Below are 504,537 nucleotides of genomic sequence, written 5' to 3'. Positions count from 1 at the left end.
GGTAAACAGACATCAGTACACAATTTACGAAGCCGCTATGATTCAAAACCAATCCTCAATGATCGTCTTGAAAGTTCAAGCATTTATTCCGAAAACAAACTCGTCAGCGAAAATGTTGTGACTCAGACTTTGAAGGAACTGGGTTTATCATAAAAAGTACTATAAAACTGAAACACATCAATATTTTGCTGTCAATTTGACTGTAAATTAAAAGCTTGAAAGGGCCGAACCTTCGTAGCTTCTACAATAGTAAATGCAGTACAACTATATAATTTGGACCTCGAAAACACCCATAATTAAACTTTAAGTCTCTTACGACCTCAAATTCCAATACATGTTTCTATGAAACTACTTACTTTCTGATTAGGTATAGTTTAAACGACTATTTTATCCTTTAACATAAGTATAACTATTTAACCACACACACACACACACACACACACACACACACACACACACACACACACACACACACACACACACACACACACACACACACACACACACACACACACACACACACACACACACACACACACACACACACACGAAGTTGGGGAATACCTTCGTGTCTCGAAAACCACGTAAAGCCATCGATTTTGGTCATAACGCCAGCCACACACTCTCAAATATACCTACCTCTTAAATATGTGAAAGAGAAAATATATATACCCTAAACAAAACCTTATTCATGTTTCGATATTTTGTTTTGTTATACGTGACTCAGTTTATATATTTTTATGGCTATTTTATTGTTGATTCTACCTAGATTCTAGATGAGATAGGAGTTTATAAAAATGATTATTATTACAGTAATTTCATTTCATTAGTGGTTTCATTAGTGTCCAGTTTTTCAAATTAGCCTCTTATTAATTATATATTTACGATAATCGTAACTCTTTTACAATTTTTACGATTATACCGATCATATATTTTACGATAATTTAACAGCCATTTTGCGGTTCTTCCGTAATGTATGAAGCAGGTTAGATGCAGATTAAAGTATTTCTGGAGTTAGAACCTAGCCACAACAATTTGCACAGGTATTTTTGTAATATTAGTTGACAAAACAGTTAGATAATAATAATTAGAGATAGTTAGATATGAAATTAATTGGAAATCATCGCTTGTTGAGAGATTTTAGTAGTAGTAGCTTGCTACTCTCATGATGCATAAATTTGACTTTACTCTTACATTCAACACAATATCACTTGGTAATGATATTGTGCTGTTTAAATAACAAAAGTTACAATAAAATATGAAATAGCATACAACAGAAGTGATATTTTTGTATTAAACTACACAACCTTTAAAATTGTAATACATGAAAATTAGTATGAAATATATAATTTAGAGGGCATTATTATTATTAATATTGCAACCTTAATATGTATGACTGGATATTGCCTGGAGCGTTGCCAGTGAACAAAAATATGGTTTATGTTGGTAACTTATCATATTTTCGCAATAAATTCTGTTATTTTTCGAATAATGAAACGAATTCTGTCGACTGTTATTTATTAGTTTCGTTAGCGCAAAGTTTTGGAGTCTCTAAGGCAAGAGTCTAGACTAGACATTGGAAAAGGGAACACTGTGTCGCGAACATTATGTGAGTCATGTACTATATATATATAAATCGCTGAAGACAAGGTGCGTCCGTTCAAACTCCTACCCAGCAGCATCCACCGGATACAGTAAGAATTTAATAGTTCTGATTATATACAACAGATTACCACTAGGGTATTAGAAACGTTCAAATATATTTGACAAATATCTTGACAAAGACTTAAATATTCATCAAGCAAGGTTTGACAAACACAAAAAAGGTCAATGCTGTCACTAGATTTTACTACATCAAAATCTAAATCGTCTTTGGATAGTATGAAGACTAATAAAGTTACCTACCTATACTAAATTAGTAAATGTAGGTAGAACAAAACAATACGTGATGAGTTGGGTTTACTCATTACACTAACGACATGCATCGCTACGAACATGTCAATATTTAGTTTTAAAAAGTCAACAGCAAATAGTTTCGTTCAGTTATAATTGGAATAAGAACAAATTGGTTCGCGGAACTAATTTGCTTTTTAAACAAATTGCTTTTGTTTCGACTTAGAGATTTGCTATGTGGTAGCGTAATTTTTCCTGAAACTATGTCTTAATAGGTTACGCTTTCAAAACAGAATAGGCTAATTACTATAATTACTTCTAAATCTTAAATAATGATTGGACTAATGACATCGATTACTACGAATATGTCCGATACCATGTTTCCCTTCTATATTATTAAAACTGTTTTCGTGCGGCTTCTGGGGCTATAGAATATTTGCTATATCCTTTACATATTTACCATAATTCCTCGTCTCCTGTAATAAGTGGTAAGGCGTGTATCGAATCCACGACATCTCGGTTAAGTTCGGTCTCTTAATCATGGAGCTATTGAAGCTTGACATTATCTCAGGCCAGGCCAAACCCTCGATCTAAAGGCCTCTTTTATAAATAGACACCCGAATGACAACCCTCAGGGAAGAGGATCATATGAAGGCTTAGCAACTCAATTAACCTTTCGACAATCAGTCAGCACATCTTGGCTGATAAAGCTCAGATGAGGATTTATGGCTTGGCTGGCATTTCTGAGATGAGGATTTATACCACATCCCAACGTCTCTTTTAATCCAGTTTTCAAGAAGACGCCCTCGGAGACAAATTCCGTCTATCGAATCTAAGTTCTTCTACTCTAAGACTCTGGCAGAACTTCTGAGCTTTTAAAAACCCCTAACCTACAGACGCGATGTTACTGCGGTCCCAATAAAGATCCCTAGACAAATACTCTAAAAATAAAAATTAGATGAAAACCATCTAACGACATTTTACTCTTATAGTGTTACAGCAAACTCGTTCTAGACGCAACGTTTGCGAGACCCAACTTCATTCACAAAATGAAACAGAGCATTGTGTAAAAAATTCCACAACTCCACTAATGTATACAGTTTTCTATTAGGGATGTTTAAATCATTTATTTGAACAATGTCGATCAGCGTACGGTAATGTTTACGCTTTTAGGAGCATCTGCGAGAAATATTTATATTTCGCATTGTCTACTAGACTTACTTTTTTATTATAATATACAATTATAAATCTATTATTATATGATAGAGTCATTTGAATATGCTGTTAAGGAATATTGTTATTATCATACAAATGTTGCGATTGCCGTGCGTATTTCCTACAACTACTTAATCTACGGCATCTTCTTGGGTTATATTTGTGAATGGAAAGCTATTTTAATAATGTTTTTTTTTTAATATTTTCTTCTTACTTTTTTTATAAAGGCCAAGATGAGATGACAGTGATTGTAACAAAGAGGAAAATCAAAAAACTATATTGCTCTCACTTAGTTTTTCATAATTTAGTCAATCTACATTTTGTGTAGATCTAAATCAGTAAAATGTAACTTTAACAGTTTTTTAAACCGCTGTTCGAAACATGACTGTAAAAGGCTCGTTAGAATAATTTGCAAATTACATCGAGCCCCAAACATTTTAAATTGAACCCTAAATACTTCTCGATTGCGTTTGAATTCATTATGATAAGGAACAAAGATACATTACAAAGTATTCGTCTTTAGAAACTATTGTGCTGTCAAACATCGTAGTGAAAAAACCAATTGGACATGTCAAAATAACGTTTTGCGTTGTAGACAGCTGTCAATTTGATGGTAATGGGCAGTTTTAAAATACCTCTGACCCAGATTTCGCAATCAATATCTTCTTTGTAGTACCTAACTCTGAAGATTTGATGATTTAGTTGGATTTTGGGACATATGATGTCTCATGATATCCCCTAGAAAATAATAATATCACGTTTTATACCTGCTTGAAAAACTGAGGGTCTGGAGACCTGCCACTTCCCAAAACTACCATGTCATTTAGCGATACAGTACGAAATCTAGGTGTTGTATTTGATAAATATCTCTCCTGGGTCCCTCAGGTTAGCGAAGTGAGCAGGAAGATGTTTGCAGCAGTACATTCTTTGCGACGTCTCAGTAACTTCCTGCCTATACCTACTAAAATTACGTTGGCTCAATCTCTCCTTTTACCAATTCTTGATTATGCTGATACTTGCTATCTAGATTTAACTATTGAGCAATTTAATAAACTTGAGCGTATTCAAAATCTCTGCATTCGGTTCATATTTGGACTTCGAAAATATGACCACATTTCTGAATTTCGGACTAAGCTCAAGTGGCTTCCGATTCGTCTTCGCAGGAATACTCATATTCTGTCTCTTTTATACTCTGTTCTTTTCCATCACTATACTCCTTTTTATCTGAAAGAACGGTTTGAGTTTCTTAGTGATACTCACTGTCGTTCACTCCGTTCTGACGATAACCTTATCTTAAAAATTCCCACTCATAGTACTTCTTTTTTCTCTAGATCCTTTGCTGTCGAATCCGTAAGGCTGTGGAACTCTCTCCCTCCTGATATCAGACGTGCGAAATCTTTACCGATATTCAAGGGGCTCATTGGTAAACATTACTTTCCACCTTAAATTTTTTATATATTTTTTTTTTAATAATTATCGTCATGGTTTGTTGTGTTTATGACATGTTTATATATATTTTTTTATATGTTTATACATTTATATTTATTATTTATATATCTATATTTATATATATACTCGTATACGTATGTATAAATATTGTAAATATACAATTTGTATTATTTGGTATATGTATCGTATTGTATATTATATATGTTGATATTTCTTAGTATTTTGTTACATAAGTATTTAACTATTTTCTTTTTTATGCGTTATTTTCTTTTATATATTACTTCTGTACACCCTAGCCTATATCTTTATAATTTTTATTATTAGTTTCTTCGTTAGGTTGCCTGGAAGAGATCGCTTTTTAGCGATAAGGTCGCCTATTGTGCATTTTTCTTTCTTTCCATTATTTTTCTGTATCGTATGTTTCTGTGTGGTGTACAATAAAGTATATTTTCATTTCATTTCATTTCATTTGTCAGGCCGTCTATCAAAAGAATAGGCATTTTCATAAAAGCTGGTGGTACGCTTCGGCCGTGGCTAGATACCACCCTACCGTCAAAGACGTGCCGCCAAGCAATATTACGTTCCGATATGATACCGCGTGGAAATACTCGTAGACTGGATCATCGCAGTCAGCTAAAATAAAAAAAAATCATTTTGTTTTAGCTCTTGCGATTAAAAACATCTTATAGTAGTTCATAGACCAAATATCATGTCTAACGACAGTATTAATAAAAAAAGCATTTGTAATTTAATTAAAGTATGTTTATGGGCTCGCGTGGCACATAAAGACGAAGTTGGAACAATCGGCGAATAAAGCTTTATGTGGGCTTTATGTCAGTTTGGGGAAGACACGCCTTGGCCTTCGCATACGAGCGGGTCACCATTTAATAAATCCTTAATATTTTATCTAAACTAATATTATAAACCCGCCAACTCGCATTAGTGTGGTAGGTCTTTATTCCAAATCCCCTCTTTTATAAGAAAGGAGGCCTAGCCCTGTAGTGGGCCGATAAAATAGGCTGATAATGAATAAAGTAAAAAAATATAATGCTAGCTACTCACTATCCAATAAGCCCACGTGCTTGCAGCGCAATAAAACTGATCGTATGTTGGTAAAATACAACAATATAAAACTACGAGATTGAATATATAAAATATTTTTACTATAATAAAAGCTTTAGTATTGTGTAAATAATTATAAGCACTCGAGAAAACATAGTTATTTTGAAATCATATAGATACCTACTTCAATATAAATTATCCTACTAAAATTATAAACGCGAAAGTTTGTTGGATTGTTTGGATGTGTACTGAACCGATTTAGCTGAAATTTGGAATGGAATTAGATTTTACTCTGGATTAACACATAGGCTACTTTTCATACCGGAAAAATCCATGGTTTCCGAGGGATTTATGAAAAAGTAATTTAACGCGGACGAAGTCGCGGGCGTCTGCTAGTAAAGAATACAGAAGCTTTGCCTTCCATTGACGATACATTCCCGCATGATGGTCTATTACAGGCGTTAATTTACCACTTTCCATTAAATTCTCAGCAGATTTTCTCTTTCGATGTGTAGTATTTACTGTTAACTGTAATCCCTTATACGTAGCGTCTAAATAAACTGTATCCAAGGTCCCCCAGAGACCTACATGCTGTGAAGCCTTACGTCTACGGTAATGCTGCTCTCATGCACTCTGACCTTTACTTGGATTGCAATGCATTTGCTTGGGGATATCTTAACTGTAACTAGGCTAATGTGAAGTAAGGCTGTAGACTCACTTCATCATCAATCTTTATGAAGTGTATCCCTGTTATCACAGCAGGGACTTTCAAATACCATGGTTCTAAGCATCCAGCGACTCCCTGCAACTTGCTTGATGTCGTCAGTCCACCTGGTGGGGCGTCCACCAACACTGCGCTTTCTGGTGCGTGGTTTACTTTCCAACCTCAACGTCCATCGGATTTTCTTAAATTTACTAACTAACTTTTTAGTTTAGTTCAGTGAAAATGAATATCTATATTGTTATTGGTGTGGTTTCGATATTTTTTTAAACTTCCCATCACTTAGCTACGCTGCAGGTAGCAATGTGTACCCGCAGCCTACTTGACCGTCTGTGGGCGGCGTTATTCATTTGTCTTCCTAATTTAACTATTATTAGTATTACTTACATCATTTCTGTCACATATACAGCCCAATTATCACTTTAGAATGTTTTAATCAAATTGCACTCTATGTTAAAAGCAATAAAATCTATTTTCCTAAACCTAACTCTCACAACTGCTCATCACAGTAAAGTGACACTTATCACATCCTACTGCACATAGCCTTATCACTGGACGCAATTAGCTCACTGCCGTCGTTTTTCATGTTTGTTTAGCAATGTTTGTTAGTATATTTTAGTACCAAGTTTAATAGCAATTATGCAGTTCCTGTCTCGTTGGTTCTATAAAACAGCCCTGCTCGGTGTGTACTGTTTACCAACAAACAAATTGAATATGAGGGTATAAATCGCTAGTCATTTCACACGTAATAATTATTATTAACTTTTTCTAAAATCTATAAAAATAAATTCCATTAATAAGCTTAGAACAATTAGATAATGTATTTTAAATAACATTTTATTAACAAACAAGGCGCGACGGTATAATGTGCCATTTTAAACCCCACATAAGTGGTTCTTCCTGAGAGGTCCTGGGTTCGATTTTATTATTATTTTTATTGATACTTTTAAATATGATTAATATTACTGTTCCCCTCCAATAAGACGGAGAAGACAGTGTCACTGTCAGGGAGTGATAAGCGACATTTTATCTACTGACGTGCTTACTCCCTTAGTGTTTACGACTTATTGGACGTTAAATAGAAAAAAAAATGGCAAAAACGTTGGAAAATATTGGTCGTATTTAAAATAAATATGTCGAGTTCTTAGATCTATGGTCAAGTGGTTTTTTTAGTTAAGTCGTAACGAACATACAAAAATAAAATGTTTCCTCTTTATAATATTAGTTTTTGTAATATTACATTTCATTCTTTAAGAAAAATAAATAAATAAGTGAGTATGTACATTATTCCCATGTTACTAAGTACTTAAAAGTACTACACATCGGATGCGTTTTAAAATCGCTCCGTGACTTCGCCGCGTAACCGGTGTAAGGAAGTGCCAATTGAAACAATTCTTCGTTGACAGCTATTGTTTCGGAGATATATACTACGTCATCATACATACGGTTACAAGTTAAATATAACAATTGTGAGTTTTAGCGCTTAGCTGTAAGTACTTTTAGTCGTTCGTTAGTTAAAGTTCTATTAAGCAGTCACGAAAAAATGTAACAAGATATATTTCGATTCAGAATATATATTTGAATAATCAAACGCGAGAATTGTAAAAATTATAAATTACTAGCGGACTTCGTCCACGTGGAATTTAGTTTTTCACAAATCTCTCGGGAACCATGGATTTTTCCGAGATAAAAAGTAGCCTATGTGTTAATCCATGTTATAATATATCTTAGTACAAAATTTCAGCTAATTCGGTTAAGTAGTCGCGGCGTGAAGAGTAACAAATATTCATGTCGTTAAAATCATCAGTTTTCACAAATCTCGGGAAACCATGGATTTTTCAGGATAAAAAGTATCCTATGTCTGTCTAGAGTAAAATCCATTTCCATTCCAAATTTCAGCCAAATCACTTCAGTAGTAGCGGCGTTAAAGAGTAACAAACATCCTAACATACATCCAAACATCCATACAAACTTTCGCGTTTATAATATTAGTATGATGTAATTAACTGAATAAATGTATGGTCTCAAAAACTACATACTCAACTGATGTTTAATTTTTAACCGACTTCCAAAAAGGAGGAGGTTCTACGTTCGGCTGTATGTATTTTTTTTTTTTTTTTTTTTTTTATGTATGTCCAGCGATAATTCCGTCAATTATGAACCGATTTTGAAAATTCTTTTTTTGTTTTGTAGGGTTTACTTCCAGGGTGGTCCCATTTTTTTCATGTCAGGATCTGATGATGGCATCCTGGTGAAATTGAGGGGAACTTTCGAAAGTTGTAGAGACGGCTAGTACGTTTGTTAGTGGTTCCATAAGGTATTTTAAACCACTACAACTTTATGAAGGTTTGGAGTTGGTCTGATGATGGAGCCGAAACACAGACGATGGAACTCATCAAGGATTTACAGCAGTCACCTTTTGTTTGGGCTTGATTCATTTGTATTGATGAGTACTTTCCACCTATATGGGTTGTGACTGTATTAAGGGTCTGGTGATGAAGACGAGGGACAGTGAAGAGAACTCCTCGACGGTTCACAGTAGCTACCTTGTGTTTGGACTTGATAAATTTGTATTGATGAGAACTTACCACCTAGATGGATTGTGACTGTATTAAGGGTCTGATGATGATGACGAGGGACAGTGAAGAGAACTCCTCGACGGTTCACAGTAGCTACCTTGTGTTTGGACTTGATAATTTTTTATTGATGAGAACTTTCCACCTAGAAGGATTGTGACTGTATTAAGGGTCTGATGATGAAGACGAGGGACAGTGAAGAGAACTCCTCGACGGTTCACAGTAGCTACCTTGTGTTTGGACTTGATAAATTTGTATTGATGAAAACTTTCCACCTAGATGGATTGTGACTGTATTAAGGGTCTGGTGATAAAGACGAGGGACAGTGAAGAGAACTCCTCGACGGTTCACAGTAGCTACCTTTTGTTTGGACTTGATAAATTTGTATTGATGAGAACTTTCCACCTAGATGGATTGTGACTGTATTAAGGGTCTGATGATGAAGACGAGGGACAGTGAAGAGAACTCCTCGATGGTTCACAGTAGCTACCTTGTGTTTGGACTTCATAAACTTGTATTGATGAAACTTTCCACCTAGATGGATTGCGACTGTATTAAGGGTCTGGTGATGAAGACGAAGCACAGTGAAAAGAACTCCTCTTGTGTTTGGACTTGATAATTTTGTATTGATAAGAACTTTCCACTTAGATAGGTTGTGACTGTACACACGCAGTGGGTATGCTAACACTAAAAATAAAAAAATAAAAATTTTAATAAAAAAAATTCAACCGACTTCCAACTCAAAAAATAACTTTAACTAAAAAGCAAAAAATAACATCCTACCTATGTGCTACCTTCTGATCAGTTTGAAGGCGGTGCCAAGCCAGTGTCGTGTTTTAATTAAAGCTGTTTCTGGAATAACCACAGAAATTTTGTAGTTTAAACGTATTTAATTAAAACATCACTGGCTTGGCACCGCCTTCAAACTGATCAGAAGGTAGCACATAGGTAGGATGTTATTTTTTGCTTTTTAGTTAAAGTTATTTTTTGAGTTGGAAGTCGGTTGAATTTTTTTTATTAAAATTTTTATTAATATTCGAATGCTGCTTTTAAATTTTGCATGCGAATATTTTGACTGCAAAAATATACTCTTAAGTAGAACCAATTGGTATTTTTATGAATATTGCTATGCCGTTGACGACTTTTGCTAGTGACTTATGCTAGCCATTCACCAGCCTATAAGTTCACGCGATATGCATGACATCATGCAGATCGCGACCGATCAGTTTTATCGGATGGTGAGTGGCTAGCATTACGCCGAATAGCATAATCCCGAGTAAATGAATGAATTTTAAAAATGTGAACAACGATCTCTCGGCTAGAAACTTGTATTATTTTTATCTCACTCTCAGTATGCGAATGTTGAATGAAACTATTCGCGTAATTTGGCTATCTTTGCCCCGCGGGTTTACTCATAATACTCACTTTGATCCTGTTTATGTGCGAATGCAAATATATACTCAGGCGCACAATTATCCGCCCTTTTTAATATACTCGCGTCATATTAAAGTGGGCGGATAATTGTGCCTCTGAGTATATTATAAGCTTGTTCCAAATGTACCTACATGACTCTGGTGTAATTGGTAGTGCAGAGAGTAGTGTAGGGAGGTCTTAGGTTCGATTCTCAACTCAGTTTAGAATTTAGGTAGGCATCGGTTAAGGTTAGGTTAGGTTTAGGTTCCCGCCCTACCGCCAAAGACGTACCGCCAAACGATTTAGCGTTCCGGTACGATGCCGCGCTAGAAACTTTCAGAGGCAGTTGCGTGCACTTCATACATGCATTAAAGTACTGCATACCCTAATAGTTGACTTCTTAATGCTTATTAAATAAATATTTTTCCAGTTAAGTTAATTTTCTTACTAGTGCATATTCTGATCGACGACCTTATGCACACCACTGGTCAGAGATATGGGTAGAATAAACTTATAGGTACCTTTTCCAAATAAACACGCTTCCATCTTAGATTGCATTATCACTTAAACATAAGGGTGATCTTTGAATAAAAAAAACATACAAACCAATAATTAGGAATTGAATGATGAACATATGAAAAACTGTTATAAACATTTCCTTCATTAATCACACACACATCACCATAATAGCTAAAAACAATAACAAAGACTGAATGTGAACCAAAGATATTAAAAAAAATAAACAAATACCAAAGATTAAATGCCTCCAACGGAAACATCCCGCGACGGCATGCTGTGCCTGTCAAGACACGAGAACTGCCCCTGGGACGAAGCCCTCAAGTCTGCTGACCTGACCTGGTCAGGGCTCCAGTACACCTGTCTGAAGATCCTCCACCTGTACTGCAAGGTCTTCGAGAGGGAAGACGTGTTAGAGCTGGTTATTAGGTGAGTCATCATTGCTTGAGTACAGGTTCTTGTGAAAGAACTCGTTATGTTTTGGTATCAATATTTTTTTGCACAGCAATGCTGCTTGGCGACAGAAATAAGCAGTGGCGTAGCGTGAAGCGTATTCAGATGTGGGCGAAGTTGCATCTGCGAGGTCCTTTTTTTATTACCGTACCGTTCAGTAATGCTCCCAAATCTGCCGAAACCATGACAATTTTTCCTTCATCATGAAAAAAACATGTTTTTTCTTTCAACGAAAATCCATGTAAAATATGTACATGGAGATGTAGAGGTTGGCGGATACATTAAAGTAGCCTCGATCGTTTGGTTGACCAAAACAGTCTATTTTTCAAAGAGGAACATAAAGTTATAGGCCAGATATTACCGTAAATACGAGTATAATTTATGCCTTAGTCTGAAACTAAAATTTACAGAATAGCAAGTAATTGTATGGGATATTATGAATGGTACGGTATCATCAAGAAGAAAATTACTGAAAGTTTGCGCATTTTTATGACTGTGACCGATTAGACAGTAGCGGTTCTTAAAGGTAGTTAAGTAATTCCCCCATAAAGCCTCGCTAGGCTTCCTTTAGCGCGAGGCCATGGGCGGCCGTCCGCTTTGCCGACGCCTAGCTACGCCACTGGAAATAAGCATGGCGGTGGTACTCGACTTCCACGGTGAAGTTTACATAAAGCTCTTATCATACTCGTAATTCATCATTACCAGCCGACGGACGTTCACTGCTGGATATAGGCCTCGTTGTAATGCACGCCATTGACGATCAATTATTCTCACGTTTCTGCAGCACCCACGACTATAACTTGACGGCTCGACTTATGAAACGTCATCGCTGCCGTTTGCGCTGCAGAAACGTGAGAATAATTGACCGTCAATGGCTGACTTAAGGATTTCCAAACACAACGGTCTCGAACATACTCTACTACTGTTAAAAATTTTGCCACTTGATCGATTTAACTGATTCTAATCTTAAAATATTCAAAACTTTCCGAGGATGCGATTCTTTTTTTTAAACAAATCCAGCGATTTTATTATTTTATGGATTAAACATGAATCACCAAAGACCAGAGTCCAGTATAATTAAGATATCTGTACGCTTTTGCACAATTTCGACGTTTTATTGCACATAAAATGGTGTTTACGTGGAAAAATTCGCATTCGATTTAATTATTTTCTTTTACATTTGATGTATCGTCGTCTACAATGGAGCGAGAGCCTGTAAACGCCAGACATACTTTATTTTAGGAAGGTTGAATGTTTGTCAGCATAAGCTCCTATTTTTAAGTATGGTATCCAATTATGGAGTTTGGATTGTGGTGACTTTGAAAGATAGCAGGTTTTAAGAGCCCAGACCCTCAACTGTCCAATTATAATTTTTAATCTATATTGATAAAAAGTCAAAAAATAAATTTATTTCTATTAAGCTTAATAAAATATCTCACCTAAGCCTAATCTATTAGGCTCAATCTGGGTTTATTTTTTATAAGGATTGTGTTAGATTTAATATTACAAAGACGTATTAATTTGCGGTGTTGTAGGGGGTAATCTGGATCTATTGAACCGATGTAAAAAATTCTTTTACCACTAGTAAGCCATGTTATTTATGAGTGACATAGTACCATCGCTTCGCTCCAGTGGGCAAACAAAGTTTGTTTCTCCGCTACGCTCCCTTGCTCCGTTTTGGTGGACAGGCAGCCTAAAGCCACCATGTTTTAAACTTCATAATTGGCTACCGTACCTATAGTATGAGTTGGCAGCATGGAAGGAGCTGACTTTGAGTCTTATTAAAATGAGGTACTTAGGTCTGGCTACCACATGCTCTCGGTCTACAACGGCTCGTCTCCAATATCAGCAAAAGCCACGCTCGTTACCCGAGCTATCATCGGTAACGACCACCCGAAGCTGAGTTTAATGTCCACAGAAATGTTTAGTGCAGCCATCCGATCGAATTGAGGAAACCAATACAATGGTGTGTTGTTCGCAATGTTTACAATTGATGATGTATTGGAAAACAATGTACCACATTGTAATATTTAAGGGTTTAATCGAAGTGCTAAGTCGATTATTTATTAATTGGATTTTATGTTTAGACTACGAGTGAATATATAAGACCTCGCGTAGTTTCCGTTCCCGTAGAAATAAGGGGATAAAAATATATAGCCTATAGCACCCGGGGATAGTTTAGCTTTCCAACAGTGAAAGAATTTTTCAAATCGGTACAGTAGTTTCGGAGCCTTTTCAATGCTAACAAACAAACAAACAAAAGCTGAAAGTTTCTTAGCTCAAGCTCCTACTATAAGTAAATACGGTAGCAAATTATGTAGTTTGCACGACGGGGTTTTGTTACCATTTGATGATCGTTTTTAGTTACGCATCTCAAGATTGTAATAATTACTAGCTTATTTTAGAATTTAAACTACCGTGTGTGTTATTCATATTAATTGATTATGAAACACGGCTAAATCTCACGTGATATAAGATCGGAGCATGCCCGACTAGTTTCGAACCCATACCCATAGTCAGTTTGGGTCGTGCCGCGTTGCAAGAACCAGCTCATGACTAAGGGCCCCGTAAGGGTTCGAAACTAGTCGGGCATACTCTGACCTTATATCACGTGAGTTTTAGCCGTGTATCATAATCAATTAATTACTAGCTTAATTTTGTTATGACACATTGTTTTTTTTTAATTCTAAGATTTGTTTGTTACTTGAGTGTGCCGGCGGGTTCTTTGAAATTGAGTGTCGCGGAGTCAACGTCTCTTGAGTGTGCTCACTGCTTGGTGCGTGCGTTGAGTGTGAACTCAGCTTTGTACTCAAAGACTTCTTACAAAGAGAACAAAAAGAAACTAACATTCATTAACAGTCGTGTTGATGAATGTTAGTTCTTATTATCTTCTAAAAGTTACAATCGCTTAAGTGTAGTGAAGTCAAAATTTATTTAAATTCATTGACAACTTAATATGTTCATTTTGGACCATCAAATTGCTACAAATTGAAGCTGTGAAGTATCTAAACGCGCCTTGTATTATTAGTGATCTACCACATTGTGAGGGGGAATTAATTTTTGAATGATGCTTGGACAAATAAACAAACAAATATTTTACTGGAAATGTATTTTTAGCCATATATTTCGATAGGCTATGATGATGAGAGTTAAAAAGTGTATGGTTGGTTAGTGATAATTTGTTTTACAAACCACATTATATGTACCTACTTGCCTGGGCGTTACTTTATATGAAAATGTTTTGGGGTCTTGTTTGAAGCATTTGACGGCCTCCGTCAGTGGTTTCCGCGGTGGATATACATGACGGAGGTCCTGGGTTCGATCCCCGGCTGGGCCGATTGAGGTATTCTTAATTGGTCAGGGTCTGGCTGGTGAGAAGCTTCGGCCATAGCTAGTTACCACTCTACCGACAAAGACGTACCGCCGAGCCGAACCGAAACGGGTGTGGATTTTCATAGTCCTAACAATTTAGCCCGCTTCCATCTTAGATTGCATCATCACTTTGATTGTAATCAAGGGCTAACTTGTAAACAATAAAAAAATATATATAAAAAGACTTAATAGAAAATTGTGCGTGTTCTAGTGAACTAATTTTAAATACGTCATTTGTTTGTTTAAAAACTCGACGCTTTGAAAGTTATATAACAGAGCATTTAGAACTTCTCAATGACGACACCATAGAAACATAAAACTATAACGTGCTCTGCCGTAATGGCCGTGATTATTTCAGTCATACGTTTATACGTCGGGCTCGCAAACTGCTCTTTTTATTCGTAAAAGCGTTTCAACAGTTTGTTGTTCAAAGTAATTTGCACGGAATCCACCGACACAACATAATGCAATGTTTTTATGTCTATTTGAAGCTGTAAGTTTACTATCGCATCGTTTTTCACTAATGGGTCGGCTTCTTATTTTGAGAAGGCTTCATCATCATTGTTATCAGCCTATTTTGAATTATGGGGCACCATCGAATCCGTTTCCGTGAATTCTGTGTTTAGCAAACCCTGCTGAAACCGAGGATTTTTCTTTTTTGTCCGCAATTTGAATCATCGTTCCAAATTACAGCCAAATATGTTTGGCTTGCGGCAAAGATACACACTTAGTTTTATGGGTATTGTGAGAAGTATCCCAAAGAGTCCTAAATAAAGTCAGGAAGTGGTACTTTTAACTTCCAAGATTTGATCCTTCTCATACAAAACTAATGGACGCCCGCAATTTTGGAAAAAAACATTCGTAGTGGATACCTACGAGATTTCGTGATGAGTGAGTGACTTTTCACATTTATTATATTAAGAAGATATGGCAAGTTTAGCAAAAAAAAAGTGTAAAAAGGTTTCTTTCTCAGGGTTTATAAATTGCAAGTGTAATGGGTGAACATTTAGCTTCAATGGCTTCTTTATTTTAATGGGCAAACCTCAGCGAACAGATGCAAAGTAAATGGCATTATGGGCTTGCCGTTATTCTTTCCATTAGACGTCGATCGGCGCGCCAAAGGTCGGAGTCAAGGATGCAACTAATCTGGAACAGACTAAAAGCTTTATACTGCGCCCTAACCCATTACGTAGCTTATTGATTATTTTGTATGTGCTTGTACAGGTTTCTATTAACTTATGTGTACTTATCTATTGCCAGTGGCGTGAAGTTTACAAACAGGGTAGGCACTATACGTAAAAATTGTACAAAATGGAAAATTCCTTCATATATACATGTTTTTAAGTAGTCGTTAGGTTAGGCATTGCATTTGTGAAGTGCATGCCACTCTCTATGGTTTGTTCCTACAAATACCTATATAACAGCAAGGAAGAATACATTTCCCACAACAGTTGCTTTAAATTTTTGTATTTGTCAGTTTACTTTTAATATTCTGAGAAGGATATATTCTACTTCCTTTTGACAGTCTGTAGGGTATGTTCTAGGTTTGAGGTCTTGTTTGGTTGGTTGGCACAGAACCCCATTGCAATTCTGAGAGGGATATATACTTCCTTTTGACAGTCTGTAGGGTATGTTATAGTTTTGAGGTCTGGTTTGCTTGATTGGCACAGAACCCCATTGCAATTCTGAGAGGGATATATACTTCCTTTTGTCTTTAGGGGATGTTCTAGTTTTGAGGTCTGGTTTGCTTGGTTAGCACAGAACCCCATTGCAATTCTGAGAGGGATATATACTTCCTTTTGTCTTTAGGGGATGTTCTAGTTTTGAGGTCTGGTTTGCTTGGTTGGCACAGAGCCCCATTGCAATTCTGAGAGGGATATATACTTCCTTTTGTCTTTAGGGGATGTTCTAGTTTTGAGGTCTGGTTTGCTTGATTGGCACAAGAACGCATTCCAATTTATACTAAACTTCTAGGCGTTCTGTTTGATCCTGTTCTCATTTTTATCCCTTTTCTTCTCCTTATTTTACTCCTCGATACTTACAAATATATATGGCAGTTTGTCCATTATGTGTCTGTCTTTCAAGCACCACTAAAAACCAAATGGATCGAAGCAACACATGTTTGTTTCCTCGAGATCTGACGTTACTGAATTCTAAGCCTCGAGCTTCCCATTTGTCTGGAATTGTACCAATCGGATAACAGAACTGGAAATCCTTCAACAATTCCAGCATCTTTGCATCTGCTCAGTACCGGCAGTAATGCAAGACAAGAACGCTTTTACATGAACCACTTTGCATATTGATTGAACACCAGCTGTTCAGTGATAAATATTTAATGGGTTTTATGGTGATTTCAAAAGGAATGTAGAAAATATTCTATGTTATGATGATGATGTATAGGCAATATTTGTGACCATGATTTGAAAAATAACTTGTTGTAATTGTCAAGTCGGCAATACATTCAAAATATTTCCGTACAAAAATATACTTCTAGTCATAGTCACGCCAAACTAGGCGCGAGAGAGGTTTGGTGAGATTTTACCTCGGACTTCTTTGATTTCTCTAGTTGTTTCTTTGGGGTTTTAGTCTCTTTTTTAAAACCACTTCTGTATTAGAACAAAACAAAAAGTAAACGACTTAAAAAGTATTACGGTTTTTGAATTTGTGATTTAATTTTGGGAGACTACATCAAAAGTCATCAATTTAAATGTGTAAGAGATAGAGAAAAAAAAAATTCACCTCCTGTTGCATATTTATTAATATAATAAGTCATTGTTTTGCGACAGTTTTAACCTTGTGTATCTTATTGATTATTTTGTGTGTGCTTGTACAGGTTTCTATTAACTTATGTGGACTTGTCACTGAAAGAAGACTCGCGATTCAATAGTGATTTAATCCTCGAGTTTTGTAAATAGCATAACATAGGCAGAACCATGATACTCCAGTGGCAATGACCTCTGCCTCCGAATTCAGAGGGCCTAGGTTCGAATCCGGTCCGGGGCATGCACCTCCAACTTTTCAGTTGTGTGCATTTTAAAAATTAAATATCACGCGTCTCAAACGGTGAAGGAAAACATCGTGACGAAACCTTCACACCAGAGAATTTTCTCAATTCTAAAAGTATTGTTTTGCAACAGTTTTAAGTAGCATTGTCTAGTCATGGATTATTTCTTCCGATAAAGTCACGATAGACAAACTCGATTAAATAGAACTGCCTAATGTTTTTGATCAATACTCTATCTTCTTCATCATAATTATGCGATAGACGTCAAATGACAAAGGCCTTCTGTAACATGTAAGGGCATCCAAACATCACAATCAGCGGGTTCATTCACTGAATTAAGAGTTCTTGCTCGAGTAAATAATGCCGAGCAACTTTTTGATATTCACATTGATGATGGAAGTAAAGTATTTGGAACGCAATGTTGTCCAACAGATGCCAGACGCCACAGATAAATTACACGATACTGTTCGCAAATCTTACACGCAATTAAAATTAAAATGTCTGTCTTTGATATGTAATGAAACATTTATTCGAAGCTGCATTAAAACTTTAGTAGCAACAGAGCTTGTCTGGAGTATGAATTCCGATATCGCTGGTAAAAGAACGGGCATTTGAGGTTTAAAACCTTAGAATGAATGACAAAAGGCAAAGCATTGTAAGTATAGTGATTAATATACTTTATTTCTACGAGTACAAGCCAGTCAATCCAACGTGCATTAAAGTTGTATGCACTCTAAGATCGATAAGATATGTTTTTATTGTTTTAATGTGTTAAAGATAAGAAAGTGAAGCAAAAATATTATGCTTAGAGTAAAAGGTTTTGCAATGTAATTCACATTCGAGTGATATCTCGTCACGTGCAAGTGCGTTAATTTTAAAATAAAAAAAGCTGCGGAAAGAAACGAAATTGCCCAAATACAAAGCAAAGGAAATGGAAGGTAGTTACCACAAATCGATATTTTATAGCAATCGATACACGTGTAGACAAAGGAAGTCGATTCGATATTGTATTGCTGTGCGATTCGCAATAAACCCGTGGCATTTATATCAAGTTTATAAGACAATAGATTTATGTTTGAAACTGAATTTCCTTTTGATCTCAACACTGCGTGTCAGGCTTCGTTAACGTCAATTTATCATTGACGTCCAGTTCGAGTGACCTTGGTATGTCAATAGCGTCTTATCCTTTGCCAAGAAAGTCTCCATCATAACTATTATTATTATTTACGGGTATTTTAAACGACGAGAAACTTCCAGCTGCATTTACTGTTTTATAGCTATTGCCCATGACATCGTTTGAGTAAGTCGTTTTTGCATTACATAAGTTTATAAATATTATATGACTCGGTCTATGAATGGTGTTAGGTAGGCATTTTAAGACATCTATGCCCTATTTCACTTTTCAAGATCTACTTGACAAAAGGGAGCATTTTATAAATCCTTTAGTGTCTGTAAGGTTTAATTAAAATGCATTAGTATACGCTCGTATAACATTCCCGCTTTCCGAGGTTTGCCATAAGTGCGCCTGCGTCATAAAACACAGCGTAGTATACGGACGGCATCCTCAGCTGGATTTCTTTTTCTTCTTTCTTTTGGGCCGTTTCCGCACTTAGCCATTGGCCGTTGTGCGTGGGTCCTTCGGTTTAGGTCCCCGTTGGATTCACTCCATCCAGCCGAGCTCGCTCCAGAAGCTTAGCAGGCCGCCCAGGTTCTTTCTTGGATTTATACTACGTAAGCTTTTCATAGCAGCAATGCGCGGGACCCCATTCAGCTGGCTTCAATTAAAGGCTATGGTAGACGGTGAGAGAACCTGCGAACGGGAAGCAGTTGTCTTGCAAGAAAGTGATGATATATTCGTTGCTCCAAGTGAGTCGCACGCGAATTACAGATTGCCGCCTGTCCTCGAGTACTCGAGCTGGAAGGGTCTGTTTCTCGTGCATTGAATATACCTTACCTTATCGAACGTCACTGACTGTATTGCAGTGGTGCGCTAAAGCGCTCCCGTGGTCCAGTTATCAGGCGACAAATAGGAGTTGACCACCATGGGGCTATTGTAGTTAAAAGGCCGGTCTTTTCACGTCCCCGTGGAGGTAGGAAGGTATCCGTCAGGACTGTCTCACGATAGCACATCCCCGCAGTTGGTCGTTATTTTCACATCCTCGGGAAGATAGGAACGATCCTTCAGGACTATCGCACAATAGCAGAACCCCACGGTTTTACCCGCGTAATTTCCATTCCTAAATACATATAGCCTAGCTATAGTGTAGCTTACCATTGGTGATCGAACATTTAAAATCGAAACAGTAGTCTCGGAGTCTATTAGTAACAAAAGCCAAAAACTTAAACTGACGTCCTTATAATATTTGTCTGAAAGAAAAGTTCTTGTATACCTAAACTAAAACTTGTATAACCTAAAATTCTTACTGGATGCTTACATTGTAATTCGGTAGTTTTGGCTGTGTAGTAATGAATCAGTTATTCAGTCCGTGAAACTGACTGACAGATTACTTAGATCATTCATCAAATATGTATTGTATAATATTAACCAACCATAGCCGGCGATCGAGTGAAAGAATGAAATGTTTACTAAACAATTTGTTTAACTCATTATCATTGTTTATTCTTCCTCCATTGATAAACAGGTTGTTTACGAAGATAAACAATTCATTCGCCGGGCAAAAATGCATGTTTTGTGTTTACAATTTTATTGACTTGCAGAGATTTAATATTCACTTTTTAATCTGGTTTGTCGATTTTTATGATTCGAAATGTTAGAGAATTTGAACTTTTAGTAAAGAATTTTGCATAAATCTGCCATTTTATAAAGCACTCTACAAAAGACTCTGTACTGACAGATTAGCGTAGATATAGCTGCGGTTAAAGACAGTTTGAAAATACCAAGGCCTTATTGAATAAATAAGGCTTTGGTATTTTTAAACTATCTTTCAAAGCCATTCAAGCATTAAAGTAAGTAGGTTTAAAGTTCAATTTAATATGGTTACAATGCGTATGGAGATGCTAAAAATAAGTAGTTCGCCATCTTTGGAATCCCGCCATATTAGATTTAGAATGACGTCACTTAGTAAATCATATTGCAGCGAAATTGACCGTGTATGCGAAGTTGGCGGATTTTTTAAATTCAGATTCCTAGATTTGCCATGTAATGTATTATTTACAAGATTTTACTTACAAGAATTGTACACAAACGCTTGTAAAAATGCACCCTGTTAAACACGTACCTAAACACCGTTATAAATCGTTAATAAAATTTAAAATTTTGAAATACCCCCGAATGTCATGAAATTATTAATTACGCTCTCGATCAAGTCATGACGACATTGACGATCAATTATTCTCACGTTTCTTCAGCACCCACGACTATAACTGATCGTGTATTGGTAGCTGCGTGCATGACGGCTCGACTTATGAAACGTCTTCGCTGCCGTTTGCGCTGCAGAGACGTGAGAATAATTGACCGTCAATGGCTGTCTTTAGCTTCCACAAATTAATACGAGTACAAGCACGAACCAATAAAATAAAAGAATACACAAGTTGTTACACAATCAACGTATAAATCCTTGAAAAACGTATGAATGAACGTATTCGTAAATTCATAGTTTTTTGATTCTCATCCCACGTAAATAAATATAAATTCAATTGTTATGAATCAGTCCTAAAATACACCGAGTATCTCGCCGGATGCTCTAATTGATACATTGTGATATAAAACGGGCCCCACTTATTTAGTTATTTGTCTAGTTTATTGCATAAAGGTTTTGTTATATAAATATGTGTGCCTTTTTAAAAGCACTTATTGCTAGATGCTGACAAACTTTTATATCAGGTTTCTGTAAATAGATTTTGTGTTTCATTTCTTACATCCGTTTCAAACATCATCTTAAATATATATTTTGGATTCACTTTAAATTTCTATTTTTAACCGACTTCAATAAGGAGGAGGTTCTCAATTCGGTGGAAAGTTCACAGTAAGTATAGGTTCTTAACAAAATTATTAAAAACCTTCTATTCTCAGACTACTTAAGTTAGAACCACAATAGCTTTAGTTTTATGTTTGCGATATTATTAAACACCATTCACCTTAAGAGACGTGATAGCCCAGTGGATATGACTTCTGCCTTCGATTCGAAGGGCGTAGGTTCGAATTCGGTCCGGGGCACGCACCTCCAACTTTTCAGCTATGTATATTTTAAAGAATTAAATATCACATCGTGAGGAAACCTGTATACCTGAAAATTTTCTTAATTGACTACGTGTGTGAAGTCTGCCAATCCGCATTGGGCCAGCGTGGTGGACACTGGACTAAGGCCTAACGCCTCTCATTCCTAGACTCCTCTAATCTCGAGCTCAGCAGTGAGCCGAATATGGGTTGATAACGATTGCAGAAAACAAACAAATGGAATAATTATTGAATGAAGAAAATTGACATTAGTTTTGATGGAGATGAAATTTGACTTACTATAGAATTTGACGTAGGCGCTAGTGTTAAGGCTTTTAAGTGTTTATCTTCGAGTACATACTCGAGTATGTTTTTGGTAGGAACCGTTTGCGTTATTGACTTCTCCTGTCTTACGGATCAGTGTACACAAGGCCTAAACATTTATGACAAAATTTTTTTAAATTCCTTCTCTTACTATCGTGTTAAAAATATATCATTTATTTCAAAATCCTTTTTATTACCGCCGTGTGACAAACGACAAGTATTTTTCTATTCCCGCCGTGTACGATATAAAACTACAAGACATCGCTATTCGTAAGAACATAATAATCGGACGAAATTTATAGAGATGACGTCAGAGCTGGGCGGCACAATAATGAGAAATTTATGTTTTTTTTACTATAATATTTTTTCACACAAAAAAGCGCTAGCTGGCGCTAATATACGCGCTAAATTGAAACCTAAAAAGATATTTTTACAGAAATGGGTAAAGAAGGGTTTTAATAACGTCAAAAAAGTTTTAAAAATTCAGATAATATTTGTCAGAATGACGAGTCCAACAATTTTTGATTAGTCCTTGCTTGCGAGCTTGCTTTATTTACCTTCAAACAGGTACCAGGAGAGCATAACCGCAAGGTGGGCATTGCAAAGATACTGGAGTGAGGAAGCACTCAATTATATCGAAAATCAGGGCGTAGAAGGGGCACGGTACTTCTGGATCGCGGCCAAATTGCTCGCCGAACGTCTTTCAGTGATATCTACTAACTATGTAAATAAATACAAACTGTCTGTCTGTCAGCTAGCCTTACTAGGAATTAAGGGTGTATTTCGGTACAGCGATGTGGATGTGATACCGAATTCTCAGACATAAAAATAATGTCGTATTTCACCAAAACAGAAATCTAAAGCTAGCAATTTTCAACTTCCCATAATAATTATCACTTTTTAAAAGATTGTGTTAGCTTTAAGAACGTTCACAAAGTTATGATATTTACTCGGTAAAGAATGAGACATTAATTAATAGTAATTTGTCTTTGTTGAGCGATTACTGATCTGGCTAAGATATTTTTTGTTATTCCCCGAACTAATTTAAGATATCCTGCCATCCCGACATAAATCGAATTATCGCAATTGTTCGTTGAAAATTAATTAACTCAAGGCAACATCACGATTCATAACACAATTTAAATGTTATTAAATATATTTATTTAGCAGTTTAGCAGTACCTTTGACACTTAAAGCAATTTAATAGTTATTTTGCTTCATAAGCATACATTGTGTAACTTGCGTGGTGTCGTGTCGTGAGAAGAATTCCAATGTCCTATGTTTCAAAAACACACCTTAAAACATGCGTGTTGTATTTTTAAAGGAGGCGACACGAAATTGATTTCAAATTAAAATGAGTACAAGCAATCGGCATGAGAGTGGGCGGAAGTAGGTCGTTTATTTTGTAAATAAGCAAATTGCTTACTATTCTTGAGCGACACACTAATCCCTTGTTGAAAAGTGGGAGAATTTAAAGAGTTTGCGTAATTTTCATATTTTTGTTTATGATATACTAGTGGACGACCGCGACTTCGTCTGCCCTTGGATCTTCTTAATCTGGCCCTCTCGCAAAATCCGTTCTTACGGGCGTCTATTTAAGTAACTACCTCTCTGCCAAATTTCAACTTTTTACATCAAGCGATTTTCGAGATTTCCTGTTGGTCTATTCACTAATTTGGTCTTTATTAACAACCTGTTGAAATTAACATCAAATAAATTGAGAAATGTCGTCTACCTACTGTATGATATCCACGAAGGGTTGTCAGTAGGCACCGGATGACATTTGTTAAGTAGGTAGGTAGTAGGTCAATTTAGTATATGTCAAAAAACATACGTCAAATTTAGTGAATTAGCCTGCTCGAGTAACCTTTGAAATAGAAGATTTACGCTTACCAAAAAGTGTAATGGCAGGCAAGAAACAACCTAGCAAATAATATGCCTAGAAATCATTCTCGAAGTTGCAGGAAAACATGCAGGTTATAGGTATATCGGAAAGGATTAAGCTTAATGCTTACCCAGGCCAAAATCTGCGTGCATGCCATTAAAGGTTATCTTATTCTATGCGATGTCGTACCGGAACGTTCTGGTCCTGGCATTGCGTTTTATCTGGCAGCCAAATCTACTTTAGAGGAAGCCCTACAAAGTACCAGGAAAACATAACACCAAAGGTATAAGATGTTTGAAAGAACACCGGCTGTTTATCTATTAACAAGTTTGTTCTTTATATGCCCAATGTAAATATACGATTAAAAATAAAACTAACAACCTATAATAAAGAGTTGGATCTATACCCCACCTGTTTATATATATAACTTCTTATATCTATACTAATAGCGGAAGTGTGGGTTTGTATGTTTGTTTAAACGTACTAATCTCTGAAAGTACAACTCAGATTGTAAAAATAGGGAATGATATAACAAAGGTATACATAATAATATATTGTTCCAAAGTTGGTGAAACTTTTTAATACAATTCCGATTTAGCGTTCCGATACGATGTCATGTAGAAACCGAAAGGAGTGTGGATTTCATCCTACTTCTAACTAGCCCGCTTCCATCTTAGATTTCATCATCACTTACCATCAGGTGAGATTGTAGTCAAGGGCTAACTTGTAGAGAATAAAAAAAAACAAAAGCAATTCTAACAACTACACTGTGCTGTCAATGAATCGACATAGGTCCCACCATCCTAATACAAAATTCAATGAATCGACATGAGGTCGTCATGAGGAGCCACCATCCTAATACAAAATTATATAGCAGAATTACGTTTGGCGGCTCAGCTAAATATGTTTTTAGCAATTCCCTCATCAATTAAATTCAGTGAGTGCCAAAAATAATAGCACGCAAAAATACCATAGGTTAACAATTTGTCAGTAATAAAAATTATATAAATTAACGTTGAAATATAAAGTGTCCCATAAAGCTGAAAGACAGCTGATAGCAACAATCACCGTTCCAAAGAAAACAGACATAAATCTATTCTTAATTTACAGTCCACAGTTATTGCCGAGTATGAATGGTGGAGGAGAAGCGAATTTGTTGCGAATAAATCAAAAAATAATTGTCAGACCAAGTAGAAAACCACGGCCTTTAAACCGAGTAGCTCTTTACAGGGTATGCAAGGAATACGTGCTACTAAGTGCCGCCCTATCGCCGTTCCCAGTGAATAAAATGGTAACTGCCATTACACGTGTTTTAGTTCTCAAATAATTTTCGTAATTTTTATGCAGTTATTAACGAAGTTACAAAATATTACAATAGTATTCCAAGATATAGTCATTGGCATAAAGGTATGAGAATAAAATAGCAAAATAATATTACCATAATGTATTCCTACTTCTTAGTACGGTAAACAGCCATACAATTGTCATCCGGTACTCAAAATTTAAGACTTGATTATGATAAAAGTTACCATTTTATTATCGTTAAAAATCTTCCGGTCGGTGCGCGTAATTCGCCATCACATGCACTTACCGTTTTATTCTGTAGGTTTTTACCTACAGATAAAAACGGTAAATGCAGAGTAGAATATTGGATCCCGGTTAGACTACGGCGAATAAAATGGTAATGGACATTATAATATGAAATTAAAAATACAATTATGATTTATTTTCGCTAACATTTCATTTTTTAATTTATGGCGTATATATCTAGGCTTTTGTCAATGAAGCTTAATAAAAGCTATAAAAATTAGCTTTTATTCGAGCTTTCTCACTTTTATCTAAGTCTATTACTCAATCGCTAAAATTCGGTTTTTTTATTTTTCCTGAAAAATTTGCTTTTTGCAATTACAATTTTATTCTCCGGGAACGGCGCTATGTCCTTGTAGTATTAACCTGAGGCGTAGATGTTTTTATTATAAGTCTCCTGGGGCATGCACCCCCAACTTTTCGAAATTAAATATCACGTGTCTCAAACGGTGGAAGAAAAAACATCATATGGAAACCGGCATACCAGAGAATTTTTTCAATTATCTTCGTATGTGGAGTCTGCCAATCCGCATTGAGCTAGTGTAGCGGACTATTAGCCTTAACCCTCTCATTCTGAGAAGAGACTACTGCTATATATTTATTGATGATCTGCCTATTTTATCGGTTCAATACATGACTAGGCCTCCTTCCTTATAGGATAGCGATATGGAGCTTTGACCCACCACGATACGATACGAGTTGGACTATTTATTATGGTATTAATATTAAAGTTTTTACTACAGTTTTTTACAGTGTAAGTTAGCTGAAAGCGTGTAATAAAAGCAACATGTAAAGCGATATTTCCCTTAAGGATAAATGTATTCCATTTTACCTTTGCTCTTCTATTCTTGTGGCATTTCCAATACAAGCAATACTGTTTGTAACGTGATTGGATTGCCACTTTCCCAAGAAGCCTTGTGGACAATGTTTCTTTGTAGAGTGAATTGATTTTATTTTACCTTTGTGAAAATAAAGTCTATGGGTTCGAAATTCAATTTTTCTTAACCGACTTTTTGCGGTCTTTTTGTGTGGATGTAGGTACATGTAGGTTTGTATGTCCTAAATTTTATCGAAAACTACTGATTTGGCTTACTTTAGTTATTATTTATCAGAGAATAATTCACGACACGACACGTCAGACAAATATAATTCCGCTTTAAGATATGATGTACTTTTTTTGACACTAACAATTAATAATCTTATTTTCATTCTTTCTTCTTTCTTTTAATTCTGTAAAAACAATACCAATTAAATTACAAAAAGGTTGACCACATATCTGACCACATGACAGTCTGACCTTTTTGCCATTACAACACTGCATTGTTGTTGTTTGGTTCCACAACAAAATCCTAACACCTTGAACAACAAAAGCGTCGGGAATACATTTTATGAGAATGTCACAAGGCCGTAAATAATCGCAGCGGTCAACAAAACAAAGTGGAGTGGATAATGGGTTTTGTTGTGTCATATGTTATTTGTGTCACTGCTGGCTTTAGAAGTTTAGACCAAGGTGGAGAAAGTAAAGGTTATGTATATAGTACTTGTCTGTTTGTTTTTTTTGAGTTTGTTGTGGGATTATTGGAGTTTAGGAATCGACTTTTCATATATGTATAGCCCCGGTATGAAAAAAATATGGGCAGTAAAATTCGATGAACGAATGACAGCGCAGTTACGTTTTTTAAGCGCAACCTATTCTGCGCACATTTCACTTTTCAGGTGTGAGTATTGAGACGTACATAGTATATGCTGCGGGGCAACATACACGTATTTAAACAGTCGATCTGAAAGAGTAAACTTCATTCGTGCTTCGGAGCTGACACACACTTTTTTTCGGAGACTGGGGACGTTTAGAAACAATAGCGCCAGCTAATTTTTAAATTCACGACACAATTTATTGACGATTCAGAATGTAGTTGCTTGCTTTTATTGAATCTACTAGCTGACACCGCGCGGTTTCACCCGCGTGGTTCCCGTTCCCGTAGAAATACAGGAATTATATATAGCCTATAGCCTTCCTCGATAAATGGGCTATCTAACACTGAAAGAATTTTTCAAATCGGACCAGTAGTTCCTTGAGATTAGCGCGTTCAATCAAACAAACAAACAAACTCTTCAGCTTTATAATATTTGCCGGACCGGGATATTTGCCCGACCGGTAAAACTGCCGGAGCGGCTAGTCGCTGTACAATTATATCTATTCACATTATCCCGTGCCGTGATAGCTCAGTGGATATGACCTCTGCCTCCGATTCCGGATGGTGTGGGTTCGAATCCGGTCCGGGGCATGCTCCTCCAACTTTTCAGTTATGTGCATTTTAAGATTTAAGAAGTATCACGTGTCTCAAACGTTGAAGGAAAAACATCGTGAGGAAACCTGCATACCAGAGAATTTTTATAACTCTCTGCGTGTGTGAAGTCAAGCCAATTCACATTGGGCTAGCGTGGTTGACTATTTTCCTAATCCCTCTCATTCTGAGAGGAGACTCTAGCCCAACAGTGAGCTGAATATGGATTGATATTTAACTGAGGTGAGTACTTGACTATACGAATTTCTTGTAGGATCAAGTTTAATGTGAATACCTCTGTCTAGTGTCCGGATACCGGTATATCTGATAGATTTATCACGAAATACATAATACAAGTATTAATATCCATTCCTCTAACTTACACTTACATAGAAATACAATATATAATCTGCAATTTATAAGCGCAGAGAAAAACCGTGGAACCTAGTTAATTGACGCAGATTATAATCATGAAGCGATTCTTCATACAGTGTCCTAACGGCTTGTAATGCAAATTAGTTCAATCAATTATATACTCCGAAGATTATACGCTACACACTGGTATACTCCGACCTTTGGACCATGTCATATTTGACCGCAATCTATCCATAGTTATGAATACTAAAGTAACTCTATCTATTTATATGTCTGTTACCCTTTCATCGCTAACCAGCTTAACATATTGTAATGAATTTTGGTATAGACACATATAGGACCTTGGAGAAAAACATACTAGGCTAATTAGTTGCAAGTTAAAAAAATTGTTTTGTCCTTTCAAAATAAAACTAGAAGGTGGTTAAATAATGATTGAAAGTTTATATTATGAAAGTTCTTTAATTTGCAAGTTAAATTAACGAAGATTCATTGACTTGAAATGTTAAATGTAATTGATAGTAGATGAGAGCTTTCAGATAATCGTTCATGCTGACAACGTCAAGCGCTCTGCTAGTACCTACTACTGTAATCATTAAAATAACATACACTCTTATATTAAAAAAACATGTTTCACAAAAAAAAAGTAATTTGAGCTAAGACGAAGTTTAGAAGAAGATTAGTCACTTTGTTGTGATGAATCTGTCAAATAATGTGGCGTGGAAAAGTGGACGGAGTACATGTAGCATGTGATAGTGTACAAATTGCTAAATGTACACAGGATTATCACCTGTATTCCAACGTTTTTAAGGATGAAAATAGCGTGAAATCAAAAGTGATTGATGGCATAAACATTGTTGACATTACACAAGGATTAAGAGAAATGGCCAGTACACACGTACGCGGGGTCAACGGCCTTGCTAATGGCGCCGGCGCATAGACATTGCGCATAGCAATTGAGGGAATTACAGATGTCATGGGAACCTACGAGCCATGTAAATCATCTTTGTAGAATACATTAATACTGTATGTACTAGATTTTGCTCACGGATTTATTTTTCGTGATCTTGTCTAGTCTTTATTTTTAGACTTGATAAGCTAGGAATTTTCATGCATTCATTAGGAATAGACTTATTTTTAACTAGAACCCGAACGCTATGGATATTTGTAGACTGCACCTATTTGGTGCACTTCTTCAGATTATGTCCTGGCTTTTTTGCTGTGGCAGTCAAGATTTGACGACCTCCGTGGTGCTGGTATGCGCGGTGGAATTACAAGATGGAGGTCCTGTGTTCGATCCGTGGCTGGGCCGATTGAGGTTTTCTTAATTGGTCCTAGTCTAGCTGGTGGTGGCGGCTAGTTACCACTGTACCAAAGACGTACCGCCAAGCGATTTAGCGTTCCGGTACGATGTCATGTGGAAACCGAAAAGGGTGTGAATTTTCGTCCTACGCCTAACAAGTTAGCCCGCTTCCATAAATTGCATCATCACTCACCATCAGGTGAGATTGCAGTCAAGGACTAATTTGTAAAATTAGGGTTACTTTTCAACGGTATACAGGTAGAAAATTTTTTTAGTGCGGATATTTTTATATTTTGTTCATAAACAAAATTTAATGATCACGTATTTTTTCTTTTTTTTTTAACTCAAAAATAACAAAATTATCGTTAGCTAAAGTTATTTACTTTTGAACAGAATTTTAGGGTCACCCTATTGTGCGTTTATTTTATTTTCGTTTGATACCTAAAGGACGTCACCAGATCACTTTTAAGCTGAATATATCTTGTTTAGTAATAATATGTACATTTTTTTGTTATTTTAGAGACATAAATTAAAAAAAAAATTACATTAAATGTATCGAACTGTTTGTAGATTTATATTCTATTAATGATACAGAACCACGAAAAAAAATATCCGCACTAAAGACCGAATCACCCTGTATAGTTCCTATATAAATCGATTTTGCGGCAAGGATAAGTCTCGTGAATCGGATTGAATGTATAAGCGGCATCTAACTAAATATACATCCTAGCTGTGCTATTAATAAGGCTTCATATGATGTAACCTTCGAGTAAGCACAAAACAGGTAATAGTTATTGTTTGAGTTAAGCACTTCAGGGTGAAGGCTACCGGGGCACGCCTAACTCTGATCTGATGAGATCATGCCTTAGATTTAGCAAACAATGACATTACATGTGATTTAACTTCCTAGTCAATTTATCTATGAATATTATTTATACAGGGTGGTCGGGAGATTTTCCCATACAAGGTGTTAATGAGTCCACTTATAAGAGCCGAACTGCAAAACTAATATCTTTTTAACTAAAAAATAAAAACTTTTTATGTTTTCATACAAAGTAATTCAAATGATTCCGACTATCCATGTAACTTTAGTTTTAAGTTTTCCGTATTAAGATTCCGACTATCCATGTAACTTTGGTTTTAAGTTTTCGACTATTATTACCACCATTAGATTAAATAAAATTATGACATAATCTTGACCTTTCAAAAGTGCTTGTAAAGTAAGCCTAATTAAAATAAATGAATTTTGACTTTTTTGACATACACGCCTTTATTTATTCTTGCATTTTAAAATACGTAAAACTTGAAACGTCATAATTATAAGGATGCGTATAAGGGACACATTTTAAGTATTATTAACAAAAAAAAATTATTTACCCTGAAAATATTAATTTATAGAACACATGTTCCTTGATCATTTTTAATTAACTTTCGAAAAAGAATATAAGCCCAGCGTTATGGAAAATACTCCCCAGCACCTTGTATATAAGTTTATTTATCTTTATTTATTCACTCATCAGTTTTTGATCAGACGTAATGAATTTTAATACAGATACTTAGTATCCATACCAAATAATCTTAAGTCACCTCTAACAGTTTTTTACTGCCCATATTTTTTTCATACCGGGGTCTATATATAAAATATTGATTCTTAAGGAGTAAACTCCAATAATTAAAGGAGATATCCGAAATTGGGCTCACTTTTCAGAAGGATACAGAAATGAAAATTGTCCTAAAAATCTTGTGTATTTTAATAAATTACTCCATTGGATTCTTAACCGAAATAATATTCGCTAACAGGGAAAATAAGCAGATTTCATTATTTTCTAACCGATCAAATCGATGCAAATGCATATCGTAGTGATTTAATTGTAAGCTCTTTGATGCGTATTTCACTGATTGCCAGTGGTCTTCGTAAACGCGGGATGTCAATGTCAAGGTCAATCAATGAATGAGATGTCATTGTCAAATATGAATGACTATATGTGTCAAGTTAGTGTCAAATCCTTATTAAAACTCGCCTGTCAGGAAGATACAGCTAATGCAATAAATTTTATGTCAAACAGATACGAATTATTGCCCTTCTGTAATATGTAATTTAACTGATTAGGCAAATATAGATTTCTTTGAAAATTGGTCTCATGAGTTCTCTTTAATTATCCTAATTTATGGCCAATTTTCACCTCTGTATCATTTGTATATTTTGGGCCCAAGTTTGTATGAAGACTGGATTTCTCTTTTCCATTTTGTTTTTCAATACCTACAATTTTATGGCAGTTACTACTAGCGAAAAACAGCAAGATTGTATTTAAGTATTCGTTGTAATAAAAATGTAATAAGTGTCATCAAGACTTCGCTATTTTTAATAGTTTCTATAACAATAAAAATTTTAACTCATCACTTCGCATAGTGTAAGCACTTCAAGCCATAAACTTTACTACCCAATGGCAGAGTCTTTTAGTTTGATTACCGTTCTAAACATTGCAACACGGCGCGTATTACGCAAATGGTACTAAAATAGTAGATCTATGAATTTGTTATCAATAATACATCCATATATAAATAAAAAAAGTATTCAAATTACTACTACTACGTACTAAACGGTTTAGTTTCTCTTTCTTCATACGAACTGCAAAGACGTGGAATGCTCTTCCAGCTTCCGTTTCCCACAGCACCTACAATATGGGTATCAAGTTAAGTAAATAGGCATATTCTTATCAAGCGCGTTCCACCATAGGCTTCATCATCGCTTTCCATTAGGCGTGATTGCAGCTAAGCGCTTGCATCACACTTCACACTAATATTATAAAGGCGAAAGTTTGTGTATGTTTGTTCCTCATTTACGCTGCGGCTACTGAAGCGATTTGGCTGAAATTTGGAATGGAAATATATTTTACTCCGGGTTAACACAAAGGCTACTTTTCATCCCCGTAACACCCATGGTTCCCGCAGTATTTATGAAAAACTGAACTCCACACGGAGGAAGTCGCGGATGTCCGCTAGTATTAAATAAAAAATAAATAAACCCAGACATATTTACGCAAAGTTAAGTAGATGTATGCCAATGTTATTAGGTTTGTCATAAGAATACCGTATAAATGCAAGGGTGAGTAATGGATGAGTATTATTGTCTTTAAACGAAGCCTTTATATCGAAGGGTAGTCTGGGGAACAATAAGGTATTATGAAAAAAAACGAACGAGCTTATATACAAAACGAGGATAATCTAATTATACCTACCTATACCTATATTTATTTATTATTGAACTGCCTCTATGGTATACCTATACCTACTAATATTATAAAGAGTAAAGATTTGATTGTTTGTTTTTTTGTTTGCATTTAATAGGCTCTGAAACTACTGAACTGATTTGAAAAATCTTTCACTGTGGAGATATACTATCCCCGAGTGCTATAAGCTATATGTAACCGTGCGGCGTCTGCTAGTAATGTTATAGGTACCTACATGTGAAGAAATACAGATGCTGGAATCTGTTCTTCTTCATAAGAAGTTCTGTATTAATTAACGGGAAGAAAACGAGTAGTAAGGCGAGTGTTTGTGTTTGAATTGTTAACCCTGCACCCGAGTACACAAGCCCTGGGCTGCTTGTGTATTAGATTCATAATAATATTAGATACATACAAATGTAAATATACTCAGAGGCACAATTATCCGCCCTCTTTAACATGACGCGAGTTTATTAAAGTGGGCGGATAATTGTGCCTCTGAGTATATGTACATTTGTAAACGAGTATAACCAAACTCCATAACAGCTAGAGTATCTCTTCCTACATATTAGTGTATACGTGAGTCATTTAATCATGTCAGCATGACGTTATAATGTTTCAGACGTAAGCCAGGTAGACGGGCTATTTATACGCCGGACTAATCTCTGCCGCGTATGGCTTACTAGCAGACACCGCGTGGTTTCACCCGCGTAGTTCACGTTCCCGTGGGATATATCGTAATAAAACATATCCTCGTATTCCCATGGGAACGGGAACTACGCGGTTGAAACGGTGAGATGTTGGCTAGTCGCAATAACTTCTGATACCAAATTCGCGAATTGATTGGGTAATTTGCAAAACACAAAAAAATAACACTCGATTTTCCTACACAGAAAACTTCAAAGCAAGAGGAGAGGAGTCGCGACATAGACGAATTTAAATCACAGAATGCTGTGACGGGAATTGATACGCTAAGAATTTGTAATGATCATCCAATAAACTCATGTTCTTGCAGCGTAAACGGCAGTACCTACACACGATCAGTTTTATCGTACGTCGCGTAACACAAAAACCGGGATTTTCTTGTTGCGATTAATGCAATACACATGTCTACATCAATTTCACAAAAATAAAAATTAATATTAGGTACATAAATAATGTATGTACGTCAAAATTGTTGACATTTGAATATGGTAACAGGAAATTACGGCAATTAATATGATGAAATCCAATTTATATTTATTATTTCACAACTGAAACTAATGATGTGGTTTAAATCATTTCATAAATGTATATTTTAGTCAATAATATTAATAGATTGGGAGGTACCTCACTAAATATGTAAGTGACCTAATTAAAAATTCGTTTATTTAAAGTAAGCCCAGTTTACAAGCACTTTAAAAACGTCAACATTGGCTATTTAAGACCATCACCGTTTCGAAAGACAGGTTCAGCTGAAAAGAGCTGAGAGACCAATATGTAATACCTACTACTTGTTACATTAACATAACTACCTACAGTATTATAAAACGATTTTTATAAACCAAATTATTTCCATTATAGAGGATTTCTGACTGAATCACAAAAAACATGTAGGTATGTACAAGCCTCAAACCAATTATTGTATAGGACCTGCCTCGCTAGACGTTACTTTTCTGTCAAAGTATATCAACTAAAAATATATACAAATAAAGTAGATCAACGATCTAATGCGATTATAAAAACTGTCTCTATAGAATCGATGTTAAATAGTTGTAATCGTGTTCGTCGGTTAAAGAGCTCCGTAAATTTTTTTTTGTGTAATTGAATTGTGTAAAAAACGGGCAAAAACTTCTTGTTTAGTATAAGATATAGGTATACCAAATCTAAGCTCGTTTTCCTCAGAAAATGACAGACAATTTTGTTCGTGACTATGAGTGCGATACAGGTCTTTCTATAATTGGTCTGAGGTACAAGCTATGTTGTAAATGTCCCTAGGACTCGTACAAAACGCTTTGCGTCGTCTTTTCTCATACAAACGGCTAGGGTTTTGAATACCCTTCCCAAGTCTGTGTTTCCTGAATCTTATAACTAGGTTATCTTCAAAAGAAGAGTGAATAGGCACCTTCTAGGCAAGCGTGTCCCATCTTAGACTGTATCTACACTTACCATCAGGTTAGTTCATGGTCAAACGCGAGCATATTTGCATAAAAAATAGCAGAATTTTAAAAATAGGTACACTTTGTGTTGGGTCCCTATGTACTCGATTATAGGGCGATCTAAAAATGGGTACCTATTTAAAAGTTAAAATTACACTTTTTGTTTCTTGTATTCAGATAAGCCGCTTATTTGATGTGCCATTTGAATATAACTACTTATCCAAATGTAGGTAGTGCAATAGGTGACTCAAAAAGACTAACCAAGAATTGTGAAGCCGTTTAAAGTACTAGGTAAATCTTCAGCCATTCAGCCATTATGCACGCCATTGACGATCAATTATTCTCACGTTTCTGCAGCCACCCACGACTATAACTGATCGTGTATTGGTCGCTGCGTGCAAGACGGCTCGACTTATGAAACGTCTTCGTTGCCGTTTGCGCTGCAGAAACGTGAGGATAATTTACCGTCAATGTCTGCCTTTAGCCTTCTTAGTAGTGTAGTGTAAAACTATCTTGTAAAGGTACATAGTACACTACTAAGATGGCTGAGATATATTGCGGAGGGGCAGGCTAATGCGACACTAGAAATCACTTATCTCTGTACCCATTCAATCATGTCAGCCGACCGACGGCCATTGTTAGCGATGCTATACTCATTACACAAACACACTCCCTTCTGTAAGCAGCTTGTAACGCTAGGGTTGTCACCTTTTTATAGTTAATGACAAAGCAAGCAAATAACATAAGGTGGATGTTATTTGAAAACTGAGGATGCAATCTAAGATGGAAGCGGGCTGACTTGTTCGGAGTAGGATGAAATCCACACTCCTCTCGGTTTCTACACGACATCGTACCGGAACGCTAAACCGCTTGGTGGCATGTCTTTGTCGGTAGGGTGGTAACTAGCCACGGCCGGAGCCTCCCACCAGCTAAATTTTTATTGCAATTACATATAACAGAGCAACACTTTGCAGCCATGCAAATGACAAGTCTTAAGAACGTCAATAAGAGCTTAATAGCCTCAATAGCTCAACGGTAAGAGCGGTCGGACTCATTACCAACGGGTGGTGGTTCGATCCCCGCTCCGTTGGTCTATTGTCGTACCCACTCATAACACATTCTTTCCCGTCTAGTTGGAGAGGAATGGGAATATTGGTCAAATTAAAAAAATATACATATATAGCAAATATTCTTTAAAAAAAAAAAGAAAAAGAGCGTCTAAGGCATAGGCATCGCGCCACGGAACAAGTCCTGTAGACGCGGCGCTAAAGTCTTAATGGCGTTCATTGTCATTGGGTTATGGCGGTCATAATGTCATTTGTGTAAGGCGCTGTCAATTTTAGTTCAGGTTTTAGCCGCGGGACTTCGTTCGTGGCGCGGAGTCTTAAGACTCATGTGCCTGTAATTACAACAAACACGCCCTCAGGCCGGAATACAATAACGCTGTTTGACGTCTGAAATAACATGGTGGTTGTTCTGCCTCGAACAAACTCTATTAAAAGAGATCTACTTTATGCCCCTAAAAATACTCAACACTTGATCTGTGTGTTGAGTATTTATATTTTTGCAGAATTTGAATTCTTGTAAGAAATCTATAGGACTCCGAAGCTTTCTTTCACATGAATGTGAAATAATTATCATTATATGGATATAAAATGTAATAAGTAGCTGATAAGTGACAACCCTAATAACGCATGGTTTATTCAATACTCGGTTTCCGTACCTCTTTAATACAATATGCTCACGACAAGCGGCGACATAATTTCTTAAAGAAAACACCGAGGAAATTGTATGGCAACTAACGTGTGTATCAGCTTTATGAAACAAATAACAGAGTTTAGTATTGTTTGAGTTATTACCTATGTAAAGGAACGTCGTGCCTTGTCGTGTATTGAGGACATTATATTTATACCAAGAGTCAGTAATGGCCAGAGTTTGCAAGGACTTGCAAGAAACCAGGGCAATTCACTAACTTTGGCGGTTATTAATTGTCCAGTTGTTCAGTATTAACAAGCTGACCAAATTATCCGAACTCTTTTAAAAGCCTTAGTAGATATCCGAACAAAGTAGTTGCATAGCTTTCACAAAAAGGTGTTTTACAAAAATTGTTTTTTTTTCCCCTTTGTATTAAAGGAATAAAAAGTATAAAATACATATAATCTCTGCCTCGATTCCGGATGGTGGTGTGCGTTCGGATCCGCCCGGGGCATGCACCTCCAACTCTTCAGTTGTGCGCATTTTAAGAAATTAATAACACGTGTCTCAAACGTTGAAGGAAAAACACCGTGTGGACACCTGTATACAGTGGCGTGCACTTCATACATGCACAAATGCACTGCCTACCCTGAAGATTCATTACGGACCTGTATTTAATAAGGAATTTTCCATTTTGATAATTTTTTACGCATAGTGCCTACCCTAGTTGAAAATCTTGTGCACGCCACTGACTGATGCAGAGAATTTTCTTAATTTTCTGCGTATGTGAAGTCTGCCAATCCGTATTGGGACAGCATGGTGGACTATCTCTCAATCTTAGAGGACACTCGAGCTCAGCTGAATCTGGGTTGATAATGTGTAGAGATTACTAAGACAGTTGGGAACAAAAGATGCCAATTTTTATCTAAATATAGACATAATGCTTTTGGAGTTCCCCAAGGCAGTATTTTGGGACCTCTATTGTTTACAATATATATTAATGACTTGCCAGATGCGATATCTCATGACTGTATTCAATTTGCTGACGATACTACATTGATCATTAAATGTAAAAACAAGCATGACATTGAAAAAGAAGCTAACATTTCATTGACTAAAGTAATAGACTGGCTAAATGACAACAACTTGCAAATCAACTTAAATAAAACTAATTACATACATTTTCAAACATATAATAATACTGCTACTGACCTTAATATCAAATATAATGACATTGTTATTAATAATATAGAATCAACAAAATTTCTAGGTATTAATATTGACAAATTCTGTAACTGGAAAGCTCACATCCATGGGGTATGTTGTAAACTAGAAAAGTTTGTTTATGTTCTGAAACGTGTCAAACAAACAACTACTCACGAAGCCGCACTGATGGCCTACCATGGATATGTGTCTTCACTGCTTAGATATGGTCTGATACTTTGGGGAAACTCGGTAGATTGTGATAGAGCATTTAGAGTACAAAAGAAATGTATCAGGGCACTCTTCGGTGTGGATATGCTCCACAGCTGCAGACCCCTGTTCACATCTTTAAAAGTATTGCCACTACCTAGCTTATATATTTTCGAAATGTGTATGTTTGTAAAAAAAAATCCAGAACAATTTATAAGCTATAGATCAATAAAAAATTTGAACACCAGGTACAAATACAAGCTATGTATACCTATGCAGAGGCACAAAGTTACCAGCAAAAATGTATACTGCATGGCGGTAACTTTATTCAATCACCTACCTGAATACATAAAAAAATTAGCTGTAAATAAATTTAGGAAGACATTATTTGATTTATTAATGAAAAAGTTGTACTATAGCGTCAATGATTACATGAATGAAAAACTTAAATAGGGACATTGACCATAAAAGTGACATTTATATTGACATTTTTTATTGACATTTATATTAACATTAATTAATTTGAACTTTGTTTTATTTTTATTGTTTGTAAATTTGTAATTTGTAAATTAATTTGTATGATCTGTTAACTTTTGCACGCCAACTATGGCAGGATATGTGTTAAAATATAATATAAGACCTATGTAAATGTACCATATTCTGGCAAAATAAAATTGATTGATTGATTGATTGATTGATTGATGACTAAAGGAAACATTATCTTGTTTACAGGAAGACCTGCAAGTCATGCGGCTGCGACCGGCTCCAGCACTCCGTGTACCACGAGGAGCTGGGCTCCGTACGCGACCGGCTGGGCCTGCGCGAGACCCGGGGACACATCGCCTACGACAACAGCCCGCCCGGACTCACTGCCAAGCAGGTCAGGGGAGATTGGGTATTTTAGGTATTCCAACTCAAAAATCAAAACCCATGTAATGACCAAGTGCGGAAACGGCCCAGAAGGAAGAAGAAGAACCCATGTAATCATTGTAATGATAGGTATACATTGGAACAAGTTGTTCTCAGGTTGATGAGCACAGGGCAACTTGCAAGCACTGCACTGTGTTTTTCTGTTATAACACACATAACATAAAAGCACAAAAATATAACAGCGGGCATAATAAAAATAGTAAAAAATTACAATGGACAAATCAAAGAAAAAAAAAGAAAGAAAATCATAGGGGTGGCCAGTGCGTTTCCTAATTTTTTTAAAAACTTAATTTTAAACACTGTTCTTCCATTAGTAAAATGTTGTTATTGTTAATTATAAGTATAATTTAGTCAAGCAGGTCAGGAGAGATTGGGTATTTTAGGTACTCAAACTCAAAAATCAAAACCCATTTAATTCATGACAAGTAGACACAGGAACAAGTTGTTTTCAGGTTGATGAGCACATGGCAACTTGCAAGCAAAGTGTTTTTCTGTTAGAAACACAGATAACATAAAATTACAACTAGACCATAAACATCAGGCCATCTGCATGTCTCGGCAACTATTACTATAAAAACACATTAACGAATAAACATATTTCAGTTAAGATCGCTTAACACTTTTGAAAGTCATAAAAACTTACTAAGCATAGACGGTATTTTATAGGTTCATTATATTTTATAGCGTAATTAATAGTTTAATAATGAAGTCTTTCATAATATACCGTAAATAATAAATCAAACTGCAGTGTGCAATTAAATAATAATTAGGTAATTAATTTACTATAATTTAATACACACTTTAAAAGTACATACATACAGTTATGTATTTTGTACTGACCCAGTGTTTTAGATCAGACTAATTCATACACCTAAATCATTGAAACTCCGTACTAAACTTTGCTTATACCGAATGTATTTTAAGCTAAACACCATATAAATTAACGTCTAAATTTCTAAATTTACAGCATATTTCAAAGCATCACTGACTGTAATTAATTTAATCTTTCGCAGACCGAACTATATTGGGCTGCCTTGGCCGAGCGGGCGCCTAACGTAGGTGGCGCCACTGGGCCGGCCGCTTGGCGCGCTTGGAGGACCAGAGCCTTGGCCTACCAGTTGCCCAGGCAGGATCTGTCTCTGACGCAGTGCAATAACATAGATGAGCCTCATAGGAAACAGTTTGAGGACTTCGTAGCCGCCCGTAATGAGATTGCGTTAGATATCGGTATGTTGTACAGCGCCATCTAGCGTACAGTAGTTGAATATACAATTGTCTTATTTCCGCGTAGCGCAGGATAGCGAGCACTATTAGTACGCACCGAGTACCTGGTGTGACACCCAAGACGACCCAAGAAGGTCGCAAGCCTCATAAGGGGTTTGAAGAACATGACCCTTACCCTTACCCGTTAAAAATGTTTTCTTTAAAAGATAACTAAGTCTCGAGGCTCGTACCTGGATTCTCATCTGGGAAGAGATGACCTGCTTGTCTTATTAGTGAGCCAAGTATTTTTTTTTGTTTTTACTAGATATATTACAAATATTTATTTTAAATAGTTTTAAAGTTAGTGACAATATTGACTTTAATATCCATCTCCATACTTAGGTATACCTACAATCTTCATATACTCAAAAACCAAGTTACACAGTAGGTACGGTCCTTTTTGTTAACTTAATATGTATGTTTTAATATCTTAGTTGTATAACTAGAATGAATAATATTAATTAAAATGTTTCTTTAAAATATTGTAAATTTTATTACAGGAAATGCCTGTCAACATCATGGTCCGTCCGTGGAGTGTATAGGATGCAATAAAGCTATTCGTAATGGAAACATTGCTATTCAGGCTCCAAGAATTAGTGAAGAGGTAGGTAATATTGCTTAAATATTGTGCACTAAACTATGAGCGCCATCTATGGATAAATTGAAGCTTTGCTACATGATTATTATTAGGTCTGCACCTTGATACTAGATGGCGTTCACTACAAAAATACGATTTTTAGTTCTGCTACTCGACACTAGATGGCGCTATACTTTTTTTTTTTTTTTTAGGCATTCTATCACCCAGCGTGCTTTACATGCTCCGAATGCGACGAACTCCTGGTGGAGCTTTCTTACTGTGCCTTGGATGGACACCTGTACTGTGTCCGACACTATGGAGAGAGGTTGAAGCCGAGGTGCCACTCCTGTGATGAGGTAAGTTCTAGATAGTTTTCTGAAAACTGTTCAAGTACTGAAAGTTTTACAAAAGTGCTTAACCTCAGCTTATAGTCACTTAGTTTTGAAACACATTGGAAAATACTACCTTTAAGATATTTTTTTATAGCTACATCTACAAGGAGTATGGAGCTTCTATAGTAGAGTAACATAGAGTTGAAAAAACTTTATGTACCTATCTGCGGTAATGGCGTTATCGGAAGGAGAATTTCTGTCTATAATATTTAAATTTTTTTAAGGTTAATGTAGACAATTTCAGACGTCTTTATCACTAAGTTTACGTACAGTTTACATGTATTTTACTAGAAAATACCCGCGGCTTTAATCAGCAGCGCCGCAAATCTGACCCTTTAAATCCCTGTAGCTCCGAAAGTAATGATCGCAGATACTTTGCTTTACTATTAGCATTCTCTTAATTTATATACAATTTAAAAAACTGTCATCATCCCTACCATACTTATCTATGGAAGTATGAACTTTTATAAAAAGAGGAAGATCTAGCCATCGCTGTATTTTAGTACATATTATTCATATTTTTTGGCATCTCATGGTAGACTTGAAGTTTAGTGTCATAACAAATATGTATTATAATTAGGTAGGTAGTTAGGTTACCTACTTATCACATGATTGTCTAAGCGCCAAATAGCGGAATCAACTCCTGACTCATACAACGAGTAATTAATAATACGAGCATGTATTTACCTTGTAGGTATTGTCACTTGGACGCTTTTGTATTATTCCATACAAACGACAAGTGCTTATGTACTCGTAGTATAAGATGCCCTGGGGTTTCAACCGTATAGTTCCTGTCACTGTAGGAATACGGGGATGTAATGTAGCACATGCTACTCGCCAATAATGTAGTTGTCCATTGGTGAAAGAATATTCAAGTTCGTTTCAGTGGTGGAACGAATAACAAACATCTCTATACCATTTTTTTCCTTACATGGCAAAAAAGGTAAACAAAGATCCGTCGTCACGACATTCACATATTTCTCACAAACCGTCCGTTTAAACTAAATCATTTATATACACATCACTTCATTTAACGCGCACACCGTGAATTACATAAAAACTGCTTGTAATTAACTATTATATCACATTTATTTCACTAAAAACGAAATCACAACAAGTTTTATTTCTACAGATTAACGAAAATGTTGCGAATTTGACATTTCGTAATGCTAGATTGTCTATGAATTGAAGAGACGGGAAAGATACATGAAATTATAACTTGTCGATAATTATGTACATATTTTTTAATTTTAATATTTGTGTCCTTTGTGGCTTATAAATAAAATAAATGTGTATCTTTATTAACACAGCACCAAAGAATATATTATACTCCATGGAGAAGAAGTAAATCTACATACATGAAAACGTTGGACATAGCAGCGACATTATTTCCGCATACGAATATTTTTTCATAAAGTCAGTGGCAATTTTAAATGGAGATTTTTGATTTTAAAATAGTTGAAAGACCTAATTGAGAAAAAACAAATAATGATTTAAAAAAATATATACAACCGACTTCAAAATATTAACGTACCCACGAAATTAAAAAAGGGAAAAATAATATCATTATATTTTCTGCCAAGCCAGTGTATTCAATCTATTAATTCAAGGTGTACCCTATCGTAAAGATTTTTGTTTCTCAGACATTATTTTTGTCTGTCATGTGTTTTTTTCAGTAACGACTTAAGTCAACATCAGACGGGCTTGGCAGCGACTTCAAAATGACCAATAAGTAGAAAATATAATAATGTTATCTTTCCCTTTTTAGTTTCGTGGGTACATTAACATTTTGAAGTCGGTTGTATTTTTTCATAATATTTTTTTTTTATATTTTTAATATACCTAATAAATAAATCAATCCATATGAAATTCAACCTAAAATCCACCCATCTGAAAGTCGGAATTTTCGGTTAGTTATATTATTGTTAGTCATACACTACTCAGCAATCAGCAATAATATAACAACCAAACAACAAATAAATAACAAGACTAACAATTGCAAACGAAACAAATAAGTAATGATGATATGGAACAAACATTGACACGACCTCACTGTGAGCATGGAAGCGACAATCAAAGATTACAGTGTATTATTGGAAATAGATAGGCTACTCGAACTTTTTTCGGAACGAATGTGATAGCGCCATCTAGTGACTAGATACGGTATTTTTAGTATAGTAAAAAGTATAAAAATAATAATGCATATTTTTTGTAAAGGAGAGACATTTTTGATTTTGTAATAGTTGAAGAAACCAATTGAGAAAAACAAAAAAAAAACAAAAAAAGTTTTCCTTTGTTACCCCCGGGCTCGAACTCAGGATTATTATATTGTACCTTTGTTACGCACCACTAGGCCAAATGACTATGTGGAAAATCGTTGAAATTAATGTACACTTACTGTTTTTCTTTAATAATCCCTTTGCTTTAGAAATACAAACACATTCTTTCTATTACGCGTCAAAATTAAAAGGATAAATAATTCTTTTTTTTCGGTTTTTTTTTCCGTACTTACACGGGTTTAATCTCTAAAAACATTCTAGTACGTACACATTGTATTTACTATCCTGGAATCTTAAATCTAGAATGTAGATGGCGCTGCTTCATAAAGATTTCACGTTCTTCTAAGTTCCCATGGCATGGCGACAATGTGGCACTTTTTGCTCGCAGTTAACTCATCCTAAACCGAGCTTAACCGATCGCGGCGCGAGTGCTCCCGAATGTTTGTAATTATATAGCACGATCAAAAATTATTAAAAAACCGATAAACCGATTCTTCAATCACTTGCAAAATTTTTAAATTAAGAATAAAGAAAACAATACACAAATACGACTTGAATATTATGATTGCTGGATCAGAAAAATAAATAAAAGATTTGAAATACTAATGGAAAAAAATTTATTACTTTTGTTTCGCAACATGGTGAGATTTTTATTTTTCTGGTATACGTAAATCGTGATAGTCAGAGTTATTAGGATATTATATAAAGAAGTTTGAGAGATAGTGATGTACAAGGGGCCGAAACTTTAGTACAAAGGTTTTTGAATATATGACATTATGCGGTAATAAATTTAGTAGGTTCTAGAGCTAGAAAAATGTTACGAATTATAATTAGAGACAGACAGTAAGTGTACATTAATTCCAATTATGTTCTACATAGTCATTTGGACTAGTGGTGTATAACCAAGGTAAAAAAAGAAAGAAATAATAATCTTTAATTCAATAGAAAAATATTTTTGTCGCTTTTTTGTTTTTCTCAATTGTTTTCTTCAACAATTTAAAAATTAAAAATTTCCATTATAAATTGCCACTGACTTTATTTCAAAAATATTCGTATGCGGAAATAATGTCGCTACTATATCCAACAAAATGAAATGAAATGTTAATGTTTTTTAACTTTTGTAACTTTTGTATCTTTTGTAATTTTTAAAAATGTAAACTGTAAAATTTTTGAAATTTATGTACTTGGAAATAAAGGCTATATTATTATTATTATTATTACTATATCCAACATTTTCATGTATTTCATGATTCACTTCTTCTCCTTGGAGTATATATTCTTAAAATTATATTTAATTTCCTAAAATGCACACAACTGAAAAGTTGGAAAACGAAACGAATATGGAACGTATTCGTTTTTTAAGATGACGTATAGTAACGGATATTTTAGTTTAGTTATTTCAGATATAACGATACCTACTTGATATCGTTACGATGCCCGCGGTTAACTTCTCAACCCTACTGATTGTCTTTGGTTCATAGTCAGCCATTATTGTTGTTTAAAATTGACATCTAAGAAAATTTCAAGTATACAAACTATCACGAAGTATGGAAAGAGAGGAAAAAAAATAAAATTTAAACTCTAAAATAGAGAGAAAAAAGTTCCATTTCATCAATTAGGCTTAGTTACTAGCAATTTTGAAAGGGAACTTTACTTTTTGAAGATACTCCTTATATATACTTAATACTTAATAGAATAGAAAGAAGAATATTTGCCTTATCTATTTTCTATATCTATATCTATACTTATAATAAAGATGGTCACATTCTATACATTAATTCGCAATTTGAGATTTTACTTATACCATTTGTAACACCAAACGTTACCTTGGAAAAAAAGACTACTAGCGCCATCTAGAACTTATAATAAAACTGTAACAGGTACATTTTTTCATACTTTAAACTGCTAGTCTCTTAAATATGAGAACCTGAGTTTCTTCGACAACAATCCAGCGGGCGGGAATCTAATCCATGATCTCTCAGCGTCAAACCGGCTTTGCGAGATTTGATACCCTTGGAAAACCTTTCGGTAGGTACCTAAATAGCTCAGCCATTTCTATCCTTTATTATTGACCTGTAAAACACATGAAGGTTAATTTTCTCGACATCAATAATTTTATGAGGTCGTCGCTTCCCTTTGATGCCTTGGCATTTTACCTGATTTAGTAACCTCTCTAAAGGGTGCGTGTTATTTTAATCTATGTAATAATCTAGGTAAAGTTAGGTGATCATTATTTTCACAAAGTATTTTACTGCATTTATTTTTAAGACATTAGCATTTTAGGATTATTTACTTTGTTGTTTACTTTACTTATATTCATATAACTGCCTCATTGTTCCCGTGGTAAGCTGGTTCGGCTACAGACAATGAGGTTCAGGGTTCAAAGCCCGGGTCAAGCCAACAAAATAAAACACGTCATTGCGATTTTTCATACAAGAAGACACTTAATAGCAGCCTAGAGTTGGGAAGTTTGCCGCTGTAACATCCTCTTGACTCGTTAATTACCGTAATGGTTTAAAGGAAAACTAATTATTATTATTTTACTAGTGGACGCCCGCGACTTCGTCCGGGAGTTTTATTGTTTACATTTACCGCGGGAACCATGATTTTTCCAGGATGAATGTATGTGCTGCTTGTTGTGTTGAAATTTTCAATATTACGTTGAAATTTGAAAATTTCAACCAAATCAGTGCAGTAGCTGTGGCGTAAAGGAGTAACAAACATACACACAAATAAATTGTCGCCTTTATTAATGTGATTAGATAGGACATGGTAAAATTTTCTTAGAGATATTCTTAGATCATTGTTTCATGTCTTCTTCAGTACACAACTAGCAAAGCTATTAATAAATAATTATGAGTCATGTGCATCATGCAATCGTTTGCCTAAAACGTAAGCTGCGAGTACAAGCAATGGAGAGTTGACCCAAATTGGAAATTAGCAATTTTAAATTGCGTCTATTTAGTGATCATATAAAGGAAAGTTTTATCATTTACATAATAAGAATTCGTTTGCTATTTGTTACGTATAGGCTCTATAATCAATAGACCGCTTTTAGAATTTTTTCACCAATAGAAAGCTACATTATCAGCAGAAAACATAGTGGTCTGCTAGTAAATTTATAAACACGTTTCTACTTTGACGGCGCTCCCTAAATTTATTTATTTAAAATTATTTTTGTATAAAAAAACGTGCGCGTTTCGGGATGCTCAACAGAAATGATAATTTTAACCTGCTGCCGTGTGAATGAGAGAAAGGGAAGCCAGACAGTGGCGCCGTAACGCGTTACGTTATGAACGGCTCACCCTCCCATAAGAAGTTATCACTGCAATAATAAAACTTAAAATTATGAATAGCATGCAAAGGCGGCCTAATCTCTATCTCTATCAATATCGACCCATAGCTCTACACCTAACCTAACACTATAACCTGATTCGTCGTTATCAACCCATATACGGCCCACTGCTGAACTCGAGTCTCCTCTCAGAATGAGAGGGGTTAGGCCAATAGTGCACCACGTTGGCCCAATGCGGATTGGCTGACTTCACACACGCAGAGTATTAAGAAATTCTCTGGTATGCAGGTTTCCTCACAATGTTTTCCTTCACCGTTTGAGACACGTGATATTTAATTTCTTAAAATGTACACAACTGAAAAGTTGGAGGTGCATGCCCCGGACCGGATTCAAACCTACACCCTGCGGAATCGGAGGCAGAGATCATATCCACTGGGCTATCACGGTTTTATATAACCTGATTACTTGCGAAATATTATTATATTTGTTTGCACATGTCGTCTGTGTGTTGTTAATTAGACGTGTAGTCTCTAGGCGTCTATTCCTGTGCTCCACTGACGGCTTGACATTTGCCAGTCGAACCTAACGTTCAGACCAACGCTCCAATGATACGCGTTTTAGTATTAGCTAGGGTTGTATCTCGTTAATGTCTTTAATATCAGCCTATTTTAAGGCCTATTCTTATAGGACACCTAGAAAGTTAAACCCATCACAGTCCTCCAATGTGGGTTAGCGCGCATAGGGTTGTCACCCTATTTTTGACTTTTTTAACGATCACTATCAGACGTATATTTTTGAGACAATTTCGGAAGTAAGAAAATACTAATATATCTTATAGCTAGTACCCAGGGCGGTGATTTAAGGCCACAGAGTAATTACTGGACCTTTGAGGCAGTTCGTGTTATTTATCATCATCATATCAACCGATGGACGTCCACAGAACAGTAGGGACTTCCAAACACGATCTTGAGCCGCCTGCATCAAGCGAATCCTTGCGACTTGCTTGCTGTCGTTAGTTCACCTGTTCAGGGATCGACCAACACTCCGCTTTCTTGTGCGAGGTCGCTATTCTCACCTTGCACCTTGGGTTACCAACGTCCATCAGCTCTTTAAACTATTGCTACTTCAATTTCGCGACTCGTTGAGCTACGGCGTTGACTTTATTGGCGGTTCGTCTACCTACGTATCTCCTCATTTCTGATTTCATGTTCTTTATAAATGTTTATTATGTCACAGAAAGTATTTATATATAACGAGTCGTTGGTCACATCAAGCATCTTTAAATGAGATTTTGGGTTACGGTAAGGTGCAGCGTAGAAATTAAGCAGTAAATACTTAATACACTTACTCTTTCAAGTTAACAATCCATCTTAGATAGTACGAGTATCGTCACTTAACATATGACGAGACGGCAAACGTTAAGTAAAAAAAAATCCTTCCCTCTCGTTCTGTTAGTGTCTCCGCCGCGGCCAACTAGTTGCACAATAATCTACAGCTATAAAGACAATAACACAAACACACAGTTAAAATAAGAAAGTTGTGTGACAACCCTAATTGCAACAAACGACTGTTGATTGCCGATTTCCGTAAGAGTGGATTTATTGACACATATTTACGTACCGCGCGCGTAATTTTGCCAAACGTCAGCTAAATTAAATTGTAAACTCTTAGAGCAAGAGCCTGCGATGGCTAGACCTTCGCGAATATAATAAGGGTGCTTTCTTATGAATAATTAAATTATGATATAAACTAAAATTTGTCAGGCCATATTACTTTTTAACCGACTTCAATAAAAAGGTTCTCAATTCGACGCGTTACCGCATAACTTCGTAATTTCTTAACCAATTTTAAAAATAATGTTTTTGTTTGAAAGAGTATACTTCCAGATTGGTCACATTTAATTTTCATGAAAATCGGTGCTGTAATTTTGTTTTAAAATGAAAATAACGTAATGGCCCGTACTGTACTCCTTGGAAAAACTGGACTTTGGAAATTGTAAACTATCTTTGCTCGCTATATTAAATCGTGTAAACTTTCATTGCTAAATTTAAATTTTCATTCAAAAGTAACTTTATGTAGGCGCCGTTTCGTGTATCTATGAAATTCATAATCGCTGAGTTCATTCTAATTTTAAGCTCTCGGTTATGCTTGTAGTTCTAGCTATAGTAGCGGTTTGCGCGTCGAATGAGTAACCCCGTTTAGTTGCGATGGATTTAGACTGCGAACTTTATTTTGAAGTTTTATTTTTGCATCGAATCTCTGCCACAGGGTAGATAAGGATGCGTTATCTATACTGTGTATACGGTAATCATAAGACTCTTACGATGTTTTCTCTTTTCTTAGAGATCATCATGAGTGTCTGAGAAATCCTGTGTCTAGAGAAATCTGTAGGAGACTATTTAGAGGAGATTTATATATAGTTTAAACGTGGTTTGGACCTTTTCTTTTTTTTCTTTTTCTTTGGTTTAATTACCTGATTCGACTAAGTACCGTTGGGCTAATGTCCTACACATTCCTAATACAAATGATAATGGAATTGGAAAATATTTTAATAGTGATAGGCCAGTGGATATAACCTCCGTAATCACGGAGGGTGTAAGCTCGAATCCTGGCATGCAACTTTTCAGTTGTGTGCATTTTGAGAAATTAAATATCACGTGTCTCAAACGATGAAGGAAAAACATCGTGAGGAAACCTGCATACCAGACAATTTTCTTAATTCTCTGCGTGTGTGAAGTCTGCTCATCCGCATTGAACCAGCGTGGTGGACTACTGGCCTAACCCCTCTCATTCTGTGAGGAGACTCGAGCTCGGCAGTGAGCGGAATGTGGGTTGATAATGACGATGATGATGAATAATGATTATGTAGGTATACCTACTTAATTTGTTCGGTGGCATCTTGACACGGGGACCACTATTATTCGATTTATAACGAGAACAAATAAATTATTGGTTAGGTTAGGTTTAATTTTTTGGAAGAAAGAAACACTCGTTTTTCATATAAAGGAGCAGCAGGAGCTGACCATGTGAAGTCACATAGGTATTCACCAACCAAGTATATGCTATCATCACTTACAAATAGATACAAAAAAACATCCGTATCGCCAAAATCAATATCGGAAAACCAAGTGTTGACGGATGTAGGCGGAAATCGACAACGTCTAACGCTTCAAGGGGATATCTCTCAACATCTCGTCTTATCTCTTCGACGATGCATTGATGGGATGGAAGGCCTTACGCACTCGCCAATGCGATCGGCCGGAACTATCTCATTTATATATTTTTAATCTATACTAATATTATACAGCTGAAGAGTAAGGTGTGATAGCCTAGTGAATATGACCTCTGCCTCCGATTCCGGAAGGTGTGGTTCGAATCCGGTCCGGGGCATGCACCTCCAACTTTTCACTTGTGTGCATTTTAAGAAATTAAATATCAAGTGTCTTAAACGGTGAAGGAAAACGTCGTGAGGAAACCTTAAACTTAATTCTCTGCGTGTGTGAAGTCTGCCAATTCGTATTGGGCCAGCGTGGTGAACTAGATTGGCCTAACCCCTCTCATTCTGAGAGGAGACTCAAGCTCAGCAGTGAACCGAATATGGGTTAAAAACGACGAAGAGTTTATTTATTTGCTAGAACGCGCTAATCTCAGGAACTACTGGTCCGATTTGAAAAATCATTTCAGTGCTAGATAGCCCATTTATCGAGGAAGGCTATATTTTTGAATTTTATATTTGGAGCGGCTACGACACCGTCGTGTTCCTTGCGCTCCATCTGCCAGATTATTCTTAATCTGTGCTGAAACCACAAAAATAAATATGGCGGCCGAGGTGCTCGAATTACGAGCAGAGTCGAGTCCCGCAGTCGAGTCGAATCCGACCACTTGTTTACGTAATAAATTACACGCAATTATGTCTGATTCATAGATCTCATTCAGACTGAAGACATTTTGATTCAATACTTTTTGACTTTTGTTGAACCTTAAAATTAAGTTGAATAGTTGACATGTCAGGACATAGCGTAATGAATAGGGTAGTTGACACTTTTGTAAGTGATTTGTTATAGTGACGTCTTGAAACAGCTGAAATATACATCATGACCTATAGGCGTTTTGGCGCGTATTGCCAAAAACATAAAAACTAAAATTTTTATAAAATCACGTCTCGAAAAATTATGAATTTTTTTTCCAATCTAGTTGAACGATAATAATCTATTTAAGGTCATTTAAAAAAGTGTCAACTAGCCTGTTGTAATGCAACTTGCAATAGGCTGTGCGTATAGTTCGAAGAATCTATGGATATTGTCCCAAAGTGCTCGATAGGCAATCACGTATTGATGTAATCAAAGACAGTTATGATTGTACGGTTGAAAGGAGTTATTATAAATTGTTTTTTTTTTAATTTAGAGAAACATTGAGTTTCTTGCCATCTCTTCTTAGAGTCTGCCTTCCGAACTGATAATAGAGTCAATATAGAGCAAGCGACATATCGCGTGTGTGGTCAAATACTTATGTTTAAATCTTGAGTGGTAGGTAATTTAATGTATTTACCGTTAAATATAACTCGATGCGTCAAATATAACCTAGTGTTAGGCGCTTTACACACTTAGTAGGTAAACGATCGTGTTTTTAAATTGTAACAAGTAACGTAAAATAAGATATAATAATAATTTTTATAGTTTACACTTTCATCGTTTAATGCGGCTTATTAAAGGCCGTATTTAATTTAATTTAATCCTGTTTAGGGTACTGTGTCCTGAAGGCATAACGCACGTACTAACTTTAAGTGGGTAGTCCTTGGTAAAACAGGACTATATTTCTAAGAAGTCTAAGTAGTCGTATGTTATTTTACAGTATGGTATACCTACACTGTCATAGGTAAACTTTTGGGGTTGGGACTACTTACTTTATATGAAAATTATAAAACGGAGCTTGTTAGATTTTCAAATTTTAAAATCAAGTGAATTCATGATTCAAAAACTTAAGAGCATTAGTAAAATTTGTTTATTGTATGTCAAAATATAATTAATATAAAATGAAATTCGATTTTAAAGTTATTTATTTTAAATAACGTTAAGTTTAGTTTTTTGACGATTCTTCTCACCAGAATCTAGCTTCCGAACCGGTGCGGTGGTAGATTCAACACCACCAAAAATTCAGTTAAAATTAACGTTCCAGAAGTGCTTATAAAATTAGCCTACTTAAAGTAAACGATTTGAATCGAATTAATTAATTTTATGTCCCTGTTTGAAGTGTTTACAATGCGCCGGCCATTCAACCGCTGAATGCATTTAGGGCCTAAAATAACCAGAATCGGCGAAATGTTTACCAAGTATTCGCTTATGGAATAAAAATAACACAAACTGTGGGAGCAGTGTGCGGAATTATTCACACCTTAGTAACACTTTAACCATTGCCTCAGTTGCTACATTTTCGCGCTTTTATCGGCGCCATCTTTCGTGGATGTGGAAGTTGGTACATAGATTGCAAGTTTAACTTTTTTATACGGTCAGTGTCAAGGCAAAGGTTTACATCAATACATCCTAAGGTACGATACGTATTACGATATTATTTATTTTCATTGACAGAATACTCTTATTTAGGCCTTTCACTAATTATATTCATTTTAACATCGGAACATCCTCAGGTTACTATACTTAGTAACCTGATGTTCCGACTAAGGTAACTATCCATGGCCGAAGCCTCCCATCAGCAAGACCTGGACAAATTAAGAAAATCTCAATCTGCCCAGCCGGGGATCGAATCCTGGACCTCCGTTTTGTAAATCCACCGCGCATACCACTGCGCCACGGAGGCCGTCAAAATTTAATTCAGAAGAAAATACAGCGACGCTGTCAAAATAAACCAATACTTCCCAAGACAAACTTCATCATAAAATACGACCTAATATTGAGAAAGAATACAATAAGGAACTTGAACTAATTAATCCTAATAACTAATAACTATTAACTATAGAAATCATGCCCACGACCTAATTACTACTTGCTACTACACTAGATCCACATAAGTTTATGTCAAAGAGGTTTTATATAATGACAATTTTCCGGTAGAAAAATGGCGGAAACACACGACACTGTCGCCTTCGGCCGGCCGCATCGACTCATCGATCCTCAAAATAGCGATCGATCTCTTTGAAGTTGTCGCCACCTGTTTATAGTGTATAGTGACTATTTTATAACCCGATTCAATTGTCGTATGTTTTTTGACATTTTACAGTCTTATACGGATTTATTTTTTCTAAAAAATCGATGATTTTCCTATGACAATTGGATTCAGATTCAAATAAATTTGAATTTCGAAATTTTTGGTTATGATCTGTTTTTGATAGTAAGTGACAGAAATTACGATTTTGTGGTCATGTGGTCATAACTAACTCCTTCGTTGGTTAGTTAGTTATGCTCTGCATCATGAGGTTCTTAATAAGAGTCCTGGGTATGCTTTATCTCTATATACTACAGCATTGAGTTGGGAAGTTGGAGGTTTTACAACCCTGTGCCTCGGAGAGCACGTTAATATGTCTGTTCGAGTTATATTAATTAACATCTGATAGTGATAGTGATAGAGTCAAACATTATCACAGCATAGTAAGACTCCAAACTCTAGAACTCAAATCCCAACTGCTTGCTGTGGTCCAATTAAATAGGATTATAAATAAACAGAAAATTGACTAGAAATGTTCATTCTCATTGCAAGTTCATATTACTATCGTGTCATTTAAACAACCTGCATTAGCCCGATGTCAAGATTATAATAGCTTAGTAAAGAGTATAATAGACATTCAAGCGACCTGTCAATACAGACAAACTATTAGCCCTATTTGATATCTTAAATAACTTTACAAACAAATCTTGAAGATGTGCCTTGACACGTCTCTCTAGCAACCTGTCAAATAGAAAATAATATTGTGGGCGAACTATAGTCCGATGTAATAAATATAATTGACGCACGCGACAACACTACTTACTATACAGCGTTCGCCAACTGAGAACTCGATAGTCTCAATACACTTTCAACGTCTATCGAGGACGTGTCTCTTCCAGCAAATCTCCAGCGTTCGAAATTCGAATAAAATTAATTCGACCAAAAAGTTTCTAGTGTCTTCAAATTGTGTTGCGAACATTCGATTTTCAAATATCGCGCGCGAAATTCTCCCGCGTTGGTGATAGTGCGTTCTGAAACGGGAGTTAAGAGAAAAGTTTAATTGTGAGTGTAAACATTTAAGGCATGATTGTTACATCCCTAATTCCTTTTAATAAATAACTTTGATTTTTACTTCATTTTTCTAACCCTTATACACCACAACTGTATAAAGTTTGCTTATTATGACTTATTTTTAAAGAAACACTCTCGCATTATTAATAAAATACCTTGTTTTAAATTATACCGAATACTTTTTAATTAATAATGAATCTCTGGATTCTGTCTTAGTAATTTGTTACTTGTGACAACATTTCATTTACAACATTAAGTAATATTGTAAGTTTGAAGTGATAGACATCTTACATACCCAATTCGTGATATTTAATAACGTTCATAAGTTTTTAGATAGTTATTTACGAGTATCTTACCCTATAAGCCATTAAAGTTAAAAAGGGCATGCATATTGTTATTTCTATATCACTTCCTTTCTGATTTGGAAGTACTACTACATATTTAAATATGTTTACATACATACCTTTTTAAATGAGATTATACAATTTAAATAAACCTTGAAATTCTATCCTTGTGATGAATAATTGTAACCGCATTACATCACTTTCATTTGATATGGAAACAAGAAAGTTACGCTACTCGACGGTAGATGGCAGCACTTAAAACCATTACTCGTGTTTTTTTATTTAAAGTAAAATCAATTACAGGTAAAAATGCATCTATATTATCAATAGTTTTTATAGAAAAATAATGATTTTTCTTTAAAGCCTCAATAAAAATATTATAAAATGGAAGATAAAAATTGGCCATTAATGCTGGCAGCTTATCGATAATACCTATTAATTTTTTTTAAAAGAGTAATAATTGCCAAGTTGCTGTCCCGCTCATTTACAGAATAATCGATTTTCAAGCCAGTACAGTAGTAGAGTGATTACTAACAGACAGATTTGACTTTTTAAATAAAAAGTACTTGCAAAATAACCGGCCTGCCAGAGGGCGCCACAATCATAACACAAATAAAGTTATTAGGTAAAACAGTAAATTTTTATCCTTTCGATAACAAAAACTGCAATTTTGTCTATGTTTGTCTATTTCAATGACTTGTTTTATTTATTTATTTACATCACATCAATTTATGTTAAATCAAGAGAGGGGACGTTAATCGTGATATTAATTAGTTATTTAAGTCAGTTTGTACTATATTCGTGAGTTTTTGTACCAATTTATGTCAAATGCTCAAATGAGAGGACATGATCATTAAAGTCAAAATCAAAGTAAGACTTGATTGAAACAAATATGAATTTGAATAATTCATTATTATCACGCCATAGATTTTATAATAGAGATATGTCACCAACCACTAGCGCGTCATAACTGAGGCAAACAAAAGCTAATTTTTTTAATTTCAGTGATTTGCACAGTATACAAGAAAGTTATTTAAACAAATAATACTTAAATATTGTGTGTCGATTTGTGTTTCAGAAAGTGTAAAGACGGTATACTTACACATAAATTTATAAAGGAATTAAACGCAAAATTGTACATGTGTGCGCTCATTGGAGTAACTCGGCTCACATTTTGCGGTGATTTTGTAGGCACGTAACATGTCTATTATCTATAGTATAAAATGTCGTTGTTATCAGCTTATTTTAACGGCCAGTTACTGGGACAGGCCTTCTTTCTTATATGAGCCGGGATATAGAGCCAGTGGTGGATTTACAAATTTGTCGCCAGTAGACTATTGAATTTTTGCAGCCCAAGAACGCTTAAATTAGATAGGTACTTATCCTATTTCGCAATCAATACACATAAAATTGTAAGTTTTAATATTTTAGTAGGATTGTACAGGACGGGATTAAAATATTAAAATTATCCTCCTAAAATCTGCCGCCCTAGTCTACTCAGGCTACTGGTATATCCACCATTGTATAGAGCTTAGACTCACCACGCTGCTCCAGTGCGGATTGGCGGGCTTAGGGTGATAATGATAATGTTGTTGAATGAATGAATGAACGGAATTTGTTCAAGGTAAAGTTATCGTGGCCTCGCACTTGAAATGTGATTTGGCAAACCGCGTTTGGTTGCATTTCTGTCAATCGTCGCATCCCACTGAACTGAGTTGTTTGTTGTTTGTTCGTTCGTTACGGTCATTCACTAGGTCATGATTTTTTTATTGTAATAATTTACGGACATATATTACTATTATTATATTACTTAACTGGTGGTAATTAAAAAACCATCGCCTGTAAGAGCAACACATCGTAGCGCAAAAGGAGCACGTCTTACATAGAGAGGCATGTATAAGAATATCGTTTCCCAACCTGTGGTCCGCCGACCCCTGGGGGTCCGCGATTATGTGTATGGGGTCCGCGGCGTCATCTCTGGACTATACATAAATGCTAATATCTCATAACCAATCGCTACGCTTACTTAAAGCGAGCAGATTTCTTTCTTTTCAGATGAGAGACTAACTCACAGATATTAGAAATGAAAACTTGCTTGCATATGTTTTTTTGTATTTTGTCTGCCTTCGCACACTACAGGTGAAGCAATATTTGAAGTATTGAACAACTTCATTCCACTCATGAAATTACTTGTAAGAAGTTTGTGGCAGTTAGTACCCACGGTGCTCGGGCTAGGACCGGGATACTGTTTATTTTGTTAAGGGGGTCTGTGAAAACTGTGCTTGATTTCCTAGGGGTCCGTGGCTGAAAAAGGTTGGGAAACGCTGTATAACAAATATGTCATATACAGGGAAGGGAACTCGGGAGTATTTCCCATTACTCTAGAGTTATGTTCTTTAACAAAAATTAATTTAAAATGTTTAAGGAACATGTGTTTTAAAATGAATTTTTTCGGAGTATAAATAATGTTTCTTTTGTAAATACATCTTAAAATGTGTTCTTTATACGCATCCTTATAACAATGACGTAGCCAAACTTATTCATTGATCCATGAAAAATCCATGGGTTCCGCGGGATTTCGAGAACGTTGAATTTCCACATCCTTTTACTGCAAGCATTTACCAATGTTTAATTAAGTTTAAGTACCTAATTTGTATAGGAATTAAAACTTTTCTTTAAAGACAATGCTAATATTATTTGAAAAAGAATATATTTTAGCTTGATAGAAGACATTTAAAGGTCATTCACACGAGAACCTGTTGCCAATGTTTTAAAATAATACGATCTTTCAGTGATGCGGATTGCGTGAGATGGGATTTGTAGCGTTCAATAAATTTTCTTTAAAAATGGACTGAAAGCCTGCAATAGCCAGACCATGCCTTATTTTAAGATGGCTGAAAACCTTAATGATCCTACCGTTGGTAAGTATGGACCGTGGTGGCTTTGGAAGGTTGCAAGTTTTAAGGGTCCAAACCCTCAACCGTCTAAATATAAAGCCTATGTTTTATTATTCGACATAATATGAGAAATTGTGTTTTCAATCGCCAGCATAGCTTCGCGTGCCAACCCTTCGAATAACACCATCACAGATCAAGCTTTTGAGGTTTCTTTTTTTCTAATTTTTTTTTTCTTTTTTTTTTTGACAAGTTTACCCTTGACTATAATTTCACCTGATGGTAAGTGATGATGCCGTCTAAGATGGAAGCGGGCTAACTTGTTAGGAGGAGGATGAAAATCCACACCCCTTTTCGGTTTCTATACGATATCGTACCGGAACGCTAAATCGCTTAGCGGTACGAGAAATCGTTTGCCAGTAGGGTGGTAACTAGCCACGGCTGAGCCTCCCATCAGCCAGTGGAAACATGATTCGATATTATAATCTGTAGAAAATATTGAAAAAATATATTTTATTGTGGATCTGGACCCTTAAAACCTGCTACTTCCCAAAGCCATCACGATCCAAACTCCATAATTGGTCACCTTAGTTATCTGAAGAGGGCGTACAGATTGTTAAACTTTAAGCTTTCTTAAAATGAAGTATGTGTTGGTAAAATGAGGTAAGTCTGTCCATCGCAGGCTCTCGTTCTAAAATGTAATTTGGTAAAGCGCGAATCAGTTTTAAGTACTGCGGGGTTCCGTTTATTCCCATTCATAGGTTATGAAATGGTATCTTATTTAAAAGAGTCACTTTTATTGATATTTTTAAGGATTTCTTTTAACGACTAGTGACCAGGTTCGGTTTTCCAAAGATAATACGAGTATAAGCTAAGTTTAAAATTAAGATAATAACTAAAATAATTATATAATTGGTATAACTAAAGTTCTCAAGCTGAAAATTTACATCAATGTTGTCAATTAACTTTTTAATGTTTTTTTTTTCAATTTTAATAATTTGAATGATGAATGCAATTTATATGGCAGAATAGCATTCACCGGGTCTGGTTACTGATTATATTTTCTTGAACGAAATTAATTGAATTATATGAACTCAAAAATTGTAAACCGCCGGAAGAACGTAAATTAGCTGGTAAGAAGCGAGGCGTTACAACAAACAGATTATACGTTACACGCACACTTCGGCCAACTGGGATTAACGTATAAAAACGTGAAAGATGTTATGCCATACATAACATACGGTTTGGCATTCCGACGTAAATCACGTGGCGTCCAATTTATGAGCCTCGGGAAAAAAAATTCGACCGACGTAAGAAAAAATTAAAGATTTTTTTTTTACGTCGGCCACATGCTACTCACGTTGGTCGTTAAGTACGAGATTCGTGTGAATATTGAATAGAAACAGACGTTATTTTTCGCTAGTTCATTATGAGTAGGGAATAATTGATTTATTTCCTATAGTAGATATGATCCGCGGAAAACCGTCCGACCGCGAAACAACTAGACAGATAACCATGTATCATCATGATGGCTGTCCACTACTAGACATATCTTCTTTTAAAGACTTCCATTACCTTGAACCGTAAGTTGTCCCTGTTTACCAGATTTTGAAAAAGACGTACCGTCAAGCGATTTAGCGTTCCGGTACGATGTCGTGAAGAAAGGGGTGTGGATTTATTCTACAAACTAACAAGTTAGCCCGCTTCCATCTTAGATTGCATCATCACTTGACATCAGGTGAGATTTTAGTCAAAGACTAAATTGTAGAGAATAAAAAAAACCTTGGGCGCCCCCTAGACGAGAAGCTCTAAGCAATTGTTTAAATAGCTTGTAGGCTAATCCAGAACTGCCTGTTACCCACTTTATGTCATCGATTCACCTATTAGGTCGCCATTCTAGCACCTTTGTATCCCAACGTCCATCGACTCTTCGAACTATATGTCTCGACTCTTCAGCTTCGGGATTCGTTGAGCTACTCGTGTGTTGGTTTGTCTGCGGATCTCCTCATTTCTGATTGGATTGCTTGCCCTCTTTATGAGGTATTTAGTTAGCGTCCATCTTAAGGTATATAGGCTTGTTTAATTATAAAGAATAACGAAAATTGTAAATAATAATTATTTGAAAAGAGAGACTGTAAAGTTTACTTCAGGCTCTTCTCAATATAACCTTCCGAACCGGTGGTATGGACGGGAACCTTTTCTTTTTATGGGTTACAGACAGACATGCTGTCATAGGGTACTTACTGGCTGTCTGTAACTTTTAGATTTGAATATTGGATAGAAGCAGGCGTTACCTTGCGGAAGTTCATCATGAATAGATATCATCATCATCAATAATAATTTATTTATTTTGCTATCATCCGCAAAAAGCCGACGAACCCATGCGACAACGTACGTTTCACCCCGAAACCGGAGCATCCTCAGGAGATTTTGACTCTACAACGTGCAATTGTAATTGCACATTGCTTATATTTGAATAAATTTATTTTACTTGAAATAAACAAACTTTTAAGAACAGCTTAGATTTAATACCATGAACGCGATGTACTGGCTAGCTACTGCAGCAAGCAGGCCGAGTGCACACGGCTCGCGGTGACGTCACGCGGTGTCCGGTTACCGCCCGCCCAGCGCCCGGCGACTTTCTCCCGCCCAGCTCAAAGGCAAGGTCGACACGACGCGCGCGACACTGTGCCGGACACTGATTACCCAGATATAAGCGGAATTCGGAAGGAAGAAAGATATTGTGTGTTGGGAAACCTCTGACGCTCATATCAAGTCACTAGCGGACGCTCGCGACTTCGTTCACCCTGTAGACCTCCTTAATCCGGCCCTATCGCAAAATCCGTTCTTAGCGGACGTTTACTACCTATGAACTACTTCTACGAACGTCAAGCGGTTTTCGAGTATTCGTGATGAATGGATGACCTTTCGCATTTATATATTATGACTAGCAGACGCTGCGCGGTTTCACCCGCGTGGTTCCCGTTCCCGTAGGAATACCGGAATAAAATATAGCCTTCCTCGATAAATGGGCTATCTAACCCTGAAAGAATTGCTGAAATCGGACCAGTAGTTCCTGAGATTAGCGCGTTCAATCAAACAAACAAACAAACTCTTCAGCTTTATAATATTAGTATAGATTAAGTAGTGTTAGGGCTCTCTCTTTGATTTTTTTTTTTATGAACGGTGATTTTCAACGAAATTAACTCAAAGGCAAGCACGACACGATGCACGCGGCACGTAACAGTGTGTCATACACTGTGTGTAGTATGTGTATACTCACATACGCGTTCGGAATTCGGAAGGAAGGAGGCGCTTTTAGTTGGAAAACATTTGACGTTCATTCTAAATTGATTAGGTGTTGGGGTTGCTTTGTTTTTTTTTATTTACTCGCTGGCGACTTTCACAATCCCAACACTGTTTACGCTGATTTACGTTCGGAATTCGGAAATAAGGATTGTAAAACATTTAGCGCTCATAAAAATTGATTGAGCAGTATTAGGGCTCTTTTTTTCGCGTCGGCGATTTTCACTAAGCCCAACTCTATGGTAAGGTCAACAATGTACACGTGACACTGGGTTTTTAGGGTAATTACCTAGATATACGCGAAATTCGGAAAGATGGAAGTATTTATAGTTGAAGAACATCTAACGGTAGTCTATAGTGTGATGAAAATTATACTCCGCTAGTTTCTTACAACACTTTATTCCACTTTTTACAATTACAAATTATTACAAATTAAATAATAATATCTCTACTGTTACACTATTTCACCCAAACCACCTCTCTTCACCACACTTCCCCGAATAATCATCTTTTTTCTCCCTTCCTACACTGCTCACGCCACCAACCCCTCCAATTCCTCGTTTTGCCGCCAAACGTTCCTATTGGTCTTACAATAAATGGCGCCTTTTGTAACAGCCAATCACATCGGACCTGTCATTTTCGTTTCACAGACTACAGATTTTATCCACAGAATAAAAATATAGAGAACACAGACTACTTTTTTTATAAAAATCATGACAATAGTTTATCTAGAACGAGACATACGCGTTCGGATTCCGGAAACAAGGAAGAGATTGTATGTTGGAAAATATACCGCTCGTCTAAATTATTAACTATTAGGGATTCTTCTTTTTTTTAAAGTCACTAGCGACTTCACTACCCCACAGTTTTTAATATAATTTACGTTCGAAATTAGGAAGGAACGAAGCGTTTGTTGTGGGCATTAAGACTTTCATTTCGATGTACGCGGCACGTGGGACTTTTACGTTATAGTTTTAAAACTTTACTTTTTTATAACTTTAAAAAAAATATTTATTTATAAGTTAATTTTTTATAAAAAAAAATATAGTGACTTTAGATCTCTCTAAGATCTATAAGACTCTTATAGGGTGGCAATTCCGTTGTACATATTTTTTGCGCAACTGTTATCGTTTATGCAGCGCAAGCAATGGAAGATCTCAAAAAAAATATTTTCATCTCTTTTTTGCAAAACTTTTCTTTGATGCTCTGCTCCTATTGGTCGTAGCCTGATGTTATACATATAACCTATAACCTTCCTCGATAAATGGACTATTTAACACACAAACTTTTCAGCTTTTGCATATTAGTATAATTATATACAAATATATAATTATTTTAGTACAGCATATAATGTAGATAAATAGTAAATACTAAAAATAAACTTGACTCAGTTACAAAATCTGAGATGTTGCTGTGGCAAACTAAAATGAGTGCTGAGATTACTGCGCTAAAACCCAAGACGAAAAGTGACTGTCATATTATATCACAAAGTCCAAAGGGAAGCCGGCAGTCCAATAAACCTAGATCACCTCAACATAATAGTAATAACATGCACATTGAATGCAATTCGCAAGTAAAAAATGTCACAGCGCCGCGCGCGTCGCAAAAACCGGTTTTAGACGAGTGTACCTACGACTATGTACCGACCTACCGAGACATTGCAATGTCAAGTTCGACCGCAGCGGCGCCCGTACCGCAGAGAAAAATGAATCGTAACGACACTGAGCGTAAGGATGAAGATGGCTTTACATTAGTGGAACGAAAAAAATATAATTATAGAAAAGCAAACATGCGTGGATCTCTCGCTAGAAATGGGTCAATCCAGGTTGCGGAATCACTTTGTCAAATTTATATATCGCGAGCTAAGACTACGGTCACCGAAAAAGACATTAGAGATCACATTTTGGAAATGGGGCAGGAGTGTATCAGTGTAGAAAAGTTGAAACAAAATTATACTACGGCCTTTAACTCTTTTAAAATTGTTATTTCTGCGAGCAGACTGGATAAGTTCTTGGATGCTAGTTTTTGGCCGGAGGGCCTGGTATATCGTAAATTTCGAAACAGCCCTAGGCCTCAAGCGAATAATAAACTAGTCAATGGGTGACGGTTCTATTAAACTTTTAAATAACATGGTAAATAAAAGTCCTAACAACACAAGTGGCAACATAGTTATGGTATCCTTTAACTGTAAATCCTTAAAGAGGTCCATAGATCAAATACGTACCTTATGTATTGATTCAGATATAATTTGCCTGCAAGAAACCTGGATTCTACCCCATGACCTTAACCTAGTAGACACCGTTCATGACGACTTCGGATGTACAGCAAAGTCATCGGTTGATACATCGAAAGGGATCCTGAGAGGGCGACCTTATGGTGGTGTTGCCATACTATGGCGAAAATCCAAATTGCGTAATGTGTCTGTTATTGAATGTTCGAGCGATAGAATAGCTGCGATACGTGTTAATCTCGATAATAATGAATTTGCAGTGTTTACGGTATATATGCCTACGGATAGTGAGGAAAATTTACCTAATTTTACAGACTGTCTAGCAAATATAAGTGCTACCATAGAAGTAAATAATTTGACAAAGGTATACATTTTAGGGGATCTCAACGCCCATCCTGCCACGAAATTTGACTCGGAGTTAGTGTCGTTTTGTACCGAGCAGGAATTAATATGCGTTGATTACGAACTATTAGACAGAAACTCAGATACCTATACATATGTGAGTGATATCAATGGTAGTCGTAGGTGGTTGGACCACTGTATCTCAACAAAGTCAGCGTGGAGCACGGTAGAATCAGTGGAGGTGTTGTACGGGGTTTATCTGTCTGATCACATACCGTTACGTATGAAGTGCAACTTTGGCTGCTCTCACGTTGGTTCACCCGTCTATAATGATAATCGTCTAGTAATAACGACGCCAGGTTCCAACTCATTTGATAAAATTAAGTGGAACAACCGCGACCCTAGTCAAATTGAATTTTACTCCAATTATTGTAGTTCGAAATTAGAGATTTTAAAGGATTTTTATTGTTTTAAATGTAAGAATAATCAGCACTGTGATAATATTACCCAACACTGTGATTTTATTAGTAATTTGTACACAAGTATAACTAATATACTTCAAACGGGTGCTATAATAACTTCTAATTTGCGTTCCGGTGGACGTCATCGTTTACATAAGCCAATTATCGGTTGGAACTATCATGTCAACGAATATCACAAAAACGCAAAGTTTTACTATAACAGTTGGTTCTTAGCGGGCAAGCCTTCGTCTGGAAGTACATATGACAAAATGATTGAAAGTCGAAAAGCTTTCAAAAATAAATTAAGTTGGTGTCAGCGAAATGAGGAAAAAATTAAATTAGATATTCTTGCAACACATAAAAAAGAAAAAAACTTTGCTAAATTTTGGAATGCAACTAAAAACTTTAACGGTAAACAGAAATTGCCCTTAACTGTCGAAAATTTACAGGAGCCTAAGGAGATTGCTGATCTTTTTGCAAAAAAATTTAAATTAGAGCCTTTAAATACAGAAGCACCTAAAGATGGAACGCCCTCGTCCAAAAACCTTTCTAGAAATTATGTACAGCTTACACCAGTCGACATAAAAAATGCAGTAAATAAAATTAAACGAGGTAAGTCACCAGGTCACGACAATTTGAGTATTGAGCACATAGTGTGTGCAGGTAATGTGCTATACTCAAAGCTATGTTCTTTATTTAATTTGTGTCTAAGATATTCATATTTACCAACTGACCTTATGAAAACGATTGTTATACCTATTGTTAAGAATAAAACGGGTAATTTGAGCGCTACTAGTAACTACCGGCCTATCTCCTTAGGTACTGTAATAGGAAAGATTTTGGAGCGAGTTGTGCATCCCGAACTGCAGAAATTTATTAATATTGATGATTCGCAGTTTGGCTTCCGACCCGGTGTATCAACAGATTCTGCTATTTTCAGCCTAAAACATATAGTGCAGTATTATACCCAACGGGACACATCCGTGTATGCATGCTTTCTAGACCTGAGTCGCGCATTTGACCTGGTAAACTATAGTCTACTATGGAACAAATTGCATGCGGCCCAGGTGCCTAGCGAAATAGTAGATCTGTTGAGATACTGGTATGGTGGCCAGATTAACCATGTAAGGTGGGGTGAAACACTGTCTAGTGGGTTTAGACTAGACTGTGGTGTTCGCCAAGGTGGCTTAACCTCCCCGGATCTCTTCAATGTGTACATAAACGATCTGATAGGAGAGCTCAGAAGCACTAAGATTGGTTGCCATCTCGAAAACGTTTGTGTAAACAATCTTAGCTATGCAGACGACATGGTGCTTCTGAGTCCTTCAATCAGAGGGCTAAGAAAACTCCTTTCAATCTGCGGTCGTTATGCTAACGACCATGGGTTGAAATACAATGTTCTTAAATCTGAAATGATGGTCTTTAGATCTGGAAGAGGTCCGGAGAGAGTGCCTCAGGTTTATTTGAATGGTTCTGCAGTTCGGGAAGTGAAGCAATTTAAATATTTGGGTCATGTCCTCACGGGTGATCTTGAGGATGACTTAGACATAGAAAGAGAGAGAAGGGCGCTTTCGGTTCGGTGCAACATGCTCGCTCGTAGATTTTCCAAATGTAGTGTGGACGTGAAATTAACGCTATTTCGTGCATATTGCCAATGTTTTTATACATGTCAACTATGGACGAAATACAAAAGATCATCCATGAGCACCATTAGGGTGCAATATAATGATGCATACCGCATCCTAATGCGACTCCCTAGGTACTGCAGTGCGTCGAGCATGTTTGCTGAGGCGAAGGTTCCCGACTTTTTTGCGATTATACGAAATCGCATAGCCTCTTTCTGGGAAAGACTCAGACAATCAAACAACGTCATCCTCAAGGTCATCGGTGAGCACATGTCTGGCCCGATATTTGACCATTGGCGACGTGTTCACCGGGACGCAAATAAAAAGTAGGTAAAATTAGTTATAAGATGACGTGCAATTTTATTACGAATTATTTTTATTTTTATTTTTCATTAATTATAAGATATCATACCGTGTCATTTTAATATTTTAGTTTAATTTACGACGTATATTTAAATTATTATACTTTTGTATGTGGATTTTTATCCTTAATAAAGAAATTATTATTATTATTATAAAAAATTGCGACGCCAAACGATATAAAGAAACAAGAATAAAAATTTTAATAAAAAAAATTCAACCGACTTCCAACTCAAAAAATAACTTTAACTAAAAAGCAAAAAATAACATCCTACCTATGTGCTACCTTCTGATCAGTTTGAAGGCGGTGCCAAGCCAGTGATGTTTTAATTAAATACGCTTAAACTACAAAATTTCTGTGGTTATTCCAGAAACAGCTTTAATTAAAACACGACACTGGCTTGGCACCGCCTTCAAACTGATCAGAAGGTAGCACATAGGTAGGATGTTATTTTTTGCTTTTTAGTTAAAGTTATTTTTTGAGTTGGAAGTCGGTTGAATTTTTTTTATTAAAATTTTTATTTTTTTTATTTTTAGTGTTAGCATACCCACTGCGTGTGTACCTACAGTCGCAACCTATCTAAGTGGAAAGTTCTTATCAATACAAAATTATCAAGTCCAAACACAAGGTAGCTACTGAGAGCCGTCGAGGAATTCTCTTTACTGTGCTTCGTCTTCATCACCAGACCCTTAATACAGTCGCAATCCATCTAGGTGGAAAGTTCTAATCAATACAAATTTATCAAGTCCAAACACAAGGTAGCTACTGTGAACCGTCGAGGAGCTCTCTTCACTGTCCCTCGTCTTCATCATCAGCCCCTAATACAGTCAAAATCCATCTAGGTGGTAAGTTCTCATCAATACAAATTTATCAAGTCCAAACACAAGGTAGCTATTGTGAACCGTCCAGGAGTTCTCTTCACTGTCCCTCGTCTTCATCACCAGACCTTTAATACAGTCACAACCCATTTAGGTGGAAAGTACTCATCAATACAAAGTAATCAAGACCAAACAAAAGGTGACTGCTGTAAATCCTTGACGAGTTCCATCGTCAGTGTTTCGGCTCCATCATCAGACCAACTCCAAACCTTCATAAAGTTGTAGTGGTTTAAAATACCTTATAGAAACACTAACAAACGTACTAGCCGTCTCTACAACTTTCGAAAGTTCCCCTCAATTTCTCCAGGATGCCATCATCAGATCCTGACATGAAAAAAATGGGACCACCCTGGAAGTAAACCCTACAAAACAAAAAAAGAATTTTCAAAATCGGTCCATAATTGACGAAATTATCGCTGGACATACATAAAAAAAAAAAAAAAAAAAAAACATACATACAGCCGAACGTAGAACCTCCTCCTTTTTGGAAGTCGGTTAAAAAGTTTCCAATAGGTAATTGCAATAAAATCGTGTTTGGCACTGTGACAGAAAATATTGCGTTGTTTTTGAAAAAGTTCAAAAGATTTCTCTCAAGTTCAAGGTCGTCGTGGTTCGAGTGCAAAATTACATTTTCAATAAAATTACATTTTCAGCAAAATTACAGTAGAAAATGATAAACTGGCGATGACTGGCGATTTTAAGTTTTCCTGACTCTTCGAAAGTGTTTGTAAACTAAGCCTAATTGAAATAAATGAATATTGACTATTGATTATATATTCGTATAATTTCTCATTTCTCAAGGAATAATAAGAACCGGCTACCTTAAGAAGACGATAGGAATTTTACTATGTATTAACTAAAAATACAATAGATAAAACATCTAAAATTATTACCATTATTAGCTGTGATTTAGCTATAATAATTACAATTAGTTTTAGAAATTCGCATCTCGATTTCGAAGATTTGCATGAACAGACAGACAAACAAAACAGTTTACAACCAATGGCTAACAAAGTATATGATGTGAAAATCTTTGCAAGGGTCGTGATTTAGATGTTGTTTATGGGTCATTCCACGTCAAATCGACCAATAGTTGGACTCGACCCCTTTCGATTTGGATAAATTTTGGTCAGAAGTTTTCTTTTATCCTATAACGAAGTTCTGCCGAAGAAAAAAAATTGAAAAATTTTTTTTTCAAAAGTTATGCAAAATCCAAAATTTCACTATTTTCCATATTTTTTAAATTTATGTTTTAAAAATCTCGAAAACTATTGCAATTAAAAAAATCGCTTATGGTAAACTTCAAAGGGGATACTTGGGGCTATTAAAAAAAAAAAATTCCAAAAAAAAATTTTGAAAAATCTCCAATTTGTGAAATTTTGAATTTTTGAAAATTGTCAAAATTGACCGTCGACAATAAATTTTTGGCTCAAATTTTTTTGTGTACTACCTTGTACCAATCTTAAAAGATCCTGAAATTTTTGGAACTGTGTTTTTTGTTTTTTCAAAAATATGAATTTTTGAAATATGTTAAAAAAAAATTTTTCTTAAATTTTTTTTTTAATCAGTTTGGCGAATCGCGTAATTTTGATATTTTGAACAGTTGAAATTTCATTTAGTGGCATAATGATGAGAAAAAAAACAATGACATTTTTTGGGATCATTTTCAAAATAAAACTCGTAAAAAAATGATACTGACACCTGTATTATCATTTGATGTTAAAGTAGAAGAAGTGGTGACATCTGTGGCGTGACGTTTCGGGCGTGGCGTGACGGGAAGTAAACTATGCATTTCGTGTACTAAAAGAATCTATAGTGAATTACCAAAACATCAAAATGAAGTTGAAATATTTGAAAAAACTGTGTCGAAGAAAGTCAACTAGTTGAGAGTGTCTCTGAAGATTCCGTTTCAATTCATCAAAACCATCCGAAACACCTGACCAAGTAGGAACTCCAATATTAATTTAAAGCCTGGTGAAGAGATAAGATGTTCAAAGCATGATTGCAGTTTCGATGTCATCTCATGATATCGTTATTTTTTCTGCACTCAAAATTTTAACTTGATAATGTCCTCAAATTAAACACTTGATAAGATAATTGTCATAAGTTTAGAATTTGAAGAAAGAGTTATTTCTAGACACTTACTTAGAATGATGACTGTCTTCGAAATAAAAATCAGAAAGGTTAACTTTATCTTACACGTAAAGATTCAAACGTCACGCCACAGATGTCACCACTTCTTCTACGTTAACATCAAATGATAATACAGGTGTCAGTATCATTTTTTTTACGAGTTTTATTTTGAAAATGATCCCAAAAAATGTCATTAATGTTTTTTTTTCTCATCATTATGCCACTAAATGAAATTTCAACTGATCAAAATATCAAAATTACGCGATTCGCCAAACTGATTAAAAAAAAAAATTTAAGAAAAATTTTTTTTAACAAATTTCAAAAATTCATATTTTTGAAAAAACAAAAAACACAGTTCCAAAAATTTCAGGATCTTTTAAGATTGGTACAAGGTAGTACACAAAAAAATTTGAGCCAAAAATTTATTGTCCGACGGTCAATTTTGACAATTTTCAAAAATTCAATATTTCACAAATTGGAGATTTTTCAAAAATTTTTTTTGAAAAATTTTTTTTTTAATAGCCCCAAATATCCCCTTTGAAGTTTACCATAAGCGATTTTTTTAATTGCAATAGTTTTCGAGATTTTTAAAACATAAATTTAAAAAATATGGAAAATAGTGAAATTTTGGATTTTTGCATAACTTTTGAAAAAAAATTTTTAAATTTTTTTTCTTCGGCAGAACTTCGTTATAGGATAAAAGAAAACTTCTGACCAAAATTTATCCAAATCGAAAGGGGTCGAGTCCAACTATTGGTCGATTTGACGTGGAATGACCCTTATATTTCTTTAGAAATTTTATAAAACCTATTTAAAAAAGGTATATAAGTTACAGTAATTAACTGTTTATATCTGGAAACCCCACAGTTGTATTGTAAAAGCAGGCAACCTTTCACTTTTGAATTATTATTTATGGTATATTATAGTGTAAGATTTTTTTAATTAAATAAATGAAAAAAATCATCATGAATACTGTTCGGCCCCAATTTAACTAGGCAACCTATCTGCAATGTGTCAATGTGAATATTTTCTATAATTTATTTCTTATCCCAAATAAATAACAGATGAGGGTATATATTTCTTATGTAGGATCTCGTACCTTAAAGTATAGGTATTGTTCCCCAGATTTTCCATTACTTATTACTTAGTCGGTTCTTTTACTTTTACCTAATCAATTAAAATATTACTTTTCCAAATCTCTACTTATCTGGCGGTGTTGACTTTATAGATACAGCATTTAATTTATTTGAAAACGTTATGAAGATTAACAATGACGATAATCTTTGCGCAGTTAAATTGAGTGAACTCTTTCCATATAAATGAGGCTTTAATCGTAATAGGTCGATGACCTCTTGAGTTAAGTCAAAATTGAGGATTAAATTAAAACACAATTTTAAATGACTGCTGAGAGTTTCAATGCCGACGTGGTGACGGCGGGGAATCATAAATTAGAAGCTCTGTACATTAAACAGAAAGATACAGTTATAGCTGCTAAAAATACTTGTAAATTAAATTATCTTCAAAGGATTTTAAAAGAAAATCTTTTGGAGTTTTATCGTCATCTGATGTGATAGATGTCCGTGGAAGTTTGACTCTATGTTGGGTTTGTTGTGGATTCTTGGACCAAGGCGACTTTGGAATCCTCAAAGGCTTTTAATTTTAAACTTACTTTACTCATCTCCATTATTTTATTCCAACTTTTCAGTTATATGCATTATAAGAAATTAAATACCCCGTGATGACGGTGAAGGAAAAACATCGTGAGGCAGCTTGCATAAGTATCTGAGAATTTTCTTAATTTTCTGCGTGCGTATGAAGTCTGCCAATCCGCATTGGTCCAGCGTGGTGGACTATTTGGCCTAACATCTTTCATTCTGATTCGAGTTCAGTAGTGAGCCGAATTTGGGTTGATAATGATGATTATTTTGTTTATAATAATATGAAAAAAATCTATCAAATGACTATTCTAAATGCAAACGTCTTAATGAATAAACGAATATTGATTTTGACATTTCTTAAAATTGGTTTATGACACATGTTTGTAAACGATTATGCTTATTGGATCATTTAGTTTTATATGGTTGCTGCATCTGTTCATTTCAATCAATAGCAGCCAAACGAAAAGGGTGTTATTATTATCTTGCATTGTTTCTACAATAATATCATTGTTAAATTGGACACATGATGCTATTAAAGCTGACGTGAAATCTTCATTGTCTTAATCATAAACGAATTATAACCTTGGGGCGAGATTAAACGCGACAAACGTAATCATATCTGGCCACATCGCCAAACACATTTCTAATTGTGGACACAATGTTTGGCAATGTGCAGCATTTTAATTCAGTTGTTCATGCCTTGTGCCGTGCGTTACATCGAATCTAATCCCTTTCCTGACGATCGATAAACCTACCCCTACCCTTTCCAAAAACAGTGACCTGTGAACGATGGGACTACTCATGTCAGTAGCTATATCATATATCGGTTTCCATGAAGCGTTTGAGTGCATGAAACACATAATCAGTGGAATTGTGCCGGACACAGAACCGAATTTCAATGAACTGGTCGACTATTATACGCGACTGCTTCAAAAGTCGGCGAACTCACCACGGGATTGGACCAGAGGCTGCGGTCTTGGCTATCTCTCTCTAACCGAAGACAAAGATGGAAGGATAAATTTAGCGCAAGTCAAATACTATGATCAGCAACACAATACAACAGCTCTGTTATTTTCCACAAAAATCTCCAGCTTCGGACAGGATACCATAGATGAAAGCACTCAAACAAATGGAGATATAGGAACAGATGGATACCTCCCTACGAAGACAAAGACAATAATATCAGACACTGATGATTCATTCAGTGTCGGTCAAAAAATCAGATCGACGACGCCTACGCGCCAATCGCCAAACACTTTCGGTCGTCCAGGAACTGATGAATATGATGCCAATCGAAAACTTACATGGGAATACACCCCCAAAGAGAAGAGTCCCAAACCTTCATCACCCCCAGAAATACAGTTTGAATCGTACAGCGGTAACCAAAACGGAGAAATAGTATTGAGCGACAATTTTTTAAGGTTAATATTCAGTTATTTTTGAACACTGTATGCCATTAGAACTTCATAATGCACGCTCTGTAGCGATCTTGCCACTCATTTGGTCTCATCCGATTATGTCATCGCCACCTGTTTTATTACTTTATCATGTGGAGCCCGCCAAATCGCATTGGAGCAGCGTGGTGGTTCTAATCTTCCTTTCCTATAAGAAAGGAAGAGGCTTGTGCCCTGTAGTGGGTCATTAAAACAAGGTGATAAGGATGTAAGGAAGTAGATCCATTTCCTCATTTGTATTATATCCTACTTATGCAATCATACATTTGTTTAAGATCTCTTGACGGAATTAAGTATCGACCGCTGCAACGACACGATCCGAGCGGCAGACGGAGGTCATTTAGAAAACGAGCATCTTCATCTTCGAATTCATCGAAAGAATCGCGAGCTTCGCGAGAAGAAGAAGTTAAAATGTTCACATCGCTCGAAGAAGCTGAGTTCAAAAACATGAATAAAGATGAGAATTACAGTGGATTTGGAAGTGCTCCTAATCTAGCGGCGCGTTCTTATTCCAGAAGTCGATCGAGAGAGAAATCGCGGAGCCCCGTCGTTGACGAACGGATAGACGAAGCGCGCGCGGTCGTCAAGGATAATCCGGTATCGAGGTCCTTTGAAGAGAAAAGTGAAACGAAAATCCCCGAGGTAACTGAGGAAGAAGAAGAAATTGATTTTTGGGGAAATGTGGAAGATTAGAAGCGCTTACTCTAACGCAGCACGTTCGCAACACCGCTTTATTTATAAACGAGCATGACTGATTTGAATAAAAATTGTTGATTCCTCCATTTTGTTTGTTTTTGAATCCTTTAGTATAGACTTTCCTCTCAGACCGGAACCAGTGTTTTGATCAAAGGCTTAAGTTTGGCTTTTATTTACGTTTTGAGAGATACATATTGTACAGTATAAAAGCACTTTGTACTTAGATACATTATTAGTTTTTTTTCTGGATAATTAGTTTTAGAGGGTGATATTGTTTTGGTGGTATTGCTTTTTATTGTTAAAAATTTAAAACCATTTTTAACTTAGTCCCATTAATTATCTCTTTTAAAAGCAAAAAGGAAAGGTAAATTGTGTTGTCTTGGCATAACCAAAAGTCGTTAAAATAATTACTTATTTCATCATTAATTATTTTCTAAATTAGATTTAAAATTTATTTGTATAATAAATTTAAGAAGAAGAAACATTGGGACAGGCTGCTGAAGTAGTCAAACTTTATTCAAAATTCATAAAACTTGAAATTTATTGCAATTCTTATAATATAATCAATCTCATAGACTTTATACTAAGTTGTAACCCATAAATTCAGATATTTTAAGGTTATTAGAATTTATTGAACGTAAACTGTGACTGTGAGTAGTTGCACAAGAAATCCTAAAATATACGGGCGACGTGTACCCTCGACCTACTTGTTGTTGGAAGTACGACGGCGACCTTCTGTGTACGCCACTCCTCGTTTAATTATGGGATATATGGGATAATGGGATAGATGGCTTCGATGCTAATTACTTTCTACATTACGGTAATATCTTTTGACAGCTCTACGGCAGAGACTGCTGCTACCTAGTCGTTACGTCATTTATAGATCAGCCTCTGTAGCCAAGTGGCATGTCGATTATTTTTCTACGATCGAAAACGCTTCGAAAACTACAAAAATATATGGGAATGATATTTGCTATCGACAAGTCACGTGATCAAGATCTGTCATTCTAGTTTTCGAAGTGTTTGCGATCGTAGAAAAAGAATCGTCGTGTCATCTGGCTACAAGGGCGGGGATGTGATTCCGCTATTTTATACTCGTCGATGTTATATTCGCCGAGAACAAGTTTTATTAGAAACTAGCTGACGCTGCGCGGTTTCACCCGCGTGGTGCCCGTTCCCGTAGGAATATGGGGACAATATATAGCCTATAGCCTTCCTCGATAAATGGGCTATCTAACACTGAAAGAATTTTTCAAATCGGATCAGTAGTTCCTGAGATTAGCGAGTTCAATCAAACAAACAAACAAACAAACTCTTCAGCATTACAATATTAGTATAGATAATATTAGTATAGATTTAAACTTCATTTCTAAGGGATGCCAAAAATAAAATGTCTCTTACAATGAAGTTGCCATGGAAATGAGCGATGTTACATCGCTGTACTTTACAGAATGCAGGGCTGGTCTGCATCAATTTGTATAATTATCGTTTAGTTAGTAAAATAGCCAAAGTTTTTTGAATAACTATGTGTAGGTTAGGATTAGCAGAGGTCATCTACTGTACGGTCGATTTGGTATCAAGATGAGACATAATTTGAAGGTGAAACGGAGAATTAGGAGCTTAGAGCTGAATTATTAGACTGTCATTTTTTTATTTATTGTACAAAAGCAATTACAAAGAAAATAATAGAAAACATAGTAAGCATGTGTAAAGGCTTGCTATATGTGCCAACAAATCAAACAAATCTGACAACCTTTGAATAGAGGAATATATGTATTTTTTTTTATTCTTTACAAGTTAGCCCTTGACTACATTCTCATCTGATGGTAAGTGATGATGCAATCTAAGACGGAATCGGGCTAACTTGTTAGGAGGAGAATGAAATCCACACCCCTTTCGGTTTCTACACGACGTCGTACCGGAACGCTAAATCGCTTGGCGGTACGTCTTTGTCGGTAGGATGGTAACTAGCCACGGCCAAAGCCTCCCACCAGCCAAAATATGTATTATAATCATCAATATCACACTACCGACAACAAACTATCTATCGACTAAAAACAACAAAAAAAAATCCGTTTAGTAATTCTGGTAATAAGATTAGCGTGAAGAACCCGAAATGAAAAAAAAATTTGAATCGGTCACTCTACATTCTTAGTAAAATATATGTATCTACACTTTTATTTATGTACTTTCAGCAAAGGACAACTTAAAATTGAGATTGTTTGCTACGTTAATTTTTTACCTCTTTGCGGTGAGCTGGACCAAAATATAAAGTTACGGCGTCCATTGCGTAGACAATAGTTCTCTGTAACCGCATGCTACTATATTTACATACTCCAAAGAACATTTACGACAGGAAACATCGCTGGTAATTTAATTGCTTTAAATTCTTTAGACATTCATCATCACACTAATATTATAAAAGCGAAAGTTTGTGTGTAAGTGTATATGTTTGTTCCTCCTTTACGCGACTATTGAAGCAATTTAGATGAAATTTGGGATGCCGATAGATTTTACTCTGGATTAACACATAGGAATTTTCATCTCGGAAAAATCCATAGTTCCCGCGGGATTTGTAAAAAACTGAATTCCACGCGGACGAAGTCGCGGGCGTCCGCTAGTCATTAATAATTGATTGACATTCATGATGATGGTTGATTAAATTTTGTCATAAATTTGTTAGCGTACCCTTCGGTATTTAGGACGAGATTTTTTTGACGTAAGCAATTTTGACGGCCTCCGTGGCGCAGTGGTATGCGCGATGGATTTACAAAACGGAGGTCCTGGGTTCGATCCCCGGCTGGGCCGATTGAGATTTTCTTAATTGGTCCAGGTCTGGCTGGTGGGAGGCTATAGCCGTGGCTAGTTACCACCCTACCGACAAAGACGTACCGCCAAGCGATTTAGCGTTCCGGTACGATATCGTGTAGAAACCGAAAAGGGGTGTGGATTTTCATCCTCCTCCTAACAGGTTAGCCCGCTTCCATCTTAGACTGCATCATCACTTACCATCAGGTGAGATTGTAGTCAAGGGCTAACTTGTAAAGATTAAAAAAAATCCATTAGGCTACTGTTTTTTAAAAGAATATTTCACGAGAACGGGGACTACATGAGTGAGACCGTTTGCGTGTGCCTAACAAATAAGCTATGCAATTGTTCCTCTAATTAAAAGCGTGTTAGAACCCGGTAATGATTCACTATGTTTCCCCTTTTTCCATTACGTTCTATAAATGTTATTTATTATCCCATCAAAACAGAATTACCTATCCCCTTTCTAATCTATTCTCGCCCCAAGCCCGTAACGATCTAAATTTAGAACAAATCTCTATAGACGCGATGCCAAAGTCAATATTAAGAAATTTTAATAACGGAAATTGTGATTTTTAAATTCTACGAATCCTCAATCCTCAAAGTATTTGATGTTTTGATTCTTCGGTTTATTTTCGACATCTGATTTGTAACTAAAGTATCTAATTTGAGACTGTACTGTTGAGTAACATATAAATAGGAATATTGGTCATATTAACAAAAGATATGGCGAATATTCTGAAAAAAAATTACTAATGTTATAAAGAGAGCAAGTTTGTGATGTTTTAGACTAATCTCTCGATCTACTGAACCGATTTTGATAATTCTTTTACCAAAGCCACATTGTTTGTGAGTGTTATTGACTGTATTTTATCCCACGGGAACGCAAGCTACGCGGGTAAAACCACGGAGCTGCTATATAAATATACGATTGTTAATTTGCTTTTTCGCATTTAAGTATGACGGCCTCCGTGGCGCAGTGGTATGCGCGGTGGATTTACAAGACGGAGGTCCTGGGTTCGATCTCCGGCTGGGCCGACTGAGATTTTCTTAATTGGTCCAGGTCTGGCTGGTGGGAGACTTTGGCCGTGGCTAGTTACTACCCTACCGGCAAAGACGTACCGCCAAGCGATTTAGCGTTCCGGTACGATGCCGTGTAGAAACCGAAAGGAGTGTGGATTTTCATCCTCCTCCTAACATGTTAGCCCGCTTCCAACTTAGATTGCATCATCACTTACCATCAGGTGAGATTGTTGGTTAAGCTGATGATTAAGTTGTGTTATTGTACAATAGTCAATATTCATTTATTTCAATTAGACTCATTTTACAAGCACTTTTGAAACGTCAAATATTAAAAAAATTAAATAATGGTGATAAAAGTTAGTCGAAAACTTAAAATTAAATTTACGAGGGTTCCAAACGTGCCTTGGTCCGAGAAGAGCCCACAACAAACTCAGCCAGGTCAATCAATCATCATCGATAATAATTATCACGTTAAGAATTATAGTTTTAAAAGACACCTAAATAACTAAACGTCGTAAAAGTTGTATTTTAGTAATGTTATGCAGTTCAATCACTGTAATCCATTCAAAGTCATTCATGAAACCAGGTTTTGTTGATGTTCGCTATAGATTTACAATTTGGCTTGCCTGGACTGGTTTACTGGTGAAATGTTTAACTTCGCTAAATTGATTGCTCGCGCTGCCAAATCGCAGACGGAGGCGTTTGAAAACAATAGACTGAGCCTGCGATGACTAGACTTACCTCATTTTAGAAAGGATTCAAATTCGTCAGGTTATAGTACAACTATAGGTAAATACGGTAGCCAATTATGGAGTATGGACTGTGTCTTTAAAAGGTCAAAAGAACGAATAGAACAGGGAACTTAAGCTAACTTATCTTCATAACATGCCCACGTGGAATGATGGCAAGAAGGCAAGAATACTGGCTGCATTTCAGCGCTGGACAACCATTCTGATCGTTTGCGCAAAAAATGAGCTAGCCCTTCTGTCGAGGTCGAGTCGAACTGCGGTGAAATAAGAAGTCAATGAAGCGGTCTCAAAAGTCATATAAATATAAAGCGTATTTTTTAAAGTGTCCTCGGCATAATATAAGAAATCATGTCACCAAAAAAACACCATTAAAGATTTTTTTTAAGAGAAAGAGGTTTCTAGGTAAGGGCAACTTGCCACGTGGCTAAATGTCTAGTGACTGGAGGAATGGAGGCTGGAAAATTTCCGCGCCAGTGTCGCTGCTGCCTGACTCCGGCCATTTGCAAAATCTAGCCAGTTAAGAGTGGTTATACTGCCATAAGTCGGTCGCCAAAGCCTGTCAGTCAGTCTGCAGGGTGCACCGCGAGCAGCTGAGGTTGGCAGTTGGGGAGGCTGACTGCTACTAGTCTCTGCCTTACACCCTCATTCCTTATGATATCGTTTTATACTTGCACTATCTGGACCCTTAAATTTACTACCTTTCTAAGCCACCTTGATGCAAATCCAAACTCTATAATTAGCTACTCAGACCAATTATTATAAAGGACCTGCCTCGCCAGACGTTACTTTTCTGTCAAAGTATATGATCAACGATCTAATGCGATTATAAAAACTGTCTCTATAGAATCGATGTTAAATGGTTGTAATCGCGTTTGTCGGTTAAAGAGCTTTTTAAAAATTTGTAATTTAATAGTGTAAGAAACGGGCAAAAACTTATACTTGAGTATAAGATATATACAAAATCTAAGCTCGTTTTCCTCAGAAAATGACAGACAATTTTGTTCGTGACTTTTTGTACGATACAGGTCCTTCTATAATTGGTCTGAGATTAGCTACGGTAGTTAAGTAACTAATAAAGTTTTTCTGTCATGCTACCTCAAGTATTAGCTTTCAAAATTTTGCCATCCTAAAATGAGGTAAAGGTCTGGCTCTCGCAGGTTTCCAGTCCACAATCGATAACTTTAAAGTTCTGCCCACGACTGTTTCCTAGCGCTGAGGCGAACGTAAGCGAAACTTAAAAATAAATCTATGAATGAATGCACGTTGACCAAGACCTTGCCAGATCCAAGACGTCGACCTACGTCTAGACTGAAGGCTGTTTGTGTTTGAGGAAGCTGAAAAACCACGCATTCCGAGTAATTAGTGAAACTCCTAGAAAACAACGAAATTATTTTGGAACGTAACAGCATCTTGTGTTGATTCTTATTAAATCGAACTCTCTTACTCTAATTAGCGTCATTCATCATCATTAACAACGCATATTCGACTGTTCACTGTTGAGCACGAGTCTCTCAGAATGAGAGGGGTTATTAGTTTACCACGCTGGCCAAATGCGGATTGGTAGACTTCACATACATAGATAATTAATAAAGTTCTCAGGTTGCATACCTGTTCCTCGCGATGTTTTAACTTCTCCGTGATACACAATCGTGATAATAGAGAAGGTACAAACATACACACAAACTTTAGCCTTTACAATGTAAGTGTATTTACAATGCACAAATAGATAATGTTAATAAATAGCTCACATTTACGTACATCTATGACAGGTCCACACAACACACTAAAAGAACATGTAAATAGTCAAACACGAGTATAAAAGAAGAAACAAAAGAAAATTACATAATTTTATTATTATGAGAAAGAACTCACCGATATATGTCGGACATTTTTTAAAGACTAGATAGAATTGCAAATTATATCGAATTTAGAAGGGACATACTTGTAGGTCCTGGATTAAACAAGCTCTCCCTTACAATTTGGCTGATACTTGGAAAGACAAAGATTGTACCCTAAATCAAAACTTTGATTTTTAACTTTATATCCCGGAAAATTTCATGAGAATTTGTGAAAAACTGAATTTTACAGGAATGGAGTTGCGGGCGCCCTCTAGTCGTTAATAAAGATTTTACTGATTACTGTCTCACAAAGAAGGAAATAATTTCATTTTAAAAATGAAAAATGTATTTTTTGGGCAGAATTCGTGCATTACGTTGTAATTACAGAATAATTTAAAAAATACCGGTTACTTTCATCCCCGCCCTGGTATTTTAGCTACTCGTACAATGACGGACTTCTTGAGTAAGAGAAGCGAAAATACTCTTACTCCTATTTAACAAACTTTTATATTTCGATAGATTAAATAAATTGAAATGAAATGAAATGAACTTTATTTGCCTTAATACACTTAATAAATATACAAGATGGACATACAAAATATAAAGTCACAGTGTATTGCCATATAAATGGTGCGCAAATTTTACAATTTATATGATTTGTTTGAGTATATATTACTTACCCACAATCATACAATTGTTTTAATTTAGTTTACAATTGTTTTAATTACCAAATTAGTCTACCAAAAATCCTAGGTTCTATTCTCACCTCACTTGATTTAACTTTTGGTGGAGAAAAAAGACTTGAATGTCTTCAATCTTCACCCTCAGACTATGTTTATGGTATGTGACCTTCATCATACATTGTCTCCTTATAGTGGCAATATAATTTTGGCTTCACCCATCACTCGATGATAAACAAACGACTTGTACAATGTACATACACATCAATCCGCGATCGTTGGGGTCGGATTCCGCAAAACTTATGCACATGTTATATTCGAAGATTTTAACGCATATAGGTCAATGTTTATTTATATTAATCATTGATCGTCAAACAATTACTGCCGAATCTGAACCCCAGCCAAGCGATAAGCTCGCCGCTTCAGCTCAAACGTTTCGGCCTACATTTCACAAGTGCCGCGGCATTATCGGAGCCGGCATCGAATCCCTGTAACATTTAGCCGACGTGAGGTAACTCCGGGTTGTCGGGGAAACGCGCAATTCTCCGGACGTTTGGGAGCGCCGCCCGCGCACCTGCCTTCTCCGTCACTCATCCAAATTTAAATCCTAAACTCCCCCCACCGGCGCGTGCGCTAAACATTCTGGAATAATTCCTGCGATTCAGCCACCGGTGCCCGCCATTCGAATTCGGGTCGTGACCGCGTTCGGTGATACTGTTTATCGTTACATCGGTTACATTAGACAAGAAGTAGCACAGACCCCAACGATGGCAGACGTAGACGTCCAAGTCCAGTATACGACCACCGAAAGGAAAACCAGAAAGGTCAAAAAGACCTCTAAGCGTAGGGAGTCCAAGGATGGAGACGTCACCGTCACCGAAGTCGAGCAAACCAACACGACTAACACCAACGACGATGGGTATGTGTTGCGGTGGCCAAGCCTTGACCCTTGTGTAGTGCGATGTGACCGCAGTGTGTTTATAAAGTGCAATTTCAAATCACGTTAATTCACAAGTGATATCAAATGAAACAATGTCAGTCAGGCCACCCTCACATACCCAACCTAATTTAAGGTATATTTCTTTAATAATTCAAAACTGCAATGCAGGCAAATCAATAAAATATATGTAACTTAAACGTAACTTCAGAATCAATAACATGAATTTTACAAATCTAAACTCTGACGTACCCCTGAACTTGAATTACAAATGTGTTTTGATCTGTTTCTTTTTGTTAGCTGTAGCATCGTGTTGTTTAAATATGGCTTCTGAAATTTGAGTCCACAACATTTATGTACTATTCGAATGTTATGCATTATGCCGCTGTTTTAGATCATTTGGTTATATTCTATTTTTCATCTTACTTTCTCAGATTTCAATTTAGTGTTTATAGATACTACTAATAGGAGGCACATTAAATTTTCTTTATATTGCTTGTTTTGTTTCCAGCTTATTTTCAGCGGCGAATACACCAAGGCAATGAACAAGGACTGGCACAGCGGTCACTTCTGCTGCTGGCAGTGTGACGAGTCCCTCACCGGCCAACGCTATGTCCTGAGGGATGAGCATCCTTTCTGCATCAAGTGCTACGAGAGCGTCTTCGCCAATGGCTGCGAAGAATGTAACAAGATCATCGGTATTGACTCTAAGGTCAGTATTTACATCTTCTATATTTTAAGAATGATACCTACGCACTTTTAATATTTGTTACTTCATTGATTTTACAAAACAATTTACCTTTCAAAAGCGTTTTATAAGTATTATGATCATTCTAATGTATTTGTCTATCGAGAGCCGTGATTAAAACCTTTTATTATATTAATTCACTCTTGACCGAAAAGATTTATTGCATCATATTTAGTTTAAGCGCTGCGTTGGAATGTTTCGATTTGACTCATATTTCGGTATCTATTTTAAAGAATAACAATTTGTGCCAAAACTACTCAACATCGCACTATAGCCAAGTGGATTGTCTTGTGATAGTTTAGTTCCAAAATCTTATGTAATGTAAGTCAATTTTGTCTTTAAAACAACAAATGGATTTTGTGTACTGTTCCGAAAAGTCTCTCGAGACTAAAAAGTGTCAAATAATGTGATGCAGGAGATTTAGTGTCATCACCGGCATTATTTAGCTCTGTCACTCCGATCAAATTTAGTTTTGTAACTCCAGTCGGCCCAGATTCCTCGGGCGTACCTCTGCGCACGGCACCAGCATGATCGCTGCCAACATCAAGTATACCTATACAACGTTTATCTCGAATGACTTTTCCCGTTATACCAAACAGCTGCAATATCCCAATAGTATCAACATTAAACATTTCTTTGAACTACGCCCGTCAATCAGCTTTAAACGAGTTGAAGTTATTAATTTTTTACATTTACATAAAATTTAAACCTATTTCTTTTGGCTTGATTTAAATACTCTATCTCTTTTGGCAGATAAAAGAGTTGGTACGTTATTTACGTAGCGTAGGTACGCATATTTCTTACGTCTTGGACAATATAAAACATGAGTTATTTAAATCGGGGGGGAATTCCGCTAAGAAAGCAATTAAGAAAACGTATGGATCATAATTTTTCACCATCAGGTACTGTTTCAGCTTTACCTTTTCTTCTATGCGTCCTAAAACACGAGATAGCGACAGTGTCTGGCATTATCTGATAACATTCATTATGTAATCGTTGTTGATTTTTGATACAACAACCAGCATTCAATTTGTTTGAGTCTTTAATCATCATTTACTTAAAGAAAATTTAAAGATTCTTTTTTGTCACGGAAATATGCGAAACAATTAAAGGACTACTGCTGAATAAAACACCATAGTGTTTTGACGGTTTCAATAACATTCTAAATCTTCTTTTTTGTAGCTTAGCTTAGTTTTATGTTATGACCGAATAAAATATTACTTTTCTTTCTTTCAAATCATCGCCTAATGTCTTACAATTGAACGATACCATAGGATCAAAGTAAGAAGCTCCTGCATTCCATTTTTGCTGACACTGGCAGTAATTTATGTCATGTCCTCATAATAATTATTATCTTAGACCCTAGAAATATAGCGTTAACGTTAAGTATAAACGTATTATGTGTACTGAAAAGCACAAAGTTTCGTAGGTCATTTATGAAACAGTTTGTTAGTTTTAAAATAATATAACTCGGAACAAATAGCGGACGGTTTGCAAAACAAACATGTAAAGCTTGCTGGCGGCTCATGTGTACTATTTTTGGGTCGGAAACAAGCGTTATTATTCTAATGTGCTCATTTCAACCTTGAGAAACCATGGGAGGATTCGTCAAGCGATTCTTTAGAGATTTATGCTCGATTCAATTCACACTTAGCGTGTCGTAATGGGCCAAAATAAACATTGATATTTTATTGACATTACGACATTTAGGTTAGTTTTAACGCGTTTGTTTTGCTGTGTTGCCGAGAATAGAACGTAAACGAGGGGCTTTATTGAGTAGTAGAGTTAATGCATTTGTTTGGATGTCTCGGATTAAAGTGCCAGTTATTTCAGAGGAATCGACTTTTTACGCGAGACGCTTTTTTGTTTATTTTCTAGCTTTCATTCTTCGTACTTAATTTTATTTACAGTAGTTATTGCATCGTAACTGCTGTTTGCGGGAACACTTGATTTTTTTAAAGGCATAGTAGAAGTTAAACTAGACATATTTTTTTCTGAACTGAATTACACAAATGCGTTGTTCTTTACTTGATAAGACTTTATTTTTACTTTTCAAGATGTATTTTCCTTATATCAATAATATATACTTAAACAACAAACAAACTCTTATATACTTTGACTTTGCTTATTCTACGTTAAAACTGCATAAACAAGTAGTTGCGTAGTAGTTTGCGTAGTAGTAAAAAAAAAATGCTTTCTTTTATCGCCCACCTCAATTATTAATAATTCGAAGTACAGACTAGCAGCTTAAACTACTTTTTACCAAACCGAAATTTCATCGTAATATATTTAATGTACATACATACATATATAGCACTTCAATTCTGATTCGGAAAATACTAAATAAAGATCTACATTCAAAAATCACTTTTACGAAAAAAATTCAAGTACAAAAACGAGCATTTCGCCGAGCAAATCACCTTTTACTAAGTCACAAACCTTGTACTAGCTATGGTAACAAAAATATTATATTTGAAGGAGCACAGATCTACAATAAATTACCATCTGATATCAAAGAAGTTAAATCTATGTTTATTTACAAAAAGAAATTAAAATTTTATTTATTGAATCACATGTCATTGTAACACATGCCGCATCCAGTAAGCTATAATCTTTTTTATTAAAACTAGGCAAGTATACTACGTAAGAAGCCGGTTACAAACATGTAATTTAAAATCTACCCGCATTCTTTTTTTTTTTTTTAGCAATTATTTATTTTGATTTATTGTATGTAGGATTTAAGTCTAATTAGTATGTACACACGTGAATAATTACCTTAGTGAGTTAATTGTATTTCTCATATAAGCGAATTTTATGTAATTCTTTTGAGAAAATAAAGATCTTAAACCATTATGTCTACCTGATTCCTACCTAGCTGTTACATATTTGGAATGTAATTTATTCTCTAAACTAAGGCTACGCGTATATCTATACAAGTAGTATCGTAGGCGATACAATCGTTAAAGTACACACGAAATACATTGACCGGTTCATTGTAATACTTCACCATAATCTTTTATAACGCCTACATTTCTATTCGTAATGCTGGGATTTTCCTATAAAGCTAAATAACATTCAGTGTTCTTTGTTAAAGAACGGATTCTTATCTATGAATGATTTAAATTTATAAAAAATTGTCCTACGTTATTGTTAGATGATATGGTGATGAAAAAAGTTAATAGCTAAGACGTATTTTAATATTAATATCATCCCGGAATTGGAAAGTAAATGCAATTCTCCAAGTTTTTTGGAAGTAAATGCAATTCTCCAGCCAAGGGTTATGTTACCTAACCCCTGGCTGGCCCAATGCGGATTGGCAGACTTCACACACTCAGAGAAAATTCTCAGGTATGCAGGTTTCCTCAAGGTTTTTCTTCACCGTTTGAGACACGTGATATTTAATTTTTCTTATCTTATGATAAGTAGTATATTTGTACACAATACGAGCTATGACGTAGAAAGCTCTACTACTATTGTAAAAATTAAAAGGGTATATAAGGATAATTTACACCAATTATTTGCGGACGAAATGGCGGGCATTTGTTTGTATAATATAGGTAAGCTGTAGTATAACATACGGACAAAATTTAATCAGCAGGACATTATTACACCCCTAAATTTAATAATAAAAAAAACTCTACATGAACAACTGTCGTGTCTAAATACGTTTATGAATGTAATTAAATCCTTCCATCGCTTAATACATATTTGCTCATCGCTTCAAAGCGTAGTCATCAATCATGCGCTCGCACCGTCACTGTTAATGCTTTTAGCTATTTCCACTTGATTGATAAAGTAATTAATATGCTTTGTATGATAATATTTTATTATTTCCATTAATTAACAATCACGTGTATGAAAAGATAAAGTTACTTAAATAATATCAAAATCATAAAGGTTAAGCCTCCCTCCCACTGATGCATTTCAGACAGTAACACTATCGCGAAGTTGCGTTTTGCGTCTTTTTCCGACTAGTTGGAGGGCAATGGGAATATTGGTCATATTTAAAAGACTAGCTGACGCCCCGAGGTTTCACCCGCGTAGTGTTCGTTCCCGTATGAGTACTGTGATAATATATAACCTATAGCCTTCCTCGATTAATGGGCTATCTAACACCGAAAGAATTTTTCAATTCGGACCAGTAGTTCCTGAGATTAGCGCGTTCAATCAAACAAACAAAATCTTCAGCTTTTTAAAAAAATGATGTTGGTGATTTCTACGGTAATGAAAACTACGCGGGTGATCTCCTGATCTTTTGTAGAGTAACTAAGCCTTATGTTCTTTCTCCAGGATCTGTCATACAAGGACAAGCACTGGCACGAGGCATGCTTCCTGTGCGCCAAGTGTCGCGTGTCGCTGGTGGACAAGCAGTTCGGCTCCAAGCTCGACAAGATCTACTGCGGCAACTGCTACGACGCGCAGTTCGCCAGCCGCTGCGACGGCTGCGGCGAGGTCTTCCGCGCCGGTGAGTGAGGGCCTTTATGTTATTATTTACTGCGTTTCTTACTAACTTATACTGAAGTTGAGGACATTTTATTTTTTTCAAAAATTTGTATAGCGTGTTAGCAGCTAGCATGACTATAGTCTGATCCATAATCTCGTTGTTGAGTCCAGTTCAACTTAAAGGTTTATTTATATGGCTGTTTCGGTCTTTAAAGCTGATGGTGCTAAGTGGCGTGCTCTCCATAGATGTAAAAATGCACTACCTACCCTAAGGATTCATTACGAACCTGTATTGGAGAATTTTCTATTTTGTAGAATTTGTTCGTTTAATACCAACCTTAGTTAAAACCCTTTAAACATCACTGTGCCTTGCGCAGTTGTAGGAAAATTAACAACTAATTAAATTAAAATTTTAGTTCAATTTTGTAACCAATTAGAACTGTGATTCGTTTGGAAAGTGTTGTACATATAATGCGTAAATAAGACAATGTTTGAACATTTGAAGCAGAAAACATATATGAAAAATATATTTGCCATATTTTTTGATATGGCAAATATTCTTTATTGAAATATTGCCTCTAAGTCTAACTTAGCAACAACAGCGATATTAAAAACAACTCGGTCCGAGAAATCCTAGAAAAAATATTTTAAATTTTTAAATCTCTAAAACGACTTTATTTAGCGAAGTAATTTCACTCATTATCAATTAGGACATTTTAAAATGTAGTTTTTAAAAGTCCAGGATTGAAAAACAAGCAGTAGGTATACTTTGCGCAAACGTGCATTGAATCATTGAATGCGGCACAGCTCGTCAAGATTCTTTGCAACGTTCCTTTTATACTGGAAAAGCGAGCCTTATTACATCGCTCGTGGAAATATTAAACGAAGCTTTTAATTAGGAGGCTTTTCAACTTTTTAACAGTCGTTCATTAGTCGGATAGAATTCAGCGATGCCTGATTTAAATCGCGTGCTAGGAAAAATTATATTTTGTACTACATTTTGTTGAACCAGTTAACATTTTTATTGCCATTTTCAATTCGAAATACCCTTAATATGCTGTTTGAATGGTATTTACGATTTGACTGAAAGAGTATAAACTTTACTGAAAAAAACTAACTCTTTATTTTTCATTGAAATTCTGAAGTTTGTTTACCCTAGTAGTCATGTATGATATTTAAATGCCTTAAAATTTAACAAAAACTTAAGATATTATCGACATTTGGCAGATAAACTCTCGTATTGGGTGGTATCTTTGTTTTATATTAACTGGTTCAAATTGGAGCGATAAGGAAGCCTTTCATATTTAATATGTATTAAACTCTGAACAAGTAAAAAATATACATACTTAGGCACATATGTGCTTATAGATTAGTTACTCATATGAAACAAATCATCAGTAGGTATACATTGTTATTTTTATGAAATCCTTAGTTAAGTCACCTTATAGTGGGCACTTTTTAGCGATAGACCGCCTTTTGTGCATATTTAATTTTCTTGTTTTTTTTTTATCGTTTTCTATTGTATAGTTTTTCATTTAATTTCATTTTCATTACATAACATGTCTGTGTTATATCCTAGTATGACATGACACTTCCATTAAACATTATTTATGAGTGGAGCGATTATCGTCCATATAAGGAGTGATGTTGGGACCGTTGCACATGGATATAGACAAGTTGTTGTCAGTAGCTACTTGCTCTGTGGCGCTCGCAGCATATGCTTCTATCACTTGAGTCATGGCTCGTGACACACGGTTCAAAAAAACTACGAACAATATAAATCAAAATTAACAAAAAGAAGAAGGGTTGTTTCTTGAAGTTTAATCGCTATGTTTCTGGTCACACAAAAATGGCTGTACCTATTGCGTTGCGGCTTTCTTAAAGTTTTATGGATTTTGTTTATATTTAAAACTAACTTTTTCAGCAATCTAAAAACCATTTGACAGGATATGGGAGTTGAAAGTAGGGATGAACACCCCAAGCACGACACCTTGAATTTTCATGAATAAGTGTTTTTTTACAACATTTTTAACTTCGCATGGGGAGGGCACAAAGTTAGCCTGTGTCACTCCTCATGAATGATGGCTATATTATAAATAAAAAATGGTTTTTTATAATCCCACTGGTAGTTGCAGAAATTATTAGCTACATAGACAAATAAACACACATAATTTATAACATTAATTAGGTATAACGTATAACCTTTGAATTTATATCTAAAATAAAATTCTAGTTCTACAAAGTAACTGTCCGTGTGTTGGATAGGCGGTTTACTCACTGTCCCATATAAGGTCGGTGAGATACCCTTGCTGGTTAAGGCGCTGTAAGGTGATTTGATAAAAAACCGGCCATTGCCAATGCCGCGGCGCAGCCTCCGACCCACTAAGGGCTTTTGACTTTTAAATCGCGAATTATTCACCGACGGCAATTTGTTGTGACATTTCTGTGAACATTTCCCGTGTTTATTTTATGACATCGATGTAACTGATGATTTGGGAAGGGAAGGAAATAATGCTTAACAAGTTGTTGTTTCATCATCGTCATTACTTATTTCGCTACAGGTGTCCCCACAATCTCACCTGATGGTTAGTGATGATGCAATCTTAGAATAAAGCAGGCTACCTTGTTAGGAGAAGGATGAGAATCCACACCCCATTCGGTTTCTACACGACATCGTACCGAAGCGCTTAATCGCTTGGCGGTACCTCTTTGCCTGTTTTCGTTGAGTGTGGTAACTTATCCACGGCCGAAGACTCCACCAGCTTATAGGGGTTGTGGGATTTAGACCCACTAAGCTGCTTCAATAGGGGTTGACGAGTTTAGGGTGATAATGTTAAGCTTTTACGTTCACTATCAGTAAAGGCAAAACATTGAATTAATCTTAAAATATTGACATCTTGTACACGTATTTTTATGCATTTTAAACTAATTTGAATTTCAATGAAATGTAACACCATCTTCCCCATTCTGAGCTGAACATTTTTACTGATAATTTCTTAGAAAAAATATAAAGCTAGTACTTGAGAGCTGTACTCAAGACTCGAACCCAAGACTTCGTCCAAGCTAACCACTGGACCAGTATATTTGTATAACATAATATTTTAGTATGCGTGGATAAAATCTTGGAACTAATTTAGAACCACCAAATGTTAGAGTAAGAATATATTCTTACTCTAAGCATCAAACCTAGATCATCGTATGACACAACACGTAGCATGGAGTAGGCAAATTAATTGTACATCAGCCCCAAAAGCCATAAATTGCTGCGGAACGATCAATTACACCACCAGCATCCCAATGATGCCCTACCAATGCCGATTGCCGTTTATTGTATCGAATTGAAACAAAATCGACTCATACATGATCATATGAGTATAATAATTAATGGACGTGACATGAAATGGGACCCTTCCTACATCAAAAACATTCATTCACCTCCCTATTTAAAAAATGACAAGAAACAGACTTTAATTGCCACAACCTCCCCGTTTTTAACCGACTTTAAAGAAGGAGGAGTTCTCAATTCGACGCGTTTTTTTAATGTTTGTTACCTCGTCTTCATCTTTTCCAATTTTGAAAATTCTTTGTTTGTTTGAAAGAGTATACTTCCAGATTGGTTCCATTTAATTTTCACGAAAATTAGGTTTAGTAATTTTGTGTGAAAACGATAATAACGAAACTGTGGCGCTTTCGTTCACTACGCTATTTAACAAAAAATTTAAACGACTTCAAAATCACAAATATAATCTAAAAAGCGAAAAATTTAATCGTATGTGCTACCTTCTGATCACTTTGAAGGCGGTACCAACACATTAATTTAAGCCGTTGCAATCATAAAGTTTTAGGATTTTCAAACGGTTCTTTCTCGTGATTCTTATGAACGGCTTCAATTAATATGCCACTGGTCTGGCACCGCCTTAGATATAGAACATTATAGGATCTATTCCTTGTACTTGCTCTTTTATCTATGGTTTTGCACTTAACATGAGAAGCCGTCATCTACTACCTACCATAAACAAAGAACAGTAAGTTTCGTGTGCCGCGTGTGCCGCTTTAAGTTCATCGTCTCTATTGATTCATACATCATTGTTTTTTAGTTTTAGTAGGATTAGAGTACCGCAATAATACGCCGTGATTTGCGGAATTGCGGATATGGTTTGTCCATTAGCTTTTAGGTTACATTTATTTTAACAGAGGACTTTCGAATACCTATCTACTACCTACGTCGAAACGCTTTAGTTGATAATATATGAAAAGTAAATCAAATTATTATGGTGGGCGTCCACAGATCCGCATCGTACGTTTCGGATGTATCGCATGAAACGGATCGTAGTATGTATTCTTTGTATAGAAAGTCGGAAAAATTAAAAATCTGTTTAATGCGATGCTTCCGATAGGTAGACGCCTGTCTTTATATATCAGTATAACTTTCTTGTAGGTTTAATAGATAGCATTCTTCAAGTTCCGGGGTGTGATTCCGCTATTTTATACTCGTCGATGTAATATTCGCCTAGAACAATTTTAATTAGAATTTGAACTTTATTTTTTTGCCTGGATGCCAAAAATAAATTGTCACTAACAACGTAGTTAGTAGTAGGAAATGAGCGATGTCACATCGCTGTAATTTTACAGAAGGGCTGATCATAGGGTCGAGCTATGAAATGTCAAATTTTTAGTTTTATTTAGGCACCACGCTAGCCCATAGCAGATTTCACACACGTATAAAATTTTTTAGGTATGCAAGTTTCCTTACGATGTTTTTCCTTCACTGTTTGAGTGACGAGATATTTAATTTCCTAAAATGCACATAACTGAAAAGTTGGAGGTGCATGCCCCGGACCGGATTCAAACCTACGCTCTCCGCATCGAAGGCAGAGGTAATAAAGTGTACCTACTACCAGTATACTCCGCAAGCCGTGATACCCCAATGGATATGACCTCTGCCTCCGATTCCGGAGGGTGTGGGTTCGAATTCGGTCCGGGGCATGCACCTCCAACTTTTCAGTTGTGTGCATTTTAAGAAATTAAATATCACGTGTCTCAATCGGTGAAGGAAAACATCGTGAGGAAACCTGTATACCAGAGAATTATCTTAATTCTCTGCGTGTGTGAAGTCTGTAAATCCGCATTGGGCCAGCGTGGTGGACTATTGGCCTAACCCCTCTCAATCTGAGAGGAGACTCGAGCTCAGCAATGAGTCGAATATGGGTTGATGACGACTACCAGTATACACAAAATATAACAAATGTGACCTTTGTTATAATAATAATAATTAGCTCGCGATAAGTCTAGCACGTGACGTGTAGTACCTACTTGTGCACGATGTACAGCCGTCGGTTATGATTAGGCACGTCGGGCAGACATCCTTTGATGTGAAAAAACGGTCAAGTGTGAATCGGGCTTACTCACATGGGTTCCATACATTCTGTTTACGACCTTTTACCTCTCCAATCAGTCATAAGTACTATGTTCGGAATAGGTACGGCAGTAGGATTGATTTTGTTCACTTGTGCTATAAAACATTGTTTTTGCCAAATATAATAATTAATTATTATTATGTATCAGTAAGATGAAACTGTTATTTTTCACACTTTTTTTTTATTCATTACAAGTTAGCCCTTGACTACAATATCACCTGATGGTAAGTGATGATGTAATCTAAGATGGAAGCGGGCTAACTTGTTAGGAGGAGGATGATAATCCACACTCCTTTCGGTTTCTACACGACATCGTACCGGAACGTTAAATTGCTTGGCGGTACGTCTTTGTCGGTAGGGTGCTAACTAGCCACGACCGAAGCCTCCCACCAGCTAGACCTGGACCAATTAAGAAAACTTCAATCGGCCCAGCTGGGGATCGAACCCTGGACCTCCGTCATTAAATCCTTCGCGCATGCCACTGCGCCAAAACACTATTTTGTATTCAATTAATTAACTTTAATATAAACCCGCATTTCTGATAAAAAAAAAGGAAAACGAATCGATGTTATAAGGGATTTTTAGGCACATAATACAAATGTTTACGTGGTTATAGTATGGCCATATAGGTACATCGTTCGATTTGTCTAGCTCATTGCTGAGGCTAGTAAGCCTAGGTTACAAAATGGAAAGTTAGTGTACGAAATAACGAAAGTACGACAAACCCGTTTGACGCTATATCAGTAAACAGATAAGTTCCAATCCGCTTTTCTAAATATCTACTAAACGAGTCTGTGAGTGTCACACCTTTGTTTATTAAAAGCTGAAAGTCTTACAACACATGCTCGTATCAAATGTGTAAGTACAGTAAGTAACTAAATGGTAGCTTTGGGAGTAGAGAAAAATAAAAAAACTAGATCAGAATAAAACAAATTCAGTAAAAAAATTAAAAAGGGATTACGCACCTATGATAGTGGCTCTCCAGAGCGTGGCTTTGTTCAACCGTTGTTATCCCTGGGCCGGGTGCTCTTTTGCCCAATATTTTTCTTTCCTTCCTTAGATTAGTTTTGGGAGCGAAAACTGGGCTCCTCTCTGCATGTGCCCAAAGAAGCCAAGCTTTCGTCGCAGTACGGTGGACATGAATTCTCTGTTTTGGCATATCAATTTCAGCACTTTAGTGTTTTTAGTATTTGTTATCTTGTACCTACACCCGTGTGCTTATTTTATATTAGTATTTTATTAAAGAAGCCACGACGATATGCGAATAGCGACTCTCAGGTCTGTGACTGTGGAAAAAATGAAAAACGACTTACGAACAATGAATACTTCGACGATTTACGTCTGGACTTTTGAAACCTGCTAGCTATCTAAACCACCACAGTTGCCTACTATATCTACTTATGCTACAAGCATGATGGGCTGGCAAACTTTCAGCTTTTATAAAATGAAGTAGATCTGGCTACAACAGGTCTTAAACTACCAATGTTTGTCTGCGAAGTGAACGTTTCTTCGAGTCTCTGTTCAATGTATATCTTTATTTGTATTACAGTCCATTTCGAACTAATGAAATTAAATTGTTATATAACAACGCTTTCTCTCTAGAGCTTTATTAATTACTATCAAAACCTCGTGCTTTCACCCGCGTAATTCCCATTCCCGTAGGATGGATGAGATAAAATATAGCCTACTCGTATTTTACTCTAGCTAGGTAGTTTTTTATCGGTGAAAGAATTTTTCAAATCAGTCCAGTAGTTTTTAGTTTATTTGTTACATGCAAAAAACACAAATTTATTTTCTTTCTTATAATATTAGTGTAGATATAATAGAGAAATTAAATTCTTTGATATCTATTGAATATAATACATGCGTTAATTTATATTATGCCATTTTTAAGTCTCTCATTTATTTATTTGTCTTTTTTTATACAGTTTAACAATGGTAATAGTAAAAATACAAAACTCTATTAAATATTTATAAAAAAAATATTATTAGCAAATTATAATTTTGAATAAATAACTTTAAAATAACTTAATATATTAACTAGAACATTACACGCAAGTGCGTGCAAATAAACTATTTTCATGGGAAATATATGGCAATATAAAATAACAATCGCCAAGTTTACTTGGTTAAAAAAGAAAGCTGTCTAGGAATTGTACATACAATTGAATTTATCACATCAATTAACCTAAATACTACAAATCTACTTCAAGCATTGGCTGCTTAGTGGCAAAATTAATCTTGACGGGAACTTTTTCTTAGTCGAGCTAAATCGTAAAATCTTTTAATGATAGGCAATTATTAAATAGAACCAGTGTCCCGCGGTTTGGGTATTAGTGTTAGTGCTCTTTACTATACAAATATACAACAATCACATACAAAAATATTCTTTCAATGTTACTTGTAATTCCTCAAATTAGCGCGTTGTATCAAACAAACTCTTCAGCTTTATAATACCTACAAAACACCTGTTGAAAATATGTATGGATGGTAAGACAAATAGCTCATTAATTCATTAACGTATGCCACCCATGAGTAGGACTCTAAATTTAATTTATTCTTTGCATCTAATTCAATATTTGTCACCCGCTTCCGAGTAGGTAAACATATAAATTGATTGACTCACTGACTCATCGGCGTAGGTGGACATTGTTATACATAAACCGTAGGTTTTGTATATACATTAGATCATCTACAACTAATACCGGACCTTAGTGTGTAACCTTGAATTTTTTTTTTTTTTTTTTTACTTTTTCGTACTATATATTTCTTCAATAGTACGCAGAATTTTAGTTAAATTACAATAACAATTAAGTTAAGCCTTGGTGACACGAGTACAGTTTAAATGAGGTAAAAATAAATCTAATGTCTTTTAGGTTTTAGATCAACGCTAACCATTCTTTCGCTTTTTTTAGAAAATGTAAATAAAATTGACTATTGATAAACATTTTTCTTAAAATAGAAAGAAATATCAAATATGTGAATATGAAAATTGTTACATTTTGTCTTAAAAGTGGATTCGATTAAATCAACAAAAACATCATTCACAAAGAATAAAATAAAATCGCTATCACAAATTTTATACAAAAAAATATTTTCGAACGAAAATTTTGCCGCATTAAATCATTCAGCATTCGTTCAGGATTGTAAACGTCAGAAAACAGATTAAATATTCCGATTAAGTGAATGTACGATCGCGAATGAATATTCATAAAGCGATTCGCATTTTTTTTGACGTTTGTATTTTTCTTTAACATTTTTTTAAATTCACATAGGAAAATACTGAATCCAGTTTAACGGCTGTAAAAGAGTTATTTTATTTTCAGTAAACCGTTTGTAGGGAAATGGGTGTTGAAAATTTTATTTACCCTTGTTTTCCAGTGAATTTTTAACCACACAATCAGTATAAATAAAAAATAAATCCCTATATCCCTAAAATTACACCATATTTTCTCCTGGTTATACCATAACTAGACAACGACTTAACCTATTTCATTCATAAATATTTATATTTTCTTTTACAATGTAGAACTTTTTCATGGAGCGAAAGAGTTAAAATATGTATAGTTGTTTTAAATTAAATTTAGTACTTGAATTTTTGGAATTAGAGTTGGTATTTGAATTTTTCTAAATACACATCACGCTACGACCAATAGGAGCGGCGTATCAATGAAAATTGTCGCATAAACGGAAAATATATTCCAACTAGCTGACGCCGCGCGGTTTCACCCGCGTGGTTTCCGTTACCGTAGGAATACGAGGATAATATATAGCCTATAACCTTCCTTGATAAATGGGATATCTAATACTGAAATAATTTTTCAAATCGGTCCAGTAGTTCCTAAAATAAGCGCGTTCAAGCAAACAAACAAACTTTTCAGCTTTATAATATTAGTATAGATTAACTGTTTTCTTTGCATGCGTAAAAGCTTAAAGTTACGCAAAAATGTTGTGTGACGGAGTTGTTTTAAATGTTCCAAAAGTGATTCCACGTGGACGAAGTCTATGTGTTACTATAAACCTACATCAGCATTGCTGCAAGGCGAGTTGTGGGCAAAGAGTCGCGACCTCAACAGCAAATAGACATCGCGACACGTCACGTCGATTATGGCGATTGACATTTCATCTCAAGAACATCAGCGTCGTTAATTTAACGTTTGCTGATAACTGCACTGACACTTTGACATTAATCAGCTTTTAGCCCTCATTCGCACGAGAGTTTTTTAACGGATGTTAAAAAAAAAGCGTTCAAAGACAACAAATTTTTTTTTTTTCCACATTCCCAAGTATATGTTTGTTTTTAAAACATGACGCTTTTTTTCGAGCAATGTTGCATTTTCAATTTTGGGCGTTGGATATAAACCTTCATTTAACTTCACACTATTTTGACCGTCCGTTAAAAAAACTGTCGTGCGAATGAGGGCTTATTATAATTCTTGTATACTATTTCTTACTGCACATTTTTGAAGTGATGATGCAATCTGAGATGGAAGCGGGTTAACGAGTAAGATGAAAATTCACACCCTTTTCGGTTTTTACACGACAACGTACCCGAACGCTAAATCGCTTAGCGGTACGTCTATGTCGATAGGTTGATAACTAGCCACGACCGAAGCTTCCTGCCAGGTAGATATGTACCAATTAAGAAAATCATCATCATCAATCATCCCCTTTCTATATTAAAACGGTGGCAGATTTTTATGAAAACCTTCAACCCTTATTTAATCTGATATGGGTAAAATCTTGAATATTTAACCAAAGTTTCAAATCACAATAATCCGCATACACAAAGATACTCGTAGACAAATAATGTAATACACTGTTATTGTCTTGGGTTTAAATCTATCCCTGTCAGTTTTAGTTAAAAATAAAACAAATCACATTTAACTTGTTAAAAACTCTAAATACTAAGGTATAGAAATTACGGTTGAAACTCAAGTAAATTGATGTTAGTCATGAATAGGATGTAAAATGTTAAAAAATTAAGGCCAATAGCAAAACTTTCTTGCCGGCTTCTACACAAACGTAAATTAATGACATCAGTCTATTACTTCCTCATCTCTAAAAGAATCCGAAACGTTTTATCGTATCGGATCAATTAAGTTCAATCTACAGCCTACATACGCCGCTTCGTAGCCTGTATGAGACCGCGATCACTCGACACTCAGTACCGAACTGAAAGCCGAGAAGCCTACACCTCGCGCTTGTAAAAAAAACAAAACTTAGTTTCCCGCGTTATTCCTTTAGAAGTTTAAACATAGAATTCTTTTTTCAAATTGTGTTTGTCTATCATTCTATAAAATTAAAATCTCGTATTTATTTAAAAGAGAAGTTTGGGCTTTGCGTTCTTGTTTGTTTTTTTTTTTTAATTTTTAACAAAAAAGTTTTGGGCCATGTCGGCGGACGTGCTAAGTGACGATTTCAAGTCCCGTCTGCACTTGACGACGAAAACAGTAGGGCAGGAAAGAATACGGAGGGCGAGGGAGAATAACGAGGATGTTGCCATATTGTCTATGTTTTTGCCAAATGCAACAGCTGAGAGGGAAAATAAGAAATTCTGCTGCGCGATGAAAGACCAGTGTCTGCTCGGCGATTCCAGGAAAACTATTGCAGGTTACTACATTTTTTTATCCTTGTTATATTATCTGCGAATTATACGTACTTGTAAATCATTTAGTAAATGAAATAGATATTATTTATTATTCGATTAGTTAATATATTAAACGCTATTTTATTTATTTGAAGTATTGGGAATTTTCTGTTTTAAAAAGTTACTTTAACAATTCAACGATTATGTTTTGATATTTACAATTTAAAATTTCGGGTAAAAGTTGAATATTATTTCATTAATACTATATATTCTTTTATCACATTGACACACAGCTTTTTTTTGTTTAGTTGAAACATTAAAAATATACTTTGTCAAAGGAGAGAAATTTATAGAATTTTGTTTTGTTTGAGTCACTAGTTTCTGTTGTCAAACAGGCATACCACGTTTAGAAACAAAGTAAGTGTGGTTGTCATTTCTTATTTGAATCTGTTTTACCCAAACCCAGCTACTAGGAACCCATAATCCGGAAGTTCACTAGATACTTAATAATAATATATAAGTAGTTTTTAGATTAACCATAAAATGATAAAGACGCCTATTTAATATTTAGTCTAAGCTTAATGCAGTAAAACTAATTATCATCTACTATCCATAGCTCTTTCATTTACGCCGCGCCATTAATTCATTCACTCGTAATTGAATGAAATCCTCTCCTTTCATTCAATTAGTCCTGACATTCGTTCGGAGACCGGGCTTTAATTTCATTTATTAGCCACAGAGTGAACTGTTGACGGTGATTACCTTTTTAAAAAATAACATGTTTTTTTTATATTTGTCTAGTAACAAAGTTTGAATCGGAAGCAAGGAAAATAATGAACTAGGAAATACTTATCTCTTTATGACAACTCTACATGTAATTGTTGGCTGTGGGAAAGGCTGAAAAAAAAAGGAAAATAGGCACAACAATAATAAGGCGGAAAAAAGTGCCTTTTATAATAACACTGGCAAACACCCACGATTTTGTACTCTAACCATTTTGATTTCTAAGTTTAGACTTTAATACAAAGTTTTCCCTACCATTTCGCACTCTTAATTTTATGTTCCTAAAAGTGTTCCCAGTTGTTCTAAAAGTGAAATGACTGAATGAATGAATATAAATAAAAATATGTTGTTAATAGAAACTTTTTTTAATACAATCGATTTCAAAATCAACACAAAAATGTGCTACACTAGCAAAAAAGAATATTCAAAAGTAACTTCCTCTTCAATTTCGATCTTGAAAACTTATTATCTACGTACGTAGTACGTATCTACGTAACTCTAAATAAACGTATGCATTTTGAAAAGCATGTGGGTTTGACCAGTCACTGAAGGCCTGAGCCCGCGCTCAGCAAACACTGAGCTCACGCTAATTAGTAAACTGAGCTGAGACCTTCACCCCAATCAGGCTCAGTAAATATCAAACCATTTAATACCAATGACATAAATATTAACTTAAATAAATAAGTACATGTGATACATATGCCGTGTCGTGCCGTCGTGAGTCTTGACTTAAGTCCTTAGTAAAGGGCCATTTTTTGGTGAAAGGATGCCCTGAAATTTAATATCTATCGAATAGATTTCTCATACATATCATCATTATTATCATTAGACTCACTGCTGAGCTTGAGTCTCCTCTCAGAATGAGAGGGGTTGGGCCAATAGTCCACCACGCTAGCCCAATGCGGATTGGCCGACTTTGCACACGCAAAGAATTAAGAAAATTTTCTGTTTTTCCTTCAACGTTTTAAATGAATAAACAGTCCTCTTCATCTTTATAGAACCTTTTAAGACCCTCTCCCATAGTTAAATATTAAGGGCACTGAATAATTACAAGTCCCATCACAAGTTGTTATTTTCTTCCATCACATTAACTTCCACTGCAAACTGCGTCATGGAAAAATGTTCCTACAAAATATTATTTGCTTTGCTGGACACGGGATGGATGGAGTAGGGATTATGTAAATTATTTTTACTGTTTCAAACAATAAGTTTTATGAGGTATGAGCTGTTACCCTTTTCCGGAAAGATTTGAGTATTCAAAAGCGCTTGAGATGTAAACTAACTGAAATTGTATGATTTTCAGTTTGTAGTTGACTATTGATATTTATATAATATTCAAAATATTATTATGTATTTTTATTTATATACCATAATATTTCTAAATAACTGACGAATGGAAATTGAAATTATTAATTTGATATCATTAAATTTTATACTTAACAACGCCGCGCCGCGCGCGTATTTAGCCGCGTGGTTCCCGTTCCCGTAGGAACACGGGGATAGTATCTACATACTATCCCGGTATTCCTACGGCATAGCCTTCCTTGATAAATGGGAATTGATAAATTTAACACCAACAGAGTTTTTATTAACGTGGTTTTCTATTGATAAAAGAGCTTTCAAAATCGGTTGAGTAGATCCAGAGATTACCCCCTACAACACAAACTATTACTCCTAATAAATATTAATTTTAAACACGATCTTCGGTAGGTACGTTAACAAAAGATTACCAACTCATCAGGTTTTTGTTAAAGTTTCTTATTATGTTATTGCGATAATATCATAGTGTAATGACAATTACAAAAAATAAACTATAGGAAAAACCATCAATAAAAATATGAAAAAAAAGAAATACTTTGTAACGAAAACGATTACGACTCCATTGTTTTCTTCTAGCGCATTATGTTTTGTAAATATTGTTCTTGGAATTCATTCTTGCTCAACAAAATAATCGCGGAACATTAGATCGATGGAGTAGAATTTATGTAAATAATTTGTATCTACTCGTTGTTTTGCGAAACGTAATATAAAGTATAGTTTAGTGTCAATCGATTCCAAAGTTATAGTTGTATTGATTATTATTTTTTAAAAATGACCAATCTTTCTTCCTACTACGCGTCAAGCTAGGAGTGTTGTAGTATTCCGAAATCCAAGATCGAACCCAGGACCTCTTGGTCTATAACTTACAACTGTGAATATATTAAGGATATTTTATGACATTTATTATTGTTGTATATAATAAATTATTACGTCAACGACAGACTATCGATTCCACTTGTGCAATTATTGGTCCATCGTTAATTAATATGCTTAATTACGTCTAGTCAAAACTGACGTATTCATCATAGCAAGTAAAAATTAATGCGCAACTTTATCACCTCATCTTTATATTATTAATCTTTTAAACTACTAATCAAATTTTAATGCGGATTTCATCATTAGATAGTGATAGAAGAGGTAATTTATTCGTATTTCCGAACGTGGACGAAGTCGCGGGTGTTCGCTAGTTGTTATTATATATTGACATAGCAAATGTTTTAGAAGTTACCATTTCTAATATAGAATGGGAATATTGGTCATGTCATCTTTAAACATGGGAAATATTATCTACTTATTTCCAAAAAAAAAACATATAAATACCTAGCAATAATAGCAAATATAGCAAGCAATAATTTATATAAAACTGAAAAACATGTATATGTAAATAAAAGGACAAAGGACTTGGAATGCTCGTAAAAGGTACTTTAAGGTAGGCCGCATAGAAACTGCATTTATTTTAAAAGCTTTTCCAAGTACAAGTCACTTCGTATTATATATCTACTCCTATACGGAAAAGCTGAATGGACTTCTTCATAACAACCACTTTTCATCTGAGATATTTCCTTCTAAAACTGAATTTAATATTTTGATAACAAGAAAACTGATTTTCACTGATATTATTTAAGAAAAAGTTATGAATTTGACATAAGTACGTAGAGAGGCGATTTATTTTTGCAAACTATACTTTTAAAAAAATATTTATAAGTATATGTAGAGAAAACTTCGAGAGCTTTACAACATTATCAGCGAGTGACATAACTACGAGGATACATCTACAATATTCATAACTAAAGTCAGTAATGTTTAAATTTGAAAAAATAAATAACTCCTATATGTTATAACAAAAGTTATGAAAATGATTATTGTATTAATATAGTAACTGAATTTCAGAACGCTTCGTGTTACTAGTTGCATGTAGCATATCGTGTATCGATTTAAAAAAATACTGGCCACATGCTAGGACAGGAAAAGAATAGAGTGGCTCTCTATTTAAATTTGTAAAAAAAAATATTTTAATATAGCTGTAGTAGTATTTTATGTATTTTTGCGATGAATCCTATACTAAAACAGACAGCAGGTAATTTTGATATATATACTAAAAAGTACATGTTTGTTTAGTAAACATAGTAATATGAAGTGAAGCGGAAATCTCCGTTTTATGAAGTAAAAATACATTACGTCTGAATTGAATCGACATAGAACACTAATCACAATACCCGTAAGCCATAAAAGAGACCGTAACTCAGAAATGCCAACCAATAAAAGTTTGCTGTGTATATGTCAATATAGTAGTTACAATCGCGTGATATTCTATTTTGTTTGACGATTTAGTTTATTATTTGTACTTAAGCTGTGAAAGTTTCGTTTTGTTGAAGAAACTTAAGAGTTTAAAAAAACTCGAGAGCCTTTTTGAAGCCGGTAAAAATAGAGAAATGGTCTAAGATGTCCGAAACTGGAGATTTCGTACGAGTAGGTTTAATTTTTAATTTTATTTTTCAATGGCAAAACAGCTCCGTTTTTTACTATGAAAACCCTTTAAAATTAGGAATAAATAGTTTCAAAAGTGGTCGTATATAGTAGAAAATATCTATAAGTTCAATTAATACTTAATTATTTTTATATATTCCTCATACCAGAGAGTACGCAAAAAGATGGATGGTAAGAGAGACCTTTGTATTCAATTGTCTGTGGTATCGTCGCTTTTCAATGTAAATTTATTTATTATTTTGATGGTGAGGTTTTATATACCAGATTTATATACAGGGAGTACATATTATTCACGGTTTAATACCGAGACGTCATGGGTTTGAACCGTGCCCGTTGAAATAGTAGTTCGTACCTACTCTTACCACACTCTTGATTCTATGCGACTATATGCAGGGCAACGGGAACATTGCTTTAGTTTAAATAGACATAGCTAATACTCTTTTTTCCAATTAGCAAACTCTAAAAAAAAATATTTTCCTTAAATAAATACCTACTAAATACTTTTTTCCTTATCTCAAGACGAAAACTGAACTATTAGTAGGTAGTTATATATTTTTTCCTTACATAAATACTAAATACTTTTTTCCTTATCTGGAGAGGAAAACAGAACTATTAGTAGGTAGTTATATATTTTTTCCTTGCATAAATACTAAATACTTTTTTCCTTATCTCGGGACGAAAACTGAACTATTAGTAGGTATTTATATATTTTTTCCTTACATAAACACTAATTACTTTTTTCCTTATCTCGAGAGCAAAACTGAACTATTAGTTAGGTATTTATATATTTTTTCCTTACATAAATACTAAATACTTTTTTCCTTAACTCGAGAGGAAAACTGAACTATTAGTAGGTAGTTATAAAAAACATGGCTCGTGTTCGTTTTTCTCCGTATTGTATTAGCCAATGTTTTCTAAACGACTTAACTATTAAAGGAATTTTTTTTAAAAAATATAAAAAAATTATTTAAACTATAAAATTTTTCGCAGACGCCCCGCGTTTTCCCATGGGATTATGGAGATGAAATATATAACGACACTCACAAATAACGTAGCTTTCTTAATAGAAAGAAAATTCTCTAATGAGAATTTTCAAAATCGGTTCAAAGGAAATTGAAAAGGAAAATGTGCAGGTTCATTACACATTTCATTCCTTCGATGCATTCTTTCAATTCATTCATTCTATTTTCAGACTACATACAAAGGATTCAGTAAAACATAAACGGGGTCTGAAAGGCGTACTCGTAGAATACAAAAGGCGGCCTTATCGCTTAGTAGAGATCTATGCCAACCTTTTTTACTCGATACGCAATTGCAAAATATTGTTATGTTAATTTTCAAGAACACAATTTATAAATACGTACGTATTTAAATTTTGACCTAACAAGTAAAAACAATTTCTAGTATTTCACCAGGGTCTGTCTGGTCATTTTGTGCAATTATCGTTTTTTACGAACAGTTTTACGGTTGACTTTGACCCAGTATGTAAATAAAAATACCTTTACTGTATAAATATTTACGATAATGGAGAATTTAAGTTTTAAAATATCACTTACTGGCTTGTTTGTGTGTAATAAAATCGATAATTGACAATAATGCTCACACACATTTTCGTAAATAAATCATAAAAGGTTTTTGTTTTTGGATTTTTAACAGTTCGTCTTTGAGCATGCAACACTTGGTTGAAAGCCATTACTTAATTTGCCTTTGTCATGAGGAAGCATCTCCAGTCCATAGACCCTTAGCTTCGTAACAACCCTTCACTAGATACTTAAAGTTTAATATATTATTTTAATGGTGTTTTTCGACGGTATATTATATATTGGTCACGAACCTATACCACAGCCTTTCTTGATGAATACTGTTTACCAACAAACAAATTAATAATGAGGGTAAAAATCACTAGTCATTTCACACCTACTAATAATTATAATTAACTTCTTCTTAAATTAATGAAAATAAATTTGATTAATAAGCTTAGAACAATTAGAACCATTTATACACAAACCATACATAAATTAAAATAAATAAATAAGACATGCCTCTTCTACCTTCATTTCTAATTTCTTTGTTGCTAAACAGTACTCATCAAGAAAGGCGGTAGTATAAGTGTCTAGCTGGACACACTCGTCGTTATCAACCCATATACGGCTCACTGCTGAGCTCGAGTCTCCTCTCAGAATGAGAGGGTTTAGGCCAATAGTCCACCACGCTGGCCTAATGCGGATTGTCAGACTTCACACACGAAGATAAGTAAGAAACACACTATTTCTCATATTTTGCCAAGGAAAGCAAAGAAGAAAATTTTCCAAAACCTCTACAGTCCGAACTCCATAATTATCTACCATATCTATCATCTATGGTAAGAGCATGGACTGATAAACTTCCAACCTTCCTAAAATGAGGTAGGTCTATCGCAGGCTACCCACTAGGTTTCTAACTTCCTACTCCTATATAAACATAGATAAATATATATGACGTCATCGATTTCCTCATCTCCGTTTGGCCGGCGAAGGTCGTCGGTTGAACGGTCAGACGTACGAGTATGTTGCGCTGTATATGGGTGTAGACGGGAACATATGGCGGGCGGTTCACCTCAACCTTCGCGTTGTTCCACAGCCTCGGCCCTTGGCCCTGCTGTGTATACGCTTCCCAGTTAACTAAAACAAAACCTCTTTTTTAAAAAAAAAAACATCTGCTATCTATACTAATGTATAAAGCTGAAGAGTTTGTTTGTTTGATTAAACGCGCTACTCTCAGGAACTACTGGTCCGATTTGAAAAATTCTTTCAGTGTTAGATAGCCCATTTATCGAGGAAGGCTATAAGCTATATATTATCCCCGTATTCCTACGGGAACGAGAACCACGCGGGTGTGTCATTTGATTAATCTCTATTTACATTAGGTCTTCTTATATCTATGCTTTCATCCGTCCATACTGTTACGACCAAATCTGTGAACTAATTTTAATGAAATTTGGTATAGAGATAAATAGAAACAGAATGTACGAGTAGTAGTATTATGCTGAGGTACTGTTTAAAAGACCCGTATGTTGGTATATCCGTAATTTTCTCAAATGCTGTTAGTATCATTTTTTAAAGAATATTTTTAATTGATTCTCGAATGCCAATATTGTCATTTTCATTTAACTGAAAAGTGTTTTTCAGATAGCATAGGTACGGTGACGGTTCTTTTCACTCTTGAAAGTTTGCCGCGATTCATGATAATAATACGTATTATAAACGTCATAAGGTAACTGTCTCCGTACCCATGCTACCTGAAAAAGATTTTAGTCTGGCCCCTTTTTCTGTGGAAATTCTAGTCAACATATTCTGAGGATGTTAAAATTTCGGAGTAAAACGTACATAGATGATTAATTAATCAGGTCTTGGTGACTTTCGCTAGAATAGTTCAGCTTCTCGTAGTGAAAAGCAAAGTAAATCAATTACTCATTATTCATAATGAACTTTCACAAAATATATTCATATAGCAGTCTGTTAGACTACATATTACGATATACATACTTAGTAGAAATACTTTTAACTGTAACAACATAATTCTAGAATTTCAATGCATTCATAATTAGTTTCAGTTTCAATCAGAATAATGCATAGCGAATCACTGTAATCAGAATTTTCCATTCTCACCGCTTAATTTACGACTTACAACGTATATAAAACAAAAACAACATTTTTACGTTCATCGGTCGGACGGAAATTAAAATTACGGAATTTTATTACTCAAATAAAATTACGTGAACAAAAATTATTACTAACACAAGATGTTAAACTTGTTTCAAAGGTATCCGGTCTTAAGAGAAATCTCTATAATATTTTAACACATATTTATTAAAATCTATATGAAGATAAAATTCAATTGACGTGCGAAAATAGCTCGACCGATTTAAATAATGCTTTTGTGAGTTTCATCATCATTATCATATAAGCCGATGGACGTCCACTGCAGGACATAGGCCTTTAGGGACTTCCAAACATCACGATACTGAGCCGCCTGCATCCAGGGGTCGACCAACACTGCGCTTTGTAGTGCGAGGTCGCCATTCCAGCACCTTGGGAGCTCCATTGCCACTTCAGATTCGCGACTCTTTGAGCTATGTCGGTGACTTTGGTTCTTCTCATTTCTGATTCGATCACGCAGAGATACTTCGAGCATAGCTTGTTCCATCGCTTGCTGTGTGAGTTTTGTGAGTTTAAGACTCCTTAATTTTTTCATATAATGCACCTGTTGGGAAAATTTGATGAAGACTGAAATTTGTTAGCTGTTGCTTTTCCGAAATAAGATAGGTAGAGCGTAGAAATATAAGAAGATTTGTCACACGTTCGATATTACGTTGATGCTCGAAACTTAATTGTAAACTACCCACACGTAACATAATTAATAAGTCGTACATAGTCATTAACGTAGTCTGTATAAACTCGTAATTCTATACAAAAACAAAGTGTAGAAGCCGTATTAGTATTAGTCATGCTCCTATTAGTATAACGACGTGTTACATCAATATAACACGAAGGATTTGACGCTATTAAGCCGCACACACACATTCACGTATTCCGAACTAGTCCCTTTTAATCGCAGTCACGTTTTGGTCTCAATACAAAACTACGAGAATTCATATAGGTACAGAACATGTAATTAACATATGTAGAGATCTGAGATCGGCTATAATAAGTGATGTAATTTTTATAAATAATTAACGGAACAAGCAAACAACATGAATGAGTGACAATATATCTGTGAGATGTTACGAATGACTGAAAAATTGTAACACCCCGCAGGATATGCTAAATGCACCTACTTAAATACACCTCTGTGTAATGTAGTAATCCCAAAATACCCCTATAGCTAGTGAATCTGCAAATAATATGTTGTTACTTTATCATCTTTGACGTATGCCAGTTGACATAAATTTAAATAAATGAAATTGAGATTTAACAAATGTCATCCGGTGGCTAATGGTGGATATCATACAGTAGGTAGATGAAATTTCGTCAATTGATTTGAACAGGCCAGCTGATGGGATCAAAGCAATTCTGTTCGGCGGCAGAAGTAGGTAAACAGTGACAGTGAGTAGCACTTCCCCGGACATGCTCTCTCTTAAAGAGTGACACTTTCTGTAGTATTACTAAAACAAACAGCTTTTTATTGTATCTATAGTTTCCAAGTATTCCAAATTCAATTTACTTGAGCATACTTATTTTCTATTGTAATTAAAGGACTATTCTGTAACGATGTTTTATAAAACTCGTAAGTTCGAGTTTCGAATAACTCTTCTGTATTTATCTTTCTATAGTAGGTATAGTGTTAAACAGAGAGAGGCAGAATTGAATTCGTAACTCACACTGGCGGATTATATAAACATCTACTCTCTTAAACTCCCAAGTAAGTCGTGAGCCGCTGCCCTCGCGATGTCAAAATGAATAACTACCCGCGATTATAACATCTCGCAGTGAGATTGTTCACGATTATACTTACATTAATTAATTAGGAGTACGTGCTCTTCCCACTCGCGCCACTGACATCACCCAGCCTACTGCCGTCAACGACCTTCGAATCGTGTCCGTCCGTTCCGTCTCAGTTTAGCTATCATAGCGTTGGTTTATTTAAAGCGTCCCGTATAAGAGAAGGAAACCATACAAACTTTCGTTGTTTTGTCTTTCTGTCAAGAACTTTCTTGGTGTATCAAATTGAAATTAATTTGACTTCTGGTAGAGATCCAGACAGTAATAATGTACGTATTAATGTAGAATTATTAAATAGGCTAAGAAGCAATGTTCAATAGCATGAGTAAATGGAAAAAATACCGAAATAGGATTTCCAAAAATCTTACTCGATTAATCTCAATCAAATGTATAAAGGGGAAAATATTGTTGAAAATGTATGTTACCCCTGTGTAATTGTCAATAATGTAAATGAAAAATTATGATCACATGCATAAGCCCTGCATTAAGAACTAATAATAATCTAATAGACGTTCTCACATCTAGGCTTTAACATACTGTTGCCACATAGCCTAAATATAATTTTTAATATAGTATAAATAAATTATATTAATATTATATACTATTTATTAGCTTTTGTAATTTGACTGTGTTTTCACCTCCTATATTTTACTGCTGTAACTTAATTCGTCACTGAACTGTATGATCGCTAAGCTGTGGTGTCGTAGGCGAAGAATTTTGAACTCGAGTGCTTAAGCTATAATTAAGTCGTAGAGGTCGACCAGTTGCTTATAAATAAACAATAGAAATGCTTTAGGTGATGTTTTGCGATAAACAATTGCATTGTTAATTATGCAGCATAATTTGATTACTTTATTAAGGTGCTATGCACTTCACATATAAAATGTATCCCACGGTCATGTGTCTTTATTTTTGAATTTACGGAGTAGGTACATACTTCAATCTACTAATAATATTTTTAAATCTACACCGAAATTAAAGCAATTTACGAGTACATAAAAAACTTCCAAATTGAATTTAGTTTTTGAGAAAACGGCATACATATTCTAGTTTATAATTGATGACCTCCCTTTTTTGAAATGGTTAGTCAAAAAATTGCTTTGTTCTTGTAAATCTTTGTGGTACTATCTCATAAGGAACTCGCTATGTTAGCTTTACTGGCAATACTTAAAGTCTATGGTATTGTACACACTTCATTCCGAGGTTTAGTGTCACTTGGCAATAAGTGATTGCCGCCGCATATGAACATTTGTAACATAGAAGAAACAACAGCGTTCAAATACAACAAATGCATTTCCAAGTATACACGTCAGCGTTTAAAACGCGAAGCTTTTCGTTCTAGCTGTGTTGCATTTTCAATTTTGACGTTAGAAACAACAGTTAGTAGTCATTTAACTACATACTATATTTGAACGCTTTTTTAACGCTCTTTAAAAAAACGCGACGTATGCTCGGTGGATTTACAAAACGGAGGTCTTGGGTTCGATCCCCGGCTGGGCAGATTAAGATTTTCTTAATTGGTCCAGGTCTGGCTGGTGGGAGGCTTCGGTCGTGGCTAGTTACCACCCTACCGGCAAAGACGTACCGCCAAGCGATTTAGCGTTCCGGTACGATGCCGTGTAGAAACCTAAAGGGATGTGGATTTTCATCCTCCTCCTTACAAGTTAGCCCGCTTCCAACGAAGACTACATCATCATTTACCATAAGGTGAGATTGTAGTCAAGGGCTAACTTGTAAACAATAAAAAAAAAGACAAAAGCGCAAGTCAATGCACTCCAAAGTTTACCCACGAGTGAAAGTGTGTATTTTGCATCAGAAATAGAAACATGTTAAATAGTGACCGCCGTATATTCGAAACAAGTTAATGCTAAAGCCGGTCTTAAACTTATTCCTATTGATACAGGGAGTAAACTCCTTGGAGTTTAAGTAGTACCTACTCCTATATTCATGATCCTATAATCCTAATCTACACGACAGTCATGAGTCATGACCCTTCGCTATCGATCCTTTGTCTAAAGCACAACTCAAACCTGAATTAAACATCTCTGCCATCAATTTAATCTGGGACATCATTTCTCGTGTATATGCTAAAGAAAATATAAGAATACGCTTATATTTAGACGACTGATGGTCTGGACTCTGGTCCATTGAAACTAGCTATAGCTATGTTCCAAATTTCACATTTGTCTACTATAATATGACGGTAGCATGGGGTACCATTACACCATAGTTTTTTTACATCAAATAAAGCTTCTATTGAAATCTGACCTAAAAAGCTAATGGATAAAGCTCCGCAATTTCGCAAATCACGGCGTATTATTGCGGTACTGTAATCCTACTAAAACTAAAAAGCATTATCGAAATAATATTTCAATCAAAAGAGACGATGAACTTAAAGCGGCACACGTGAACTTACTGTATTTTTTTTTATTTGTACAGCCCACTCAGGAAAATTTTTATTATAGCTTCATCTTGATGAGACGCTCAACTTTTTTATTCACGAAAATTCTTGATTCTGGTAGCTAACTTGGTTACCAGGTAATAAAAAAATCTGATCGTAGGAACGAGATAATGTATCACGCAGTTTGTAGGGCATTGTGGCTGTTAAGGTGTTTAACTATTAATTAAGTAACAGTATAAAAACATCTGGTTAGTAAAAACTTTTGGTACACTCCCCTCCTCCCAACTTGTATCAATAACGGGATTATTGCCAGATCTTCGTAGAATTATCTAATAAGATAACTCTACGAAGCTCTGGAAATTACAGACAATGACTCTATAAGTCATAGGGATAACGAGATTGAAAACGATAGGAACCCCAACCCTATATGGATAGTGTTAGTAATAGTTAAACAAAAGGTACGCAAGTCAATGCACTCCAAAGTTTACCCACGAGTGAAAGTGTTCAGTACCAGGAATAGAACAGAACACCACACTAGTATTAAGTTTCCATTTATAACACGACAGCGAACGTCGCGGCTGCTAAACCCACATTGTGGACGTGAAACGTAAATATCACATCTGGTTGGTACCACAGAATACAATAATAGTATAATATTACTTAATTATATTGTTCATAAACTTACAAACCTAAACATTGTCCTACCATAAATAGTCGGATTTAAAAAAATGTTTTTGTGTATGATAAGTGACGAAGGCTTGATTTAAAGAACTTAAATGAAAAGTTGTCACTGAAGATACTCGCAGTGTTGGTCGAGCCCCCACCAGGTGGACTGACGACATCAAGCAAATCGCAGGGATTCGCTGAATGCAGGCAGCTCAGGATCATGATGTTTGGAAGTCCCTACAAAAGGCAGTGGACGTCCATCAGCTGATATGATGATGAAGATACTCTACGAAATCGAACTTCAGAAAGGGGTTCTAATTTGACTTAGGTTGGGCTTGGGACCCACTCATACTAAAACAGCGGAAGTTAAATCATTATCAGTCGAAGAACGATCATTGCTGAACACAGATCTCCGTCTCGAGTCGAGAAATCAGACAAGATTGTAAATACAGAAGACAGTATGCTTCCCTATATCTATTTAATGTTATTGGTCCACATAATGGGGGATCGATCAACATTACGTTTTTCGGCGTGGGGTCCAGAAATCATAAACCACAACAACCATCGGCCCTTCGAACTACGAGTATGTATTCCGTCTAGTGCCATATCCGCTTTGCGATTCTTTTTGAATCTCCTCATTCCTAAAGTTAAATAAAAGCAAGCAATATCATAAAATCGTGTAAAAAGATAACTCAGTGGTTGTGTAAAAAATAGCAGATACCCTCCAAAGCTAACCCTGGCCTCTTTTAAAGCATTATCAACAAACGATAAACACATTTGGTTTGCAAATGTGCGGACCAACACTAGCTTAACTGCGCAATAAGTGGCTTGTAATGGCAACTTTATTGCGACTACCTTCGTTTGTAGCCTTTATATGGAGCAGAATTGACTCCTCTATGTAAAACATGCACCTGCTTTATGCATGTATGCAGAAAGCTAGGTCAATCTGTTTATTGTGTCTAGCCGTTGAAACTGCTTTAATATTGGAATACGAGTATCTTAATGACATGTTATTCTATTGCTTTAACATCTGACCTTAAACCCCCATTAACACGAGAGTTTTTTTAACGTCCGTAAAAACTCTTATGCGAATACATAAATGTGCTCCAGTATACAAATTCCTCCGTCTATTCAAGCCGGCATCCACTATCGGGAAGAAGATATGATGGGCACATCTCTTCTTACGCCACTCTAGCGTAATCAGTTAAGACAGAAGCACGATAACCTCCTAAGATATATATCCACGAGATATATCGAGTCGACAAATGAATAAATGTCGACCAATACGACGCAATCGAATAAATCTCTCTAGCTTTTGTTGGTGTGGGATTCAACAAAAGAGAAAGCTATATTTTAGATTCCACCTGCTATTGGTCTTTGTCTTCTTCTTTCTTCTTTAGATATGTCTTGCTGCGAATATTCGGCTTACTGGTTGACCTACTAGTATAAAAGAACGCATAATTGCGCCGCTATTATGTCATTGAAAAATTCGATTGAATATCTCTAAATCTAATTTTCGAGTACTGCCAAACAATCCATGCAAATTTTGATCAAACACAAATACCGAAGGCGAAACAGAATAATAAGTCAATATCTGCGCCCGATCTGATCCTGTGAATACAAATGTACTGAGCTTCAGAATACGTGCCACGTGCGCCGCGGTTTGACAAGCTTACAGTTAATGCAAACGCTTAACATAACAAGAGTCCGCTATTGGCTATTCTTCTTTATATCCTGGCTGAGTTTCTCACACTAGGTGTGTTTTTTTTATTATTTTATAAAATACATATTGAAATAAGCCTTGCCATACTGCAACTTAAACCACAGTTGCTTAACTTTCACACTCATAACTTTAATTTTAAGTTCGACCTCATAACAATAACTTTTTAATAATGTAATGAAAAACATCCCATTCAATGGGAATATTGCCTTCGATCTTAATAAGAAAACTATCGCTACTTACCCGAGGTGAACTATTCTACAATGCGATATCCTGCAACAGTCATCCTTATTTATACCTAGTTCTACTGTTTCTGCTACTGTTACGCATATTGTGTCTGTAGTTACATACAAACATACTTACTATTTACACCGAAACATTGCGTTACCGCTCATGGTAGTAGTCCTTTCTCCAGCTCTATCTTAAAAAGCCTTAACTGTATAATTGGTAAACGATGGCGACTGTCACTGGTCACGCGATCTGTAACTTAAACCCGCCCGAGTCGTGCCGTTAAACTCCGCCGAAAACATAATATTATGTGAAAGATACAATTTCGCAAGTCGTTGAACTTGGTGTAAGATGGCATTGGTTTTATTATTTTTGGCAAAAGTTGATTTTTGCGATACTTTCACTGGAAACTAATCTTTTTAAGCTCATTCAACGGAGCTTTTGAAAATACTTTTCATTCTCATCATTTCTTCTAAAAACTTTAATTTTAAAATGTTAGATGTCGTCATAATTTTGTCTAATAAATTAATGTTTTACATAAAAATGTGACTCGTTGTCAGAGTTTTGTACCTCGAAAAGAAAAACGACATTCTTACTTGCACTTTCGTTATCTGTTTGCCAGAAATGCGTTAAAGTTGAAACTAATGCTAAATATTAGCCTGCATCCCTTACGAACCATAAAATGTCCTCCTTGTCGGTAATCGGATAAAAACTGTATACTTAAAAATGAACTTGAAAATCGAACACAACCGTCGCTACTCGTAATAACCTTCAGAATGCACGAAAAGACATTGATTGTTTAAAATCTTTCGTGTATCGTTCAGATATCCTGTAGCCCGTATAACCTATGAACTTGGAAATCAAACAAATCTATCGTTCGGAACCTTCAGAGCCGAACAATGCATGGATTCGCGTGCACCCAAATATCCTGTATCAATGCCGCATGCAAGCACCGTGCCACGCTTCTCAAGGACACATTAAAATCAGTATCTGTACCGTCACGCCATCGATGCCGATGCCAATTTACGATCGACGATAGCTGCGCAACATGAACCAATTCAAATTGTATTAATATCGTGATGCATATAAAATTTACATTTTAGAAAGAAATTTTAAATTCTAAACCTACGATCAATAAATAGTTAATCGTAGGGCAGCAGTGGACAAAGTTAATATAGCCTTGAGGCTACTTCAATCATTGACGATTGCTAACCTCCGATAGGAGATGGCACTAAAAGAAGAAGTTTAGTAGTCAGGTCTGGCACAAAAATACCTCCTCCAAGTTTTGCACAAGATACAGACTTTACAAATGAATATAGATAGATATAGATGCAGACTTTCAAAATGCTCTCTTTTCTCTTTTGCTATTAACTTGAAAAAAACCCATCTGACGTACTACGTCCACAAATGGTAAGGGCCCATATCCAAAAATGTCTCTTCGCCCCCTCTTCTGTGTACGAAAACTAGATTAACAGTTTATCGGTTTTGCGTACAGTTCACAAAGAAAAAGAACTTATTTTTAAATCTCACCTATCCTATTTTATCTTGACCAATAGCAGTATCTAACGGTATATTAAAATATGTATTAATCAAAAAGAATTACGATTATTATAAATATTTCATTCTAAGTTTATGAAATTAACATGCAACATCAATCTTTGGACATATTTCTATAGCTTTCTTGGTGTTTGAAGTTTGAACACCGTTAGCTGTTCCAATCAAGATTTGTTCATCATAGATTTCTGAACATAATTAATTTAACGAACCGTATCGACGCACATTTATCTTGACTGCGAATATTTCTCACCCACGGGCCACGCCTGTGCGGATTAATGTTTTCTTATTAACTACTTTAGGTATTACATCATCCATCTTGGACCATTATCTTACTAAAATAGAAGGCAAAGCCATATGTACCTATTTGCTTTCAGCTTTTTGTATCATACATGATTAAATTCTAAAAAACATACATGATCTATCTACTACTATAGATTATTGTTTAAATCGTGGCGATCTATTCAACTAACCTGTAAACTTGTTAAAGTGCTTTGTCTCTTATCTAGAGATAGTTAAATAACTACGAATTACAATACTTTGTTATTTTTTATAGTTTATTTGCATTTTATGCTTACGACCAAATTATTCCGTTGCTTTTAATCCTCTGCTTTTCCGATTCAAATAGGCCTTTATTGGATGATCAAGGTTAAGTCAACAGATTTTATAGATATACTAAACCCATTTTTAGAGACCTCTTAAGAAACAGCAACCTCCTTTTTGGGAGATGTTACCCTTTTTGAAAGATACTCGTATTACGAGTGGAATAAAAAGACAAGGTGGCCAACAGTTCAAGGAACATCAACAAGGCCTTGACCTGTAACTGAAAGGAGTCTTTAATTAAACTCGCCTCGAAATACTCCGAACACGATGTTTTAATTGCGCATGTTGTTTTTAATTTACTTGGCGAATTTAAGTGCATTCCTCCATGTTAATTAACTAATTGAAATTCGGAAGCAAGATTTTTAAATTACCGTATACGACATACGTATACTATACCTACAACTTCCTCCATATTCATTAACTAGCTATTTGCCTTAACAATATAATATTTCATACCATAAATAGTCTTATGTGCAAATCAGATGCATATGCTACATTACCTACTGTATAGTTTCATTAAATCCATTTAGAAGTTTTGCGTAATAACTAAAAAACACGTCCGTTCTCGAAAACTTTCATTTTATACTACACTAGCTTGGACATCAGATTACTCGTAATAGTTAACCTTTACAACGATCCGAACCGAACAATCAGATTCGTTAGAAGTTAAAATTGAACTAATCTGTCGAAATATACAGTCTAGAAACTCCGATTACGTTAAATAACGCGTAAGCTAATGTCATAGATTTAGCACTGGTAACTAATGTTACGACTAGAACTTCGAAAGTTGTAGCCAGAACTTTCGGAGTTCTACGTAATAAACTGAAAACACCGTAAAATGTGTCACCGTTGCCATATTAGGAAAGTTTCAGAATTAGAAAGTTTTATCACCCATTTACGATGTTTATAGATATTATGATCCAAACTCTTTTGAACTGTTAGTTTTGAGGTTGGTTTAAAATGTGAAGAACTACGTAACTAATATTTTTTCGTAACGAATCCAAAGGGCTTTTATTACTTTGACTTTAAAAATACAAGGTTTTCTAATATCTCCCCTAAGAAGAATCGATGGGCTTGCGGTTATTGGCGTACCTAAACAATTATCTGCAAAACAATTGTTATTTAGTCTCAAGGAATAGTATAACAAAATTTACGGTATAACCTACACATTAATAACTCACCAAAAGCAAATTGAAGTACGAATCAACAAACATACATATAATTATAATGTTTGTTTAAATTTCCAATAACTTATTTCATAATTGTTTTAATTTGACGATGAGCGCCCATTGCAGGATTTAAATCTTTTTTTTAGGGACTTCCAAACACCACGATTCTGAACCGCCTTCGTCCACCTATTTTTTGTTTTCAATATCATCCGTGTTTTATTGATTCTTTAGGACAATTTTGTGTGTGTGTTTGTCTTACTTATATAAAATGTTTGTATTGTTACAGGAACCAAGAAGATGGAGTACAAAACGCGCCAGTGGCACGAGAAGTGCTTCTGCTGCGTGGTGTGCAAGAACCCGATCGGCACCAAGAGCTTCATCCCGCGCGAGCAGGAGATCTACTGCGCCGGCTGCTATGAGGACAAGTTTGCCACGCGCTGCGTCAAGTGTAACAAGGTACGAGTGTGATGATTGAAACACGAAGCGCGTCAGTGGCACGAGAAGTGCTTCTGCTGCGTAGTATACAAGAACCCGATCGGCCCGATCGGCACCAAAGACTTTATCATCATCTCTTCCTTGTCTCACTTAAATGATGTCGGCAAAATATGTCTGTCTTCTGTTCTCTTTTATTAAATGGCAACTTATCATCTTCTTCTTTTACACACATAATATCCTCTTTTACACACTCCATTTGTCTCTTCTTCGGCCTCTTGTGTCAACTTGCAATTTTATCATTCTTCTGGTAATATGATTTTCATTCCTCCGCATCAAATGTCCATACCGTTCTAACCTTCTGCCTTCTGACTTCTCCTTTGACAATGAAGATTTTATTATATTTTCGGTAGGGAGCACGTTTTTCCACAAAACCGCAAAATCCGGAGTTTGCGGGTGGTGGATATCGGTCGAAGCATTGACCCATCGACCATCGACGTCCACGTTGACACTTCGGGACCTGTGACATCCATGCCAATACACAAGACAAAAATTTACGAAAGCAAACGTTATGAACTTTCATGTATAGATTCAGTTTTCATTTTACTTAAAAAGGAACAGCACCCTTGTTTTTCTTTAATATGATATTGGCTTTTTCACTCCTAAAAATGATAAGCTTATTAATGATATTGCAGTAGAAGATTTAAAATAGGATCCTCGAATGATGCTCGGATTTTAATAAAGGATTAAGGCTTGACATTTCCCGACCGATTTCACAGTATCTTTCCTCTGCAAAGTGTCGATAATGACCCAACTGTTCCAATTTCCAGATAATAACGCAAGGCGGCGTGACGTACAAGAACGAGCCGTGGCACCGCGAGTGCTTCACCTGCACGCACTGCAACTCGTCGCTGGCGGGCCAGCGCTTCACCTCGCGCGACGACAAGGCGTACTGCGCGGAGTGCTACGGGGAGCTGTTCGCGAAGCGCTGCACGTCCTGCACCAAGCCCATCACTGGTGAGCCTCATCACATCTTTGCCACAGCAGCTCTTTGAAACAACTCGTCGCTGGCTAGCGCTTCACCTCGCGCGACGTTTAGGCGAACTGCGCAAAGTGTTGTTCATGAAGCGCTGCACCTCTTGCACCAAGCCTATCACTGGTGAGGCTATAGCAGCTCTTTATCATTACGAACTCTAAACTACAAAGTTTAGCGTATCGCCGAAATGCTGCCTGTCTATCGGTGTTCTACAAAATATTTCTCAGGGAAGTGCGTTCAGGAACTGTTTGATCTTGTACCACCTTCGCCGTTCTACCACAGGACTGGTAGACATCGCAGAGATCTTCACCGCTACGTCGTCGATATTCCTGGGAAGCCTACTAAGCAGTTTAGTTCCTCTTTCCTTATACGCACTGCAAATATTTGGAATATTCTTCCAGCTTCCGTTTTCTCGCAATTTGGGTATCTTTAAGTCAAGTGAATATGCATCTTCTAGGCAAATGGGTTCCACCATGGTTTTGCCGTACCATCCTTATAACTAAAAAATCCCAGCGTTTAACATAACGAAAGGCTTTTCATTACAGACTTTTAGACCAACAGATCATTGAGCATTACGCAACCTATATCATTGTATTTGCAGGCATCGGCGGCACCCGCTTCATCTCGTTCGAGGACCGGCACTGGCACAACGACTGCTTCATCTGCGCGCACTGCAAGAACTCGCTGGTGGGCAAGGGCTTCATCGTGGTGGAGCAGGACATCGTGTGCCCCGACTGCGCCAAGGAGCAGCTCATGTAAATCCCTTCGCCGCTCTCTTCCACGTACCAACTCCCTTTTGGCATATTTGATAGCTCCTTGTCGAAATACTTTAGGCACATCTTTCAGATTATTTATCATTGTGTTGATAGTTCCTTATATAACATGATTTGTTTATATCATTTCTATAAACTCCCTTCTGATCTGATAAATTCGACGCAAACTTCTAACATCTTTCAGATTATTTATTGAATATCATGTATGAAATTGTGGTAAAACTTCCTTATATATTCCTTCCATAATCCAATAAACCAAACATATGCTTTTTGCCACCTATATTGAAGAAATTTGGTATATATTTAACCAATTATAGACGTTATTCAGAAAGAAACATGCCAGCTTCTTTCTGAATAAGGTCGTATACTGTATATTTTTCGTCATAGTATGATAATAGTTTATCGATTATTTCGTATGACTTCGACTTCTATTAATTTAAAAAGATGTGTTAATTACTGTTAATTTAAAAAAGTCACTCATATCACTTGAAATATGAAATTAAAATAGTATACGGTTGAATTGGGAAACCTCTTCCTTTTTTTGAAATCGGTTAAAAATAGTGCCACAAGGGATTTTGTATCTGTAAAAGAGAATACCTCGCTCCCGCTCTAACGCACACCATTCTCTCGTCACGTCTCTGTCGCACTAATCGTATGACTTCGCAGACAGCATGATGTCACCCAAAATCTTCAACACACATATCAACTTTCGAGCGACAATAAATTTTTGTTTAATTCCCTTTTGAAATAGTAATTAAAGTTATTATTATATCAAGAAATTCTAAAAAAAAGAAAGAAAGATTTATAAACTAGGTATGATTAAATATTATTTTCCCTGCAACCTGCAAATTAAGCGTATTATATTCGTACACAAAAATAAAAATTGTCTTGTAAATACAGGTCCACGATTGATATTATCAAAGATAAAAAAAAATATTCTAACTTATGTACTTTACTAAAATTATTTTTCTTCGCCATCGAAATTGGATATGTGTGTGTGGAGTAACGTAAACACACCTCCGATTAATTTCAATCGTAGTCGAATCGAAATTTTTTCAAAGTTCACCTAATCGGATAACTTTTCGACCGCTTCCACGCTAACGGTGTGTTAAATATATAAAAAAAACAGTGACTAAAATGTGTTTTTGTCTGTTTGCACTCGTATAGCGACAGTGTACTGCCGATAGTCGCAAACGCGAGAGATTGGTGCGTGTTCAAAACAAAGGATATGCCAAGCGACCAACTTAGCGACCTTGCCGACAAATTTACTCGCACTAAGGTCAAACCGTAGTCTGTTACTCAAGTTGTTGACGATATTTTTTTATACAAAAACGAGAAAAATCACAAAAAAAATACATATTATAAGTATATAAATTAAAATGTGAATGCACAAATATTTAATTTCGCTTTTCTACTCGTTAAAATTATTTAAGGTGTTTATATATTTTGTTTTTATACTATCGTTGCTAATCTCAGTCGTGTCGGTACCATGATGTGTAACTGTAATGTATATGTATAAATAACAGTATTTTACGCTCGTATTGCCATATATTTTCGCTTTGGCTGTTGTATTAGTCCTTTAGGTATGACTTACTCGTGTATTTGTCAATTTACCTAGTGCAATTCACATGATGCCTTAATAACATATCTAAGTCAATTTCGAATATATTTTGTTGCGTTGTAATGTGACGATTTATTGTATTTGAAGACATTCAACGCTAACGAACGACTGGAGTCGAGTGTAGCCAGTCGGTATAAAGTATTTAATTATATTATTATTGTGTAAGTGCTTGTCATCGTTTAAACTGCGTAACATTAAGTATTAAGTGTAATTTTATCGACGAAGTAAATGTATGTTTATATTATTTAAGTATTTATTTGCGAGTGTGCACTCGTGAGATATGCAGGTCCAGTGTTGCCATACGCCAGTGGCCGGAAGCTTCCTAACACTAAATGTTTAAGTGACGTCAGTCATGTAGGTTTTACTAATAAATGGATAAATAATAAAGTATTTTCGCCCTCCAAAATGAGGACCGTTCGTTATATTAATGTAATTGAATGTTATATATCTATTTTTAAATAATGATACTATTTTTTTAGCGTTAGACTTGTACTATAGGAGTAACATCCGTGTTTTGAGCTCGCAGTCAGCGGAACGACCACTCATTTGTAAGGGGAACACTTTGTAAGGGTATTTATTAAGGGTTTAAATTATTGAAATGTTAAAAGATTAATTTATAATAATATACATTTTTAAATTGCTTAGCTGTGTGATCTGATCTAATAAAACTTGTATCTACCCATAGTTAGATTGTATAATACTATGAAAAACTGAATTAAATGATCAAAAGTAACTTTACCGTTTGTTGTTATTTGCCTAATCCGAAAATAATTTCCTTTGCAATTAATTTTATGTATAAGCACTTTTGTAATATCAAGTTTGACTTCTTGTAGAAATTTTACCACGGGTTCGGAAGGCAGGCTCTGCTGAGCAACTCAACAGTTTCTAGTTTAAAGTAACCATTCTTTACAATATTAATTACTATCACATAAAATTTCTAGCTGACCCTGCCAACGTTGATTCTGTCATATACTTCCATACAAAAATACTAAACAAGTGTCCAGCTATTGCCTTGTCCATCATGATATTAACTTTCTCTAGACGATACAATAATCCAGTATTATTTATGATCAATGACAACGGAAAAAGTAACTACGCCTGGAAAGTACCAATGATGCTTAATATATCAATGATTCTGAGTACCAGGATCGCAAGTAAGCAGGTACTTCTTCTTCTTCTTGGTAGCATTCTTCATTGCTGAAGGTCGTGTAAGCACTGCAGTCCCTTCGATGCGTTGTTAACAATTTGCCTCCACACAGTCCGGTCCTCAGCTTTTCTAATGGCTGTTGTTACAGGGATCCCAGTGAGTGACTTAACCTGGTCAGACCAGCGGGTAGGTGATCGGCCGCGTGGTCGTTTCCCTTCCACCTTGCCCACCTCTATTACTTTATCCAGGTTATCGGGAAGGCGACAGGCCAAAGTAACTCAAAATCCTCTGATAACATACAGTTGAAAGTCTAGTGGAAATGCGAAGCTGTTTCAGTATCGAGATGTTTGTTCTACCGGTCCACGGTATACGAAGCATCCTTCTCCAACACCACATCTCACCACATCGACGTAGCAAATATTATGAAATAATTTTAAAATTATGATTATGTCGGCACAGAAGAGGGAAGGAAGAAAAGACAGGTTTTAATTTATTATGTCGTTTATTTATTTACTTAAAAAAGCTAATTATGCAGTTTCAATTTAATATACATATTAGTTTTTACTTAATAAATATGTGCGAGTAAGTGAGATTTACATTATCTAAAAAATAAAAATAAGTCAGACGCATAGCATTTTTACAAGTAAATTATCAAAAGTTTCACAACTAAAACATACCTATCGAAACACTTAAATTAATATTCTTACCTAAAGAATATTGTTTTCAAATAGTAAGATGTATTAATAGCATCATGCTCTTCATCTCCTTTTCTTCAAATCATACTGTTTGTCAAACTGTCAAACAATTTGATCATCTGTTGAGTGTTTGTCAAACATTGCTTAATGAAATAGTCAAGTTTGTGCAAGTTTGTCAAACATGTTTGATGGTTAACTTGGACTTAAGCAAATTAAATAAATAGTGTTTGCAGACAATTAGCAGAGCTCAAGCTCAAAAAAAATTATATATTTACAATTTTATATTTCATAATGTATTTGTTTTTAAACATTTTGTATACATTCCTACTTTTATTTTAATTTAAAAACCTGTACTTACTTAGTTTTGAAATAGCTGTGCTTATTCTTTGGTCATTAATTATTGAAAAATTAAAAATAATTAAAACAGTTATATAAAGTTAAAATTATCTACTTATTTGAGCAGCATTAATTCACCGAGAGCCTTCAAGAGTATATTACATTTGCCAATATCTTACAAAAAACTCAAATGCCTGAATTATGAATAGTGAAAGCGTCCTTTAAATATTAGGATTACTTTTTCACATTTACTCTAGGTATAAAATATAAAAAAAATAACCTCGCCAAAAAAGGAACTATGTACAGTATGTACTAGCAAACTATGTACAGACTGCTAAAATGTACTTGTGTCGCCTTCCGAGCGGTTTCATATATTTTTGGTTAGGCTATACATGTTATGATATCTGCAGGAAGGTATGGTAAACGGCCCATAAGTGGAACCTATGCGCACACAATTTTTCAGGAAGATATAGGAAGCGGCCCATAAATGGAACCTATGCGCACACAATTTTTCAGGAAGATATAGTAAACGGCCCATAAGTGGAACCTATGCGCACACAATTTTGGGTGTCAAAAATAAGTGACGTCATCAACATATACATAACAGTACTTACGTACATATATTGATGTGTAAGAATGTGCTTATGCCAAATTTAAAATAATCAAAATAAATACAGATTGCACCAAACTTCTAGACCGGTCTGAAGTTGCAACCCGCCGAATACCGCAGGTATCATAACCTCGATGCTCAGACTAATTACTTAAGGACTAGTATCGCACGCAAATTTACAAACAAAATTGTCTGGGACGAGGTAAGCTCACACATCGAAAATAGTTGTTACTCCCACTTATAAAATATATTTAGTCTCCTTACACTACACACACGTGTCATTTCACACAGATTAACAAACACACGTCACACAAAATTTTCAATCACTTGATCGATGTTTTGCTTTTCTGGCTGAAGAATCGATTCTTTTTAGATATTGTTTTTATTACAAACGAGACGTAACTTCATCTTTTAGAAAACTAGAATTTGTAGACCATATTTTATGCCAGTTAACTACACAAAGCGGCATTTTAAGAGAGATCATTGCACAACGAAAACGATTACAACAATGTAACATCGATTCTAAAGAATTAGATCATTGATTCTTGATCTTTGAATGAGGGGTGACGTCTAGCGAGGCAGGTCCCTATATAATTCGTCTGAGCCTCAATAGGATAAGTAAACTACACAGCCACATTCATACTCGAAGTTTGGCACATTCTATTTATAAATTTAATTAGGTATTCACAACTCAAAAGTCATCCTCGTATCAGTCGGTCCCGAAGTACTTCTGTCCGAAGTGGTTGGGCGCGACGGGATGCAGCTCGGACGTGAGGATCTTCATCCGCGGCACGTAGTCCACCACCGCCTGCGCCGCGGCCGGCGTGCAGAACAGGTTCGACAGGATTATGTGCTCCTCCTTCACGCCGTGCTGGGAGAGCACGTTCACTGCCTGACAATAGGGATGATGACAGTTTTTTAAATTGTATATAAATTAAGAGTATGCTAATAGTAAAGCAATTTTGTAAAAGTAACAGGGTATCTGCGATCATTACTTTCGGAGCTACAGGGATTTAAAGGATCAGATTTGCGGCGCTGCCGCGGATCCCTGAAAAACGCCCCATACAAAATGGTACGATCTTATGACGTCGTAGACAATTAATGATCGTTAGATTTGTATGGGCGTTTAAACAAAATGACTAATATCTTTGTTATTTCTGCGTTTATGTTTATAGATCATATATTAAAAAATGTCACATTTAATGTAAGGAAGCTAAAACTGTATGAATTTTCATCTAATTACGATAAAAGATTTTGAAATTTTATAATATTTTTTATTTTGCAAATATCCAGTCAATCTTTGCTTTTTATGTATAAATTAGTTAACATTGACCTTAATTACCCGAATGTATCATAAAAATCAATATATTCAAACCTAGTCATCATCCCCATTCAATAACGTCGGTTTTTAATAACTAACAGATACTTCGTCCGTGTGAAATTCTCAAAAATCAACATCAAAATTTATTTATTTTGAAGTAGCTCAATATGAATGTGTCCAGTGGGGGATACTCATATTACAATCCAAACTTAAAACCCATCTGCTCATAGTCTTTTTGACTGATTGGATTAGTTTACAAGCACTTTTGAAATATCAAGTTTGACTATTTTCAAAGATAGGCGGACTCGACTGAAAACTACTTATTGGCTTAGCAGTTAGTCTATGTGGCTATCATAAGGTTTTGGGGTTGAGTCTTAAATCGAGTTCTGAAATTCTTTTTATCTAAGAAAGTTTCGGATGAAATTCTCAGCCTCGATTTTTTTCAAATCATTTACCATCAGGTGTTGTTGTTAGTTGCAGCATGACACTCATAAAAGTGGGTGTTGTTACACCTCAATGTCCAATCATTATCTATTAAAGACTTGATAGTGATTGTAAAAGAGTTTTATTTTTTTGAATGATTTACGATTGTAAACAATCTCAGATCAATTACTTTTTTGTATCACACTCAAATTCACCAATAAAATTAACTATCGTCATTTGAGGGGGACTCGGTAAACTCACACATTAAAAATATTTAACACCAATAAATATATTTTGTGTCTATAGATATATTGAACTATAAATTTAAATCGTAATACACACACATGTAATTTTAACACAATGAAACATATCTGTTCTGCAGCCACAGTTTTTCTTATGTTAGATCATGATCATATACTTTTGACAGTGGGGTAACGTCTAGGTCCTAAGGTAATTGGTCTGAGTATTCAACGCCTTGTCTTACCTGTTTAACGGTGTTGCCAGTGGACATGATGGGGTACATGAGCAGCACCTGGCGCCGCGAGATGTCTTCCGGGAACTTGGCGTAAACCACGTGCGCTTCGTGCGTGTCGTTGTCGCTCTCCACCAGGATCTTGCCGATGCGTATGGAGCGACAGCAGTCTCGGAGACCCTGACAGAAGAAAATGGATTTAAATAACAGATCAAACAATAATTTAGCATTCATTGAGGGTATTATATCAGAGAGGGCGCCACCGTTCTCATGTCAATACACAGTTACACAGGCTCCGCATTGTTTATGTAAATAAAAATATAAATCTTTATAAATCTATCCTAAAGCCGCTTACAAATGTTGTGAATGTGAAAATTCAGTGAAGTGAATGAAAAGACTCGACATAAAAGTGCGCAAAAAAAATCTGACCGTGTAAACAAATATGACTAAGTTTTGTACATTCTACTAATTTATTTACTTATATACTACAATCAAACTACTTTTGTACCGTATAACTCTTTGAAGTGTGTTTAAATAAACTGTGACGATTTTGAAAACTGTGCATAAGACTTTAAAAACAAGTGTTTAAGTTTAATTCAACCGTTGAATTTTAAAAAAACAGTGACGAATTGGTGCAGTACGTTATCAATCGACTTACGCCTAACGCCACCTATCGGCCGAACGCTAATTTATGTAATCAGATCACCGGATCCACTGACGCTGACTGACAACTGTCAATTGATTAAATAGTTGCATCATATACCAGTAGATGGAGCTAGGATTTATCGATAAGACCATACTAACACTTAGTGGCGCACGCATACGCTAATACATTTCGACGGTATCCAAAATTAACAAGACATTAAAGTACTGATTCATTAGTGTTGCGCATACCTAAGCCTACTGATTAATACTGATGTACAATTTCGCACAATATGAAAAGGACTAATGGCTGTATGCGTGGAACGTCGGTGTGTGATTCAATATACCCGGGTTCGAAACCTACTGCCGAATTAATGGAATTTTCGATTTTAATTTCTTCTATTTAATATTTATCAAAAAATAATTTGATTCTGCATGAACATTTATTCAGTTGAAAATCTAAATCAAAATTGCGATAAAAATATATATATAATAATGGCAGACTCGTTGAGAACCCAAACTGATAAGATGTATGAGTGTTGTAGTCGCAATTTTAAAACGACAGAAATACTAAAATGTGCAGCATGTATTAAAAAGTATCACTTTGTTTGTGTGAACACTTCAAATGATCTCTTTAAGGACTTATCTTCAGATTTTCTGTCATGTTGGTTGTGTCCTGCGTGTAATCGTCCACGTCCTGGTAAAGACAATTCGAACACTCCTCTTCGTGTCCCGTCCAGCAAAGATAGTCAAGAAACCAGTAAGAATGTTACCAAGAGAAATAAAAGGAAAAAATCTCAATTATCTGACAGTGATTCCGGCGCTTCTTATGACTTAACTTTAGATGATGTGCGCCAGGTTGTTAGAGAAGAACTAAAGGCTTTACTTGATGTGTTCAAAACCAACATAATGTCACAGTTTGGCTCTAAGCTTCAAGAAATAATCGAAAATGTCACTCAAATTACTGATTCTATTTCCTTCATGGAGCAAAAGCATGAAGAGCTAAAGCAAGAAATCCAGCTAAAAATTAAGAGTATTAATTCTTTGGAAAATGAAAATAAAATTTTACAAACTAGCATAAATGACCTTAATACTAGATTATCACAATTAGAACAGCATTCTAGAGCTAACAATGTTGAGATTCAGTGTCTTCCCGAACACCGTAACGAAAACTTACTTTCAGTAGTCAATCAGATAGCGAATACTACTAAATACAATCTAAAGGAAACTGATATCCATTTGTGTACTAGAACGTCAAAAATACAAAAAGATAGTCGTAGGCCAAGATCCATCATAGTTAAGTTTAGCTGTCCAAGAATACGCGATGAGTTTTTGGCTTCAGTAATTAACTTTAACAAAAAAGCCGCGAAGGTCGGTGATAAACTAAATACCAGTCATGTCGGTCTTGGTGGTGAACAAAAACCCATATACGTAGCTGAACACTTGTCACCTAACCAGAAGGCTTTACATGCTGCTGCACGTATGAAGGCAAAAGAACTTAATTATAGATTTGTTTGGATTAAACGTGGGTGTATATATATGCGCCAGAGCGATTCAACGGAATATAAATTCATTAGAAATATGGACACTTTAGCTAATTTAAAATAGTCTTAGATAATAGTTAGTAAGTTATATGTATTGTAATGCATGACAATTTATTTTTATTTTTCAAAATTCAATTCAATTAACTGTTACTATCAAAATGTTAGGGGACTTCGTTCGTCCACTAACGAAATATACCATGAAATACTTAATCACGATTATCATATTATAATATTAACGGAAACATGGCTTAACAAAAGCATTTTTGATAGAGAAGTTTTCGATAATAGATATACAGTATACAGACGTGATAGGGACACGTCCTTATTATTTGGACATAAAAATACTGGGGGTGGTGTACTCATAGCCGTCTCAAATCAACTGGTTTCACGGCGGGAAACTGAGTGGGAAAGTGACTGTGAAGATATATGGGTCACTATTGATCTTATTACTAAACATGGTAAAAAATCTTTACATGTATGTGCTGTTTATTTAGCCCCACCCGTTAATAACGTATTACTTGAAAATTTTCTTGATAACACTAATAAAGTCCTAAATAACATCAGTAACACCACAATAATTACTGGTGACTTTAACCTTAGTGGTATAATATGGTCTGCATCATCTGATCATACTTCTGAGGCACAACCATCTCACTACGGTAACTGCATATTGAAAAGCTCCCTTATAGATTTTATGTCATTGAATGGTTTAAAACAATTTAATTTAACGTATAACCATAAAAATAAAATTCTTGATTTAATATTAACAAACGAAGAGATAACGGTTAGCAAATGTGAACATCCAATTAGAAAGGTGGATAAATATCACCCCCCATTAGAAATCACAATATCTCAAAATATTGCTGACTCTAAGCAGGTGAATGAGTCTAGGAATTCTCTGAACTTCTATAAAGCAGACTATTTAAAAATTATTAACGAATTAAATATCATATCGTGGATAGATGCATTTGCAATGTGTAATGATATAAATGCAATGGTGACAAGATTCTATCAAATTCTACGTAATATTATATGTTCACACGTTCCAATAAGCAAACACAAACGTAATACTTATCCTGTCTGGTTTTCTTCAAATTTAATAAAACTTATTAAATTAAAACATAAATATCACGAGAAGGTAAAAAAATATAAAAACCCGTTAGATTTGTTAGAATTCCAATACTTACGTAAAGATTGTGATAGATTAATAACAATTTGTTATAATGATTATATAAATAAAATAGAAATGGCAATAGGAAAAAATCCGAGGTATTTCAGGACTCATTTAAAAAACATTCGGAATAAAAATAGTGCTTACCCTCCAATTATGACCTTGAATGATAAAAAAGCAAGTGACCCTAAGTCTGTAAGTGAACTATTTGCGAGTCACTTTTCCTCAGTATATGAACATGATGCAGAAGACAAAAATGAATTAAGTTTAGTAAATTTAAATGACTGTGATGAAATAGATAATCTTTATCTTTCCCGTTCGACTGTTTTTAAAAAATTAAAAAGACTTGACCAGTATAAAGGAGCTGGCCCTGACAACATACCCCCAATATTTTTAATTAAATGCGCGTGGCCACTATCCTTGCCACTTTGCATAATATATAACAGATCTTTAAGAGATGGACAGTTTCCTGATGTTTGGAAAGAAACTAGAGTAGTTCCTATTTACAAGTCTGGAAAACAGAACGATGTTAAGAATTATCGCCCTATATCTATTATATCGACCGTTGCAAAAGCCTTTGAAGCATTAGTTTACCAGCACATGTATAATCACTTAGAAAAATACATCAGTGACAAGCAGCACGGTTTTATGTGCAAACGATCTACTAACACTAATTTACTGCTGCATGTAACAAATATTGCAGAATGCATTGATAATGGTCACCAAATGGATGCTATATATGCTGATTTCTCAAAGGCTTTTGACAAGGTAAATCACCGTCTGTTACTGTCCAAGCTCCGTGCTCATGGTATCTCAGGCACTTTGTTGATGTGGAGTAAATCATATCTTGCTAACAGAAAGTCAGTTGTGGTGGTCGACGGATTTAAATCAGGAATGTTTATAGCTCTATCAGGGGTACCACAGGGATCCAACTTAGGACCTCTCTTCTTCAACATTTTTATTAACGATATAACCAAAATATTTTACAACAGTAATGTGAGCCTATTTGCAGATGACCTAAAATTGACGAGAGTTGTTCGGTGTGACTCAGATATAAAATTGTTACAGGAAGATTTGGTGAGATTGAATTATTGGTGTAAGAACAATAAAATGTTTTTAAACGTCGAAAAATGTTACCACATAAAATTTACACGGAAAAAACACAAAATATTATCATTATATGATATTAATGGCAAGCAACTAGCTGAAGTAGAGACAGTTCGTGATTTAGGTGTAATTTTTGATAGCAAATTGACTTTTGTACCCCATATAGACAAAACTTTAGAATTGACTAATAAATCGTTAGGATTTGTAATGAGAAGTTCAAAAAACTTCAAGCACAAGTCCACTATAATTAGATTGTTTGATTGCTATGTTCGGAGTAAACTCGAATATTGCAGCACCGTGTGGTCGCCATATACTAAAATTCATATACAAAGAATTGAAAGAGTACAACAACGCTTTTTGAGACAGATATCTTATAAATTTAAAATCAATCTGCATAATTATAAAGACAGACTCTCTTACTTTAAGAAAGAGAGTCTTTTAGTTAGAAGAGGGTTAATGGCTATGACATTCTTATTTAAGTTATTTAACCATCAAGTTGACTGTTCTGATATGATTCAAAGATTTTCGATTAGAGCACCGCGCTCAAGTAGGCCTCGATACCCTTGTAATTTGTTGTATCATAAGACCTACAGAACAAAATTAGACAAATTTTCTCCCATTCCTCGGGTATCGGACTTATTCAATGAGTGTGTGAAACATCAAAAGGATATAGATTTATTCCACAATAATCTCAACAATTATAAGCGCTTAGTAACGAATGTATTAAAAGCCAATACTTAATATTATTTGACATCCAGTAATAATTGACTTTTAATTAATAATTGACTAATAATGACATGTAATAATAGTAATAACATAATATTTTAATTGTAATTGTATTGTAATCTTTAATAATGTAATTGATTTTTTTTTTGTTTTTTATATTCAATTTTATGTGAATTGTTTTTAATTTTATTGCTTTTAGTTTTGTGTATTGTAATCTGACATTTTTAGAATACTAATTTGCATTGTTTAATTTGACATCCATTCATTTCTGACAACTGGTATTGACATAATATTATAATTGACTTATAATAATGACATGTAATAATAGTAATAACATAATATTTTAATTGTAATTGTATTGTAATCTTTAGTGTAATGTGTAAATGTAATTTGTTTTTTTTTTGTAATTGTGTTTTTTTTGTAATTTTTTTAGATATCATTTTTTTTTGTTTTTTATATTTAATTTTATGTGACTTGTTATTTTAATTTTATTGCTTTTAGTTTATTGTAGTCTGACATTTGTTGCATATTAATTTGTATTGTGTAATTTGACATTCATTAATTTCTGACAACTGTAGTATTGACATAATATTAATTTGTGTACGCTGTGTTAACCTATAATTAGCTGTGCAATAACTACTCATATATTTATTTCAATGTAAATCTTTAACATGTGAAATTGTAATAGCTGTTGGTTATCCTAATAAAATAAATAAATAAATAAATAAATAAATAAATATGAGCCATGATAGACCAGTGGATACCTCTGCCTCCAAAGCCGGAGGGTGTGGGTTCGAATCTGGTCTGGGGCATGCATCTCCAACTTTTCAGTTATGTGCATTTTAATAAATTAAATATCACATCTCAAACGGCGAAGGAAAACATTGTGAAGAAACCTGCATACCAGAGAATTTTCTTCACATCCCTTTCCTTCTGAGAAGAGATTCAAGCTCAGCAGTGAGCAGAATATGGGTTGATAATAATGACATTCAAAATTCTATCGAGAGAGGAATCAAAAGAGAAATCTCTAAGCAGATCCCTAACCATTGGATGCAGCTGTATGTTTAAGGGGCCTTTTTCAGAGAGACATTTTCATGTTTAGATTAGAAAGTTCTTTCTTTGCTTTACTAATGCAGTTATTCAACAGCCCTTGTATATTATACACTAATCAAAGACAAATGAAATTTTAACTACAAAATAAAACCCTGTTTGTATCTCAACATCACCAATGTTTAAAATTCAACTTGAGAATTTTCCTCGCTTTTAATAATAATAATAATAATAATAATAATAATTTATTTATTCATAAGAAAGTACAGAAGGTTTACAGAACTTGCTTAAGTTTAAGATGAACAGTTGTGTATTATATGTAGATAAATTATTATTATTTGCATCTAATGCTACACAAAAATGAATTTACAGCCTAACTTAGAATCTTGAATTATTTGCCATTATAATTTTTAGTAGCAGAATTGAAATTCTGAAACTCAAAAACAATATCAAAAGATATCAGCATACCTGCTCCATAGCTTCTCCCGACCTTACGATAGAAACTCCACAGTTGCCGGAGCCATACTTCAAGCCTTTGTACAGGGCTCCTGTGGGCGTCACTACCTCACAGTCGGTGAATGGCAACTTGTTCAGACTCTCTTCTATGACAAGTCTGATCAAACGGTCAGCATAGAACTTGAAGTCGCTCCGGGAAGTGTTTCTGTAAATTGTGCTACAATTTTAATTAAACTAGTGATCACTGACTGTTTAAAGTTAAAATAATAATAAATCTATGTTCAAATGAGTTTACTTAGTACTCAGTCTAGGAATATTAGGGGTTTCACCTTGAAATGAGAGATAGTCAGCTATAAACTTGTATACCTTTATTTTGGCAATTCAAAACTTGTCTCAACCTAATTGTCATAGGGTCAATGCAACTATCTGTATTCTAAATTATTCACTAAAGATCATTGTTGGTTGATTGATGGACTGACAACATCAAGCAAAGCCACAGGGACACACTAAGATAAGATGGACCAGACCTGCCCTGCAGTGGACATCCATCATATTTTGATATAACAATAATGGTGATTGTCAAATAGGGCACTTGTTTTTTAAGGAATATAAGCTTAATGCTTAATAAATCAATATTCTCCATTTTCTCACCAAAACTGCACTAAAATTAATAATGAATATTGTTTTTTTTCAATTAATAAACATTGTTATAATCTATGCAAGACTCCCACTCTCTTTATGTTATTGTGTATGTCTATAATATTTTAGGAAATTACTTCAAAATGTACTTTTTTATTACATTTGTACCTACACTAACAACTCCTGTTATATGAAAGTAACAGTAAGCAATTATAAAAAAACAGTTTTAGCAAGTTAGTACATAAAAGGTCGCAGATTCTAGAACAGGAAATGTTTATAAAAAGAACAATGAATCAATACAAAAGAAATGAAAGTATGGAAAATGTAACCTCACTTACTTATCCCGCAGAATAGTTTGCAGTTCTTTAATGTTATCATTTGAAGGCAGGAGCATTAGGCTGTCGCCGAATTGTTCCTTTACGTCGTTCGCGTCCCATTGGCGAATATCACTATCAATTAAATCCATTGTTTTTGTTTAATTAAAATACGAATAATCTTGAGGCAAAATGCAAAACTTATGTCAAATTCAAATGTCAAAATCACGTCAAAATGAAATTGTGTGTCTAACAACTTCAAAGTCAGCTGTTGTTGTGTTCAGAAACCATTCACAAACAAAGAAAAAATATAGTCTCTTCTTACAAATGTCTATGTTCCTAAACATAAAAAATATACCATGAAAGTAGAGACTGAAATCACCCGCCAAATTTAAAAAATCATTTAAACAATTTTAAAAAATGCGTTTTCATAATTTGTTTAAATTATTTATTGTTTGTAAAAACATTGAGCCGTGGTAACCCGTGGTATGTGGGTTCGAATCCGGGTGGGGCAAGCACCTCCAACTTTTCAGTTGCGTGCGTTTTTAACCGACTTCCAAAGAGGAGGTTCTACGTTCGGCTGTATGTATGTTTTTTTTGCCAGCGATATTTCCGTCATTTTTTGACCGATTTTGAAAATTAGTAGGTAGGAAAAGTAGGTAATATACCATAAAATAGGTAATTATATTACCTACTCAATTGTTATAGGTATATTACCTACTCAATAATTATGAAGTAGGTTTCATACGTGTATTTTGCCACCCACCCTGTTGCTGTAAAACGGTTTAGCGGGTTTATTTAAGAATTATGTGTTACCTGATAATCAGTGACGAAGTATTCTGCGGTAAAATAAAACAAAACGTATATTATATAATGCATTAATGCTTTATTTGCCCAGAAAATACAAATTAATTATTATTGCAAGAATAATTCCACTTTATATTGTTGATACAATATCTCTGATGTTCTCCACTGCTCAGGACACACCCGAGTTGTATTCACAAAACATTTCCACAAAAATATATTATAAAATTTCCTCTTGAAACATCATGGAACTGTAATTGCTAATTCGTTTAGCTAGGCTGATTTAAATTCTCTTGTTACAAGAAAATAAAACAAAAAGAAAAAAACCTATATAAAATAAATAAATGCTAAGTGCCAATAATAAATTGGATTTTTAAATCGATTTTTATAACAAATCTTTGCAACTTTTCTTATATAGAATTGTGAATAATGGCACGGAAGTATAACATACCATCTCACACCTCGCATATTGAGTCGAAATAAATCATACTTTAAAGTAATAGCAATTCAACATAGGAGGAATAGTGTCTATGGTCACATCGTCAATGACGTGGTCACACGTCACAGATTAAAGAATAATAAGCAGATAGAGCGCACGGAACACGGCAGTGATGCAGCCATTCAAAAACTAATACATTCTCGAGTCAGTACGACACGAAGCGCCGCATCAGTAATTTTCAATAATAATTATTATTCAAGAAAAATGGCGTCTTATGTTATTAAATATTTTAAAAACTTTTTACAAAAACTGAAAAATTAAAAGATGGAGTTTTATAGTTAGTTACTGATTAGTGTCTATAATTATATTAATTTACGTAATTATTGTTAGTGTTAAATCTTGAAATACAAATTTTGAAAAAAGTTTGTGTATGGTAGATACCAACATTATGCGGATGTCAAGGAGACGCACGCGTGACGTTTGTTTTTAAGGGTTTCACCGCGCGGCTTGTAGACTCATTCTGTATCATTCACTATTCTGTGGACGAGGTGTGAGATTGCATGTTGCCAACTTTCCGGCTCTATTGTGACTGTTACGGTTACAACATTGAACGTAATATTTGTATTTATAAAATTCCGACACTGTATACCGTATAAAAATATAGAAGCACCAACAAATATGTATAATATCGTAAGCGCTAGGTGACGAAAATGCGTAACCAAAAATATACTCTACAAAAAATCGGTCACTTCAAAGAATTCAGATTTTATACAAAGCCAACTTTTATACTTTTAACGATAGGTCCATTGCATTTACTTATCATTTTAGATACATCATGTTTCCACAATAAAGACATTATATTTTATTTTACACATAATTATAATAAAAAAAACTATCGTTAGGTATTTTCCACATCTGTTTATCAAAACAAAAGCTAACTGTTAATAATAATGATGCAAGTGTAGAATAAATATAAATAAATTTTACATCTGTCTCAATCTGGACTCACCCTTATCAAAACAGAGTTTTATTGGGTCATTTCTGTTTCCTAAATAAAGATCTACAACACTGCTATCTCTTCACAATGTTCTCTGTTGAAGAGGAAGGCAATATTAAATCTGTCAATTTAGTGTCCTTTATAATTATCTGAGCTTGATAAATATAAAAAGTTGGCATTGTAAAATGTAAAGTTTTTTTTAAATAATATATCAATTACAAATGAATAATGATGCCCCATCAAATGAACTTGTTCCATACCCATGTGATGATATAATTAGTATAATATAAATGTACATTTGTTAAATTATACTTTGTACTTTAAAGCAATTTTGCTTCAAAAGAAAATAAATTGCATTGGTTCCCAAATTATACAGTGCCTTTGTACACAAAGGCATAAAGTAACTGCCTTCACAAAAAAAAATGTAAAATAATATAAACATAATAAAAGTGACACCTTTTTCTCTTACGCTCGTATTGCGTACTAAAGTCAAAACCAAAGCAAAGACTGTCTTTCATTTTAAAAATTTGAATTATCTAGCAAATTTCTGTTTCACGACAAATTTTTTCATCAATAAATTGAAAAGCCTATGATGAGTATGAAAACTCGACTCGCTTTGATTCTAATATAAAATATCTACAACGACATAATTGGACTACTTGATACTTCTATAATTCCGTGATACTTCTAATGAAGCTACACTGTCTTCTGAATAACTTACTTTAAGTTATAAAAAAATTGTGACCCTATTTTTCAACAATAAAGTTTGGGAACATATGCAAGTCTAACGCATGAACGATGAAACATTCAATGTTTTTTTTAAAACAAAACTATTTTAATGCTATTAGGTATTAACGAATCCTGAACTAGGAAGAAAAGTCCACAATGGATTAAATAGTAGTTAGTTAGAGAAAGATAACTTAACAGTCTAATTCGTTACTACAGAATTTCTATTCATTTTGTCATTATTGACTTGATCTATAAATCTATGGTAAAGTTTTCACTTGCTCGTTTTGTTGGGTCGCTTTTAATGAAAATAAAAAACAGATTTTTAATTTTTCATTCAAAGCGACCGACAAAACCGTTCTAATACTCTAAAAAGATTTTACAAAGAGTGACATTGTTTTTTTATTAGTACCAATTAACAAATTCGGGTTAAATGATATCATAATTAAAATTGTACATTTCTTCAAACATGGCATAATTTGAACTTGCGTTTTAAACTATCTACATATGTTTTGGAATCATTATAACTTTCAACAAGCTTTGTAATACAATAACTATATATTCGAGCGCTGAAAACTATCTGCAATGGTAAGAACTAAGCGCATATTATGTTAAATATTATTATGGGGTTTATTCTATAAACAGAGGATTTTTTTTAAATTTAAATAAAAAGAAGCTAATAAACGCTGTACTCGGATATAATACAATTTTCAACAAGTCTTGAGTTAACAAATTATGCGCTCAGTCCATACCAAATTTCTTTTTATAAATAAATTCTTTGCCTTCTGTATAATTTTGGCATGTTATTCTTGTATACATTTTCATATTTTTTAACTTTTATATCGAATACAAAACTTACGTGTTTTTTACAAGCTTTCTAATTTATAATAATTTATCATTAATTAAATATGCAAGGACGTTGCAAATTATATAACAGATAGTCAAAAATTTTTCCATACGTTGATTCGGGCAAACGGACACTAAACTAATTTTAATTTTAGTTTTCTTTTTTGTAAAGGAAACTGAAATTAAAAATATTGTTATAAAAAAGGGAGAATATATTTTAGACTTTAAACTAGTCAACCTCTTATTATGAAATGAGAAATTTGACTAATATTTAAAAAAAAATATTTCTCAAATATTTTGTACTGATAAATAAATACCTACTAGCCAAGGTAATTTGTTGTTTACACGTTAATTAAGTAGCATCATGAATGTAGGACTTAAAGCATTATGTCCTTGTCTATTATAGTGAAATAAAGAGATGCCCTAAACTTATTTAAGTTTGGCATGTCAACCCGAACCGGGACATTTAGTAACTATAGTAGGTTTAACGGGGCGAGATATAGTACGTAAACAATTGTCTATGGTAAACTCAGACTAGTTACATAAGGACCTGCCTCGCTAGTCGTTACTTTTCTGTCAACGTATAGTGTCAATGGTCTAACGCGATTACTAAAAAACCTATAGAAATCTATAGAATCGCTGTCTCATAGTTATTATCGTGTTCGTCGGTTAAAGACCTCAGAATATACCTTTTTGTGTAGTTGAATGGTGTAAAAACGGCCAACAACTTCTCGTGTAGTATAGGATATATATCTTATACTAAACGAGGTACCTCATCTAAGCTTGTTTTCCTCAAAAAATTACGAACAATTTTGTTCGTAAATTTTTGGGTGCAATACTGGTCCTCCTATAATTGGTCTGAGGTCATAAGCAATCATGTTGTCAATTTGTTTACATTAATTATCTCGCCACGTTAAACGTACTGTAGGTCTTCTTAACAATGTTTATGGAATTAAAAACACGGGTTAGAGGGACTTATACGATATTTATCTAATCTTTGTACATTATGCCACTAGGGCGTTTGTTTTGTTTAAGCGAAACTTCACGAGCCATTTGTAGGAATACACCACTTATGTCTCTATCACTGCCCCATCTAAATATTATTTACAACAAGCCACTTACTATTTTGAAAACAAGACTATGTACATCGTATAGCACACCTACTGCAGAAGACTCAAATCGTTCAAGCCTTAAAATGCAGAAAGGGCTAACTTACGACCAAACACACAAGAAGTATGTTTTCGATGTTAAGGCATATCAAACAGCATCAAACGGTTTCAATCTTAGGCTTACAGCTCTTTCTCCAACAATAATACAGTCTTATTGAAAGGCCGCTAACAGAGAGCCATGTATCCTTTTCTTTTCGAATTCGTCATCACTTAAAAAAAAGTAATCGGTTCAAACCTGTGAGATAAATGTACCCCTAAAAGAATTTAAAAATTGTCTCCTACTATCAAATAAAAATAAGAATCAAGTAAAACTTGCTAATGACTGGTTTAGGAAAAGGTTCTTTGTTAATTACATTACATTACACTCGCATTACATTACATTTGTTTATTGTAATTGCTGTAAGTTCCTTAATGGATCACATCAGTTTTACGGGGGTGTTAAGGCAAGCCTAGAATTTATGGCAGAAACTGGGACCTTAAAGGCGATTTGGGGCTGATGGGACTGCTAGTTTATGGGAAGTGCTTCGAATCTATGCTCAGATTATAGAGTTATAGTGGAATTCATAGGCGTTGCAGAGGCACCTCCAGGGGACCATTCATCCGCTGAGTGTCGATTTCTCAAACGCATAGAGTTTAAATTCGACACTCAGCGGACACTCAACGTCTATGAATTCTACTGTAAGAAATCAGGGACATATTAGGGAATATTATCAAAAGATTGAAGATATTCAGTAATTATGATCTAAATCCGATGGCTTAACTTCCATGACCTTTAGTTTTTTTAAGCCATACCCACTCTGCTATCGTACTGGAAGGCTAAATCTCTTGGCAGTACGTCTCTTCGTGTACAGGAGTAGCCAAGCGAAAGTTGAACACTAACAATTTCTAAATTCACCGAGTACTTCTGAAAGGTCTTGAGGTAAAAACATCTCACTGGTGGAACCCATTTCAATTTCAGCACATCCAAATAAAACCTTTACATTGGCTTCCCACAAACCGCATACTTTAGAAAGGCTGTAACCGTATTAACTAGGCAAGCGGTATCTCTATCCACGAACAAGCATGTTAAGTATATAGGAGCATCTCACTGACGTCTCGTCGACTATTGTGAGCAAACGCATATGCTATCCTATGTCACTATAATCTTATTATGTAAATGTATAAAAGCGAAAAGTAAATTTCATTCAGAAAAATTCAGGAAATCTCGAAAACCTATTGAGGTACAAAATTGAAGTTTGGCAGGGAGGTAATTTATAGTTAGTAGACGCTAAAAAGGGATTTTTGTTTAGAGAAATGTATGGGAAAGCAGTAAATTGCATAACGCATTGCTCATAGTAGACGACAGAGTTTACCTAGTATCGACACTCCCCAACAAGTAGAATCGCTTAATTTAACTAAACTAAATAAAATATACCTTGTGCGCCTGTTTGACAAGCGATTCAAAGTTTCATTACAAACTAACATCTTAACAATAAACACCCATCTCCAGTGAATCTGTGATGACTGACCATGTAATGTACCACTAGCTTGGCACTGCCATACGATTCGTATTCAAAGTGTCACATGAAAATTGCTTCAGTGTGCTTAACATGCGACCAAAGAGATAATCTAGTGAAGAAATAGACAAACAACCAATGGCGGTGCAGCCGGAAATACCGCTCTCTTTCATTGCAATAGGATGAGAGAGATAGGACTGGGAAAGCTCTGCCGATAAAAAAGACGATATTTTGTCTATTTCTCTTAACTAGGTCACACGTTAGCACCACAGGACATATCTAGAGACGAGAAAAAGACATACTTATTGTTGACAAATAGCGGTGCAGTTGAAATATCGCTCTCTCTTTTGTCACAGAAATAAACGAAAGATAGAGTCGACATTCGTCTTTCTCGTTTCGAGATTTACAGGTTTCGAACTTCGCAAGATGTTATTTCGTGGACAACGACTCGTATGGCAGCATTTGTGGATGTCCCATGAGAGTGAATTCGAGCGCGCCTTCAATTTCAATTAATGTTTTTTTTTTAATAACTCGGGTCTTTATAAATGTCAGTAATGTTGGATGTCGTTGAATAAGTTCTAACACGACGTAAGTCATAATTAGATGAATTTTACATACATACATATCACACCCGTAAGGTAGGCAGATACCACCTCCATCCACTTTCACCCCTTGTTTCCAGTGGCGTGCACTTCATGCATGCATTAAAGTACTGCATACCCTAAGAGTAGTTTTCTTAATGCTTAATATATGAATATTTTCCCAGTTTGGTTATTTTTTTTTACTTGTGCATATCCTGATCGACAACCTTATGCACTGCTTGTTTCATTTCATCTGTTTAGGGTACTTTTGAGCTGGTATTAGATTTGATCCAGGAACGTTCGTCTTAAATTTTTTTCCAACATTCATTCACCCTTGTCTGCTAAACCTCATAGTCAAGGAATCTATGAGATTTAATGGGCAACCGTAAAATATTTTTTTTACGTACCCAAACCATCTAAAGCATACCTTTCACGATTTTTGTCACTACATCTTTTTTATATCACAACATTCTAATTATCACCCTCTGATGCAATACTCCATTCATCCTCAATGATCTCATCCACTGCATTTATTTTACTTTTATGTTTCTCCCATACATAACTCATACTAAACTTTCATGATAATAAATCTTTACTTTAATGTAAATCCATCACTTATCCCAATCAAGTGAAGTCGGCACAATTTCTATCATCTTTTTCCATTCATCCATTTCGTTCGTTTAATTTACATTTTAGTAAATTATTTTTACCTGTGATTCTAACAATTCGAACATTGCTTTTATTTTGTTTTGTCCATACATAACTGTTACACTCAAAAATCTACATTTACGTAGTCGTAGAGTTTAAACATCGACATACAACATTTAACCGGAAATAGGTATGTTCTGATAAACTTTTTTTTTTATTATTGAATAGTTTTGACCCAATCACCTTTCTTAAAAAAATATCACTTGAAATTTGAAGCGCGCTGAATGACTCACTGGGTCCCAGAAAACCCTGGATAAGTCAACCCAGCCTAGCTATAGAGCTGTGGGCCGGGGTATATCTGGCGTGACGCAGCGTAAATATCAAACTATTAGTGACTTTACTCGCATTTAAATAAGGTCGATAATAATAAATAACATATCTAGTATCATAGCCTGAGGAATAATTATTGTGAATTGTTTGTTTTCATTCAATACTGGGCCTAAGATACGCCCACGACATATAGGTATGAACATAAATGACATATTGTCGACCACTAGCACCGAACCGGAAATATCGCTCCCTTTCGTTGCGATGGGACGAAAGAGAGACGCAACGAAATGGCGGTATTTCCGATTCCGCCGCTATTGGTCGACTACGTATTTCGTGGCACGCATATTAGACTTACTGCACTTTTGACAGTTACGCGGCGGTTCGCCACATATGAGCCGACCCTTAGAGAATCGTAAGATGAACCTTGAATTAAACGCTTATAAAATCCGCGAAACAGCTAAAAGACTCCGAATAACAAATATTTTAATATGTAATTTACACAACACGTTTTTTTTATATAAATATTTTTTTGGGGCAGATAGATGCTCGACTCTTATTTACGTGACGCTTAGATGGATAGCATGCAATCGAGTCACTATTGCGATGTATACAACCTTCAACTATACAGCTAGGCGGAGAGATTTAAATGGAAACCATAAACTATACACCCTGTACATCATCGTACAGTAACTACCCTTTACAAATAAATTACATTACAAATCACTATTCTCTTTTAAGTAATAAATACGATAACAACAAAGGAGTTGCGCCTTTACACTTTGCACTCTATGCGACATTAATCTATACAGAGAAAATACACCTCAAATATAAAAATACAGGGTGGTAATAACTTCTCTATTTTCGAAAAAAAATCGATTTGGTTTTGATGGTAATAGTAAGATGTACAGTCGCGTTTGTGTGTGCCACTAAGAGTCAACAAAGCAGAAAAGTGTTTATAATTTTTTTTCTGTCTGTACGTTGCTAAGCAACGGTTTGTTAATAATGATGATTTATAAACATGTCTCTGTTTTGCTGACGCTCCTTCAGTTCACAGACAATCACACCTGTATTTCTACAACCAATCCGTATTATGAAAAAGTTGTATAACTATACCCGTATAAACTAAAACTATGTCTCACAGTACATTTTATCGCACATATTATGTTTACGGTGTAAATTTACATAATGTCTAGATAGTAGAACTAAATCAAATTTCAGAGATTTATCTGTATCTCTGTATATCAATGCGCATAGAATTAGGAGTAAAAGCTCGGCGCTGATAGCATTACCATATCATACGATCCGGTAAATATTAAATACATAATATATTGAAATTGTAAATGTCTGAAATGACAAAATATTTTAAAATGGGATTTTTATTTTTTTACTGTGAAATCTCAAGCAAAGGTTTCTATAACCATACAAATAACCCTCTATGAGTTACTATCTATATCCAATGTTATTTACCAATGAATTTCGGTTTTCTCTACGCAACTGTTATAATTGACATTGTCTTCAAAGACATCAAAATCCAAACATCCTGTACCGCGCAAGAATTTGACTATAGTACTATATTATAGAAACCTTTGGTGTAATTCATCTCCATTAATGTCCCTCAGTTAGGGCAGCTCCTCCCTCATAAGGATCTAGAGCACGCACCCACCACGCTGCAATGCCGTTGTATCGGATCGTATGATACGGCGACGCGGCAAGGGCGAGTCGTCACGAAGCAAAGTAAGCCCATGGACATACCAGCGAAAACGACCTAGCATGGAATGTTAGTGACGATCACCCTTGTAAAGCCATCGCACCGATTGTCAAACAATATCCGATTTTTTCCAAACTACCCTACAATTTATTATTTATAATTATTGTGATCACAAGAATATTATAATAGGCTGTCTAAATTAAGTTATTGTTTTATGATTATTTTAATTATTAATTTTTAATTTAATTGTTATTATATATTTGCGTGCCAGTGGTGATTCGGCGTTGTCTATTAGCGCAACTTAAAATAAGTCGGTGTATACTCTCATAAAATATTTTTTTGGAGTTTATATGAAAAAATTAAAGATATTTTGAAAAATTTTAATAGCGTAACGGCTTAATTCAAGATTGAAACGAATGTAAACCGAATATAAATAAGCTCATATGTAAGAACCCCATATGGGTTCGACAAGTTAGTTGGACAAGCAGTAATTATACGTTAGTGCAACCGATTTCCTACTTATATTATGTAAAAAAAAAAGAAATTGTGTACGACTACAGACACCATAAATGATTCAAGAACTAATCTAAATTAAATTCGGCACATAAACCTATAGAATTTTCGATGTTCACGTAATTCATAAACATTATGTAAAAATATCGTAAAATTTAAAACATACGATATAGATAAGTCTAGAATAATAATAATAATAATAATAATAATTAATTTGTTATTAAGTAATATAAATAGTTAATTAAAATGACTGTGCAACATTGATTGCAAAGTGCTAACGCAGATTACTTGACCCGGGACCGGGGCGCAAAACTTATGACCAAGATGTGTCAGGTGACACTAGGATCACGACCTTTTATCAATCAAGACATTAAGGGGATTTAAATCGAGAAGATACAAACTTAACCATGAACGTTTAACGTATGAACCAAATATTTTAAAATAAATACCATAAAATTTCAGTTTCAGAAGAATAAAGTTATCTATAACTTAGTTGAGTTCTTCAGTTTCAAGAGTCTAAGACATACGCCACGGAATATTTCGGGAAAAAAAAGGCCATAGTCTATTATAATATTGTCCATATAATATATCGATATTTTTAATTCGCCACTATTGGTCGATTTTATTCTCACGACATATGTCTTAGCCAATGGAACATACGCAGCATACAGTGCAAGCGTTTATTTCTACAAGTTTTCGCGTCACTGCGCCTGCGTCAATGAGGTTAACGCTTAGACATATAGATTATGATCACGCGATGTTATAATGTTGATTATTTACTAATATTATTTATCATTGATGTTAATAATAATTTATTATTAAATTAATAAATAATAATAATCATCGCATCATCATGACTGCACGATTTTAATTATTTTATTACTCATTACCATAAAAAGGTATATTTAGATGGAAAGGTATATTTAATGTATTGAATAAGCAGGCGTTATTTTGCAATTTTCCACAAAAAGCTCTGCTTTATCTAAAAAAAACTACCAAAAACGGACCGGAAACAGCCTAAACATTAAAAAATACTAGACATTCACACATATCAACATATGATTCGCATACTGGCTTAATTAATTCAAAAAGATCGTTGATTAAAGTTAACAATGCGATTAATCAATCGTTTAAACGCACCGCTAATTTAAAAAAACACGATGAAAACAAAGACGGTAAACGCAATCTACGTCATCGATCAGTTTAACGTTCACATGAACAAGTAATGCGCGAAGATAGAAAAACAACTCACGTCACGCACTGGCAATCTGCAAAAACACCCAATAACAATAAAAAAACACGATCCACTAGCCATTAACACTTTTTTTGCAACTCAATTAGCAGCCTATTATAACACAATTTGCTTATAATTCAACCTATAATTGACTATACGTCTTCATGTCCGTTTAACACAACTATACTTAGCTATGATTTATAGGACAAGTACTTGTGATGACCAGATAAAAGCTAATATTGTCAAACCATGCTCTTACTGTAAGTAAGTAATGTAAGCAACAATGGAATCTGGATTTGGAGAAAACAAGTTAATTTGTTTACGTTTTCGACCTCGGCATTATATGAGAAATCCCCAGTCACTAGTACTATCACAGAGTCTCGAAAAACACCGTTAAAAATTATACTTTTAAGGTTGGCTTACAGCGAAGGGTTGCCACCAAGCTTAGTGTCTGGTCATCACAGATTCTCGCCCACTAACAGGAGAGTAACGTTTTTCGGACGTTTAAAAAAAATCGGACAAGTGTTCGTTCGGCAAACGCTTAATCTGTACAAATTCTAATGATATCACAATGTACCGACTAGTGCACAACACCGTTCCTCTGTCTCAAGTTACCGTTGACTATATAATCTAAACTCTTCGTCTGTCCAACGACCGGCGGTTCCGGTTTGTCTTTCCTCTCCTTCTTGCCCGGCTTAGGCGAGAGGTACGCTTTGTAGAAGAACTGCGCGAACAGTATGAAGTAGGAGAAATACATGGCCATAGACAACTTGATGTTGATCTCACTGATGCCGCAGGAGTGCCGCGGGGCCGTGGTCATGAAGTTGTGCGCCCATATGTTGACGAAGAAGCCCACGATCATTTGCGTCAGCTGGAGCACCGTGATGGTCATGGCGAACATTTTCGGCGGATACTTGCCCATGCTCACTAACGCGTAGTACGTGTACATCACACTGAAAAACGAAAATACGTATATTATATAACATTTCATATTGAAGGAAGGAAAGAAGTTTCTTATTTGTAAACTTGTAATTATTATAAGTATGAGTAGACGACCTTCAGTAATTAAGACAACGACGTTACGCGAAAGTAGGAGATTATTATAATACAAGTTCAGAGAGACAAGTAAGATTTGGGGATAACTGATGAGATGATGGCGAATGTTTGCGGTTATATCGCCGAATGTTATGCTGAAAAGAGGTGTAAAGCGCGTAGTGCCCGAGTTGGCTACAGTGGACATTCGCTGGCGTATTTCGTGATTGTTTGCGCCTCTTCCAACCCACATTTCTGCTGTACTGATTTTATCCTACTTCTAAGAAATTTTTAGTAAATCCGGAGTTAGGATGTTCATGGCAAAAACCACTCTCGTACCTCGAAAAGCACTTTAAATCGTTGGTCCCGGTCATTTTCATTAACGTCTGGTGATGATCTATAAAAAGGTACAACATTGTCAAATCAAAATTCATTTATTTCAATTGAGCTTAGTTTATAAGTATTTTTGAAACGTCAACTTATGTCATGGTGATATTTAAAGTCGAAAACTTTAAATTAAAGCTTCGATTCTCTCAATTGAATGTCATCCTCAGCTCGCCAACCCGTATTGGATCAACATGGTTAGTCTTAATTCGATACCCACTCTCCTACAAAGGAAGGAGGACTGACTCTGTTGATATTCATGCAACTATTCGTATAAAGGTCACAACTCACCTGTGCACACAGTAGTTCATGACGACGAACCAGCGCGCCGAGGACGTGAACTCGGTGAAGGAGAACCACGTGTACAGCAGCACCGTGATGTGGTGGTACCAGTGCAGGAAGATGAGCGGCTTCTTGCGCAGCACGATGAACACCGTGTCGCCCAGCTCGGGCAGCTTGGACAGCACGAACATCCACGTCCAGAAGCCCGACACTTTGTCGTGCTCGATGAAACTGAAATCGGGAGAACACATTGGATTACTGACAATGATAGCTCTAGTCACGTTCTTATGGTTCTTTAAAGGAGACGTTATTAGGTCCCCGTATTTATCACTATGTACTCGTATATGTCGGTGATAATATTCTCTTTGATCTCTGCCACAAAAGGAGACTTTAATATTTTTCCGTTATATCTATTAGTATCTATGTATGTCTGTGACATTGCATCAAATGGACGCGATTTTTTAAAAGTTTGGTGTAGCCAGTTCGAAGATTGAGATTAAAGATTTAGAATTTTTCCATCAGATATGGCACGATATAGGGATTTTTTAACACAAAAATCGTATCTAGCGAAAATATCTCTATCTGTTAAAGCCGAACTAAAAGTTAATATTTTCATTGTTTGTTGACAAACCACTTTTCCCTGTGACATCGATCTAGACCTAGATCTTCCTCACATTCATGGTCAACAAGATGCATATGGTATTGTATAATCGCTTTATCACTAGTTATAGAGATTTCTGCAATCAATGAAGATACCGCCAGAGAATAGATGGAATCTTATTCTATTATCATTATAATCGTGTATAATAAGTAGGCAACCGTGAGTTCAAATTATACATATAGAGATACTAGCGGATGCCCGCGACTTCGTCCGCGTGAAACTCGATGTAAACTTTCAACTACCGCTACCCTACCCCTACCCTACCCCTACCCTACCCCTACCCTACCCCTACCCTACCTCTACCCTACCCCTACCTAGGGGTTGATCGTAGAGGGGTGAAAAATTGAAAGTATTATGAGATTTTTTATTGTAAGTCATCAAAAAATAAAAAAAAATTTTACCAAAAAAAATTATAGTTTTTAATTAACAAATAAAATATAAGGGTTGATCGTAGAGGGGTGAAAATTTAGGGTTGTATGTATTTTTGTATGCTGTGTCATAAAAAAATAAAAACGAAAAATTTTGCCTAAAAAATAAAAAAAAAAATTTAGGGGTGGACTACATTTAGGGGGATGAAAAATAGATGTTGGCCGATTCTCCACCCTGGCCGACAATCACGCTAAGGATCACAAAAATCGGTCGAGCCGTTTCGGAGGAGTTCAAGTTCGAACACCGCGACACGAGAATTTTATATATTAGAAGATTGATTTCACAGCAAAAGAAAACAAAAAGAAAATCCACATGAAAATCCTAGTGGAATACGAAACACGTGCAAACGAACTAGGTGTAGGTACCAGGCACTTATAAATCAAAAGAGTCGTTTTGTCCAACACACAATACTTAGAAAGCAAAAATAATAGTGCAGCAGTACGAGTGGAACATTCACAAAGGCTTTCTACATTTGGAGCATTGTTGCAAGTGGAACTTGAAAGTCGAACTTTCAAAAGTGTTGCACTGTGAGAAAGAACAATTATATTTTCATAAAATACTGTTTTCAGAACAACTATTGGAGTTAAAAATAGTCGCAGCAAGTACGCAACTTTGGAAATGAATTCAAAAATGGGTCATAACAACGCGTAGACGACGTCATCCACAGTTAATTATCCCTGGAATTCATAGTCGTGAAGTGAACAATCCCCCACAAACCAATATTCAGTATTCACCCAGGGGCTGACTATTGAATCATCCTTCATTGCATTTCATAAACAAACTACTAGAGAGCCCCTAGGTGACTGGAGTTTCAAGCAAATGTTGTCTATGATTTGACATTAGATCTTTGAAAATGCTGTGACAGAACCACAGAGAGACGTATTTTGTTAATTCTTTGACATTTTACAAAATAATTGAGTTTCTATTTTCTAATATTTTCATTTACTTTTTGTTTCTATTTATCATAGTAAAATTTAATTCGTTCAAGAGTACAATAGATCAATTTTATCAAAAAGTTTCTTTCTCACAAGGAGGAGTTGTTAGAAAAATATTGAAGATATGTGGACGAACATGATCATAATCAAAATTATCAGCCGATGGACGTCCACTGCTGGGCATAGCCGTCTTGCATGTACTTTCAAACACAATGGTCTCGAGCCGCCAGCGTCCAGCGGCTCCCTGCAACCCGCTTGATGCCCTCGGTCCACCTAGTGGGGGTTCGACCAACACTGCGATTTCATCGGCTCTTCGAACTATGTGGCCTGCCCATTGCCACTTCAGCTTCACGACTCGCTGTGCTACCTGTGTCAGTGACTTTGTTTTGTCTGCGGATCTCCTCATTTGTAATTCGATCACGCAGAGAAATCCCAAGCATACTATTTACTATATAAGTAGTTTGATATTTCATACTTTTGTAATGTGGAATCCTACTTGAAATAAAAAAAATATTGTCAGAGGAAATTTGTTTATTTTACTCAAAACCACCTATAATTACCTGAAATAATTACAAGTAGGTACTATTATGCTGTATTTTTTTACAATTTATAGTAAGTGCAGTAAATAAATATAAGTGTAGCTTATCCTTAGGAATAGTGGTAAAATTGCATTTCACAAAGCTTTAGATCACATAATATTATATATGTATTTAGTAGGTAAGCTTGGCCTGGTAATGGGCTGATAATAATGAACCACACACACTTATTGCAATTCTAAAATCAAACCTATATCCTTTTGATACAAAGTTTAATTAATAACAACAATAAATACATAATTTACATATAACTTATTGTTATTATTGTATATTTTTATAGGGCCAGACTTAAATGAAAAATGCAGAAGTAAACATTTAATAATTATCTTTATTAAAGATGTGAATCAATAAATTTTTATTTTCCATCATTCATTCAATTAAGATTTGTATATATTTTCTATTGTTATGGACTTCAGAGTGAGTGACCACCTTACAATACACTGCACTCACTCCTACTACTTTTATATTAAATGCTGCTGACTTTTCAAGGTATGAGGGTCTTCCAATTACTGTGATCTGAAAACTCAGATTTTCAAGGACCAAAGTATTCTCAGTATTCTTGGTAAAACAGTATTCTCAGAGCTCATCACTGCTATTCCCTGCCATGATAGCCGGTTTCTTTAAATCTGTGTATAGGGTCCTCCGGGGTTGTTTATATGTATACCTATGCGTGACATCAATACAGCTTGACTTTTGGCATTTCTGTTATTTCATAGAATGCTTGATGGACTGCACCTACAGTCTGAAAATAAACATTATGTTAGTTACATTTATGTAGGTTATATATTTCCTAAATCAAAACTAGATAGGTATACCTAACATTTATATAGGTTAGATTACAAACAAACAAACTAATTAAATTCTTCATTATGAGTCTGTTAAGCATGAGTCTCCTCTCAGAATGAGAGGGATAAGGTCCACCACGCTGGCCCAATGTGAATTAGCAGACTTCACACATGTAGAGACAATGTTTTTCCTTCACCGTATGAGACATGTAATATACATTTAAATTCATAAAATGCACATAACTGAAATGATTTGGAGGTGCATGTTTCAGACAGCATTTGAACCTACACCCTCCGAATAGAAGGCAGAGGTCATACCCACTGGGCTAATTGGTTTTATATCTACTCCTAATTTATCTTTACTAATAATAGAAATAGGAAAGATTTGTTTGTTTGTATGTTTTGAATAGGCTCTGGAACTACTGAACCAATTTAAAAAATTCTTTCACTGTTGGGAAGCTACACTATCCCCGAGCTCTATAGGCTATATTTTATCCCCATATTCTTACGGAAATGGGAACCACACAGGGTGAAACCGCGCGGCGTCTTCATGAACAAAAAATTATTGATAATGAACAAAGGTACGTACCTGATAACATCCCGTTTCATAGAATCGAAGTGCTGCTAGAATGTATAATACTAGCGGTATTGGTATTCCTCTCTTGGTCTTCTGTGTTCATTCTTCATCAAACAGAGACATATTATGCCTAATATGAGAATCTATCGTACATTCCATATCGCCATAGTATTATACTGGGTTTACGCAATTGCGAATATATATCTTGGGCACTGATATAACTCGCTGTTTATAACTTCACTTATAACGATCCGAACGTCCACTTTCTAATAAATAAATCACGAATAACAACAAAAAAAAATGCCAGGGGATGGTTTGGCTGACAAATATCGGTAATTCAGCAGTCAGCCGCCAGCTCCTGTCAAATGAGGGGTTTCTTTTGTCTATGAAACGCGTAGGGGTTGAATTCGACACATAGCGGCTGAATCACAGATATAAGTAGTAACTAGATTTATAAAGTGCCAACTGTTTGTATTGAAACCAGCGTACCCGGGGGCGTGGCCTTACACACACATTTATAGTGTAATAATACTTATCACACTGATAAACTCTTCACTTAATTGGCTGTTTAATATTTAGTGAAAAAAGAAATGTATTACCCTTATTTTAGAGTTGAAAATTATTTATTACTGTTGTCTCAGAACAAATGAAAATTCTTGAATGAAAATTCATGAATGAAATCTATAGTACCGCTACTCGTCACTAGTTGTCTCTATATATAAGCTTTATTACCTTATAAATAAGATTCAAAATGATCCTAACTTTGTTTTATTAATGTTGTCTAGGGATGTGAAATAACGATAGTCTTAAACATCGATAGTCTCGTTACTCGCAGTAAATAAAACGAACGTCTGTTGTTTAAAAAAAAATTGAATTTTATAAAACTAAGAAGAACATATAATGATTTATTTATTTTGCTATCATCCGCGAAAAGTCGACGAACCCATGCGACAACGTCACCCAGGTCCGGCAAAATACTCTCTACGTACGTTTCACCCCGAAACCGGAGCATCCTCAGGAGATGTTGACTCTACAACGTGCAATTGCACGTTGTAGAGTCACGAAGAACAACATAGGTCAATAAAAAATTAAAATATATGAAGAAACACACACAAGAAAGTAAAAAACAAGCATTTTTTTAATGTGAAAAAACATTAACTCAACTGAAACTTTGCACGATTCGAGTTTACACAACAAAGAAGGTCAAACACAAGTCCATAACTTGTGTACTTGAAAAATTAAGTACTTTCCACGAAACCTTAACAAATAGGGGATAACCCTATTTCACCCTTTCTATTTTTATATTACAAATTACAATGCGGTTTTGCATAAAACAAATTTTGCTTCCTAGTCGCCTCGATTCATTTTTTTCCTCTCCGGATTCCTAAAAAATAATCCGGAAATTTCATCATTATCGTGTCATCATAATATAATAGTAGTAGATATAAAATATCGATATACTATTATAGACATCCCTAAATGAATAGCCAAATGACATATGGCAGCTGTTTAAATTCAAAACTAACATAAATCAAAATTACACTTTTTTCAGAAGAATTAAAACAAGAAAAATAAAAACTATGTTTTGGTATATTTTTTCTCTTATTTCATATAAAACATAATATAATATACATTGGAATCATATTTTTAAAATGTTTTGTATATAAAATAATTGTATATTTATTGATTACAGACTATAAAATAATCGTATTAATTTTGTTTCACTGTCTCAAATCAATAAACATTCCCCTTCGTCGCTTGTGTCTTTTAATTTATTTATTTTATACTGCGGTGGTGTACACGTACACGTAATTTAATTTTTACTGATTACTTTTCTGTCTTTTTTTTATTAATTGACAGCTCTGTCATGATAGTGGAAACGTGGTGGTATTTAGAAGAAAAACGGCCACGAGGTGGATCACCAATCCGATGGTCGGATCTTTTCATAGAAACAGATGCCCACACCTTTTATAATGCCATCTAGATGGCCTGTATCCGTACTCGATGGACGAGTATTGTTTATCGAAAGATGACTCGCCAAGGTGGTACCGATTGTCAGTCATGAAGGACCGACTAAAGAGAGAAATTCATTAAAAAATATTAAAGAACCTAAAGGCAAAACGAACTCTGTCTCTTAAGTTTATTTTGGCCTTAAAATTGTTTGAAAGAAAATGTTCGTTTAGGTACATTTTATATGCCTAACAACCAGTTTCTTAATAATATAAAAAGGTACTTCATTTAAAAATTCACTTTATTATAAAAAGCTGGAGCATTCCTAAATATTAAAATTTTGTATATAATTAATAAGTAACACAGATTATTTTGTGATTAATGTTCGACTGACAACGCGCAACTCAGAATCAACGCGCAACTCAGAGCAGTTTAGATTATATTTCGCACGTTAACAATGAAAATTCAAAATTCAAATGGTTACAATTTCTTGTTGTAAATTTTATGCAAAATCTATGGGTGTTTTCGTTAAATATAAAATAACAAGGATTATTAATATTAATAATTAATACATTTAATTAGGAATATTTAAATTTTTGTATATTTTTGATTTATGATAGTTTTGTTGTTGTTGTTGACGCAGCAAATGTATGCCCACTGGTGTCAACAGAATCTTCGAGAAAATCGAGCTTGTATTAAAATAAAGTAAACTTTAGTACTATTCCCGTAAAGTTCATTTTAGTTTGTGACTTTGAGTAAAATTATTTTTTCATATTTTAATGAAAATATAATAAAATACGTCTTAACGATGGTACGAAACACCATAATTTGATAAATATTTGTGGCGGCTATCATTTGTGTATCCAAAACGGCACAATTCAGCATTTTTCTAATAGTTTTTAATTATTTTCTATTACCGAATTTGACAACCGCAGGACGTAACGTGTCAGTCAACGAAACAAGACTGCTAGTACATGCGCGGATAGGCTTGCGAAGCTCCGCAGACCCGGGTGTAAGCGGGCCACGCCCCTATACTACTTCTATTGCTAAAAGCGTTAGCTTTTAGCGATCTCTGTTCTGTGGGCTGAATAATCCCCTTAGGGGCCCCCTACTACGACTATGAATTCCACCGTATTACTTTTATCAGGGTTTTCTGTGAGCGAACTCTTCCTGGAAAATTTTGCCTCAAAAATGAAAAACTCATAATTTAATACTGCCAGGTAACGTTGGAAATTGCTGGTAAAGTTAAGTAGTTCTTTGGTACCTAATCGAAATAGAAATAAGATTGTATGGGTTCACGATAACTTGAATGTATTAGAATTTCACATTTACGATGTTAGTGTCACAAAGGCAACCTCTTTGACCATTTAACATCAATCAACATTTCCTGGTGCATTACTTACATAATATTTAAGATTGAAACACGGAAATTATTTCTGCCCACTTTTGGTCAATTATGTGTACAGGATATGTGGCTTATCATGTCTTACGATATATGTTCACTTAGACATGTGTTGGGATTTTAGTCACTTGGACTTTGTGCCCTGATTTTTTGATTTTCATTAACACAAAACAGGTATAGATGTCAGAGTATCACTCTGTTGTATATACGTTAGATACACCAATATATTATTGCAATATGTACTAAAAAGCCAAAGTCAACCATTAGCTAAAACTGAATCCACATAATCTTGTACATTTTACGATTTAATTAATTTAATTTTAATAAAATATTCTTATACAATTTATTCTGTGATAATACCAACCAAACACCGATCGATCAAACGATATTTTTTTCATTAATATTTTTTAATTTGTAGAGGATGTTGTTAGTTACTGACTTGTTATTCAACATAATACTATTATCACGGAAGCGCAGACATGTAAGTTTTTGTTCACCCCGTTTTTTGAGTTAAAGATCGCATAATGTGATTGTACTTAATATTTCTATTTAATAATATCATTTAGTTAATCGTACTAATAATATATATGGATAAAATCCGGCGTTGGTAATCATACTCCTACGAAACTGATTTCTATGAAAATTGTGTATGTTCAATAAGTCTGAGCATAGATCGTAAACTATTTTTCATCAATAATAATGATAAATAAATTTCACCAAAAAAGCGTTTAAAATTTTCGGCATACCCTCTCAGCTTCTCTCCAAATCAGCATCATTTAAAAATTAATGAACCCATTTCAAGCAAACTGACTTCCGCGTAGAGAAAGTCCGCTAAAGAAAAAATAAATATAATCGGTGACTAATATTGTGTTCTTTTATTTTTTACGACCACTGGCGTAAGAACCTACCCAAGCGAAAGATTTCAAAACGAATCCACTTAGAAAAATCATGCCTCGTTAAGTAGTTTTGACTGATATCAAGTAAGTTTGTTAAGTGAGGTTAATGTGCTGAATCGCATGCCTTGTAACATTAACATGGGTCACAAACCTTTGGTATTTCAGCGTCATTTCGAATATATTCGTTCAGTGTGTGTCGACCCCTGTCTAGCTAAAATACCACACGTTTTTCGAGTTATTTTAATTATAGTGACGTGCTTGAATTTAGAATACTTTGTCGCAATTAATGCGTTGTTTTATATTCCGTATAACCTTAAAATAGTTTATTTTATTATTTGTCGATATCGCCTTGACTATGACCCTGTGTGTATCAGTCATTGGTATACAAAATTCAATGATTCAGGGTGAGCGAGACTATTGAGTAAGCACGCGGAAGACATCAACGAAACGATTACGTATTAGCAAACAAAAGTCCAGACTACGACTAGTCGCTATTCAGTCCAGAGTGCCTAGTGGGAGTTTTCAATGTTTTCATACTGTGGCGATCGCGTAAACGTAAACGCGAATTTCTAAGGAATTGAAACAGCATCATCTAGTGACACTACTGCACAACTGTTTTCGTCAATTCTTTGGAAATTCACGTTTACGTTTATGCGATCGTCAAAGTATGAAAACAAACCCACTAGGCACTCAGAGCTAAATGTTAACTTATACTACAGCCCTACTCGATGTGTAGGCACTGTTTCATGATATCAGCCGATGAACGTCCACTGCAGGACATAGGCCTTTTGTAGGGACTTCCAAACATCACGATACTGAGCCGCCTGCATCCAGCGCTGGAAGCACAGTTTACCAACTTAAAAATTAAAAATGATGGTATAGATCGCTAGTCATTTCACACCTAATAATAATTATAATTAAATATAATAAAATAATGATTTTTTTTAAATTAAAGCTATTCTTTTTGCGTTGGCGATAATATTCTATTCGCTCGCTTGTCAGATGCTAATGACGCTAGTGTATTTTTTTTCATTTGCATATAAAGATTCTTGGTCGTGGTTGTCACCACTATGCAATATGCAAGCAAGCAATATTTTCATTGAAAATTAGTTTTCATTTACATGAAAAGAACAGGAACAAACTTTTGTTGTAGCTCTGATTCTCTCAGTTTAGTTTGAACCCACCATTACAACAAACCAAAAAGAGCTACAGCAGTTCGATACATAATAGGACAACAAACGAAATAATCCCATAGAGAATTACAATTTCGCGCGAAAAGTAAAATTACGTCAATCACCGTGGGCCACAGGCGTTAGAAAGTATTGCGTTACGTAACGACGTACCGACGCGTCCGCCGCGCCATGCCACGCTAATTAACCTACTGATGGGCCTACTCTACGTACCTACCCGCACACATAATAGATACATATTTACTCTTTACAAGCTTTTATTTAACTTACTAGGTTAACACTAACCTAGCAAGTTAAATGAAAGCTTGTCACACATACGTGCGGGTCAATCTTAGGCACTAAACTAAAAGGAGAATGCCCACCGGACAATACAACGTCTGCCCCGGAAACCCAGGTATATTCCCGTATAAAAGTATATGGAGTTGATAATATGATGTATAAATAAGGATTTGGTTAAATAATAGATTTAATAAACTATGTTTCTTGAAGTAAAAAACATTTTTTTCTTGCTCTGAAACTTCGCTGTATTAAACGGCCAAAGATTTGAAAATGTATTTTTGTTTTATTTTTTTTTTCTGTTACTAACAAGCGTAACAAACAAGAAAACGAACCAACAAACCAATCATAAGTCTTCAAAAAAAAAATACCGACCGAATTGAGAACCTCCTTTTTGAAGTCGGTTAAAAATATCGTAAAATTCAGGCTGAATGATCAACGTTGTGGACAAATATAAATAAATTAAAAATGTCGTAAAAAGTTGTAGCAAACTTTATTTGATAAAGACACACTTGATTTCATTATTAAAGTAGAATTATCAAAATTTTTTTAGATATAAGTAATTTGTCGGGTGGTCAAGGTAGGCCAGGGCCGGGGATGGATATTCTTTTTTAATAATCGGCCTTTTAATAATTTAGAGAAAGTTTTCATCCATCCAAACATATACAGGACAAAAATTTCAAATTCATTAACTTTAAATAGGCTTAGTTTACAAGCACTTGTAAAACGACAAGTTTGTCTGTTTACTGTTTATAATAAATAAATAAATAACTCTACAACCACACCGGTTCGCAAGGCAGGATGTACTGAGAAGAGACGGCAAGTTAAATAACAGCTTGCAATATGTCATAACGGCATTCTTAGAGTGTCGCAGATATAACGTAACGCAAGTATTTACGAATCCGAGCGTGTAAGAGAAATTTGACTTTGACCGTGACCGATATGTACCTACATAAGTGAATACCTACGAGTACAAACAGTTAATGAATTCAATCGATACCGTCTCGATATCCCGAATTCGGTTCGGTCGTATTGTATGCTCGCTGAGGATTGGGGAAAGCCGTATTTACTTAACGTACGGATTATGTAAACGGTGCCAATAGAGCTCGACGTAAAAAAAGAGAATTAAGTGGATTGGATTACGTTGGCATTTGGAAGTTTGTCTATTTGACCTATTTTCAGTACGAAATACGTATAAATGTAAATTACTATGTACTCGTATAATGTAAGTATAGGTCATAATTATCAGCCTTTTTAAAAACCTAATAAAGAGGGCTCCCTTCTTATAGGAGAGGAGATATGCACCCCTGCACTACTCTACTTCAATGCTGGTTAGCGGTCTTAAGGTGATATTGTTAAATTCTTTAATGACTCTTGGTGTTAATTGAGTCCCGGTCATATCCACCAACTTCCTAACTTCGGGCTGAGAATTTTTATTGAAAATTTCATAGAAGAATATAGGTAAACAGAACATGTAGCGAAATTATTTTTTGGGACAGCCTGTGTAGCGTCGCAGCACCGGTTCACTCACACTTTTATTTAACTACCCTATAATGATTATTCTTGGTATTTATCCTCTTCTGTTTGTTAATCTGTTTATTTATCCTCTTCTGTTTGTTAATAATGTTCTGTTTGTTCCTAAATATTGTATTATGCAATAATAAATAACCAGTGCACAGTAAAACCAACTGTGGTTTGTGTTGCACTATGGTTAGGCTTAAATTCAATGTGTTGTTTGTTGAATAAAAAAATAAATAAAAATAAATAAATAAATAAATGCGGGTGACAGTTGTCTGTAACTAACGTACTATTATCGGGAATCGGCAAACTTTCAAGAGTGAAACGAACTGTCACCCGCACCAACCTACATGAAACTGACTGTAGCTAAAAGTAGATCTTTGTGCCAGAGCTTGTACAGGGAAGTACCTATTCGTAGAGGATGGTAATTTTTATATTTTTTTTGCTCATTTAAGTTTGTCCCTGATATTCCCATAAAGTTGTTGCTGAATAATAAAACAAGATATAAAAATCTAGTAAGTACTTATAGTATAAAGTAATGAAAGTTTATTTTTAATCTTTCATATTAAATAACTTTATGTTCAGCTGAGCATGTTATTCATTTCATATTATTTCGAAAGTTTCGCTAAAATTTGCAAATGGTCGTATTTCTACAATGGACGCTAACGACTGGCGGCGCTAATTCTTCAATTGGAACGTACAAAGTGCACTCAGTGAAGTAGGTAAAAGCATATTAAATGAAGACGCGGTAGGGAAATTCGCGCTCTTTGATCATTTCGAGGGTTACAAATTACAGAGCATTTTATTATATAACCCGCGACTGCATTCAATGGTTTCATGAGGTATTTTGTCAAGGTTAAAGGTAGAGATCTCAGACCAATTACCATAGGACCTGCCTCGTCGTTACCGCTCTGTCAAAAGTATATGATCACGATCTAACGTGTCTATACAAACTGCGTCTGTTGTGATGTTTCATTATGTTAAAATTACACGTGTGTGTATTACGATTTACAGTTGTGTGTAGTGTAACAAAATATATTTATTGGTGTTAAATATTTTCGACGTGTTGAGTTTACCTCGTCCCCCTCAAAAAGCGACAGACAATTTTGTTGGTAAATTTGAGTGAGATACATGTCGAAAGGTCTGAGAAATTGTGTTCTTGTTACAATAATAAAAATCCGTCTTTTGTTCAGTCTGCTTATTTCCCGAAAGGATATTGTACGCTTTTTAGTATTAGTACCTATAAATAATAATTATGACTCGTTATAAATAGGATTTACGAGTAGGTACTTGTAAATAAGCTGTAATATAACAATCTCGTGTTTTTCCTTTGCTTTACAAGTAGTTTATATCTCTTACACCAATAATAATGTAAACATGTAACGAGCGGAAAATTAAGTGTTAAGTTTATAAACGTTTATAACATTTATATACTCGTGCAATATTAACATGGCGTTTCATTATTGATTAAAAAAATAATAGTCAACTCCCCGCGGTTTTACTTGGATAGTTCCCGTTCCTGTGGGAATACGGGGATACAATATAGCCTATGTTCATCAGGGATAATGTAAGATTCTAATGGTGAAAGAATTTTACAAATCGGTCCAGTAGTGCCAGAGGCGCCAGTAGTTGCAATGCAAACAAAACAAACAATCAAGTCTTTGCTCTATATAATATGACTATATACATATATGTACAGCCTATAACCTTCCTCGATAAATGGGCTATCTAACACTGAATTTTTCAAATAGGACCAGTAGTTCCTGAGATTAGTGCGTTTAACCAAATAAACAAACAAATTCTTCAGCTTATATAGCTTATAATATTAGTAGAGATAGTATAGAGTAATGGATCTCCGCTACTTTGTCTGCGTAAACTCTGAACCACAACATAAAAATAATGATTGTTTTGAGCAAAACACCGCCATATACGAATCGCCATATATGTAACACATCGCATATTTGCTTCAATAACGTGATATCTCGAAAAACATCGACTATACCAGCCCTAAAAAAGTTCTTATGTCAAACTTTATGTGTTTTCAAGTATTATAATTTTCAATTTAATTGAAAAACACAAGTTAAAACACTGCCTCCTGCAAAATTATGCCCTTTGAGATAACAAGTTATTGAGGCAAAGTAACGACATGGTATCTCTATGGTTTAACGTTTACATTACCTACTACCTTCCGAGCGTCCTCACTCTTCAATGTTCAGAGTGTTCAAATATTTAGTTAGCACTACACGAGCGCGGGTACTGAGGATTTTATTTGCGCTAACACTCGAGTAAACCTCGAGGAATTATTTACTAAGTTACCTAGACCTGCGTCCTATTCATGGCAATGTTTCAACTTGTCTTGTTAGCTCAACGTGTGGCTCAAATCTTGAAAAATTTAGAACCATCTTCTGACGTTCTATTGGACTTTAATCTATATTGTTATCAACAACGAAAGTTAAACAAATAATACCTAAATATCGTCTACAATGTCGAGTTGTGTGTTCAGAAAGTGTAAAAACTATACATATATACATAAATATATAATGGAATTAAAGACAAAATTGTAGATGTGTGCGCTCAGTGTTGTATTCGAATCACATTTTGAGGTGATTTTGTGGGGACGTAACCGATCTATAGTATAAAATTATCACTGGCTTATAGCTTATACTGGATTTTATAGCTATCCAATATAGCTTTGGAGCTTTAGTGCTTATTTACTAGCGTCCAGTAAAGTACTACGGGTAGGTATACCTACGTAAAGGTGCTTTTCCACCAGAGATGTGATATGCAGCTGCGAAGATGTGAAATCTACGCTACGAAAATATGTGACCGTTTCCACCACTTGTTCTACTCGTAAACTGTGCGAGGAAGATGCGCTATAAAGATGCGCCGCCGCAAAGTAGCTACGCGAGAAAGATGCGCTAGTTACGAGTATGCGATGTATCGATAGCAGGCATCTATAGGACGCATCTATAGTACGCATCCTTCCATATAAAAAACATATCTTAGTTGAATCTGTTTCCACCAGTGTTAAGCTATGTGCACCAATGAATATGATTGGTGCATATCAACGCAGCGTATCACATCTCTGGTGGAAATGCACCCTAATCCAGTTTGCCTAGTCTCTGATAAGATTGGATGTGTGGCCGAAATTCGGTCAAAAGGTTATTATTGCTATAGATATTACACGTGTGGGCCTTCAGTGTTGGCTTGCTGCCAACCTGGGGTGCAGGCATCCACGATTTATTGCGATCCCGGACACTGCGGGGGAGCCATGCGTAACAAATCGCTAGGACAGTGTTGTCACACAACTTCAGGGAAGTTAATTTTAAAATTATCATGAAAACAAAAAACCCGACTGCTTAAGATAAAAACAAGTATTTTCGAACTATTTAGTTTCTTTAAGACAGACCTTGTAACCTTCTTTAGACCTTGTAACCTAAGAAGGTTCTTCTAACCTTCACTATGACCATAGTCGCCGACCTAAAACAGCCGCCAAGTTGCATACAGTTCGAAGAGTCGATGGACATTCGATGCTGGAAGGTGATGGCGACCCCGCACCGGAAAGCGTAGTGTTGGTCGACCCCCTACTTGATGGACCGAGAACATCAAGCGGATTGCGGGGAGCCGCTAGATGCTATCAGCCCGAGAAGTCTATACAAGAGGCCTATGTCTAGCAGCGGACGTCCATCGGCTGATAATGATGATGATCATGACGAACATCAGGTATCGAGCTTAATAACCGAGACCGACGGCTTAATGTGCTCTTCAAAGCAGTTTCTACGAAATATTTTTAAGGACAGAGAAAAGCTCAATGCGTCATAGGTAGGTAGGTAGGTAACCCAACAACTCGTGATCCAAAGCCACATAGACTAACCAGGCACAACAACGAGGCAAAAAAGACCATCGCATCGATTTATCATCGTCATCATCATCATATCACGTCCAATGCAGGACATATTTATGCCTTTTGTAGGAATTTCCAAACAAGGATCCTGAGCTGTAGATCGCAGATTAAATCAAGATAAAAAATGGGATAGAATCTGACCGCCACAACCTTCAAACTAGCAAAGTCAAATCGCTCTTACGTCGAGTCGTTCGAGAAATTATACTAGTAGTAAAGTAACAAATAGAACACTACTTTACGTCTACTGTTACCTCAGACCAATTATAGAAGGACCTGTATCGCACTCATAGTCACGAACAAAATTGTCTGTAATTTTCTGAAGAAAACGAGCTTAGATTTGGTATAAATCTTATACTAAATTAGAAGATTTTTCCCGTTTTTTACACAATTCAATTACACAAAAAGATATTTTTACGGAGCTCTTTAACCGACGAACACGATTAAAACTATTTAACATCGACACTGTATAGACAGTTTCTATAATCACATTAGATCGTTGATCATATACTTTGACAGAAAAATAATGTCTAGCGAGGCAGGTCATATACAATAAATGGTCTGAGACTGTTACAGATATTTTCATGGCCCAGGGGCAACGGAATGTCTGATCTGAATGTACAATTTTCTGAGCGCATTTATTACGTAACATCACACAGCTCCCCGCAGGGAAATAGGTCACAGACAGTAGGTACTTGAAGCTCAAGAACTCACTAGCTCGTCACTAAACTGTCACTCCGGAGGTGTTAACCTAGCAAGGTTACAGGGTGACATGACACGTGACACTTTTATTTTTTTTTTGTCTCTGAATATTATACTTTCTATTTCTAAAAGCGAAAAGTGAAATAAGATATACTTAATTCGGGCCTGTGGGATTTCGGTTCTCTTTCTACAATCGCATACGTTTTGAAAATTTAAAAATGTATGTGAATGACATTTGCTATCGACGGGTCACGTGATCAAGTTATCGATTGGATCTGTCACTCCCATTTCCACAAGCGTTAGCGTTTGTAGAAAGAGAATCGACGTCCACATGGCTAAAGACCCTGATTTGTTAATGTGTGATTTCCCAGCAGCAGAAATCACAGTCTTGGTCGACCCTTCACTAGATGGACTGAGGACATCAAGCGGGTTGCAGGGAACCGCTGGATTTTGGCGGCTCGAACCCGTGGTGTTTGGAAGACCATGCAAGAGGCCATGAGAGCAATGCAAGAGAGTATGTCCAGTAGTACCTAGACATCGATCAGTGTTAGTGATGATGAACTGTAGGCGATAGAACGACAATGGAAAAGGTATATAGTTAGAAATAACGTTGGACGTTGGTTACCCAAGGTGTTGAAATGGCGACCGCGTATTGGAAAGCGCAGTGTTGGTCATGAAAATAGTCGCTGGATGCAGGCGATCCAGAACCTTGACTTTGGAAGTCCCTAGAAAAGGCCCAAGTCGTGGGCGCCCAAGGCAGGGAAGTTCCAACGCATATCTATACTAATATTATAAAGCTGAAGAGTTTGTTTGTTTGAACGCGCTAATCTCTGGAACTACTGGTCCGATTTAAAAAATTATTTCAGTGTTAGATAGCCCATTTATCGAGGAAGGCTATAAGCTATATATTATCCCCGTATTCTTACGGCAACGAGAACCACGCGGGTGAAACCGCGCGGCGTCAGCTAGTGATTGATAATAATAATAATGTTGATTATTAGAATTTGGAACTTAACTAAAGTTGCACAAAAGGCGGGTCATTTAACTAGTTTAACAATGGATAAGATAAATGATATAATAAAACCTATTCATTATTATAATCAATGATCCTGTTTAACCTGATAAAGGCATAATAATTCTGATTGTATAACACGTCAATGCCGTTCGTCTGGTGATAAATGCATGATAATTATACTATGATATGTTTCACTTTTATAATTTATTGTCTTTATCAATATACTGCAGTATTAAAATAGTAACCAGTTAAAACAGGTAAAACTAGCCAATGTTAAATCTATACTAATATTGTAAAGCTGAAGAGTTTGTTTGTTTGCTTGAACGCGTTATCTCAGGAACTACTGATCCAATTTGAAAAATTCTTTCAGTGTTCAATAGCTCATTTATTGAGGAGGGATATAGGCTATATATTATTTTTGTATTAATACGGGAACGGGAACCACGCGGCAGAAACCGCGCGGCGTCAGCTAGTAGTACTAATAAAATGCTAACAACAAAATATGTAAGTCCTACCAAAATTTATGAAATGTTTTATAAAAAAAATATTTTATTTATAAAACACTAGCGGATACCCTGCGGTTTTACTCCCGATCACGTGGGATAATGCCAGCAATTCACCATCCAATCCACCAAAGTCCACGTGTTGGTCTCGATGTGCAGATCGCGAACACCACACGATCACACTTATTAAATGGTGAGTGGCTAGCATAAAATATGACTTATGTTACTCGTTGGTAATGTAGCTTTCCATTGAATAAATATTTTTTAAATTAATTTTAGTGGTTTAAGCGTAAAACCGTAGTACCAAACTAACTCACATTCGGATTTAGGTTTAAGGAAGACAAGAGGAGGGCTGGTAATCTTCCTTTTTTAACCCCTTTCGGCATAAAGGAGACTCATCGGAACTGGATAGAGATAGCAGCAAACGTTTTTTAAGTACCTACCTAATAAGGGCAATTTTTTTATGTAATATAACAGCATTGGTTCTTCGGCAGAAAATCTCGTCACAAAAAGGATTACTACTATTTGGTCCCCTTAATATAATTAAATACTCTTACATTAATTAAGTAGGGATGTATTTTGTAAGTATATTTAAATTTATTTATTAATTTACTTATTTATACATTCATATAAAAACTATTCAACGTACGAGTATCTACATATCACCTCTTAGCGGAACGAAAACAACATACATGTATAAAAAAGGTTAGTACTAAGTCAGCACTCGTGTCGGCGAGTCTTGACCCTCGCGAAAGCAAAAAGTGGAGCGAAGAGCTCTCGTATTTGTCTTTTGATTCAAGTTTCAAGTTATGGCGGCGGCGTCAAGTGGCAAGATTGCTTATTTGGCGATTTTAAGATAATTTATTTGCAAGCAAAATTTTAAAACTTTATCAACCACTAGCAGACGCCGCGCGGTTTCACTTGCGTGGTTCCCGTTCCCGTATGAAAACAGAGATAAAATATAGCCTATAGCACCCGGATGTAGTGTAGCTTCCTAACAGTTAAAGAATTTTTCAAATCGGTTCAGTAGCTTCGGAGCCTATTCAGTGTATAGAAACAAACAATCAAATATTTCCTCTTTATAATATTAGTATCCATTACGGAACACAAATTTTCTAAAATTATTATTTAGCTAGCCCGCCAACCCCCGTAGGAGGAGCGTCGTGGGGCTAAGTTTTTCAGTTGAGGGAGGTCTGGCCCCGTAGTGGGAAGTTAAAATAGGCTGATGATGAAAGGCCTCTTGTATACGCCAAAATACAACGGTCACACGCCGCTACCCTCCAGCGGCTCCCTTGATGTCCTCTCACAATGGGGATCTATCCACACTGCGATTTCCGGTGCGGGGACCATGGTTCCCCCGACCATGGGCTTTTCGTACTATTCCCCCCACCATTTGGACTAAGGACATCAAGCGAGTCACAAGGATTTATTGGATGCAGGCGGCTCAGGATAGTGATGTTTGGAAGTCCCTACAAAAGGCCTATGTCCTGCAGTGGACGTTCATCGGCTGATATGATGATGATGAATCATGCAAGCATACTACCTTAAATGTAGTTTCTTTGTCACGAGAAGAAAGAGAGCGAAAATGACTTTATAGAGGGTAGGTGTTCTACTAAACCGATTTTGAAAAATCTTCAACCAATAGAAAGTGTTTATTAGTGTCATAAGCAATATAGGCCATAAGAGGAGAGAAAGGCCAAAGAAGAGATGGTTGGATTGTGTGAAAGAGGACATGTGTGTATAAGGAGTGGATGATGAGTTGACGAGTAATAGAGATGAATGGAAAAGATTGGCATATTTTTCCGACCCCACTTAAGTGGGATAAGGGTAAGGAGATGATGAAGCCATATTTTATCCCCGTATTCCCATGGGAACGGGAACTACGCGGTTGAAACCACAGGGGCGCCTGCTAATTTTACTATAATTTAATTAAGTGATCATCCATCATGATCGATGGTTTATAGAAGAGACAAAAGTGGTAGTACTGTACGAAACTGTCGCTCATTGTTTTCAATAATCACATGCAAATAATGCAATGAATAAGTAAGATAGTAAAACAGTTCAAGAGGTTAACACGATAAATATGTATGGTGGATTAAATACACCAATTAGTGTGCTTACACACCTGACTCGAACACCGATTGTTGTTATTATATAAACAAGCTCACGTTCAGCTCTCTGTTATCAATATAATGTAGTAGTAGTAGTAGTAGTAGTATTCAACGGCCTCCATGGCGCAGTGGTATGATACAAAAGTGGTATAATATGGTTTACAAGACAGAGGTCTTGGGTTCGATCCCCGGTTGGGCCAATTAAGGTTTTCTTAATTGGTCCAGGTCTGGCTGGTGGGAGGCAAAATTCAAAATGATTTTTTTTCAAGTAGGCTCAGTTTACAAGCACTTTTCACACGTCAGTTGACTATTTGTAAAGATTCTACCACCGGTTCGGAAGACTGGTTCTGCTAAGAAGAAACCGGCAAGAAACTCAACAGTTGCTCTTTTTTAAAAAAATCATACAATATTGTAATTTACAATTGATGACAACATGACAATTTATTATAGTTTTACTTCCTGTGTGAAGGTGGAAGCTGATCCAATGGCCTTCAAACACCTTTGGGCTTTAGCGTTGCGATACGATGTCGTGTAGAAACCGAAAGGGGATTTTCATCCTACTCCTAACAAGTTAGCCCGCTTCCATCTTAGATTGCATCATCACTTACCATCGGGGGAGGTTGTAGTCAAGGGCCAACTTGTAAAGAGCACGTAAGGAGAACTAAAGGACATGGGCTCACCAAAAATTAAATTTTTTTAGGTAGGTACAGAACCCTAAAAAATAAAGGAGTATATTATTTACCATAATATACATATTTATGCTATGGTATGTCCGTGTTTTACAAAAAACCTTGAATTTGATAAAATAAAAATATAATATTATTATACGTGTAGTCAAATAAATATTTCACCATCCAAAAAAAACCTATTTAATTATGTAATCACATTAAGTCAACAATTTAGCGACATTAGAAACATTAATCGCAAAACGTCTCACTGACGTAAGTCCTCCACGTCAATAATTTAGGAATTAAACAACTTAAAAATTATAAAAAAAAGGTATAAGGTATAATGTAAAGTAGTAATAATTGACGAGTCATAGCCCAGTGGATATGACCTCTGCCTCCGATTCCGGAGGTTGTAGCTTCGAATCCAGTCCGGGGCATGCACCTCTAACTTTTCAGTTGTGTGCACTTTAATAAATTAAATATCACGTGTCTCAAACGGTGAAGGAAAAACATCGTGAAGAAACCTGCATACCAGAGAATTTTTAATTCTCTGCATATTATGTGAAGTCTGCCAATCCGCATTAGGCCGGCGTGATGGACTATTGGCCTAACCTCTCATTCTGAGAGGCGACTCGAGCTCAGCAGTGAGCCGAATATGGGTTGATAATGATGAATTGACGAATTAAACAGATGGTCGTAGTGGTGTTTAGTATAAAACCGAAAAGGGTGTGGAATTTCAATTTTCTCCAAACAAGCCCGCTTAGTTAGCCCGCTTCCATCTTAGATTGCATCATCACTAACCAAAAAAAAAAAGAAAAAGGTCCGCTTTAACATCTGAAAATTCCCATAAAAATTGACACGCGGATATTACAGGGGCGCAGGCTTTACCGGTTTTTCGGCAGTAACTCAGAACGTATAATTAAAACGGTATACGAGTATAACTTCCACGGCGCAAGCACGGATGATTTAAACTTGTCCTCGAACCGAAACGGACGAGCTCTGTATCATACGCATGGGTTCTGTATGTTCATTATTCAGCACATGAAGTGATCTCCTTGTTAAAACTGCTTCGTTTGTCCAGGGATTGGCCTATTTAGTTTCGGAACATAGGCTTTATGAGATTACCTACTGAGTTAAAAAAATTGTTCTCATGCCTAGGGTTGCCAGGTCACCGAAATTAAAAGCCGAACAGTCCAGTCCTTTTGGGTAAAAAGGCCCAGACAGCCTACATTATTGAGGATTTTATGTAAAGCCTAACAAAAGCCGGACAAGCCGGACACCGTTTATTTTGGCCGGACACGAAACAGAAAAGCCTACGTCCGGCTTTATCCGGAAACCTGGCTACACTACTCATGCCGGAGTTGGGAAGATGGTGATGTTATACCACTGTGTCTCGGAGTGCTCGTTAAACCGCCAGTCTCGGTTACTATCATTATCATCTGGTCGTTAATGAATTTATCATTATAACCTTAAGCCCGCCATCCCCCATCGGAGCAGGGTGGTGTGCTTAAGGTCAATACCTCGCCCTGTAGTGGGGCGTTAAAATACGTTCCCGCCACGGTAAGAGTTCTACCAGTTTATAATGTTGTACGACGGATCCCTAAAAATTCATGGAAACTGCTCAGTTCACAAATAACTACACATATAATTTTAAAGCACATTATCTTCTTCGATTAAGGTCATTACCAAAACTTGAGAAGAATCGATATGAATACATCATGCCATGTCATCGTTGTTTCGGTCTGTATAAATTCAACTCAAAAAGGTTTTTTACAAAAATTCTCACCCGTGAGAAGAAGTATTTTGTGATTCATGTAAATTGATGAATAATTTTTAAAAACCACACTAACTTTACCAATGTCAGTTTGTTTTGTTTGTGCTTTAACGCCTAATCCACTAAACCAAATTGGTGGTACAAATGATAGGCACTCGAAGCTTATTAGATATGGTAGACAAGCATAGAACAGCAATACAAAGGCTAAGGATGCCTTTGTATTGCTGTTCTACGAGATTCGCACGAGAGCTTTTTTAACGGACGTTCAAAAAGCGTTCAAATACAACAAATGCATTCCCAAGTACGAGTATATGTTCACAGAACAGCGTTTTTCGAGCAGTATTGCATTTTTGGTTGTTGGAAACAGACCTTCATTTAACTTCATACTATATTTGAACGCTTTTTTAACGTCCGTTAAAAAACTCTCGTGCGAATGAGGGCTTACTTGGTGCATATGCAGACAAATCGTACAAAATGTTTTACACTTTTCTAATTCACAAAGCAAAAGCAAAAACAACAAAAAAGGTAGGTACATCATTAGTTACTCTCTGATAATATAGCGTTCCATACAAATCCATATATTCTCATAAGCCGCGTTTTGAAATGGAAAAGTCCATCTGCTTGCGTCATAACTTATTAAATTCAATATAAATCTTCCACTTCGTTATAATCACATAGTGCTAACAAAAAACTCTATTCATAATATTAATTGTGACGTAAGCAAGTCTATGAAATTTAATAATAATTACTGACAGACTACCAACAAAAAACAGGATTTTGTTTTTTTTTATATTTGTAATTAAATATTATTCTACGTCCGGCTATGTTTATATAACAATACACAATATTAAATATTAAAACGATTAAAAATTCTTTATAGTCGTTCAGTAACATACGTATAAGACATCACTAAATCGAGCTTGGACACAGTATACGAAGGCAATCATATGGAAATTAATTATTTTGGATTTAAATTTTGATTGCAAGTTAATATTGTATTGTATTAAGTGTGACAGTCATGCTCAATTCATAAAACGTATTGGAACCGATTAAGGACCTCAACAAGTTAACAAATAAAGACGACAATAGCTCAAACATTTGCATTTAAAATATACAATAATTGAACTTTCGCCGTAAGACGGACATAGAATAAAATAAACAGACACGCGTAACAGTCTACGTATACCTACGTGATATGAAAAGTCAGAACTGTTTATTAGTGTTTTGTGGTTAGTCTATGCGACGAATTTTAGGATCCTGGGTCTGGACTGTTAAAAATGTTCTTTCTTTACAAAATCTCTAAGTAGCAGATTAAAGATGGGACGCTGGTTGGTTTTGCATGTGTCTCGGAAGGCACTTTATATTTGTAAGTAGAGTAATATCTAGACTAATATTATAAATGAAGAGTTAGTTTTCTTGTTTGTTTCATTGAACACGCTAATCTCAGGAACTACTGGTCCGATTTAAAAAATTCTTTCAGTGTTAGATAGCCCATTTATCGAGGAAGGCTATAAGCTATATTATCTCCGTATTCCTGCGGGAACGAGAACCACGCGGGTGAAACCGCGCGGCATCATCTAGTAACTCTATATGTTTAGGTTCACTAACAATACTAACATAATTTTTTAAGATAAAAATTGTTACTAATCTTACTATCTCTTCTAGATTAATTTTCAATTCTATGGTGTAAACCGAATTAAAAAGTTATTTATTTATTTTATTTATTTATCTTGCCAGTCCCGCTTATTATTATTAATACCTGTTCTTAAACGTCGTTACCTAAAACGACCGACCTCCAAAATAAAACCGTATTTGAAAATATGTATTTAACTTAGACGACGTTTGTCACTTCTGGAAATTCAGTTTATGAAACCACGGGAACAATTATTTTTTCCGGAATAAAAAGTAGCCTATGCAGTGTCTGTTTCTTATAATCTATCTCCATTCGAACTTCAGCAAAATCCATTTAGTAATTTCTGCGTGAAAGAATTACAAACTTTCGCGGTTATAATATTTTTATGATTTTGTCATCATCATCATTAACAACCCATATTCGGCTCACTGTTGAGCACGAGTCTCCTCTCATAATGAGAAATTACTCCTTACTCCACCACGCTGTTCCAGTGAGGATTGGCAGGTAGACGTCACACACGTAGAGAATTAAGAAAATTATCAGGTATGCAGGTTTCCTCACGATGTTCTTTCATCGTTTGAGACACGTGATATTTAATTTCTTAAAATGCACTCAACTGAAAAGCGTGAGGTACATGCCCGGAACTAGTTTCGAACTCTCCGAATTGACGGCAGAGGTCATATCCACTGGGCTATCACATCTCTTTAAACAATAAAGTCATCATGTTTTAAATTAAACAAAAGAAAATAATAAAAACTTTAAGACAGCCTCAATTATACACTGAATATTTGATACGATGTTTCCAATTAAACAAAACATTTTATCTTGGCTCCAGTACGAAGTTGTGACGTAACGTCTGGCAATTTGTGGTTCTCAGTTTGATGATAAAGTTGTGCCAACGTTTTTTTAAAATTTATACCAATTGATGACTCTCCAATCGAGATTTCGTTCGAACATATCTGGATATATTCCAAAACATTTCTTTTAATATGTACAAAACTTTTTTGGATAAAATATATTTAGTTAGTTAATTAAAAAGTTTAGTTATATAGGTAAATACATAAAATACATGCCATCAAAAACAACACTTGTAAAATAAACTAATTCTCGCAACTCATTTGATCTACCGTAAAAAGTTGTGAGATCCATGTAACACCAAGTTGGTTACTTTATTCAGTCCGTACTTAGGGGACCTTCTGTCTTAAGTTATTTCGTAATTAGCTAACCTAACAACATCTTACAGTGACCATATATTATATCAATATCAAAAATCTTTTATATTTTAAATAACATAGAAGGGTTCAGGTTTCATCTATACTATATAGATACTTTAACAATATATCAATAGATAAAACCTAAGTACATACAAATAAAATTGAAGTATCTGTCAGTGATTTCAAAACACTAACTGTTTTTTCAAGTACCTAAAGACTACTTAAAACACGATACCAAAACACAGACAAAAAAGCGTCTGTTTGTTTGTCTTGACTAATCTTATGAACGGCTGGACCGATAGTATGGGACTTTCACTGGAGGATAGAAGAGGTTATTTAGCAACATAATAGCTACTTTTTATCCCGAAAAGAAACCATGGTTCTCGTAGTATTTCTGAAAAACTTATTAGCGGGTGTACGCTAGTATATAGTAATAATTAACACATAATATTATTAGTATTTTATTTATTTATCGTATCTTAAACCTTATGTATAACCGAAAATAAAAGGGCAATAGGAAATAAATTAAAAACTGGTTATTTTTATAACTTCGCCTATCTCAATGTAAATAATGGAAACTTTATAATAATGATATAATAGCATTAACATATTATTTATATGCTCTAAGATACCTACATAATTATGTATATAAGGAAAAATATTCATAACAGGAACCACATCCGGGAGTTGTAATGTGACCATATACATAATCTGTTTACCGTAATGTAAATAAAATACGGTTATACGTATCTGATAATTATATTTCATAACATAGTTAAAGATTAATAAAAAAAATACACTTTAAGAAATAAAAAATCGCGACGTATTTTTTTGGTGGCGGATTTTTTTTTAGTTTTCTCATTGACCCAGCAAATGCCTGATGTTTTTTTAATTTTTAATATATTTTAATACGTTTATAGTTTTAATCCCGCAGGAGGCAGGAGGGACGAGCGCGATAGAGATTACCCGTTTTTGGTTGGATTTTACATATACGCATACATTACAGACATATTACATATATGGAGCGTATACCCCTAACGCTGCTTAGGCAAATAAAAAACCAAAAGTAGTAAAAGCATCAGAACACCATTATGCCTTATTTGGCACAACCTTGAAGAAGGATCCAGCTCAGCATCATGCTACATGTACCGAGCAATTATTGGACTTGGAGTACGTCAAAGTAGCTCACTTTTTTCAGTGCAGCAATTAAACTACCGTATAAGGAGCCGTGATAGCCCAGTGGATATGACCTCTGCCTCCGATTCCGGAGGGTGTTCGAATCCGGTCCGGGGCATACACCTCCAACTTTTCAGCTGTGTACATTTTACGAAATTAAATATCACGTGTCCCAAACGGTGAAGAAAAACATCGTGAGGAAACCAGCATACCAGAGAATTTTCTTAATTCTCTGCGTGTGTGAAGTCTGACAATCCGCATTGGGCCAGCGTGGTGGACCTAACCCCTCTCATTCTGAGAGAAGAATCGAGCTCAGCAGTGAGCCGAATATGGGTTGATAATGATGATGATGAAACTACAGGGTGTAGTTTTCGCGACAAGCCTATCCCCTCGTGTGCGGGCCCCCTTATGTACGTACCTAGGCACACAGATGGAGTGGTAGATGCCGTAGTTGAGCAGCACGTGCAGGAACTCGGGCAGCGTGCGACACGCGCCCATTATGCTGAAGGCGGCCAGCGCGCTGTTCCACACGATCAGTGTTCGCCGCAACTCGAACCTGCAGCAAAGACATATATACTAATACTAGCGGACCTGCTCAAGCTTCGCTTTGACTTATTAATTTATTTATTTGCACTTCTTTCCTATCCCTACCTTACACTAACCTACTCCTACCCCTAGCCCTACCCTACCTCTACTCTACCCCTACCCTACCCTACAACTTCCCTACCGCTACCCTACCCCTACCCTATCCCTATACCATAAACCTACCACTACCCTACCCTACCCTACCCCTACAAAAATAAAAAAGTATCCTATGTCCTTTTCCTGGCTCTAAACTACCTCCCTGCCAATTTTCAGCTAAGTCGGTTCAGCCGTTCTTGAGTTATAATTGGAGTAACTAACACGACTTTCTTTTATATATATAGAGAGACAAATAATTAGCAATAAATTAAAATTGCGACTATATATTGAGATTTAAACTATCCTATCTCTCAAGTTGGATCGAACTGCACATGGTGTGCGAATTTTATTATAATCGGTTAAGTGGTTTAGGAGTCCATTGAGGACAAACATTGTGACACGAGATTTATATATATATTAAGACTATAAAGCTGAAGAGTTTGTTTGTTTGAATGCGCTAATATCAGAAACTACAGGTCCGATTTGAAAAATTCTATCAGTTTTAGATAGCCTATTTATCGAGAACAGGAACCGTGCGGGTGAAACCGAGTTGGCAAAGTAACCCCTGTAGAGACATGCGACTAAATGAGTTATCTCGTTCCGAAAAACAGATAAATGTCAACCTATAGCAGCGCAACTGGAAAGATCGTTATCACTTTTATTGCGTTGTGCTGAAAGTTATGGGACTCGGACTACTCCGGCGCCATTGGTCAACATTTTGTCTATTTCTCTTCACGAGATAGTCGCTAATTTGGGACTAACGACATGTTTCGTGACGAAAGAAATACGAATTGCGATGGAATCGAATCTTTCTTCCCATCGCAATATTTCACCGCTATTGGTCGGTCGGTGCAGCTGGTAATGCTATCGTTTCGACGGATAAGCCGTGGGATAGATTCCTAGCTCAATCCAATTTTATATTTTTTTCTTTGGAGTAAGTGTGTTCTAGCGTTTACGAGTATATGGTTTCTTTAGTTGCGGCCACTGGCCGATGTCGCCTAGTGAGTGAGCTGCCTTAGACTACAAATCCCCTCTTCTATAAGACTTAACCCAGCCAAACGCCTTGTGAACTGTCCCCCTCATTCGCACGAGAGTTTTTTAACGAATGTTAAAAAAACGTTCAAATATAGTATGAAGTTAAATGCAGGTCTATTTCCAACGACCAAAATTGAAAATGCAACACTGCTCGAAAAAAGCGTGTTATAAAAACGCTATCGTGTGAACATTTACTTGGGATTGCATTTGTTGTATTTGTACGCTTTTTTTAACGTCCGTTAAAAAAACTCTCGTGCGGACAATGGCTTAAAAAATGGAATGATGTTTATGGAGTTACAAGGCGTCTTTTAATTACAATTTAAACGTACTACTTGTATTACTTATAATTAGACGTTCACATAATAATTTACAGTTACAATTACCGTTTGAGACGGAAGGGACAAATTGTATTTTACTTTAACATTGTATATTTAAGAATAAATGATTGTTTCAGACACTGTATTTATATGATGAGCTGTAAATAATTATAAGACTAGCAAACGCCCGCGACTTTGTATGCGTGAAATTAAGTTTTTTAACCCATGCCGTAGACAAACAAGCAGACAGACCAACAAACATTTCAAAAAGTTTATGTTTTAATATCATGTAAATAATGATACGCACTTGAGAAAACACAGTTATTTTAAAATCATAAACAGACATTTCAATTACTATACTGTAGGAAATAGTAGTCTGAAACGGATATGACGTCGCTCGTCGCTGTTGGTTCGTGCCGACGCTAGGTGGCGCGACTTGTTTCCGTAAAGAGTAGGGATTTAGAGAGGGGTAGCGATCGGTTAGCGGGAACGACTTGCGATATAAAGCGCTCGTCGTACGGTGGGCTTCACTACCCTCATGGAGACCCGTGAGGGTCAACATTTGTTGTTGTGTAATTCTTTATGGGTTACTTGGGATAGGCGGGGAGAGTGACTTGAGTGGAAAAGGGGAGTGTGTTAACAGTCAAAGGCGCCTTTAACCCTACACATAACGTTCACAAGTGCGTGACACCACTCAAGGTCATTCTCTGCCATTCTATTCTTATTTTGGTTACAGTTTGATTTGTTAATTAAGTTGTCCTGACAAATGTTGTGAATCATAACCGTTGTTAAACATTGGTTTTCTTTTTTTTTAAATCCACTTTTGAAGCCTGCAGAAAATACATATATATGTAATCACGTGCTTTTAATACGAGTACACTTATGTATTAAAAAAACACACGACACGTGGACTAAGCTTACACAATAGACATGCTACAAATATAAACGAAACATCTTCGAATAGAGATAAAAAATCTTCACAATTGAGAATATTACTCGTACTTCGTAGTAAAAACTTTGTAGTGAGCTATTAAAAGGGATACCGTAATTAATAGCTATTATTTAACAAAAAAATATATAAGCCAGCTAACACTACAATGGATATTATTTAACAAAAAAAAAATATAAGCCAGCTAACACTACAATGGCTATTATTTAACAAAAAAAACATAAGTTAATTAACACTACAATGTTTATGGATCTGGTACTAGGTACCAGTCGACCACTTGCATTCGTTCGTAGGTAAAGATTTCGTCAGTTGATTTAAGAAACCCGGACAAGTGCGAGCCGGTCTCCCCGCCCAAAATTTCGTACATATCATTCATTCTACGTCATATTGAAAACTAATGGGGGTGATGACTAGGTTTGAATATATATTTTTACGAGACATTCCGGTAAATAAGGTAAATATTAACCAATTAATATGTAAATAAATAAATTAATTAAACAAATAAAAAACCCGACTACATAAATGATACAAAAACTGAAAAAAACTGTAGAAAGCAATTAGAAAACAGTCGGAACCTATTATATTGAATAGAATGATTTTCGTCTACATTTTTTAATAGGTCCCGACTGTTTTCTAATTGCTTTCTACACGTCTGGACTCAGCTTGTTTTTTTTTCTTTTCAGTTTTTGTATCATTTATGCAGTCGGGTTTTTTATTTGTTTAATTAATTTATTTATTTCACACTTTTTAGTTAAGATAGATGGTGAATTTCGGATTTATTTATTACGTTTGTTACATGTTACAAAGTACGATAATGTACGTCCAACCGAAGTTAAGTAAATATGTAAAAAAAATCTACGGAACCCACGGTGGGTGAATCCGACTCGCACTTGTCCAATTTTTATAATCAATATAAAATTTAGTCTATTTTAGGTGTTCTAAAACTTCACTTCATAAACCTCGCACCCATAGTCATCCGCCTCGCGTATATTGTTAGATAATTAATAAATAACGTTTTTCTAATTGTAGTTTTTTTAACATGGCCATGATATACCATTTTGAAATCCTCTCAAAAAGCCCTTGAATTTGATATCCATGTTGCAATATTCAAAAAAAAATTGTTTGTCTTGTTGGTATTTTTTAAATTTCACCTATCTAAGAACACTTGGGTTATTAAGACTAATCTAACGATATCTTAATTACGGAAATCCGTCCAGCGGTTTGGAAGATATGAGGTAATAAAGAATATTACATACATACCCTTCTTGCAGTCGGGTAAAAACGAAGATTGACTGGACGTTTGCAATATAAATAAGATAATTAAATTAATATTGTAATTAGATAAAAATTCATAAATCTTTAGCTTCCTTACATTAAACGTGACATTTTTCAATACAATCATGAACTATAAACGTAAACGCATATTTGTATTTGTAATTTTGTTTGAACGCTCATACAAGTCTAACGATCAACGAATGAATGAATTAATCAATTCGTGCCATTTTTTATGGGGCGTTTTTCAGAGATTCGTGGCAGTATCGCAAATCAGTTAAATCCCTATAGCTCCGAAAGTAATGATCGCTGACAAAATTGCTTTACTATTAGCATACTCCTAATTTATATACAATTTAAAAAACTGTCATCATCCCTATAAAGCGATCGTACTCTTCTCCGAGAGGTGGTGGTTCGATCCCCGCCTGCTGGTTTATTGTCTTGCACATTTCACTTTCACACAATCTTAGAGTTAATTTATACAAACACAAGTTTTATTCATAACAGGATATACATGTCAATAAGTACAGTTTCAATTAGTTCATGTTCTACGTATTGCTTTTAGCATTAACTGCTATGTCAACTTTATCAATTCTATGTTCCAGCTATTTGTAATGATGACAATTCTAACGACTATACCTGCGACTATATGCAAGTGCCTTTTTGTACTTTACTTGTTCATTTTATTTATTAAAAATACAAAGGAAATGGTCCAAAATTGTATGGAGCCCAGGATCAGTCATTGTACCCTAGCAGAAATAAAAGAAGATATTTTTTAACTATTTTTGGTTATACAAATCTACGAATTCACTTTAATTCTTTTAAATAATATTCATTATCTCCCAAGAAATGCAACATTGATAAGGGTAATAATGGCGGATAGATGACGTTTTCAATGCAGTAATCGATTTGACGTTTGCTGTCAATTGTCATATTGTCATAGTTGCTCAATGGGCGCCATCTTGATATAAATCAAAGACTTGGGTTTTTGTTTTATTTATTTCTTTTTATTTAGTTAGATTTATTCACTTTAATAAATTTAATTTTTTTAATTTTTTAATTTAAAAAATCCTTGTATTTTGTAAATTTTAATGATACGGGGTACAAAAGTGGACCTGAAATGGACCATCTCCTTTACATATACATGTAAATTACACGGAAAACCACAAGAATCACTGAGATTTGACGTTACTGTCCATCTGCAACTAAACGACAGCCTCCGTGGCGCAGTGGTATGTGCGGTGGATTTACAAGACAGAGGTCCTGGGTTCGATCCCCGGCTGGACCGATTGAGGTTTTCTTAATTGGTCTAGGTCGGGCTGGTGAGAGGCTTCGGCCGTGGCTAGTTACCACCCTACATGCAAAGACGTACCCCCAAGCGATTTAGCGTTTCGGTACGATGCCGTGTAGAAACCGAAAGGAATGTGGATTGTATTCCTACTCCTAACAAGTTAGCCTGCTACCATCTTAGATAACATCATCACTTACCATCAAGTGAGATTGTGGTCAAGGACTAACTTGTAAAGAATAAAAAAAAACTTAAAAAATAACTTAATTCATAACATTTTAGACCTTTATTACACTAAATTAAACGTATACTCGTATTAGCAGATGCCCGCGACTTCGTCTGCGTGTTCCGATGCGATGCGTACGATTCATACGATGCGGAGTGGACGCCTACCATTATTAGAAACAACACTGGACAGTGGACACTGGACATGTTATATATCTAAAGAGTATATAAAACTACGCGTACGTAAGTGCCTTTAGTTTTTCAGCGACATTGACCTTTGATGTTTGCTTCCTAGCAGCAAACACACGTTGTGTGTTTTTGATACTATATGAGTACATATTGACTTTTTTGCACTATTGGATCTGGGTTTTACCTACAATAACAACATTAATTGTATTTCTATTTTCTCGAACTCATCAAATATTGTCTTGGAAAAACCCCAATATTATTATTTATTACGATTAAGAAAAACCAGCATCTCTCTCTCACTAGCATTCGCGCAATAGTGGTAGAACCAACGGTATTTTATACTATACTAGCCGACGCCCGCGACTTCGTCCGCGTGAAACTCGATGTAAACTTTCAACTACCCCTATCCTACCCCGACCCTACATTGATTTTGTTGAGTTTTTACACCTTGTGTCTAAAAAACCCAAATATTTTATGGAACCCTATTTTTTTCCAAAATAAAATTTAGCCTATGTTACTTGTGGATAATGTAGCTTGCAAATGGTGAAAGAATTTATAAAAACGGTCTAATAGTTTTTGAGCCTATTCATTACAATCAAACAAACAAACATACAAACAAAGTTTTCCTCTTTATAATATTAGTATAGATATATTTTACGTGAATAAAAAATCACCGCAAAAAGTGATCCGAATTTAGCTACTCCACTGAGTTGTTTACTTACATTATATATTTATTTATATATGTATAGATTATACACTTCCTGAACACAAACTCGACATTGGCAACTATATGGTATTATTTGTTTAATTAACTTTCGCTGTTTACTATGCGACTAAATGAAACTAACACAATTAGCCACTTTTGTGCGCCTCAGTTTTGACGCATTAGTGACATGTACATTAGTATAAAATCTTTCAGATGAACTCTGTATGACGGAGAAAGTGATATACTGCTTTGGTTATTTCTCCTTCTGATTCGGTCTGAATTCTATGGGTTTTTTTATTTATTTCCAAGTTACCTACTCCTTAACTGCGACCAGTGGCGTACACTTCATACAAGCATTAAAGCACTGCATACCCTAACAAATGTTTTGTTAATACTTATCCAATGCATTTTTTTCCCAGTTTGTTTAAATTGTCTTACTAGTGCATACTTTGATTAATAACCTTATGCACGTCGCTGACTATGACCTGACCTGATGACAAGTGACGATGCAGTCGGGCTAACTTGGAAGAGATATCAGATAACCAAGTTCCATCGCAAGAAAGAAAGATAAAACCAATAGCAACTAATTGAAAATATCACTTGACAATCTTTTTCTCAGCGATGGGACGAAAGAAAGAACAATATTTTAGATTATTCGCTTTATTTTCGACAATTGTCTTTCTCTTTTCTTGACATAGGTACGCCTACTAGTAGGCTTACTACTTTTCTACTATTAAAAAAATTGATTTGTAAAAACCTCAACACAATCTTCGATCAATAGGGCCACGTGACTCGGGTATTAAATTACTCTAATAAAAAATACGTGAGTCTCAACGCGAATTTATTATTAAAAACGGCTACTCACGACTGGTTCTACATTAAAAAGAACATATAAAAAGCTATTATAACAATACTCGTATTATTGAAAAAATAATGATAATAATTACTCTTGAATTTATAGAATGTGTATTATCTATACTAATATTATAAAGCTGAAGAGTTTGTTTGTTAGTTTGTTTGATTAAACGAGCTAATCTCAGAAACTACTGGTCCGATTTGAAAAATTCTTTCAATGTTAAATAGCCCATTTATCGATGAAGGCTATAGGCTATATTTTATCTCCCTATTCCTACAGGAACGGGAATCATGCGGGTGAAACCGCGCGGCGTCAGCTAGTGGCGGATATGGGATGCAGCAGGTTTGTAAGCACTATGCAGGTTAGCTCAATGTAACTTTTTGATATTTTCAACCAGCCAGACCTGGACCAATTAAGAAATTCTCAATCGGCCCAGCCGGGGATCGAACCCAGGACCTCCGTTTTGTAAATCCACCGCGCATATCACTGCGCCACGGAGGTCGTATTCGATTCTTCGTCATTCTTGGATTCTTCGGATCTTGCTCTATACCACAGTATACAATTTTTTACTGTGTCTATACCTATTCAGTACTCGTGCTACAATGTATGGCACACTTCGGGTGCCGATATGTACGTCACTTGTGTAATTTTAGAGCGATGTGATGCAACAGCGAGATGGATTGGCGCGCGGATATCGATAAACACAAATATCGTGTACATGCCGATTAGAGAAACTATCGGGAAAACTGTATCAGAATCGCACAAACAATAATACAAGCGGACACAAGTTAATCTATCTCCGTTCCGAAGGAGACACCCAGAAACTTATACGAATGATACAGAGCTGAAAATGTACCATAAATTAGGACAATCAAGGAGGACTCATGTTTGCCTAATCAGTTAAACTTGTTACAAGTGGGCAATAATTCTGCAATAAAATAATTGACATACAATTCATTGCATTATTTATGTCTAGCTAACAGGCGACGGTTTTAATAAGGATTTGACACTAACTTGACACATTTAATCAAAATATGATATTAATGATAGTTGACAATGACATCTCATTCATTGTTTGACTTTGACGTTGGCAGTCCACGTTGCACAAAGGAAACTGACAGTCAGTGAGATACGCATCAAATCACTACAATATGTGTAAAAATAATTAAATTAGCCTATTTAGCCGAAATAATATCGCCAACAGGGAAAATTTCCTGTTGGCGATATTATTGGAGTAATCTAGTAAAATATACAAGATTTTTAGTCAATCTTGAAAAAAATCAATTTCTGTATCATTCATCCAAAGACACCTGTTTTTGTTTGGCAAAAGTTAGTATCCATACATCCATTCCACACAAACTTTCGCGTTTGTAATATTAGTGTAAACAGGAAAAGGAAAAAAATATCCAAACAAATATATCTACAACATTGAAACAACGAAAGCTAAATAATAACTTTTAATTAATACACAAACTATATACGGACGACAGTAGGTTATCGCGTTGGTCAAAATTACAAAAACATATCTCTACAAAAATAATCAAAGGTTTGCGATTGGATCGCAATAAGCAATAAGAAAGTATCAAAAATAACAAGAAACAAAAATAATAGAAAGTACATAATAGATTTATTATTAAAATACATCTCCAGCTACATAACCCGAGACACCGAATATTGTTCCAAAAGTAGGTCGCCCAAACCGTCTAAGTAAGCTATTACGAAAGATAAAACCAAGATATACAATAACTTTTCTCAATTTTCCACCGTCTGCGGAGAGATCGATACACACAAAACCTACATCTCAGCAGAAGATAGTCCCCTACAAAGTCAAAGTACTTAACCTAGATATATTTTGTAGCTATCTTTTCCGGCTGGCATAGATTTAATACCTAACAAAATTATTTTCGTCCGTGATAGCCCAATGGATATGATCTCTGCCTCTGATTCCGGAGGGTGTGGGTTCAAATCCTGTCCGGGGCATGCACCTCCAACTTTTCAATTGTGTGCATTTTAAGAAAGTAAATATCTGTCCGTGTCTCAAACGGTGAAGGAAAACATCGTGAGGAAACCTGCATACCAGACAATTTTCTTAATTCTCTGCGTGTGTGAAGTCTGCCAATGCGCATTAGGCCAGCGTGGTGGACTATTGGCCTAACCCCTCTCATTCTGAGAGGAGACTCGAGCTCAGCAGTGAGCCGAATATGGGTTGATCATGATGATGATGAGAATTATTTTGCTACCTAAAATAATTAACTATGAAGACTAAACATTAAAGTGTGTTATAATAAAAATATATCCTAAATGCTGATATTGTTGATCTTAATTATTAAGTGAAAACAAAATTACCTGATTGAGTCGCATATAGATAAGACGTAGGTATAAATGATATTTAAGGTGTGCGTTTTCATTATCAGCTTATTCTGTTATTACAAAAGGAAACAACATGCGATTTCCTGTGGCTACGGTTATTCTTATAGAAAATAACTTAACTTTCAGTTTAACAAACAATTCATAAATTTTCAATTTCTTCCACTTTTATTCTTCAATGAGAGCTCAATGACGATGGAGTTTTTGGATCTTGGACCCTCTGCTACCTCCTAAAGTCCAACTCCATAGTTACTTACCCCGCACGTATTATAAGAGCAGAGTTTGATAAACTTTCAGCTAAACTAATATGTTCCCGACCGAATTGTTCTTCTTTGTGTTTTTCTTTTGGTCACGGCGGCCAATCTCATGATGCGAGTGACTACGCAAGCACAGGTGCACTCTCTTTTCCCTCACTCTCATAGTCAGGTGGGACGGCAGACCGACACGACCGGTGAAAGACCGACGGCTTTACGTTCTCTCCGAGGCACGGGGGAGTGCCAACACCGTCAACTTCCCAACTCCAGGCTGCTATTCGGAAATTTCAGTCATACTGTTACTGTATACTGAAGTATTTTGGCTGGTGGGAGGCTTCGGCCGTGGCTAGTTACCACCCTCCCGACAAAGACGTATCGCCAAGCGATTTAGCTCCGGTATCGTGTAGAAACCGACAGGAGTGTGGATTTTCATCCTCCTTTTAAGAAGTTAGCCCGCTTCCATCTTAGATTGCATCATCACTTAACATTACGTGAGATTGTAGTCAAGGGCTAACTAGTAAAGAATAAAAAATTAAAAAAAAGTAGTAATAGGTAGTTACATGTGCTTCTATACTAATATTATGAGGTAAAAGTTTGTAGTATTGTATGGGGTAATCTCTGGACCTACTGAATCGATTTTACCACTTACCACTAAAAAGCCATGTTATTTGTGAGTGTCATAGGCTATATTTTAACCCCATATTGTCACGGGAACGGAAACTACGCGGGCGAAACCGCGAGGCATCGGCTAATTTGAAATAAAGCTATGTGCCAATAGTTTCACTAACAGCTGTACCCTTCAAACTACAGTATCTACAACCTACAGCAAAACAAGTGGCAAGAGTATGCTTGGTGTAAGGCAGTTCTTCGTTCTAATGGCAGGCGTCCACTGATCCGCATCGTACCTATGTATCGGATGCATCGCAACAAACGAATTTTTCATTTTACAGTAAATAAAATCCGTTCGATGCGATCAGTAGGTACGATGCGGATCAGTGGACGCACTTGCAAATTTCTATGCAAAGAATACTAAACTCTGTTTGATGCGATGCGTCCGATACGTACGATGCGGATCAGTGGACGCCTTTCATCAGAGGGAAGTCTGTAGCGCTGTTCCGTAAAAAGTTTTTTAAACTCTACAGTATTAATCTCGATTTCGTCTCTATCTATAGATAAAGAGAGATAGAGACGAGAAAGACGATTTCAAGCTCATACTCGTGTTATAAAATAGCGCTCCTGAGCTGATTCGTTCTTAATGATCATATAGGACTACCGTATTTCATCCCTTTTATATGTATGTACTTAAAAATATATATATTTTTTATTTGTTTGCCTTGTTTGTGGCACAACTCGACGGGAGAAAGAGTACCTTATGTAACTTTACCTATTGTAATAAATAATAATCGATTCTCGTGGCAGAAAAACTTTGTGACTTCAATAAAAAGCTCATAAAACTGTTATACAACCGCGATTGTAGCAGATCATAAATCATAATAATTATACATTAAATGTTTGAATGTCACTACTAACTTAAAAATAATTACTTAACGTTAATGTTGATTAAAAATAATTACTTAACGATGTTTTCCTACACCGATTGAGGCACGTGATATTTAATTTCTTAAAATTCACACAACTAAAAAGTTGGAGGTGCTTACCCCGGACCGTATTCGAACACACACCATCCGGAATCTGAGGCAGAGGTCATATCCACTGGGCTATCACGGCTCCGCATTCGGCATTGGTTCATCGTATCCAATGTCGAACGATTGCGACCATGAAGTCATTGGAACGACGAATGATCATCAATCATCAAAAACGTAATATTGTAATCAGTATACAAGAGAAGTTTGTTTCCTTATATCACACGTTCGCAACAGGTTTTCGCGCGTGTATAATCACCGGACACATTTACGCAATCAACCTGTTGACAACGGTTTTTTTACGTGCGCCGATACAAGACACTGTATCGAAATACGCAATTGTTGTTTTCGAATAATAATGCGAGGGAAATGTCCATTTCCTCACATAATTTATCATTACCATTATTAACAGGCTAGTTGACACTTTATTTTTCATGGTCTTAAATTGTTCATTATCGTTCTACTAGATAGAACAAAAAATCATATTATTTCGAGACTTGATTACATAAAAAATTTAATTTTTAAATATTTTATTTATACGAGCCAAAACGCCTATCGGTTATGATGATCTATATTTCAACTGTTTCATGACGTCACTATAATAAATCCCTTACTAACGGAGTTTATTTTCACAAGTAGTTTAGTATATCAAGTAACATTATGACGTCACAACATGGACGACAGCGTTTACTGCGCCAGAAAGCTAGACAATTCACCCGTCTTGTGGCGCTAACATGCGACCTTCTTCACACACGCAAAGAATTAAGAAAATTCTCTGGTATGCAGGTTTCATCACGTTTTCCTTAACTGAAAAGTTGTGAGGTGCTTGCCTCGGACCGGATTCGAACGCACCGCCCTCTGAAATCGAAGAAGGTCATATCCACTGGGCTATCACGTACACTAAGTATTATTAACAAAATGTTCAAACAATGAAGTTACGTCCCGTGTAGCAAGAACAAGAGAAACTAGATTCGCTACCAGTTTATATACAACAGTAGTGATTACTACTGGAACTGTCAGGGCTCAAATGGTAAGGTCAACTATAGTGTCACATGGATCATGGCGAATCATTAAAAAACTCGTTATAAAATAAGTATATAGTCACTAACTATTTCCTGTTCTACATATTTTATTATAGGACTAGAAGTTTCCTTATAAAACAGAATATATTTAAGTATGTCGGAATGTCCGGTCATTACGATGTTTGGATGTAAAATTAAAATTTAACTTAGATTAGATCAGTGGAGTATCTTTATTTACAAGTTAACCCTTGACTACAATCTCACCTGATGGTGAGTGATGATCACACTAAAGGCGAAAGTTCTTTTACGCTGCGGCTACTGAAGCGATTTGGCTGAAATTTGGAATGGAAATAGATTTTACTATGGATTAACACATAGGCTACTTTTCATCGCGGAAAAAACTATAGTTCCAGCGGGATTTGTGAAAAACTGAATCCACGCGAACGCGCTAGTGCAATCTAAATGGATGTAGATATAAAAAGTAGTATGGAGATAACCTTTTACTAACTATGAGCCTCATAAGAAGGCTCAGAGTCACACAGCGGGCGATGGAACGAACTATGCTCGGAGTATCTCTGCGTGAATTAATCATTGAAACTAGAAGATCCGTAGAAGAACCGAAGTGGCCGACATAGCTCAACGTGTCGCGAAGCTGAAGTGGCAATGGGCGGGGCACATAGTTTGAAGAGCCGAGGGACGTTGGGGTCGCAAGGAGCTGGAATGGCGATCCCGCACCAGAAAGCGCAGTGTTTCGCAGGTATTCGTTGGATGCAGGACAGTGATATTTGGTAGTCCCTACAAAAGGCATTTATGTCCTGCAGTGGACGTCCATCGGCTGATATAATGATGATGAACTCACATCTTACGTCACAAATTAACGATTCCAACAACCAATTGATTACCAAATATGTTTAAGCTCCATATACCGGCCTGCTGGCCTATTCACTATTTTGTTCTTTATTATCAACCTATTAAAATAAACATCAAATCAATTGACAAAATGTCATTTATCTACTATATGATATCCACCAGTAAGCACTAGATGATATTTTTACATAGAATCTCAATTTCGTATATGTCAACTAGTGTAATAATAATAATAATAATAAAAATCCTTTATTCAGCTAAAAAATACAAATTAAAAAAGAAGAAGAAATTACAAACTAATACTAACAGAGCTTACAAACTACTTAAAGATACCTACTTAAATTACAAAGTTCCTCTGTCTGTGCTTAGTATAATAATATAATAAAGAAATTCAGCTGAAAGGGGCGCTGCCTCAGCTCGATACTACAGTTGAGAGCTGTAGTGCTGATTTTCAGTGTACGTCAACGTTAGCTGTCTTTTAAGAACTACGGACAGACACACAAACAAAGCAAGCAAACTTAAAGCACCCCCCTTTTTGCGTCGGGAGGTTAGAAATCAGACTGACAGAAATTTTCGATACAACTATTTTACTCGTAATTTTTGCTGTTTCATTTAGCATAGTCACTGCAAAGTTCCCTCTTCCATTACAATTTTTTTTTGACATCCGCGTCTCTCTCAGACGTATCCGACAAAGTCTAACGCGCTTTGATGTTCGTCTAAAAGCCGACACACGTTGCATGTCGTGCCAATTATTTTTAAAAGCCATCAGTATAATTAATAAGTATTTTTGTAATGCGCATATTACTTTTGCAATACTTTTTTTTTAAATAATCAATGTTGCAGTTTCGCTGAGATATATGTTTTAGAAAATGGAAAAATATTCAATATGTACACTGAAAGTCGTGATTTTTTATCGTACAAACCTATTATTTTTGACATAAATTTATATTTTTTATTGCAGCGTGTTTGATTTATTTCACAGTTCGTATTAGGTAATACAAATGATATACATTATCATTCCAAATGCAATCAATCATTATATTAGTTGATATAATTTAAGATATGTATTAAATGTTATGACAAGTTTTTAAAACATACGACTATAACCACAGAATACATAGCATGTATACAATATATACTATTATTATAAAGCTGAAGAGTTTGTTTGTTTGGTTGATTGAACGCGCTAATATCAGGAACTACTGGTCCGATTTGAAAAATTCTTTCAGTGTTAGATAGCCCATTTATCGAGGAAGACTATAGGCTATATATTATCCCCGAATTCTTACGGGAACAGGAACCAAGCGGGTGAAACCGCGATTAAGGAGGTCTAAGGGCGGACGAATTCGCGGGCATCCGCTTGTAATAAATATACTTCGGTGGGCGAATCCTACTTGCACGTCTTGTCTGTTTTTTTGTCATTTTGCATAGCTTTCCGAAAGCTAATGTTCAATACTTCCATAATCTTGTTGTTATTAAGGGTGACCAAGCAATTTGTTGTATTAGGAAATGTACTAGTAAAATTATAAAGATAATGAAAAATTATCTTCATAATTTTACAAGTACATTTCATAACATTACATTTTTGTACAATTTTTAAGAAATTAAATATCACGTGTCTCAAACGGTGAAAAGTTTCTTAATGCTCTACGTGTGTGAAGTCTGGCAATCCGCATTGGGCCAGCATGGTAAACTCGTGCTCAACAGTGTGCCGGGTTGTTGATAATAATATAATTGTGTACGTATATCCATAATATACACTAGGTGACGCCGCGCAGTTTCAGCAGCCCATAGCCTTCCTCGATAAATTGGCTATCTAACACTAAAAGAATTTTTCAAATCTGACCAGTAGTTCCTCGGATTGCGCGTTCAAGTAAACAAACAAAGTCTTCAGCTTTATAATATTAGTATCATCATTATCAACCCATATACGGCTCACTGTCAAGTCAAGTCTCCTATCAGAATGAGAGGGGTTAGGTTAGAGGGAATAGTCCACCACGCTGGTCCAATGACCAAAAACTTCACACATGCAGAGAATTAAGAAAAAAAATCTGATATGCAGGTTTCCTCACAATGTTTGAGACACGTGATATTTAATTTCTTAAAATGCACACAACTGAAAAGTTGGAGGTGCATGCCCCGGAACAGATTCGAACCCACACCCCCCGGAATTGGAGGCAGAGGTCATATCCACTGGGCTATCACGGCACTTTTAGTATAGATATTTGAAATTAAGTTGGTCTGCAAAGAAATGTCCCGTTGGCCAGCGCAGTGATGGTGACCCTACCACAGCTAGGCATTGGCACAGCATTGGGAAGGCGGTAAGGTTGCGGCGAGGCCAGCGGATCGCGAGCTGCGGCCGTTAACCCGCCGATACCGTAATATTATACCTAATCACTTCCAACACTACGTTTCTTTATCAGCAAATATAATTAAATATAAGCTTACTAGCGGACGCCCGCGACTTCGTCCGCGTAAAAATTGATGTAAACTTCTCTACCTCTACCTTACCCTGCTCGTAAACCTACCCAACCCTACCCTACCCTACCCTACCCCTACCTTACTCCTACCCTACCGCTAACGCTATCCCTTCCCTCCCCCCACCTTACCCTACCCTAACCCTACCCATAACCTATCCATACCCTATCCTACCCTACCCCTAATGTACCCCTACCCTACCCCTACCTTACTCCTACCCTACCACTAACCCTAACCCTTCCCTACCCCTACCTTATCCCTACCCTAACCCTACCCTACCCGTATCCTACCCCTACCCTACCCGTACCCTACCCCTACCCTACCCGTACCCTATCCCCACCCTACCCTACCCTATACGTTCCATGTCCTTCCCCTACCTCTACCTTGCCCCTACCCTACACTACCCCTACCTTATCCGTACCCTACCCTACCCTACCCTACACTTTCCCTAAATTACCCCTACCCTACCTCTATCCTATCCCTACCCTCAGCAAAATTGGTCCAGCCTTTTGTGCGTGGTGCTATGACCAAAAGACTAATTTCCCAAGCGACTTCTATGCTAATACTATAAAGAGGTAAAGTTTGTGTGGTTGTCGGTGGTAATCTCTGGATCTACTGGACCGATTTGGAAAATTCTTTTACCAATAGAAAGCTACATTATTTGCGAGTGTCATAGGCTATGTTTGGTCCTCATATTCATACGGGAACGGGAACCACGTAATTGAAACCGCGGGGCGTCATATAGCGGCATTTCTGCGACTTTCAGAAATTTTGTATTATCTCCGAAACTATATAACTAATTAACATACTGTAAAGGGCAAATCTTATCTCTATAATATCCTTGTGATTATTAAATCATTTATTTTGATAAGGATTTAAGTTAGTTGTGTAAATAATGACGTAAACCTTAGTTTAAAATTTAAGTAATTTATTAAAGTACTAAAGGTACTATATCTGCTAAAATATAAAAGATAGATATATGGTGTCGCGGACTTTTTTGTAGAACTTTTAAAGGTTCAAAAAGCCTCCATACATTTATTTCAGTTATACGCAATGGTTGAGGCAGCGCATGCGAATAAGTAAGTTTTTCGGTCTGACCTGTAAGAGAAAACCCGCGATATCTCAGTAGTTATATATGATAGAAATATAAAATATAGCCTATAGCACTCCCCGATAACGTAGCATTCTACTGGTGAAAGAATTTTTAAAATCGGTCCAGTAGTTCCGAAGATTACCCCATTTCAAAAAATTGTTACAAACTTACAAACTTACAAACTTTACCTCTTTATAATATTAGTATAGATTATTTTAGGAAAACATTTAATAAGTCCATCGGCTCTTCGAACTATGTGCCCCGCCCATTGCCACTTCAGCTTCGCAATTCGGTGACTTTGGTTCTTCTTGGCGACCCCGCACTAGTAAGCACAGTGTTGGCCAATCCCCCACCAGGTGGACTGACGACATCAAGCGAGTCGCAGGGATTAGCTGGATACAGGTGGCTCAGTATCGTGATGTTTGGAAGGCACAACAAAAGGCCTATGTCCTGCAGTGGACGTCCATCGGCTGGTATGATGACGATGATGATTTAATAAGTATCCATATTGATTGTTTGTTTCTTACAAATAGGCTCCAAAACTACTGAACTGATCAAAGAATTCTTTCACTAATGGAATGACTAAACATCATCAGCGACTAACATAGTTTTTTTTATTTTAAGCCATGATTTTTCGGATTTAAATAATCCGAAAAATCATGGCTTAAAGCCTTGTCCGTTAGCCTGTGTAATGTCGTACACACTTAGAATATACTGGGGTGCGATTCCACTATTTTACACTTGTCGATGAAATTTTCGCCTGCAACACGTCTTATTAGACTTTGAACTTTATGTTTATAGGATACCAAAATTAAAATGTCACTAACAACGAAGTTGCCATGGAAACCAACGATGTTACAGCGCTGTAATTTTGTAGAATGCAGGGGCTAGTACCTATTTAAAAAACTTGCCGTATATTTCTTTAAATAAAAACCTAAGCTAAATCTTATTGGATTTTCAAGCCTGATAAGCAAATCTATACATATTTCAATTATTTTAGTAATTTCTATAATAAGCACATATTTAATGTACATCAAAATAAATACAATTGTACATAAGATTTCGGCAAAGTCACGACTTTTAATTAACAGTGTTATCCATGGACAGCGCTTAACGTTATCGTTCCTTGTTACGTCCTCGGATAGAAGACGAATGTTACGAGATAAAAACAATAATTAAATCTAATAAAAGGATTTACAGGTTTATGACTTTTTTATCTTCTTACATCTTTATGATACCAAGCTTAAAAAATGTATTTATGAATCGCCTTTTTAAAGACGTTTTCAAGTAATTAAACAACTGGACGCCCGAAACTACGTGTCCTTCACAATTCCCACGGGTACGTAGATTTTTCCAGGCTTAAAAGTAGTTTATGTGTAATTTCAGAAGTAATCTATCCTCATTCCAAATTTCAGCCAAATCCATTCAGTAGGTTTTGCATGAAGGAGTTATAACAGTAAGTAAGTGTGGAGCAATAACAGAAGAATATATTATTAGAAATAACAGAACGAGTCCTATTAAATATTGTATTTTTTGTTGATGGGACAGAAAGCCACGAGGTCCGTTTAATCAGGCATGTAATATTGAAATTTATTTTTTCCAAGACATTCTTAGTAGCATCCCGAATATGGGAATCGTGGTGTCGTGGTGGGAATATGGGATTGCCTGGTGTTACAACCCCGTGGCTCTAATAGTCATCTTTATACGGGTACTAAGTCAATCATAGTCACCCTAAGCGACGCTGAATGTATGGGCGACGATATGGACACCTAACATCGGGTGACCCGCATGTTCTTTTGCTCAGCATTTCTAAAATAATATAAAGAGGTAAGATTTGGATGTTTGTATGTTACGAAGAGGCTATCCAATAGAAAGCTACATTTTCATCTAGTAACTGCTAGATGAGGCTGCGAGGCAATATTGTAATATATCCTTAGTCCAACAGGAATAGGAACTAGGTGAGTGAAACCGTGGGGTTTTTTTTTAATTTATTTTTTTTATTCTTTACAAGTTCGCCCTTGACTACAATCTCACCTGATGGTAAGTGATGATTTTGTGAGGTGGAGGATGGAAATCCACACCCCTTTCGGTTTCTACACGACATCGTACCGGAACGCTAAATCGCTTGGCGATACGTCTTTGTCGGTAGGGTGGGAAGCCTCTCACCAGCCGAAGTTCCGCTAGTAAGGCTTTTTTGATAAAAAGGAGATGATGATGATTTTTGAGAAAGAAGGACATTTTTAGGGTTCCGTAGGAGCGATTACTTTAAAGCATGCACCAAGTAACCACACGTCCACATCGATAGTTCCAATAACCTGAATCGCAATGAAATCGATGCACCGCATGGGTCATGGATCAAGTATCAATTACCGGCGACCTACTCTCATCAGCACTCATTAGTTACGACGCGAACAGGCTTCTGAATCGATTTTTCAACTCGTCTGCTAATTTCCACATGGCTAATAGAGGGTAAGTATCTAGACTGACATTATAAAGAGATTCAATTGTTTGTTACGAATAAAGTTCGAAAGTACTGGATCGAATTTAATAATTCTTTCACCGGTGGAAAGCCACATTATTAGCGAGTAGCTTAGGTTACATTTTATCTCTGTAATCCCACAGGAATGGGAACTACGCGAGCGAATGTGTGAATGACGCCGGGCGTCTGTTACTCTATATCTATACTAATAGCATAAAGAGGAAAATATTTTTAGAATTTTATTCATATTAATTTGGATTGAAGTTTTGGAGAGAAGGTTGCGTTACACTCTCTGACAGTTCCTGAATGTCATCTCGATTGGACCCGTCTTCGTGTAAACAAAGCGAACTATCACTATCTCAAGTTGGGCATACTCCGGCGTGAGTTTTAACCGTGTTTCATAATAAACTAGTCCGCTAGTTTATTATAAAGCCCGCGACTTCGTCCGCGTGGAATTCAGTTTTTCACAAATCCCGCGGGAACCATGAATTTTTCCGGAATGAAAAGTAGCTTATATGTTAATCCAGAGTAAAATCTATTTCCATTCCAAATTTCAGCCAAATCGCTTCAGTAGCTGCAGCGTAAATGAGGAACAAACATACTTACACACTTCCACACTTACACACAAACTTTCGCCTTAATAATATTAGTGTGAAAAAAAATCGATTGTTTGTTTGCATTTAGGCTGCGAAACTACCTACTAAACCGATTTTCTTTCACTACTTGGAAGCTATAGGTTATGTGCTTTAGGCTAAATTTTAACCCCGTATAGCGACGGGAAAAACTACGCGGATGAAAAAACCTAAGTTTATTCGTAATGTGGAAAATTATAGGTGCTATTTTCAGATTTGTCATCCGGTTCAGTTTACAGAATTCAATACAAACGAATTAGCCAAATTATGCATCATCGTTGGATTACGTAATAATAGAATGAGCGAAACGCACGAAACGTTTGCATATGTTGCTAACACAGATGTATGCAAATACAGACATACATACATACAATGTATAACTTACGATGATTACATTTCTAATCTGTGAGTAAGTAATTATGGTCTAAGGGCCTGTGTTAGCCAGACTATCGTCATTTACAGGCAAAGACCGAATTAATCCGGTAAGATGTCGTGTAGAAACCGAAAGGAGTGTGGATATTCATCCTCCTCCTAACAAGTTTCCATCATCACTTACCATCAGGTGAGATTGTAGGCAAGGGCTAACGTGTAAAGAATGAAAAAAAAAAGTACCTACCTCCAAATTTTTTTTTCTAAAATTCACTCCCAAGGTTTTCCGCGGGATAGTTAATATGTATTCCAAATTCAAGCCGACGAAGTCGCGGGAATAAGCTAGTTTTGTTAAATTTCCTTCAAAATAATGTGGAAACCTCGAAGTCAGCCGCCAGTTTATCTTTATGGCAATATTTCGCCAAACACTTGTAATCTTAACCGGTTTCTGGTGAAAGGTCGCACATCATGACTTGAAGATGATTTAAGGTTTCGACCTTTGTTACTGCTGCCTACCTCCCAAACTTGGTTTTTTTATTATTACCTTGATAAGGTAATAATAAAAAAACCAAGCAAATGCGTGTCGGGCCACGCGCAGTGTAGGGTTCCGTAGATTATTTTTGAAGATTTTATTTTACGATTTTGTCGATATTTTTATTGTTCATACTCATTCTGAATTACAGCTTTCTAGTATTAATAGTCTCTGCGTTAAACCACGGAGAGACAGACGGACATGGCGAAACTATAAGGATTCCTTGTGGACTACGGAACCCTAAAAAGAGCAAATCAGCATACCTTACATTTTAAATCTGCAAGTAAGTAAGTAATAGTTCAAAAGTAAGTAATACCGTACTTAGATAACTATGCTAGGAGCATTGGGTTGACAAATTTTCATCTAAATCTTAACTTATATTAAAAAGATCAGATTTTTTTTATTGCGATATAACTCAAGAACTACATGACCGATTTCATAATTTCTTTCACCATTAGAAAGCTACATTATCATGGAGTAACACAGACTATATTTTATCTCCGTATTCCCACGGGGACGGAAACAATACGGGTGAAACTGCAAAGCAGCTGCTACTCTATATTATAAAGAGGTAAAGTTTTTTAAGGTAAAGTTTGTACGGGGTAATCTCTGAATCTACTGAACAAATATTGAAAATTCTTTTACTCATAAAAAGTCATGTTATTTGTAAGAGCTATATTTTATCCCTGCAAACCCACGGGAGCGGATAATACAAGACAAAACTGCGGAGCGTCTGTTAAGACGAAGATCTAGCGGTGACAGGCTCCCGCGGTACCGATACAGACATGCAAATCATATCTTACGATTACATTGTAAATCTGCGAACAAGTAAGCACTCGTAGTTATGTATCACTTGCGCACGCGATGCGACGTTTATGTAACCCGATAGGTACACGATAACGTCGCCTTCTGGAAATTGATGCTTCGACATCGGCTACAACGTCATTTAGAAGTATGATGTGCATTACACGCGGCCTTGAATGTAATGACACATTGCACAACTTCCCGTGTTCTAAAATATTACATCTTTTAGAAATAAATAAATATTCTTATATTATAAGCTAGCGGACGCTCGCGGCTTTGTCCGCGTGAAAGTCGATGTAAACTTCTACTATCCCTACCCTACCCATTAAGGCGGCACAAGCGACGGACTCTTTAAAAAAATGGAATAACTTCTCCAGTTTTCCCAACATTTCCCTTCACCGCTCTGCTCTTATTGATCGTAGCGTGATGAAAAGTATACTATAACCTGCCCAGGAGTATGAAGAACAATTGTACCAAGTTTCGTTAAAATCCGTCGAATAGTTTTTGTTTCTATAAGAAGAGATGGTTGGATTTTGTGAAAGAGGACATGTGTGTAAAAGGAGTGGATGATGAGTTGACGAGTAATAGAGACGAATGGAAAAGATTGACATATTTTTCCGAACCCACTTAAGTGGGATAAGGGTAAGGAGATGATGATGATGAGCGAAAATACAGACAGACAGACAGTTTTAAAAATTTTACTGATTGCATTTTTGACATCAGTATCGATCACTGATGGTTATTTTGGAAATATATTTTATGTACAAAATTTACCTCTCTGCAGATTTATTATAAACATATATATATGTATAAGATTAAGTGTCACGTTGTATGTCCTCGATGGACTCTTAACTACTTAACCAATTTTAAACCAATTTGCACATTGGCAACGTGTGCAGTTTGATCCACCTTGAAAGAAAGGATAGCTTATAGATAGTAAGGGTAGGGTACGAATCGGATAAGGATAGGGTGAGAGTGTGGTAGGGATAGAAAAGAAGTAAGTGGATATAAGGTACATATAATATGTAGATATTCTGTGATATAAGTCAAAACGAAGCTTGACCGGGTCCGCTAGTGTATTATAGTTTTCATTTTTATTCTATACAAATAAAATTAAAGTGTCTGTTTATGTAAATTTGTAAATTTTGAATAAATGCACATGAAATATACGCTGAAATTTTTAATTTTTTGTCTGACTGTTATTTACGACTAACCTCTGTAACAGCTGGATCGATTTTGACGGGACTTTCAATGGCAAATAGAACATCTGCATCAAGTGTACTAAGATAGAGCCAATCGATGGATTTTCTAGAAGGTACGCGAGACGAGACCTTCGACCGGATGGAGTAATGGACGTAATAAAAAATACATAAATCACTCTATTAATCACTTGACACACAGTTAAATATTTTATATAAACAATATACGAACAGTTTTACTTGTATCACTTAAAAATAGGCGTCCACATAACTCATAAGTAACGGACGCATCGCATTATACAGATTTTTAATTTTACGGTAGATTCGTGCGATCCGTACGATGCGGATCAGTAGACGCACTTGTAAGATTTTCTATACAAAGAATACTACGATCCATTTGATACAATGCGTCCGATACGTACAATGCGGATATGTGGACGCCTACCATAATGGATTGATTTGGAGTTGCAAGATTAGTGGCATCCGAAAACCATTTTAAAGGTGTACAAAACTAAAGACGATGTCTGAGACCTATCTAAATCGAAGGAGTACAATAGTAATAGATAATCTTTACTAATAATATAAAGCTGAAGAGTTTGTTTGTTTCCTTGAACGCGCTAATTTTAGGAACTACTGGTCCGATTTGAAAAATTCTTTCAGTGTTAGATAGCCCTTTTATCGAGGAAGGTTATAGGCTATATATTATTCCTGCATTCCTACGGGAGCGGGAACCACGCGGGTGAAACCGCGCGGCGTCAGCTAGTCAAAAAATATAATAGATAATTTTTTCATCATCTCTCTAATCTTTTATTACTTACGATTTTTAGACGACGACCTAAGTACTATACATTTCAAATTGAAACGATTTTGGAACTTGACAATAATTATATTAATGGTAGTTCATATCGGGTGAGCTCTCTTACAAAATAACATGAATAAATATCTTAATACATAATATTCAAGTCATAATATTGTGAATAGCCGACTTGGTTTGAATTTTCTATCGTTCACATAAGGTGTAGGCTAACAAGTTACCTACTGTGTGGGCAAGTGATTCAATCTCTGACTCAGCGATTGAACGAATCTGCACGAAGAATGGATGACATGATGATTTGAAAAAAATATTATGAACTTCTAAATTAGACAATGATATTTCCAGTGGAGGTCACTAGCTTTGTAGACCAGTCAAATTAATCCTTAAAATAGAGGTAAGGTTACAATAATTCCCATAGAGCTAAAATGTTCAGAATACTATTTATTATAAATTAATTATGAAGGTCAGGTAATTTTTTCGTCATCTCTCTAATCTTTTATTACTTACGATTTTTAGACAAATGGCACAATATAGCGACTATGGTGTACTAAACAACAGAAAATTTTCAAACCCCCGTTTCTATAACGAGGCAGGCCAGCACGCTTATTCACTATCTTTGACATATGTTAGTTGACATATACGAAATTGAGATTCTTTGAATCTAGTGAGAAATGTCATCTACCTACTGTATGATATTCACGATGGGTTGTGAGTAGGCACCGGATAACATTTGTGACATAGAAGGCATTGACCTCTTATAATAAAAGGACGCACAAGTATGTAGAAAATTTCACTTAAAAACTGGCCAATTTTGCTTCGACAGTTTTAGAATTATTGGTAAAGAAAACTATACCTCAATGCATTGAAATATAGTCCAATATTCAATAAAATCCTAAATTCAGAGCAAATTCAACATTAAGTATTGAGTTTAAGGTTGAATTTGCAAATTACTTGAATTGAGTGCCAAGAAGTTGTGTTTGGCACTCATTGAATAGGAAGGGACGTTTTTTGGTCGCCGATTGTGCATCCACTTTTTAATAGGAGATCGATGATAGAAGGTCAATATTAGTACAAAGTTTAGATGAATAAGTCAACTTGTGACCCGATCGCACTGTCACTGGATAATACGAGTAGTCAAGCCCGCAAGAGAATACACGTGTGCAATGTTAATTATGTCCAATTAATGTCGTAACGCATTCTTTAATAGAATTAAACCTGCTTTGTTATGGACGTTTGTTGCTCGACCCTTTACTGTATGTACTAATAGATACAATGACAAATCCGGTATAAATATTGTCATGATCATTACAGTATGGTCTTCCTATCAATTTCTGTGTCTTAATAAGCCATACTAATAATCTGTCTGTCTGTTACCTTTTCACAGCTAAACTACAGAACCGATTTGTATGAAATTTGATATTTTGATACAAAAAGGATCTCGAAACAGATAGGCTACTTTTTATTCTATAAATATTTGTAGTTCCCGCGGTATTTGTAAAAAACAAACAGAATTTCACGTGTCCCGGTGTCGGCTCGAAGTTTTCCTCTCCGCTTTCAGACTAATTATATAAGAACTAGTCATCATCGTCATCATTAACAACCCAAGTTAGGCTCACTGTTGAGCACGAGTCTACTCTCAGAATGAGCGGGGTTAGGCTAAAAGTCCACCACGCTGACTCAATTGGTAGACTTTACACAGAGAATGTAGAGAGTTATGAAAATTCTCAGGTGTCCAGGTTTCCTCACGATGTTGCTCCTTCACCGTTTGAGACACGTGATATTTAATTTCTTAATATGCACACAACTAAAAAGTTGGAGGTGCATGCCTCGGACCGTGTTCGAACATAAGCCCTTCTAATCGAAGGCAGAGGTCATATCCACTAGGCTAACAAAATTGTCTGTAATTTTTTGAGGAATATGAGCTTAGATTAGGTATTCTATATCTTCTACAAAACTAGAAGTTATTAACCGTTTTTACACTATTCAACTACACAAAAAGATATTTTTACGGAGCTATTTAACTGACGAACACGCTTAAAACTGTGAAACATTCAACACAGAGTTTTTATACTCGCGTGGTTCCCGTTCCCGTAGGAATTTGGGGATAATATATAGCCTATAGTCTGCCTCGATAAATGGGCTATCTAACACTGAAAGAATTTTTCAAATCGGACCAGTAAAAGATTAGGCAGGTCCTTATTTAATTCGTCCGAGTCTCCGCCACACGATGGACCCAGCGACCGCAAGTAAATCTATGGTATGTACGCTAAGATATTCGTCTCTATTTATTTATTATAAGGAAAAACACCTAATCTATACTTTATAATGAGGAAAATTCCGGTTGGAATGTATCATCCTTATTAAATATTAAACACATTCTTGTACACAATATGTGTCAATTTCACAATTTCCTGCAAAATTTTGATCCATGTGTATCATATCTTTTTTCCCAAAACAATGTACAATAATTGAATTGTTTTATCCTGTACCACGAATGTTAATTTGTTACAAAAGCGAATTAATTTCGTCCCAAGGCCAATACATGACGCGGTTAAGCCGCTCCTAATTGAGTTTATCCTGAAGCGAATATCTCATAAAGACCCATTTTTATTCTATGGTCGGGCCTTCCTATTCATTTAGGAAAACGAGAAATTATAAAGGATTTGCGTTGTTACTTCAATTATAAAATAAGTTAAGATATCCTACAGAGGATTAAAATTGAGGATTCGAAAGTGCATTTTAAGAAATTAGATATCACGTATCTCAAACGGTGAAGGAAAAACATCGTGAGAAAACCTGCATACGAGATAATTTTCTTAATATTCTGCGTGTGTGAAGTCTGCCAATCTGCATTGGGCCAGCGTAGTGGACTATTGGCCTAACCCCTCTTATTCCGAGAGGAGACTCGAGCTCAGCAGTGAGCCGAACATTGGTTGATAATGATGAATGATGATGATACTACAGAGTATCTAAAGATATCCACACGCGTACAGGAAAATTCGTTGTAAACGTAAACTTTCACGAAATAAGCCCACAAACCAACATTGGTTAATTACTGAAAACATATTAAATTAAATAATATATATTATTTCTCTGTATTTAAATATGTTGTATTCGGTGGGACAGCTATTATCCATGCCATAATCTCTCGCTCATTCCATCAATTAATTTAAGTTGATTTATTCAAATTGAAATTTTATTGTACCTGTGTATTAATTATAGCAATTATGGATTTAATTATTATTAATATCGAGTAATTTATAGATAAAAGGATGTCATGAATTTTGGTTTTATCAAATAATAATTATAATTATTAATACTTTTTTTTTATTCTTTACAAGTTAGCCCTTGACTACAAACTCACTGGATGGTAAGTGATGATGCAGTCTAAGATGGAAACGGGCTAACTTGTTAGGAGGAGGATGAAAATCCACACTCCTTTCGGTTTCTACACGACATCATACCGGAACGCTAAATCGCTTGGCGGTACGTCTTTGCCGTTAGGGTGGTAATTAGCCACGGCCGAAGCCTCCCACCAGCCAGACCTGGACCAATTAAGAAAATCTCAATCTACCCAGCCGGGGATCGAACCCAGGACCTCCGTTTTGTAAATCCACCGCGCATACCACTGCACCACGGAGGCCGTCAAAAATACCTCATATAAAAATATAAATAAAGTATATTACGCCTTAAAGTAATAATAAAATACCTCGAAAACAAGTCACATTTCCACTGATTTGTTTGGGCTCCAATAGCCTCCCTTGTATAAGCCTACCTGAACTTTAAAAAAAAATGAGCTTTGAATATGCTACTCAAGTAAACTCAACCTTAGCACAATCAATTGAAATGAAACATTTGACTCCAATTCAACACGTAATAATGCAGAAAAGATAACGACTTTCTAGGTAATTACGTACATGCTCTTGAAATACTTTAAGTAAATGATAAAATTAGTTACAAGAAAACTGTATGCTTAACATGGAATATGCATTAATAACACAAGTACAACTCTTGCTATTTCGTTTCGAACCATGAGATGGACGTTTGACCAATAAAATAACTCCTTTAGAACACTGAAATGCTATGCGTTACGTAGATTTAATATTTTAGGTGATAAAAAGTCGATTGATAATTATTTTTATCTGTAGTTAATAAAGCAGACATGTGGGACACACAATTCTTAGTCATACACCATCAACCATCAGCTATGTAAGTACCACGACCAAGCAGGTTTAGTTAAAGTAAAGCCTAAAAATTTAATATAGTACCTAAGTACTATAAGCCGTGATAGCCCAGTGGATATGACCTCTGCCTCTGATTCTGGAGGGTGTGGGTTCGAGTCCGGTCTGGGGCATGCACCTCCAAATTTTCAGTTAAGAGCATTTTAAGAAATTAAATATCACGTGTCTCAAACCCTGGGTCATATAATGCGAAACTCCAAATATCACCTGCTCCAGCTTATTATCCAGGGAAAGATAAAGAGGAAACGAAGGCCTGGTCGTAGACGTACATCTTGGCTCAAGAACTTACGCCAATGGTTTAATATGAGTACCAGATCACTCTTTCGGGCAGCAGTGAACAAAGTTAAATTAGCCTTAATGATTGCTGACCTCCGATAGGAGATGGCACTATAAGAAGAAGAAGAAGAAGTGTCTCAAACGGTGAAGGAAAACATCGTGAGGAAACCTGATTGGCCTAACCTCTCTCATTCTGAAGGAAGTCTCGAGCTCAGCAGTGAGCCGAGGAGTCTCGAATATGGGTTTATAACGACGACCTAAGTACTAGACATTTCAAATTGAAACGATTTTGGTAATTGACAATAATTATTAATAGTAGTTCATATCGGGTGAGCTCTCTTACAAAATAACATGAATAAATATCTTAATACATAATATTCAAGTCATAATATTGTGAATAGCCGACTTTGTTTGAATGTTCTATCGTTCACATAAGGTGTAGGCTAACAAGTTACCTACTGTGTGGGCAAGTGATTCAATCTCTGACTAAGCGAACGAATCTGCACGAAGAATGGACGGTTTGAAAAAAATATTATGAACTTCTAAATTAGACATAATGATATTTCCAGTGGAGGTCACTAGCTTTGTAGACCAGTCAAATCCTTAAAATAGAGGTAAGGTTACAATAATTCCCATAGAGCTAAAAATTGGTATGAATGTAATATACTATTTATTATAAATTAATTTTGAAAAGTCCTCCTTGTGCAAAAAAATTTATTGATGGTGAAAGTGTGTAAAAATTGGTTTTTAGCGTTTTTCAGCTAAACGATGAGTCTCACTGTAAAAATAGTTCAGACAAAAATTGTAGATCATCCGATTCTCTACAGAAAATGTATCTAGACTTTTTTCATAAGTATTGCCATTTCCTTGATACAGCGGTTGAAAGAACTGTAAAAATTATTTTATTAATCATTGCGTCATAGTCTGAGAAGTCGATAAATCTAAATGAATAGGAATTAAAAGTTTGTATTACATAAACCAAAACCAGAAAGCGATATTACGTATTCCTCATGTAGTGCTTAACCATGAACTGCTAACACCACGTGAGGTTGTATACTTCTTATCAGATATTATCTTATCAACGCCTTACTCACCTCATACCGCCGAGCGTTGATAGCGAAAACAGAAAACTATTTTACTGAATTATTTACATCTATACTATATTTAGTAGTTTATAATAAACTGCCACATGAATTCACATGTCTCTTTGGCTGAGTTTATTGTGGGCTTTTCTCAGACCACGGCGCGTTTTTTTTTTCTTTGCAAGTAAGCCCTTCACTACAATCTCGCCGGATGGTGAGTGATGATGAAATCTAAGAGGGAAGTGGGCTAACTTGTTAGGAGTAGGATAAAATCTACACTCCTTTCGGTTTCTACACGACATCGTACCGGAACGCTAAATCGCTGGCGCTTTAATTTTAAGTTTTCGACCAATAATTATCACCATTATCTAATAATTTTATTAACTGACGTTTCGAAAGTGCTTGTAAAGTAAGCCTAATTGAAATAAATGAATAATATTACAAAAAAATAAAGTTTGTGGTATTGCAGGAGTAGTCTCTGGATCTACTGAACCAATTTTGAAAATTTTTTTACCACTAGAAAGCCGTGTTATATGCGAGTGTCATAGGCTATATTTTATCCCCGTAGTTATGCTAACGGGAACGGGAACTACGCGGGTGAAACCGGCGTAAGTATTCGTATTTTACAGCTGCATTTTTAGGGTTCCGTAGTCCACAAGGAACTCTTATAGTTTCGCCATGTCAGTCGGTCTGTAAGCCTGTCCGTCCATCTGTCCGCGGTTTAGTGTAGAGTTTATTAGTACTAGAAACTAGCATGAGTATGTACAAAGTCGTACAACAAAATTTTGAAAAATATTTTTGTACCTACCTGTATTTTGGACACTTATGTGGGATAATAAGTTCAAGGATATGATGATTATTTTACAGTTTGGATCGCGTTGCAAGAACCTGCTCTTATGACTAAGGGCCCCGTATGAGTTCGAAACTAGTATACTATATTCCGACCTTATATTACGTGAGTTTTAGCCGTGTTTTATAATCAATTCATATGATGATTAGTTGATTGCCCGCCTGATTTTACATATGTTTATTTTTTACTTTAAGCATCACTAAATATGCCACTTACTACTATGTACGAAACGATTTCCCGCATAATACGTCATTTCGTACGTTAATACGTTATTTTTTCATATATTTCCTAACGCTTAATACGAGTCATCCCGTTTAATACAACAGATAGATCAGGACATCATAAAGGTCCGTAAACAAGGTTGCAGGACAAGACTAATACATGATATCTTAAAGAACTGAAAGACCCTGACAGCAAACAACCCTTGACATGATGCGATTCTAAACTGAAAATTTCGTAACTGCTAATGCATCAAAATCTTTTTGTCATACCAGAATAAGTGATTACTTTAAGTAGCATAATTAGGTAGTCTTAACACCAAATACACTAATTTTTGTAACTTGACGTTATATTTTTCACTGTCGCCCACCTATATCCCGTATCCCGCTTTCCCGTCTAAGACACGTTTTTAGTTGGGTCCCTGCTAAATCGTATTAAACGGGTTCTACTGTATATAGTTTTAGTGTCTTACTACTATTTACTATTTTATTAGTCAAATTTTCAAGCATCTGAAACACATTTATCCTACCTTAACTATTACTATAGGATATAGATAGAGATTGGCTTTCAAAAATTTACACAGACAATGATAACAAAGTACCTAGTTACCTACGCAATATAATCTTTAATACATATATTAAGATTGATAGCGTATATGGTAATCAATATAATAGATAATGAGCTAAATATATGTAATACCCAATAGATAGACGCTATCAAACGTGTATTAATTGCAACGTGGATGTTTAAAGAGGAATTAATCGATCGAACGTACACTGATAGCGATAAGCTAACGCCGATGATCTCATAATGCAGACGTAGCACAATAAGTATAACAATAAAACTCAAATGCCTATATTCTGCCTGATAAGTACCTACTACAAAAATTCCCGCGAACAGTGGAATATCATTAAAGAAAAGCGTATTGAAATTTAATTTCAGAGTGCCTATTGAGAGTTTTTAATGATTTTATAACGATCGCGTAAACGTAAACGCAAATTTCTAAGGAATTGAAACAGTTGAACAGTAGTGTCACTAGATGGCGCTGTTTCAATTCCTTAGAAATACAATTACGCGAACATCAGTATGAAAACCTTGAAAACTGCCACTAGGCATAATCGCTAAAATGGTGCCTCTTTTTGGGTTATTTTAGTGGCGACTAGTCTAACGTAAACGAGTAGGTGGACGGCTAACAAGCAATCCACGAGCAAATCACGCAGTCGTATAAATCGTACCTTAACTTCTTACTTCGCTAAAAATCTGAAAAAAAGCCACACCATTCAGACAAATCTTTCATATAATATAGCTTTGATAAAAATAACAAATTTAAAAAACACAACTTTTTAGTTTGAAAAATGAAATTAAGAATTTAATGTATTTTTTTCGAACATTCGCTATTTCGTATCGAACAATTAGTGATTTGCCTCATCTCATTCGACGCAAGATTACTTGAAGTTTTTTGCATTGAAATTTCAGGTCGAAATAATGAAGCTGACCTGCACACCTAGCCAAGTGCCACGTCGATTTCGAAAACTAGTAAGATGTATGGAAATGACATTTGCTATCGACAGATCACGTGATCAAGATCTGTCATTCCCATACATTTTTCTAGTTTTCGAAGCGTTTGCGATCGTAGAAAGAGAATCGACGTGTCACTTGGCTAGGGGGGCTGAGATATCATGAGTAGAAGTGAAAATTTTATTAAATTTGAAAATTAGTAATTTAGGCATTTTCATCGTTTATTTCAATGACTGGTAGTTCAAACCAAAAAAAAATATACTACATCGTGTGTAGTTTTTTACAACAATTATTTTGATACCAATTTTACATTGTGGTTCAAACATTAGGGGTACATCAAAACCTAAAGACATTTTTCGAGGTAAGTCATTGGTCTAGTAGCTTTTCCAAACAATATCAAATATACAGGGAAGTTTTAACAATATGATTGTTGGGATCTTCTTTAATAAGTGTTTTTAGCTTGAACCTTTATAAATTCAGTCAACAACAAGAACTGCCGTGAATCACAACCTTGATGCAAACTGGGCCGTCAGAATAACCAATACATCTATTTTTGCAATTCTGTCTGACATCGGATGCCTCGCATTTTTTCTTGTTGTTAGATTACTTTTTATTTAATAAACTAGCAGATACCACGCAGTTTCACTCGCGGAGTTACCGTACCCGTAAGAATACGGGGGTAAAATATAACTCATCGGTAAAAGCGGAAAGAACTATCTTTTAATCTTAAAAGTTTATTATGATTTAATCGGCTTTACTTAATGCATCACTGTGTTGGCACCGCCTTCAAAGTGATCAGAAGGTAGCACATACGATGTTATTTTTCGCTTTTTAGTTTATTTTTATGATTTTGAAGACGCTTCTATTTTTTTGTTAAAAAGATTTTATTTTTCTATTTTTAGTGTGTCCTAGAATTTAATTTTCATGAAAATCGAAGCAGTCTTTACCTAAATTTTTATTAATTAAATTTAAATTAAAATTAAATTTTTATTATTTAAATTGGTTAAGAAATAATGAAGTTATGCGGTAACAAACAAAAAAAAACATACGCGTCAAATTGAGAAGCTGCTCCTTTTTTTTGAAGTTGGTTTAAAATGAGTCCTGGTTACTTGAAATAAATGAATTATTATTATTATTATATACACTCGTCCTGTAATGAGGGAGTTGTAGTGAGCCACTTCCTCATTACAGAAAAGAGTACATAGAGCTAGCGTATATTGTGTGTGTGTGTGTGTGTGTGCCTATAATGAGTAATTATATGAAAATTGTTTGAAAAATCAACATGCAAAACGATTGTCTTGTATAGAGCAGTAGGTATGTAGTAGGTAATCTCGTGTCGGTGCTTCGCTAGCTCTTCTCACGGTCGCAGTGGGCCGGCGACGCGTGCCGATGTCTAGGTCATGTAGTTGACATCCTATTCTGTCGCATTCTCGGATTTTTAAATCCGTACATGCATGTATTCAAACTATGTGGCCTGCCACGTAGGCCGCGTAGTTCAAAGAGCCGAGGGACGTTGAGGTCATAAGGAAAGCGTAGTGTTGGTCGACCCCCCACTAGGTGGACAGAGGATATCAAGCAGGGACCCGCTGGATGATGGCGGCTGGAGAACGTTGTACTTGCATGTCTATGTCTAGCAGTGGACGTCCATCGGCTGATAATGATGATGACATACATATCTTAGCGTAATATTTATCATTTATAACATTATCAAACTATTTTAAGGCTGAGGATTTTTAATTTTACGGTAGAAAAAAATCCGTTTGATTCGATGCGGATCAGTGGACGCACTTGTATGACTTTGTAAAAAAGAATACCAAAATCCGTTTGATGCAATGCGTCCGATGCGATCTGCGGACGCCTGCCCTAAGCTGCCGATTCCGATAATCACATACGATAGTGATCGACAGTCAATAAATGTCAACCGTTACGTTTTTTGACAGATTCGTAAACATACAATCAAATAAAACATCTTTTTTCAAGTCGATGTGTAAAATAAGAACTAACAAGGGCAAGCTTGCGTGCACACTGCAATCGTTTCACCTGAGGCAAGTAAAAATATCTCAATCTCTATGCACAATAGGGGCTTCTAATAATGCGCTTTACTGGGAAAACACTTGTATATCAATTTGTTAAACATAATATTAAATACATACTAGATAACTAGTAGTAGTAGGGCTAAAAATAATGAAGCCCTTTATTGTGTACTACCTACTATATCCCGCAAATTCGCCCACGACAAGTTCTTATCATCATACAATTCCTGAGATTAGTACATTGAAACAAACAAATAAACCCTTTAGCTAAATATTAGTTTATATAATAATTTCAAAGTTAAAATTACTTCATATTATTCTAATACAACATTATGGTAATATTAAGTATTTGTAGAACCTCAATGGTTTTGTGGTTATTAGACTAGATTTAAACTAAACAGACCTTATGTTCACTCCCTGATCTATAGTTGTACCAGTAGCATAGCATGCCTTGGACGGGCCCTGTGTCAAAATTAGTTGGGGGGCCCAAATAAAGGTTAAAGATTTCTCACATAATAAATAGAATAAATTTGTAGAATATTTCAACTTTTGGGCGCATGCTTAACAAGGGAAGAAACAGTGCTTTTTGCTTTTGTTATTTCTGAACTGAAAACTATTTTTTTGCCCCGGGAAGCACCAGATTAAGTGAGATTGTAGAGTATCTACAGAGCAACGAATATCTTAGCATTCCATGGATTCACCATGTGGGTGCCGGGTCCATCGCATGGTAGAGAAAAAACTCCGAGCAGAGTCCTGAACTTGTGACTACAGGATGTAGGGTACTACTTTTTGCTGTCTCCGAGGGCCCCATATCATTGATACGGCTGATACAGCGGTAGATACGCCCCTGAGTTATACCCAGTCTCAAAAGGTAAAGGGAAACGGCTGTGCATTGAAAAATCGGTCTATCAGTCTATTTTGATGTACAGTAGATACTTAGAAATATTTTTATAGAAAAAACATGCATTTTACTGCATATAGAACAAGCCTGCACTTAATGAATTCTTTGATATTATAATATTAATTATATATTTTTTGCTCAAACTGTAGCTACTTCATCACATTTTGGAATAATAAGCAAAACAATAATTATAAGACAGCAAAAAATTGGCAATTATTTTGGTATAAAATGAGAAATTCTTTAAATTAATAAACTTGTGAGTCAGTTAGGCATAGCAACATGATAATAAGTATTTAATATTATAAATTTTTATAGGTTTTTTGTGTTATGATAAAAAAAAATAAGATCAAATTGCTTTTAATTTGATAATCCATGTTATTATAAACTATTGAACTTAAGAACAGTTATGTAAACAATATAGGAGTATCTAAAGTAATCTAAACGTAAAAGTGAAAGGTCATCTCATTCACAATATCTCATAAAACCGATTGACATACAAAGTTGTAATTTAACAGGAAGATAGTTCACAGTTGGTAGACATCCTCTAAGAACTCCTCCATATTTGTAGATCAAAACACTAATCTCAAGCTTGTAATTAGTTAAGCATATTTTGTTATAATATAATTTATAAAATTTACTGCTCTTACTAAGGTAAGGTGATTATTTTATTTATTTTTAAGGTGGTTTCACCCACGTGGATCTCGTTCCCGTAGGAATATGGTGATATATATATAAAATAGCCAATATAGCCTTCCTCGATAAATAGGCACTGAAATAATATTTCACATCAGACCAGTAGTTCCTGAGATTAGTGCATTCAAACAAACATACTCTTCAGCTTTATAATATTAGTATAGATTAATTGCAATGTAAGATTTCCACAAAATATGTTAATTACTTAACATAGAGAACAACAAAATATGTAAAAAATGACCATTTCTAAATTTTTTATTAAGAATAACAATTAATTAAAAAAATCTTAATTGTGTGTTAATTTTTAACTAAATATGGAAGTTGGACAGTCACTCATGTATTAAAATACATTATAATAATTAAACATATAACAATATGTCCAAATTATTGTTCTACTTCTTCAACAATTAATCGTCATATTTCATTCCAGTTACATTAAACCTTAATGAGTTCTGATATGTAAATTCCTGAATGAATCACTGCATCGGTAGGATTCTGTAATAAATCAGTTCAGTAAAAATAGGGGGAGGGAAAAAATAATAGGGGCCAAAAGTAAGGTGCAGGAAAGGAAAGAGACCAAGCAGAAAAGTGAAATGTAGAGTATAACTAGTGGAGGTCTGCGACTTCCTCCACATGTTATTCAGTCTTTCACAAACCTTGTGGGAACCATGGTTTTTTTTGGGATGAAAAGTAGCCTAAGTGTTAATCCACAATAAAAACCATTTCCATTCTAAATTTCAGCCAAATCACTTCAGTAGTAGTGGTCTTAAAGAGTAACAAACATCCAAACAAACTTTCACATTAATAATATTATATAGTAGGACATAGAGAATAGTGAAATGAAATGTAGGCTTATGACTATAGTATGCGCATTATCATCTGAGTCGTCCGGTCATAAAAGTCAAAAAAGATAGGAATGTGCAGCGCGCCTACCTGCGCACCCTAATTATCGATAAACGGCTACCTGCGCACGTGCTAATGATGAGTCAATAATGATTTGGACGATTCTGATTGGTCGGTTTCTAATGTAATTGCATTGCGTATTTTTTTTGCTATAAATGTGTTTACTGCAATTAAATAAATACATTCATGTGTTACTCGTTGCGCACTATGGATACTAATATATAATAAATTTGGCAGAAGATGAAGATTCTGATGATGAAGACTCAGATGAAGATTAATTTTATTTAGTTAATAATTATATAATATGAAATATGTATTATATTAAATCAAATATTGTTAATTTTTTTAATTTTGTGAACAAGATACGATAATAAACTTTACTTATCGATAATATGTCTTTCATTGTTACACCCTTCACTAGACGGCTCCATAAGACCCATAAGTGCAAGCGAGATAGATATAGAGAAATGATTTATGGCCCTAAGACTCAGTTGTTAATGCTATTAGTATAGTAGCAAATGAACTACTTAATTTATTTAATTTCGTCATCAGTCAGAGAATAAAGGTCACTTTTATTTTTATTTTCATATAGCTGTGACTCAGGGTTTTACCTGAATTTCTAAGTAGCCAATATGCTATACCAGTGGAGCTAACATGTGACCGAAGACATCTTGTGAAGAGAAAATTTTAACCAACGGCAGCATAGTAGTCCCAGTCCTATCTCTTTCATTCCAAGGCAATGATAGAGCTACTGATGATGATGATTTCCAGTAGTGCCATAATTGGTTGATTTTTCTCTATTTCTATACAAGAGATTATCATTGGTTGCATGTTAGCACTATAGATTATAATCTATATCTATGCCAAATTTTACCCAGATTCAGTGAGCTGTGATTGAGTAACACACATGAAATAGCTGCTAGGTTTTGGATATTTATTTATCTTTTATATTTGATTCTAAGTTTAATTTTTTTGGTATCTTATAAAAAAGAATATTTAAATTTTCTACTATACAGGCACATAAATTATTTAAAACAGAATTTAAATGGGTGAAACAACAGTGCACGCTAGATTATAATATTTATTAGTCATTGAGGAGTCAGTGTAAACCAGGCATCATTATTTTTTTTTTTTTTAAAAACTAGTTTATTATATTCCTCACAAAAAGCTTACCTAAAATTGTTAAAATAACATAATATATGTTACATTACATTGATGTTTGTAATATGGCAAAGTCTTAGCTGAATCTTGATAGTGAGATGACTTTAAACAACAAAGCTTTCTAATGATTTTAATATCAACATTAAATATTGTGGTATGTACCCGTTTAAATAATATTTGTAAAGCTTTCTAAATTCACATAGTTATAATCTCAATAGAAATATTTCTCTCAAATTATAATTGTTTAAAAGCAGTCTTTACCTAAATCTTTATTTAAACTAAAACTATCTTATATACTTGTAAAAATAATTCTACTATAAGGAAAACTATTAAAAAATCAATGAACTTATGTTCCAATTATAGTTTTTCACCAACTGCTGCTTTGAATTTGATACAAAAATTATAATATTTAAAATTTTAGGTATATGAGCCAGTGGAAGTCTGTCCAATTTGAACATATTTTAAATATCCTGTTAAAGCTATTTGAATATTGTATGTATAATGTATATTATGTGTATGTTATATGTTAGCAATAAAATCTTGTTTAAATACTTTAAATATAATTATGCTGTACTTATTACTGGATCTTAAGTTTCAAAATGACCTATTCTTCTTATGGCTTCTTAGGGGTTTTAAAAGTTCACTTTACCAAATTAGATTAAGTAAATTATTTAGTAAGTTTTAATGAATACAGACAACTTTTTTATAAGTTTTTAAACTGGGTCGTGGTGTAAGTATAAGTTGTGGTGTTTAGACATATTATGAAACAAAATCTTTAGACTATTAAAGTATAAGTATATAAGTTATTGGAAATTAAGTATATTTTTACTATATTATCTAAGGCCATACCTGGGTCGGTTCTGCATGTAGTATTGTCCTCCGAAAATGAATGCCATGTACACTCCCACATAGTAGAACGCAACAGTCCAATTCTCCTTCATCCATTTCCTAGAGTTTTGATGAATAAACTCGCTCTCAAATTCGAAAATGTACGAATAGTTAATCGGCGCTACGTCGAGGTTATAACTCATCGACTCCATCGTTCAGTCCCGAAATCGAAATAATCACAGAAAACAAGCACAGTCTATCGTCTAAATTTAGTGTAACGCTGCACTGATATCACCGGTAACGTATTAACCTATAAACTTTCAACAGGATACATAAAGTATTATATCACAGACGGCGGACATGAGAGGCGTACTGCCGATGAGACACTTTTCCAGTTATGGACGCGGAATGGTAAAACGTTGATTATATATTCGCACTTCGCGACGAGGCGACGCCCGACTCCGTGCCTCGAACTCGTGTTCACGTCCGTCAGAGCAACGAGCAGTGAGACGAAACGATGAATGAATTGAACATCGCTACGCGGTCTATGAACAGCTAAAACCGTGCTCCGGCCGGAGATTACCACCACTTTTTATCAGACTTTTACCACTCCGCAATCCTCCAGGCGCTGGCCGCGCCATACAGTGTCAATTTTGTAAATCAATTTGACATTGACTTGATTTACAATTGACATTGACAAAATATATGCGGAAGTTGCCAGATAACAATTTTCTAATGCTATTTTTTATCTCATTTTGACTCAAGGTTTTGGAGAAATTATTTTGCTGCGTAATTTGCGTAAATTCTAATACAATATTAGTCCAGTAATTTTAGGCATTTTAAACTCCAATCTGGGGAAAAATTCCTACTGAACTGAATTTTTGAAAATCGACATGGATAACGTGGTGGCCACATTGTTGCTCGGAGGTCAATACAGGTAATTATAAAAATTGTTCCTCATAAAAATGTCTATAAAAAATGTATCTAGCAGTTTTTCTGTAAAATTAACCGTTTTCGGATTAAAGCGCTTTTATTTTGATGATGATGTAGGAACCGCGATGAATTCAGGTAATTAGGCTCTTCGAAGGTAGCAGCTTTCAACAGTATAAAGACCAATTATAAAGCGTACTTTTTCAACATTTTCCTCGGCATAAAATAAAAAAAATCTCTTACAACTAAATTGTTTCAAACCATTTTAAAAGAAACAAAAGGCCAGAATAAATAGATTTATTTCTAAATATTATAATAATTATATGCTTAAAATTATTTTAAGCTTAACGGAACGTAAAGTAACGTACGTTAAGATTTGACTAGATATTATTTAAAATATTCCCTTAGTATTTAAGTTGATAGCAATGAGATTAAATAGCTTTATAGTAGGTAATAAAACAAATTAAGTACAAAATTTTAAATGAAAAAATATTTGAAATAAATTCGTACCAACTATTTTTGCAAACTGAAGCATATTCCTCAGACGTCTGAGCAATTCTTGACCAATCGGCAGCATCTCTTTCTGGGTTGTTGTGGACGATGTTTCAATATCTATCAAAGAATTATTAGTCACTGTGTACATATAAAAAGCCGGGGTTTCCCCTATATTAATGATCTTGTGAAATGTTCCCGGAACTAGTTCGATATGATGTCCTTTTGTGAGACCAATCGATTGAGCGTTCTTATAATATGTGGTCAACTCAGGCTGATAAGCCACCGTACCGTTCAATACTGTCAATGTGATGTTGGTCAATTCTGGCGGTAGATACTTTTGTTGTTCGTAACCTGAGAAAAGATGAAAATGGTCACTCGGAATGATAGAATAATATTCGCAAATTCTGTTTTAAAAATGAAAACAAATAGGCCTCATCATCAGGAAAAACTTTTTTATGCACACTTGACTTGGGGAATAAGCTGGTGAATGCATTACGAAAAGTGTGATCGGATGAGGCGTGATAAGTATATAGCACACTCATAACTATTTGACAAAATTTTTAATAAGACTTAGAATAGATACAAACTCTAAAACTCCTTATAGGCAACCTAAGCCCATACTTGTCTTACCACATGGGCGAAGACTCACCGACGCCTATTAGAAATTGTTACTACTTCAAGCTATTTACAGAAACGAGGGAAGTGGTAAAAGACCGTGATAAAAAAATCTACCAAGATGAGCTATTAAGACGTAGGTACTCGTCATTACTATTAAAAGTACATTATAATACATACATATAAGTAAAAATGAAATGTCTCTCTGTGATCTGAAATTAACTATGTTTTCTCAAGTGCTTATAATTATTGACACGATAGAAAAACACAAACAAGCGTTTAAAAAAAATCATATTACTGTCTATCTTTTTGTTTATTCGGGCTAATCTAGAACGGCTGAACTGATTTTAACAACACTTTCAGTGGGATATTATTGAACAGCATGTACCTAGGCTACTTTTTATTCTGAAAAATTCATGGCTACCGATTACTGCGGGTTTTGTAAAAAAAAAATTGTCTCTGTATCACATTACCTGGAAATTCAGCAACAAACACTACATCGCTGTAGTTATTCCACGAGTGCACCTCCTCCTCTATATCATGCAGCACAGATCTCCAGTTCAACGCTTCATCCAGCAACGGCATGAGATACGAAACCGGTTGGAACGGCGACCAGGTTGCTTCCAACAAATCCACTTTGCAATCAAACATCCGCTGTGTGAATCTCTCATTCATGGAGCACCACACGTCGACATAAATTGATATATTTAAATTATAATCGCCATCCCCAAGCTGTCCAACTCTCTGTTTCAAACATCGAGCATATTGGTGAACCATGTCACCGTGTCTCGTCCATCTGTCATTAAGCGTAAAAATTGTGGGATCAATATAGAACTCTTCCTGGTTCGTATTGTCCACTACCTTGACAATTACCGACTCAAGGTTCCACGTGTGAACCATCATATCCCACGAGTAACCATATAACCCTTTCGTCCAGTTATTGTAACCCTGTAAAGTTAAGCAGTGTTAACATTTTTCCATAACTTGTGGAGCAGAACGTGCTTGATGAAGATTAATAAAAAATTTCTTGAGTTAGTTTTTATATTAATTTATACCTAAGTAGGTGTTACTCGTATGTATATAAATATAAATTGTGTATATATTGTCGATAAGCAATCTTTGCGATACACGTTTTCATCAAGGGAGTTAAGATAGTACGCATATTTTTGACCGTTTTTTTACCCCTAGTTTTATAGTTTGTTTTCCGTGACTGCTGAAAAAAGTTGACCTAAAAAGCACTTGTTGACTAGACATCAGTCGTATAAAATTGATATTTATACTATAAATCTAGACTTTCGGGGTTGCCAGATCATAAAACGCGTTAACGGCTCTGTCTAGAATAAAACAACAGGCGAATGAGGCGAATATATACTTAAAATGGAAATGAAGACAGAATTATTTTGTCTATAATACAATTAGTCAATAGCCAGTTTTATGTAGGTTTACATTAAAATGAATAGATATTTAAAATGCTGAAACTAAACGGGTGTTTAGCTTTACCATTTTAATAAAAAAATAAAAATGTATAGGTATATTATGTTAATAAAAAAACCACTTTATTTAACTGTAAACCGAAGTGATAGTGATTGATGATGTTTTCCAATTTCAATAGGGTAATCCTTGTTAGGGACCTCAGCCACAGAATACTTAATTATACCTATTCGTATGTCCTGTGCTAGTAACTTAAATAATGCCAATGTACGAAAAGAAGTTAGATACTATAACAATAAGCTATCGTAATAGAATATCGGAAGTATTCTATTTTGCATGTATTAATGCATGTTTACGAGTATACCATTCATTACAAAGTTTCAACTCTCAACTCCACCTCATTTTTTTAGAGGTATTGTGAACAAAATCGAAATAACTCTACAATGTAGATTTAAGAATTAGAATGTAGAGTCTACAGATTCTATTCATTCATACTGAAAAATATTAAAGTTACTAAGTGCCCATCGATCCTAGTACCTACTAAGTTACTTCACAAGGTAAGTAAATAGTATGATACCTACGGGCTAGGTTAGAATTTAGTCCGGTTTATAGTGATGGTTTATGTTGTTCGTTAGATTAAATCATACGGTATCGTTAACGAGATATTCTTGACATTAATTACTATTATCCTCGTCTGATTCAGTAATTGGTTGGGTAAAGTTGTTGAGTACTTATTTAACAGTTTGTTAGCACAAGCAAGGTAGGTAATACCTACTACCCACCTTTACGAGTAAATCGCACGCTGTCTGGTTTTAATTACCCATCAAACTCACTAAGGACATTTGTAAATAAGTAGGTACCTATCGGCATAAAGCTGCTATCTAACTGCATAGACGGGCAAAATTTGGGGGGGTAATCTCATAAAGTGGATTAAGCTTCGGCTGAAACCTAAATAGATAATCGTTTTGTGTCCTTCGGGGAGAAACCGATTGTATCAAACTCACTAAGGACATTTTGTAAATAAGCAGGCAGCATTACCTACCTGCATAATTATTTAAATTGTATTTATTTTACGGTTGTAAATGAAAAACTTCACAAAAAAATCAATTACTGTGGTACCTACTTACATACCATAACTAAACTAAAATAACCTAAAATTTAAAAAAAAATATTGTAAGATGGAACCTACTCATAATGTATTTTTCACAATTTAGCAGCTATTCTATCAGGTTTGTCATATCCGGAATGTTTAAGTACCAAAATGCTACTTTAATTTAAACTGTTTTCCGTTAAAATACAAATGTGAGTCGTACTCATAATAGAGCAAACAAAAAAATATTAATTTTTATTTACCTACCTTCGTAATAAAGTGTGAATACGGTAGAAACGCCTGCGTCAATATATGGAAAACGATAAAGGCAAACGTTATATACTTCCTCCCAACTTCATGCCTATCTTCATGTTGATCGCAAATTTCAGATTCGAATAATCGTTCAGTGTATAGATCACTTTCATCATCACTGGTTCCATTCATCTCCATTTCTTCACTGACAATGTTACTTTGATCTGAGTTTTCACTGACAATGTTATTTTGATCAGAGTCTTCACTAAAAATGTTATTTTGATCAGAGTCTTCACTAACAATGTTATTCTGTTCAGAATTTTCACTGACAATGTTATTTTGATCAGATTCTTCACTGACAATGTTATTTTGATCAGATTCTTCACTAACAATGTTATTCTGTTCATAATTTTCACTGACAATGTTATTTTGATCAGATTTTTCACTGTCAATGTTATTTTGATCAGATTTTTCACTGACAATGTTATTTTGATCAGCGTCTTCATAGACAACGTTATTTTGGTTTGTATTTTTACTATCATCATACACTGACGTCTCTGATTCGTAAGTATTTTGACCAGTTAACTGTTTTTGTACTGCTTTACTGTTGCAGTGAATGTATTTGCTGTTCAATATGAACTTGTGCAAATGTCCGCAAATTCCTCCTTTTACTTTCGAAGCTTGCAATATTGTTTTTTCCGCATAGTTCATGATAACTTTCGGCCAATGGAAAGGGTAAAATAATGGCATTGCAGCTAAACATACCCAAGGAAACATGCCTGGAACGATAACAACATTAAATTAAATTACATTTATTATTAAATGTTTTTAAATCCATGTATGTATTAATTACTTATAAGGAAACACTGAAATGTATGTACAAGAATACAATTACGTACCTAATTTTATAATTATTATAATATAATTCATGTCAATGGTTATGTAACATGACTAATATATTTTAATGCTTTTAATATTAATATATTGAAAACGACCATTACTAAAACTTGATTTTAAAATTCTCTAAATGTGTGATGTCATAGTCCACATGGAAAATTATCAAAAGGTTTTTCTTAGACAATTTAGTTATGTTTAGCTGCACTTAGCTGATTCACGATTGGATAACACTAATTGAAACTAGGTAAGTAAATATGTACACTGATGCGCAAATTGAATCTGCAGGCTAATTCACTAACTTTGACTGATGTTGTTACATAGAATCTCAATTTCTTGTAGGTCCTACACGAAATTGATATTCTATGTAACAAATGTCACTGACAACCCTTCGTAGATATCATACGAGTAGATGACTTGTCTTAGTTGATTTGATGTTTATTTTGGTAGGTTGTTAATAAAGACCAAATTAGTGAATAGGCCAGCTAGTTGTTAACCCTCCGTGTATTCGGAACCAAAAAAAATTAACCGACTTCCAACACGAAAAATAACCTAAACTAAAAAGCAAGAAATAACTTCTTACCTATGTGCTACCTTCTGATCGAAGGTGGTGCCAATCCAGTGAAGTTTTAATTCAAGCCGTTTAAATTACAAAATTTCTGTGGTTCTTTCAGAAACGGCTTTAATTAAAACATGACACTGGATTGGCACCGCCTTCGATCAGAAGGTAGCACATAGGTAAGAAGTTATTTCTTGCTTTTAAGTTTAGGTTATTTTTCGTGTTGGAAGTCGGTTAAATTTTTTTTATTAAAATTTTTATTTTTGTATTTTTAGTGTTAGCAATCCAATCTGCATTTGGCCAGCGTGGTAGCCTAACTCATTCTGAGAGGAGGCTCGAACTCAGCAGTGAGCTGACAATGGGTTGATAACTTAGACCATTAATAATCTAAGGTTGATAATGATGATGATGAAATAGAACGCCATGTTATTTGTGTTATAGAGGCTATATTTGATTCCCGTATTCCCACGGGAAAGGGAACTCCGCGAGAGAAACCGCGGGGCGTATGCTAGTATTGAATACAATTGTAAAAGTATACTAACCGATCTTAAAAAGCCTGCTATTCATGAGATGGAACAAGGCGCAGAATATCATCGCGACGTGTCGAGTCTTGCCCCACATCATCCACATAGCCACGGTCAGGTCAAACACGAACACGAAGCAGTGGACTATTAGATAGTCCGTCTGAGATGTGGTAAGGAATAGTCTGTAAAAACAAAGATTCAACTACAATTTATTTATTTGTTCGCTTGTGTACAAAAATCAGAAGAGCTTTTGTACACATTTTTGTTATCCGGCTAATCACAATGCTACCATGCGGTTTCAGTTGGTCGTAATCTATACTTATAATAAATCTGTAGAGAGGTCAATTCTGTACATGAAATATATTTCCAAAATAACTGTCAGGGGGTGATTAGTAATCGATACTGATGCCAAAAATGCAACCAATAAAATTTTTGTCTGTGTCTGTATGTTCTTTATAGAAACAAAAACTACTCGACGGATTTTAACGAAACTTGGTACAAATATTCTACATAACCTGCCCAGGAGTATGTAGAATATTTGTACCAAGTTTCGTATAGTATACTTTTCATCACGCTACAATCAATAGGAGCAGAGCAGTGAAGAGAAATGTTGAGAAAACGGGAGAAGTTACTCCATTTTTTAAGCTTCCGTCGCGTGTACATCCTTAATGGTTAAGGCGACATAGAAATATGTATGACGGAAATGTTCTCCTTAAAATTATATAAAAAACACAACAGCATATATATGTCTATCTTTTATGGTTGACCCACAATAACACGTGTAACTCCCGATAGCTTAGCATTTCGGAGCTTTCTAATTATTTGTCTACTCTTATGTTTATACCTAGGAGTTACTAGGGTAGGGGTAGTGTAGGGGGTAGGGTAGTGGTAGGGTAGGGATAGGGTAGGGTAGGGGTAGGCTAGGGGTAGTTGAAAGTTTACATCGACTTTCACGCGGACGAAGTCGCGGGCGTCCGCTAGTGGTATATAAATGCAATGAAAAATCATGACAGATCTTACAGTTACCATACCGTAGGCAGGATTCCGTCTACAGTTCGTACCTGCCTACCTCCTTACTTTTATATACTAATAGCATTAACAACTGAGTCTTAGGGCCATAAATCATTTCTCTATATCTATCTCGCTTGCACTTATGGGTCTTATGGAGCCGTCTAGTGAAGGGTGTAACAATGAAAGACATATTATCGATAAGTAAAGTTTATTATCGTATCTTGTTCACAAAATTAAAAAAATTAACAATATTTGATTTAATATAATACATATTTCATATTATATAATTATTAACTAAATAAAATTAATCTTCATCTGAGTCTTCATCATCAGAATCTTCGTCTTCTGCCAAATTTATTATATATTAGTATCCATAGTGCGCAACGAGTAACACATGAATGTATTTATTTAATTGCAGTAAACACATTTATAGCAAAAAAAATACGCAATGCAATTACATTAGAAACCGACCAATCAGAATCGTCCAAATCATTATTGACTCATCATTAGCACGTGCGCAGGTAGCCGTTTATCGATAATTAGGGTGCGCAGGTAGGCGCGCTGCACATTCCTATCTTTTTTGACTTTTATGACCGGACGACTCAGATGATAATGCGCATACTATAGTAAACATTATTTTAATGTCCTTAAGATTTTGTTGTTGTTGTTGTTTTTTTTTTAATTCTTTACAAGTTAGCCCTTGACTGCAATCTCATCTGATGTTAAGTGATGTATGCAATCTAAGATGAAAGCGGGCTAACTTGTTACATCGTTAACATCGTACCGGAACGCTAAATCGCTTGGCGGTACGCCTTTGTCGGAAGGGTGGTAACTGGTAAATAGCCACGGTCGAAGCCTCCCACCAAACAGACCTGGACCAATTAAGGAAACCTCAATCGACCCAGCCGGGGATCGAACCCTGGACTTTGTAAATCCACCGCGCTTACCACTGCGCCACGGGGACCGTCAAAAAAGGCCGTTTACCAACTAAGCAGGTATAAAATTTGGTTCGAATAAAAAAAATCTCAATTGGTTAATAAAATATCGAAAAATAATCTTATATGAAACTTGTCTACATGTCATGACACAGCAAAAAAAAATTGTAATTGCATAGGTACACGTGTTTTGATGTCAGATTGTTTTTGTCGACCAAAAGTCAAGTGCGTACCGTTACCGGGATCACTAGTAGCGAAAAGCTATACTATACTTACCTATATCAATAGTCACCAAAGGAGAACGATAATTTTTCATACAAATAACAATATCAGTTTTAGACTGGATTAAGGGGACTGTACTCGCCAGCAAAATTTACGAAATGGGTGTTGCAGGGACCTTAATTTCAGTTTTATCGAAAGTTGCCTAATTAAGATAATTTATGGACAAAAATGCATAATTTCAGAAACATACCCATTTCCAAAAAAATTTAGAATTTTCCGTCACCTTTTTTTTCTGTTGGGCCCAAAATGGCAGGTCTGCTTTCCTTGTTGCCATTGGTCCAATGGCATTCCTTAACTTAAAGACACAGAATACATAATATTATGTGCAAGTTAGAGTCCTGAAACGTTCTATGAGATTCTAAGCTTTTCTTTATTTAGAGATACCTACATTTAGTAAAAGTTTGCTTCTCAGAGAAAATCCTTTGCCACAATTAAAAAAAGAAACGTGTATACTTGGGACACTCGATAGAAGTGATAATTTAAACCTGCTGCTGAAGGGAAGCCAGACAGAGAGGCGCTGTAACGCGTTACGTTACGAAACGGTTTATCCTCCAATAAGAAGTGATCTCTTCAAAAAATTGTAGTCATTGTAGTGGGTGTGTAATGTTTTCTATTGTACTAGTAAGCTTTTACGCTTTTTTTATTTACACCCCTTTCGATTTCTTCACGACATCACACCGGAACGCTAAATCGCTTGGTGGCATGTCTTTGTCGGTACCTAGCCGCGGCCGAAGCCTTCCACCAGCAGACCTGGATCAATCAAGAAAACCTCAATCCGCCCAGCCGGGGATCGAACCCAGGACCTCCGTCTTGTAAATCCACCGCGCATACCACTGCGCCACGGAGGCTTTTGCGTTACGTGACAATTTTTGCCAGTTAACACTTCTGTAAGTAATAAAAGATAGTTCCAAAAGCAATAGTTTACTTGAATGGACTGAACACCCAGTGCTCGCTGAGGTTCAGCACTGAGTAGCCCGTCAGCCACTCCGCTGTGCCCTTCTTCAAGCCAGCCATGAAATACAGGATGAAGAACTGGTACTTTAGGATGAAGTAGTTCCAGTACGGCACAGTTGTCTTGCTCTCGCAGTAGCCCAGGTAGACGTCTAGGGACCTAAAATAAACGGTAGATATTATTATAAATATTCGCAGAAGATAAAACTAGAACTTTTTTAGAACGTCGTTCTCTGTTTTTATAGGCAGCGCTTCTGCGCCGGCTAAACACCTCCCCTATACCTCGGGGGATGCCTTTTTACTGTTGATTAAAAGCTCGCCTACTAATGGTGCCTCCAACAGTCCAACTGCCGTGAATGCTGCCGTAAAAACCGTATGCCTTTTTTCAAAACGATGTCCAGGCCGTGGAATTTGAAGTAATGCATGACACTTCACTTAGACGCGACCAAAACGATTCGTGAATGTTAAAATCTATTCTATGTCCATTTTTACGCAATAGTTATTAATACCGGCTAGGCCGGCGTAAGGTAAAACGTTTAAAAAAGGTATTTTGTCCCATAAATTTCCCAGAAATACCTATATGATTCCCAGAATATTTACTCAATCCTGATGATAATTTAATGCCGTTCATTTAGATACATCCAATGTCTAAGTACGTACTACTCGGAAAATTGCCAGTGGTATTTATAATATAACTATGAATGTACGTTAGTTACCAGTAACAGTTGGCTTCAGTGCAAGCGAGTAGTAATGCCACGAGACCGAACAAGTAGCTGTGATTGTTCCAGAAGCTCTTCTCAATCAGGAACAAGTACCAGTAGCTGAGGGTGAAGAGCCAAGCGCTGAGCCGGTATCTGTAGCCCAGGGCTATACCTAATGCACCTGGAAACATCTCCTTTTTAATCGAGTACGCACCGTATAATTCACCGGCTTCTGGATTTTTAATCCCCGATGTAAAAAAGGGGCATAAAAATATAAAGATAAACCGCATAGGTAGTTTCCACTTTTTTACAAGCCCTTTTAGAACATTCATTGTCTCTGTTTGACGCGAACGACTCGAAAAATTAGCAGTTTTTATAAAATCACCAATATGTGAACATTAACATAACATAACATTTGAAATAATTGTTACTTGGACTAAAATTTACACTTACGATAAAAGTGTCTCTTACGGTCACGATTTGACGGTCTTAAGTCGATTTGTTTTGTATTTTCCCTTGCTGCTACCACTACCAGAAAATGCGGTGGCCACTTGAGGGGATTTTAGTGTTAAGTCCCACATAACTCGTCTTGTCCCCCAGAAAGTCGGGTATTTCAAAAAGAGATTTCCCTCCATAACAAAAAAAAATAAAGGTTAACGGTTAGCATTTTTCATTCCGATTCCCCTTTTTAACGTCGAGCATCCAGCCGCAAAGCGTCGGAAACTAAAGGAGTTGCTATGAGAAACGTTTTTTTTTTTTCAAAATAGCAAATGTTTACCAAACCATAGTGTCGCATACACCAGCGCCATGTACGGCATGGGCACAGCTGTGATGAAGGGGACGAGAGGGAAGTGGCACACCATGGGGTCGCCCCATCGAAGGTCCATGACTGCACCGCCGCGCTCGTCCGGGATGTCAAACAGCATCGCAATACCTAGGAATAAAAAGTATACCTAAGGATAGTCGGCCTAAGGTGCCTAAGGCGTGTAGTTCATGCCGCAGTCACACCGGCGCCGCACCGCAAGTTTTTGTATACACGTAAAAGTGCGATGCCCTTTTATCTGTCTTTATAAACATGTGTGTGTAGTTCGTGTCTATCAAAGACATGGAAAAAGAGTGTGGTTACGTGGTGGAATCGTCATCATCATAGCGTATTTTGACCCAGGACTCTAAACCCTCGCGATCCAAAGCCACATAAGCCAACCACTGGACCAACGAGGCAGTCTTTGTAAACTGAGAGAGAAAGAAAAATTAACTTTAACAAAAAAAGGAGATTCTGGATTAACTCTACTCGGGGTGCTGGAGCACCCCACAAAAGTTTTTGAATTGGGTAGAGTAGGGGTAAGGCAGCGTTAGGGTAGAAGTAACCCTAAATTTTACCATCAACCCGATTTTTAATACCGGTAAGACAAAACAACGCTGGTCGGGTCAGCTAGTTTCAAAATAAATTGAGATTGAATCTCGCACATACAAATGTAGGCTACAAGAGCAATCTTTGAGGAGGGATATAAAATTCGAAAAAGTATTTAGGATATCAGCAATAAACTAAACCGTAAAAAATTAGGTTAATAAACCTATGACTGTCGATCATCTTGTGTCTGAACGCGAACGAACAAGAAACAGGGATCAGAAGAGCTAAGGCTAGGCGCAGTGCAAAATAAATATAAAAAAAAAATGCCAGAATTGTACTGACAGTGCTTAAATTGATATATAATTTTAAATTATAAGGCTGGTATGTGATCTTATTGAGTTCATTGATATTATAAGAGTTTAATTTTTGAAACGCATTTTTTACACTTAGATAGTTTAAGAAATATTTAATTTTGGGGTGCTCCTGCACCCCTGTGTAGGAACATAATATACGTCAGAGAGTGTAGAGTTATAAAGTGTTAATTATTATTTTAGATTAAATTTGTTTGAATAATATGAACGTCATAGGATTCGGTGGCTCACCAAACAGAATCCTTGTGATGGCTAAACTCGAAGAATCCTTGGGCGCGTACAAGTAGTGAAGAATCTTTGCGAACGTAATTTCTTCTAAATAAAACCCAAATTGTTCTCGAAATTTCTCGTCCATTGCCTGGTACAGTAAGGAGGCCCATAATTTCAGCTTTACGTCTGCAATCAAGCATTAAAATGAGCAAGGAAGCATTTTTCTAGCAAACTTTGAAGGGATCGATAAAGTATCATCGATACGCCAATTTCAAGCGGACGTCTATAACTTATCTACCTATGTACTTTGGAAAAGAATACGGGCTATTTAGTTTGCAAAAATGCAGCCCAAAGAAGAATAATTGTTTGAAACTATGAATATTTAAGTATTACCTCATAACCTCCAAAAGCTGGATGAATTTTGACAAATAATGACGGATAATTTTTCTTAAAATTAAAAGTGTCCTTGGATAGGTTTCGGAAAAAAATCTAAAATTCGACGCTATTTCTGAAAAATTGATTTACTGAGGATTTGCGGTAAATCTTTTTGTAGGCGTCTAAATATTTTATTAATGTACGGTTGTTAAGGAATTAAAATAATAAACTTAAATACAAAATATTTTTTATATTTTATTACGACTTTATTTCGAATGTTGCAAGAAATCAAAAAAAAATCTTTAAATAAAGATCTTAAAAATACTTACATAAGTTGACTAAATTCCCCATGGTGGTCTCACCCGGGAAAGGACAAATTATAGACTGAGAGTGAAATTCAGGGAAATTAAACATAATTTCATACGTATTTTCTTCACGAATTTGTCACAGCAATTATGCGTGAGCACAAAGTTGAATGATTAGTATTGAATATGTTTTCCATTTCACTGGATACTCAACACCAACGTGGTAAACAAAATGTCAACTTGTAGATATTACCGAGTTTGCTCGAATATTTTATAAATGACACACGCCCACGGTGTATTAAAATTTCCATACTAATATTCAGTGGCGTAGCTTGCCTTGGAGGGGCCCTGTATCTAAATTATTTGGGGGCAGGGCCGGCCCATCTATACGGCGAACGGAGCAGTCGCTTCAGGCGCCAAATCCTATAGAGCGCCTTGATAAATGATAATCCTTCTCAAGAGTAGACGGTACTGCGCCTGATATTCAATTGGTCACCCTACAGTATGGTCGAGATCTTCGCGTTCCATTCTTACTTTATACTTATAATTTGCTATAGGTATCTATATATTGTTAGGGACTAACAGGATTACAGGAGAGGCGCCATAATTGGGTTTCGCTCCATTTTAAAATTTACTTCAGGCCGCCACTGGTTGGGGGGCCCAATAGATGAGTGGAAAATCCCAAAAAATCTCTCGAGCTTTTAATTTAACGCTAACTCTTTTGCCACAAAGTAAAATTGGTACCAAAATGTTTGTTGTAACTTATTTTCTACACAAGATGTAATAGTTTAGCGTGGGAACATTGAAATATTGTGAATTACATTTTGCAAATTTGTGCTTTCATACTTTTAAGGGGCCCCTATAATTTGCCCCGTATCATTGATACGGCGGTAAGTAGATACGCCCCTGCTAATATTATAAATAGATATGCCGTGTAAGCCCAGTAGGGCGGAGTACGTAGGTTCGAATCCAAGGCATGCACGTCCAACTTTCAGTTATGTGCATTTTAAGATAATAAATATCACGTGTCGCAAACGGTGAAGTTAAATATCGTGTGGTAGTCTCCCAATTCGCATTGGGTCAGCGTGGTGGACTATTAGTCTAACCCCTCTTATTCTGAGAGGAGACTCGTGTTCAACGGTAAGCCCAATATGAGTGGTTAATGATGATGTATAATAATGAGTGGTTGCTCATTCATTCGTCCGCTTATAATTTCTATACTAGCGGACGCTCGCGACTTCATCAGCGTGGAAATCGATGTACCTAAACTTTTAACCCCTATTATAGGTACGCCTTAAAAATTGTCACCGTAACACCTATCTAACTAAGAACATACACCCATCACTGAAAACCGTATCAAAATCGGATTAGTAGTGGTTATGCACACATATTAACCTTTACTGCAGCGCCCCCTGGCAAATTGTCACCGTAACACAAGGAAGTGTAAGTGTGTCTCAAAACATGCACCAATCAAAGCCGAACTCATCACTGAATATCGCATCAAAAATGGACTAGTCTACATTTTGCACAGTAGGTACGTACGAATGTATGTACATATACAAGTACGTATAACGTAACTTACGTTAGTAATACACTCATTGGTCAACCACAAACCCGTCAATCTGGACCAAAATCAGACTATTTTAAGTTTTAAGAAATTTGCATGCCAGTATATGGCGAATTGTATAATGTACCTATTTCAGCATTTATTGTATACCAGCTAATGTAACTGTACAATTGCAAATAAATAAATTGAATTGAATTGAATATTTTAATTTAGTTTTGGTTCGGCCGTGGCTAGTTACCTAGTATACCATCCTACCGGCAAAGACGTATCGTACCGTTGTGTTCCGGTACGATGTCGTGTTGGAACCGATAGGGGTGTGGATTTTTCGAACCGTTAGATGTGTTGGATGAAAATCCAATATAAGTTAAAAAGCCCGCTTCCATCTTAGATTGCATCATCACTTACCAATTTACCATGAGGAATCAGTGAACAAGCCTAAAAAATAATTAAAAAAAAATAAATAAAAGATTCTGTGAAATTGAGAACTTCCATTATGAAAATTAAACAAAAAACATACAATTTTTAGAAAGTTCATTATAATATCTTTATTCAAGGTCATGTCATATCATTTAAAATCAGTTTGAAAAAATAATGAAACTAGTGCCTTATCCACTCCACTATATGAGGACTTTCAAACCCACATCCAATTTCTTTTATTTTAATAACAAAATCATTACCAGGAATAAGAAACCTGGGTATATTCACTTCCAAGTCAGAGAGGATGGAACAATGCATTGCTAAAACTGGTTTATTTAATAACTGTGTTGGCAATGTTTTCAAACTGTCCACATGTACATTTTCATTTTTGCCAGAGTCAACCAAATGTACTAAAATCCTATTAGACTCTTGTACTTCTTGAACTATTCCTCTTTCATATCCAAAATTTTGCCAGACACTGACAGCAGTGCCAATTCTAACTGGGCCGTGCTCCACAACTTTAGATTCTTTTTTTGAATAGGGTGTAATATCTTTCCGCCATTCCATGTATTCTTGATAATCATTTATTTCAGCAACATAAAAATCTTTGAGCAATTTGCCTGATACCACCCTCACATGCATGGGCACATTGACTTTTAAGTCATTAAATTTGTAAGAGGGTGACACTTTTGGTTTTACAGCATCAAACTTTTGTGATGTGTTTGCAGTATTTTGCTTTCCCACGAGACATAAAAAGGTTAGATCTAACAAAGTTAGATGAAGTGCGATGTCATTCCATCCATCAATTAAAAGGTTCACAACCAGTTTTTCTGAATTTTGCCCGTGTATAGTCAACTTAGCTGGGCGTCCATCTGCTTCTTTTTTAAATATTTTAGTAGCACTAATCCAAGTTTCTTCTCCTGTTTTTGCACATTCACTGAGCTGACAGTTGATAGCCATTTCAGGAGCTACAGAGAGCAATAATATTTCATGGCATTTCCATATATGATCCACATGCACAGATTCTTCATAGAAGCCATAATCTACAGCATATACACAGAAACTGTTATCAGCTGCACTTATAACCCGACCTCGAGCAAATTTTGTTCCATTTGTAGATTTAAAGTCAAAAATAATAATTTGCCCTATTCTCACTGCAGTAGGTTTGACTAAATTTTTCAAGTTTTCAATTTCGTCAATTAATGGTGTGTATCTAGTTAGGCGCACATAGAAGTCTCCTGGATCAATAATGTGGGTCATTAGAACATTATGTGATGAATCAAAATCTAAATTCTTTGATATTGATATTTCATTCAATTTTTGTTCCAATGTTTCCATGACGATCTGTGGACAAATATAAAATAAAAATAGGTATATATAAAACAGAAAAATATACATAGATACTACAGGTAGGTAGGACCAAAATAAATAAATAAAAAAAAATGAGACCATATTAGTAGGTATGTGGTAAAAAAATTAGAATTTCTTATCAACAGAGTTATGGGTATTGTTTATTTATTCAAATTCTTCACTAGCGTCGGATGACCGCGACATCGCTTAAGTGAAATGTATCTTTTCACGAATCCCGAACCATGAACCATTCCGGGATAAAAAGTAGGCTGTTCGTTAGTAAGTAAGTTAGTAAGTAAGTTGTTCTATGAAATCGGTTCAGCCGGTCCAGAAAATAGCAGCCTGACAGAAAAATATACCTATATTACTTAGCTTGATTATATGTTAATATCGTGTAAAAACCTATAAGCACTTGGTAAAGCGCAGTTATTTTGTAAGCACAAAACAAACAGACACTTTAATTTATTTTTTAATTGTATTTATGATTTGTACACAACTTAAGAACAACAATAGGGCAGAAACAATACCTGCTAAGTTGTTATTACATTACAACATACTATATTTCTAAGTATGTGTATAATATTAGCTCAAAAGTAGCATATTACTCTGTCTGTCACATTAAAAAATACAATGTAATTATTTATATTATAAATATTACACACAAACAAGCTTGGAAGTTGGAACTGGAAGACAGTGTTACCAACTCTCGAAAATATTTATCCCTAAAGTTTGTGTCAAAAACCCCTAAAATCGCCTTAATTATTGAGTCGTCCCCCTAAAAATATAAATTCATAATAATTCAGAAATAATATGCTGTAATATGTTTCAAAAGTCTATATTTAATACAGACTAAATATTACGTCTTTATCTAAAAATTCAGATTTTTTGAAATCATAGGTACATGTTGACAATGAATAAATTTAACATTTTTTTTTATTCGATGAAAATTGCCGCCAGTTGCCTCAGAGTGGTTGTAAAATAACGTATTATATATCGTTATAAGTCGCTAGGTCAAGAAAGAAATATTAAAATTATCATCAATTTAAGAATATTAAAGAGTCAAAAAATCCCTGAAAATACCCCTAAAAATTTCAGACCCCTAAAAAAATCCCATTTCACTTATTTGCCCCCTAAATCTGGGGGTAAAACCCCTAAGTTGGGAACCCTGCTGGAAGAGTGGAAGAAGTAGAAGTTGAAGTTTTGACTTTTGGTTGAAGTTGCGATTCAGTGACAGTTGGTGTTGGTGTCATTGTCTATGGAGGGATTGGACTTGCCCACAGATTAACAAAAAATAATAATTATTACAAACGTCAAATTATTATATTAATTTCATCCAAGCCCTATAAACATTCTACTCTATGGGTCCAATTTTCATTTTATCGTCGTCAGTGGAGGCCTCAGGCCATAGAGGGTTATTTAAATGGTCTAAGGTGGAGGTGCATTTATGAGTTGGGTTGCGTTGCGGCCGTAAAATATACTTATACCCGCCCGCCCGCGACTTCATCCGTGTTATATTTAGTTTTTCACAAATCCCTCGGAAACCAAGTATTTTTCCAGGATGAAAAGTAACCTATGTGTTAATCCAGAGTAAAATTTATTTCCATTCCAAATCGGTTCAGTAGTTGCGGTGTTAAATAGTAACAAACATCCATACAAACTTTGGCGTTGATATTATAGTAGGATTAATTATGTAAGAAATAAAACACGGAGTTATACGCTGAAACATATTATATTTTTCCATTTCTACTACTTAAATATTACATTTCTACGGGATTGGCTACAAATAGACATTCATTATTGTCAAAGATAATAATATTTAATTTTGCCTAATCAATTTTTATAATGGTGCTATTATTTTTAATATGGTAGAAATTAAACTTTTATAAATAAAAAGACTAAGCACACGATTTTAGGATGAAAAAAATTATAATGTTGTATTAAAAATATAGGTTACATAAACAATTAAAAGAAAATAACCAAAATAAATTAATAAAACTTTTATTTCAAATAAATAAAAATTAACAACTGTACTTTACACAATATCTGAAAATAATTTAATTTTTCACTTTCGACTTAATTTAAAATAAAATTAAATAAAAGTAAAATTACAATACTGATTTACTTTTATTCTTTTTGGAAACAAATATGTTTAGAAATTGATTCCATCGGTTAATATAAAGAAAAAAGGTAAGGAACTGATGGTGAGCAATATTTTTTTTCGTTAGATTGAATTAAATTAGTTTCTATAGTTAATAGTATCAATTGAAAAAAGAAACAGATTTTTTTACAGCTACAGTACCATTAAAATAGTATAATTTATGTAAAAATAAAAATATTTATACATACAAACTATGGATCTGTTGTACGTACATAAATGTATCATATTTAAAACTTATAATAATAATGTAATATTGATTAAAGTTAGCTACAAAATTTAAAACTAATAAAAAAATAAACTCTTCAGACAATGACGATATTACTATTATATTTAATACGATATTTTCATCACAAGATTAACTTTCCACTGCAGTGGACAAAATACAATTTTGCATTCGAATCTAGAGTTACAAAGAAAGAAGTTAGTAAAGTAAGTAGTTAGATAAAAAATAAATTCGTATACATATTGGAGTTAAGCAAAAAATCAGTTGTCTGTAAAGTCGGTTTACTGACGATAGTTGAACGTGACAACGTCATAAGAAAATACTGATGGAATGGTTGCATTTTTCAAAAGAAAATGTTCGTTTTTCTAAAATACTGTTTAATAATCTTCATAGACCAGAATATACTTAATTTCTTGTAAAAAAAAAGTTGGCAACCCTAGAGCGAGGGAACGACGTCATATTTTTTCGATTGTGCAGCCGGCTCCATCGAATTATAAGACCTTGTCACGTCAAAAACGTTAGTATTAGTTATTTTTGTATTTATTGGGTCAGGATCACCTGAAGAGCTTTTAAATAATTCACGTAGGAACTTGTGAAGCGCCTCTATTTCACACGTAAAGTTATTGCACACAGTGGCGTGCATTCTGGTGGTAGGAATCGGCCGTGGCTAGTTACACCCTACCGGCAAAGACCTATGTCAAGCGATTTAGCATTTCGGTATTATGTCGCGTAGACATGAGCCTCAATAACTCAGCGGTAAAGAGGTCGGGCTCATCACCGAGAGGTGGTGGTTCAATCCCCGCCCGCTGGACTATTGTCGCACCCAACACAGTCTATTCCGACAAAATTATCCTTTTAATGTACCATTTATCAAAATAGCGTGCTATAGCACTTATGGCTTTATTTTAAACCACAGAATTTGTATTACAAATACTGCAGAAAGTGTCAAACAATACATTTGCACGCCACTGTATGCAGAAAATTTCACACACTTACACACACCGAAAAACAATCACAGTTGAACAATAACTCACTCTGTTGCTTTATACTTAAGGTCTAGTTATGAACAAACTTGTTCACATCCCATAAATAAAATCACTATCTATGACGATGATAGTTATAATAAACAATAAGAAAATCAGGGCTTCCCAACCTTTTGGCGCCCCTCGCCTATACATAGGCACATATTTTAAATATTTGCAGATAAAGTAACTATAGTTATTTATCTGCAAATTACCATCATTAGACAAGATCAAGGCAGATTTAGAGAATATTATAGATTTTTTACAGGATTGTACAGGAATTGAACTCAGGACATACTGGAAGCCTGATCTTTATTCCGGATGATATCCATAATATGCAACAGAATAATTATTATCATTAAAATAATGGTTTGTTTTTCCATCAACATTCTTAGTGGTTGGGAAAACCTGATTTAAATGATCAAAAGATTCACATAATAAAGATCCAATTTCATGTTCATTATAAATTATAGTTTACAAATAATAATTAATCTATTATATTCGACATAAAAAAGCAGTGCCTTTATACGGCACTTCGGCTGATACTATAGGTAAACCTGTTGAGACCTCCGCTGTAGTCCAGTAATGTGGAGTTTGTCACAGTGAGGCCAGAGAGGCCAAAGAGACCAATGAGGCCAGAGAGGCCAAAGAGGCCAAAGAGGCCAGTGAGGCCAGAGGCCAGAGCTAGCGGCAATACGCGCACATGAATGAAGAAGTCTCTCTCTATACTAAAGCCAAACTCGATATGGAATGTTTATCAACAAACAAATTAAAAATGAGGGTAAAAATCGCTTACATTTAATAATCATCTTAATTAAATTCTCCCTAAATTAATTTTACATAAATAAGGTAAGAAATGTCAGGTCGTTTTCTACCTTAATTTTCAATTTGTTTGTTGATAAAGATGCCACAATGAGTTAGGCTTTAGTATGTCATACGCTCCAACCTTGCAAAGCGTAGTTGAGGTGTCAGTCACGTTACTCGCTTATAACCGACGTCCAAAAAGGTGGAGGTTCAATATTCGGTTGCATGTATATAATAAAAAATATGCTACCTTCATTATATATATATCACGATTACGAACGAACTTATTAGTACCAGAACTTGCTATACAACATTAGATCTTTTAGAAAAAAATCATAATTTATGTCTCACAATCCAATTTCTAGCTTTTGATCTTCGTGAGAAAAAAAACATTATAATAACTAAGCATTATAGATTAAAATTAAATACTGGTTGATTTGAAAAAAAAAACATCAAAATCTTTTATAACAACTCAATCACAACAACGACAAGGTTTATAAACAACAAAATTGTTTTTTTTTAAAAACAATATTTTCCATAACGTAAATACGTTTATAAACGGAATGTTTAATAACAACGACAAAATAATTAATATCAGTGTTTTACGCATATAATTTTTTTTTAAATGTGAAAAATATTTCATTTACTTATCTGTATTTTTGGCTCCATTCTACGAAATTTAACATTCGATAAAGTTTTTATATGAAAAATTACATATTTTTATGGCGATAAGTGTGTATAGATATTACATTACTCGTAAAATACCAGCATTTATAAATTGTTAAGTGCATCAATTTCATGTAATTATAAAAAACGAAGGTCGAGTAACAGGGTTGATAAATGGCACATATTCGGAATAGGAGGATTTACTCCAATACTATTTTTTAAAAAAAAGCGTTGAAAGTAAGTAGTGCCTATTTGCATGTATGTCACTGACATTGACATGATTTTTGCATAATTTCATGGGTTTTTTGTATACCCAAAAATAACTTCATATGAAAACCGGGAAATGCGGGTATTTTACAAACATTACTCTAAAAAAATAAATTATTAAATCATACATAAAGTTGGACAATCTCAAATTCTCAACTGACGTATATCTCTACGTACTACGTTAACAGTTTTACAAATAATATACGTTGTCTGATACGTCGTCTCTCGCACCGGTCACGCGTCGACCACGTGACGGTCACGTGCCGGTCACGTGTCGGGGCCGTTCAGTGCGTGTACAAGACGCCTCCCGGTCCGGGCAGGCACGACTTCCCTGACAGGTATACGTCCACTGCCCTAGCCGCCTGCCGACCTTCCGAGATGGCCCATACTACTAGGGATTGACCACGGCGACAATCTGTTAAAAATAAAACAAAATATAGTCTTTACAACCAATCCTCCATTTCGTCCGAAATTCCTCATGAAGACAAAAATCTTCGAACAGAGCGTGTTGCCAGTGATGACCTATGGTTCCGAGACTATGTCATTAACTATGGACCTCATAAGAAGGCTCAGAGTCACACAGCGGGCGATGGAACGAGCTATGTCAGGAGTATATCTGCGTGATCGAATCAGAAATGAGGAGATCCGCAGAAGAACCAGTCACCGACATAGCTCAATGTGTCGCGAAGCTGAAGTGGTAATGGGCGGGGCACATAGTTCGAAGAGCCGATGGACGTTGGGGTCCCAAAGTGCTGGAATAGACCCCGCACTAGTAAGCGCAGTGTTGGTCGACCCCCACCAGGTGGACTGACGACATCAAGCGAGTCGCAGGGATTCGCTGGATGCAGGTGGCTCAGTATTGTGGTGTTTGGAAGTCCCTACAAAAGGCCTATGTCCTGCAGTGGACGTCCATCGGCTGATATGATTATGATGATGACAACCAATCCAAAGATAAATATCTCTAATATAGGACAGAGGATCTAAATGTAATCTTAAATCTTACGCGTCATAATACATCAGTTATTCAAATCCCTTCTTGTATTTACAGTATTTGTAAGTCTGTTTACATACCTCCCACAGCAAAAATATTTTCCATTGGAGTTTGGTAAATGTTCTCCTTCGAAGTCTCGATGTTGCTGCGCGCGTCGAGAATTAAGTCTGAAACAGAATAACAATAAAGAATAAAATACAGCGCGTCGATTTCTCGCATTAATTTATTTTATACATACAGTCAACGAACAAATTGGAGATGGCTATGGCTTCGGCCATGGCTAGTTATCATTCTACCGACAACGACGAACATTTAAGCGATTTAGCGTTCCGGTACGATGTCGTGTAAGAATAAAAATTAAACTTCATTGAAGTTACCTTGCAAAGGTATTGGCGCATGATTTTATTCACCTTTGAAAAAAAACACTCGTTTTACTATGGTTTGGCTGTAGTTTGTTCGCTTTATGCTATATTATGCCTTCTATACAGATGAACTCCTCACAATAGCAATACTTAAAGCAGCTAAAAATGAAGTTATCAATCAATCACTTCACCAGCACCACCTTCTAGCTCCATCATCAGATCCTAGATACCGTCTCGAAACAAGGTACTCGTCTTCAAGACGAACAACTCGAGATGAAATTCGATGGAGTTATGACATTTTATAACAAGTTCCTATGGCCTTCCAGCTCCATCATCAGACCCTGAATACCGTCTAAAAACAAGGCACTCATCAAGACGAATCGTACGAGCTCAAACTCAATGGGATTATGTCGTTTTTAAACGGAGTTCCTATGGCCACCTTCCAGTTCCACCATCAGACACAATATAAAAACTGCAGTTACCTAGCTGCGAGGCCACGTATCGCTCGGGCCCCAGGAAGCCCATGGCGAGCAGCACCAGCTCGCACGGATACACGCGCGCCGAGCCCTCCACCTCGCTCATCTCCCAGCGGCCGCCCGGCCCGCGCGTCCACTCCACCTCCACCGCCGACACGCCGCACACGTTGCCTTCACCTGCGGGACCCACGGACGATCACTTAGCAGATACAGTTCGCATTTGTTTTAAATACGCTTTACAAATTGAGAAATGTGGCCACAGTCCATAGAAACATAGATATCTATTTATATATATATAAAAATGAATTGCTGTTCGTTAGTCTCGCTAAAACTCGAGAACGGCTTAACGGATTTATCTTATCTTGGTCTTGAAATGTTCGTGGAGGTATAGGGAAGGTTAAAAAGGTGAGAAAAAATCAAATAATTTCCGGGAAAACCCTAAAAACTGCCCTTTTCTATTTCCCATACAAATGTTTAAGAGTCAAGCGGTAGGGGTAGGGTAGGGTAGGGTAGGGGTAGGGGTAGGGTAGGGGTAGGGTAAAGGTAGGGTAGGGGTAGGGTAGGGTAGGGGTAGGGGTAGAGGTATAGAAGGGTAGAGTAGGGATAGAGAATAAGTGCACTTATGTCAAAACGAAGTTTGACTGGGTCCGCTTGTAAATAATAAATATAAATCAATAAGCAAAGCGAAGGAATACTATATGTATAGGATAGTTGTTTAAGTTAACAGTTAAGTTCCGGGTACATGTCGTAGAGAATAGCACGTCCATATTTGTAAGCACATTCCAATATGACGCAAATCAATCTCTGAATTTGTATTGAGTTAATTAGTATATAAGACCGAAGAAGAAGAAGATATCGTATGCCATTATAATATAATACACAACCGTGTAAAGTCCGCTTTGTTTCACTTACATCCAAAACACGCAAAGTTGGTCTGACATAGGCCAATCGTAATAAGAAACACACACACCTTTATAATTGATATACGCTACACGCTATCTAAGCAAGGCAAATAGCACGCGCTTCCCCAACCTCCTGTTACACAATGTCGTGCCACTTGCAGGAAACCGAGAGGAAGTATGTCACATCAAAAAGAGTAATACAACTCGGCTACGAGAGCAGAGACAGAGCTCATCTGGCTACCACTATGATTATTTTCTCAATTACTGTATTTCAGTTGAAAGGGCATGATTGTCGATATAGTTATAGGCATCAGATCCATCAACTTTATACTCAAGTTGATATTGAATGATTTTTTTAATAATAACAAAAACTAAGTGTACAAGAAGAAAAATGATTGTATATCGATAGCTCTGTAGCTAACCTGGCTGATGTAGTTGCTATCTAATAATGAAGAATTTTCCTTCTAATACAGTCCCAGGAGTAGAACTTACTGGAAACTGGTTACTGGAAAGAGCAGCTAAGAAACTCAGCCGTTGCTCTTTTAATGATTTAATGTTTTGCCAATATGAATACAGAATAGAAAAATGTATATTATTTATCAATATAATATGCAAATAACTCACCATCGTCCAAGAATTCTTTGGTGAGTGTAGAGAATTTCCTCGGGTCATTTCCAAATTTGACCTTCACTTCCTCGTGGCCATAGTCCACCCTAGAAATAAATAATAAATCACCTGTTACAAATTATTGATTTAACGTTATAGAGGATTATTACAAGTTAAGCTAACTACATTCACTTTGAAGCAAAGTCGAATGAAATGTTGCAACCATGCCTTTAAAAAAGGTACAGGATCCATAAATGTTAGTGGGATAAAAAGTATAAAGTATACCTATATAGGTTACTTTATGGATAATCCAAGGTATAATCTATCTTCCCCAAATATCAGCCAAATTGTTTTAGTATTACACTTACTCTAAGCATTTATTTAACTTGCTGTGTTGGCGTATTTTCAGTGCCATTGCAATAATATACTGCTACAACGGACCGATCTGATGATATCGGAAGGTGGCCATAGGAACTCCTAAACTAAACAAGATAAACCCATCGAGTTTGGGCTCATTTAAGAGTATTTATATAGAAGAGTTTGTTTAATAAGCGTACCTGAACACTCTCGGCCACTGCGGCCACGGGTTGTCTTGCCCCCTGTCCTTCTTCGGCTCGGGCAGGATCTCGAACGTCGTGATAGACTTGGCGCCTTGACGGAGTGACGTGGCTATGCAGTCGCAACTGTTGCAAACGAAGTATAATTGTCAATTTCACTCATCATTATCAACCTGAATAGCTGAGCATAATTCAAAAAATTCAAAATTTCTTTTATTTCAATTAGGCTTAGTTTATAAGCACTTTTGAAAAGTCAAGTTATATCATAATTTAAATGAATCTAATGGCGGTAATATTAGTCGAAAACAAAGTTACGCGGGTTCCAAACGCGCCTTGGTCCGAGAAGAGCTATTTTGGACTTTTATAGACTTAGAACTCCTTCCATCTAGGAAAAAAGTCTCAATAACAGCCTGGAAGGTTAGGAAGTTAGTGATATACATTCGTTCGGATAACCAGTTAGCTTTGCACCAGCTTTAACCAATAAGTAGATACCACAGATGATAGTATTTTTCGCTTTCGATTAAGTCAATAAACCCGTTTAGGAGCTACGAACACATACGTTAGATATACGCGTTAAGCTTATATTGTTTAGCGTCAGGGGTCAAAAATGAGGTACTAAACCACTCACCCCGTATCACCGCCGCCTATGATGAGCACGTTCTTGTCCTTGGCGGACAAGGCGGGGGGCTCCTTGCTGGCGTGGCCCGGGACCGGCCCGGCCTGCTTCTTCTGCCAGCCCTCCAGGAACTCCATGGCGAAGTGGATGCCGCCCAGCTGCCGGCCCTTGAGCGGCAGGTCGCGCGGCCACGTGGCGCCCATGCACAGCACCAGCGCGTTGTATCTGATACAAATACATTGCGCATGTCTTATTAATTACTCATAGATAGCAGACGTCAACATGCCATTAAGCACGAGTAAAATTCTAGTTGTGACAGTATGAAAGATAATACTGTTATCCATATTGTGTCACAAAGAGTAGATCCTATTATACGTATTATATGACTATCTCCCCTCTCCTATAAGAAGGGATGTCTGGCCTTGCATAGAGCCTGTCTGTGATACCAAACGGAATGGACTTACAGCTCAGCATTTATACCATGCAGGCAAAAAGCAATAGCTGAGAGCTGAATCCTGCAGAAACAATGGATTTTTACGAAATAGAAAGCAGACGGCTTTGAATTAAGCACATATGCTCCGATATTTAACAGAAGTCAGTGTTTAACTCCATGATCGATGAGCCATCAAGTGACAGTGATACCAGCTCCAATTTCAAGTAGCTGTTGTGTACGCAGCGGTCACACCGCGTAGACTCATAAATCTGCTGGAGGCAACTATGCTCTACTATGCAAGCGTAATTCACTGCATCCTATCTTAGGTCAGTCGTAGCAGTCTTCGCTCCACTGGTCACAGATGAAGTGGGCTTGTGTCTGTGTAAACGCTTGCCCACTATATTCATTTATAGATGACTTTTGGCTGACGTTATGCTCGTTTTTCTGACAATCGCTTCCAACATTGCACTCGGGAGGTCCTCGTACTCGCCGCATTCCCACAGGACATGGTGGAGGTCTTCCTTCGCCAGCCCACACTGCTCTCACAGGAGAATACACAGAACTCACTCATTGGCCAAGTCGGCAGCGGAGATGTCCTTGCCGACGTCGACGCTGCACTTGAAGGCGACGCCCTCGGCCGCCAGCAACCGGATGCGGCGCGCCACCACCTCCTTGCTCAGCTTCATGCTGGGGATGCCGTACTGCAGCAGGCCGCCCGCGCGGTCGTTGCGCTCGAACACCGTCACCGTGTAGCCCGCCTGTGGGGAATCTTATTAGATAGGAGGGATAGACTGCCCATACATACATTCGAAGAACCGATATACCTTGAAATCCCAAAGTGGTGGGATTGCTACCTTGCACCGAAATGTCAGCATTTACAAGTCACGATTAAATATTCACCTTCAAGGCAAGTGCGTTCCACCAATGGCTGGATCTTCTTTTACCATTAGTGTTGGATGGCCCCACTGAGTATGCTGACGACATCAAGCAAGACACAGAGTTGCTGAATGCTAATGGCTCAGGAATGTGGTGTTTGGAAATCTACAACTATGTCACGTTTGCATGTATCGCATTTTGAGACGATTGATTGGAAGATTCTTCCATCGCATTATTTTTAAAGGTGTTGAATCCTTCGCCACGTTGTGAATCCCAAGTTTAATTAAGGATACAGCAGCATTAGACGCAAAATAAATGAAATATTCGCAAGTTACCTTGTTGAGTTGGTGAGCGCAGGCGAGCCCGGCGGGCCCCGACCCCACCACGGCGACACTCATACCGTTGCGGTTGTCCGGGATCTGAAACATTGTCACGGTTAATGTGTAATCAGAAAACAACGAACGAACAATTTAAATTCGACACTCAACGGGTGAACAATCCCCTGGGAGCGCACTAACAATGTCTATGAATTCCACAGATAGCATCTCACCTCCGGCTGGATCCAGCCGCTCTCGAAGGCGTGGTCGATGATGGCGCACTCGATGTTCTTGATGGTGACGGGCGGCTCGGAGATGCCCAACACGCACGCACCCTCGCACGGTGCGGGGCACACGCGCCCCGTGAACTCTGTACGATGAACAAAACATTAGATTCATCAGCATCATCATTAACAACCCATAAACACTGTCGAGTAAGAATCCCCTCATAATGAGAGGGGTTAGGCTATAGTATGCGCATTATCATCTGAGTCGTCCGGTCATAAAAGTCAAAAAAGATAGGAATGTGCAGCGCGCCTACCTGCGCACCCTAATTATCGATAAACGGCTACCTGCGCACGTGCTAATGATGAGTCAATAATGATTTGGACGATTCTGATTGGTCGGTTTCTAATGTAATTGCATTGCGTATTTTTTTTGCTATAAATGTGTTTACTGCAATTAAATAAATACATTCATGTGTTACTCGTTGCGCACTATGGATACTAATATATAATAAATTTGGCAGAAGACGAAGATTCTGATGATGAAGACTCAGATGAAGATTAATTTTATTTAGTTAATAATTATATAATATGAAATATGTATTATATTAAATCAAATATTGTTAATTTTTTTAATTTTGTGAACAAGATACGATAATAAACTTTACTTATCGATAATATGTCTTTCATTGTTACACCCTTCACTAGACGGCTCCATAAGACCCATAAGTGCAAGCGAGATAGATATAGAGAAATGATTTATGGCCCTAAGACTCAGTTGTTAATGCTATTAGTATAATACAAACGCTCGCACAATGCTGATTAGTTGAGTTCATACGCACACTTGTCTTGGTGAGTAAGTTGGTGGATGCATTACGAAAAGTGTAATCGGGCGAGGCTTTTAAAATGCGTGCTGCCACCTACAGGGATAGTGAAACAGTGTTTGTTATTTTAATCTACCAGTAGATGGCGTTCTTAAAGAACTTTGAAACAATTCCTGAAGTCCCTGTCGCGATGCAGTTTTACCCCAGGTTCATAGATGTCGCTTTGTTTTTTATTTCTGAAGAATTTCAGTCGTGTGGTCTAAAATACACTCGTTTTTATTTTGTTCATTTATCTTTAGACAAATATTGGTGTTGTGCTTTAAAAAGTTTGGTTATATAGCAAAGCATTCTCAACTGCGAGCAGGGCTCGTCAACACTCACCGGGGAAGTTGTTGGTCTGCAGCAGCTGCGCCAGCGCCTGCCGCCAGTCGGCGCGGTAGACGAGGTCGTTCCACTTGGGGATGATGTTGCCGAGCGGGCAGCCGTGGCCCGACTGGCAGAAGGGCACGCCGCACTCCATGCAGCGCGCCGCCTGCACGCGCAGGCCGCGCCGCACGCCGCCGAAGTTGTAGATCTCGCCCCAGTCGCGCAGCCGCTTCTCCGCCGGCCGGTACATGGACGTCTCGCGCGGGTACTTGATGAAGCCTCTGAAACAAGATAACTCTTTTAATAGTTTTTTCTTTTGTCCGCTGTTTCAGTAGCTATCAAAAGTTGCTTTAAATTGTTGTGAACACCTTTTAATGCTCACTCTGCCTGTAGGATTAATTTTACCTTAATATAGATCTCGGGCTTGGATGAAATTAGAAACCGTAGTTACTAATCAGTGATCGCTCTGAAACTATCTCAACCTGTATCCAACTCGCGAGGGTATTTGATGAATCCTCTGAACAAACTCTCATTTTTGCTTTTGTCCACTATTTAAAGTGGCTTGAACACACATTTACATATTTTGATGTCTGCTCTGTCTTTAAAACTTTTTGAACTCACTTAAGAATTCCTGATGAATGAGTTTACCCGAGACAATAATCAGGGATTGGTCTGCAACTGCCACTGCCTGCTACCAATAATCTTTAACTCTGACAAGCACATTCCAGCATTTTAGATGAAAACAACATTGACAATTGATAAGTTATAGACTAGGTAACTAACCGGGTCTTATCAAGTATCTTCTCCAAGTTCTTCTTATCCATCTCAACGTTCCGCACGGCCTCCTCGATGTCGACGACGCCGTTCTCCTCCAGTTTGCCGTTGCTCTCGGCTCTGGGCGCGGCTTGCTTCACGGCCATCGACTTGAGCGCGCGCTGATACTCGTAGGGGAACACTTTCACGAACATCTTAGCTGGCTCGGGCCACGTTTCCAGAAGATTCTTGGCCATTATGGACCTGTGAAAAATATGACATTTTCTAATGTATGTTAACGAATAAAGATAAAAGATAAAATAAGGAATGAGTATATAAGAGGAAGTCTGAAGGTGGCGCCAGTGACAGAAAAATTGAGGAGTAGAAGGTTAGCTTGGTATGGCCATGTAATGCGTAGAGAGGAAAGTCATATTACTAGAAAAATGTTGAATGTGCAAGTGGAAGGTCATAAGAGGAGAGGAAGGCCAAAGAAGTGATGGTTGGATTGTGTGAAAGAGGACATGTGTGTAAAAGGAGTGGATGATGAGTTGACGAGTAATAGAGATGAATGGAAAAGATTGACATATTTTTCCGACCCCACTTAAGTGGGATAAGGGTAAGGAGATGATGTTAGTGTTTAAAAGCGAAAAGCCTGTGTACCGTAATAGTCTCACTGGCGGGGATTAAACTTTCGGCCTTGAGTTATCTCTAAGGCGTCTTATCTTTGGATATATTGAGGTGTTTTTTGTTCCGAAATCCCTTCTGGACTTCTGGACATGGATTATACGATCTATTCTTGATTCTGAAGTCAGTCTGGTATCTATTGAAGCTTAATACAGTTATCGTCCTCTCAACTCACCCAGTGTACTCCACAAACTCCTCGAGTAGCTTCTGCACTTCGTCCAAGTCGTCCTGCTTCTCCAACGGCAACTGTTCCACCATCTCCGGGTTGCATTTGCTGCTGAATGAGCCGTCGATGTCGTATACGTAGGCGATGCCGCCTGCAATGATAAATCGAAATTTCTTTTCGTTGTATTTCTAAAGTGTAAGTAAGTCATTGAATTTTCCAGTCACATTTGTTGTAACAATAAGAATAAGAATAAGAAGAATAAGAATCATTTATTTGCAAAAAACATTACATTTAGTTAAAGGCCGCGTATGTAATATAGAGTTATTTAAATAAAATTAAGAGTTAATTATTTGTTCTTGCAATGTGATGAAAAATAAAGGGTTTCAATAAAAAGTAAGTATAGAAAGAAAATCTACTTTATTAAATTTTTTAATAAAACACTATAATAACTTTTGGCTTGAACTTTGGAGAAAAATTTTTAGAAAAAAAAAATTAAAACAGAAAAATTACTCCTCTCAAAATAACAAAAAAATATATTTCTCACTTATGACTAATATTACTTCTAGAAAAAAAAAACAGTAGAAACATAACACTTTTTAAAAAAATGTCCACAGTCCAACTACGCCTAAAATTCTAAGAACAGTTAGAGCACACTGCAAACAAATGTTATTTTTGCATGAGCAACATCTATAGGTCGAAAAAACTTGCGTTAGTACTGACGTGACTAACACTTCAAGTACCTGCCAGGGTAAAACTAAAAACATGAAAAAGGGGTTGTGGTTGCAGGGTTGACAAAAGATGAAAAAGGGGTTGTGTTTGCAGGCTACTATGTTTCAGTTTGTAGGATGTGTTCCTTGAATGATTAATGAAATTATTATATTATTAATTATTATTATTTGACATAAGTACTCGTACCTGCACAGATTGTAATTTTTAACTGGTTCTAATTTTTATTTTTTGATTAATCATCTGCTATTGAATTTATTTTTTTATATTTTGTTAATAGTATTTGTAATATAAATTGTTGTATGCCAGAAATGGCTGAATACATTAGAATGTATGTGTTCTCAGCAAAATAAATGAATTGAATTGAATCGAATTGAATGCCTCAAAGTGTTGCGATGTTTACGGTTATGGTGGTTGTCCACTAGCCATCGCGTGGGACACTGTCCACTCACCGCTCATGCCGGCCGCGAAGTTCCTGCCGACGAGCCCCAGGATGAGCACGGTGCCGGCCGTCATGTACTCGCACGCGTGGTCGCCGGCGCCCTCCGCCACCGCCACGCACCCCGAGTTGCGCACGCAGAACCGCTCCGACGCTATCCCTCTGTACACAACCGTGTACACTTCAGTACCATTGACAATAAACAATATTCATTTCGTGTACATGAAATAAGTGTCAGAAATGTATCGATATCAATAATTGAAAAAAGTTAAGGATTTCTTCTAAAACTTAATTTTAAAGTCATTTATTATTAAAATTTTCCAAACGTCTAAAACACTGTCGTCCATTTTGTGACGTCTATCAATTTATTATATAAACGCTTCGTTTGGTGAAGGATTAGTTAACGTGACTATATGAAACTGTTGAAATATAGACCATCATAAATAAATATATAAATATTTAAAAATTGAATTTTTCATGTAATCAAGTCTCAAAACAATATGATTATTTTTTTCAATCTAGTCGAACGATAATTATCAATTTAAGAACATTAAAAAAGTGTCAACTAGCTTATTTTCATAAACGCAAAATATGCAAGTGGCCATGTACAAAATGCAAGTGCGGTGCGGAAATAGGGGACCAATTAGAGATTAATGCACACGGTGCGCTCTTGGATATAACAAACTTTCACGTCGGACAGCGGCGGGGTTCTCGATGTCAGGTAAATTAAAACTCTGACGTCACACTTGCATAAATGCCTGGCGAGAAACGAGAATACGAACTCGCCAGAACGAAGAAAAAAAACACTAACAAAAGTCATAAATTATACGAATATATCATTGACAAAGATCAGAAATGCTAGGAACATATGATTGCCAAAGGTCATAAATGCTAGGAATAAGTTATCTAACCTGAAGTACGCTCTGCCGGACGTGGCGCCGTACAGGCACACGTTGCCAACGATCACGTTCACGTGCGACTCGAACGTTGAGTTCTTCGGCGGGTAAATGATTACTTTGCCACCCGACAGACCTTTGCCTATATGAAAAAAAAAAACACTGATAAGTCAAGTATTTAATTTTAAAACAATTATCCCAAAAGATTGAATCCAAATGTTGCATACACGTGTGATTTATACTGATAGATTGGATAATTGGGCAAGCGAAGTCATTTAAAATTCAATACGACTATATAAAGGACGCCAGATTAACGTAAATTAAATTCGGCTCCGATTAAAGGGAGTACAGAACATTGTATTTGTAAATAAATTCTTTATCGATTTCTGACTACACAGCTGTTTAACCGACGATCACGATTACAACTATGAAACATCAATACTATAGTTTGCATTAGATCGTTGATCATACACTTTTACAGAAAAGTAACGTCTAGCGACGCAGGTCCTACCCGACATTGGACTGTAAACTCACCGACATAATCGTTAGCGTCTCCCTCGAGCGTGACAGTGATGCCCTTGGACAGGAAGGCGCAGAAGCTCTGTCCCGCCGAGCCCGTCAGCGAGATGTCCACCGTGGTGCCGTCCGGCAGCCCCGCGTCACCGAACTTCCTGTTACCGCGCCCGTACTCATATTATCACGTTTTGATGATTTTATATAGCACTTTCAATGTCATTAATGCCAATGGACATTTAGTTGTCCTCACAAAATAACAAAAGTTAACATATATACGCTGTTCACGCTGCAGGCATATGTAAGACTTCATTTGCGTTCAAATGTTTTTTACAAATCCAGCGAGAACCATAAATCTTTCCCGAATTAAAGGTATAATGTTTTTTATTCCAATGTAGTCTATTACAAGTCCATTGCAGCGTAGAAGGGTGACTAACTTATACATATACACACTTACACGCAAACTTTCGCCTTTACAATATTATAATAAAAAAACTTACATAGCAATATGATAAGACAGCGTGGAAGTGAACGCACGATCCTCGTTCGTAATCTTCATAGCGATGTCGACATGTGTGTCCGCGCCTTCCAGTATGCCGCTGCACTGCTGAATCAGCTGGTTGTCGAGCCGCTTCTCTAGTTGGAAGTCCTGGAAACACGTACACGTAAATGGATAACTCTTAGTGCAGATAAATAAAGATAGGTACATATGCTTTCTATTAAACTAAGCCGCTAAATAAGGGCCTCGAAAGAAGACTCAGATCAGAATCACGCAGCGGGCGATGGACTGAGCTAGGCTTCGAGGTATATGTGTGATTGAATCAGAAACGAGGTCTGCAGAAAAACCAAAGTAACTAACATAGCTTAGCGAGTCGTGAAGGTTTGAAGAGCCGATAGACGTTGGTGTCTCAAGGCATTGGAATTGTGACGGCGAATCGGGAAGCAGTGTTGGTTGAGCCTCCACCAGGTGGACTGACGCCATCAAACGAGTCGACTTGGGGTTGTTTCGCGTGTGCGTAATGTGTCAGGTCTCTCACCTGCGTCTTGGAGCCCCCCACGATGTTGACGCCGGGCCGCATGTGCAGCGCGTTCTTCAGTATGAGCGCCAGGTTGAGCAGGCGCGCCTTGGGGTTGTCGTTGCGCTCGCGTGTGCGTAATGTGTCAGGTCTCTCACCTGCGCCTTGGAGCCCCCCACGATGTTGACGCCGGGCCGCATGTGCAGCGCGTCCTTCAGTATGAGCGCCAGGTTGAGCAGGCGCGCCTTGGGGTTGTCGTTGCGCTCGCGTGTGCGTAATGTGTCAGGTCTCTCACCTGCGCCTTGGAGCCCCCCACGATGTTGACGCCGGGCCGCATGTGCAGCGCGTCCTTCAGTATGAGCGCCAGGTTGAGCAGGCGCGCCTTGGGGTTGTCGTTGCGCTCGCGTGTGCGTAATGTGTCAGGTCTCTCACCTGCGCCTTGGAGCCCCCCACGATGTTGACGCCGGGCCGCATGTGCAGCGCGTCCTTCAGTATGAGCGCCAGGTTGAGCAGGCGCGCCTTGGGGTTGTCGTTGCGCTCGCGTGTGCGTAATGTGTCAGGTCTCTCACCTGCGCCTTGGAGCCCCCCACGATGTTGACGCCGGGCCGCATGTGCAGCGCGTTCTTCAGTATGAGCGCCAGGTTGAGCAGGCGCGCCTTGGGATTGTCGTTGCGTTCGCGCACACGCAGCAGGTCCGTGCGCCCCACCAGCTCTTGGAACGTGCGCACGCCCACCTCCGACATGTGCGTGCGGACCTGGATTATACAGCAACATGAGATTAAAATATTAAAATGAGATGAATATCTTAACATTCCGCGGATTCAAGTGGCAGTTCCTTATCACCGTGCAGCCTACAGGTGTAGTTACCTCCTCAGCCAGCATGAACAGATAGTTGATGACGTGCTCCGGCTTGCCGGCGAACTTCTTGCGCAGCACGGGGTCCTGCGTGGCGATGCCCACCGGGCACGTGTTCAAGTGGCACTTCCTCATCATCGTGCAGCCTGAAGCAAAACATATATAACTACTCATACCAACTGAAAATCAGCGCTACGTGTCCAAATTCAAATGGTCACGTAGCCTTATGCTGAGCTGGGGCCATTTTCTGGGTTATGCCACACATCGCAGGGTATTGTCCTGGATGTCATGGTGTACTGGAGATATTGTGATGTGTGGCATAATTTCGAAATAAACGCATTTTTCTTTCTTTTTTTCTTTTCTTCCATGTATACAGGGTGATTCGGTCTTTAGTGCGGATATTTTTTTTCGTGGTTCTGTATCATTAATAGAACATGAATCTACAAACAGTTCGATACATTTTATGTAATATTTTTTTTTCAATTTATGTCTCAGAAATAACAAAATAATGGACACATTACCAAACAAACTGCGCAACTGCTGGCGGCACTTTGCAAGACGCCGACAAAGAAATACCGGCCGTAGGCATATCGCTTCGGCTTCGGCTGACGGGGGCGGCAGAGGTGAGGGGATCGAAAAATCCCTGAGGACGCCTACCGAATTGCCGATGGGCGACCAGTGACAGACAATCTGCCGTCGCGTGCGCATTTAAGTTACCTAATTAATAAATCGCATGTGCAAGCCACTATGTCGGGATTTTCAAATCGCGAATATTACGAAATGATGCGACTGTATTGTGTTCCTAGGCTACGAGCCCAAGGAATCCTGAACCCCGCAGTGCCTAATGTGAGGAACAAGTGTTTTAAATAAACTAATTTATTAAAACGTGTTCGGTTGTGCCTTGAAAGGAATGGACTTCATTTCGAACAATTGTTAAAATACAGTGATTAACATTTTAAAATTAACAAAAACAAACTTAGTAAGTAGATATCATTGATTAATGTAAATAAGCTGATTACAATTTTTTAAATACGTCTTTAATGCAAAAGTTTGCGTAATAATAATCATCATTTGTATTTTATTATTTCAATCGAAAGTTCATAGGTTCATAGGTAGTTAATTATTATTACGCATGCACTTCAGGCATTATTGATGGTCCTAAGCCCAATAAAGTATGAAGAGAATATCGGTACTCAGCTCAAAAGTGATGACCTTTAATTATTATAAAAAATAATAGGTATCAAACAAAAATAAAATAAACGCACAAAGGTCAACGGCCCTCGGCGCGGGCGCTCGCTAACGTAGTACCTACCAGCTGATTTTGTAGTTGCCTATTACCTAGTACAGCGATAGGGTGACCCTTAAATTCTGTTTAAACGTAAATAACTTTAGTTAACGATAACTTTGTTATTTTTGAGTTAAAAAAAAAAAGAAAAAATACGTGTTCATTAAATTTTGTTTATGTACAAAATATAAAAATATCTGTACTAAAAAAAATTTCTTCCTGTATATAAACATACATACATAAAAAAGTGATTACAGTGCCCCCATTATTGATGTTAAGGCTTTAAAATGTGCCAAAGAATAAGACTTACGAGTATATTTACATTTGTCTATCTCTTTGACGCTGTTAGTAATTTTGTGATTATTTATAAATGTTGATATGCAGTTCGGGTCAATTTAGGATTATTTAGATTGGCTAATTGAATAATGTATCATCAACATGATGCACCCTGGGCTATCAGTGAGATCATGTCCCTTACTTTTCATTGAATAAAGCAAGAAAGGTTAAGGTAAAAAAAACACAAGCCCATGTTTTTTGATTCAGTTAGTTTGCAGTTTGATAAAAGGTGACACTTACCCAAAGCGATAAGCGGTGCTGTACTGAACCCGAACTCGTCAGCGCCGAGCAAGGCGGCCACCATCACGTCAAAGCCGGTGCGAATTTGTCCGTCTGCCTGCACCACCACCCTGGGGCACGGAGACAATAACTATACTCAATATCTATACTAATAGCTAGAGACTTATTTTGTATGTTTGTTTAAACAAGCTAATGTCTGTTGTCTGGACTTATTGTTGGATTATGAAAATTCGTTTTGTACATGATAAAGTCATATCATCATCATTATTAACATTCTATATTTGATAATGTTGATACCCTCCTGAATGAGAGGAGTTAATGCAGATTGGCAGACACACATAAGGTATTAAAAAAAATCTCAGGTATGCAGGTTTCCCCAGGTTTTGTTCTTTCAAAGTGACATAGGCTTACATTATAGGGGAAAGGGTTATGGTGAGGTCAGGGTCAGTACCTAGACCTCAGGTCGTTGAGCACCAAGACCTGGTGCGTCTCCGCGACGCCCAGCTCCCACGGCAGGCCGGCGCTCTTGATGCCCGTCCACGAGCTGGCTCCGGTGCCGCCGTCGTGACCCGATATCACTATGTGCTCTGCTTTGCCCTGTGAGACAAACAAATTTATTAGAAAACAAAAAGCTCGACTCCGTAAAAAGTAATAGTTAATAAAAACAATAGTATAGTCATTGGTGCTCCACCTAAGATGAATTTAATGGCACGCTGAAATCGGTCAAACGTTTTATGCTAAATCTAAGAAGTACATTCAACTGTCTCTTGCACACTCTGCAGTCTAAAAAATAACAACTTTCTCAGATATTAAGGATTGCATGGTTCTTTAATAACCTGTATTGGCAAAGTGGTTGTAGTTCCTATGTTGTGCAACGTTTGTTGAGTTTCAGCGTTTAGTTGCGTTGCGGGGAAACTCTGCTATTGTTTTCGGGGTCACCACTTTCATTAAGTCCGTTTACAAGTTGATCTCTCTCTGGATATGTTATTAAAGAGTGAATCATAATTAAAACATAGTACAACCAAAAAATTATTTTTGAGTAAGTTGGTGAATGCGTTACAAAAGGATTATACCTTTACCGGGCCAGGCGTTAAGGATGCGTGCTGCCATCTACACTCCTACATGCACAGTAAAACAGTACTTGTTATTATAAATTACTAATAGATGGCGTTTTTAAAGAACTTTGAAACTATCCCTATTTGCACTTCGAGAACCTGTTGCAATGTAGTTATGCCTGAGGCTCATAGATGGCGCTTTATTTTTGTTTTTGTCAGAAGTTTCACTTTAGTCGTGTGGTCTAAAGCCTCAGACTAATTACATAAGGACCTGCCTCGCTGGACGTTAATTTTTCTGTTAAAATATATGATACAATTTTTGGTTACCTTAGCCACCCCCGACGCGACGACCCCCACCCCCACTTCGGAGACGAGTTTGACGGACACGCGCGCCCGAGGGTTGGCGCACTTGAGGTCGTAGATGAGCTCGGCCAGGTCCTCGATGGAATAGATGTCGTGGTGCGGCGGCGGTGAGATCAGCCCCACGCCCGGCACCGAGCAACGCGTCTTTGCGATCTCTTCCGTTACTTTGTAGCCTGGAAACACAATGAGTTAGTAAGACATTTGTGAAGAATATAATAACTAATTAATTATTAACACTACGGTGGGGCTCGCCATAGAAGATGTACCCTTTTAGATCTGTCATACGCGCTTATCTCTTCTCTCTTATAATATTTTAAATACACACTTCCAAAGTTTTTTTTAAGTTCGAGGGACAATAATATTCTGGTAGATGAACGACCTCATACAACATAGATATGGAGGTAGTGACGACCCTCATATGTGAGGAACTCGACTTAAAGAGGCGCAATCAACTAAGGCATTAGAAGTAATACGATTTAAGTGCTGGATATCGAACCTTTGGTGCACGATAGGCTTCAAACATCACAAGCAACAAAATGACAAATGGGCGTATTATTTTATCATAACAAGGTGCAGATCACACTGATCCGTAGGAAATCGCCTACATCAGCAAATTGGTAAAGTCAACAAGGTAGCACTGACCGGGCAGCTCGCCGCCCTCCCCCGGCTTGGCCCCCTGCGCCATCTTGATCTGCAAGTCGTCCGCGTGCGCCAGGTACGACGCGGTGACGCCGAAGCGCCCCGACGCCACCTGCTTTATGGCTGACCGCTGGTTGAACTCTGGGTCCTGGAAGTTATCAAATATTTATGATATACAGACTTGTAAGGATAAGGATGTACTTGTAATAAAGAACAGCTGAAAAATCTAAAAAAATCAAAATATCACCATGCAGCGAGCGATAGGTTATTTGATAACATGAAAAAAAAAATACTTAATTGTTGCCATCTACATAGTGAATTTTGAACCCCATTGGTGTTTTTAAACAAAAAATATATAACATTTTTATCAAAAATCCTAAAACTAATTTATTTATTTTTGGCTTCTAGGGACTCGCATGCAAGAGTGAAAGCTTGAAACATACCTGGTTAAGATACCGGTCGGCCGACTCGCCGCCCTCTCCGGTGTTGGACTTGCCGCCCACGCGGTTCATGGCCACGGCCAGGGTGGAGTGCGCCTCCAGGGAGATGGAGCCGAAGGACATCGCACCTGGACACCAAAACATGCAGTATGAAGAACACGGAGAAAATAAGCGAGGACAATTGAAACTTTGGGCAAATCTCTCAATAACTTCCAGGTTTTTATTAAATGCAAGCTTATATATACGTAAGCTTTATAATATTAGTATAGATAAGCTAATAGATAGGCTTATCTATACTAATATTATAAAGCTGAAGAGTTTGTTTGTTTGGTTGAACGCGCTAATCTCAGAAACTATTGGTCCGATTTAAAAAAATATTTCAGTGTTAGACAACCCATTTATCGAGGAAGGCTATAGGCTATATATTATCCCCGTATTCCTACGGAAACGGGAACCACGCGGGTGATACCGCGCGGAGTCAGCTATAATGCCGAGTTTATTGTGGGCATTTCTCAGGCCAAGGCGCTTTTGGAACCTTCCAAGTTTTAAGTTTTCGACTTTACTTATACCCATATATGCAATTATATTAAATATGCAATTGCCCAGCTCTAATACGTAAACGCAACCTCGACCTTGGGCTTATAGTCGTAAGCCCCGAAGGATTTAAAACCTCCAGCCAAGAAAATGCTGCTGTACCTGACAGCGACCAGTATTGGAGAGATTTGGTAGTGATGGTAACAATAGATCAGAAACAGGGAAGACCTGCAAAGTTTCTACAAGAAGAAGAAGTAGAAAAACTGAAAAGCCTACCAGTAGCAAATCGTTTGACGATCTCCGAGGCCGGCTCAATGTCCGCCAGCGGTATGGGCTCGTCCAGCTTCACGAGTTCGAGTTGTCCGCGCAGGGTGCACGCACGGACTGACTCCAGAGCGCTCTCCCTGGAACATATTGAAATAAGGGTTTTTCGTGTGGAGACCTTGGGAATTAAGGGTTCGCAATTTGTTTTAAGAAGTTTAGAAAAGGGTTCTAATACTTTACAGTTACACAGATCTGGACAGTTTAGGTAACTAATTGGTTTAGCTATTCCGAAATGTAATACTGCCCAGATGCTACCAGTATTATCCAGGACGTTTTACAATTATTAGTACTTTATTTTTTCATTTAATAAAATAAATACGTGTACTATTCTTAATAGTGTTCGATAGCAATAAATTCGCAAGCTAAAATACTGTCTGCTCATACTGTTTGGACTGTGTTGGCTTTTGAGCTGCTGGATACAATGGGTCCAGACTCTCAATCTTCTATTTTTATATTTTTGTAATATGGGAAACCATGTCCCTAATATCCAGGCTTTTAGCTTCACAACCATTCGCTAGATACCCCAATATTTCCCTCCTTCTTATTTGTTCACTCTTGACAGAGTGGTAGTAGTTGATGACTCTGCATTTTCTATGGCTAAAAAAACATCCCTTGCGAATGCACCTCCACTTATTCCGGTCTTCAGGGTGTCGAAAACTCTGACCCCAAATATTTAACGGTTTCCAACATAAATTAACTTGAGAAGTACTCGTATGTAACTCACCGGTATCGGTCGTAGGCAGACTTGCTGTTGTTGAGCGCGGCCTCCTGCAGGTTGGCGATGGACATCGGATCGTTGATGTGCTTCTCGCCGCCCGCGCGCCAGTGGTAGTTGCCCGGGTTCCTGTTATATGGTAAGTCTTAAGTGAAAACTCCTTAGGCCTTTGGTCAGTAACGGATTAAACAAACTTGATTCATTCATTAGGTGCCCTCTTCAAACTGAAGTTTGGCGGTCAGGTGGAGAAAACTTTTTCGATAACTTGAAACATTTTTAAGCTGGCTGTAATTATTAGTCCTAAAAATGGACTGCTGTCGATGTTTAAGATGCGGGGTAAACTCATAGAATCATTTTGTCTTAGATTATCAAGCGCTGGAGAGAGCAAACAAGAGCGGACTGATGCCAATTTTTCCCTTTGTTGGTATATGGGTGTGTGTATCCTCAAGTTAACTAACAAGTCAACAAGTAAAGAATTAAAAGAAAATGTTAATACCAACCATACCTATACTAAAGCCATACTTGATGTGCACTGTTTACCAATAAGTTAATAGAGTATGGCTTTAGTAGCAGTTTCTTATTTCTGGTGCCGTCTAGACGGTATGCCGTAAGCAATTGCTTAAGAAAAACTTATAGGCTAATCCAGGACTGCCTTTGGTCAGTGGTAGTCCTGGGTTTCTGTTTTATTGTGATGGTGTTTAAGTGAAAACTTCTTTAGGGAATCCAGTAATCCTAAGATGTGCACCATAACAAATCTCGTAAAGAGAAAAACGTCGTTCGTTCTTCCCAACGCAACAAAAAAGAGAGCAATATTTGCGATTCAGTGGCTATTGGTCCACATTTGTCTATCTTTCGTCTCGAGATATGTCGTGCTGCGCAATCTCAGGCATTTAGATGAAGCTTACCGTAGTACGAGCATGTCTCGACAATCTCCGTACGTCAGTGCGTGTCTGTCGAAGGTCTCCTGCGACAAGATCTCGAATGTTACACCACCTGCAAAAAAAAATATTTTTAGTTATGTTGACCTTTTTGCATAGTTAGGTGAAATTACTTCAAATAAAACATCAAAAACATTACATAAAATACATAAAAGGATGCAAGAGTTAAAAGCAGTATATTCTTATTATTTTGACAATAGTTAGCTTAAGTCGTTAGTATTCTAGATAGTCACTTTTGTTTGAACTAATTTCATACATTTATTTATCCTCTTTATGCATGTATAAATGAAAAATACATGTAAAGCTTTTGGCTTTGCTATCTCCAAAAATTGACAAATTCAAATAGGTCAATCATGCAAGTATTAACATCATTTACATTCAAATTCTGCATCACCAAGAAAATCATAACCACCAACATCTAGTATATTTCCATTGGTACAAAATAACTGAGAGGTTCTACCTCCCAACTAATAATACAAATTGTTCTAACTGAATCTCACCAATTCTCGATTGAGTTCCTCTGAAGCACTTCTCAATGACCTCCTCACTGAGACCAACCGCCTCGAAGATCTGAGCGCTTTTGTACGACTGCAACATGCTGATGCCCATTTTGGCCATCACTTTGGCCAAACCCGTTTCCATGGCCTTCTGGTATGCCAAATAGATGTCAGCGTCGGTGAGGTTGGGGTCGATCAAGTTGTCGTTTCGCAGCGCGAAAGCCAGTTCGAAGGCCAGGTATGGGCATATGGCGTCGGCTCCGTAACCTGGTAAATTATAATGAGGTTTAAGAGTTTAAGAATGTGGAAGCTAAATTTTAATTAGGGCATTAAACTTAGAACTTTGAAATTCTTATTGGTTGTTCAGATTTAGTAACAGTAATGATGCTGCCGCATGATAAATCCTGAGGGTGGGTCTCATAATTTGAGATTTATACATGAAATTTTATACTTCTTTAAAATCTAGTAGCAATTAGAAGCTGTTCTACTAGGGTCTTACCAAAGGCTAGGCAGGGTAACACGAGCGGAGAAGGGGAGTGTTAGTTAACTGTCAAGGACATCCTTAACCCTACAATTACACAAGTCAGGGGCTTGGCTCGAAGTGTTTCACTCTACCACACAATGGACCCGACACCCACACAGTGAATCCATGGAATGTATACTCTATTTCTTAATTTTAGACAATTCATATTCTTTTAAAGATATATTTCTAAATATCAATTTCATTCAAGAAAAATAATAGTTCACGTGACATTTAGTAGACATTTACATTGTGGAAACAAACAAAACAACTCACCGAGTAGCACGCACATGTGATGCACCTCCCGCGCTTCAGCCGTCTCCACGATGAGCCCGACCTTCATTCGCTGGCGAGTCTCGATCAGATGATGATGTACAGCACCTACAACATAAAACAACTTTTTATATTGTCATGCAATAGTTTTTGTTAGGTCAGATGTTGAGTGACGTCTTACTTATTTCTAGCTACAGTTATTCAGTACATGACGGAGAGAGAGGGTTATATCTGGGTGATCGCATGTGAAACTGACAAAGCTCAACTAGTAGCAAAGGGGCACTTGGTACCAATAATACCGACGGACATTCGATCCATCTATAAGCGATGGAATGACAATCCTGAAGCAGAAAGCGCAGTGTTGGTATACTCCTTACAAAATAGACCGGCGACATCAAACTATAATCGTAATCGGAGGTAATCGCTGGACGCAAGTGGTTTAAAAGCTTCAGAAACGTGGATGCCCTTAAAGACGACCTATGTCCAACTGTCCCTCAACTGAAATGATGAGGTTGATAGTTTTAATGTATATCGAACCCGGCAACACTCTGGGCCCATTCAGCGAAGTGACAAGCGGAGCTATGTCGGATCACTCACCGAGCGCCAGCAGAGAGCCGACCGGCACGCGCGTGGGCCCCGCCGCGCGGTCCGTCAGCACCACCAGCTGGTAGCCCTGCACCGCCGCACCGTGCGCCTCGCCCGACACTCCACTCAGCGACGATATGTGAGCGTGCAGCGGATCACTCACCGAGCGCCAGCAGAGAGCTGACCGGCACGCGCGTGGGCCCCGCCGCGCGGTCCGTCAGCACCACCAGCTGGTAGCCCTGCACCGCCGCACCGTGCGCCTCGCCCGACACTCGACTCAGCGACGATATGTGAGCGTGCAGCGGATCACTCACCGAGCGCCAGCAGAGAGCTGACCGGCACGCGCGTGGGCCCCGCCGCGCGGTCCGTCAGCACCACCAGCTGGTAGCCCTGCACCGCCGCACCGTGCGCCTCGCCCGACACTCGACTCAGCGACGCCTCCAGTCCGTGCGCGCCGTCCGCTATGTCGAACGTGCAGTCGATTACTTTGGTCTGTGGAACAAATATCAACATTATTAAAATTATTTGTGGCAACCCCACTGTGCATCGTGCTAGTTTCACTGTCTGTAAGCTGCCCCAACAATTATTAGTCCAATACAAGAAACCCCTTAACAATATTAAAAATGACCTCAACCTAATTTACACCCCACCAAAAAAAAATATATGAAACAACCTGTTGAATTCTGTTTGTAAGTATGTCGTCATTGAACTTTGATCTAGTTTAGGCTAAAGTGAATGACCTTAAAGGGATCGACGAGCCGCATGGTGCGGCGAATAGGTCGGAGTTTGAAAATACAGTAAGACGGAGGAAATTTCTCGGTGTTTAGGCTGTATTTGCGTGCTGATAAGCAATATAATAAAACGATGCCGCGCATAAGCTTAGATGGTGCTTATCTTTTTTCTTGTAGGCCCAGGATGCATTTTATGAGACAGCTCGTGACGAACAATGTGTTATCAAAACCGCCGAAATCGGAAATATCGCTCCCTCCATCGTTTTTTTTGAATCGTGGCTTAGAACCCGAGGCTCACCTTCCACCCCCGATAGTTGGTCTGCTTCAAGGCTTCCAGGTCCGGTATGGAGAGGATCGGCTGCGGCAGGAACAGCCGGTGCACGAAGCTGGGGCTGGGCTGCAGGATGTTGGCGGTGGGCCCGATCGGACACAGCAGCGACATCACGATCTTCTCTCTGCATTAGTAACGAACACATGAAAAATATGAAACAAAAAATACTATACATATACCTTTATATATTCAACGACAGTTTGTATGGATCAGAATGTTGCCCAGTAAAAGGGACTGCTTGAGAACGAAATGCGTATGTTGAGATGGATGTGTGGTGTGACAAGAATGGATAAAATAAGGAATGAGTATACATGTAATGCGGTGGGATGGATGCCATATTACCAGATGAATGTTGAATTTGCAAGTTGAAAGAAAAACAAGAGATGGTTGGAGTGTGTAAAAGAGGACATGACTGCAAAGGGAGTGGGATCATGAGTTGGCGAGTAATAGAGACAAATGGAGAAGATTGACATATTTTGCCGACCCCACTTAATTGGTGTGGTTGACAAATACAATAGAAGTCACCTGAAGGGGTCAATGGGGGGGTTGGTGACTTGCGCGAACAGCTGCTTGAAGTACTCGTAGGGCAGGGGCTCGAAGCGCGACAGGCACGCCAGGGGGGCGTCGTTGCCCATGCTGCCCAGAGCTTCTTTCCTGCAATGAAACACCAACTTCAAAACGCCTTTTTTATTAAAAAAAAACGAGAATGCTGTAGACCACACGACTGAAGTAAAACTACTATCAAAAATAAAATCAAAGCGCCATCTATGTGCCTCAGGCATAACTGCATCGCAACAGGTTCTTGAAGTGTACCGGGGGAGAGAGATCCCCCGCGACGTACCCGGGCTAGGAGGTAATAGGCCCGCACCCCCGCCCGACCTCATCGGAATGAGATGATACAAACATCATGATGTGTACAATGTGTACAAAAAGAGATTGTTTCAAAGTTATCTAAGAACGCCATCTCCTGTACTGTTTAGATGGCAGCACTCATCGCACGTTCCGTAACGTATTTACCATCTTACTCCTCAAGTTAAGAAGTTTTACTTCAAAAACATATGAAATTCTAAATCTACCCGATCTGAAAATTGACACAATTGAAAATCTACACAACTTTAGTTTTCAACAGAGATTTACCGAGTACGCTAAAATCAAAAAATATTTTGCCACAACTGAATTCTGAATTTGTTTGTCTGTTGGACAAACAAATTTTGTCAGTCAGTAGCAATTAAATTAAACCTTTAAGTGCATACGTATTTTCCTTAAAACCTCTCCACTAACTGCAGCCGGAATTCAACCTTAATGCGTTTATCACTACGAGTACTCCAAATTTCATCTGAATCAGTTCAGCGGTGACAAGATAACAGACAGACTTACTCTCACATGTATAATATTAGTAGTGAACTGCATTTACTTGTTCTGTATCATGGGCAGCAGCAGCATGTTGATGGACTCGATGGTGTATCCGAACAGGCCGAGCCTCTTGTCGCCGAGACCGGATATAGCGCCGTTCAAACCATTGGGTACGGAACCGTTCTGTAGAGACACCGATTTGTGGATGTCTTCCATCGTTATCTGAGAAATTGAACATTTTGTTAGGACTTGTATATAAATAACACTCTGGCAACCAAGAGATGGGACCAAACAATATGGTGATGGGACGTCCAACAATGAGGTGGGAAGATGGCGTCTACCTTACTCTGGGGCCTTGCTGGCAGTGCCAGATTAAGGTAATTTGATGCCTTACGTAAACTACAAAGTATTAATTAAAAAAAATGTTAATATGTAGAATATGGTGAACCCTACATACAACATCAATTTCAAATTTGCAGATTTTGAAATGGATATAACTTTGATGTGCTTTTCTTCTCTTTTTGTTGCCCGCCTAGACGGGATGCCCCAAGCAATTGTTTAAATAGCTTAAAGAATAATCCAGGACTGCTTGCTGGACCAGAGTTGTGGCCGACTGGGTGCAGTGGAAGCAGTTGGAGGAGGCCTATGTCAGGCGACTCTACGAACAGCGGCACATACTATAAACGTTTCAACACACAACTTATATATACCAATGGCAAATTGTATTTATTTATTTATAACCTTTTCATACAAGCGTTTGTATACCAGTTCATATTTATCCATTTGTATTAGTTATCAAAAATCAAAAAAGTGGAATATTGGTCAAAACTGAAAAATAGAGAAATCTATATCATAAGTGACGTTTATGACTTACCATCTAGAATTGTTCAATGTGCAGCATGAAAATTGTATAATATGTAGATTATATTGAAGACTAACAAGTTCAATCTTAATTTGGAATACAAAAATATCTAAGAAATCACTAAAAACAATATTTAATAAATTTTAAGGCGCAAAGAAACTTCCAACTTGAAATAAAAGTTCAAGCCTGCTCTGCTGTTAATACTATAGTTGACGAAGAGCGAAGCAATACTCTATTTATGGGCACGATGGTCTTCCTCTTATGTTATTTTTTTTTCTTTCTATACAAGTTAAGTTAGCCCTTGATTACTAGATGTGCCTTTGGTCCGTCAATTATAACTACAAAAGAGAACGTCAATGCTGTTAGTCAAGTCGGTTACCTGCTCCTGGAGCCACTGCGAGTGCGGGCGGCTGCGCGCTATCTCCATCTTCAGCTCCACGTCCTGGATGATCTTCTTGCCCTCCGTGTCCACCAGCAGCATGCGGCCGGGCTTCAGACGACTCTGTTGTGACACATTCAATCATCATGTAAAAAAGATTAAAAAAAAAGTGAGTTAAGATCACACAACTGAAGTAAAACTTCTTTAAAAAAAAAAACAAAGCGCCATCTATGACTTTCAGGCATAAACTGCAACGCAACATGTTTTTGAAGTATACAAAAAGGGTTTGTTTCAAAGTTCTCTAAGAACGCCATCTACTGATAGTTTAATAACAAACACTGATTCACTATGCCTGTAGATGGCAGCACGCATATTAAAAGGCTCGCCCGATTACGATAACTCGTAACTTATGCATTACGATGATTCGTAACTTTATTTACTCTTTATTTACTTTATTACTTTACTCGTAAGTTACTCCCCAAGTGCGTCAAGTAGTTTTACTTCAAACATGAAACTTGAATACCATGCGGCTAAAATAGCCGGGACAAATAACTTAAAGTGTTCTTTGAGGCACGGGGCTGTATAACTCCACCAACTTCTCAGCTTAGATTAAAATAAATTTTGCTAGTAAATAAAAGCAAAAGTACAGGAATACCATGGAAATTGTGTCACATACCTTCAAAATAATCTTTTCCGGGTCGATATCGTACACTCCCACTTCGGACGCCATGACGAGAATGTTCTCACTGGTGACGTAGAAGCGAGACGGCCTCAAACCGTTTCTATCTAGAATGGCACCTGGAATAAATATTAAAATGTTGAAATAACTATTCTCAGTTGTAGACCCCAGCAAGTAAGTCATTAGTCAACCCATAATGGCATGCTAAGATCGTTATGCCAGGCCTCATGGTCATTACGGCCTCTTGCAGCGTGCGGTTGCTGCAGTGCAGGAGGACTCACCAATATATCGACCGTCAGTGAAAGACACAAGCGCGGGGCCGTCCCAGGGCTCCATGGCGCACGAGGCCCACTGGTAGTAGTCGCGCCGCTCCTTCGGCATGGTGGGGTCGTTGTGCCAGGCCTCGGGCACCATGGTCATGACGGCCTCGGGCAGCGTGCGGTTGCCGCAGTGGAGGAGGAACTCCAGCACGCAGTCCGCTGAGCCGGAGTCAGAGAGATTCGGCTCCACTACCGGGTAGAGCTTCTTCAAATCTGCGAAACATTTATAGTTTATTTATACAGGCTGAAAAGTAAGGATGATTGACCATTCTTATATTCGGAAAAGATTGTATATATTTACTGTTCTGTGGAAAACAAATATGCCCAAGGACCATAATAAAAGCTAATAAAAATTATGATTTAATAAGTAACAAATGAACTAACTAAAAATGTCCATGTGGTTAGTTTAGATGTGGGTGCGAGAGGAATAACAGCAAAATTTCAAAATTTCAGCTGTTTTTTTTTCGTCTACCCTCTTGCCAATGGTCTTCTTGTGCCTTTTTGCCCAAGTATGTAGTTATCATATATATAATTATATACAAGATTTAATGTTTCTAGTTCGGTAATGGAAGACTCACCTTTTCCAAAAAGCTCGCTCTTCATGACTCCCTCCCGAGCCTTCATGAGATTTACATTACCTCGTAATGTATTTATTTCGCCATTGTGGGCAAGTACTCTGAAACGTAAAATAAATTTAAAATGTTTTTATTGTTTCCAGCACGACCAAGAGTAAAATATAGGGTGCTGGGGAGTATTTTCCATAACTCTGGGATTATTATATTATTTACCTAAAATTAATTCAAAATGTTCTAGGAACATGAGTTCTAAAAATAATATTTACCTACTTTCAATTCAATATTTCTTTTGTAAATAGATCATAAAATGTGTCCCATAAATCATCTTTAATCTTTATAATTATGTCTTGGCCAAGCTTTACTTACGTATTTTAAAATGCGAAGATAGATAAAGGCGTGTGTTAGATGGATAGTCGGACATATTATATATATACATAATATAAAACGTATAAATATAATATGTCCGATATACCGTTGCTATGAACGAGGTGGAGAGCTATATGTCAATACTTGATTATATTTTACCTCAAAGGATGGGCACGTTCCCAGCTGGGGAAGGTGTTGGTTGAGAATCGAGTGTGCACTAACGCGAGGTACGTCGTGAACGCCGGGTTGTTCAGATCCTTGAAGTATTCCTACAACAAGACGTCATGATCATTCTTCGCTAAGCAATTATTAAAGTTAGAAAATAATTTGTTCACTGAAGTTGACGTTACACACATACGCGAATTCGGGTTGGCTTAGGTTAGAAGCGCAATTAAAGGTTTCAAAATTAATTATTTGAATATTTAAACGCAAACAGTCAAGCAAATATTTGCTTCTTACGGCTCAAGTCGAGAGGAATATCTTAGCATTCCATGGATTCACCGTGCGGGTGCCGGGTCCATTGTGGGGCAGAGAGAAAAACCCTGAGCAAATAGATCCCCGGACTTGTGACGTTGGGTGTAGGGTTAAGGACATACTAGACAGTTAGCTAACCCTCCCCTTCTCCGCTCGTGTTGTTCTCCTTGCTTAGCCAAAATTGGTAAGATCCTACTATTACATACATACATACATTCGAATATAGAAACTTGCTGTAGTTCTAGTGAGGCCAAGGTCTTAAAGCAAGTTATAGATAGATTATGCTGATATTCTATTCTGGGCTTTAAAGGTACTTACCCATAATTGATTAGAAGTCAGAAGCCCCTTGTAGACAACAGTTCTCAATGACAAGCTGCAGATATAGAACCGAGCGCCAGGCACCACCAGCTCATGGGACGCCCTCTTGCGGAGCACGAATATCTGCGAACACAACACAGCACCGTTCCAAGTAACAGCCAACGAGCAAACTACGTCAAGGCAAGGGTATCATTTAATACATAAAGGGTTTGTAAATTTACGTTTGCAACGACGGGCGGAGATCCGGCGGTGACGCGCGCGGCGCAACGATCTGAAATGAAAGCTCCAAGAGTGCTTTGGGTCCTAACAGATACATATGGGGGAGTCTGAAATCGCAATACACACTTTGCGAGTTCATACTCGTATGAGATGTATTTATTAGTCGGTGTGTTCCGGTTATGTTCTCGCTTGCTGTTCAGCGCTTACCTGACGTGCGAGTTGGTTTTCGTCGGCGATATCTCCGGTAACAAACACTTGTCGCATATATGGCTCCGAGTTACGAGCCACCTGACCTGAAAGCGAGCCAAATGAGCCCATTACAAAATGCACTTTTGGGTCTACCCTATTATATGAACTAGTCTATCGTGAACACCTACGTGACATTGTTTTGAGTGTCAAATTATAAATGTGTTGGTTCGATCGATGTTGTTCGCTTTGATGGTAATGATGAAAATGAATTATTTTAACCCGAAGCAATACAAATGATTTTGAAATGGTCGTTAAATTCGTCATGATAAATAGTAGATAGCAACCAATTTTACCATCGAAGCGAAATTTTAAAACCAATTCTACCAACATCGCTATTGGGATTGATAACATCAAATTACGTTTAATATCTTCTTTTAATTCTCAAACAATGACCCGTTCACATAATTCCAGTTCAAACAAAAGTCATAATTCATCTAGAATTAATTTACAGCGAAGATGACGTCTAGATGGATCCGGTTATTTTTAACCAATCGGATTGCATATACTACGGACTATACTCTGGATTATTGGTTACCCTTAAATAACGCGTCCAGTTATTAAATTACATATCTAATGATCACTGGATTTATAACTTAGTACTACGAATGCAAATCCTCTATTATTTCTTTTCAGAGTAATAAAGTACTGGATCACTTCTCTGGGCTAGGATTATGTGAATTGGCCCTAAATAAACTTTAATTACTGATTTTACCACAACCAGTGCGAACTGCATATATTTGTGTCATAAAACACCACGTTATGGGGCAAGTTATAAAAACGAGTTCAATTCAATGCGTTTCGAATTCCACAGTCCACACCGATCGCTCAATAAGGAATAATTCCATTCATTTGGACCAGGTCAATTCGTTACCACTTGTGATTGGCTATTGAGAGGAGTTCGATAGACGTGTGCAAATAAATGAATATTCCTTTCAAATAATGGTACCACGTTAGAGAATCTCACATCAATTGCGATAATACCATAAAAATACGGTTGTAAAAGATGTCTTTTTAAAACAGTAATATGAGAACTTTGTCCTTCAAAACGTCTCTTGTATTTGTGGCATCGTAAGTCCGGGCAAATAATAATTTAGTGTTATAAAAGGTAAATTATTTTTAAACCTAGTGTGGTTTTAGTAATTAATTACATACGTATGTAGTTTTTACAATACGTTTTTTTCGGAGTACATTTATTCAGTTGGCTAAAATAATTATTAGGTATCATTATAGATAGCCTCTAGCTAGTTTATACTTAACGTTGAATACCTAATACCTTAAGAGCGCGCAGCGCGTCGGTACGATATGGATAAAATTCGAAGCGCAAACGAGACGCCGAATTATGACTTTCACGTGATTGAAAAGCACGGAGCGATTGACGCGCGATGCAAATTTTATGACGTGAGCGCCAAAACCATTTTTACCTAATTGCAAGTAAATTAAACAACATAACGAAAAACAAAATGGCCATGTTCAAGATATTTACTTAATTTTCTATACAAAACAAAAATTTAAGAAAATAAGTTTGCTTTTCCTGAGATTGAAAGCAAAATGTGAGCAAAACATGTATTTTTCAAAAAAATAAATTATCGATAAAAGTTTCACAAATTGTGTATTTTGTATAGTCATAACGAAGCTAACACTTTGAAATATCATTTACCCAAATATCAGGCTCCTAACTTTTCCAGAATCGGAGATCCAGAACCATTTGTAACCACCAAATTACATATTGCACACTCTTAACAAGTGATGTTTAGTCTCGTAGATATTATTTTTTTATCACTACCCGTACCCAGAACCTATAAAACTGCTTGTATACTATCTGAACTGCACTATTGCATAATATTGCATGTACTATTTATAGAAGGTCATGAACAGTCTGTATCGAAGTAGGTACCTTTTCTGCACGAAGGCAAATGCAAATAAGGCAAATACAGGAGCAATGTTTAGCAAAAAGTTACAACTTTAGAGGTTTGATTTTTATAGTCACTTACTCGAACCGGTGCAAGGGGAGCCCGATTTTTGGGTCATCCTAAATTATAGGATTACGGGCTGTGGATAAAACTTGGCAATTGTGTTTTAGGAAGTATGATTTAATTTAACACGCAATCACATAAATGTTTGTTACTCCTTTACGCCGCAACTACTGATCCGATTAGGTTGAAACTTGGAATAGAGATAGTTAATATCCTGATTTACATTTTACTTTGGTTTCTGCGAGAGGTATTAACAACTGAAATTGAACTAGGTATTTGTGTGTACAACCTTTTCATCGTTGTCAACCCTTATTCGGCTCACTGCTGAGCTCAAGTCTCCTCTCAGAATGAAAAGGTTAGGTCAGTTTTCCACCACGCTGGCCCATTGCGGCTTTGCAGACTTCACACACACAGAAAATTAAGAAAATTCTCTGGTATGCAGGTTACCTCACGATGTTTTCCTTCACCGTTTGAGACACGTGATATTTAATTTCTTAAATTGCACACAATGTTGGAGGTGCAAGACCCGGACCAGATTCAAATCCACGCCCTCTAGAATCAGAGGCATAGGTCATATCCACTAGGCTATCACAATACGTATTCGTGTGCACCTATTTAGTACAACCATTTCGCTTAGTTGGAGGGAAACGAGGAAATTTGTCAGACTGATAACCAAGACCTGTGTTATCTTTAGGAACTTCAATGGACTTTGGTGCAAACAAATATGTATCTCTTACCGATGCCACATAGCTAGGACAGTATTTGTCTAATGATATCCAGAAGACAGGTATACCGGGAAAAAGACGTGAGTTTCCCCATCAAAACACATCAGAGTTTTAAATGAAACAAACCGTGTGGTCAAGCATCGCAAGACCGCTGGCCCTGGGTCGCAAGGACCGACTTAGGGTTAGTGTACACTAGTGACCTGGAATGATATTCGCAAACACTCGCAAACTGCCCGTATATGCATATGCAAAGCTGGACAAATGTTCGGTGATATGGCTTCGTAACAGTTCGACAAATTAAAATGATATTTCTAATTGATCGTAACGGCTTTTATTAATATTATTGGTGTAATAAAAAAAAAAACATACATACAACCGAACGTAGAAACTCCTCCTTTTTGGAAGTTGGTTAAAAAAACTAGTAAACGTCATCTACATATTACATTTATTTGCAAAATCTCAAAAAGTACCAGGTCTGCAAGAAGTATAACAGTGGAGCTTCTTGCAGTACATTTTCATCAGCATTTATTCAAAATACTTCTGTTTATACAGCAATGCATAGCAGCTTTTATTAACTTTGAGACTACTAAATTACAAATCTATTACGTAATAAGTCAATAATTTTTGTTTTGTTTAATTTAGTAGCAAAATTTTTCCAAGATCAGTCAAGAAAAATTACTAAAAGATCCTTAGCTATTCATTCAGACGCGTTCGAAATAATGAACCCGAATAAAACACTTTTGAAGTTTGAATAATATTTTAGATTTCATTGTAAATTATTTTAAAAGCCGTTACGAACAATTTAAAACAATTACATTTAACTTTTAACAAAAACAACTATGAGAGTCTACAAGAACAATGAGTTTGCATAATTTAACATTAATTGCATGTCTGGGGATAATTTAGAGCAACATAGAAATTTGCGTAAAAATCATAATTGTATATTGAATTTGGTACATTTATTTTTGTTTAAATAACATTTAGAGTCACAGATTAAAGGAAAAACATAGACAGGAACTGACTGTTATAATATATAAAAATTAACACTTACTTTTGTAAAAACATGTGAGACAATTTTATTTAATTTAAGTAAAGTTAGTTTACTGTAATGTATTTCTATTGTGAAGCCTTTTTGTTTAGCCAGTACAGCCATTCAATTGCGCCATAAATTTCTGATTGTGTGTGAGTTTATAGCAGAGTTACCCTGCTTGACATACAACGGCTAGCAAAGTAACCACGCTTTGATGCTATCCTTACACATAAATATTTCTGTTTGTTATTCTGTATCAGATGATATATTCTAATGGATGTCTACTAAGCTTACTCGACATACTTAACGTGATTACACTAGTGCTGTTGTTCTTTTCAAATAGATTTCGTTACTTTTTTTTACATCACCTGCTCGTATTTAGTTACCGCTTCTGGCTAACATTTGTTAGTGGCTTCGATTAATAAACACAAATTCTCTGTCTATGTTTCCCTTTAGTCTGTGTATAACTCATACTAATTTCTACATGTAATTCTATATGAACATCCAATTGAAATAACATATGCTTTATATATGTCCACGATGTTTTTAAGCGTTCTTACCGATGCTGGAGTTATTGGTGGGCACTGTCCTCCAGCAGATGACGGTGAGGCCGAGGCTGTCGGCGAGCTCCTTGAACTTCCTCTCTATCTCCTGATGATGGAGCTTGTCGAGGAAGAATATGCCTGTGGCGTACTGCCCGAACGGCGGCAAATCGATTTGGTGACTGTCCCTGGAATTAAGATCAGCAAATGAGTAACTATATATACAGGAAGAAAATTTTTTTAGTGCGGATATTTTTATATTTTGTACATAAACAAAATTTAATGATCACGTATTTTTTCTTTTTTTTTTAACTCAAAAATAACAAAATTATCGTTAGCTAAAGTTATTTACTTTTGAACAGAATTTTAGGGTCACCCTATTGTGCGTTTATTTTATTTTCGTTTGATACCTAAAGGACGTCACCAGATCACTTTTAAGCTGAATATATCTTGTTTAGTAATAATATGTACATTATTTTGTTATTTTAGAGACATAAATTAAAAAAAAAAATTACATAAAGAGTATCGAACTGTTTGTAGATTTATATTCTATTAATGATACAGAACCACGAAAAGAAATATCCGCACTAAAGACCGAATCACCCTGTATATATATATTTTTAATATTACTATAATAACCCAGTATTGTGATGTTTGGAAGTCTCTACAAAAGGCTTATGTCCTGCAGTGGACGTCCATCGGCTGACATGATGATGATGATGATGATAATAACCCGGCAGTCGCTGTGTTGGCATTTTTTTTTCATACAAAATCAATAGAGCCGTGTATAGTGGAAGGTAGGGGTAGGAGGGTGCAAATACTTTAAAACCTTCCTAAACTACCACTTTACGACGAAACAAATGCATACAAAACAAACAAAATATATAAAGTTCATTCAAATTGGTCCTGCAGTTTTGGAGGTGACACGATGTTCCTGGTGACACAAGAACATCGTGACATGCTATTAGCAAGCTTAGTGGAGCTATTTCTTTTTTTTATTCTGACCCCATAAATACAGCAGTGAACGATTTGAGCTGTGATAGCCTAGGTGATAGGACCTTATTCGAATCTGGTCCGGGGCATGCACCTCTAACTTTTCAGTTAAGTGCATTTTAAGAAATTTAATATCACGCGTCTCAAACGGTGAAGGATAAACATTACGAGGATACCTACATACGCGAGAATTTTCTTTCTCTACGTGTGTGAGGTCTGCCAATCCGCATTTGGCTAGCGTGGTGGACTATTGGCCTAACGCCTGTCATTCTGAGAGGAGACTCGTTGCTCAACAGTGAGCCGAAAATGGGTTGCTCATGATGAACCAACATCGCATCTTCAGTTGCCACAAAATCCTATCTTGCCTATCATTATTTTCAACTTCTGTTGTCGACCAGACAAGGTGACACTAGAAATACCACTAACCTTCAAACTAAATTCTAGACTTTTTTATAAAAAGTCTAGACTTGTTACATAATATTATGTTTGAGCCAAATATTTCCATAACGCATGAACAGCAAAACATTGTTTATCTATAATTTAAACCGTGACGTTTAATATATTATATGTAAAATATATAAGTATTTTTTAATATTATATTTGGCGTTTTACCTTTGTATCAGTGGCATTGTAAGTTCTAAACGAATGAATCGATTGTCATGAGTTTTTCTTGTTTAAAAGTTGACGTCATCAAGATGGTACTTGCCTATATCTAGATACATGATGAAGATGCAATAAGTCAACCCAAAGCTGTCGCCGTTTATGATATAAATGATTTTTGACATTAAATCTAAATTCATGACATCTAGACAATTTATAGACATCTTTGGACACGTTTATGTTGAGACTATTTTAGAAGAAGCTAATGTAACCTAACCCTATATAATCGGTTGCATAACTTCCGAACCTTAGTGACCATAGCAAAATTTTTTGCTTGTGAAGCAAATAACCTCAAATAACATTTAAAAGCTGTGAATTAATGTGTCAAATGTTTGTGTCATCACAAGGGATTTGCTTATAAGTGTAATATTATACCTATGCTAGGCTAGCAAATAAATGTATTATATGATTGCATTTTGTTGCTAAGAGTACCTATGTAATGATTGCATAGGAAAAGATTCCGCCTGAGCTATGATTCCGCCTGAGCTAATGATATTTCTTGGAATAGTGATAACTCCAATTTCTTCTCTTATAAGGAGGAAGTTTTGGCTCTGTAGTTACACCATTAAAATCGATTGATTTTTATAAATAATCTAACATGCAGCACCATTGTCAGCTAAGATAAATTAGCCCAAATTACATTTATCTTATCTAGTTTAGCAGTAACTTTGACCAACTTCCGACTCCAAGGAATACGCTAATCATCCTAATTTTCATTTATAATAGAAGCAATGGAAAAATTCTCGAATGTGCGACGAATTAGGATGTGCATGACGTCAAGTCATAAAGGAAAAGTTATTTTAGATCGTAATTTTAAGGCACTATGCTATCGCGCAGTTTGATCAAAGGAAGAACCGTCTTTTGATCAGTTGCCTTTATAGCAAAGACGGTATCATTCGTCAACTTAACCCCCCTATAATCTGTGTACATACTTGTAAGGAGGGCTTACATTCAGCTAAATTTCACATCATAATTTGAAACTATTGATCATCCAAGAACAGCTTAACATAATTGACTGAGACGAATATTTTAGCAATCCATGATTCACCGTGCTGGTGCCGGGTCCATCGCGTAGGCGAGAGAAAATCTCCGAGCAGAGTCCTAAACTTGTGACCAATGGATGTAGGGTTAAGGAATTCCTTCACAATCGATTAACACTCTCCTTCTCCGCTGTGTTGTTCTCCATGCCTAGCAAAACTCATATTATTAAAAGTTATTGGCTAACTAAAGAAGCTGATCATGGCATGAAAACTTGTCAGTTCATGCCCACAGATAAATAAGTTAGGCAATTATGGAGTTTGGACTTTGGTGGTAGGCAGCAGGTTGCAAGAGTACCTGTACTCTTGTGAACTAATCAATTGTCCTAATATAAAAAAACCCCATTTTTTTTCTAGAGAAGTTCATGAGAAACTTAGCTTCGTGACAACCCTTAATGTTTGATCTTTGACGGTGCTTATAAAAGGATTGCCACGAAGCTAAGTGACTGGCGACTGGTGATGCTTCTAATGCTGTGGTCGCTATTACCCAATCACAGGAAAGTATTACTATACCTACTGTTGTCGCACGGTATGTCTATATCATCGGATGGAGACATTCGTTGAAATCATTTCCTAGAACGTTATCACCAAAATAAATAAACAACTCCACAAAACTTATCACTTGGTTTGTAATGAACAATGAGTAGTTCAAACACACGGCCCGTGTGACTGTGATTGTTTGACTTGATAGTATTCAATCAAACGGTAACGTCAGCCACTGACGATCAAGTAAGCTCACATGATCAGATATATCGGCTGACAAGCCGTTAGCGTGTAAGCTTACTTGATCGTCAGTGGCTGACATAAGCGTCCCCACGGACAGACAGACTAGGTCTTTCGAGCTTTCCGCTATAGATTGTTCATAGTTGCTGCTCAGTAGGTAGGTATCTAACTGAACTAAATTGTCAAATAACACAAAAGCTTTTAAGAAATACCAGGGAAGCATAAAATATTACAAGGTCGACGTTGTGTAGACGGAGTATCAGTCTACGGAGGTTGATTTTTGTGCAGGTATTTTTTTTTAAATTTTTCATCCGTGAACTGCCATTTTTTTTTTAATTTTTCATCCGTGAACTACCCATCAAGATGTCGGTAGTATTTGATACCCAATTAATGAAACACGTTGCCTAACCACGACACGGCAGAGCACATGGTCCGGTCTATGTATACTACGGAATGCGTTGGCGCCGCGCCAGCGGTGGACGCGACGGTGGGCGACGCGCCGGTGGACCGATGGATGTTTACTACTTCTGTCGGACGCTGAACCTTTGCTAACGGTAAAATGTGTGCATACGAAACCATTTACGATCGGCGCTAATAAATTAAAATTTGTTTCGATAAAAATATTATTTTAGTTGTGTATGTATAAAATTACTTGTCAGTATGTTAGTTTGTGACATCATTTGAGAATGATTGATCCACAGAATAGACATCGCTAAAAGCTGTATATCTGTGATTAGAACCCTTGTAGCTTTACTTTTAAGTTTACTTTACTTATCACAATAACTTTACGATAAATCAATATATTTAATTAATGTTTATTTTCCAAGTAATAATAATAATTCTACAATCTATGAACTCAATAAGAAAGCGTTGAACTTTACCAGAACATCGCGTGTGGCGTGTTAACAAAATATCGCCCTTTATCATAATAATAAAGTTCATAAAAGCTTGATTACCTGAAATATCTCAAAAGGTCACCGTTCCTAATTTTTGTTTACAATGGGTAGAAAAACACAATACTTCCGGTAACTTTGTAAACCAAGGAATTTTTCTATTTTACACCCTCAAATGTAAGTAACGTATTAGTGTAGCTTGAAAGGGACAAAACTTGCAACCCAATTAATTATATTACTCTCTTTTCAATTTTAAGGAAAAATATAATTTTTTTTTCAGTATTTCCAGATTATACAGTGTGCTGGGGAGTATTTCCCATAACTCTGGGGTTATATTCTTTACCGAATATGAATTGTTACATGTGTTTTAAAATTAATATTTTCGGAGTAAACAATATTTCTTTTGTAAATAGATCTTAAGATGTGCCCCATAAACGCATCCTTATAATTATGACGTAGTCAAGTTTTACGTATTATAAAATGCAAAGATAGATAAAGGCGTGTGTTACATGGATAGTCGGAATTGTTTGAATTACTTTGTATGAAAGCATAAAAAGTTTTTATTTTTTAGTTAAAAAAATATTAGTTATGCAGTTCGGCTCCTATATACGGATTCGTCAACAGCTTGAAGTTATGTAAAATACGCCCGAGCAGCCTATATAATTAGATACCAGAGGTCCTTCGATTTCACTAAACATTTTGAGTTTCCCTGACTTTTCCCCAATTTTCCAGAATGTAACCACCCTATTAGTACCTACACCTGCACAAAGTTTATTTTTAGCGCTATAGCGCCGCATCAAAAATAGCATGCAATACAAAGGTCAGAGTTGAGCAAAACAGAATTTCATTATTAATATTTGCTTGCTAAATATTTTTTTCACTTGTTTACACAATTATACAAAAGCAATGTGTTTCATAATAAAACTGACGTTGTTCTGACGTCAAAATTTAACTAGTGAAATTTTCGTTATTTATCACATCATTTATACAAAATATTCCGTTACTTACGAGTATGTTGCTAGCTCTTTCATGGAGCACATTTATGTCATGGAATGTGCATTAATAAATTTAAGTAATGTTTATAATGAAAATTTAATAGAAGCAGGCTGAACCTCTATGTGAAATAATTAATTTATTTTTATTTTGTGCTAAAACACAGATCCGATAATATATTTTCTACGTAGTAGGTACTAGGTACTAGTACCTGATTCATTCGAACTGAAGCAAACTCAGGCGATGTGTACCTAACCTACAATGGCAATTCGAAATTAAACATTGTTATAGTTCTGGTTCTGATTTGTTCGTTCTTTTTTTTGCGGAAAACAGCAAAATAAATAAATAATTTTTTTAATCGGATACGCTGCAGCGTATCACCCAAAAACGCCAGTTTAAAAACCTTTTAACCAACTTGTTAAATTATTAATGGACCACTTTTGATTTTAAAAAGCTTAATCGTTTCCAAATCAATTAAAGCTTGACAAGTTCGTTCGTAACACTCGCGATGGTACCCCCGCGCAGTCCTTCCCTCTCCACCGCGCGGACGATTTCCAACCCGCGCAGTCCTTCCCACCCCGTCGATCGCATATCATGGGAGTGTCATCAACGAACTTGCCAAGCTATAATAATTATATACAAGCAAAATCAGTATTATTAAGTAAGCCAATTCTAGATTTTTTATATGCAAAATAGGCTCCTGACCATGGTTAGGTTCTATATCTACACTTACTATCAGGTTAGATAACCTGATGGTAAATATAGATACAGTCTAAGATGGGACACGCTTGCCTAGAAGGTGCCGATTCACTCTTGTTTTAAAGATAACCAAGTTATATTATAAGACTCAAGAAACACACATTTGGAAAAGGCATTTCAAACCCTAGCCGTGCGTCAGAGAAAATAATACGCAAAACGTTATGTACGAGTCTTAGAGACATCTACATGCATCTCTATGAAAACCCACCTTATGTTTGCCTTTTTAACTGACTTCAAAAAAGAGGAGGTTCTCAATTGGTCGGAATCTTTTTATAATTATGTCCAGTGAAAGATCAAGTTTAAAGGTTTACCGTTTAGTCGAAAAATAGAAGAGAGATTTGTAAACAGTTTCATTTATATATAAGTATTTCCTCATATGTACAAGGTACAATGACCTCTGCAGTGATGAAGAAGCCGTCAATACTTCGTTTTTATTACGTTTCGTCTAAACATTTACATTATAATAATATAAACATAATATTATATCATACGCAAATCATGCCTGTAAAACGTCTGTCTATTGTACTTTTAACATATCTAACTATTCGATTTTGATGATTATTATGGCAGCACTTGTACTACAAAGGTTACTTATATGATATGGTGTAATTAGGTTAGGTTATTATTTTATTAGGTATTACAGTTTACGTAACGCTTATACTTTTTTCTCGTATTTTTGGAGCTTCCATATAAGGGCTGTAATAAGATCCCCAAGACTGTGATGGACCTGCCAATGCATAGCTTTAAGCAATGTGTTAAAAACATTTACTTAGTCGAGGTTACTACATACATCATTGATCAGTTCCTTAATGATAAAGATGCTTGGAGGCCGTTGGATCAGCTTTCACCTTCACACAGGAAATAAAACTATAAGAAATTGTAATGTTGTCATTAATTGTAAATTACAATGTTGTATGATTTTTTTAAAAAGAGCAACTGTTGAGTTTCTTGCCGGTTTCTTCTCAGCAGAACCTGCCTGCCGAACCGGTGGTAGAATCTTTACAAATAGTCAACTGACGTGTCAAAAGTGCTTGTAAACTGAGCCTACTTGAAATAAATGATTTTTGATTTTTTTTTGACTGATTTTGGGCTAACTTGTAAAGAAATGTTTAGATTTTATACAAAGGAAGAAATAAAGAAATAAGAAAGAAAGAAAGTAGGACGGTTTTTTTGCGTTCGTGCGTGCGTCACGCACACAGAGAGCGCACTGCTTTAAAGACCTATTTTGCATCTGCCAAAAAAGCTCGGCGCGCCCTTAAGAAGATAGGGATCTTATACGGAGGCGAAAGAAACACTTGAACGGTAATTAAATAATTTTGTTAGGGCTTCTTTGGATGTTCTCAATTTGTGTTACTGTGAAATGAGTGTTACAGAAACTACAATGACTATTTTGAATGTATAGATGTATGCCGCAAAGTTCTGAATAGTAAAATTCTATGAAAAAGCTATTGTATCATAATTTTCAAAATTGCCTAATTTTATTGCTATATTATTTAATTATATCCATAATTGAAACCGAAAATCGTGTTTGGCAGTCACAATTAATTATCTAATATATTAACACCAATAATTCAATCTCAAAGAACATTAGGGTCTATCTTGGCTCTAAAATGAACTCTTTGATTCATGAACACCAGCATTAAGCTGGAATTACTGCGTGGGAAGCTATTTATATCGAAGCTACTAATATAAATTATTATCTATGAGTAGATATTCTTGTAAGATAAATAATAATTAATTAATATCATTAAGAGTTTGATTGATGATAAAATCTACTCATTTCTTGTTTTGCGCATTTTACACTCCTACGTAAAATAACAAAGCATTCATTGAATTTTATATCTATAAAAATATAAAAATGAGGGGAAAGTTAAGTTACTAAATGCAAAATTAAAAACAAAATATTATAAACATAAATTTCGGTTACTGCTTAAAACTTAAAAGTAATTACAAATACTATTATTGAGTACTTATATGATAATACCGATTTCCAAGCGGGTAAATAAGATACTACGGTTGGCTGTATTGTCCACGCGCGCTTCGCGTGATCATGTGAGTACAATGTACCTAACTACGAGTAGGTATAATATAACCACACAAAGATTATTAACTTAACATTATCTACAAGTGCATAATATTACATTTCAACCACTTTTGTCTTTATCCCTTCCGTGGTGTTATATATTATGCATGTTATTTACAAAAGTATTTTCATAAACATTAGAAATACTATGTCAATCAGTCTTACTAATTAGTAAACTAAAATCTAATAAGAATTGCTATTATAGTCTTTAAAGCGAAAACATTTTGAGAAGTAAAATAATTATTAAAAGTACTTACCTATAGTCTTATTTTATATTTTGCTTAACCTTGATGAACGTTAAATAAAGACTTATAGATATTATATTTTATGATTAATTACAAATGCAAGGTTTTACGATTTTTCCCTATAACTTAGAAGTTGGATTTTTTCACAGCTTCAACCTTCTTCAACGGACTGACAGGCAGACAGTCGGACAACAAATTGACCTTATAAAGGTTCCGTTTTTCTTACATACGAGTAGGTACGGGACCCCATAAGAAACGCTATTTTCCGAATCTTAAAAAACGATAACATATAACGCGAGGTTGTTGACCTCTTCTCTAGTAGACTAATCTATGGAATACAACGCTTATTTCAATATTCAAGGAGTTGAATATTCAATGAAAGACTTGTTTAATATGATAACGCGGATAAGAAGCAGTATAATAATTTTTATCTACGTCTGCGGAATATTTTGATGACAAACGAATGCAAGGCGAGTGATCGCGAGACGAAAGATAACCTGTATCTCTTATCTTGTTAATCTTTTTTATCTTTATTGTCATCGGTGGTAATAAAAATTGTAATTCCGCTAATACATTGATGGCACCGATAGCTTATCGTAATGTATCTACAACGGAAAGATGTATTGATTGATTGGTGATATATCGTGACACGTATGTATAACACACGTATGTATATGACGATATGTTTAACACCGTGCCATAAATGTGCCTTTTTATTGCGATGTATAAATGACCATGGATTATGCAATATTATTAGGTTTAATTAAAATCTTAGCTGATTTATGTTTTTTATAATTCGACAAACAATCGCCAAAGAAATACTTTGCGATTTTACGCAAATTAAACGACAAATCCGACAAAGTATGTGTCTAAAAAATCTATAGTCATCATTTCCTTAGGATGCCCCGATACGGTTTAATTTCTTTTTTGAAATTGGAGGATTTTTGTTGGATCTGGTAAAGTTAATGCATTTTTCGGCTATTAGTGGATATTAGACAAAGGATTTTGTTTAGTGTATTTGAGTTTGAGTATTGTGTAGTATTGTCCTATTGACGGCGTCCTAGCCATAATAAAAGCATACCTTCAGAATTTTACGGTAAGTACTAGGAGCTTTAGTTACTCATAAATTTAAAGACTAAAGAAATCCCATGTTTCCAATCTTTGATCTTATAAAACTCGAGATATTATCCAGAATCTGATGGTGAAGACGGTATGAAATGCAGTTATAATCAGTTAGGTACAGTGGGTAGGTAAATGTCAAGGTAGCATGAGATAGACGCGTGCGTGTTATCAAGTAGGGTATCACTGAACAATTGAACAATTTTATTTGAGACGCTAATTAAAAAGATTCTACTACGCTCATAAATAAATACGTTCTTCAATGCTATTGTGACAGTTTGAGTCAATGTCGATATAAATACCTATGTAGGTATCCAAAAATCATGAAATTGTGGTGATGGTGACGGTGATGATGATGATGATGATGATGATGATGATGATGATGATGATGATGATGATGATGATGATGATGATGATGATGATGATGATAATGATGATGATGATGATAATGATGATTCAAAAATACATAGCTACATTTCTATGGAAATATCAAATAAAATGACTGAATTAATGAATGGATGAGTCTTCTAACAAATGTAATATGAAATCTGTAAAGTATGTGCATTAATTTGATCCTATAAGTACTAAATGTATCTGTGATACATTAAGTGGTTTGATATAATAAATAATAATATGAATTTTTCAAGCTTTGATATCTAATCATCAGTGCCATTTCTAGACAATTTCCAGACAACCTAATATTTTTTTTCTAAACATGTTAAAAAACAAAATACCGTAGATAACAATGGAACTAATCTAACCTTACTAATCGGACAAAATAATTAATCAATAATTAATTAAGTAATTAGGCTAAGACAGTTTTAAGATTTTTTTTGTATATTCGAAAAAAAATAAGCAGGTAGGTAAGTAGATAGCACCAAAAAACATGCCACAAAATAAAATTTAATAACAGGTATCCGAAGCTGCTCTTTTAGTATAGGATCTTACCAAATTTGTCTAGATAGGGAAAACAACACGAGCGGAGAAGAGTAGTGTTAATCGATTGACAAGGAATTCCTTAACCCTACATCCATTGGTCACAAGTCCGGGACTCTGCTCGGAGATTTTCTCTCTGCCACGCTATGGATCAAGCACCCGCACGGTGATTGATGCATGGTATTCGTCTCATATATGTATAAAGCAGCACAACAATCTGTGAGGTTAGTTCTCTCAAGTAAAGGTCCAAGCTCTATATCCTCTCTCCTGTAAGGCAGGTTTGACCGCGTAGCGCGTTAAAATAGTCTGACATTGATGATGAAGACATTTTACTCCGAAATCAGGAGCACCATCAGATGTTCGCTAGAATGTTCAATTGCGAAGTAAAACCTTCGAAGAGTCATCATCTCCTGACGATGCTGCGATCCCATTCAGTGTTGGAATGAGAAGTAGTTACGTAGAGGACTTTTTGTCGGATCTAGGTGACTTTTCCCTTTGATTTGGTTTTTTGCGGAAAATAGCAAAATATACCAACTTTATTCCGGTGTAGCGAATGAACTCTTTCGTTCGCCCACTTTAGGTTAGGCCATCTACATCTACATCTACATTCACATTCCAGATTCATTTCATATTTAGAATTCCCTCGACCGCGCATGCGTGGATATATTGTTTTACCCATTCATTACATCTTTACCAGTTCTCCATTCCACATCGCTTCATCTATTTGATAGTAATTTTATTTTATATCCATATACAATTGTTACAATCAGTAAAGTGAATAAATATACCAATCAACGTCGTCGTCTTCATATCAATATACTAGTATAAAACCTCAATGGCGATACCCTTTCCTTCTATAGAAGTTAAATATGTTCCTATAACAATCAATGGAAAACTGATGGCAATTACTAGATTACTGTTACCTCTAACTATAAGTATAAAGTTACACTGTTTTTCCGGCTTTTATGTACAAGTGTAAAGCAAATGTTTACCCTCTCATGTTAGTAGTTACTACCTCGCTATCTCTTGAGAACACAATCCACTTGAGTAATTAAGATTGCAACTATCTACAAGTAATGAGATTACGAACTATTTAGATTATATGCATAATATACTTGTCAATACTAGAATTTAGTAGTAGAGATAACTAGTTTTCCAAGGACAAAATGCACGCCGATGCTCACCGCGACAGTTACTAATATTATTAATCTGAAGAGTTTGTTTGTTTGCTTTAACGCGCTAATTTCAGGATCTACTGGTCAGATTTGAAAAATTCTTTCAGTGTTAGTTAGATAGTGATAGATAGTTATCGAGGAAGGCTATATATTATCCCCGCATTTCTACGGGAACGGGAACCACGCTGGGAAAAACGGGCGGCTTCAGCTAGTGTCACGATATACCGTGAACACAAAGACATACTGTCGGCCAATAGCAGCGTGATTGAAAATATCGCTCTCTTTTGTATCAATGCAACGAAAGATCGCGATATTTCCGATTTCTTCGTAAACAACATCTGTATTTTTAACCGACTTCCAAAAAGGAGGAGGTACTTTCTTTTCTTAACTTAGCTATATACGCTATAGATCGATCGATATATATTAGCTATAGATCGCTACTAAGCGATAAGGCCGCCTTTTGTATTCTACTTTTTCTGATGTTTCTGTTTTGCTTGATTTCTTTTATTTTTTGTGGTGTACAAATAAAGAGTATTAAATAAATAAATAAAAAATACGCATCGCATGCCACGGGTTTTAATTTCTTAATAAAAAATAACTGTATTTATTCAAAACTTTAAGTAGGAAGCCCACGAAATCGCATTGACGTGGCATCTGGTAGCGCGATGGGTCTAAGTTCTAAGTTCTATATCTCAGTGCAGTGTCTTCGCAAAGGTGAAACATTTCCAACCGACAACCGTTTCTCTTTTCGTCATATTTTTGTACAAAATCAAAATTCATAAACGTCAGATGACTATTTGCAAAGTTCCTACCACCGATTCGGAAGGCAGGTTCTGCTGAGAAGAACCGGCAATAAACTCAGACTCAAACAGTTGCTCTTTTAAAAATAATCATACAGTATTATAATTTACAATTGATAACAACATTACAATTCCTTATAGTTTTACTTCCTGTGTGAAGGTGGAAGCTGATCCAATGTTCTCCGAGCATCTTTATCATTAAGGAACTCATCGATGGACCCATACCTTTAGATACTACTGGTACTCAGCACACTTTAAACTCAATTCACCGATACAAGTCGCGAAGATCAATACGACTGATTGTGTTGTGTGACGCACACTCATAACATCATAAGGGTGCATTTCCACAAGACATGTGCTATGTAGCCATGCTGCAAAGATGTGAAAACTACGCTACGAAAATATGTGACCGTTTCTACCAACACTAATGTAGCTGCGCGAGAAAGATATGCAGTTCGAGCTAAGAGTATCCTTCCATATAAAAAACATATCTTTGTTGAATCCGTTTCCACCAGCGCTAAGATATGTTCACCATGTTTTGACGGCCTCCGTGGCGCAGTGGCATGCGCGGTGGACTTACAAGACGGAGGTCCTGGGTTCGATCCCCGGCTGGGCCGATTGAAGTTTTCTTAATTGGTCCAAGTCTGGCTGGTGGGAGGCTTCGGCCGTGGCTAGTACCACCCTACCGGGAAAGACGTACCGCCAAGCGATTTAGCATTCCGGTACGATACCGTGTAGAAATCGACAGGGGTGTGGATTTTTATCCTCCTCCTAACAAGCTAGCCCGCTTCCATCTTAGATTGCATCATCACTTACCGTCAGGTGAGATTGTAGTCAAGAGCTAACTTGTAAAGCATACAAAAAGGACCAATGAATATGACTGGTTGATATTAAACACATCCATAGCAACGTAGCGTAGCACATCTCTGGTGGAAGACCACCCTTACAACTACATAATAACATGTACATACTTACAACAGAAGTTATCTGGGACGTGAGGCGAGCCGTGTAAGAGGCAACATAAAATCGATAATAGCATTGGCTCGAGTTACAAATAGTGCTCAATAAAGATACATATTATGTAAGATTTTTTAGAAGCGCTTAATAGAACTTGACATTGCAACGATAGCAAAAAATATGAGCATAGACCAAGATCCAAAATAGAAACGACATTCACCCATCTGTTTAATGGATGATACGTGTTTTATATAAAAAGTTAGACATACTTTTTATATAATAGTTTGGTCAGAAGAATTTTAGGCAACTACTCGCAATATACCTAATTATTATTTAGAACGTACTCAATCTACTTTAGCATTATTTATTCAGCATTATAGGCTCTGGATCTACTAAACCGATTGGGAAAATTCTTTTATGGTTAGAAAGCCACGTTATTTGTGAGTGTCATAGGCTATATTTTATCCCCGTATTTTCACGGGAACGGGAACGCGGGTAGAACCGCGGGCGTGGGCTCGTTTATGCAAAACACTTTTCATCCAGTGAACAGATGGGTGAAGATTGTTTCTGTTTCGGATCTTACTCTTACACTTTGTTAAATGTGCAAGTGGAAGGACATAAGAGGAGAGGAAGGCCAATGGAGAGATGGTTGGATTGTGTGAAAGAGGACATGTGTGTAAAAGGAGTGGATGACGAGTTGACGAGTAATAGAAACGAATGGAAAAGATTGACATATTTTTCCGACCCCACTTAAATGGGATAAGGGTAAGGAGATGATGATGACTCTTAGACTTTGTTGATACTCGTATGTGGACATACACGAGGCAGCCGTAGCTACTGTTTAAGTCGGAGCTGAATGGGAGAAGTTCGCGATCCGAACAATGGCTATTCAATTGGCGGGCTATAAATAAATCTCGTAACGAACGATGTCTGCGCACGACGGGAATCTTCTCATAAACATCAAACTACTTCTGTCGTAAATAATAATCTAAACTGATATTAAGCATTCTTTTTTATTCTTTACAAGTTAGCCCTTTGACTTTTTAAGAGAGCCGTGATAGCTCAGTGGATATGACCTCTGCCACCGATTCCGGAGGGTGTGGGTTCGAATCCGGTCCGGGGCATGCACCTCCAACTTCTCAGTTGTGTGCATTTTAAGAAATTAAATATCACGTATCTCAATCGGTGAAGGAAAACATCGTGAGGAAACCTGCATACCAGAGAATTATCTTAATTCTCTGCGTGTGTGAAGTCTGCCAACCCGCATTGGGCCAGCGTGGTGGACTATTGGCCTAACCCCTCTCATTCTGAGAGGAGACTCGAGCTCAGCAGTGAGCCGAATATGGGTTGATGACGACTAGCCCTTTGACTACAATCTCACCTGATGGTAAGTAATGCAATCTAAGATGGGAGCGGGCAAACTTATTAGGAGTAGGATGAAAATCCACACCCCTTTCAGTTTCTACACGACATCGTACCGGAACGCTTAATCGATTGGCGGCACATCTCTGCCGGTAGGGTGGTAACTAGATACGGTCGAAGGCTCCCACTATCCAGACCTGGACCAATTAAGAAAACCTCAATCGGCCCAGTGGGATCAAACCCAGGTCTGTCTTGTAAATCTACTGCGCAACTAACTTTTAAAGAATAAAAAAAATGATAACTACGTACACTGAACATACGCATGATATATAAATGTAGATAATAATAATCCGTAGTTAAATAAAGTACATAATCAATTTGACGCTGTAAAAGGCATTGGACTGTTATCACTTATCAATAAGGGCGGTATCATATCAGGGTCAAGGATTTCTGAACTCTTCGAAACGGTGAAAATTTTTAAACGTTCTAATAATAGTCAGGGAAATATTTATCAACTAGGTAACGCCGCGCGGTTTCACCCGCGTGGTTCCCGTTCCCGTAGGAATACAGGGATAGTATATAGCCTTCCTCGATAAATGGGCAATCTAACACAGAAAGAATTTTTCAAATCGAACCAGTAGTTCCTGAGATTAGCGCGTTCAAACAAACAAACTCTTCAGCTTTATAATATTAGTATGGATGATATTACATCTAAGAGTATACGCATATTGTAAATGCAAAAATAAGTGTCTATATTACGCTTACACGCAAAAAACAGCGAACCAGAATAGAAATGGGACCACTTAAATGGGATAAGGGTAAGGAGATGATGATGACTCTTAGACTTTGTTGATACTCGTATGTGGACATACACGAGGCAGCCGTAGCTACTGTTTAAGTCGGAGCTGAATGGGAGAAGTTCGCGATCCGAACAATGGCTATTCAATTGGCGGGCTATAAATAAATCTCGTAACGAACGATGTCTGCGCACGACGGGAATCTTCTCATAAACATCAAACTACTTCTGTCGTAAATAATAATCTAAACTGATATTAAGCATTCTTTTTTATTCTTTACAAGTTAGCCCTTTGACTTTTTAAGAGAGCCGTGATAGCTCAGTGGATATGACCTCTGCCACCGATTCCGGAGGGTGTGGGTTCGAATCCGGTCCGGGGCATGCACCTCCAACTTCTCAGTTGTGTGCATTTTAAGAAATTAAATATCACGTATCTCAATCGGTGAAGGAAAACATCGTGAGGAAACCTGCATACCAGAGAATTATCTTAATTCTCTGCGTGTGTGAAGTCTGCCAACCCGCATTGGGCCAGCGTGGTGGACTATTGGCCTAACCCCTCTCATTCTGAGAGGAGACTCGAGCTCAGCAGTGAGCCGAATATGGGTTGATGACGACTAGCCCTTTGACTACAATCTCACCTGATGGTAAGTAATGCAATCTAAGATGGGAGCGGGCAAACTTATTAGGAGTAGGATGAAAATCCACACCCCTTTCAGTTTCTACACGACATCGTACCGGAACGCTTAATCGATTGGCGGCACATCTCTGCCGGTAGGGTGGTAACTAGATACGGTCGAAGGCTCCCACTATCCAGACCTGGACCAATTAAGAAAACCTCAATCGGCCCAGTGGGATCAAACCCAGGTCTGTCTTGTAAATCTACTGCGCAACTAACTTTTAAAGAATAAAAAAAATGATAACTACGTACACTGAACATACGCATGATATATAAATGTAGATAATAATAATCCGTAGTTAAATAAAGTACATAATCAATTTGACGCTGTAAAAGGCATTGGACTGTTATCACTTATCAATAAGGGCGGTATCATATCAGGGTCAAGGATTTCTGAACTCTTCGAAACGGTGAAAATTTTTAAACGTTCTAATAATAGTCAGGGAAATATTTATCAACTAGGTAACGCCGCGCGGTTTCACCCGCGTGGTTCCCGTTCCCGTAGGAATACAGGGATAGTATATAGCCTTCCTCGATAAATGGGCAATCTAACACAGAAAGAATTTTTCAAATCGAACCAGTAGTTCCTGAGATTAGCGCGTTCAAACAAACAAACTCTTCAGCTTTATAATATTAGTATGGATGATATTACATCTAAGAGTATACGCATATTGTAAATGCAAAAATAAGTGTCTATATTACGCTTACACGCAAAAAACAGCGAACCAGAATAGAAATGGGACCACTTAAATGGGATAAGGGTAAGGAGATGATGATGACTCTTAGACTTTGTTGATACTCGTATGTGGACATACACGAGGCAGCCGTAGCTACTGTTTAAGTCGGAGCTGAATGGGAGAAGTTCGCGATCCGAACAATGGCTATTCAATTGGCGGGCTATAAATAAATCTCGTAACGAACGATGTCTGCGCACGACGGGAATCTTCTCATAAACATCAAACTACTTCTGTCGTAAATAATAATCTAAACTGATATTAAGCATTCTTTTTTATTCTTTACAAGTTAGCCCTTTGACTTTTTAAGAGAGCCGTGATAGCTCAGTGGATATGACCTCTGCCACCGATTCCGGAGGGTGTGGGTTCGAATCCGGTCCGGGGCATGCACCTCCAACTTCTCAGTTGTGTGCATTTTAAGAAATTAAATATCACGTATCTCAATCGGTGAAGGAAAACATCGTGAGGAAACCTGCATACCAGAGAATTATCTTAATTCTCTGCGTGTGTGAAGTCTGCCAACCCGCATTGGGCCAGCGTGGTGGACTATTGGCCTAACCCCTCTCATTCTGAGAGGAGACTCGAGCTCAGCAGTGAGCCGAATATGGGTTGATGACGACTAGCCCTTTGACTACAATCTCACCTGATGGTAAGTAATGCAATCTAAGATGGGAGCGGGCAAACTTATTAGGAGTAGGATGAAAATCCACACCCCTTTCAGTTTCTACACGACATCGTACCGGAACGCTTAATCGATTGGCGGCACATCTCTGCCGGTAGGGTGGTAACTAGATACGGTCGAAGGCTCCCACTATCCAGACCTGGACCAATTAAGAAAACCTCAATCGGCCCAGTGGGATCAAACCCAGGTCTGTCTTGTAAATCTACTGCGCAACTAAATGGAGGGGCATTCCTCGAACCGGATTCGAACTCACAGCCTCCGGCATCGGAGGCAGAGGTCATACCTATTCACTGGGCTGTCACGGCTCTATCAACAACAACAAACATTAGAAATTGAAAAAATCCAATTAGCAAAACAACACCCTCAATTTATAATTCACAACAAACATCATTAAGTCACATGTAACCCGTACTCGATACGTCCTTGAATCATTTAACATGAGAGCAACATAAATTAATGCTAACAGTTGACAGCTTAGGGTTGTCACCTTGTTGTTGTGTGTTTAAAAAAAAGTTATTTGAGAAATACTCGCAATACGAGTATGTAATTAAATCTTGTTGGTTCAGTAGTACATGTTCGGAATCCAAAATCCAATCATCAAACTTCGGAATTCGTGTTTCATGCAATGCTTTTCTTTCTTCCAAGAAATTCTTAGTGAATATTTTCAGCCAGAAGTTTGCAATATGGTGGCAAGCAATTTATCTTTCTAGTAAGCGACATATAAATTCATTCGGAGTTCATAATACAATATAAAAATATCATTTCCCTGTGCGAATTTCATTCTTAAATCGTCACTACACGTCAGGTGCGACTGCACTTAAGTGCTAACTCGTTTAAAATCTTGTATTTACAGGACTTTAATAAACGAGTTAGCATTTCATTAAATTAATAAAACTAGATAATGCGACACATGTCGGAAAAAAGTGCGCGTTTGCCAACCCTAACCGGTAATAGGTGGTAATAACTTTGCATAAACTAAGGTAAGTATTATTAGAGATTGCATTATTAGCAACCAGATAAAACATAGTGCACAGAAAAATGTCTTTGACACACAGTTCTTTACACACACTGCACACGTGTTGGTAGTTACAAGAATAATGCTAGTTACTCACCATCCAATAAATTCACGTGCCTGCAACGCTGGGCATAGCGTACATGATTGACACACGATCAGTTTTATCGGATGCACTGCCGTTAGCACTGCAGGCACTGAACTATTATTATTATTGGTCAGTGGCTAGCATAAAAACGCAGTTAATTACTAGGAAAATATAAGCGGTATCAATTTAGAATTGGAAGCAAGCGTTGCTTTGTTAATCCTGATTTTCTACATATTACAACGTTTTCTGCAACTATGTAAATTTTGATTGGAACTATGTAGTCGTTTATGGAATGACGTTACTCGGAGGATCATAATGATTTCTGCGGATAATAGTAAATTAACCTAATTTATTATTATCCGCAGAAATCCAACCAATCCATGCGACAAAATCACAGACTCACCCCAAAAACGGAGAAGACACTCTTGTAATGTACTTTCGATTTGAGTATCTAATGTTATACATAATATACTGAATTATTTTACTCCTCTAAAACCAATGATCAATAGCTACAGAGGATTGCTCCGGTTTCAAAGTGCAAGGAACGTAAAGGGTTATTTGGTGATTATGTGGCATTCAGATTCGTCAGTTTTTTCAATCATGTCAATTAATTTCCTAAATATTTTTGAATAAGGAGAGTTTAAATGTAAAATTCTGATAAACAATAGATTAGTTAACACTACAAATTGCCAAAATAATTCGGATGAAGATAGGTTGTTTCTCATACGAACCAGATTTTTATCTAAGTAGTATGTATAATGCTTTGACTGCTGCTTATGTTAGAGCTTTAAATCAATAAGATAACGAGATTACCTGCCTTGACCTTGTTTTCAACTGACTTAAAAAAAGAAGGAGGTTCTTAATTCGACTTGTATCATGTTTACCTCATAACTTCGTCATTTATTAACCAATTTTGATTTTTTTTTATGTTTGAAAGAGTCCCACTTCATTTTCATGAAAATCGTTTTAGTAATTTTGTGTTAAAATCAAAATAACTGAAACACCTATGGCTAATCCAATACGGCGGCCTCCCCTAGATGCGGACTGGCTGTTTGAAATCCACCCCCATGATAATATCGATATCAAATGAAAAGGTTTGCTGTTATGAAAACGAAAAAAATAATCACGTGACCTAAATCCAATATTTGTAATTTTTAGTGCGTGCTAAAAGACAGTTTTTTTAGTTTTTTAAACTATTTATAGTTATTACATCGCAATCCCGTATGAGTATTATTTCGTATGAGTATGTATTATACTAGCATTCGTCAAAGATAGTGAATTAGCTAATCATTTAATTAATTTCTTATAATACATTATTTATAACAAATTGGTTTGTTTTTGTTGTGCACACAGGTACCTGAATGTCGTGAAGTGTAGGAAAAACAGCTTGCATATCGTATACCTAACAGCGATTTAAATATATCAATGTACGCAAATTAGCGTGCCTGGATTAACTCGATTCACTTTAGTAATGACTGTCATCATGGAAGCTAATGTTTTTTTGCTATTCTTTCTACAATAGACGTAAATACGCGTTTAAATAAAGGTGAAAACATACTTTAACCAGCAACTCACACGATTAACCAAACCTCTGAAAAAAAATCGTCCATAGATTTTATTCCCTAAAGGATAGTAAAGTTTTGTCTGGTGGCATTGGTCGTGGCTAGTTACCATTACCATCCTACCGGAAAAATATATCTACCGCCAAGCGATTTAGCCAAGCGGTCGCATATTTCTCTAATATGCGGTTTCGGTATAGGTAGGTATAGTCTCAAATTATTAAATACCCTTCCATCTTAAATTGCACCATCACTTACCATCAGGTGAGATTGCAGTCAACGGCTAACTTTTAAAGAATAAAAAAAATGATAACTACGTACACTGAACATACGCATGATATATAAATGTAGATAATAATAATCCGTAGTTAAATAAAGTACATAATCAATTTGACGCTGTAGAAGGCATTGGACCGTTATCACTTATCAATAAGGGCGGTATCATATCAGGGTCAAGGATTTCGGAAATCTTAGAAACGGTGAAAATTTTTAAACGTCAGGGATAATAGTCAGGGAAATCTTTATCAACTAGCTGACGCCGCGCGGTTTTACCTGCGTGGTTTCCGATCCCGTAGGAATACGGGGAAAGTATATAGCCTTCCTCGATAAATCTAACACAGAAAGAATTTTTCAAATCGAACCAGTAGTTCCTGAGATTAGCGCGTTCAAACAAACAAACTCTTCAGCTTTATAATATTAGTATGGATGATATTACATCTAAGAGTATACGCATATTGTAAATGCAAAAATAACGGTCTATATTACGCCTACACGCAGAAAACATCGAAACAGAATATATGGATTTTCGGACACACAGTCGACTATTTGTTTAGCGCCAGTATCCCAAATAGTTAAATAAATATAAAAACTAAGAATTTTATTCCAAACACAGATCAATTATGATTTTAAAGTTAATTTGGGCCTCGAACGTACCCACAAATTTTTGTTGATATACCTACCTATTTTAAAAAAAATCTACTTACTTATCTAATTTTGACACCTTGACTGATGGAATTTTGAACTTAACACCACATTAACCTCAGTGCAACGTAACCGGTATTTGGTAGAGTTAATGTATGCAGAAAGATCACATTCAATAAAAATATTATCTACTATTTTGTTGTATAATTCTACAAGAACAAATATTTTCCACCGTATTGAATTTCATTTTGATTTCAAAGTAATATATTTTCTTTGATATAGAATATTTTTTTACATTGATAACTAAAAAGTAATCGTGAAAAGGGTGGATTCTAAAATCACACAGACGTTCCAAACGTTAAGTGGTTAAAATAGTCCAATTATTATTATTCCTCATAAGATAAAGGTGCATGCCACGTGGGTATCAGTTATTACATTAGGAACCATTAATTACAATATAAACAGGAACATGGTTTTTCCTACATAGGAGTTAAAATAATTCACACTTTCAAGGAGCCATTTTACTGAGGCCACTGAGGTACTTCCGGAACAGTGTGGTCTTTAGTCAAACTTGACGTTTCAAAAGTGTTGATAAACTAAAGTCTACTTGAAATAAATTAATTAATAAAACAAAAACTTTTATACTATATCATAACAAAAATATCAAACATGTGCTGTTTATCAGTTGTAGTCACATAATATTCTATCGACTAAACAATAAGGTAGCTAAGTTAAAGCTAGGGTTGCCACCCTCAAAGCGTCCGGTAAAAAATGTGCCGCCTGAAAATTGTCCGAGAAGGTTACCACTTGATTACTCTATAGATTAAAAATATTTCTTTATCTATTTTGCAAAAGTCGGCGGAGCGGAATTTGAAATTTTTTCAAATCTTATAAAGAAAGACATTTCAAATTTGTTTTTGGACGTAAGGAAGTCTGGAAGATGACTTGGAAGGAAAATGCCTCCACCACGATAGTTTGTTCTACGTTCATAATTTTGTTCGACCATAAATGTCAAATATACAGAGTTTGAGCATTGATGTAAATGATTACCACTATGAGCAGTGGCGTGCATTTAATAGATGCAAAATGCACTTCACCTCAAAAATTGAGAATTCATTACGAACATGTATTGGAGAAAGTATTTTCCATTTTGTAAAGTATGTATAGTGCCAACCCTAATAAAAACTCTGCGCACACTACTATCTATGAGTTTGAGCACGGACAGTACAGTCATGAATAATTATTTTGTTCTTAGGCAGGACGATTAACTATTAGGGTCTTTGCACACAACGTTTTTCAATGAGCGCGTTATTATCAGATAGCATGCGTTTGTATCGCTTTCAGCGTTGTATCGGCGTATCTGCGATTACAGCGTTACAAAGAGAGGATCGTGTGCAAAGGTCACAACATGCCCATTAGCTCGCGTTTTCCGTGTCCTAATCGCGTTTAACGCGCGTCACCCGCTCGTTTTAAAAATTTCGTGTGCAAAGGCTCTTTGTCTCACCCGCCCGCCACACACTGCGCGAGTGACGTGGGAAGTAAGCAGAGACGTCGTGTGTTACTCCTCCTGCCGCATTTCATGGCGTTCATCCTGCCCACCAGCCACAGCTCCCAATTTTGTTTGTGTGAGCGCGAATCAAAGGTCTATAATAGCTTGGCAACTTCGTTCGTAACACTCCCCATGTTGCGCGCGGGGCGGGGGGCGTGTAGCGATGAATGAATGACTTCCCCGCACGCACGATTTCACACCCGCGCAGTCTGTCTACCTGTTCGCGTCGCGATTATAGCAGTGTGTAGTGTCATTATAAGAGCCGTGATAGCCCAGTGGATCCGCCTCCGATTCCGGAGGGCGTAGATTCGAATCCGGTCCGGGGCATGCAACTATGTGCATTAATAAGAAATTAAATATCACGTGTCTCAAAAGGTAAAGTAACAACATCCTGCATACGTGAGAATTTTCTTAATTATCTACGTGTGTAAAGTTTGCCAATCCGCATTGGGCTAGCGTGGTGGACTATAAGAATAAATCCTCTCTTTCTGAGAGGAGATTCGTGCTCAACAATGAGCCGAATCTGGGTCGATAATGATGATGAAGACATCGTGGCAGCCCTGTATACAGCGGTGTGCCGAGACAACGTCAGTCGTCAATCTACTGCGTAGTAGCAATAGTCACGATATCCATTATCTAGTTGTAGCCAGTAGGTCATGCGACAATAGAGCTGATTGCTGGGAGCTGGGTGCTGGGTGCTGAGTATCGCGTTCCGATTTACATCACTTATCTATCCATTGAACTACTACCGAATGTTTTATGAGGTTGCTGTATAAATAGTTCAGGGGCAAAGTTTTTAGTTTCTAACATTTAATTTTTTCATTAAATGACAAGTCAGAAATTTTCAAAAATATCTCACCTGATGGTAAGTGACGGGATAACTTGAACCTACCTCTATCCCTCTGACAGTCCGGAACACTAAAGGTCCGTTTATATCTACAGACATTTAGCGTGCCAGACACGTGCCGTGACAGACAAAATAATATTCTTCTATACAGTGTTTATTAACGTATTTATATCTATAGTCTGTCAACGTCTACGCGGCCGGGTTACGATAGATAGAATATTATTTTGTCTGCCACGGCACGTGTCTGGCACGCTAAATGTCTGTAGATATAAACAGACCTTAATTACGTACGGTATGTCTTTTTCGGTAGGGTATTAGGGTACATCATCAGAAAAGCTGCATAATGATCACTATCATCATCATCATTAACAACGCATATTCGGCTCACTGTCGAGCACAGTCTCCTCTCAGAATGACAGGGGTTAGGCTAATAATCACCACGCCCAATGCGGATTGGCAGACTTCACACACGCAGAGAATCAAGAAAACTCTCAGTAATGCATACTCGTAGGTTTCCTCGCGATGTTTTTCCTTCACCGTTTGAGACATGATGATGAGATGCATGACCGGCACCGGATTCGAACCTGCATCTATTAGGTACTAATAATACAAAGCTGGAGAGTTTGTTTGTAACAAACACTGTAAATTGTTATTATACAATCTTCAAGGGCACTCGAGAAAACATCTGAACATAAGTATCATTGCACTCTGAAGCACGACTTGTTGATGTGGGTAAACGTAATGTGATTAATATGTATGTGTTAACTTTACCCCCCTTCAATAGACATTATTAGCGAGTTATTATGGAAGAATTTGATAAGATAGCGATGTTAATAACACTGGCCTTGTAAATGCCTGCGTTTTAGCCAAGAGGAGTTGGGTTTGATTCCCACCCAGACCAGTTTAAAATTTTATATTTTACTAGCCGATGCCTCGCGGTTTCACCTGCGTAGTTCCCGTTCCCGTGAGAATATGGGGTTAAAATATAGCTTACTAGCTGACGCCCCGCGGTTTCACCAGCGTGGTTCCCCCTGTAGGAATACAGGGATAATATATATATATAGCCTATAGCCTATAGCCTTCCTCCTATATTTGAAAGAATTTTTCAAATCGGACCAGTAGTTCCAGAGATTAGCGCGTTCAATCAAACAAACAAACAACCAAGCTCTTCCGCTTTATAATATTAGTATAGATGATACTTACAAAAAAATGGCTTTCTAGTGGTAAAATAATTTTCAAAATCTGTCCAGTAGATCCAGTGATTACCCCCCTACAAACTTTACCTCTTTATAATATTAAGTATTTTATGAATTGGCTCAGATTTTGTTTAATAGTTATGGTTAGGTTATGGTCGTGATTAGGTTTCGGTTAAGATACTGGATACAGAAACAGTAGGTACATAAAATGAAATAAAAACAGCAAATAAAAAAGCCACAACGGTTTTTTCTAGATTTTAAAATAAACAGTTTTCTAAAATAAACAACTAAGTATGTATTGGGATTCCCCTAAATTCTAATTATTACGTTTATCATCTTAAATACGCTTGACTTTGATGTTAGAAAAAAATTTAAAATCAATTTTGATATACGAAGAATGGCACTGAACTCACGCGAACAAAAAATACTGATAAATATTATTTATCACTTTATTATATTTCATTTATATTTACGTATGTAATTACATTAGTTAAACGGTAAACCGCAAACCTCAACACGGCATAGCATTACAAAAATGCCTGGGTATTGTTTCTAGTAAACCAATTTATAAACTTCATTCAGTTTACTTTTGGACAAAACTGCGAATTGGCTTGACGGTAAAATGTAAACGTCTGTATGCCCCCCCAGACTGAGGGTGGGATGGTAATATAGATATACCATTTATCCATTGATCTTAATATAGAAGGACAATATAAAATTGAAAATTTGAACCCTCGAAGGTCATGAAATTATTAACCAGTAGGTTGAGTAGGATGACAAAAATTTTTTCTTACATAAATAAAGAAAAACATTTAAAATTTGCGTGCGGGCTTTGGTCCAAAACATTTTGTCTTACATAAAAAAAGAAAAACGTCTAAAATTTGCGTGACTGCATACCTACTTGCGTATCATACTAAACTGTCTAAGCTAAACAGTTTCGTCATCTATATGAGGTAGATGAAAAATGGTAGTAGGGTAGCGAATTTCAGAGGTCAGTAGGAGGCAAAAATTCAACAGGCAACTGGCAGCAAGTTTGTAAATCTGCCACTGCTTCTTCCCTAGGATGTTGGATATCTCTAAATGATATTTATTCCCGTTGGAAAAAAAGGAATAGAACCCTGCCTACGGTTAGTGGACAAAGTTCATAAATTTTGCCGCTTGATAGGAACCACAAGAGGGTTAGTTCCGTGGCCGTGGCTTATGGGATTTGCATATAATACGAGTAAAATCAATGACATTTAAGTAACACAACAGCTGAAAGTGCACGATTAATGGTAATGTGTTATGGTTATGTGGACGTGATGTGTGGCAGTTTGCCAGGTTAAGGCTACAATAGGATCGCATTCAGTTGGCACATCGCCAGTAGACCGAGACCATCGATTACTCGTTCTGGAAACTGGAGTAGGCGTGTCACTGCCAGAATTGATATCAGAACATTGAAATCTCCAGAATATGATTTACAAGCAAAATTCCAATTTTATCTCGTTTTAATTCCATCGGATTCATGTCACAGATACAGGTTTTTTTACAAGTTAGCCCTTGACTACAATTTCACCTGATGGTAAGTGATGATGCAATCTAAGATGGAATCGGGCTAACTTGTTAGGAGGATGATGAAATCCACACCCCTTTCGGTTTCTACACGACGTCGTACCGGAACGCTAAATCGCTCCGCGGTACGTTTTTGTCGGTAGGGTGGTAACTAGCCACGGCCAAAGCCTCCCACCAGCCAGACCTGGACCTATTAAGAAAACCTCAATCGGTCCAGTCGGGGATCGAACCCAGGATCTCCGACTTGTAAGTCCACTGCGCATACCACTGCGCCATGGAGGCCGTCAAAGGTAAGACAAAGAGACGCTAATTCTTGTCAATAGCAAAGGTAGGTTGACTTAAAATGTGGATATGCTTTTTGGGTTATTCATAAATAGTGAATAAAGGAATAAACAAGCAGATGTTCTCGGTTGCTCTTAAATAAAACAGCACTCTCTAGGAACACGTGGTGTCTGGTCTGGTCATCAAAGGTTGACTACTATGAGATATTACGGTTATGATAAAGGCGCTGCTATGCCGTAGCCACAATGCTAGCGCTGCCGCGATGTTGCAGTCTGCCCGTAACACTGCTCTGCTTGCGAAAATAATCGCGACATTCCGTACTAGTCCTTTGATTTTGACGTAATAGGGACAGTGGTCTGGACAAACGACATGTAATGCGGCAGGAGCAGAGGCGTGTATTGCATATGTAGCGCCTGGGTGCAATCATTACCCTAGCGTGAAGCGAAACGTACAAAAATGTTAACAAGTATACAACCGCCGCTCCCCAAATCTGTCGCCCGGGTGCTAAGCACACCCTGCCCAATAGCTCAAGATGCCTCTGGACCTCAGATCAATTAGAGAAGGACCAGTATCGCACTAAAATTTAAGAACAAAATTTTTTGTCATTTTCTGAGGAAAACGGTCTTAGATTTGTTATTCTTACACTAAACTAGAAGTTGTTTACTGTTTTTTATACCATTCAACTACACAAAAAGGTATTTTTACCGAGCTCTTTAACCGACGAACACGATTATAACTATGAAACATCGATTACTTTATAGACAGTTTTTATAATCGCATAAGATCGTTCATTATATACATTGACAGAAAAGTAGCGTCTAGCAGGTCCTATACAATAATTGGTCTGAGGAAATAGTGGTCTTGACAAACAACATGTAATGCAACAGGAGCAGAGGCGTCTATTGCATTACCCTAGCGTGAGCGTCAACTATAGCTAGAGGAGCTACCAAATCCGTCGCCCAGGTGCTAAGCACCCCCTTCCCAATAGCTATAGATGACTCTGGGCAGGAGTAACATGCCCACACGACGTGTCTGCCTACTTCTTCGCTTCGCGCAAGTGTGGCAGGCGTTACGTCGATGCAATCAGGTGGGGCACTGACCTGAGCTGCGCGCAGTACAGCTGGTGCGGGATGGCGGTCAGCACGCCGGCGCCGTCGCCCGTGTCGTTGTCGCACGCGCACGCGCCGCGGTGCTCCATGCGCTTGGCGAGAGTCTCTGCATCGCGGACGATCTGCCGGACGACACGAACAGTTAAACCACGGCCACACCGAGGCATCCAGCTCGCGACCACAGTAGCGACCAAATGTGATGAAGTTGTAGCAACTTGTCCTGTGATTTCGTTCATTACTTTCTGATCGCCATACACGGCATAGAGGACGCGAGCTGGACGCCGTGATTTGGCTGTAGGATTGGTAGTCGACTGAAGGAGCTATTGACCTGCCCTATATGAACACACACACTATATAAATTCAAAAATTATAAGTACAAGCAAAAGTCTGCCTCTCTGTTATCTTTTTAAAGGCTAAATTGCTGTACTGATTTAGATGAATATTGGTACAGTGATAAATACAGGATAGAACATAGGCTACTTTTTATCTCCTTCCAGGTGTTCTGTAGATTTTAGGCAAAGTAATTTATTCAAGATATAATACAAAAAAAGTTGTTAAGTAAATTAAACTAATGTTTGTCATTTGGATAATTGAAAATATTTAATTTACTTAATATAATGAAAAATAAAGATAGAAACTCTGAATATTACAGATGAACAATAGCCAACACCATGACCAACTGCAGTAGTGGAAATAGACAAATATTGATTGACCCCCCATGCTGTATTTGGTACATCTGTTACAGTGGGTATTTAAGATCCTTTCTTATCGCCTCTCATTGTGTACTGGCTATTTACAAAATAACTGAGGTCCATAGTTTTATCACTGTATAACAATATTTATAGAAACAGATGTTAACATATGTCAGATTTACACAGAAGGTCTGCATCTGCCAACTCTAACTTTATCCCAAAGAGACAGGTCACTGGAAATAGAGACACAAGTGCAAATACTAATGTCATATATTGCATAATTTATCAAGTTATTTAATGAGGAAGCCAAATCTGTATTTTTATGTTCAGTAGGTTGTGATTTAATATGTGTTTTAGTTATAAAAAGCAGTAAGTAATTTCTCCAATAGCACACAGCATAACACAAATGTGACAGGAGTCTAAGAAATAATAATCAGTCAATTATGTTCACGTATATTTGTCGTTAATTAAGAAGCATCAAAAAGACTCTGAGTAAGCTCTTAAGTACAAGTGTGTTGACTGTTTACACCACCCAACTACAGAAAAAGTTATTTTTATGGAGCTATTTTACCAATGACCACGCTTACAACTATGAAACATTGTTTCTATACAGACAGTTTTTATAATCTCATTAGATCGTTGATACTTTGACAGAAAAGTAACATTGGTGAGGCAGGTCTTTATGTAATTATTCTGAGGATCAAAAAGATGGGAGAGAGTCTACTCCCCATTAATTGACATTTCATGTATTTCTATTCATGAAATAATAGATATGTTGTTGGTCACATGCTACACATAGTTGGTCCTCATCACTACCTTTCAAGAATTCAGCACTTACTTTATGGGAACGCTTGCCGTCGATGGCAACAATGAAACCAACACCGCAGGCCTCGTGCTCGTTCTGTGGGTCGTACAAGCCTTGCTTGGGCGGCCCTTCCCACTCCATACCTGTGACATACACACTACAGTTAAATTTCTTTGATAGCAGTTTAGGTGGTTTTTAAAAGGACTGTAGCAGTCGCCAGGGATTAGGGAAAGTGTGGAAATAACTGAAATAGAGTTGGATATAGAAATTGGTATGCATGTATTACACTAACTTAAGTCAACAGAGATGCAGGTCCTATCGAGTAGCCTTTTGCTCTCATGGAATTTCATTGGAAATTTAAGTATGCTAAGTTTTTTTAGCCCTTGACTACAGTCTCACCTGATGGTAAGTGATGATACAATCTAAGATGAAAGCAAGCTAACTTGGCAGGATCAGGATGAAAATCCACACCCCTTTCAGTTGACCATGTACAACGGCCAAGCACGTGGCCAAGTGCGGAAATGGCCCAGAAGAAAGAAGACCCCTTTCAGTTTCTACACGATATTGTAACGGAATACTAAATTACTTGGTGGTACGTCTTTGTTGGTAGGGTGGTAACTAGCCATGGCCAAAGCCTCCAAAGCTAAGTATTTAAGAATAGATGTATTACATAGATAATAAAATGTACTGACAAATGTTGAGTTAAACTGAAGGAATTGACAATCTTTCAGTTAATACACAAACATACTTCCTGGAATACTTTGACTATATTCTCTCACACATGCTAGCTAAGCTGAACCAGTTAATTTTGTAAAACCTAAAATTCCTGTACAAAATACAAATTATCATTTTCTTATCCCTGTTTTAAAAATAAAACAGCAATTAATATTCAACTTCTTCAAGTTGTACACAGTCATGTTTTAGTGCGAGCAACGGCAAGCATTTACTTTTAGTTTAATGGCCTAAGAAGATTACAACTTCTTTAAGTATGTTTTTACATGTTTTCTAATAGTATCGTTAATACTTATTATAATAACTTATCAGACAGATTAGAATAAATTAAGACCTGTGTAACTAAATTAGAGAAGAAATTTTCTAACAGCATTGTTAAATTGTATGGTTTTAAGTTTAACTCATTGCGATTAATAGGTAAAACCTTAAATCTATAATTTAACACTGTGCTTATTATGCACAGCAGTGTTTAAATATAATTGATGAAATGGACCATAGTAGTTATCATTATAATATTATTAAAACTAGAATTATTAGTCTTTTTCAGATTATTGATAAATGTTATTTCAAATATTAAAGATGATCAGAGAACTGCGCAGTTCTTTGTCAAACAGTAGGGTGCCTTGGGAATTGAAAATCGTGTATGGAAAGGTATTCATGGAAAATTATTAACATCTTGTCGACAACATGTAGTTTCAGTTTACACTGACTGCAGTGTTTACCACGTATGCAAATACACGTGGGCCTGGGCCTTGGCTAACTATGATCGGTAATCGGTTAGCAGAAAAATATTGAGTGCACAGAATTCCTTACCTCAAAGCAAGTTCGATAAGTAAACGAAACTGTGCACGGCTAACGCACTATATAAAGCACTTGTACAGACCAAAGCTGTAATATAACAGAAACACAATAGTTTTAGTTAAGATTTGTAAAATCAAGAGCACTGAAAATGCCGGTAAATTGTAGTGACCCTTATCAGTCGACTACACAAACCGGTGATACGCGAGTGACTGAACTTGATTGATTTGAATTTTGAGCGAATGGGATTTTCGTATGGTGAACGAATGTCATATGGAAGCTTCTGATTGGTTAAATCAAGATTGAAATTTCAACAAGTGTTGTTATTATATAAAGAAATAATTACCCTAATTAAAAAGTAGAAAATGAGTAAAAAAATATTAAATAAAACTATAGTTTTGAAGAAGTATACAGTAAACTTAAATAAGTTCAAGAAAATCTACGATCCGACAGTAAATTATATACCATCTAATAGTAGCTAATTTTACCTGTGCTAAGGTAAAACTAATAATACTGTATTATAGTTTACGTTAAAGTTTCACTATGTTAGATAATTATATTCTTAGGTAAACAAAATGAGTAGATATATTTTTAATATTATTTTGTTTTGTTGTAAGTTGTAACAAGATAATCATGTAATTATCACATCGTGACATACAAACCGATGTGCCCTAATTTCAGCAAGTTTTGTTTATATGGCAACACCTTCCTCCACCTCGCTATACGTCACAATTTCATTCCGCACTTTATCCCCATTCAGCTCTGATTGACCAATCGTATATCAGTTAAATATTTTAGCGGCAAAGAGTTGACCGTTCGTAATGTGGCGCGTACATAAAACAATTTACGAAATATCAATTTACGTAAACGTTGCATAAACTTACAAGTTTTGCAATAGAATATCTCAAAGTTAACTCTTTGTCAATCCGCATATACATATAAAATTAATTTTGTTAAGGCCGTGGGCTATAATTTTTCCTAGTTTATATCAATATTTTGGATTTAAGTTTAAATTTTTGGTGTTGATAACTGTGCAAAAATGAGTTTCAGTTGTTTGCGTTGTGTAGTGCGTTACGATTTAGTGAAAGTCAGCAGAGTCAGCCCATCGAGTGCGTTGGTTGCGAAATATTTGGGATCCTCGCGTGAATTGAACACGAGTGCCAATCTCCGTGCAGTTGCCCAACAAAACACGAAGCCGGACTGGAACCGGGCCGTCAGCGAGGCAGAGAAGATAGTCGGCTACCCGACTTCGTTTCTAAGCCTCCGATGGGTTTTGAGCGACGAAATAGCTAACGTTGCGTTGCATTTGAGGAAGCTCGTCGGCAGCAATCATCCTCTACTGAAAACTGCGAAGTTAGTAATGTTCTATATTCAAAAATATATTTATTGCTATTTTTACGAATATTTCTGTCTTTCAAAATAATATTAGTTATATTCCTTTCCTAACTCACTATATAGTTTGTGCGAGGAATGTGTACAATATAGTCTGACTAGCTGACGCCGCGCGGTTTCACCCGCGTGGTTCCCGTTCCCGTGGAAATATGGGCATAATATAGCCTATAGCCTTCCTCGATAAATGGGCTATCTAACAGTGAAAGAATTTTTCAAATCAGAGCAGTAGTTCCTGAGATTAGCGCGTTCAATCAAACAAACAAACAAACAAACAAACTCTTCAGCTTTATAATATTAGTATAGATTAGTATAGATGACTCGGATGGTCGGGGATTGAACTTTCAGGCCGGAGTATTTAATCGTAGAGCTATTTCATTTTACTTATTTTTGAACATCAGCCGGGCTAGCATGGGCAAGGGACAAAATTTTTATCCACCCATTATATCCACTGACTAAGGATATAAATCCACCCGTCATAGCATGGCCACTAGGAAAAGACAAATTAATCCCCGATTGACATTACGCGTGGAGATCTTTTCCTCGACTATGGCATATGGAGTGGATAAAATGATATACTTTGGGACTTTTGACATTTAAACGCGATAAATTTATCCCTGTGAAGTTGATGTGGGGATAAAACTTTACTTAAAAAAACAATTATGTCTCGCATGTTTTGGTCTGTAACAATTGCTTCGCAATATGGGGTGGGGTAGGGGTAGGGTAGGGGTAGGGTAGGGGTAGGGTAGGGTGGGGTAGGGGTGGGGTAGGGTAGAGGTAGGGTAGGGGTGGGGTAGGGGTGGGGTAGGGTAGGGTGGGGTGGGGGGTAGGGGGAGGGGGTTAGGGGTGTATGGGGGTATGGGTTGTGTAGGGGTGGGGTAGGGGGGAGGGGGAGGGGGGTAGGGGGAGGGGGGTAGGGGGGTTACGGGGGTAGGGGTGGGGTAGTGGTGAGGTAGGGTAGGGGTAGGGTAGGGGTAGGGTAGGGTAGGGGTAGGGCAGGGGTAGGGTAGGGGTAGGGCAGGGGTAGGGTAGGGGTAGAGGTAAAGAAGGGTAGAGTAGGGATAGAGAATAAGTGCACTTATGTCACAACGAAGCTTGACCGGGTCCGCTAGTATGATAGATACTATAGATACCTACTACAAACCACCGCAAAAAACAATCACCAAACAAAACAATGCCAACAGAAAACAGATAATATGCACAAAATAACCAAATATTATCAAATTTACGTTTATTTCGGACTATTAATATACCTGATGCCAATTTATAAGATATATACAAATGGGTTGACAAGTCTTTCCCTCCGTTTATCCACCGGGGATATTATATCCACCGGCGTGCCCATGCGCGGTGAGTGGATAAAACGAGTGTGGGGGATAAACGTTTTATCCTCTCCCCGTGGATAAATTTCTCCCTTGCCCGTGCTAGCCCTGCAGGACTTTGTATAAATATCCCAGATTAAGAGTAATATGCAGATGGAGCGCACGGAACACGACGCGACGGTGTCGTAGCTGCTCCAAATACAAAATTCAAAAACGAATACATTCTCGAGTCAGTACGACACGAAACGTCGCATCAGTAACTTTCAATATTATTCAAGAAAAATAGCGTCTTATGTTTTTAATTTTTTTTTAATACTGTTCACAGAAACGAAATAAATAAGACGGAGTATTTTTTATTCGTAATTATTCATTATTTTATTAATTTACGTAATTCTTATTAGTGTTAAATTTTAAATGTCCGATGTCAAGGAGACGCGTGACTATTTTTTATGGGATTTACCGGCTTCACCACGCTGTAAAGACTCTCTCTGTACCTATGATCTTTACTCTGTAATAAATATAGACTTTTCTGAATTAAGAGTTCCTTTCAAATCTGTCAACATTACCAAGTTTTCAGCATCATTACTATATTAAGTATACCTAGGCGGAGGCCTTGATTTGATGTTGCCAGCGATATTATTTATACCAATAAGTAGTTCAAGTCAGTTTGCCGTTCTGTTCTGAAGTTAGTTCAAATGAGATTTTTTTTTAAAATTTTTATTATAGTCGGATGCAATCTCGGAAATTATCAGTTCCAGTCGTTTGTTTGTTTTGTTGGTTTGTTTGTTTGAACGTGCCAATCTCAGGAACTACTGGTCCGATTTGAAAATTTCGTTCAGTGTAGGATAGCCCATTTTATCGAGAAAGGCTATAGGTTATATATTATCCCCGTATTCCTACGGGAACGGGAACCACGCGGGTGAATCCGCGCGGCATCAGCCAGTCCTCCAAGAAATTGATCTAGCCTAACAATGCAATGTACCTATACTTTTCTTGCTTTTTTTCGGCAAATTATTCAATATTCAAGTTATATGTTGTACCACAACGTATTCTGTGGTCCAACAATAAGTTAATAGCTACGTATTAGACATTCAGTTATTGCGTGCAATGATTATGTATATCCTCCCGCACCGCCGCTGGGCGTAATACCCACGTAATGGTTTTCCAGTTTGCATCACATTACGACCTGAATTTAAATGGTGTTTAATAAAAAACCTACAATAAAATCTAATCCAAAACAAAGTCAAACATTTGTAACTTTAGAATGCTGGGACGGATCTGAAAGTGGAATGGAATAACACATAGGGAATGCATGTCCCCGGTTCTGGACTACACTAACCAGAAATCTTCTTAGATCTGAAAAAAATCTTGATACTTCTACTTATTGCTCATCAACTTTTTCAAATAAAACCTCCTACCTTGGAGAGTGCCTTCTTAAGCCATTAACATAATTTGTTACAGAGTCTAATGATATCTCTCAACCCGTACTAATTGGAGTCTAGCTTATAGTTCAAAACTTCAAATTTTCTTTACATAATGAAAAATTTTGTGGATGCGTGCGTTTGTTTGTAGTGATAATTAAAGTAGATGGACTAAGCACCAGCACTCACCATGGTAAATAAACAAAGAAACACTTCTCAATCATCAACATTAACAGCCGATGGACATAGGCTCTACTACTGATGATGGACTTCCAAATAAATGCTATCCTGCATCCAGCGGTTCCCTGCAACCCGCTTGAAGTTCTCAGTTTACCTAGTGGAGGATCAACCAACACTGCGGTTTCCGATGCGGAGTCGTAATTCCAGCACCTTGAAACCCTTGAGACACTTCCCTTTCATCTTTCTGTAAGCATACAGAGATACATATTCCTAAAGAGTCACCCTTAGTCTGTCAACTTGAAACGCTTAAGTAAGCATCATGTGCCGTAACCGGCAACTTCAAACCGGAACACAACAATTCTGTTAAGCTGCAAATACAATGGCAGTCAATTCAAAAGGAAATGCTCATCCCCAGCCATAGCATACCCTATAACCTGGCCATTTACTTATATTTAAAAAACACTTGATAATTCTAATTTAATAATGAAAATACTACTTATATAGTATGCTACAACTTTTTAGGACATTTTTAATACATCATACATTAATTTTTCCCCAACGGACAGGCAAAGATACCATACAGCCTGAGTTTTACGACATTTTTCGACGGGTTATGGTATTTGGTTCGTTTGCTTGTTTGTTAAGTTTGTTGGTAACAGAAAAAATTAAATGCTTCAAATGTTACTTCGCCACATTGGTAGACCGGCGAAGGTTTTGAGCAAGCAGAGTTTTGACGGCCTCCGTAGCGCAATGGTATGCGCGGTGGATATATAAAACGGAGGTCTTGGGTTCGATCCCCGGCTGGGCAGATTGAGATTTTCTTAATTTGTCTAGGTCTGGCTGGTGGGAGGCTTCGGCCGTGGCTAGTTACCACCCTACCGGCAAAGACGTACCGCCAAGCGATTTAGCGTTCCGGTACGATGCCGTGTAGAAACCGAAAGGGGTGTGGATTTTCATCCTCCTCCTAACAAGTTAGCCCGCTTCCATCTTAGACTGCATCATCACTTACCATCAGGTGAGATTGTAGTCAAGGGCTAACTTGTAAAGAATAAAAAAAAAAAAAAAAAAAAAGTGATAAAAAAGATTTTTCATCAATAAACATACTTTAATTAAAATTTAAACCAATTATTTAACGGGTGTATACCTAGGTTCCTGAGGCCGACGTTATATTGGCCGGTGGGCATTCCTTTATTCATAAGTGCATTCCCCTAAAGAACACCATAAAGCACTACTAGAATAATGGTAATGATGATACACAGGAACCTCATCTACAATGGCAAGAACAACATGCAAGCGTGGGGGCTCATTGTCCTGCTCGTGTCCAAAGCCGCCGGACACAGCCCTGAGATACCGGACATGGAGCAGGACAAAGCCGCCGGTGTACTGCACAGGTAAGTTACCACACCATGCCATAGATGGATGGGGAGATTTTAATCCACTAAGATTCTAACTTGTGTGACGTGACGGGTAGCAGCGACAGTGATTGTAACATTATTTTGTGTTAGAGAAAACACCTCGAGCAGGTCCCAGGACTTGTGACCTTGAGAGTATTTTAGGCGTTTCAGAATGTATTAACACTCACTCACTGTTCTCCATGCCCACACAAAACATTATTGTGCAAAATCACTAACGCGACTGGCAGCGTGACGGTGTCTACGCTGCCTAACAAACAACTAAGTTCAAGTCATCAAATACCCTCTTATGTATACCAACACTGATACCTTCTCTCTACAATAACATAAATAATGAACGTTAATACCACCTGTAATCGGGGAACTTGTAACACTTGCCTTAGTAACCCCTTTTGTTATGTTAGTCTCTTTTCATTCATCATAAGTGCCCAAACCATTTAAGCATATCTAATTTCATTTTATTCAATCTATAACATTTGTATCATTACTTATTTTGCCACAGCCAACGTGCTCTAGCAGAAGTGACAGAGATGATCCGGACCTCACATCTAGTGCACAAAGGTCTGGTCAACATGAACGCGCGTCAAGTGGTGCCCAGCGAGTCGGACGACATGCTGTTCGGCAACAAGATCGCCCTGCTGAGCGGCGACTATCTGCTCGCTAACTCTTGTACGGAGCTCGCTAACTTAAGGTACGCTTACTGATGTAGTAGAGATGATCTAGACATCACACCTGGTGCAAGGGTCTGGTCAACATGAACACGCGTCAAGTGCCCAGCGAGTCGCCTACTTATGATAATTTTACGGAATATTACACAAATAATCTTTACATATTAAAGGTTCTAATCTTTAGAGAAAGAAGTGTTACACAAATTATTATATCTTACAGAAATAATTTTTACCCAGACTATTTTTGAGTTGTGACTCTTTCTAAAAAATGTCATAGGATTATGTTATTTGATATATTTCAATAGGTCAGACTCATATTAAATAGTCATCGTGTGACCTATTAACCCGTTTAATCTATCATTTGCGACCCATGGCAGCCACTGGCCACCTGTTCGTATTAACCGATCAACAAACAAAGCAAGTGAAAGTTATCCGCATACCTACATTTTCTATACACCCATATGTAACGGGCGTACTTTTCCACTTGGTAATGTTGTCACGGTTGTGTTGTTGAAATATTTATAAGTTGCACCCATTGGAAGTTTGTGCTAATTTTATAACATTAGTAGTCACCTATTTAGGTAGTCTAGACAGGTTTGTACGTACATTTATTGCTTGTCTAGAGTCACAGCTTAAATACATTTTATGTTTAAACAATATGTAGTATATTTCCAAATCATCATTTACTTAGTATGACTATGGAAAAATCCCATCACTGTTAATTCTACGGATTTGCTTGAAACTGTATATTGTAGCTCACCATCAGCCGACAGACGTCCATTGCTGGTCACAAGACCTTTCAGGACTTCCTAACACCACGGTTCCGACGATTGATACCCTCCTCCTTTTTTTGAAGTCGGTTAATAAGAGTCGAATAAAGTAGTAGCTTTGATAAGTTAGCACGTAACAATCGAGATCACAGCACTCTTCCCACTGGGCGTCCTGAGCAAGGCCCAAATCAATGGAGGTCTATTTGATCATAAACGATAAGCATTAAGATTTGATAGACGACAGAGACATATTGAGGCCCCATTATGCTAATGTACTTCTAATAGAATTATGATGGCCCTGAATCTCAGTCAAACTTGTTGATCAAAAAGAAACCTTAAGCATTGTGTCGGGGCTAGGTGGAAAGTCAAGAGGTTACAAACCTTTCTTTAGTTGCGGTTTGCGTTTGACTTTCAAATGCCATGATAATCAAATTAAACTGCATGTGCTCGATTCGTTTAACCTTACAATGATGAGGCTTTCTCTTAGCCAATTCGATGTTATTTAATAATTTTATAGAATCTAGTCAATACCTTTGACGTTTTTTACTACAGCTAAAATAAAATAACACCAGCATGGGCTATATATTATCACAGGCTCTATGAATTCCTTTAGGGTTGGAGACAATATGGGCAAGTGTGTTCTGATTGTTCACCCACAGGCAAGGTACCCAATACGCTGGCGCTATAACCCCTCTAGATGGCAAAGTCTTTGGGCCAAATAAACGCCAGCTAAGTGGGTCTAAGTCCTCCTATCTTATAGTAGAGGAATCTTTTTCCCACGTACTCGGTGGTCAACCCCCTCCCCCCAAGTGTAGTGGCGTGCTAAACTCACTTGCTTGTCACTCGAGATTTGGTGAGGCGTGGGTTTTGAAGCATAGGCTGAATAAAGATGTTTATAAAAGTTCTCAATTCCAAATAGCATGTTTGAGAAGTGATGATTCTGTTATCTGATGTCCACAACTTTGTCAGGTGACTCCTACCAAGACTTTTAGTGAATACTTTTGCCCCTTTTCGTTTTGTATTCGAAAATCGCCTATCAAAACATGGCCCCCTACCCCCACGGTTACTCAGGCTGAATCATGGGAGGTGCAAGCCCAGTACTTCCGCTTGGCGAGTATCTCAGGCCTTCTTATTGACTCCCTACAACCCACACTGGGTCATGTAAAATAGATTGGTGATGACTGATGATGTTTATACAAAATAACACACATTACTGGGGTCACGGTCATAGAAATAATCGCAGGCCACACAATTGCGTATTGTGCTTTTATATAGTTTTGAAATAACGGAGTAGTTTCTCTGAGTAATAACCGTGACTCAACAAAAATTTCAACCGTTTTATCCCAAGTACGAGTAGAATTGTGTAATGTAATTAAATACTAGTTGACCGGTCTTTGTCCTGCTACGAGCACCTTATACTTCATCGTTATCAACCCAATCTCTGCCCACTGCTGAGCTTGAATCTCCTCTCAGAATAGGGGTTAGGCTAATAGTCCACCACGCTGGCCCAATACGGATTGGCAGACTTTACACTCGTGGAGAATTAATAATATTTTCTTTCCGTGGGCTATCACGGCTCACAGTATACTTATAGAGTGATAATCATGTCTCCAATAGCATAAGGCTACCCTACGCTAGAAACTTTTAAAGTCTTTAACACTGCTGAACAGAGGGTTGACACAAAGCTTAGTGTCTAACGGACATGTTTTTTTTATGATAAGTATCCCGCAGAATTTATAAGATATCCCGCAGAAAATATAAATAAATTATGTTTTATACTTGGACAATTGATTGATTGGTCTGGAACGTTGAAATCTACTATCTCCCAAAGGCACTACAGCCCAAATTCCATAGCTGGCTCGGTAGGCAGTATGTAAGTACGGTTACTTACCTATGATAGGAGCATGAACTGATTAACTTTCGGCTTAGGCGTATAAAATCTGGCGAAAGTCTGGTGACCTCTAGTTCAAGTAATCCAAAGAAGTGGAATTCTCAATTTAGAATTATTTGAACGAACAGGTAATCCTCCAAAGAACAACCAAAAGTATCGTTCTTTGTTGTTGTCGACCATATTGTACTGAACTTTGCCTCTTTTTCACTTTCGTGTTTTTGCTTGCATGGACAAACACTTGATCAGTATGTAGGCACCTTGCATCCTAAGTAAATATGGAGTGCAGGAATAAAATGTGAGCTATTGTGTTTTATAAGGAAAAGTTCATTAGCCTGTTAAACGAAGTTTACTTACTAAGTAAACAGAAACGAGGTAAATAGGTACCTACTCTACTTTGTTATTTCAATAATTATTTTTTTAATGTTAATTTCTAAACTTTGATTCATACAAAGTTTCTCACATTTTTCTCAGTGAGTCATAAAAATGTATTTTTTAACCGACTTCCAAAAAGGAGGAGGTTCTACGTTCGGCTGTATGTATGTTTTTTTTTTTTTTTTGGAAAAATTCCAGCTGGACTTAATAATATGTCAGTCAGCCAATCCGTTAGTTATACTCCTAGTGGTTCTCATTGTTAATTGCTTTATTTTTATGCTTATAATACGCATTTGTATGCTCGTAATGCAGGTAAAAGTATAGCAAACTCAGTTTAGTTTGTACGTTTATTCCATTTTCATCAATCCTATCATACAAATGCGTTGATTTTGAATTCTCTTGAGCTGGCCTTCATTGAGGATATGCTGGATTTGGTTCAGGAACGCCTTAGAAAATTCTTTTGTTAATCTCCTTCTATTCATCCTCTCTTTTCTTTCTTTATTTTAGTCATTATCACAACCATTTTTTTTACACCACAATTACTTACCTCTTATTTCATTAGTTTACTTACAAGTAAACACGCGTCTATTAGTTTTGCCCAAGGTTGTACCGACCACCGGATAGTGGTTTCCTATTACATGGTGACGAAACTGTAGTTTCAAGAAGTTAGTTTACTTTGTCAAACTGTTCATTAAATTTTTGTAAGTAGGTACAAAAATTATTATACTTTTTACTTTTTTTTAAGAACTTTTCTTTTCCGTTGTAGAATACTACTAGGTAATACCGTCTTTTAATACAAGTCAGTAGGTAGCTGACGCCCGGTTTCACCCGCGTGGTTCCCGTTCTCGTTGCATAACGGGGATAATATATAGCCTATAGCCTTCCTCGATAAATAGCCTATCTAACCCTTTTTTTTAACTTGGACCAATTTTTCACATAAGACCAGTAGTTGCGTTCAAGCTAACAAACAAACTCTTCAGTTTTATAAATATTAACATAGATTAAGTATGTAATTAAATCACAAAACTTATAGTCTTTTATTTTAAATTTGCTCTATTTTCATAAATTAAAGTTACGCTAAGTAGGTACCTAAGTTCTTTAATTAATTAGACTTTTTAAGATTATATTTAAAGAAAATAAATTAAATTACTCAACCAAAACATAATAATACCATATTTAAATTAATTCGTTGTGGTGCACTGACCAGGATACTAAAGCCGAAAGTAGGTAACCGATGGACGTGTCGGAATGATGAAGCAAATTGACTACAATAAGGAACTACACATTAAGGATGCTGTGAGCAATATGTCATTCCATCATTTGCGTTAAGACAAAGTTTTCCTTATACCATCTACACACGGTTCATTGTACTAACAGCTAAAGTAGAAAATACTGCTTTTTAAAATTTTTTTCAGGCGATAATTATTTATATAAAAACAGTATTAATAAGTCTTTAGAGAGGTTAGCAGAAAGGTTGACAGTTTTTTAACAACACGAAAGATTGGTTTGTTTGTTTGTTTCCATTAAATAGGATCTGAAACTACTGAACTGATTTGAAATATTCTTTCACTGTTGGGAAGATATTCTATCCCCGAGTGCTATAGGCTATATTTTATACTCGTATTCCTACGGGAACAGGAACATTGCGGGTCTGCTAATATTGAATAATGTCTGACCAATTGTGATTCACATGTGTTTATACCACGGACGTATCGTATGCCAAGTTATTGTTTTTTTAGTTTGTAAATCTGTCTGTTCTGGGAACAACCGCTTTTTAAATAATTTATAGAATCTCTGTGTTTTCTGTGAATAATGAATGATACACAGAAAATTTAGAGGTATGGGTAAATTAACTTTTACTCGTTCCAAGTAAGCCCATTATCAACATGGAGTCCATTGTCATTTAATATCAGTAGAATCAGCAGGTAAGGGCAAACATATTATCATTGTATTAAATACTAGCGGACGCCCGCGACTTCGTCCGCGTAAAAATTGAAGTAAACTTCTCTACCTCTACCTTACCCTGCTCGTAAACCTACCCAACCCTACCCTACCCTACCCTACCCCTACCTTACTCCTACCCTACCGCTAACGCTAACCCTTCCCTTCCCCCACCTTACCCTACCCTAACCCTACCCGTAACCTATCCATACCCTATCCTACCCTACCCCTACCCTACCCCTACCCTACCCCTACCTTACTCCTACCCTACCGCTAACCCTAACCCTACCCTACCCCTACCTTATCCCTACCCTAACCCTACCCTACCCGTACCCTACCCCTACCCTACCCTACCCCTATCCTACTCCTCCCCTACCCTATACGTTCCATATCCTTCCCCTACCTCTACCTTGCCCCTACCCTACACTACCCCTACCTTATCCGTACCCTACCCTACCCTAACCTACACTTTCCCTAAATTACCCCTACCCTACCTCTATCCTACCCGTTCCCTACCTCTATCCTATCCCTACCCTCAGCAAAATTGGTCCAGCCTTTTGTGCGTGGTGCAATGACCAAAAGACTATAATTTCCCAAGTGACTTCTATGCTAATACTATAAAGAGGTAAAGTTTGTGTGGTTGTCGGGGGTAATCTCTGGATCTACTGGACCGATTTGGAAAATTCTTTTACCAATAGAAAGCTACATTATTTGCGAGTGTCATAGGTTATGTTTGGTCCTCATATTCATACGGGAACGGAAACCACGTAATTGAAACCGCAGGGCGTCATATAGCGGCATTTCTGCGACTTTCAGAAATTTTGTATTATCTCCGAAACTATATAACTAATTAACATACTGTAAAGGGCAAATCTTATCTCTATAATATCCTTGTGATTATTAAATAATTTATTTTGATAAGGATTTAAGTTTAGTTGTGTAAATAATGACGTAAACCTTAGTTTAAAATTTAAATAATTTATTAAAGTACTAAAGGTACTATATCTGCTAAATTATAAAAGATAGATATATGGTGTCGCGGACTTTTTTGTAGAACTTTTAAAGGTTCAAAAAGCCTCCATACATTTATTTCAGTTATACGCAATGGTTGAGGCAGCGCATGCGAATAAGTAAGTTTTTCGGTCTGACCTGTAAGAGAAAACCCGCGATATCTCAGTAGTTATATATGATAGAAATATAAAATATAGCCTATAGCACTCCCCGATAACGTAGCATTCTACTGGTGAAAGAATTTTTAAAATCGGTCCAGTAGTTGCGAAGATTACCCCATTTCAAAAAATTGTTACAAACTTACAAACTTACAAACTTACAAACTTTACCTCTTTATAATATTAGTATAGATTTATAATGAGGAGTCTTTAGCCAGGTCGTAGCTCATTACAATCACCCGGGACCCGTCCCGCACCGTCTTGCCTCGAGTATTCTTCGTATGGATTTGTATAGGCACGCGCTCACTACATCAACTCCGTACCATCACCGGATCGCCTCGCTAGTGAGGTGTCCACGCGCGCACTATGAGTGGACCACTCGATGATAGCTCGCTGTTGGCATGCTTGCCACGCGTGAAAACGTTTATAGACTACTCGGAAATTCGTTGACTACGCGCGGTTCACTGGTGACACCGCGGCGTCCACCCTAGGTCCATTTGTCGACTACAAGTGGATGCCTAGCGACGAGGCAGTGCGGGTCGGGGCCAGGGTGGCTCTAATGAGCTACGACCTCACCACAGAAAGCAGTCAAGTGTGAAATGACAAACGCATAACGCAGTAAATCTGACAGCATAGTTTCATCGACCATAAACAACGTAATGTTTCCTATATTACCGGTTGTACAACTAATCAAATGCACTTAGCACTTCAATTATGCAAGTTTCATAAACATTACATGCATCGATGAATGGATGTCATTCCTCACTCACGCTTTCAATAGCGCAAGCTTTTTTTAATATTAGGCTATAAAATTCTTATTGGTATTAAGGATTTGCACAATGATTCTTAAAACCATTAGGAAGTCAATAATATAAGCTAACTTTGTTATTTTATTTTATTTTGTATAAGTTTTCTTATTTTTCAACGGAATTTGACATTTAAGCTTTGTGTTTCTATTTTGTATTTTTGGACTGCCTCTTTTTATTTTAATAAACAATTATCTTTAAAATTACTTACAAAGCCTGAAATGCACGGTAGAGTTATTTCAGATAGGCAGGAAAACGCGGGTCTGTTTGGACCTTAGTTACTGTTTTACTAAAAAATATCCGACAGTCAGAGTATAGAATCATACGACATGTAGCGAAAAATTCCGCGCTTTCTGTCCAGTTCCGAATCGTAGATTTCGCTTATGGCCTCAAATTTGGCGTGTGGTAATTAAATCTGGCTTTATAACGGGCCGTTCTCTTTGATAACGTGACTTAGCGAGCTCCATACCTTTACTACTTTAGTAACGCGAGGAAATGGTATTGTGTGTGTCAGATTATTTGAATGGACGCTCATTTGTTTAATGTTCTGGTTTATCTATTAGTTTCAGTCTAGCACACACGGGCGAATTTGCTGGCTCTAGGTGGCTCAACGAGTCGGTCCTCTAAAAATTTCAGTTTTCTCTATAAATCTTAACCTAAAAAGAACTCACAGGTATACCTATACCTTTAGGTAATGAAACAGCATTAAATATAACAAATTCAACAAATCACTAGCCCTTGTTTATAGCGTCTTATATTGGTACATTTCTAAATTGTTTCGATCGAATCCTGAACCTCCAAATGACAGAGAAATCTGGTAGAGAGAACAAACTCCGGGTAGTTCACTAAATTTGTAACACGGGTGTAAGTTTATGGGTCCTCTTGACGACGGGCGTCAATTCATTCATTCTGCTCATGCTGTTCTTCATGCAAAGAAGCCTGTCAATGCATTTTTGAATACCTCTACTAATATATAACTTAACACAGTTGTAGTCAGGGCAAGGTCTTTAAGCAGATTATAAAGAGATAGAGATATTTTGCGGGTAAGCCTCTCACAGCCAGTACTACCACACATAAATTAACCACATCCATTTAAACTTAAACACAACTCGTCGTAATCGCGTATTTGGGCCGGAACTATTAAGAGATTTTTTCGACAAAAGTCAATTAACACATGGGTACTGTCGGACGCGAAAGTTTAACCCGATTCGTTGAACCGGTCGTGCTTTACCTACGCAGTATCAACTTGTGATGACATTATGTTAGATGAGAATGAGGACAAAAAATGGCGGTCAAGAACGAATGGAGCTTCAATTTCTAACTTAACACTTGGTTTTGCACGTCACACATTAGTATGGCTAAACTTTTTGTATGTTATCTATCTCCTTATTGTCTGATATTTTACTAATGTTACCTAAAAATTGGATTCGCTAGGTAGGTAATCATAATTTGGTAAATAGCGCAACAAAACAGCCTCGAAACTATTTGTATATTACACTTAGAGCCATACTCAGTTTCAATGTGCTATTTTTACATTGCCTATCTACAGTTATACATAATTAGATGCATTTCTTAATTTTTACGTTTAAACGGTTAAAAATTAAGCGAAATCTGAACTTATTGTAGACAAAATAAGCATAGGGCAAAAGATTCATAGATGATGATGATGATGCCGACGACGACGACGATGATTCGTTATAGATATTCTTATTATAATTTAAAGATTAGAGGAACCTATTTGTTTACAAGGGTGATAAATCATCACCCTTGTAAAAACCATTTTGTTTTGTTTTAATGTAGACAATCGATGTACAATATGCCATTGATTACGATAGTTTAACTATCAACATTAATTAATTAGGTTACGACCTTCTAAAGGCCGTTAAACAGTGAGCGACAACGAAAGATCGCGAATGAAATATCGTGTTTCTCAGAACAATAGATAATTATAAGCGATTAACCTTACAAGAGTCTTTGGTGCTCATTAAATTGGTTACCGTTATTTACATGCCGTTGTATTTTGTAAACCATAGCTAAATAGATTTTAATGCATTAGTTTGGCCATTTTGAATTTATCATATCCAATATCAAAGTATTAATTAAGTCATTGAAATGGATTGCATCATATTGGGTAACCGATTGAACCTTGATGATATGGCAGTCTATTGAAAAGTTTTATTTACTATATTTGAATATATTTTTAAGTTAATATAAAAGCGTGCAATATATTATAAACGTGATAAAGAATGTCTTCTCGGCGTCTCTTGGCACTTGTAATAATTATTCGAACATCTTTAAAGATAGAGAGAAGCGCGAAGTCACAGACAACTTGGACTCGTTCCTCATAGATAAATGATTCAAAGCAATTATTGCTCATCAGGCACCATTGTCAAGCGCAAGCCTATCCAGTCTAATGAAACTTCCTATGTAAACAAAAGACACAAAGCTTCAAAAGACATAAGTTTTTATGGATTTTGATTATAATTAAGGTTATTTTGGAACTTTTAGGAATCAGGAGCTAGTCGAACTGATGTCTTCAGCAGTGCGCGATCTAGCCGAAGCAGAGTTCCTCGGAGACAGAGACGAGCAGAACAATCCACTGCCCTCGCGACCCCTGCCACACGACCAAAGGGAACCAGCTACAGGTACTATTCCTCTATTTAATTAGCGTTAAAATTATGAGCTAAAGTTCGAATAGATAACCAAGTTTTCTAATGTAATTTATACGAAAGGTTACCTCAATCTAAACCTTTGACTTAGGCTCACATAAATTATTTAATATAAGACGTAAGGTCTATTTATTTAATCTTGCTTAATGTTCTTAAAACATAAAACAATCTGTTTCATTTTTGTTGCGTTATCGCTTCCATCAGACTTCGTTTAATACAATATCCACGTTCAGTAAAACATCTTCCGAGCATTTAACAGTATCTTAACAGATTATCTAAACATTATTCAAACGACAGGTGCCTACGCATATTTGCGTTGATGAACAAATAGGTTAACTCTATCCTATTTGCATGCGAGTTAATATGCGTGACGTGCTTATCCGTCGAGACGTGTATCTTGGGGCCCATATTTGCTAATGGAATTTCTTCTTAACTATCAAATGTATGAATTACGGGTGATACAATATGTCAGCATAAAATCTATTAATATTTTGATCCTCGACTACGTTGTCGTTGATTATTTAGTGGAATATGCAAAATAAATTCAGTTTAATCTGATAGTATCTTTACAAATTCTAGAATCATCACTAATTATTCTATTTCAGTAACAATTTTTGTTACTGAAATAGAATAAATAATTACTGAAATAGTAAATACAAACGTTTATATTTTTATTATTTGTTATTGATTTTTTTCTAGTTGAATTGAATGTTTTTACATGACATTTTGATATAAATATAGATGAATTTATTTCAATATTATTAAGTTTGTTCCCCTTTCCATTACTCTATTACGGTTCATCAGATCCGTTAATAAACATGATAACTTCCTGGACAGTTTTACATTTCATTGGTTTACAATTTCAAGTTTACGCAGAACTATAATTTTTTCCATAATATGTGTAGGTAGGTACTTTGTATTTTTAAGGATTAAGGAGGGGTAGTGGTGCATAATTATGGACAGTTGTAGCTTTTCATGTTGCTTTTTATTTTCTAAGCTATTCTATTCTATTTTTTTCTACATAAACGCAATCATTTTTCTAGATGAATTCTAGATGATTCAGATCTAGAGGAATACTATGATACCTTGATTGATAAATGATAAACGTTACCATATTAAATACTATATTTCGGTGAGTATGTACAGGATCAATTTGAGCTCGCACCACTGTCACTATTTTACCATCGCACTGCAAGACATCGGATAGGTTTCCATCCCTGTCATTGACATCCCTAGAACTCGTATGAAGCGATTTGTTTCTTTCTTATATAAAGAAAGATGTATTTGATGCTCTCCCGAAGTCAGTGTTTCCTAATTCTTAGAACCTGGGTATCTTTAAGAAGAGATTGAATAGGCATATTCTAGCCACATGTTTATCATCATCTACACTTATCAGGTGAGACAGTGGTCAAGCGCGAGCTTATTCCATATATAAAAAACTATTGATGGAATTTTATCCATGAAACGAATATAAGATTATTCTAAGTCTAAGTCTACACTTAAAAGTGTTTCTATTCTATAAAACAAATTGATAGCCGTATTTCTCTCAAGAATCTCTATTGTGTCGACCATAAGGAACTGTGTCGCTCTTGCAAATCGCATGTGTAGTGAATACATAATAGCATTAAAGCCTTTAGAACGTAATTAAGTAGCATTCTCCATATCGAGTCGTTTTCGAATATCGAAAAACTTACTTCTGTACTCCAGCTTTGAAAAATCCAGAAAAAATGTACAGTTAAACTTATTTTAAACTATTTTTTGTAATACAACATACAAAATAGTTTTTTGTTATTTTTTTTGCTTTTTGGGTCTGTGCTTAGATTAGCGTTAGATTAGCGTCTGTGCTTAGATTGTGCTTATTTAATTTTTTTGCCGCTATGTAGCGTTGCTTTAGCGTACTTCGGATTTGAAGAATAAGGTTCAGTGATATCACTCGAAGCTTAAAACCTCAAGTGACTGGCATACGGCAGATCATTGTAAGATAATAAGTAATGTAATGTTTCTATTATATAACTGTATAAACTAAAAAAGAACTTATATTTATCAATACTGCAACAGCCCTCAGACATATATATTTTAACCAAACGACTAATGTCCTTATGATGAACAGCATTACGTCCATTTCACTTTTATGCTGTGGCGTTTCGTTACACGATAGCGATCCTACTATTGCGAGACTTCAACACTCGTACTAAGGCCACGATATAGGAGTGGCCACAGTGCCGACCTAGTGACGTGTATACCTTTGATAATAACACCTTTGCTCTTATTAATTGTGTTAGGCAGTTAGCTTGTGCAAGGCACGTTTTTTTAATATTCAAAATTAAAATCTATATTTGTACTATTTTGCGATATAAACGGGAATATTGACAGATGTCACAATATTCCCGTTTATATGCATAATTACTTGGTAAGTTTGTGCAACAATTTCAGCGGATGGGGAGCGAACATCGGTGTAGAGTCCGGCCTCATAACGGTGTAGGTATTTAGGCTTCAATGTGTGATTTAACCCCGCGTAAAAAGGGGAAGAAGGCTCAGAGTCACATGGGCGACGGAACGAGCTATGCTCGGAGTACCTCCGCCTGACCTAATCAGAAATAAGGGGAACCGAAGAAGAATCAAAGTCACTGACATAGCTCAACGAGTCGAAGCGAACCAGATGAAAAAGACAAAGAGGGATGTCCTCTCATATCCTTTAATGTTGATTTGTCATGAGGACAGTCTCGTATAATTTTCTTTGATCCAGTTCTCATATTCAAACACTTTTTAAATTGTTTTTACGGAACATACGACCTCTTGGTGATGAGTCCGGCCCGATTATTGAGCTATTGAGGCTTCATCATCATCATCATCATGTCAGCCGATGGACGTCCACTGCAGGACATAGGCCTTTTGTAGGGACTTCCAAACATCACGATACTGAGCCACCTGCATCCAGCGAATGTCTGCGACTCGCTTGATGTCGTCAGTCCACCTGGTGGGGGGTCGACCAACTCTGCGCTTACTAGTGCGGGGTCGCCATTCTAGCACTTTGGGACCCCAACATCCATCGGCTTTTCGAACTATATATATTGAGGCTTGCTAGATTATAATATTAGATTGTCAAATTATAAAGGACATGCGAAATCGCTGCGGAACGTAAGATGTGAAATTCTACAAAGGATCATGGTATACAATTATGGTATAGTGTCATCAGGGAAATACCCAGCAACCGGTTTGTGCACATGCGGAAAAATTTCTTTGCGACGAGTCTTTTTATAAAAGTAAAAGAACTTTCTTCAAGGCTGCACTGCGGGTCCAATAGGTACATACTGCAAAACAAGTTATGGCAGTAGTAGGAGGGACTTTCCAACATACGGAAACATTTTTTTTGTAACTATCTATACTAAAAGAAATAACAAGGAGCCAAATTACATAAGTTAACCCATTACATAATGAGTAGTATAAGGGAGTGCTTGCCTAATAATATTTAAAAAAATTAAAAAAATCAATTAATTTATGTTACCTATACACTCTACTTTACATTACGATTTCGAGAAAAAAATATATAATCTTTTTAGTTAGTTTTGGTAGTAATTATTATTTTTTGTACGTTCTATGGTACTATTATAAAACATATTTGAAGAGTATGTATATATTCTCGTAGTCTTTAATAACATTATGGTTTCCATGGTCTGGTATCTCATGAAATGTTTCAGGGGGTTTCGGCAGCGATAGATCGTTCTAGCTAGTTTTAGCTATTAGAAAATTTACCAAAAAACAAAATACCGAGCAAACAGGTCATCCAGAAAGTACGATCACACGTGTCAATCTGTCCGTATGCAATTTTCTGCAAATCTGGTTCTGGAAATAGTCTGGCTCAGAATGTATACACACAATTGTACATATACTTATAATCTAACACAGAGGATTGACGTAACTAAACTAAATCTGAATATATTGGGCACTTTTGGGGGTCAATAATCAGGTACGTAAATATATATATTTGTTTTTGTAATTTGAAAATAAAATATAGTTTCCAAGTTTTTATCACTTATAGCAGGGGGGGGGGGGGGGTTTAGCTAGATGGAAAATAAAAAAAATTGTATTTAGGGAATCCACAAAAATAAATCTAGTAATTTGAAATTAAGAAGGCAGGTACCTATGTGATGTCTTTATAAAGCCAAACCTAAAAGGATCCTGCTTTCGCTAGCGAACAAACCGGTATCCGTAAAAAGCAACGGACCTCAAACAAAACTGTTACGGTGCCCTCAATGTTTTGAACGTTTACATACCTATTTGGATATATAGCTACTTTATGTACCCAATCGAATACGTCAAATTCTGTGCCTTGATACTGCTATAGGTACTAGGTAGATAACCCATGACTGACTGTCGTTTTTGAACTCGCAAAGCAATCTTTAATTTTACTTTTCTCTCATAGCTTATTTTATCACTAACAATTGCACCAGCATTATTAAAATAAATATAATACTTGATTTAATTTGAGTGAACGGACTTTTACTTTGACTTTTGACTGCCAATGCAGTTTAAGTCTTTGCCAAGAGGGTAGGTACCTAGGTCAAAATTAAGTTGATCACAAAACATTTAAATTATTTCGAATATCCCTGGATTGAATTGGACTGAAGTGAAGATTTTGGGGTGTCAGACTTAGAATAAGTTTGACAACTCAAAATCTTCGGGTAAAAAGCGTTAAGGCCAGACGTCGTATCGTCATCCATCCACTTTGCTGAACGCATTAGAGACTGTGTGCCGTTTTTGCACCAAGCAATCTCTGATGCATTTAGTAATTGAAGTGCATTACGTTAATGTACCTATAATGGCTCCTCGATACACGATACTGAGTGCGAAAGGAAATCGCTAAAGAGAAATCAGAAGATAAGGTTACCTGTGATTTTTCTCTTGCTGTAGGTCACTTTTCTAGATTACATTGGACTTCTTATCAATCTACTTTAACGATACTGAAAATTCACCTGCGTGATTCCCGCTCCTGTAGGAATACAGGGTTAAAATATATAAACTATGACACTTACAATATGCTTTCTATTGATGAAATAATTTTCAAAATTAGCTAAGTAACTTCAGAAATTACCCCCTACAACCTCACTAACTGACAAAGTTCCTCTTTATTATAATACTAGCTGACGCCGCGCGGTTTCACTCGTGTGGTTCTCGTTCCCGTAGGAATACCGGGATAATATATAGCCTATAGCCATCCTCAATAAATGGGCTATCTAACACTGAAAGAATTTTTAAATCGGACCAGTAGTTCCTGAAATTAGCGCGTTCAAACAAACAAACAAACTCTTGAGCTTTATAATATTAGTATAGATTAATATTAGTACCTACCTATAGATTTGTCAGAACAAATAACTTAATAATTTTGATCGACCGATTGACGCAGTGCATCAATATCAATCCAATTTCTACAACTGCAAAGTATTTGTGCAATGAGCATAGATGGACTTTACTTTGGTAATGTACGAATGGATTGGATAGTGAAATGTTATTAAAAATACATTGGAGCAGTGGTGTGAGTGGGTCAAAGCTCTAAATCCCTTATATCGAGCAGGGCCTGGAGTATTAAATATAAGTGGTTGAATTGTCTGTTCCAGAATGGGACTGCATTCTGTCCCCGCTGCCGATGGCCGGAGTAGCGGGGTGCGGCCGGCGCGAGTGGGTGGCGCGGCACGTGCTGGCCGCCGGCGCTCTGCTGGGCAAGAGCTGCTCCGCCGCTCTGAAGCTTGCCGGACACAAGCCTGCACTGCAGACACAGGTACCACTTGCTGTGTCCGCTGCCGACGGCCGGAGTAGCGGGGTGCGGGCGACGCGAGTGGGTGGCGCGGCACGTGCTGGCCGCCGGCGCTCTGCTGGGCAAGAGCTGCTCCGCCGCTCTGAAGCTTGCCGGACACAAGCCTGCACTGCAGACACAGGTACCACTTGCTGTGTCCGCTGCCGACGGCCGGAGTAGCGGGGTGCGGGCGACGCGAGTGGGTGGCGCGGCACGTGCTGGCCGCCGGCGCTCTGCTGGGCAAGAGCTGCTCCGCCGCTCTGAAGCTCGCCGGACACAAGTCTGCACTGCAGACACAGGTACCTTGCTGTATCCGCTACCGACGGCCGGAGTAGCGGGGTGCGGGCGCTCTGCTGGGCAAGAGCTGCTCCGCCGTTTTGAAGCTTGCCGGACACAAGCCTGCACTGCAGACACAGGTCTGGCTGGTGGGAGGCTTCGGCTAATTACCACCCTACCGGCAAAAACGTACCGCCAAGCGATTTAGCGTTCCGGTACGATGCCGTGTAGAAACCGAAAGGGGTGTGGGTTTTTCATCCTCCTCCTAACAAGTTAGCTCGCTTCCATCTAAGACTACATCATCACTTACCATCAGGTGAGATTGTAGTCAAGGGCTAACTTGTAAAGAATAAAAAAAAATAAAAAAAAGGTACCACTTGCAGTATCCGCTACCGATGGCCGGAGTAGCGGAGTCGGTGCGAATACAAATTGCGAAATATCTCACACGATTATTAAGAACTAGCTGACGACCGCAGGAACAGGAAGGAGCAAGGATTTGAGCTTGGACAATTGAGGATTTGGATTCTGGACCCTTGAAACCTTTCAAAGCCACCAGGTCCAGACTCCATAATTGACTACCTTACTTACCTATGTAGTGTGGGATGACAAACTTTCAGTATTTCTAAAATGAGATACTCTTAGTCATGTCTAGCTAGCGCAGGCTCTCGGATTAATATTATTTACAATCCTTTACCGAGCAAACATAAAAAAGATTGAACAGGTAGTTGAGTTTCAAGTTAACTTTAAACACAACTGGGGTTAATGTCATTGAATCGAAGTTAATATTCTAAAGACTGCGCCAATTGCCTGTCAGCTGTTTTGGCGCAGTCGGTAGGTGAGCAACTTGCTTACTTTTTATCATCAAAACTTTAGTCGAGTTTTAGTGATTTTTATTAAAATTGGACATTTTCATTTCCAGGGCTACCTCTTCGGTTGTCACTTAGCTTTGGCGTGGCAAGCTTTCCTGGACTTGGAAGCGTTTACTGGCCCTGAACCTGACAGCTTCTCTCTGGTCGGAGCTCCCCTCGCTTTTACACTAGAAGCGAGGCCTGCGCTTTACTCATACATTGAGGCCGGCAAGAGAAGCGTACGTGATGTCGACTATCATGCGGTAAGATTTACCTTAATGTTACATCATCCGTTCATCCTCATCATTATCAGCTGATGGATGTCCATTGCAGGGTATCTTGTAAGTTCTGTAGGCCTGCTTTCTTAGGAACAAATAGACTAGTCTTCCATCTACATTTTTTTTTTTTAATTTTATTTTATTCTTTACAAGTTGCCCTTGACTACAATCTCACCTGGTGGTAAGTGATGATGCAGTCTAAGATGGAAACGGGCTAACTTGTTAGGAGGAGGATGAAAATCCACACCCCTTTCGGTTTCTACACGGCATCGTACCAGAACGCTAAATCGCTTGGCGGTACGTCTTTCCCGGTAGGGTGGTAACTAGCCACGGCCGAAGCCTCCCACCAGCCAGACCTGGACAAATTAAGAAAATCTCAATCTGCCCAGCCGGGGATCGAACCCAGGACCTCCGTCTTGTAAATCCACCGCGCATACCACTGCGCCACGGAGGCCGTCAAAATACATGAATACATAGCACTATTAACACATATCTTTGAAGGTAGTGACGTCAAAACTGCCCCATAATGCCTTGCGAGACCCCGTTCAGATCGAGGCCGTAAATGACGCCTCGCTTCGCTTTATTAATTACCAATGAAACATAATATGAAATATTTGTCAACAGCTCTACAAGGCGGTGGTGGAGGGTAACGGCATCGAGCAAACCAAACAGCTGCAGAGAGAACACATCCACAGCGCGCGTGAAGTTCTCGACTCCTTCCCGTACTGCGACGCGCGCACCGCCCTCACCAACATCATCGTGGCTATGATACCCTAGTACTGTCCTTCGCTCGTACCAGCTGCGGCTATCTATCAGTCAATACAAACAGTTTTAAACAGAACGAACTTCAATGAAGCTATGATACCCTAGTACATTCCTTCGCTCGAACTGGCTGCAGGTATAAGTCAAACCAAAACAGTTGCAGAGAGCACACATCCACAGCGAAGTGCTCGCCTCCTTCCCATACTGCGATGCGAGCACCGCGTGCTATGATACCCTAGTACTTTTCTTCGCTCGTTACGGCAGCTATGAGTCAATATAAACAGTTACATAGAGAATGCGCTTCATTGTAGCCATGATGCTCTAGTACTTTCCTTCAATGGGGATGATGATTAGGTTTGAATATATTGATTTTTATGATACATTCGGGTAAATAAGGTCAATGTTAACTAATTTATACATAAAAAGCAAAGATTGACTGGATATTTGCAAAATAAATGAGATTATAAAATTTCAAAATATATTAAAAACCTTTTATCGTGATTAGATGAAAATTCATACAGTTTTAGCTTCCTTACATTAAATGTGACATTTTTCAATAAATGAACTATAAACATAAACGCACAAATATCAAAGATATTAGTAATTATGTCTGAACGCCCATACAAACCTAACGATCAGCGAGCCAATTACGTCACTAAATCGTATCATTTTGTATGGATCGTTTTTCAGGGATCCGCGGCAACGCCGCAAATCTGACTCTTTAAATCCCTGTAGCTCCGAAAGTAATGATCGCAGATACCCTGTTACTTTTACAAAATTGCTTTGCTATTAGCATACTCTTAATTTATATACAATTAAAAAACTGTCATCATCCCTATTGTAGCTGCTACAGTAATGTTGTATACAGAACGTGTTTTGTGCAGTACAGAACACACTTCGTCGTAGTCATGATACCCTAGTAATTTCATCTGATCCACTTATTAGGCTGAGGCTGAGGCTTTCTAATTTAGATGTATGTACTTAATTAATATTAGCTAATTCTTTCTTTCCAAAGAAAAGGAAATTCATTCCGTTTGATACAAACTCCGGTTTCTCAGACTTCCATACATATATATTTATTACATTAATGATTATGTATCTGTGGATTTTTAAAAGGTATAAGGAATCGCCTTTATAGACTCTTCGCCGGTATTTAGTTAATTTTAGATGATATATCTAGATATTTTTAAAATGTCATATACCGTCTAAGTGCTTTAATGTTATTCACTTGTTCTAAGATATATACATTATACCTACAATTATACTTATTTCTAAATGTTATATAATGATACTTCTAAGACTTGTATTTTTTACAATATTTTATTTGGTAGAAAGAATACAAAGTTACCATACGGGCTATCTATGAACCTACTTTTTAATAAAAACAATCTAAACCTATGAATTATGAACCTAATACCTACTTATCCCAATGTATGTATTAACGTTTTGTTTTTCCAAAGGGTTCTTTGTTAGAAATAAGTAATTATAAAATACATTTACCTATACAGCGTACCTATATGTAATAATTCCATAAAATAATCTGTATTTTTTTCATTTTTATACGATTTGAAGAGCTTTTGCTCAATAATATAAATAAAACTCAAATATAAATAAAAAGTTTTAATTATATCAGTATTTTTTTACCCTTTTAACCATATTTTTAATAATTCGATTTTTTATTTATTAATAATATTATTATTATTAATAAATAAAAAAGGTATTAGGTAGCTCCCTATATTAGGGATAATAGAGAGTTTTAACTACCAATAAAACTTACCTATTATTTTTTCATCAATGTCCGGAATCCATCTTGAGAGAAGCACTCATCTTTCCTTGCCGGATGTCAGCTAAAATCACCTCTCCGATGGTGGCGCCCCCTTGCCGCAACCTAATACCTATGTACAAGTGACCGTAGCGAGCCGAGTGAATGTTCGCCATTATTATACTCATGATGCACCAGGTAGGCCTTACCTGGATTCCGGACATTGATGAAAAAATAATAGGTAAGTTTTATTGGTAGTTAAAACTCTCTATTATTTGTTTCGTATCAATGTCCGGAATCCATCTTGAGTGAAGTGTTTGTTATCACCTGGTGCTCGCAAGGTTGACGCTTTAATGTGAATTATACTGAAAAGTATTTTTGAATAAATGAAAATTCTCAATTTTGAAGAACAAATATACTCTTAATATGTATGTTAAGGAATTTGATAGTGGCCTAGGTAATCCAGTTATGTATACCTATTTTGGAATTCATAATCAGTGATTTTCTAGAATTCTAGATGTTAGTAATTAAATCTGACTTCCAAATCCGTCCGAATTTCTAGAAATGGATAGAATCTGATGAAAGATTTGCTTTACAGATCTTGTAAAACAATTTTATTTAACCTATTATTGTTCAAGATGCATGCGTAACATAGCTCCTAGTATTATTAAATTAGTTATGTTTTGTCATTCAGTTACAGCAATACAAAGCAGTTGCTTAAACCCATAAACCATACTTGGATTTTTTACCGATTATATTTCAAAACTCTATATGAATTGCTTCTTAATGATACTCTGCACTTTAGAGTCCATATATGTTAGCCAACAGTGACACGCCCAGGAACTAGGATATGTACCTATAAATAATCTACTTACCACAACCCATCAGGCAAATTGTGCCACATCAAAATGTAGTTTAATATCATTAGATTCATCATTCTGGCGATAAATGAATTTTAATTACTTTTATTTAAATAATAGACCTCACTGTAGCAGCATGGTGGATTCAAGCTCCATATCCCATAAGTAGGCAGGCCCGGCTGATTATGATGACGGTAAATGAGTCCGGTAGAAGCGAATCCTTTGCATGTATGAGGTGCACGTCACTGCTGTTCATTGTACTAGTATCTTGATTGATAAAATTATGACAATCCATGTTCAACGGTGAAGAAGCCCTTGCTAAGCTGGGTGTAGAAATTATTGATTTTGTCAGGATCATGTGAAACTATATAATACGGTGGTAAGTTTAGGATACCAATTTAACTTCTCTTCCGATACTGAAATAGCTTTGGGTATCGATACCCACGTGAAGAAGCATTAATATAAGCCCATCTCACCTACTAGTCAAATTAGTAAATTTTTTATATTAGGTACCGATTTCTGTATTGGCATACTTTTGTCATCCAAGACAGATAGCAAACTATATGTCCAACATTGTAGAATATAAATTCAATGGTTTGTGGGATACACCATTTCTTTACATCTGTCTCAAACTGGCTTTATCATATGATTGTAGCGCCGGCTGGATATTGATAACTGCTGCCCTTGATCAGGTCAATGGATCAACATTTCTAGTCACTCAAAATCGGTGAGGCTCAGTAATTATAATCTTTATTCACTGGGGCATGTGCATCTGTTTGTTTTGTGGTGTGTGTGTGATCGCCATATTTAAAAAATTTAAATTTAATAGCTTTCCGCTCGAAATGACTGGAATGATTCCGGTGGCCGTGTACGATGAGGTTTGGTGGAAGAGACAACCAGTTGTGCTTCTTTAGTACACATAACGTGTTGTTGTGTATAAGGCTTACTAGTCCTGATCATCTGCTCTCGAAAGGCTATTCAGCATGAGTAGTTCCTACACAAGACGCTTGTTTTGGGCGTGTCTCACACTTGAAATAATATAGCTGTCGCACGTCAAAAAGAAAAATCATTCTGACTAAGTTTGCTGACTCGAGAGGACAACTCTGTATTAAACCCGTCCAGGAAATATTGAGCTATTATATAAATATTTTATTTGTCTAATTTTGTTAGGACCTGATGTGACTGCTAGATAACTCTGTTCTGTTTATATAAGGAATCCACGTATCGGTTATAGATCTGAAGAAGCATCTAAGCACTTTGCAATCGACAATGTTGATAAAATATCGCAGTACATTTTCTTGTGTTGTGCGTACCATGCGAGTCATTCGTCCAAGACATCGTGAATTTCATGTCATTGAATTGCGTTTTCAATCCACATCTGAAAGCCAATATGAGTGTGTGTTGGCATGGCCAATAGGTGTTTTGCCATGTGTTCTATAGGTATTCTTGACCTATTAATCTATATCTGGGCACAACGGTATAGGAATAGTCGCCCTGCTCCACCTATGTTGACTTATCGGCAGCAGTCGGTTGTAGTATTGCATTGTCCAACTGTGTAGCCTGCTTATCCGTCCTAGGCAGTGCAACAGGCGTGTTGTAAACGTAACCTGTTGACTTAGCTGCTCGAAGGACTGTGGCCCAACACACACAGGTCGCAAAGGTCAGCCTCTCTTTAAGAGATTGATATTTGTCAGAGAGACCACCTACGACTAAGAAGCTGTTGCTGAAGCGCTGTTGCGTAGCGTTAAGCACTTCGACTCCGACAAGGGGACTTTGCGTTGCGTCTTGCGTCCCAGTTTGCCAAGAAACTTGAGGCAAAGTATCGGAGTCAGCACAGACTTCTCGGAGTTGGTTATCCATTCTAATGTTTACAGTCCTTATTGTGAAAGGGTCAGTCCAGTCCATATGAGATTAGCATTGCTTTACCTCTTACGTTTAAGAAGATGTCGCTCAAGTGTCTTGCATAGCGTTAAGCACATACGACTCCTACAAAGACTTTACATTGCTTGTATCCAAGTTATGCCGACAATCCCGAGGTATTGTGTCAGTACCAGGACCGACTTACAGTCTAAAGGGTGTATTCTAGAAAAGGTACACTTGTTCCTCGATTTCTTGGAATCGTGCAACCCAATTCGTTGTTATTGCAAAGGTTTTTAGGTGCTTATAGACCGAATGTCAATTAGGCCAGCTGAAGTAGCTGCTGTTTGTCTAAACTTCAGTGCTAATCGAGCCTTAGATATATGCGGTGCAAAATTGGTTGCATAGGCGAAAGCGGTTTTTCTCTTTCCATCAGTTGCGTTCAGTTAAGTCAAGTGTAGGATTGGTCGGAATGTTTGGTTCAGTCTTGGTACCAAAACCAAAATGGACAAAGCTGTGTTGCGCCAGTTCTAAAATAAACATTACGTATACCTGTGTAGCAAAAGTTAATAGGTATTGAGTATAATTACACAGTGTACGTTTTATTTCTGAAACGCTGCATGAGTAGAAACTAAAACTGAAATAGGTATACGATATGGTCTGAAGATATGAACACCATTTAAAAATGTCTGATGGTCCACATATTTCAAAACTCAATTCAAACATCCGTCTTAAAATGTAATGTAATGTTTTCGTTACGTTAGCTTGAATTATCGGTAAGTATAATAGATGTTGACCACCCCCCCCCCCTTCTTGTTTTGAAATCGCTTTGCACTTGGGAGGAATTTTATACAAAACATCATATTTAAAATTTTCATTTCACGTAAAAATAAATTGATAAAATCATTTCACCTACCATTGTTTTGTACTTGTATGTATAGATGACCTTTCGGAGTAATAAGTCTAAAGTCTACTAATATTTGTCACGCTTTCTTGTAAAACAACTATTTGGCAACTTAAAAAGTTTTACAAAGCTGCGAAAGAACATTCCAGTATATTTGAATGCAATTCTTTCATAATTATGTACCTTTAAACGTTTTCTTTCATACTAACTCCGGGTGTGAATGATAAAATGTGGGTACCCACATTTTTCTTTTAAGTGAAGAAAAGTCGTAACAAAGGGAAAATCAACAATATATAGTTTATCAATACTCGTATTTAAAACGATGTTTGAATAAATTCATGAGGTTTATGACTCGCTTTAGTAAATAGATTCCTATAAAGTTGCAACAATTTCGTACTAATTTGCAGCCAAGATCAATCGTTACTACCGTCGCTTAGTCTGTAATTGTACACGTATTTTCACTATTTCTATTCATAGGATTTGTTGAAAATGTGACGTGTTGTAATAAAATTTAAACTGTACGTAACTCACGGTTCGCAAAGCCTTACATGCTCTGCTCTTTACTTCTCGTAGGATCACTGCCACCGCTGCCGCTGGAACTCGACGATGGAGAACGTGCACGTTTTAATTTCACTTTTAACAAAATCACTTACGTTCTCCATTTTCGGAGAGGTTTATTCACACAGAAAATATAAAATGTGCACCTAATATGTAGGTATAAATTGTTTTTTCCGTGATCACAATGGCTGACATGTGAACGGCGTGAAAAAACGACGCTTAATGGCGAACATTCACTCGGCTCGCTACGGTCACTTATACATAGGTATTAGGTTGCGGCAAGGGGGCGCCACCATCGGAGAGGTGATTTTAGCTGACATCCGGCAAGGAAAGATGAGTGCTTCTCTCAAGATGGATTCCGGACATTGATACGAAACAAATAATAATATATTAGGTAGGTAAAATAGTAAGTAATAAATGGTAAGCCTCTGGTATAAATTATATCGGTAAATAATCGTATAGTTTTATGACACCTTATGAGGATTCTGGGGATCGCTATTCTTATTACTATCGCTAATCAACCTATCCTCAGATGTCCAATTTAGATATTCCTGTCTATTCATCATCATCATTATCAACTCGTATTCGGCTTACTGCTGAGCTCGAGTCTCCTCTCAGAATGACAGGGGTTAAGCCAATAGTCCACCACGCTGTCCCAATGTGGAATGGCAGACTTAACACACGTAGAGGCTTATGAAAATTCCCTGGTATGCAGGTTCACGATGTTTTTCCTTCACCATTTGAGACACGTGATACCTATTCAATTTCTTAAAATGCACACAGCAGAAAAAGTTGGAGGTGCATGACCCGGACCGGATTCGAACCCACACCATCCGGGATCGGAGACAGAGGTATCCACAGGGCTATCACGGCACATACCTATTACTAGGTATACTAAAAACTAGAGACACTGTGGTGTCAAATAAAATCTAAATTATGTATAGATTTGATAACACAAAAATGTAATGGCGCAAATAAAACGAGGCAATGTCTTTTTTAAATTATTATATTAATAAATAATGGTAGTTCTATTTACATGACACATTCTTTTGTTTTGGCAGAAGACAAAATATTATTACACAAATACACCGGTCCGGAGGGACTCTCGCATTTTGGATACATTTAAAAAAAAACATCCACATTGGTAAAACCCACGTTACAGAACGCGCCACGAAAGTTGAAAATATACTAGAACAAGACCAAAAGGAAAAAATAAATTAATAAAGTACAAATCAATAATCTTTTGCTCAAGAAGATTTTCAAAGGTAGGCCAACATAATATCAAGATTTTTGGGAGATAGTTTGATGATTAGATAGTTTGTGGGAGGAGAAAGGATCAAAGAATTCTTTTTGTTGTGTGGAGAAAGTGACGATTGACGTAAAAAAGATATGGCTACTTTCAAGACAACCATACCCTGACTTTTTGTATTAAAACATATTTTGGAATGGCTGAATTTAAAATAGGCACAACAATTTTGTCGCCATTTAATTATTCTATGGAAAAAAAATCCCATTTTAATTGACCCAAAAAATTTAAAATCTATAGATTTTCAACTAACGCAACGGTAACTGTATTTACATTCTTTTAGTAATTAAATCTTAAATGAAGAGTTTTTTGGTTACAATATTTAAAAATACTGGTCGTTTTTGGTTTGTGGCTATTTTTTTCTTTATCATCGAAGACATTTCATTCTATTCTACAAAAACTTAAGAGCTGTCTTTTTGAAAGTTAAGGTACGTTTTTGAGAGCAAAGAAGTTCAGACAAGACTGTCGCAAATATCTAGATATCAAGCAATGTCAATCGTAAAATATTTTCTTTTAATACAGCAAGCAAAGTAAAGTTTCACGAATATAACTAGATTACATGCATAGAATGTAAAATTTATTGATTTTTAATATAAATTTATTTCAATTTCATTAATTTTGTACATCATTAAAAAACAAATCAATTCATAGATAAGTGCGCACGATTTGCGGGTAAAATTACAATTTCAATAAATATAAATTTTTAAAAAACATATAAATTGTTAAAAATCAATAATGGAGCAGCAGTCCCGTCCGAATTATTCTTACACCCCAAAACGCAGCTTCGAAATAAACGCAGTGTCACCGATTCACAACACGTTTGAAGATAAGACAAGACACATACAAGCAGTCAAGCACTCGTGAATTAATGGTATATCACAGGTTTCTAGTGTGGCCTAAATGATCTTAGATAAACGATTTTATCAAGGTGCCGTTCCTACAAGTGAAGACGAATGGTGGAAACAGAATTGACCAATCAGAGTTTGATAGAAGCATTGTAATTTTGAAATTGACGAGTGTAGTAATTACAAATGCAGCAAAGATTCCATGCTTCGTAAAAATTTAACATTAGCATAGCGAAAAAGTATCATAATACTTTTATGTCCATTGTAATTGAAGGCTCTTATGATGAAGACCAGCATTAATTGACCAATTTGGTTATATTTTTTAAAATCTCAGATTCACTACGTCTAATAAAATTAAAGCAGTTTGTTTTTAGTGTCAGTTACAAAAAAGCTTGTAAACTATGTCAACTTGAAATAAACGAATTTTAATATAATTTGTAATAAAAACCTCTGTTTTTCGCGATTTCCTCCATTCGTTTCCCCTTCAATAGAAACGTGGCCTTAATGTTAATATCTACGACAGTTAAACAATCTTTCAACAAGTGCATTCACACCACAAACAAATTTTTAATTTTTAAATTCACGTAGGACCTTGATTTGCTATTGCACACTAGAATCAATATGCATTTTTGACATCCTGATTACTAATGAGTTACTAGATGTCTTTCATTGATCCAGTAGGTAACGGTGGATCAGCCATAAACATGGATCCAAGTTGCTATTTTTTGTTTTGTTATTTTTTGATGATGATGAATTATATTAACAGCGATCCCACCTCAACAGTACAAGGAAGGGATAATATATTTGAATTGAAATTGATCCCATCGGAAAGAAATACTGGATCAATGAAACCGACCTTTAATACAAATATCAAGAGCCCAGAGTACAATGAAATAATAATATCAAAAGTATTTTAAACACTAGTTCATTGACATGAGTCTGCTTTATACAGCCAATTTTGGTCGATTTTAAGACATAGTAAAATAAAATCTAGGTACCGAAAAATATCTCTATGATAATAATAATTGATTTTAATCAAACAGTATAAGAATATAGGAATGCTTTAGTTTAATTCAAATGAGTGAACTGGAGGGATTCCTAATTTTCAATTCAAGTAACTCATTATAGCTTGGCTGTAATAAAGTCTAAATTTCCGATGCTTGAAATTGTTAAAAAAGAAAATTTGACGCACTCAAAGACCTTATGTGTATGCAACGAACTTTAGAGTTTACAAAACGAGAGTTGTCTACGTAAATCCTTAAATATCACACACCTATGTAGGTTTACATCAAGTGAACGTACGTAGCTGGGATCGCTTCTGATATGTCTTGACATGACGCTCTACGTTATATAGACGTTAAACTAAATGGCAAGACACAGGCATTTACCAATGTTAAGTCGAACATTTTAGGCAACTTCTAAAGGTCAAGCATTCCCAAGTCATAACACTGACCGAAATTCGCACCATTCGTTTTTTTTTTTAATTAAATATTCACCACGCCCTACATTACAATGTACATAGACCCCGTCGTCTATTATTGCTTAGTTTTTATAAGTTTTGTTCTCAAAACTTTATACCTATAAATAATTTCACGTTCCAATAAATTTACCATTCAATAAATACGTACACGTAAAAAATATAAACTATATCAATAGTTTAATCTTTAAAACAAACTTCTCCTTAACCTAATTATATATTAATAACTATTCGTCAGTATGTCATCCTTCATTTTCAATAATATGCCTACTTTATAATCTTTCCAAGCGCCTGAAGTTTCCGCAAACACTATCTTATAAACGTATGTAATTTATTTACTCTTTTTTATTTTAAAGTATGAACGTAATTATATAAAATTTTCACAATCGCTAAATTAGCAGAACATTATTAGATGCAATCGATTCTTAATTAAGGTCACATTCAATATGTCAAAAATGAGATTTAAGACAACAATTTAGGTAATATTTGACTTTCCCCACTCAGGCACTCGCGACTACGGCGATGAAGGCTCTTGAGACACGTGCAAAAACAACTGCTAATAATTTAATGTCAAATCGTAAAGCAAATATATTAAATGTTAATACCTATCATAACACTAAGTAAATTATTATAAAGAAAATGATTCACGTAATACAATATAAATAAGTTAAATAGTCTAAAAGTTAAAAATACACACCTCTTAATCTAATATAAAAGCACTCGTTATGTTTGTGATAATACGTATCGCGTACTGAGACGCACCGCATGATCTTGGGAGTTTACTCGTACAAATAAAATGCAAACAAACAACCGGACAGGTAGAGGAATGATAATTAAAATATAAAATAACGAATACGCAGACAAAGGTACAAAAATATCAATAAAACACGATCGCCCGCCATTAGCCTCCGCTAGCGGTGTTTTGTACTTTCGCTCTGAATAATCTTTTAATTGTAGAGTTAGTATTTTATGAGATCATTGCATCGCACAAATCGTTGCTTATGCGCTTAATTAGAAAATTGTCAAAATATGCAGACAAGTCGTACGCTAATGTCACTATTTTACACAGACCGTGTAAAAATATAAACTTATTAAAAAATGTTCGAGTCGCCGGTAAAACTAAATACGACAATATACAAATAACTCTACGGTTACGGCCTAAGATACGATCGATACTAATGTAGTAACGTAAGACTAGCTGAAATGCGATAAACACTATTAAAAATATAAACTTAAATTACATCTTTGATTAAAAACTCACTCGGTTCACATTGAAAAATACACGTTAAAATGGTAGTCAATTCCAATGTAAATGCAAAAAAGGAATATCACGGGAACATTCATTGGACCAGTCGTCGAGATTTGAGAGCTTAACTATAAATCCAGGAACTACAAAATAATTTGGAAAGCACGTCGTCTAGAAGACCGATTACGTCTACGACGGAAGGCTCACTCGTCTACGGAAGGGACACTACGTTTCTCGGCACAACGCCGCGGCCGCGCCCCGCAGGGCTCGGCTTGCGTCAGGTGCCCGACTCCTGGTAGGGGCCCGTCACCGTGCACGGGTGCATGGGGAACAGCGTCGTCCACGACATCGTGGTCTGCGTGTCCGTCCGCAGCATTATCTGTCTGCTCTTCTTGGCGTTGTTGGTCGCTTCCACGAGAGCCGACAGAGTACTGTATCCACCTGGTATACTGTTTTCGTTATTCTTCCACTTTTCTGGTCCAGGAGTCTGTCTGTGTTCAGGCCCAGGGGTAGTCGCAGGTGACACGTTATTGGAATTCGGTCCGGGTGTGCTCGGCGTTGAAGGATTTAATCCTAACTTCTTTAACCTCATTTTTTCCTCCCACTCTTCGAGACCGTGCTTGGGACGGTTTAAGTTTCTGTGCTGATAGAAGACTAGAGATATTCGAGTCGGGTTCACTCTGTTGGGTGTCTTCACTGCCGTCGTGGAATGCATTTCATGCTTGGCACATTCGAATAACACGCTTCCGTGACCTAACGCAATCGCCACACCGCCCATTTGACTGTCTTTAAAGCATTCTAAATTGTCGCTTATCCCTGTTACTTCTCCTATGGGCTCCGCTTTAGGAGGTTCTGGTGGATATGGAATTGAGAAAGGCGGTGGGTATAAACACCAGTTAGGAGAAGATTGGCACCAGTTTGGGCTTGAATTTTGATAGAAGTTGGCTGCAAAGTTTGGATTGTACTGGTATCCGTACGAATTATAACAATGAGAGTTACGAATTAACTCCTCTCTTTTATATTTTTCAGCATTGTAATATGCTAGACTATTGTAGTCGTTGTAGGAATTCTCATAAGGATTGAAATGACCGTATGGATTCGGCGAGAAGGCGTATGAGTTAGTCATAGGCGGGTAGTTGCCGTAGCCCTGGACCGGCGTCTGGTTGGCGTAACTGTTCTGGTTGATAGGATGGACTGCAGTATTTTGACTGTCCTCGTGACTAATGGTATAATTTGTTTGAAGCGCTGAAGTTGGTGGTACCGCATTATTCATTCTGTTGTCGTATGGACTTCTATTTTCGTAGCCATGGTTGAGTTGTGGTCTCTCGGAAGGTGGGTACGGTTTGAGAAAAGTAGAGTTTTCAATACTTTCAGGAGGATTGTTAACGTATTGCGAACGCGAAGGAGGTCTAGCTTTGGGTACCCGGAAAAGAGCATTTTCATTTTCTGTCATTTGATCCCTAGGTTTTGTACAGTCCCAATTTTTCGAATCTGGCGACTTCCATACACTTTTCCGAAGATCAGTGTTGCTATCAGTGGTCGGCGACTTCAGGTCTTGAGGCGAAGCAGCTGGAGATTCAGGAGTATGTTGAGTTTTTTGTGAAATTTCCGATAACCTCGGAGAGTTCGGCATATCGAACTCAGGCAGTTTTTGTGTGATTCCGACAGCATTTTGTTTTTCAGTATCTGTATTACATTTGTTTATTTGATCGGAGTTAGAATCGCTACGATTTGAATCTGGACTGTAGTTGTTATGAGACACGTTCAAATGTGCCGTGGTAGAGTCAGGGTCTTCTTTGACTACATTGTTAAATATTTCAGAATTGTCAAACTCGGGCCAATTTTGCTGAGCCGCGTCGACTTGTCCAGGGTTTTGTGCGCTGAATTGCTGGTCCCTTTTTTGTAAGATTGGGTTGAAACTTGGTAACTGATTTGGGTTCGAATTTTGGTGACTGATATCCGCCAAGGCAGTTACTTGATTAGGATTGTATACTGGGTTTTGGCTATGTAAATGGTAGCTTTGATCGTACGGGTTGTAGGGTGAATCTAGAACAGTACTAGAGATTTGGTTGCTCTGCAACTGAGCATCGGTAAAGTTGTCTATCATACTCGCCATGTCGAGTAGAGCTGGGTTGCCTAAGTTGGGATTCATGAGGCCTGAATTCGGATTATGCATATTTGGATTAACGAAGGCAGAGTTGTAATGTGGATTGTTAGTAAAGGGTGGCGTGGGCTGATTCATGGCTGGAGTGGTCGCTCTGGGGGACGCACTGCTTTGGCTCCGTGGACTGGCGTTGTTTCTGACGTCATTGGGTTGGGGAGTCTTGGGCGCCGGCGTCGAGCACTGAGACGGAGGTTTCTTCTGGTTCCCCGGGCTCTGTTGGGAAGTGTTTGTGGTGTTCGCGTCGGAGTTTTCTTCATCTTTTCTTTTCTTGCCGTGACGTCTGCAGGGTTGCAAAGGTATCGACCGCACACGAACCTCCATTGGAAATCTAGAACAATAAAAATAAAGTAAGTATTGTCGAAAACGATATTATAGATTTTCTTAAAGAAACTTTAAAAAGAATATCATGTTATTTTATTTTTTGGAAATGTAACCACCATTATAGTATCCAATAAGCCTTATTATCATTTGATTTTAACAAATAGAGCATGAAATATTACTAGTGTATTATTATTAGAAACCGAACCTGTAATTATGTAATTAAACAAAAAAGTTGTACATCACCACTCACTTGTCCAAGACTTCCAAAGCGCCATTTTTGATCTTGTCCTCTTGAGCGTCTTTGGAGCCGAACTCGTCGGTGGAGTCGATGACGTAGAGCGGCAGCACGTGCAGCTGCTCGTCGCTGGGCTTGGCCAGCGAGCGGTGCTTGGCCAGCGTCACCACGGCCGTGCAGCCGTTGTTCATGTTGTGCAGGTCGCGGTGCGAGTGCGCGCAGAAGTCTATGCACGCTGTTACACCTGGGAAACAAATCAAATAGACTGTTTAGGAAGGTATGGAAAACTAGCAACTGTTAATCGATTGTTATTACATCCTAAGAAACTCCTCCCTTGACTTCTTTCTCAGTTCCAGCGCACAAAGAATAAGTGGACGTACAAAAGAAAAAAAATTACAACAATATAACTCGCTGTTAGTTTACTCACAATGACAAGTAAATTCAAATTTGCATATTTAAATTTACGTCATCTTATTTGTTTGAATTTAATAGGCTCTGAAACCACTGCGCCGATTAGAACAATGTCTGTCACCAATAGAAAGCTATCAAGGAGTATGGGGAACGACAATTGAAAGAAGAATTGTAGGTACAAATTGACATGAAATATTGAAATCAGGTCAGTCAGTCATACTTATACCCACCTGAGAACGGTCGTCCGGGCTTAAACCCCAGTCTACAATCAGAAGCCTCTTTCTCGAACTGGCACTGGTTCTCGAAGGACTTGGGCGCGAGGTTGGTGTACAGCGGACTCAGCAGCGTGGCCAGCACGTGCATGCGCTCCTCGATCTCGCTCTCCTCAGTCTTCACCGACAGCCGGAACTTGCGCACGGTCTTCGAGCGCGCGTACTTGCATCCGTTGTAGTACATGGACCAGGAACAGCCGAAGCTGTACGAGGCGCCGCATATCTCGGGGTCTAGACCTGAAACCAACAATTTTATGACATCATAATCAACATTTCCAAACTTATTTTTATTACATAGCCAGGCGTCTTTCTTCATAGAAGACGAGATATGTCGGTTCGACCCACCGTTTGCAGCTTCTAATAGATCATCTTGACGGGCTTAGTGTGATAACGTTTGTCTTTGTTACTATCACTATCAGATGTTAACTGGCACTGACGTACATTAAAGAGAGAACTTTCCAACTCAGAGCTAATAGTGAAAAATTCTTGGAAGACCCAGAACTGAACCCTAAGACCATATTATGATCCGAGACCATAGGAACAATCGAGGCAATTGTGAAACATGTAAAAATATAAAACTGTTCATAAATTAAATTAAAATATTCTGTTGTTGTAAAATTTTATGAAGAAGTATACAATATTAAAGGTAAGGTGAAGGTATACAAAAAAGAATTTCTTTGAATATAATTTACCTTGACAAGCACAAGTTCTGTTTTCATTAGTGGCACACCGTCGCGTCGTTGGAAGTCCGTAGCGATTCAGTTTATGTGACAGCAGAGTGTAGTCGAGGTCGGCTTCTGACTGCGGAATGCCTTCCCAGGCCACTAAGCAGACCACTATCCAGGATGTGTCGCATTTGTGACCGTTCCGGAACTTTACAACCACCAAAACCTTCTCTGTGTAATTTGACCGCCTTATCACCTGAAGTTAAAAAAACAAAAGCTGATTAAAACAACTTTTACAACAGAATCAAGTAATATTATTAATTAGTATAAGAACGCTTGAAATTTTGCGAAAATATAAAATAAGTAGCGCATGTAACGTCTATATATTATAACTGTTAGGCCATCTTTAGTTGATTTTTTCTACAATAAAACAATTATTTAACTTTAAATTGTAATATAAAAAAAAGTTGTGATCCATACACTCACCCACTTAGCCATAGGGCAACCTTGAGCAGTTTTGCCCTCTTTCCCAGTGTAGCAGATTTTCTCTATTCTTAGTTCTTTTCCCGAGAGACCAGTGCGTGCTTCAAGATCTTTTCTTAATTCTGGTAAAGAAGACGCAGCTCCTGAAAGTTTTGTACGTTTTAATTAATCTGTATTTTCGAAACAATTTGCATTGTTTTTTTTTTAATAAAATATAACATAGACAGTGAAGAACTAATGTCCATTATTGTATAGGTAATATTAAAGTTATCAGTATTTCTTACCTAGATGAGTATAGTAACTGCCAGGTTCTGGAGGATTTTTATCTGTGGGAAAACAATTGCAGTCTGGCACCTCTGTTCTGGAATTAGTTCTTAACCTTTCAAGGTTTTCTAAATATTCCTTTGAATAGTTAAACTTATTTTCATTGGGAGTTTTAGCATATGGATCTGGCACTGGCGTACCCGGTTTTGAAGGCGTTTTAGAATCACTTTTTTCTGTAGAATCTGGATCCTCTTCTAACACTTCATCTTTAGTTTGAAGTCCCGGACAAGCTCCATCTCTTAGGTGTTCAGGTGGAGGTTTCTTGGTAGAACCTTGTCTACAACACGCATAGCCTATTTCATTTCTTATACAAACTGGACCACCTTCGCCTGCGAATTTATATGGTTCATTTCTCGGCGGACCGTAACTTAAATTTTTATATATTTTATGTCCCGGCGGTGAATGTTCAGACTTTATCTGTTCTATGTAATACGGTGGTTTTGCATCAATCGTTGTATTTCTCTCTGAACTATTTCGATGTTCTAATTCCCGTGGTAATTTTGGTTCAAGATTTCTATTATATTTTTGAAAACCTAAACCCTCCTGAATTCTTGGTACATAAACGTCGCTTGAATTTGTTTTTCTTTCGAAAGGTGTTTGTTGAAAGTTCTGAAAGTTTTGTGGTTTTTGACAGAAATTTTCATTTTTAATTGTAGATATTGGAGGTAAAAGTGTGTTGTGTTGTGTTCGAGGAACAAGTCCATTTGGGTAATCTTTGTAAATGTTCATTGATGCATCGATTGGCTTAAGATATGCATGTTGACCCATCAATCTCTGAGGTTCTGATTTTATAGGTTCTTTGACATATTGATAATTATCAGGAATTTCTAATTTAGGTATTAACGGGGCTGATGGATGTCTAAACTTAGCATCATATGATTCTCTATCATAAGCTCTCTTTTGTGCGTTAACATCGCGCGTGGCCGCGCTGTTTTGTTGATTGATATCTGACACTGGTCCAATTAGCATCTTAGATTGAAAATCTTTACTATCTTGTTGATTATAACCTAAATTATCACTACCGTACATTTCTGCATATTTTTGCGCTTCGTAAGGTACATTACACGTACCATATTGCCCTCTCATACCTGCATACGATGGTAATTTTTGAGAATTCTTAGAAATGTTTTTAGACGAATTGTGCTTTTCATAATTTTTCGAGACTTCTGTCCCCCCCTCCCATACTTGGTGGCCACCACCTCCGAATTCACCCACGCTATATGCGTGAGTGTTTTGTGCATAATTACCAGCGACAGGGTAACCCTGGTCGCCTATGCGGTAATTATCTCGGAGATGGTGGCTATACGATAAAAAATGACCGGTGGTATTTCTATCATCGGCGACCCCACTTTTTCTATCGTCCATAACCCTAGGGGGTCCCTCTCCAGGGTCGCCTTTATCCGGCGGGGTATTTGTTCCATCTCTAATATGATTTTGCTTATTTAATATCATTGTCTTTAATCGAGAGTTCAGGTTTACTCTATCGGACTGTGAAAACATCTGTTGTTCAGATTCGTCCTGTCTATGTTGCTGCATTTGATTTTGCAATTGATGATTTTGATGATTTTGAATTTGTTGCTGATTTTGTATTTGTTGCTGTTGGCTTTGTAGTTGATTTATTTGTTGTTGATTCTGATGTTGTTGTTGGTTCTGTAACTGTTGTTGATTTTGTATCTGTTGTTGATTTTGAATTTGTTGTTGATTTTGAATTTGCTGTTGATTCTGTATTTGCTGTTGGTTCTGCAATTGCTGTTGATTCTGCAATTGTTGCTGGTTCTGCAATTGTTGTTGATTTTGCAATTGCTGTTGGTTTTGTAATTGTTGATTCTGTAGCTGCTGTTGATTTTGCATTTGTTGCTGATTTTGTATTCTTTGGTTATGCTGCCACTGACGTTGCTGCCAGTCGCTTTGGTTTTGAGTTTGTTCATTTTCGTACTGTCCGCCCGTGTAGGCGCCCGGATACCCGTTACAATCGAGTGAAGCTCGCGGACCGTTGCTCCCCTGCAGGTACCCAGGCTCGGCGTTTCCCGAATGCTGACCGTTCGACGCGTTCGTTTCTTGCCTCTCCGCTTCGTTTGCCGTATCTGTCCCACTCTCACCGTTGTTGTATTCCTCCGAGTGCTCTGTGGAGTAGTCGGTGCGCTCGTAGTTCTGTTGACTGACTGTGTACACCGGCGCCGCTGAGGATGCTACAGAACTCTGATAGGACGCAGCCGAGGCTGGTCTGGAGTCGTTGCCGGTAGTCACACAAGGGGTGGAGGCTTGTTGAGCGTACTGCTGCTGGTACTCTGTGGGGTAGTGTGGCGCGCGCGGTGAAGGTACGGGAGTGTAGGCTCCTCTATTCGACGGCGGCCTCTGAGCTGGCACCGCTTGCACTCCGGCCTGGTAGTAAGTGTTGTTCGTCACATCGAATGTGGTTGCGACGTTTTGGACGGTGTACGTGGTGTTCGCTTGGTAGTGAGGAGATGTCGCGTACGCGGTGTGGTTGCCTTGGTAATCTAGAGTGGTCTGGCCTGTCTGTGCGGGGAGCTGCTGGATAAACTGATTCTGCCAACCTGAAAACAATTGAAACCTGATTAAAATTTACAGATTTGAATTTAGAATTCAAATCACCATGGCCTGAATTATCAGCAAACAGTTTGTATACAACTTTTCATAATGATTGATATATTTTTGGTGTGATGGTAATTCTTAGTTCGCAAGGTTTTGTATTTAGGTTAATAGGTAGGATGACCTTGCCTAAAATAACGATACGTTGTTAGAATTAAAATGATTCATTACTGCGGTGTGGGGCTGCTGATCCGCTGTCAGCGTTCATTATAAACTTTGATGAAAACAAACTTCTCATTAAAATGTTTTTCAAGTGCTGATACGGAGATCCACCAAATTAATTATAAACTATATAAAAAATCTCGAGCTGATAGTATAGCACAGTTTTTACTATCTGACTGATCTGTCTGTCCGGGAAAGTTCTACCCCCATTGGTTGGAAGTGTAATATTAAGACATGAGGCCTTACCACTTACGCCTCAAGCATCGAAATAGCACATTTTGCGACATATTTTCTTCGCATGTCTTGCAATATGGTACTCTTGTATAGGCGATGTTTTTTGACCAACGAGATAATCTCGAGAAGAGAAATAGACTGATTAAAAAATATATGAGTAACGTACCTTGTGAGGGGTCCGTCTGCCAGGTCGTCGGGAACCTGTTGGGGTCACCGGCGTAGAATGGCATCGGCGCCTGAAAACAAGAGTTTTATTTAGTATGACGTTAATTTTGTACTCACACATACGAATCTATGTCATATCTATTACAAAGAAATCTAAATCTAAAGCATAGTAGGTTGCTACGAACGAATATTTGCTACGTCGCGTCGTCAGTACTTCTGTAACGATTGTGCACAACTCGAGTGTGAGTATTGAATTAGTCCTTATCTCTCTCTCTATTTATATAATAGAGTTAAACAGAGAGTTAAAGAGACGAATTCGGGCTCTCACTGTGGAGTTACAAAACATCTTTTGATGTCAGTGGCTTGTTATCTGTTTTAACTCGATATCGAAGAATCATAGCTTCAAGACTTCCACTAACGAAAAAGAGGAGAGTTAACTTGTGAAATTTCGGTTTTCCGATAACTTATGTTTCTACGAAGTATATCGCATGTTGTAAAGTGTCATTCTCCTAGTATATTGATTTGCTGTAGTAGTTATTACAAGGTTTGTCGACCTCGCAGCGCGATTACGTAGTTCACAGGTAATTAGGTAAACAAAGCCCGAGGCCGCGCTGCGCCCTTGACCGAAATAACGCGTGTATTGTGTAACCTACATGTGTTTCTATACTACACGAACAGCCTCCTATTAGCCTCCAGTTTGTTGACCGAATTTCGGTTACAATGAGCATTACCGTGGACTAAATACACAGGCATTTGTAATTTATGGTTTAATTTGGCTATTGGTAAAAAATAAAATCGTAAAAAGAACTTTTTTCAAAACAAAGATGAATCCAGTCTTGATACAAACTCGGGCCTAAATTATACAAATGATACAGAGCTGATACATTTTTCCATAAATTAGAAAAATCAAGGAGAACTCATGAGGTCAATTTTCAAAAAAATCTATATTTGCCTAATCAGTTAAATTACTTGTGGGTAATGTCATAAAATTCATTGCATTATCTGGGTCTAACTGGCTAACAGTCTAAGATTCTAATGATGTATGTGACCCAATTTCGGACATCGATATCTACATCCTTTTACCTTTGTTTTTTTAAAGCTGATGTGTTGGAGATAGTTCTTAGCTATATAAAGTTACATATAAATGATACTATGAAATTCCGACAAGTCAATCTGAAGATATTAGCATATTTCTATTATAATGGAAAGAATTTCCAATAAGTAGCAAATGAGGCTTTTCTTTTGCAAGAACAACCGGTTACTTTTATCCTTATACTAGTGGACCCGGTCAAGCTTCGCTTTGACTTATGTGCACTTCTTCCCTATCCCTACTCTATACTACTCTACCCCTACCATACCCTACCCCTTTACTCTTAATGGTTTGTATGGGAAATAGAAAAGGGTTGTTTCTATGGTTTTCCCGGCAATTATTCTAATTTTTCTCACCTTTTAAACCTTCCCTATACCTCCACGAACATTTGAAGACCAAGATAAGATAAATCCGTTCAGCCGTTTTCGAGTTTTAGCGAGACTAACGAACAGCAATTCATTTATATATATATATATAGATTATACTTAAGAACTTTTAATACTTTTAAAGTAAGAATGATTTTCAAATAAAATTACGTGAAAACTTTCACGAAAACTAATCACACAGCATCAACTTAACACTGCAACAAAAAATTAATAAACGCTTCTAAAAGAGAACAAAAGACGTTATAATTTTAATATTAAATCTCAAGAAATGTGATTAAATTCCAAAAGTTAGCACAAAATGGAGGGAAAACACGCGCAAACATGTTACACGGCGTTATTCCTTGAACTTTGATAAAGATTTTAATTTCTTTACAAAACAGGAGCTTTCAAAGTTGAAATTTCATTATAGCTCAGGAGCTGGTGGACAATTATGAAGAGGTAGATATTTTATAAGGTGTGAAAAAAATGTTTGGAAATTTAGAGCTTTCAGATAGTGTAAATGATCTTTCAAAGAGTAAATATATAAAGTAAAAATCTGTCGATCGGATCGGTAAGAACACATAAATAAACTTTTGTGAGACTTTGTTTTTTGGCCTTATTCTATCTATATTATGTAAGAATACAATCAGAAAAAGCTAACTTGTTAGGCAGAATGGTGGCAAGAATACTGGCTGCATCAATGCATGCAATGCAAAAGATAAGCCTGATCTTCTGTCACCAGTCGAAGCAACTTGTCGCAGTTAAATAATTCAGAGAATTTTTTTGAACGTGACTAATGATTCTAATACCTCTCATAAATAAGCGTTTTACTGCTATTTGGAATAAATAAAATAATAATAATATATACCTAACTCTTTGAACAATGTGAGAGAAGAAAAATGCAGTTAATCTGTGTTCTTTTAATCTGCTGTGCATATAAATAACACACGATGTTTTCTTTATTAGTAAAGTATTCTGATAAAAATAATTTATTAAGTGCCCCCTAAAAATTTTCCACGAGTTCTTACCAAAGGAGCTTTGAAAGTTGTAATTTCATTAAGGAAAGCTTCGCCGCAACGCGAGCTTTAATTGTTAACGGGGCTTATGAAGGAGCTTTGTGAACTTGACACAAAGAAATTACACATTACTGATATATTGAAGGTGTTTTTTACTTCACACATTAAAACAGTGATCTCACATACATAACAGCCTCAGATACGTAAAATTTTACATCTTGTGCCTTTGCAGTTTACAAGCCCAACCGTTTACCTATGGCGAATTGTTTCTTTTTAAGTTTATTTTATTTTCATATCATATCAATTTAAGGGAATCGATTAAATTCCAAGATTTTGTACAGTTTCTTCAGATCTCATTGCCCTCAAACCGCAACGTCCTTCTATCGGGTCCGAGTCAAAATATCTTTATTCAATCTAGAACATTTTGTAGCATTTTTCTTTGCTTAAACAAATATATGTTATATATGTTTCTGAGCTCGAGTCTCCTCTCCGAATGAGAGGGGTTAGGCCAATAGTCCACCACGCTGGTCCAATGCGGATTGGCAGTCTTTCCACACATTAGATCTAGAGAATTAAGAAAATTCTCTAGATGCAGATATTTTTACGATGTTTTCGTATACCGTCTACCGTACCGGGACACGTGATATTTAATTAAAAGTTGGAGGTGCATGCCCCGGATCGTATTCGAACCCCCTGGAATCTGAGGCAGAGGTCATATCCACTGGGCTATCACGGCTCTCATGTATAATATATATTTGCTATGTTAAAAAATGTATATTCACAGAATTAACTGTTGTAAAAAGCTTATGCTCGTACAAGAAAAATAGCAACTTCAAAGTCATCCCTTTGACTAATAATTTAAAAAGGTTTACATTATGAATGTCAAAATTAATTACTAAAAGAAACAAAACACAAACTGGATTACAATTACTGAGAGCGGGTTGAACAACCTTTGTTAAGCGCGTAATGGGGTGAAGATAAACAAATTAACTAACTTCTTTGACGGGACTGGAAATATTTTATTTGCGAAGCTTTACAATTTGATTTAACAACAATTACAGTTTTTAATTTATTAAATTATTAAATAAATTCAAGGGTATACAAAAATCTAACCGTTATTATATCTATGTTAGTTCATTAGTTGATTTTGTTGTATGTGTAAAACTATGTAAAAGTCGCTAGCAATAAATAAATATACAGATTTACATGAATTATGTAATCGAGTGATCTCTGTCTAGACCGCGTTCAATACAGCACATCAATATTCTACTTGTAACCCCCAGGTTAAGAGTTAGACAACTGAGTATTTACATACTTAATTTATATACATACTAGTAACTAGGAAGGTAATTTTATTATTTATTTATTTTATTTATTATTCTGCAAAAAAACACATTTAAGCCTAACCATAGTGCAACACATACCACAGTTGGTTTTACTGTGCACTGGCTATTATTACATAATACAATATTTAAAATAATTAACAAATAAAAAAAAAGAAAAAGCAAGAATAATCATTATCGGGTAGTTAAATAAATATCGTAAAAGTGTGAGTGAACCGCTGCTGCGATGCTACATAAGGCTTAAAATTAAAACACACACTGAACTTATCTTATGTTATGTTAAGTTAAGTTAAGTTTTATTTTGTAGTTACAACACCCTCACAGGATTCCATTTGTAATATAAAAAAAACACACACACAAACTTACACTATTTTTATCTAATATGTGTTTGTGAGCGCTAATGATTTTTTTCATTTTGTTATTTGTGTTTTTTTTTGTTTTTAAAAATGCAAAATTATAATAACCATTGCACACTAAAATCAACCATGGCTTATGTTGCACTATGATACTTAATTTTAGAATAGAGTAATCAATACAAAATTAAAAAAAAACCACTGTTTTTCGTGAGCGCTGAAAACTGCCAAGCAGCTTCAATCGCGCTACACGCAACTGCTACTGCTGTTGTAGTTGCTGATGCTCTATCAACAAAGCAAGAAGATGGTGAAGTGCTCACCATGGGCTGGCTGGGGTGGTCCTGCTTCATGGCGGGCGCGGCGGAGGGCGCGGGGCTGGGCGCGGCGGGGGCGGCGGGGCCGGGGGAGGCGGCGGCGGGCAGGCCGGGGCTCAGGCCCACGGCGGCGGACACGGAGCCGCCCAGGGGCTTGCGGCCACGGTAACTCTGCAACAGGGATAGTCATCTTCATTACCATGATCATGATAAAAAAAATACGTGTGGCACTCGGGCACTGCCGCGGTAAAGCATAGCATTTTTTATCAAGTTACGCAATTATAATAATTACTTATTTATTTTATTTATGCAGTATTTTGTTTTTCTTAGAAAATAAATAAATGAAAAAAAAAATAAAAAATGGAACTCTGGTTTAATCAGTTTGCCTCATAATTTTACGCCACATGTCTAGTTGAGTCGATATGACGACGTTGAAATGTGTTAACTTGGTGCACGGCATGGGTGTTAGGTTTATTTTCGTTACGGAATTTCATGATTCGGTCGCCGCGCTCAAAGCCCGCGATAAAAGCTACGTAACTGCTTAAAAACAATGAGGGTATGTTCTCACTGGGGAATACACTCGAAAAACTGGTTATAGATTTTTTACTGTTATGTATAATAGACAGAAAATAAATCAATACATTAACTGGTGACAAAATCTATTTCAATTTAGAACACGATGCAAGTAAAGCTGGCGGCCTTTAAGTTGAACTATGCGCAATAACACATTTTCGGTTGTCAGCGACGTGCGCTACGAGGCGCTAAGAGTAACCATAGCAACGCGTTGGCGCCATTACAATCGTGTATAATGTTACCACGGAGCACGCATCTAACACTGACAACTGTCATTTTAGTTAAACTTACATGTCGGGGTCTATACTCAACTACTCGATTAACGTATAATTTTAGAAAGTTAATTATATTATGTCTTAGTAGTATTGCATGATTTCGTTAGCGAATGTAAACCGGTTCTAATGAGGCTCTCACAAAGGTTAAAAGCTTCTTTTTTTGAATATCTTCCTTCACCAAAGGGCCTCTCTGATTGGTCGGACCGACCAGTCTGAGGAGGCCCTTACTCGACCGTCGGGTAATTTCAAATTGGAAATAGAAAATTGGTTATTACTGGTTATTTGCCATTATTCTCTATTACCGGGGAATAATGAGTGTTATTTGCTGAGATTTGTAGTTTTAAAATAACTGTTCTGATATGGACAGTTAAATGAATTGCAGGGAAATCTTTCTATAATTGTGTAGGTTAGTATATGATTATGTAAAGAGAAAGTTTTAAATCTCTTTAAGAATAATTTAAAGAAAATTCGATGGGTTTTCCGGTTTCGATGGGAATATTTGCCATATAATTTAATTAGTCGCGAAAGACTGTATTAAGAGTGGGTACGACAATAGACCAACGGGGCGGATCGAACCACCATACCTCAGTGATGGGTCTGACCGTTTTTACCGTTGAGCTATTGAGGATTATCTTGTTAGTTTATGAGTTCTTATGTAGCTATTATAATGGTCTTCTTCCACTCCATTATCAACCCCATGATACAATATTACTGCATTGTCTTATTTTCACTTACCCATCATGTTATGTATAGTTCTTCGAGGATAGTTATATAGTGCAGTTAAAAAGAAATCGACACTCAATGTATACTAAACCAATCGAATGTCAGAGTATGGTTCTGTAACTTTAGATTTCAAGTTTTGAATATTTTTTTTAACCATAACTTTTTAAAATATGACCAATATTCACATTCCCCTCCAACTAGTCGAGAAAGACTGTGCTAGGAGTGGGTACGACGGGACGGTGATCGAACCACCACCCCTCGGTGATGAGTCCGACCGCTCTTACCGTTGAGCTATTGAGGAGGAGGAGGAGCTATTGACAAAGTTAAATAAAAATCTTAGAATAATATAGCAGACGCCGCGCGGTTTCACCCGCGTGATTCTTGTTCTCGTAGAAATACGTGGATTAAATGTAGCCTATAGTACTCAAGGATAGTGTAGCTTCCCAACAGTGAAAGAATTTTTCAAATCGGTTCAGTAGTTCCAGAGCCTATTCAAAACATACAAACAAACAATCACATCTTTCCTCTTTATAATATTATAGTATAGATTGTTACATACCCAAAAGCTTCTCTTACCGAATATTACCAGTATTACGCAAACAGATATATCCAAGAAATCAATATCGATGTAAAAAACACGCATCGAATTGAGAACATCAAATTGCGTAACGCATAATTTTACGCAATTATAAGATGTTTATCCGCCATTCTAAATGCTTTTACAAACAAGTATAGAATCAAAACTTTCACGCAAGAGCGGTTTCGTTGTAATGCGATAGGATGAAATTTGAAATAAAATATAAGTAAAATAACAATAAATGGAGGAACTGTGGCAGCAAATATCGCATCTCGCAGCTGTTTGCTCTGCGCCAGTTTTTGATGTTTAATGAAGCGAATCAGCTCTTTATGTTTTTTTTTATTGCTTATGAAATATTTTATTGTATTGTCGGCATCGGGTAACTTTCGACCATAGTAAAAGGAAGCTTTTTGTGCTTTTTTCAAGGTGCACAACAAAATATTATGTTCCAAAAAAATTAAGAATTGATATTTGAAGAATTATTTAAAAATAATTAAGATTCATTTTAGCAGAAAGTTTATTTTTAGCAGTATATTATTATATTATTGAAAAAATAGTAAAATCGTAAATATAAAATTACAGTTCCAATATGCACAGAGCACAGACTTCCACAACATACACAACCAGGTATGTTTTTTTTTACTTTTTAATACTTACGTACCTACTTGTAACTACAAATTGAATTAAAATATGATTTAAAACATCGACAGATGCACCAACTGCCTAGCAATTACAATTACCGTCGATCCGACTTAAGTCCGGCATTCCAACTGTTACAGATAGTACAGGAAATATGTAACTGAGTGTATAGGCCTGTAGCAATTGTACGCCTGCTGTTCCTAGCTGATAACCGCAAAACCACTCAAAGTGCTGGCGATTTAAAATTCCCCATTCATTAGAGTTCACTTTATTGTTAATTGATGCGACGTTTTTACAGCACAGGCAGTTAAATAAATAAATAAATGACTTCATTATAAATAAATATTTACTTAATTCAAAACTAATAAAACAATGCAGTACAGTTCTTTGTGAAAAAGCTACTCGAGAAAGTGTCCACAACCGCCATTCATATTTTAGCCCGTGAGACTTCTATATAGTTTACATTGACGAGCGCAGTGCAACTTATTAATTATTGTTTTCTTTGTAAACTATGCGACGTGTCAACAGCAATAATTGAGGTTAAAGGCGATGGTATTTCACTCGACAAATCATATGCTTTCATCCATTAAGTATTTCTATAAAGTAAACCCTAAGATGTAAGTGTATGGCGAACGAGTTGGAAGTCGGCACGTCTGTAGAAGTTATAAAGGTGTATGCACACCGCGAACAATGAGTCAAAATTTAGGCCCGCGACAAAAGCCATTACCGACAAACAAAGGCATTGTTGGCCCACAACTTGGCCTGTAAACTCGGCTTTTGTGTAACTTTGTGTAAGCGCCTTTAGCTCTAATTTTAATTGCCTTTATTGCCATAATGATGAATTCGCGTTGTTTTATTAAATTGTCATTGTTGAGGATGACTTTAATTGTGGGGTTGCGGTCAGCGGTGATATATTGTGAAAGTGAATTAATTTTGTTTATAATTCACAGTTTCTTTATGTTGACTACGCCATCTATTAATCTAATATTATTTAGTTAAATTATATACCTATGTTTTATTATTAAAATAATTTAAAGGATCTTTCCATTTGTTTTTCGACCATTGTGCATTAGATTTGCATTTAAAAATAAATCCATTTCTCAAGATTACGCAAGCAATAGTTGTCGATAAGGATAGCAAACTTAATGATAGGTAACCACCGCATATAAACGGAGTATCACTCGCAAGGCATGTTAGGAACACGTTCAAGTGGTGCCTTGTGGCGATCAACCTGAGGCGTTAAGCTTTTGTGTCTGGATTACACCGGCGATCGTACCTTACGGCCTACAGAACGGAACAATGCAATGCTACTTGGCAGCAGAAATAAGCATGGTGGTTGTAATTCCCTCTGACGAGTTCTTTCATAAAATCTATACTACCTATCTATACAAAGAATGCCGTGTGTAGTGCGTGATGAGCCTTTGCGGACTGTTTAAATGCTGATAAATGTGGTTAGGAATTTAGTAGTAGTAGTAGAGTAGGGTCCGAGAGCATCAAGCTACCTAATTGTAGATAGAAGCAATTTGTAGTTTAGTTTAAGAAATATTAAAATTTGTTTTGTATTTCCGTATCGGATGTTGTTATAGCTTCTAATGCACAATGCGTACAATGTTCCAAGTGTTCAGTACGAGGCATTACGCAGGTGCCTACGTCTGGACCTGCTCCGTTGAAGGCCGTCGCAACTTTGATCTTCTTGGCGAGCGATCAAAAGGCGTAAATTCGCAGTTTTGTGTGACTTACGCGATTACGCATAAGGCTGGGCGCACATTGCGTACGATTATTTCGATTGCTTGTCAATTTTTATACTAGGTATTAACGTGTCTTGGAGATCACGCAAACATGTCACAATTGTGTTATTGTGATATACTTACCTTTATGTTATCTTTCCTATATGTCTATAAGCAAATAAAACACTGTCTGTCTTCGATAGCTTTCTTACGATTGGCTGGTTGAGTAACTGTCAAAGCGAAACTTGACTGCGTCCGCTGGTTTGAATGTAAGAATCCTTCTTACATTCAATTGTATATCTGCGTTTGCGCAGACATTTTTCTATATCATTTGAAGCAAAATAACGCTTTTATTAACTTACGCTATTGTTAAGTATTTCCTTCGACGGGTTAACTAAACCATTCACAATACTTACCAAGGATATTTTTTTGGATTACATTATTGGATTCAGGTTTATTATTTAGAATAATAATTTATTCTTATTACTTAGTGCTTATTTATTAATAGTGTTAATTATAAAATAGGAATTAAGGGTATTGTTGAATTTAAGTGTTTTAGTAAATTTTTAAATAACAATGAAATACGTAATTTATTTCTAAATATTGACAAGGCGTTTATCTTTTAAAAATACTCGTATACAGAAGCCTAGCTTTCTGTTTCTGTAAATTTTATTTAAAACGCGTGGTTTACGTCCGGCCTTACGCGGTTTCGTATTAAATTGAGGCTGCGATTGTTTGCTTTTAGATTATGATATGTGGCTCATACACGTCACAGTGATTAATGGGATTTCGCAATTTCGTATTAGTTTCGTGAATCGTGACTCAACGAATGCAAATTTACTCGCAACAGTTCTGGATACATGGAGATAGGGAACTGTTGTCCTAAATAACATAATACATATTATATGAAATCATCATCATCATCATCATCATCATCAATTAGGTTATTATTTTTATCATATTCGGCTCACTGCTGAGCACGAGTCTTCTATCTGAATGAGAAGAGTTAGCTCTCATTCGCACACGAGTTTTTTTTACCGGACGTTAAAAAACATTCAAATATAGTATGAAGTTAAATGAAGGTTTATTTCCAACGCCCAAAATTAAATAGCGTAGCTTTTTTCGAGCAGTGTACTTGGGAATGCATTTGTTGTATTTCAAAGATTTTAACGTCCATTAAAAAGCTCTTGTGCGAATGAGGTCTAATTCTATAAAAACATTGAAAAAATCCGTTTACAGGGATTATAATAAAATCATAACACGATTACTTTTAGTTGCAATCAAAATGGTAGAGTCTGTGAGCGACCTCGTTAGATAGCCGTTATCATGGTGCGATGGAGCGATGGAGCGATGGCTTCCGTATTGGAACACGTAATTAATCACCGGCACCATCAACAATGGGCAAGGAATTGGGTCAAGATAAGTATATCTTCAAGGAAAAAATATATAGCGTGTTCACATTATTTAAATCATTCACTATATAATTAACAAATGAGTTTGTCTTTTTGTTTTAACGTGATAAACTAACCATAAAGTTCATAAAAACTGAAAAAATTGGATTGCATCGAATATTAATATTCAATGTAATCCTATTCATGCCAATATAATATGTATGTTACCGTTAAATTGTAAAATATGTTAGTTTATAATCTCACTCGCGATATTGTAATCTGTCGATATATTGTGAAGTGAACATACTGATTACAATTTAACGTATTATTTTTCGGTATATGTAGTGAAAAAGTAAAAAAAATACAATGTTTACTTTATGCTGTGCCGCATGCCGTATGCCATTTTGAATGAATTTTGATACTGTTTGATATCTATTGATTTTTTTGGATGATTTCTTTTGGTAGATGATGCACCTTTTGATTTCGCCACAGTCGACTCAAAAGACTCCTCAACAGGCTATCATAATATTATGGTTTTAACTAACGATAGAAGAAGGTTGACTATAGAATATAGACTGATACTTTTAATATAGGCTGAGAAAATAAACTTAAAACAATTTTAAAACGTGCCACAATGTAACAAAGAGACAAAATTAACATGCAAATAGCGAGTACGGTACGTATCTACGAGTAATTTCACGTATAAAACCGAAAAAATAAAGGTTTAAAACGCCGCCCCGAGTGAAATGCTAATCTGATTCCACGATCTTCGATAAAACAGGATAGTAAAAAGCCCGCAACGGCGGATGTATGTAAATCCGCGGCGGAGGAGAGCCATATTTTAGGCAAAGTGCGCCGCCCGCAATAAACGGCACTCATTACAAAAATATTATTCAGCTACCCGCGAATGTTTTAAATGAGAAAAACGCTGATTTTAACGAAAAATTCATCGCGATTTCGCTGTTTTTGTACGCTCGTTAAATGTATGTATTTGCATTAAAAACGTATTAGTGCAGGATACGTTTTGTAATTAAAATAATATTAATTTTTGAATAAAGAAAATTGTACGCTTTATTTTTCTTTGTTTGTGTGACTTTATTCGAATCGACTCTATAGCTCACTTTCAATATGAATTGTGATGTGTGTTATTTAACGTTATTTAACTTTAAGCAAGCCTTGTTTAACGAGATTTTTATTGTTAAAATAGAATTTATTAAATTAGATTTCAAGAAAGCTTTCTTCAGAGCCAGTACAGGAAAGTAGTAGAATTTATTTCGATTTTACAGATTCTTGCAAGGATACTGGTGAGTAGATTTAATAATAATAATTAAGTGTTCCTTCAAGGATACTGTTACTGATAAATAGCTACGCATTTTAATAATTAATTGTTCCTACCAAAATGTAGATGGTAATTATCGTTTATTAGAGACGTGATAGCACAGTGCATATGACCTCTGTCCTCGATTCAGAGGGTGCAGATTCGAATTCGGTCTGGGGCATGCACTTTCAACTTTTCATGTTATGTGTATTTTGTAGTTATGTGCATTTTAAGAAATTAGTGGTGAACTAAGGCCTAACCCCTCTCATTCTGAGAGGAGACTCGTACTCAAAAGTAATCCGAATATGGATTGTTAATGATGAATCTTTTTCTATATAAGATCGTGTAATTAATTTGTTTGAATTTCCATTGGAAGGTAAACTAATATCATGTTTTTATCGATGTCTTCATATTTTTTTTTTAATTTACACTTATTTTAATAATGTGATTATGGAAACAGGTCGATCTCAAAAAAACCTTTTGTTAAAAAGGTTTGATAATTTTAACAAAAATAAAGTGGCTCATTTTCCCTATACCAAAGGCAGAGCTAACCAGTTATCAATTCTGAGAAACCATGAGTTATCACCAATAACTATGATAAAGCAATGTAGGTTACGTCTAGTACCTGATACTTTTACACAATTTGAGACATATTATCAATGGGATAGAGTTCAAAATGGTTCCGCAACGTTCCTACGTGACTTGGGTGTGTAACAACACGTGTCAAACCACGTTGACCAGTATTTATTCCTGCCCGCGGCGGGAGTGGTACAGATCGCCCAATTTGTTTTATCTGCATACCAATTTGATACTAACGAGGGTTTTTATAAAAACTATATTCCTGTGCATTTAAATGTGTCTTCCTAAGGTGTACCTACGATGAATAATCAGTTTTTCTTAATAACGATCGCGAAACATAAACAAACGGATGCCCTACGGTTTCACCCGCGTAGTTTTAGCTTACGTTATTCGCTGATAATGTAGCATTCCATTGGAGAAAGAATTTCCTCTGGTGTAAAAACAAATCTACGTAATTAACTTTTCGGTCCTTCGGTCACTAATTTCACCTCTGAAACTTTTGATCAATTTTGCACCTTTTCATGACAAGTAGGTACGGCCTTTTGCTAAGTTAAAGAAGGAACGAAAATAGTTGGGAAATTGGTTGTTTAAAACACATGGCGAATATCCTTAAAAAAACATGGAAACTTTTCTGGTGACCCAGTTAAAAATATTGAAGTATTAAACCGAGTTTCTCTTAATACGTAAGAAAATACAACGGGAAATTTTGCATATGAAAACTTGAATGGCCATTGTTATGGAAAACAGTCCATCTTTCAACTTGTATGCTATCTCTATCTGATACCGCATGAATAAGAAAGATGGAGTTACAAAAGATGTGCGTAGGGTTGTCACCTTTGTAGAACAAGCTGTAGACTTGTAGAGTCCACGGTTCTATTCTAGGCTTACTATTTTTTGACATCCTCATATTAGACGGAGTACCATAACCTTGACGATATAATAATATAAGCATCATAGTAGGTATATCCCTAGGTGATCACTAGCACAAAGTATTTACTATAAGAACTTTATATTCATGCATAATTGCAATTTCTAAATCGATTCAAGACTTACTAAAATATTAATACTACAATAGTAAAACAACACAACTATTCTCTATTCTTACGTATTTCTAAGTATAAACTTTTTTTCATAATAATTACGCCTGCTTGTCTTAAATTTTCGTTATCGACATTACTATCGTCGACCACGAAATACTTACTGGAACTACGGAAAAGTCATTTGAAGTCGGCGTTTATAAGGTCAAATTGACTCCTCCTTGATAGTTAAATTCATTTAAATTGTAGCCATTGTTGCCACGGTCAAAATGACAAGTTATTCATAAAAAAATATAATCAATAGTTTTGGCGCTACGGAGGAATAAATGAACATACAGACTTAGACTGGTAAAATCATAACCTTTGCTTTGGGTTTGGCCGTTGTCGAGTCAAAAGACAAATAATAAATAATAGTGCACTAAAATGTGACAACCCTACCCATGTGTATATTTTTCAACAATCATATGTAGTGTACCAAATAATGGGCTTGAGGAAGAGAAACAGAAACGAGCCGGCTTTGTGTTCACAGCTCTACATCACAATAGAAGATAGATTACTATCAATTTTGAATATGACAAATGCTATTCATAAACATTAGTGTTGCTCTTAGATCTGTGGCAACGATTGTGAAAAGATAATTTTAAAAAATAAATGAGGAAAAAAATATTTTCAAGTTAAAAAGTATTGTGACAAAAAACTCTAGATACCCGATATTGAGAGAATTCTGATAGAGAATTCTTGGATTTATTTACACTCTACTGACCAAATATCAGATTAAACTGTCACTAGAAAGGAGGTTTTCAATTTATGTTTGACCCTAAAAATAAAACAGGGCAAGATAAATAAAACCGTTTTATTTATCGACTTAAAACTTACAACAGCTACGATGCTACGAATATCTACGAGATTCAATATAGATTTTGTTACTCACTGACAATGTAGCCTTGGTGAATGAATTTTTAAAATCGGTCCAGTAACTTCGGAGCATACTCGTATCAAAAAAAAATCAAATACTTTACTTTACTAATATTACTTCTTTCAAAAATATGTTAAAGTATAAAATCATTTTACCAATGGAAAGATACATTGTTAGTGAATAATATATAAGTATGCCATATTCTATACCGTAATACACAATACACAAATTGTGTTACGCGGGTGAAACCGCGGAGGATCTGCTAGTCTTCAAAAACAGTCAACCAACTCATATTAATTATATTGGAGTTAAAAAAAAAAACAAAATGTTTTGTCATATCACGTTTTATGATTTGTTAATGCATTAGAAGTAGGTACATACTCGTATGAAGGTTGGACGTATTGTGGTTCGATTGACTTCTTAACCTTCTTCGCTATCTGTATTATGCTCTTGAATTGATTACTTCCGTTGATGCTGTGTACTGTGTAGCACGAGGTACATTGCGCCATTTTCTGATTAAGCGTCATAGTAATCGTTCTACAGACATGGATTTTTTAGAGATTTATAAAATCTCATCGTTATAGCGACATATCTCAGCGAGAGACAATGGTCACATTGTTCGAAGAGCCGATGGACGTTCCCAAGGTGCTGGAAGGGCGACTTCGCACCGGAAAGCGCAGTGTTGGTTGACCCTGCACTAGGTAGACCGAAGACTGAATGCTGGCGGCTCGAGACCGTAGTGTTTGGAAGTCTATACACGAAGCAGCAGGGGACATGGGCTGATAAAGATGACGATGATCAAGTCCGCTAAAATTATTTAATTCTCTTTCATTATTTTTATATGGTATGAAAGAACTACTGAAGAAAGAGATTTTTTGTGTGGTACTAATGCCATTCACTTTGATTCGTTGTCATTATGCCCTACTAACGAAAGATGCAAGAGTTTCATTTTTTTCTTATTTATACAACCGAGGCCTACGATTCTAAATCATCCGAAGTTTGCTGATGACTCAATATTTATCAATTCTTAGCGATAGAACTTTGTAGCGTCTATTATCTAAATGTAACTCGATAACTAATTATTATTATCCATCTATTGTTATGATATCTTTCAATAACAATAGTGGCTGATGTTTAATAATTAACTGTCGGTTGCGACACGCGGTAGCGTTAATATTCTGGTTATTTCGAAAACATCCGGCCATATTGTATAGACTCCGACGTTTGTGATATGCTAACTTGACTCATAGTTATACATTGGTAATACTATTTATACTTCAAAGATTTTATAACTGATCATTAGATGGATTATCTTTTTAATCTAATTGACTTTTTGTCACTGATAGCTTTCGGGCGATTGGTTGCTTGGTAACTGTCAAAGCGAAGCTTGTATCGTATCGTATCGTATCGTAGGTAAACGATCTTTTTCAATTCTTATTATTGCTTTGTGCTGTTTATACTTTGTTCGCTGTCCTACTCTTTTCTTGTCATCAGAAATGGGATCGAAAAGTTGATGGAAAGCTAATATTGTATTTCTTTGCTAAAAATATTAAAAAGAAATATAAGTAAGCTAAGCAAATCATTATCTAAGCGGTTGAATAAAGAAGCTATCATCTCAGATATAGTTCTAGTTCTGTAACTGATGCAAATTTTTCTATTTTATTTCTTACAGATAAAATTATTGCATATTATACTTTGTTTACACCTACTTGCATCTTTTCAATACATTACAATCTTTTCATTGTAAGAAAGCATTTCTTTTCCATATTCGTATAATATTTTTTGGAAGCATTTGTCTCGACAAAATCTGTTTATACAAAAATTGTCCTTATAGGTACAAAATTTCATCAGGATCCATAAAGAACTCACATAAGCCTTTGACGTGTCCAATCACATGCGTTTTTTGTCATACAAAATGCGGGTATATTCGGTTGTGTTTAAGCTGAAAATGCTGAATTTTTCCTCCGCAGCGCCCCCGGCGAATGCCAGTTATTGAACAATAGGGAACAAGACTTACACAAGGCTATGACTGTCTAGATGTGTACTTATAAGCAAAGAGGGGATGCATTTTTATCACTTTTAGGCGGAATATGAAGCTCAAACTATAAAACGTATTTTAACTTTGGTGGTTACATCTCATCATTATAACTCCCTCATTGGTCCCGGGGTATCAGGTATGGACTATGAGGTCTAGGGTGCGAATCCCGGGTTAGACAAAAGAAATACGTTATTTGGATTTTTTTACAATAAAAATGGAGTTGTGAGGTTGACGGTGTTGTTACTTCCCCGTGCCTCGGAGAGAGAGCACATAAAAGTCGTCAGTCCTGCGCCTGATCTTTCACCGGTCGTGTCAGTTTGCCGTCCCATCGGACTATGAGAGAGTGAAACGGGAGTGCCCCTATGCTTGCGTACATACTTGTGCACTATAATATCTCTTGTGTAAATGGTTATTCTCACCTCGAGATAGGCCGCCGTGGCCGAAAAAAGAAAAAACAATTCGGTCGGGACAATATAATAATTTTTTCGACAATTTTTATTTTTTTTATAATGCTTATTAAAATATAAAAAGCACCATTTTTTTCAAAAGACCCGCTCTTCAAGTTGGCTGCAGAGTGAGGAATTTCTTCACAATACGCGCTTTTCTCTATACTACCTGCCTTCTGTATCCCTTTTAACGGTCAACTGAAATCTTCTTAAGGTGTGCTTTTTACTTTAAGACCATTATCTATAACAAATTGTTTTTAATTGACTTATTAATTGTTATTACCAGCTTTTATTTTCCCTATGTATGTTTATTTAAGTCAAATATTGGAAAAAAAATCAGGATCCCTGAGACTGATTTTTCTTGCATGCTTTTACACAAAGTCTTATTATCATTATTAGCCAATGATCATTGACTGTTAAACATAAGCCTCATGTAAGGTCTTTTAAAGATACTGTAGACGGTCTGGAGCCACCAGTGGTACCCTGCAGCTTGCTTGATGTCCTCGCTTTATTTATTGGGGTGTGACCAACGTCCAACACTGGGCTTTTCTATGTTGTCTTGTCTAGCCTCTACTATAATACCATTCAAAGCATGTAACTGTTCTGTAAATGTAAAATATTAAATAATACATTCCGAGTACAATTAAGTATTTAACCTATACTATTATTAAATTCATATGTTATTAAGCGTAATAACGAGTTGCGTGGACCTTGAGTAGTCGATGCCTCGAGTATTTAAAAAACCATCACAACTAATTTATGTATTTTCGTACAGGCATTGTTTAACGGCTTGGCGCTCCGCCATTGCTGCGCGCAGTAGTAGAGGAACCGGGAAGCGACGAGAGATCTCGAAGACAAGGACGGAGCGCATGACGTCACCGGCGCAGGCGCAGCGAAGTACGGCAACCTCGCCTCCAATCCAATCCAATGTTTTGTAAATAGAACGATTGTCGTACGAGCGGGACGCGTGTACGCGTCGGACGGAGATGGGAGACATCGAAAAGGTTACAAAATTGGACTTTACGTCGAAGAATGATGGAATTCAGATTGCTTTTTATGTACAGTTATGTTCTTTCTTACGCGTACTTTACCAACGCGTTCTTTCGAAGCTATCTACTATACGCGTAAGTAACCCAATTGATTGGATGGAACTAAATAACATAATAAATTCCCGTTGTCTATTTGCGATAGTAGAAACTGAGAGAGAGAGAGAGAGAGAGAAAAATTTGACTTTTTTCCTCGGTATCATAATTGAGATTATATCAACAATTTTACTCTAATGATAATAATGGACAGCAAATTCCAAATCTCAATAGGTATATTAGTTATTTTATTTTGTAGTAACTCGGGTCTCTCCGAAAACTAGAGCTTTTTTAGGTGCTGATGATACTTACGCAAGTTATTTCAGGCTGCTACAAGTGCCAATTTAAAAGAATAATTTACATTACATTTTGACACTGGATTATAAAGCTTATTCAAAAATTAGACGGTACCTTTATTACAAAACTTATGATCTATTTTTATTTTTATTTTATTAAGTTTAATTTTAAACAGATATGGCGTTTCCTATAAACCGATACGTGATGAAAACAACACTTTTTTATTTCCAGTTTGAAAAAGGATTTATGGTATTTATTTTAAAATATCAGACTCTACAAATTAGTCTACAATATTTTTTAAATTAACGTATTTTCGGGATCAGATTTAGCAATCAAATTTATTTGATTCCTATAGATTGTCAAGAACTGGTTTTCATTAGACTTCCAAGATTAGATCCATCCCCTCGTGTGTGTAATCACGCTTGAGAAGATTGATTTTGAAAAACCTGTGTGTGGATCAAGCTTCTAAAGATTGATTTCAAACTCATATCATTTTGACCTTTTTTTTGTTGTTTTAACCTATTCTTGTCACACTCTAACTTATTTCACATGTAGTAAAAAGAACAAGGATGGCATATAATCACTCATAACCTGTACAAAACACGTCTGTGATTAGTACTGACAGTTTTTAAAACCGCGCTCTAGGAGCGCGGTCTACAGACGAGGATTTCAAAATCATATTTTTTTTTAATCTTTGTACATTAGGAGTGTTTTATTCTTTGGTAGAGTAAAATAATGTATAGAAAAAGTAAAAAACCAAAGACAATCTAGAAATAAAGGTAAAAATTTAAATTATAGCGGGTTTTGTGCGACAGTCGGGCAACTATCGCGCGTTCGGATTTCAATATTTTATTGAAAATTACTTGTTTTTACTGCATTATTACATTTATTAATTAAAATTAGCTAGTTTAATAACAATTCCAACAAAAAAATATTTAAATAGCTCCTATAATACATTTTAATGCAATCGGGCGTTTTAAAAAAAATACCGGATGCCCGCAACTCACTTAAAATTCGTTTTTTGTTTTTAACCGACTTCCAAAAAGGAGGAGGTTCTACGTTCGGCTGTATGTATGTTTTTTTTTTTTTTTTTTTTTTTTTTTTATGTATGTCCAGCGATAATTCCGTCAATTAAGGACCGATTTTGAAAATTATTTTTTATTAATCCATTTTTACATTATTCCTTGCCTTTCTAATAAAACAGGTTTGGGGCAAATCGGTTGGATGATTTCAGTGTACAATTATAACAGACATGGCGAACAGTTCATATAGTTCGTACACTGTAGCATGGTGCGGGGGACAGTTGCCTTATGACGTTCATAATACGTACTATTATCGTGAACCGCGGCAAACTTACAAGAGTAAAATGAACTGTCACCCGCACCATCCTACAGCGCACGAGCTGTAGTGGTATCTGACTTCGATTCCGGAGTCCGGAGAGCATGCCGTGGTCCGAGGCATGCACCTCCAACTTTTCAGTTATGTGCACTATAACAAATATCACGTGACCCAAACGGAAAAACATCGTGAGAAAACCTACATACCTTAGAATTTTCTTAATTCTATACGTGAAGTCTGCCAATCCGCATTGGACCAGCGTGATGGACTAATGCACGGTATTGACGATCAATTATTCTCACGTTTCTGCAGCACCCACGACTGTAACTGATCGGGTATTGGTCGCTGCGTGCATGACGGCTCGACTTATGAAAGACGTTTGCGCAATGGCTGACTTAAGGCCTAACCCCTTTCATTATGAGAGGAAACTCGTGCTCAGCAGTGAGCTGAATACTGATAATGATTCAGAGTTGGAAATATTTCCTGATGAGTGCGGTGTATCAATTTATGCCATATTTCATACAATCAGTTTATAATACAACTACGGTACATTTTCTTTATCAGTTAAACAGTGACTGTGTTTATTCGTCTACGAGAGGTGGATTAATTAATAGATTAACTCGACCGTGAAATTTTGTTTCTGCTCGTAGCACAATGTTGATTGAATTTCTAACGGATTCATTACTGTATTAAAAAAAACAGTCGCTGCTTCGCGAGTGTTTGAAAAGATTTTGCTTTAGTAAGACGTTGACTATTAAATTTAATAAGCAGAGGATATTTCTTAAGAAAAGTCTGTTTTTAGCTGCAGTAGTATTTGTCTGAAAGTATGAATTCAAAGTAAATTTTAACTTAGGTATTATTATCACCAGTGAGGTTGCCAGTGATGACTTACGGATCCGAGACTTTGTCGCCTTATTAGAAGGTTTAAAGTCACTCAGCGGGCGATGGAGCGAGCTATGCTTGGGGTTTCTCTGCGTGATCGAATTAGAAATGAGGAGATCCGCAGACGAACCAAAGTCACCGACATAGCTCAGCGAGTCGCGAAGCTGAAGTGGCAATGGGCGGGCACTTAGTTCGAAGAGCCGATGGACGTTGGGGTCCCAAGGTGCTGGAATGGCGACCCCGCACCATAAAGCGCAAAGTTTGTCGACCCCCCACTAGGTGGACCGAAGACATCAAGCGGGTTGCAGGGAGCCGCTGATTGCTCGCGGCTCGAGACTGTTTTGTTTGGAATTCCACGCAAGAGGCCTATGTCCAGCAGTGAACGTCCATCGGCTGACAATGATAATGATGATGATGATGATGATGATGATGATTATCACAAACGACGAAGCATAGCGACGAACAGTCTCCGTGGCTCAATAGTTAAAGACACTCAAAATAAATGTAAACTGAACCATGGTGGTTTAACCTTGGAGTAAAAAATAATTACGAATTCCAATAATTACCACGAATCCTACATACGAAATACGAAAATAAAAATATGATAAACAAAAAAAGACCCAGAACCCTAAGGGTTGCGGCGCTGAAGGTCGGTGAACAATTATTATGACAAAGCGCAAGTTTGCTTGTTTGAAGCTGAAGTGGCAATGGACGAGGCATATAGTTCTAGGAGGATAGACGTTGGGGTCCCATGGTGCTGGATTGGCGATTCTGAACCGGAAAGCGTAGTGTTACTAGTGGAGGGTTGATCTTTGGGTAGTTGGACCGACTATATCAAGCGGAATACAGCGAGCCTTTGAATACAGGCGGCTCAAAACCGTGTTCTTTGAAAGTCCTCAAAAGGCCAACGTTCAGCAGTGGATCTATTGGCTGATAATAATGGTGGTAACAAAATTAAATCAGTAAGATCTGATCTAAATATTACCTTTTAAAATTGCGCATATTTTGCAATCTGCGATCAAAATTATTAAATTCAGACGTTAATAAGGGCGCCTTAGGTACCAATTTTTCAAATTTTTACATCATTACATAAAAGGTGCTTTTCTAAGAAGAAAACGTAACATTCTAAGCATTAAGGGAGGAAAATAGTAGAGGAAATTTGTATCAAAATCTAGCTTTTGACATTAGAATGGTTAGGACTTACTTACCACGCGGATGAAATGCAAGTCTTTTATAATTTAGTCAGAATTTGGACATTTAACAGTTATGTTAGTCTACAAAACCACATAAAGCCTACTTCAAACATACCTACGTCAATTTGAAGTTAAATATAAAAAAAAATTGCGTAAACAATTTTCCCGTTTAAAAAGTCTAGATTTATGTTTAATTTCATCTCCCCCAAGGCCCGCGTCAATATATGGTACGAAATAATAAATAAGTGGTGGTAGGAGGCAGGGTTCGTACAGCCGGGGTCAACGACCCATCGACCGCCCCCCCACCCGCGGCCGCTTCCCCCTAGTCGTATCGAACCTTCGCGGATGTGATATGTCTTAGTTATTTTATACAGACATGTAAAGCAGGGCCTAGGTTATACAGCTTATGATTTTGGGCGATTTGTTTTGGGGTAAATTACAATATTATTAGCTCTTATAAATGATTCCCCCTTAAATGGTCTTTTCCTCATCATCATTATTAACAGTCCATTTTAACAGAGAGGCGTCCCTCTATATATGAATGTGCGATGCGGATCGTGTCCTACCACGATGTTCCAACGCTCAAAGTATCTCTAGAGAGAAAAAAAATAGAGAGATCGAAAACATCTGAAGAAGTCACTAACATAGCTTGTCGACTCAAAATGATGAAGAGATGGACATTGAGTTTCGAGAGTGCTGGAATGGCGACCATGCAGTGGAAAGATTAGGCGTCAACCTCCCTATTTCATGGATCGATGACATCAAGCTGGTAACAGAGAGTTGCTGGACGCAGGTCTAGGACCGTGGTGGTCTACAAGTCCTTACGAGCCTCAGCTGGTCCAGTAGATGTCTTCCTTCGGCTGATAATGGTGATATCGCCAAAGGAACTTTTGAGCTAAACAACATAAACGCTCAAAAATCGAGTTTGGGCTCATTTGTCTTGAGAAACACTCCGGTTACAAGAAAGGTTACAAAAATATAAATATATAAAAGCTTGCTTTTTAATAAAGATATTTTTATATATTATTATTTTGAATCACAAAACCAGTGTAAGCACCGTACCGTACCGTGTACCGGGTTAAGGTATAAAGCCGATCACGGTACAACCTGAAAACTTCAAAGACAAAAGAACAGAAACGAAAGTAGATTTAAGAGGTTTTGTACAAGGAACCCTGAAACTATCTTGTTAGTATATTTACCAAGAGTAAACGTAGTTAGCAAGCAAAACGTGCATCAAATGCAAATATAATCACAAAGGAAAGTTTCAAAGCTGCACGGAAAACGAAATGGACTGAAATAAAATAAAATAGCATAACGTAAAAGAAAGAAAGGTAAATTGACAATAGATAGAAGTTATTATTAAAACAAAATAAAAAGAAAGAAAGATAGATTGTGAAAAGATATCAATAAATCTACAATATTTACCTTGATGTCTTGTAAGACCTGTAACCAATAGATAAATGTGTATTAGTTTATTGATAATTATAATTCATACTTATTATAATATAAGATACACAGCTAAATTTAACATAGTATAATTATGATAGAGACCGCGTAAAGTTGTTTTTCACAAATCCCGCGGGAACCATGTATTCTTTCGGAATAAAAAGTGTCCTGTGTTAATCGGGGTATTTTCTATTTTCATTCGAAATTTCAGACAAATTCATTTAGTTTGACACGTCTTTGCCGGTATGTTGGTAACTAGTCTCGGATGAAGGCTATCACCAGACCAAACCTGAGTCAATTTAGATTTCAAATTCTAAACTGAACTATGCCAGGAATTTAATTCAGGACCTCTCTGTTGAAACCACAGCACTACTGACTGCGCCAGGGAAATCTATAAAATACGACTTACAAAATAGAATACGATATCGGCTTAGCATATAGTTGCCCCATTGAAGGAATGATAACAGTAACCCGTGGCGGGTCGGTGTCGGGTCAAACGACCAAATGGGACAAAAGAAAGCATTTTATGTGACAGTTATCCGATTTTATTCGATTCAGCTGCCGTGTGTCAAGGTGAACTGCCGAACATTTTTTTAGCTTGCCGGGCGGAAAATACACTTTTCAATCGATGCTCACTAAAAGAGATGATCGGTTACAGTATGATTATTGTTAATTACGGCAGTATGGTATTTTAAAGCTTATTTTAGTTGTCAAATAATACTGTTGCCTTATGTCTGATTCAAACCTATTTTTTGAGAAAATCAGAAATGGGGAATGCCTTCCATGTTAACAACCTCATGTTAAGAGACTATACCTTGGCCCTGACTTGTCATTAAAAAAAACACGAAAATGTCACACGCATGTCTGTCAAATGTTGCTTTTATATAGGGCACGATTTTCCACTTATGATAGGTAGGTCAGGTACGAGTATACTAATATTATAATTATTGTTTGTTTGTCTTCTAGAACACGCTTATCTCAGGAATTACTGGTCCGATTTGAAAAAATCTCTCAGTGTTAGATAGCCCATTTATCGAGGAAGGCTATAGGCTATATATTATCCCCGTATTCCTATGGGAACGGAAAACACGCGGGTGAAACTCAGCGTCAGCTAGTATTTAATAAACTATCACTAAATCAACGCGAAGAAGTGTTAAATATCAATCTAAATCTATACATACACGAGCCAGTTAATAGGCAAAGTTTACACACAGGTCTATATCCGGTTAAAACCGCGGACATATTCCACATATCCGTGAATCGCTGCGATTTATACATTCCCAGCCGGTACAAATAACAAAAGGTGCACGCGGGTGATACAAACAGGTGCGAGCTATTGATTCAGTTTAACTAGCTCAACAGCTGATGCTAAACATATGAACCAGTTAACTTTTTCGATTAACAAACTATGCCGTTACCGACAGTCACATATGTGTCTGTCTGTGGTTTCAAAATAAATGCTATAGTTATTTATACTAAGTATACTAAAATACAGGTCTGATGACGATGGATGGTCTAATGACATTGCAAAAATCGCTGGTCCGCACTGGAGGAGGCCTTCACCCTCACATAAAGGGGTTTTTGTCTTACCATTATAATTTTTGTTAGATGTATTTATTAGTAAATAAGTTTAATTACTTTAAATTGAGTTTTTAGTTGTACTAATTACTTGTAGAACATGAAATAAAAGGCTTATTTATTTATTTATATTCTTAAACAAACAAACTTTTTAAATGTTTTTTGTCCGTCAGTCAGTCTATCTGTTTGTCGGGAACAAACGTTAATCTCTGGAACAGCTGAACCGATTTTAATGGAATTTTGAATGCCAGTCCTGGCAGGTTTCAATCTCGATCAGATAATAATGATAATGATGACATTGACCGACGGTAGTGTGCTTTTTCAGGTACGGTACGTTGAAGTAGAAGTTGGTTGGTTGAAGACAAGTTTTTAATGTTTTGCTACTACCGAGTATTCCTTGGAAAAAAAGAAAAGCTCGATATTTCACAGACCAGGCATCGAATTCAGTATCTCATGATTATAAGCTTAACTACAGAACCCATGAGGCAGTGCTAAAGTACATACATATCTTGATGATTTTGATTTGACCCGGTAGGTACTTTCAGCAGTTTAGTATGAAAGCAAAACGCAAGAGTTCACTTTCATTGCAACGTCACACCAGATTAAAATACTTTACACATCACACGAAACAAAATAAAGTGCCACCAACAAACTTGTATCCTTAGAGATTTCTTTGAAGATCACCGAACCCGACTAATTCAGCGAAAGGGTGTTGAACTTAATAAAATGTAAAGTTTGTTTGTAAACAAACCGACTTCTATTCAGAGCTGATCGGTCGGGATTGCCCCGGGGATCTGCGCCGTGTCCCGCCGTATCCCGCCGCGTCCCGGCGCGTCCCGGCCTTGAACTTGTGCGTGACGGGACGTTTACCTCACGGTTTGCGGAAGATTTGTGAATCGGGACACACTAGGGATTCGTCTATTTATAGAGAGTAACTTGTACCTGAGTATTTTATCTTTATTTAGTATAGATAATACTAATATTATAAAGCTGAAGAGTTTGTTTGTTTGTTTGTTTGTTTGTTTGTTTGTTTGTTTGTTTGTTTGTTTGTTTGTTTGATTGTTTGATTGAACGCGCTAATCTCAGGAACTACTGGTCCGATTTGAAAAATTCTTTCAGGGTTAGATAGCCCATATATCGAGGAAGGCTATAGGCTATATTTATTCCCGGTATTCCTACGGGAACAGGAACCACGCGGGTGAAACCGCGCGGCGTCTGCTAGTAATAATTTAAAGAGGTAAAATTTGTGATATTATAGGGGGTAATCTCTGGATCCGGTGAACCGATTTTGAAAATTCTTTTACCACTAGAAAGCCACGTTATTTGTGAGTGTCGTAGGCTATTTTATTCCCGTATTCTGACGGGAGCTACGCGGGTGAAAACGCGGGTCTTCGGCTTAAATTGTTTTTTACGTGTTTTCGAAACTTTGCAGGTATTGGTTAATAAAATTTTTTCCACAACATTTAACTCATAGAAAGAGTTTTCCACCAAAATTCATGAAAAGTAAAAATAATTTGTGTTTTTAAAATTACGTCCGTAATCTGGTCCGGATTGATATAGTAACATATAGAATATAGATTTCCAGGTGGACACATTGGGCCACTTCATGTCAGAAAACTGACCCCAACCTAAACGGATAGCGTTCAGAAGAAGAATAATATACTCTCAAGTTTAATTTTAAGAATATCACGTGTCACAAACGTAGAAGGAATAACTATACGAATAAACCGTACATGAGAATTTTCTCAATTCCCTACGCATGTGAAGCCTACCAATCCGCATTGAGCCAGCGTGTTGGACTACTAGCCTAACCCCTCTCACTCTTGAATATATAATAATTTATTTATTTCGCTATTTTCGCGTAAAGCGGACGAACCCATGCGACAAAGTCACCCAGGTCCGACAAAATACTCTACGTACGTTCACCCCGAAACCGGAGCATCCTCAGAAGATGTTGACTCTACAACGTGCAATTGCAAAGCAACCCTCTCACTCTCATTCAGAGGGTCGTGCTCAACCAAAATATAGGTTAATGATGAAGCTGATAGAAAAAGCAAACCCAGGGCCATTAAAAAGTAGCAATTAAGTAACAAATCTATCTAACATCACTCATACTCGTATGTCCCACGATTTCTCTTCGCACGTAGTATCAGCATCGTCCGACCTACCACAACACACGTCACTCAGTCTCTCGACTATCGCGCTCAAACCGTTGACATTACACTTTTAAATCATATCGTAAACGTATTACCTACACCACACACTGAGGTTTTTATAGCTATGAATATGTCATTGATATTCCTAGGTATCGCGCAAGGAGTTTAACTTACGTCTTCATTGATCTAGCGCATGGGAATTCCCTTTAATGGAATTTAGATTTCTCACAATTGAGATATTAAAACAGCTACTTTTTTAAGTTTTTAACCGACTTCAAAAAAAGGAGGAGGTTCTCAATTCGTCTGTATGTTTTTTTTTGTATGTATGTTACCTCATTACTCGAGCCGGTGCTGTTTTAATTTAAGCCGTTTCTGAAAGAACACTGTCTGAAAAACCTAATATTTTATAATATTCTTACATGGCATGAATTAATACGTCATCGGGCTAGCACCGCCTTCAAACTGATCATCAATTAGAACATAATATGATATATAGAACTTAGTATGATGTTATTTTTCGCTTTTTAGTTTAGTCAGTATGTTATATATTTTTGAAGTCGGTTGAATTTTTTTTTATTAAATTTTTTTAACTATAACAGACAGTAATCAGAGCCTGTAGCCAAGTGGAACGTCTATTTTATTTCTACGATTGCAAACGCTTCGATAATTCAAAAATGTATAGGAATGACATCTGCTATTGACAGGTCACGTGATCGATTTGTCGATCGAATCTGTCATTCCCATACATTTTCCTAGTTTTCGAAACGTTAGCGATCGTAGAAAGAAAATCGACGTGCCACTTGGCTACAGACCCAGGACTGTTGAGGCACAGAGTTGTGAAGACGGTTAGTACTCTAGTAGCTAATATTTAGTATTTGCAGTGTATTAGTAGCCTGAACATGTAAACAGGAGTGTTAGCATTAAAAATGTACATCACCATGATAACATGGCCGACGCAGGCCATTCAGACGAATTGTCATGTGCGCGATAATTGCTCCACATCACATAATCGTTACACTGCATTGTGTACATGTATGACACACCTGAGCGAAACTCTGACGTCACTGTTATGGCAGGCGTGCACAGATCTGCATCGTATGCATCGGTCGCATCGCATCAAACGGATTTTAGTGTTCTTTGTATAGAAAGTCATACAAATGCGTCCACTGATCTGCATCGTACGGATCGCGTCGACCGGATGCTCTACCGTAATGTTAAAAATCCGTTTGATGTGCTTTCCTGGACGCCTGCCATTTCAGTTACATACTCATAGGTGTCATACTGAATGAATAGGTCATGGACTTGTATTTCGCTAACGTAGCATGGTGAGGTCTCTCGTATATGGAGGTTTAGTCTTATAATTAACTTATTCAGTTATTAGTATTAGGTACTTGTTAATATTAGAGATAAATTTTGGAGGTTTGTAGTTGATAATAAATTACGTTATTAATTAGCCACGTTATTTGCGAGTATCATTGGCTATATTACTCTCACTTGCGCGGGAACTACGCGTGTGAAACCTGCCTCTGTGATAAAATAAAATGACAATCGTTACCTACCTAACAAATCTGTCGTGATATATGATATTCTGTTAAAGTCGATGGCATTTCAGGATTAGATTAATCTATAATCCCGTTTAAGGGGTACCAAAATAACCGAGAAAAAAACACGACGTATACGAAAGTTTAACCAAATTAAAAATCCGCGCGTTTTTTAAATTAATTTAGTGTAGTTCACCTAAAGATACATAGGGGAAGATTGCTTTGGGTATTAAGTTTCCTTAAACCAGCACTAGGCGATGGTCAAGCAGGAGTATAAAAACTAACAGATAGACCAAGTATGCAAATGCTATAAATTATTTCAAATACTAAGGATTCGTATAAGTATCCTACGAGTATCGAACACACGCGTGCGGCGACGCGCAGTCTAGCCCGTATCGCTCTACGCTAAGTTACATCGAATCAAGATACATCTGTCGGTCTTATTTGGAGCCTATTCTTAGGCGTTATCTCCACGGACGAGAGAATTGCGGCAATAGTCTCGCCGTGACAATTACTCGTATTCATCATTATCAACCCATATTCGGCTCACTGCTAAACTTGAGTCTCCTCTCAGAATGAGAAGGTTTAGGCAAATAGTCCACCATCGCAGAGAATAAAGAAAATTCTCTGCTATGCAGGTTTCCTCACGATGTTTGAAAGTGCTTCTTTATCTTTCTGTCTAACACAATACTATGAATAGAGAGAGATAGAGTTAAATTCGAAACTCACACTGTCAAGAAATAAACATAAAAACCTTGCATGTCAGTAAGCCGCGTCAAATCTCCTAGACAATATAATTTGTATGAAATTAAATAATTAATTCGACATGGCTCATAAAGCGTAACTCCGTAGTCATCCATTACGTAGGTGCTATACAGGGTGCTTTTACTGCGGGCGTAAATTTTAATTCAGCGCGTTTGCCGGCAGCGGGCGCGGCGCGGGACGGGGGGCGAGGGGCAATATTTGAGTTTACGACTCATATCAACTGCAATTAGCTCGTCTCAGTTCTACTTTTATTACAAAAAAAAATATATTTGTACAAAATTACTAAAAACTAGCTGATGCCCGCGACTTCATCCGCGTGGAATTTAAAAGTAGCCTATGTGTTAATCCAGAGTAAAATCTATTTAGATTCCAAATTTCACTCAAATCGCTTCAGTAATAGCGGCGTTAAAGAGTTACAAACATCCGTACAAACTTTCGCGTTTATAATATTAGTAGGATTAGCCAATGTCCCGCGTTTTCACCCACATAGTTCCCGTTTCCGTGACAATACGGGAATAAAATATAGCCTACATATTGAAGGAATTTTATGATCTTCAGTTTGTTCAATACTATTTGATTTGTCGTAGTCTCTGATAGCTATAATAAAAACATCAGACTAATTCAAGAAAAACAATTAATTCATCTTATTTCATTTAGTTTTTATGAACAGTTCTTAAAATATTTATAAACATATGAGAATTTTTCTTGAATAATATTGAAAATTACTTAGCCACGCTTCTTGTACTGACTCAAGAATGTATTTGTTTTTGAATTTTGTATTTGGAACGGCTACGACACCGTCGCGTTTCGTGCGCTCTATCTGCCCTTTATTCTTTAATCTGTGTTTATAACAATATGAAGTAATGAAACTGTTAATTTTAGTGCCGTTACATGTATGCTAATAAATTAAAACAAAACAATACATAACAGTATTCAAATAATAAGTAGGCCTGCCACGACTTTCACCGCAGCTTTCTACACAAAAATGAGTGGCGTGCATATGGTTGTCGATCAGGGTATGCACTGGTAAGAAAAAATAACTAAACTGGGAAAATCTTCATTTAATGAGCATTAAGAAAACAACCCTTAGGGTATGTAGCGCTTTAATGCATGTATGAAGTGCACGCCACAGTGTATGGGTATGTGAGTATGGATTGTGAGTTACATATGACGACACGAAGCATCACATCAGTAATTTTCTATATTATTCAAGAAAAATGGCGTCTATATATATTTTTAAAAACTTTTAACAAAAACTCAATAAATAAGATGGAATATTTTTTTATTCGTTATTATATTATATTATTAATATTTTAATTTACGTAATTCTTATTGTTAATTTTGAAATACAAATTATGAAAAAAGTTTGTATATATGCGAATTTAAAGGAGACCTGTGACGTTTTTTATGGGTTTCATCGGCTTCACCACGCTGCTTGTAAAGACTCATTCTGTGTGTGTAAATAATAAAGAAAAAAAAACACCATCTTACAATATTTTATACCTAGATAAAAGCCAAAATACAACGCATATATTAAATAGTGTTCAGTTTAATAAATGTATTAGAGAGAATTACTTTTATCTCATGAAAACTGAAAAGAGCCGCTTTGAAACAGATAAACATAATCCCATAATGTTGTATTTACAATACTGTCTACTTCACATAGATCCTATTATAATATAATTGTCTTTAAATTCTATCAAAGAATTAACGTGTCTAGACGGACAAACTTTTCGTGTCTTATACATAATATATTTACTTACCTAGAAAAGTTCGACTTCAAACTTTCAAGGATAGTCTACGTCTGCTACCGGTTGGGAAAATCCTATTTGTTTATGTTATACTAGCAGAACCTCGCGGTTTTACCCGCGTAGACACCGTTCCCGTATGAATAAAGGGGATAAAATATAGCATATAGAACTCGGGGATAGTGTAGCTTTATAACAGTGAAAGAATTTTTCAAATCGGTTCAGTTGTTTCGGAGCCTATTGAACGCAAACAATCAAACCTTTCCTCTTTATAATATGAGTATGGCAGTATAGATATACTAACTATGCCCCGCGGTTTTGTTCACGTAAAATAATCACTTACACAACATACTGTTATCATCATCATTATCATTAACAGCCGATGGATGTCCACTGCTGGACATAGGCTTGCATGGACTTCCAAACAATACGGTCTCGAGTACTCTCGAGCCGTTATCATTCAGCGGCTCCCTGCAACCCGCTTGATATCCTCAGTCCACCTAGTGGGGGTCAATCAACACTGCGTTTTCCGGTGCGGCGTCGCCATTCCAACACCTTGGGAAGTCCCTGCCCATTGCCACTTCAGCTTAGCGACTCGCTGAGCTACGTCAGTGACTTTGGTTTTTCTTCGGATCTCCTCATTGTTCTACTGTTACTCGTATAGCCTTCCTTAATAAATAGAACACAGCAACACTGAAATATTTTTTCCATTCGAATAACTAATTCGTGAGATTAGTATGTTCAAACAAACTCTTCTGCTTTATTATAGAGCTCAACCTATCACGCTGCTTCATTGATAATGCTAACCTTTGTAAGGATCATTGATTTGATGACTTCTTGAGAGTAAAAACAAATATTTCTTAACCCAACCCGGGATTCGAACTCACGACCTCATGATTAGAAGTCGTCTACGTCTTATTAACAGCTAATTTAAATAAGCGCAGTCATAAAACACTTTCACACACACGAATTTACGCGAAACGGGAAATAATTCACAGCAGGACTTTCCATTGCGACACTTTCAGTCGAGATTTTCATCCGCACTGTAAACATAGCACGTGGACAAAAGTGAAAATGTACATTTGACCGTGTAGTCTGAGAGCTAGTGACCGTCTTCTCGGAGAGTTTCAAACAGCACAACTGTACAACAATGGAAACATTGCAGTATTCTAACGCCGTGTTTCATAAATAAACTAGTACCCACAAATGTTTGAGTATAAATTAAATTATAAATCGAAAAGGATGAGTTCTCAGACGCCCGCTATAGTAAGTATATATTTGAGCTGTGTCCAGAAAATATTCATAATCATAAAACGGAATTAAAAACTTCTCTAAAAGACCGATTATAATGCGGAAGGAATCTCATACGTGCGCTAATGCTAGCCACAAACGGTCAATTATTCTCACGTTTCTGTAGCACCCACGACTATAATTGATCGTGTGTTGGTCACTGCGTTCATGACTTGTATAGTATACCGCGTGGGTACTGCCGTTTGCTTTTCAGAAACGTGAGAATAATTGACCGCTAAGGCTAGCATAAGGTTTCAATATGACTTTATCTGCGATGGACTAGTTTTTGCCCGTGCACAATATTGGTAAATCGTAATAGGTAAATAATCATGTGGAAAACTCGATTACCACGTGGTTGAATCCTCAGACATTTGCTAGTAGACAATATTCACTTTGACTATGAGTGATCAGTCACCACGTACAGAATATTCCGGATGTCAGCTCTTTACGCACCTAATAAGTTGTATAGCGAATTCAAAGCTTAGAATAAACTAGTTATAAAGCGGATGAAGTCTCAGACATCCGCTAGTAGAGAATATTTATTCTCAGTCTGCGAGTGACCAGCTCCTGTACATCGGAGTATTGCAATCAGCCCGTCTGCCAGCCCGCTATTGATTTTCACTTTTTTGCCGACGCTCTCTCGTCTCGTTTAAAAATATCGACGCTTATTAATACCGTATGTGATGTGTCGTGTGTATACTGCATTATTTATACCGCTGCCGTGTTGTGTTGTACACGTATTGTGATGTAAAAAATTGAGAGGGTGGGACGATTTTAGAACAGGAAATTTTGTTGTGTATTATACGAATGCATGGATGAAGCATGGGGGATTGGTTACTAAAATTTAAATTCGTTTATACGCTTACTTTACAAGCACTTTTGAAACGCCAACTTTGTTTTTTGTAGAGTTTACTATCGTTTTTTTTGGAGGCAAGTTTTGCTGCGAATCGACAAGAAACTCAAATCTCCGTTTAAATTATTATGAGACGAATGTATTAGCATTCCAAGGATGCATTATTTGTTAGAGAGAAAATCTCCGAGCAGAGCCCGGAAGAAGTGATTACGGGGTTAGGGAGTTTTAAAACCGAGAACCGAACACTCCCCTTTTCTGTTCGTGTTGTTCTCCGTCTTTCTGACAAAAATTGACTCTACTTTGGTTACCTGTTCCAATACATAAATTACCTACTGCATTTCTAGCTAGACAAATGTTTAAAAGATGGGTAAAAAGTATTTTGCTGAAATCCTAGTCGCCTACCGTATATAAACTAGCCACTTAACCATTTTAGTTACTTCATTTGTTATACTCTTCAGATACCTAATAGCAATGCTTATTGATGGCAAAAAAGTATTAGTGCAGTAGGTACTTTCCCATACGAGCTAAGTCACGAAGCCTGCGTACATAACATCAGGTGACATCGTAGTAGGTATGTATTGACTATCAGTTTGAAGTGCTGTAGTACAAACATCACAGCCGTCTATGGGCGACACCCACGCGTAGCAAATAAAAATATAGGTCAGATTCGCCGGCTCCGAGCCATTGAGCAACGAGTGCGTGGCGCGTGACAGCCGCGTAAATACTGGCACGTGGCGGGCGGTCGGTGGCGCCTTCGCACGCAATGACAGAGGACCAAATGAAACGAACATGTTCTTTATTCAAAAATATCATCCAATCAAAAGTATTCTTTATTCAAAAAGTCTGACGTGCCATCTTCTATCACTATTCACTCGCTCGCGACTTGATACGCAATTCCAATGCATAAACATTGGCGGAAAATTAATGTTCTTTATCCAAAAATTTTATATAGTAAAAAGTACCTATTCTTTATTCAAAAGTCTGATGTGTCATCTTCTAATTTCTATCACTATTCACTCTGCTTGCTATAATGTACTTTATTCAAAATTTGAACTAATTAAAAAGATTCTTTATTCAAAAAGTTTGAAGCGTCACCGGCGTAGGCGGAGGCTGTCACGTGGCTTGTGCGTCTTCGTCTTCGCACGTAATGCCAGTGTTCCATACAATTGAACATTTTCTTTACTCAAACAACTGAACTTTTAACTAATTACAAAAATTCTTTATTTAAAGATTCTGAAGCGGTGACGTAAAGACAAAATACTTATTAACACGCAAAGGCAGTGTACTATTAATAGAATTTGAATTAAGAACAATGTTGTACCGCCGTATAACAATGTTCTTTATTCAAATAATAAGTATTGACCAAAAGTAGCATTATAGAAGCAAGCACTCTCGCGATTTTGTTTGCGATAATTTTTGTCTATTATACATTCCGAAGGAACCTTGAATTTCTCCGCTATAAAAATTAAGTAACCTATGTTCTGCTCCAAGGTCCCATTTATCAATACCAAAGTTCATCTAAATCATCAATCTGCCGTGAAAAGGTAACAAATAGACAGAGTTACTTGCGCATTTAGAATATAAATATTAGTATGGATATCATAGTCTAACAGAAACGTCCAGATAGTAATATATGTATATACAATACTTCCATATTGTCGACTGTACGTACAACATGTGCGGCGTAGTGCGTAGAACATACTCGTAAAACCCCACGTGAGGCGATTATTAATAGACACATACTTACAAGAAACAAACACTGTAATCGTAAGATAGAAAAATATTCTACGTAATCCATACTTCCTTACGTACATACATACATTTCATTCTTCAAAATCTATTTTATCTTTATACCAAAAATGCGTTAAAATTGGTAAAAAAAGTACATTTTAACAAACAAACGGACGGAATTATTTCGCATTTATACTTTTTATTTGTATGGACTTTAATAATAACATTAATTATTTGAAAATTCCAAGTTTTGTTTGTTTATAAAGAGTAGGTACCTGTCTTAACAATTTTATTACATAAAAATTTTAACTGATATTTTATTTAAACAATTTTGTATATAAACATTAAAAAATAAAAAGTAAACTGATAAAAAATAAATGACCGCGACGAAACTGGGACAGATAAGATATCGTATCAGCCTCGCCCAATCTTTATTTACTCTGTTATATCAACCCTGCGATATGAATAACCCAATGTGTCGAACCCGGGATCTTAGACTAGAGAAAAAAGATAGACAGTTATTTTTTACGCTATTGATGCTATACTAATTCTGGTACTTTCGACTCCTAAATAGTGTTATACGTAGTATACGTTTGAAAGGTAATTACTCATAAAGGTAATAGTGTGCAACAGGAAACATGCATGTTACGTTTTGTAACAGCTTAAGTTTTGTTTAAGCTCTACTTGAAGATTATTGATCTTTAAAAATAAAATATCAACTCAAAAGTTGACAGCAAAAAATTCGGCACCTTTTGTTGATGTGATGTTTCATCATTTTCATCAATTCATCATTCATTCATGTTCAAAGAAAATATATTCATATCAATTACTTTTTCTTTAAAATATATATATTCATATCAATTGAATTTTATGCTCAGTTGTTACCATTTTCAAGGTGGTAATATAACAAGAGAGCAGTCTTGCTGCTTAGGTATATTGTTTGAATTTAGATCTAGATTATTTTCCAGTGGTCGAAGAAGACATTGTGATGTCACATAGTGTTAAAATAAATAATATTTCTTTCTTTTGAAAGTGGTACTGTATTTTGTTTATAAACTTTCCTTCTATATTTTTTCTGTTGTCTGTGGATAGTGTGAATTATTAGAAATATTGTAGTGTTTATTTTAGAAACATTTATCTTTTGTTATCAGTTCATTAGAGGAAATATGTATAGACTATAATTTCAATGTTACCATCCTGTTCATTGTTTTTATATAAATTTAAATTTCCGTGTTTAGTTTATAGTTGATAGCAATTAAAGCAAATTGATATAAAGTTTGTGCCGTTTTTGTGCTAAAATTGTATATAACTACTTAGATAAATATAACGGAAGTGTTGTTAATTGAATAAATTTGCATTCGCAGATTGAAGACTGTGAGCCAAATTACAAATATTACGTTTTTATTGTTGTCTATTGTTGTCTATGTACGTATTACATTCATTACAAAATATTAGGGCTAAGCGCATAAAATTTATGTAAACAAACTTTAAACATAAGTAATTATATTAAGTATGAAGCCATTGTGTTAAGTAATACATTTTTTAATTCAAATCGAACGTAATAAATTTATGCAAAAACATGTAGCTGTACCTAAAATCCTTACTTTTAATGAGCCATTTTTCTTCTATAATATAAACAGCTAAAGATTATGTTTGTCGACGATAGCTTAAACCTTATTGGTTGCTAGCGTAACTGTATTAGCCAATGTGGTGAAGCAGTCAAGTTGAATAAGTCAAACCGAAGCTTGACTGGGTCCGCTAGTAAATAATATATTAGAATAGTTTGATCCGTATTAAGGAAGTAAACGGTTACGAAATCTTAGTATCATTTACAAGGTTACATTTAAATTCATATTATTTTACAGTAATAACAACATTTTTGCATACTTAATATAAAATCGTTTGTTATATCTTTAATCAGCATCGATGACCAGTGCTTAGCCTGTTAACATTGGAAAATTAGGTTTTTTGACGGCCTCCGTGGCGCAGTGGTATGCGCGGTGGATTTACAAGGCGGACTTCGATCCCTGGCTGGGCCGATTGAGGTTTTCTTAATTATTTCAGGTTTGGCTGGTGGGAGGATTCAGCCGTGGCTAGTAACCTACCGACAAAGACGTACCTATCGCCAAGCGATTTAGTGTTCCGATGCGATGTCGTGTAGAAACCGAAAGGGGTGTGGATTTTCATCCTTCTCCTAACAAGTTAGCCCGCTTCCATCTTAGATTGCATCATCACTTAGAGTTCGAGTCTCGCGGTCGGAAAGCCCTGAACTAAGCATCCACTGGGTATACCAATGACATCAAGTGGATAACGTTGGATGCTGGCGGCTCAAGGCCATTTGTCTTACAGGAGGCTCATGTCCAGCAGTGGACGTCCGTCGGCTGATAACGATGATGATGATGAGTGGACACTTAGGTCTCGCAACAGATTATTGAGCTTTTCTACTTAAAAATCTCAGTAGCAGCCTGGAATTGGTAAGTTGGTGGTGCCCCGTACCTCTGAAAGAACATAGAGCCGTAGGTACCGGCTGTTACCTTTAAAATTTTAAAATGCCATTGCATTATAAACCGCCAACCTGCATTAGAGCAGCATGGTCGGTCTAAGCGCTAAATCCTCACTCCTATAAAGGAGGCTTGGCTCTGAAGTAGGCATTTGAAATAGAATGAAAGCGTAGCTTTGCTAACTAAGAATAAATGAAAAGCCTCTTTATGTGACGGAAAATCAGAAGTGTCTTCTTTAATTACTAGTCAAAATTCATTTAGACTTAAGCATTTCAGAAACTTCAAGTTTGACTATTTGAAGATTCTACCACCGAAGACAATAGACAGATTCTACTGAGAAGAGCTTACAAGAAAGCTCTTTTTAAATATAAATATTCAATCATTACAATTATTATGTTTTTCAATGACTTCTTGAGTCTTCTGCCTATTGAAAACCTATTTTTGTTTTTTTTATTTGCCTCCAAGACATCCAGGGTACATTGTTCTGTCTCGCGTGACTTATGGTCATAAATAACAAATACTTATCTGACAAAACAGACGGTTGTTCGACGGACCGGAGTTATCAGAGCAGCGATTAGCGGCCGCGAGATCGTTTCCTCACTCTACATTTTATTGGACAGAGCCTATGCTAGCTGGACCTTATTTTAGGAAAGCTGGAGGTTTGCCAGCCTTTGCTCCTCATATGTAAGTACGGTACCTATGGAGTTTGGAATGTGGTGGCTTTGAAAAATACCAGGGTTCAACCGTCCTAGTTCGGCAATCGCAGTTCTTTGAACTCTACCATTCATTCGATCGGTTCTTCACTCTACATTTTATTGGCCGGAGACAGAGAGCCTTTGCTAGCCAGACATATTTTAGGAAAGCTGGAGGTCTGTCAGCCTTTCGTCCTATCTTAAGAGCGCGCAGCGTGTCAGTACGATATGGATAAAATTCGAAGCGCAAACGAGACGCCGAATTATGACTTCCACGTGAGTGAAAAGCACGGAGCGATTGACGCGCGACGCAAATTTTATGACGTGATTTTATGAAAAACTTTGAAATATCATTTACCTAAATATCAGGCTCCTAACTTTTCCAGAATCTGAGATCCAGAACCATTTGTAACCACCAAATTACATATTGCACACTCTTAAGGTGAGTACGGTACGTACCTATGGATTTCGGAATATGGTGGCTTTAGAAAATACCAGGTTTCAACTGTTCAGTTTTTCAACCGTCCAAGTATAAGTCTGGCAATCACACTTATTACTCTAGCAGTCATTCAGCCGCAAGATCGGTTCCTCACTCTACATTTTACACTCTATTCTATCACTCAAGTCTCAAACGCCCGCGTGCCGCGCCGTGTATTGACCTTTGCTTTAACCATTCAAAACAAAACCATACAAACTTCCTACGAATAGACAGAGGTAGGTATGTCTTGTTTTACTACAAGTCAAATTTTTTTAAATACCGCGTGAATTTAGCTAGAATTACGATTGTACGAAATTGTACGATTTATACAAAATTTTACTTCAAGAAGACATAAGTCATTATATCTACCTAGGTACTTAAGTTATTATTTTTATAGCATTCAAGTAAATTAGAAATGTAAAACTATGACCTTTTCCCGGTCAACGACATACAGTAATATTTAATAATTCATTAAAATTACTTAAGCAGTTTGTCACGGTCAATATCACTCAAATTCAAATTCGTTCACTTTTTTACAAGTTTCATCATCTCATAGTTTTTACAAACACTTTCGAAACGTCAAGTTTGACTGTTAGTTATGACTTACTTTTTTCTTGCTTCCTTAAGCTGTGATATCAAAAATTAAAGTTGGTTGAAATAACTTTTTACCTGGTTTTTACCGATTTTTTGTCAACACAACACAAAAAAATAATTAATTAACAAAGTAATCAATTATTACTATTTTGTTAATAAATTACAGTTATTTCATGGTAACTATTAATTAAGCTGCAACGAAAATTTCCATAGATGAATTTAATTAAATTTTTTGTCGAGTTTTGGATAAAAAATTAGCAGGGGACCATCGGAACCAGTTAAATTTGAAAGTGGTCTATGAGAAAAAAATGTTTGGGAACCTCTGCTCTAGCCGATTCTCCTACAAGGCTACCAAGAGTCATTAAATAAGATCACGTAAAACCAGTTTTTATAAATATGCCTTCGTATAGCATTTTGTTTATAAATTAGTTAAAAGTTTTAAATACTAAAAAATAACGTAAAAAAACTTAATGCTCATAAGTGATTTATATACGAAATCACCTTGGAATATTGCTACAAAAAGATTCCTACGTTGTAGGTTTTTAAAGGTTATAAAAGAGAAAAGTTTAATAGTTTTTTTTTAAAGCTTCCTCCTCCAGCCAAGCGTGAAGTTCATATTAATGGGTGAGATAGTTCCTATATAGCCTAATTAGAGAAATAACGGACGATGTAAAAATATTTCTTTTCTACAGATAAAGGTATAATAATTTCTTTTTATTAATGAAACATTCAACATATTGCAACCTGTATACAGTAGCCCGCCAACCCGCATCGGAGCGTGATGATGGGTTTAAGTTCCAAATCGACTTCTTCTATAGTAGAGGCCTGAGCAACGTTGTGGGATATTATAAACTGATTGATATGATTAATAAAAATTATTTTTAATTAATTAGTAGTACTAGTACTAAAAAAATCTATTCAAAGACCATGAAAAGAATGGGAACCATAAGTTACGAATACCTTGCGTAGGTACACCGACCGACCCTAACTTATTTTTTAAAAAACTATTATGACGGTTGCGTCATAAGTTTATTAAAAAATAAGTTAAGTATATGAAATTCTAAGTAAGCTTTAGGTATTGGAAATAAAATGGCTAATTAATAATAATTAATAAATACTATATTCAGGGCTAGAACATAATAATATTGAGTCGAGTGCACCTTAAAAATAATAGAGAAAAAGAAATGTAAGTCAGACCAACGCACCTCAAGAATCCACAGTCCGAAAATCCCTCAAAAAGCGGTCACAACAAAATGTCAAAGATGTAATTTAAAAAAAAAACACAGCACACGCGTTCGCGTTCGGAAATTAAAAAAATGAATTAAATTCGCGCGGGAAGTAATGATGTGTAGCGATCGGTAATCGATTATCGATGTTACGTAAGGCGCGCGAAAGGCCGGCAGCGTCGCACGTGACTGGTGCCAGTGTGACGGACCGAGGCAGCGCGCCGCGTCCCCCGCGCCCCGCGCTCCGCCCGCGCCGCCCGCACACACGTACACTACAGACGTTTGATAAACAAATTACGAATTTGAGATACGTGGAGAGCTTTGATGGCTTGTTCTTCACGAAATTACGGGGCGTTACAACTTACCTACATCGCCCTAAAATACTAAGAAAATCATAGACTTTGATATTAGTACCTAATACTTTTTACATTACTTTCTTAATAATCTTAAATAAAATGTTAATGTTAATGTACAAAGGTTAACGTATAAAGTTAACATAATATTAAACTTCATTCCAGCCATGGCAACAATTGTTGTCAGGCAAACAACGACCTCGTAATATACTGATATTGAAGACCAGTAGGTACCTACTGCGTCTAGCTAATAAAATATTATGAGTTAATCGATAAACGAAATTAGTTTGTGATTCATTGCCTTTATATTTTAATTTACTTGCAATTCAAGAAATTAAATATCACGTGTCTCAAACGGTGAAGGAAAAGCATGGTGAGGAAACACCCATACCTGAGAATTTTCTTAATTCTCTATGTGTGTGAAGTCTTTCAATCCGCTAGGCTAGCGTGGTGCACTATTAGCCTAAACTCTCTCATTCTGAAAGGAGATTCGTGCTCGACAGTGAGCCAAATATGGGGTGTTTAATGATGATCTCTGTCGGTCTGTCCTGGATTACGCTCATGAGTCTTGGGCCCTATGCACCGCCAGGTGTTTAAGGATATAAAGAAGAAGATATTCTTCCTATGTTATGAAGTGAATGATTATGATGAAAATTCATTTTAAAAGAGAAGCTGCTGAGTTTCTTGCAAGCTCTTCTCGGCAGTCTACTCTCAAATATCAACTGCTCGTTTCAACTTATTGAGAGATTTGACTTTTCGAAAGTATGCTAAAAATATTAATTGATAAGTATTTGACTTTTGTATTCTTAAAATATATTTAACGAAACGAATATCGATATTATATCGCGTTTATTATCTACGAGCAAAAAAAAAAATATAACTATTTTTAAATCATCAAATTTTATCGATAAAATTAGATGATTTGACATACCAAAGCTCACTCATCACTATCAGTCTCTTTTAACGGCCCTTAGACATACCACGATATTCCAATACGGGTTAACAGGGTATTATTTTAACGCATCAAATGCTATTGATACCAAACACATACCTTACCTTACCTGATTTTTTTTTTGCATTTTTGGCTTTAACTTTAGCATTGTTATTTTAATTAAACAATTTCCAAAAAACAATGCGTAACTAAGTCAACATTATAAAGGATACGACACAGTACGGGCGTGACGTGTGTTTTTAATTAAAAAGTTTTTTGATCGATGTGGCCGCAGCGCCCTGCGTCAGTTCACCGAATATAAACAAAGGTTTGTGTAAAACGATGTTTATTTAATTTGATAAACGTTTATAGTACATGTAATAAGAAAAGAGCGGGAATCGAGTGTCTATACTATCTATCAGAGCCGTGATGATATCTGTCTCTGATTCTAGAGGGTGTGGGTTCGAATACGGTACTTTTCAGTTGTGTGCATTTTAAGAAATTAAATATTACGTGTCGGTCAAGGAAAACATCGTGAGGAAAGCTGCATACCAGAAAATTTTCTTAATTCTCTGCGTATTTGAAGTCTGCCAATCCGCATTGAGCCAGCGTGGTGGACTATTGGCTCTCATCGACTACTATCTTGTGTTAGATATAGAACGGCCTCAATTTATGCATTAGCCTTATTAGAACCATTATCATAGGCTCATATATTTTCATGAACATTTATCATCGGAAGGCACCGAAGTAAAACAAAGAAAACACATTCATTACTGACGTCAGATACACGATAATTAACATGTTCTGCTATGGAACGGAACGGAACAGAACGGGAGAGTTCCGTTCGGAGATAACGCTATAACTTTGTAGAACGTATCGGAAAATATTTGGGTAACTTATTGTATGGAATTAAATAAGATGTTAGTTGTTACGAGAGTGCCATTCTTAAGGCTGAATTATATTTTTCTGACGTGTCGTGTCGTGCTCGTGACGCATAAGAACATAATCGGTATTATACATTTTGTATGCTCACATCAGAAGCCATCACGACATGTCACAACACATTGTGCAAACGTTGCCATACAAAATGATACGACACGTCAGACAAATAAAATTCCGCCTTTACTCAGTTGCGTCCAAGTAAGGAAAGGTAATCTATACTAATATTATAAAGCTGAAGAGTTTGTTTGTTTGTTTGTTTTTGATTGAACGCGCTAATCTCAGGTCAGTCTCGGTCCGATTTGAAAAATTCTTTCAGTGTTAGATAGCCCCCGATATATTATCCCCGTATTCCTACGGGAACGGGAACCACGCGAGTGAAACCGCGCGACATCAGCTAGTATTTTTAATAAGCCTCTTTAATGCACCTGTAAAGAAGTTCCTAGGTTCGATTTTCGAGATGGAGGTGTTTATCCTCTCTAATTTGTAGAACACGACAACTACCACTTTTTTCAAGTCATCATTGAGCCTACTGGGTAAGGCCTTATAGGAGAAGGAATATGGAGCTGAGACCCACCACACGGCTTCAATTACTACACAACTGAAAAGACTAAAGAGTAACTGTTTAGATTCTTGCGGGCTCTTTTCAGTTTATTGCGCCTTTCGAATCAGTGGTAAAGTACTGAAGTTTCAAAATTGTGTGAAAACTGAAAATAAACGAATATGAATTTGATAAAGTATACTCAAATCATAAAGCTCTGTAGTTTCGGCAAAACTGCATGACGTTGCAATTTTAAATCAAATTGAACAGAACCTTCAAACCATTTTAAACCGGTTCGATCTCGTTACGTCACTGCTAACGAACAATCGTCTACGAGGCTCGTAGCCCGAAGCTCGTAGAGGGTCTACGCGCTACGATGCTTATGCTAAACAGGCTAATATTATCACCTCTTTCAAGAAGAACATTGTTATAATATAACAATCGTTATGTACATTGTACATTTTAAATCAATAATTCAAGTATATTTGAAGTATAATACCTAATCAATAAAAAAATCGCTTCCGGGCCGTTAAAAGACTGATTAATGATTAAAAGTGATGACTCGAAACTGTAGAATTTAGTGTGAACTTTTTAGCCAAAAATGCAATTAATGGAAGCCTATGCGAGCGAGCGAGACGGCAGCATCGGTCGCGCCACTCGATATTATATTGAACAACTTTATAACTACACGTATTAGACGGACGAGTTTCCACGGCGTTTTCTCATTTCCCGGGCACGAAACTTTTCTAATATTATAGTTTCATTCATATTGTCGGTAGTTTCGCGGAGTTTTCTTTCGTGGAAAATGAAAGACTATTTCCATAACTATTATTTCGCTTTTATTGCTTTGCCAGTTTTCTTCAGCTTCAAATAGATTTGTTAAAGTTAGTTTTCCACTTTATCGCTCGGAAATAATGTTTGTTCTTTCGAAAGTGTTAAGCTACAGGGTTCTTTATTGGTACCAATACGCGACATAAAGCTACTTGTTTTTTTCCTAGCGAAAGTCTAGGTCTACTTTTTACCCGACTACGGCGAAGCCAAAAGGAAGGAAGATGACTTTGTTAGGTTTCTCATTATTGTTACGAGTAAATACGATGCAATATAAAGACAGGTATTGATTATTTATTTGAAAAATCTATTGTTACCGACCATGAGACTTTGTTTTCGTGTAGCCATTATGGCTGACAGTGATGTGAAGTATTCATTATGATAGTTTTGCCATATAACACAACCCCGACCCCAAAGCCTCTTGCAAAAATGGATGCCTTAAAATGTCAGCTTCAACTCTGACGATGACGTAACGCCGGACAGCGCTTCTCAAGCAACTCCATCGCCTTCAAAGGTCCCCAATCTCTTTTTTTTATTCTTTACGAGTTAGCCCTTGACTACAATATCAAGTGATGGTAAGTGATGATGCAATCTAAGGTGGAAGCGGGCTAACTTGTTAGGAGTAGGATGAAAATACGATTTCTACACGATTTCGTACCGGAACGCTAAATCGCTTGGCGATTCGTCTTTGTCGGTAGGATAGTAACTAACCACGGCCGAAGCCTCCCACCAGCCAAACCTGGACCAATTAAGAAAACCTCAATCGGCTCAGCCAAGGACCTCAGTCTTGTGAATCCACTGCGCCACGGAGGCCATCAAATCATTCGGTCGATTCCAATCACAGTTAGGCATCAGGACTGACACTAAGTCCAACGGCTCTAATCCCATCCATTAGCTTATCAAGTCAGAGTCTCATAGAAGACGAGAGAGAGCCGTTCCACCGCCTATTATACTCTGGTAAAGCATCTGCATTCTTCTAAATTGATGAGTCGCTACTGAGGTACCATTAAAGACCCTACGCGACCATCACACAATTTAAAAAAAAACACTCGATCCATCAAGTAATATGGAAAGTATAAATTAACAAAACTCATGTAAACTGGTTGTAATGAGATAGAAACAATTTCCAAGCGAATTCCTCCGAGGGAATACAATAGCGTGTTCAGTAAGATCGTGGCACAGACGGCGCAGTAGAGATTGAATTGAACGTAAATGTTGATTTTTAATTATGTAGAGCTGTGCAATTTATGCAGGCCCGTGTCTCAGTTTTCAGTGTAAACACGACGAACGAGCAATTTGTGTTCGGAAATGTGCACTTAACAAACCGCTTGTGTTTGGAAAATAAAACTAACAAGAGCTTTTTAGTTTGATAATTTCGTATTAATAAATGTAAATTAAAAGGTAGCGACTTCTACCCAAGTCACAGTTTTCTTTCTTATCTTGGTATTATAAACATGTTTCTCATTTACATCTTGCAAAATTTTACCCAATAATTTCATCGCGGCTAGTTGCCTCGACTGGTGACAGAAGGGCTGGCGCTTTTTTTGCGCAAAGGATCAGCCTGGCTGTCCAGCGCGGAAATGCAGCCAGTATTCTTGCCACCATTCCACGTGGGCATGATTTGTATAGTTATTAGGATAAGTTAGCTTAAGTTCCATATTGTATTCTTGCACAAATTATATTTGAAGACTATAATAATTATAAGAAATTTATTATAAACCAGGCACACTCCGACGTTGTTCCATGTGACATTTAGCTGTGTTTCATAATCAATTAATATGAATAAAACTCACGATAGTTTAAATTCTAAAATAATCCTACTAATATTATAAACGCGAAATTTTGTATGTATGTTTGTTTGCATGTTTGGTACTCTTGAACGCCGCAACTACTGAACTGAATTGGCTGAAATTTGGAATGGATATAGATTTTACTCTGAATTAATACATAGGCTACTTTGCATTCCGGAAAAATTCATGGTTCCCGAGGGATATGTGAAAAACGATTTATTTATTTATGTGAATAGCGATTTAGCGTTCCTGTACCATGCTACGTAAAAGTCGTCAGAGGTATCATCATCATTCTAATATATAGTTAACATATTACAGGTTAAGAAAATATCATACAAAACACAAAAATGTAGAACACCATCCGCTTATATAATTTTGACAAAACAGCTTCAGAGCATAATGACTCGACTCGAGAGTTTCATTAGAAAAACCTCTTTTGTCAAAACTTTGCTCACAATGGTCGTAATTAAAAGTTGGCAACACTGTCAGTGGCCGCCATCACGCCACCAGAGGGCGCAAAAAGGGCGCGAAACTTGCCACAGATAAACAAGTGGTCTTCTCTTTGTAACAAGTTGGTGAGTCTAATACACCGCTTAGTTTTTAATTGGTTTTAAAACTGTGAATTCGCATCTCTACTTTCAAATCGGATTTATGGAGCTTTTCAATGTTACAATGAGCTTTCTGAATTAGCGAACCACTTTAATGCTTATCATTGTTTTTGCAAGGTAAATTTTGTATATTAAAATATTGTTTTATTAATATTCGACTAAGCCTTAATATGTATTATAATAATAAATATGGAACTTACTACTGTTCACGACACATTTTTTTTTAATTCTTTACAAGTTAGCCCTTGACTATAATCTCAGCTGATGGTAAGGGATGATACAATCTAAGATGGAAGCGAGCTAAAGCTAAGTAGGAGTAGGTATGCCAATAATATAACAGATAATTGAACCTACGACCTCTTGGATTACTATCTACAAAGTGCTGCTTTGCGTCCATCAACATGAGCGAGTAATTAATTACACTGACATTTATGTTGTTCAGACTATTTGGAATACTCACTATTTTGGTATTTATTATCAACATATTGCAATTAACATCAAATCAATTGAGAAATGTCATCTAACTACTGTATGATATCCACCAGTAGGTACCGGATATTTGTTACATAGAATAACAATTTCGTATATGTCAATTAGCATACATCAAATATAGTAAATTAGCTTGCAGGCCTTGCAGGACTCAACAATACTGATTGGTGAAAGAAACTAATATGGCAGTAGTGCATCCCCAGACGAACTCTGTCATTAGATACTCTACTACTACTTAAAATTATATTGGTGTATTTTCTTTAAAGCTTGGTATATTATATAAGACGTTTATGAATTTTCATGGATCATCAAAACAACTCAAGATAATTAAAACAACACAAGCAAACCCACAGTTTATAGATATCATTTTACAAATTAATGACCATGCGATACGGAAATTAAGCGCAATGCGAGCGAGGGGGTACATACCCCCCTTACCGGGTGGGGGGTTCTCCCCGAGGGGTGTCTAGAATAGCAATCTAGGGAGCCTGAATTGTCTGGCCCGTTGAATGGAATACCTGGCATGACTGCCCATCATGCACGTTCGAAAATACATTACACTTAAGTTGGCTTTAAAATGGCCACCACATGTGATGAAAAACTAACTTTTCAATTGGCTTGATTGTTTCTTTTTATTATTTTATATAGGGTTCCGTAACCACAAATGAATTAAATTAATAATAAAAATAAACTTTTATTTAAACGGTAGCACATTTGCCAAGACAAATTAGTATTACTCAATCAAAACCTATTGGTTTATTTTATTTATACTATAAGGATTTCCTATGTCACCCTCCGAATCCATCATAAAACATGCTTCATTGTACCACATCAAAAATATATTTGCCATATCTATTTAAAGTAAAAGTTTAGTTTTTTAAACTTGATATATTACTTGTACATGAAAAACGATCGCATGAACATCACTTTATAGAGCATTTTATATATCTATAAAAGAGAAATATTCTACCATGCCCGTATTTTTTATATCTTCAATGGTTTAGGCAGCATTTTAAATAAAAGCAGGAGGCTTAACTTTTTTCAACTCTTCCAATAATTTATTATCGTCATATATAAATTTACTGAATATGCAATTATTATACTCAATATCAAATTTCATAGGAAACCTTTCTCATAAATCTATATTTATAGTTGAATATTCGTTAGGGAGTTTTTGATTTTTCAAATTTAATCACGAACAGACAGACAGACTGGGCAGAGGATATATAAGTAGATGCTAGAGACATGTTATATAAGTTACCCTGCGCCTGGTACCTACAAAGGCATAAATAAGTCGTAGTCATGTCAAAACACACATGACATACGTCGTTGCGAAAGTTAATTGTATGTGAAGCAAAATACCAGCGCGTAGATCGAACCGCGGGAATCTAATAAGAATGCAAATGGATTCTGGAAGTACAAACATAATTCCATTATTAGCGAAGACGCCGGGTGATATATTATCAAGTTAAAATTAAATTAATTCCACCCCCTCCCCCCTGCCTTCCTCCTCGCCTCAACCCCCGCGCGCTCCTTACAAGCTATCTGATATATTGAGGATGTTTAATTAAAATATCTTTAAGTGATTTACGAGAGTGCCGATAATTGTTGGTTCAAGGCGATTGAAGATGATCGCACATTAACGCACGCACGCATCGCACGTACTGCACACGACTGCTTGTTCTTTGATAGTTACGTAGTCAAGGAGTTCTATATTTAACTTGTTTAGTAGTAGTACAAATCTTTACAATAGTTCGTCTAAAGAAGTACTAGCGACGCGCAATTAATGATCAATTGCAATTGTAAGTATGTTCTGGTCTCAAGCGTTAGGCTGCATAAGAAATTACCGGCACACGAAGCTTAAACGCTATGCCTCAGATGTGTGCATAACAGCAACTTGTAGGTGAGTTCCTCACGTTTTTTATATTATTCATCTGTAGGTATATGAGACGGTTCCCATTTAGGATGAGTTGGGCCATTTACTTGTTTTGTTGATTATTACAAAAAAGTCTCTTTTAGGCCAGTACCCCTCATGGTTTTTTTTTCAAAGTAAAATTAAAAGTTAATTTTGTAATAATTTGTTTTCAATCTAATAATATGTTACGTGCGGTACGCTTATAAGTGATGATGGGCGACGAGCTTAAATGATTTACGATAGGGTCGATAATAATTATAGGTACAGGGCGATTTATTGACTAGAGATATTTACTGACTCATGCCCATAATGATAAAAATGTCAACTCTACCAATATGGAAAAGATAATAAACATAAAATGTTAAAACTTTTTTACTTAATTAATTTTCAATTTGTTTATTAAAAGTTTATTGGTTCATTTTATACAAAAATAACAAGAACACGTAGGAAAGATGTAGGTATTATTTTGCGCAAATTTATTATGAAAATGAATGTTTATTTTTATATATTTCGCGAAAAAGCGACGGTTCCAAGTAAATACCTTAAGTACTTAGTACGACAAATACCCTCTTAGTACGTTTCAAGTATCATTTCATCCTCATCATTTCTCCACCCTCGAGAGATGTTGACTCTTCAATGTTCAATTGTAAAGTGGGCAATTGTCAGTATATAAGAACTATGGTGTGATATATTTCCGTGATATTGAAATACCACGCGTTTTAAGAGATAAAGGACATTGACGGTCCGATATACAGATGGACAACAAACTGATCTTATACGGGTTTCGTTTTTACTTTCAGTCATGAGTTTATTTAAGCAACTCAGAATAAACTGGGTTTTCAGTCATGAGTTTAATTAAGCAACTCAGGATAAACAGGGTTTTCAATCATGAGTTTACAACTCAGAATAAACAGGGTTTTCAGTCATGAGTCTATTTAAATAACTCAGAATAAACAGGGTTTTCAGTCATGAGTTTATTTAAGCCACTCAGAATAAATCAAACTCAAAAGTTTGTCGTCGACTGACGAGTTATCGGAGTGAAACAGAGACCTACGACAAAAAGCAATTGGTTTTTACGAGTATAATATATAATACATAAGATGACATATCGATGGGAAAATGTAAATGAAGCGTATAAAAATTTGTATTTATAGAAGTTTTCCCGGCAAATTGAATCGAGTGCAGCCCGGTCGGCCCCGGCTCGGCAATTTCCACGGAAAATTAAATTCGACGCTCCACGGAAAAACGGCGCGCCTAAAACACGGCCAATATCTGTGAGGAGCCTTGCGAGACAACGTTTTATCTATTTTCTGTACTAGTATATTTCACGGTGATTTTTATAAGTTTAAAAGTAAATCCATATCTGTATTTAAATAAGTGCAAAAGTAAGTAACAGTCAGATATCCCAGTGGCTATGACCTCAGCCTTTGATTCGTATCTGGTCCGGGGCATGCACTTCCAACTTTTTACGTGAGCTTGTTTGGTCGGTCAATTATTACCATGAAAAATCCAGCACCGAGTATGGTAAATATTTGCAATGTATAACATATGTTAAACGGTAATCACATTTGTTTTTGGTACTACAGAATATATCATAATATGGTTTGACATTATAAGTTTCATCCCTTTCATCGCTCTTATACCTCATTTACACTCTCGCGCGAGCGGCGAGACGAGCTGCAAGGCGAAGTACAGGCCGAGTGTGTAAACAGTAGTTCGTCTCGTTCGTTCCACTCGCGGCGCTCGCGTTCATAGCGGGCACGCTAGGCGAGGTAGGGTTTAAACGTAAAAGGATCACACTATAAAAAAAATTAAGTATTTACTAGGATTGTATAGTATATGAAAATCTTTTACATCTTCAAGTGCCGAAAATCCCATAAGAATGTAATTTAGGTAACATAAAACCATTTATAGCAATAAAATTTCTAGATATCTAAACAAAACGTAACAAATTTCATGAAATAAATATTAAATCGGCCGTAAACGTATAGCTAAGCCCGGAATATAATCTGGCTATAAAGCAGATTGTGCCGCTATCCGCAGTAAGCCGCGATATATTAAAAGTCGTCGACTAAGCCTCTTACCTTGTACAACGGGCAACGCTAGCGTGTTACTGCACTCGCAATAAAGACCAATATATGGAAGTTGTACCAAATTAACGCACGCGCCGCCCACCGTACCTTCAGGGCAATAAATTACGAAATAAAGGCTTGGAAAATTATAGCTTTGACGAATTGTTTACGTTAATAAAATGATGGATTAACGATTTAAATTACAATGTATATTAATTGTTTTTGAGTTGTATTAAAATCCACAACGATAGGTTATAAAATATTTAATCTTGGTTGGGATGTTATCTGAAGTCTACTGGGCGGGAGTCAAACGTGAGACGTCTTGAATATCATCGAATTATTGGAACTTCAGCTAATACTTTTTCATTGGACTGTGATTACCATAAAGTTTTTTTATTCCAAATTTGCAATTAAAATTAATGTATTTTTCAAACGTATCAGAATGTTCAATATTTTAGATAGAAGAAGATTTATATAAAAATTCCAAAATCAAAGTTTTGGAAAAGTTTCCAATTCACATAGACGGTAGAGCACATTATTTAAATTAAACATAAGTTTTTTTACTTGAACTAGATAATATGTAAATGTCGTCGGGAACTTTCTGGAAATTGACATCGGCGATGAATAATGCATGGCGGCGGAATACATAATGTATATTTTATTATCTCCAACAATGGAGCCGTTATTTTTGTTTACATGCTAATTTTGTCCTGCTTTTTATGCATTTGTACTTGCAACATTGCATTAAAGTTTTATAAAGACAACGTTTATGTTTAACGCAAACTTTTTAATTAATATACCTTTGTATTTTTGTGAAAACATGAATTCAAATTCAAGGTTTACTTTACAAGCACTTTTGAAACGTCAAGTTTGATTATTCGAGACTTCCACCAGCCAGCAAGAAACTCAACAATTAACCATTCTATGGACTTACATTGGGATTAGGTTATATTCAGCTCCACAGCTTTAAGATAGTAGTTCTATCTGACCGCTTGCTTGGGAAAGTATTTACTAATTATGAATATTGTTCAAAATTATTATAATATTCAATTAATTCAATGATATTTTTGTAATATTGCGTGTAGTAGGTATATTTATATCCATCCGGCCTCTGTGGCGCACCGGTATGCGCGGTAGATTTACAGGATGGAGGTCCTGGGTTCTATCCCCGGCTGGGCCGATTGAGGTTTTTCCTTAATTGGTCCAGGTCTGGCTGGTGGGAGCCTTTGGCCGTGGCTAGTTACCAACGTACCGAAAAAGAAGTTCCTGTACGGTGTCGTCTAGAAACCGGGTGTGGATTTTCATTCTCTTCCTAACAAGTTAGCCCGTTTCCATCTTAGAATGCGTCATCACTTTTTTCAGTTGAGATTGTAGTCAAGGGCTAACTTGTAAAGAATAACATAAAAAAGAATTCGTTAATCAATGTTATAATGCAAGAATAATTCTAACTAATAATATTAAATTCTAGCAAACAGTACCCATTTTCATACGATAATGGGTACTGTATACCACATATAAATGTTAAAATACAATGACTAAATGTCCTTTTGGCATTACTGTGTACAATGTACATATAAGAGTACAAACTTGTGGCCCAAACTACAAGTAGACCACACCTTAACCATTTCAGGAAATTCCAATCACAAAACTGAACCAAATTGGATAACAAAAACCCACGGAGCTTGCGTTTACAACCCAAAAGTTCGTCAATTCCACAAATGTTTCGAAAATGTACTGCACATTACAGGGAATGCACTACAATTCCGTATCTCCAATAACCTATAAAGCCGATGGCAAAGCGGATGAAACGGCTGAAACAGGTGCAATCCAGACTTACAGCCACATTGTGCTTTTATTGAATTCAAAGCTTTGCACGTTCCCTAAGCGTCAGTTTACAATTGCGATTTTTTATTCAGTAACAAGGCAGAAACATGACTTTTTTATACAAAGACGAAAAATCGCTAACTGTGCTGTCTAACCGTAAAAACTCCTTTATTTATATTTTTAAAAAGTTCATTTTGGCTTAATCACGGTAACTCATAATGGAAACGAACACGCAGACAATAGACAGATTGACAGTTCATTTTGACCAAGCCATCATTCGCACGAGAGTTTTTAACGGACGTTAAAAAGCGATCAAATACTTATATAATGATTTATTTATTTTGCTATCATCCGCGAAAATTCGGCGAACCCATGCGACAACGTCACCCAGGTCCGACAAAATACTCTCATATTCGCCGAATTTTCGCGGATGATAGCAAAATAAATAAATCATTATATAATCATGATGAACTTCCGCAAAGTAACGCCTGCTTCTATCCAATATTTAAAAGCGATCAAATACAACAAATGCATTCCCAAGTATATGTTTGCATTTGGGTTGAAAATAGATGTTGGCCGATTCTCAGACCTAATGAATATGCATATAAAATCTTCATAAGAATCGGTCAAGCCGTTTCGGAAGAGTATGGAAACGTGGATGAGAATTTTATATATAAGAAGATACAGATAAATTATCATCGAATTATCGTCACGAGCAATATTGTATAAATTATTTTTTGTAAGTGAATTCAAATATTTAACTTTTTTTTGTATAGCTTTAATCTGTAATTGGTCGATTGACTATAAGCGGATTAGTGGTAGGAAAACATGGCGTTGGCAGAACTGGGGACCAATAGCCCGCAAGCTATGTGGAACAGGTCCATGGAGTGTATGATACTATTCGACAATGTCTTGAAATAATTTTTTAACTGTACAATTTATAAAGGCATATAAGCCTTGTCTGTTCCCTCTCCCGTCTATCTAACCGAAAGACTTGCACTGAGAGTAGGCATGACAATAATCCAGCAGATGGGGACCTTGCCCAATGCCCATGTAATCTCATCAGCATTCTAACTTATTTAGCTATAAAAAATTTCTACAACTTTTACTAATTTCTATGCGACATTTTGTCGTACCATCCACGCGACTGTGTCGTCTCTCAGTCGGTGGTCTGGCGACAAAGCGTGGCGTGTTTTTATTTCTGGCACGCACGATGTCACGCCCGCCGGGGCACGCCAGCTGTTATCGGTATTACGGATTCATTGCCAACACTTGTTGCGCGGATTCTTTCACGCTGTTACCGTGACATTGCATTGCGGTTTAAGGTTATCTGTGCATCTACGCAATTGTATAATAGTGGTTCGTAAACGCATTTTGTGAACGACGAGATTAACGTGCCGAAGTCTATTTTATCTACTTGTGTGGAAAATGGATTTGGATCGTGGTGAAATAGGTGGTAGATAATATAAAATACTCGACTTCTATTTATTAAAGTGGATAGTAAATTATAGGAACAAATTATCTATAAATACGAAAAGGGTATTTTCATGACTATTATAGCAGACTTAATGCCAAAGTTCAAAACTTTGAAGTTACTGCAACATGATTGAAACTAATGCATGTTATTGATTACTTGCCTGCACGAAAAGGGCAAATTTCTAATATCCATTTCCTATTTATAACGTAAAAACAATATACTGTATTGACTGTAGTGCACAACTAAATATTGCTTCTGATAAATCTTGTATTTTAAATGTTGTTTGTTTTCAAATTTCACATATTATGTCATAGTAATGAATCTTAACATAACTATCGCCCATAATATACTGAAATGGAGGACTATTTGTGAGGTCTTTGTGACAAGATCACAAAGATCTCTACCACTCAAAAAGATTTACTAATAATCTTTAAATGTCAGTGTTTGCAATCCAAAAGAAAAGTTTACGCGAATACTGTCAAAGGCAGAAACCGTTATAATAGTAATCCCATAGCAGCAGTTCTCCGTTTAATCCCTGGAGATGTTAAGTCATCCCATTTAGCCGTCGGAATTGTTACAAGATTTTTATTGGTAGCCGATTTAGGTGAGGCAATTTACTTGTTGCTTTCCCCACAATTTTGCAGACAACAGAAATCCCAATGGATATTAAAATTCCTCTAATTTTGCACCATTGTTATTTGCGGTGTCACCCACAATTGTACCGGAACAGTTTGTATGAGTATCCGATCCACCAATAGGACTTTAATGGTTTCAAATTAGTGGTTCTGTTGCCAGAATCTTATTAGCAGATCCGAGTGAGACAATTCACTTGTTGCTTGCTGATTCGTTCTGAGCTACTAATCCCAATGGATTCTTATGTTTCAGCCACTTCACAATGATAATACTAGTATTTGCGGTGACATCGACAACTATTTTGCTATAGTTTGTATCCGTTTGGGATTTCATGCTATCAAATTAGTATTTCTGTAAGCTTAGCAGATGCAAGTTTGATTTAGTTCACTTGTTGCATGTATTTTACACATTTCTGTACCTTTTCAGAATAGTTGCAAATACACATATTGTTTTACTCGTAGTAGAACCTTATGGTAATTAATATTTTCAAGTTAAAGGGGCTGTTGTCCTAGCGGATTCGAGTCAAATGACTCATTTTTTGTTAGTGAAGTCACCAAAAATCTGGAGTTTCTAAACTTTCTGTTCCTTCATTTTGATAAAGTTGCCAAAGTAAGCTGCTGGTTTGTATCCAGAATACCATATGCAAGTCTTTTTGTGCTTTTGTTCTTATTAGTGGATTCAAGTAAAACAGCACTTGTTGCTAGTAAGATTTTCTGAGCACTAATCTCGATATGATGTTTTTGGGTCAATTTGAGTTAGTTAATTTATCAATTTACTTTCAAATTTTTTTTCTAGCTTTTAACACTACCTTGAACTTGCTACGTGGTAAAATAGTGTTCTGGGCCATTTGCCTTTGTTTTTTAAATCAACCCTAAGACAAAAATATGATAAATTAAACCGATCGAACCACTTAAAATCTTAATTAGTTTACCGAATAGCATATTATTTTCATTTCTGGCTGGTGGGAGGCTTCGGCCGTGGCAAAGACGTACCGCCAAGCGATTTAGCGTTCCAATAAGATGTCGTGTAGAAACCGAAATTGGTGAGGATTTCATCCTACACCTAACAAGTTAGACCGGCTGCATCATCACTTACCATCAGATGAGATTGAAGTCAAGTGCTAACTTGTAGAGTATAAAAATATACATGAGAAGGTTTTGGGTTGTAAGGTGTTCACACATACAATAAACAAAGTGAGGTACAAATTCGTCCTCCCTAAGGAAATCTCCGGAAGTCCAATCAAAATCCCGAGCTCACAGCTCCAAGCGTTTTAAAACCGGAACTGTCACAATCTGACTGAAATAAATAACGAGCTTGGCTCGAGCGCCGCTCTAAGTAGTTCTCAGGGATTTGTCACCAGTGTCTTATTGGTGTCTGGGCGAAGTGAGCCGGCTCACTTGTTGCTGCGCTCGCGGTCGCCGCAAGCCCCGCCGTGCGGAGGTGCGGAGGATTTGTTTGCGGGTTACTTTATACAAACTACAGTTTAAAATATTGTGTCTATGTAAAGCTAGTCAGTGGCGGATTTACAAATATGCCGCTAGTAGGCTATTACATTTTTGGCGCCCTTAAGCCTAGTTCGGACTACTTTAGCATTTTAGTCGAGTAGCGTATCTTTTTGCTACTGCCCAAAAATCGTTCGCACTTTATTCGAGTACAGTTCACAAGAGAGTGGTTGTTTGCAAGATGAATAACCTACAACACAAGTAAATAAACTGATTAAGCAAATCACAATGACTGAATTTGTTTATTTATTTGAAACCCTCTTCACATTTTCTAAGAATCCAAGAAGACAATATAAAATTCATTACATAAAACATTCATCAGCGCAATTTAACAAAAATATCTTACACATAGCTCCTAAAATTTAACAACTTGCCACAACACCTAGCAGACAAAAGTATCAGCAAACCTACACTTAAAGAAAAACTTAAAAAGTTTCTAATACAAAAATGTTACTACTCCATAGAAGAGTACTTTGCTGATACTTAAAAAAATCGTTGTAATTATATTTCTTTTAAATTTAATGTCATTTAATTAACTTATTTAATTTTAATTTTATTAATTAACATTTGCATAGTCCGAACAAGCCTTTACTGTCCTCTGAAATTCGATACTGTAGTTCACAATCATATTTTTTACATATTTTCCTAACATTGCGACTTTTAATATTTTTAGTGCGTACGTTACGTCATCAACCCATATTCGGCTCACTGCTGAGCTCGAGTCTCCTCTCAGAATGAGAGGGGTTAGGCCAGTAGTCCACCACGCTGGCCCAATGCGGATTGGCAGACTTCACACACGCAGAGAATTAAGATAATTCTCTGGTGTGCCGGTTTCCTCACGATGTTTTCCTTCACCGATTGAGACACGTGATATTTAATTTCTTAAAATGCGCACAACTGAAAAGTTGGAGGTGCATGCCCCGGACAGGATTCGAACCCACACCCTCCGGAATCGGAGGCAGAGGTCATATCCACTGGGCTATCACGGCTCTCGATTTAGTGCGTACAATAGGATTAAAATATTAAAATGTTCTTTAAGTGTCAGTGTAGTTTTCTTTATTTCTGTTATAAAAACTATTTGGGCTAAATTTGCTGCCCTCTGGAATCTACCGCCCTAGGCTGCAGTCTACTTAGCCTATTGATAAATCTGCCACTGCAGTAAGTGAATGTGTTGTTTGGTTTATTGTGGAATGTTAGCCGTTCAAATTTGTTCGAGTGTAACTGTGGACAGCCTATGTAAATTCGTACAGAACCCACAGTGCGCAAGTCTCTCTCACACTTTACCAGATTTTTATATAGGTATACTATCCTTATTGGTAAAGGACAGAGAGCTCGGCCAGACGGCCCCATCAGCATACACGTATTGGCTCGTTAGGAAAGACCACAGACTCATTCCCAAGTAATTTTGAACTTTAAATATATTTCCCATAGAGTTCAATGTATGTTTTGCTACTATCGTAGAATGCAGGCATAACACGCAATGTGTGGAGGCTGTGTAGGAACACATTTGCAAGTGTGTGGGTTCCAGACGGGTTACAATAGGGTATTGTTTAAAGTACTTTTTTTAGGTTTCGAATGTTGGCAGCCTTGACTTAATTGACGGAGGAAATTTTCCGTGTTTTGTAAATATATTTTTAAAACTATTTTGCGGCTATCTACGAATAGTCTCAAGAATTTTACATTTAACAACATTATAAATATATGTTAAACATAAATATTAAATATTTATCCAATTACCGTTATTACATAGATTTTAACGATCATTATCACATCAGATTTTAACCGAGGAAGGGTTCATATAACTAACTTTCCAAGTTCTATTTTCGAGGTGAGAATATTTTGAAAGAAAAAGTTCAATAGCCATATTATCATTAACAATCTATACACGGCTTACTATTGAGCACGAGTCTCTTCTTAGAATGAGAAGGATTAGACCTCAGCCCACCACGCTGGTTAAATACGGATTGGCAGACACAAGTAGAGAATTAAGAAAATCAGGTATGCAGATTTCCTGACGACGTTTTTCCTTCACCGTTTGAGACACATATTTCATTTCTTATTATACATATAATGCAGATATACATTTAACTTATAACATCTATTTTAATTGCAAAATCAATTGGTTAAGTTATTTTCTAATCTATTAATCTTTCCAAGAAACCTTTTCCTAAACTTTTTTTTTCTTTTACCCAACCCAAGAAACCTTTATTTTAATTAACCAATCGGCAAAGTTGCCAGTATGTAACAGCATATTCAGGCTGTTATAACATTCATGGAATCAATGGAGAGCGTTTCGGGTCTGTAATCAAAAGAGCAAGTGCGCTTATGAAATATTTAACGCCTCTTTATTGTACGCCATGTTTGAAAAGGTATCAAAATTTCAAACGACCGGAAATAACGTACCGAAGCCTTGCTTTACTAGTACCTTGTTTTACTCATTTTTGTATGATTTCAATACAAAACATGCATAAACCGGTGACCCTAGCAATTGATTAATAACTAGGTGATCTGGTGAGGTTTGTTCCTTATCAAAGTTTCCATAAAAAATAACTTCCTTCCTATATTCCTTTTAACTTTATAACGTTTGTAGCATTAGTAAATTTGGTTTTCTCCTATAAATTTTCATCGGAAATCCTCTGAAGGAACACGAACTCTGAAGTTTTCTAGGATAAAAACCATGGCAAATGTAATTTCAGATTATTAACTATAATAACAAAAAAAAATAATTATTCAAATCGAGTATATAGATTTGTTCCCAAACGTTTTTTTTAAATATTGCTTCTTTAAGTAGGCAAAGACTCATACGTAACTGAACAAATTGCAGCTATATTTGCAATTTGTTCAGTCACGTATCAACAAAACTTCTACCTACAGCGGTCTGCTTTAATCATAAAGAAAAACTATTTTTTTTAAATGTTCCACACTATGTTGTAGTTACAAAAATGTGGTCACGCCAGAATGACAAATTTTACGCTCGACCTATTGAAAAATCGTCTGTAGTCATCCATATTCTCTTACGTACGACAATAAAATTGAAAGCTTTCAGAATGCTCACTCGACGAAATAATGTTAGCGTACAAGTATATTATATGAAGTTTATTTTATATGGTACACATTGGTTATTAACTGTTTACTAATATATTGATATAGAAACATACCTAGTAATTAATTGATGGATAATAGCGAACTAGATCAATCGTGATATCCCATTGGATGACCTTTGCCATCGATTCGGAGGGCGTAGGTTTGAATCCGGTCGAGGCATGCACCTCCAACATTTCAGTTGTGTGCATTTTAAGAAATTAAATATCACGTGTCTCAAATGGTGGAGTAAATACATCGTGAGGAAATCTGTAAACCGAATGAACCGTGAGAATTTTCTTAATATATGTGTGTGAAGTCTGCCAGCGTGGTGGACTATTAGTCTAACCCTCTCATTCAGAGAGGACATTCATGCTCAACTGTGAGCCGAATATGGGTTGAAGCATTATAATCAATTACTAAATAATAGCGAAGTTGAGCAATTGATCTCCTTTGCTATTTATTATCTGCGAAAAACTAACAAATCTATTCAATCAAAAGACATAATATTCCATTTTCCGTCCGCGTTCGCTAGAATATTTTCGCTGATATATTGCCGCGTATATCGATATATTTAAATTAGCCAAACTTGTGTTATAAACATTTATTATACGTTTATATATTACTACGTTTGGCCTTCTGATGAAAAGCTGATTTATAGTTGTGAGTAATATAGAGCATATACCCACCATCCTAGTAAACTTTATGCCGCAGTTCACCAATCTACACTCTGGTTTATTTAATTTAAACCTTAACTAGCACTATTTATATTCATCACTAACATTCGCAATATTAGACCATTCTATGATTTTTTTTTATTATTACAATTACAATATTACCTGATGGTAAGTGAAGACGCAATCTAAGATGGAAGCTTGTTAGGAGGAGGATGAAAATCCTTAGCGCTATTCCTGATTCTAATTTCAAAAACGATCGATAAATTAAAACAATTAATTAATTAGTTAGTTGAAATTCCGTCTGCTACTAAAATAAAGCACCACAAATAACTTATATATCTACAAATTTAATTACAGCCCAAACAATACCACTATTTCAAAGTTAGACCGCTATTGAAACGGCAAAGGGACACCGAAAATGCATAACGAGGCAATAGAATGCATTAATGAAACTTTCAGGCAATAGTTTAGAGTAACTACCCAATAGCGGGCCGCCGTCGCCTCCCTCCCCACCCCTTCCGCTCTCCCCGAGAGTTCCTAATTCAAATGAAAACGCTAAAGGTCCGTTTCCTTAATAAAAGTGTCCAACACAAAAATTCCATAGACAAAATAACTTTTTTACATTTTCGCGCGTAAATTGCGTTTTGTATTTAGAATAAAATATATATATTTTAATAAAGTCTTGCGGTATTGATCGGCTCTCCGCGCATGCGTGGCTCGACTAAAATTTGCAATTACAAAGTGCTGTGTGCAAATTTCGTCAGAGTTTATAATTCGCAGGCGGCCTCTAGCGTCGATTTTCGCAAACCGGCAAGACGAGGGGCGGGGGTATTTCGAAATATATTTGAGTTTGATGCGCCATTTTCAAATTTCTGCACACTACTCTGCTGGATTTGTTTTATTGATATAGGATATACCTTTCGATAATGAACTTTGCAATAAAGTTCTTAATACTTAAATATATAACATTTTTCTGTCAGCAGATAGATCGACTCAAAGCTACCATAGTGATTTTTATGAAATTATGCATTTTTTGTGTGTTCATATTTTTAATTTTTTACCAAAACTTTGATAACGATCCGATTTAAATATTTTTACTAGAAAGAAAGAGTTCCTATGTTCGGCTTTGTAGATAAGAGAAAAAAAATGTTAATTAAATTGTACCGGTATTTTTGACTCCTATTGACTTTTAAGTTACACACACACACAAACTTTAAGTGTGATTATATGCAGGTATTTGTAAAACCTTTTACTGAACTTGGTAAATAAATTGGTTAATAATATTAAGTTATATAATAAGTTATTAGGTTATTTCGCCTTAATTATAACGTAATAAATCCACAAAGTTAGACAATATATATAATTGTGTATGTATATAGTTATTTCTCAGATAAATCAGTTCTATAATAATAAATCTGAATCAGATCTAGTTCCTTTTTCTTTAAGAGAAAGTTTTCAGACAGCAGTGGTATAATTAACATTGAAGTAGTCTGAAGAAACCTCTTGTAATTCAATATCAAAACTTTTAATTACTAAAACTATTCGCTACAATCATTTTCATTGTATTTGTTCCACAAACCAAATTGAAGAATCTTAATGAAAAACATTCTTCACGGCAGATTAAATTCTTCATCCGAGAAAAAGAAAACATGTTTCTTTTTTAAAATATTACGTACGAAAAGGTCACGGCGGAGTATTGAATTAGATGAAAGCGAAAATGTTGATTAAAAAAAAGGCTTCGAAAGGCCGAATTGGCTAATCAGGCGGGAGGTTCGGTCTACCTAGACATAGCACAGTCTAAAGTGCACCGGTGGAGGCGGGCGGGGCACAGTCTGGTTGCCATGGCAACCACAAGATGGCCCCCGCGGAATTAGTACCTACGTCTGCATCTATGCACCGTCTTCATTATGTCGGATTTCAATTTATTTCCGAATTGAACGGCGGTATTAGAATCTGTATTAGTTTCAGTTGGTTCCTATCCATTTTAGTATTTTAGTTGTTCCGCTTTGTGATCTATCCGTTTTGTGATTATTAATTAAGTCCATTTAAATTTTATTGATTCGAATTGAAGTAGAACTATCAAAAAGTTCAATCCTGTCACTTCGTGAGTTTCTCAAAGAGACAGATTTGAGTTTAGCGCAGATTCTCTCTTTATGAGCCAAATTATATTCTATATCCATTATTTGGAATATTTAAGGTAACTTAGGTCCTTATTGAAAAAATAAGCTGAAATTTTGTCTGAAAACTTGTGTGCTCAGTCATTTATCATCATTATCAACTCACATTCGGCTCACTGCTGAGCTCGAGTCTCCTCACAGAATGAGAGGGGTTTGGCCAATAGTCTACCACGCTGTCCCAATGCGGATTGGCAGACTTCACACACGCAGAGAATTAAGAAAATTCTCTGGTATGCAGGTTTCCTCACGATGTTTTTCCTTCACCGTTTGAGACACGTTATATTTAATTTCTTAATATGCACACAACTGAAAAGTTGGAGGTGCATGCCCCGGACAGGATTCGAACCCATTCACTTATAAATATCTCATAAAAACTCTCTAGGTTACGCAATTTAGCAAATTTCTGGTGGAAAAGCAAGCACTTTCCCCACCACTATGTCTCGCTTGTATTGCTAGCACTAGATGCTGGTGTCACACTCTGAAGCCTTTGGACGTTTATGTCACGAGTAAAAGGCGGTATCCACAAAGCAAATATTGCAATCTGTCTCTGAACCTTTTACGTGCCTTTTTTGATATTTCAGAGATTATTTAGATATATTAATAGTGCTTATTTTCTAAGCTTACTAAATACTGGAGATTATTAAGATAAATAACACTTTTATGTCTTAGTATTTAACTTATATTATTATTTAACTTTCCAGGGCGTTAAATCTTTGAAGCTAAATCAGAATTTGTCTTTCAGTTGCTTTCCGGTACGCTGCTATGAATATTGGAAAAAATATTACTGAAACATGTATCAATATCTGAAAGGGTTTAACACGGAGCGAGATTCAAGGTCAATATCTTTTCTTTGTAAGAACTTTGTTCATTTTGAATCTTTTTAATACTGACAATATATTATTTTCATTTTTAAATAATTATAAAAATAGTCTTTCATTATAGGTTTTACCAAAGTATTACTAACACTGTTTTTGTCCTGAGATCTCAGAAGTGTGATGTAAAGCGAGTGAAACGGCGGGGCATAACTAGTATTAAAAATTCTATCATATGCCTGTGTTCGGAGTATATAAGTAAAATGAGCTGGAGTATACAACCTAATATATAACCTAAGCATTTTAACCATTTAACGGTTGAGATATTTGAGGCTCTACATTTTTTTTTAATTTATGTCAAGTTACCTGATGTTTAGTGACGATGCTGTCTTAGATGGAAGTGGAGTAACTTGGAAGATATACAAGTTTACTCTATCAATACCTGTGACGGTTTCTACGCACGTACCGGAACGCTACATTGCTTGGCGGTACGCCATTTCTTGTTCGATTGGTATGTAACCACGCCCAAAGCCTACTACGAGACGACTTGGCGAATTTAGAATAAAATCCTAATATGACCCGTGCTGGGATTAGAACCCACGACCTCTGTAGAGAATCCCAGCTCTATAATCTCCGCCATCGTCGTCTGCATTATACACATATTATGTAATGTAATTAAAAGATCTCGATAAAGTACCTACAACCTAGATTTTAGTAAATCAAAAACCTTGTAAACCGGAAAATATACGAACAATTTGAGAATTTTCGTAAAAATCCGTGCCGGAAAATACTGGAAAACCCGATGACTCGATGTTCCAAGTTTGAAATTTTAAAATGGATTCGTAAAAGGAACACGAATAATACAGAACCCATTCAAGTGGTGGTCTATTAGCTAATGTATTTTCAATCAACTAATTCGTTTTCCGTAGAACCTACTCGGAAAGAAAATAGAAGCTGTATTCTACAACTACAATTCTTTTAGCCAACTTCCAAATAAAAGGATGTTTTTGATTTTTAATTTGATTGAACGCCGATATTTCATTTATTTACTTATGTTTCAAAAATATTTAACATGAATTTCAGGCTACTCGTATGAAGTATTACCTAATTGAAAATTTTTTGATGTTATTTTTATACTTTATACTTGTTAGCGTAAAAAATGGTGAGTAGGTTTAACCTTTAAGTAAAGTTATATTTTTTTTCTCAGGAAAAACAAAAAAACAAATTCTCTTCGGATTATATACCAATTTTCCGGAAAAATAGGTATACATTTGAAAAATGACAATGTAATCCTACAAATTGCAACATCGGTATTAGAGAAAATAGCGGAAATACGTACATACATGTATGGGTTTAAACTACACCTCCTTTTCTAAATTAGGTAAATAAAAAGAAAGCTTGGGACAGGAACAAAGATCGCAGTGCGGCTCCTATCGACAAAAGTTTTGATAAGTCTTCAGTCCACAGTTCTATTTATCACAATATTTCAGCAAATAGGAATACTTTCTTCAATGCCCAACAACTGAAGGAAACATTCAATGTTGTCTATAAACACTTCGTTCATTTAAAATTATATGGGTATCTACATATATTATGAAGAGGTAAAATTTGTGGTACTGTAGGTACCCGATATACTAAACCGATTTAAAAAATTCTTTTACTACTAGAAAGCTACGTTATTTGTGAGTATTATAGACTATATTTATACCTGTATTCTCACGGGAACGGGAACTACGCGGGTAAAACCGTGGGGCGTTGGTAAGTTATATAAGAGACCCGATAAAATAAAATTAATGTTCATTACATTTTCACTTTAAAAATATCAGGTGCGGTGGTGATTCTTATATATTCTGATGACTGCCTTGTCAGGATAGTATCTAGCCTGTAAGGCTTTGAACCGGTGACCTCAGGGTTATATTTAGGGTCATGTACTAATATATTCAGCATTTTTGGCCGGAGTTGAGAAGTGGATGATGAACTATCGCTCTCGGTATAATAAACAAAAGTGATTACTACTGAGTCAACCTTTGCCCATCGACAAGCGTTGAAGTAGAGTGGTCTAAGCTCTATATCCCTCTATAAGGAGGGAGGGCTTGCCTTGCCGAGGGAGGGCTTTAAGAAGGGGGGGACTTGCCCTTGAGCGGGCAGATAAAATATGCTGATTATGATAGGTCACTGTGCTTGTATCCGTTTCTTACTTTCACTCCTCTCCACCCGAAAACGTGGAAACACTGGAAAAGCGAAACTGACACAAAAACCGCAAGGACACGGCGCAGCGTGACAATGAGAGAAAATTTTCACTCATTGAATTACAATTTGCAATTCAAAATCCCGCTGAATGAACTACAGGTGGGCCCCCGGAGGCTGCGAAAAATGCCGCTTCGAATGGCGGTAGAGGTGCTATTTCATCGTACATTGCTTATTAATATCCGACGTAAAAAATGTGTGTTATTAGTTGATGTTTGTCTGTGACATTTAAACTAATGCGGTGTTATTTAAAGCGGATGTGATTGTAATCTTGATATAGGTAAGTATAAATGCGAAAGGTCATTCATCACGAAATCTCAAAAACCGATTGACATACAAAGATGAAATTTGGCAGGGAGGTAGTTTATAGATAGTAGACGGCCGCTAAGAACGGATTTTGCGACGGGGCCCGATTAAGGATAATAATCTATTATTATGGAAAGTATTTCTTACATAAAAGTTATTCTTGCTACTACTATGAGGGAATTTTAAACATTTTAAATTGTGATGTTTTGTTGATGTTTAACTTGTACACACATATTACATTTGAAACTTTCTTGAGCTAACTTTTTACAGCTTTATTAATTTAGGTACCTACTAGTGTTTGTCCCACGGCTTTTCAGAGGTGGATATATTGTAAGGAATTGTGATCCGGGCATCATAAATTGTTTTGTAAACATCGCCTTTATAGAAATGCCGTGCCTCGATCATGCCGTGATAGCGTAGTGGATATGATCTCTGCCTCCAATTCCGGAAAGTGTGGATTCGAATCCGGTCCGGGGCATGCACCTCTAACTTTGTTGTGTTGGTAACTTGTTTGACCGATTTTTGGATCGCTGTGACCGCAACCTAGTTTGAATCCTGGATCCGCGCCTGCTACTGGATACCTATTCTAACGATTTACTGCAGGGGTAGGTAAAGATAAAAGATGTACTATTTTGGTACCTTTTCAAAGTCTTTTCCAACACATTTTTTTTAGTCTTTACAAGTAAACCCTTGACTAACAATCTATATTATGCTAAGTGATGATGCAATCTAAGACGGAAGCGGCCTTACTTGTTAGAAGGAGGATTAAATCCACCCCTTTAGGTTTCTACACGACATCGTACCGTGTACGTTATGTATAAATTGTATATACAATATACATACATAACGTAGAACATACAAAAGCAGTAATGTACATTGTAGTGTTTTTATAACCGCTATGAAATACTGGGATTAATAATAGTATACGTTTGTGTCCCGGCGGCTCGCGCGGTTACACTCTGTCTGTACATTCGTCGGGAAAGCGAGAGTGCTCTGTTTTTGTTTGATTTATCACTGGCCGAGTTTGGTGACCCCGTTAATTGAACAGCTGTTGTGAATAGCTGGGTATATACTGGGTGGTAGGTAATAGAAAGCTGTGACGTAATATAAAATTTCCAATGTCACTTTTCACTTTTGTGAATACGAAAGTTTGGATGTAAAATTATTTTTACTTGGACCCTTAACATTGTTTAGAAATTGTTACTTTGCGTGTTTACACACGTATAAAATTGTCAATAGGGTGAGGTTGTATAAAGTCGTATGGTACCTGTATAGGTAAGTCGTACCCCGTAGTATTGCAGCAATATTTCCTTACAGGGCACGACTTAAGAAACCTTACTTTATTGATAACTAGCTGACGCCGCTGACCCCGTTCCCGTAGGAATACGGGGATAATATATAGCCTATAGTCTTCCTCGACAAATGGGCTATATATCACTGAAAGATTTTTGAAATCGAACCAGTAGTTCCTGAGATTAGCGCGTTCAACCAAACAAACACACTCTTCAGCTTTATAATATTAATATAAATAATTATAAGAAATTATATTGTGTGTGCTTGCACACAGTCAATAATATTTTCAATATTGGTAATTATGTATTATTTTAAAGTTTAGGCTGAGGAAATAAAGATGTCGTATTGCCGGGGTACGACTTTATGGCAGGCGTTCACAGATCAGCATCGTACGTATCGGACGCATCGTATCAAATGGATATTTAATTTTATGGTAGATGAGATCCGTGAGATGCGATCTGTACAATGCTGATCAATGGATGCACTTTACTATACAAACAATACTAAAATCCGTTTGATGCAATGCATCCGATAGGTACGATGCGGATCAGTGGACGCCTGCCATTAAGCAACAACATAATATTGTCAATATATGATTGACAATAATATGTAAGGTAAAGCCTTTGGACAAACGCAAGTTGTAATTTTCAGTCGTTTTTCAGTACGACGTCATGATTTTCCGATACTAATACATACTATAACTTTGCCGATACTACCACAGTACTCAATACAGTACAAGTACGCATGTTTCTATGTGTTTCTAACTTATTACGCTGTAAGGTCTGTATTATGAAGTATTCAAGATGAAAAGTATACTATTTGTGTTACGATGATGATTGATGAAAAATATTCAACAATTTTATTAAACAAAGATAAGTCAACCGACGACTTAAAAACATACACATTGTTGATAATACACGAAAGTTTTTACAAAATTATACTAGACGTATAGTAAGTTGTTAGATAAATTATTATTAGAGATGCGATTAGCGATGTTACATACAAATTAGTCATTACAAATCAGTGAGTTCACATGTAAAATGATAAGGAGAGGGATATAAAAAAAAATAAAAGAAAAAACAACAGATAAAGAAAAATAAAACATAAAGTATACTCACGGAAGTGGTCGATGAGCGCCCTCTGCCGCGTCCGCGCCGCGACTCGCTCTTCACCGTCTGCAGCGTGCCATCCGGCGCCAATACAAGCTACAACAACACAGACACACCACATACTTAACATAAAGCGAAAATAAAGTAAAAACAAAGGAGAAACGTTAACACAAAATAATAGGGGAAAATTAATAGACAAACATGCATGGATTGGGTTAGATGGCGACAGATTAGTGATTTTAGTAATGAAGAAAAACTATCGCAGATATCCTGAACTATTTAACCTAAAGAGCTAAAGCTAGAGTCGATTCACTTTTTTCTTGTTCTCAGTTCGTGTAGTGTAGTACCAACTATCTAACTTAGAATACCGGTAATTTTGATGCTACAATGTTACTTTCTTCAAGATTGGTTTATAAAAATAGCGATGATAAAATAACGCAAAATAAAAAATAACAATTATTTTCCTTTCATCGGATTTTTCATCTCAACATGCGATTGAATTTCCTTCCTAACTTTTAATGGTGTGTGGATACAACGCCATCTATGGTATTATGTGAAAACAGTATAAACAGTGACCGTAATATTTCAGCCGCTTCATACTAGATGGCGTTAGTTGCAGTTTGTGCAAGCATTTGAACCTAACAAGCACAGATGGCGCTAGTAGACCTTTCCGTTTAAATAAATATAAAGTTTGACTAATTAAAGCTTTTTCTCAAATCGATCAAAATTTCGTGGGCTTAGTTTTACAAAAATAACAATATAGCTTTAAATAACTCTCTTGAGACTTAAACACGTCTTCTTGAATATTAAATTTTAGACTTAAAACGAGTAGTTTTACATGCCAACATACTGTCTATAAATCTGTTTTATAAAATATTGAAGCTACTGTTTGTTTAGAATCATGCTTAATTGCGTAAAACAGGGTCCACAGAGTATCTACCCGCCTATTTCAGTAATATTACTATTTTTTTATTCTTACTATTATTTGTAATACGTTTTATTATTTATTATTATTATTATTATTAAAGACGAAAAATACAACTCTCTTTATCACGCAATATTAAACATTCCTAAAATCTAAAAAATAAAATACAAGTAATATCTAAAAAAAATCAAACCATTGCCGTCCTCATGACAGTTGTTATAATAGTTCAAGTCTGTCGAATTGCTAGATAAAACGGATACCCCGATACATGTATAAATAAATATAGTTTCTGTTGCCGAGCACATGGCACCGCTACACACCTGGCGTTTTAGTTCGTTACTCCTGTTTTTGTGTTAGAACTCGCACGACATTTGTCCTATCGCCGTCCCATTCCCGCGTTAGTTTCTCTCCTTCACTCTACATCTATTCTCATTCAAATCGCAGGTTTTGTAATTATCCTTGAGCCTGTGAGACAGGACCGAATCATTTTTCGTCGGTACATGTGATTTAACGAAAGAAGCGTCGTAGAACACATGACGGTTACTCACGCAGCTGCGTGCACATAGATAACCGGTTATCGTTAACTTAATTAGAATAGATAAGGGCACCTAATTTTCACTGAATAATTGCTGAGTAATTGATTAACGGAATAGTTTATTATGAAAACAGAAAATAGATGTCGAAAACAAAAAGAATGGTATTTGTGGGGCGCTCCAATTTTGCGTAACTGCATCTTAATCTTAATGGAGTTGATAGAGAATGTAGATTTAACTAGGTGTCATTTTGTACAGAGTAGAAGAATAAGCGTAAGATTTGTAATCTATTACTGATTTCGATTATAATATCATTTATCTCGGTTATGTAGGTATTTATTATGACTGTTTAACTAGCAATTAGCCTATAAAACTAAACATTAGCTGCCACCAATCTTTTTAAATATCCTTAATCCGTTTTTTTTAATATCCTATTTATTAAAAAAAACAAACAAATATGAAAGTATTTTATTATGACCTCTGAAATAATTAAAATAAATAGCGAATTATTTTCTGTTCTCCTTCGTTGAGTTAAATCCAAGCATCTTAATAAGTACCTATCTACTAATAAATGGCATTAGGTATCTACAGAATAGATCGTAAAAAAACATACAAAAGTCCCAACTATCTGAGAATTGGCATTGATTGGCTTATTAAGGTTTCTTTGAGGGGGAATTGAGATAAATAAATGTTAGAAGACCTAGAAAGTTTGAGGGGGACGAGATAAATTTTGTTGTTAGAAGGTCAAAATTTTACGTAAGCATCGCAAATTTTTCGTCAACAAGCTATAAATAATGCCGCACGATTCCCAAAAGGCTTTACTATCGTGTGTAAATGGTTACAGCGGCGTAAGCGTGGGTCGAAACGAGCAGAATGTGCGTAATGCGTGGGAAGGTTGGGGCAGGTCGTGTCACGCGAGCTCTGATTGCTTCATTGATCTCAGTCACTCGAAGAACGGGAAACAGTGGCCCAAGGTGTCATCACATTAACGACTGCATAGCCAATATAGAGTACACTACTCGTATGTTGTCCAAATAGGTGGTTGGTACTCGATCCTACTGCAATGCCTATCCGATAGTTTAACTACTATACTAAAAAATACTATAATAAAAGTCAATCAGTCAGTGTTGTAACCTAGGAGGTATGCTTTTAAACTAAATTGTTTACGAATATTTGGAAAGGTATGGTTTTGATATTAGTATATTAGGTACTTCTTCCTGAAAAAGTTAGCTTATGGAAGCTTTATCACCAATACTTTGACACTAAGCTATTGTCGTGTTTTTTTTGTATTAGTAACATACGTCAAAGTTAGTGAATTAGACTTCTGAACGCATCAGGATGAAATATGACTTAAAGTTGTTCGTTTCATTACCTACGTATGCCTACCGAAGTTATCTTGAGTAGATGTTATTTTTATCTCAATATTGCCTTAAGAAAGGGAACAACCGCGAGCTTGGCTAGTTGAGTATATTTTGTTGATATTAAATGCTCTGTCCCTAATCGTTTCCGTATTGTCTCCTTTATCGTATAGTAGGCATCTTATTTCCCTTATTACAGTAATTTCAATTTAATTTCCATGTTTTATTGTAAAAAAACCATTTATTATACAATTTTAATTTATGGTTGCCAATTGTAATTGAAATGTACTTTTAATAAAGGCTGTAATTGTAGACCGTTGGCGAATACCCAGTCATGATTCGCTAAATTGTCATGGTGTGATGGATTAAAGTGGCAGTTACATAAAATCGGTTAAAACGGCAGGTGCGACGTATCGCAAGATAAAAAGAAGAGATAATCTTTAAAGTTAATCTGTACTGTGAAAAAAACGAGGTTAATTGTTGCTAACGTGTTTTGTTTCGTTTTATTTCACCGTGCGTCATTTCGCCGTTAGTAAATTACAAAGGACGAGTTTAGTGCCGCTACTGGGCGACAGATGGCGGTAGTATTCATCGCGTAACAATGGGAGTCATATTTATAACATGAACCAATTTTGCAATTTTGTTTAATAAATTAACATAATTAGTTTTAACATATTTATATTTACTTAGCATATGGCTGTTATGCATATAATCATTAACTTATCAATATAAAGGAGCTGAATATTAAATGTAGAATTTCAATTATTTAATTAATTAAGTTTCTTTTTATTTATTCAGTGATATTTTAGATAAATCACAAGCAGCTAGAATACGATATATTGCTAAAAAACGATTCGCAAATGAAATTCTCAGCTCTATGGTAGCATCAAAGATCTTACAGACGCGAATAGCGAGCCTTCCAAGCGGTAAATTGCAATTTGCAACATTTTATAGCAATTTGTAAGGCATGAATGAGGTTTGCTGTAGGAAAACATATTTTAGAAATATGTCTACATTATTTTAGTAGGTTACCTTAAGATTTTCTACAATTGGTCAAGCTTTTTAAATAGCTCATTACAAGGCAAGCCTAAACTAATATAATATTCTAAAGAGACTTGATTTTTTTGTTTGTTTTATCGTAATTAGATGAAAACGCATACAGTTTTAGCTTCATACATTAAATGTTACATTTTTTAATAAATGAAATATAAACATAAACGCAAAAATAACAAAGAAATTAGTAATTTTGTTTAAACGCCCATACAAATCTTAATCAAATTAAATCAAATTAAGTGCCTACGACGTCATAAGTTCGTACCATTTTCTATGGGGCGTTTTTCAGCCGCACGCCGCAAATCTGACCCTAAATTAAATCCCTGTAGCTCCGAAAGTAATGATCGCAGATACCCTGTTACTTTTACAAAATTGCTTTACTATTAGCATACTCTTAATTTATATACAATTTAAAAAACTGTCATCATCCCTATTAGACATTTTGGAAACATACGTGCAGTGTTTGCGCCCAAGTGCAGTGCGCGCGTCAGCGAGTGATTGGTCTGAATGGAGCTTCCGTTGACAGGATAAAAGCATGTCCTCGCTTAAACAATAGCCAATCCGAGCGACTGCTGCGTGTAATTGAACTGATTCATTCCCGTTTTGTTGGCTGACCTTAATATTGCGGTAGAAAGCGACCTCTCCCGCGCATTTCACTCATCACAACAATATCGAACGTTAGTTTAAGTATCATCATCAGGTGCTCTCTTCTAACTGAAGTTTGGCGGTCAGACGGAGTTACTACTATAGTAGGGGACCCCGGGATGCTAAATTTGCAGTTACTAAAGTTCCAACCCAACAAAAGAAATAGCAATATTTCCGGTTGCACTGCTATTGGTTGTCATTTGTCTATTTATTTCCTCGATATACGCTGTGTGTTAGGGCTCCTGACCAAAACAAAGCAGAAAAAAACAGGCGGGCTTCGAGACTTAGCCTCCTTGCCTTGCAAGGCACGGGGGATCTTGCTCCCCCGTTCCAGCTCCTTTCGGGGCTTAGGCTTTGTGGCCTGTGTCTGTGGAGGTGTCAGTCAGGGTGTCATGGATGTCATAATATATGGATAGCAGAATAGATTATCTAAACAGGGGCCTTAGCCATGTGGCACGTTCGTTCTCTTACTCCAAACGCTAACGCTTCGAAAACTAACAAAATGTATGCGAATGACAAATCCGATCGACAAGTTGATCACGTGACCTGCCGATAGCAAATGTCACTCCCATACATTTTTTAATTTTCGAAGCGTTAGCGTTTGTAGAAAGAGAATCGCTGTACCACATGTCTACAGGCCCAGAACGTGCATGTTCTCACGCTAGTTATCGCTCGCTACGATTATACTCCGCGAGACAAGGAACAGCGCGAAAATCATTGACATCCTCCGCAGCGCGCTGTCGGCTCGCGACTCACGAGTGAATCTGTGCAGCGACTGCGCTTAATTCAACAAATTGTGCCGCCTTCCGCCGACCAAGTGCCGGATACGCTATGATGCGAGCTGTGACGCACTTTACAACAGACCTATTACGTTGGGACCAGTGCCGTGCACTTCATACATACAAAATGCAATGCCTACCTTCACGGCTCTTCTCCATTTTTCTTTATGTGGCTGAGACGTGGACCCTAAAATCTGCAGACCGCAAACGGATTGGCGCTTTCGAGATGTGGTGTTGGAGGAAAATACTCCGGATTCCATGAGCTGCATTTCGGACCAACACATCTATTATTGCTAAGCTCAAGATTAAAACAAGACTCTACCATCTGCCTTAAGCGTATTCATGTGCAGGAACGGACGGAGATAATCTAGAAAAATTGGTTGTTACTGGCAGGGTGAAAGGAAAAAGGCCGCAATTCGCTGGTCTGACCAGGTCCGCACTACACTCGAGTCCACCCTGACCATGGACCTATTGCTTTCTGCAAATAGTAAAAAATAAAATCCTCTAAATAAATCTAATTTTAAATCTAATGTTAAAACATAGTCCAACACATAGATATAAAAGAGCAAAATATTATACCTATGGTCCAACATGAAGTGGTATGATAAAAAAACAAACTTTATAAAAACAAATATAGCTAGAACCTAGAACACTATACTTGAATGAAAAAAAAAACAATTTTAAAGCTCGTAACAAATCCCTTTATTTGTTTCCGAACGCACAATGAAACGTCAATCAGGCGTTCGGATAATTTAAATTTGGAATTCGTGTAACAGCGCGTCGCGGATTGGCGAATGGATGATTCAGAATTCAGATACATTGTGTCCAATGGCTGACTCACACATCCGCGGCACAATGTTGTGTTTATTGTACTTTTCGACCGGAATGAACGTAAAATTAAAATAATTATGCAAACACGATTTGCAGAGACAATAGAAGTTTTGGCAGAAAATTATAGAGCTTTGAATTTTTTAATATTACGTTTGTGAAGTGGTTTGTGGAATTAAACATTGCTTATTGTTTCTCGTCTGTAAGCTTTGTTTGACTTTGATTTTATTAAAGCTAATAAAATTTACATACCAAATTACCAAGCAATAACTAACAATATTATAAATGTCCTATAAACAATCCAAATGATTAGAATATATTATGGATGGAATTCTCAGAAAATTTTCATCACTGCCAAATTTTTATATTTGTACGTGCATAATGTTGTACTTTATTTAAAACTTATTGGGATTATAATTAACTTAACTTAACTTTTCGTAGTTAAGCATAATAATCCGTTTTATTACGATTTATGAAAATAACATTAAAAGTAACCGTTTATAAAAATAAACAGTTGTCTATGGTCTCAGTGACAAAAAAAAACAAAAACAAAAACGCGTTCAAACTGCGTTCGAATGTCGGGAAATCCTCCTTTTTCAGTTTACGGCGTGTGATAAAACAACACATTGCGATGAAGGTCCATGTCCCAAGTTCAAGGGCACTCCTGACCTCTCCCAGCGGTGCCCGGGCAGGGTTCTGACCGGCTTATTTCGACCCTGAACCGAAGATATCAACTCAACACATTCGAAGATAGGCTAATGTAGGTTATCCATACTTATATTATTTAAAATGTGAATTAGCTTGGCAACTTCGTTCGTAATACTCCCGATGGTCCGCGCGGGCCGGGGGGCGTGTAGCCATGAATGAAAAACCCACGACTGATGCACTTCACTTCACACGCACGATTTCACACCCGCGCAGTCTTTCCCCCCGTCGCCCGCAAATTATGGGAGTGTCATCAACAAACTTGCCAGACTATAGTTTGTGTTTCATTGTGCCTGAAAACATGCCCGAACTACTAAAAATTTTTTTTTACTAATGAAACTATCGCGGAGTAAAATAGGCCATATTTTGTCTTTGTCCGCCATAAACAATTATACCTAAAGTTACTAGACCTTCAAACCAGACAAAAGCTGTTTTGGATGGATAGAGAAATTAATATTCTGACATTTTGAAAGACAATACAAAGCAAGATTGGATGGCTGTATTAAGGCCTAGTTGTAAGGCTATTTAGGGCTATAAGCGTTTCTATAACTATAACTGCTGCTATAAGCATTAATATTTCCTGATATTGGGTTAGTTTTACTTACTATACTCCTTTTATTGCAAACTCATTTTTTTTTATTGCATCGTCACTTACCATTAAGGGAGATTGTCGTCATGAGTATTTTTTTAAAATCACACTAATATTATAAAGGCGTAAGATTGTGAGTTTCTTATTTGCGCTGTGGATACTACTACTACTCAAAAAATTTGGCGGAAATTTGGAATGGAAATACATTTTACCCTGGATCAAAGGTTACTTTTATTCCATGGTTCCCACGGGATTTGTGAAAAACTGAATTCCACGCGGAAGAAGTCGCGAGCGTCTGCTAGTGAATAAATAAACAGAACCGTCCTGTCTCTCGCTACTATAAAAATAACATAGAATATCTCGAAGACGGAACCTAACAGTTTTCCTTCGCCATTTCATGTTTACGCGAAAATTCTCCGAGAAAAGGTCCTCGACCTTTAACGCCTACATAAATAACTTGGTATTGGAGTATTTCATATAAAAAGCCCTTTAGGTGCTTGGAAAACAATCTTGATTGTATTTAGTGAAGGTGAAGTTTGGTTGTAAATAAATCTTTTTCTAAGAAACAAATTAAGTACATTCTTTATTATAACTCAAAGGATTAGGGACTTCATATTTATAATATCAAATATGCAAATCCAATAAGATAATACAAATAGCTACAATATTAATACCTACTTATGTAGGCTTCTACAATCAATTAATTAATTACAAATAACGTTAAGTTGGACAGCCCTAGTTTAAAAAAAAAGTATTGCTGCTTTGTTTTTCTTTTCTTTAACAACGTTTTTGTTTTCCTTAAAAAATGCCTTTCAACTAGCTTCATACGATTAAGTGCAATTACAGCGTTTTAACATTCTGTAAAAATAGTCCAAAATGTCGCAGTCAAGAAAATTTTGGCAAATGATTTTTAAAATGAGATTTCAGAGTTAGAATAATATTTAGAAAAAAATATCAAGTCTAATATCCAAAAATCCTGAGCATAAGTTAACAAACATGCTAGTTATGATTTTTTGAAATAATCTGAATACGTTTTTTAGCTCTGGTAAACAATTTAGTTTTTGTGGATGACGCCGCGCGTAGTCCCCGTTCCCATAGGAATACGGGGATATTATATAGCCTCATGGACAATATATAGCCTTCCTCGATAAATGGGCTGTCTAACACTGAAAGATTTTTTCAAATCGGACCAGTAGTTCCGCGTAAAATTCAGTTTTTCACAATCTCGTGGTAACCAATTACTTTTCCGGGATAAAAAGTAGCTCAATAGCCTCTTCTAGCTACAATTAACATCGGTCCAGCAATTCAAGACATACACAAATTAAAAAAAAATCTTGATTGTTTTTAGTACCGTTTAAATAAGCACTTGATATAAAACATAACTTTGAAATCACAGACATACACTTCAATATGATTAACGCTATAAGATAAATAGCTAATGTTTTACCTTAAAGCATGGAAAGCTAACTCCTCATCACTTCTTGTTTGTAGGAGAGAGCTTTTAACTATTATTTACACTTAGCATCAAAGTTTCGTGTCTCGGTAACATTTTATGGTTGTTCTGTGAAACGACTGTGCAAGTGAAGTAACATTTAGCATTTTTGAGATGAATGGCATATGGTAGGGGATTTTGTAAAGTTTTCCAGACTCATTAGATACTTTGGTACAACTTTTTATAAAGCTAGCTTTTATATATTGTAATACTAGAAAGAATGGCAAAACAAAATGAGCCCAAATACAATGGGTTTACCTTGTTTAGCTAAAAAGTTCCTATGGCTTCATTCACCTTCAGGCCTTCATCAGACCTGCTGCATATTCATGTTCTCTTATTATCTCAATATTACTGAAGATTCGTAAGATATTGGTTTATACCAATATAATACTTTTGCTTAATCTAACAACATCTTATAATGGTGATAACAAAAAAGGGAAACCTGACTGGGATTGTTGTGGCCTCTTCCTAAATTAAGGCGCGTTTGGGATCCTCGTAAGTTAATTTTAAGTTTGCGACTTTACTTATCACCATTTTTTTTGTTTACATCAACAAATTTACCTATAGTCGAGTAAAGCTTCCGCTGATTTTGACTTTGAACGTCAGTTCTTATTTACGAGTAGCTTCCAAAATTTTACCTATACATACTCGACCTCGTACTAAACGTATTCGTATGCGTCCATTTATCTGCATCGTACGAATCGGACGCATCGCATCAATTGGATTTTTAATTTTACGGTAGATAAAATCCGTTCGATGCGATCCATACGATGCGGATCAGTGGACGCACTTGTACGACTTTTTATACAAAGTATACTAAAATCCGTTTTATACGATGCGTTTCATGCGGATATCTGGACGCCTGCCCTAAGAGAGCAATTTTTGTAACAAGCTTGTAAAATGACCTTACCAGGGAGATTAAACGAGTCGTGAAAAGAAAAATAGCGTACAAAGTGGGGTGTGTACCCGTGAACCTGACCCGCAGTAGGTGTCAGGGGATCCCGGACGTCACGCCTTAATCCCGGTCAGGCAGACAGCGAACAGACCCGCTAGGACACGCCTACGTTGTTACAGCTTCAGTACATCGGGGATTTGTTCGATGTTACTTCGTGCTTTGGTAATAGCTCCTTTTGTAGTAATTTTCTTCGTCATTATGTCTTTTTTAACGGCCCTCTACAGGGCCAGGCTTTCCTTCTTATAGGGAGAAATATGGAGCATAGACCACCACACTGCTATAATGCGGGTTGGTAGGCTTTAAAAGAGCAACTGATGAGTTTCTTGCCGGCTCTTAGCAGCTGAGTAACGGTAGAGTCTTTACAAATTGTCAACCTTGACGTTTCAAAAGTGCTTGTAAACTAAGCCTTTTTGAAATAAATGAATTTTGATTTTGATTGTGTAATAATTCCATATACTACTTACCTACTACATTATAAGTCCCTTTGTAATATTTTCAATGATACTAATTATCGTTAGCAAACTAATGATAATATGTTAGCCAATGGACTATGTTAGTTCTGCAATGATCACTACTATATTATATAATACATCATAGACTACTAATGATAAAATATATAATTCGATCTAAGTTGGAGTTCACATGCTTAGAAATATAATCACAGATCAGAGTAAAATTAAATATGTATATTGTTATTATTTATTAATGTTGGTGTAACGTTAATGGAAGAAATGTATTTCCCCAGGTCTAGCTGGTGGGAGGCTTCGGCCGTGGCTAGTTACTACCCTACCGGCAAAGACGTACCGCCAAGCGATTTAGCGTTCCTGTACGATGTCGTGTAGAAACTGAATGGAGTGTGGATTTTCATCCTCCTCCTAACAAGTTAGCCCGCTTCCATCTAGGACTGCATCATCACTTACCATCAGGTGAGATTGTAGTCAAGGGCTACCTTGTCAAGAATAAAAAAAAAGAATTAAAAAGTGAAACATAACATTAATGGATAGTTAGCTTAAGTTCCTTATTGTCTCTTTCTTCTTTCTCATTAAAAAAAGTGAAATTATTAAATATTGGTCTTAATATTATCAAAGTTAGCTATAAATAAATAGGAAATTTAGCTTTCTAAGACTTTCTCAGTGTCGAGCGTTTTCCTTGACGCCGTGTCCCCTGGGCTTATGAATTTCCGGCCACAGTCTGTGGTCCCAGCGAGGGATCGTCTGGGGCGCGTCTGCCCTATCGAGATTAATGCTGCCTTATCTATGGCTCAAGGTCGCCTGCAGGTGATTGTATACTTTGTTTTCCCCTGGCCACGTGTCTTTGCAGTGACATTAAAGTGCTTATTCTTATCGATGTTAAAAATAAAGGTATATATACAGTACTAGCGGACCCGGTCAAGCTTCGCTTTGACTTATGTGCACTTCTTCCCTATTCCTACCCCTACCCTACCTTACCCCTACCCAACCCTACCCTACGGTCCAGCAGATCTCGAGTTATAAGTGTTGTACAAACCCGACTTTCTTATAAATATATAGATTAAAAATTAAAAGTATCTGACGACACACTATCATTTGCTTTTAATTTTTTGAGGGCTTCAGAGTAAATAAACAACGTGCGCCATCCAATTTTAGTATCCGATCCAAAATCCAACGAAAGGCTCTTAAGGTCAAAGCCTTCCTCTAGTCTGAACAATAGAGGATCATTTAAAACTCTACATGGCGGTCAAAGTTATCGATGTTTTATCTGATACGTCATTACCATACTTTTTTAGTGTTTAAAGCGATAGCGTTTGTAGAAAGAGAAATAAACATGGCAACAGGCCCTGGTCTTTTGATGGTGTTAGATAGTAGGCTGTCATAAGAACTCTATAAAGTAAACAAGATAAGCCCATAGAGTTTCACCTCAGCCTTGGTAAACACTCTGGTGCTACATTTAGAGAATTCATGATTAATGTTTAATTTATTTATAATCTTTTTATTTATGTTTCATCATCATCATCATTATCAACCCATATTCGACTCACTGCTGAGCTCGAGTCTCCTCTCAGAATGAGAGAGGCCAATAGTCCACCACGCTGGCCCAATGCAGATTTGGCAAACTTCACACACGCAGAGAATTATGAAAGTCTGGTATGCAGGTTTCCTCACGATGTTAACTGTAAACATTTTACTGTAAAAAAATACCCAGCCCTCCTTTTGCGGGGCTTTCAAGAAACCACGGTCAGGACTCCTACGTCAAGGCGTTGGTTGAAGCTTTTAGCTACTAGACCATTAAATCAAACGACTTTCTGAACAACAGTTGACACAACACTTGGCGGCAATCTCCTGTATTAATTTTTATCTAACTATTACCTATCTATTTTTTTGTATTCAATACCAAGTAAGTGACTGCGACCCCACCTGATATTAAGTGACGCTGCAATCTAAAATGGAAACGGACTTTTTTGACAGAGGTACAAATTACCCCTATGAAGGTTTCTACGTGAAATCGTTTGGCGGTACGTCTTTGCTGGTATGGTAACACGGCTGATGCTTACCACCACACCAAACTGGGAGTCGAACCCAGGACCTTTGTGTTAGGAACCACGTCACTAGCAACTGCGCTAGAGAAGTTGTTGAAATTTTACACCTACGTTTGAATTGTTGATAACCTCAGCCTTGATGGATGGTAGAATTGATAACCTAGCGCCTTGATGGATGGATGGATGGATGGAAGGATGTGATGTGTTGCTCTGTTTATGGGCGACGCTTTCCTCTTACTATTAGGAGGGTCGAAGCATTTTGCTATAAGACCTATGACTTCAACGACTATCAGTTATATAATATCGGTTGTTTCAACACTCCACATGGGGGTAATCACACTATTCAGTAACTTTATTCAACTAGCTATTGTGAGTCATTCATAATTCACGTGATTTTGATTTCACAATTAATTAATTATTGCTAACTGATAAAAAATACTAAACAGTGTGTTTTTCCATAACAATGGGCTTTGCAGAATACGAAAAATGTGTTTTTTATTGATTTGATGTTAATTATATTCGGTGGCTAATAGACCAATGTTAGTGAATAGGTCAGCTGGTCTAATATTTCAGCCATCAATATTCACCCGGTCATGTAACACGTCTATATGGGCACTACATTACAATGTAGGCTTGAAATAGACGCGGAAGACACGTGGGGCGGGCAGGGTGGGGGAGGGACTTTCACCCTCGCGCCAAGGTCACGCGGACATCGGCGCCAGTGAGCCTGTGTGTGTGAACAATTTCGGCTGTTCTAGTGTTACTACGTGGAACTGAAAGTGAATTTCACTACTGGTAATTCGTAGTAACCTTTGAAATTCGAATTACGATTCCATATTTGTATTTCGAACGCGATGAATCATTTATGGTTGGAAATTTTCAAGTTTCGAACGTTCCGTTTCATCGTCACCACCTTCTGTAAAACTTTGCAGTGAAGGGGTATGGAAGCTTAGAACCACAATGCTGATCCAATACAGTTTAGTGGGCAAAATTCTGATCTCGTAGCAAACTTTACATTACACAACTCTGAGGCCTTAGCCGTGTGGCATGTCGATTCTCTTTCTACAAACACTAACGCTTCGAAAAGTAACAAAATGTATGGGAATGACAGATCCGATCGACGACTTGATCACGTGACCTGTCGATAGAGAATGTCATTTTCATACATTTTTAAATTTGGAGCGATAGCATTTGTAGAAAGAGAATCGACGAGCCAAATGGCTACAGACATTGAACAATCTGGATTGATATACCTACAAATAAATATAAGAAAATCGATAGAAAAAGGAAATATAAAGATGATAATTATCAGCATATTTTAACGATCTATACAGGGCCAGGCTTCCCTCATTATAGGGGATATGGAGCTTAGACCCACCACACTGCTAAACTGCGAGTTGGTGAGTGTAAAGTATAGAAGTAAGCATGCTACGATATAGGTAAGACTGCACTTTGTATGAGGAACTATATGTATTTTTTTACACCCCGACGTATCAAAGGAGTGTTAAAAGTTTAATTGCGATGTTTGTCTGGTGTTTTGGTGTGTATAAACTGATTTGGATGATGCGAGAGTTTGTGTTTCATCACAATCAGTTTAGCTGCTTACAAGTTATCGTGGAGATTAACAATACATTATTTTCAATTGGGGTTTCGAATGCAAGAGTTTCTTACAAATGAGAGAAAAGAAAGGTGTCCTTTTTAGCATTATTTGTAATTATTATTTATATTAGCTATCCCTATCCATGACTCCGGGGCTTCGAAAATATTAAAAAAAATATTTGTTCTTGCTGATCTGGTAAAATTCGTGCAACCTAATATAATAAACTTTTGCAAATTTACCAGTAATACCTCTACTTCTAAATTTGCAAAAAGATACTTTTTTTCAAAATTCATAATTCAATTTTTACATACTAGCAGACCCTATAACTGATTATCTAGTTATCCATTAGTGAAAGAATTTTTCAAATCGGTCTTGTTTTTCAATGCAGACAAACAAATAATCAAATCTTTCACCTATACTAATACTAATATAATAAAGTTGAAGAGTTTGTTTGTTTGTTTGATTGAACGCGCTAATCTCAGGAACTACTGGTCCGATTTGAAAAATTCTTTCAGTGTTAGATAGCCCATTTATTGAGGAAGGCTATAAGCTATATATTATTCCCATACTCTTACGAGAACGGTAACCACGCGGGTGAAACCACGCGGCGTCAGCTAGTATTTATATAATTATTAAGAATAGATATAATTCTGAGAGGAGATTCAAGCTCAGCAGTGAACTGAATATGGGTTGATAATGATGATGACAGATATAATAATAGTTTTATTTACCATTTCAGTATTCTTGTAAACTCACAGATGTAAGTTACAATGAAAAATGTTTAACAATAACATTTGGGTAAGCACGTACGAGGTAGACGTTCCCAAAAATACTTGATTATAGACTAGACGCGCTCGCAATTTGTCGACTCGGCGTAATTTGGGCGGGAAATTGATTTTTTATGCCATTAAAGAAGGGGTGCGGGGAGAGGTGGTAAGGGGTGCACAGGGGGTCACGAAAGTTATCGGATTTTCGCGCCTCCGCCGTGCGACGCAATCAGTACGAAGGTTAACAGCTTTATTTCACTATCGCGGGAATAATTATTATCTGTCAGGACATTAATACGGCCCGCAGTGAGTGTCACAGATTATATATCGTTTATTAAGTTCTAGTTCTAGTTGTAGTTTACAACTGGAATTAAATAAAAAGCAAGATGTAACAAAAATCATATATGTATATGACAAGGACGGGGTATGTTACAAAAGCTATTTATGCCACTGTCATATAATGAGGGCCATCGTAGCAGTGCTACAATCGCTAATTACGTGCAGTGACATACAATACTTCTACTGCTATAAGAAATAAAATAATAAACAAAACGTGGTAAATAATATATAATTGGCGTTGGGCATGCACTCCTCGATGTTTATATCGGCGTGACCTCCTAGATTTGTCACTTACAAGGAAGCCTGATTTTTTGTAGCCAATGACATGGAGCTATTTAAACAAAATCATTGTAGCACGGTTTACCCGTTACCCGTTAATGAACATTACGACGGGTAAGAATAAAAAAAGCTTTTGTGATATGGTTTGAGTTTATATGAGTAGATTACATAAGGATACAGGGTATCAAGATCGTAATGTTATAAAAACGTCAATACGGAAATCAAGATTATAATGTAACAATACTTAGTAATTACTACAGTAAGTCAAAAGATGTCTCTTCTTAAAAATTCGACATTGGCGAAGTGCTTTGTGCTGATTTGGCACTACTAAAAGCCAAAAACAAAAGAAGTACAAGACATACTAAGATGAAAACCCACATGAGTTTGTAACAATGCCGATATACATACATGGGAATGTAACAAAGATACCAACGTGCAATGTAACAAAGATGATACATACATCATGGAAATATAACAGAAGACAGTAAAGAAAAACGTGTTACCAAAAAGGTAACTAACATGGCACTGTAACATTGAGAAGCACGTAAGTGCGTCGGCCAAATTAGAGAGAGTGGCTCATAAAGCGACAACGAAATTTTGCGAGAGGATGTACTAATTTAAATATATATTTTTTTTTATTTTATAATTATTGTAATTGTTATTTTAGTTAAGATAGTCTATAAGCTATTTCTGTACATGTCATTAGTTTTTTGTTTAATTTTTCTTATTTTGGTCTATTTTTACTCTGGTGTTTTGTTCTTTTTAATTTTTATGTACATTTTTAATTAGTGTAATTGGATTTGCCCGTACTAATTAATAATAAATAAATAAAATAAATTACAACGTATCTTAACACGAACTATTTGAGGCCACTTTTGTCTTTAGCTAACAATGGAATGTAACAAAGATAATATGCCAAAACGGTAACTAAAATGACAATGAAACAAGACGGCATGTTAGTAATTGGCTGGTGGGAGGCTTCGGCCGTGGCTAGTTATCACCTTACAGGCAAAGACGTACCGCCAAGCCATTTAGCGTTCCGGTAGTGTAGAAACGAAAGGAGTCTGAATTTTCATCCTCCTCATAAAAAATTTGCCCGCTTCCATCTTAGAGTGCATCATCACTTAGGTACCATCCGTTGAGACTTTAATCAAGGGCTTACTCTTAAAATAAACTATAATGTCTTAAAAAAGATACCAATCATACTCAAACGAGAACCAAAACCGTAATATAACAAAAATTAAAAATAAACACGGGAACCAAAATTGCCATGTGAGAAAAATGGTAGATCACGCCACGATCGTCAATAAAAATTTCCTAATGAAAACGAATCACATATTTATTAGAAAATTCCAATACAAATAAACAATGGTATATTTTTCAACGAGTGCCCACGATACTATTCGCGTAGATTCTAGTTCTAATTTCCCGTGAGATTATTATAGAGATCCAATCCACTATGCAAGCAGGGAAAGGGTAACTTTTTTTCCCTGATTTCCAATTTTGTATGTCCCCTAGCATCAAAAATATAGGGCAAAACGAATAGGTAGAACATTAAATGTCATAATATTTTTGTACAATTGTACAATTTATTTCCTGGTACTGGTTTTTTGGTAGCGTAAAACTACTCTTATAAGGCGCAAAGTTTAAGTGACACGTAGTTTGAAGAGCCCATGGTTATTAGGATTCCATGGTGTTCTGTTAGCGACCCTTTACCGGAAAGTACATTATGGTTGACCCCAACGTGTCGGACAGACAACGTGAAATGGGTTGCAGGGCTAAAGTTCATGGTGCGTTGAAAGTCCTTACAAGAGGACCATGTTGAATCATAGACATCAGCTGAAAACTCAGACCAATCATAAAAGGACCAGAATCGCACCATATTCACGAACAAATTGTCTGTCGTTACATGAGGAAAACGAGCTTAGATTTGGTATATATCTTATACTAAACTAAAAGTCTTTGCCTATTTTTTACACCATTAAACTAGACAAAAAAATATTTTTACGAAGCTCTTTAACCGACGAAAACGATTACAACTATGAAACATCGATACTTTAGAGAAAGTTTATAATCACATTAGATCGTTGATATACTTTCACACAAAAATAACGTATAGCGAGGCAGGTCCTTTACAATAAATGATAAAATAATTTGTTTATCAATACATATTATCCGCCTGTTTCTTCGCGATACATTTGAAATTACTGAATGAATTTTCATGCATTTTCACCAATGATTAGAGTGATTCATGAAAAAAGTTTCGGTATGTAATTTGTCAAGGATTCATGTAAATTGATTGTAATATGACGATAATTATTGGACATGTCGGAAAAAGCCAACCCTTCGTGTTATAACAAAACAATGAATGGTTAATTTATTTGAAGTATACTTAAGACCTGATGGATCGACGTTGTTACCCTGGGAAATGGGAGCGGATTTGTGAGCCACTACATGCGTTGACACATTAGCACCGTGTCATGTCAGGGAGACATAATCAAGAAAAAGAAGAATAGTTGCCTCGACTGGTGACAGAAGGGCTCATTCTTTGCGCAAAGGATCATGCCCAGCATGAAAATGCAGCTAGTATTTTTGCCACCATTTCACGTGAGCATGATTGTATAAATATTAGGTTAAGTTAGTTTGAGTTCCTCATTGTATTCTTTCTCAATAAAAAAAAAATACTTAGTTCACAAGCACTTTTGAAACGTCAAGTTTGACTATTTGTAAAGACTCTATCTAACACAGCTTTGGAAGGCAGATTATGCTGAGAAGAGCTGGCAGTAAATACAACAGATACTTTTTTAATATCTTCACGCCTTGCAAGCTCGTATTTTATTAATTATATTAAACTACTGCCACAGACAATAGTAAAAGTTACAAGAGTTTTCAAAGACTTGTTTCGAAGTTCAAACAAAGCATATTAGGTACCAGCTTCTTCACCTCGATTCTTATACACAATATACAGTTTTGTAAAAGATAAAAATAAAGTTATACGGGAATTTAGTTCAGAAACAGTAAAAATTAAATTACTTAAGTAGGCAGGATAAAAAGAGACATATTTATAGCAGAAACGAAACAAAGTTACGATCGAAATAACGGCTATAATTTTGGACACCTAGATTGGACCTGAAAGCTAAATCTTGCTCGGCGTTGTATTTTTCTTTTCTTAATAAATTATTGCTTTGTTGTTTGTATCTAAATGGGTAATACGATTAAGGTTTTCTCTGTGTTGTGATATATTTAGGTAATAAGTCACTAAGTGCTCTTACGATTTTATTCTTAGTATCAAATTTATGGAACAAACGTTAAAAATATGCTCATAAAATGACAATCCAGATTTGCAGTCCATATATTTCAATATTTTATTAAAGGATCCCTAATCCTTCCTAGGAAAAATCCTTTGGAAATAACATAAAATCATTTAAAATTTTACATAGACATGGAACAAAGTTTCACTTAAAATTAAGCAAAATTAATAATAATCAACGAAAACTTGTTATAAATGTAATAAATACATTGAAGCTACAAATAGCTTAGCTTATAGCTTTTATGTATAAAATTTCCACAACAAAAGCCGCAAAGTAACAAATTACATTTTTCTACGGCTACTGATAATCTACGCAACTCCACTGCTACGGCATCTTTAATTGTCCCACACAAAAGTCGGCGTCTACGAAAGTCGATCGAACGCGGAAACGTCGTATCCTAGGTATACCGCCTCTATACTGCAATGCCCTTACGAATCTGAGACACACACAGGCTCAAGTATTCATCAAAACAAACCCACACAGCGGCGAGGCGTCTGTCGAGTGCCGAATTACTCACTGGACGCACACAAACAAAGTTCAAACTACGCTAGTGTGGGTCGAATGAAAGAGAGAGTGTGACGAAATTTCACTTTCCGTTTTGGCAACGTCGCGCGCTTGCCCCCCTCGTTCGTCGACATTTGAAAGGGGGGTTGGGATGGCTCTTTGGCTAGTTCGTTCCGAAACCGACATTTTCATTTTTAATGTTCTTATCTGACTCCTGAAGGTTTTTAATGTACTCTCTAAATAAAAAATGTATTTCTCAAAATGTAAAAGTATTTTTTACTTTTGTATAAGTTTCACCCGGACTTCCATGGGCTAGTGACAGATTAAGGACTTCATTGACAATAATAGCTTGTAGCTACGACCCTAACAAGGATTTGTCTACGGATTTACGGTTTTATTAGGTTATTTTAAATATATAAAATAAAGTAAAATTATAATATCATGAGAACCGAAATTAGCTATAAAGTTGCAAAGAATAATGTCGTATGTGGGATCCTATAATTACTATAAAGTGAGAATGCTAACTGAACAGGGATAGGTAAATATTACGTCATTTTGGCAACAAACAAGGGTTGTGCCGACAAAAGGAAAAATCGATAACTCAAAAAAAGTTGTAGTAAGTTAACGGTATAGTGTGTAGAGCGTTTCAAATACGCACCCACTTCAAAGCTCAGACGATTCTCGGAAGTGTCATCCTTGAATGTGCGAAAGAGAGTACCGATAGCGCCGTCCCCCTCTCACGACTATCGACTTGTAAAGGGACGCGAGTTGAATACATACTTTTCGTTCATTTTGGACTTTTATAAATTCCGCTCGCGAATGTTAAAATTGAAAGTAATGCTCCTCTATGGGTTCGAATGCCTTGATAACTGGGATTTTAGAGTTTATGTCGAATAAAAATTCCCATGCGGTGGGGTAAAGCGTTTTGTTTACCTACTTTCTTTATTAGATTGTTTGGTTTTTAATATTGAAAGCTCGTTGCTCTCACTTACCATTCAGTGTACTTATTGGCGTCAGTTTTTTTAACATGATAAGAGTAAATGGTAATACTATATTTGCAGATTACGTATTAAAAAACACCATGATAGCCGCTCAAATATGAATGTATAGTTTATTTTTGCAGGATATTTGTATTAATAATCGGTAAATACAGTTTTTGAATGTACCTACCTAGTATAAAGTAAATGGAAATAATGTCTTACAGAATTATGATATATGTACCTCTTCACGATTATTATCATAATGATATTTGAGTTTTTAGAGAAAATAGATATTTTACCTTTTCATCTTACGTCCGTACGTACCTACGTTTACATACGTCTTATAGAACAATTCATAATTCTCTAATTAAAAAGGTTAAAGATAAGCTAACTGTTAAAACCAGTATGTAGTTTTGAATGGACCTACACCTAAGCGGGAACAGACCTTCAAGATCTTCGAGATCCAAATCCATTTTAATAACTTTTACATTATTATATTTATTGTATACAAAATGATTAGGAAAAAAACATGTTTTTCCTCTAACCAGGACTGGAGGTAAGTACCCACTTATTACTTTTTAAAATGAGAAACCATAAAAACTGCGTTTTATTAAAATAGCCTTCAAGGAACTGAAGTGCGCATTTCCATATAAAAAAACAAAGCGTTACAATAAAGGCTCGTGCACATAAAACAAAAACACGATAACGCAAACGCAAGATGGCGCGCGTCCGGCGTTCGCAGCCACTTCCGCGCTACATCCGCTCGTAATTCGACTCCTGCGCAGCCTGCGACAGCCTTAGCCAATCGATTGAGCGCGCAATGCCTCGCGATAAAAAATATTTAATTCACTTTCCAGCTAAAGAAAGGTAAAGAGGACGGAAACGCGCGTAGACTTTGTCAAAAAGACCTTTTTTATTGTTGAGCAAACTAAAATTGATTCATGTTACCATGTCCTTTAAGTGACTGGTAAGTAGACGGAACAAGTTTACCTGATAAAATAAAAAACCGTCACCTACAACAGATAGCAAGAAACATCCACTACTAACATAATCTACAATACGCTTCTCTGAGTCAATCTACTGTCATAACTGAACCTGAAAAGCCTATAATGCAATGCAAGCATACGAGGAAAACAATATGTAAATGATTTTTTTTTTTTTATTTTACAAAGGAAAAAATTCTGTACGATTCTCTACAAAAGCTTCTTTCTGCAAGCTTGCGTTAAATGTTATTTAGAAGTAGTTTATAGTTAGTAGATATCCGCTAACAGATTTTGCGAGAGGGCCGGATTAAAGAGGTCTTAGGGTGGACAAAGTCACGGGCGTCCGCTAGTATTGTATATCTGATGTTCTAGGAAACGATATTTGATTTATTTCATAAACGTTTGATCTACATTTTACATTTTAGAAATAGTACTTAGAGTTGTTTGCATTGAGACAGATATTAGTCAATTGTTATAACTCAGTCCACTAGAACACATTTGAAATAATTTTCCAATCATTCTCTACCTTACATTTTCAAAGCAGGATGTACAATCGACCTTGTTACATACGCAATCACCGAATACATTTGCCAGCGATCGGCTTGTTTCCGACATGATATGGTGAATCTATTAAGATAAGGCCAAGGGCTGCAATCGGGACAACAAGACGTTGGTAATCTATTGAAATTACAAAATAAATACTTTAGAATAACAACATAAGTATTTAAAATAGATTGTAATTAACTTTAGTAATAAACTCGGTATATACTACTACGTATGTTTAAAAAAATAAGAAAGCCAAACAAATTCAATCATAAATATTCTATTTTTAGTTTGAGCTCCTATTACCAACTAGCACTTATATCTCCATGTTTAGACCCTGCGTATCATATTTATAGCACTAAAGTGTGAAATCTACACTGACATAAATATCACGGAAAGTTCCATTAATTATTATTTTCATATTTATACACTTACAACTTTATTCGAGGGTCATCTTACTCGTTTTATATTTTAACAGCTTAACACACCGCACTTATCAGTTGTCACCTGTTCTTCTTCTACATGAAATCTATCATTCGAATTGAATAGTGAAGTTACATCTAAATAATGTAAAATAAGAGTGGCGAAGAATGAAATTTCGATGAAAGTAAGCCGTCCCAAATAAAAGGAAATTCATACAGTGTGATACAAACTCCGGGTTTTTATAGATCTAGATACAGTACAACAATGAATATACATGGATTTTCGAAGGTTACCCGGCGGGAATCGGCTTGCTTGAACTCTTTGTCGCTGCTAAATACCAAACCTCAGTCCCAATGAGTTTCTTTTCTACTCTTTTAAACTAAGTCTGACAGAAAGTAAATATCTTTGTTAAACTTGCAAAAGTATGCACGAAATTTTTCTCATGTTGCTTTTTTATTTTCAACAAGACAAAAGCAAAGAAAGTAGAATCTGAATTTATTGTTATCCTCCGAACCAAAGTGATTCTTTTCTTCTCGGAAATACAATACATTATCTACGACCTCGCGGCTTTGTAGCCTGCATCTGTCCTTTTATTTTATAGGATTATGACCTTTATTGTGAGTACATAAAGGACAGGGTTGTTAATTTATAATCTGTTGTTGACATTTGACAGTGCGGCGAATAAAGTCGTATAAAAAATCGAAGATCCAGGTAGTCTCTTTTGTTCGCTCGTTGCGCAACGAAAGCTGCGATTTGCGATTCTTTTCCACACAAAAGCTGATATATAGTTCGCTAATTTAATAGCATCGCAGCTGTAAACACACGGAGCTAGATAAGCTTTTATGACTATTTCGTGTAATATTGATAACAATATAAAATCAATTAATATGAACCTACTTAAAGATTTTTTTACTATTAATAAAACGTCCTGCTAAGTAGATATTATTTTTAAGAAACTGATAGATGTTAAATATTGTTATCTATATATATTGACACGGAGTCTTTGGTATATTGTATACTAGCGGACGCCCACGACTCCGTTCGTTTGAAAGAAGTCCTACAACAATATGGTAGATAATGAAGAAAACGACTATGTATTGACTTTATTATTATTATATGAAAAACACTGAATTCCTTCCACATTTTAATGGTTTTCCATAGAATGTAGCATACATTCTACTTCGAATACATAGTTATTCGAAATAACTTTTTTGTATCACTTAGAGTTACAATGTAAAACGTAATTTCAAACAAGTACAGTTATATGTAAAAAAGAAGCTTTTATGTCTATTTCTATCTTTACTCCATTGTTTGGTCTGCATTAGTTAAAGCTACATTAATAATTACATGAATTCTAGTTATAAATATTTGTTTTCCCTTTCAGCCTCACCCGATGTCAAGGGTAGTCGAATAGCTATCTCACTCTCTGCAAGTGTTTCCGAACTCACATTCTGTCACTATATCGATGGTATCGACAAGATAATAAGACCGTTTTGATGTACAGGAAGTTTAATAAAAATGTACGGCTTCATTTATAGAAACATTTGCAGTAGGTAATCTGTTATCAATTGTTAGGTGTACCTACGTCATAAATTTTTTTATCAATCTCTCTTGATGTTGATGGCGCAGTTTAAGATTATGATTTGACCCAAATTGGGAATCAAAGCCAGGACCTCTATAAGTATAAAAACAAAGCCTTTTCAATCATTTAAAACTGACTGTAGTAAATATAATAAAAAAAATTAAGTTGCTTTTGTACGCTATTTAACTTCAGAAAATAGCCTCACAACGCATTATACTCCATAAATTATTTTCCCATTTAATCTTCCATAGATAGGTATAAAAAAATACATAATTCCGCAAAGGCGAAGAATTATAGCTTAAAGAAAAAACAATCCGCAGTAATTAAAGGAGAGAAAAGAGAGTTTCGCGTAGCAACGGTAGTTGGTGGCGGGGAAAACGCAACGTCGCATTTCCACCCCCTCCCACCCCCTTTCATCCCCTTTCGAGTTCTCCCGGACACGGTGACTCATTCAACCTTTCGGGCATCTACCACGGGTTTTCGAATCACTTGATTGTATATTACGAATCTACTTAAAAGATCTTTAGACTACCTCACTGGCGCAGTTAGTGCTGTGCTCTTAAAAGAGAGTTCCAAGGTCGATTCCAAGCTCGGTTTAGGATTTTATATTTTATACCTACAGGTGGTTGACAGAGGCTATGACCAGTTACTAACCTACCGATAAGGTACCGCTTAGCGATTTAGCGTTTATTTATACAATACGTTCCGGTACTATGCCGCGTAAATCGCCAAAAGCATGGGAAGATTAAACTAGAACCTCTTCAAAGTAAACCCACTTCCATCTTAGACTACATCGTCACGTAATTTGCAACGTAGTTTGTCATTAAAAAACCAAAAAATCATACTATTTACTCGTAGATACTAGAGATAGATCTCCTGCATGAGACGACATCTCTATTAAGTTCGGCCGATCTTTAGAAGCATCCATTTTAGAGATAGATAGAGGTAGATAATTTCAAAATGAATTTTCAAACACCGTTCCTGAATACGGAATAAATTATTTGGGAACTTTATTGAGAGAGACGCGATTTCAATTAATATTATGGTATTAGTTAAGTTGAACAGAATCTCTAAACTAAATTGACAGATATAAAGTAAGTTCATTAATAAATATTTTCTTCTTTGCAATTTTTTTACACCTGCCAATAGAATTTATAGATTTATGTACTGAATTCTACGAAAATTCCTACATATAAGTATTATGAGATATTTTATAATAGGTCGATATAATATGTTTATATTAATCACGTTTTTCAGATGACCTACCTAGTTAAAACCTTAACTGTTCAATTAAACTTATGTTTTAATGTTTGCAAAAGTGTGATTTATTTAAAACTATTTATTTTCATGTCACAGGGGGTCCTAGTGTGGAAGTGAATACAATTATTATTATAAATACAATATTATAAACAAATTTACTACTAGAACGGTGTTTTATTTACCCTTACGTTTGACAATGTTGTTGTTACATTTTCTTTCATATCAAGAAAGAGGGACGGCTACAAAATTGAAATATGTTCATTTAAATGAATTTCATACTAAACGTCTAATGTCGATGTATTGGTAAGTACTATTTTGATTGGCGGTAATAAATGTAACCCAAAATCGTACAATCTGTCGGCTTTCACCCATTTCAGGTATTATTTTAAATTTTACCTTATTGTTGTTCGCCAACCAGCATTGTTGATTCTGAAAAGATATGGAAATCTTACCTGAAACAATGAAAGTACAACTTTAACTTATAAAACTACGATGACATAGTATTTAACTGTGTATCAATTTAAGTTAAGTTAACCATATGATTTAGAACTTATTTCGTGGATGTTCATTACGAATATTATTAAATATCGACACTAAAAATCTCGTCGTTTTACGTGGTATGTGCCCGTTTAAATATTATTCGTAAGTTAACCAAAGTTCTCATAAAGTATAGTAAGTCGTTCAAGCTTAGTTTTAAGTAAATTACCTACCTACCTAACTAGTATCTAGGTTTTTTATATATTCTTTTTGTTTTTTTTACTAAGATTACATCAAAAATCCCAAAAAAAATATTTCTTCGAGAGACTCACAAAAATAAAAAAAAAAACTTTTTGTTCGTGTTTTCGTAATTAAAAGAATCCTGAATGAAAGTTTTATAAAAATAAAATTTTAAAGAGATTTCCAAACAATACTTCATAAGTTAAGATATTTTACTCTAATAAAGTCGTATCTGTATAATGCTATCAAAATCTTATCAACAGCCGCGACACTCGACAGCGCTTGAAAGCGCTTGAACGCGTAAATCGAACAATGGTATAAATCCATCGCCGGAGACAGCTGCCACGCTTCAAGCGGACATATGGTGCCCACTTCCGACCTGGCAGCTGCGGCGAAAGGTTATGATGACTGACAACCCAGAAAGGTCACCTGAACCATCTCAGCCTAACAATCGCGATCCCGGGTGGTAATTATCCCGTAATTTTACAGCATACATGTAATAGCTAGGAATGAGCATGTTTTATGTGCCAGAATTGTGGGTTATAATAAGTTGTTGCATTTTATGAGTGAATTCCTACACAATACCTTCAACATTGTACAAATGAGACTTATATGGATAAACAGATGGTTCACCTGATGTAAGCATATAAATACATAGACCTAATACAGAGCAATACATCAAAAAGCAAGTAATTCTTCCTACAATGCTGTAATGCTTATTGTGAGGTCTTCTCGGACCAAGATGCCCTTAAATTTCAAGTTTTCGACTTTACTTAGCTCCATATTATCATAACATAATATGACGTCACGTAAGCGTAATTAAAATAAATGAATTTTAACTTTGACTTTTGACTTGTGCTCATCAATGTGGGGCCTCGATATTAAACTTCATGTATCTGTCATATCACTGGCCATAACCTTTCAGATGAGAAGGCAGTAATGCTGTAGATAGCAGTAAGCATGGTGACGGTGGTAGTATGGTGGCGGTTACGGTTAGACACTAAAAAGTGGTGAAACTGGGCCTTGCAATTTTAAATATATCTACACTAATATTATAAAGAACAAAGACTTGCATTTTTGTATGTAACGAATAAACTTAAAAACTATTGATCCGATTTGAAAAACTCTTTCACTAATGTAAAGCTGCATTATCAGGAAGTAACATAGGTTTATCGCTCCTATTTCCACGGGAATGGGAAGTACGCGAGTGAAGCCGCGGAGTTCTGCTAGTATGTCGTAATTCAACCAGTGGTTACATTATTAACTAGCGCTACTCGGATATGGTTATAGTAAAATAGCATACAAATAAATAATTGCATTCCAATGTATTATTATGTAACACTCATCACATGGCAAATGCCACATATTCAAGCTGTATCGACTGATATTTCAAACGGGAATGCAGTCAATCCACATTTTCATAGTTCATTAAACAACACTATATAAATAAATGCAGTTGTTGGATGACCACCGCATTTATAGTTAGGTTCCATTTCAACCTACTTCACGCTTAGAAACCTACTTAAGTCTCATCATGGCGCTATGTAAGTCTCCATCCTTATAAGGCTACTAGCTGACACCGCGCGGTTTTACCCGCGTGGTTCCCGTTTCCGTAGGAATACGGGGATAATATATAGCATATACCCTTCCTCGATAAATGGGCTATCTAACACTGAAAGAATTTTTCAAATCGGACCAGTAGTTCCTGAGATTAGCGCGTTCAATCAAACAAACTTTTCAGCTTTATAATATTAGTATAGATCTGAGCGAATTATTCAATATACCCTTGTTTTTGATTCAAATAACAAGTAATGTAATGTATGTTAAGCAATTTAACCCTTCTGCGTACTAAAGAGGCGTGATATTTTGCTGTGACGTCACTGTCAGTGTATCTGTGTGTCAGTCTGTGGCGTCGAAGCTTCCAAACGAATGATTATTAGAGTAATTTCAGACTAGCGTATTTTTTTGTGCGTATACGGTCATGTCTTCCAGGCTAGGTATAGTTTCTATAATAAAAAAAAAAATTATGATGCGACTTTTAAAACTGACATAATTGAAATGGTAAATGATAAAGATTCGAAAAGACAATCAGATTTTATAACCAACTAGCAAACTCTGCTGTTACACCTGCCTATCTTACTCATTAAAGATGCATAGTTACTGGTAATATAAGTTTTAAGACCGATTTCGTAGATCCAGAGATTACCTACCTCCTACAAAATCACCAACTCTGAAACTTTACCTCTTTAAATTTTAGTAACTTACCTAATAAATACCTTCAATCTTTTATTTACTTTATGTAATCTGTGCACATATTAGTGACTGAGATATAATAAAACGAATATTATTATAGTGCACGATAGCAACGTTCATCAGAATTAGAAAACATTCAATAAAAGCTTAAAGGTTTCGGAATTCTATGGTCGACCCATAGAAGTCTACCTGGATGCACCATAAAAAAACGGGTCATCGAACTCAGTGCAACAGCTGCTCTAATTCAAGATGGCGCCCATATATGTCAAAAAATAATAAATGCACGCCTGTTCGCTATGATGTATTGACGGATTTTATGCATCAGGCGCATCAAACTTAGTTAACTTGGAGGTTTTTTGATATTTCAGAGAAATTTTTATCTCTTCCTATAGTTCTAGTATTTTTATCTGTCCCTATAGTTCTAGTATTGCAACTGGATTTTCAATCAATTATCCGCAATTGCATACAATTGATTGTACTAAAAGATTGCGTACTCATTGGATTTGCATGACTTTGCGTGGTTCAATACGTGACGTCATCTTAAATCTAATATGGTGGGCCAATTATTCGTTATACACCCTCATGGGTATCATACATATAATGGTGTCAAAGAGTTGCTGAGGAGTATACGAAAAAAAATACCATCACACTAAATTCAATATGGAGGATTTCTTATTTAAAAAAAAAAAAACTTTAATATTATATAAAAATATGTCGTATTTTTTTAATACTTTCATAGGCCTCTTCTCACTCTTATAAAAGATTATTGGCGTGATCTTAAGAGTTTGGAAATTTAATACCACCATATTTTAAAATTCAACCCAGAATTAGAATCCAGGGCCTCTATGCATACTCGAATCGGTAAATGCAATTGAACTCATGACCTTTCGATTATAAAGCATCACATATACCTACATATACCAGACAATTCGTCAAAACATACACAAGGAGCCACAGCGATAATCTACCGAGCCATCATATTACATGCCGGCACTGAATAGGAGGTCCGGTTACGTTAAACGGTGGACTTGGTAAGGTAAAACCAAACTGGAGCAACCGAAGGTCTGTCGAATTCGATCTATAGTGAGTATTTTTCCGAAATCCACAATAAACGTACAATAAAAGAGTTTTAGCATTAGCATTGTTAGTCTGATAAGTACTACTTAAATATTTACCCTTTTTTACACCGAATTTGATAATATTGACAAGCGGTATAAAAATTCACACAAGGAACACAAACATCATATTAACATGAAGAAGCGAAAAAAGAAAATACTAATATTCTTAGTATATTTCTTTTCTCGATGTCGATGTACTTTCTGATTATTTTTTATACAATTAGATTATTAGTAAAAAAAAATCGTACTCTATTCTGATAATTTATATTGACATTAGGAATATCTATTTGATCACAACTTGTGCGCGAACGACACTGAAATCCGGGAAAACTCTCAATTACGTTTTTACTTTGACTAAGCTCGTAAATTAGACGAGGGGCGAAAGGTAACGCCTCATTCTTGCCGATTAACGACAATCCGAAGCGATAATCGTAATAACCGAACTACGTAACCGGATCCCGGCGGGAACGGTAAAGCGTAATTTATTATTTGGCTCCGGACTAACTTCCGCCGAGCCTCGCTCAAACATGTAACGCTATATGGAGACACCTTTATTTGATTTATGTTTCACTTTTTATTATTTGTTTTTTGTATTTGCGTAAAAGGCATGGGAATTCACCTCGGATGTATGAGTTGAAACTGGTGGAAGGATGTTCAATTATAGGATTTGTTAAAAAAATTAGTGAACATCTTGTAACTGACTACTGTAATTTTCATAACACAATTTGGTTTTAAGGATAAGACAGTGTGCGCTTTTACCAAACCAAAACATTCCCTCAAATATCCATCCACTATTAAAGTGAATAAAATTATAGTAATGAGATGTGGGGATTAAGAAAAATGCTTAAAAACGCATAGAATCACTTTGTCTCAAATGCTCAAGTTATGGAAAGGGCAAACTGCAAGCGCGAGCTGATGTCAACTGCAATAAGGCGGAAGGTTGCATTTTTTGGGTATCTGTAAAGAGGAGCCCTCTACGAGGTTAATCCTAGAAGGCAAAATTCTCGGAAAAAGGACATCAGGACGACAGCTACGGAGATGGGAGCTTTCTATAAAAAAACATGTAAATATGTTCTGTTTCAATTAAATATACTTCTCATAAAAAAAGTCGAAACAGTCCGCAAGTACTGTTCAGTTCAGGCGGACTGTTTCGATGTTTTTGATGAGAAGTATATATTTCAATTAAAAGAAATTGGTTAAAGTCTTTCATTCTCCATCATACATCCATTTATTATGCGCACAACAAAATTCACAAAAAGCGGTGAGGCATGAGTTCGCCGTACAATAAATTAGCATGTATTTGACAGGCTGTACGATATATGCGTTTTTCACATCGGAACATCAAGTAATTATTACTTGTTAACAATGGGTGTTTTAGACACGCATGTCATTTACATGACACCATGTGCGCCGGTTTCCAAGTAACACATATTTATTAAGTTTTGACAACTGTGTCATCAAGTTGTGAGACGTGCACGTAAATTGTTGTATATCATGCATCTAGCTCTTTGTGTATATTACAGCTACGTTTAAATTACATATTTCCAAGCGGTCGCCATTTGTGATGATAGATTTGGTTCGCTGGGTTATAAATACTAAAAAAATTTAGGTCTATATTTTTTTTATTTAAAACATAAAATTGAAATAGCTATGTACAAGGTTGTGCAATTTAATTTAATTATTATTATTTAACAGCAAGTTCTAGGCTCGGCTATATTTCATGATATTTTTTGCAACCTTAGTCATGAATGAAACAAGCAATTTTTATTGAGCATTGTTTATCTTTAAATTGGGACTTTTAAGATTTCTTTTTTTATTAAATAATGAGTTACAAATAGTTGAGTTATGCCTTGACATGTAAATAACGTAGAAGCTTTTGAAATTATATCTTTCGACTTGCTAAAATTGGCACTTCTACTATAAGTAAAACTGTGTTTATTTGTTTGTAGATTTACTTAAAAACTAATAAACGAATATAAATAAAGATTCAATGAACTTTAAGCTCGGTGTGTATACATAATTATTTAATCAAACGAAGTTGCAAGCAAATATATCATCCGGCAATAATTAATTATTTATTATTAACCCTAACCGTAAGAGTATGTTTAATCTAGAGTAAAATGTGCTTGTATAAAATAAAATAGGCTGCGTTTATAAACTGGGGAAAACTGTATTGGATAAAAAGAAAAAAGGGACCTCTCTTGCGTACCCATAATATAAATATTACGGCTGCCGCGTAGCCATCGGGGCATATTAATTAAACGATATATTTAATAACGCTGTTAATGCTTAGGCTGCTCGCATATTCATCACTGCACGCAAATTACAAATATAGAATGTATGAAAGGACTTCCTATTTAACTAATATGTTCTAATAATTTAATCAGTAGTTGCATATTCATATTAGGTATGTATGTTATTTGGGAAGCTTTGGATATTTTTGTAGTCTTCATTTTATTTATATAGATGCTGCAATTTTATTAAAAAGAACCTAATCTGAAATCAAAAATCGTTTATTTATTAATTTCTGATGTCACTTTGAATCTTCAATATATATGAAATAGTTTTCTTTACAAAATTATAAAAGAAGCTAGAATAATAAGTAAAGTCGTTGAATTAAAATTAAAACTACACAAAGGTTTCAAACGCGCATTTTTTCGAGAAGAACCCACAACAAACTTAGCCACGGATTTAAAACATTATTTCTGAAATGTTTGAAATAAAGAAGGCATATTTTTTAATTATACAAGGAAAAAAGATGATGTCGTAAATTCTAAAAAGTTTATGACGTGAAAAAGTTGCAAGTGATGTGTGATTTAAATAGTCTGCAGTTGATTAATGTGCGGTAGTCATAATATCCCCTCATTAAGTAATTAGTACTCTATGATCGCTTCATTGGAGTATTTTATTTACTTGAATTGCGTATCCCTCATATCTCCCTTACCCTACATTGCATAAAAACTGCAATTACCTATCAGTTGCCTCACACAATAACCAAGTTGGCAGATCCCCTAACCAGCTTTCTTTGAGCTCCCGCGCGTCTCTGCGACTTGGAAGATTGAGGGTAACCGGGGGCGCGGCACAAGGATGCGGGGCTCAAGTGATAATGGCGTGTGCCGAAGGGGTAGAAAGGCTTGAAGCCGGGAGGTCGTTAGCCTAGCTCTGATTGTTCGATGAGTGCTTCAATGACTGCTCGTGGACGTAAATAAACGGGATAATTTTATAGCGCACTTGCTAGCCTGTTTAAACACTTCGGCGATCTGTGAAAAATTGGCAATATCCTTTGATTTTATTTATTCGAATATTATTTAAAAAATACATCAACAAAAATCTTATAAAACGAGGAAAAAACTTTACTACTATATATTTGTGGATTTAATTATGCGTAGATATATTATGATGATGATGCATAAATAGATTTGAGAAGATAATATATTTTACATTCTCATATTTATTTTTTAATTCATTTGTTTTTCTCAGATCCTTATTGACAGAATAACGTAGATGGTAAGGGTTATAGAATGAGTTCAATTTAATTATACAACGGGACAGATTAAATTATACAATAAAACCGTGTAAAAGTATAAAATCAAATTAGAAATCCAATTAAAAAATAGGTATTCAGAGAGTCACTTTAAAGTATGTTTTATCTTTGATCATTTGTTAAACTACAGTTGCTTTGAGAATCAGCTTATATTCCAAAAGCTGCTTGGGATTTGAAAGAGGTAACCCTTTTTCTATAATTTTCGTCTGTCATTATAGTTGCTCAAATATAAGAGCTTAAAAAATCATCTTGATTTTTTATAACAAAAATACACCACCACGATTACTAGTTACATAAAAGAGTAGCAAGTCACAGTTAGTATACAAAACAGTACGTACAGGTTGCGTCCCACCTTTTATTTACTTGGAAATAGAATATTCTTTCGAATCCCTATGCGAGTGACATAAAAGGCATTTCAGCCTAAGAATAGTATGTATTTGCTTTTCCCTTTACCCCTCTCTTATGTGCAGGAGGCTCTTTTAAAGTAGGCAGTGCGTTCACTAGGTTATGCGTCCCTCGTTATATTATATATTATGGTGAACATAGCTTGGTTAGTACATAATCTATGTTGGCCCCTTTTGCTCCCATTACCTGGATAGCCTGAGGTGAGATCGTTTAGCGAGTATATAAAGGAACCATTTGTGAGAGCTCTGTTTACCTATTCGTTTTCATTTACATGTTACTTGGTTTGGTTTTCTTGATTTGTTTAATAAGCAATTATGTTAAGTATTGTGCAATAGCAACTAAGTGCGACATCGTCAAATATACCTAATACATATACAACATGAAAATCTTTGTTTTCATTTAGCAACATTTGTCAAGCAATTTTTGATTATTATCAATATCAATCAATACGATGAAACTACTGTGTTGTGAAAAATATAATACTAACAGCAATAGTAAAAAGAATCATTATTAAAATTTGATTTGTTACATTAAATGTCTCGTTGGTCCAATTATTTTGGATCATCAGCTGTTGAGTATCAGTCCTGGGTCATGCTATGAAATATTAGGCTAAGCTTTCTTCCAATAAATACTTAGTAACAGAGCCTTAACTTAGGCAGTTAATGGTGTTATACCTTCGTGGGTCAGAGAGCACGTAAAGTTGTCGCTCCCAGTCATTATTATCAACATCAAAATACAATGGAACAGTATCGTGGGTTTAAGCACCAAATCCTAACCCTGTATAGTAGTCCATTAAAAAGAAATGATAACATTGACTTAGTGAATACCAAGCTTACTAAAGTAAACAAAATCAGTCCATGGCAGGCTAAGGCGAAGAAGATAGCAAAGCAAAATCAAATGCTATTTATAAAACATCCGAAGCTCTGCGTGCACATAAACGCACCTCCACCGATGTGAGGCGTAGGTCAGCTCGGTATATGGGTTAGGCGTACAGGCGCCCTAGGGGCGGGGCTTCACATAGCCGGCGAACTCGCACTTTAGCTATCATACCGTTCTGTAGCACTGTTTCTTTAGAACTCGACAGTGTGAGCGTGGAATTTATCTCTATATCTCTCTATCTGTAGTATCGTACAAAGAGACATAGAAACAAATTCGAGATTTACACTCTGGAGTTAAAAAGCATTGTTACATTATACAGGGTGTGCTACAGAAACGCCGTAGAGTCAATTTTTAGTGTAAGCTTGAAATTTCTCTATCTTTATTACCGTGTTACACAGAGAGAGATAGAGAGGAATTCGAGACTCACACTGTGGAGTTATTAAAACATCGTCACATTATACTGCTAAAGAAACACTGTGGGGTGAATTTTTATTGCGCTAGTATTTTAATAGAATATGAAATACGAGTACTAGCAACGTTAGAAGCTACGGTCGTAACTACACCCGTGAGAGAGCATATTTATTCAATGTTTTTATAACAGTTTGAAATAGCATAAACATATTTTATTTCCTTGTTTATGCTACATTACTGCTGTAATCCTTGTTTACATAAAACAACGAGTACCAAACTATTTATCGTCAAAAACGTTTGTATTTATAATATTTGTAAGTAAGAAGTGTTGGCTAGGTGGACGTGTCTTGTTGCTTACTGCCTTTTTATAGACAACATTTCATATAAAAAGCATTACAGTTGGTGCAGCAGTGATTCCATAAAACTATTATAAACGCTTTGACATCAATTTAGACCTTCTTAGTAGGGAAAATAATTAGTCCTATCCACTAAATCATATATGAGAAAGATCAGTTTTTAACTTAGAATTAGCAAGAATTTGTGTTATAAAATTATCACATAAATTGTAAAAAAATACGTAAATACCCATCATTAATTATATGCTCAATTTTCCATTTCTGAGTTATCACCGAACTGTAAGGTAGTTATACTGTGGCGCAGGGTATGTACTGAAAGCCTTCCAGCGGGGAAACGCGTTTAGTGCGTGCTTTAACGTACATCTCGAGATTTTATAATTAATATGAACTTTTCTTTGAGCCGGGAAAAAACTGCACGTAATGTAAAACTTTCTCATTTCCTCGTTCGTAGCTAAGGTACGGGAGTATGCTATGTTTGTTACAGTGTTTACATACACGCGGGTTAATTATACTACAACATTTTATAAGTTAAGTTGATTTTTTTTTAATTGTAGTTGAGGAGTTTTATTGTCAAAGTGTTTTAGTAATGTTGCTATTTGAATAACTTTTTTTATTTTTCATTAGTAGGTAATATATGTATTTGGATAGAGTCTGAATATTATTATTTAATTTCAAATTAAATCCCTGTATTTAAAAAGTCCAGTGCTACCGTATAATTCTATTTGTTTTTCGTGTTGTTATTATCGACTATCTCCTTTGGTAAATTTTTGACGCTTGAATTAAATTATATCAGTCAGAATTTTGAATTTATTTCAATGACAAAATATAAGCTTCACCTAAATTACTACAAATTGCTAAAGATGATAATTCATGCCAACACAAACTCCCCATAAAATAATATTCTTTAATGTCGATATCACCTAGAACTAAAACTTGGTAAAGAAAAATGTCATCACAATTTCCCCTCAGAAAAGCGTATATTTTTTCAAATGTGTGCTAAAAGCACTCAACACTTCCATTAGAATAGTTAAGGAACAGCGGCTGTGTGGCGCACGCAGTACACACTACGCACTACACTACGCACTACATATGCGTATGCACGCGTATGCGTGGCCACGCGCGATTTTACCACCGCGTTGCGTTCGTGCGCCACTTGGCGTCGCTTCACTAATGGCGGGCTTGTGTTTATCCACACGGAATATTTTAAAAAATGCTTTTAAATACACATTACTTAAAACTTCCTATTTTATAGGACTTTATGACGGACTGGGATACCGGAAGTTAGGCTGTATTGCTTTTGACAATAAAAGATTTTGAAATTCGAATTGAATTATACATTTTTATTTACAATTAATTAAATTTGGCATTGCTTCACTAATGCAGGCTTATGTTTATCCACTCAGAATATTTTAAAAAATGCTTTTAAATACAATACACATTATTTAAAACTTCCTATTTTATATGACTTTATGACGGACTGGGTTACCGTAAGTTATGATGCTTTTGCTAATAAAAGATGATGTTAGGTCATTTTTGAAATTGTAATTCAATTATACTTTGTTGCTTACAATTTATTAAATTCCCGGCATTTGGTATTGCTTCACTACTGGCTTGTGTTTATCCACACGAAATATTTTTAAAAATGCTTTTCAATACACATTACCTACTTAAAACTTCCTATTCTATAGGACTTTACTACGGACTGGATTACAGCGAAGTTAGGCTTTTGCCTAATACGATTATGATGTTAGGTAATTTTTGAAATTCGAATTATACATTTTATCTATGCGAAATATTAAAAAAAAAATGCTTTTGAATACAAATTGCTGAAAGTTTCCTATTTTATAGGACTTTGTGACGGACTGGTTTACCGGAAGGCTTTATTGCTATTGCGAATTATGATGTTAGGTCATTTTTTGAATTCAAATTGAATTATATTGTTTACAGTTAATTAAATTCGACCCGGCATTTGGCATTGCGTCACTAACTGAAATTAAATTCTATTAAATTTGATCACCTGACCTAGTAAACTTCTTACCACCCTTATTTTTCACAATTACAATTATGTTTTCTTAAATCACCATAATATTACTGCAAATAACAATAGAGTGACTTAAATCAAGGGTGTAATCTCTGTAAAACTATATGTTTTTTTTAATTACAAGCATTATAAATTTTGAGAAAAAAAAAGAATATTTAATATAAATAAAACGCATGACATTTCGTATTACGTTGAATGCGTAGTAACTAGGGGTGCATCAACGCACCCCTCACGCACTTACGCACACACACACAACAACCAGTGCACTTATATTGTGAAACTGGAACGCGATTGGTCGAGATCTGCACCTGTGTGCGTTTGCTAGTAGAAAGGAGGTCGTATAGATAGAGTTATTTATGTTTAGGCTATATGAATTAGGTGCGTGCATTGGGGTAGTCTTCGCTAGGAAAAAGTATTGATTTGTTGCTCGCTGGCAGAGTTTCGTAGAGCTTTCGCGAGTTTAAGATGCGGGAATTAAAAAAAATATTACTTTGTAGATGTAAATAATTAATCACTTTTAGATTAAAATAGTAAATTATAAGGTTTCTAAAGATGCTTGAATTTAGAATAATGGTTAGTTTACTATTGTATTAGTAAAGTAATAAAATGGTTTTCACATTGATCTTAGGCAGCATGCAAGTTTATCTCTATATCTTAATAATTTAATAAAATGTTAGTAGATACTATCACAACTATTAATTCATTTTTATCACATAGTTTATAGTAGATATAAATATACCATCTTATAATATTATTACCTGACGTTTCGAATGTGCTTGTTGCTATATTGTCTATTGATTATACAATATACATTACGTCCTTTTTTTAAAGTTTTATTTCTAAAAAGCTTCGATTTTTGCCTGCTTAGTCAAAAATATTATGAAAGAATATGAAATTGACGAAAAAATAGGCTGTACTGGACCTTTGCTCATTCTACAGAAGATAAATTGGACAACAAAATTTTCAATCGAATTTATAATTTTGCTTTCAAGACCCCTGAATTTATTTTTAATAAAAAATTACCGTTTTACAGATCTTTTTGATTATATTCCCTTAACTATATTTAAAGTGTCGTTAAGTTTGGTCATGATGGATATGCAAAACCGGTTGGAATGAAGACCGGGTTTTTGTCGCTTGCCTACATGAATGAGCTCAACTTTAATTCTTCTATTTAAATTTTATTATGAAGCGACAATGCGTCTTTATATTCGATGCAAGTTTATACGGCGGCCATCTTGCACAGAGATTTTGAACACAATAGGATTTTTTTTTTAATTTAAATAATACATTTAACTTTTTTGTAACGTAATGGTATAGACTAGTGAAATTAAATATTCTTATCTCACGGAGATAATTGCTGTTAAAATGAAGAGTAGGTATGCTATAAAAATTGTTGATGAAAAGATTACATTTTATTTTTAAAACCAAAATAGTTATTTATTTTGCCTTTGTACGAGTAGATATATAATATTATTGAATTTATTTACATTTTCTCCCTTAACGCCGATTAACCTGAGACAGTTTTCATTTGTATACGTGCTTACGATTTCCTAGCAACCAATCAAATCAGTAAAAAATATGGCGGTGGAATTTTCATGGGTAAGTAACCTTTTTAATATAGCCATTAGCTCTATTACCTATCTATATATTTTAAGTGATAAGCTTAATTCTTTGTTACAAAAAAATATCTCCATCTATCACACATGAAACAAAGTCCATCACTGTATCTGTTTGTCTGTCTGTTCGCGATAAACTAGAAATTTCTAAACGGATTTTCATGCGGTTTTCATTAATACCTTGAGTGATTTCTAAGAAAGATATATATTTTGTAAAACTGTTGAAATATGAGAATAATAATTATAGGAAATTACAGAGTTATTCAAAATTTGATAGGGTAAGTAGGTAGGTAGGCAGGTACCACGCGGGTGAATACGCGAGCGTCTGTTAGTCAATTTTGAAATAAGAAATAGCTTACAATACACTTAATCAAATATTCCATAATAACAAATTTAAAAAACGAACCATTTCGCATAATCAAATATAGCTTAAAGCCAATCAAACAAAAAAAAATCATTACACGCTAAGTACCTCGCAGTGCTTATATACAACATAAATATAGCATGTGAGACATGAACGCAAGATGCATCATTAACCGAAGCGGCCCGTTACATCAGCTGATATCACAAAAACCGACCATCTGCCCCGCACGGGGGCCTGTGAATCACCGGCGCAGGCCTTAGCGCGTGCCGGGAAAAAAAAAACCAAAAGTGTAAACCGACCGTTATACGTACGTCCACCCACGTGGTCGAACCCCCCGATTTAAAAATCGAACGTTTTGTGTTTTTTCCGCCAGTGTCAATATTTGTTATCTGTGCCGATTTTTTTTGGCGCGCTCTTGCGAAGGGCATCGCGGTGTGCGATTTATTAAATTTGAATGGAGAACTACTTTCATATAGACGTAATTTAAGCTGTTTTGGAAATTTAACTACGCTGTTTTACATAGTTCGTTTGTCTTTAGTTTTAGCTAGCGGAGTTTGAAGATGGAATACCTAATGAAAAATCATCGTCATCATCAACAGAAAAATATTTTACAACGCATCCAATAAGCACTTACTACGTCCATCAATATAAGGTACGACTTATCTGAGACATTTCAACGCTAACTAAGTAGACCATTCAAACAACAATGCTGCTTGGCAGCAGAATTAAGCATGGCAATACTTAGTATTAGTACAGTACTTCCCCGGCAAACTGTGTCAAAAACAAAAAAGCTCTATTTTTTTTTAATTTATTTTACGGCCTTGGATACAAGTCCTTATAGGCCCTGCTATAATATTTTTCAATTTTCTGTCAGACTTATTTAAAAGAATCGAAAAAAAAATAAGTTTATTCTTGCCACCATTTATTAGGATAAGTTAGCTTAAGTTCCTTAGTGTATTTAAGATAAATTAAAAGAAAAACATTTTGTCAATTACCTTTTAATTATTAATTTTATTTATTATTTCAAGTTATAGTAAAATATATCTTAAAAGGAGATAACTAAAATCAAAATGTTAAAAGAATAGAGATCGATATATAAAATGCAATGAATAGACAGACAAATTCGTTCTTATCGCGCGTGTTACAAGCCATCTGTTGCCTTCACCTGCCTGGGTGCACCCAATGATGCTATTTCTTCATGTTATGTATTTTATGTCGATTCCATTATTGAGGTTTTTTTCAAGATTTCTAAAAGAATATAGGATAAAAAGTTTGTATTTTGTTTAGTTGATCGATTGCGACAATAAAGCTTCACCTTCTATATACCTATCTCAATACAGCTTGTGCCATGTAGATCACGAAATAAAATCCTATATCCTATTCCAGAAAATAATCTACAATTATCATTCACATCCGTTTGGTCATTCTAGAGTTATAAAATGGTAAGTAGCCTGATTTATATAGAAAATTAAACTTAAACAAAATAAATGATACATACATACATGGATAAAGTTTGTCTATACAGAGTTGGCAAAAAAAGAGCAGCTGAAAAGTGTAAAAATCGGAATTGTATGGGAATTCATTTCGGCAATGTCATTACTTTCAATAGATGACATTCACGGCTTATTATTTGACAGCTGCGCAATTAATAATGTCAACTTTCATCGTCATTTAATAATTCAAATAAAAAATAACTTATAGTGACGTAGAAGATTTACTTTAGCTGCATTAACTGACCTTAACAAGGAGAAGTACAACTGTATGGAACCATGGAGTTATGGGCACATATAATATTATCCTCTTGAACATTATTATACTGGCGACAAAAAGAAGTCCATTGCTGTATTCTTTTATTTTAATAATAAAGCTATTAACTGGCAATTGGGAGAATATAAACTTACGATTACTCGCGCACAATAATCTATAAAAACAGCAATAAAACGACGAAACTATTGTTCTAGCGATATAACTCAAATAAATATCAGCGACCTAGACATAATATTATTATCAGAGGCAATTCTAGTGTCTATGGAATATAATATGAACAAAATAATAATACAATACTAGTATAAATTCTCGTTAATTTCAACATGTCGCGACGAAGTTCCATTAATGCGTTGAACAAAAAAATCAACGATTATTAAAAGTGAATGTATGAATAATCCGCAAAACAAAAAAGTCATTAAATTCTGCGATAAAGCAGTGGATTTATGGCAAAGTTTTTCCGCTAATGTTTATTGCTTGTGAATTGTGAAACTCGAGAAGTGGATACGTAATTCATTTTAGTGACTATTTTTAACCATTTGAGAAGCCTTATAGCCTCAAGGTAAAAGGGCTGGACTCAACATCGTAAGGTGATGGGATCTATCTCGTCGCTGGACTATTATCATACTCCTAACACAATATTTTCAATAAATTGGAGAAAACAGGCATATTAGGTCCTCCTCCTAAAGAACCTCTGGGTATTATAAGTTTAACGTTTAGTGTGACTTGGTCTCTGTATGTGAAATCATAGCTTCTAAACTACTGGATCAATTATGATGCGGTTTTTTGTTCGCAAGCTGTCGTGATGGTTCTTATATACAAACTATGGAGATTTGGATAGATGGAAAGTGTTGCAGCTACGAAACGATCTGAGTATCGGCCTGTTTCTATTGCGTATCATGTGACAAGTTAAATGCTAGAGAAAAGATGATACTAAATAATTTTTTGTAGGGTAAATAAAAATGGGCCACAGCACGCATTGCGTTGCGTACAACAAAGATTTTTAATCACAATTATAAACGCAGTTAAAAAAAAAAAAAAACAATTTTATATAAAACCTATACAATCGAAAACCAGCTGCCTCAACAAAAACACGCCTACAAAAAACACCTTTCGACAATGCCAGTAGGATCGGCCTACGATAAAATATCCTAGAGGTGTTACTTCGCCAGTGATTGGAGCGCGCGCGCAGCTGGCTCGCACATTGCGCGCGTGCGCGACACGTATGATAATATAAATAATGCCATAAGGTTTTACTGAAGTCTGTTTGAAAAAAAAAGTCAACCGACGTCACTAGCTTTATAGTATACTAGCTGACGCCGCGCGGTTTCCCTCGCGTGGTTCCCGTTTCCGTAGGAATACTGGGATATTATATAGCCTTCCTCGATAAATGGGCTATCTAACACTGAAAAAATTTTTCAAATCGGACCAGTAGTACCTGAGATTAGCGCGTTCAATCAAACAAACAAACGAACAAACTCTTCAGCTTTATAATATTAGTATAGATTTGAGGAGGGAAATTAAACGATTAATTTAAAAGAATGAAAATTGACGTATGTAATAGTAACCTCTGAGAGGACATTTTAGGATTCCTGAAAATCGTTAGAAGAATTTTCCAATATTGCTGATTTGCAGACAGGAAGCAGATGATTGAAGCTTTCCGTTTATATTTAATGAAGCTATAATATTTAATTTAAATTATAAACAATTGAATGTCTAACACATCATACGAGTAAGTTCGATCTCTGCTAGTTGGACGCTCTTCGTACCCACTCCTTACGCTTTACGATTAATTAAAGGAGAAAGGGGTATATAATTGAAACGTTATTATGTTGTTTTAAATAAGGTATTCATATTTAAAACAAAATAATAAAAAAATATGGTAGGAATTATTTGAACTCTTGCGCTAATGGTATTTAAGATGGTATCGAGGTAACTTAACAAGGAGTACTTTAATTTGTCGTACATTTTAGACTGGTTTCTGTGCGTCGTCCTTCCGGAATACTAAATTACTTGGCAGTTTAACCAGTAGAGTAGTGACTAGCCCCTGCCGAAACCTACAACCAAACCAATATAATAAAGTTGTAAAGTAAGTTATTCGCCAAATAGATCGCTGACATAAATTGTTATAAGAGCACTAGCAAAAATAAGTTTCTACTTAGAATAATTACTTTAAAAGTAGGCTTTAAATAAAGGTGATTCTGCACAGAACAAGGGCCGCCCTTCCTCCGGCTAAGGCTTTACGGTGGTTGTTATAAAACTAATTTGCTAACTTTAACTTACTTCAGCCCTTAACTTGTAATCGTAAATTAAGTCAAGTAGGTTTCTTCTCTCAACTTTTAGGGAACTTTTCCGTTGGAATCCGCTTCATATTGTAATTATTAAATTCTCCTTTTCATTTGTTTTTTTATATTAAAATAGTTTTCAGCGAATACCTAATTTTATAACGAAATATATTTTAAGCGTTTATAAATTTCAAATTGCTTTTACTTAAGCGCTAAGCTTGAATTGAATTGTTTAATTAAACATTTTGAAGAATGAAGTATCACTTGATTCAAAAATCAAAAAAATAATTAATAGTTCATTTATTTTATTTACTTTCGAAATGTCCAAGTTACGTAAGCTACATTTTACATAAGCATAGTTGTGAATAATAATAACCCCATAAAACACCTTAGGTAAATCATTTTAGAACTACAAAATTATAATAATTTTTCAATATTACATTTACAATATTTACGCAAAAGATATTCGAGAATACGTTGGTTGTCGTATATCTACGCGTAAATTCAGATATTACTTGATAGAAAATCAATTTCGTTTGAGAACCGCTTTCCTCGCTAACTCGATATTATATTAGGCACAGTATATTCAGAAGTTGATTTCTTTCGAGCGATATCATTTTATCTAAAATATATTTTTCAATGCGGAGTTTTTTTACAGGACATTAAAAAGCGTATTGAAAACTATATTTTGCGTGCGACTGAGAACTAACAGTGCATCGTCACTTAAAATCAGACCACAGAAAGGGTAACTTGCCATAGAATAAAAGTAAAAAGAATAAACTATATTACACATATTAAAATCCTCTTTGAATAATGTATCATTAAGAGGACAAAGCATGTAATAAAAATGCTAAGTAATCACTATTTATACGTATTCGTTCAGTAATTTCAAAATGATTAAAAAACAAACGTATCTTTTCAGCATTAAGAACAAAAAAGTAATATAGCACGTCGCGAATATAACAGAAAAACAATTTAGCAAATCGAAATTCAAAACAAAGAGCGTGAATTACCATAAAAGTATAATAAAAACAACTGCAAAGTTAATAGCCCATGAAAAATCGTAGGCAATCTCTTTGTGGTGTTCATTTTTTCTGAAATTGATACCATAATTACAACATAAATTAGAGACGCTATTGTTATATCGTTTGTTATATAGTAATTATGGGGTTTAAGAGTTTATAAAATAATTGTTATCAGCCTATTTTACGGCTTACTACAGGCCTTCCTTCTGATAGGAGAGGGGATATGGAGCTTAATCCCACCACGCTAATCCAACGCGGGTTGACGGTGACAATAGGGTACTTGACTCTTATCAAATTATAATATAAACAATGATATTTCGTATAGTACATAATAAGGGTACGGAATATGTCGATATTAATTAATATAAGAATTTGGATTTCATAATAAACTTGATTTTTAAAAATTATATATTTTAATTTTTTTCAACGTCAAAAACGCTGTCGTCCATTTTGTGACGTCACAGTGTCACTTAAAAAAACTGTAATAAAAGCATCAACGTCAAACTAATTCATAACATTTAATTTTGACAACCACTATAGACCGTGTAGTGTTTACGAACGTACATTGACGTTCATAAACACTACACGGTCAATCGTTTCATGAAACGATGAAATATGTGTTTTGGCTCGTAATGTCAAGAAAATAATTTAAAAATTAAAATGATCATATTCACGTCTCGAAAAATACATTTTTTTTTTTCAATTTACAATTTAAGATCATTTAAAAAAAGTACAGTACAAGTACTACAGTGACGACTATCAGATGTAGATAATAATGTCCGGAACCGACGGCTTAACGTACTCTTCAGGGTACGAGGTTGTAGCACCACCAACTTCCCAACTACGGGCAAATAGTTTTTAGGTACTGAAAATGTCTTACAAGAAGGAAAACTCAGTAAGTATTTCACAGCCCCACTCGACTACCTAGGACCTCGTGATCTATAGCTAAGGCTAGCCACTAGACCAAAGAATCAGTTACAATAACAACGAGATATCAAATGCTTGGTACTTTTGGTGATTAAAATAAGTATTGCTGTACTTGGTCAACTGGGTAACTTCAGACAATGCAAGTTACTGCCACCTTGATACGGTGTTTTGCAACTTCTGATCATATCTTAGATTCGTTTAAAGAAGTCTCCTGTACTATTTACAAAAACCTCTATATACTAAAGTCATACTCGATGTGCACTGTATCATTTAATCATGTACTTATATGTAAGGCTAGTGTTTCGATATACATAATATGCTTTATGAAATTCGATATCATGAAACTAGTGATAAAATCTATAGAATCTAAATCAACACGTTATAGTATTTATCCACAAAAGGATGTTCGTACTCAGTTTATAAAGTGAGACGCATTGCTTCCGCCATTTTACAAAGCCCGCGAAACCAACAAGCGGGCAACAAGATGGCGGTAATCTATGCGGACGAATGAATTAATGTGAACAGCGACTCGTAAACAACTCATATTATACAACTATCTGCGTCAAACTAAAGAACAATTGTTATTAAAACAAAAATACTCGTACTTATTTCACAACTGGACAAGTTCCGAGAACTTCGGTTTTAAATTTCCATAAAACTCGTAGACTAAGAAGTCATTAGACAACACTTCCCACCTCTCAGACTTAAGAGGATTCTTAATAAAATTCAAAAATAAATTATATTCTAATATTTAAAGTATTAATTTAAGTTAATTGGTTTGGCGTCCCGAGACGCACAAGTTTTTTTTTTACAGAATCCACCCAAGTTGTCTTTTTCAAGACAATGATATGGATGCTTTCTGTCTTTCTATATATTTCTGTGTCTACGATAGAATAAGCAAATATGTTATCTGTCGGCAGATTACAAGTTGACATTTTACGTCAGACTGATTGCACCCTGACGAATTTTTTGCATTTATTTAATTGGACACAAGGAGCACGTTTCTGTGACCACGTCTGTGACTTGACGTCACTGTGGACGCGAGTTGAACGAGTTCGCTTGAGTCTGAGGGTATTGATTGTATGCTTTCACAAGTACAAAAGGGTATTCAAAATAGACAAAGTTTTAAATAGTTTCTATCCTTCTTAAAAGTTACAACCCTTAGATTAAACTCTTCTCGATATTCGTAAAACTCATCTGAAAAAATAATATCACAATGCATATTTATATCGCCAATCAGAATCTTTGCTTTTCAGTATATAATAGCTTCTAGGAATGCACTTTTTTATATGGTGGCTAATCTATTGAGTGTATTTTCTTTAAGTGCCCTGTAGAATGATTTTTGACTTCAGTATGCATAACATATCATTTCCCAACATAAGATGACATAAATTGACGACCAATAGCAGTGAAATAGAAAATATCCTTCTCTTTCTCTGTTATGGAACGAAAAATAAAGTGATATTGTTTATTGACCCCGATATTGGTTGAGAATACCTGTCTTTTTCTCTTTACGAGATGTCGTGAGCGCGTGCTAAACCTGCAGGTGGATCAACTACTCATTTATAATTTATATAAAAAGGTGACACGAGCCAATTTAAACACTGTCTAAAATAATGGTAGGCGTCCACAGATCCGTGCGATGTGGATCAGTGGACGCAGTTGTATGACTTACTAAACAAAGAATACTACGTCCGTTTTATGATGCGATGCGTACGATGCAGATCTGTGGACGCCTATCATAAACCACAGTTTTGTAAGTTTACACGTGTCTAAAGATGCAGGGGACAGCGGTTCATACGTGCGCGCCACGCATTCGATTTGAATTCCATTACAATATTGATTCAACAGTTACAAGTGTAAGGTCGTTTTCTGAATTGGTGATATTAGCAGTACACTCAACCTCATAACGGAATTGTGAAGTTGAGATTGCCTATTTTAAATAATATAGGCTGGTCAATTTAACACCTAAAATATATGTAATGCTACATGCTCTCATAAAGCTGAAAATTGGTAAAAAGTTAAAACATAAATTGTAAATAAATTTGTGATTGCTGTTACTTAGGCGCATAAACCCAATTTTTTTCTAGGTACCAGATCGATGAAGTCTTTTAAAATGTTATTTCTAATTATGTTTTGAAGGATTATTCCAATTTTCAGCTTGATGGAAATAAATGTAGTCTCGAATGTCTAATTAGACTGTAGTAATAATGACCGAATTCAAACTTGCATTTCTCGTATAATAAAACAAAGTTAATCACAGAATTGAGAGCCGAATATTGAAAATGCTAATGACGTCAGCAGGCAATTGTTTGTACCTATAGGACACAGGAAAGTGATGATAACCTTGGCAAGTCTGGTCGGGCGAATAGTACGCGGTAAGCTCAGATATGAATTGTGATTGTATGGTTCTTATCCGTATACGGCTATCCGTATCTTTATAGGAACCATAGACAACAGGCTGCAAAGACTACTCTTTGCAGCCTGTTTTCTGACGTGAAATACTATCCGACTAAGGTCTTATAGCGAAAAGCTTCGACCAACCCTTTAAGTTAAAAAGCTTTCGCTGGATCAAGGATCAGAAACTAAGCCAAGACCTAGTAATCTTTGAGATGGCGCGTATTGTGAGGAGATTCCTCACTCTGAAGCCTTGACCACCGGTTATTTGGGCATTCAAAACCCGGCTATGGGAAGGATGAAATAGTGTTTGAATTATATTTTGTACTTTAAGCATTGTATTACGTCGGAATTCGGTCAACAAAACAAGTACTTTTTTCTAAAAATCCTTTTTAAAAGACTCTAAAAATCCTTTTTAACACTCAAAAATGCTTTTCTATATTGTTAATTTCTTAGGTAGAGGAATAGAAGTTACGACCTACCCATATAACAAGTGATTTTCAATTCATAATCTTACTTTACCTACTTTTAGTTACTAATTTACTTTCTGTTTATGGTCTAGTTTACTTTATCATAAAGAACTAAAAAATTTAAAAATCAAAAATTTGATTTTTGTTTTTAATTGTAAAATGGCGCAAATTTTAAACAAACGTTTTACTTCTTTCTAATTTATTCGTGCAATATATACCCTAGAGGATAATTAATCAATCTTCTTACCTTCTTCTCCGTCAACTTCTCGCACCTTCTTTGCTTACATATCTGGTGAGATTTGTCGTTGCGACACGGCGCGCAGTCGCCGCAGTTGTCTTTCCTCTGGCAGCCAATGCATTCGCCGCATCGTTTCCTCTTCTTCTTTGTCTGTGAAGGGAAGAACTAGAATTAAGTTATATAGAATTCAAACTCTCTTATATTACTTACTAGCTGACTCCGCGCGGTTTTACCCGCGTGGTTCCCGTTCCCGTAGGAATACGGGGATAATTTATAACCTATAGCCTTCCACGATAAATGGGCTATCTAACACTGAAAGAATTTTTCAAATCGGACCAGTAGTTCCTGAGATTAGCGCGATCGATCAAACAAACAAACAAACTCTTCAGCTTTATAATATTAGTATAGATTAAAATCACAATATAATCATCATCATATTAATTTTATAAAAAACTCGGCTAAAACTCACTTGATACAACCAGTTTGGATCCTGCCACGTTGCAAAATCAACCTCATGACTAAGGGCCCCGTATGGGTTCGAAACTAGTCGGGCATACTCCGTCGTTATGTCAAGTGATTTTTAGCTGTGTTTTATAATAAATTAATATCAATTTAATAGCTTCAAGGTTATATTTAAGTGATGATGCAGTTAAAGATGGAAATGGACTTCCTTGGAAGAGGTGAAAGTTTACGCTACTAGTCTATCCATACTTCTGACGGTTTCTACGCGGCATCGTACTGAAACGCTTATTCGCTTGGCTGTAAGTCTTTGTCTTTGGTGGTAACTAGCCACGGCCTATGCGTACCACCGGATAAGGCCTAAGCCAATTTAGAGAACACAAAATTCTTAACTGAGATGACCCAAGGCCTCTCTGTTGAGGACACCAGCATTACCAAATGCGCAAGACGGCAGTGGTACGTGCGGTAGATTTACAAGTAGAGGTCCTGGGTTCGATCCCCGGCAGGGCTGATTGAGGTTTTCTTAATTGATCCAGGTCTGGCGTGTGATCGTCAAATACGATGTCGTGTAGAAACCGAAAGGGATGTGGATTTTCATCCTCCTCCTAACAAGTCCGCTTCCATCTTAGATTGCATCATTAAGATTGTAGTCAAGGAAAAAAGAGACTTAAAACAACGCAAAATTAGTCAGGTTACCTCCAGACATTTCGAAATACTCTCGATAATGACTCGTCTGGGTCATGCGACTCTACTCACGCGCGTCGGCTCGCTCGACTTATATAAGGGCGCGTGTACGATGTACCCGTCACTCATGTCAAAGTCAATTTGCCATGTCATGTCAATTAAAATTCGTTTATTCCAAATTTTTTTTAACTGTTTGTACGGCTTTAGATTCTAGCCCTTTTAAGCTTACTTTTATCCCAAATGTCAAATAATATTTTCTAGCGGCTTTATATCATCATTATTATCAGCCGATGGACGTCATAGACCAACGTAATCTGGTCATAGACAAAACACCACGAACCTCCAAGCTAGACTTTCCGTAACTAACTTGTTGTCATCTCTCCATCTAGTGAGGTGATACGAACTATGTACCAAAAACGAAAGTTGAAGAACTTTATATCATTAAGCTAAGCAATAAACACTCAGTCATAAAAAGGTCTAGGAATGACAATGGACAATAGTAAAGCCAAGGTATAATCAAAACCATAGTAATAAGTTGTGAGCAAAAAACACGAATTAACTTATAACCATAAACACAACAGCTGTGACGCGAATTGCAGCCATTTTATCATTATATCCATCGGTGTACAGACTATCGCCGAGATCGGAATCACCCGATTGTTCCCGACGGAACAGCTGATGTGAATTTAAAAATGGAATAATTTATGAACAAGGATGAATAAACTCCTGCGCCGGTTTTGAACTACAAGGAATGCGGTTGCGCATGTTGTAATATTTATACGTTCGAAGGAGTTCTAGTTATTTCAATAATTTTGTCGAAAATATAAACATAAATTAATGTCTGTCTGGATGATCTTCAAAGTAGTTCAATATTTGAAGAAATTATCGAGAGACTGGTGCGTATTTGAAGACAAGAGACACGGGCGATACACCTATGTAACAATGCCTAATTACCGACCTATCCATAAAGGTAAAACCACCAAATTCGCAACACCTAGCATGTGTTGTTGTGTGTAACAATTTCTTAGAAGAAAGAGAATCTTAATAATTTTCTTCATTTTTTTTTACCCATTCAAACTCTCAGAAATTTAGGTCTGGGTAATCTTCAAAATGGTGCGTATTTGAATAAATTTTCATGAGTTACATATGATACTATTTTCATCATCTACTTATCAGTCGATGGACGTTCACTGCAAGACATAGGCCTTTTGTAGGGACTTCCAAACATCCCGATCCTGAGATCGCCTGATGTAGTCCACCTGGTGGGGGGTCGACTGCGTTTTTAGTTACTACTTTATTCTTCGTAAACGAAGGAGAATTGCAACGGAACTTATTTAGTTAGAAATTTTAGTTCGATAGAGATTGACAGCCGATTTATGCAGTGACCCTACTTATACTGCATCCAAGGTTGAGTTCCATTCCCTGAACTGGGATACACTACGTTGTCTGCATCACTCAAAATGAAATTAATGTAACAATGCGCGTTTCTGCAGTGACATCCCTTTAGTTTACACACTCAAACACTTTGCTGTCATATTTCCTACTACTACAATCAAAACCCAAACAGTCTTTTGAAAATAGTATACTATCACTGCGTCACCAATGTTTTTGAATTAGGTTGACACGCCGCCGCATGTCTCGATATTTACACCATACTTGAACATCTATCGAGTCTGCCGTTCCGGTTCGGCAGATGTCGCCAGGTATAGGCACGAGCCATTTCTAATTAAACACTTTTACACCTACGATTTGCATAACTAAATGCATCATGCCGCTAAAACAGTTGACACATCTGCCGTCACTTAATTCAATAATTTAATCCAATCAAATTTATTCAAGCGTTCGTAATCTCTTGAATTGTGAAACTTGTGCTCGATAAATCATTGATTTGGCCTGAAAATGCCAGTTGACAGATTTTTTTTTTATAAAAATGTGCGATCACACCTGATTGTAAGTGATGATGCATTCTTAGAAAGTAGAGGGTATTTTGAACGCCTGTACGGACAAATCATAATATACTAGCGGACGCCCACGGATTCGTCCGTGTGATAATAAAAATTTTAATAAAAAAAATACAACCGACTTCAACCTAAAAACGTACCCACTAAACTAAAAAGCGAAAAATAACATCATAATATGTTCTACCTGCTGATCAGTATGAAGGCGGTGCTAAGCCGGTGATGTATTAATTCAAGCCATGTGAGCATATCTTATAGATTTAGATTTTGCAGACAGTGTTGTTTCATGTGGTCCTGTCAGAAATGGCTTAAATTAAGACAACACCGGCTAAGCACCGACTTCATACTGATCAGCAGGTAGAACATATTATGATGTTATTTTTCGCTTTTTAGTTTAGTGGGTACGTTTTTAGGTTGAAGTCGGTTGTATTTTTTTTATTAAAATTTTTATTATTTTTCAATTTTTAGTGTAAAATTTCATCTCAAACGAATACATCAGACCCCTAATGACAGTCACAACCCATCTTGGTACAAAATTCTCAGCAATACAAATTAATCAAGCCCAAGCACAAGGTAGCTACCGTAATCCGTCAAGGGGTTCCCTTCATTGACCTTGGTCTTCATCATCAGACCCCTAATAACAGACACAACTCATCTAGGTAGAAAGTTCTCAGCAATACGAATTAATCAAGGCCAAACACAAGGTAGTTACTGTAAACTGTTAAGGAGTTCCCTTAATTGTCCTTGGTCTTCATCACCAAACCCCTAAATGACAGTCACAACCTATATATGCAGAAAGTTCTCATTAATACAAATTAATCAAGCCCAAACACAAGGTAACTGCTGTAAATCGCCAAGGAGTTCCCTCGTCTGTTTTATGACTCCATCATCAGATCGATTTTAAACCTTCATAATTTTGTATTTCTTAAAGGTACTAAATAGAAAAGTTTACGAACACACTAGACACCCATATAATTTTCGAAAGTTCCCCTCAATTTCTCCAGGATTCCATCATCAGATCTTGTCATGATGACAATGGGACCAAATGGGGACTATACCGTTTCAAACAAAAAAAGAATTTTTGAAATCGGTCCAGGCGTCTTTGAGTAATCGGTGTACATACATAAAAAAAAAAAAAAAAAAAAAAAAAAAAATACCGACCGAATTGAGAACCTCCTCCTTTTTGAAGTCGGTTAAAAATCGATGTAAACTATCAACCTCTATTTTACCCCTTTCACTAATCATTTTACAAAATATTAATACGGATACACAGACAAAAAATAATAAATGTATATTTTTGGCTTCAGTATATTCAGTTAGTATGTAATGCCCTCCAAGAAAAAAATTCTAAATATCTTCAATGTACTTACAGAATATTACCTATTACAGTTTTATTATAAGTACTAGTGGACGCCCGCGACTTCGTCCGCGTGGATTTTAGCTTTTCACAAATCCCGCGGGAACCATGGATGTTATTGTACATATAAACCTTCCTCTTCAATCACTCTATCTATTAAAAAAACCGCATCAAAATCCATTCGTAGTTATAAAGATTTAAGCATACATAGGGACAGAGAAAGCGACTTTGTTTTATACAATGTAGCGATAGATATACGAGTAGATATATATAAGTTTTACTACGATTTACAACACAACTAATTTGGAGTTATATCGTTAACGTAAATAACAACTCATTCGTAAAGTACGTAAGTAAGTAATAAATAAGTCTGAATTTATTCTGTCTCCTTGTTTCGTATTTTAGTTTCTAGGAAACTTCGCGCTGGATTTTCCCGTTTGACTCACTCCTCTGTAATGAGTTGTGCCGCTATTGAAAAATAGAGCCTATTATAGTAAGTGAAAGCCTCGCAAACTATATCTAATATTGGGAAAGAAAAGTTATTAGTCATATATATTGCGTATATTCGTCATACTATTTGTATGACTCATAAAATAAATTGTTTGTAAGTAAATAATTACGTATATATAGTAATTATCTACGGCTTTCTTTGGTTATAATATTGTAAATAATAATATAATTTTATTTGGGGACAAATTACATAGACAAGAATATTTATAGCATATAGTCAAACTGTTGTTTCTATAGTCGTTTCAGTCTAATGGCAAAAAGTCAACCAACATATTAAAAAGTTTTCGTTTGGTTATGATGCGAATTTCGATTGCCAGTTGGATCAAGGATTGGATATAGAGGGCATTGGTCCTTGAGGTTGTATTTATTGTGATAATATTTTTGCTTCGCAATTTAAGTAGATTTCTTCTTTATTAAAAAAAATAATAATTATTTTTCAATACTTTTGTAAAATTAACCAAATGAGAGAAATAGTCATGATAACCAACATAACAGTATCAGGGCTTCAACCCCTATTTATACTTCTCGTGTATATTCTTAGCGAGTGATGATGCGATGATATTATAGTGGTAAAGAACCACTTAGCATCAGATGAACCATCTGCTTGTTTCGTCAGCTAATAGTGTAAAACTCGAAATTTTTACATAAATACAGGTGAAAATTATTATAAATGAAATTACTTACTCCAAAAATGTTGTAAGCTATACTCGAATTTAACATTTTAGTATGTATTAATTTTCGCATAGTACCTGGTTACGAAAAAGATATTAGGTTTTTGTTTAAGAATAATTTACCTAATGTTAAGTTTTTGTTCAATGTATATCTTAAACATTGGTATACGTTTCACGTATTAAGGCCCATTAACGTAATTTTACTTTTTGTATTGTTTAATCTCATATCGGCATTGTAAGCTACAAAGCTACTTTGTTATTTTCTTTATTAAAATGTAATTTAGTGATTAACATTCGCGTGTAGCTAATGAGCCGCTAGCATCTGCATATAACATTACAATATTGTAACTGCTGCTACCACGATAGAACATTGTTTCATTTGTACCAGCGATATTCATAATTATGACTTACTAGCAGACGCCGCGCGGTTTCACCCGCGTGGTTCCCGTTCCCGTAGGAATACCGGGATAAAATATAGCCTATAGCCTTCCTCGATAAATGAGCTATCTAACCCTGAAAGAATTTTTCAAATCGGACCAGTAGTTCCTGAGATTAGCGCGTTCAATCAAACAAACAAACTCTTCAGTTTTATAATATTAGTATAGATGTTATATCAGAATGAGTTGTGTCAGTCTATCTTATTAACTAGCAAAAACATAAAATAGAAACGAATTTATAGAAATAATTAACAGAACAATGAAATGGGGACAGATCTTGGATGGACTATAAGCTTAAGGGGAATGTTTACAAGACTACTGTTAGACCTGTCGAATTGTATAGATCAGGTTGGGCAATAAAATGGATGGATAATAGAAGAATGCATGCGAATGAAATGTGTGGTGTGACTAGGATGGATCAAATAAGGAATGAATGAAAGGGAAGTCTGAAAGTGCAAGAGTAAAAGGATAGCTTTGTATGGACATGCGATGTGGAAGGATGAATGTCATTACCTGATTGATGTTGAAATTACAAGAACAGAAGAAGTAAAGAAGAGATTTACTAACCGTCTCTGATGTGTGTAATGGAGGAAATATATCTAAAGGAGTATGATAATAGAAGCGAAAGTGAACGACAATATTTGGCCAAACCTAAATAAGTGGGATAAGAGATGATGATGATATAACCGAAATAACAAATAGTTCACTTAAAGTTAGGTGGAAAACCATTGCATGTAACTACGGAACACTTCGTAGGGCATTCTCACTAGGATTCAGTCAAACAAAGCGCTGCTTAAGCCCGTCAAAGGCATAGGTGTTAGCCTCAAGTGCCTGTAATTCCACCGGAAGCCATTCTCACGTGCAACACAGTAATGCTGTTTGACAGTACAACTAAGTGTCTCGGTAGCTCTTACCCAGAGGAACTTCGTTATAAAAAGCTCAACAAATACTAAAACAGTAAAGTATCAGAAGTGGGACAACAACAAATGGTTGTGATTCTTGCAAATTAAATTCTTAAAAACGTTTTTGGCTTGGGAGTATCCAATAATTGGGATTAATAATATTTTTGTTAATTCATCTTCAATTTACTTTTTATTTAATGGTTACGTTTATGAAAAACGAATGAAGCAAAAATAATAGAGAGTTATTTAATATTAATATTTTTACATACGTACATCATAATATAAAATACCTATTTATCAATAAATTGCACGTTTCCTACTCCTATTTACACATTCAATTACATATTAAAAAGTGAAGCGTACAAAAAAGGTACTTAATTTGTTTTATAATGTATCTTTTGAAAAAACATATATTACATGACAAAATGCCATGATATTTAATTATATATAATGGACATTTTGTCATTTATTAACGTATCCTGTCTGTAGTCCGTCTTAATACTCGTATTAGTCATAATATCCGTATAGTCATAATTATAGACTACAGTATTAAGCTGGAAATGAGAATAGTGCGCTGTCAGCATTCTCTAATGCATTTTTTCATTACAGCTTACATTCCACGCGGTGCATGGAAAATACATCGTTCTATATAAATTATTGACTGTAGGGGCTTTTAAAATGTTTTAACTTTTTCTATTTTGAAATTAATCTATTTATATGTAACTTAGGAATTTGATCAACTAATTAATTGTTGCAATAACTTGGTTGTGACATTTTGCACCTGCAATGAAAGCTAAGAATTCTGACCCAGAACGGCATAAAAAGTGTTTTATTTTCTTTCTAATTTATAGATATCTTAATGTATGTTTTATTTCGTAATAATTTTTCTTTTACCTTTATGTTTGTTAGTATATTGAATTGGAATTGATTGCAATAATTTATTTTATAAATTACTAGCAAACTCCTCGCGATTTCAACCTTCTAGTTCCCTTTGGAATACAGCGATAAAATATAGCCTGTGTTATTCAGCGAAAATATAACTTTCTATTGGTACATAAATTATCAAATTGGGTTCATTATACAAACCTACAAAACTTTATAATATTAGTATATTAGTATAGATGAATGTATTCAATCGGTTTGTGACTCTCGCCAAAAAATTGCTTGTACTTTGTAACAATGTTTCAAATACGAAATTCTTTACGATAATCGATATCCAGAATAGAATTACACTAAGTCGCAAAAACGTAATAAAAGTATAATTATCTAAGTTCTAGAACAGGTCGAGACTGCGCGACATTCCGCCACAAATGTCCAAATGTCAGCCAGGCTAACAACGGACACCTTTGCAGACGCAGGTGTTGGCAAAGACCTAGACTAATTGCACGCGGCCAGCTTTTTGTGACGACTACTTTGTATCACTAAGGGCAATAGCACACACAACATTTGGTTGCTAGTAGGGTGTTTCATGCCAGATTTCGGGGAAGCAATATGCTCATTTCAGCTCAACATAGTTGCTGTCTTCCAGTTTGAAGGGTGTGGTTACTGCTATATATTATAGGTTTTAGAGCGCAGAGTGCATTGTATACACTAATTCTATTTTGCATAGAACTACCTGTTTTTATTTCTATATCTATCAGCATTCCTATTTTTATATTCTATTTTATATTTATATATATTCTTATTATATTCTATTTCTATTTTCTATATTTTTACCACGTCTTAAAGTGATGCTCTGTTATAGTTCATTTTTCGTTAGTTTTCTACTTGTTGTTGTATCTACTTGTTGTGTCAAATATAAACATGAAAAGTATTGTTAAATTAGCGGTTATGTGCAGTGTACAAATACAAATTCCACCCTCAACCTCGACTTTCTAAATTAGCGCATTTTACCGAATGATTTGATGGAATATCGATTTCGACAATAATGTCGACATTTATAAGATTTTAAGATCGATTTTGACATCATCGAGCAAGTAATATCCAAATGAGATCCATCAAGATTAATAAAAGCAATTTTTATTAGTAATTATGCGCGATTTAGTACATTTGGACGCGCCTTTAAGATACCGAAAAAAATATATAAAGTCGAATTGAGAAACCTCCTCCTTTTTTAAGTCAATTAAAAACACTGAGTCATCCATCGCCAAAACTAGATACTTGTATATTGTGTGCTGCCCCTAATAGTAGACATAATTTAGATCAGGCGACTCCACTTTTAGCAATTCTACAATTCTATACATTAATTAGAGTAACCATTTTATTTATGAACGTTTTAATTAAGGTAGTTACTGTTCAGTTGGTAACTAAGGACAATGCTAACGTCCACAGATTTTATCTTTTTTGTATTTAGGGACTAGAAATACTCTAATCACTACAAACTAGAACCAAAAATTTGCCTTCGATTGTTATAAATCTACATGTATAAAACTCTCCCTCATAAAACTTTATATCAAAACTCCTTTTTCAATGCTTGTTTTAAATGTTAGATTTTGTTATAGAAGACAAATAATGTAATCTTTGTATGGTTACTAGTTTTAAAAGTCAGCTTCGATTAGGTGAATAATATGATGATAATACCTCAGAAAGCCTCAACAGCGCAACGATAAGAGCGGTTAGACTCATTACCGAAGGGTGGTGGTTCAATCCCCGCCCCGTTGGTCTATTGTCGTACCCATTCCTATAATAGTCTTTCCCGACTAGTTGGAGGGGAATGGGAATATTGGTCATATTTTAAAAAGTTATGGCAAATATTCTTCAAAAAAAATGATGATGCCCCGTATAATGAATTGTATCTCGATAGAAAAACTATACAGAAGTGGATGTCTTTCGGCTGATAATAATAATGCCGCGAATTATTCATAATGACTACTTGCCGCGTACTTACACTACACCAAATAGAGAAAAGCATTAATTTTGATACGTAAAAATAAGCCTAGTTATAAGCTAAATAAGCCTAGTTATAGTAAAACCTTATTTAGCAATAGACATTAGGTGATAACGTAGGTCACGCAGTCAATTAATGAAAGCTTTAAAAACAAGAATACTGTATATAATAAGTAAGTATCTACTGTACTTAAAGTAAAATACCTGAGCACTTTTTAACTGGAGTGTTAATAGGCTCTGCAGAACTGCCGCCTAATTGCATTAGCCCTTAAATTTGAACGGAGCTCATAAAATTTTCTAAGCAGAACACGCGTAAATCGCCCCGGCTTTAATTTGTGTTTAAACGGGAGAGGAAGTTAATTTATTGAAGGAGCAAGCGAATCGGCTAACTATTAAATTTATAGCCGCGAAGACAGAGAGTTCGGCCATTCCGAAACTTGGGACCGAATAAAAACTGCTCTTCGAATAATAAAAGGTAGGAATTACTGGGAAAGTTTCTCTTTTTCGAAGTCCCCCGAATATGTTCTCTCGCCGCCGCCATGTCGGATGAAATTCTGAGAATTCCCATATCTTTCGGCGAATATTCTCTTTTCGCAATTCCCGAGCGTCTTGTTTACGCGATTCGCGGAAAGAGAGATCGGTTGTCCTGACTGATTTTATGATGTGCGCTTAAATCTCATCTATTATTAGAATACAGTTTGTTTCAACATGAATCACGTATTGGTTTTGTAGATTCCGATATACATGTTCATGTTATTTTACCCCATACCGAACTCATGGATACATTGAAACGTGTGGTATGCGATAAAAACAACGTTGTTATTCTTGGATGACTAAAGTTCCTTTTTTGTGGATCGTGTCGTGACCGTTAAAGGAGTATTATTTATCACTTTTTCGCACAAACAACTTGTTTCTGTCAAGATTTCCGGCATCCAGGTCAAAACAGTTTTAAAGAGTTGCGAGAAAAATGTATTCAGATTAATACAGAAATTGAATCTCGATGGTGTGATACGATCATGACACGATTTAAAATTTAGATGTTTACGATGTATTACAAAGTATTGTGACACTCACCTGTTTTTCACTGGAGATGTCGTCCAGTTCCATCGGCCCCGTGGCCATGGGCAGCGCGCCGTGCATCGGAGACTTGAACCCGGCGGTGGACGACACGGCCGCCACCTGGCCGCTGCTCTCCGACCCTACTTCCATGTTAGACCCGTCCGATTCCGAACTATTCGCTCGCATTTTCCGTCGCTCCTTTTTCCGGAAATCTGACCGCGTCGGTGAGGATGCGCTACCGAACCCGTTGGTCTTTTTATCGTACCCATTATCGATTAACATTGGATTCTGGAAATTAGGGTGGTGCAATCCATTCGGCGTGTACTTGTCTTGCAAGGATTTTACATCGAAAGGCTCGTTTTTTAACACGTGGACGACTGTCGGACTTTGGATATTCTGTATTAAGCTTCCATTTTGGTGGAGGAGCGTCCCGTTTTGATGCAGGATGCCGTTTTGTGCGGGGAACGCGTTTATCGTCGCGATGTTCGGCTGGTACAGCTGTATGTGCCGGTCGTCGATGTAAGCCTGGCCGGCCGGCGCCAGCTCCCTCGCCTGCAGCGGCGCCGGAACTATGGGGTAACTCCGCGCGTTCACCGCGGTCAGGGTGTGGAACGTCGTCGCGTTCACCGGCGACAGAGTGGTCAGGGTCGTCGACAGGGGCGTCACCTGGGCTAACGTGGTCAAATGGGCCGGAGACGACGGCGTCAGCTGCGTGAGCTGGGTTAACTGACTAGGGCTCGCGCTGGGGGTGGGGCTGCTGGTGACGGGCACCGGCGTCACGCTCGGCAGCCCCGTCTCCGGGATGACGGTGGTCTCCGGGAACGTTTGGAACTGGCTCTGGAAGGACGGTAGCTTGTTCGCGATCGGCTGCAGCGTGATGGACTGGTACTCGAGCGGCGAGGAGAAGCCGGCGCGCAGGATGGCGTCCTTGGAGTTGACGGTGATGGGCATGGACTCCCAGGGCCGGTACTGCGGCTGGCTGGCGATGACGGAGACGGTGTCGCCGGTGCGCTCGTAGTACTCCCAGGCGGGGTCCAGCAGGCGGCCGTCGGCCGTCAGGATGCGCTCGTTCTCCATGTCCACGAACGTGGAGAAGGGAGGCAAGTGCGGGTTGTCGCCCGCCTCGCTGCGCAGCGCTTCACTCATGACGTCACGCCGCGCCGCCGCATCGCGACTGTCGCGCTCTACTCTTAACAATATAAGCTCTACGTTGTCTACTAAGTCTATTTACGTTGTACTGAACACTCGGAACTGAACTGGAACTTGATTTGTACTCTTTGAACTGGATTCGTTTGTCCGTTTTGTTTGTTTGTTTGTTTGTTTGTTTGTTTGTTACGTTACACTAGAATAGCACTTACGTTACGATTATACGGCACACCGGTTGACACTACACTAATCACAATATCTTCGATTTCTCACTATGAAATAAATAATGTAAAAAGTACTTAACAACAGGCGATTAACTTAGTTCTTAAATGCTAGTGTTTATAAAAATCTTTGGCTGACTTTTTATTATTTTAGAAAAATGCTCGAGGATTGGTTCGTTTTATTTTTTAAATCGTTAACTATTAATAAAATATTTTGTGCACTCGTTAAACGATTTGTTATTTTGGAACGTTAAAATACTGGTCGTTGATAGATACTTTTTCTTTTTAATTTTCTTTTCTTCAAGGCTTCTTTTTATTGTAAATACCGATCGATTCAGACTTAAATTAATTTGTACTGTTTGGGAGTTAGCGTATACTATTTGCGTAAAGTTAATCGTTAAAAAGGTTTTAAAAAATAGTGCTTATATTAAATTTTTGAAACGAAAGATATGACTGGAGGCTTTGGTTTGAGGCTTTTGTGGCTTTTGGTTGGTTTAGTTTCCGTTGTGGCGCGTGGCGGGTTCGGGGGCGGCTGTGGGCTACCCGTGCGGCCTGCACCGATCTGTGGACAAACATACACATTTCAAACACTTTGTATTGTACAACCCATATTCGGCTCACTGCTGAGCTCGAGTCTCCTCTCAGAATGAGAGGGGTTAGGCCAATAGTCCACCACGCTGGCCCAATGCGGATTGGCAGACTTCACACACGCTGAGAATTAAGGTAATTCTCTGGTATGCAGGTTTCCTTACGATGTTTTCCTTCACCGATTGAGACACGTCATATTTAATTTCTTAAAATGCACACAACTGAAAAGTTGGAGGTGCATGCCCCGGACCGGATTCGAACCCACACCCTCCGGAATCGGAGGCAGAGGTCATATCCACTGGGCTATCACGGCTCTATACTTTGTATACTTATTAGTAAAATTAAAAGCACATTATGTTTTTATAGACTAAGGGAATAAAAATGTTATAAAGATGGGTAAGATATTTTCTCTCCTATAAATATAAATCGAATTTTGGTATCCGATTGGTAGTTCCAGAGATCATCTCGTTTCTAAAACTATAGGTACATACATATTCATTCACTTTATAATATGAGTATAGATTTAGTATCGGGATCAGATTCAGTTATCGGGCGACGGAGCGAGCTCTGCTTTGAGTATCTCTTACATAGAATCCACGGTTCCCGAGAGATATGTGAAAAACTAAATTTCACGCGGACGAAGTTGCGGGCGTCTGCTAGTGTATAATAACTTAAAAAACGACAAATTCCCTTTAAATATAGAAAAGGAAAGCGCATAAATAGATTCATGTGACGCGTCAATAACAATACAGTTAAAAATACTCGAGCGTATCGGCGAAAACGCGGTTTTAAATTGAATATAACGAAAATAGTTCACTCTCGAAATAGTCCATCCGAAATAGTGCGTGGCACTAGCGTACCCTTCTAATAATAGTTTGTTTACAACTCAACACGTGACGGCCAAGATAGTTTGGGAATAAGTTGCTTCGAACGCGGTTTTTTTTTCACAAAAATAGTGTTTTAACTAAATTGGGATATGAGTAGTATCTGCAAAGACTGCATCATCACTTAATATTATAAGCAACGTCAGTCAAATATTAACCTAGAGAGGAATAAAACTTAAGAATAACCCGATTTGCGTTCAAATGACAGTAAGAAACTGCACCTTCTAGCTACCACAACCACCACTATCTAATGTGACAGCAAAACCGAATGATTTAAGAGCGCGCAGCGCGTCGGTACGATATGGATAAAATTCGAAGCGCAAACGAGATGCCGAATAATTATGACTTTCACTTGAGTGAAAATCACGGAGCGATTGACGCGCGACGCAAATTTTATGACGTGAGCGCCAAAACCATTTTTAACTAATTGCAAGTAAACTAAACAAGATAACGAAAAACAAAATGGCCATGTTCAAGATATATAACTAATTTTCTATAAAAAACAAAAAATTAAAAAAATAAGTTTGCTTTTCCTGAGATTGAAAGCAAAATGTGAGCAAAACATGTATTATTCAAAAAAATAATCTATCGAGTAAAGTTTTACAAATTGTGTATTTTGTATAGTCATAACAAAGCTAAAACTTTGAAATATCATTTACCCAAATATCAGGCTCCTAACTCCAGAATCTGAGATCCAGAACCATTTGTAACCACCAAATTACATATTGCACACTCTTAATGAATAATTACTTTTTTATACTGACGTTTTAGCAATCGGTAAACGTTATTTAGATATTCGGACATAGTTAATTACTCTTTAGTACTTGGTAAGTAAAATGTTGTATAAAAAAGTTACTTATGAAAGCAAAAAGTAACAGAGTGTTTTAAGTTTCTAAAAGCTCTAACGTCGAAATTTGTTAAGTGGCGTATTCTTAAATTCTGAATAAATAAAACTAGAGTAGACAAGCGTCTATACTCGTTTGCTCTATAAAATCCCTACACCATAAAAGCCAAAGGAATTATTCCGACATTGCGTCATCAAGCTTCAAAAGTACGATCAAAATGTCCCGACTAGTAATCACAAGGCGAAACTCTTTGTAGATGCGTGCAAAGAGCTCGAAAAAAAAAGATTAAAAAGCTCAGTTGGAACGGAACGCAACTTGAGGTTTTAGTGTGAGTGCGTCATTATTCGGCGACGTGCGCTAGTGTGCACCAGGATTCGTCTGTTGTTCGCACGTGTGGGTGAAAGGATGCGGTGTGTGCGTGGAACGCGATTGTATCTGGGTCTCGGTTGTCAAGGGCAACCGTACAACCGCTGCAGCGAAAGCGTTGCGCTTTCAACTTTGCGCTGCAATTATACGGTGTATTTTTAGCATCGGATGTTGTCGCTTTTTTGTCCTGGAGCATTCTGGCGCGCTGCATGTTTAGATGACGTTCGGAAATCCTTGAATCTTGAAAACTGAACTTGAAGTTGCACTCGTTATTTTCATGTTTTCGCTTTTGCGACGCGTTTCGGAACGCAAGCGTTAATGCAGTGCACCATTGTTTTACGAGCTTTAAGCTGAAAGACTATTTAGCTTGCATCCTTAAATAGGTAGGGAACAGGGATACTCGCTTTCTGACTCATTAAAAAAATGTTACGTTCGCAGAACACTTATAACTGAAAAATGAAGACTTTCTCAACTTCGCTAAACAATGTTGTGAAATTTGAAACTCGGTTGTATAAGACATTTCTATTTAACAAGACTTTTTAAAGAAAAACGCAACTTTTTTGTTTTTACAGGGATTTTTATTTAGTAAGTACAGAAATTTCAGACAAAGAGCTGTTTGGATACAGGTTTTCTTATGCCCGATAGACTTGTTCATTTCATTATTTTCAATTTACAATACTTTTATTTTTGTTTTATACGCGACACGCGTCATGCAAATATCGAAGTAGGGTTATTTTTACTGAGTCTATGCATAAGATTTATTGCAAAATGCGATACATGCTTTCTACATGTCTACTCACTTCTTTATCTACGGCTCCGCCTATATGACTCGTATATAAATTGTCAAAGTAATTGTCATGTAATTACGTACTGGATCGAGTTTTTTTAACACTACCGCCGGTTATAAAGTTATAAAGTAACACATCCGGCGCCGCACAATACCTGCGCCGGAAACTGATATCTCCGTTACATTGATCATTTTGCTGATAACTGGCGATAAGTAGCTGTAGGTGTCTATCGATCATGAACTCACTTCAATACTGTACTTCAATGTTAAGTATTATAATTTACAGAATGGATTTACAACTTTTAAGAGTTGTAGAACGAAAACTGGAAACAATGAACTAACGCCTGACGAAGATCAACTAAAACTTCAGAATAAGGTAATGTGTCTACTTAAAGAACAATGCACTTATGATGAATGTGTTGGTACTAGTAAAGAAAAAAGCTGAAAATCATAAAGTTTTAGATAATATACAAATACATACATTCAGTTGGTTATTTTATTATGACCTATGTCAATGTACCTATAGACTATAGAGGCAACAATTTTTTAGCGGAAAATTTTATTAAGTGGATTTAAGGAAATAATCCTGCCACTTAGGTACTTACTTTTAAACTTTCTATTAGTTTTCTATTACTTATTATTCTTAGCTGCAATGGCGTCTATTGTATCTATTGTGGAAAGCTTAGCTAAGAACCGCACGAAGCTGATTCTACCAGAACATACCTACATACGTTTTAGATGATACAGAATGCAGAAACTTCTAAGGGATTTCAAATCTTTCGAATCAAGAGTAAGGAACTAATATAATAACTTACAATTTTAAATATTGGCGCAGTAATGCAAATATGAGAGTAAACTGTGGACAGATATAACTGGGAACACGTGTTATGTCTTGTGTCGCAGACGGTCACAGAACTCCCAGATTTATATCATACCTATACTAATGACGTCGGACTACTAAATTAAAATTCTCAAAGCTCTTTAACGGGACAAGAGCGAATTTAATTCGTGAGAAGAAGGTTCCGTAATGTAAGTTGTTACGCACAATATTAATTGATTTTTTTCAAGATCTTAACTTGTGGTGGAAAGCAATGATGAGGTCTGAAATGGGACGCGCTTACCTAGAAAGTGTAATTTACCTTTACTATGTTATTTTTAAAATCAAAGTGAAAGTCAATTTCAAAATAGATTTCAATCCAGAAGATCTAGTATATCCCGTAGTTTAGTAGATTATAGAAATATGTTTGTGATTGTTCGATGTACGAGTGATTTTATAAAGGTTCCGTTTTTTATTCGGACGTACGGCAAACGTATTCTAAATTTGGCTTTTTCCCAAATATTTTTTCTTTACAACCGATTTCAATGGAACAAAGGCTTAATTTTAGACAAACTCGACTTTACAAAAATGCTTGTTAAGTAAGCTCTTGAAATAAACGATGCTAGATATTATTGCAGTTAAATGCTTCTTAATTAAACTTTAATTACACTTTCATGAGACCTTTGTTTCTAATATTTTAAAGATTGGTAAAAATCCACGGTATGATGTTTTATATAGTATAACCCATCGATACTTTTATTTTCGCATCAATAAGTGGTACGACTTGTTAGGTAATTGACGTATTATTTATCAGTTAACCTTTGTAATATAATGTCCAAAATTTTCGCCATTTTCGCCAGCGATCTAAATCGACCCTGGAAAAGAGGTTATTATGGGTTGGAACAAATAAAAGTTAGGTATACAAAAAAACTCAAAAAATTAGTAACCAATACACGTTGAATTTCGTATTGTTGTGTTTTTTATAGTCGTTTTTCGAAGTCGGTGTAAAACAAAAGAATGATAAAGCGACATTTCAATGATAAGACGTATCCCGATATAGAGTTACCGACCCATCCCATTGAAGCTCTCAAATCGGCTTCAATTCTATAGACACGCAGATGTGGCGTTTTTTTCAACAATCTTTCCCACACTACGGCTTTTTCTTATGCCTTTATACCTCACCACAATATGCAATGCGTTTGCGCAACTCATAACATACGAATATCAACCTTATTACTTTAAATATAAAGCTATTTATTTTAGAATGGAGATATATGATGATAAAGTTAACTTGGTCGATACAGTTTTGTAAGGATTTTTTGTGGTATACGTCTTTCTCCAACGTCGGATGCGACGTAGGAAATTGTGCGTTTTTTGTACTTACACCTATGAGACTAAATTGTTATAGAGGAAGTCACACATGTATTGGTTGTGTGTGATTTAGTATTGTTTCCTCTTGAAATGTTAGAATAATTAATGTTTGATTTTCTTGCCGTTGTTAAAAGTCAATCTTCAAACGCAGCTGTAAAATTAAACACCTTGCATTACCGCCAAGAAGTTATATAGATTTGCGTTAAACGATGAATAGGTACACCGTTGAGGAGAAAGTTAAAAATAAAAATAAACATACTAGGCACAGGTAAATTAGACTTTAAATGGAAACATTTAGAAGGGAATTCCCAAAGCTGAATTTAGCCAACGTATTCGAAGACGTTCATAGTTAGTAGATGATACAATATACTACACAATAAAACTGCACAAAATTACTCAATTTGCATTTTTCTTCTCCTTTCTCTTTCTTTTTCACTCCTCTCTGTTCGTTTTCGATACTGTGTGAGATATACTGTCTATTGTAGTGTGTAGTGCAATATATTTCTTATACGTATGTATATTAACATCTGTATTAATATTATAAAGCGAAAGAGATTGTTTGTATATTTGTTGTTGACGTTCTAATTCTCTGGAACTACCAGTCGGGTTATAAATTATATTTTTGTATATGATTATCATCGTAACCCTAACTTTTCGACTTTACTTAAAACCAATAACCATATTATCATAACTAACGTTTCAAACGTGCTTGCAAACTGACTTTAACAGGGGAGATATATTGAAAGAAGTGGAAATACTTTGGAAATCTAGAAAAAATTATAGTCCATACGGACAAAGATCATTTATATTAGTTTATTTATCGTTGATCTTAATTAGCATTGAAAACAAAAGAAGTTATTGAATGAACCGATATAGAAAATCGCGATCTGCGATACAATGAGAGCGACCGAACGTTCACCGGCTAGACGGCTAAATAAAATATCCATCTCTTCGAAACTTTGGCCCGATATTTGCACGAGCAACGGAATACTTCGGGTAGAGGTTCAGACTTGGATACTGAATACGAACGCGAAACTACGAGTATCTATTATATATAATACAAAGATTTCCGTCGCCGCATCTGTGTTTTGAACGGATTTTCATGCGTTTTTCACCAAAAGATAGATGTTGAAATGTTGTGTAAATTGATCAAAATGTGACGATAATTGTTGCATTGTAGCAAGTGTCGGAAAAAGTTAACCCGCATGGAAGCTTTCTCAAAATCGTTGCCTCAATCTCTGAGATATAATATCTATATCAAAACATGCATGGACGAATATTTAGGTTAGCTTTAAGTACTAATTACCAAGCTAAATTGAGTTGGCAAAAACTCTGGTGCTATATGTTGGTTTACTTATATTAGTGATTGTATCTAAGGGAAATATTTACAGGATAACTGTCGCTTTCAGAAAGAAGTGCTGTAAAAAAATATTTAATAGACGGATGCATGCGAACGAAATGCGTTATATTATAACGTGTGGTGTGACTAGGATGCATTAAATAAGGAATGAGTTTTTTAGGGGGAAGTCTGAAAGTGGCGCAAGTAACAGAAAAGTTAAGAAGTAAAAGGTTAGTTTGGAATGGACACATGATACAAAGGAATTAAAGTCTATTAATATTATAATTGCAAGTCAAAGGACACAAGAGGGATATACCAAAGAAGATATGGTTGGTGTGAGTGAAAGAGAATATACATACATGTAAGTTTGTGTAAAAGAAGCAAGACATTGATACATGGTAGAAGCGAACGGAAGAGAACGACATATTGCTGACCCCACTTAAATAGGATAAGGGCAAGGAGATTTAGATTATGGGTATACAATACTATTTCTACTACTACGTGCAAACTATTTGAAGCTTCTATAGAAAAATAGTTTAGCAGACTAACTTTGTTGTATTGAATTACAACTACAATCAAAAATATATCAAAAAATGCTCACGCAATGGACTTAGTACCTCAATTTTTAATACACTACGTTACAGAAATTGTAAATACTTGGCATTAAATGCGCTTCACAATCATGTTTTAATATTCGTTCTTGTTCAGTCGTTCTATCTAAACCACACAGCATAGAAAGCAAGAGCCCTTGGTTTGCTAAGGAGCAATAAGATGGGGATTATCCTTGAGAAAACATGAGCCAACTTAAAATATTACTTCTACGTATAATAATAATCGAGATTTAGAAACCGTAGACATTCCTCATTTCATATTGATACCCACGTTTGGATATGTTACTCGTAAAATTTGATAAAGTATGAAGAAATTCAACTAAAAATTTAAAATTCAAAGAAAATTATCTATTTCAAGTAAGCTTATTTTCGGGACACAAGCAGTTTAGAAAATAAAATTTGACTAGGTATTTGTTTTTTGGCCTCAACACAGAAAGGCAGGTTTTGCTGAAAAGAGCTGGCAAGAAAAAAACAAGGAAATAGGAAGCTTATTGTACAATATTGCTACCCATTGAATTAATTTAGTAACTCGGAAAAATAGCAACAAACACTGTTTTGGGAAGCTACAATCACTGCATAAACGAAGAACTCAAGTGCAAATTACGAAAATACGCCTCAAAACACACACTGTGACAAGTTATCCAGAAGTAAATAAACACATTTTGGCGGATTTCAAGATATCAAACTGAAAAGTCATCCAGTAACCGTACGTACATACTTTTAAAACTATAAACAAAAACGAAGTTAGCTACACACGAGTTGACAGTCGAACGTGCTACCAACATAACAAACTTCATTTGTGGTCTGTGATAACAAAGGCAGTTAAACGTTTCATTTCACGTACTGGCGACATACAATAAAAGTTTTGTTACTGCTACCAACTGCCGTAACCACAGATAGCCGACACAATACGAAGAAGCATAAAGCATCCTTTAGACGTTCCGACAAACTTTGAAAGTGGTTTTTCACATCACGAATTTAATAAAATTTACTTCACACATACTACTCTAAGATGGATAAAGAATTAATTGCAAACTTTTGGCAAACAATGAAAGAAGAAATGGCAGCGCAAACAAGGGAGATAACCATAGCAGTCACTAAAAACGTTTCAGAAAGTATCAACGAAAAATTATCAACCCTTATAGAAGAAAATAAAAACCTAAAGTTGCAAGTTCAGTCCCTAGATGATAAAATTAAGTTAATGGATGAACAGAAAAGAAGAAACAATATTATCTTCTTTGGGATAAAAGAGGAACAACACCGCGAGTCTCCAATGGAAACTATTATAAACTTGCTTGGAAAAAATATGAATATTCATATCAACTCAACTGAAATCAATAACGCTTATCGGTTAGGCAAGAAGGAAAATAATACTCCTCGTCCTATTCTTGTAACCTTTACTACATTTTGGAGAAGAAACGAAGTCCTCAAGAACAAAAAGAAACTAGGCTTGGGCACTTATGTCAAAGAAGATCTCAGCAAAGAAACTTTAGAAATGAGGAAACAGCTTCTGCCACAACTAAAGGAAGAAAGGGCAAAGGGAAAAATCTGTTATTTTGTCAAAGATAAGATAGTTACAAAAGAGCCAAAAGAAGATAAAATCGACAAAAGGAAAAGATACCGCAGTGATTCACCAGAAAAACTGCCAATGGAACCAACCACGTCAGTCCCAAAAAAGAAGAATAATAGGACAAACATGCTAGACTACATAGCACGAGGCAGATCCGCGTCATTGTCACTACCTTCAAGCGCAAAAAACACCCTATAGACACCGGCAACAGGAAAACCAAACATAAAAACAAAAACTATTTACCCAACGAAACAACCAACACCCCAAGATGGCTGGTCACCGCGGGGGAAAGCGACCACTACCCTCCTAACATTACCCCTAAACGCCAAACGAATACTTTGAAAGATAAAAAACAGCAAAATAACAAAAACATCCATATTGCAACATACAATACACTTTCTCTACGGTCCGAAGAAAACTTACAAGAACTTATATACTCCTTACAAGACATCAAGTGGGACATTATTGGATTGAGTGAAGTAAGAAGAAATGGTGAAGCTATTGTGGAGTATGGTCAATTCATACTATACTACAAAGGTGAAACGCCGGGAAGACATGGTGTGGGATTCTTAATTAAGAAAGAACTCAAAAACCTTATTATTGAAATGATTGGAATATCTGAAAGAATTGCCATATTGAACACGAAAATCCCGTCAAGCAAAGAAGTATGGTCTATTGTGCAGATATACTCACCAACTGAACAATCCACAAAAACAGAAATTGATACATTCTACTCGTCCCTCAATATCGCAATTAAAGAGCACACTCACAAAAACTGTATAATAATGGGCGATTTTAATGCACAAGTTGGAACTCCAAGAAATGGTGAAGACATCGTTCTAGGCCCTTACAGTTACGGCAAAAGAACAAGAAATGGACAGAAACTAATGGAAATGGCTTTCGAAAACAATATGACAATACTTAACAGTCAATTTAAAAAACGAACTTCCAGGAGATGGACATGGATATCGCCAGATGGCCGGTATAAAAACGAAATAGACTACTTCTTAACGAATAAACCCAATTTATTTGAGGATTGTGGAACCATCACAAACTTAAATTTTAATAGTAACCATAGAATGATTAGAGCTCGTTTGAACGCACCGTTAGCCAAAAAAGGTCGACCATTCAAAGTAAAACCTGCAATGCCAAACAACAAAGCAAGAATAGCTGTCATCGAAACAAATCTCAACTCTGTTACAGAAGCATCCCTGCAATACTTGACTACCCAAGAAAAATACAATATCTTACATGAAATACTTACAGAAAGACCGGAGAACACCGAGAGCAAACCAAAAGATAAAGGACACATATCAAAAAAAACATACGAACTCCTAAACCAGAGGTCCGACCTAATTAATACTAAAAATAAAACAAAAGCTATCAGGGCACAAATAGCAAAATTAAGTAAAGAAATTAAAAAACAATTGAGAAAAGACAAAAAACATTTTAGACTCGATACTTTTGAAAAACACATAGTAAAAACAGGAGGTATTAAAAAAGCCCTCAAGTTTTTATCAGATAAAACAAATTGGATCCCTAAAATAAAAGACCGCCACCATAACACAAATACTAGAAGGCCAGACATTCTATCAATTGCTACAAATTTTTACAAAGAATTGTACTCTAAAAAGATACAATTAAACAATATAGTTTTAAACAATAATGATAATGTACCACCGATATTATCAGAAGAAATTGATAAAGCAATCCAAACTCAAAAAAGAGATAGAGCCCCTGGTCCTGATGAAATTAATAACGAACTACTTTTAGACTGCAAAAACTACATTAAACCATTATTAAAAAACATTTTCAATGACATACTATTGACGGAAAACATTCCAACACAATGGACTACATCAACAATAACCTTGCTTCACAAAAAAGGCGACAAAGACGTTATGAATAACTATAGACCTATTAGTCTAATGTCTAATATCTACAAAGTTTTCGCGAAAGTAATTCTCCGTCGAATAACTGGACCGTTAGACGAGAATCAGCCCAGAGAGCAAGCCGGCTTCAGGGCAGGATACTCTACATTAGACCACATACACGTTGTAAGACAAGTCTTTGAAAAAAACAAGGAATTTAAGGTACCATTCTACTGCTGTTTTATAGACTATAACAAAGCTTTTGACTCAATAGAGCACGAAGCCATTTGGTTGTCTCTTAAGAACCAAGGAATAGAACATAAATATATAAGAATCATAAAGAATATATACACCAATAGTACAGCTAAGATAAAGTTAGAAAAAGTGGGCAAAGAAATAAAAATAAATAGAGGCGTACGCCAAGGAGATCCACTTTCCCCAAAACTATTCACAGCTGTTTTAGAAGAAATCTTTCGTAATCTAAGATGGGATCAATATGGGCTTAACATAAATGGTGAAAAATTATCTCATCTACGATTCGCTGACGATATCATAATATTCGCTACAACAACAGTCCACCTACAGAACATGCTCGTAGACTTAGAAAAAGAAAGTAGCTTGGTAGGTCTTACAATAAACACCTCTAAAACCAAAGCCATAACAAACTCATCTGAGGACTATATCTCTATCTATGGTGAGCCGATTGAGTATGTAAAGGAATATTCGTATCTGGGCCAACTGATCTCGAATACCGATGTTATGTCAAAGGAAATAGACACCAGAATTGGTAATGCATGGAAGTGTTACTGGGGATTAAAAGAAATCATGAAAAACACAGAAACCAAGATGTCTCTTAAGTCCAAGCTATACAACACCTGTGTGTTACCAATCTTGACCTATGGTTGTCAAACTTGGGCACTCACTAAAGCGCAAAATAAGAAATTAGAGACATGCCAGACAGCAATGGAGAGGAGCATGCTAAATATAAGAAGATCAGACCGAATAAACAATATGACAATAAGAAAACACACGAAAATAGAGAATGTCATAACAAGGATAAGGAAACTTAAGTGGAAATGGACAGGCCATATAATAAGAGGAACAGAAAAATGGAATAAAACTATTGTATATTGGTATCCAAGAAATAGCAAAAGGAATCGAGGCAGACAGTTCCGAAGATGGGAAGACGAGTTAAAGGCGGTAGCAGGGGAGGCATGGACAAGGAAGGCGTTGGACCGACCCAAATGGAAGGAAATGGAGGAGGCCTTTGCCAAAGTTGGGCAAACAGACAAAGTTGTTGGTGTCACCTTAAATTAAATAAATTGTAAAATATGTACCTACGTCTGAATAAAGGCTATATTATTATTATTATTATTATTATTATTATAATAATAATCGAGATTTAGAAACCGTAGACATTCCTCATTTCATATTGATACCCACGTTTGGATATGTTACTCGTAAAATTTGATAAAGTATGAAGAAATTCAACTAAAAATTTAAAATTCAAAGAAAATTATCTATTTCAAGTAAGCTTATTTTCGGGACACAAGCAGTTTAGAAAATAAAATTTGACTAGGTATTTGTTTTTTGGCCTCAACACAGAAAGGCAGGTTTTGCTGAAAAGAGCTGGCAAGAAAAAAACAAGGAAATAGGAAGCTTATTGTACAATATTGCTACCCATTCATAGCAGTGAGCCGATCAGATAAAATCTGTCAAGACCAACTTTTGACCCAACCACAAACCAACAATAACGAAGAATGTTACTTTTTTTTAACACAGCATTAAACAAATGTATAATGTGTAAAAAGTAAACCGATAGGGATGTGTAGCAATAACATCAGATAACCTCAGCTCAAGTTATCGTTGAGTAAAGAAAATGTCCTAATTTCCACCAAGACAATCAGAAATGATCTCCAATCACACACAAATCACAGGCATGCCAACAGAAAGTAGAACAAGGAAATATAAAGAGGAAGCGTGTTGCACAATCCAGTGCTACCCGCGGGCTGGTCGCGGCGAGGGGGGGGGCGGAGCGAAATTGGCCAATTTGTTTATTTGTTTTCATTGGCCGCACTGAACTTGACTGCCATTATCGCATTCACGGGAGGAAGGCGTAATATTTATTAGATTATTCCGTGGGACCGTCCGTTCTTCGTCACATGAATGTTTCAATACGACATCGAGATTATCTTATTGATCCACATGTGTGGCCTATAATATTTGTGAATATTATAGGGCATATTCATAAATATTATAGGGCCTGACCACAATTCTAAAGCGAGTTTTGATTTATATCAGATTTTGATCATAGTAATCGTGATCGACAGCTAAAATATGTTCTTACCGAGGAATTGCATTGCAATTGAAATTCTAGCTACTACTGAAAGTTTCTCGTAAGAAAAAAAAGCTCAATATAGCTCAGCGCAACCAAAGTTCTAATACAAACATGATACCATTGGTTTCAGATTTCAGATTTGTCTAGACAAACTAGCCAGAACTGCTCTTGCTAATCTCATATAATTTGAATTTTTACAAGTTTGCCTTGTTAGTATTTGCAGATCAAATATTGAAAGCTAAATTAGAGAAAGTTAGGAAAGTAAGTGATTTTGTATCATAAGTGTCATCTATTTAACAATAGGTATCAGGTATCCGTTTTTATAATAATCTAGGTAATGTGCTTTTTCATCAAGATGAGAAACCGCGATTGGTATCAATAAAATCCTTAAATATTGCTAATGCACAGCTCAAATTAACTCATACCGATAAAGCGAACTATCAACGTTGTGTTGAGTTAAATAATCATGTTAAATGCATGCACAACATCCATAGAAGTTGGCGTAATTATAATAATGTGATTCTATTACAAATAATATTAAAAAAAACCAAACATGCATCAGTACTTAACAAGACAAGCGAGTCCAAACTTAAGGAGATTATCTTATATAGTTTAGAAGTTCCCACTGTCAAACTACATCAGATTATCTCCAGAACACCATTTTATGGCATTGTCACCGAAAATGCCCAAGTATACGGAAACTAATTTAATGTCATGATGTGGTTCTATTATTAACTGCATTACTAAAATGATGAATTCGATTGTTCATTCAGAAATTGAGAGAGAGAGAAAAATCTAAAGCACTACGTAAATGCTACAATAACAAATCTAAACAGCTTTGTTAAAATGTTTTTAGTGAACTGAGCTGCAAGAAAATGAAATTCCCAAGAGTCCATACTAAATCTGCTTATTTAACTCAAATTTACGACATTAGTAAAAATCTAAGATTGACAAAACATACATTATTTAGTAAACTAACTACAGGCACACGTAGACAAAGAAATTTTTACAGATTATCCCTAAATATAAGAATAAAGGAAGATCAGGAAGACTAATACACAACATCCCTCAGGAGTAAAACGTAAAACTCGGACCATAATTCAAAAAGTTCCTCTTTTGAAGTTAAATCATGGGCAAAAATAACTTTATAGAAGCTTTGTACAATGTAAGTATTTAATTCAATATCTTACGTGTTCCAAAATGATAATTATGTACCTATAGCTTGCTGACTTTAAAGTTATTACTTTTAGTTGAAAAGTCTTGCTTAATGTCAGACACAATTGGTTGTACAATTTGGGTTGACATGCTATCGATAAAATTTTGTGGGATTCTATTGTAATTGTCGCAAAAGCTAATGTAAAAAAGCAAACATTCCCTAAATTTTCAGTAACAAATTGGCCTAATACTAATTTGTGTTGTAGCTATTGTAAGTAATATGGTAATACATTAAAAGTATGTTGTTAAGCATGTAACTTCAACTAGGTAGATAGATACTTTATAAGCTTACTACATGTTTACACAAATACAAAATATATCTCGGGAATCATGCGCAGTAACAACGACACACGATGCGTCATCGCATCAATTCGCCACCCGTGTTCCCGCACTGGCAGACACTGTGTCATCAAAACTTTTCACGAACTTATTTCGTTCACTTAAAACTTACACATCCCTTCCAATTCTAAGTGAAAAGACTCTACAAGTTTAAAGGACAAGTGGCGATGTTCCATAACATAATACGGAGTGCGACACGTATAATTTGAAAGCAAAGCTTTTACAGTCCACCAAAACACCGTGTCTGCCTGGCGTAGCAGGAAAACGGGGATCGATTCGCGAAAGCTGCACAACGAAAGCACCGGCGGAAGCACGCGAGCCGGCGAAGCTCGCTTCATGCTCGACTGCCGTCGTCGTACCTAATTCACAAAAAACAAACCAGAAGCTCCCACAACTTTATAAACTACACTTCCACTCGCACAAACTTTACTCGCGGTACCTTCTCCGGTCGCTTGATCCATCCGCCTCCTTTTTTTCTTCGTCTCGCGGCTCAGAAATACAGAGCGGCCCGAAGGACGCGCGCGAAAAATAAACAAAAAGGGATGCGTTCGCGATCGCGTCAGTAGTGCGCGTGGTGGGGACGCGGAGCAGCGCGCGTGCACTCGCGGCGGGGGTCGGCGGCGGACTGGCGCGCGGCCGGCGACGCAGCTGCCGCGGCGGCCAATGGCGGCCGGTCACGTGACGCGGCCCCGCTTGTTTACAAATAATAATAATAGGGCCGGGCCGGTGGCGCCTCTACAGGCGGGCGGCTACGCGCTCGCTACGAGGCGTACGCGCTACGCACAGCTGGCGCTGCATTTGGCGGGATTCGATTCGGCCGCGCTTCGATCTGTTGACGAGCTTTCGCGTTGCTGACTATACTATCGATCGCCGACGCTGTGCGTTCGTTATTACGCAGCGGGAACTTCACGCACTTTTTGCGAATTCGGTTTTCTCGGCTCATTTCCATTTCGTTTCCTTTACGCGTTCGATAATGGAGTTATTTCGCCATTTGGCGAGGGTACGTGTCCCCATGTAGCGACAGGTTGGTTTCCGATTGTTTTGCGAGCAAGGTGCGTCGAGGGTTTGAACCCCAGCGCATTCGCTCACCTATATCCGCTGCCCCTCGGGTCCCGTGGCTAGACACTTGACAGACCCACGTGGAGCTGATCCCCTTCACCCAGTTAATGCCCTTATCATTATCCCGCCGTTTATCGCGCATCTCCATAGAGCGCCGCAGTATCGGGCACTGACTTGTTGCTGTTATAACAGTTCCATTTTTTTTTAGCAAAGAATAACTAAATATGGAATAGCGTTTATTTACCTACTCGGAGAAAAGTCACCTTTACTTTTCGTTTAAAATTGTCCATATCCAGGACACAACATTGTGCAGATTTTGTCAAGTTTAGCAATTGAGCTGAATATAAGTAACTATTTAAATATTGTCATACTTACTCTTTTCAAGTTAATATATTTTTTTCACCAAAAACATATACAAAACACTACCGTAACACAGAATAAAAATAAACATTAGCTAAAGTAGATTAACCTATGCAAAACCTCTTTAGTCCAACGTCCCAAGGTTTGGGATAACGGTGATGCCATTAGACCTGAACTGTTTCAAACTACGCAAAAGTAACTGTTAGTTTGTTTGTTTGTTAAACTTGGACATTTTTACGAAAAAACAAATTACTCGCAGACGAAGTCTGTTGTAACTGCTAGAGACTATAAGACTACTTATAAGAACCCAAGTGCATAACTTATATTTTATTAACTAAAAAAAAGATTTTATCTTTTTATACAAAGTAATCAAATAATTCATTTTAAAATACGTAATTGTTGTGGTAAGATATTGGAACTGGCACTCCGCTCCTCACTAGTAAGCTACTTTATTATATTTATCAATGAATAAGTTTGGAAGGATGGGATATAAGGGACATAATTTAAGATCTATTTACAAAAGAAATATGTTTTACTCCAAACATATTCATTTTTGGAACACTTGTTCCTTAGACATTTTTAATTAATTTTCCTTAAAGAATATAACCCTAGAGTTATGGGAAATACTTCCGAGCATCCTGTATAACAGGTTTGTCCTGTTATTTCGAAATAAAAACATTTATAAAACAATATTACTCATATTGTGATGGTGATGATTTTAGCATAGAGACTATCTATGATAGCGGTCAAGCGTGAGTGTGAGTGATGAAAATAAATATATCTATGACGCAAGATCCCCATGCAATATGTACCATATGCAATATTGCAGCTGTTTGGTTTGAATACATTTATTTGGTCACCGTTATAAATACTAATAAAAATAGAAAGTAGGTGATAATTTTAATTAATAAATGATTTATATTCGGCGAAAAGTTTTTCACGCCTTGAAGAGGTCGATGTGTGTGTGTTTGTGTGTGTGTGTGACGATTTCTCTAGCGACGTTGTTGCTGTTGCGATGTGAAAGATGTCCAGTGTTCGATTCCTAGCTTGATTTAGTTAGTAATTTATCTATCATCATCATCATTAACAACCCATAATATTCGGCTCACTGTTGAACACGAGTTAGTCTTTTATTTGTTACAAGTTAGCCCTTGACTGCAATCTCACCTGATGGTAAGTGATGATGCAGTCTAAGATGAAAGCGGGCTAACTTGTTAAGAGGAGGATGAAAATCCACCCACACCCCTTTTCGGTTTCTACACGACATCGTACCGGAACGCTAATTCCCTTGGCGGTACGTCTTTACCGATAGGGTGGTAACTAGGCACGGCCGAAGCCTCCCACCAGCCAGACCTGAACCAATTAAGAAAACCTCAATCTGCCCAGCCGGGGATCGAACCCTGGACCTCCGATTTGTAAATCCACCGCGCATACCACTGGGCCACGGAGGCCGTCTCCTCTTAGAATGAGAGAGGTTAGTCCACCACGCTGGCCCAATGCGGATTGGCAGACTTCACACACGTAGAGAAAAGAAATTTCAGCTATGCAGGTTTCCTCACGATGTTTTTTCTTCACCGTTTAAGACACGTGATATTTAATTTCTTAAAATGCACACAACTGAAAAGTTGATCGTGCACGCCCCAGACTAAATTCGAACCTACACCGAAGGCAGAGGTTACATAGAAATACTAAATTACAATGGTAAAACAGTAATTCAATGGGTAAAAGGTAATGTTTGTGAGGTTGTAAAGGTAATCTCTGGATCTACATAACTGATTTTAAAATTTATTTTACCAATAGAGAGCTACGTTAATTGCAAGTGTGTTATCCTCATAAACAGTACTGCTTGGCGGTAGTACTTTCCCAGGTAAGCCAAAAAGCTCTACTACTAGGTACTAAAATATCCATTTTAATTAAACTAAACGTATTTTTATTTTTGTAACATAACGTAACTTAAATAATACATATATCTACCTAAGTAAATAATTTATTCAAAAACGGTTTTAATTTTAGAATAACAAAGACCAACAACATAAAAGCGGCTTACAATGAAACTACATATTTAACTAAATTTAACTCGTAATATACAGAACATAGAGTCTAAATTCGAGTGTAGTTACAATTGTATAGTGTAAGCTCATAGTACTCTGGGCTGCGCGATCGATATGCGCAATGTTCGTGAGCTTTATGTTGGGTTTCATTTCACCGCACTTTTTGAAAACGAGCGAATATGTCTATACACATCATTTCGAAAGTGCTTGTAGACTGAGCCTAATTGAAATAAATTAATTTTGATCTAGACTTAGACTTTGACATAAATACTTATTTGAAAGCATTGAAGTGCATGTGCACAAAGTTTTATTATACGAGCAAATTATATTTCTAATTACAACTTAAAATTGAAATTTTTGAAAATCTACGTCAAACTTATACGTCACCCTTTATAATGCGTCGGAAAAAATGGGAAATGCCTTCTGCAATATAGATTTTTAATGAGAGTACTCGCGGTGGGAAGTGCATTTTTTTTATAAATTAATTCTACTTAATGAAATTAGGTCCAAATCTATAAACTGCACGCAACTTATTTAAAGACATACAAAGAACTTTTCAGACATTTTTTTTCATACAAAGACATATCATTTATGATATCATTTATGATAGTTTAGCCAGGAGCTTTTGAGGCACTTTTCATTCATTAACCCATTAGAGGTCAAATGAAAAGTACAAATGATATTTTTAAATAATCTTTACTTTCCTATTAAAAAACAAAGAAAAAAGCATGAAATTAAAGAAAATACTGAAAAATATTAGTTTTCATGAAATTACAGGGGTGTACACAACTGAGTACAATGACCGCTTATGTATAAAAAATTTTTAAACACGGTTTTTCAACACAAAGTGTTTTGAGACACTTCTTGCATTACCAGCGCACTCTTGCAAGACAAAGGACACACTGCAGCGGTGTTTCAGTTTTGACGTGAAAGTGACCTATTCATAGTATAGTATCATTACTCGTTTATCGTTACTAGTATCACTACTCATTACATATAAACGCAAAGAATTAGCAACAGACAAATCCAAAATGTAAGTAAATAACACCCACCACCACTTTTTACCATGAACATCAATTCTGTATAAAGAGATAATAAGAGATAATAGGTCAAGTTCATCAACACCACCCATATTTTTGTTGAAAGTTTGAGATAAATGTGTTATCGCTACATCTGTTTTCTCTCGCTTTTTTGGACTGTTACATTGTACATATACTTTACATTACATTATCTTTGCATTATCTTTTATCATTAGATGTTGCTGCTAAGTTGTTGTCAACAAGATGAAGGTTTCTTTTTATATCCCGGAACTTATGTCTTGAAAGAGATTTGTCGATGAATTCTAAGCATCATCTGATCTAGAGACCAGTACATTGTTTCTGGGGGTAACTTGTGATATCCAAATATTATCAAAACTTGTGTCGATTGTTCTGATTTGCGTAAAGTTTGCTATATGATATGCATATCAACAATCTTTTCAAATATTTGTATAGGTTTAGGCCTCTTAGCTCTTCACGAATCGCATTGTGATGTTGAATGTATGAAGAGGCACATTTCCGCCAGATTGGCATTGGATCGGATTGGCGGGTAACATCTTGTCGTCTTATTTTTGACGCCAGTGGTTAATCATCACTATCTTCGTTACTGCCATCTTCGGGATTCGTAAATACCTCATAGTGTCAGGTTTATCATGCGGCATGAAACACCCTGCTATATCCTCTTCGGCACCTTCCTCTTCATCAATCAATGCACTTGGATCGGTTGGTATAATAGCAAAATCACTTTCATCGTCATCACTATCTCGTAAAACACCATCAACAGCTTTCTCAAGCCCTATGTAGCATACTCGAGGTAAATTGCTGTTTATTCATTTTAAGGAATATGTAAACTAAACCAGTTATTTTACTTACGTATGTTGTCATTGTACGCAAACGCGTACAGTACAATTTGTATGATCCTAGTTTCATTGTGGTTGCAAATAACTTATTGAATTCTAATTCAAATCTTACTTTGACATCTATTTTCTACAAATGTTATGAAAAAACAAACTTTTAATCGATGGTTATGAAAAAAAATATAATATCATTCACTTACGTGCACAATGTTTCCGTGATGAAACTTCAACTGACACTATTTATCAAAAAATGTCAGACTACCCGCATAATGTTTAACAAAACATTTAAACAGTTTTATAATAAAGTAAAATTACATGATTACCCTACTTAACTTTCAGAGTTCTACAATCTACACCTATGGATATGTCTGTACTCAGTTGCGTACAGTGACCTCAAATGGGTTAAACAGATGTTTTGTCATCATTATCATCTTATTTTCAATGGCCAAAATTAAAATCCGTTTATTTGAAGCAGACTTTTGCAATCACTTCTCAATCAAGTTTGACTATTTGTACATACCGGTTCGGAAGGTAGCTCCACTATAGGGGCAGGCCTTTCTCCTTGTAGACAGGATATGGTGTTTAGACCCACCAAGCTGTTCAGGTGCGGGTTGGTGAACTTAGGGTGATAATATTTTTTTGGAACTATCAATAATCAAAATATCAGATGTTGATGATAATGACAGTTACCGACGGCTTAACGTGGTCTAAAACCCAAGGCTGTGTATTTTTACCTTTTTTTTCTTTTAAAACGAAAAACAGTATTAGTTAGGATTCGAACCTAGGACACAATGATCACAAGCCACACATACTAACCATTGATCCAAATGACAGTTATCATGTTCAATCGAAATAAAAGATTCCATTATGAAAAATAGTCGATCCATACAATATTAATGTGAGAGAAATGTAATTTTGCAAATGTATAGTGTAGAGTCATCCATCGCCTGCATCCATGCACCCCTCCACCTAGTGACACAGACTACAATAAAGATAGACGTTCAATCAAACGAGCCATAATTGAGCGTGTACTTAAGCGGTTTGGATAAATTCCTCGATCCTGTTCTAGTTGTGTGCGATGGTTTTCCCGTGGCGAACCAGGCAACAAGTTGGAGCTTCATTGGTATGATGGTGACATAACCTAAACATCTACAAAACTTTCGCAACTATAATATTAATTAGGTCTAATAAGCGTACACCGCGGTTTCCTCCGGTGACAATTTCTGTAGGAATATTAAGTAAAAGTAGTCTATGAGACATTTTACATTGTAATCTATATAATTATGCAAAATATCATTTCTAGATGTGTGTCTTATTTGGTCGTTTGCGAGGCAAACATTCTCATTGGTAAATATTACGTCGTGAATGTTTTATCAGCGAATGAGATGAGAGCTGTTATTTCCAGTTACATATATCAAAGAGTCATACTCATATCGAATGCCATTTACAGTACAAAACTAAAAAATAACACCCAAGAATCATGACACAAGCAAAAGTCCAGTTATTTCCAAATAATTCTACTTTGTTTTATATAATAACTAGCAGCCCAATCAAACTTTGCTTTGACTTATATTATGTATTTACATCTTCCCTTGTGTCTTGTCTATATTTCCATTAGTCTGCGTCCAGCGGTGACTGATCAAATTTTCACTACCACATAAATGACTCCCTCTAACGTCGTTTTTGTTTCTCATAATCATCATTTACGAACATCTGCGCATTATTGATTACATTTTTATTAAGTAGTTACATTTTAGTGTGAAATTAGAAACCAATTTCAAATTGCATATCAAACGTACATAAATATTGATTATAAAATCATCTGCACATATGCTGTATATATATTAGCAGATGCTCGCGACGTCATCATTAACAACCCACATTCGGCTCACTTTTGAGGACGAGTCTCCTGTCAGAATGCCACAACACTGGTTAAATGCGGATTGGCAAACATCGTACACGCAGAGAAAATTTACCGGTATACAGGTTTCCTTCGTTTTCCACGAAGTTTCTCTTATTCCTATTCCGCTTAGTAACTAGTAATTACATTTTATAATAAACTTTAAACGTAGTCATACTTTTAATACTAAATTATCTTCCTACTACTATAAAATCATCATTTAAATTTTTATTTAGGAGCTTTTGCAAGAAACATTGTTAGTAATCTCCCAAAAGCTTTGTAGTACAGAAATGGTTGCGGCAAATTGGAACGGAATCAAAAATTAAAAAGGTTGCAATGCGTGCAACCGTTCTTGCAACGCGCCAATTTTATTGCTACAAAAGTGCGTAATATCGATTACCGGCTCCCTCGCCATCTACCCTCTCGCTCGCACGACGCACGACCAAACTACCAAAGACTATAGAACAATAACAGCGTAAAATATAATGCGCGGTAAACTTAACTTTGCGCGGTGAACATAGGCGCCATTTTGTTTCAACTGTCATTGTGTTACGTCCTTTTCGGTTGTGCCACTTCCCCCGCCGTGGTTGTCATGACAACCGATCTGTCACACGCACAGAACATAAAACGCAAAGCATTGATTTTTTCTCCGCTTCCTCTTTTACTTTTAACGCGTGTCGAGCGACTTTTTGCTTGGATTTTATTTTAAAAGCGCGAGTTTTGGCGCTTGTTTCAATGGCTCGTCGTAATGTTTTGTACGGGCTACACGTGTAGCACTTATAGAATATTGTTTGTAATATAGAATTATTCTAGAGAGAATAATAAAAAAAACATACTGTGCCAATTGCCCATGATATAGGGAAGCTTTTAGTTAAGTTACCGGAATCTTAGCTATGCTTTGGGATGATCATAGCCAAAATATCTTCTTCGAATGTTATTCGAAGTGTGCCCTAAGAGTTGATATGACTTACTTTGACTTTTAGATGAATGGTCGTATAGACTAAGCGCCTGTGATGACCAGACCTTCGTTATTTTGTAAAAGGAACATAGGAACGTTAAGAAAAAAATTAAAATAACGTAGACTGTTAAGATTGACGCTTGAGGGTTTTTCTGGACCGTTAAAACCTGCCAAAATTTGGCTATGCATTGGTAGGTTTCTTGGCTGCCGTACTTTTGTTTTATTACTTACAAGTTAGTTCTTGATTACAATCTTACCTTATGGTAAGTGATAATGCAATCTAAGAGGAAAACGGGCTAACTTGTTAGAAGGAGGATGAAAATCCACACCCCTTTATTTTATATCTATGGCACGAATCAAGGGCTAGTAAGAAATAGGACATAATTTTACGACACTCACTAGTTAACCAACAATTTCAATTTGTAGATTGCTATTTATTTATAGAGTGAGATTCTGTGATGATCAGACATTCGGAATTTTATAAAAGCCTCTAGTCTGTCACCCTAACAACTCTGGTCTTTTGAAACCTGTAGACTTTCAATGCCCTGGTTTTAAGTCCATTAATTTCGAGTATTTTATAAACCCTAATAAAATGATTCCTACTATCAATACTTTCAATCAATAATTTAGCATTATTTTTTTCTTTTGCATGCATGTAACATTATTCTCGTTGTAGTGAGATGAAAAGTTAGTTGTTGGGTACGGAAGCAGTTTACCTCTATTTTCCTTTTATACCTCACGTTGCTCAGGAGTATTTTTTTTTAAATCCTTGATCTTCTCGTGGTAATCGCGGTTTAAAAAAAATGCTACTAATAACTAATACGAGAAAAAGTTAGTTCATCACAAATTCGAGGTCAATAAATAAGGCATACGGAACACGCTTTCGCTTACGTCACAATTTGTTAAGGTAGGTTTACCCCGGGGTTGACTCAACGGGCCCCTACACTGGATTTTCACCCCCCAGTTGTATTAATGCAATCGGATTAGTAGAACTGAATCAAAGAGATGTAGCTACTTCATAATATTGGACCTCTATAGTCCAATCACATTATAAAAATTGAAATTTAGGCCTGGCACAAAAGCAAAAACTTTTTTCCCTAATATTTACCACTATTATAAGTATTCTACAAATATATTTACTTTAGCTATTGTCTGCAACTTCATCCACTTGTTATTCGGTTCTTTTAGTATAACTTTTTATTTACTAGTTATAATCTAATGAACACAGATTAAACATATAGAGCGCACGGAACACTACGTTGCCGTAGCCGCTCCAAATACAAAATTCAAAATCGAATACATTCTCGAGTCAGTACGACACGAAGCGTCGCATCAGTAATTTTCAATGTTTTTCAAGAAAAATGACGTCTCATGTTTTTAAATATTTTAAAAGCTGTTCACAAAAACTAAAGAAAAAAGATGGAGTATTATTTTTATTGGTTATTTATTGATATTATTGATTATTATATTAATTGACGTAATTTTTGTTAGTGTTAAATTTTGAAATACAAATTATGAAAGAAGTTTGAATATGCGGTTGTCAGGGAGTTTTTTATGTGATGCACCGGCTTCACACGTTACTTTAAAGAGTCACTCTGGTTACTCTGTGGTAAAATAATAAAGCTGTATCGGGAGTCATTGGGAGAGTATCATAAATATAAAAGCGAGTAGAAACTCTGTTTGTCGCCGAAAGCTTTCTTGCCATTGGTTGGTTGCGTAACCGTCAAAGCAAAGCTTGACTGGACTTATAAGTACTACGAGTACTTAGTATAGATATATAGTTTTAATTAAATTCCTCGTTGGTCCATTGGTAAGGCTATGTGGTTTTAGATCACGATGTCTTGGGTTCGAATCCTAAATCTGAGATAATATATAGTTTTATTTTTTCCAAGTCAGCTAAATGTTCACCCCCGTGCCTCAAAGAGCAGGTAAAGCCCGGTCATTAACATTGACATTTAATAGCGTTTATAAACTTAACATTATCATGGTAAGCCCGCCAACCCAAATTGGAGCAGTGTGGTAGGTCTATGCTCTATATCCCCTCTCCTATAAAGGAGGAAGGCCTGGGCCTGTATCGGGCCTTTAAAATAAAATTTGATAGTAGTATGGCCTTATCGAAAATAGCAGTGCGTTGCTCTACTGGGACCGAACGATTATCACTGACAGGTATATTGTAGCCAATAGACCAATAGACCTATAGATATAGTGCCTTGCTCACGAAATGACCGCCATGTGGAATGTTGAGTCAACTATTATTGTTCCGATAGTTGTTTCAGTCAATGGTATAGCGAAAAGCTTCGACCAACATCTTATGAAGCTTTCACTTAACTGTTAGATCAAGAGTCGGATACAGAAGGCAGTGATTCTTGAGACGGCGCGTATTGTGAGGAGGTTCCTCACTCTGGAGCACCGGTTGCTTGGGCACTCAAATGTCCCGCAGCGGGAAGGTTGATTTTTTTTATAAATTTTTAATAGTGTTTTGTATTTTATATTTATTTTAATATTGTTATTTTTTTCAATTGACTAATATATGATATGAGAGACAAAAAATAGTAACATTATGGTTAACGGAACAATCATGGCAAGTGGAAAACCAGGCTAAAGGCCGGGGATCGAACCCAATACCTATCTTTCGATAGAGTTACCGTTACATTTTGACTTTAAATAAAAGACATTTGTTTTACTATTTTATTACCTTTTTACAATTTTAATTAAATAAACATATTATAATGATCTTATGTAGATAGATTTGTTGGAACCTGGGTATTCTTAATCTTAATGGTAAACAGAGTAAATGTACAATAATAATTAAGAATAATTATAATAGTAAATACATATAATATGAACACGTTTTACGACAACACAATTAGTAGAAGGTTATGTATTTAAGAGCAGTGATAGCCCAGTAAATATGACCACTGCCTCAGATTCTGGAAAGTCTGGGTTCGAATCCGGTCCAGAGCACCTACAACTTTTCAGTTTTGTACATTTTAAGAAAATAAATATCACGTGTCTCAAGTGCAACAACCCCACAAACTTTACCTCTTTATAATATTAGTATAAATTTTTTTTATGATTTACAGTGCCATAGTCTGTACCAGATTTTGAGTTAATGGCAACAAAACCATGGAAACACTCGTATTCGTACAAAAGATGTAAAAAAGCTTAGAATAATATTTATTATTTTTAATGTTTGTAAAAAAGTAGGTAGGTATTAGTAAATATTTTTTCTCTCTTTTACTTTATTTAAATTTTACTTTTATTTAGGTACTAACCAATAATATCTCTTTTAATTTCAAACGAAATTGGAATACAATCAAATTGGACCCCTGGAAATAAATGGCAAAGTAGACCAATTCTAATTTTCAATCGATTATTTATGATATTATAGATAAGCTAATCAAATATAGTAATAATAATATTATGAGTCAATCAAGCAAACGGATATTAGACGGAGACATTGTTTAACATCGAGATAATAAAATTATATAAATAAAAAAAAATTCATAAAAAAATAAATTCATAAAGTGCTTTAATCTATATACATAATCATAATACTTGATGCACAGGATTTTAATATCTAATATATTATTTTGTCTTTCATAACAAAATCACAAAATGTAAAAAAAAATATAATTATTATTGTCATATTGCATAATATTCGTGAAACAAAATCAAAAGTCGAGTCGAATCGATAAAATTGAGTCAAAAGAGATAATAATACAAAACATTTTGTAGGAATATTTCTTAGAATTAAACATTTAACTCTACAAAGCTTTTCAAAACTTAAAAGCTTTAACATTCGACGCCATCTAGTATCTAGTAGCGGCACCACATTCTGCATACATAATTACAAACCACAGCAAGCAACAGCACTTAAAATTACATCACAAAGCAGTTTAAAATATTAATTATTGTTTACTACAGTACATTGGCAACAGCTTGGGATCCAAAAAACATCTGTATATAAATTCTGTCCGTTCGACTGCAGCGCTACCAGTCGTTTTTGAATATATTTCTGCTCACACCGGGAAGTGTAGCCATTTGGTAATGAACACAGTCTACTGCATTCCGTTGACCTGAGACAGAAAGAGAATATTATTAGTTTCTTAAAATTAAAATTATTTCATATTAAACTTTGCTATTTAACAACAGATGGCGCTACATTTATTTTCACTAAATTCATATGAATTTTTTAATAATCTGATATTGTAAACATCTTATAAGTATTTTAAAATAGCAAAAATATAATTTTCACATTAAGTAATTATAAGTCTGAACACTTATTGTAAATAGAAAATATTATGTTGTTCGACAAAAAGTTGCTATGCACCATTTCGAGTGAAGGTGAACGACGTGATACAATAAGTAGGGTGGTCGGAAACATCGATAAGTATGATTGTCTATCGATCAAGATTTAGCTAGATTTGTCAGTACAAGCTACAAGATAAAATTTCTATTACATTTATGAAAAATATAAAGATGTAACAATTTTTATTTATCGATTAAATAATTTGAATCAACGTTGGTAGTTTTTTTAATAAAGGTTAAATTATTACGTGATATTTTATATTTTGCTTAAATTTCTCAAAGTAACGAAAACAATGCCCATCTGTTAATATGACGTTTTATCCCAAATCTTTTCATCACCCATAACTTAACGAACATTAACGAATAAAGGTTTAATTAATACCATTGATAAATAATTTAGTATTAATACTAGGTATACAATAGGTATAGATATCTATCTATATATTAAATAACAAATATATTATTATTACTCCCAACCCAGACTGATTATATGTACCTAGTCGAAACAGGTGTCTAACTAATAATTTTCAATGCATTAGTATTCATATTGAAAAGTTCTTCTTCTTAGTTAACCTTAATATCCAAGTCAATATATTTCATTCTTATTAGACGAATCAACATGTTATCGATGAATAGATAATCACAACACTATTCACGGGACGCCATTTTGTCGTGTCACTTACGTTCGAAACATTTAGTTGTCATACATTGGAGGCACGGAGAACAGAGTGCGCGTTAAAATGTCGAGTTTGAGTGACGACATGCGATTAATTATCGAGTTTGTGAAAGAAGTGGAACAACATCCATGCTTGTACGATAACAAACACGCAGAATATGGTATTAAAACCGCTGTCGATGAAGCGTGGAGAGAAATCGGGAAAAGATTTAAGGGGTTAACCGGTAAGACAATATTATTGTTAAGATTAATAATATTATAACAGTTACCTAACCCATCAGCACATCGCTTCAGTAGTGTAAATGGATAATGTAAAATTTAATTAAATTGAGAGTGATAATATTTTTCCATTTACGTAGGTAGGTATTTTGTTTATTTAAAAAATATTTCTATCAGCGCCATCTTAAGTTAGTTTGAAAAAAATCATGCAAACATATACTAAATCTGCTATGGAACACAAGATGGCATTACATTCCTTAATTTCCTTCATCCCATAGCGGAAAACCGTTGTTACAAAGATTATGTAGGTAACTGATTTTACAAATACAATGTAAGACTAGGAGCTCCCTAGAACTTAGAAATTACCAAGTATAATTTCATACAGGCAATTTTGAAAGGGATATCTCTTTAGAACAGGGAATTACAGCTTAGACCCGCTTCTCTACTTTAGTGTAGGTTGGTGGGTAAAATAATGATGGATTCTTTAAAGATATATTAATTTTATACACACTATTATAAAATCCACACTCCTTTCGGTTTCTACACGATATTGTACCGGAACGTTAAATCGCTTGGCGGAACGTCTTTGTAGGTAGGGTAGTAACTAGCCACGGCCAAAGCCTCCCACCAGCTAGACCTGGACCAATTAAGGAAACCTCAATCGGCCCAGCCGGGGATCGAACCCAGGACCTCCGTCTTGTAAATTACCACCGCGCATACCACTACGCCAAGGAGGCGCCAAGCGATCTGCGGAAAAGAATAACTCATTGGTTTGAGGTTTTATATTGAGTAGATTACGAAATGGAAGTAGAAAAATAATTTTGAAATGTCAGGTTACGTTACCATTAGTACAAAACCGATAATTTTTCATTTAATACTGATCGACTGGAGGTGCCGGAAGATACGGCGTCTTAACACAAACATCTCAACTTTGCTATTGAGGACTTTCTGTAAGAAAGAAAAACTTTTTATTTATTAGCAAGGTTTTATATTTTATTTAAACCCAGGACCTTATGATCCAAAAGTCAGGCACATGGTGATGGATCAACAAGGCAGTTCTTGCGACTTGTAGGTACTCTAAATGCAAATAAATAGATTCAATTTCTTGTTTTTAGAAGCCGATTTAAAAGTAAAGTGGAGATCAGTCAGATCATCCTACACACGAAGTTTTAGAATAAATAAGCCGTACTACTTGACAAAATATTTGGATTTCTTGATCCCATTCACAAAACATATGGATAAAAGTTTGGTTAAAAGAGTTAAAAGAGAACGCGAATCACAAAAAGAGAACTCAGAAGATGATGATGATGATGATAATTCTTCTGTAAGCAGTGGCAACATTACAATAGAACGAACAAAAGAAGAAAATGATGATGTTGATTTTTATGATGAGGATGATGATGATGATGAATACGAAGACCAGAACGGCAAGATACAAGTATCAACGCTACCTGAACTCAAAGTAGGACTTAATAAAAGAGTGATTAGAAAAAAAGGGAGTAGATCTCAAATATTGTCGCAATATACCAAATCCAGGCTCTCTCCACACGAATGTTATCTGAAAAGCCTAATGCCAGACATTAGTGCCATGAGTCAAAGGCAGTTTTTTGGTTTCAGGAAAGGAATACTAAATATTTTGGGGAAAATCAAATATGGAGACACTCGCAACACTGAATCATGATTTAATTCCTATTTTATATACGTTTATGGCCCTACTAGTAATGGGTATGTTTAAACAAAGAACAAAATCCATACTTTAAAAGATTATCGATTAGAATATAAGCAATGACATCTGCTTAAATTGGTTGAAGTTTGATCTGACGAGACTAGTGTTATCTTCGCAACTTCGTTCGTAACACTATCGATGGTCCGCGCGGGCCGGGGGGCGTGTAGCGATGAATGTAAAACCCACAACTGATGCACCTCACTTCCACGCATGCACGATTTCGCACCCGCGCAGGCTTTCCCCCCGTCGCCCGCATATCATGGGAGTGTCATCGATGAACTTGCCAGACTATACACCTGTGCCAAGTGTTCCAGTAGTCAGTACGATATCAAGTAGAAACCTGTGGCCTTATCATTAAATTGCAATATTACAATATTATACAATATATGTTATTTATAAGTTTGTTATATACACATATGTTATATCTTAGTTTTTAAATATTTAGCAGGTGATATTAATAATAGCAGAAGTCCGCGACTTTGTGCGCGTGAAATTTAGTTTTTCACAAATCCCGCGGAATTAAATGTACCCTTCCTTTAAGTTGCTTAATAATCTATACTTAGTTATTTTGAAACTTTTATATGTATTGATTTATTGTAAAAATACTTGTTGTTTCTTTACTTGTAAGATAAATGTTATGTTGACTTGTAGCTAATGGTTATTGACTGTGTAAAAATATCATTAATATATAAGGTTAAATGTTATGTTTTTGTTTTATATTCCACGGAAATGTTAATACATTGAGGATATACCAGTATAAAATTTTGTTTAATTTTAGTGCATACATTTCTTATAACTCTCAATATTGAATTATGTGTAGAAAATAGTACCTAATTACTTAAAATGTTCCGCCGGACTCCTAGGTGTGGATAAACGCTCAACAAATCAACATGCATGCTAGGTAATGCCGCTATCCTGCCATTGGCGTATCTAGGATTATTTCCTAGGGTGGGCCCAGGCCCACCTTAAGGGGCCAGCCCCTGACATACCGCTGAACAGAGTCGACACTCATTATAGAAATGTACATTGGAAACGTCCAATGTTTGTGGACGCTGGCCTCTGAAACGGGTCGACTGATTTTATTGATTTTTCTTTGTACATTTTGTGTTCTGGCGTCCATTATAGAATTTTAAATCGGTAGGCCAGAATTCTAGAGTGGGCACTGGACTATTCTAGGGTGGGCCCGGCCCACCCTCTATATACGCCTATGCATCCTGCAAAACTCCTTGATACTGGATGCTGCGCTATTTTGTCTCTCTAGCCTCAAACAAATATCAGTTTGCTGCTTGCATCAGTTATGTCTGAAATCTGGTTTGGCTGATTAATTCTAAGCTAAATTAAATCAATACTTTATTGAGAGTTCAGTTATCAAAATATCTTACATGCGATTTCAACTCATCCCAGCTGTGTACATATTCTGAATAGCTCCTCAGTGTCTTATGCTGATTCGTTCCTTCATATAGTCAATAGTCAATTTTTATTTATTTAATTAGGCTTAAATAACTAAGTCCACAGTTTGCTTTTAACATGTTACCGGGACGCCTTGATATCCTACAAGTTGTTTTCTCTCGATCCTGTAGTTGCAATCTCCTCATACTAATATGCGGCTGAATAACAGTTTATGCCACTTGCTCCCGCCGTTGTAAAGAACTGTACGGAGGGATGCTTGAACGAGCTACATCTGGATCACTCCTCCACCATCAGGGCCGACACTAGACGCCATTAATTCGTTTCAGCTTAAATAAGGACTCACCCACCATTTGCTCTCCATTCTGAGTCTGGATGACACTCCCATGGTATGCGGGCCACGTGGGTAAGGACGAGCTGGTATCGCTAACCCCTTTCCGGCGCGTCGGACCATCAAGAGTGCTACGAACTAATTTGCCAAGCTATAAGCCACTTGTCTGCACCACCGCAAATGAGGACTGTATTAAGCACGACGATCAAACCTTACATGCAAATATCAGCTTGAATCAGCTACGTGTAGAGTCTAGACACGTCACAGCTCCTCGGTATTGGCTCTAGTTTATTTAAGATCTGAAAATAGGTGAAGAAGATGTCTTACGCGCAAATCTCGACTCGCACCAGCTGCGTCATGTCGTCCGGCATGTTGACGACGTACCGCCAGCTGCCTTTGTTGTTGAGTGCTGCGCGCGGCGTGGTGAACTGCGTGCGCACCCGGCACAGCTCCTCCGTGTTGGTGGACGCCTGCCGACGGGGCCGCTCTGCTGATTCGTCTTCGCTACGGTAAACATAGGTTAAGGAGGCAAACATAATATGCTTTTGTATACCAAAAAGGGGTATTGTAAGTTTGAACGTTGTGTGCGCCTGAATGTTGTATAATATGTAGCACTTGTGGGAGATCAGATTTGGATTTATTTTATTGGAAAGCTGCTTGTCCAGCAAAAGTCCTTAAACATATTTCATCGATATCTGTTTGGCTGTTTACATGGGGAGATGAAAGAGAGCAATGACAATCGAATATTTTCACAACGTGCAACTTAAATGGATAATTAAAATTGCTCAATTCTTGGTAATAATCAATCCTGGTAATAATGATCCCTGTTCATATTGAACGTCCACAAAGTAACGCTTGCTTTTATTTACTAGCAGAACCTGGTGGTTATGGTATGGTAGTACTCGCGTAGAACTTCCAAACGGTCTCGAGCCGCCAGCATCCAGCGGCTCCCTGCAATCCGCTTGATGTCCTCAGTCCACCTGGACTGATCGTCATTGGTGAAAAATTTATCAAATCGTCTAGTAGTTCATGAGTTTATTTGTTAAAAACATACAAACCATTTTTCTTTATAATAGATTTTAAATAGACTAACTTTGCCAGCCCCAAGGCTATCCTCAGTGCCTCTGCGCCAGTGAGGGTGCGCTTGGCAGCTTCCTCCACCAGCGCGGCGTTGCGTCGACGCCGCTTGTGCAGCGTGCTGGTGTGCGTGGGGAACGTGACCGAGCGCTGTATCGTCACGTCGGCGTCCGAGCGCGACGGCGATATGTATCTGGTGACAAAAACCAATCAGGGAAATACTAGCTCTTGTGCTAGTGACTACATTTTTTATCTGATGAAAAAATCTAATCAGGGAAATTGGTTGTTGTGGAACTTTGTACCTGCTGGCGTTTTTAGAGACAGCTTTTTTGTAGTAGCAGAGATATTTTGAACTTAGTCCAGTGGTTATCTTATCTGGTATTGAAACACGAGGTCCTGGATTTGTATCCTGGGTTGAGCTGTCAAATACTGAGCTTTTTTTCTTCCAAGATTTTCTCATTTAAATTTTCTTTCATTTTCTGAAATTGTTTCAGTTAGTAAATACAAAAGTATGTCAAGCTCAGAGCCGCCTTCTAGTGAAGGTCTACTTCTAGGAAAGGAACGTCTATCGGATCAAAAAACATGATTAAGGTATTTTTGTTTGACAGATGAGATTTCGCTTGTTCCTTTAATCACACCTAATGGAAAGAATTGATGGGGTGCCCATTTTATTTAATTTGCGTCATCGATTAAATCACCAGTGCCCACAAGTGCTGAGAACAGCTTCCGGAGGACAGAAACGAATAGTGTAAGAAGACAAAGCGATGCAGGGAGTGGTATAAGTTGCTGACAGACAGGAAGAAGAAAAGAAAATAGGATCATTGTTCTTCAAGCACGTCATTCTTCTGTGGATTCTGCGGTAAAAAGTATTGTTCCTTACGAGTAATTAGCTTACATAGTCTTTAATAGAGACGAGTCTTCCCGAAAGACGTTGTTTATTCGTCTGTCATAGACTTAACAGCCTTGACTTACAGATCATTTAAGTATTAAAAGTTCCTTACTTACTTCCACCACTCATTAGGGTTGTACTGGGTCACTCCACTCGACGTCTGTCTCAACCACTCTGACTCATAATTCTGGTACAACGGCGAGTTAAAATAGTTAGGATTGTATATATCAATGTTTGGAACACCATTGTTCTGCCTTAATCTTCGGTTGTCGTATTCGTATTGGTTAATGGCTGGATTCCAGAATGTTGTGGGTGATGTGTGGTATCCTTGGAAGCCGAACTTGGTGAAGTTTGATGACTGGTACGCCTTCACGTTGTAAGGTGCTGGGTCTGATGGTGATGGTGGCTGTAATGGTGTCTTGTCGGAGTAGACGTCTGAAAAATAATGGAAAAACTACATTATAATTTAAGGTATCAAGACAGAATCAAGAACTGGAGCCGCAGCAGAAAAAGCTGAAACGGGTAAATGTCACAAGTATGCTTTTTTAATTGAGAAAATGAGCCGAGACTGTTAATGAAGAATTTAACAGTACACCCCTTCATACATTAATTAAAATAAATACCAAACGTATACTTTTTTAACTGGGTGGGAACTTTGCGTCATTTTTAAGTTAAACAGGAAATCGAACGCATAATCTCTCGGTAACGAAGAAGTCATGAATTACTTGTATATTAGATGAATTTTATTTTTTTTTCGTCATATTGAAAAGTATAGACACTGGTAGGTACGAGCCACACCCACTATTATTAATATGAAATCATTAATTACGATTAATCATAAGTTACATTATTATTAAAATTGGCTTGGGTATTTATCAACCTTTCACCCAATGGTATGCGATCCAATCAATAACAAATATGAATAGGAATTTTCTCTACGAGTCTGATAATAAAACCGGTTATTATAATTTGTCACTTCGGGAGGTCTCTTTTCTAATATCTCGTGAAATATGCGATCGAAACTTTATTTATAGATGCATTTATAACCGACATAAACGGCAAGTTAATCCGCATTCATGAATACGTATACATTGTTTTTTGTATGAAAGTCCAGGTAAAACATTTAACATAGTTTTTTATTACCTATACTTTCAAGTTGGTCCCATTTTCGATTTGGATCTTTTTTAAGGTTTCATAGATAACGAGGAACAGTTATAGATTCACCATGTCAATCCTTGGCTTAGCTGAAAGAATGTTAAAACTAGAAAGTTTTTATTCATTTATCCCATAGTGTGGAATATCATTGGATTCTCTTTAAAAACTATTGTACAATTTAAAAAACGGAGCTCTAAATCGAAAAATACCACCATTTATCGATTACTCCGTTTTTGAAGAATAAGGTTTACAGTGCTTGTTAGAGTAAAGTCTGCAAGTTAAACGGTTGTTTATCGTATACCAGCGGACGCCCGCGACTTCATTCGCCTGAATTTCTGTTTTTTCAATCCCGCAGGAATCAATGATTTTTCTGGGATAAAAAGTAGCTTATTACTGTTACTAGCGGACGCCCGCGACTCCGTCCGCGTGGATTTTAGCTTTTCACAAATCCCGCGGGAACCATGGATATACATATACACCTTCCTCTTCAATCACTGTATCTATTAAAAAAAACCGCATCAAAATCCGTTGCGTAGTTATAAAGATTTAAGCATACACGGGGACAGAGAAAGCGTCTTTGTTTTATACTATGTAGTGATTTGATCCTAATCGGTTTAGTATTTAGGCAGTGAAAAGGTAACAGATAGACAGACTTGTTATAATTTCGCAATTACAATATTAGTATAGATCTGTATTAAAACTCACCGTGGTTGAATTTGCCGTAAAACTTGTTGTAGTCCTTGTTAAACTGTCCGTCGTCGACCAGCGATATCTGGTCGACGTGGGGCAGCGAGTTGGGGCCGTACCCGTAAGGGTACCCGCCCTTCTTCTTGGAGTCGAAGTCGTCCCGGCTCTCGTCGGACAGCAGCGTGCGGATGTCGTACTGACCCGCTTCGACCAATTTGCGGATCACTTTTCTGAAATATCAAAACAAGCTTTAGATGGACATAGTGGATTTTTTTTTTTACAAGTTAGCCCTTGAGTACAATTTCACCTGATGGTAAATGATGATGTAGTCTAAGATGGAAGCGGGCTAACTTATTAGTAGTAGGATGACAATCCACACCCTTTTCGGTTTCTACACGAGATTGTACCGGAACGCTAAATCGCTTGGTGGTACGTTTTTGTTGTACGTGTTTGTAACACCCACGGCCAAAGCCTCCCACCAGCCAGACCTGGACCAATTAAGAAAACCTCAATCAGCCCAGCCGAGTATCGAACCCAGGACTGGAACTCCGTCCAACTCTGCTGCTGTCACGATTCATTTTTGAGATTTGGAAAAGCTGTTGGTCTTTACCATTGTGGTGTCGTAGTAAAGCATTTCCAAATACCAAAAATGGTGCCCTATTCCAAAATTTCAACTCACTCAGGATATGGGTCGGGGTGCAGGCAGTATGTGAGACCAGGCTGCGCGCAGGCCGGGGCCCGGCCTGGTGGCGACGGCTCGAATACGCAGTTCTGTCCGTATGGGCAGTTATAACCCGCGCTGCCGCTCGCTGCCCAGATTATCTGCAACAAGCAGCAGCATTTAGCAACATTTATTTATTTAGGAAGACCAACCGCAGAACATTGTATCGTGTATACATATTGATTACATACGTTGTGTCCAATGGTGAATGTTCAACTTATTACAGATCTTCACAACGTTTACAATATTAAAAAAAATATAATACATAGTTCATGTTATCTAACTACAATAGATATTAACATCAATCTATCTATACTAATTATAAACCTGAAGAGTTTGTTTGATTGAACGCGGTAATCTCAAAAACTACTAGTCCGATTTGAAAAATTCTATCAGTGTTAGATAGCCCATTTATCGAGGAAGGCTATATGCTATATATTATCCCCTATTTATCCGGGAACGGAAACTACGCAGATGAAACTGCGCGGCGTCAGCTAGTATAAAATAAATAATTAAATATAATTAAAATTAATAATTAACATCCCACTAGGACACTAAGGACTTTCAGAGGAGAATTTCTGCCCCTAATCTGGCCCTGTCGCAAAATCCGTTCTTAGCTACACCGTCTAATTATATACTGCCCTCCCTGCCGAATTTCATCTTTGAACATCACGCAGTTTTCGTTTTTTCATGGTGAGCGACTTTTCGTTTTTTTATGTATCTATAGAAACCACTAAAACCTCCTCCTTTTTGAAGTCGGTTAAAGACATATTTTAAGCTTCCATGGCCTTGCGTACTCTTCGAGACATGAGGGGTACTATCAACTTCCAAAGTACTGATAATTTCTTTAAAAAAAAAAATCTCCGACAATCCAATGGACCATTAGGTAGACCAAATACGTAATGCAAATCTCTGATTGGTCTCACTGCACAAATATTCGACCGGATATCCATAACAGTTGGCCTGTCGTGTACTTCTTGTTTGTGATCTACAATACTGTCAGAGCTCGTGTCTGATCGACACAACACGCCCACCGGTTTGGCTACAAATGTCAATGTCATCATTACTCATCGACGCGCCGCAGGTACACTGTGGATTGTTCGATATGTATCGAATGATTGGGTTATGAAAGAAAGAGACAAGTACCCTAGTTGTATCTCTATCTATTCTTTAGTATGCACCGTACTGCTTACCGGCAAAAATCTGATGGAAAAAGTGCAAAAACAAATATGTGTTACAGAGTTTTAAAAGCAAGAATGTGGACTTTCAATATACCTTATATCAGTGAGAGTTAAAAAAATTAGTTAATTATCCTATTTTGTTGTTGATTAGTGAATTTCAGGAAATTTTAAATGGTTGTGATGTTGGAATATTGATTTATATATCATCATCAGCTTATTATTTCCCTTACCCTTTCCTAGATTCTTTTGGATTCAAAATCCATTGCGTCGATTAATTTAGTGTAAAATGCAGTCTGTCACCCAGAGTATATTAATAAATACATTGTTAGGGCTCATTTATCAAATAATTTGGATCATACTTAAATACAAACGCGAACGTTATACTAAAATCAAAACACTTCATTTTAGCTTTGTGTATTGGTTATAAAAGCTATTTTATCAGACTCCAGTCAAAGTAGCATTTACCACTGTACAATAAAATTCGTGGTACAAACATATCGCGCAGTCCTTGTTATAATGTAAGCGCCGTAGATGATTCTGTTCAAAAATATTTGAGTACAAGTTCTACCGTATGTCTCGTGCTCGAATACTGTACCGAGGTCAACAATGATTCTTATCTTAATCGGTACAGGACTTGGTAGGCAGAAACATATTCAGTGACATTGGCTCCGCAAACATGGATCCTAAAAAGTTATAAGAGTAGGTAATATAAACTCTAATAATGCGGCCCTATATTAAGGATTCATTTTTGATGGAAGTACTCAACAACATGCAAGTACTCTATTAGGCCCTCCTACTACTATTGTGATGAATTGCGGCTCCGAGACTTGGTCACTAACTCTGGTTTTCTTGTGAAAGCTCAAAGTCACTAAGCGGGCGAGTGGCTTTGACTTTGGGGTCCCAAGATGAAATGGCGACCCAGTACCGGATAGCGCAGTGTTAGTCGACCCCCC

General features: G+C 36.3%; 11 protein-coding genes and 1 long non-coding RNA gene across 24 annotated transcripts in view; 4 read left to right on the top strand and 8 right to left on the bottom strand.

Annotated features, from left to right (window-relative positions):
- LOC112047339 (four and a half LIM domains protein 2) overlaps positions 1–119,672 on the top strand; it is a 212,296-nt gene extending 92,624 nt beyond the window's left edge. Inside the window, exons 1-11 of one of the 5 annotated variants that reach the window (XM_052882720.1) lie at positions 11,037–11,274; positions 38,813–38,960; positions 40,024–40,237; positions 40,774–40,877; positions 41,063–41,206; positions 80,975–81,175; positions 85,502–85,676; positions 115,359–115,528; positions 116,335–116,521; positions 117,142–117,295; positions 118,481–119,672. In XM_052882720.1, the coding sequence (XP_052738680.1) occupies positions 11,090–11,274; positions 38,813–38,960; positions 40,024–40,237; positions 40,774–40,877; positions 41,063–41,206; positions 80,975–81,175; positions 85,502–85,676; positions 115,359–115,528; positions 116,335–116,521; positions 117,142–117,295; positions 118,481–118,604 (1,806 nt within the window). In that variant the 5' untranslated portion in view covers positions 11,037–11,089 and the 3' untranslated portion in view covers positions 118,605–119,672. Of the gene's footprint in view, positions 1–11,036; positions 11,275–38,812; positions 38,961–40,023; positions 40,238–40,773; positions 40,878–41,062; positions 41,207–80,974; positions 81,176–85,501; positions 85,677–96,222; positions 96,685–115,358; positions 115,529–116,334; positions 116,522–117,141 lie in introns of those variants that run through there. The other 4 variants (XM_052882721.1, XM_052882722.1, XM_052882723.1 and 1 more) reach the window with 4 other exon arrangements.
- On the top strand, positions 70,908–72,512 carry LOC128198288 (uncharacterized). 2 transcript variants are annotated; one of them, XM_052882725.1, is made up of 2 exons: positions 70,908–71,699; positions 72,248–72,512. In XM_052882725.1, the coding sequence occupies exons 1-2, from the start codon at positions 71,068–71,070 to the stop codon at positions 72,423–72,425; spliced, it is 810 nt and encodes a 269-aa protein (XP_052738685.1). In that variant the 5' UTR covers positions 70,908–71,067; the 3' UTR covers positions 72,426–72,512. The 2 variants fall into 2 exon arrangements, with proteins under 2 accessions (XP_052738685.1, XP_052738684.1); XM_052882724.1 differs by having other exon boundaries at positions 70,930–71,699; positions 72,008–72,512.
- Positions 119,673–121,746: 2,074 nt separating the features above from the next.
- On the bottom strand, positions 121,747–131,800 carry LOC112047333 (uracil phosphoribosyltransferase homolog). 2 transcript variants are annotated; one of them, XM_024084422.2, is made up of 4 exons: positions 131,612–131,800; positions 130,647–130,851; positions 123,951–124,118; positions 121,747–122,614 (listed from the first exon to the last, which is right to left on the bottom strand). In XM_024084422.2, the coding sequence occupies exons 1-4, from the start codon at positions 131,737–131,739 to the stop codon at positions 122,432–122,434; spliced, it is 684 nt and encodes a 227-aa protein (XP_023940190.1). In that variant the 5' UTR covers positions 131,740–131,800; the 3' UTR covers positions 121,747–122,431. The 2 variants fall into 2 exon arrangements, with proteins under 2 accessions (XP_023940190.1, XP_023940191.1); XM_024084423.2 differs by having other exon boundaries at positions 130,647–130,839.
- Positions 131,801–143,475: 11,675 nt separating this feature from the next.
- On the bottom strand, positions 143,476–210,111 carry LOC112047325 (elongation of very long chain fatty acids protein 6). The gene is made up of 4 exons (XM_024084412.2): positions 209,486–210,111; positions 171,107–171,244; positions 144,786–145,007; positions 143,476–144,031 (listed from the first exon to the last, which is right to left on the bottom strand). Exons 1-4 carry the CDS (start codon positions 209,674–209,676, stop codon positions 143,659–143,661), a joined length of 924 nt encoding a protein of 307 aa, XP_023940180.1. The 5' UTR covers positions 209,677–210,111; the 3' UTR covers positions 143,476–143,658.
- LOC128198213 (uncharacterized) lies at positions 147,684–149,180 on the bottom strand. Its single transcript, XR_008250949.1, has 2 exons — positions 148,772–149,180; positions 147,684–148,139 (listed from the first exon to the last, which is right to left on the bottom strand). It is a non-coding gene; the product is annotated as an uncharacterized LOC128198213 (long non-coding RNA).
- Positions 210,112–210,681: 570 nt separating the features above from the next.
- Positions 210,682–222,792, bottom strand: LOC112047340 (vitamin K-dependent gamma-carboxylase). Its single transcript, XM_024084437.2, has 9 exons — positions 222,771–222,792; positions 222,088–222,252; positions 220,913–221,068; positions 220,150–220,315; positions 219,408–219,593; positions 216,273–216,436; positions 214,293–215,056; positions 211,978–212,452; positions 210,682–211,240 (listed from the first exon to the last, which is right to left on the bottom strand). The coding sequence occupies exons 1-9, from the start codon at positions 222,790–222,792 to the stop codon at positions 210,858–210,860; spliced, it is 2,481 nt and encodes an 826-aa protein (XP_023940205.2). The 3' UTR covers positions 210,682–210,857.
- Positions 222,793–224,827: 2,035 nt separating this feature from the next.
- LOC112047330 (uncharacterized) lies at positions 224,828–227,330 on the bottom strand. 2 transcript variants are annotated; one of them, XM_024084418.2, is made up of 3 exons: positions 227,250–227,330; positions 226,743–226,770; positions 224,828–226,074 (listed from the first exon to the last, which is right to left on the bottom strand). In XM_024084418.2, the coding sequence occupies exon 3, from the start codon at positions 226,066–226,068 to the stop codon at positions 224,911–224,913; it is 1,158 nt and encodes a 385-aa protein (XP_023940186.2). In that variant the 5' UTR covers positions 226,069–226,074; positions 226,743–226,770; positions 227,250–227,330; the 3' UTR covers positions 224,828–224,910. The 2 variants fall into 2 exon arrangements, with proteins under 2 accessions (XP_023940186.2, XP_052738329.1); XM_052882369.1 differs by lacking the exon at positions 227,250–227,330 and having other exon boundaries at positions 226,608–226,765.
- Positions 227,331–228,062: 732 nt separating this feature from the next.
- Positions 228,063–295,676, bottom strand: LOC112047329 (uncharacterized). The gene is made up of 43 exons (XM_052882370.1): positions 295,468–295,676; positions 293,956–294,065; positions 292,417–292,547; positions 264,707–264,876; positions 260,377–260,462; positions 259,951–260,073; positions 259,318–259,427; positions 258,796–258,893; positions 258,179–258,430; positions 257,895–258,016; positions 257,219–257,341; positions 256,039–256,199; positions 255,150–255,278; positions 254,592–254,748; positions 253,877–254,054; positions 252,981–253,085; positions 252,188–252,451; positions 251,655–251,742; positions 250,759–250,878; positions 249,987–250,114; positions 249,180–249,304; positions 248,740–248,884; positions 248,062–248,270; positions 247,131–247,276; positions 246,680–246,789; positions 244,831–244,964; positions 244,533–244,718; positions 243,448–243,596; positions 242,969–243,105; positions 242,450–242,576; positions 241,552–241,700; positions 240,383–240,524; positions 239,554–239,787; positions 238,786–239,051; positions 237,590–237,726; positions 237,375–237,458; positions 236,731–236,921; positions 235,743–235,955; positions 235,115–235,240; positions 234,576–234,664; positions 233,056–233,226; positions 232,292–232,378; positions 228,063–231,635 (listed from the first exon to the last, which is right to left on the bottom strand). Exons 2-43 carry the CDS (start codon positions 294,061–294,063, stop codon positions 231,505–231,507), a joined length of 6,141 nt encoding a protein of 2,046 aa, XP_052738330.1. The 5' UTR covers positions 294,064–294,065; positions 295,468–295,676; the 3' UTR covers positions 228,063–231,504.
- A 541-nt stretch (positions 295,677–296,217) lies between these two features.
- On the top strand, positions 296,218–319,463 carry LOC112047334 (all trans-polyprenyl-diphosphate synthase PDSS2). The gene is made up of 7 exons (XM_024084424.2): positions 296,218–296,805; positions 301,024–301,155; positions 301,679–301,867; positions 311,302–311,438; positions 317,078–317,238; positions 318,449–318,640; positions 319,280–319,463. Exons 1-7 carry the CDS (start codon positions 296,492–296,494, stop codon positions 319,430–319,432), a joined length of 1,278 nt encoding a protein of 425 aa, XP_023940192.2. The 5' UTR covers positions 296,218–296,491; the 3' UTR covers positions 319,433–319,463.
- A 6,885-nt stretch (positions 319,464–326,348) lies between these two features.
- On the bottom strand, positions 326,349–481,628 carry LOC112047331 (methylcytosine dioxygenase TET). 5 transcript variants are annotated; one of them, XM_052882727.1, is made up of 13 exons: positions 481,422–481,628; positions 464,690–466,603; positions 453,761–453,916; positions 406,003–406,089; positions 361,216–361,233; positions 342,766–342,930; positions 338,280–338,349; positions 335,068–337,662; positions 334,787–334,926; positions 334,328–334,556; positions 333,594–333,872; positions 332,968–333,196; positions 326,349–332,724 (listed from the first exon to the last, which is right to left on the bottom strand). In XM_052882727.1, exons 2-13 carry the CDS (start codon positions 465,818–465,820, stop codon positions 330,510–330,512), a joined length of 7,314 nt encoding a protein of 2,437 aa, XP_052738687.1. In that variant the 5' UTR covers positions 465,821–466,603; positions 481,422–481,628; the 3' UTR covers positions 326,349–330,509. The 5 variants fall into 5 exon arrangements, with proteins under 5 accessions (XP_052738687.1, XP_052738689.1, XP_052738688.1 ...); XM_052882729.1 differs by having other exon boundaries at positions 453,761–453,901; XM_052882728.1 differs by lacking the exon at positions 481,422–481,628 and adding an exon at positions 481,362–481,382.
- Positions 481,629–493,098: 11,470 nt separating this feature from the next.
- The window catches only part of LOC112045091 (protein spaetzle 5), a 38,985-nt gene continuing 27,546 nt past the window's right edge, over positions 493,099–504,537 (bottom strand). Inside the window, exons 3-8 of one of the 2 annotated variants that reach the window (XM_024081157.2) lie at positions 502,362–502,504; positions 501,701–501,912; positions 499,957–500,275; positions 498,968–499,144; positions 498,202–498,378; positions 493,099–493,283 (exon numbers count right to left, since the gene is read on the bottom strand). In XM_024081157.2, coding sequence (XP_023936925.2) covers positions 493,112–493,283; positions 498,202–498,378; positions 498,968–499,144; positions 499,957–500,275; positions 501,701–501,912; positions 502,362–502,504 — 1,200 coding nt within the window. In that variant the 3' untranslated portion in view covers positions 493,099–493,111. The remainder of the gene's footprint in view (positions 493,284–498,201; positions 498,379–498,967; positions 499,145–499,956; positions 500,276–501,700; positions 501,913–502,361; positions 502,505–504,537) is intronic. The other variant, XM_024081158.2, reaches the window with a different exon arrangement.
- Positions 494,021–496,716, top strand: LOC112045092 (uncharacterized). Its single transcript, XM_024081159.2, has 2 exons — positions 494,021–494,415; positions 495,526–496,716. Exons 1-2 carry the CDS (start codon positions 494,256–494,258, stop codon positions 496,089–496,091), a joined length of 726 nt encoding a protein of 241 aa, XP_023936927.2. The 5' UTR covers positions 494,021–494,255; the 3' UTR covers positions 496,092–496,716.

The sequence above is a fragment of the Bicyclus anynana genome, chromosome 7 (genome assembly GCF_947172395.1).
Source record: "Bicyclus anynana chromosome 7, ilBicAnyn1.1, whole genome shotgun sequence".
Lineage (NCBI taxonomy): Eukaryota > Metazoa > Arthropoda > Insecta > Lepidoptera > Nymphalidae > Bicyclus > Bicyclus anynana.
This window is presented reverse-complemented; position numbering and strand designations above follow the sequence as displayed.

Coding starts and splice junctions, on each gene's coding strand:
- LOC128198288 (XM_052882724.1), top strand. CDS start 71,068: ATGGGACTACTCATGTCAGTAGCTATATCATATATCGGTTTCCATGAA. Junction 71,700..72,007: donor TTGAGCGACAATTTTTTAAG/GTTAATATTCAG, acceptor CATTTGTTTAAG/ATCTCTTGACGGAATTAAGT.
- LOC112047333 (XM_024084422.2), bottom strand. CDS start 131,739: ATGGATTTAATTGATAGTGATATTCGCCAATGGGACGCGAACGACGTA. Junction 130,852..131,611: donor CAAACTATTCTGCGGGATAA/GTAAGTGAGGTT, acceptor TTAAAATTGTAG/CACAATTTACAGAAACACTT. Junction 124,119..130,646: donor CGGGAGAAGCTATGGAGCAG/GTATGCTGATAT, acceptor TTCTTCTGTCAG/GGTCTCCGAGACTGCTGTCG.
- LOC112047325 (XM_024084412.2), bottom strand. CDS start 209,676: ATGGAGTCGATGAGTTATAACCTCGACGTAGCGCCGATTAACTATTCG. Junction 145,008..171,106: donor CACTCCATCTGTGTGCCTAG/GTACGTACATAA, acceptor TCCCGATTTCAG/TTTCATCGAGCACGACAAAG. Junction 144,032..144,785: donor ATGAACTACTGTGTGCACAG/GTGAGTTGTGAC, acceptor TTCGTTTTTCAG/TGTGATGTACACGTACTACG.
- LOC112047340 (XM_024084437.2), bottom strand. CDS start 222,792: ATGGGGAATTTAGTCAACTTAT. Junction 220,316..220,912: donor GTATGCGACACTATGGTTTG/GTAAACATTTGC, acceptor AGATGTTTCCAG/GTGCATTAGGTATAGCCCTG. Junction 215,057..216,272: donor TAGCAGGCTTTTTAAGATCG/GTTAGTATACTT, acceptor TTATCGTTCCAG/GCATGTTTCCTTGGGTATGT.
- LOC112047330 (XM_024084418.2), bottom strand. CDS start 226,068: ATGGAAACATTGGAACAAAAATTGAATGAAATATCAATATCAAAGAAT.
- LOC112047329 (XM_052882370.1), bottom strand. CDS start 294,063: ATGGAGTGGGAAGGGCCGCCCAAGCAAGGCTTGTACGACCCACAGAAC. Junction 248,885..249,179: donor CCGACCGGTATCTTAACCAG/GTATGTTTCAAG, acceptor GATAACTTCCAG/GACCCAGAGTTCAACCAGCG. Junction 239,052..239,553: donor AAGATACTTGATAAGACCCG/GTTAGTTACCTA, acceptor ATCTTGTTTCAG/AGGCTTCATCAAGTACCCGC.
- LOC112047334 (XM_024084424.2), top strand. CDS start 296,492: ATGAGTTTCAGTTGTTTGCGTTGTGTAGTGCGTTACGATTTAGTGAAA. Junction 301,156..301,678: donor GCCGCCGGTGTACTGCACAG/GTAAGTTACCAC, acceptor ATTTTGCCACAG/CCAACGTGCTCTAGCAGAAG. Junction 318,641..319,279: donor GTGATGTCGACTATCATGCG/GTAAGATTTACC, acceptor ATTTGTCAACAG/CTCTACAAGGCGGTGGTGGA.
- LOC112047331 (XM_052882727.1), bottom strand. CDS start 465,820: ATGAGTGAAGCGCTGCGCAGCGAGGCGGGCGACAACCCGCACTTGCCT. Junction 453,917..464,689: donor ACATCTCCAGTGAAAAACAG/GTGAGTGTCACA, acceptor ACTTAATTCTAG/TTCTTCCCTTCACAGACAAA. Junction 334,927..335,067: donor CAGTTACTATACTCATCTAG/GTAAGAAATACT, acceptor CAAAACTTTCAG/GAGCTGCGTCTTCTTTACCA.
- LOC112045092 (XM_024081159.2), top strand. CDS start 494,256: ATGTCGAGTTTGAGTGACGACATGCGATTAATTATCGAGTTTGTGAAA. Junction 494,416..495,525: donor AAGATTTAAGGGGTTAACCG/GTAAGACAATAT, acceptor TCTTGTTTTTAG/AAGCCGATTTAAAAGTAAAG.